The 487,587-nt window shown below is 44.8% G+C and overlaps 1 protein-coding gene across 8 annotated transcripts; it reads left to right on the top strand.

Moving 5' to 3' along the window:
• Positions 1-18,427: 18,427 nt before the first annotated feature.
• FHOD3 (formin homology 2 domain containing 3) lies at positions 18,428-487,265 on the top strand. 8 transcript variants are annotated; one of them, XM_060613641.3, is made up of 29 exons: positions 18,428-18,775; positions 77,987-78,093; positions 90,262-90,326; positions 217,443-217,510; positions 225,168-225,273; positions 293,080-293,174; positions 308,539-308,650; positions 315,545-315,639; positions 321,948-322,091; positions 337,673-337,920; positions 361,724-361,825; positions 364,798-365,151; positions 365,588-365,662; positions 371,177-371,284; positions 390,152-390,286; positions 394,458-394,508; positions 400,459-400,673; positions 418,749-419,027; positions 427,328-428,211; positions 438,188-438,346; positions 448,656-448,838; positions 450,248-450,367; positions 451,055-451,216; positions 455,755-455,945; positions 462,371-462,563; positions 467,684-467,707; positions 469,260-469,434; positions 476,393-476,554; positions 486,673-487,265. In XM_060613641.3, the coding sequence occupies exons 1-29, from the start codon at positions 18,611-18,613 to the stop codon at positions 486,753-486,755; spliced, it is 4,860 nt and encodes a 1,619-aa protein (XP_060469624.2). In that variant the 5' UTR covers positions 18,428-18,610; the 3' UTR covers positions 486,756-487,265. The 8 variants fall into 8 exon arrangements, with proteins under 8 accessions (XP_060469624.2, XP_060469626.2, XP_060469625.2 ...); XM_060613643.3 differs by having other exon boundaries at positions 390,188-390,286; XM_060613642.3 differs by lacking the exon at positions 467,684-467,707.
• The last annotated feature ends 322 nt before the right edge of the window (positions 487,266-487,587 follow it).

Raw genomic sequence — 487,587 nt, forward strand, 5'->3', positions numbered from 1 at the left:
AGATGCATAGGAATTAGTTGTAGTGTTCTTTATATCTTTTCAGATGACTTAAGTGTTTAATAATAATTAAAGAAAAGTTTTCAGGAAAATTTCCCTTTAGTTCTTTCCATTGCTTAAGAACAAAACATTGAGCAAGAGAGGGTCCCAGCCTGCTGTCTGACTTCTGAGAGCGTGCCCTGCACTAGGCTAATAGATTTGCTATATTGGTAGCAGATAGTGTTGTCCGGAACTTACGAATTGCGTTCTTAAAGAAGAAATTTTTTAATGTTTATTTATTATTGAGAGACAGAGCATGAGCAGAGGAGGGACAGAGAGAGGGGGAGACACAGAATCTGAAGCAGGCTCCAGGCTCCAAGCTGTCAGCACAGAGCCCAATGCGGGGCTCAAACTCATGAACTGCAAGATCATGACCTGAGCTGAAGTCAGACGCTTCACTGACTGAGCCACCCAGGTGACCCTATGAATTGCATTAAAAAAAAAATATTTTATGGCAGTAAGAACACTTAACATTAGATCTAACCTCTTTTTTTTTTTTTTAATGTTTACTTATTTTTGAGAGAAAGAGTGAGAGAGAGCACTAGCAGGGGAAGGGCAGAGAGAGGGAGCCACAGAATCCGAAGCAGGATCCAGGCTTTGAACTGTCAGCACAGAGCCTAGTGCGGCGCTTGAACTCACGAACCACGAGATCATGGCCTGAGCTGAAGTCGGATGCTCAACTGACTGAGTCACCCAGGCGCCCCATGGGATCTAACCTCTTAACAAATATTACGTGTACAATAATTATTGTTGACTGTCAGTACAGTGTTGCATAGCAGATCTCTGAGAGCGTACTCATGTTGCTTAACTGAAACTTTATGCCTGTTGATCAGTAACTCCCAATTTCCACTCCCCTCAGCCCCTGGCAACCAGCATCACCTCTTTGATTCTGTGAATTGACTATGTTAGATACCTCATATAAGTAGAATTATACAGTATGTCTTTTTCTGTGACAGGCTTATTTCATTTATCATAATGCCTTCAAATGTCACCCATGTCACATGTTTCAGACTTTCCCGCTTTATTTTGAAGGCCGAATAGTATTCCATTGTATGTATGTGCCACATTTTCTTTGTCCATTCATCAGTCAGTGGTCACCTAGATTGTTTCTACATTTTGGCTGTGGTACATAGTGCTGCAACAAACATGGGAATTCTAATGTCTTTTCAAGATCCTGATTCCAGTTCTTTTGGATAAATACCTAGAATTAGGATTGCTGGATTATTTGGTAGTTGTACTTTAATGTTTTGAGGAACCTCCATGTTGTTTCTCAGGGCAGCTGCACCAGCTTGTGTTCCTACCAGCAACGTGCATAACTCAAATTGCTCTGCGTCCTTGCCAACACTTGCTGTCTTTTGTTTTGATTTTGGTTTTGTTTTCGTTTTTGTTTTTGGTAACAGCCATCTTGACAGGTGTGAGGTGATATCTCATTGTGGTTTTGATTTGCCTTTCATTGATGATTAGTAACATTGAGAATTTTTTTTCATCTATCTGTTGGTCATTTGTATGTCTTAGTTGGAGAAATGTGTATTCAAATATTCACAAATCAATCAATGTGATACATCACATCAAGAAGAAAAAGGGAGAAACACCATATAATCCTTTAAGTAGATACTGAAAAAGCATTTGATAAACTACAACATCCACTCATGATAAAAACTTTCAACAGGGTAGGTTTAGAGGAAACATACCTCACCATCATAAAGGACAAATGTGAAAAACCTACAGCTGATATCACACTCAATGGTGAATAATGGAGAACTTTCCCCCTAAGACCAGAAACGAGACACAGATGTCAACTATCACCACTTTTATTCAACATAGTATGGAAAAGTCCTAGCCACAGCAATTGGACAAGAAAAAGAAATAAAAGGGGTCAAAGTTGGTAAGGAAGAGGTATAGCTTTCACTATTTGTAGACGACATGATACTATATATAGAAAATCCTGAAGACTCCACCAAAAGTCTGCTAGAATCAATGAATGAATTCAATAAAGTCACGGGATACAAAATTAATATACAGAAATTTGTTGCATTTTTATGCAGTAATAACAATGTAGCAGAAAGGGGAATTAAGAAAACAACCCCAGGTACTATTGCATCAAAAAAGAATAAAATACCTAGGAATAACCAAACATAACCAAGGAGGTGAAAGATCTCTACTCTGAAAACTATAAAACCTTGATGAAAGAAATTGAAGATGTCACAAACAAATGGGAAGATATACCATGCTCATGGATCGGGAGAATAAATATTAAAATGTTCATACTACCCAAAGCAATCTACAGATTTAATGCAATATTTATTAAAATACCAACAGTATTTTTCACAGAACTAGAAAAAATAATCCTATAATTTGTATGGACCGACAAAAGACCCCCAATAGCCAAAACAATCTCGAGAAAGAAGAATAAAATTGGAAGCATCACAATCAGTGATATCATATGTTACAAAGCTATAGTGATCAAATAGTGTGTTACTGGCACAAAACTAGACACAGAGATCAAAGGAACAGAATAGAGAGCCCAGGAATAAACCCACAATTTTATGGTCAATTAATCTGTGATGAAGGAGGGAAGAATTTACAGTGGGAAAAAGACAATCTCTTCAACAAATGGTGTTGGGAAAGCTGGTCAGCTACATGCCACACAATGAAGCTAGACCACTTTCTTACACCATACACAAAGACCATGATGCTGGGATGGATGTCCAAGGGCAAGGGGCACATCTGGGAGTGTGGGGATTGGCCTGAGGTGGGAGGAAGGGAGGAAGGTGATCGGAACAGTGCCATCTCCTGTGTGTGACAGAAAGCTATTCAGGCTGAAGCGGCCATGTCCACATGTGGGCCATGTCCCACAAATGTCTCTGGCCTCCAGGGCCTTTGGCAAGGGAAGAGATAAAAAGACCATTTTGGAACACGCCCCAAACTTCCAGCTGTGGTGAGAGAAGTTAAGCCCAGCAAGGCTGGCTCCAATGAGGGCCATTTTCTTTTTAGAGTGACCCTGCCCTGATCAAAAGAAGCCATTGGGACCACTGGTGCTCCATCTATCTCAGCTTTCCTTCATCCAGGAGGGAGGTGGTGAGTGGCTGAGGAGAGCACAGGCTGTGGGGATCCAGTGCATCCAAAGACCCACTGTTAGAACCAAATGCTGGTGGGCACTTGAGTGTTGTGAGGCAAGGTGCTCGGTGGGGATCCAGGCAGTGGATAAAACCTTCACTCGGCAGGCAGAGTTCCAAGCACCCGTTATCTCTGAGAAAGGCCGGGCCTCCTCTCGCTGCAGGGCGAGTTCAGGGCATAACTGGAAGCAGAAAGAAAGCTGGCAGACACTTTTTAGCCTGCCTTTTCCCAGTTCCCCTGTTTTATGCTGACAGAATTGATTTCTATGTATCGCATTTTGCAAACTCCCAAATTAAAGTCTCAGCAAACCTCATTGTATGTGAGCAAGCTATTGAGCAGCTCTAAGCATCATCCGAAAAGTGAGGAAAAGGACAATACTTGATAAAATTGAGAATTAAATGAAACGTTTGTGTTCAGCATGTCTCAAATTGTGCTAAGTAAGCCACGTCTACCACCTAGTGGCAGCATTAAGTAACCGCAGAGTTTGTTACTTAAGGAGGCTGAAAATTGGTTCAGATTCGGTGGGCAAATCCCAAAGGATGGCAAACATCTCTCTGCCTGGCTTCCTTAGTGGAAGCTCCGAGAAACTTTCGTTATTGATGTTTGCATGTTTTAAAAGTTAGGACCTGAATTATTTCTTGGTCAGATTAATTTTCTTTTTTTTTTTTTTTTTTTATTATTTTTTTTATTTTTTAATATATGAAATTTACTGTCAAATTGGTTTCCATACAACACCCAGTGCTCATCCCAAAAGGTGCCCTCTTCAATACCCATCACCCACCCTGCCCTCCCTCCCACCCCCCATCAACCCTCAGTTTGTTCTCAGTTTTTAACAGTCTCTAATGCTTTGGCTCTCTCCCACTCTAACCTCTTTTTTTTTTTTCCTTCCCCTCCCCCATGGGTTTCTGTTATGTTTCTCAGGATCCACCTAAGAGTGAAACCATATGGTATCTGTCTTTCTCTGTATGGCTTATTTCACTTAGCATCACACTCTCCAGTTCCATCCATGTTGCTACAAAAGGCCATATTTCATTTTTTCTCATTGCCACGTAGTATTCCATTGTGTATATAAACCACAATTTCTTTATCCATTCATCAGTTGATGGACATTTAGGCTCTTTCCATAATTTGGCTATTGTTGAGAGTGCCGCTATAAACATTGGGGTACAGGTGCCCCTATGCATCAGTACTCCTGTATCCCTTGGGTAAATTCCTAGCAGTGCTATTGCTGGGTCATAGGGTAGGTCTATTTTTAATTTTCTGAGGAACCTCCACACTGCTTTCCAGAGCGGCTGCACCAATTTGCATTCCCACCAACAGTGCAAGAGGGTTCCTGTTTCTCCACATCCTCTCCAGCATCTATAGTCTCCTGATTTGTTCATTTTGGCCACTCTGACTGGCGTGAGGTGGTATCTGAGTGTGGTTTTGATTTGTATTTCCCTGATAAGGAGCGACGTTGAACATCTTTTCATGTGCCTGTTGGCCATCCGGATGTCTTCTTTAGAGAAGTGTCTATTCATGTTTTCTGCCCATTTCTTCACTGGGTTATTTGTTTTTCGGGTGTGGAGTTTGATGAGCTCTTTATAGATTTTGGATACTAGCCCTTTGTCCGATGTGTCATTTGCAAATATCTTTTCCCATTCCGTTGGTTGCCTTTTAGTTTTGTTGGTTGTTTCCTTTGCTGTGCAGAAGCTTTTTATCTTCATAAGGTCCCAGTAATTCACTTTTGCTTTTAATTCCCTTGCCTTTGGGGATGTGCCGAGTAAGAGATTGCTACGGCTGAGGTCAGAGAGGTCTTTTCCTGCTTTCTCCTCTAAGGTTTTGATGGTTTCCTGTCTCACATTCAGGTCCTTTATCCATTTTGAGTTTATTTTTGTGAATGGTGTGAGAAAGTGGTCTAGTTTCAACCTTCTGCATGTTGCTGTCCAGTTCTCCCAGCACCATTTGTTAAAGAGACTGTCTTTTTTCCATTGGATGTTCTTTCCTGCTTTGTCAAAGATGAGTTGGCCATACGTTTGTGGGTCTAGTTCTGGGGTTTCTATTCTATTCCATTGGTCTATGTGTCTGTTTTTGTGCCAATACCATGCTGTCTTGATGATGACAGCTTTGTAGTAGAGGCTAAAGTCTGGGATTGTGATGCCTCCTGCTTTGGTCTTCTTCTTCAAAATTACTTTGGCTATTCGGGGCCTTTTGTGGTTCCATATGAATTTTAGGATTGCTTGTTCTAGTGTCGAGAAGAATGCTGGTGCAATTTTGATTGGGATTGCATTGAATGTGTAGATAGCTTTGGGTAGTATTGACATTTTGACAATATTTATTCTTCCAATCCATGAGCAGGGAATGTCTTTCCATTTCTTTATATCTTCTTCAATTACCTGCATAAGCTTTCTATAGTTTTCAGCATACAGATCTTTTACATCTTTGGTTAGATTTATTCCTAGGTATTTTATGCTTCTTGGTGCAATTGTGAATGGGATCAGTTTCTTCATTTGTCTTTCTGTTGCTTCATTGTTAGTGTATAAGAATGCAACTGATTTCTGCACATTGATTTTGTATCCTGCAACTTTGCTGAATTCATGTATCCGTTCTAGCAGACTTTTGGTGGAGTCTATCGGATTTTCCATGTATAATATCATGTCATCTGCAAAAAGCGAAAGCTTGACTTCATCTTTGCCAATTTTGATGCCTTTGATTTCCTTTTGTTGTCTGATTGCTGATGCTAGAACTTCCAGCACTATGTTAAACAGCAGCGGTGACAGTGGGCATCCCTGTCGTGTTCCTGATCTCAGGGAAAAAGCTCTCAGTTTTTCCCCGTTGAGGATGATGTTAGCTGTGGGCTTTTCATAAATGGCCTTTATGATCTTTAAGTATGTTCCTTCTATCCCGACTTTCTCAAGGGTTTTTATTAAGAAAGGGTGCTGGATTTTGTCAAAGGCCTTTTCTGCATCGATTGACAGGATCATATGGTTCTTCTCTTTTTTTTTGTTAATGTGATGTATCACGTTGATCGATTTGCGAATGTTGAACCAGCCCTGCATCCCAGGAATGAATCCCACTTGATCATGGTGAATAATTCTTTTTATATGCTGTTGAATTCGATTAGCTAGTATCTTATTAAGAATTTTTGCATCCATATTCATCAGGGATATTGGCCTGTAGTTCTCTTTTTTTACTGGGTCTCTGTCTGGTTTAGGAATCAAAGTAATACTGGCTTCATAGAATGAGTCTGGAAGTTTTCCTTCCCTTTCTATTTCTTGGAATAGCTTGAGAAGGATAGGTATTATCTCTGCTTTAAATGTCTGGTAGAACTCCCCTGGGAAGCCATCTGGTCCTGGACTCTTATTTGTTGGGAGATTTTTGATAACCGATTCAATTTCTTCGCTGGTTATGGGTCTGTTCAAGCTTTCTATTTCCTCCTGATTGAGTTTTGGAAGAGTGTGGGTGTTTAGAAATTTGTCCATTTCTTCCAGGTTGTCCAATTTGCTGGCATATACTTTTTCATAGTATTCCCTGATAATTGTTTGTATCTCTGAGGGATTGGTTGTAATCATTCCATTTTCATTCATGATTTTATCTATTTGGGTCATCTCCCTTTTCTTTTTGAGAAGCCTGGCTAGAGGTTTGTCAATTTTGTTTATTTTTTCAAAAAACCAACTCTTGGTTTCGTTGATCTGCTCTACAGTTTTTTTAGATTCTATATTGTTTATTTCTGCTCTGATCTTTATTATTTCTCTTCTTCTGCTGGGTTTAGGCTGCCTTTGCTGTTCTGCTTCTATTTCCTTTAGGTGTGCTGTTAGATTTTGTATTTGGGATTTTTCTTGTTTCTTGAGATAGGCCTGGATTGCAATGTATTTTCCTCTCAGGACTGCCTTCGCTGCATCCCAAAGCGTTTGGATTGTTGTATTTTCATTTTCGTTTGTTTCCATATATGTTTTAATTTCTTCTCTAATTGCCTGGTTGACCCACTCATTCGTTAGTAGGGTGTTCTTTAACCTCCATGCTTTTGGAGGTTTTCCAGACTTTTTCCTGTGGTTGATTTCAAGCTTCATAGCATTGTGGTCTGAAAGTATGCATGGTATAATTTCAATTCTTGTAAACTTATGAAGGGCTGTTTTGTGACCCAGTATATGATCTATCTTGGAGAATGTTCCATGTGCACTCGAGAAGAAAGTATATTCTGTTGCTTTGGGATGCAGAGTTCTAAATATATCTGTCAAGTCCATCTGATCCAATGTATCATTCAGGGCCCTTGTTTCTTTATTGACTGTGTGTCTAGATGATCTATCCATTTCTGTAAGTGGGGTGTTAAAGTCCCCTGCAATGACCACATTCTTATCAATAAGGTTGCTTATGTTTATGAGTAATTGTTTTATATATCTGGGGGCTCAGGTATTTGGCGCATAGACATTTATAATAGTTAGCTCTTCCTGGTGGATAGACCCTGTGATTATTATATAATGCCCTTCTTCATCTCTTGTTACAGCCTTTAATTTAAAGTCTAGTTTGTCTGATATAAGTATGGCTACTCCAACTTTCTTTTGGCTTCCAGTAGCATGATAAATAGTTCTCCATCCCCTCACTCTCAATCTAAAGGTGTCCTCAGATCTAAAATGAGTCTCTTGTAGACAGCAAATAGATGGGTCTTGTTTTTTTATCCATTCTGATACCCTATGTCTTTTAGTTGGCGCATTTAATCCATTTACATTCAGTGTTATTATAGAAAGATATGGGTTTAGAGTCATTGTGATGTCTGTATGTTTTATGCTTGTAGTGATGTCTCTGGTACTTTGTCTCACAGGATCCCCCTTAGGATCTCTTGTAGGGCTGGTTTCGTGGTGACAAATTCCTTCAGTTTTTGTTTGTTTGGGAAGACCTTTATCTCTCCTTCTATTCTAAATGACAGACTTGCTGGATAAAGGATTCTCGGCTGCATATTTTTTCTGTTTAGCACACTGTAGATATCGTGCCAAGCCTTTCTGGCCTGCCAAGTTTCAAAGGAGAGATCAGTCACGAGTCTTATAGGTCTCCCTTTATATGTGAGGGCACGTTTATCCCTTGCTGCTTTCAGAATTTTCTCTTTATCCTTGTATTTTGCCAGTTTCACTATGATATGTCGTGCAGAAGATCGATTCAAGTTACGTCTGAAGGGAGTTCTCTGTGCCTCTTGGATTTCAATGCCTTTTTCCTTCCCCAGTTCAGGGAAGTTCTCAGCTATAATTTGTTCAAGTACCCCTTCAGCACCCTTCCCTCTCTCTTCCTCCTCTGGGATACCAATTATGCGTATATTATTTTTTTTTAGTGTATCACTTAGTTCTCTAATTTTCCCCTCATACTCCTGGATTTTTTTATCTCTCTTTCTTTCAGCTTCCTCTTTCTCCATAACTTTATCTTCTAGTTCACCTATTCTCTCCTCTGCCTCTTCAAGCCGAGCCATCGTGGATTCCATTTTGTTTTGCAATTCGTTCAAAGCGTTTTTCAACTCCTCGTGACTGTTCCTTAGTCCCTCGATCTTTGTGGCAAGAGATTCTCTGCTGTCCTGTATACTGTTTTCAAGCCCAGCGATTAATTTTATGACTATTATTCTAAATTCACTTTCTGTTATATTATTTAAATCCTTTTTGATCAGTTCATTAGCTGTTGTTATTTCCTGGAGATTCTTCTGAGGGGAATTCTTCCGTTTGGTCATTTTGGAGAGTCCCTGGCGTGGTGAGGACCTGCAGTGCACTTCCCCTGTGCTGTGGTGTATAACTGGAGTTAGTGGGCGGGGCCGCAGTCCGACCCGATGTCTGCCCCCAGCCCACTGCTGGGGCCACAGTCAGACTGGTGTGTGCCTTCTCTTCCCCTCTCCTAGGGGCGGGATTCACTGTGGGGTGGCGTGTCCCGTCTGGGCTACTTGCACACTGCCAGGCTGGCTTGTGTTGCTGGGGATCTGGCGTATTAGCTGGGGTGGGTAGGCAAGGTGCACGGGGGCTGGAGGGGCAGGCGTAGCTCGCTTCTCCTTAGGTGATCCACTTCAGGAGGAGCCCTGTGGCAGCGGGAGGGAGTCAGATCCGCTGCCGGAGGTTTGGCTCCGCAGAAGCACAGAGTTGGGTGTTTGCGCGGAGCGAGCAAGTTCCCTGGCAGGAACTGGTTCCCTTTGGGATTTTGGCTGGGGGATGGGCGGGGGAGATGGCGCTGGCGCCTTTGTTCCCCGCCAAGCTGAGCTCTGCCGTCCGGGGGCTCAGCAGCTCTCCCTCCCTTTGTCCTCCAGCCTTCCCGCTTTCCAAGCAGAGCTGTTAACTAATGACCTCCCAGACGCTAAGTCGCGCTTGCTGTCGGAACACAGTCTGTCCGGCCCCTCCGCTTTTGCCAGCCAGACTCGGGGGCTCTGCTTGGCCGGCGAGCCGCCCCTCCGCCCCGGCTCCCTCCCGCCAGTCCGTGGAGCGCGCACCGCCTCGCCGCCCTTCCTACCCTCTTCCGTGGGCCTCTAGTCTGCGCTTGACTCCGGAGACTCCCTTCTGCTAATCCTCTGGCGGTTTTCTGGGTTCTTTAGGCAGGTGTAGGTGGAATCTAAGTGATCGGCAGGACGCGCTGTGAGCCCCGCGTCCTCCTACGCCGCCATCTTCCGGAACCCCCGGTCAGATTAATTTTCAACTGGCATCGCACCCATCATTCTTTTGGAGTCCTCTATTTTCTTTCTTTCTTTCTTTCTTTCTTTCTTTCTTTCTTTCTTTCTTTCTTTCTTTTATGTTTTTTTATTTTTGAGAGAGAGAGAGAGAAAGCAGGGGGAAGGGCGGAGAGAGAGACACACACACACAGAATCCTAAGCCAGCTCCAGGCTCTGAGCTGTCAGCACAGATCCCAATGTGGGGTTCGAACTCACAAATCCCGAGATCATGACCTGAGCCAAAGTCAGACACTTAACTGAGCCACTCGGCGCCCCAGCTGCAGTGTTTCAATAACATGCTGCCTTGGCTATTTCAAGTTCTCTAGTCTTGGTCTCCCAGGTGGATCACATGAAAAATATACTCCCTTTCTTCCTTGGTGTAACCCCTTGTTTTTATGGCCACTTGTTATCTCCTAGGAGGCAGCAGATGCAGTCTGAAGAAAATGAGCCAGAATGGCTTCAGGATTTAGAGAAAGTAGGAGTGTGTCTGGCACTAAGAAGTGGGTGGGGGGTGGGGGTGGAAGGTAAGGGACGCTGTGCAGAGTGAACAAGTGGCCCCGCCCCTCCCCCCACCCAGCTCTAGTGAGGCAAGGAGGCAGAAAGATGCTGGTCTACTTTCAACGTAGGTTGAAATGGCCTCCTTCAAATGGCGGCCCATTTGCCATCTGTCTAAATATTTAAAATTCATAAATTGAACAAAATGGTGAGTACGTTCTTCCTACTTTGACAAATACACCTTTATGACAGCTTAGAAGGACCGATGTGAATTTAGAACTCTGACTCCTTGGCCCTCTGAATGGGAATAGGATGACACTAGGAGGGTTGGCCCAGGCCCTGGTTGCCAGCCACAGCCTATACCCTTTTTCTTCCCACCCTTGAGCCATGCATGAACCCCAGATGTGTGGACACCTGATCTCATATGGCTAAACTCTGCCTCTGTTCCACTGTGAACAGCCACTCCTTAACCTCTTTTCAGGCCTCCAGGGAAAAAGCACACATAGGCCTTGAAAATATGTTCAGGGTTATCCAGTTGCCTGGAGAACAATCTAGGGAGAGAATAGCCAGGTGGGCATGGACTCTTGGTGCTATGGACTCCTTGCCATTTAGGGAGGGCTAGGCAGGGTGAGGCCCTCTAAACCATGGAGCCTAAGGCAGGGGCCCCTCTTTCTCTGGGTGAAGGACAGTACTGGTAAGAACTTTTCTGGGTAAAGTAAACTACCCCAGAGAAGACCCAAAGACACTCCAGAAAAAAATCCATTTGCCTACCAGCCTGGCCTACAGTGAAGCCCACCAAAGTGTCTCTGTTATATCCTAGAACTTCCAGTCAGTTTTTAATATGAACGAACAGCTGAGGATCACAAGAATTTGGGAATGACCTCTGTTACAAAAGAAAAAGGCTGAAAGTAGGGGGGGAGTGCGGGAAACACATCAAAGAACACATACACAGTGCAATGAAATGAAAACTTTAAAGAACATGTAATGAATCATATCAAGGAAATGAATGCTAACCATTCATTTGTGTAATGAATGCTATTACAGCATGTAATGAATGCTAACCAAGGAAATCCTGGAGACAAGAATAAGATACTTCTAAAAAGGAAAAATGGAGAACAGGAAAGATTTTCTGAAAATTAAAAACATGAATGCTGTAATTAAAAATTCAGTAAAAAAGAAGGAACATATAGTTGAGGAAATCCCTCGAAATGGAGAGCCAAATAATTAAAGAGACTAACAGGGTGGGAAAGTTAAGAAAATTAGAGGATTCACGTGGTGGTCCAACATCCAAATAATAGGAGTTCCAGAGACAGCAAACAGATAAAACTGCGGAAAGGAAGTGATCAAAGGCGTGAAACAAGAACATTCCCACAAAACAAAGAACAGAATATCTTTGGGGAATACCAAAGGAGTGTCAATGCAATAAATGGAAAATAACTCATATATGAAATTTCAGTGTATTGGGAGCAGTGAGAAGGTTCCAAATCTTCCAGAGAGAGGGAAAAGAAAAGGTTACAGATACCACTTTGATAGTCTTCTAGTGGCAACAGTGAAGCAATGCCTCAAAATTCTGAGTGAAAATTATTTTTAACCTAGAATTATGTATCGTGTGTGTACGATTATTGCAAAGTTGAACACAACAGTTTCTTATATCTAGGTGTTCGTGCCTCTTTGCAATGTGATTTTGCTTCTCCTCCCATTAGGGAGTGGAATCTATTATCTTCCTCCTTGAACCTAGGCTGAACTTGCCTTACTTTGACTGAAAAAAGAAAAGCAAAGAATGGTGACAAAAGTGACACAGCATACACTCTGAGTTTAAGGCTCCAGAGACCTTGTAACTTTTTCTCTTGAACTTTTAGAATGCTACCCTAACACCATTGGTGGGAAGAAGCCAGGTTACCTTACTGGATGAGTAGCCACATGAAAGGAGAGATGAACCATCTCATGTGAAGTTTCCTAGACCAGCCCACTGACAGCACATGTCAGCAGATTCAGACAGAGGCTCTTTTAGTCCCACCAGCCCCAGTCAAGCTTCCAGATGATTGCAAACGCATGAGTGGCCCCAGCTGAGCTCAGCCCAAATTGCTAACCCAAAGAACCGAGAACAGATAAAACAGTTAGTGTTTTAAGCTACTACTTTTGGGGGATGGTTTGTTATAAAACAAAGACGAACTACAAGAAAAATTGGTACCAAAAAGAAAGTGCTACCATAAGGAAACCCTCAAATGTGTGGTGCTGGTTCTGGAACTGGGCAGGGGCAGGGGCAGGGGCAGAGGCTGAAAAGGTGGTGAGGAAACTGCTGTTTGAAGCTTCACGCAGATGATGCCTTTCAAGGGTAGCGCTTCTCTGATCCAGAGACCCGTGACTTAAACAGACAAGTTGTCTGCCCCTCCAACACCTAATATACAAATGGTGAGATGGGGACATGACACACCCATTCACAAATAAAGAGAACGTAGGACACACAGCAGGCACTGATCCACGACAGTTCTCAACCCCAGCCTGGGGCATGGTTTCAGTTCCTCCTGCTCCAGGGGAGTAGGGCCCAGTTCTGCGCCCTGTGATGGTTCCCAAGTTCACTGTTCTCCATAGCTCTTAGCTCCACATTCTGGTAGATCCTTACTTTCCCATGTAAAACAAAACAAAACAAAACAAAACAAAACAAAACAAAACAAAGCAAAAGCCCGGCAAATACAAATACAAAACAATGGCTCCATGATTACAGCTGAATAGCTTTCTTAGCCTGCTTCTTACACATCGCAGGTTGGAGTTCCAGAGGATTCTTGTTATTTTGAAGAATTCTAGTTCCCTTTTAGTCCAAATCTGCTGTGATTTCATCAACACAACTATCTTAAACACTTGGTGGATTTTCTATGAATCTTACTAGGGTTTGTCCCAAACACTACATCCATGATTCATTTTCATTTGGGTCTGCCAGGCTGCTATGCAATAACACCCTTAAGGAGTCTTAGAAGCCCTTTCCTTTAAATGAGAGTATCTACTAGCCACTGCCTTAAATCTCTCTGAGATCTTGACAGCGGGTCTTACAGCCACATTTTAAAATCGATCTTTACGAAAGTCAGTTACTAGCTGGACAGAACCGAGGATGAGATTATTTTATTTTACAACCTAGAAAGTCTTAAGCCTTCTATATTTCCTCTAAATTCTACTTGCAAACAGAATATATTATTACATGTAGTTAGCAGCACCTGACACATACCTCCAGCATACGGTCCTGAGGTCTCCTTAGCTAAGTCCATAGTTCATTACATACATTTTCTATCTCACAAATCACTGCAGGCAATTGGGCAGTTGTTTTATCAATTGCTTCACTGCCGCATAACACAGCTAACTGTATTTCCGGTCTTCAGTAGTAGTTCTCTTACCACTTTCCTGAGGCTAGACCTGGCTTCCTCACGTGGTAGTCTCAGGTCAACATGCTAAGAGGGTGACAGTGGATGCTGTAAGACTTCTTGGTGTCTAATTTCAGAAGTCACACAAAGCCACTTCCAACATATTCTATTTGTCAAAGTAAGTCACAAAGTCACTTGTATCCAGAGAGTGGGGAAATAGTCCCCATCTTTTTAGGGAGGAAGTGGAAAAGTCAGATTGCAAAGTGGTGGGAATAAAAGGAGGGGGAAGAATTCCTATGGCCATTCTTGCAAGCAAAACGACCACATCAAGACAAGTGTGAGGACAGAGAATGAAGATACTTTCAGATACAAAACTTCTCAAAAACTTATCTTTTCATGAAACCGCTGGGTATGTATTTATAAAAATTGAGAATATAAACTGAGGAAGAATAAGACAAGTTAATGGAACCAGGAGCAACCACACAAGAGAGAAGCCAAGGAAATCTCTAGGAGGATAGGGCTGAGAGAGCCACATTCCAAATGAGAGCAGGAACATGGAGGAGACCCGGAGGAATATCTCTGAAGAGGGCATCTTATGGGAAAATACAGCACTGAGAAATTCTTTGACAGGTATTTGCAGAGCTGTTGTCGGATATGAGAAGACCTAACCAGTTGTTCAAGAAACAAAAAATAAGCAACTGAAAAAATTAAAGCAAATACTAACTTCAGAAAAACAAAAAGTTGTGCAAGAAAGTCCATGTAATCGTGTGCACTACGTAGCACAAAAATGAACAATATTAACATAATCATCATTTTAAAAAATCACTGAATAGGAATTTAATTAAAACTGTGATAAAACTGTAATGGGAAGATGGAGATAGGGAAATGGTCTGTAACGAAGCTAAAATCCTCATTTAGCATGACAAAAAGCCAATGTATTGTCTAAAATTCATAGATCAGAGTATATCAGTGTACTTACATTATTTAAAAGTGGGTGCCTCTGAGAAGTGGGGGGGGGATGGGAGTTGTAAAGTAGGGAGCTGATTTTTTTTGTTATAATGTTTTATGACTCTTGACCTTTTAAATGAAAAGAAAGCATTATATTACTAAAAAAAGAATGATCTCAAAAATAAGTTGAAAAAACAACATTGGTTATTAATCAGGAGAAAAAATGTTGCTCAAAGCACTTTCAAGGGAGTTGTCAGGGCAAAAATCCTTAAAAGAATTAAGGATAACTTACATAATTAAAATTTTTAAAGGTTTGACTTCTGATGCCAGTCACTCTTTGAAGTTTTAAGACTAAAACTGAGTAAGGCAATTCCAATCTTGGAAATCTTATAGTTTATTAGAGCTTAGGTAAAATATAGGTAAATAAAAATATAGGTAAGCATGTATGAAAGGTGTTACCAAAAGGACATGTAGAAAGTAGTCTGGGACCACAGAAGAAGGAGAGACCATCCGTGTTTGGGGTAGAGCTGGAGATGGCTTTCTAGAAGAGCTGACCTTAGACATGAGTGGTGAAGAGTAAGTTGGTTCAGCTGGCCAACCAGATGGGATAGAACATTCCTAATTGAGAAGCTCACTGGGAAAAATCCCAGCGTGTTTGGGGAAGGATAATAAATTCAGTGTGTCTTGAAGCAGGGCATGAAGGGGGGAATGACCAGACACGAGTCTGGTGTGGTAGATTGCGGAATATCTTACAGGTTCTCGTAAGTCAAGTTAAGGGAGTTGGCGTGTAAGGATTCTGCCCTAAGGTGTGACACATTAAATGCACATCCTTGAATGCTCACTGGCTCTGGAGAAGCCAGTGGCAGATCAAATGTAGGATTCGCACCTGAGGAGGGGAGACCTCCCCCTAGAAGACTAGCATAGGAGTGAGAGCTAGACAGGAGGACAGAGTTGAGAAACGTTTTAGAGACAGATTCAGTGACAGGTCATAGCGACCAATTGCAAGATACAGGAGTTAAAGATGACTCTGGTGTTCACTCATTCATCAGGCATCTCTTGTGTGCCTTTTCTGTGCAGAGCACTCTGCCAGGCACTGGCGGGGGGTGGGGGGAGTAATACGATTGAATGTAGTATGGTCATTGCCTTAGAGGAGCTTTTAGTTTAGTGGAAACACAGGAATAAAGTAACTGTAGCTGTGATGCTCTATGCTCAAGAGGAGCCCAGAGCCCAGAGGTATGTATGGAGGAAGACGCTGCAGAGGAGGAGGAGGGAGGCAGCCCAGAGTCGGTATAACTACTGAAGGTGAGGGAAGAGAGTTTGGGAAAGGGGTGGTTCATGGTGACAGATGCTGCTGAGAAAGTGGGCAGCAGGGCCCGGGTGTCCCCTGGATGAGGCATTAGGATGGCACTGATGATCTCAGAACAGCAGGGGCTTGCCCACCAGGTGTTGTGGGATGTGGAGCCAAGAGGTAGTGAGGATGCGGAGAAATGAATAGAGTTCTTTTCTTCCGAGACTGGTCAGGAAGCAAAGAGGAGATAAGCCAGCGAAAGGCAGGATTCATAAAGGTGCAGCTTTTAAGATGGAAACCATTTGAGTGTGTGTGTGTGTGTGTGTGTGTGTGTGTGTGTGTGTGTTTCACCAGGACCAGCTGTGTAGCTTGTGGAGCTGACTGCACCATGAAAATTTGGGGTGTCTTGGCTACGTCATTCAGAATTGTAAGACAGCAACAGCAGAGCCTGAAGCCAGTGTGGGGCTCTTCGAAGTGGGGGGCTCTGTGTCAAAGCACTGGTTGTAGGCAAGGAACCCAACCCTGATGCACAGGGGAAAGAGCCCAGGGAGGAGGGAAGAAGGGGGCGACTTCAGTAACAGAGCTGATCCCAGAGCAACTGGGAAGTAGGACTCACGGTCCAGATGGAGATAGAGCCTTCAGGAGGAGGAAAAACAAGGCTTTGGTTATCTCTTGAGATGTGGGAGATGGAGGGTGGGAACGGAAGGTGGAGAGGAGGGAGTGTTGGGAGGGGAGGACTTTGTGCTAGAGACAAGTTTCTGTCCTGAATAAATCTGTAGGTAGAGGAAAGTGACAGAAACTTTTGGCTGCCTAAAGGCAGTGGGGAGCCAGCCTCATTGGGCAGTGCTTAGGAGCCTGGGGTGGGGGTAAATGGGTCACTGAGATTGGTTCCACTGTCCACAGGCATTGGCAAGATGGGGCAGGGGCAGGAACCTGCCCAGGATCTGACAGGTGGGAGAAGCCCAGGGAGCAATGTGAAAAGGAGGCCTTGAGATGATGGGTTGGGATTCATTTTGGGATAGTGACGATGGGAAATGAGGTGGCCAGAAAGACCAGAGGGCTCTCTCAGTGGGCAGGGAGTTGGGGTTCAAAGTAGGAGGGCAGGAGGCCCCTGGCGAGGGAATAGAATTTGGGGGTTTAGTATTCTGGCCATGAGCTGATGGTGAAGTTGCTGTAGGGGTCTGCCCAGAGGACTCCTTCAAAGGGTTAAGGAGCAAAAAGTAAGGAGAGCTAGGAGTTCTGCTGGAATGAATAGAAGTGTCCTGGCTGATTGTTATTTTAAGACCAGGCGGTAAGTGTTGCACATGCAACATGGAGAGGGAAGGTTAAAGGTGCCGGTGAAGGGGCTGGAGGGGCAGCTGGTTGGCTCAGTAGGTGGAGCATGGGACTCTTGATCTTGGGGATTGCAAGTTTGAGCCCCACCTTGAGTGTAGAGATTACTTAAAAATCTTAAAAAGAAAGAAAAAGTAAAGGTGCCAAGTATGGGACAAGGATTTCTTTCTCCTTGAAACTACAAGAAAAGGAGAGAGACATTATAGAGCCGCCTTGTTAAGACGTGGATGTGAAGAGCGATTGGGTATTATCCCGGTCATCTGTACGAGGTATGAGGCACCACGAACTTGGCCACAGCCTGCGAATGGAGAAAACTGTGAATTCTTATTGGGAACGAAGGGGGTCGCCCGCGAGCAGCGAGGAGAGCGGTGGGAGGCCCAGAGGAGGCCCGAAGCTCCCGCGCGGCCGAGGTGGGCTGTGCAACCCTTTCCTCCACGTCCCTCGCTTGCGAGCAGGTCACTAGCTTTCCATCGCCCCTCTGCATCTCCGTGACCTCATCCGAAGCGGTCCTCGCGGCCCCACAAGGTCCAGTTAGGGTATTCGGGGACCTAACTGGTCAAGAGGCTGCGGTGATACGGAGGGTCAACTAGCACCCACCAGGTGGCCCCGGTGTCACGCCTGGCGCTGGGGTCCTGGAGCAGAGCGGCGCAGTCCCCCAGTCTTCGCTCCTAGCGCCCCCTGGGATTATCTGTTAGGAGCTGCTAGGGTTCCCCGGCTCACCCTCCTCCTCCTAAGCTTCTTTCTTCCCAAGGGAAATCTCCGGGTAACCCTCGCCTGGGCTCCAGGTGGCTGCCACCCCGTTTGCTTGCGGGGGGGCCGGCTCCCTCCTCTGCAGGTGCCCAGCTGGGGTTTTCCAAATCCAGGCAGCAGGAGCCCCCCACTGCCGCCTTCATCTATAAGGGGTTAAGTCCTCTCGCAGATGGGGAAGACCCGGAGCTTCCCCGAGGGGTGCAGCTCCGTCGGTTCTCCCCACGCCGAGGGACGCCGGTGCAGCGGGCGGCCCAAGCGGCGCCCGCGCTGCCGGAGTCAGCCCGCCGGGGATCCCCGCCCCGCCGCGTCTGCCAGACGGCTTGGCGCAGGGCTGCGGATGCCGCGGGAGCGGGTCTCCCTTTCCCTTTCCCGGCGGCAGGCTCCGCGGTCGGGGCAGCGGGGCCGGGCGCGAGGGGACTGAGCAGGGGAGGAGCCGGAGGAGGGGACAGAGGGGCCTGTCGGCCCCGCCCCCGCCCCGCCCCCCGGCGGCCGGAGCCCGGGCTGCAGCCGGGCGCGCCGGAGCCTGCGAGCCCGCGAGCCAGCGATCGGCGGCCGCGGCCTCCCCTGCTCGCGGTGTGACCCCGGCGTCTCGGCCCGCGGCCCCGCCGATCCCGGCGCCCGCGCTCCCAGGGGCAGGGATGCATCATGGCCACGCTGGCTTGCCGGGTGCAGTTCTTGGACGACACGGACCCTTTCAACAGCACCAACTTCCCCGAGCCCAGCCGGCCGCCGCTGTTCACGTTTCGCGAGGACCTCGCTCTCGGCACCCAGCTGGCCGGGGTCCACCGGCTGCTGCGGGCGCCGCACAAGGTACGGCCGACCGATGCGGGCTGGGTTCTCCGGACGCGGCCCCTGCTGCGGGGCGCGCGGGGGTGGGGGCGCCGCGGGCAGGCTCGGATAGGCGCGGCCCCGGGGGACTGGCGCCCAAGGGCAGACCTCCCCCCTTCCCGTTAGGTAGAGGGGCCGGGGGCATCCGCCGGCTGGCGCGGGATTTCCCGGGCGCGAGAGGAGGACAGCCTTGCGCTCCCGGCCAGAGCCGGAGCGGGCGGGGCAGAGCAGGTGCCGCGCGGGCCCGAGGCGAGATGGAGAAGGTTCCCCCGCGCCGCGCCGTTAGCTCGGCTGGGTGGGCGGGGTGGGGCTCCGATGCCGGCGGCGGGCCCTGGTACCTGGGCCGGCGCCGAGCCTGGAGCGGAAAGAAACCGGGCCCCGGGGGACTCAGGTCTAAACCTCTCAGGCCTCTGGGGCCGCTGCGGGCGGCCGCGCGAGCCTCACGACAAAGCACTCTTCCTGGGGGACACCGCCTCCTCCTCCCCCGCGGGGCATCGCGGGGGATGCCGACTGCGCACTGAGATAGCTCTCGGAGTAGCCCCCTTTTCTCTGGAGAAGCAGGTGGCCTTGGGAACCTTGGAGAAGCGGTAGCTGTGGGAGGAGGGGCGGGGGCGCGGAGGGGCGGCGCGCTCACAAAGCCAGAGCCTCGCAGCCCGAAATGAGTGTCCCCTGGGAAGAATGGCTTCTCAGTCCACCCGATAGAGGCTTTTTTCTTCTTTTCTTCTTCTTCTTTTTTTTTTTTTTAACCCTTTGCAGGAGGACAGGCATCTTGCAAAGTGTGTGTTGCAAAGAGCTGGGCATTGAAAGCTAACCATTTGGTTACTCAAGAGAGCCCTCCCTCCTACTTAAACAGATTGCACCTTGAAGAATTACTTACCGGCACTTTTTTTTTTTTTTTTTTTTTTTTTTTGCTTGGGTTCATATCAAAGCTTGGAGATGATTTATTCATTGAGGATCAACATTGATAAATATTTGGAAGAGATAACCCTTGATACCAAAAAGAACAAAATTGATTTTTCAAAATTCTTTAGATTTCTGTATGATGTTCACCTGCCTTGGAAGTAGAGAGGGAGTTTGTATGTGGAAACTGGTGTACTTGGGCAGTGCTGTCAGCGTATCAATGCTTTCTCTCCTTAATTAGTAACGTGCTTTCAGGAATGAGGAATGGGGCAGTTCTGTCTCATTCTCTCCGTGTTGGTGCAGAGTGGATAACGATCACTGTTTGGGGGAACCTCTCTGGCCATAAAAGCAGGATGGATTGGGAGATGGAGGGACAGAATGATGTAGTGTGAATTCAGCGAATCAGAATCACTTTTGTAAATTATTTGGTTCTTCTTAATCAGTAGATTGAGTTGAAAGTTTCAAAGGACTTCTTTTGGCATCATGATACTCCATTCATTATGATCACTGATTACAGTGATCTTTTGTTGAAACCACAGAAGGCTCATAATTGTGGCCCTATGACCTTGAAGTGGTTTTCTTGGATTTCAAACCCTATATACATAGGTTGAACTTTCAAGCTGGAAGCTAAAGTACTTTTTTATGTTTCTATAGAGTAGCCCCATAGTCCTGATCCAGTGTTCCTCCTCTGTTCTGGTAGGAGGAAATGATGATGCTCCAGCATTGGCCTCCCCCCCACCCCCCTCAGCTAGAAGCCACAGCGCTGAAGTTGCACTGGCTCACAGAATGTTCTGAGGTGTTGCCTGTAGAACAAGGAGAACCTGGAGATAACCTGTAGAACTCCCTGACTCCTGGTCTTGGCACCCAGCTATGCTTGGTCTCAGCGTCTTTTGCCCAAAGACCCCTGCAGTATATTCAGATGTTTGACATTGTTTTTCATGTCTAGAGCTGAGTGATTGGCTGATTCTATTAGCCAGGGCTCTGCAGAGCAGAATTCAGTGCATTTATATGCCTCGGTGCACATTCATGTTTAAAAATGCTCATTAATTTCCAGCAGAGAATCTTAAAATTGGATGGTCCCCCTGTGATAGAGCTAACGAGTTGTGAGTCAGTGTGCAATATCGTTTAATGCTACATACCTCTGTGAATGAGGCTACTTTTAGGATCCCTATTTTGCAGATGAGGAAACTGTGGCAGAGAGCAAGTAAGTAACTTAGTTTTTTTTGCTAGGACTAGAGAGCTGAGATTCAAACCCTGGGTCTCAGCCCCCAGTGCTGTTCTGCTCCCTGGACCAGCAGTGTGGGGTGGGCGGAAGTCGTGGGGGTTCCATTGCATTACCTTGGGGAGCTCACCAAATCACCTTTGTGTGCTAGGTACTTTTTGGCCTGGGGCAGGTGAATGTTACAGGCATGAGTAAGAGCCTTGAGGCAGAATTCCTGGCCTGGTAGATTTCAGAGTCAGAGGTGGAAACAAGTAGTTACCATCCTTGCTGTGAATTAGCTGATGGTGAGGGAACCCAGAGCTCTCACTCCAGACCCCTGCCCTGAGTAAGCCTTCCCGAAACACAGGGAATGCTTCTCTCAGGTCCCAATGAGCCTGGCCTTGGCAAGATGGGGAGTTCCTTGTGGGAGGGCAATCTGTGTGATGGAAAGGATGGAGAAGCCTGACTGTGGAACATGCAGACACCCTCAGTGTACCCAGCTGTCCCACACTTTCAACACCCTGTGGGGAGTAAACTTTTGCTTGAAGTAGATTGTACACACAGAGAAGTGTGCAGGGCATAAGTGAGAGGCTGGATGGACGGTCACTTAGTGAATGCACCTGTGTAACTGGCATCTAGAAGGCCCTGTGGAGGGTTCTAATTTATGCAGCACCCCCTAAGAGTCTCCTGTGCTGGGAACGTTTGAATTGGATCTCTCAGGCCCTTCCCAGCCAAAAATTGAGTCTATGCATCTTTTTCTAACTTAATGATCTATTAATTTAGCTCATGTCTGCTGACTCCTTTAGAAGTTTAGCTGTTCACTTAACTAAACCACTGTCTCGGACAAAAATGATATATTGTGCTTATTATGCTTTGTCTTTTCCAAAATTGCTAGTCATTCCAGGGAAGATAAGTAAATTAATGACGAGTGTGATAACAAAAAGGTCAAAACAGATGCTGTAGACTCACTGGGGAGATGTTCATTTTGGTGGTTATATGTTCTGTCTGGCCTAGGTAAGCCCTTTTGTTCTCAAATGTTGCATAAATAGGTGTTTATTTCTGGTTCAGTGTTCTAAGGAATTATAATTATAGGACCTCTAATGTAGAAAACTATACAGTAGAATTAATAAATCATATGCTTTTCACAATTTAAATGTTTTGGGGTTGATTGATTATGAAAGACTATGGATTCTTGTTTCCTTTTGATAGACAAAAGTGGAATCGTAGGCTATTTTTACAAACTAAGTGATAACCAGCTTATCTGTTACAATGGCAGTTAGTTAGGACTTAGTAATTCAGTTCAGGAAATACTTCGGTGCCTTTTGTGGACCTGACAGAGTGGAGTGATAATAGTGACTGTGTTCTAGGCGCTTGCCCAAGACAAGGAGCATTCTAGATATGCATCATCTCGCCAAGTCTACGGATCAGGTACGGGTACTCTTGCATTCCGTGGCAGAAGAGACCCAGAACAGAAGGAATCCACCTGGTCACACGAGTGGGAAGTTCCAGGGTTGGCATTCAACACCAGGCCTCAGCTCTCAATGACTCCACTTCTGTGTCTTGGATGTCTTCCTTCCAGGCAGCCTGTCCATTTTCCAGAGTTCCATCTCTTGACTGTATTGTGTTCATTTTTTTCTCACGACCTCTGTCTCTGTGGTCGCCTCCCTGTCTCAGCTGTTCCACCTGCGAAACAACAGATCACAGTGAGAATTAGAGCCTTGGTCCTTCAAGGGTGGGCTGGGCGTCACCTAGACTCCTCTTAGAAAGGGGCTGTCAGCCTCCCCAGACCTGTTGAATCAGGATGTGTATTTTTTCCAACATGCTTTGGTGATTCCTAAGCAGCATGGATTAGAGGTCGTTTAGGTCAGGCTCTCAGTACGTGGGGCTCTCACTGTCTCCCCTGTTACAGATCAGTTCTTTGAGGGAGAGACCTGGCTGGCTAGTTCTCCCATATTTTTCTTGAAGCTGAGTAGTGGGAAGATGGAGTGTGCCCTAAGTTGATTGATCGGTGTTAGTTATAGAACACAAATCCACTGGTATTATTGCTGTAATGAATTTCCACCTTAATCCTCTTATGGGACACATCTGTTTGCTACATTACATTAAGATTTTTAGAAGATGAGATCATTAGTAAAGTTGGCAAGTGTATTGTGGCACAGAGCATCTTAGGACAGAAGTGTTGAAGAATGTTGTATGAAGTGCTGAGAGCATCTCTGTGCAAGCCGAGGTGAATCTGACTGTACCGTAATTAGCTCAGTTGGTTGGAGCCACGCTATTGAGATCAGGATCATGGGATTGAACTCTTTATGGGTCAGTTGGCTTTGCTTCATGCATGGCCACAGACGGCATCGGTAACCCAGCCGGACGCCCTGCAGGTGCTGTCATGGCTTCCTGCAAGGATGTGGTGTGGAAGGGACTGGCGGAAATCTTTGGGGGGCAAAGGCTAACACATAATGGGAATGTGCTGGGTACTACACTGTAGGCCTTCATGCATAACTTCATTTATCCTCATAACAGCTCTGGCAGATGGACAGTAGTATCCGCAAGTAACAGGTGGGGAAACTGAGGCACAGGGAGACTAAGCAGGTTATCTAAGGCCACACCGCTTTTTAGTGAAAGAGCTGAAATTTAAGGTCGTCTTTTTTTTTTTTTTTCCTCCAAAGCCTGTAGCCAAGTGTGTCCCATTATTAGAAAGCCAGCAGCAGAGCACACGCTCTCTTGTGCAGGGGAAGCACAGGTGGGGGAGGGGGGCTGCCTGCGTTGCCTTCACAAGCGGCTGCCTGTCACAGGGCTGGGACTTAACCGGTCGTGCTCTGGTAAGTCCTTCCAGCATTGGAGCTCTGTGAGGCCGTGCCTTTTGTCCTCGGAGTCCAACCTGTGTCCCTCTGGAAAACAACAGGCCAGCCTGCCCCTGCCCTCCCCCTCCGGACTCTGAAATGTTAGTTCTTAATGGTGGCAGATTTAAAACTGATTAACATGCTGAGGCCAACGCTGAGCTCCCCTCCCCCCAGCCTTCTTTCTCCTCCAGGGTTTATTTCTCTCTGAAGATGAAACTTTGAACACTTGTGAACCTTTTTGTCCTGAGCGAGTCACCACTCCTGGCAACCTCCCCACCTCATCTCCAGGTGACGCCCCTGTGGTCTGTGGCTGGCTCAGGAATGTCCCCAGTTTAACCTGGCTTTCTAATCAATGTAGCTGCTTCCACTTCTGGGGGACATTTTCAGAATCTTGTGTTTGTCAGCATCTGCTCCTTTAGAGAGACAAGCAGATTGCTTTTTGTTTTTATTTTTGCTTTATTAGCTGTTTTATTGGGAAGTGTTTCTGGATCTTGTTCTGAACTAAGTAAGAAAGAATGGGGAAAATTAAGCTACAATGAATGTTAAACCTCACTGCAGGGGTGCAATCAGCAAAATCCAGATTGTGGGAAACTATGGTTTCTCCAAAAAATTAAATTGCAAAGAAAAAAAAGATGGAGGGCAAACTTAGATTAAAAGAGATTCAAGAGATATATCAACAGCTGATTGCAATGTGTGGCTAATTGGGTCCTAATTCGAACAAACACGCGGTGAATAAATATTTGAAATCATTGAGGAAACTTGAATGACTATTTGGTATTAAAATTTATTAAATTTAATGATAAATTGATGTTAGAAATTATTAAAATGTGATAATATTATGGTTATAGTTAAAGAAAGTTTATATTTTTCAGAGATACATACTGAAATATTTATAGGTGAAATTATATGATATCTGGAATTTGTTTCAAAATAATCCTGGACAAGAGGCAAGTAGGTGGGTGAATGTACAGATGGGGCAAGGTCGACCATGAGTTAACGCTGAAATATGGGTGCAGGAGGTGGGTCATTACACTATTTTCTGTACTTTCGCAGATGTTGAACTTTTAAAATAAAAGAGCTAAAAAATTAGGTTACGAGTTCCAATGTCCCCTTTGGGATCAGAGTCCTTTCATTAAGTGTCACTGGGTGTCCTGAGTGTGTCTACTATGGCCGAGATAGCCAGTTTTTCTGTAGATTTTTTGTTATGCTTCCACTGATATTTTTCTTCCTACCCTGATGTTTATGTACTCCTTAGGATCTTTGAAAGCAAGTGTGGGACATCAGTCTTTTTATATTTAGGGTATCTTTCCAGGCTTGGTCAATTCTTTTTTTTTTTTAATTTTTTTTTTTTTAATGTTTATTTATTTTTGAGACAGAGACAGAGCTTGAGCAGGGGAGGGGCAGAGAGAGAGGGAGACACAGAATCCGAAGCAGGCTCCATCCAGGCTCTGAGCTGTCAGCACAGAGCCTGATGCGGGGCTCAAACCCATGGACCGCGAGATCATGACCTGAGCCGAAGTTGGATGCCCAACCGACTGAGCCACCCAGGCGCCCCCAGGCTCAGTCAATTCTTAAGATGAAGTCAGCAAGCATCAGTTATACAAACTCTTAGTTTGGTAAAAGAAGTGTTAAGGTAGAGGTATTATACGTTTAGCTTCAGTAGCTGCCCGTAAATTTTTATCATTAAACTGACATATTGCTGAGGCTATACTGAAAGACACCAGTATAAAGGTACTCGGTTTCCCAGTGGCTTTTGGAGCCTGTGACTTACTCTCATGGCCACCTGCAGGCTCTTACCTGATTCCCAGTGAGTCAGTTCTACCTCCACCTTTAGTATGCCTCAAGAGAGCATAACGTAGTGCATGGCAGTGACATTGTAACGTATATGAAAATGTAAGTTGATTGTATACGTTGGCATTCGTACCGGCAGCTTTTGATTTCTGTGGAGAGATTAAACCATATCATGGATTAGCTATTGGGAAGGGGGAAGATTTAAAAAAATTTAAAAATTTAAAAAAATTTAAAAAATAGATTACCATGCATCACGGAAATTATATACCCAGAAGTTTATCTATTTTTAGAGCCACATAGGAACAAATGGAATCTACATTGTGTCTGGTTACAACTTGGGGACCTACTTTTCTTTTCACCACTTAGATTTGTAACCAGAAATTAAAATTTCAGACTCTAAGGGAAAATGTTTAGAACTTACTATCAGGGGGGAAAAATCTCGAAATTGTTGAACACATGGGGAAAAGGGAAAATGTTAAACGTCTTGCAATTCAATATAGGACAATGGTTCTAGATTTGGCAAAAAGGACACAGAAAAATGGATTTGTTGATCACTTCATCCAATATTAAGTTTATTTACTTATTTTCAGAGAGAGAGAGAGAGAGAGAGAGAGCAGGGGAGGGGCAGAGAGAGAGAGAGGCAGAGATAGAATCCCAAGCAAGCTCCATGAAGTCAGCGCTGAGCCCAACTCGGGGCTTGAACTCATGGACTGTGAGATCATGACCTGAGCCAAAATCAAGAGTCGGACACTCAACCAACTGAGGCACCCAGGCGCTCCACTTCATCAAGTATTTTTAACATTCTTGGAAAGAAAAAAAAAAAAACCCAGAAGAAGACTTTGCTGTTACTGACTAGGCTACTCTGCATCTTCATGCACCGGTGTTATGGCAGCAAATGAAGTGCCCGGGGCCTTTACCAGAGTGCACAGGACATTCCAAAGATTATTTTGAAGTTCTCAGAATAGAAGATGTGACTGACGCATCTTCTGTCTGATGCATCAGATCCCAGGAGCGGCTTGGGGCTCGTGGCGGATGCGTTGATGGGCAGATGCTCCTGAGTGGCCAGACACTGACATGTTTAGAGCAGGTGCAAGACTGAGCAAGGGGTCCTTGGGGGAGCGGATGAGGAGGAGGGTCCTTTTGGCCAAGCCGGAGTCACATGTAGCACTGCTGCCATTCACGTTGCCTGCTCGTGCTGGCCAGTGCTTTGACTAGAGGAGTTTATACCGCTTTGGCACCAGTTTTGTTTTCTCCATGATTTGAGCTCACCTTCCCCAGTCCTCCCCTCATGGTAATTGTTACTCCAGAGCCAAAGGTAAATCCCTCACAACTCAGGAACACACATGTGTGGTGGTGCTGAGGTGGAGCCAAGTGGTTTAAACAACGCTTCCTTCCCCTCTCCTATTGTAATTTCATTAAATGAAATTCGGTATTCAGTGTACCACACCCTGAAAAACCCAGCTTTCAACCCTTGTGAATAATTATGAGGAGACTTCTGTCTGGTCCTCTGATTTGCTCACGCAGGCTGCGTGCAGCTGGGGGGGGGGGGTCGGTGCTGGACTCCCCTGGAAAGCAGCTGACTGAAGACAGAGGTTGACGATACCCCAGTCGTAGGGAATGTGGGGGGGGGCTGGGAGCACAGTCTTGGTGGTGCCGCCCAGAGCCACTTGTGTCCACAGCCCTGGAGGAGTGTTTCTGGGCTGTGTGCTCCATTGTCCAGCAGTGTGTTCTTGTGCTGACAGCCCACCGTCTTACTGCCTGTGGTTTACAGGAAGTCGTGATATCTGTGGGGTAGAGGTTCTTCCCTGGCCTTGGAACATAGCCACTGATAGGAAAAAATGGTTCAAGAGGGTCCCTTTAATGGATTTTAAGGTGAAGGAATACCGAGGAAACAGACCTGTGTGACCCATTAAAGAGGAAAAAGAGAGTCAGAATACTTCACTCCTCTGCTCCAAACCTCCCTCAGCCCCCTGTCCTTGAGGGTCAACTCCAAAACCCTTGAGCGGTTGGCCCACTGCTCCACGAAGGCAGGGTTGGTTGGTTGGTTGGTTGCTTGCTTACTTGCTTGCTCTTAGGGTCTGTTTGGTTTACTGATATAGCCCTAGAGCCTAGAACAGTGTCTGGCACAAAGCACATGTCTAGCAAATGGTTTTGAATGGGTGAATTACCATAACATTCAGGGCTGGAGAGAAGGAAGAGTGGCCTCATTCAAACTCTTTCCATGCAGAAGTTCCTCCTGCAAAGCCTCTGGCAGCCTGTTCTAGTTCGAGAGTGAGTAGTTGCCCCTCCCTTCAAGTGCCGCCTTTCTCATTTTTGAGCTCTACTTGCAGAATTTATTCTTTACTTGTTCCTGGTTTTCACTTACAGAAGTGGGTCTTCGTAGCTCCACAGATGGGGATGGAGATGGGTCTGGACGGTTCATCAGTTGGCTGGTGCCTAAGAGGGTGGAAATTGGACAGATGAACCAGAAGGACCCTGACTACAGGGTTTGGTAGGTAGAGTGACCTGTGACATGCAGATAGTGCCTAGATACAGACTGGTCACTTTTCTCTGTGGGAGCAGAAGTAGAAAGCTCATTTCTTCTCATGTTAAGGGTGAGTAATGGAGTCTGTTTCTCCTACTTCGGTCAATGTCATCTATATTGCTCTGTGTATGTTTGATATCCTAAACCATCTTCACACCTGTGGTTCCATTTAGCTGTGAACTTTGTGGAATCAGAGTGACGTTGCCGGGGAGAGGTTACTATGAACAAAGCTAGATCCAAGGAGAGAAAGGCCAAGAGGCAAGGAGCATACCCGTGTAAAACTAACAGGGCATCTCTTCTGTCACAGTATGAGCACGTGTATAAAGTTGGAGACGACAGAAAAGCACACTGAAGACGTAGAAACCACTCTGCTCACCACCCAAAGAGAACCAATCACTCTTAACCCTTTGTGTCTTACCAGGATTTAAGTATCTATGCATTTCAAAATATAATATTATGAATACTTTCCAGGGCCATGAAATACTCCTGGAGCATATCTTCTTTAATGACAGCATGGTAATCTAGGACATGCATCTACTGTGGTCCATGTAAGCATTATTCCCCTGTGCTGTGAGGGAAAGGGCTCTGTCTTCTTCCGTGTGTATTAGTCCTGTGCTTGGTGCTTAATAAATATTCATTAAACAAATGCAGGAATGAATGAACCACTGGATGTTTAGGTAGTTGCCAATATAAAAATGCAGATGATGCTATAATATATATATATACGTATATATATGTATATATATATATATATATATACGTATATATATGTATGTATATATATGTGTGTGTGTGTGTATATATATATATATATATATATATATATATATATATATATATACTTGCAGAAAGAAAATCTTTGCACTTGTCTAATTATTTCCTTAACATGAATTCCTAGGTGTTTTGTTGTGGAGTAGAAGGGTAAAGAATTTATCTTGGATGGAAGAAGTTTCCCCCATTTTAAGAAGGTGGTTGGAAAGATGGTCCCTAATTCGGTGTGGAGTTGGTGAAGAAAGAGCTAGACCAAGTTTCAAGCCCAGCTCCAGTCTGACACACAGCTAGCGTCACAGCTGAGAGTGACATTTGAGTGCTGGGATTACCACCAGGTGGTATTCAGAGAAGATTGTTCAAACCCCTAGTAAATTATTTGTGTGTATCCCATTGCCTCTCCCTATTTTGAGGGACAAAATCATGACTATACTTTAAAAGTCAATGCTAAACTTAGAACTGTTACTTTGTGTACATATAACAGTATCATGGTAGTAAGACAGAGGTACATCTCATTGGTTGCTAATGCTTTGAGAAAACTAAGGCACTTAAATGCTGCAGGTAGTGTAGTCCATGATCCTCCCTCTTTCTAGAGACTTGGCAACACATGCAATTCATAAAAAACGATTATTTTGGACTGGGTGACCCCACTTGCAAGAATTATTTGAAGAGAGAAATAAAAATATAAAAGATATTTGAGGGTTATTTTAATAATGAAAAGAGAAGACAAACTCCGTGTCCAAGCACGAGGAAGATATTAAATATGTTTTATTATGCATAGAATATTGGGTAACTATGAAAATAACTCCTATCCTAGCACAGGCTGCTATAGCACAATACCATAGACTGGGGGCTAAAACAGCAGACATTTATTTTCTCAACAGTTCCAGAGACTGGGAGTCCAAGATCAAGGTGCCAGTAGATTTGGTTCTTGGTTAGGTTCTCCTTTCTGGCTTGCAGATAGATGGCCACCTTCTTGCTGTGTTCTTATATGGCAGAGAGAGGAAGCTCTTGTGTCTCCCCCCTCTTTCTCCTCCTTCTTTCCCTCTTTGTCACTTTCCCTCCCTCCCTCCCTTCCTTCCTTCCTTCCTTCCTTCCTCTCTTTTGTTTCTTTCCTTCTTTCTTTCTTCTTTGTGGTTTTATACCTTTAACTTCCTCTTCTTATAAGGGCACTAATCCCATCATGGGGCCCCACCCGCGTCTAAACCACAGGCTGTCCCTCCTAATACCATCACATTGGCAGTTAGGGCTGCAACCTGTGAGTTTTGAGGAGACATATTCAGTCCATGACAACCCCCAGGAATCATAAAATTGTGCATATGGAAATGTAGATAAGAAATGTCAAGAATGGGATGAGTGACCTCCTTCTCTCAGACCTGCTTTCATCGCCTCTCCTGCATCTTATTCATCAGAAACGCCATGAGAACTGTGAGTCAGCCTGATTCCTCTGCACCCATCCAGCCCCCTTCTTTCCTTTCCTGAGTCGTCTTGGTTCTCCTTTGGACAGGAGTCCAGGCTCTGGAAAATAACTCTGATCCATTCTCCCACTCCCCAGTTGCTTTCCTTACCCCCTCCTCCTTCACTCTGGTGGCTCTCCAGTATCTACAGGTGAAGTCCCAGCTCTTCACAGGGACACTCAGGGCTCTCTGTGACCTGGCCTTTTGTCTGCCACTCCCACATTATCCCTGATTGTCCTTCCCTCCCTACCCCTCCGAAACCCTGTGCGAAAATGCCTGCAGTTCTCCTGATAGGCTGCCCCAGATGGTTGTTCAAGTTCTTGCCTTTACCTGGACTGCCTCTTCAGCCCTCCAGTCTGGGATGAGACTGTGTCTAAGGGTTACCTCTGTAGGCTTTCCCAGCCCTCCCCCAGGCATGTGTGGGCTGTGCTTCACACACCCCTCACCCATGACACTCTGGTTCTTATTTCATTCTGTGTTACCATCTCCCCAGCAGGTATAACCCTTCAGTAGCAGGAAGTGCATTTTTTAAAGTTTATTTATTTTGAGAGAGAGAGAGAGGAGGAGGAGGAGGAGGAGGAGGAGGAGGAGGAGGAGAGAGAGGAGAGGAGAGGAGAGGAGAGGAGAGGAGAGGAGAGGAGAGGAGAGGAGAGGAGAGAGACAGCATGAGTAGGGGAGGGGCAGAGACAAAAAAGAGAGAGAGAATCCCCAGCAGGCTGCACTGTTAGCATGCAGCCTGATGGGGGACTTGAACCCACGAACTGTGAGATTATGACCTGAGCCGAAATCAAGAGTTGGATACTTAACTGACTGAGCCACCCAGGTGCCCCAGGAAATGCATTTTCCCTTACCTTCCAGTTCAGAGTTCCTAGGGCAGCACCTGATACGTAATAAGCCCTAGTAGATAATTTTTGAATATTTGAAAGAATGTTAGGTGGAAAAGTATAGGGTATATTTATATCATGATGATTGCAACAGTGGAGTAGACCCTTAACTTTCAAGATCCTTCATCAGATCCCTAATCCGTGAACATGATTTGCATGTTACAATTTCCCCCACAAACTGCAGGTGAGTGAGGTAGAACCAATTCTTCAGAATAGCAAAACCTTGTTTTCTGGCCTTTTCCGCACTGGGTCTGTGCTAGGATCTCAGACAGGAAGCCTGGGGTTGGCAAGAGAAGGCCCGCTGTCCCGCCAGTGCTATCTCCTGTTGGGTTTGGAGGGTGTGCACATGGCCTGCGGCTCTGCTGCACGGGGGTGGTGAGGTCTCCTCCACGGGGCCAGATTTGAGGCCTGCAGTGCACGACGAGGAAGCGCTGTGTCATGGGCCAGATGTCCCTTCTGCCTCGTTCCGGGCCTTCTACACGGCCTTGTTTACTGTTCTGCCCATGCTGACCCGTGGGGAGGGTGAGGAGAGTTGTGAGCTTGTGTGAAGGTCAGGGTCCCTGAAGCTGGGGAGGCCAGCGCGGCTGTGATTAGTGGGACGTCCCAAGAGGAAGGTGGGTCTGGGAGACGGGAGTGGTGGCCACAGAGTCCAACTGCCCTTCCTTCCACACGGGGAGATTCAGCCCTTTGCCAGCCTCGGGGGTTCTGGATAGGTACAATTTCAGGGGATGACACTCAGCTAACAGGGATGCATTACCTCTTGGCCGAGTCAGATCATACTTTCAGGCTGCAGGAGCACTCAGGCTGGGTCCTGACCACAGCTTCCAGAAATCACCAACCCCCTGGCTTCTGCAGTATCCTGGCAGTTTCCGAGCGGCTAGTGTCTGAGTGGCCAGTGCGCGGACGTGGGAGAGGTTATCCAGTCTTCCTGGGGGTCTTCCATTCAAGTTCAGCAGCACCGTGTGTTTGCGGGCAGGAAAAAAGAGCTTTGGCCTGCCTGTCCAGAACAATAGTCAAGGATATGAGTGGTTTTTTGTTCCCAGAACTGGGTGCATTTTTGTGGACAGTGATTCATCACTGAATCCGCCAGTAATAGAACCACGACGTGTCTGTGCAGCTTACAGGGCACTGGGACATAGGTTTGCCTGGTTGATCCTCACACAACCCTGAAAGGGGGCGAGATGGGGCCTTTAGGCTCCATCTCCAAGATGAGAAAACTAAAATCAGGTTGGCTTCACGACGGATGCTCATTAAGCTTCTCAGAGGGCGGCAGGGCAAGGTCCAGCATACATCTTCTCTCCCCCAGGCTCCAAGTCTCTCCAGCGAGGACTCTCCTCCTCAGTCCGTCACAGATAAGCATGAGGAACATAGATCGGCACCCAGGGAAGTTTGTGGAGTGAACGTGATCAGGGGGAGATTTCAGCTGAGCCCATAGACATTATATGTAACCAGCTGCTGCTGATTTTTATGAGAGCTGCGGAGCAGAGTTTGGTTAAGTGGGAAACTTTCTATCAAGGCCACTGATCCCAGGCCATGAAAATCATCTCCTTTATGGCTATGATTGGTTGGGGAAATCAGTCATAGACATAACACAGAGTGAAGTAACAACTGACAGGTCAGCATATGACTCATGTCTGTGTGTGACATAGGCAGTCGGGCTATAGAAATGTCAGAAGTGGGGAAAATCTGTGTGGGCTCACAGTCCAAAAAGCCTCCTGGAGAGAGTAGGAATGGTTGAGGAAGCGAATAGAAAGGTGAGGACACTCTATGCAGGTGAGAAATGGATGGGATGTGGTGTGGGGGTCAGGTCTGGCTGGCTCTGGGCAATTGAGAACAGCCCCTAATGGTGGGGCCCCACGGAGGTAGACCGTGGGCTGGGCTGGCACACTGGGCTGTCATCAGTGAGCACAAAACGATTTCAGAAGTTTACTTCCATTCCACACAATGGATAAAAGTAAGGGAAAAGGAAGGAAAGAGGAGAGAAAAATGAAAGTATGAGAAGAGAATGATTACAAAAAAAAAAAAAAAAGGTGAGGGAAAGAAGGAAGAGAAGAAAGGAGAGGGATGGACAGGCAGTCACTGAAAAGCCACCTATGAAGAATGCGTGGGAGGAGGATAGTCAGAGACAAGCCACAGGATGGGCCTGGCCTGGGCCTAGAGGATGGGGTCTCCTGCTGTCCATGGCCCCTGGTCACAGCTATTCTTGGTCAGTGGAGGTATTAGCCAATGAGGGCTAGGATGAGACCCTTTTGGGGACTCTCCCATGTTCCTCTGTTTCATAAATGTTTATGGGGTATCTGCACAGTGTCAGTCTCTGTTAAGGCCAGCACTGTAAGCCAAAGAAAGGAAACGAAGGGTCAGCAAAGTGGTGGTGGGGGCCAGCTCCAGCCCCGCCCTCCATATTCCGTCTCCTAAAACCTTGGACCTGTAGCATCCTCCCTTACAGGGATGTTGTGGACAAAACCAAAAAGGATCCTACCTTTGCATTAGTGGCCTTTAGCCCTAGCTGCCACGGTGGGGGGCACCTGTTTCCGGGTCCCTCCTCTCCCCTGCCTCACTTGTAACTTCACAGACAAAGCAACCCCTGCCCCACCTTGTACCTTCAGCCTCAACTTCCCTCTGGGATGGTTCCTTTAGCATGTAGATGGGCTGGAGCCTCTTTCATCTGGAAAACACTCCTCCCTCGTCTCCAGATCCGGAGTCTGCCTTCACCCCCAGGCGTCTTAGACCTCGTCTGAGCTCTGCTGTCTTACCTCATTTTCCCTCCTGTTCCATTCTCTCTCCTGTCTGCCCCACCGCAGTGAAATTCCCTGCTGAGGTGGTTGTCTTTAACGCAGGGGATGCTTTTCTGTCTTTATCTTATTTAATCTCTTCGCAGCACTTCCTAGTTCTGGTCGTTCCCTCTGAGGAATGCTGTTCCAAGTTCGACAGTGACAGATTCACCCTCCCAGTCTTCCTTCTCAGTCCGCTGTGCCCTCCTGCCCTTCTTCAGGGCTTTGTCCCAAGACCGTGCCTTCTCCTCACAGTTGACCTCATTTTCTGGGTGGCTTCCAGGGCCTTCTGATAACCCCCTTGTTCTTATGTCTAGTCCAGGGGTCTCTCTGGTCCTTAGGCCAACTATCCAGCTGCCCCTAGACAGCTCCCTTGGGATGTCCCACAGATGCCGAACATGCACTGTGTCTAGATCGGATCTTGTTAGTGCTGCCTCTGTGAGGGACATACCATCTGGCCAGCTGCCCGAACCAAGCACCTTTGTCTGGCTCTGGACGCCCATCTCTTAGCCCTCACGTTCTGGTGATTCTCTTGCTCTTGGCACTTCTCGCCCCTTTCCACGTAGAGTCCCTGGCGTATAGAAAGTGCCCAGAAAATGATGAAATGAAGGAAAATAGGCAAGACAATGTATGAGCAAGTGTCTGTCACATGACAATTGCTCAGAAAATGCCTTTATTAGTTGCCCATGGCTGTGAACAAATCACTCTGAAGCATAGTTGCTTAAAACATTCACATTTCTCTCAGGGTTTCCTTGGGCCAGGAACTTGGGAGCACCTCGCCGGGTGGTTCTGGCTCCGGCTGTCTCCTGAGGTTGCAGCCGGATCATGGCTTCTCCAGTTGGCAAGGCTGTCCTCTGGGCTAGGCGGATGCAGAGGGGTGGGGGCTCCTCAGGCATCTCTCATTATCTCTCTGGTCTCTCCACCCGTCTCTAATACGGTGGTTCCCGGGTAGCTGGACTTCTTCCTCGGCAACTCATGGCTCCAGACGGAGGCCAGGAGGGTGCTGTCTCACCTCTTCTGTCTCTCTCACTGGTACCCTGCTCGTTAGAACAAGTCAGCAAGGCTGGCCAACGTTCGAGACTCCATTGTTACATGGGAGGAGCGTCCAGGATTTGTGAGCTTCTGAAAAAGACATTTATATACAGTAAAACTCACTTTTACTTTTGGTGTGCAATCTTAGGAGCTTTAACTCATACATGGGTTCTTGTAATTACCGCAGGATACAGAAGAATTCCAGCAACCTGAGGAATTCTGTAAAGCAGATGTGCTAACCGCTACACTATGGAACCAACCTGAAGAATTCCGGAGGGCTATCCCTTTGTAGTCAGACATTCCCCTCACCCCCAACCTCTGGCAGCCACAGATCTGTTCTCTCTCCCTGTGGTTTTGTTTTTTCCAGAAAGCATGTAGTCTGTACAGTCTTCAGAGACTGGCTTCTTCCACCCTTCAAGGGTGCCCTTGACCTCCACCTAGGCTGTTGTATGCCTCGTTCCTTTTTAATGCTGAGTGGTATTCCATTGTATGGATGTACCAGTTGTTCATTCATTCACTTCATTCATTCACTGTTATTTCCAGTTTTTGGTGATTGCAAATAAGGCTGCTATAAACATTTGACCTGGAGGCTAATCTCCTAGCCACGATGTCCTACTGCCTTTTCTGCTGTAAATGTTTGCGTGGGGATTTTGCGGGAACATACGTTTTCATTTTTCTCGGATAAATACCTGGAAGTGGGATTGCACTTTGGCAGAGAATTACCTGGCACCCTCCTTAGCAGGACTGTCAGGGCTTTGGACTTATTAGGCAAATTCCCCTTTGTCAGAAGAGTTTGTTATTTGAGTCTTTGAACTTCAGAGTCTAAGAACCTTTTCAAACACTTCCCAGAGAAAGGACCATTAATTTAAAAATCATTGTTTATAGGTATTTGACAATTCTTTATTCTTAAGCCTTCAGAGGCCCTGATGGGGATGAATGTGAGGTGAAGCCCTGGGGTCCCCCTTTAGCCTCATTGCCCTGAGCTGTGACATCACCCAGCACTCACTCTGGACCCTCATTCCATGACTTTGCAAAGGGACAGTCAGTGCCTGTGACAGAGCTGCGTGGGGACCATTTGGCAAACCCCATGGAGCGCAGATCATCAGAAGTTCTATCGGTTGGCAAAAGACCATAAGTCAACGAAGCAGCAAGCCGCACTGGAGGATCTCAGAGTATGAAAAATGCACTTTGATCATCACACAGATGAAGTGAGCGGGGGTGGGGGATATGTGGCCCGATGGCTGTGGTTTCCTTCCTCTGGCGAGTCAGAGAAGAGACCTATCTGACGTGAACGGGAAGGTGGTGGGAACAACGGGTATTATAGTACACAAATCAGGTCAAGGGCCTAAATAGAAGGAGTTTGGTGTGATTCTTTGAGTATCTTTAGAAACTGAGGAGGAGGACGCCTGGGTGGCTCAGTTGGTTAAGCGACCGACTTCAGCTCAGGTCATGATCTCACACTTTGTGGGTTCGAGCCCCACATTGGGCTCTGTGCTGATGGCTCAAAGCCTGGAGCCTGATTTGGATTCTGTGTGTGTGTCTCTCTCTCTCTGCCCCTCCCTTGCTGGAGCTCTGTCTTTCATTCTCAAAAATAAATAAACATTAAAAAAAAAAACAACCGAGGACGTCAGCTCTTCTCTAGGAACACACAAAGACATGAGATGTGAAGTCATGCCTGACGTTTGCAGAAACCTTTCACTCACCCTACATCCATGTGAGTTTTTGCTCTTTGTCAGGTTCTCTGCAGTGCACTTGGAAATCAAAGAAGAATACAGCGTGGGCCTTGTTGCCAAGAATTCATGGGCCATGATGGTATACCCTCACTATAGGTATCGCTTTATTTCTATGAAAAATGCTTTCAGAATTCTAGATACCAAGTCATGGTGAAGTTTTGAATGCCACCCATGGGTAAGCTGAGTCTGCTTATGGAGGAAATTGTGATTGGCCCAGTTTCAGTTTCAGTAGATATTTTGGTTGTGTCGATGTTTAGGACAATGTCCTTTAGTTGCCTCACTGAGAAGTCAGTCTCTCTCTCTGTCTCTCTCCCCCTCTGTGTTTCCTGGTCTCTGCCCATGTTCTTGGCCATGTATTCCAGATTCTGCCTCCTGTGACCAAAGTCTTCTCCCTCTGATATGTCAACCTGACTCCGAGCCTCTTGGTTTTCTCATTCACCCAGTGTGCAGAAGCTTCCGCTAGGTTCCCTTGTGGAGGAAAGTGGGGGCTCCTCTGAGGAGATGTGGGGTTAAGCCTCTGGGGGCATCCTGAGATTTTGAATTTTGCTTGTAACATTAGTGTCTGTGAACGGGGCTTTGGTTAAGGCCTGGCCCCGTGTCAGCAGGGAGCAAGGACTTTGAAGAAAGCCCAGGACCTGTCGGTGCTGACATGTGTGCATCATTAGTTCTTGCCCTGCGCCCGGCCTGCACCAGAGCCCCCCTTGTCTGCACCGTCCCAGCGAATCCCAGCAGTGCTCAGCCAGGCACACTCCTCACCACACCTGTCATCACCCTGACTTTGGGGAGCAGTTTTGGTTTCCTGATTTGGTGTGTGTCCCCTGTCTCTTCCTTGGTGAGCTGTCCCCCTGTGCTGTGACTTACCAGGCCCCAAAGTGGCAGCTCTCTGCTTCCAGGGCCTGCTGGCTCCGGGCTGCCTGTTAGGCAGCCTCGAGGAAGGAAGACAAGGGCTAATCCGAGCAGGAAGGGAGAGGAGGGGCCCACACTGGCCAAGAGTTCTTTGTGTCCCAGGGCTCTGGTGTCTTTAAGCCTCTTTTCTTCCCCCCACATGCTTGGAGAGCCATCGCTTTCATTTTACCAGAGTTCCTCCGTCTGCCTGGTCCCCGAAGCAGAACACGGGAGCGTCATTAAATTAGTGTATGCAGTTCTGCAAAGTCTAAACGGTTTAAATTTCATCATTCGGGGCAGTGTTGGGGATTAGAATTTGCCAAAGCAGGAGGAATCTGTGAGGGGGCAAAGCGAGGTTTTTGCCCGCTGCAGTCCCAGGACCAGTCTTTGCTTCTCCCTTCTTGCATGGAAGAGGGTGGGCGCTCCTCAGGGGGGCTCTGCCACACTTCCGTTGTTCACCAGCAGACACGCCATTGCTCTAATTCTACTGCATGGGTCGCTGGGGCTGGGAACCTGTCTGACGGGGTGAAGGTCAGCTCTTGGGATTCATGGAGCTGTCTGCATGTTCCACGGTGTATTTTGGTCATATGGATCAGTCACTGTTGATGGAGGGGTCTTGGGTATCATTAGTGTCTCCAGTCGGTTTATATAAGGCTCAGAATAATGAGTGCATTGAGGACTGACCCCATAAGGCAGACTCCACTCCCCAACCCTGGCACTCTGTCATTCTGCAGCACGGTTCCTTTTAGGGTGTGTTTAGGTGAGGCTACTGTTAATCCTTCTGGGATCAATAACTGGCAATGTGTTGTCCTCAATGTACATCACTTGTGACTCTGGCTAATTAGCTGTTAGTCATTTATCTGTTCACTCAACACATTTTTATTGAGTTCCTGCTATGTGCCAGGCTCTGTTTTAGGTGCTGTAGAAACACCGGCAAACAAAACAGGCAAAAATCCTGACCTTCTTGGAACTTGCATTCTGGTGGGAGAGATGTGGAGAGAGAGATGATAGAGAAAACAAAATAGCAAGTGACATCGTGTGGTAGGTGAGCCGTGCCGATCTCTCAGCCTTACATGTCTTCACCTGCAAAACGCGAACACTGGACCCGACCCCAGTGGTCCTTGCTCCCCGCTCCCTTCTAGATTTCCTTATCAGTTGTTTTGCAATGTTCATGAGGAGAGCTGGAGATCTTGCCTACCTGCAGATATGCTTCATGAGAGCACAGAATTGTTTCCAACTGCATGGTTCTGTGATGTCATACTTTTGGTGCCAGTGGGCATGTGCGTCTCCAGGTATCCAGTGGGAAGTGATGTGACTCCGTAGTCTATGTTGCATGTGGCCAGAACCCATCCCTGCTTCTGTGGGTTCTGCTGAGCCTGGCACTCCCACGCGTGGTCCGTGGGAGGACGGTCAGGTCCACTTAGCAATGGGTGCGCCCCTCTGTGTATGTGTGCAAGGGAGGCTGGAGGGACCTGAGCCTTCCCAGGCCACAGCTCAGGCTCCACGGCCTCTGGATAATGGGGGTGTGGAGTAATCTGTCTTTTCCCTCCTGGCTTGGGGTCTTCCGAGAATGGGGCCGTTGCTCACCTTCGTCAATACCGTCATACTTTTGGAATCTGTAGAACTGCTGTTTTCCCCTTGGTTTAAATCCTACAGTTAAGGCCAGTACCTGGGCCAGATGCCTGGGATGTGGGCGGGAGGAGTAGCAAACAGCCCTCTGGGGGGCTGACTGCCCTGTGCCCAGGAGCAGAGCTCAGCGCTGTCGGCCCTTCCCGACAGGTGCCCGAGGACCCAGTGAATGTGCGGAGAGGGCGGCTTCCCACCCACGGAGGAGGGGAGTGGGCTGTTTCCTGTGTCCACCCTGCCATGTGTCCCTGGGCCACGAGGCAGGGTGCAGGGCTGCAGATGATGCCGCGCTTCCTTGGATGCTCCCTCGGGTCTGGATGCCAGAGAGGCGACGAAGCCTCGAGGTCCCGGTGACCGCGACCAGTGCCAGAGCCCCCCGCCTCTAGGACACTCTCTCTTGGAGGTGTGTGAGTGTGAATTTGTCAACTTTCTGGCCGTGAATTTGTGTGGCTGGTAAATGGGACCCGGTGTCAGCGTGCCGGCTGAGGCACGGGATGCTAGGCCACCGAGGCGGGGGTTCTTCTGAGATGGTGGCTGACGTGGGGGCGGAGGGAAGATTGTGAGCAGATGCCAGGGTCCTGAGGGCCAGAAGACTGCCCACTGTGTGTGTGTGTGTGGGGGGGGGTGCACTGAGCCAAGAGAATGGGCCAGGGGACACGCTGCTTCCTCTTGAGAGGGTGACAGGGAGAGGGACACCTTGGGACGTCTCCAAGAGGGCAGTAGATTGTGCCTGTTTTCTTCACTGCTGCATCCCAGTCGGGCCCCGCTTACTGTGCAGGGGAAGGAGGAAGGCGAAGGTGGGGGCCGGGGAGGCACCAGTAGGGACCTGGGCTGTCCTGGAGCCTGTGGGCCTGCAAGGAAAAGCAGGTTGCAAGGGAGAGTTGGCGGGCTCGTGTCGAGCACAGGCGGTTGGAGCTGCAGGGGCCAGCTGGCCACTCCCTCCTTTCTCGGTCATCACCGACACCTGGAGGCCTGTGGGCCTTCGGTGACCCGGCAGGGTCTCTCTGCCCAGTCTTGTCCCTTCCTGCTCTCTGTCTCCTGTTTTATGCTTCAGCAACCCAGCTGCCTTAGTTCCTCACATTCCTTGCTGCTTCATGCTTGCTCGCCTTTGCCCCTGCCTTCCCTCCTCACCCCGCCCCCTGCACCTCTTCCTGGCCGGGTCGCCCTCGTCTTCTTCACCAGTCGGTTCTGGTGTTAAGTCACGCGTCCATTCCCTTGGCACCTACGGCTGCCTGTCAAGTGCCAGCTATGGCTGCTGGGCCCAGCAACGTGCCCCCACACGGCCCCCTCAGGCCATGGAGGTGCCCTTTGTGAATGCTCCTTTGGCTGTTGAGTGCGGCACAACGGTTTAAGGCAAGGCTTTGGATTCCATAGACGTGGTTCCAGTCTCTGAGTTTCAGTTTCTGCACGTATAAAATGGCAATAATAATGCCTTTTCCAGAGGATGTTTGGAAGCCTTACGTGAAATTATATTTGGAAAGCATTTAGCACGGTGCTTGGCCCACTCAGGGAAAGGGAGGCCTCTGCGGCTGCTTCTCTTTCTTGTATTATCACTGGCTTGGGATTCCCTGACTGGTCCCTTCCGCTGTGGGAGTCAGACTAATGTGGTCAGGGGGTGGCCCCAAGACAGAGGTAGGGTGGAGTCAAGTCTGGAAAGAAGACGTGAGTGTAGGTGGGCGGGGAAGTAGAGAGCAGGTCAGAGGCTTGGAGAAGGGGATGAGCCTGTCCAGTTTATGCAGAGCCTTGGATGCCAGGCCTCAGGTCTGGCCTTTGGAGTCAGGATTTGGTGTATCCAGAATCACTATCATAGTGATGAGTCCTGGTGATGAGCAGACCTGGGGGTCAAGCTACAAGGCTTTCAAGCAAACTGAGAAATGCAATCAGTGTAATTTGAGTTTCAGATGTGGACCAAATACCCGGGGAGGCATTAGAACGTGTCTGCCGGGTATTCCTAATCTAGAAATACAGACTGGCAATATGATCTTGCGTGATATATGTTGTAATTGGGGGTGAAAGTATCTGGGGAACAGTGATTCAGCAGACTCAGAATACCACCCTGAGAGGGCTGCTGCTGGGTCCGTCTTCATTCTGAGAGGACACAAGGCTGGGGTGGAGGGCAGGAGCAGCCAGAGATGCCTCAGTGGCGGGAACCGGGACACAGGCACCGCGCCTGGTGGTAAAGTGGGTCCTCTGCTGCGGGGATCCGGAGTTTCACTTTGCTTGACCACTCACGCTGGGGCTGCTAGAAGGGATGAATAGAGGCATCCTGATATACCTGAGGCAATGACCCCCAAGCCAGCAACGACTGCCGTTTGTGAGTAATAAAACATGCTATTTGAAGTCTCCTCATTATCTGCAGTCTAGCCTCACAGGTAATCCCATCCAGCGCAGCCTTTTCTTTCTTTTTTCCTATGTGTCTTTGCCGTGGTGTTAAGTGGGACGACTTGACGGTGTGCCCTCTTGCTGGACTTGGTGTTCTAACTTTTGCCTGCCATCTGTTTTGCGTGCTGCTGCTGACTCCCCACCTTTTGTGGCCTTGGCACATGGTGCCCATGAGGGAACTGTGCTGAGCTGAGTTGAGAGCAGAAACATGGTCTGGTTAGAAGAGCTTTGCTTTGGTTTCTGTGGCCAAAGGCCTAAGTAATTTGGTATTCTTTTTTATTGTTTATTTATTTTGACAGAGAGAGAGAGAGCATGTGAGCATGCCCATGAGCAGGGGGGAGGGACAGAGAGAGAGGGAGAGAGAATCCCAAGCAGGCTCCACACTATCAGCCAGAGCCCCACATGGGGCTCGATCCCATGACTGTGAGATCATGACCTGAACTGAAAGCAAGAGTTGGACGCTCAACTGACTGAGCCACCCCGGTGCCCCATAATTTGATATTCTTTTTTTTTTTTTTTTTTTTTTTTTTTAGTTTATTTATTTGTTTGAGAGAGAGAGAGAGAGAGACAGTGCAACTGGGGGAGGAGCAGAGAGAGAGGAAGAGAGAATTCTAAGCAGGTTCCACACTGCCAGCACAGAACTTGACATGGGGCTCAAACTCACAGAACCATGAGATCATAACCTGGGCCGAAACCAAGAGTCAGACACTTAACTGACTGAGCCACCCAGGCGCCCCTAATTTGATATTCTTAATTTGACATTCATGGCTTTCTACAACCTGATTTCAGCCTGTCCTTCATCCCTCTGTTCCCTAACACATTGGTCCAACAGCCGTTTCTTGTCCCTTTGTGGTATCTCTCTTTTCTATATCCACGTTACTCCACAAGCAGTGGTCTCCGGAAGAAAACAGACGGAAGCTGGTTCTGGGACATTGCGTCTTAGTGTATTCCACAAGCTATATACATTAGTGAAGGTAGGTTTGGAGAGGCAGGAAATAACTTGGTTTCAGGCAGCTGCCTCCACCCACGCTAGAGCCCGTCTCTGACTGAGCCGTGCTCTGCACCCCCACACCAGTGCTCAGCTATTTCCCTCTCCCCAAATCCTCCCCATTTCCAGGGACTGACTCAGATAGATGCTGTCACTTACATGGAGGCTGGTCTGTCAACGGTGGCCAGAAGCAACCATCTTGCTGCTCACCTTCCCGGTGATTGGTCTCCACTGTCCTCAGGTTTTTCTTCTCTCTAGATTATGAGAGTGTGTTTGAATTCTTTCACCCTGAGGAGTGGAAAAACATTCACTGGATAGGATCCTGCTCTCAGTCATCTTTGTATCCCCTGAAGTCATTGCCGCTGCCTTTTCCAACACTTTCTCGGCCTTTTCTTTTCTTTTTTTACTTTGCTTCAGATTTGTGGTATTACTCTTTTTTTGTTTGTTTTTGATGAGTTCTCCATCCTAGTTCAGGGTTTCTGGTGTGTATGTTGGAAAGTGACCTGAAGACTAAATCTGAAAAGGTCAGTTCCATCTCAGACTTATTTTTTCATATGTTACTGTGTAGTCTCTGAGACCCCCCCTCTCCAAAAAAAATTTTTTTTTTTTTTTATTCATAAGCAGCACAGGCTGAGAGGTTGAATGGCAGAGCAGAGCTGTAAACAGTCTCATGATGCTAAGGAGATAAAAATGAGAGCTCAGGGCTTACAAAAGTGGAGAGATCTTGGAAACACCTCATGCTTATAAACACCCTCCCACTTCAGTCAGGAACCCTGAAGGACTGTATCCTAGGAGAAATGGCTTGCTAAAAATAGGCCAACTTTATAATGACTGAAACCCAACCTCAAACTAGTTGATGAGAAATAGACCAAATTTATGAAGACTGAAACTAAGCCTCAAATCAACTCAATTCCTGATTGGACTAAGATGATCTGTTCCTGACCTAGCTGCTTGTCACAAACTAAAGAAAAGCAGAAAATCATATAATGTAATCTAGATCCTTTGTAGTTTAAAATACATATACATACTTATAAATTTATCTATATCTATATCTATATCTATATCTATATCTATATCTATATCTATATCTATATCATCTATATCTATATCTGTATCTATATCTATATCATCTCCATCATTCAGTTAAAGAAATACCAGGTATAATAAGAGGCAAAATCAAGAGAGGAAATAGACATTCAAAACAGACACACAGGTGATACAAATATTGCAATGATCGACAGGGACTTTAATGTCAGTATTAATAGGTTCAAGAAAGTAAATAACATGATGGAGAATTTCACCAGAGAATTAGAATCTATTTACATAAAAAATCAAATAGAAATTCTAGAACTGAAATAGAATCAATGATATCAAACATAAGTAGGTGGACTTAAGAGTGGCTTAGATACAGCTGAAGAGAGATTAGTGATCTAGAAGATAGGCCGGTAAAAAATATCCTGCCTAAAACAGAAAGAGAAAAAAAAAAAAAAAAAAGATTAAAAAAAAAAAAGAAAATGCCCACAAAAGATATATAATGAAAAGATCTAACAGACATGTCATTGGAATTGCAGAAAGATAAAGGAAGAAGCTCTATTTCAAGACATACTGACAGAGAATTTCCCAAAACTAATGATAAGTACCAAATCATAGACTAAAGAAGTGCTAACAACCCTAGGCGGGATAAATGTAAAGAAAATCACAAACACATGCCAGTAATACTTCTGAATATCAGACAAAATGAAAATTTAAAAGCAGCCTGAGAAAAAAAGACGTATTACTGTCAAAGAAGCAATAGGAAGACTAACAACTGAGTTCTCAGCTGAAACGATAGAATCCCGAGGACAATAAAATGAATGCGAAAGTAGAATTTTATACCCAGATTTTCCTTGGAGTTAAAAATGAAATAAAGTCATTTCCAGAAACAAAGACTGAATTTGTTGCCAGCAGGTACATCCTAAAAAATCCTAAAAGGGGTTCTTCAAGAGGAGACATTTATGATACCAGTGAGAAGCAAGGAAATGAAGGAGGGAATGAAGAAAAATGGGTAAGGCAAACATGTCAGGAAATCTAAATGAAGATTGACAGTAAAAAACAATAATAATGTCTCATGGGATTGAAGTACATGTAACATCAAAATACACAATAAGCAATAGTACAAAAGGAATGAGGGGGCGTAAGTGGGACTGAAGTGTTTTAAAGTCATTTTGTTTTCTGAAGAATGGGAAAAGTACTGATCAATAATAAGTGAAGGATGTTATTTACATGATAATCTCTAGATTAATAGTAAAATAATATATAATTAACAAGATAATAGAGAAGGGAATATTAAAAAAATTGAACAATAGGAAAAACAAAATGTATAGACTGTAGATTTAAATCCAAATATATCAGTAATTGCATTAAATAAAAATGGGTTAAATATTTCAATTAAAACTCTGAAGTTGTGAAATTTCTCTCTTTCTTTCTTTTAGTTTTTAGAGAGAGAGAGCGAGAGCACAAGTTGGGGAGAGGGATAGAGGGAGGGCGAGAGAGAAAGAGAATCTTAGTCAGGCTCTGTGCGCAGCCTGGAGCCCAATGTGGGGCTCGATTCCACCACCCCGGGATCATGGCCTGAACCAAAATCAAGAGTCAGATGCTCAAGTGACTGAGCCACCCAGGCGCCCCTGAAGTTTAATTTTAAAAGCACCTAGCAAAATCCAACTAAATGCTGCTTACAAAAATGCCTTAAATATTGGGGACACAAGAAGACCGATAGTGAATGAATGGAAAAATGATATTCCATGCAAATAAGGTGACATAGCAAATGAGATGAAGTGGAACTTAAGGGAGAAAACATGACTAGCTACAAAGAGAGACAGTCAACCAAGGAAATACCAGAAACCCCAAATTTGTTTGCATCTACAAAATCTATGACACAGATTTTGACAGAATTGTAAGGAGAAATAGACAAATTTACAATTAGAGTTAGGCTTTTTAGCATGCTCTTTTAGTAACTGACAGTAGAAGATGACAAAAAAAGTCTGCTTGGCTACAGATGATTTTATTTGAATGCTATCAACCAATATAAACTGATTGACCTGTAGAGATCATTATATCCCATAATGGTGGAATATACCTTCTTTATAAATGTGCATGGAACATTTACCAACATTTGCCATATTTGGGTCTTAAAGAAATCGAGTCTTTAAGTAAATCCCTTCTATCAGGTAATCCTCAAGCTAAGATATCTTCATTAGTGAACGCTACCAAATATTTAAACCAATCTTATACCAACTCCTGCAGAGAATGGGAAAAGAGGTGAACACTTCCAAACTCATTTTATGAATATAACCTTGATCCCTACACCTGACAAAGAGATTACAAGACGGAAAACTGCTTAGGTCAGTGTCTTTCATAAATATAGATACAAAACTAAAGAAAATGTTGGCAAAATAAGTTCAGCAGTGTATTCAAAGGAGAAGACAATGTACCAAGTTGGATTAATTCTAGAAATGAAAATTTGGTTTAATATTTAAAAATTAGTGTTATTAGATATGCTAACAGACTGAAGAGAAAAATCATGTTCACGATACAGAAAAGGCATTTGTTAAAGTTTGTACCCATTTGTTTAAAGAAAAAAAACTCTTATCAAACCTGGATCTCAGCAAACTATAGATATTGATGAATGATATATCTTTAAAAATAGAGCAAACACCATATTTAATGGTAAAATATTGAAAGCCCTGAAGCTGGGACTGAGACAAGGAGGTCAGTTATAATCATATCTTTTCAGCATGCTACTGGAGGTCCTAGCAGGTACAAGGCCAGGAAAAGAAATAAAAAGTATAAATTTGAAAGAAAGAATAAAATTGACATTTGTAGGCATTATGATTATGTACCAAGATTATTCAAAATGATCTATAGTTCATCACCTAGAATTAACAAATGAATTTAACAGTCACTGGATATGAGATCAGTGTGCAACAATCAACTTAATTTCTATATTATAGTGACAAAAACCAGAAACTGAAAATGATTAAAGAGTAAAATCATCAGATATCTAGGAGTACATTTGACCAAAGATATTCTAGACCCCTTAGAAAACTGAGAGATATTTTTAAGAACCAAATTAAATGGGCAGGTAACACAGTGTTCATAAATTGGAAGATTCAACATAGCAAAGATGTAATTTGTCCCAAGTTGATACATGTGATCCCAATTAAAATCCAAGTAGATTTTCTTTGTGTGTAAAAACTGACAAGCTGATTCTAAAACTTATATGGAAATGCACAAAGCCAAGAAGGGCCAAGGTCGTCTTGAAAAAGGACAAAACTAGAGGACTTAACATTGCCAGGATGGAGACTTGTTTCAAAGGTATAATACCTAAAACATTGTGGTATTGGTGCAAGGACAGATAACTAGACCTTGGAATAGCATGGAGTCCAGAGACATACCCACACATGTATTGTTGATGACAGAGGTAATGCCGCATTCTAGTAGGACATGGTTTGTCCTTTCAGTAACTGGTGCTAGGTTAATTGGATATCCACATGGAAAGAAAACATCTCGCTTCTTATCTTGCACTATACTGAAACTCAATTCCAGATGGATCATAAATCTAATGGTGAAAGGTGAAACAATAAAGCCCTTAGACGATGATAAAGGAAAATATGTTCACAACTTTGGGTAGGCAAAGATTTTTAGGCAAGAGACAAAAAGCACTAGCCGTAAAGGAATAAATGTGATCATTTGGAGTACATGAAAATTAAGCTCTGTTCTTCAGAGGACAACAATACAAGTTGGAAGGCAAGTCACACAATGGGAGAAGATATTTATGTGCTCTTTATCTATCTGTGTGTATATATTATTCAACAAAGGACTCATCTTCAAAATACATACAAAGCTCCTACTCCTACTAAATGAATAAGACAGTCTGATAGTAGAGGAGGCAAAAGACTTGAACAGGCACTTCAAGAAGATATCCAAATGGCCAGTAGACTTTATTCATCAGGCACATGCAAATTAAAACCATTTTAATTTGCATACTCACTAGAATGGTTAAAATTTCAAAGCATGATAAGAGTAAAGGTTGGCAATGACGTGGAACCAAAGGAATGCTCACCTACCCACTTTTAAATCCTCTCTTACAGCTAAAAACTGAGCATCTGCATGCTCCATGAGTCACCAGTTCCATACCTAAATAGAGACCCGACACATACGCATAGATGCTCCCTAAGACATATATAAAAATGTTCAGTTACAATCTGTGTGATACAAGATAACAGAGTGATGCAATATTTACCAGTAGAGGAGTGGATAATTGTGTTATATTCATACAGTAGAATACAGTACAGCAGTGAAAATATGGATCTCACATACAGTTGAATGAAAGAAGCTAGACGCTGGAGAGTGCCTACATGATTTATATCAAGTTCAAGTATGGGAAAACTAGTTTATGGTTTTACAAGTTAAGATAGCAGTTACCTTTGGATGAGAAGGGGGATTTGGTGGCCAGTTTGGGCTTCTGGGGGCCAGGAAATGTTCTATTTTCTTACCTGAGTGGTGGTTGCACACATATAGTCGCTGTAAAGATTCATTGCTTCCTACACTTTTCTAAATGTGTTATAATTAAAGGATAAAAAAGAAGTACTTGAAAAAGACAAAGGGTGGAAGAAGTTGGTAAAGAATCTCTTGGCTTTTGCCATTCGGGAATTGGTTATGTGGAAAAGGGGGAGGTGATGATAAAGTCCCAGATATTTTTCAGATACTCTGACTTTGAGATTGTCCAGGGTCAGATTTATTTCCGTCGCAGAGCACAGTGAGTGCCTTAGCATCATGGTCTCTGAGGAGCCTCAGGACCAGGAATCAGTGGAATAGCCATTTCTGTGGCCCTTTCTCTTCCTTGGAGACACTAGAGCTCCATCATCTCTGCCTTATCCATAATAGATGATGCTGGCAGTGGGCAGAGCACTGTGGGCAGAAGGAAGGAAACCAAAGGTTCTTTTTCATCTCCCCTTTTCCCCCTTCATCCCTCTCCTCTTTTCTTCCTCTGCTGCGCAGAGTGGAATTCTTGATAGGGGAGCCCACACCCACAGATGAAAGAGACAGAAGGGCATTTATTTAGCAAAAGGACAGATGTAAATGTGTAGACTGAGACGCAAATGCTAAGATTTCAGAATATAGCAGAGCTTACACTCAGTGGGTGGTAGAGAGGGCTTCTTTGAGAAGGCAAGAATTCCATTTTCAGAACCTGAATGAAAAGATGTTTTAAAAAGTTTGCTCGGGGAGTGTTATGGGCTGAATGGGTCCCTCCAAAATTCATATGTTGAAGCTCTAAAGCCTCTAATGCGATGGTTTTTGGAGTGAAGCCTTTGGGAGGTGATTAGGTTTAAATGATGGCATGAAGGTGGGACCCCCATGATGGGAGTAGTGCCCGTATATCTACCTAATAGGAATTTTGTTTCTTTATAAAAAGAGGAAGAGGCAGGAGAAATCCCTCTCTTCGCAGAAAGTCACCAAGGAAAGGCTATGGGAATTCACAGTAAGGTGGTGGCCATCTACAAGCCAGGGAGTCCTAGAAGTGAATCTGCTGGCGTGTTGATCTTGGACTTCCTAGCCTCTGTAGGAAATAAATATCTGTCGTTTCTGTCACCTAGCTTATGATATTAAGAAAAATTTTTTAATGTTTATTTATTTTTGAGAGAGAGAGAGAGAGAGACAAAGTATGAGTGAGGGAGGGGTAGAGAGAGAGAGAGGGAGACACAGAATCCGAAGCAGGCTACAGGCTCTGAGCTGTCAGCACAGAGCCCGATGCGGGGCTCAAACTCATGGACCGTGAGATCATGACCTGAGCCGAAGTCGGACGGTTATTAACCGACCGAGCCACCCAGGCGCCCCGTATGATATTTTGTTATAGCCGCCCAAGATAAGACAGGGAAGTAAAACGTCACTTGCTTTAATGACATTGGCTCCTCCCAGCTGGAGCACAGTTCCCTGTTCCCTGAGGATGTGTCTCTGTGAAGTTCTGTTAGCTGGGACCACTCAGGAGCCTAGGCGTGTCCATCTTGTGTGGGCATGGTGGTCGAGCTGAAATAAAAAATGCCTTGTGTAAGCATTAGGGTTTTGAGTCTGACCCCATCTTGGTAATGGGAAAGTCGGGGAATGAAATGAGAGACACTTGGGTTTATGAGAACTCAAAGATTCAACTATGCATGCCAGGGTCATAATTAAGTTGACTTTCAAGGCAGGCTTTCCCTTTAAATTCTACTTGTTGTTAATCTCACCGAGTAAGTTAAAAACCTTACTTACTCTTAAAAAAGCATAATCATGGAAGAATTTGCTGTTGGTTCTTAATGAGTGCTGCTTCTCACGTATCAAGTCCGAGTTGAAAATCCTTTGCTCTGATTTCACAGAGTGTGTTTCAGTGGTGCAGAATTCCCCCCACATTTTTCTTATTCCTAGAGTAGTTCAAAGTTTAGAAAAAACTTGAGAAAATAATACCGCATATTCGGTTTGTGAGAAAGTCAAAAGGATATCACTGGCTTAGGAAACAGAGACCTAGTGGGAGCCGGTGCCCGGCAGAGTTTGGCTGTGCCACACTGCTGTTTCTCTGTGCTGAACCTGGCATTGAAAATCCAGTGATTCCAGAGTTTGGCCTCTGCAATGACCAGTTATCTGCTAACCAGCCAAAAATAGCCACCAAATCAGTTGCTTTCCATGGTATCTCTGCGGAGTGTGGCACGAGGTTTGTTTGAATCTGGAGATTTTCTTGCTAATTTGGGAAGCAGCTGAGGAGATTGACAGAGGTCCTGACTGTCACCGGGATCCATGTGGCTCTCCAAGGCAGCTCGGGGCTTTCCCTGAGCCCCCAGAGTCAGTCCTTTCCCACAACAATGCTGAAACCATGGACTTCATCCCTTTATTTATTTATTTTTTTAATCCTTATTTTAAAAAGTCTTACTCATCAAGGTAAGTAAAACCCATTGGAGGTGTGGCACAGCCCTATTAGCGTCTCTGTGAGGGTTAGATGACTTAACACATGTGGAGCATCAAGTCTGTACATGGAATGCAGTAACTTGTCAAAAAGACTAGTCTTGTAGACCTAGCGTCAGCCAGCCGTTGCTAGATTTTTTACCTACAAAATTGCAACCCCTCATAATAGTTCTGTAAGGTGGTTGGTAGTGTTTCTTATTTTATTGGTAAGGGGGAAGAGCCCCAGAGAGGTGAAGTTATTTATGTAAAGTCACACAGCTGCTGAGTGGCAGCACTGGAGACTGAATCCAAGTCTTACTTCTCTGCCACTGCCGTATTCTGGGGTCTGCGCCTTCTGGAAGGTTTGTGGGGTGTTTTTTTGTGGGATGGTAGTCCGTGAGTTCATAGGTTGAAAGATTCTGCTTTATGTAAGAAGTTGAAGGCTGCTTCCTGTGAAGGGCCAGAGAGTAAGTGTTCATGCCCCGTGGGCCGTAACATCTTTGTTGCAACCGCTCGACTCTTGTGCTATAGCTGGGACCATAGACAATACTTAAACAAATGTATGTGTTGCAGTAAAGCTTTATTTGCAGAAATAGGTGATGGGCTGGATTGGGCCCGTGGGTCATAGTTTGCTGACCCCTGCTTTATTCCATGCTGCCTTCTTTTCTCTTCAAGGTACAACATCCTTGTTGCCCCCACATCTCTGTTAATGGCATCACTATTTTCTTAGAAGTCTTCTCTTCTACCTCTCAATCATCAAAGTCCCACATTCTACTAATGTTTCACTGGCTGCCATGTGCTGGGCAGTGGGGATAGCACAGTAGCCAGAACGAAATTCCTGACTTCTTGGAGCTGACATTTTGCTGGGGAGACAGACAGGTATATGTCAGGTGGTGAAAGGTAAAAAGAATAGGGCAAGGGGCTAGGGAGTGCTAGGGCTGCTATTTTATAAGGAGCAGTGAAGGAAGGACTCTGGAAAGGTGACATTGTAGCAGAGGCCTATAGGAAGGGAGGGGGTAAGCTGTGTTGCTCTCTGGAGGAAGAGTATTCCAGATTCCAGGCACAGAGAACAGCAAGTGCAAAGGCCCTGAGGCAGGAGGGTGCTTGGCCTGTTTGAGGAACAACCAAGAATCTGGACTGGCTCGAGTAGAGTGGGTAAGGGGAAGAGTAGTGGGCAGATAAGGGGAAGTTAAGGGGAAGTTCATGTGGGGCCGTGTAGGTCACTGTAGGACCACAGTGTGCAGCCACTGAGGGGTTTTGAATAGCAGAGTGCCATCACCCTTTGGCCTCTGGGTGGAGAGAGTCTGTGGGGATGAGTAGAGGTGATACTAGGAGCCTTGTTAGGAGGATGCCAGTGGCCGAAGTTAGAGATTCTGAATGTAGGGTGAAGGCAGAACCGCAGCTTTCCCGTCAGGTTGCAGTGGGAAGAGGGAGGAAGAAAAGAGTCAAAGCTGATGGGCGGTTATGGGCAGAGCAGCTGGAAGGTCAGAGTTCCCCCTTGCTGAGACGGAGGAGTACTGTGCCAGAGCAGGTTTGTGGGCAAGACATGGGGCTTCGTTTCAATGTATCAAGTTGGAGCCCAAGGTTGGATAGCCAAGCGCAGACAAATAGGCAATGGGTTTTCAGGTTTGTCTTTTAGGTGGGGGCTATGTGGTAGGGATGGGTGGTCTTTGAAGTCACGAGCTGGCTGGGCCTGCCCAGGAAGTGAGTGCAGAGGAAGGGTGGGCTTAGTTGGAGGCCGTAGCTCCCTCCTGATTTCACTGTCCCACGTCGATTTCGTGCCTCAAGGCTCTTACTTGAAACCACTAACAAAAATGCTTATTTATTTATTTTGAGAAAGAGAGAGAGAGAAAGGAAAGGGAAGAGAGAGAGGAAGAGAGAGAAACCCAAGCAGGCTCCGTGCCGTCAGCACAGAGCCGAATGCGGGGCTTGAAACCACGGACCGTGAGATCATGACCCGAGAAGAAACCAAACGTGGGATGCTTAACTGACTGAGCCACCCAGGTGCCCCCAAAGCACTTTTTCCCTTTTAGATTCTACTTTATTTGGTAAAACTCTGAAACTAACCACCACTTCACATCCTCCCACCTCCTGCTCTCTGAAGAAGCCAGCTCCATAGAGACAAAAAGGCTGTGGCTTGGGGGCGGGGTCATCCACCATCTCCAGGTTTCACAGTCAGGCAGCCCATGGCCTGTGGCCAGGCCTGCAGACCCAGAGCTCTCAGCGGCAACAGAAGGAAGCAAGCTCCCACTTCCTGCCTTCTGTTATCCCCAGAGCTACCAGAGATTCCAGCAACTTGACACCAGCCCAACCCCTCCCCTCTGAAACCTTTGTTGTGTCTGCACAGCCTGCAGAAGAGTGTGCAGAAGAGTGTGTGGGCACCTTTGTCCCCTGCGATCTGCCCCGGCCTGTCCTTCCACCCTCTGTTGTGTCCCACGTCCGCCCTCAGTCTGCATGTGAGCAAAGCAGAGTGAGGTTCTGTCACTGTCCTTACCAGTCCTGGTCTCCATGGTTCTTCTGGGAGAACCACTCCCTTACCCAGCGTTATACAACACAGGTGTAGCCACCGTGCTAAAGGCGTGAGAAGAGTCTAGAGAGATGTAAATCATTGCAGGGCAGCGACGTCCAGCTTTTAGAAATATTCCCTCATGATGTTGAAGAAGGGGTTGGAGATGTGATCGGAGACCTGCTGTGGCTTTGCAGTCTGGTGGCTGCCGGGTTGCGGGATGGGGTGGTTCGATCACATAGGACTGTGTTAGGGAGATGCAAAAAGGGGGAGCGGGTGAGTTGAGTTTTAGCTTGACTGGGAATGAGGAGAACAGGACTGGGGAGAGCAGGAGACCAGCTGGTATTGTGGCCCTGTCATGTGCGCATGTTCCCAGCAGTGCTACAGATGCCTTGGGGATGTCTGAGTGGACCCCTGAGCCACCTCCCAACAGGAGATGGCGTCCTAGGGAACACCTTAAGCAGGGCGCCCAGGGCGCCTGTGGCTTTGGAGGGGCAAGTCGCTTTCTCTTGCTTATGCCAAGTCAGATCGACTGATAATGCCTGCCTGGGGTGCAGCTTGGAGGTCAGGTCTCAGGTGGAAGAATGTGGTGATCGCTTAGTTATGTCTACCGGGAGTGTGTGTGGCTGGGGTTGCGGGTCTGTCTGCTCCTGGAGGCTGTTTCTGCAGTGACAGAGGGTGTTTGGACTGTAGGAGCCCCTGGCATTCCCCACACACCTGTGCAGGCTTGTGCTGCAAGAACCAGATAACCACTGAATTAGATTTGGCTTGAAATGAACCGACTTAAGTGCAAAATAACCAAATTGATTAATTTTTTAAAGAAAAGTCACAGGTTTTCTCTTCATGCTTTAGAGGTGACCCTTAATATTGTTGTTGTGGTCTGTGTTTTCTATGATGGAGTCAGTTACACAGAAGCCTCTAAAGAAATGAAAACAAAGCATCTGAGAGAAAAAAAATATACAAAGTAGCAGTAAGGGAGTAAAGAGCCCTATAAATGTAAAGACTTGTTGTGCATTGCTTGAGGCAAACCAGTTCAGCCATGATGCTAACAGTCACCGAACAGACATCCTTAGGGCTCTTCCTCCTATGAAGTTCCTCCTCTTGGAACCTGAAGACAGCCTCTGAAGATGAGCTTTGCCTGACCTGGATGAAGGTTTTGCTGGTGAGGGCAGGCTGCAGGCAGGGCCATGTAGGACCCATTGTCCATCATGTCGATGGCCAGTTCATCCAGCAGAAATCCAGCTCGTGGAAAATTGGCTTTGTTTCCAACTGTGTGAGTTAGCCTCACATGAGGAGGCCAGTCCAGTCACTGAAAATGATTTTGGCTTCTGGGTACCATGCTGTTGATGGGCTCAGCAGGGAGGTCTCCTTGGGAAATCATATCAAGGTCAGGAGCAGTTTAGTGAATGCAGTATCAGAGTATGTATTTCATTCCATTCCTGTCCACTTTCGGTGAGTGAGTGAGTGAGTGAGTGAGTGAGTGAGCACACATGGAATTGGAGCCAGGAAGGTGGCCCGTAAGCATTGGCAAGCCAGGGACTGAGCATGCTCCGGGCAGCTCTGATCATATCCCTGCTCCCAAGAGGAGACATTCCTTATTTCCTCCCCAGTCCCTCCCCTGACCTCTGGGTTCTGATTACATCCAGATCACAAATGCTTCTGGGTGCTAATCGCTTTGCAAAATTTTGCTTCTTCTTCTTCTTCTTTTAAATATTTATTTATTTTTGGGAGAGCGCAAGTGGGGGTAAGAGCAGATAGGAGGACAGAAGATCCGAAGCAGGCTCTGTGCTGACAGCAGCGAGCCGATGTGGGGCTTGAACTCATGAACCGTGAGATCATGACCTGAGCTGAAGTCGGACGCTTGCACCAACTGAGCCACCAAAGTGCTCCCCAACCCCAATCCCGCTTTTTAAAAAAATATTTATTTTTGGGAGAGCACAAGCAGGGGAGGGGTAGAAGGATTTTGATTCTTTGGATTTCTTCCAAAGAGGTGTCTTTCCAGTTATTTCCTATTTTCTTTTGTAAAGAGGTAAAAAGTTATTGACAGTAAAGTACACATAATTTTTCCTGCATTTGATAGAAATAGGCTATAAATATTCATTGTTAATAAGCATCCAAAAAACTTCTGGATTGACTGACAATTTAAGAACCTTCAAGAAGAGGCCTTGAGTCACTGTTCCTGGCTTCTGTATATACTCAGTTGACCAAAGAATAGGATTGATGGTCACACACTACACTCAAAGTTAGTGTCTCTACTTTGTAGGGGGCCCCTTGTTCCTGCGTGTACATTGGTGTCAGCAGTTTGCTGGCCTGGCTGTACCCTTGAAACCGTAGGGCTTCTTTTGGGTACACATCAGGGACAGTTCCTCTGGTGTTATGGTCTGGGTCCAGTTGGGAGGTAGAAACCACACAGTGATTAAAACAGGGTAAGTTAATTATTAAGAATATTAAGCTATGGGGCGCCTGGGTGGCTCAGTTGGTTGGGCATCTGACTTTGGTTCAGGTCATGATCTCACAGTTCATGAGTTCGAGCCCCGCATCAGGCTCTGTGCTGGCGGCCCAGAGCCTGGATCCTGCTTCAGATTCTGTGTCTCCCTCTATCTCTGCCTCTCCCCCGTTTACACTCTCTCTCTTTCAAAAATAAAAAAATAAAATAAAATAAAATAAAGTAAAGTAAAATAAAATAAAATAAAATAAAATAAAATAAAATAAAATATGAATTAGTAAACTGTGATGAAAGAGTATTTATAGGATATGTGAAAACTCTCCATGGTACTCCAGGGCTGAGGGAGAGTGTCCAAGGAAGGACAAACTTGAATGGGGTGTAGACCTTGTTGGAGAAGGTGTAGTTGATTGCACTAGATGCCAGAGAAGCTTGCTGGTTTAGCTGGTCCTTGGTTGCTGGACAAACAGGAAGCAAGGCTCCAGAGTTGAGGTGGGGTGAGTGAACTGTGGTGGTGCGAGTGTGCGGTGGGAGGGGACACCAGTGCAGACAGGAGGCCTGGAGCCCAAGTGTCTCTGTCCAGAAGGCTGTACTGTCATGAGGACCATAGGAGAGAAACCTGAGGAGGCAGTGAGCGGAGGAAATCGTGGTGCCAGTGTGGGCGGGAGGCCAGAAGGGCCTGATGTCTGTCCCGAGAGGGGCTGCAGGGGGGCAATGAGGGGTAGGCTGTGCAGGGGCTGTAAGGTTGCTGGGAGATAGAACATTCTGGGTATGGGGCTGGATGTCCTCACCCCATACCCCAGCCCCCAACCCCTGTACTGCCTTCCTCCTGCACTGTCCCTCCAGCACCCTCTGCTGAGAAAGCTTAGTTGGGGTGGGTGGATGTGCTCTTAAAGTTGAGGTGGCAGGTGCAGGTTGAGAAGGGCCGGGTCCTTCAGCATCCCTCTGCCTGGGCCCCAGGTCCTGGACATTCTACTGAACTGACCCCAGATGGGCCCTGGCATCTATAAGGCTTTCATAGCTCCCCTGTCCCCGCCCTGTGGTTTCAAAGTACAGGCAGGACCCAGGTCTGAGCCCATCTCTGCTCCCTGGGGGAGGCACCTCTTGGCTCGTAATCCCTCCGTTTGTTCATTTGTGTGTCTCACTCGACTGTGGCCTATGAGCATTTTGAAGGCAGAGGTTTTTCATGCTCTTTGTGTATCTGTTGCCCATACCGTCCTTGGCCAGTGGCAGCCTTTTCACAACTTCTGCTCACCCACCAGGCCTTGGTTCCCCGGAGTCAGTGGAGTTGCTGGTGTCCCCAGGCTTATCTCACAGTCAGCCCCAGAACCTCACTGACTCCATCTGTGAGAGCTGATTTTCTAGATTTTCTCAGGGTCTAGTTTTTACTTGCCAAAGGAGGCAAGGAGGAAAATTAGTCTTGGAGAGGATGGCTGTGGGGCATCCATATTTGTCCTGGAGCACTTGACCGGCTGACATGTAGGGTGGGTGTTTGTCAACTCGAGTTCTTCTCTGGGAGTTCGTCTACAGACTGAAAGGGTTCTACAGAGTCGCCACTTAATTTGGTGGGACAGCTTCAAGCCCATTGTAAAGCTAATCCAGAGGGACGTATGATTCTGCCCGTTTGGATTTATAACCATCTTTGCCTTGGCAGGCTATAACGGGAACTTTCATAGCCATTTCCAGATGGGAACAGTCCACCTCTTTGAGACAATCCAGTTGTCCTCTCTGGAATGTAGTGTGGGTGGGAGGGGGAACAGAATCCTTTGTCTTTGTTTGACAAACCCTATCCGAGCTGTTCTTAAAGTGTGGTCCTTGGGCCAGCAGCTTCAGCGACACCTGGGTAGTGGTTAGACGTGCAAATTGCCCCTCTGCCAGGGGTCCAGAAACTCTTGGGGGTGGGTCCCAGCATTCTGTATTGTGAGAAGCCCCCTGGATGGCTCTCCATGCTCCTGTTTGAGAACTGCTGCCCTACCCAATGGTCAGACTGGATGCATGATGCCTTAGTGTTCCACGAGTCCAGTTTGTGGTTTCTTTTCTTTTTCTTTCTTTAACTTCCAAGCCTTTATCCCTACCCATCCCTCCATTCTTCAGGTGGGCCTTTTGAAATCATACCCATATTGCTGGCCACAGTCAGATATTACTTCCTTCCTGGTGCCTTGCCTGACTCCACCCACCCCCCCAAGAGAGGTGCTCTTTGTTTCCTGATGGGACTTGCTCTGCCTTTTCCCTCTCCATCCCTCTTCCTTCCTCCTTCCCACCTGCTTTCCCCCTCCCCTTTACCTCTCTCCCTGTGTCTCTCTCCCTCTCTCAGACATTCACTGCATGTGGTCTTCTCATGGAAACACCAGTATCAATGCGCTCTTGTGAGAGATGCGGAATCCTGGTCCTGTCCCACCTGGTGAATTGGAACCTGCATTTCACAAGATCTGTAGATGATTCCTGTGTACTTTAAGGATTAGGAGGCACTGATCAAAACCACTCTGAGTGTACTAAAAAACAATTATTTTTTTACTGATCACATTTTTAATAATACATTCATAAACAAACAAACACCAAACACAGAAAACCCTGAGACTGACACTGATGTGAGCAGACTCTTTGGGGGTCATTATTCATGTACCTGTTCCACCTGTGTTCAGGAGGAGCTATATTCAGATAACCTGTTTTTGAGGCAGGCGTCATGCTTTAAACAACAGCTAACACCATGTCTTGCGTAAAGCAGGGGTTCAATAACTATTTAAGGACACAAAAGAAGGGATTTAAGAGTTCTCTACTACTGTAAGGTATTGTCTCCTTTCTAGAACTTGGAGTCTCAGTGTATTAAAAAGGTAGATTAAGGCTGTTTTTAGCTGAGCTTTTCATGCTTCTAAATCTTGGTGCAATGGCCAGAATGCCTGTCTGAAACCTCCATGGCTGGCTTTCGCCAGGGACAGTGAAGCTTGGTGAAAAGCTGTCTCGTGCAGCTCCCAGGCATGGTTGAGATGCTCTGTTCCGGGAAACCCACTCTCTGACCTACTCGGAGAACTATAACTGATAGCATGATTGTAGGTTTTCCTAGAATTCTCCAGTGGGAATGAGACAGGAGTGGGGTTGGGGAGAGAGGAATCGTTCAGCCTGCCGCTCTGGCTCAGAGCCTAGGGACTAATTTAATTAATCCTGTACAGAACTCCAACAGCTGGTGAGAGGCAGTCTGAAGCATTCCAGAATCCACCTTTAGCCCATTCATCCTAGCACCCCTGGCTGCTGCCCTGTCTTTTAGGAGCTGTGCCTGAGGCCTGTCCCCACCCTCCTTGGCCCTGGGGGCAGTTACAAGTCTCCAGGGCCGGGTGTGGGCTCATGGATGCCCACGGGAGTCACCTAGTAGAAGTAGCGGTGACCTTAGAGTCATAACCCCAAGGTTCTAATCCTGTCCAGCATTTCATTTCAGTCCACTCTGTCCTGTTTGGCCAGCTTTGCTAGAGCCGTATCAGGGAGACGCCCAGATTGCTTCATGTAGATTCTGTGGGACAGACACATCACCGTTCTTGTCCTTCAGGCGGGCAGAAACTTGGGTGCTCCTGTGCTCCTTACAAACCTCTATTACTATGGAGTGGTGGCTCTGAAGGGATCAGTGCAAGGGGCCTCAAGCGTGAGTGGCTCCTGCCTGTTCGGCCATTACCCCCCATGAGGGCTCATGAAGGTGTCTGAGCGCACACGACGGTCTGGGCATCTTGCTGCAGGAATAGCATAAGTGTCAGTGGCAACCTTACAGGACACGGGACGCGTTCACACACATCTGGTGCTCCAGCGTCTGCCTGGCCAGAGCGCTTCTCCTAAGCATCTGGGAGCCATTACTCTCCGCCAGAACCATACTGTGAGGTGGGCACATGAAGCTCGCATTTAGGTGAATTACAAAAGTAAGCAGCAAACGTGCTCATGTATGCTCCTCTGTGAAAATGGTAGGCATGAGGTTTTGTTTTCCATAAACACCAGAGTCCCTTTACCTGAGTGCCCCATCAGAAGGGGACCTGAGTGGAGTCCTGTCACAGACGTGCCACTCACTACTTATAACTGAAGCCACTGGAACTGTTTCCGGGACCTGAAGAAAATTGTGATTTTGATTTTTTTTTTTTAAAGTCAGCACCGTAGTATGCTTTTTAGCTTCAGAGTATCTCCAGATCCCAAATGATGATGACTGACGACAGGTCTGAAGTTACAGATTCAAAATTTCAAAGTGGATTTTTCACTCACCAGAAAACATATACTACGTTGAACATTTTCATTGATTCCAAAAGCTTGATCCTGAACCATCTTAGATTAAAAATTACTTTTGTATCATCGGGCACCGGGGTGGCTCAGTTGGTTAAGCGTCCAACTTCAGCTCACGTCATGTTCTCTCAGTTCGTGAGTTCGATCCCTGAGTTGGGCTCTGTGCTGACAGCTCAGAGCCTGGGGCCTGCTCTGGAATCCGTGTCTCCCTCTCTCTCTACCCCTCCCCTGATTGCACGCTCTCTCTCTCTCTCTGTCTTAAAAATAAATTTAAAAAATGTTAAAAAAATTGCTTTTGTATCAAAGGTAAGATTCTCCAGACTCTCAAATGAGCTAACTTAGAATGTAGCTGGAATATGTACTGATGATTTTTATTTTCGGTTTCATAAATGTACAACCTGCATAAAGCAGGAGAGCCCCAAATGCCCCAGACCTGGCCATGGAGATAGCTCTGCTCCAGGCTGCGATATAATGTGAGGAATCCCAGAAGAGGTGATGATTTTTCTTTACACACATTTATCAAACACCAGTTAAAGATGACAACACGTTTGGGGCTTTTTTAGGGAATATTTACTTGAAGCCGATGGCATCACGAATGGAAGTTTTTCCACTTTTGCTCTCCCCTGCATGTGGCTGTTTGGAAGGTTGGCCTTCAGTGTCCAGAGGCTCCAGGAGAGATCGGTCTGCGAGTCTTGTGGTCTTCGGCTCAGGAGCAAGGGTAGTGTTTTTTTGTTTTTGTTTTTGTAATTAAAAATGGACAAGTGGTAATTTAGAAATACATGAATGCCTGCAGATTTTTAAATTGGGTTTAAAAAAGTCGAGGCAAGGAGTACAGGGACCAGGCTTTAATGACAGCCCTCTCTGGCCCTGTACTTTGTCACGTGAGGTCGAGGGGGGGGGGCGGGGGGGGGGGAGGCAGGGCTCTCGTAACCGGGGCATCAGGCATCTCATGATGAGGCTTCCTGTTTGCTATGGTGACAGAAAAGAGGAAACAGGGGAGCAGTGGATGCTGACTTGGGGACCTGGGATGCTGAGGATGCTAACGGCAGCACGAACCTCAGTGAGCCAGTAAAAAGTAGAGTGTCTTATTGCGGGGTTCCAGCTGATCACCACACCAGGGCTGTCTGGTCACATAGTTAATGAATTGCTAAGGGAACAGAGTAGAGCCACAGAGTCTGCTGGTCTCACACTGCTGAGTTTGAAACCTTCGGGTTGTTGAGAATGTGTCAGGCGGAGAACGCTAGTGTTCCGCACAGTTAAAACTAAACGAAGAAACTGCACGTTGAATCACAGAGTCAATCTATTTCCTTTTTGAGGAAAAAGGACCTATGAGTCACCTGAGCTGGGGTCCGGACTGGTGTTGGGAACGAGTCGGGTGGGCAGGTAGCCTGGGGGATCAGAAGAGCGTGTACCCCGAATGAAGGATGTGTGCTGCTCAGCCCAGCCTCCCTGGCCCGGGGAGGGATGTTCCAGGGTTTCCGGATCCTCCCATTCTTCAAGAGAAGCCGGAAACCTGGACTGTTATGTCCAACCTCCGTTGTACACATTTGGCAATTAACCAAAAATGTTTGAAAATGCCATGCAGGCCAAGACTGAGCGCAGTGGTGAGCTGATGTCCGCCCGTCACCCTCGTTTTACAGACAGTGCTAACCGGCTGGCCCCATATTTTGCTGCTGGTGTGGCAGCAGCCCAAGACCCGGAGACCCAGTTTCTTGTCTCTGTGGCTGATTTTCTTTTCTCCCCATGGGCCACTTTCTGGGGGTGCTGTGGAGTGTCTAGGGTATTCAGGGTTTCCTAGCTGGCAGGCTGCTCACCCTCTAGTGTTCTTGAAAGCTCTTCCTAGAAGTCACGGTCATGGCCAACTGGACCTCCCTTGAGGCGTGGCTTCTGCTCCTGGGTGTTCATGGCATGCATGCCAGGTAGGGCTGGATTCTTGCCCCATCTGTGTGTTTTCCTAGGAATCAGTGGACCTTCTTTGGGGCATGGAGTTAATACCCCCATACTTGGACCCAGACACATACTGGCTCAGCATGAAGAACACCACGCACAAATGTGGTGGAGTAGGAAGGAGGTGCTGACGACTGGACAAAGAGGGAAAAGTTCCCAAAATCCAAAGGGATTGGGACCCTCTTCCTGCTGAGTTTCTCCTCTTGGTCCTCAGCCTAACCAAGACTTCCATCCACCGCCTGCATCCCAACCCCGGGGGCTAACATGGTCGTGTGGCACATGTTCTGAGTAGTGTTCTAGGCTCCCACATCAGATCACTGTTTGTGGGAAACGAGCAGTGTTCTAGGCCCTGCCACCCGGACCCTCAGAATTAGAATATTGGAGTGTGACCCAGAACTCCCTTTTAGACACATATTCCAGGAGGTTTCTTATACACACAGAAGTTTACGAATGACTGTTCTAGGGACGGCAGAGGTGCTGGGCAGTAGGGTCCTGTGAATCTAAGTCATGTTCTGTAGGCCCCACCACACAGGAACACCAGCGGGTCAGAGCAGCAAGGGAGTCAACCGGCCCTTTCCGGCCCACAGCCCAGAACCCAGGGGGCAGTGGTAAGTCGTGGTCCCAGGAATGCCTTCACTGGTGCGTGACCAGTGTTGTCACGCAGGGCCCTGCACTTGGGGTTTAATGCTCTGCTCTAAAAAAATATATATTTTTTTATGTTTATTCATTTATGAAAGACAGAGAGAGACAGAGCACAAGCAGGGGTAGGGCGGAGCGTTAGGGGGACACAGAATCCAAAGCACGCTCCAGGCTCTGAGCTGTCAGCACAGAGCCCGATGCGGGCCTCGAACCCACAAACTGTGAGATCATGACCCGAGCTGAAGTCGGACACTCAACCGACTGAGCCACCCAGGCGCCCCTAAAAAAAATACTTTTTAAGACACTTTTGAAATTCTTAATATGTCTTTCAAATGAAGGCTAATGGGACAATGGAGCTTAGAGCCCCTGCTCATATGCGGTCTTATCTGCCTCTGCCTCCCCAGGTGGTCTTATCTGTTCTCTGCTGTGGGCTCCCACTTGACCCCACCCTGCCTGCCTGGTGATTTCCACTGCCCTCCACCCCAGCAGGAGACTGAGTGCAGGCCCATGACCATGTGCTGAGTTGTGGGGGTGAGGCTGTGGGTGCTGGTGAGGGTCTACACTGCCTAGTAAGTACCCCTGAGCCTGAAGAAGTGCAATGAAAATAGAAGAGAAACAAAACAAAGCAAAACACGACACCATGACAGGTTGGAAGACAGACTGCTGAGAAAGGAGAAAGGGTTTTTTCTGCTTTTTGAACTTGGGACCCCACATTTTCAGTTTGCACTGGGCCTTGTAAATCCTATGGTAGGCCTGGATGACCATAGTCATAAATCATTCTTAGTGGATTTATTTTGCTGGTGGCTTACATTAGTGAAATAATATGTTCCTTCCCTTGGTCTCTGTGTTCCCGTTTTATCAACTCTTCCTGCTGATTGTAATACTCAAAGTCTTCCGTATGTTGACAAGTTTCTTTAGATCATACATTCCAATCTTTTTCTTTCAGTGAATGTGAATCAAAGAAATTTTGAACAGCAAAGCATTAATAAGTTAAAAATTCCCTTGTAAGTTTTATGTAAGAGTTTCGAAGATTTTAAAGAGAATCTGTGAAAGCTATAATCTTTGCGTGGTTTATCTAATTATTAAGTGTTCCATTTCAGCTGCTTGCATTTGGTTATGTGGTTTAGCTATTCCAGAGTGCTTTGCACTGCCTCACCTGGGCAGGCCAACCTAGCATGGTGCACTTGGAACACAGGTTGTGCTCAGGGAATACAGAGGGAAACGTGTGAGGATTGGATGTGCCCATGTCTTGGCAAAATGTTTTAATTTTTATTGTTTGAAGGGATAAGCAGCTGATAACACCAGGCCTGCTTCTCTTCAGATAGAAGTTGTTACAGTCTGTGTCTCAGGGACCACTTTCTTTAAAAAAAAAATTTTTTTAAATTTTTGATGTTTTTATTTATTTTTGAGACAGGGAGAGACAGAGCATGAGCAGGGGAGGGGCAGAGAGAGAGGGAGACACAGAATGGGAAGCAGGCTCCAGGCTCTGAGCTGTCAGAGCTGTCGTTCGAACCCATGAACCATGAGATCATGACCCTAGCTAAAGTTGGACGCTTAACCGACTGAGCCACCCAGGTGCCCCATCTTTAAAAAATTAAAAAAAAAATTATTTATTTATTTTTTGAGAGAAAGACAGAGTGCAAGTGGGGCAGGAACAGAGAGAGAGGGAGACACAGAATCTGGGGCAGGATTCAGGCTCTGAACTGTCAGTACAGAGCCTGACGTGGGGCTCGAACCCATGAACCGTGAGATCATGACCCTAGCTAAAGTTGGACACTCAACCAACTGAGCCACCCAGGCGCCCCTCAGTTGACCAATTGCTACTTGGGATGGGCTTTTCCTGGTGTTCCTCTCATCCCTCTGCTGCTCTCTCTCAGTCTCCTTGTCTTTGACTCAATCTCTAAATGTTGGAATTCGGAGGGCTTACTCCTGTGCCTTTCTTTCCAACTCATTCTGTATTCTCTTGTAGCTAAGAACATAGGCTCAGAATCAGGCTGTCTGATTTCAGTTGCTACCACTGGATTCAGTTGGCAATCTTGGCCAAGCTGTTTGGTGAAGTTACAGTTTTCTGTGAACTTGTGCTCCATGGTTTTACATGTTATAAAGTAAGAACAGTAATAGTACCTTCCCCATAGCTGGTGTGAAGATTAAATAACTCATCTTAATTCATGTCAAGTGAATAGTAAATGTTTTTAGCTACTAAAGGTTAGGTGTTTGGGCTTCTGCTTCTGACTATAATGAACTAGCTTCTGGCAGACCAGTACTCCTATCCACAACAACCAGATAAGGCAGACAAAACGTCTCCTTGAAGGCCCCAGAGAGCTTTTAAGGCAGCCAGGACTTGGGAAGCCAAGATCCCAGAGAGGAAGGAGAGTCATTGAGGTCAGAGTCAATGAGTCTGACATGCTTTTCACCTTGATGCACTTACCAGTTCATCAGTGGCAGGTGCAGAGACTATGAAGGCAAGCAGAAAGTGACTGAGAGGAGGCTGGGAAGTCAAGGAAAGCCATGAACAGTTTCTTAGTGCTGAGGAGAAGAAAACAGAGCCCAGAGCTTATGGAAGTAGATGGATATTAATAAACACTCTGTGTATTCAGTCGAGACTGAAAGATTACTCCTAGAAGTAAGGGTTAACTGAAAACAGATTAGGCCTACAAAGACAGAAACCCAGTTCTGAGTGAGCTCCATCCTTAATTGGATTAAGGTCATCTACTCCTGCAGCTTGCCAGAGCTAAGGAAAATCATCTCTGGAGAAAGATATCACCCAGAGACTTAAAGTTTCTTCATAAAAAATGATTGCAGTCAATAAAATATACAAAGTATATCCAGACATGGATCATAGAAATATCTGTATGTGTGATACAGATCCTAGAGTTATCAGGTATGTTCATTAAAACAATTGTGGTAAATACACTCAAGAAAATAAGCAGGATGGAGAATTTTAACCAAAGCAAATACAGCAGGGGTATATAATATAAAGAAGCAAGTAGAAATTATAGAAATGAAAAATGAAACAGTTAAGAACGGAGTAGATGAGTTCAACTGAAGATTAGGCACATGTGAAGAGAAAGTCAATGGCCTGGAATAGCTCAGTAGAAGACATTAAAAGCAATTTGTGGAGAGCAAAAAAGGGAAAATTCAGAAAAGAACCTAATAGGCATATACTACACAGATCTAAGATACATGCATTGAAGTCCCAGAATGGGAGAAGAAGGAAAATGAGACGGAAACAACATTTGAAGAGATAATGATGAAGATTTTCCAAGACCAAAAAATGATAACAGGCCACAAGTTCTGGAAGTGCTATAAACCTCAGGTAAGATAAATACAAGGTAAACCACGCATAAGCACTTCATATTAAAATTAATGGAAATTAAAGACAAAGAGAACATTAAATGCAGCCTGTGAAAAATAGACTCTCTTAGTTACAGAGAGGGAAGGAGGCAAACCATAAGAGACTCTTAAATACTGAGAACAAACTGAGGGTTGATGGGGGGTGGGGGAAAGGGTAAAGTGGGTGATGGGCACTGAGTAGGGCACCTGTTGGGATCAGCACTGGGTGTTGTATGGAAACCAGTATGACAATAAATTATATATATATAAAAAGAAAAATAGATTCTCTTTAAAAGAACAACAGTAAGATTGGCATCTGATGTTTCAACTGTTACTGGAGTAACAGTTTGCTAGTACTCCAAGAAAGTAATTGCTAATGCAGAATTCTGTATCCTCCAAAAATATCTTTCCAAGTGAAAGTTATATGGTAACCAAAAGTATCAAGAACAAAAGAAAAAACAAATTGTATTTTATTAAAATTAAAAGCATTTGTGCTTCCAAGGATATCATTGAGAAAGTGAAAAGACAACCCATGGTTTGGGAGAGCATTTTGCAAATTGTATCTCCAAAAAAGGACTTGTATCCAGAATATATAACTCAACAACAAAAAGACAGTCCAATAAAGAATGGGTAAAGGATTTGAATAGCTATTTCTCCATGGAAGATCCACAAATGACCAATAATAAATACATAAAAAGATGCTCATGAAACACAAATCAAGCCAATGAGATACCACCTCACACTCATTATGATGACTAGAATCTAAAAGAAAACAAGTGTTGGTGGAAAACAAGTGTTGGCAATTGGAACCTTCATGCATTGCTGGTGGGAAGGTAAAATGGTGTAGCCTGTTTGGAAAACACTCTGACAATTTCTGAAAAAGTATACTCAAGAGAAATGAAAACATGTGTCTATATAAAAAGTTATATGTTATAAAAAGTTAAATGTTTGTATTAGTATTTATAGTAGCCAAAAAGTGGAAAGAATCCGATGTCCATCAACTGAAGAATGAATAAATCAGATATGCCATATCCGTACAATGGAGTATTATTTAGCAATAAAGGGAAGGCAGTACTGATAAATGCTATAATAGGGATGAATCTTAGACTTTACCCTAAGTGAAAAAAGCCAGCCACAAAAGACTACATATTGTGTGATTCTGTTTATATGAAAGGTCTAGAATAGGCAGATAAATCCATAAATCTTTAAGACAGAAAGTAGATTAGTGGTTTCTGGGGGCTAGATGGGAGTGTGATTGTGGGAATGAAGAGTTACTGCTCATGGATATGTGGTTTCTTGTTTGGGTGATGAAAATATTCTAAAATTGTTGTGATGGAGGCACGAGGCTGTGAATGTACTAGAAGCCGGGGAATTGTACACTGTAACTGAGTTATATGGTATGTGACTTACATCTCAATAAAGCAGTTACCCTAACAATGGAGGTAATGTAAGGATGTTTCTAGACAGTAGGCACTGAAGAAATTTGTTGCCAGCATACTTTCACTAATGAGATACTAAAGAGAGTTCTTCAGGCAGAAAGAAATTGTCACAGATGGGAGCACAGAACGGCAGGAAGGAATGAAGTGCGAGAGAAGAGGTAAATATGTGGGTAAATTTCAATGAATATTGACTGCTCAAAACAATGCTATGTCATGGGGTTCAAAATACATTTCTCAGTATCTCAAAAGGTCTAGACCATACTAAAATAGTCTAGTGCCCTTAAATTGGGACGTGATAATGCTCATTTTTAGTAGGTTACTTCTGATTTCAGGAAGCCATGTGATCATCTGTAGGGTAAATTACTAAAATAATAAATGAGGGGGCAGCTAAGAATGAATGGAATAATAGAAAAGAAATTGAAAGGAAATATGGAATAATAAAGAATAGTAGATTAACCCAACATATGGCGAAAAAGGAGGAAAAAGGAAACTAGAACATATAGATTTGAACGTAAATACAAGCAATCACTTTAGGTTAACAGACTTTGATTAAATACTTGTATTAAAAAACTAAAATCACTAGGGGCACCTGGGTGGCTCAGTTGGTTAAGCGTCCAGCTTCAGCTCAGGTCATGATCTCATGGTTCCTGAGTTCAAGCCCCGCGTCGGGCTCTGTGCTGACAGACGGGAGCCTGGAGCCTGCTTCGGATTCTGTGCCTCGTCTCTCTGCCCCTCCCCTGCTCGTGCTCTGTCTCTCCGTCTCTCTCTCTCAAAAATAAAAGTAAACATTAAAAAAAAAAAAACTAAGATCATCAGATTGGATTAACAAAACTCATGTTCTTCTTAAAAGAGACACGTCTTAAATATATGGGCCCCAAATGTTGTAAGTAAAACACTGGAAGAAGATAAGCCACACGGCCCTAATGTCAGAGAAGTGGTGTGGCTGTCCTGGTAACAGATGGCGTAATGTTTAAGGTGAGCAACATTACTGGAGAAAAGGAGGAAATCTCATACTGCTCAGATTTTCAGGTCACTAGGAAATATCAACCAATCAATCAATCAATCCAATGTTGATTGAATTAAAAGGAAAAAAAGAAACATTCACAGATAGTTAAAAGCAGCGTGGAGAGAAATCTGAGAATCCCGCGTAACAAACATGTAGCTGTTGAGGACATGTCTTTTCCATTTACCGGGCCATAAAATGAGTTTCAAGAAATTTCAAAGAATTGAAATCAGAGTATATTTGCTGACTGCAGAGAAATTAAGCTGGAGATCAGCAATAAAAAAAAAAATACTTGAAAATCCTTAAATATTTGGGAAGTATGTAACACATTTCTAAATAACCCATGGATCAAAGAAGAAATCCCAGTGGAATTTAGAAAATACTGTGGACTGGAGAGAGTGAAAATAGGGCATATCAGATATTGTGGGCTGTAGCTAAACCCAACTTAGAAGAAAATTAGAGTCTAAAATGCACATAGTTGAAAAGAAGAAAGACTGAAAATTGTAAAGATTTTAGATGTTAGAACAAAGCAGCATATTAAACACAAAGAATGTAGAAGGAAGGAAATTAATGAGATTAAAAAAACCAAAATGCTCCCTCTCTCTCTGCCCCTCCCCCGTTCATGCTCTGTCTCTCTCTGTCTCAAAAATAAATAAACGTTAAAAAAAAAAATTAAAAAAAAAAATGGGGCGCCTGGGTGGCTCAGTCGGTTAAGCGTCCAACTTCGGCTCAGGTCACGATCTCGCGGTCCGTGAGTTCGAGCCCCGCGTCGGGCTCTGGGCTGATGGCTCAGAGCCTGGAGCCTGTTTCCGATTCTGTGTCTCCCTCTCTCTCTGCCCCTCCCCCGTTCATGCTCTGTCTCTCTCTGTCTCAAAAATAAATAAACGTTAAAAAAAAAAAATTAAAAAAAAACCAAAATGGTGGAAAAGCAACATAATGAAACCTTGGTTCTTTGAAAAGACTAATAGATGAATGAGGGTCCTCTCCTAAACTGTTAGAGAAAAACGGGAGGAAAGCACAAATTAGCAATATCAGGAATGAAAAGGGAATAGCATTGCAGATCTTGAAGACACAAAAAGCTGTAATCTTTAGGTACACCAGTGGTTTGTGAGATTTCATCTGCCATGTTTGTATTTAGGCCCAAACCTCCCAAAATTGATTTCTCTACTCAGCACCTCTAGTCGTTTTAGACATGTTAACAGAAATCCCAATGTTATCCTGTCTCCCTGCCCCCAACAGCTTTTGGCTAATGTTTCTCATGTTTGTGAAAGGTATCACTAATATATATTAATTTGCTCCAGCAGGAAACTCAAGATTTTGCTTCTCTCTGTTGGATATACCACACCTGATCAATCCCCATGTCTCTCTGGCTTTTCCTTCTCTCTTCCCTCTCTTGGCCTAAATCAGCCCTCTCCTTTCTCCTCTGTCCATCACCACAGCTTCCACCACTGTCCATCGCCCCTTCAAATTGCCCCTCAATTCCTGCAGTGGCATTTTCACTTGTCTTCTCCCTTCTGTCCCCACACTGCAAAGCTGGTCCTGTGGGCATCCATTTACAACCCTTTCACGGCTTCTTGTTTTCCTAGAATCAAGTCTAAAATCTCCTGTGGCCAGGACGATTCCTCTTCCACAGTCCTGGCCTTTCTTCTTTCAGTGTTCTGACTACTCACACTCCTCCCGCATCAGGGCTTTTGCAAACTTCAGCTCCCTGCTCCCCAAACTTGTCCCGCCATGAAAACAAGAACAGACACAACAAAGGTGACTAACGCATTGTCCTCATTTCCCTGAACTCCCACCAGCTGTTCAGGAACCAGTCCCAGCTACAGTGGGTGAGTGCTCCCTGGACTGCCATAATCATGGTCGGCTCCCCGGGACGTGGCACCATGCCATGAGAATGCCACGTCATTCTCATGCATGGAGAATGAGCTCGGGAAAGGATTATTAATCTGCATTAGGGAATGGAAGAGTGATAATGGATCAATAATAATCCTGGAATGTAGCACTGATACGGGTTTTCAAATGGACTGAAGTGAAACAAAACGGAAAAAGGCACCTGTAAACATAAGTAAATATTCCAGCCTCTTCAGGAGAGAAGTTTAATGCATTATTGGTTATTTATTTAATGATAAAAAGGTCTTTGAAAATAATTCAAATATTTACCAGATTATCACACCGCCTCAGTTTAAGCTCTTAATGGGAGAAATCTTGCCTTTGTCTTTCTTGTAGACTTTGGCAGAAGCCCTTGCCTTTGGTTAGTGAGCTGTACAGTTTTGTTGACTTAAATAGAAATCGGAGGCTTGATTTGGAAACTGCCTAAATCAATTTCAGGACATTGCTTCTCTTGCTGTAGTTGGTGGCCACAAATAACATAACTTACTAAAGGTTTCTGAGGAAGTAAAATCCAGCCTCTTTCCAAGTAAATATGTTCATATTACTTCATCATCCATATAGGCTGGATCTTCAAAAATATCCTTGTACTTTACCCTAAAACATTTATTAAAATACCTGTGATGTATTTGTTGTTCTGAATAAATTAAATGGGCACCTAGGGATTTAAAAGTTTGAAAAGGATTTGTTGGGGCTGGCGAGCAGGACCTGTTTTCTGATATCATGGAAATCAGTTTCATTTGGCCTTTCTGTAGGAAGACGGACCAACGTTACTTGTATTTTTTAAATATGTAAAATGATGTCTTTAGATGAAACTAATCATTTTTCATTGTGAAATGTCTTATATATACAAAGGAATAAATGTGAAAGGTTTGTACAGTCTGAAGGACAATGAAATGCATGCCGTGTCCTCGCTATCCATCTTAGGAAATGACAGAGGGCAGCCACAACGTGCGTGCCCCCCCATCTTGTCCCTTTGCAGCGGTCCGTATGGGTTATGGGGGAGCCACAGCCCACAGATGCTTGAATGGCTGAGCCAGGGTTTTGTGCAGGTTTTATTAAAAAATTGTGAAAGGATCATGGGGCACTGCTTATGGGAAGGCTCTCTTCTCTAACTTTTTTTGCTTGTCACCTGAGTCCAGTTCCTTGTCTTTGCTGTCTTTGGAAGGAGCCATAAAGTTTAAGGAAGCCACAAGCTTTGTAGTAACAGATGCGACATTTGAGGGCGAAACGGGTGTAGTGCTCTTAGAACTGACCAATGGAAACGTGCTGACAGCCTTTGTACTGCTCTTAGTGCTGGGAGGAGCCTCAAAGTGGGGCATCCAGGGGGCCCACAGTCAACCGTGCTGGAGAGAGACGGGACCCACAGCCACGCTTCATTTCTGAGCCAGTAGTGGGGCCAGCTTTGTGGGTGTGTGACCAGTGCGGTCAGAAGGGCCCTGTGCTTGCAGCTGCCATCTTGAAAGGCTTCATACTTTTCTCTTCGAATGTGCATTTTGTACAATGGGATGATGGAACACGCTCTAGAGGCTTGGAACCACAGCTCATGCATCATTTTGCCTTTTGCTGCCCCCTTCCCTCCCTGGGAGGGGTTCACAGCTGACTACTCTCCACTCTCTGATGCTCCAGGCCTTTCCGCCAGGCACCTGCTGTTGTCCTCTGTCCCCGGTAGGGGCTCCAGGAAGGACATGCATGATTTGTGGCATCTGAGGGCTGGGCATGATGGTGGCATTCCTTCATTGAGCTGGCAGTGTCCTGGTGTGTTCTTTGGGCACCTTGGTGGAGTGAGCTTCTCACCCACCACTGGTCTGGGCACTAAGCACTTCAAGTGTGAAGTTTCATTCCCTGGGGGCTGCGTGTCTGCTGTGGGTTGAGGTGGCTGTCTCACGGGAAGAGGAAATTGACCTAAAACAGCAATCATAAGATGTTGCTTCTGAGTCTGTGGGTCTACTGGGTGGTTCTTCCAGTTTGGGCCAGTTTGGCTGACACCTGCTGGGCTCTCTTGTGTCTGTCATCAGCTGGTGGGTCATCTGGAGGCTTGCTGATCCCTATTGGCCTCAGCGTGTGGCAGTTGGCAGGATGTCGGCAGGGGCAGCAGGAACAGACAGACATCCTGGAGGCTGGCTAACCCTGGCTTCTTCGTGTGCTGGCAGAGTTCCAAGAGCACTAAGCGAGGACAGCCCCAGGGGAACAAGTATTTTTCAAGTCTCTACCATGTCACATTTGCTACTGTGTTGGCCAAAGCAATACACAGGCCAACCCAGAGTCTAGTAGAGAAGGAATCCACCTCTCCATGGAAGGAGCCACAAAATCATCTTGTAAGTGGTGTGGATCCAAGGACGGGAGGAAACCAATGAAATGACATTAACAAATGATATTTTGGATTTTCTTTGTTTTTTTTTTCTCTTAAAAATCAGTGTATGTGTTCCCGCTTCTGAACTATTACCAAACTTAGCTTCAAGGATAACCCCTTGTGTATATTTATAGAACAGTTCCATGCAAATCTATTTTATTGCCTACGCTAAGGATCACTGGAGACCCGCTGCCAAACCCAGGTAATCATTAAGCTCCCCCAGTAATATGCCACTTCGCTGGATTAATGAAAGAAAAGATTATACAGATTGAGACGTGACATCAGCCTTGTTTTAGATGTTTTATTTCTTTTTTTGTGTTTTTTCCAGGGTGGTGAGTCTGCCTTTTCTTTTTGAATGCACTGTCTCTGTAGGAATAATCCAAAGAACCCGAGTGACCTTGGGCCACCTGTCTGTAAGGTGTGGAGGGCCTGTTTTAATGGTTTGTCAAGGTGGAGTGACACAAAATTCCAGGATATTTGGAAGGGCCCCTCTTGTGGCTCTGTGACCGACTCCCTCCTGAGCACCCCGCCCGCCCTCCCACCCCCCCAGAATCCTGGCCACAGATTTATAGCCTGCAGCCCGATCTAAAGTTTTCCTGTCACACCACCGTCCCTGCCACTCGACTTCCCTAACGGCCGCACTTCTGGAACAGCCCTGTAACATTATCTTCCCACAGGGCTCCCTGCTTTGTCTTATGTCCTGAAGTGCCCGGCAGTGTCCTGGCCACTCTGCCCCCAGAGCCAAGGAAGGAGTGCAGGGGACATGCTGCCCGGGGGATCAGGGTTGACATGAAAATTGTTGGAGTCAGGAAATTCCAGGGCCCTTAAGTCATTCAGGAAGCCAGTTGACATGAGCGGCCAAGGATGGGGATCAGGTTGCCTTGGGGTTAGTAGGAATTGAGGATCCCTGTCAAGAAGTGGTGTTTCAGGGAGGTGTCTGAGTCCTCCACTGTGTAGGCAAAGTTTGGATGGTTCCGTCTGAATCTTTTTTTTTTTTTTAATTTTTTTAATGTTTATTTATTTTTGAGAGACAGAGACAGAACACGAGTGGGGGAGGGACAGAGAGAGAGAGAGAGAGGGAGACACAGAATCTGAAGCAGGCTCCAGGCTCTGAGCTGTCAGCCCAGGGCCCGATGCGGGGCTCAAACTCACGAACCGTGAGATCATGACCTGAGCTGAAGTTGGAGGCTTAACCAGTTGAGCCACCCAGGCGCCCCTCGTCTGAATCTTGAGAATCTCCAGGTCGGAATGAACCTCCACTCACTCCCCATTCACGTTGTTGTGTTCTTTTGTAACTGGCCCTTCGTTATCCCTGACCAGATCGAAGAGTTCATTTGCGTTTACTTATCAGTTTGCTTTTAAAGTGATACCCGAAGCTGACCCCCTTAAAGCATTTAGGGGATTTTACCGTTTCAGTGTGTCTGTCCAGCCCAGAAGCCCTTTATTATTACTCCTTGGCTCATGTGATGGTTTAAATATTAATCTCATGTGTCTCGGGTGCACTGTTGAGGTGGGGCTTGTGTTATGGAATGGAGCGGGCAGTGTGTGTTGACTTGTGTGGTATCTTCACAGGCCACCTGTGCTGTGGGGACCCCCGTTGTGCACGTGTATCCCACTTGCTAAAGGCTGAGATGTCTGACGTTGACCCTTTCCTGTAGCATACACTTCCTGACAGATTAAAAGGCACACGTTCATCTTTTCCATTTTAGTTAAATTCACTAGCACAAATTGCCCATCTGTTAATTAGGGGAGCAGGGTTGTGACACTGGCTTAGGAAGTAATGGCAGCCTTTCTTCTGGAGGGAGGACTGGGGCATTTCTATGGAGGCTGCTTGGGTCCCGGGAGCCCGTGGCTGCTAATTATAGAGAAGGAATACGACTGAGGATGAACGTCCACACATTATAACAGTTGGTTTAAATGGCTTTTTATTCTCTCCTGCGTTCTATTTGTGTGTTATATTTACTCCATAGAATGATCTTTAAGGGGAGGAAGCGTTTATGTGTTCCTTGGTGCCCAGCCCGTGGCTGACATATAATTTTGTTAAAATGGAACTATGGAAAGGGTAGTAATGATGCCCTGAATGTGAGGAGAGGGATGATGAGAACAGGCAGTCCGGCTAAGCGTTTGGGATTCTGTTGTCAGAGGCTGGGAGATTGTGGGATGTTCTGCTGTGGTTCCAGGCTGGCCGGGAGCGTCCGAGGCAGATACTCGGTGGGCCAGGGTGAAGGTGAATGAAGAAAACCAGGTCTTCGTATTCATCTCAGGCTCCTGAGAATAAAGTCAGAAGGTGTGGGATGGAGAGGATGTGCAAAGTGGCCACGGTGGCCAGTAAGAATGGGGCTGTATCTGCTGGTGGCAGGGGAGCCCTGCCTCTGCCCCCACTGAGGAGATCAGCATAGGGCTGGGTGGGGTGAAAGCCAGCACAGGGTCCTCCCTGCTCTCTCCATGCTAGGTGCCCCAACTGAATGAGCGGGAGGGCCACAAGCCGTGTATGCTGGAGCTGGCCCGGGTGGCCGGAGGGGGCTGAGAGATCACTTCTGGGGAATTTTGTGAGCGCATTGTTGAGTGTAGCCATTATTAGAAAAGAAATTATGTAAATGTACAATTAAAATAAGTTCTCTTCGAAACAAAGGTAATAAATACTCAAAATGTCACTTCTTGATGGTTTGATTATATTGTACTGCTACCCATGCATTCGAGGTTCCTGACATCTCTTGTAACTCTGTGGTGAAAATACTGTATAATGGTGGGGTGCTATGTCTCTTTTTCCAACTCCACACTCAGTGACTTCACCTTGGTGGCTTGAAACCGGCCATGGTGGGAGTATTTATACCACATACATGTGCACGTTCTGCATCTTTCCACACCAGAGCACGCTTCCTCTCTGACTTTGTTCTGTCTGTCTGGCCTGAGTGTGGACCCCAGCCTCTGAATGACTCACACCCCCTTGAGGAGAAGCAGAAACTCTTTATCCAAAAGCCTCTTTCTCTGGACTCACACATTTCCGGGGGCTGAGGCAAAAGAAATTGTTATGGCTTACAGGGCTTTCCTTATCCCCATCTTCTGGTCTGTTGATTAGAAGTGGGATTAAAGACAAGCACAAGTGTTGGTCCTCCCAACAGGACAGACTAAGTAAGTCTTCTTAGTTAACATCAGTAGGAGGTCGAAGCAAGACTGAGCTGCAGTGATTCTAGCTCGACACATGGTTTAGTGTTAATAGGTTCAATTTCTGATGGAATTTTCCATCTAGGAGTGATCAAGTCTGATTTCAGTCCACAGGAGACCCTTGACCCAGGAGATGCCTTCTGCAGGAAATCCTTCCTGTCTGCCTCTTCCGCAGGCTGGGGGAGGCGGTTTTTCTGCGTGTTTCCCCTAAACCCTGGGCGCGCCTCTCATGCCACAATACAGTGAGTTTGGCCAACTTGATCCTTGGGGTTGAATTCTTTTTCGGATCAGATGATCTATCTGTAAAATGCCAGTTAAGAATGCTGAACCTCACCAGCAGGCCTTGTGTAGTTATGAGGGGCAGTTTGTTATTGGAGAAATAAAATAAGTGAATCGAATAGGATTAACCCCTTCAAATGATTTAGGTGGGTATTTCTTACAAATAATAAAAAACAAATTCCTTTCATTCTGTTGAGGATAACTAGGAACAGGAGCCGTGGGGTCTCTACAAGAATCAGCAGCCTGTTACAGATGCCAATTCTAGACAAGTCGACAGCCTACCTTTCTCTTGTCGAGGATAATGAGCAAAGCTTTTCCATCAAAAGAGACTAATTCCTAATTCCTTGTTTGAAATCTCACTTATAGTGGGAGGATTACCAGGCATTTATCTAGATGTTTTAAAGTAGCTAAATACTTGCCTTCACTTTCCCCCAATCTCTTGTCATTTTGGAATAAGAGCCTCGGCTCATCAGGTAGATGAATATTGAGAACCACCCTTACAGCCCAGGAAATCAAGCATGAAGTTGGATTTCCTCATAATGTTCATCTTTAGTAAAATATTTTCCTGTATTTTAAGTGTATCGATCCTTCTAAATGTCCTGTAATGCTGGCTGCTGCAGCAACCTCAAAATCTGCATGATTTATCACAGCGAAGGCTCTTGTCTGGCTCTTGTCATCAGCCAGGATGGCTAGTGGATGCTGGGCGACAGAACGCTCTCTTCCACGCGGTGATTAAGGAACCGGTGCTCCTCCTGTCCGGAGCGCTGCTGGTTTCTAGACTTTGGAGTCCTCCTCTGGCTTCTCTGCATCCGGCCAAAGGCAAGAGAAGAAAGGTGGATGTGCAGGGGTGCTAAGGCCGGCCTGTTGGGGGCCCTTTTTACTTTCACTGAAATTCCATTGGTTGGTACTCAGTTACATGGCCGTTAGCCCAACTGTAGGCTGGGATATGTGTTCTCTGTGCCCAGGAGGAAAAGGGAATGGGGTTGGCACACCTGTGGCATTGTCTTGGCTATACCAGAACACTGAGATGACATAAACTACATTTTGCAAGTGTGGTGTTGTCTTTTTGAATTTCTTTTTATGTTTTTTAAAGTTAAAAAATATTTATTTATTTGTTTATTTATTATTTATTTATTTATTTATTTAGAGTGCATAAGTCAGGGAAGGGGGGAGAGAGAGAGAGAGAGAGAGAGAGAGAGAGAGAGAGAGAGAAAGAGAAAGAGAATCCCAAGCAGGTTCCACGCTGTCAGCACAGAGCCCGATGTGAGGCTCGAACTCACGAACCATGAGATCATGACCTGAGCTGAAATCAAGAGTCAGATGCTTAAGTGACTGAGCCACCCAGGTGCCCCACAAACATGATATTTTCAAGTCCTCTGTAGGTTTGTGGCCATAGAAGGATGCAGAGTGGCGTAGTGATCGAGAGCATGGCCTCGAAGTAAGCATCCAAATCCCAGCTCTACCATTTACCTGTTGTGACCCTGGGCACATAACAATCTCTGTCTGTGCCTTAGTTTCCTCATCGTTAAAGGGGGATGACAATAGAAATGGATAGGGTTTGTGTGAGCATCCGATGATGTAATATATGTAAAATACTTAGAATTGTATATGGAACATAATTAACAACATGTAAGTGTTAAATAAGTTGAAAAAAATTAGACTAGTAACAAAGGCACCTAATGTCTTCTTCGGTACGTTGTATTTTGGATCGGCTGTCATTCACGTGGAGAATGGCTCTTTTATTTCAACTGTAAAAATGCTTATTGAGCAACTACTCATCGTAATGTGCCAGGTATGACCATAGAATCTGAATGAGCAGGCTTCTCACTCAATCAAAGGAAATGACATGTTCTGTGACTCTTAATCTGTGGTCACATCAGCATTATGATTTTGGTTTCCACGCGGCACATCCTCCATGGCTATTCCTGTGGCCCTCAGAGTGGAAAGTGACACTGGCACCAGAGGGCTCCTTCTCCTCCTCTGTCCACATCTACCAGACCGTGTCAGTGCCACTCCCTCAATAGGTGTTATTTCTGTCTACTCACAATGGAGTTTGCTCCCAATTTGTTTGTACTAACACATAACCTCTCCAAGTTATGATCCAAATTTCAGAATAATGCTTGATTTCAAAAGACACATGAGGGCAATGTGAAGTGATTTCTCCATACAAAGTCCCCATCCCAGGAGGAGGTTGGGCTTAAAGGCTCTTTCTCTTGCAGCTCGACGACTGCACGCTACAGCTCTCCCACAATGGCGCCTACCTGGACTTGGAATCCACCCTGGCAGAGCAGCGGGACGAGCTGGAAGGCTTCCAGGATGATGCTGGGTAAGAGCGACGGTTGTCCCTGCTGACTAGTCCCAACTTTCCAAGATTCCACCATGGCTTTGACGGTCTCTTCACTCACAGTCAGGCAAAAGAAGGGAGATGCAAGTGACTGACCAGTAGTATTTGCAAACCCTTTTGTATTTTGAGTTACTCTTCTTTTTTTTTTTTTTAATTTTTTTTTTAACGTTTTATTTATTTTTGAGACAGGGAGAGACAGAGCATGAATGGGGGAGGGTCAGAGAGAGGGAGACACAGAATCTGAAACAGGCTCCAGGCTCTGAGCTGTCAGCACAGAGCCCGACGCGGGGCTCGAACTCACGGACCGCGAGATCATGACCTGAGCCGAAGTCGGCCGCTTAACCGACTGAGCCACCCAGGCGCCCCTTTTGAGTTACTCTTCTTGATGAGGCCACTCAGGGGCAGGATAATTTCTGGCGTAGTTTAGTTAAGCGGCTTGTAAGTTTTTTCTAAGTTTATTTTTCTATTTTGAGAGAAAGGGAGAGCATGAGCAGGAGAGGGGCAGAGAAAGAAGAGAGAGAATCCCAAGCAGGCTCCATGCTATCAGCACAGAGCCTGATGTGGGGCTCGAAACCGTGAAACTGTGAGATCATGACCTGAGCGGAAATCAAGGACCAGACTGAGCCACCCAGGTGCCCCTAACTTGTTTTTTTTTTTTTTAAGCCAGATAGAATTAAATTAATATTTTCTAGATTTTAGTAGTTTGACAACTATTTTAAGCATTGTTTTTAATATCTTTCTGGGTATTTAGTTTCCTTGGAAGATGCCCTAGTAGTTTATTTTCTCCTATATCATCTTTTGAACTCATCACAGTGGGGAAAATAATTAGTAATTATGTTAATCAACATCAAGTTATTTTCAGCTTACATTTAGAATGCTTAATACTTGTGATTGCTGTGAATCTGAATACAACAATAAAAAAATCAGAGATGTGTACAGAAAGTAAAATCACCATAGGAATATGAACATATGGTCAGCTATTCCTGTATTTATGAGGTTATTGAAATAGCCTTTTGATTGGGGCCCCCTGCCTTCCTTTCTGTTCTCATCCACTCAGAATCAAGTATATCTTTGATTTCATCACCTTCCTCCTTAGAAACCTCCAGAGATTTTTTGTTGCTTCCAAATAATGCTTAGCTGTATTAATCTGGTGTTCGAGGATCTCTGCAGAAGTTGCTCTGAAGCTGCCTTGCCCAAGTTAAAAATAGATTACAGCCAGATGAATATTGATTCTTCACGAATGGCTCAATAAATGAGGGAAAGTGGGAGCCTTCTTAGTTTTCTACCTGACCCTAGTTTTCCCTGCCTTAACACCTGCCACAATTTCCAGTCCTTTATCCCTTAATTGTCCCCCAATTATCTGCCGCTAAAGCTCTACTAGGTCAGAACTGGGCCTGTCTGAATATCTGTCATCTAGCTTTTTTTCAACACATTATAGGTACTTACTGAACATTGGTGACCAGTAAAATGGCAGGATTCCACAGTGGAGTCCTGAAAAACATGACCATGAGCCCTAAGGCTAGGGTCCTTGGTAGGAACAAGCAGGGTTTTCTGAGGACCCAGCTGTGTGTGGGAACAGACCTGAAAACTATGATAGACCGTACACACAGGAGGGGTATCATTATTATGTCACACCAGATTCTATTCATCATCATTAAACAAATTAACATTATTAGATTGATAGACTTGAGGAGATTCCATTACTATAGTTGTTTTTTAATGTGTATTTATTTTTGAGAGAGAAACAGAGTGTGAGTGGGGGAGGGGCAGAGAGAAAAGGAGACACAGAATCTGAAGCAGACTCCAGGCTCTGAGCTGTCAGCACAGAGCCAGAAGTGGGGCTGAAACTCACGGATCGTGAGATCATGACCTGAGCTAAGTAAAGTTGGATGCTCAACCGACTGAGCCACTCAGGAGTCGCACCCATTGCTATGGTTTTTACCGAGTGTTTGACAATGACATCCCTTTATATAAGATGTGAGAATTCAGGCTGGATGACCATCTAATTGGATGACTTCACTCCAGGAGTGTTATGAGTAGATTGCTGTCAACCTGAAAAATGTCTCTATTGGTATTATAGTTGAAGACCATGCCCTGTTTGATTTTTTTTCTTTATCCAAATTTGAATTATTTGGAGTTGGGAGCTTAGGGGAAAAAAGCAACACTACATTAGACACCAGTATCAAGAGTTAAAAATGGAGAAGAATATAACATTTACAGAATGCCTGCTATGCTAGCCACTATACCAACCACCTTATTCACGGCATGTGTATTTAATAGTTCATCTTAGTGGTCATGTGACTGGATTTGGTTGTTTCTGTTTTTCATCTGAAACAACTGAGGGTCAGGAGTTAAATTACATGTCCTAGGAGACAGAGTCGGTGGAGGGTAGAGCCTAGTTTGAACACAGGTAGACTGATTGCAAGTGTGTACTCCCCCAGCCATCCCGAGAGCTTCCGGGCAAAGGCATTTCAGGTTTACTCAGGATGTGCATTGGCACCTTGGGTGACGTAGGTTGGTTCATGCAAGGACATCATCGGTCCCAGGCTAAAACGCTGGATTTAGTTCAAATAGCACTCAAGCACACTGCACGGAGGCTCCAGAGAAGACACATTTGCTGCCATCATCTGGCACTGTCCGCATCAGCAGTCAGGTGCAGCCTGACTCAAGAGGTTCCTCAAGAGCCAGGAACCCTGCTGTAAGCTCCCAGAGGAGATCCTGGGGCTTTACTTTCTCACTCCGTTCCTTTGTGAATCATCACCTGGCCATCAGTCCATCTGAGGGGACCAGCCATGACCCCATTTCTGCACCCTAAACCTAAGATGAATTATGGCAAGACAAGAAGGCAGGACTCATACGTGGGAAACTGTGAACAGGAGAAGGTAGCCAGACCATGTTGGGTAGCTGTGCTTTTGGCAGGTGAGCTCCAAACTCACCCAAGATGGGGCTTTGTATCATCTTTGAAAAAGCCTGGGTCTGTGGTGACCCACCCCTTGTCCTTTGGAATGTACTCAGGATGACATTCCTTTTTGTCCAGAAGAGTATGAAGAAGCTACCTTTACTGACATTGGTGGGGAGACTCCTCTGTCCCTGGCCTAGGTTGCAGAAGACAGGCCAGGGTGATGCTGTCCTGGCATTGCCGGGTCACTCTGTTGTCTCTGGATCATTTACCACCACTGAGCTCTGACAGCATGTGGCAAATTGCTGAGAACTAGCTGCAAGCAGCCTGAAGGCTGAGTTTTCCCACATAGGTGGGACGTGTCTGGGTACATACACCTGCGGTGTCATTTGTGCTGAGTGTCCCTGCTAAGTCCTCTCCTAGGAGGTGTGGCATTTGGCAAAGGTCATGTGCCTAAAAACTCATGTCTCCCACAAATGGCAGTTAAAACATAATTTCTTTCTAGTTAAGAATTGCCTTTTTGAGGTATGAAAAGGGCAAACGAAACCATCCTTTCTCTTGATTTGTGTGAATTACAGCAAAAATCTGCTAATGTTGTGACCGTATAATGAAGACGTGTGGCAGGTAGTGTGCAAACGGTAGGGTTTTTTGTACAGTGTGTTCTGAGAGAATTTTCCTTGCTGGAGGAGTTTCTTTGTTCTTGTCCATTACCCTGCTCTTTTATGCCAAGACTAAAAATTAACTCACTGCTTGTTTAGAATTATCACGTAAGCTATCGCTAACTGGAGAAGAGGAGAAAGACCTTCAAAGGTAGAAGGACAAAGCAATTATTATGCTGCCAAAATGGAGCCAGGTCGATTTATTGCCTTCCAAGGCCAGGGAAATCAGCAACCACAGCATGGTGTAGTGGAAACAGAAGCCCTGAACCCCCTGGATTATTATTCTTGACCCTGCCATTGTGTGACCTGGTACAAGGCACTTTATCTCTAATAGAGGTTTATAAAATTTATTTATAAAATGAGGACAGTATTACCCAGGTCCATTTCCCTCCCCATGTCAGCGGGGATCCCAACAAGGTCTCTGGCACCGGAGGAGAGCACGGTGGGGAACAGCACGGCCTAGTGGTTGAGGACATGGGCCCTGCGGTTAGTCTCATGGCTGTGTGACCGCGGGGATGCTACTTCACCTCTCTGAACCTCAGCTTCCTAGTAACTGGGGATAATCCTATCACATCCTTGTTGGGTTGATACAGGCAAAGCTATGATGATGTGTAGTATCTGAAACATTAAGCTAGTTCCCAGCATAGAATACAAACTCAGAAGTAGTATCCTCTACTATAATTACAGTTAGAATTTGAGGAGATACACTGAAACGGGAATCACTGGATTTTAGACCTGGAGGGGCCCACGCGGGTGAACCGCTCTGAAATCTCCTTTCTTCGAGTTAGGGCAACCGAGGCGAGATCCTTGCCCGCAGGGCAGAGCGGGGCCAGAGAGACTGCCCCCGCCTCTTTTTTGCTTATTTCCACCTCCTTTGAACTCTGAAAGAAAACCAGCGCCAGCCGAGGGGCACAGGGATCTGTCACAGAGAAGGTGGGGCCAGAGGTTGGCCCTGAAGAGGGTAGTGGCTTTGTGAGGTTGAGGGGGCCGTTTCAGGGAACTCAGTAGAGCTACGAGGGTCTCGAGGAGCAGAGTGCTGCTGAGTGCTCTGAAGACCAGTGTGGCTGTTGCACGTGGGGCGTGCGTCCCCGGGGCTCCTACCTTTGTCTCAGTCACTCAGGGTGCTCACCTTTGGCTGCGTTCAGGTCTGCATCTGAAGGTCAGCTCTGATTCCTTCCCAGGTTCCTCATCTGCCAGGGGGGCTGCTAACTGCTCCCCGCCGCCATACCTGTCCTTACAGGGCTGAGTGGTGGTGGGGAAGTCGGGGGCCAGCCATGTGGGGTGGTGGTGGGGGGTGGGGAGAGCTTGGCAGTGTGAGGGTTGTGGCACAGACGGGAGGGTGTCAGGCCAGGCAGGGCTGGAAAGGGCTGAACGTTCGCAGGTACTTAGAGCCAAATACTCCTGGCCAAAGCTGCCTAGAAATGCTGGCTTCTAGGTGCCTGCTTCAGGACGTTGGCGTGGGGCCCGGGATCCTGGCCTCTTGGGGAGCTCCTCAGGTGGTCTGATGTTCGCTCAGGCACCTACAGCACAGTCTTGGAGAGTATGAGCACCACCTGAGGGACTTTAACAGGTTCCCTCCCTGCCCAGCTTCAGACCAATGAAATCAGAACTTGGGGGTGGGCCCAGGCAGAGGTGCTTTTAAAGCCCTCCAGGACTGCCTGGAAAGACCATTCCTGAAAATGCTGCCGGAAGTTGAGTGAGGGAGTGTGACACACCCCCCACCCCCGCCCCTGCCAACGCTGAGCAGACGACGGTGCAATGGGGAAGGCTCTGCATGCACTTGAATGCAGGTGGGGGAGCCCGTCTGCTAGGGCGGTGGTGCCCCGACACTGTCAGCTTTGCAGTCGATGTGCTTCGGGGCCCCGAGGGGTTGGGGGGAGCTCTCATTTGACTCTTAGATGCCTAACTTCTTGACCTGTAGCTCATGAGCCTCCAGAAACTGTGTGTGGGTCCACGAACCCCTGGCGTTTCTGTGCAGTTTGTGCATATGCAAAGTTTTGGATGGGGGAAATCAGCAATGAAGAGCTGAGCACTGAACTTGCCAGGATGACACCTTTTGTTCGGAAGGGCTGGTTGTCTCCCTCACGGCGACCAGGGGCAGGCAGGCTTGGTAGTCTGCAGTTTGAGCCTTGCCCACACTGAGAAGACAGCAGACCGTAACCTTCAGCGATTTGCCAAAAGAGCCTCAGGCCCCAGACCTGCACTCTTCAGCTGAAGGTAATCCCTTAAAAGGAAAAGGGGGAAAATTGCTCGTTGCTTCCTATCCATGCCCTAACCGGAGTCTCTTTCAACTTGGGAGGAGTTTTGTGTATAGTTTGTTTTTCCAGGTTCAATAGGTTTTTAGATGTAGGTTCAGTATGTATTTCAGGTGATTTCTTTATTCTACTAGACCTAGAAACAGAGGAGACACAGGTAAAGATGTGATTGGATAAGGTTTTTTTTTCTCCCCACATCACATGGCAGGACAGGAAGATTACATATTCCTTCAAACTTGACATTTTTGGGATACAAAGAATTCTTTGAGAATCTATTGAAAGGCTGTGAAACTTCTCCCCACGCAAAACCTTGTCCACCAGTCCTAGGCCAGTGCTAGGCTGCCTATCAGTAACCTGGAGGAAACCTGCTTAGAAATGCTAACTTGTAGGCAACTGGGCGGCTCAGTCAGTTACGCATCTGACTCTTGATTTCGGCTCAGGTCACGATCTCACGGTTCGTGAGTTTGAGCCCTGTGTTGGACTCTCTGCTGACAGTGTAGATAGAGCCTGATTAGGATTCTCCCTTTCTCTGCGCCCCCCTGCCCTCCCACCTTTCTCTCAAGATAAATAAGCTTAAAAATATATATATTTTTAAAAATGCTGGCTTCTAGGCACCTACTGCAGGAGCTTTGGTGTGGGGCCTGGGATTCTGGCCTCCTCAAGAGCTCCTCAGGGGGTCTGATGTTTGGTCAGAAGCCTATAGCATGGGCTCTCCGTCTTGGAGAGTACGGCCACCACCTAAGCAACTTTACCAGTTTTTCTTCCCGCCCAGCTTCAGACCAATCAACTATGAACTTGGGTGGTTGGCCCGGGCAGTGGTGCTTTTTAAAGCCCTTCAGGGCTGCGTGAAGGAGACAGTTCTGTAGGAAATCGGACAGGAGAGCATGAACTCCTATGCTGCGTGGACTGTGGGAGTGGAAAGGCTCTAAGTAGCTTCAAATGTCAGATTGCATCCCTGGACAAGGATGGCATCAGGTGGGCCTGGGTGAGCTGAGGTGGGCTCTGGGCTTTAAGGTGTGGGTGGGCGTCAGAAGAGACCTGAATTGCAAAGAAGGAACCCTCCCAGAAGTCAATCAGGTACCAGGGAGGGTGGCCGCTGTGACCTAGTGTACCTGAGCCTGATAGCTGAGGAAGGCGGGGTTGGGGGGTGGTTTGGGGTATGTGGTGGGAAGGCGGGGGTGTGCTGTGAATCTAGAGCTGTGGTACTCGTTGACGGATTATAGCAAAACATGAGGAAATTGGGCTACATGACATTAATAGCTGGGTAACAGTGACTTGAGAAAAGTAGCGAGGTTCTGGGGTGGGAGCAATCTGGGGAGAGGGAGAGGGCTCCTGCAAATTAGGTTTTGTCGAGCCATACTCGAGGTATGAGGTGACCAGGTGAGACACATTGGCCTGGGACCCAGGTGAGAAGCATCAGGGGCCAGGGAGGCTGGGGTGATCCCTTGGAGGAAGGGAGTTGTAAACCTAAAACTTCTCTTTAAAAGCAAAGTCCAATTAAAACAAGGGTAATTAGGGCCATTTGAAGGATGATGTGTTGATGACAAGACGCTCATAGGAGCCTGGACTTATTTTATCTTTCTACTTTGCCATCTTTAGGATGTGACTTCCGTCTTCCCTATTTGATCACCCTTCAAATATGGCTGCTCGTCTTCTAGCATCATTAAGGCAAGAAAGCATGTAGTAGTTAGGGTAGATCTTGAACCAAAATAGGAAGGTTTAAAGATAAGTTTGGGGGTACTTGGGTGGCTCAGTGGGTTGAGTGTCCAACTTGGTTTTGGCTCAGGTCAGGATCCCAGGGTTGTGGTATGGAGCCTGGGGCTCCATGTGGAATATGGAGATCGCTTGAAGTTCTGTCTCTCTCCCTCTGCCCTTCCCCTGGGCTCCTACTCTGTCTTAAAAAAAAAAAAAATAAATGGAAAAAAAGTAAGATGAATTTGTTTCTTGTTTAAGAGTTCAAACGTAGACAGTCATCCTTAGGTCTGGTAGAACAGCTGTCATGTCCTCAAAATCCTTCCATCTGTGTGTCCAGAGTGGTTTCTTCAGCTTTTTCCTTCTCCTCTGCCTCCCGGCCCCTGGGGAGAAGGGAAAGGACAGCGGGGTGTGTGTCCATTCCTTGTACACATAACTTTGCTGTGAAGTGAGAGGAGTTCTCTTTTCCTGTCTTGAGGCGGGATGTACCTTTTACCTTGGCATATCCTGTGCTCTCCAGCACAAAGTAGACACCTTTGAACATGGGTGGACCAAGGGAATGAAGGAACATCAATCTGGGAGGCAGATGTAGGGAGGTGATAGTTCAGGCTTTGGGGTCAGACTTGCTGGGAGGAGCCTGAGCTCTTTGAATTTCTAGCTGTGTGACCTCAGCAAGGTTGCTTAACCTTTCTGGGCCATAAGTTCCTCACTGTAAAAATGGCCATGTAACCTACTTCGTAGTAATCTTGTGAAGACCAAATCTGCATAAAGAGAGGCCTGGTACCCAGGTGAGAAGCGTTAAGGACCAGAGAGGCTGGGGTGATCCTTTGGAGGAAGGGAGTTGTGAACCTAAAACTTGTCTTTAAAAATGAAGTCTAACTAAAAAGAGGGTAGTTACAGGCCTGGCACATAATAAGCTTTCTGTAAATGTTAACAAGTTAGGATTATTGTCTGAACCCAAACTGACCTAGTATCCTATTGGGAGCAGAGGAAAAGTATATCTGTGATTTAATTTCCTTAAAGTTTTAAACTGTGAAACAGGAGATGCGGGCATATTTACTGGAAAAAGTGGGGATAAAATAATTAGATACCTTTATTTCTCTGAAGCGAAAAGAATTAGCCAAAAGATTGTAGAGTCAGTGAAAGTGAGAGGGTCACATATTAAATAAAAATCTCTTTCTCTAGTATGTCCAGTAAGAAAGCTGTGGAGGGAGGGAAGTAATCAGATTTAAAGGGTCCTTATGATTGGTGTCCTCCATGCATTGACCTTTGATACATTTTTAAGCTTTTTTTTTTTTTTTTGACATTTATTTTCAAGAGACCCAGTGTGAGTGGGGGAGGCGCAGAGAGAGAGGGAGACACAGAATCTGAAGCAGGCTCCAGGCTCTGAGCTGTCAGTGCAGAGCCCCATGCTGGGCTCGAACTCACTAACCGTGAGATCGTGACCTGAGCTGAAGTCACACGCTTAACCGACTGAGCCACCCAGGTGCCCCAATCTTTGATACATCTCTAAATAAAACCTGAAACTTGCTGTAATTCTTGAATTCTTCGAATAAACCTGATTTGGTTAGCCAATATTTTCTTCATTTGCATCATAATTTTTTGAACCTCTCTTCCCCCATTTGTTATTTTTTAAATGCTTATTTTGAGAATCCCAAGCAGGCTCCATGCTGTCAGCGCAGAGCCTGACGTGGGGCTTGATATTGCAAACTGTTAGATCATGACCTGAGCTGAGATCAAGAGTCAGATGCTTCACTGACTGAACCACCCAGGTGTCCCTGCATTGTAACTTTTTAATGCGTGTGCTTTTTTGTTAGGTTCTTAGCCTTGAGGTTAAGCCAGTCTCTAATAATGCCTCTCTTGACCCTTTGTAAGCCCTGGGGAAGGTTACCTAGTGAGGTGACCCTGCAGCAAAGGGCAGGATGGTGCAGGTGACTCTGGAGTCGTCCTGCTTTCAGCCTGGGTCTGTTCTACCAGCCATGTGACTTGATGCGGTTGATCCCCTTTCTCCAAGCTTTACTTTCCTCATCTGCAGAGTGGGCATAGCCATGACACCCACATCAAAGGTGGGAGAAGTGGGGGGTGGGGTGGGAGAAGTGGGGGTGAAGGACACCTTCTGTGGACCTGCCTGCATGATCACCACTTCCCTCCGCCTGGGCCAGTCCTCTTCTGTGCTAGGAATTCCTGGGATTTGGAGCCTCCTTTATCTCAGGGGACTGCTGCTGCCATGGCCCCCAATTCCACACAGGTTTCTTTCACTGAGGATTTTGTGTATGGAGGCAGGCGGGGAAGGAGGTAGAATGTTGAAGCAGAGGAATTGTAAGTGCTAAACTGCGAAATAGGCCTTTTTTCTGTGGTCATTTTTAAGATTAGTGGGGGGCACTGCGGAGGGGACAGGGAGAACCCCAAGCAGGCTCTGCACTGTCAGTGCAGAGCCCGATGTGGGGCTTGAACTCCTGAACCACAGCGTCATGGCCTGAGTGGTGAGGTCATGATCTGAGTGGCAACCATGAGTCAGACACTTAACCGACTGAGCTGCCCAGACGCCCCTGTTCTGTGGCCTTATAAATTCCCTTAGGGTTTAGCATAACCAAGCTGATTGCTTGCTTTCTCAATGTACAAGCACAGAAAAGAGGACCCCTCCAGTATGGTGTGCCTGCCATTACTTCCTCAGGAAGACCGTCCTTGTTTGCGTGCAAGTGCCTGGAATCCCAGAGCAACCATACCACATGCCTACTGTGGGACCGGAAAGTTCTGTGGGAAAACAAGCACTTCCTCAACATTGGATTTTTGTCATTGTTTAAAGATAAAAGCAGGGCTATCAATTGGCCCTTCTGAACTTTTCCAGAACCTGAGGTTTTCTGAAATATTTTACCCGGCCATTCCCTACTTTCCCCCCACATCTGGGCATCTAAAGCATGTACTTTGTCTCCATGCTTTATTTATTGACTCATAACTCCTGATAACATGAGTTACAGAAAATCTTCCAGATCTGTGGACTTAGGGTTGGCTATTACTCATAATTAGGGTCTGGCCTTCACTCTTTGATTCTCTGGTCACTGTTCCAAGCATGGCTTCTGCCCATCTCTGGGTGAAACTACACACTTGATGGCTGCTCCCTGCCCCACCGTCCCGGAACCCCTTTCCTGTTGCCTTTTCCCAGAACACACTGAAGTCTTCTCCCTCATTCTGTTCCATGCGTTTAGGACTTTCTAGTATGATCACAAGAACTGAAGGAGTGTCAGCATCTAGATGGTCAAGAGGAAAAGGAAGGGTGTGTGTGTGTGTGTGTGTGTGTGTGTGTGTGTGTGTGTGTAGAAAGTCTGGAAGTCTGGGTTGATAGGAATCTAACCTTGTGAAGATGGGTCAAGTGTTGTGTATTTGTTACAAGCTCCTTGAGCCCAGTGCCTTGCACATGGCAAATGTGAAAGCATCAGATGAACACAAAGTAGAAAGGAGGGATCTGAAGGGACCATAAATGTAGGTCTTGTGCTTATAAGCAGCTGCTGGGGTGGAGGCTACTGCCTCCTCTTGCAGGACTATGCAAGGGGTTTTCCTTTCTCCTTTGAAAGAAACCATTTTGAAAACCATACTTCTTTGTCCTCTTACCTGGTCTCGAGAATAAAATATACTGTTTCAGTGATTGTGAATTTATAACCACGATATTAACCATGTGCCCTGGTCAGATTTGTTCCCTTGCTTCCAACACAGCCACAAGTGCAGGAAGCAGGAAAGCACTGTCAGACTGTGTTGTAGGGTAAGCCCTGATGGGGAGAAAGGAGCTGCCAGAAGAGGGATGGCAGGGAGTACAGCAGCTTTGAGAGCCAGCAGGTTTTCTGCTACTGTGCTGGTTGGCTGGCTCCATTTTATCTTTGTCCACCGGCTCCCCACTTTGTCCAAATCTCAAAGCCTCTGTTACCCTTAGGTAGACAGGTCTGCTCTTTTCTCCCATATATCCACTTAACTGCTATGTGGTTGAGTCCTTCTCAGCTCAGGGTGGGAGGACCCCCCACTCCCACCCCCCCCACCCCGACCCCGGGAGCAGAGTTGGGGCACAGGGCCATCCTGGTTGCTTCCCTGAAGTGAGAAAGAGGAGGAGGTGAGACAAGGCATGGCGTAAATTGGCATTCCTGAGAATAAATAGCCTGTAAGCTACTGGGTAGACTCCTACCTTCCTGTGAGCGAAGAGTAAAAGCTGTAACAGTATTGCCCTGATGGACAGCAAGCCAGCTCTTTTTGGTGACTCCACTGTGTATGCCCTTCTTCTATATCCAAAAATGTAAACGTGGTCAGGGGAATCATCAAGCAGGATTGTGTTGTCCTATTCCAGGGATTTCATTTGGGCACAGATCTTAAAATTGTCCCAGCATGGGTATGTGCAGACTCTGTGGACGGGATGAGTTGACCAGGTTTGGTAATAAAAGCTGTGTGCCCATCCAACAGAATCAAACCAGATTGTTTTATTTTCTGTAAAACCCTGTGACATGTTATTTCTGGATAAATTCTTGTTCTGTATAGGTCCCTGCTGATCTAGAATCGCTTTGAGGTGGGTGTGCCAGAACCTTAAAGCTGATTGATAGCATGTACGTGTCTTTTTGGTGACTGCTCTGATACCCATGTATATCTTGTCTCCTGTCTCCATTAGGCGGGGCAAAAAGCACAGCATCGTCCTGAGGACACAGCTGTCCGTGAGGGTCCATGCCTGCATTGGTGAGTGACAGGTGCAGAAGGGGAACTTGCCATCGGCCCTCAAGTGATTAAATGTGTGATAAGAAATGTCATCTAAATGTTAATCCCAATAAAATACTTGGGAGTATGCTATTCATTGGGGTTGGTCCTTACCACAGGTGGTTAGTTTAGTGAAGTCATTTTTGGCAATCGTTTTTTGAAGCCCTGTTTCATTGCAACTTCCTTTGCTTTTTGGTTAGCCAGCAGAGCTTGAGGTAAGACAGATTGTTGATGAGATTCTTGATGGGGTTGTGTTAGTGTGAACCTCCAGCCAATTGAAGTGATATTCACCTGCCTTCTGGTGGCTCCATGAAGCTCGCTGTGAAGAAGTGGGGGCTGAGCCTCCAGGCTGTGCTCAGGTGACAGGGAAATCTCAGGTCAGTGTAGGATGGGGCGTCTGTAGATCGAAAGCAATATGGTGTCAAGTGGATGTGTTTGTGGTTCAGAATGGTTTGCCAGTGATCATACCAGAACCCTACTGGGGCCATTCCTGCAGCCATTTTCCTGTACCCGTTGTTTTCCCCATCTATACATGTGGGTTGAATGGCAACGAAAGCAGTTACTTATGTGACATAGACCATTTTTATGTGAAAGGTATCTAAAACCCGGGCCTGATTTCCTCCTGGCATCAGGTCAAGTTGAGGCAAGTATCTAGTAACATAAAGAGAAGAAAAAAAGTATAAATTATTTTATATATAGAAATTTTCCATGTTTGAATAGTTTTGCTTTTATTACAGGTTGTGGTCTTAATTCAGGACACTAATTAAGAGAGCATAAGTCATCTTCTAGAGGCCCAGTCTATACCTAGGATGTGGTAACTGAGTGGAGTGGAAGGGATGGTTTCTGGTCCCTTCACTTCCTTCCTATTTCCTTGTTGGAGAACCAGGGATGGAGGGAGGGAGGGAGGGGATGAATGTAGAGGGCAACTGTGTAATTTAAAGTCATCTGGTATTAGGTGTGCAAGGAAGTTAGGGTCTCTGGTGACAACTTTTGTGGCCAGCGAGTAATTGTATAGTAGACTCCTACACCTCAGGGGTGGGAGGGTTCCTAATCATGTTGGAAACAATGAGGTCTGTAGGAGCCTCAGTAGTGACTGTTGACGTGTCAGCTGCCTGTAGCACTGAGTGACCATGAACTCTATACTATAAAAATAGGCAATATATATTTAATCATTAGCTTTATCACCTGCTTGACACTTTTTCCAGTTATATATATAAATCTACCTGATGAAAATGTCTGTGACCTAGGACTTGGCATGACCCCACCTCCCCCCAAATCCAGATCTAGAACAAATTCCAATATATAAGCTGAATACCATTGAAGTGAAATATTGAAGTATAGCTGATAACCAGTAGAGATGGGGGACAGGAATATGAATTGGTATTTCCCATGAGAGTAGGCAGGGCAAAGCAGATGAACACTAAAATAGGCTAGATCAGAATCCTAATGAACTAATTCCTATTAGGTAAATGCACTTTTTTGGAATATAAATATTTCGAGTATAGTTTTTTAAACAGCTATGCTATTGACTTGCATTAACCTAGGTATTCTACAGTCTCGTGTAATACATGTGGCATGTAAAACACATAACTTATCCCCATAGCACACCGAGCACCAGCAGCTGGTCCAGGGCTCTCCCAAGACACACATGCCTTCCTGCTGGAGTGCTTGAACCAGGTGCTGACAGGATCGGTGTGTTTGTTCTCCACCCTCCTTATGCCAATTGCGCTTGCTATTGGACTTAAGTAATGGGATGAAATAGTAGGTGAATATCTTATAAACGGATTAAACAGGAGTATAAAAATCACTGCTTTCAAAATACATGGAATAGTTTGGACAGGATTCAACACTAGTAACTATCAAAGCATTCATCAACATAGGTGGGTTGGGACAACTATTAAGAGTTGGGGAACATGGGAAAAAATCCAGAAGGGCTCTAGTCTTCACAAGTATCTCTGTTCTTGGTCGATTTCACAGAAATGGGGATTGGAAATCCCAGACCACATCATTGGAGGAGTTCATGACAGAAGGTCCACAGATAATTCTAGTTAGTAGACTCTTAGTCAAAGAAAGGTCATAGCTTGAAATGACCTTTTCACACCCATAGCTTGGGTGTGAAAGTGTACACCCTTACCGTGCCGTATCTCATAACAGGCAAACCAGGATGGTCAATTTCGATAGCTGCAGATTAAATAAAGTTTTAAGGTATTTGTTACCTTAAAAAGATTTTGTGCTTTAATTAGTTCTCACCACTCATTACCTCAGCCCCAATTGTGTCAGATGGGAGGGCTTGACTGTATAACTTAACATGGGTACCCAAGAGTCAAAGCTTTTCTTTTGTATTCAAAAAAAAAAAAAAAAACCCTTTCTTGTTCCGTTTCCTATTATTGGCAAGATCTGGAATAGATTTATTGTAACAGCACTAAATATTATCCTTTGGTTATGTATAGAAAATGGAATGTATGTGTGATGTGTATGAAATACCAACCCCCATTGTGACATATTCTTTTCCTTTCCAAATGGCAATATTAGATGAGATTTCTTTGGGATGGATAAACCAAACCTGGAACAATCTTCAGTTGAAAGGAGAAAAGAAAACATGACAAGTGGGGGGGAAAACCTTTTTCATAACAGTTGGTTGAGTCCTTGTTTCTTTTCCAGATGGTTTCCATCCTTGCCATATAAGCCATGGTTAAGCTATTACAGACATCGGACAATGACTGTTCTTAGGCCTGGCACCATATGCCACTTCCCCAACGACCCCTTTCCCGCTACACGATTGGGCTGGAAGGATCCAGGATCGGTTTGGGCTCGGGTTTAAAATGCTATCAAGTAAATTTCTCCAAAACGTTTTTTACACCCTACAATCCTCTTACTTCCTATTAAGTATAGGAACGTTTAGAATCCAGGACTGCATGTTGATGAATTGGAGGTGACCTGCCGTTGGAATTCTCCAGTGTTAACTTTGGAACTCTGTACCCAGTTGGGACAAGAGTGGCGTGGAGCCTTTGTGGTCAGCAACCAAGCCAATCTCCCAAAAAGTGAAGGCCACTGGACGCTGCTTTGAAGGTCATGGCTGGCAGCCAACAGAGGCCTTTTCTGATAGCGCAGCAGTGCTGAAGCAGGAAGTTGGAATGGGATTTCGGTATGGAGAGAGACCCTTAAGCTATTTGTACCTCTTTGCTCTTCTCCACTCTCATTCTTATTTCTTTGTACATTTTGGGTATGACCACTTGATGAAATGTTGCAGCAAACGATGCATGACTAGCTTCTGTCCCTTAAACCGATGGTCCTGTTGTAGGCATGAACTTAGATACGGATGGAGAAAAAAAAAAAACCTGATTGGCATTAAAGTCTGCATTTTTATGAGATTAGCTAGAGAAAATAAATTAGTTGGTCCCTGCAAGTGATCTTATTTCCAGACACCAGAAAAATGTTCAGAGGGCCAGCTGGCTCTGATGACTCAATCTCCTCTTGAAGAGAAAAGGTGCAGAATAATTGTAGGGATAATAAATGGAATTGAGGATTTAGAAACAAAAAGGGTTTGAAATCCTTAGGATCCTAAAGGTGTTTTCTGAGGGTTTTCTACTGGCTTACTTCAAAAGCATTTTGTTGGGCTTAAAACTTCTGCTTCAGTTTTCTGGACCAGGCCCTGTCTTCTCATTAAGAGAATAAGTAAACCCTGTCACGTGATGGTCTGCAACCCGTAAGGTGGACACTTTGAGATATCCAGCATTGAATTAAAAGGCTACATTGGCTTAAGACGGCAAAGTATAATTTCTGATTGTAGTTGTGAAGAACAACCTGGTACAAAGGATTTTTAGAGCCTTTAGAGGAGTTTCCCCAAAACCTAGGAGATGATGAGGTCTGCCCATGAAGACAGAGGTGAGGAAGGCAGAAACTGGTGAGGTAGCTGAAGCGGCTAATCTCTCCATGAGGTTAGTCTCCTTGCTCATAACAGGTCAAAGCACTGAGAGAGGATATTTGTAGAGGCGAGAAAAGCACATTTGGAGAAGGCCGCTTCATCCATGGATGAAAAAGTAGTCCATTTCCAGCAACATAGACAACAGAATGAGGCTTCCATATAGCATTTGCCAGGCCTTTTGCTCTCTGGAGTGGAGTCCTCCGGCTCTGTGCTTCGTGCTGTGCTGTTCCAGCAACGGGGCTAATGACAAATGGAGGGAGTGGGCAGTGTTTCAAGAAGAATCTTCTAGTGCAGGAGTGACCGAGGGGATTCAGCTCAGGTGCTAGCTGTTTGAGAGGGGGCTGCTCCCTGGGGCACGGTGTTGAGAAGGTTCCTGTGGCTGTGTGCCGCCTTGCTGGTTAAAGGTCTTGGATCCGGGCTAGCTTTGGTTGGTAGTGATGGAGGTGGTGTGAGAGTCTGTGTGGTGTGCCTGATGGCTCAGGGGCTCCCGGTGAGCTACAGGTTCTGCCTAGTGTCTGAATCTTCTCTGGCTACAGTATGGATTCTGTGTTTAGAAGTTGGAGAGGGGAACTCTACCCATGATCCCTGACCCTGCCCTCCCCCCTTTTTGTTCTCTAATCCTTTTCTCAGGCTCTGCCTTGTTTAGCCTGTGAATGAGCGTGGCTCCTATCCTCTCCCCACTTGCTGAGCTTTCTGACCGGGCAGAGTACCACTTGCCCGCTTCTGAGTGGCTTGTAAAGTTTGAGCTGGGGTTTTATGTGGCCGAGCCCTCCTGGCCCTGTACGGAGGCCTCCCTACAGCTGCTTTTTTGATGTTGCACTTGCTCCTCAGGTGGGCTGTTAGAGGACACTGGGTTTGGACTGTTAATTGGATTCCAATGTGGTCCTCACTGCCTCTTGATTCTGGAATTCTCATGAAAACTAGGTTTCCTTCTGCAAACCTCAAAATGCCTTTTGGACCCTCTTGGGCTTAACACCTGGTGGTATTTGTATATTAGCTAGTAAAGATGAGGTGCCCCTTAACACGGTGGGTGCTGAGACACCTGAGGCTTGTGCAGTGAATGTGGAGCCCTTCTAGCTTGGGTGTGCTGCCCCTCTGTCCATGTAGGTGTTGCTGGCCCCATGTTGTTATAGGTGGCAGGTCCCCAAGGCCTGCTGGGTGACTGGGAAAACTGTAAAATAGGCTGCTCTCTGACCAGAAGCAGCCCCCCACCCCAGCCGTTCTTTCTCCTTTTGGCCCCCCTGCCCTGATGTGTCTGACTTCAAATCTTGGGCCTGGGATTCTTGCTGACTTGGTCCTATGTCCTCCCAGGTGCCAGCTTCTGCTCTTACCTTTCCTCTGTGGCCTTGGCAGAGGTTTCCTCCTGCCCTGTTTGTGGATGTCACAGTGGCTAGGCTCCTAGTTTCCTGGTCATAGTCTTCCCTTGTGGGGTTAGGGACAGTGGGTCACATTTCCTGTCCTTCGATGTAGGGATGCACTGGTTGTCCAGAAATCCTGGAGCCCATCTCCCATCCCAGCCTTCTTCTTCTTTTTTTAAAGTTTATTTGGGGAGAGGCAGAGAAAGAGGGAGACAGGGAATCCCAAGAAGGCTCCGTGCTGTTAGTTCAGAGTCCTACATGGGGCTTGAACTCAGGAAACCTTGAGATCATGACCTGAGCTGAAACCAGGAGTCAGATGTTTAACCAACTGAGCCACCCAGGTGCCCTCCCATCCCAGCCTTCTTTCTGGGATCCCCAAGTGGCTAGCCACTGCCTTGGCACAAATTGTGCTCAGATTTGAAATCCTGAGTTTCTCTTTGCTACAGGAGACTTTTAGTGCTTATAAATCTTTTTAAATCTCCCTTTTACACCCCATCAGGTCTGTGACCTGCTGTTACCCAGAGTTCTGTTATCTGGGTAAAAATGGGCCTTCTGGGCTAATCAGATAAATACCTCCCATCATCTGGTTCCTATTAATCTACTTCAGCCCCCAGGTGCAGACCCCACAGAATGCCCGTGTGTCTAGAAGGCCATTGGGTCTGGGCTGGGAGAAGTCAGCTTGTCAGACTCTTCACTCTGTGGGTGGCTACCGCTAAGGTGCCTTATGGCCAAACAGTGATTGACAGATGTGCCCATACCCCTCTCCCCCAAGGGAGAAAGGGTAGAGGTAGGATGTGGAATGTTCCATTAGGTGGTTAAAATGCCCCGGGGTCTGGTGTTTAAATACTCCTAGCCGTTCCGTTCTGTCAAATCTATCCACATAAAGATGTGGACAGTACACAGAGAAGTCAGGAATGGTTTGTTGCCCCAAACTAAAAACATGTAGAGAATGAACTTAAAGAATAACTCTACTGTCTATGGACATGCCGGTAAACATAAATACAGGGGGTGAATAAAAAAAAGGAGACGCACCTATGAGAGAATTTGCCTGGGAACCTTCTAGATCCAGCTGGAAACTCAGGTCAGCTATGGGAATTAAGAGGAAGGAAATCTGAGCAAATGTGGATTGACCCACAAGAAAGAAAAGCACCTACACAAGATCTCTTAAGGTCACATTTGTGTCCTTACTCTCCCCTTTTGACTTTATTTAAATTATTCATGGCTTCTTTGTCACCTTTTATCTCTGAAGATCCCTAGTTTGTTGTATAAAATTTGAGCATTGCCTTAGAACCATTATCGATGTTTACTTTGCACTGTCCTAATAATGGCTTACATCCTTGACAAGGAACATGAAATTTTGGCAGAAATTGACTCGGGAGAATGGAGTCATCGTAGTGGGGAGACCTGTAACAGATGTTACAAGCCAGCATATGGTTCAAACTTGTCAGCTAGATTCCAAAGTTGCTGTCCAGCAGAACCTTTAGTTTTATCCAGAAAAACAACCCCTGATAAGGAAACCACCATGCTTTTGAACAAGTTCTAGAGTGTTGCTACAGACGCTTTTTACTTCCGGCTCTGAGCTGCCTGGGGGATGTAATGCAGCCTCTGGTGGCGAGCTCTCTGCACCTGTGGCTCTCCCCGTGAAGAAACAGCTTCATTTTTGCTCATGGAACAGTAAAAGCATGTCAGGAAACAAAGTGATTTGTCTGGTTACTAGAGATTTTGATAGGAGGTCGGATGGCTTGCAGATACCTTGTTACGTGGAGGTTCTTCAAGGATTGGGTGGGTACCTATGTTTTTCGGGTCTTGCTGAGGGACTTGGAGAAAATGGATTCTCGGGTGGGGATTCTGGGCATGTTTTACTGATTGCTGTTGATCTGGAAATACCAAATGGGAAATATTTTAATTTGGGAATAAAAACACATGGAAAACATTAGTGTTGAGTCAAAACATGCAGCCGGTTCAAGATCTAATTCAAAGGAGATAAAGGTGTTTGGGAATTGGTTACAAGTGCTGGAGTCTCAGTTCACGTGCCAGGGTAATAGTGACAGAACAGCAAAGGAGAAAATAAAAAAGGTGAGCGTAATTGCAATCTTGTTAGTATAATTGAAAAAAAGAAAACATTCTGTTCAATGTGTGATGTGATTTATCTGCATCCTAGTGACTGCTGTGATGGTGTGGGCAGGAGGGGATCCATTTTACATGGATTCAGGGAAATCTTTGTGACAACGTACAGCATTAGGTGGTTGATAGTTGAGTCATTTCTTAGCCTTTTAAGATTTCACTGTAGATTTAATGGCCGACTTACTATCACCCTGAAAATTAGATAATGTATTTGCAAGTATTTCAAGTTGTAAAATGTCACAAAGATAGTTGGAGAAGTCTACGAAATTGTATATTGTTAACCTTGGCCATTTTTTTAAAAGTAATGTGAACCATGTTCACAGAGTGGCACCTTAGCAGTTGGGTCTTTACCCACCCTTGGTCCCAAGGACCCTCACTAGTCCTCTGGAGCTGTGGGAGGGGCTAAGAGACTTGAGGCCTCCAGAAGATCTGGATGTGATATCAAGGTCCCATCCTGGGAGGTGGGGGAACTAAGGCCTGAATCTCTCTTAATTTCCTGACTAGTGCTCTTTGTACTGGCCTGTTCCTTTGCTTTTTAGGACATTTTTAAACGGTCTTCGGCTCTTTCCTGTCCACATGGTTACAGAGCCTGGTGCAACCCTTCTGGTCTGAGAGGTCTGAAGTGCTGACAAAACCTCTAGATAGGGCTTCCAAAATACTTTCCTGAAGCAAAGTTTCACCAGGCTTCGAAGGACTGTTTTCTAGTGCAGTCCTGGTGTGATTCGTAGATGGTCCTAGGATCTGAGGAAAAAATGGATTTCATCCTTCAAGAGCTGATAATGTTTTGTTGTGCAGCTGAAACTCCCTTTTCCAAGCCGGGCTGCTAACTGCTGTAGAAGAAGCCGGAGTTTCTGCGTCCCTTTTCAGACTTCCATCTTGACCAGCTGGACTTGGCTTCTCATTTTGGACTTCTTGTTGGGAAGACCTGGAAACTAAGGCTCCTAACTGACCAGAACTACATGCTGGCAGCTCTGGCTTTTGGAGCTCCTGGAAAGGAACAAAAGTGTTCTGGGCTGGAGGCTGGGAGTCTTCCTGCTCTTGGTGTGGAGGTCTGGTCCTTACCTGGGAAGGTCTAGGAGGTAGGGTTTATGTTCCAGGTAGCAGTTAGCTCTTGAGCATTTGAAGGTGGGCCATTTTGTGTCCACACCATAGGAGCAGACCCCAAAGTATTTGTTGATTAAAGAAACCTGTGATAGTGATAGAGGATAAATATTTGAACTTGATCCTGTTTCTGGCACAAAGCTCCTAAAACCTGTGAAATTTCTTAAGTGAGGAGAGCAATAGAATATTCTTTTTGTTAATGAGGTGGCTTGATCTCCACCTAAGGATGGGGTGGGTTACCAACCATGTGATTGGACAGCTTAGAACTTTCAGTTCCATCCCTGACCTTTTAGCCATTGGTGAGTGATTCAATCACTCAGGCCTATAATGAAGGCTCCGTAAAACCCCAAAAGGATGAGGTTCAGAGAACTTGCTGGTTGGCGGACACAGGGAGATTCAGGAAGAGTGGCACATCTGGAGAGATTATGGAGGGGCCGTACCCCTCTCTCATATCTTGCTCTATGCATCCCTGCCGCGTGACTGTTCTTGAGTTACATCCTTTTATAATAAACTGGTAGTCAAGTAAAATGTTTGAGTTCTGTGTATCGAATTCCTCAAACTCAACGAGAGCTTCATTCGAACCTGTGATCAAAAGCTGGTAGATCAGGGGCACAGATGACAACCCGAGTTGACTATTAGTGTTTGAAGTAGGGTGCACAGTCTTGTAAGACTGATCCTTTAACCTGTGGTACTTGAAGTTCTCCACAGGTAGATGGTGTCCAAGTTGAGTTGAATTGTAGGGCACTTAGCTGGTGTCTAACTGGTATGTGATGCGGGGAAGCCTACACACGCCTATGTTGTGATCTGGTCCAGGAACCCGAAAGAGCTGCTAAAAGGGTCATGGTACTGACGTGCATTTAATGCATTTATTTCAGAAATGAATTTGTTTGGTATTTTCTTAGGAAGAAAAGGCAGTAAGTAGAACGCGAAAGTAAATAGAAAGTAACACATCTGGGGGAGTGGGCGGAGTCATTTTCAAGAGTTTGCAGGAGAGCCCCGGGCTCTGTGGGGTACAGTGTGGATCCAGAAGCACAGCGCTTGAGACCGCTCGTGGCCTGCAGGTGTGCGAGGCAGAGCACTGTGAGTGGGGCCTGGGGCATCCACTGCCACCTCTCCCACCTTCAGCCTTGTTAGGTCTGTCTGCTTATTGATAACGGGAAGGACAAGGGAGCTCTGGTGCCCCCCTCCTGGCAGTGGTGGAGCTAGTATGTGCACAGTGCAAACGTGGTGCCCAGGGGGTACTACCTGGGGCAAATGGTGGTAAATATCATCATCGTTCTTAGCAGTTTTGTGTGTTGTTGCTTTACAAGTTGTTAGAGCGATGGGAATGCCCAGTGGTTCTCGAAGGTACTTGGGGAGTGTCCGGCGTGTTTAGAGACAGAACTCACTTGGATGCCATGTATGTCTTGCCCCCAATTCTTGAAGGACCTTCCTTATCCAGAATTGGATCTCAGAATTGTATTAAATATTAAACTAGGGAAAGACATTGCCAAATTCTTAAATATAAAACCCAAATAATGCTCAACTAAGGTGTTTAATGTGTGATATAGCCCCTACCCTTTTCTGCTTCGCCGACAGGTTTGAAACTACAGGTCAATACGTTTCTGTTCACATGTTACTTGATGCTGTGGGATGGAGTTGGCTGTCCTGAGTTCACAATTCCTGTTGAACTAGTGGCCTTGCACTCTGTGGTTTTCTTCTCTTCAGCTGTCCTGGTTTTGATACATTGTAGGGTGTTCCACTTTGGGCAAGCATCGAATGATCAGCATGTTTGCTGAAATACTCCAATCTTCACTGAAACTAAATGGGTTTTGTGAAAGTGAAGGCAGCTTGATGGCACCCTTCTATGTGTCCCCAGATGGTGTTCTCCTGAAGGTACCGCCGAGAGGGAGGGTGAAGCTTCTGAGCATGTGCTCCGCCATTAAATAAGACAGTTGGGTGCGTGAAAAGGAGTGAAAACACCATAACATAACACCAAGTGCTAGTTATATTGTGTAACTTGAAAGTGGAAAATTATGTTCTAAACCCTATAAAGGTAGTCAAAATATTCTGAGTTGATATTTACAGAATGATTGGATAAGCTGTTCAAACTGCACCAAAAAAATAGAAACTTATGTTTGTTTTGTCTACAACTCCGCTAGTGATGGTAAACTCTTGACACATAAATAACCTGGAATAGTAATTGTGAGCGGACTGTATCTGGAAGATTTTTTAATGACTTGTCTGGCACAGGGTACTTTAAAATGATGGCACTTTAAAGTGATGCACTAAAATGCATGCACTAGCTTTTCTTCTACCTCCTGTTCTGCAGTTTGGGTCCTGGGGCTGGTGAGGTTGGGGATGGGTAGACTAGGTGCTTCTTGCCATCACTGGGCAGTGGCTCCCAGGCTTCAGAAGCCACCAGGAAGCATGTAGAGAGCCTGGAGCACTTCACACCTCATCATAAAGCCATAAAAACAATTACCAGCCCATTAGAGACTTGACAAGGAGCTCCACAAAGCTGTCCTGGCTGGGAATTGCCAAGGCCAGAGTGAGTCACTGATGAGATTCATGCTGTGGACTTTTTTTTTTTTTTTTTTTTTTTTTGGTGGAAGATAGTAGATTCTAGAAGTGAGACATGTCTGTTGAGATGGCCTGGAAGAGCTCAGGCCAGGCTTCTCAAGGGTGGAACTGGTGGTATATGCTTTTGCTGCAGGTATTGGGATGGTGATCCTCCCATCTCCCAACTCCCAACTCCCAAGGCAGTTTGGTGTTGGGGTTCAAGTTGTAGCCCTGCCTTTCCTCAGCTGTCATCCAGAGTTTGCAGTTCAGTTCTTTCTGGGATCTGACTCCAGGCTTGACCTTCATCAGGACTCTTAAGTGGTCCCAGGCTGTGGCATCTGGTTCGGGGGTGTGGGGGATATGGAGTACTGAGTCCAGCTCAAGGGGCGGGGGGTGGGGGCGCTGCTGACTTGGGCCTCATGGGAAGGACTTGTGATGTCACCTCCAGATGGGGTTGTACCTAGAATCCAAGATTAAATATTTATTTATTATTTTAAATTTTATTTATTTTTTAAATTTATATCCAAATTAGTTAGCATATAGTAAAACAATGATTTCAGACTCCTTAATGCCCCTTACCCATTTAGCCCATCCACCCTCCCACAACCCCTCCTGTAACCCTCTGCTCTCCATATTTATGAGTCTCTTCTGTTTTGTCCCCCTCCCTGTCTCCCTGTTTTTATATTATTTTTATTTCCCTTTCCTTATGTTCTTCTGTTTTGCCTCTTGAAGTCCTCATGAATGAGGTCATATGATGTTTGTCTTTCTCTGACTAATTTCACTTAGCATAATATCCTCCAGTTCTATCCACATAGTTGCAAATGTCAAGATTTCATTCTTTTGGATTGCTGAGTAATACTCCATTGTGTATATATACCACATCTTCTTTATCCATTCATCCATGGATGGACATTTGGGCTCTTTCCATACTTTGGTTATTGTTGATAGTGCTGCTATAAACATATGGGGGTGCATGTGTCCCTTTGAAACAGCACACCTGTATCCCGTGGATAAATGCCTAGTAGTGCAATTGCTGGGTCGTAGGGTAGTTCTATTTTTAGTTTTTTGAGGAACCTCCATACTGTTTTCCAGAGTGGCTGCACCAGCTTGCATTGCCACCAACAATGCAAAACAGATCCTCTTTCTCTGCATCCTCACCAACCTCTGTTGTTGCCTGAGTTGTTAATGTTAGCCATTCTGACAGGTGTGAGGTGATATCTCAGTGTGGTTTTGATTTGTATTTCCCTGATGATGAGTGATGTTGAGCATTTTTTCATGTGTCGGTTGGCCATCTGGATGTCTTCTTTGGAGAAGTGTCTATTCATGTCTTTTGCCCATTTCTTCACTGGATTATTTGTTTTTTGGGTGTTGAGTTTGGTAAGTTCTTTATAGATTTTGGATACTAACCCTTTATCTGATATGTCGTTTGCAAATATCTTCTCCCATTCTGTGGGTTGCCTTTTAGTTTTGCTGATTGTTTCCTTTGCTGTGCAGAGCTTTTTATTTTGATGAGGTCCCAATAGTTCATTTTTGCTTGTTTCCCTTGTCTCTGGAGACGTGTTGAGTGAGCAGTTGCTGCAGCCAAGATCAAAGAGGTTTCTGCCTGCTTTCTCCTTGAGGATTTTGATGGCTTCCTGTCTTACATTGAGGTCTTTCATCCATTTTGAGTTTTTGTGTATGGTATAAGAAAGTGGTCCAGGTTCATTCTTCTGCATGTCGCCGTCCGGTTTTCCGAGCACCACTTGCTGAAGAGACTGTCTTTATTCCATTGGATATTCTTTCCTGCTTTGTCAAAGGTTAGTTGGCCATGTGTTTGTGGGTCCATTTCTGGGTTCTCTATTCTGTTTCATTGATCTGAGTGTCTGTTCTTGTGCCAGTACCATCCTGTCTTGATGATTATGGCTTTGTAGAATAGCTTGAAGTCTGGGATTGTGATGCCTCCTGCTTTGGTTTTCTTTTTCAAGATTGCTTTGGCTATTTGGGGCCTTTTCTGGTTCCATACAAATGTTAGGATTATTTGTTCTAGCTCTGTGAAGAATGCTGGTGATATTTTGATAGGGATTGCATTGAATGTGTAGATTGCTTTGGGTAGTATTGACATTTTAACAATATTTGTTCTTCCTGTTCAGGAGCATGAAATCTTTTTCCATTTTTTTGTCTTCAATTTCTTTCATAAGCTTTCTATAGCGTTCAGTGTATACATTTTTCACCTCTTTGGTTAGATTTATTCCTAGGTATTTTATGGTTTTTGGTGCAACTGTAAATGGGATTGATTCCTTGATTTCTCTTTCTGTTGCTTCATTGTTGGTGAATAGGAATGCAACCGATTTCTGTGCATTGATTTTATATCCTGCAACTTTGCTGAATTCATGGATCAGTTCTAGCAGTTTTTTGGTGGAATCTTTAGGGTTTTCCATATAGAGTATCATGTCATCTGGGAAGAGTGAAAGTTTGACCTCCTCCTGGCCGATTTGGATGCCCTTTATTTCTTTGTGTTGTCTGATTGCAGAGGCTAAGACTTCAATACTACGTTGAATAATAGTGGTGAGAATGGACATCCCTGTCTTGTTCCTAACCTTAGGGGGAAAACTCTGTTTTTCACAGGATGATATTAGCATTGGTCTTTCATGTATGGCTTTTATGATCTCAAGGTATGATCCTTCTACCCCTGCTTTCTTGAAGGTTTTTATCAAGAAAGGGTGCTGTATTTTGTCAAATGCTTTCTCTGCATCTGTTGAGAGGATCATATGATTCTTGTCCAAGATTAAATATTTAAAATGTAACAGTATGTAATACATATTATATATAATATGTACATATAAATATATTTATATACATGTATAAAATATAACCCTCCTTTAGGATGTTTTCATGTGACTTAAATGGCTTAGGAGACAAAAATAAATAAGAAATGAAAAAGCAGATACCCTGGAGCAGTCCTGCTAAGATCTGGGCATCCAGATTGTAGCTGAGGGTGTTGGCTCCTCTTAGGGGTGTCCTAGTTTAGGGGAGAAGGTGGGTGAGGGAGGAGCAGTGACAGGCAGGATTCTAACTGCAGAATCAGCATGGTCAGGCAGTTAGACCTGGGACATGGCATTGACTTTTCCAAGATGGGAGACCCTCAAGCTTCCCTTCTGAACTGCGGAAAGCACTGATGAGCCATGCAGCTGTCTTAGGTCCAGAACCTGGCATCTGGCAGTGCTACATACACCATTTTCATGAACTTGAGCTTTGATGCTTTTGCTGTCAAGAGTCAACAGTGTCTGGTGGGTGGGATTGAAAACATCACTGTTGTTTATATTACTGTAATGTCAGAAATGTCTAGCTTTCCACCTGCTTTGGAGAGTGACTCTTCACTACTTAGGTGCCTACTGGGTGCCACTACCATGGTAAGTGCTGTAAGGGAAATAGGTATGTTAAGTACACGCAGTACCAAAAGGGGGGCATTTCCATCCACTCTCATGATTCTGACTAGAAGCTGTGTGCTTGGAGTTTCTAACTCTTAGAGTTCTGGATCTGCTGTGTGCTGTGTCCACTGGATACTTGAGCTTGATCCCACATGCATCTCCTATTTCTCACCCCCCACCAGAAGGGCTCGGCTCACCCGTGCCTTGTGTCCCCAGTGTGTTCAGCATGGGACATTGACCATTCACCTCTTCTCCAACTGTGTGACCTGTGTCCTATTTCCCAAGGATGCTAGGTGACTCTTAAGAGCAGGAATGGAGGTCCTTCCTCTGTCTCAGGGTGGAAGGGTAAAGGGGCCTTGAAGGAACAAGGAGTTGGGTTTCAAGGAGCTAGTCCTAGAACCCCCCTGAGTCTTGATTTCTCCACTTGAACTTGGGGATAGAATTCATTTCAAAGGTGGAGAATTTTCCATGCACATTTAAAAAGTGTGTATGTGTATATATTTTGTCTCTTTAATAGGATGGTTACGTTGAACTTTCTCTTGAATCTCGTCCTTGTTGTCTTTCGCCAAGGAAGTTTGCACATAAAATTCTAATGGTACTCTTGATTTCTCCTGATCCTGAAGTGTACAGAATCTGACTTATATGATTCTTAAACTAGATGTGAGGCTTGAGCTAAGCAGAGGAAAAACAAACCCCCAGTGACCCCCCCAGTGCCTCTCCCAGGTCTGTTGTTTCTTAGATACAAACAGAAAATGGGCAAACTATATTTTTGGGACTGGAGCTCGGCCCCATGAAAAGGCAGGATGTCAGAGTGGGATGGGCAGCTTTCGTTGTTGCCTGTTGCTGCAAGGTGCATTTTTTTCTTTCCTTACTCCTTTAGGAGGGCAACAGTCCCAGACCCAAGAGTTGAAGAAGTCCTCACCTTGTGCCCAAATGAACTCACATGGTTACTGGTTATTGTCCTTTCCTGGAGCATTGATTTTCTTTTTTTTAATATGTTTGCGGGGCACCTGGGTGGCTCTGCGCATTCAGCGTCCAACTCTTGGTTTTGGCTCAGGCTATGATCTCCCAGTTTGTGAGTTGGACCCCTGAGTCGGGCTCTGCACTGGCAGCACAGAGCCTGCTTGGAATATCCTCCCTCTCTCCCTCCCTCCCCCCCCCCCCCACTCTCTCTCTTCCCCTCCCTTGCTCACTGTTTCTCTCAAAATAAGTAAAAACTTAAACAAAAACAAAAAAACAACTTCCCTGTGTACATAGACCCTAGGATGATGTGTCATCGATTTTTACTTGATTCTGACAGGGGTACATCTTAGGGGAATCCTTAAATCCTGCTTTCCTTACTTGCACAGGAGCAGGAAATTCTCCTTGGCTCCTCAGAAGGACGCTGGGGCTGCCCTCACCTGCCCTCACTCCTGCCCTGGGAAAGATGGGTGGACATAGGGTAAGGCAGTGATCCAGTGAGGCCCAGGTTTTCCCTTTTCTTTGAGTGTAAGAATCCTCAAGATCCTTGCTTAGCCATGGGTGAGCAGCCTGCCCTCGGCATGGGCCAGGGGTCATTGCCTAAACCACTAGGAAGCCTGTCTGGCCACGGATGGGAGGCCAGTTCTCTCCAGGGGGCATCAGTGGTAAGGCTGCATCAGTGTGGCTGGCATGCCTCTTTTCCCATGAGCCTCTGAACTCAGGAGGGAAAGACCACAGTGTGGTTTGTGGACCCCTGGAGCCTCACAGAGAAGCTCTGTGTATATGAGGCTCAAGAGTTAGGCATGTGGGTACTTGAGCTCTTCCCCTTCTCCCGGAGGCCTAGAATGCCATTGCCAAGTAGCTTAGAGATGAGCTGTGTGTGCAGCAGAAAGGGATGATGTGTCCAGAGCAGGGATGACCGGCAGCTGCTTTTGCCTTCCCTGCAGGGTTTCCAGCTTGGAGCAGGGTGGCTGTGCCAGGCTAAATTAAAACTGGAGGTGCCCTGAGCTTTCTTCTTTTTAAGGCTGGAGTATTTGAGGTGAAAGAGAGGGAGTGAGTCTAAAATAAAATGTGACTCTGTTGGGGGGTGTGCAGCCAGATGCTCTCTTTGGGCTCGCTGTTCTAGAAGAGATGGAGCCTGGTTCGTGCTGGGGTCTTGTTCTGACATGCATGATGGCCATTGTCCTGAGTTCTGCCTGTTTTTATCTGGGAGCACGTTCTGTACTTTGATATTTTTGGTAAACACTTCCTTAAATAACAAAAGCGATGTAGGACATCGTCCTCTGATCTCTGGCTTTGGTGTGTCAAGGTGTGAACCCCACAGGGTTTTGAGACAAGAGCATCTGTGGCAAACTTGCTTTAGGAAAGTCCCTTTGTTTAGTGACTGATGTAACCGGATGGTGACGGTTGTAGTATGCCTGGCATGATTCTCCACTCCGTGTTCTGAGGGCAAAGTGGGAAGTTAAACTCACAAACTCTGGGACCTGGAATAATCCTGGAACAGAATTCATGGAAGCACTGACTGATGGCAAGATTTGGGGAGAAATAACGACAGGACCACATAGATGAATAACCTGTGTCGTTCATGAATGCAACCAACTTGGAAAGATCAGGAGTTCACCTGTGTGGGCAGGAAGTGACGCTGCCTTAGCTTTCATTACTCCTGCCTGTGACACGTGGCCTGTGAATACTCTAACCAATAAGTGGTATTGCCCATGCATTGGGAAATGAGCAACTGGAGGGTAGAGAGCCCAAGAACTGGAGTTGTAGTCAGGGTTCAGTTTCTGATGCTGGAGCCTCTTCCCATGAGCAAAATGCCTGGTTTCGTGTGATGAGGCCAATACTCCTGAGGAGGGGGTGCTTCAGGCAGAGGTGTGCAGTATGCTGAGGCTCAGAGCCTTTCCTTGGTGTGGATTTTGAGGACCTTAGAGGCCCTTGGCACTCGAGCAACCTGCTTCTGAGGGAGAGGGATCATGGAAGAGGTGGAGAGAGGTCACTTTGCCAGCGATTGGCCCTCTTCCCACACAAGCACTAGGGTCCCTGCATCTGAAGGGGTGCTGACGGGTGCTGGAGAGTCCAGACAGGGATCCCTTAGCCAGGTTGGGGCGGTCTTGCCCAGGGAGGCTTCTTCATAACAGGGGTAGGTGCTGCAGGGGGTACTGTGGACAATGGCAAATTCAGGGAATTGGAGCTCAGGCAAGTTCAAGGCCTCCAACCACAGGGGGCATGGCCTGGGTCTTAAGAAGTCCTGAGACATGCATGTGTTGAGCCTTGGTCTTATCACTCCAGTAGCACGTGATCTTGAGTAGGTTACTTAATCTTCCCAGGCCTCAGGTGACTTCCTTGTAAAGGGGGAGTCCTCATTGTGTGCATCTCATGGGGTGGGCTGGAGGTCTGGGTAAGATGATGTAGGTCCTGCCCCTCCAGCTTCAGCTCTGCAGGACTCCTAGGGACTTCCCAGACAGGCCATTTGGCCCCATGACTCTGTGCCCTGTTGGTTGACTTCTATTCAGACTTTGGGGCTTCCCTCACATGCCCCGCCACACCACAGGGAAAATGATGGATGACCTTGCATGTCCCCTACAGAGGAGATGGGGCACATCAAGTGCTTTTCATAACCCCCTGCACGTGGTAATTGGTGGCTCTTGTGTGGTAGTGCTGGTCCCCGTGTAGGAGGGTAGACATTGGATGGAGCCAGTCCACCCGGCTCACACCCTGGCTTTACCACTAAAAGGCTGTGTGATCTTGAGCAAGTTACTTCTCTCTGCCTCCCTTTTCTCCCCTGTAAAATGACACAGTCATAAGGCTGTTGGCATTAAATGAGTTAATCCACATCAGGTGTTGAGAACCCCATTGGGCACCTGGTAAGACCTATGTAAGCATGGTAGGGCAGCTACGATTAGCTTCCCTAGCACAACGCGCAGCACATAGTGGGGCTTAAAATACCTCTATGAGTAAGAAGGGCAGAAGAATTTGGGATTATGGTGAGTCAAGCTGAAATATTAGACCCATAGATTTGTCTTCCTTTTCTTCCTGAAACCTTCTCCAGTTTCCCTGTAATGTTGTTGATAAGATATAGAAGCCAAAGTTGATGTATCTGCTTTAAAAAAAAAAAAAAAAGCCTGCCAGAGCAGGGCACAGAAGGACTGCTTCCCACCCTCCAAGACCCTGACCCTCAGCCCCGGTCTCCTCCACCGCCCCTCCCCTAGGGATGTGACAAGGCTGCGTACAGCAAGGACAAAACTTTACTGGAACCAAGCAGGATGCATCTCTTAGTTCCCCTCTGGTCTTGTCTGCATTTCATGCTCAGGCAGCTAATTTGAACCTCACCATGGAGCACATTCTTTTACTTCTGGCTACTGTAATGGCACATGGGAAGGGCGGTTTTAATGAATTACTGTTTTCTTTTGGAGATTAAGCTTTCATTATAAATATAATTGTGGACACTTAGCCTTCTGGTACTTAGATATCATTTGCCAATTAGGATAATGGATTAGAAAGTCCCTTGGAAAGTGACAGGGACAAAGTTAAGCCTATAACGCAGCTCAGGGTGCTGGCAAATGAATGCTTTGCCAACTGGAAGCAACATAGATCAAGTCTGTCCACAATATGTGTGTGCTAAGAGGTCTGAAAATATTCATGACCTTTGAGAAAGGGAGATTAAAATTAGTAGGCAGCCGTGTGGCAGCCAGCTCCCTTAGTTTGTGATGTGGTCATTCTGGAGCCACTGCCATGCTGCCACATGCTTCTGGGATGGCTGCGGGGCAGGAGGCTGTGCTGCATAAGTTTAGAATTCTGTAATGTAATGTAATGTAATATAATGCTGAAAGCATTTGTGATGGGTCTGGATCTAATGTGGTGATGTTCCCATCACTTGTAGAGGGCCTGGGTCTTCTGGGCACTTTGTCTTGTTCCTTCTAGAGCAGGATTTCCTCACTGCAGCAGTGTTGATATTTTGTGCAGGATACTTAATTATTGTGGGTCATCCTGTGCATTGTGGAGTATTGACCAGCATCCCTGGCCTCTGCCTGTTATATGCCAGGAGCAACACCCCTAGTTGTGGCAGAAAAAAAAATGCTTCCAGACATTGCTAAGTATCCATTGGGGGGCAGAATTGGCTTTTCCCCCTTACGTTGTGCCAATTGGGTCTATTCCTAACTCTTAAGTGCGTTGATACTAGGGCCCCAACCTTCAGAAAAAAGAGATCTCTGGATATCCTATGTGAGCGTAGAGAGCTAGCCACATGGATTTAAAGGCCTAGGGTCTACAGATAAGCTGGTCTTAGGGAAGGTCTTGGGAGGTGAGTGGTTTGATAAAAACCTGGAAGGATCTTTACAGGTAACATAGAAGGGGGCTAAAGAGACATTTGGAGAAAAGACACCTGAATGGGTATGGGCAGGAGTAGAGTGAATTTGGCAGTAGAGGGAATCCACTCTACTTGGACAGAGGATAGAAGCAGGAAACACCATGGGTGGGGATAGGTGTGGGTGAGAAATACTAGGCAAAGAAATGCATGGGTTTTCTGACCTACCCACTGCTTCAAGGCTTCATTGTTTGGTTCAAATGAGATAATAATTTAAATTATTGGGTTGCCCAAAGATTATTATTAAGGTCCTTGTATAGACAGTCTTCAAATAGATGAGATTTTAATTTTATTTACTAAATAGAAAATCAAGGAATCACTGAATAAGATTTTTAGCAGGGGAATAAGATGGAAATAGGCTGTAAAGAATATTGTAGAAATGGTATATAGAATGAATAGTATGGAAAGAAGCCAAAACATGAGGGTGGAGGAGAGAAGGCTGGTGTAGCTGACCACCTTCCCTCACTGCCAGAATATTTCAGGGGTTCTGGGTGGTGGTGGTGGGGCTCCAGGGTTATACTGAGAAGTGTGGTTGAGGGATGCAATGATTGGCCTGATTCCATGATGAACTGAATATGGTTATACTTTTCTTGCTTCCCAGATTGATTGAAAGTGATGTGTAGTATTAAAACAACACAAAAAAGTATTTTAAACAAATGTGGATCATGACAAATCAGAAAGAACAAAGAAACAAATGATACTAGGATATGGGATGAATTAGTTCCTGTAGCTGGTCATTCAACTTTAGCACTAAACTTGGTGGTAGTTGAATGCAAATGGTGAATACTGCCTTAGAACCTAGATGTTTCCCTTTGTTTGAAATATCTCTTTGAGATTATGTAGAGGGTGAAACCAGTGTTTGGGCTCTGATTTGGATTATTATACAAAGGCACAGAATGTTTGTAGCTACAGGTTTTAAAAAACCACCCAAACCTTGTTAAAATGGGCATTTCTTATATTGAGCCATTTTCGGAAAAATGGAGGCACATTGAAAAATCTTGCTTCATTGGTCTTAGTGGTGTCATTTCTGTTTTTTTCCAAATCCCTTTCTGAAGCTCAGCTGGTGCCCAATGGAGCATGGCCAGCCTGGGAGGGATGGCTGACTTGGGGAGACTGTTGTGCGTACAGTATTGGGCAGACTGAGTTGAGATTATATAAGGACAAGATCTGTTACTTAGGAAGATGGTACTGCAGGCATGTGAAAGGGGAGAAGTGGGCTGTGAGTTCAGGGTTTCTTCTGATGCTACCCACAAACACAGGGGTGGGTACAACTAGAATAGCCCAGGTTGACCCATTCACTTTACATCACACTCACACTCACACTCATGGAGGTACCAGAATAACAATACTGCTAACGCCAGCAATATAATTACCTAGGAGAGTTAAATTTTTTTCTTTCTTTTCTGCTTCTATGTTCCTCACTTTTATAGTTCTGAATCTACACTATCAAATCACAGACCCATTTTCAACCATCCTCTCCATTGTAGCCCTGATATACTTAGAGTTGCCCAGTATCCTCCTGTTTGCATTTACCACCAATGCCTATGTGGACACCTTTCTAGACGTTTTGAGTGTCCCAAGCTCATTCCCTACTTAGGGAGTCCTTGAGGTCAAAATTGGTTCTGTAATAATTCTAAAATGTTTACTTTCCAACCCCCACCTCTTTCTGTTAAGAGTATGCAGTGGAGTTTTCCAGATGCTATGACTTAGGATCTCCCAACAAACTGCATAAGCAGGTAGGTGAGTCAGGCTGTTGCATATTAAGAGAGAATGTTAAGAGATTTACAAAAAAAACCCGCAATGCTGTTGTACTTACTAATTATTTTTGTTTGGGAAAACAGTTATTTTCCCTAAAATGTTATTTATGTTAGCATAAAATGGGGCTGTTATTTTTTGACGAGTAAAACATTTAAAAATTTCTGTTTTAATTTCTAAAAGGTAAATAATGTGCATATCACCCACCTTTGTTTTTTATCATGAACAAAGCTCTTTGGGCTCTTTGATAATTTAGAGTATACAGAGTCAGAGATTAAAATTTGAGGATCCTCACTCTAGTAGATTCTTTAGGAAGGGCCTTGAGGTTTTGCACACTCACAGTTTTTTGGCACATTGATACTGAAATCTGTTGCTTTGTGTAATATACTCGGCTCTCGTTTTCTTTTTACTCCATTTCCTTCTATATCAAATGTTGCTTTAAAAAAGTCTGGTGATAATCTACTTCATAAGTCACTTGTTTTTGCTTGGACACTCCTCCCTCCCCCCCCATATTTTCTTCTGTAAAATTCAGTAATTAGACTGTGTCTTGATGTATGTTCTTCCAGGCCAGTATTCTCAGGTACATAGTGGGCTCTTTGAATATGTATTTTCAAATATACAGATTAATTTTAGGAAAGCCTTTTTATATTACAGTTCTTAATATTGGTTCTCTTGTTTTCCTTGTGGGCTTCAGGGGCTCCAATTTTCTGTAGGTTAGATCTTCTTTTTCTCCTTCTCCTTGCAGTAATTGACTTTGTTTTGAATCCTTTTTTTCTTTACGAATTAACAAAAAGTTCTCCTTGAAATTTACATATATTTTAAGCATTATCTGTTGTGTTCCTTTACTCTGGTTTCTTCCAGTTTAGTATTCATTTCTGAAATGATTTAATTTCAAACATCCAAGTTCTGTCATTTCATTTAGAAGTTTTCCTAATTCTGATATATATTGTTCTTGTATTATATTAATTCTCTGTATCTTTGATATCATTTTTTAAAAAGTAGGCCATGGATTTTTTTGGGGGGCCTTTTTGGCATGCTTACATTGTCTATAAGATGGTCATTCAGCTCCTTAATCACTTTTTCCCCTGTAGTAACTCTGCATGTGATTTGGCCTTTTATACTTTTATGTTGCTCGTTTTTATGTGACATTAATTTTCCTGAGCTTTTAGAAGGCAGCTTGGTTCAGTGTTGTTTTCCTAACATCACAGTTTCCACATCTATTTCAGTATAGTGTTCAGAGACATGGCTGCTTGCATTCTTAGACTTCTGGGCTCCATTCCTGTCTATTTTTAACTGGATCATCTCTTTCCTTTGTGTTGTTCCTATCTTGCTCAGTTTTGATGCCACTCCCAACAGTTTCTCCTATCCTGGAAGGGTGCCTTGGCAGCCAGTTTGAAGAGTTCACAGGGGCTAGACTGCTCCAAGTCATTCAGTCCTGACCATGGGCTCATGGACTCGCCTGGTATGGGATTGGTCAATACCCATCTCAGTTTCTGCTGCTGTTCTCAAATTGGCCTACCATACTTTCCAGTGAATACCTGTTAGCTATTTTGGGTTCTCCTGTTCTCATGTCTGTCAGATGTCTCATTGTTTCCTCTATTTCTGCTAAGCAGGTGACAATACCATGCATGTCTTAAGGCTAGTGGTAATGTCCTCACCCACTTATATTTTAGTGTTTTGGGTTTTGTTTGTTTTTTTTTTTTTTTTCCCTTACCCACTTGTAACTGACATTAGTCATTTGATAGGAAGAGATGTTGGGTTTTTTGGTCTGGTTGCTTTTTTAAAGATCAAATTTCCTTAAAATTGTTTCTTAAAATTGTGTTTACCTTTGTATAACAAAGCCCTCAAAACAATAGTGAATGGGTTGAAGATAAAAGGTTCCTTCTCTATTGTGTAAAAGAAGCCAGAGCTAGTGTGGCAGGTCCAAGTGTTCCAAGGTAATCAAGGACATAGTTCCCTCTTTCTTGTTGGCTCTGTCATTCTCAGAACATCCCCTCACTGTCCAGAATAACCACTTGAGCTCGAGTCATTGCTTCTGAATTTTAGGTAGCAGAGAGGAGGGAGCTCTGAAAAAGTGCCTTTCTGGAAGTTTCCACCTACAGAAGTTAGTTCTGTACCTACATATAGCTGTTAAGGAGTCCTGGAAATAAATGCTTCCAACTGACTTCAGGGCCACCCTCAGTAAAACTGGGGTTCTTCTCATGAGAAGGAAAAGGGAGAGTGAATGGATCTTTCCTGCTGTGTACATGAACAAACATACAGAAAGTGAATAAATATGTAGGAAGTTGAAAGGACATTTTGAGTATGATTTTAATCTTTAACATATTTTTCTTATTAAATTTATGCTGTTCTTCAAATGAAAACATTTCAGTGCTGTGAGTTGAACTTTTTGCACAAATCTTGGAATGCTGATGGCATCTCAGTGAAGATCTTGAGTCTCTTGGTGGGAGGGGACAGGTGACCCTCCTTTCTGCCTTTCCAGCAGTAATTCCTAAGTCTGTCTTTTCACTGTGGTATTATGCCAAACCCTGAGTACATCCACGCTGTGATGGCTGGATTTAAGGATTCCGTGGTTTCTTTTTTATTTAGATAGGTAAGCATCCATATAGCCATTAAAACAGACGTATCATGGGAAAAGTGCTGGGTGACTTTTCCACTTTCATACTGAAGCTGGGATGTCCTCATGGGAGTTTTTGCAGTTCCTGGACTAACTAGAGTCACAGAACTTGGCAGAATCTGAGTCTGATGTTAGGTTGGAAAAATCTGTATTGGGCTCACTTTTCTGTAAAGTGTGAGGAGCCACAGATGGTCTTTGGTGACTTAGGTAAATGAAAAAGCACACTCTTTGCTGTTCTATGTGTGTTGACTATTGTGAATAATGCTACAATAACATTGGTGTGTGAGTATCTCTTTGAGACCTTGCTTTCAATTTTTTTTGTGGATATATGCTCAGATATATATCTTGATGTATATATCCAGATATTGGTTGGTGTTGTTGCCGGATCATAGAGTCATTCTATTTTTAGTTTCTTGAAGAATAGCTGGATTTTCCATTGTGGTGGTGCCATTTTACATTCCCACCATCAGTGCATGAGGTTCCATTTTCTCCACATCTCCATCAACACATTTAATTTTTTTTAATAGCAATTTTGATGGGTATGAGCTGATCTTTCATTGAAGTTTTAATTTGAATTTCTGCCATTAAATCTTTGAGTCCTTTCTTTCACTCTTTTAAATGGAGAAATCGTAGGGTATTCTTCTTGTGGAAAGAGGAGCTGTTTTGGAATATTACGGGTTTTCAGGTGGTTTAGTGCTGCCACCTGGGCTGAGAGAAGCCACCTCTGTGCTTCCTGGAGTCATTTTTCAACTCTTCACTGAAACTGTTACTGCATTGCTGTTGTGCTGTGTCTTTTTTGCAAAGAGTACAGTGGAAGCACAGAGGCTAATGTGAATTACCTTTATAGAGAATCTTCAGAAGCATAATGGAAATATTTTGGCTTCTTGAAAATGCAAAGGTCTTGGGAACACCTCGGTGGCTCCGATGGTTGAGTGTCTGACTTTGGCTCAGGTCATGATCTCATGGTTCATGAGTTTGAGCCCCATGTTGGGTTCTGTGCTGACAGCTCAGAGCTTGGAGCCTCCTTCAGATTCTGTGTTCTCTCTCTCTGCCCCTTCCCTGCTCATGCCCATGTGCGTGTTCTCTCTTTCAAAACTAAACATTAAAAAAAATTAAAAATGCAAAGGTCTTGCATTGCTTGCTTAAAAATTATTTGCTGTTTATTGAAAGTTTGAATATAAACATTCTGCTGAAGTGGGTGAGATACTAGGCTCTAAATACTATCCATACTGATTCCCCCCCCCCTCCAACGGAAGCTGTGTTATAACTAATATCTCAATCACTTTCGTTGGGGGGGGGGTTTGATCAGGTCCCTCAGTGACCATACAAATTAAGTCATTTGGTCAGAAACACCCAGAATCTTTCATAGAAAATTTGGCTTTTTTTTTTTTTTTTTTTAGTAGACAAGTTCTCTCTAATAAAACGGTACATCTTGGCTCTCAGTTTCTTCATCATTTCTATTTCGTTGTCCCTGTGGCCTGTCTGTTCTTACTCATTCCCTTTGCTTGGTCTAATTATTTTGAAATGCGTCCCCACACCCCCCAACCTAAGCCACACTTCTTGGCAAACTGGTTTTAAGGCGCACATTTGCAAGCAAGTTATGGACCATTTACCCCTGTAACCACTTAAAAAATGCAAAACACACACAGGTAACTGTCTGAACCATTTTTAAGTGTCTGGTTTAGCGGTATTAAGTACATTCACATTGTTGTGCAACCCCCGCCACCAGCCATAGCAGAACTATTCTCATCTTGCAAACCTGAAACTCCATTCCCATTAAACAGTGACTTCCCATTTCCACTGCCCCGCGGCCCCTGGCAATCACCATTGTACTTCCTGTCTCCATGAATTTGACCACTTCCTCCAGGTTGCTATAAGCAAGCAAGTGGAATCCTACAATGAGATGGAAACACTTTTCCTGCCCACTTCCCTTGTATATGGGCAGGGCACTAAAAAAAATCTGGTTGGTTGCTCTCTGCCCGTACCTCTTGGCTCTTGGGTGGAGACCCGAGGACCTGCTACTCACAATGCAGTCTGCAGACAAAGTTACGGTAGAGCTCCTCAGACCCCACCCATGTCTTTTTCTCCAGGTTTATGGATGGGTGGTGGGCACATTCAAGTCTGAGAAGTGCCTCTTGGGCTGATTTGTGAGGGAGGCCTCTGTGAGGCCATAGACCTGTAGCGTGGGGAAAGGACTGACATGAGGGAGGTGATTCTCTTTTCTTTTTCACTTTTTTTTTTTTTTTTTTTAATTTTAGACAGACGGGGGAGAGAGGCAGAGGGAGAGAGAGGATTTTAAGGAGGCTCCACACCCAGCACAGAGCCCAATGCAGGACTAAATCTCACGATCCTGGGATCATGACCTGAGCCAAAATCGAGTTGGATGCTCAACTGACTGAGCCACCCAAGTGCCTCGCTTTTCTTAGTGTATCTACAGAGACGACAGCAGGACTGGCACTAGGACAATGAGGGTGATGGGGGTGGGAGGGGTGGAGGTCTAACCAAATGTGACCAGGAAGTAAGTGTCTATGGCCATCTTCTTCGGGGTGGAATCTTTCTCTTTTTCTCCATGGAACAGAGGAGAAGATGTAGTCCATACGTAGAGTGAATGGTCAGAGGAGAAAAGATTGTGAAGGCATTTGACATTGAGGGAGGAGTTTTAAGGAGGACAGCTAGGGCCACAGGCTTCTGTCTCTGTGTCTCAGATGTGAAGATGGGAGCTTGGCTGACCTCTTGATCTAGGTGGACAGTGGGATAACTCTTGTTTCCAGAGGTGAGCCACTGAATATGGGTTGTGGTGAGGGAGCGTTTTGGAGGATAGGATGCATGGTTCTTTCTCCACTGCCAAGAACATGGGGGAGATGGGGCAGACAAGTGTTTTCTAGAGAGCCCTGGACTAGGAGGCTGGATCCCCAGATTCATGCTGGGCACCATTTTCTACTTGTGTGAGACCTTGGTTGGGTCATTGTACCTCTCTGATCCTCAACTTCCCAGTCTGTGAAATGGGCGCAATAATACCTTGTGCTCTCTGAGCTTTAGTGAAGATCAGATGTGGTAAAGGAAGTAAGAGTGCTGTGAAGCACTCTTTTTAGTCCTCAGCTTCTAGTGACGAGGCAGCTCCTACAGGACGTCTCACATGGGGTGCACTGCAGGATGGCTATAATTGGCTACAAAAAGCTGAATGCCCATTTTGCCAGCTTACTGGCTGACGTGTATAAACAAGTCAGTCACATAAGAGACGATGCACACACAGATGTGGCCAGCTCATTTCTGTCCTCATAGGTCTGCTGGCTGGGAGCTGGAGGCAATTGGGTATTGGGGGGAGCTTCATTAATGGCATTCCTCAGATATTTGATGGTGTCAGATGGAGGTAGCTGAGTGTGACCAGCCTGTATCCTAGGGACTGAGGGTGGTGGCTGGGGGGCGGCAGACAGGTTTCACCTCTGTAATGCTGCCAGGAGATCTGATGTTAGTGTCCCATATATTCAGGTACATCTGCTTGAGATTCTATATTTTGAGATAAAATTCACATACCGTAAAACTTACTCCCTACTTCTGAGAAAGCATTTATTCTCCCTGGTTATTTAGTACATTCAGAGTTGTTCGACCATCATTCCTGGCTAAGTCTAGAATGTTTTCATTTACCCGCTGAAAAACACCTTGTGCTCACCAGCAGTTCCTCCCTATTCTTCTCCCCAAGTCCTTGGTAACCACGAATCTACTTTGTCTGGATTGGCCAAGCCTGGAAATTTCATATAAATAGAATTGTGGGATATGTGGCCTTTTGTATCTGGTTTTGATCATATTTCTTTTTTTTTTTTATTTTTTAATATATGAAATTTACTGTCAAATTGGTTTCCATACAACACCCAGTGCTCATCCCAAAAGGTGCCCTCCTCAATACCCGTCCCCCACCCTCCCCTCCCTCCCACCCCCCATCAACCCTCAGTTTGTTCTCAGTTTTTAACAGATTGAGCATATTTCTAAGCTTTATCTGTGTTGTAGCATGGATCAGTACCTGATTCCTTTTTATGGTTGAACAATATTCCATTGTATGGATATACCACATTTTGCTTCTCCATCCCCAAAGTTGATGGAGCTTTGGGTGGTTTCCACGGTTTCGGTTATTAGGAATAATGTTGCTATGGACACTGAGGTATGAATGTTGACATATGGATGCGTTTTCAGGTCTCTTGGATAAATGCTTTTAAAGTTCATTAAAAAAAAAAATCCATTGGCTTCTTAAGGCAGACGTCTTTTAAACATGGTGCTTTTGAAGTCATCGTGATTCTCTGATAGCCCTGAGCCCAGGAGGTGATGACAGGGAGCAGTGGTCAGGATGGAATTACTGAGCCAACAGGGCTTTGCCTTTTGGTGTCAAAAAGCAGAAAGTCTGACGAAGCTCCAGGGCCGAAGAAGGCCAGCACGTTTCCCTTTCTTTGATGACAGCCAAGAGGCCTTCCTCAGTAAAGATTCATAAGCTCTGAAGATGGTAAGGAACCTGAGTGCTTCTCCTGGTCAGTATCTAGGTACGGATATGATGACCATGTCGCCTGAGACGAGAGGTGACTTATCTAAGGTCACACAAGAAGCACTGGCAAGTCCAGGGCTGGAGTCCACTTTTCCATGACTTTCGATCAGTCCTCCTTGCCTGACATCTCCTCTGATGCGACGTCGTGGGGGTCTCTGTGAGCCTTTCCCTTCCTTTATGTCTGAAAGGGAAATGGCTTTGTGCCAAGTGGGATTTCATCTTTCTGAATTTTAAGGCCTTGACAAATCTGTTCCAGTTTTCCGAGTATCCGAGCTTGAACCACAGTGAGTTTCCATCAGCTGCAGAAAACCCAACAGTTACTCACAGCCTCTTTTTTTTCACATATGCCGAGAGGCATGTCTGCCGGGCCCGAAGCTGTGGCCAGTGGTGACGCAAGTTAGAAACTCCAGCTGGCTCGGTGCTAGGAAAGCTCTCTTGGTTAGGCTCTTCTAAGTCATGACAATGAAGTGAAAATCTGCCAGGACAGTTTGGGCAGGAAGGGGGCTATGGAGGTGCAGGGAGCATGGACGGCTCAGTGAAAGTCCTCCAGCGCTGGAGCTGGCAGAGCCCTGGCCCAGCTCAACTGGGCGAGTGGACGGTGTAGGCAAGGGCATCTGGGTTGCCCTTCTGTTGCCCCGGGCACTGGCCAAGCTTGTCTGCGGGCCTCTGCAGGCTTCCTGCAGCCCCTCCTTTGGAAAGAGTCTGGCAGAATAGAGTAGGGCATCGCTTTAGGTGACAGGGACCCGGGGGTGTGGGTGTAGAAGGAAGAATCCTGGTTAGTTCACAAAGCCCCGCAATACACTTTGTACCTTTAACTCAATGTCTCTGAGACCATCTGCAGGACGAGTGGCAAGCCTTCCTTTTGTGCCACCTACCAGGCTGGGGACATCAGAAGCCCTCCTGGGGTGTTAGGGTGCGTTTACCAATACTGCACACTTTTTTTTTTTGAATATTTATTTTTGAGAGCAAGATCAGGCATGCCAGCAGGAGAGGGGGCGGAGATGGAGAGAGACCGAATCCCAAGCAGGTTCTGTAGACCCCGACCAGGGACTGGAACTCACAAACGGGGAGTTCATGACCTGAGCCAAAAACCAAGGGTCAGATGCTTAATCAACTGAACCACCCAGGCACCCCAATACTGCACACTCTTAAAGTGGAACTTATCATTTAAGGACCTCACTGTTCATCTTTACAACAGAGGATAGGCCCCAAGAAAGAGTTGGAACACTTAGTCATAATAAAAACTGGAAATTTTGTTAAGAAATAAACAATAAAAAGTTAAAAGATGTTAGTGCAAAAATTACAAATTTCATTGGAATAATTCATGTTGTAAATTATTCCAGAGTTTCCTCAGCATCTGTCAAAGACACTTCAATTTAAGGTAGGATTATTAGTAACTGTGTTGGTATATCTAAACAATTTCTAGAAGCAATTGGGGCCTGAACCCCACTGCAGTCTGGTCCACTCTCTGAGGGTGGGGCCTGGGCATTGGTGTCCTTTAAAACTTCTCCAGGCGGGGGTGCCTGGGTGGCTTGGTCAGTTGAGCGTTTGACTTCAGCTCAGGCCATGATCTCACGGTTCGTGGATTCGAGCCCTGCGTTGGGCTCTGTGCTGACCGCTCAGAGCCTGGAGCCTGCCTCAGATTCTGTGTTTCCTTCTTTCTCTGCTTCTCCCCTGCTCAAAATCTGTGGTGCTCAGTCTCTCTCAAAAATAAACATTGGAAAAGAAATTTATTAAACTTCTTCAGGTAATTCTCAAGGGTGCTAATTCAAGCTCCGGGGCCCTCAGGGTAACTATAAGCCGTCGCTTGTTTTGTGCCCCACCTGTGCTAAGCAGTCTACTTACGGGGATCACATTTCTGCCTCATTAGCAGAGAGGTTTTGTTATTCCTTCCATGTAGCGGCAGAAACTGAGCTTAGCCGGGTTAAGTAACCTAGGGCCCCCCTTCCAGCCCCCAGCTGCCCCCTGAAAGTTTGGACAGTGCTGGCTCCCAGCCCAAGCCTCCCTCAGCTCCGGGGGCGATCCTGCCTGCTGCAGGGACTGTCTCCCTCAACAAGCCCCCAGGAGAGCCAGCCCCAGGTCAGGCAGACGCAAGGTGTTGTCTACTCCAGGTATTGGTGACCTACCTCCCAGGAGAGAAGCGGCAGGGCCTGGGGGCTGGCTTGGTTCATGGACCTAGGCTTTTGCTGCTGTGAGGTCTCACCTGACCTCTTGAGGGTTCCACTGTTATCTGTAAATCAGGGATTGTAGTGTGTACCTTAGAGGGTTGATGGGGGGAATTACGTGAGCCAGAAGGAGGATTTGGCATGGTGGCCAACACGTGACAAAGATGAGGGTTGTATGTCATGTGGCCCAACCCCCTACCAGGCTGCACACCCCGCTTCTGTGTGCTTGTGTGTCACCTGGAGACATGGATGGGGTAGGTCTGGCATGGGACCTGAGATGCTGTGTTTCTGACAAGTTCCTAGATGACGCTAAGGCTGCCCGACTCTGCTCCTGGGAGTCTCACGCAGCCAGCGCAGTGGCCAGCAGGGTGCTGCAGGCATGGCCGTGGGGTGAGTCGAGGTGGTGTGTGTTCACCGCGTTGGCCCTCGCGTTCCTGGATCTGGGGCTGCCATTGCTGCTTTCCTTCTGGCATGGCCATGGGTGCTTCTAGCTGTTGCCTAGAGGGTTTTTCAGTCCTTTGAGTTACCGGTCACTAGAAGGATTGTAAAATCAATGATCTATTTACACGTTGACATGAAACCAATGGACTACTAAATGACATATCTAAAGCTCTGTTTCATGTTTTGGCTTTTGTGAAGTCATTGCTGTTCATTTCTGTCCTGTAAAACCTCAGTTCCCATCAAGCACAATGAGAAATGGACGTGGGGTTGGCAGTTGTGGGTTTAATTTTTGTCACTGGCAGTTAGTAGCTGTTTCCTTGGACTTCTCCAGTCCTCCACTTGTGCATCTGTAAAATGGGCCCAACGGTACCAGGCTGTTGAATGGAAACAACCCAGAGTCACAGATACCACCATTTTTGTCTAATTGTATTTTAAGGGAAAAAAGTTTAAATTTTCGGAAGGAATTTGTTCAAAGATCAAAAACTATTTTTAAAGCTTTGGACATCTTCTTTTCTTGCCCCCTCCCTGCTTTCTCAGGAGGTGGCGGCAGTTGGGGGTGGGGGGGTGCTGTCATTCCAGGAGCCAAATTGATAGACAAGGGATGCTTGCAGGATACAGTTTATATCTTAAAGTTCAAATTTCTTTACCTACATTATTTGATGGATTGTGACATGTTAATGAAAGATTTTTTTGAACAAGTAAGATGCAGGTGAAAATAGGATAATAAAAAACCAGGGGAATAAAGCTCAGGAGCTGTATTTATAGAACTTGGGTCGAACAAACAACACATCTTCATACGCTTCCCAAGGAACCAGCTGTGAGGACATTTTTATATGACTGTGAATGTGTCAAAATACGGAACAGATGTATTCATGTCCACATGGAAGAACAACTCTTGTTTGTGGCTGTAAGGTTCATGTATGCTGGGAATTGCATAATAATTATTTTGTCTTTTCTTTCCTTGTTGGTGAAATGAAGCAAGATTCTGTTTCTATTTAAATATGGTATGTCAAGTTGGATGGTGGTTTCCGGAAGTTGAATCAGCTGTGCAGGGGTTTGCCCAGTATTACCAAGCACTTAGTAGGTTCTTGATGATGGCCTGATGGGAAATTCATTTCAGGAGTGCATACTTGGGTAGATGGTCATCTGCCCTAAACTCATATTGTGGCCTTGTCTGTTTTTAAAATCAAGATGGCACCTGCAAATGCTCTTGGAAGCAGTGGGAAATGAGTGCTGGCTTTCACAGATGCTGCCAGCGGGTGCTGGGTCACATACTGGCTGCATTCGGCATTGAGCAGGCATTGTGACTGCATATGGACTTGTGGAGATGTGGCCCAATACAAAGACAAGGACTGAGGTTCTCTGAGCTGGAGCGCTCGCAAACCCACCCACCCTCCTGCCTTGTTTGGCATTCTCGTGTTTTTGAATGCTAAATCTTACATCTTTGTGAGAGTTTTCTGAGTTTCTACGTGTGCCTGTGAATATAGCCTTGGACACGTGTGGGAATGAGCATGGCATGTTTTATTGGAACCCTCTGGCATAGTGTTAGGGGTGGGATGTGAGAGAGGGATACAGATAGCTCTGACACCTAACACCGAGAGGAGGTACAGTTGGACTAGGAAAGTCTTCCGAAAATCTGCCTTGTCTCCTCTGGCAGTTATTCTCCCCTTGAAATGAATGCATTTGATCTGATGGTCTCTTACTTGAGAACAGCTGCCCACTGGGACTGGGCACTCTTATTTTCAGAGTGTTACTGGGAATTTTGGAGTTAATGATGTTGCATGATCTGGCCGGCAGCTTTAGAGAACAGTCTATAAACCATTTTCATGGGCTGGTGAAGAGGAAGGGCTGTTGGCAGGAGGTTATGTATTAATGGTCGGCCCCACCACTGGGACTCTCACTGAGTATAATCAGACCACATGTGACTTTTCATTTGGGCTTGTCACATCACCCACCCACCCACTTGGCACCCTCCCACCTGTAGACATGTACTAAGCATACACACTTATGTGCCTTTTGAGGGATGAGGTCATGTAGGTGTCTAGTGCTTTGTGCATAGTAGGCTCCAGGGCCCATTGATGGGCAGCGTAAGTGTGTGGCCTGCTGGGATCACACAGGGCTAAGGCTATGTCTGCCATCTTCTGGTCTGCCTCTCTACTTGCCTCTCACCTTCTTCCTCCCCCAGTATGTGGAGCTTTTTGAAAAAGCAGATGTAAGGCAGGCCCAGGGGCTTTTGTAAGACCACAGAGCTTCCCATGTGCAGTCAAAATAAGAATTACTGCTTCACAAATCTCCTTTGGCTCCAGTCTCCACAAATTCCTTGAGCCTCCCTGATTTTGCATTTCGCCACTGGTGCTGTCTCTGTTACCCGTGCTTCTGAACAACGATGGTAGTAACAGCCCCGGTGCTCGAGAAGCACATCTGTCATGGGCTGTCAGCCTGGTGTTGGGAGGCTCATGCTTATTATTTCAGTCTAATTCAAGACTATCAGCCTTGCAAAATAGATACTGGCATTCCTATTTTACAGATGAGAACTGAGGCTCAAAAAGATTCACAGATTGCCAAAGACAGAGGCGTCAGTGGTTGAGTAAGAGTTCGTAGGGAGGTCTGCCTGATTCCAGAGCCATATTTTTTGCATAGGTTAGGTTGGCTCACTAAACCCTTTTTAAGCTCTGCAGACTTCCGACATTAAATCACATTCAATGGAGACTAGGTTTCAGAGCGTGGACTGGATTCAGAACCTGGCTCTGACACTCATTGGCTGGGTCTTGAACATCCTGCTTAACTTGTGCCCCTCAGTGTCTTCATCTGTAAAACAGTAATGATAACGCTTGCAGGGTTAAATGATCAGTGATTGTCGAGTATTTTCAGTAGCACAGTCCTTTCTTAGGAAGAAACAAGAAAGGCAGATGAGGTTGGGAGTGTTTGAGGCTGAGGAGTATGAGGCCTTGGCTGCTCAACCTCCTGCGGAGAAAGATCCCGCAGCTTTGAGACCACCTTGCAGAGTCCTTGGGCTGTACTTGATGCCACCTTCTCCATGGTAATCCTCGGTTCTGCGTGTTACCAACCTCAAAAACAGGAATAGGGAGTTTAGTTGGTGGTGGTGATGCTCTGTTGTGAAGGAAGAAAAGAGCTGAGTGGTGTGCAAACTTGGGGGGGTGTAAATGTGGAATCTGAAAGATCGTCTTGTTCACTAGGAGGATGTGCCCACATCAGTCCTAGTTGACAGGATGTCCAGGTCAGGGCCTGCATTGGTGGATAGTCCTGCATATCCAGGAGATGGGGGTTTAAAAAGGTAAAGGTTAACCCCTCTAGGTGGAGGTGCTGTGGACGGGGCTGTCTGGTGTTAGCAGCTGAGGAGGAGATGTGGAGGGTGCAGGGAGCATGGGGTGGTGGGACAGCAAGTGGGAAAGATGCCATCAAGAGATCTGTTGGCAGACAGAGGTGGCAGCCTTGTCTCACCAGAGGATGAAGCTGAGGACTGACACCTTGAGTTGGCTCATATCCCAGATGCAGTGCCAGTGGCTACCCAGAGGTACCCAGAGGGTGGATCGTTGGGGAGCTGTCAGGAAGCAGCCAGGGGCTGGAGAGTGTCCATCATGAGGAAGACCAAGGATGTCCAGGGCTCAGCAGCCAAGCCCAGAGTATGTGGTGAATAATCTCCTTGGAAAGGGTGGGTCTCATGACTCTGCAGTGAAAGGGATGCATTACTGGGCTGGCTAAGTAAAGAGTGCATGAGAGGTGACTGTGCAGGCAGGTGGTCCATTGTGGTTAAGTCGCCCAGGTCATGCAATCCTTGTTATTGCTGGGAGGGGCTCCTGGAACTCTTTGCTTACTTGACTGCTGGGGAGTTAGGCCTGATGAGAGCTTCGGCCATTGGGTTGACATCCTACAACCAGTTAAAATCAGGGCGAAGACTTGAGCTGGGGTCTTGCCAGTGCTTCTCAGGGAGTGAGCCTGGAAGCCTGCCAAATTCTTTCCCCCCAGAAGGAGACCATCCTCCATTGACCATGAGTAACTCCTCCTCCACTGTGGCTGAGGCATGTGCTCATTTCTTTGAGCTCCTGCTTTTTAAGGACTAGAAGAATTAAGCTGCTAGTCTGAAGCATGTAGGCATGATATCAATAAACAGACCAGAGTGGCTGTTTTAAGGAGTGATCATAACACATGGTTGGCAGTTCCAAGAATCTATAAAAGCCCTTCATCCATTCTGTTGGTGGTCATGTCTGTTCCATGCTGATCACACTTCCCTGCTTTCCTCACTTGGTTGCCTCTCATTGTCTTTCACTGTTCAACTCCATGTTCGTTCCTCTAGCAAACCTCCTTCATTTCATCTGCCTGGTCTGGATCCCCCACATTGGTATTCTCAGGTGCCCTTACATGTTATTGTTGACTTGCTTTCTCCTTTACTAGTCTCTGAGCTCTTTGATTTTGTTTTTAACCTTTATGCTCTCAGTGCCAAGCACTATGTATATTTCAGGGCCTGGTACTGAGTAGACCCTCAATCAATGTTTGAGTGAATGAATGAGGAGGACATAGTTTGCCCTCAGTCTTCAGAATTGACCGTCAGGCACAAACTTCTGGCTACTGGAAAAGCCAAAGCTTTGGTGTCCGTGCCACAGCTCTGCTGGTATGGCCTGGTGGGGCCAGAGAAATCTTGCTCCCTGTTTGGAAAGTGGTGCCTTGGTGGTAGCTTGTCCAACTCTTAATCCAGACTTGGAAATCAAATGTCCTCTTTACCCTGAAGACCTCTGTCCATTCAACTACTGGTGTTGGAGACATAGCAGAGCAACAGTACTCATGAGAAAGATGACCAGAGGAAGAAGACCTTGGCCAGGGGCCCCATCCCCTACTATCAGTTTCCTGCTTCTGATTTTGTGTCATGTAGGAAATCGTTGGCTAATCAAATATCATAATCATAAATATCATGAAGTTTTATTCCTATCTTTTTGTCTGAGTTTTATTTTAATTCTGACATTTAGGTCTTTGATCCATTGAGTTTGCATTTGGTGTGAGGTAGGGGGTCCAACCTATCGTTTTGCATATAAATATCCATTTCTAGTTCCATTTGTTGAAAAGACTATCCTCATAGATTTTTGATGAATTAATAAAAGTATTTTATTGTGTTTACTTGTTAAAATGTTGATACATTTTGAGAGAGTGTGAGAGTGCATGCATGATGCGCAGGTAGGGGAGGAACAGAGAGGGAGAGCGAGAATCCCAAGCAGGCTCTGTGCTGTCAGTGCAAAGCCCAGTGATGTGGAGCTGGATCCTACCAATGGTGAGATCATGACCTGAGCTGGAATTAAGAGTTGGATGCTTAACTGACTCAGCCCCCAGGTGCCCCAGCAAATGTATTTTTAAGGTTTGCTTTTATAACTTAAGTGCTCTTGTTAATTTCCTTGGGATCTGTTTTAAAGACAGTTGTTAAAAATAATGTAATTTCTCAAAGGGAAATAATGTGATGCTGAAGGAAGAATCAATTTCATAGCTCTCTGTTTATATTTTAACTAACATGAAGAAAAGAAGATAATCACTGAATTTTAGTTCTTAAAGCACACAAAGGTCTGGCCTTTCAGCACCTTGTTCCCAGCTTTCAGTGGTGGTTTTCATCTTACTGTGTTTTATGTGTATTTGCTTCCTTATTACTGCTTTCTGTTGGTATAATAGAGAGCACCCACATTTACAGTGTTTGGAGCCCAACGTGGAGTAGGTACACCCATGGATTTATCTTTATAACGTAGCCCCAGTGACACAGAAGAATACTGCAGTGGTCAAGTTTCAAAAAGAGCAGAACCAAGATTCTGGTTCCTCTTCTCAAAGTGAGAGGACCTAACTTACTCCTGAGTCTCTTGACACTCTTCGGCTCTAGAACCTAAACAAAGGCCACTGTTCAGCCATTGGCAGATTGACCTGTTGGCTGACTTGCTCCCTTTGAGTAGCGCCTGCTGTCTCACTCCCACCCAGATACTGCTCCTAAAATAGATACTGCCCTGATGGGCCATCTGCAGGGTGACAAATGGATCACTGGAGTTGTAGAGTAGGAATTGACCCCTTTGTATAAAGTGTGCTCTGTACTTGGCTAATTATAACCGGGACTGCCCCTCACCCCCTACCCCACATAGGCAGCAAATGGGGGATGTTGACAGTGTTGGGACTGTGGCCTCAGGGGGAGGGTGACAAAGGACAGAAAAGCTTCTCAAGCAGAGCCCTTTCTTGAGCACTTTTAGAACAACCAAAATAGTGTCTGCACAAATGCAAGGGCCTCCAGTGTGTGTGCTCAATATTCACATGTAAAGAACAATTTGAGATAAAGCTACTTAGCAAGAAAATAAAAACTAATTTATTTAAAATTAAACTAAAATATATAGAAACATAGCTCACTATAAAGGGAAAAGACACCATTAAAACACAACTAAATGTGGCTTAAGTGTACATAATTTTTAAAAATTTATTAATTTTATTAGAGGGAGAATGTGTGAGCAGGGGAGGGGCAGAGGGAGAGAGAATCTTACACAGGTTCCATGTTCAGCGTGGGGGTGGGGGAGCCTATGCGGGGCTTGATCCCACAACCCTGCGATCATGTTCTGAGGTGAAATCTAGTTGGATGCTCAATTGAGTGAGCCACCCAGGTGCCCTTGGTGCACATAATTTAATATCAGGATGATGGACAAGTGACGCAGAAAAAAAATCACATTTATTCTTGAAGAGCTGGGAAAGCTTTCGACGTGACTTGGAAGGTTATGATGTTCTCCTCACGTGGAAGTAAAGGTGATTCTGGAGAACAGGTGCCCAGGTGAATTTATGCCCCCCCCCCATAAAGCAAGATTTAAAGTAGAGAGAAGTTCTTCCTTTTAAAGCACTTTTATAAAGTCAAAATAGCTTTTACCACAGTCACTTCGGATGTTTTGGTTTAATTAGTAAAAACTCACTACTGAATAACACGAGTGGTTAAAAAAAAAAAAAATACTAGGCATGGAAATCTAGTAGGGAAAAGAGCATGAAAAGCCAATATGGAAAAAAAGTGAATGACAGAATTTTCTCACGGCCTGGTGGCCCATTGCCATGGCACGTGTGTCCCAGATGTCTCACCAGTGAGGCTGTCCCTCGAGACTGGTCAGGGCCTCTGCCTACCACGTCCACGTGGTGAACCTTGGTTCCCTGAAAGACTCCATGGAGCGGCCACCATTGGGCGGGGCCAGAACCAGAGGGTTGCACAGTCTCAGGAGCTCAGTTGTATAATTGAAACACCCTGGTTTTTAGTAATACTCAACAGAAACTGACCAAAAGTTTGGCTCTTCATGTTTTCCATCATAAGTCAAAAGTTTACAGTCTGGTTGTGTTTGGAGAAAGAGACCTTAAGAGTATATGTCTTGGTGGTGGGTGGCTGGCGATGTCCTACCTGCCCAGAGGTAAAGATACTTATTTTTCACACAAGTAGCTCAGTACTGCCTGTGTTCAGGTTCTCCTGCAGGTGCATGCACAGAGACCCCCAGGAACCTGTGGCTCCCTTCCCAGAAGTTCCTTTCTTTGCTTTGCTTTTTTTTTTTTTTTTGTAAAGACTGTTACTTTTTATAATTTATTTTAAAGTGTATTTATTTTAGGGAGAGGGGGAGACAGAATCCGAAGCAGACTTCAGGTTTCAAGCTGTCAGCACAGAGCCTGATGCAGGGCTTGAACTCATGAACTGCAGGATCATGACCTGAGCTGAAGTCAGACGCTTAACCGTCTGAGCCACCCAGGTGCCCCTAAAGACTATTTTGAGAAAGACAGTTTGCGTGTAAGTGGGAGAGGGGCAGAGAGAGAGGGAAAGAGGGAGAGAGAGAATCCCAAGCAGGCTCTGATGCAGGGTTTGATCTCACGAACGTCTGAGATTATGACCTGAACCGAAATCCAGACTTGGACTCTCAACCAACTGAGCCACCCATGGACCCTCCCAGAGGTTTAATATTGGTCCTAATTGAAAAGTAGAAAGTGACGTGTCTTAACTGGGAGCCTAGGAGCCTTGGAATATGAGACTAGGTGATTCTGCAGGCTGTCCTCTGAGGTCAGGCCTGCTGACTGGGGCAGTGAGCCCTTACTGCTTGGGATGACATTGCCTGGGATGACAAGGGCTTCTTGCCCTGTGGATGGGGGGTTGCTTTTAGAGTCAAGATAGTCCCACATCAGATCTCCATTAACTAATCATAGCCACACCCATAATGTCCAGCAGCCCAGGTTTATATATTTCATTCATGGTCAATTCTAAGGCACATCACTTAAATTTATCAAATTACCTATATATTCTCCTTATTTTCCAGCACTCACCATATCTATGATTCAATTAACCTTTACTGTGGTAAGAAATACCTAACTCTGCTGTTTTAGCCATTTTAAGTGTCCAATTCAGTGGCATTAACTACATTCACGATTTTGTACGACCACCATCTCTATTTCCAAAGCTTTGATTTTCCCAAACAAGCTTTGCAACCAAAAGCAATAACTCCCCATTCTCCCCTCTCTCAGCCCTGTATCCTTGAAACTACTTTTTGACTTTATGGATTTGCCTATATAATTTTAAAACCTAATTTAAAATACTATTTTAAATTGGTCTTAGAAATTAAGTTTATATGAGTTCAAAACTTCAAAACAGCACTTCAGGTTTTACAGTATTTTAGCAGAGCACATTTAAATCAGCAAATCTAGCTCACTTCCACACTTAGACTACTGCTAGGAGAGACAGAAGATGGACAGAAGGGGACTGAAATTTGGAGGAGGTATCCTGTACCAAGCACAGGAGGAACCGTGTGGATGTTCATCTGAGCAGTTCCACATGGCAACCTCAGTCAGTGACTCACTCCTGCTTTAAGAAGATGAAACCGATTTTCATTGTGAAATTCATTGACATGAAAGTCCTATTAATAGAGGAGTTAGAAAACAAAATCCTTCTGATCTCAGTGTGTCCCTCTGAGGTCCTCTGTCTTCCAGAGTGCATAGAGGACGTTTTGTAAGGGGGGGGGGCACACATTTCTCCCCTTTATTAAATTTGGCAGAGTGAGTTCCAGAGCGCAAGGTGACAGCAGTGCCAGGGATGGCCTGAACAACACTAAGGACAAGGCGAGGGGGGTCTTGCCTTACCTGAAGCCATTCTTGTCACTTGTCTACCCATATCAGCTCATCGCCGGTCAGTCATTGATGCTAGGCCCTGAGAGGTGAGCTAAAGGTCCCGGCTGGCTGCCAATGGTGATGACAGCAGTGGGGACAGTAGCAACCCCCCCCCCCCCCCCCGCCATGTTTGTCAAGCACATTCGACGGGCTGGACCTGGGTAGGGCATTTCATTCTATTCTCTAGAACTCACACAGCCTGTAAGAGAGATGGTAATGGACTGAGCATGGGGCAGCGGAAGCTCCCAGAAGTCATTTGAGGTTGTCAGGAGAGCACTTGGCTGATGGTGGCAGCGTGGGACTCAGGAGAGCCTCAGTGGTGGCTGTCAGCCTTCCAGTCTGCTGCATCCCACTTGTGCTCTGTGCCAGGGGCGTGGGTAGGGTCAGGCTCCTTCTCCCAGGTCACTCCTCTGTGCAAGACAGACACCTGAGTAGCCAAGGGACCTGGCCAGCAGGAGGGAAGTGTTGGGGGCCTGGTTGAGCAGAGACTGCAGGGGAGAAGTGTTGGACATTTCCATTTCTGGACTCCTTGGCTGGAAGATCCTCAGTGTTTTCGGGAGATGTTGGGCCTCTGCTGAGAGCCCCTTTCTCCTTGTGAACAGCACAGGCTGAATTGGAGGCAGGCTTCCTGGCCAGGGCAATCAGAAAGTTAAAGTCATCTGCCACAATTCTACACGTTGGTGCTAATTTGTACATTGGAAAGGTTCTCACGTGACAGTTGTGTATTATGTGTATATTGCTATCAGCTTTGATTTCATTTCTTCCCAAAATATCAACAAAATCAAATTAGGAGTAAGGCTCCTTTGGACAATCATGACAGCAAGAAGTAGGGGTGCAGGGAGAGTTGATTGGGTGGTCAGAGAAAGGGGAAGAAAAGATGGGAAGATTTGACTTTGTAAAAATGACTTAGTATGCAAGGATTTATTTGTACATCATTAAAATTTAAATTGTATGATTTAGGTTGTCACTGAGGACAAAAGGTGTCTTTTCAGTTCATTTCATTGGACCTGTTTTTATTAAGGCAATAATATTTAATTGGTTGATGTTTTAAGTTTACCAGGCTGCAGTAAATCTATATTTAGCGTAAACCCCAGTAACGTTGTCAGCCATTTCCAATAGGATTAAAGCTATCAGCATATTTCTCTAACCCTGAAAGAAATCCCAAACTCTGGATATTTACAGTTGTTTATTCTCAATTTCAGACAGACATTTTTGTTCTATGAACAAGCAATCCTTTTTCCAAGACCACACGATAAGGGTGGTGTAGCTCCTTTCCATGCTGCAGCATCCCCGAAAGAGACAGGAATCTGGTTCTATGAAGGTTGATGAGCTAATGCCTTCCATATTGCTTAACCTGTGAACCAGCTGGAAATAAATCGGCTTTTCACACAAATCTCCAACACCCTAGTGTCTGGGTATCATGGACATGAATGTCGTTTCTTCACCATCTGTCACTACACAGAAGTATGAGAAAGGTGGGTTAGATGTCACTTGCAAAGTGTGAGGGGTCCTTAACCCCCATCCTGGGCATGCTCCTTAGCATGAGGGGCCTGTGGGCTATGCTTCAGACACAGGTAATGGAGTGAACCATAATCTACTACTTAGCATACCTCCTTCCACAACTAGTGGGTTAATAGCGCTTACTTTGGTTAATCTCTAATTTCTGCTTACTAAAATGAAATAATTCGGATTTGTACAGCTGTTCCCCTGAGCTCCCTCTCTCCATTCCAGTTGCTACCACTTTAATTTGGGGTCTTGACACCTCGGTTTGGGATATTGGTAACACTCCCCCTGGGTTCTCTCTCTCTCAGCAGAATTCCCTGCCAGCCCTTCATTCTTGGAGGTGATCTTGCTGGAGTGCAAATCTGACCGGACATTCTGCTGCTGATAGCCTTTCATGGCCCACCCCCACCCTTGCCTTCCAACCACATCTGTGCCCTTAGGCTGGTGCGCAAGCACTTGGTCCTGCTGGCCGGTGTCCTGTCCCCTCCCATGCCCCTCCCTCTGCCTGCAATGGCATCCCCACCTCTTGTCTCCTTGGCTGCCCAGCTTTTCCCTTGTCTGTCCAAACGTTCAAAAACTAAGAGGCCTACTTCCTTAAGTCCGTTTCAATTTCTTGCCACTTGGGTGAGAGACACTGGAGCAACCAGAATATGTCTGCTGTACACAAATGTTTTTATTTCGTGAGATTATATACTTCAGAAACTTCTTTACATGCTTTGTCTCTTACTGCCTTTATATAGATTTCTGAGCTAGCAAGGGAATAAGAGAGGAAGAAAACAGATATGGAACTTTCAGTGACATTCTTTCCCCCAGATGCTTGGAAAACAATTAAACCACTCAAAAAATGAACTGCCTTAGAGCAGATTATAATGTTGACCTTAATTTCTTTTACCAACTTTTCATTTCCTTGAAGTGTGTCTAATCAAGTACTATTTACGGTCTTGGAAAATTTTTTGGTTTAACTTTTTTTTTTTTTATTATTATTAATAGTTAACTATGAGTTCAAGAATTTTAGGTTGGGATGCCTCATTGGCTCAGTTGGTTAAGTGTCTGACTTCGGCTCAGGTCGTGATCTCGTGGTTCATGAGTTTGAGCCCCATGTCGGGTTCTGTGCTGATAGCTCAGACCCTGGAACCTGCTTCAGATTCTGGGTCTCCTCCTCTCTCTGCCCGTCCCCCCACTCGTGTTCTGTCTGTGTCTCTTAAAAATCAATAAACATTACAAAAAATTAAAAAATTAAAATTTACTCTGGATAATGTTACTTTTAACAAAAGAAAAGCATTAGATACATTAATGCATATAATTAAGCATAGCGTAAGAAATGATATTGTTTGATTTTCCCACCAGAAATTGTCAGTTTTCATCTGAGCGATTTGTTGACATTTGCTCTAGCAGGTAGGTTGTTATATGGAATTTGGAAATGCTGCATCTCGTTTTGGCAAACATCACCACTTCTGACTGGGTTCAGAGTGGTGGGGTTAGCTCACAGTATAGAGGGATGTTCCCCACAGTTTCATGTTTTCATGTATTCTGAAAAGGAATTTCACAGAGATTAGCGTCTAGAATGTGTCTCATTCCAAGTGAAGACTTTAGGGTAGAAAGATGGAATAAAACGCTTTATACTGCAGTGTTCCGTTTTGCTCGTTTTTAGAAAGCACACAAGTTGCTTTTGTGAAAACAGTTCAAAGATGCATGTTAGTTTGAATGCTTTGTACACCACAAGTAGGCTAAGATTGGGAGGCACCAAGGTGAAACTGAGGTAACCGGAGTTGAGGTTTATGATGAAAATGTGTTCAGGAAAGGCATGCGGAAGTCAGACCCTTTTTCAGCACCTATATTCTCTTGCCAGATGGGAATTTCACTCTTCTAAAGAGGACTGAAATGGTGGTCTGGAAGGGAATGGTCCCTGTTACTGGGAGAGGAAAGGAAGGAAAAGCATAGGGCTCTCAGAAGAACTTTGAATAGAATTGAGGCTTATTGGTTTTACAATCGGTCTGGCCATAAACATATTAAATTCTTACCAGTATCAAATTTAAGGAAAATGTTGTGAAATAGCACTGGATGCAGTAAAAGGAATTTTTAAAATAATTATAATTTGCCATCTTCTCTTCAGTCAAGAGTATTTTGGAATCTGACTCCCTAACAGTGCAGTCATAAGGAACTGTCCTTCTTTCTCAAAGCATTTGGCCATGCTGTGTTGTTGACTGTCTCCCCCTCGGGTTCATGGGGAGGCCTCCTGGGCAGCTGGTGGCCAGGGCAGCTGTGCTGACCTAACTCCAGTGTGCCCCTCCCATCGATGGAGCTCCCAATTTAGCCGTTGGGTTTGTGCATAAAATGCCACAGCACAGCAATCTGAGCTCTTGCTTGCTGCTGAAATAAAAAAGCAGATGCTTCACACATGTTTTCATGAATCGACATAAACCATGGAAGGAAAGAATGCTGATACTCAATAGTCACCCTGTAGCAGCTTGTTACTTGTAATTTTTAGGTTTACTGTAAGAGCAAATGCTGAAAGCCAGCCATGCATGTGTGCTGACCCCGGCTTAGGAGTCACCCATGCTCTTTGAAGTGCCTGAGTAATGGGTGGATGGGGCATCTATAAATAGTGAGCTCATGTGTCTGATGGACCTCAGACGGGATGGCTTCCTTGGGCCAGCATGGGCCCATGTGGCTGAAGGGAAGAGGGTACTCGCTTGTTTTCCATGCCAAGAAGAACAGACAGACGCTTGAGTCACAAAATTAGTCTGCTGAGGAGCATTAGGTCTGGAGCACAGGCCACTGGGAAGCTCTAAAAATAGGACTGAGGAAGGGTTTGCCCCTTTGCTTTAAGATAATGGCTTCTATGACTTTAGAGGCATCAGAGGGCTCCCCACAGGCTATCCTGTTAAGTGACACTTAGCTCTTCGGTTTCTTCCCGGGCTCACTGCTTGATGAAACTGATCTTTTCTTTGAATGTAGGGGCTAGAGAGGAAGGAGGTAGGCCCTGGATACTCCTTAAAGTTATGCGGATCTACCCATGACCATACCGGGCACATGTCATTGTTGAGTTAATGGACGGTGCACATTCGTAAGCAGATAAACCACAACTTGAGGGTCATCTGTGACCCACACATAGAGTCAGGTGTCAAGCGGACTGAGAAGTAGGGCCTACAAGTCATGAACCTACTGCAGACACTTAGGGAACGGATTGTTTGTCGTGTGCCCACCTAGAATCATGTCTCTGGCTTGCCACCTGGTGTGGTGCTGTCCCCTCCTGTGTGAATGACTACCTGTAAGGGCCAGTCTGCTCACACATGTTGAAACCCCAGTGCTGTCTGTGTGTGCTGCTTCGGAATGGTGGCCCTGTGAGATCCATTGGTGGGGTGGGGGTGGGTGCGGGGAGCAGGTCTATTGAATAAATAAGCTCATCGTTGTACATGTGGCTGGTCTTTATTAGGGCAGGACAGCTGGCTTCCTAACAAGCTTTTAGATACCAACAGTTATAAATTCGGTGGTAATATTTCTCATCCTCACACTTGAGGGTTTTTAAAAAAGTAGCCTTTGCCTACAGGAAGAATCAGCTTCTGGGAATGGGTCGGGCAGGAGCCCTAGTATTTGGCTAGCCTCCTTAGCTCATCTGTGATTAGCTTAGATGCTTGATAAATTCTTTTCCCATTTCAGTAGGTTTATGACCATTGGAGTCTGTCTGGTGGCAGTTGAGGGTAGCAAGTAGGAAGTCACACAGTCTGGGTAGTGTGAATGGGAAGTGGAGACCTGTCTTACTGGTCTTTGATTGCAGCTGATGACTCCACAGTAGTGCTGGGGTTTTGATGTTTATCATGGTTTCTATCACTCCCACCCATTCCTTGCCCAAAAAGACAAATGGTGAGGTTAAATGAGGCTGTGACTCAGCCAGTGGTTGGCGAAAGCCCAATCATGACCATCAGGAAAGATGTCCTACAGTCACAGGCTTAGTTTTCACTAAGGTTTTAATAGCTTGTTATTAGAACTTACTCTGACAATTAGCTGATAATTCTAAAACCTGTTTTAAATAAAAATATAGATGAGTTGGACTTACCATGTGATGTTTATGTATGAATAAATACAATTGAACAAAATCTAGCTTTTAGGCTTAGATGATGAAAAATGTTTTTGAGTTTTCAAATACTGATTGAAGCAATAACCAATGGGGAAGTTGGATAGCATCTTCTAGAAGACTTGTCATTCTTATAAAGGTAGTTGGCCCTGAAAACTCGAGTTGAACCAAGACCTTGTAGAGCTGAGGTTTCAAGGATCTTAAATAATGCAACCTAAAGCAAGACTGAGGTTGTATATGGTTAATTTTTGATATGGGTTAAATTCTAGAAGGAAGAATACGGTAAGTAAAGTGGTGACTGGCTTAATTTTCTTCTTTAGAAAATATTTCAGAACACTAAGTGTTGTATGTACTGTTGAAAACCTACAAGGTGGCTCCCAAGTCCAGTGGAGGTTGCTGGCAGGTCTTTTGGGGTAATTCTCCAGAACTGGCAGTTGACAAGAACACAGGAGAGGTGTGCAACCTTGTCATCCAGCCAGGGCTGCCATGGATGTCGGTGGTGGTTTTGAGTCACGTGCCAGTTCTAGGGTACAGCAGGGCCATGCTGGTTCCTGGGTGGCAGCACCTGTGTGAGTAGGCTGTTTATAATGGGGAGAGGGTGTGTGCTACCTGAAGAATAATAAGGGAGTCAACATCAGAATGGGTGGGACCAGAATAGAGACAGGAAGAGGAGAGCAGGGGTCCCCTGGATCCCAGTGTGCCCAGAGCCTCCCTGCTAGATTGGTATACAACCATCACTTTCAGAGTGGGGATGGCTTTTCAACAAGGTGTACAGCTTTTATTTTAATTTTTAAAAGTTGTTTAAACGTTTTATTATTTTTTAAAAAATGGCGCATTCACATGGCTATGACTTTTGAACAGTGTAGTAAAATACATAGTACAGTAAAATATTCTACCCTCTTATCTCTGCCTAAGTTCTGTACTCCCATTCTTAAAAATCACTAGTTGGCTATCACACTCAGTTGGTGTTATTAATTTACTGTGTTTTTATGCATGGAGAAGAAATAAACTTTCCCTCCTCCTTAGGATAAAAAAATATAACCTGTCATATGCTCTATTTTTCACGTAATATTTCCTGAGGCTCTTTCCATATTAACAAATAAAGCACTTCCTATTTTAACAGCTGCTTAATACTGCATTTATATGTACGTAGAAACTTTTATTCAATACACCTCCTCTTGGAAGAATAGTTGGTTTGTTGTCTTCTTCTTGGCCATAGTAAACAGTGCTGCAATGAATACCTTTGTATGTGCGCCATTTTGCACATGTGCAAGTTCATCTGGAGGATAAATTCCAGGGTCAAATGGTCTGTGCACTTAGAATTTGGATACTTGTTGTCAGATTGCTTTTCGTAGGACTTGTTCTAATTTTCTCTCTCATTGGCAATATGAGACTGATCAATTTGAATGGGTTGGAATACTTTTTAGCATGTTAAATAGTAATGGGAAAGACATATTCTATGTGTGGGTCCGGTCCAAAAGCACCATCAGAAATGGGATCGCAGTACTTGCCAACAGTGCAGGAGACCCAGCGGGTCTTGATGTCACATAAGAGAAGCCCACCCTGCCCAAGGACACCCCTCTCCCCTGCCACCCCTCCCACCCCCGCCTGGGGAAGCTTGAATGGGCCTGTGATTCAGCTCAACCTCCTGGCTGCCCAGATGGGGCATCATTCTCTAATTCCCCAGCAGCAGCTGTGACTGAAAAAGCCTTTTGAGAAACAAAACAAGATGCAATTCAGATTAGAAAACACAAAGTAGGGCCCCCGAGTAAGCCCTTAATCAAATCTGATTTAATTAAACACTGACAGAAGCTGTCTTGATCAGCTGTGTAAGAAGGGTGGCACAGGGAGATGAGCAATCATCTTCAAATCTCAGTATTTTGACAGCACAAAAGATTGAATGTTTGCATCGTTGTAACATGAAGACCGGAAACCAGCAAGCAGGGAACCATGGCTCAGGGAGCCTTCCTGGGTGTCCCCCTGCCCCCTCTCCCCTGCCATTCCTTGCTGCAGATCCTGCGTCCTGGAGGGTTTACTGCACACATGTTCCCGCAGCCCCTCTGCCTGCTTCTCTTCCTCCTGAACCTTTGTGTCCAAATCCTTGTTCTGCTATGAACTTTAAAATGCACGAAGTGAAAACTTTCTGGTAATAAGAGCAATACACGTCTATGATAGTAAGTGTGCAGTATGGGATTGAAAGCTGCGATTACGATTTTGGACCCTTGCTAGGGGTTAGTTTGGGTTAGAGTGAGGAATGAGCAGATGTGGAAAAGGAAGTTGGAAATGGGTTGTACTGAGTTGGAGGGAAGTTCTCAGAGTACGTGGAACAGCTGAAATAGCTCAACAGAGTCTTGGCCACTGGGAAAGTGGGAAGAGAAGATAGTCTGCCAGTTTTGGCAAGGGTGAATCTGCAAATTCCTGAACACACAACAAGATGATGGCGGACACTTCGAATGTGTTCAGCGTCACATGTGGTGCTGACTTGGAAATACTCTGCTGTTGTTGCAATGTGTTGAATCCTATTGGCTTACCATGGTGAGGAATAGTAGAAAGTACCCGAAACCCCATTGAAGGGCTGTGAGCAGTGAGCACGGTGTTCGGAGGCCCTGTGACCACAGCACATACTTCTGAAGATTGGAAGAAGCACCAAAAGGATGGCAGGGCTGCGCATAAAGGAAGTGCGTGTGTAAGTTTTTTATTAATAGTAGGTATAGGGGCGCTTGGGTGGCTCAGTCGGTTAAGCGTCTGCCTTCGGCATCAGGCTCTGTACTGACAGCTCGGAGCCTGGAGCCTGCTTCCAATTCTGTGTCTCCCTCTCTCCCTGCCCCTCCCCAACTTGTGCTCTGTCTCTCTCAAAAATAAATTTAAAAAAAGGTATAGAATAAAAACAGTACTGTAGAATAACACATGAAGAAATGAAACAATATCCTAATTCAGGTTGCGCTTATCCTGCTATAGTTATTCATGGCAATTCTCACCTTATACACTCAGTTCTGTATGACCCTTGTTTTTAAAATTCCTATTTGTTCCAACATGCTGGATATATTACTGAACCATTGGAGCAAAACATGGGTTTTGTGTTTGCTTATATGTGATTTTCTTTGCGAAAGCACTAGATAAATGCAGGAAACTGCACCCAGCTGAGCCAAGACACGCGGGAATACACAGCGTACGCGCACACACCCCTCTAACCTCGACCGGCCGCCTCAGTTCACATCCTGTTGCGTGAGGCACGTTCTGTCCCTGTGTGTTAGAACTTTGTCTGATTTCGGATCCTCCTCCTACCACTTCACAATTGCTCAGTCCCAATGTCCACTTTTCTTTTTTTTCTTTTTCTTTTTTTTTTTTTTTAACGTTTATTTATTTTTGAGACAGAGACAGAGCATGAACGGGGGAGGGTCAGAGAGAGAGGGAGACACAGAATCGGAAGCAGGCTCCAGGCTCTGAGCCGTCAGCCCAGAGCCCGACGTGGGGCTCAAACTCACAGACCGCGAGATCATGACCTGAGCTGAAGTTGGCCGCTTAACCGACTGAGCCACCCAGGCGCCCCGCAATGTCCACTTTTCTGAAGCACATTTTGGGTTCTTTTTGTTTGCTTGTTGCAGTAGAGTGCCACATTTAGTGTAGTATTGGTGCATTCCTTCATCGTTTGGCGTGTTTAAAATTGTTTTTATTCGGTTCTTGCCTTTTCCATTCATCTGGCCTTTGGTGTTGATTGTGTGATTTTTGCACAGCGTGCTGATTTTTAGGGCATGCGTGTGTGGTGTTCTCACAGAACTGAGTCTGACTGCCTTGTTTATGCTCGTTGTCTTGTCTCTGGCCCTTGCCCCCAACAGTGTCAGTTCAGGGGGCAGGGTGTTTTGGTCATTGGCTCACTCTTGTGTTCCCAGCCCCTGGAACAGTGTCTGGCATAGAGTAGGGGCTCAACAAATACTGGTTGAATGAATGAGATGTGAGATCTTTTATTGAAATAGCATTCTAGCCACATTCTGTTGCAAAGTAATGGCCCTATTAAAATTATTACATTTAAGGGATATAGCATAGTGGATGATTTTGGCAAACTTGTCTGGCCCTTTGGCTGACAGCTGATTACGGGGGGGGGGGTGCAAAAATGGAAGTGTGGAATATAGGTCACACAGCTTTTTAGAATTGGAATTTGAGAAGAAATGTTCTACCATCTTAAAAGTCCATTAAAGTAAGAACAATCAGAATAATAATAAAAGTGCCCAGACCCATAAAAGAGGTTATGTTCATTTAGTAAAAATAGTGGGGGGGAAAAACAAAGCAATCTTAATGGTGGTGTTTGACTCCAAAAGAATTCAATAAATGAAGAAAGGATTTTAAGAAAGACCTTTTGATCAGTTGTTAGGAAGGACCCAAGTTTGTTTGTTTAAACTAAAATTCTTTTTTTTTTAGATGTCACTCAAAGAGGTTTTTATTTATTTTATTTTTTAGCTTTATTTATTTTTAATATATGAAATTTATTGTCAAATTGGTTTCCATACAACACCCAGTGCTCATCCCCACAGGTGCCCTCCTCAATACCCATCACCCACCCTCCCCTCCCTCCCACCCCCATCAGCTCTCAGTGTGTTCTCAGTTTTTAACAGTCTCTTATGCTTTGGCTCTCTCCCACTCTAACCTCTTTTTTTTTTTTTTTTCCTTCCCCTCCCCCATGGGTTCCTGTTAAGTTTCTCAGGATCCACATAAGAGTGAAACCATATGGTGTCTGTCTTTCTCTGTATGGCTTATTTCACTTAGCATCACACTCTCCAGTTCCATCCACGTTGCTACAAAGGGCCATATTTCATTCTTTCTCATTGCCACGTAGTACTCCATTATGTATATAAACCACAATTTCTTTATCCATTCATCAGTTGATGGACATTTAGGCTCTTTCCATAATTTGGCTATTGTTGAGAGTGCTGCTATAAACATTGGGGTACAAGTGCCCCTGTGCATCAGTACTCCTGTATCCCTTGGGTAAATTCCTAGCAGTGCTACTGCTGGGTCATAGGGTAGGTCTATTTTTAATTTTCTGAGGAACCTGCACACTGTTTTCCAGAGTGGCTGCACCAGTTTGCGTTCCCACCAATAGTGCAAGAGGGTTCCCGTTTGTCCACATCCTCTCCAGCATCTATAGTCTCCTGATTTGTTCATTTTGGCCACTCTGACTGGCATGAGGTGATATCTGAGTGTGGTTTTGATTTGTATTTCCTTGATGAGAAGCGATGTTGAGCATCTTTTCATGTACCTTAAACTAAAATTCTTAAGTTGTTTGATGATTGCCTTGCACCTATCATGGTTACTTAAAATATGAGTGTATTCGTGCTCAGGAAAGGCATGGATTTAGTGTGCATGTAAAACCATTGGCTAGAATTGTAGACCCAGAGATAAGTGCATATGTATAACACGTACACACAGGTAACTTTGCTGCAATTCTGGGAAGTGCTCTATATGCTGATTTCAGTTTATCCTCCCGATAGCCCTACATGGCAGCTGTTATTTTGTCCTCTCTCAGACGTGGACACTGAGGCCCAGAGAAGCTGAGAAATTTAGTGAGGATGATGTAGCTGGTGAGTGGGGAGCTGGGATTTGGAGATGTTGGATTCCGAGCCCTGTCTCTCTGCATTGAGGGCATTGCATAGGTCCTGCTGATTCCAGTGAAAAATCTTTGTCTCCTGCCCTCCCTCAGAGGATATGAGATGTAAATAAGAAATAACGGTAGGGTTGGTACCCATGGGAGCAGAGCACAAGGAATGTGGGGCTGGGGAGCAGGGACCTAGCTGCTTTATGTGGTGGGCCCTCTATCCTTTAACTAGGTGCTTTGGAAGGTGGCCTACATCAAAAGGAGCCAACCACCCCCCCCCAAAAAAAAGGGCACAGGTGTGTACATGCAGGAAGGAAATAACGTTTATTCTATTTCTACTTCATTCTGAGACGAGTTGATTTTTACACATTGAGTTAATAACTGATAATTTTGGATCCTGACTTGGTGATAAGTGCTTTTACTTGTTCTGTTTCATGTAATCTTTATTCCTGAGGTTGGTTCTGTTATCTGCATCTTCCATGAAACTCACAGAATGTGTCCAAAATCACTTTGGTTTTGTTCAGTTCTCAAGCCCCGACCAGTGAGATAGGAATTATTTGAGACAAGAGGACGACACACAGGGAGAAAGTAGCATGGTTAGGATTTAAACTCAGGTCTATCTTGATAGCATTTCTTTTTCCGTTATACATAAGGCACATGTTGAGTTGAGGCATGTTTCTAGAAGAAGGGCAGGAGATCTGAACAGAAGTGATTACATTTCCATAAAGCTTAATAAAAAGAAACGTGTACTTACAGTAATGCAGATCTTCTATTGCAACACTCCAGGCTTCTCTAGTGAAACTTGATTAATAGCCACTGGCCCTCGGATTCCGTACCATGGTCACTGGTAAAGAAGCTGAAGACAGACTAGATTATTTGACTGTTTTGGTGTACCTATTGTCTGTTCCCTATAGAATGTAAGCTTCACAAGGACAGGTGTATTCATGGAGTTACATGAAGATGATTGTGGGTGAGGATTAAAGAATGCATGTAAAGCTCTTACAGTTGAATGTGGGCATTGCCTAACTAAATAGAACATTGAGTCACTTCTAGCCAGTGTATATTTCTAGTACATTTGAACTTTGGCTTTGACTGTTGTCATGTGTAAATTTTGAAAACTGTGGAATAAGGTTAATAGAGTTCTGCAAAAAACGTTTCAGCGGGAGTCAGTTGAGAGGAGAATGTTAAATGAAGGGGCCCACGTTGCCCAGACTTAAGTTAGGGATATACCATGCTGGAACATGATCCTTTAGCCTAGGAGGGTTTTGACATCTAACTAGAAATTGAAGATGGCAGACTTGCTTGTGGCAGGACATCTGGGAAAAACAAAGTAGCGGGGCAGACAGTAACTGGAGTGCCATTTAGGTGGGTTTCTGTGCTCTGAGAGGCAGTGCTCTGAGGCCAAGGGCTTCTTTGGGGTGGGATGTGTGTCTGCTACATTTGTGGGAGGCTAGCGGGAGTGACCGCTAGCATAGTATGAATCACTACCAATCTTAAAAAACTAGCCCACTTGAGTGGGAGAAGGGAGCTGAGGAACTAAGTAGGCTTACAACTAATGATAGAGCCTTAGCCAAATGGGTGTAGAGAACACCCAACTTTGCGTGACTGGCCCCGGTGGGAGCCACCCAGGGCTCCGTTCTCACACGTGACCGGTCTGCTGTGGAGGGGCCTCCTCACAGCCTTCATACTTGGAAGCAGTCATCAGAACTGTTAGGAATGAAATTCATTCCTTGGCTGTGGGGAAAAAGAATGGCTTTTAAAAATGTCTAATTTTAGCTTATTAACATAGGTTACGGAAGTCCTAGGATTGGAGAAATAGTGGGGGTCAAGGTAGAAAGGGGGTCCAAGGCTTGACAGGAGATGAACGCGACGTAGAGGGCAGGAAGGGGAGGGCATGGCTGAATTGAGGGAGGGAAAAAGCAGCTGGACACCGTAGAGCTGCAGGGGGAAGTGTGTTTCTTGGGCGAGCGGTGCCTCCTGGTCCTGGAGCGTCCAGAAGGCAGCCTGATGGGGCCGCCACTGGGAAGGGATCTTGCTGCTCTGTAGCAAGAAAAGGTGAGAAGTAAGCTGTCGAGAGAGCTGACCTACTAGCAGACCACGTGTCTTGTTGGCCCAGTGGGGCAAAGGGCCTGACCAGACTCTGGGAGCTCGCTGGTGGGGGTACATGGCTGTTGCGTCATGCAGGCTCTAGACTTCTGGGTTTATCTCCTGAGGCCTCGAGGTCCCGGGTGTGAAGCCGAGAGATCTCAGAACACAGGAGATGCTCTCATCTCTTCTTACAGTTGAAGGATATTCCTTTGGAAGAGAACAAAGATAAGGGACTCTGACAGCTCAATGGTGTTGATGTAAATTACCAGTTGTTTCACGATGACAGATCTCCGTTTGCCAGAAGACCCGGTTGGGCAAGTCGCCAGTTTTTAAAAATGGAAAATAAACAAGGTCAAAATGTTGTGCTCCTGGCAGTCTGACAGAAGTGTGCGGTGAAACCCGTACCACTCAGCACTTAGTAGATAATAATTTATTGAATAAAGAGTGAAATGTTGAGGGAAACTGTGGTAAGCGTGTTGTGAGCATTTCTGAATGATAGAGAATTAGTAGGAACCATGGTGGGTTAGCTGAGAGAAAATTGTGCTAAGCCAACCTCGGATCAGAGATAACAGTGGGTTGGTGGGTCTCATTTTGGGGAATCGATGTCAGAGGGATTCTTGCAGTGTCCTTGTGGTCTGGAGGTTAGTGTCGAAGAAATCACTTCTTAAAAAACTTTTTTTTTAAAAGTCCTCAGAATGGAACAGGCAGACCCACTGGATGCTACCAGGCTGTCATGGCTTTATTTAATAAGAAAACCTGTCCTGTATCTTAAGGACATACTCAAAGAATTACAAGTGATAGGTATTCCTATCAGCTTCCTAAACTTGCATGGCAAGCAGAGGTCTCAGGAGGTTAAGTCCACCAAAAACGTGGAACAAAATTGAACTAAATGTCTTGCCTCTTGGGTCAAATGTTTGGACAGGAGTATAGATAGAGCCTTGAAAAAACAGCAGGTCTGTAAAAGACCTGTATGTTTTAGTTGGCCGCATTGACAGGATATAAAGCTTTACAGGATGAGACGGCCTACAAATCTTTACTTTCCAGTAAAGGGATATGAAGTGTTGCTAGCTGTGGTGACCTGCAAGTCCTATCTTAGGGGGGCTGTGCCGTGACTCTTGGGAGGGTGTACCGGGGAGCATGCAGGACAATAGTGGACACCCAGAGGGCGGGGGGAGGCCTGGCCTGGAAACCTGGTAGGGTTGAGTGAAGCCTCTTCCTGATGGCCACATCTGTGCTGGGGAAGCAGCAGGCCCGTCCCCTGAGGGCAGCACTACCTCTGTGGGTCAAGGTTACTGGTGGACAGATCGAACTCTGTTTTGAGCAAGCTTGATGTCTGGGTTCGGGTGTGTCTACAGTGGGTGGAGAGCAGAATTCAGTAGCCTCTCTAAATCGGAGATTCTGCAGTACTGGACATTCTACATTTTAATTTTGGAGTCACTACCATATGGTTTAGAGATGGGTTTATCATTATAATTTGAGTTGTGTAATACTATAAAAGGAAACTGTGATATGACTGTCCTTTAAGTGGGAAGGCTCAAGGAAATTTCCAGAGAAGCGAGAGAAACCATGTCTGTTTTTGCAGAGAGTGAGTCTTGGGGAATGTGCTTGGGAGGATAAAACAAGCGTGTTATTTGAACGGGACAGTGAGTAGAGAGAGGGCAAGAGGACACGTGTGGCAGTGGCGTGCGGGATGCGTCTCTGAGAATGCGTTGGCATTTAGTCCGTAAAGGTTGACTCCGTTCAATAAATCTTGAAGATCAAACAAAAAGCCCTTTCTCCCTTTGGTAATTCTTTCTGAGCATGTCCGCTTTCCAGTAATCATAGCTTTGATTTCCCTGGAACGCTGTGCCTCTCAGGGAGCTGGGTTTTTCAGAGCGGTTATTACAGCTGGCATGGGTGGCTAAAGACCCATGGCCCATGGCTGGCCTGGAGATTTTCTTCAGAAAGAGACCCTGATTGCTCCTTATTTTTGCTCATGTTGTTTTACTCTAATCTGTAATTTAAAATCCACTATACAAAGAGTCTACAGAGTGCCAGCTGGATGCTAGTTGAAAGACTTTCTCTTCTTTCTCTATTTTTTAAAATTTTAAATTGGACTGTCAATTTTGGTGTTTGCTGTTTGGAAATTGGTGAGACGCGTCTCTTGGTCTCCTTAACTTCAGCGGATGGGGAAGGTTGAAAACAATCACCAGCTGAAGATTTATGTTGAAGTCTTTTTTTTTTTTTTTCTTTTCCTAGAAAAGAGGTTGGAGTACTTCCGCCAACTTCATCTGACATAGAGGAGGGAAGGACCAGCAGGTTTCTGGAATTGGTCCTCTGATTACAGCCTGAGAAGTTGTGATCTCAGGGGACGTGCGCGTGTGCGCATGGTGGGTGCCTGGCCCTGCCATTCTCTGGGCATGTTGGGGTCACACGTGGAAGGCAGGCGGGGCGAGGCCGTGCTCGCATTCACAGGTCACGGTCAGCCACAGAGGGCAGTAAATGGCACCTTCTCGCAGTTTTTGAAAAGCAAATGCTTAACTTACATATAATAATGGCTCTGTCTTTTGTTTAGTGCTTTTTATCCTATATTTGGACTGTATTTGGGAGAGGGTGGCTTTTCTTTTTGACTTTATGATTCTCTGCCTTTCAGCTTATTTTTTAAATTAAGTTTATTGTTGAAAATTTATTTTGAGAGAGAGAGAGCATGAGTGGGGGAGGGACAGAGAGGGAGAGAGAATCCCAAGCAGGCTCCACGCTGCCAGTGCAGAGCCCCAACACGGGGCTCTGTTTCACGAACCTGGAGATCATGACCTGAGCTGAAACCAAGAGTCCAATGCTCAACTGACTGAGCCACCCAGGAGCCCCTCTGCGTTTTCAATTTAGATGAAAGCCTTGCTCTTTCCCATTCCCTTTAATTATTCAAATGTCTTAGGCCCACACATGGACTTGTGAACAAAATTGTCTATAAAATCCAAACTTAATAGGACATTGTGAAGTGGATGTTCCGGAATCTGCTTTTGCTTTGGAAGAACAGTTCTTTCAGAAAATACTCTCTTTGTCCCAGTAATTTAGCTTCCAGGAATCAGTCTGAAGGAAATCTTATGAAATGCAAGCCCTAAACATGTCCATTTTAAAGCATTATTTGTAATAATGAATTCTAATAATAGCGTAAACAAACTCTGTGTCCAATAGTAAGGGGATGGGTGTTACTTCTTTCCCCTTGTCTGTATTTTTTAGCATCTTGTTAAATGTGTTTATCTGATGTGTTCCAGCAAGTCACGGGACCAGATCTTTTATGGATGAGAGGCTAAGACTAGAGGAGGTTTAAATTACTTTGTGTGCACAGCTTGTGTAAGAAAAAAAGGGGGCTTGATTTAAAATATCTCCTACTTTTTGAATGTATGCCCTGGGGCTTCTGTTTCTGGCAGTATGGTAAACGGGATATTTTGAAAACCCTCCTCTTACAGAATGCTTAGTACTGCTGACTATAAAACATTGAGTATGTATGTATGTATGTTTTTAATGTTTATTTTTGAGAGCACGAGAGGGACTGAGCATGAGCAGGGGAAGGGCAGAGCGGAGGGGAGACACAGAATCTGAAGCAGGCTCCAGTCTTCGAGCTGTCAGCACAGAGACCTATTGCTCTGTGATGTTTCCACCTATCTGACCCCCCCTCCCCAATCCCTCTTCTGGTAGCAGCACTCCCTTCCCCCTTGAGGGACCAGCCTTCCATAGAGCCTGATGTTTGGGGAGGTCCTGTGGAGGCTTAGGTGTGAATCTTACACCAGAACTCCCTGACTCTGGGTCCTGCTGGGACATCTATCATCTGCCTCATTGGAATCCTGATTTTGTGGGGAGTGATACAAGGCGGTGGGGAGTGTATTCATCCAACAGCAGAGGCTCTGGAAAATTGGCGAGTCATCATTTAGCTGCATCCCCAGGGCTGCTGTGCTTCTAGCACTCTCCCAGGCCCAGCCATTAGCCTCTCTTCTGATTCTGAGGGCTTAGCTTCTATTGTTCATGCATGTTTCTGTTGTTTATTTTACCAGTTACTATCTTGCTTTCGACCCTAGAGACTTAATTGATTTACTAGGTGTTTAACCTTCTGTCTTTCTGATAAGCAAGATGGCGTGTGGAAAAACAAGTGATTCTCCACAGGTCTAGGGTCTGTAAGGGTAGAGGCTGAACTGGAAACCAGATCTGGCGTGGGCCAGAGATGGCTGTCACCAATTGGCCGTGTGGCCTCCCTTCATGGGCTCCTGTGTATATTGAGACAGCCTGTTTCTTTGTTACAACTTGGTCACATCTGCTTTTCTTTCATGATATCATCTCTGTATACTCCCACATCCTTGGGGTGGAGACTTGTCAAAAATTTGTATAAATGTGAATTACAGTTTTGGATTCTCCTAGTTTCCTATTGTTGCATAATAAATTACCACAAATTTAGTGGTTGAAAAATACAGATTTATTTTCCCACAATTTACATAGGGCAGGAGTCCTAACATCGCTTAGCTGGGTCCTCTGCTTGGGATCTCACTAGGCTGAAATAAAGGGGTCAGCCGAACCTTGTTCTCATCTGAGGCTCAGATTCCTCTGCCAGGCTCACTGGTTGTTGGCAGGATTCAATTCCTTGAGGTTGTAAGCCGGAGGTCCTCAGCCTCTGCAGGCTGAGGCTACTTGCCCTTGTCTATCACGTGGCTCAACAGAGCAGTCACTATTTCAAGGCCAATAAGAAAGGTCCTCTGCTGCTACTTGTCTCTACCTTCAAACCCACTATTCAAGGAATCACCTGATTAGGTCAGGCCCACCCAGGATAATCTCCCCTTTGATGGACTCAAACTGATTTGGGACTTTAATTCCATGTACAAAACCTCTTTCTCTTTTCCTTACAGTGTGACCTAATCGTGGGAGTGATCTTCTGTCCTATTCACTGGTCTCACTTAGAGTCAAGGGGAGGGGATTATAGAATTTGTATAGCAAGGAAGGGAATCTAGGGAACCATCCTAAAATTCTATCTACCACACTTCTCTAAACATTTGCCGTTTAAACCTCAAAGAATTGCACCAGGGTAGTAACAGTTTTTCCTTACAGAGCCTACATGCTTTGCCTGCTCAAGTTCACTCATTAGTACTTTATTAGGAATGTCACCCACATCTCTATAAAGGAATGAGCTTCAGTACTACTTTTAGCTTAAGTGAAGAAGTTAACAATTTTTTTTTTTTTTCAGTTTTAAAGCGTGTTGGGATTTTATTGAACATAAAGTATTCTGGGCAGGTGATCAGGACAAGGCTACTCAAAGTGTCATCTGTAGATTACTGCTGATTTGTGAACTGTTGGCTACCATGTCAAGAGAGATAAGTATAGAACCTGAGAGTAAGCATTTCGAAACAGTCCTATCTGAAAAAGACCTATCTGTTCTTACTGCACTTTGCTTAATTGTGCTTCACAGATAATGCATTTTTTCACAAATTGAAGGTTTGTGACAATCCAGCAGAGAGCAAGTCTATTGGTGCGGTTTTTCCAACAGCATTTGTTGGAATGCTTCATGTCTTCTGTGTCACATTTTGTAATTGTTGCAGCATTTCAAACTGTTTCATAATTAGTTACAGTGATCTGTGATTGACTCACTGAAAGCTTAGATGATGGTTAGCATTTTTTAATCAACAGTTTTTTAGTTTCTCTTTTTTTTTTAACATGATGCTATGGTACACTTAATAGACGAGTGTAATGTAAACATAGCTTTTATATGCACTGGGAAGCCAACAAATTCATTTGATTCACTTTGTGATATTCACTTTATGGATGGGTTTAGAATGGAACCTGCAGTCTCTCCAGGGTATGCCTATAGAATAATTTAATACTGTTACACTATCCCGGCAAGGAATCAGTAGCCAAATCCTGTGCGCCAGAGTATAGAACAGATTGGGTATTGTAGAGTTACATATCCCATAAGCTGTGCATTAGTCATGTGTTTTACAACTAGGCTTCAAGGTATTTTATTCTTAACCAACTTGATTGAGGCATATCTTACATTCAGAAAAATGCACCCATTTAAGTGACAGTTAGATACGTTTGACAAACGTATACCTCCACGTAACAACCACTGCCACGATCTATGTTCCTAGATGTTTCTTGTACCCCTTCTCAAAGAACAGAGGTTTTGAATTTTGATGGGGTCCACTGTAGTAGCTTTCTCTCTCTGTATCCTACTTAAGAAATGTTTACCTGTGCTGCTCTTCTGAAGACGCTTTCTCTGTTTTCTGGTGGAAGCTTCATATTTTTAGTTATGTGTCTTAGTCTGTGATCCAGCTGTGAGTTAGTTTTGATGGATGACGTCAGGTATGGACATGCAGGTGTTGAAGCACTGTTCGTTGAAAATCCTATCCTTGTCTACCGAATTAGACTGGCACTTTGGTTGAAAATTAACTGGCAGTGTAGGAGGTTCTAGGTGCAGATTCTGGATTCTGTTCCCCTACTCTCTGTATGCTTGGGGCAATACCATACTGTCTTGTCATTTTATTTTATTTTATTATTTTTATTTAAAAAAATTTTTTTTATGTTTGTTTATTTCTGAGACAGAGCATGAGTGGGGGAGGGACAGAGAGAGAGGGGGACACAGAATCCGAAGCAGGCTCCAGGCTCTGAGCTGTCAGCACAGAGCCCGATGCGGGGCTCAAACTCACAGACTGCGAGATTATGACCTGAGCCGAAGCCGGACGCTCAACCGACTGAGCCACCCAGGCGCCCCTGTCTTGTCATTTTATAGTATGTGTGGATTTTAAGTAGCCTAAGTCTTCAAATTCTTCAAAATTATTTCGGTTATTCTGTGCCCTTTGCATTTCCGTATGCATTGTAGACATCAGGTTGCTATTCAAACACGTGGGATTTTGATTGGCATTGTAGTGAATCGATAGATCAGTTCGAGGAGAATTGACATCTTAATATTGTCCTTCCGTTGCCTTTATTGAGATAGGTATCTCCATTTATTTAGGCCATCTTCAGTTTCTCTCTCCAGTGCTTTATAGTTGTCAGGGTACAGGCTTCAACACAGGCTGTAAATGTATCCCTAAGTATGTCATTTTTGGATGCTAGTATAAATTTAAATTTCCAATTTTTATTGCTTTATATAGAAATAAAATAGATACTTATATAGGGGTGCCTGGGTGGCTCAGTCTGTTGAGTGTCCAGCTCTTGGTTTCAGCTCAGGTCATGATCGCATGGTTGTGGGATCAAGCCCTATGTCAGGCTCTGTGCTGACAGCACGGAGCCTGCTTAGGATTCTGTCTCTCCCTCTGTCTCTGCCCCTCCCCTCCTCATGCATGCAGGCTCTCTCTCTTTCAAATAAATTGAAAAAATTGCTATTTGTATTTTGGCTTTGTATCCTGTAGTTTTGCTACATTCCTTTGTAGAAGCTTTTTAAAATCCCATAGGATATTTTAAATACATGATAATATCCCAAGTGAATAAAGATAGTATCTAAATTAGGGCACCTGGTGGCTCAGTGGGTTAAGCGTCCAACTTCAGCTCAGGTCATGATATCCTGGTTGGTGAGTTCGAGCCCCGCATCAGGCTCTGTGCTATCAGCACAGAGCCTGGAGCCTGCTTTGGATTCTTTGTCTCCCTTTCTCTTAGCCCCTCCCCTGCTCACACTCTCTCTCTGTCTCTCTCTGTCAAACATTAAAAATTTTTTAAAAAAACTTAAAGTAGTATCTTCTAGCTTAAATGTAACTAAATATTTTTCAGTAAATGTATATGAATTCTGACTTTAATGATGGCAAAGCACATGCCACTGGACTACTTTTGCAAAGATAAACCTCCTTATCTGAATGCACGGTTAGTTGTAAACAAAGTGGTGATGGTGGAAGCCATGTTGAGAGCAAAAGGTTTAATATTCGTTTTAATTGGCAGTAGGAACCTTCGTACATTTAATTTTATAGCCATAGTTAGCCAAATAAACAGCCTAAGCACAAAGTGTTACTTTGTGAGAATGTACTGGCTGATGAAGAAATAAGAGCATCCATACTTCAAGTATGGGTGGATAAACCAAAGAAATAACATTGGAAAAGCAAAAAGAATTATTTGAAAGCATCCAGTTAAGCCAGTTGACAGATGCAGGGGTTCAGTATTTCACATGTCAACATCGGTACTTTGTGGCTTCTCATTAAATAACTTTGATTTGCTAAAAATGAAAAGACAATATACAGTTGTTGAGACCAGCATCAAAAACGCTGGTGTGGAAATGTTGGCTGAATCTAGGGCAAAGTAGTTACTCAAGTATCAATTGCCAGTGATGTATTCTGAAACTGGCTAGTGGTACAGAAAACAGCCCATAGAACAAAGAGTAGAGAAGTTTCTGTGACAGCTTGAAAAATATGCAGATTTGCTGATGTGGCAATTCTAGTAGATGTGTGATTTGAGCATGATGTAGAAAGGGAAGCATTCTCAGCTTTATTGCTGATGAGCACAACAAACTCGGAACCATATAAAACTGAACAATTACATGGTCAACAAGTATAGTTTGGAATTGGTTTTATGGAAGAGAATGTCTTCTGATAAGTTTCAGTGTTTCTTGAGGACCAGCAACTAGTTTGGTCTCAATTCTTTAAAGAGAGGAGTTAGCCAGATTCCTTAAGTTGTTTGATATCCTAGGTGTTAAAAGTTCCATGCAACAAAGCAATGCATCATGTTTTTAAATGGCAGGTAAGATCAAAGGACAAAAACAACTTTATAAGAACAGAGTCCGCAGATTGCTATGTTATATTCCGTGATTTAGCTACAGTTAGTAGTGAAGTAGGCAATAATCTTGACATTGAACATCTAGGAAATATTACTGCTGTTCACCTTATGAGTTTCAACATTTTGAATGTGATTTTTCTATCAAAGGAATTCATGCTTGGGAAATTTATGGATCTGGTATGTACTTACTTTATTGAACGATGCTTTAAATTGAACCATAACTGCACAGGATGGATTGGGGAACCGGCAACTGCTGAAGGAATAAAGATGGAGTTGGGAAATACAGCATCATTTGCTTTCATTGTGAATAAAAGCTAAAAACTAATGTTCTGACTTTGTCACAATTACGCTAAATTCTCTTTCCCTCCCATTTCCATCAACATGACTCTATAAGACTGGTTGCTATGATGAGCATTACTAAACAAAATATAGAAACAATTTAGGTACATTGAATACATATTATCCCTTGAGAGTAATTTGGTTGATACCAGACTAAATTAACAAGTGAAAGCTCAGTTAGTTTTTCTCATTAAAGATTTTGAATACTGATACATGTAGCTTTTCTTCATTGTGTGTGTATTAGGTTCTAATGTGGGAATCTTGTCACATGTGACTTTTTGCACTACAACAAAGCTGTGAGAGTCCTGGTGACTTTGTACATTAATTGCCCATATGCTTTCTTTTAGATGCTTCTGTGTGTAATTCTCTTTGTGTTAGATTTTTTAGATTACTAATACAGAATTTTGTGCATTGAGTCTAGTGGTAAAACATTTGGTACTGTATGTCCTGTTTGATTTCCTTTACTGGTACTTTATTTTTGTTGTAATTGACCAAAGCATTGGTCAACAGTGGATTGGAAATGAATTTCCTAAAAAACTGTTCCTTCAACATGGATAGTTAGAGAAGCACTTGAGTGAATGTTTAGTTTTTTCCTTAAGCGCACGTATTTTAGGTGGCAAGTCCCCTGGACTGCCTGCCATATCTCCCCTCTAAGAGGTGGTTCCCAGGGGCGCCTCAGGGCTTGTTACTAGAAGGTTCCATGATAGCAGGAGGCTGTGGGGAGCCTCCGTGAAGACTGGACAGTAGAAGGCATTATTCAGAAATACACGTCACTTCACGTATACCAAGCAGACCAGTATGGCAGGTGTTGTCCACAGTTGCTTTTGTTTGCCTCTGTTCTGAGGACAGACCAGCACCCCCGGCCATTTCCTCACGGACACCATCAGCAGGGAATGTGCTTGCAGGTCACCAGCTACTGCATACTTGCCAAACGCGGGGACCTTTTTTCTCGTTTCCTGCCTTCCTCTGAAGCACTGGGGGCAGTTTGCCATCTGTGATTTTTAAATTGCCCTCTCCCCCTGCTCTCCAGATAACAGGCTTCCCTGCTTTCTCCCTCTCTTTTCTGGCAGCTTCTGTGAGTCATCTTTTGGTTGCTTGGGGTTACATTCCCCCTCAGCCCTTTCCTCAGATCTGTGACCATTCTCCTCCACCTGTGGCTTCTCAGTAGCCTTTGTAACCAGACCCAAGTTCCTCCCCTCTGGCCTGCGCCTCTGTCCACAGATGTCACGTCTAGCAGCCCCCCAGACTCAGCCTATCCATTAACTGCAGTTCAGTCCCCCTCTTGTCGGCAAGAGCTGCCGGTGGCCCCCCCGCCTGGCCAGCTTCCTTCCCTGCCCACTCGCTCAGTCTTGGAGACCCACATGTGGCGTTGCTGCCTGGAAGCCCTCCAGCCTTGCTCTCTGCTTCCAGTTCACAGCCTGACTTGGCTCTGGCCCTCACTCTCTGACAGACGCAGCTCCCTATTTCTGTCCCCTGCTGCTCTCCTCTAGCTCCCCCTCCACTCGTACACCTGAGCTTTCACTTAAAAAACCAGTTCTGATCATGAATTAATCTCTCCGTGGCCTTGGGGTGAGGCCCAGACCCTCCACATCCTGGCCTGAGCATGTCTGGTGTCACCTCAGGTGACTGTGTCCAGATCGAACTCCCACGTCATGCCCATCACAGTCAAATGCTGATAGAGGCTGTTGAGGGTCCGTGTTTTCTGCAACAAAACAAAGTGAATCTACCATGTCACGGAACTTTGGGCAAGAGAGGATGGGAAGGTTTGTAGCCAGCAGAGGCCGCTGAACGGAAAGAACACATGGCACCTTAGTGACTGATGGAAGCTGTAAGGGGCCCCTCATGGTTTTTATTAAAAGTGCTGTTTGACTGCAGCTAACGTGTGGTTTTTCTGAAGACTTTAATGCAGATCCATCCTGAACCTTGGACCCTCTGGCTGCTTTCTCAAAAGTTTGTCAGCCATGGACTTCCTCTCTGGGGTTGCATAAGGGTAGCTGCATCACCCCCCTCCCTTGGCTTTCTCTTCCTGAGGACCTTGTTAGGTGCCTTGTCAGATCTTTGGATCTGCCCCCTAGAGGTATTTTTTTTATTATCAAAAATTTTTTAAAAATGTTTATTCTTGAGGTCGGGGGGAGGGGAAGGGCAGAGAGGAAGATAGAAGATCCCAAGCGGGCTCTGTGCTGTCAGCACAGAGTCTGATGTGGGGCTTGAACCCACATCATGACCTGAGCCGAAGTCAGACGCTCAACTGACTGAGCCACCCAAGTGCCCCAGCCCCTGGGTTTAGCAGAGAAGTCAATGAATGCTTGAAGAATAAACAGATTGATATTCCTGCACTTTAAGGGGTGCCTGAGTGGCTCAGTTGGTTAAGTATCCAACTTTTGCTCAGGTCATGATCTCATGGTTCATGAGTTCAAGCCCCACATCGGGCTCTGTGCTGACAGCTCAGAACCTGGAGCCTGCTTCGGATTCTGTGTCTCTGTCTTTCTCTGCCCTTCCCCTGCTCATGTTCTGTCTCTCTCTCACAAAAAACATTCCTGCACTTAAGAGTGAACCATTGCTTCTTACATCTTAGTGTGTATGTGATGTTTCCAGAGATCTTGTCAACATGTAGGTGATGATGCTTCAGTAGGTCCAGTGGCACAAACGTTCTGTGCTTCTCACAAGCTCCCAGCTGATGGTGCTGGCGCTGGTCCAGGCTCCACGCTTTGAGTAGCTATGGGTTGGGGACATTCAGGTTCGGCCAGCCACTTGTTGTGAGGACTGGCTGAGCTGTTACCTTCTGTGGTAGGAGCTCCAGGAAGCTGTTCCGCATTCACCTGGGGGGAGCCTTTGCTTCCTGATGGGGGGCTGGGTTACCCACCTGATCTCTAAACTTCCTTCCTTGTCTGAGTAGCCCATGAGTAGCTGCACGTGGGATGGGAAGGGCCTGAGGTGCTGTCGCAGTCGGGTGCTGGGACCAGCTGCCTGAGTCTGCCTCTGGAAAACAAGGATTCCACCAGCCAAGCTCCAAAGCTCTCCTGGTGCTCCTACTCTGCCACCAGGACCTTGAGGCTCCCCACTTGCTGCTAGGCCCCAGGGGTGTAGATTACCTTGGGGCAGGGGAGGCTGAGGTTGAGTTCTGAAATTTTTGTTAATGAACCTAAGCACCTTTATGGTAGGAAAAACACCCCAATTCATAAACTCTTTGAATATCTTCCCACATATCAACATAGTTTACATACTTGTCATTTTTAAGTGGCTCAGTAGTTCTGTTCCCTCAGGTTGCCTGGGTAAAGCCATGTGTGGTCATTCCCCTGAGGCTGACGCTTGGCTCACCTCCAGGTTTTTTTTCCTTGTATTTTCACTGATGGGGTTGTCTCTGCTGAGATTCTCCCAACCCCCATTACTGCCTTGGATAACCTTCAGAAATTGGGAGTTTATGTGATCCAGCCCGTCTGGTTAGATGTTCTTATAGCCCTGCTATGCTTTTGTTTTCTTTCATGGTCTTTTTTGCAATTGTAGTTACATAATCATTTGCATGGTTACATGTTCAAAGTCTGTCTTCCTCACCAGAGAACATCTCAGTTCCACAGGATGGCCTCTCTACCTTTGCCATTGTGATGTTCTTGGTGCCTAGAACGCTGCCTGACATGTGGGGGCTCCATAAAGCAGGTTACGTGAAGAAGTGTGTGCTCCGTGGCTGGACTGCATGTGTGGTCAGGTGCTGCTTGCCCCACCCCCCCCGGGCTCTCCTTGGCTGCCAGTAGGCATTAGGTGCCTGTATGGGCCAGATGTCATGTCGGACGCTGGTGCAGAAGGGTTTGCATGGACCTGCCTTCAGGTAGATCAGTTCCAGCTGGGAGACTTCATTGTTTCAAGGGCCAGAAAAAGTGAAAGCACAGGGATCTTTGGGAACACGGAGGAAGAGGACCAGATTGAGACTTGGGGTCCAAAGGAAGTCTACTTAGAGACCAGGAGGCCTGAATTGGGGTGTGGAAGACTCAACGCATTTCCTGATAGTCCAATTGTGGACAAGGTGTGATCACTGCTTTGGTAGGCAGAGCCCTTGCTGGCAGGATTCCTCTTAGTGTTGTGTTTTCTAGTGGGCTGCTTTATTTTGATTGCTAAAGTCATTATAGGGACAGTACATTGGGAAACCACACGTCACAGTGGAGACGTCACTCAAACAGTTGGCTGCGCAGTTGCCTTCATGAACCTTAATCACAGACCGCGTGGTCCAGCACCAGCTCTCCGTCACATTTTGGATGTAGTGCCTGCCCTGGGGAACAAAATGTACCTTCTCAGATTGGGGGACCCTTTGAATTTGTTTGGTGGAGTTAGCAGGGACCTTGGTAAAGTTACTGACACACTGGTTGATGGAAAAAAGTGTCCCCCTTCCCCTGCCCCCACTGTCAAAATTAGAAAGGCTAAGCCAAGTTAAGCTAAGTTAGGATTTTTTACTTCATGAAAGTCCGTGAATAAAGCTGAGGAATAGAATAAAAAATGACTGATTACAGACTGTTTCCTCTATGAGTCATCGTGTGAGAGAGCGTCATTATTTTTCACAATTTAGAAATGACATTGCCAGTGACTGGAATACTCAGCCACATTCCATGTGTTCTTGGATCGCCCCCTCCCTGCTCCCAGTCCCCCACATCCCCCTTCCTGTTTGCTCTGTTTCATGTAATGTGTTTGCAAGATAGTGGTTGAAGCATTCTTCTAAGTATATGGCATTCTTTGAGCTGAAAATAGTCTGTGGAGGCTGACAGTTGTTCTGTTCTTTTTTTTTTCTTCTTACAAGGTATATTCATGATAATATTTATCATACCCAGGAATGTATTTCCATATTTAGCTCAAAAGCGGTGGATTTTATTCCTCATTTCTTTCTAAATGGATTTTCCCTCCTAGATTTTTTATTGGATGATTTTGTTACATTGGCATTTGGACTTCTTACACTGATAAGCTTCTTTTTCAGTCTGTTTCTCTGTCTTACCTTATGTGGTAAGATAGAGAAATACAGGCAAATTCCCCCCAAATGAGGATTTGTTGGGGAAGTTTTGTTGAAAGGTATTTTTATATTGTAACCCTTTCATTTTGAAACAATTGGGACCTTCCCCCCACATTACAAGACTACTACATAAACTTTCTGTGTGCCCTTCACCCAGCTTCCCCAAACGTTAACATCTTACAGACCGTAGTACAAACATCCAAACCAGGCAATTAATATTGTGACAATACTACCAACTATTCTTCACACTTCATTCAAATTTTGTCAATTGTTCCACTATCTTTTTTCAGTCCCAGGGCCCAACTGAGCCTTCATTCCAGTGTCCCGTATCTCATTTCAGCTGTCACCTCTCCCTAGTCTCTTCTGCTTTGTGATCACTTCTTACTGTTTTTCTTTTGTGACCTTGACACATTTCAAGAGTACTGGCCAGCAATGTTGTAGAATGACTCTCAAAATGGATTCGTTGGATGTTCCCTCATGATTGAATTGCAGTTTTGTGTTTTTGACAGAAATATGGCAGAAATATTGTGTCCTTCTCAGTTCATCAGATGAGGGAGGCACATGATTGGGTAAGTTTCACTGTTGCAGATGGTAACTCTGGTCATGTGGGGTAGGTGCTATCTGCAAGCTTTTCTCCCTTGTAATTAATATCTTGTCAGGAAGTGCTTTGAGATGATGCAGATATTCTGCTTCTCATCATACTTTCAAATCCGTTGATAATTTTTGCCTGTGACAGTCATTACTGTGATGTTTGCCTAATAGTAATTTTCCATTTCTGTCATTTTATATGCACTTACGAATCGAAATTCTGTAAGGAGCATCTTTCTTTCTCTATTTACTTAGTAATATCAGTATGAGCTTAGGGATATCTGTTTTGTTCTATGGGTTCTAACCCATTAGTATCATTTATTGTCTGGTCTCTCCGGATTTGACCATTGGGAGATCGTTCTCCCACAGGTTGACTCCTGTGTCCTTTAGATACTCTGTTATTATATTTTCTTGGACTTAAAAATTTTTCCCATCTCAAGATGCTTTATCCTCCTCTTGTGCTTGCCGTGTTCAGTCCTGGAAGCTGTTGTTTGTCCAAGGGGCTCTGTTTGCTTCAGTGGTGAATGGTGTTTAAAGAACAAGATCTTAAGAAGCTAGGTGTGCTCATTGATACTGGAGTGTCATTGGTTTTATACCTTTTCAGAGCACAGAGCTAGAATACGTGTGTGTGTGTGTGTGTGTGTGTGTGTGTGTGTGTGTGTGTGTGTAAATTCACATACTTCCCTGTCTCGATGTTTCAAAATCTTTGAGTTTGTAATGATAGGACTTATTCTAATCTACCCACACAGGGCTACTTATAGTCTTTCCCCTTTGTCTTATATGTAACTCCTTTCTCCATCAAAAAGAAACCTGGATCTTATTAGCCACAATATATTTACCTATTTTCTCAGTCTTAGAAAACAGAATAAAGTGGAATAGTTTCTGAATCACTAACCCATGTACTTTTGGGGAAAAAGCTAAATAGAATATAACAATTACTGTACAATCCTTTTATCGTTAGCCTGACAATGTCCCGTCAAGATACTGTTCTCCAAAGTTACTTATCTCCTACCCTCTCCTTCAGTGTGGTTAAATGATTCATTTGTAGTACCTTTAAGTTTGGTGGTTACTTTTTGTACACCACCTCAGGTGCTTCTCACTTCTTGGTTGATTTTAATTATTAATTTTTTGGAGTATGTGAGAAACTAGGCACAGTTATAAAAAATGAAACCATTCAAAAGAGACACTCAGCAGGATTACTCCCCCTTAATCCATTGTGTTGCCATCTGCACCCCCTTCCTGCCACATTGTTCCCAGCCATACCCTGTAGGTAACCAATCTCTTTAGTTTTTCATCTGTTATTCTGTACTTCCTGTTGTGCAAATGAACAGATTCATGGTATTTTCTTACCTCCCTTTTCTCACATGAAAGGTTGCAATACTGTGGATACTCTTTTGCAGTTTGCTTTTTTTTCTTTACTTCAGAGAATGCTATAGAAATCACTTCTGATCAGTTCATTGAGATCTTTCCCAGTCTTGTTTGCAGCAGCCTCGTATTCCATTGTGTGGATGTGCCACAGTTTATTCAATTCTTAGGCGAGGCATTTAGATTGTTTTCAGTACATTGCAATTACTGCACCGGGTAAGCCTCCTGCATGTGTATTTTAATGTTGTGGGAGGCATATTGTTGGGGTGGATTCTTAGGCGTAAAAGATACAGTGCCTCTACTGTTTTGATGTGGTAGGATGATTTAAGTAGGCAGGCCTAGCAGACTGACATGGTGGGCTGTGAGGACATTGAGTGGTTGCAGAGATGTGATGGAGAGCGTGAGTGGTTCTCCTGGAGGACCTGTTGTCCTTTCTCTCCTCCTGTCTTCTAGGGCAAGAGTACAGTGTAGTGGACAGAGAATGGAGGCCAGCTCAGGATTAAGTTAGTCATCCTTTCCAGGCCACCTCAGGGTCATATGGGCTGCTGTTCATGATGGTTCATGAAGTGGTCTCTTAAGGAAAGAGCATGGACTGAGCATGGGAGGTGGGTTAAAAGCTTCTGAGTTTGAGTCCTGCCCTGAGTTTTAGTGGTATGACTCCTAAGCAGGCATTTCCCACCTGAAAAATGGGGGAAATAAATCCTAATGTATGGAAAATACATTTCATGTGTCCAGTAGGGTTGATAGGGTTGATCTGAGGAGTAAACAAATCATAAATGGAGTTGTACACACTGAAGCGTGTTGTCCTTCTCCACTCTCAAATGCCATTCAATTTATTTGAGATCAGAAGACAGAGTCTAGATCATTCTGCTGACTATGAGGCTGTGTTTAAAATGCCTACAAAAATAAGTTTTCTTTCACTTCAATATTTGACAGCCTGTCTAAGGGTATGATCACAAAGGTTGGGGCCTCTGCCTTCCCTTGGGTTTCGTCTTTCCCTCTGAGGATGCCTTGTTGGTGAGTTCCAGGAATTGGGGCATTTCCAGGCAGTGACCACTGAGGCTTTTTTATCTTGTTAGCCACCACGATTGCGATTACGGTCTCCCAGATCTTAACATAAGTCAGATTGAAACCGAAGTTGCAGATTTCTTCTAAATCAATTAATGAAACCTTCTTGACCCTATTCCAGGGTTTTCCGGTGTTTTTGTTATGTCCGAAACACAAAAGCCGTCCTCCAGGCTTGTCCGGTGAACTGATGACCTGGCCCTTATACTGGGTTAGGCTTTGATGGCAGGAACGTGTTGCTGGACAGCAGATGTTAAAGGGTTTAGAATTGCTGAAGAATTGACTGTAGCTCATCCTGCTTGCAGACACACGACTGACCCATGCAGGGTGAGAGAACTGTTGGAAAACCAGACCTCAAAATGTGATGCTGTCACCCAAAGCCACCACTTGGGGATCCAGAACACTGGGAAGCTGGTTTCCCTGCAGTCTAGAAGGGCCCCGGGGGTTATCAGAATGATGGATCATCGGCAGTGACAGTCTGACGTCATCAGCAACATGAGAAGCCAGCAGCAGAGTCAGGCTGTCTTTTAACAGCTTTAAATCTCCGTATTGATTTCTCCTTCTCAGCAGCATGAGCCTCTGTGGGCATTTTTCTTTTCCAACGTGCTGGCTCATCGGCCCTGGAGACTGTTCCCCGGGGAGGTCATGGGATAATTTCTCACTGGCAAATTTTACCTCACTTAAATCCACACGTCCCAAATTGAACCCTTTTTGAATGGAAAGGCTTTGTAAGTCCGTCAGGATCCGAAAGTACATGGAACCGAGGGGGGCACCCCAGTTGGGGAGGTTATGAAATGACCTCCTGTGAAGGTGGGTCCTGAAGGAGAGCTGCCCATTCGCCCTGGTCGGCATTCTCGTTACCCCCTTCCCCATGTCCTGACTGAGCCCTTAGTCTATGTACATGGGTGCTCTCCAAGTGGTTCTAGGTATCTGCCTCCCTCTGGGAGGATAGAGTTCCTACAAGGTGAATGTCGTCTTCATCTACTTATCTTGTGCGTGCACGGCCTTCGGTCTTTGACAATGAAGCCTCCCTTGCCGGAGGGGTGGATCGGTCTCCCCCCTGCATGTGCTGCGATCGCCCAAAAGGCCTTTCCATGCACCTGTGGCAGCGCCTTCTCTTTTGGATTTGAGCTTGACTTCTATCAGAGATGAGTGCCTTTACGGTGCGGAGTTTGGAGGAAGTCGTGTGTCCTTAGGGCGGCACTGCTCAAACTGGAGCCTCTGTGATGGACAGGTCTGCGCCTTAACTGCCTGCTTCTACCGAAATGTTGAAATCTTTGCTTGTTTGTTTCTTTCTTGGCTTTATTTTACAAACTCATTTGGACTATGCCTTCTACTTTCTAAGGATCACTGATTCATAGAAATGTAATACTTGAGAATCCCAGATGTTTGAGTAGGAATGAGGCTCGGGATGGGGGGCCATTAAGCCCGCGGGCTAATGCAGTGCCATTGTGGGTCCCTGGGGCATAAGCACGTGTTGGAAGGGGTCAGACCAGAACATCTCTCAGGATGCCATTATCCACATACCTTCGTGCTTGGTCTGGGAGCCTGGTGTTTGGTTTGGCCTCGGCATGTGACAAGTGTCTAGGCATCATCAGCTTGACCAGGCTCCATTTGACAGGTGTGTTTTTTCCATATGAGCTGGTCTGTTCCACAAAGGTAAGCAAGGCTGGTGTGGACCTCACGCTTGCCTTTACCTTCAGTGTGGTTATTAAAAGGGTTGATGAAGGTGGGGAGGAGGACAGGTATTTCCAGCCTCAGGCGGTTTTCCACAATGTGGCAAAAGCTAACCAGTGTCCCCAGATGGCTATTGCAGCATTATTTATCATGAAAGTCTGAAAGCAACCTTACTGTTTAGTTGCAACAGGATATGTTTATTGAAACTCTCAAACTAATGGAATATCACGTAGTCACTAACATGATTCTTAGTGCAGCAACCTGGAAAAGGTTTTTAAGGTACGTAAAAGCCTTTTTAGAACTTAATTTAGAAACACATAAAGTTGATATCTGAACAAGAAACTGGTTTCTTTGGCTGCCTCTGAGAAGGGGAATCAGATAGCTGGGGAGACGGGGTTGGGGTGAGAGATTGACTGTGTAGGCTTTTGTAACTTTTGACTTTTATAGCATGTGAAAGCATTTCCTTTTCAAAAGTAAAAAATATGTCACAACTAAAAGGAAATACAGCAAAAGGTTAGTCCTTGTGTTAGACGATGCCATGAAGCATGCTTTCATTAAACCGCAAGCTCCTTAAGATAATAAAGAATTATTACTACTGTTTTGAAATAGCGAGCATGAGTATATACATGGCAGGAAGAATTTTCCTGAACTTGCTCAAATGTCCAAAGTAGACAGAGTCCACTCTATGTCTTTGGTGTTGGTGCATGGAGGATGGGGGAGGAGCCGTCTCACAGATAATCCAAAACCAGGGAGGTCTGTGACAATAATATGGAAGTTTGGATTGAATTTTTTGTTGCAGAACCATACACATTATAGCAATGAAGCCCTATTCCGCAGACCTTTGCCAACACCCCTTGTCAACATGCCTCTGCCTGGGCTACTGAGGCCTGGAGGTGGATGGTGATGGACTGCACCTTTTCCATTGCTGGGACCGGGCTGACCTAGTTTCCCAAACATTTTGTGCACGAGATTCTCTGCTTCCACCTGCATAAGAGAGTGCTTTCTTTTGACAGCCTTGAACAGGCCCAGGCTGGGGGTGGGGTGGGGTGGGACGTCTGAGGACTGTTCCTCCTTCCACTTCTGGCTGGGCCCAGTGAAGCTACAGGCATGGTGTGTGGGATGACTCAGGATGGGGTGTCTGCCAAGGTGCAGAAAGAAAGCTCATATGCTATCTGTGGCTGTCCCCTGGGGGCTACCCTTAGTTGGTCTTGCAGTTGGGAAATTTGTCCTCGGTGCTTTCCTTGCTGTGCCTCTTGACCCCCCCCCCCCCCCCCCCCGAGGCCTTACCTCCTTGTACTCTGTGACCACACATTCAGCCTCTGTCCTCTTTCACTCGACCCAGAGGTCCCCATTCTCCCCTTTTCTACCTCCCCAGTCCCCCAAGTTGCCCCTCCAGGACAGCCATTTATCAGTGCTGTGTTTTCTGGGAATGATGGGAAGAACTCCTTTAATCTGAGGCCTCATGAGGTTATTTGTGTTTAAAAGATGCTGGAAGAGTACAGGGTTTTAACAAAAGAATTAATCCCTGATGGGAAAATTTGGGGCTGTGTAGATTGTATGGACACTGAAATCCTTTCAGTGGCTCTCACATCACTCCACCTTAGACACTACCTACATGCCCTATTTGAAAGGTAGTTCTATCATGCACTTAACTGCTAGATACGTGGGAGGAAATGGTACATATATGTCTTAAGTTTTTATTATGTTAAGATCAAACATACAGGGAAGGCATAGAATATTGAGTAGATAGCCTGTGATAATTTTTCATACTATTCTTTATGTTCTTTACATGCCCACGTTACGTCTGTGTTGCATATGGCCTTGTGATCCCGATGCTGTAGGTGTAGGGCGGATATTTGGAGCGCTGAAGGCACCGGTCTACTATTGTAGACCCAGAAAGCAGGATTGGAACCCAGGTCCATCTCACCCCAGAACTTGAGTCACTGCGTTAACTGTTTCCCTCACTTGAATTCCTTTCTTCCCCAGCTTGTTCCCCAGACTTTTCCTGCAGGAGATAATTACATGCATTCTAAAATAGCAGCAAAATGTAAAGCCTAAAGAACTTGCGATATTTTATGCTTGGCTAGAATTCTTGGAATTTTAAAAATGACTTTTCTTTCCTCTTGTTTTGATATGCATAATAATTACTCCAGTAAGTTTTCCTTGATACATGTATTTTGAAATAAGAATGACTTAGGGAAAAATGCTTTTCAAGTCCAAATTCATTATTGGTTTATTGTTGAATGGGGGCCCACTAAACACTAAAGATTTTAGTTGATAACCATGAAAAGGAACATATTCTATTTGGGGGGACGTTTAGAATCAGGTTTTTATTATAGTTAGTTAAGGAAACTTCCATGCTTAACAAGAAGCAAGTGATAAATCTAGAAGCAGAACGTATGTGAGAAGTGGGGCTCCTGGTGGGGTGGGGGAGACAGGGCTGCAGGGGTCTGAGGTGACATCATCTATGGTGTTTTGAAGTGAAGTGGTTAAGAGAGGAGTATTTGGACAAATAAGATTCATAACAAGTATTTTTTTTAAAGAAAATTATACTGGAGAATATTTAGAAAATATGGTTTTAGAAATATTTAGAAAATATTGTTTAAAAAAACTTTAACCTTAAGCATAGGAAATAACTAATGAGAAGTAAACCCGAGAGGTTGACTCTGGCTTCCAATCTGTGGGGTCTTTACAGAAAAAGAGTTTATAATCCTTTTCATTCACATACTTGCTCCTGCTGCAACCACCCTTCAGTTTAGTTTCTTTTCACACACTGAATGTACTCACGTCTACCTTATAAATTTTCCTGGCAAACCAGTTGCATTGCTGGATCCCAGAGAAAGAAGAAAATACCCAAATCAACTGAAAAATAAAATATCACCCTGTTACGACATCCCAAATTAACCTAGTGCCTGTCTCATGTCCTCTGCTGGTCATCACTCCTTGAAATGTGATGGGTACAGGAAAGAGAACTACTTTATACGTGATGTTACAACATGCAGCCCAGGTCACAGAGCGGGGTGGAACTGGGTGCTGTGTATCACCTTTGGAAGCCGGGACACCACAGACCCGTCCTGGAGGGGTACTGGGGTGGGGGGTAAAAAAAAAAAAAAAAAAGGCTCCAGCAGCCAAAGGTCATTTCAGAGGAGCCATTGGGTCTTGGCTTTCTTGAAAGTGATGACCAGAAACCCACGTTCTCACCTCTCCCTGTCTGTTAGAACTCAAAGCTGCCTAGGATAGAAAAGCCAAAAAAAAAACAACTGGACCTTCTTTCACACCTGGCACCCATGGTGCAGCCCATCCCACCCTTCCCACCTCTGCTTTATTTTATTTTATATTTTTCAATATATGAAGTTTATTGTCAAATTGGTTTCCATACAACACCCAGTGCTCATCCCAAAAGGTGCCCTCCTCAATACCCATCACCCACCCTCCCCTCCCTCCCACCCCCCATCAACCCTCAGTTTGTTCTCAGTTTTTTAGTCCCTTATGCTTTGGCTCTCTTCCACTCTGACTTTTTTTTTTTTTTTTTCCTTCCCCTCCCCCATGGGTTTCTGTTATGTTTCTCAGGATCCACATAAGAGTGAAACCATATGGTATCTGTCTTTCTCTGTATGGCTTATTTCACTTAGCATCACACTCTCCAGTTCCATCCATGTTGCTACAAAGGGCCATATTTCATTCTTTCTCATTGCCACGTAGTACTCCATTGTGTATATAAACCACAATTTCTTTATCCATTCATCAGTTGATGGACATTTAGGCTCTTTCCATAATTTGGCTATTGTTGAGAGTGCTGCTATAAACATTGGGGTACAAGTGCCCCTGTGCATCAGTACTCCTGTATCCCTTGGGTAAATTCCTAGCAGTGCTACTGCTGGGTCATAGGGTAGGTCTATTTTTAATTTTTTGAGGAACCTGCACACTGTTTTCCAGAGTGGCTGCACCAGTTTGCATTCCCACCAACAGTGCAAGAGGGTTCCCGTTTGTCCACATCCTCTCCAGCATCTATAGTCTCCTGATTTGTTCATTTTGGCCACTCTGACTGGCATGAGGTGATATCTGAGTGTGGTTTTGATTTGTATTTCCCTGATGAGGAGCGACATTGAGCATCTTTTCATGTGCCTGTTGGCCATCCGGATGTCTTCTTTAGAGAAGTGTCTATTCATGTTTTCTGCCCATTTCTTCACTGGATTATTTGTTTTTCGGGTGTGGAGTTTGGTGAGCTCTTTATGGATTTTGGATACTAGTCCTTTGTCCGATATGTCATTTGCAAATATCTTTTCCCATTCTGTTGGTTGCCTTTTAGTTTTGTTGGTTGTTTCCTTTGCTGTGCAGAAGCTTTTTATCTTCATAAGGTCCCAGTAGTTCATTTTTGCTTTTAATTCCCTCGCCTTTGGGGATGTGTCAAGTAACAAATTGCTACGGCTGGGGTCAGAGAGGTCTTTTCCTGCTTTCTCCTCTAGGGTTTTGATGGTTTCCTGTCTCACATTCAGGTCCTTTATCCATTTTGAGTTTATTTTTGTGAATGGTGTGAGAAAGTGGTCTAGTTTCAACCTTCTGCATGTTGTTGTCCAGTTCTCCCAGCACCATTTGTTAAAGAGACTGTCTTTTTTCCATTGGATGTTCTTTCCTGCTTTGTCAAAGATGAGTTGGCCATACGTTTGTGGGTCTAGTTCTGGGGTTTCTATTCTATTCCATTGGTCTATGTGTCTGTTTTTGTGCCACCCTTCCCCCCCCCCCCCCCCCCCCCCCCCCCCCGCTTTATAGCTGCAGGTAATAGATCGGCCTCGCCAGCTCGGTAATTCCTCAGCCTCGTGCCTCCCTCCTCCTTTCTTGTCCTCCTGGTGTCCTGGACTGTCCACACCAGTATTCCGGAAGGTTGCCTGATGGGAGCTGAGCCCTCCTCAGGGCAAGGTGCAGCTTCTCTGTGGCCATGGTAGGGTGAGGGGGTGGGAAGAAAGCCAGACTGCTCATGGTTACCCAGGCTGACTGTTCTGTGCCATCCTGCATGTTGCTCCTCCTGGTCAGATGTCACGTGCACAGAATACACTTGGCTGGGTAAAAATGCAGCTTACCACAATTGCTCAGCACACCTGTGGTCTTGTGTCAGCTCCTTTTCAGCCTCAAACCACCCTGCTCTCCCAGCTCCTTTCTTTTTTTTTTTTTTTTTAATTTTTTTTTCAACGTTTTTTATTTATTTTTGGGACAGAGAGAGACAGAGCATGAACGGGGGAGGGGCAGAGAGAGAGGGAGACACAGAATCGGAAACAGGCTCCAGGCTCTGAGCCATCAGCTCAGAGCCTGATGCGGGGCTCGAACTCACGGACCGCGAGATCGTGACCTGGCTGAAGTCGGACGCTTAACCGACTGCGCCACCCAGGCGCCCCCCAGCTCCTTTCTTTCCTGCCTGTGGTTCCTTCTTGCAGATTCAGCCCCATAAGCGTCTCTTTTGCCCCTCCATAATCAGCAACCTCATTTGCTTGCAAGTTCCCTTGAACCAGGCTCTGGGGTACCCGGGGGTCCCCCTCACTCGCTGGAGTGACTGGCCACCATCACAAACTCTGATCGCAGCTCACTGTCACCAGGAATTAGGATTATGAGAGGGCCTCTGGAGGTTTTTGTGCTGCGGCGAACACTGGGACTTGAACCATAAAGGCATCTCATGCGCCTTCTCGGTGTTCATGCTGCCTTTCCAGAGCTCTAGGATCTAACGGTATTTTTCCTCAGAGAGTTAATGAAGTCAGCCTGTAAAGCAAGCCTGTCTGGCTTGGAATTACTCACCATTTGTTGTCAATGTGAGTCAAGAAAAGAAGCCCAAAGAATTTGAGAAGTCAAAAAGAGAACCAGAGGTCTCTGGATTTTGAGGTTTATAGATTAATTTTATTGCAGTCAGAACATTTAACATGACATCAACCCTTCTGACAAATTTTTAAGTGTATAATACAGTATTAACTATAAGCACATTATACAGGAGATCTCTAGAATTCATTTTGAGTAACTGAAACTTCATGCCCATTGATTAGCAAATCCCCCATTTCCCCCTCCACCAAGCCCCTGGGAAACATTTTCTGTGCTTTGCTTCCTTGAGTGGACTATTTTAGATACTTCATATAAGTGGAATTGTGTAATATTCTTCTGTGACTGGCTTATTTCACTAAGCATAATATTTTCCATGCTTAACCATTTTGTTGCATATTGAAGGATTTCCTTTTATTAATTTTTTTTAATGTTTGCTTATTTTTGAGAGAGAGAGGGAGGGAGGGAGAGATTGGGGGAGGGGCAGAGAGAGAGGGAGACACAGAATCCAAAGCAGGCTCTAGGTTCTGAGCCATCAGCATAGAGCCCAACATGGGGTTTGAACTCCCGAACCATGAGATCATGACCTGAGCCCAAGTCAGACGCTTAACTGACTGAGCCACCCAGGCACCCCCAGGATTTCCTTTTTTAAGGCTGAATTTCGCTGTATGTATATACCACTTATCTTTATCCATTCATGTGTTAGTGGACAGTTAGGTTTCCACATCTTGGCTCTTGTGAATACTGCAGTGAATATGGCAGTGCAGATATCTCTTTGAGATTCTGACTTTAATTCTTTTAGGTATATACTAACAAGATTGCTGGATACACTGGTATTCGCTGCTATGGAAAACTGTATGGAGGCTCCTCAAAAAATTTAAAAATACCGACTAACTGCTTTTGCCAGAGTTCTTTGTGGTGCAGCTTAATTCTAGCTTGGTGTTGCTCTGACCACATACTCATTTTCTGTTACTTTCCTGTCTTAGGTCAGATGCTATGGAGACATCAGGATCAAGGGATTGGCTTAAAGCAGTTCTGGGTATAAAAACACCATTTGTTAGGCAGAGGTTTCGATTTCTGTGATGATTTGATCCGTCAGGTAAGAGCTGTGGAAAAGGGTCTCTGAGGAGAGTCAGCCTTGAGCACACACAGCTAGTGGAAAAGGAGAACTTGGGTCTTCAAGATAGTCCTGTGACCTCCAGTGAAGTTCTGCTACCATGCTCTGCTATAGTAGTGGATGTGTGCATCCTCTGTGTTCCCCACAGGAGCCTCTTCAAGAGGCTTTCTACCTGGTGTTGGCTTCCACGGAGCCTATACCTTGGAGGGGATAGGAGTATCACATATGTATGTTAACCGCCTGTAGCCTTGAAACGGGGTGATCGTGGGGCCTGGGAAGGGCTGGGGTAGGGGGCCGGGCATGTCAGCACATGCGGCGTCCTGCTTGCTTTTCTCTGTGTCTGTTGTGAAATTATCCCAGAATTCTGATAGCACTTTAAAAGAAGAAAAATTCCTCAATCTGTTTGGACACAGCAGAAATTCCACCTGTTCAATTTTTTTCTGGACTTTCTTCCTGGTGCCCATCCCTGCAATCTCTACCCCCACTGGGTTTTTTTCTCTCCCACAGTCCCCCACTGGAATTTTTTTTTGTTTTTTATTTATTTTTTTTGGGGGGGGCGTCTTATGATGCGGGCACAGTTGGTTTCCTGGCCCTTGGGCACAGGAAGGGAATCCTAGTATCTAACCACTCCTTTAAAACTTGACGCCAGTCCTCATTCCAGCTCTGCCCTGCGTCTACCTTTCTGCACCTTCTTCATGCTCCTGTGTGGGAGCTTCCCCTAGTCCGCAAAGTCCAAGCACATGCCCGTTTACCTCCTTGCTCAGAACCACCAGTGTGAGGTTTGCTGTTTGTGGAGCAAAGGCCTAAAGCCCCAAGAACAAAGAAAACCTGGAGAGGAAGTAGCAGCAGGGCAAGCGTGTTGGGAATATTTAGAAAACCGGACTGCCTGTGTCCAGCGCCCACGTTTAGCTGGAAGGCACTTCAGCTTCTTAGCGGTTTTCTAGTTGATGCCTTGCAGGAACAATTCCAGAACCTTCCAGCCTCTGCAGAGCCCCTGCAGTCCTGTCTCCCTGCTTCTGGCATGGAGCCCACCCAGTGTGCTGGTTTACCAGCATCGACTCTAGGAAGAGCCTGTTGGGGCAAAGTTTGTTAATACAGTTTTATTAAGACAGACTTGTTTTCCATTTAGAACAGGTGCTGTCAATATTTTTTAAACTTCCATTTTTTTTAAAAGCTGTCTAAGGACCACAGGTAAATGCATTGAATATGGGAAAGGGCCAAAGAATTTATTAAATTATATAAGCTGTGCGTCGGGTCCTGCCTTCGTCAATCTCTGAGATGAGTCAGCAGTCAGCAGAGCATACATTTTCATGCTCCCCACCCAAGCTTTGATTCTGACTGCAGCTACTGTTGGAGGCAAAGGTAGAAACAGATGGGGCTGCAGCCTTCAGGAGAGCGGCAACCTCATTTCTTGGCATTTGTGGTTTGGTTCTACCCTTCCCTCCAAGTCTCTGCCCCTGTAGGGTGCTACCCTCTCCATGTGGCATGTTAACGGCTGGAGCCACCTGCCAGATGTGAGTGTCTCCGGGGTCCTGAACCCTAGGGCGGTGTCTCTCTGTGTGAATACTGCCAGGTCCACGTGCACTGGCATTTGGATCCCCATCCCTGAGGGCCTGTACTTTTCCAATGTTTTTTTTTTTTTTTTTTTTTTTTTTTTTTTTTTTGGTCTCCCCCGTGAGTTAATAGGGCTTCTGTTCCTGTTGAACTCCTTTTGTCTGGAGCAGTGAACAGTGACAGGTCAGTCTAGCTCCTGGGCCCCTGGTACGGTTATAATGAACAGTGGGCCCCCAAGCCCTCGCCCATGCATGATTTTCCATCTTTGTGCAACCTTTGAAGGGCTGTGATGAATCCCCTTCTGACAGTGATTGGAAAGGAGTATGTTTTGACGAATGTAAAAGGTTGCTCAGAGAACTGGGGGTTCAAGCTGGAGACTTGTACCAGCTCGGGGGTTAATAGGTTGGATATGCTATTGGTTTCCCTTCTTGAGACAGAGAAGGCAGTTGGTTACAATGCATTAGAAAGTATTTGGAAAGGAGATGACCATTTCTTATAAAAACAAACATGTGCTCTTAGATCCCAGGGAAGAATGGAGGAGGAGAAGGCTGTCGAAATCATCCAGGCTATAGTCTTCCAACCACTCACTGAGGCCCTCAGTGTCCCCTGGGGGCTGATGAGAGGGGTAGAAAAAGGTTTACAGCCTGTGGGTCCCCCAAAGGTGACAGTGTCAGTGACGGGGTCAGAGAAGGGATCTCACTTCTACTGTCTTCCTGCATTGAGCTCTCTGGGCTGCACCAACCTTCCCGAGAGAGCGCTGCTTGAAGACCAGGACTTTGTACAGGCCCCAGCTCGTGCCCGTCCATGTGAAGTGGGACCACAGGGCTGTGACTGCATCTTCCCTCTGTCATGGGGTGACTTGTCACAGCGCCATTTAGTGCTGATGAATGAGTCTGAGAAGGAAGATGCTGGTGTATAAATACTCTCCTTGAAAGGGATCTCCTTTTAAAGAAGGACTGTGTATTACTTTTGTAGAACCCTGAAGAGAAATACTAGAAAGGTAGGAGACAGACTGCTTGGAGCATGGAAGTTGGACCTGGCTGGTGGGGAAGTGGGAAGGGAGCCGGAAGGACCAGAGTGCTTTGGGAGGAGAGAGATTTCAAGGGAAGAGCTGCCAGGATGCATGTGGTTGAGTGAGAAAGACAGGTGAAGAAAACCTTGAGAGTGTTTGGCTGTGTGTTGATGCCCGTTCAAGAGATTCAGTATGGATTTAAAAAACCGTTGAGGATTAATTTGATGTTGACTAGCATTAAAAAAAAAAAAAAAAAGAGCTATAGCTGCACAAGTCCCTCAGCTTGGTTAGGGCCCTCCTGTGGTGGATCATCCTACACACCTCGTGGTGACCGTCACAACCATCAGTGTTGGTGGCTTATCCACTGAGATGAGTATTGGCTCAACAGTAGGCACAAGCTTCTGTACAGAACATCTGGTTTTTGCAAGAATTTTGGCTTAGGTTCAAATACTAAGGTCGTCTGAATCCATCAGGGTATTCAAAGGCAGAGGATGCGAAAAGAAAAAGGAGCAGCTTTTGTAATTTGCCTTGATTGGTAGAGCTGAAACTGATGGCATAGGGTTTGACAGTTGGGCTTGCCAGGATGCGAATGAGGGAAACCACAGTGCTTGTGCAGCAGGTGGGGAGGGAGGTGTCTGCTCTCCCAGTGTTTCTTCTCTGAGTCAGTTCCTGCTCTTTCTTGAATTCTCTGACACATCTTAAGGGCTTCGTACAGTCAACTTAGCTCAGGACCTCACAGCTTGGAAACAGTAAAAGACAGAATTTGGTTTTTGCCTCATCATATGCCATATAGTTAGCAAAGACCTAAGACAAATTATAGCTTCATGGTCTCTGTGCTGTTTGTTCCATTTGCTGTTCTTAACATTTGGATAGCATAGGGAGTCCTGGGCTTACCAAGGGGTAAGTACTACAGTTCCTGAGGAGGGAGGAGAACACTTGAGAATCCATAAAAAAAAATTAAAGGAAAATGGGAGAACCAAGAGCAACAGAGAGTCCCTTCCCCTCCTTGGATCCCAAATCTTCCTAAGGACCTCCAGCGAAGGGTCCTTACTCTGAGACTGGATTAAAGCAATCATCTGCTTGGTGTGAATGATCAACTAACACAGTCCTCCCTGGAGGTATTTGGAGGTTCACATTAAACTCACAAGAATGACTACGTTGAAATAAGAAAGGACAGATAGGGAGCCCAAGTAGTCGGGTTGGGCACTGGGGGTGAGGAGAAAAGTCTGAGTGCCCCTTCTGGCTGCCTTTTCAGGTGGCTGTCTCCCCCTCCCCCGTCCAAACCCATACCCCTTGATAACTGTGCAAGGAGTGAAATAAGAGAACTGAACAGTTTTCAAAGATATTTTTTGGTAGCATGCAGCTTACCGCCACTCACTTACCCCTTGTCACCTTTATGATGAAGTGTCTGCACATCAGGGGTTGCTGCGTAGAAGGCTGAAAATGAGAATCAAGGATGGAAGTGTCTCTGTTAATTGTGCTCTCCTCTGCTGAGAGACGCTTCCCTGCCTCCCCTGCTTTGTGGACCTTGAGCTACAGCGAGGGGAGGTGGGACAGTCCTGGCATTAGAGCAAATGCTCACTTGTTGCTTGGTGGAAAGCCCTCCGCCCCACCCCCCTCTCATCATGAAACCTGCAAATAGCTTTGTTACACCATCTGAATGAATTGGCCAAACTGAATCTCCTGAATCCTCCTGGCCTTTTATTTTTCACCTTAATATTCAAATAAATTTTAGTTCTTTCCAGCCTAAAAAAAAAAAAAAACAGTCTCTATCAAACTTGACCTGTTTTTGAACTGCATTATTATATCTACATGTTTGCTTGATCACTTGGCTGAGGTAGTATTGGTCCGGTTTCTCTACTGAAAAGTTACTCTTTTTCTCTCCTTTCCATACTGGACCCTCTGGAAGGAAGTAGTTCACTATATGTAGCCCAAATTCAAAGGGTGGGGAGTTCTCTTCCTGTTTGTCTGTTCTTCCTCTTTAGTTATTCAGTCTTTTATTTATATCAGTTTAGACTTGTGGATATTTACTTGATATTTTAGACTATAATTTTGTACTACTTCTTAAATGTATTTATTTGTAATTTTCTAAACGTTTTTTATTTATTTTTGAGAAAATGTGTGCCAGGGGAGGGGCATATAGAGAAGGAGACACAGAATCCGAGGCAGAATCTGACTCTGAGCTGTTAGCACAGAGCCTGATGCGGGGCTCGAACTCACAAACGGTGAGATCATGACCTGAGCCGAAATCGGATGTTTAACCAACTGAGCCACCCAGGCGTGCCCCTGATAATCCTTTGTACTACTTTTAAGCAGGGGTTTTGGAAGCCACAAATCACTATGCAGACGTGAGACACTAATGTAATCAGTATGTTACATGCTAACCTGGTGGTCATTTCCCCCATGAAGAGTTGCTATTAAGGTATTTCCTGAATGGTCCCAGAGACCTGTGCAGCACACAGTTGGGGCGGTGCAGTTCAGTAACTCGTAGCTTTTGTGTGCAGTGGCTTATGGGAATAAGCATTCAGGGTGCTGGCTGGTGGCGATGGCACATCTCCCACTTCGCCATGTGGTCACTCACTGGTATATTTGAGTCCTGATTCCTCTCTTGCCTGCCATGTAACCTTGGACAAGTCACTAAATCTGTGTGAGCATCGGCATCTCATTGGTTACATCAGGACATTAAGACCCGTGTCAGAGGGTTGTTGTTGGCGGTCAAGAAAGGTACCTGTGAAGCACTTGACATGGAGAGGGTGGTTGTTCAATTTCCCACCTGCCTTTCTTCCATGCCCTCACCTGATCAGGGAAAGGGAAGCCCCCTACCCCCACCACCCCGGGATCTGGGGTGTTGGTGGTGAGCCCTCCTGTGATAACAGGTGAGAGTTGATAGAAGTGGGAAAGCACAAGATGAGGATGGGTGGGGTGGGCATGGGGGGTTGGGATGATAGAAACCAAATAGCTAGTGGCAGTGATCTCCCTGCAGAACGAAGGAGGGGCAGGGCTTGCACAGTACATTTCTGCACGTCCTCACATGGCGCTCTGCTCCTGTCCCCTGCACTGGGGCTGGCTGCTCATGTCCTTTTCCATTGCCGCCACCATTGCTTTGGAGCAAGGCTTCCCTCCTCCTTCTGTGGGATGGCATCTTTACCCCATCCTCTCTCTCTTCCCTCATTCCTGAAGGGAGAAGGACTGTTCTGACTTCTAACTCACCAATACAGTAGGTATACCGAGGAATAGTGAAAAGATTTCTTCAACCTATCCTCTTCTTTTTCCATGAGAGTCCTACTGAAAGAATAAATTCTATTACTCTCTGCTAAGGTTGGGTGAACCTGATTTTGAATTCAGGCTGGTCTGCTTCCAAAGCCTTTGTATTGACCCACTTTGCCTCTGTGAATTGACCGTGAGTTGGCTCATGAGTCCCTGCTTGTGCAGCCCTCGTACCTGAACTTAGAGGTATTGGAGGACTTAAGGAGTCCCCGAGGGCTCAAGGATTACCCACTTCTGCTTCTCAATTCACTTTTGTGGGCTGGCCTGGGAAATAATCCAACATCGGCAATGTTGCTTTCATAGGGAAATTGCTTTTAAATTTCAAGTAACTAATTTACCAGTAAGCTCTTGGAACAAAGGTAGTTTTCTCCTTGCAGACTTGGGGTTCTGCCTGTCTGTTGTGTAAGAAAAAGCAGGGTTCCAGCAGGGAAAGGGTAATGTGGTGGAAAGAGCTGCCCTAGGAGTTGGAATACCTCTGCCTTAGTCATGGATCTGTCACAAATTATGGGGAGCCCGAGCCAATCCCTTCTAAGCTTGAACTTTTCTTTTTTTAATAAAATCAAGTTGGACTAGAAGATCTTGAAAGTCTCTTTCAGATCTGAGAACTTATGCTCCACTTATAGAAAAGTATGCAAAAGTGAAATTGGTTGTATTGATTGTAGTGATTTTTTTTAACATTTTTTTTAACGTTTATTTATTTTTGAGACAGAGCATGAACAGGGGAGGGTCAGAGAAAGAGGGAGACACAGAATCTGAAACAGGCTCCAAGCTCTGAGCTGTCAGCACAGAGCCTGACGTGGGGCTCGAACCCACAGACTGCGAGATCATGACCAGAGCCGAAGTCAGACTCTTAACCGACTAAGCCACCCAGGCGCCCCGGTTGTAGTGATTTTTAGATGATTTTATACAAACCCGTTTTCATTAAAGTTACTTTATGTCCTCTCCCCCACCCCAGTAGAAAGTTCTGACTACTGTAACTGTTCCTATACTCCAACCCATGTGCCTAGTAGGATTGCTCACTGGCCAGGTGCCATAGAAAAAGGACATCCACCTTCTGGTCCCCTTGGTGGAGCTGCTTGGGTACAAGCAAATGTAGGTTTCCCTCTAGATACTTTCTTTTAGTTCTCTGGTCTTTGTGTTAGATGGCTCAGAATAATTGGTGTTCAGTTCTTTGGGATTATTGGTTACTGGACCTAGAAGGTTCCCAGTAGTTTAAAGATAGCAACAAATAGTGATGTGTCTCTTGGTGCACATTACCTGCCCCCTACAACTCTGATTTGCATGATTTCTGGATTTTTAAGATTGACAACTTTGTTAATGGGAATTCTTATCGCTAGATAGTAACTGCTTTTTTTTTTTTTCTCCAGAGTCCAACGTTCTCAGTAAAATCTAAATTAGGTAGGTGGCAATCTTCGGTTTCCATGATCTCTGCACAGAATACCTAAGAATTTAGGACAGAATACCTAAGAATTCTTCCTGATAGCCTTGCAGGCTGTGACCAGCCCAAGTGCCAGTTTATCTGCAGAAAAAATAAAATATCTCAGTGCTTTCTTGTGATTTTAGGCTTAGGAGACATTAGAAATTGGGGAAATTAAAATCCAGTAATTTCTTGCAAGTGTTTCATGGATGGATAGATTAATAATGTAATAGTTGTCTTTGAAAGAGTATTTTTTTTACTTCTATGGGTCCTGTTTACTGATAAAATACTCAAGACCTAAATAAAATTCAGAAAATGGGTTAAGCTAAAAAGAAACCCACGGTATTGGTGGAAATGTTCTCAATTGATATGGCTGGTAATTTTTGCAATGAGATTAAATAGGAGAAAGGAACCAGCTTTAATTTGTATTTAGTCAGAAAAACCTTCTGTTTTCACTAGCTGGACTTCAACTTGGACCATATCTGTGGCCAGGTTGATAATTCTCTTGGGAAACATGCCACTCTACTGGAGTTTTCAGATGATTGTGTCAATATTGACGTGTTGAAGAAATGGACTGCATGCCTCTCTGATAAAAGGTATCTGGGGAAAGGATTAGAAACGGACAAGTCCGTTACAGAGCAATACACATTCCTTTCATTAGTAATGTCTGAGTGGTTCCTGAGGATGTCTTGCTGCTCTTAAAATTCTTCCAGTAAAGGCTCTGAATGGTAGCAGCATGCTTCCTGCTGCGTGAGGTGTTCAGCGAGGCCGACCTCTGGGTAGCCCTGTGGGCTTCGCACCAGCCGTGCTGTGTGACTTTGTGCTGCAGCCTGGGCCCCGGCACCCAGCAGCTGGAGGCCAGGGACAGATCGGCTCCTGCGGGGTGAGTCAGGCCCAGCCAGGGAAACTTGGGTCAAGAAGATAAAAATTCCATCAACTCACAGTGAAGAGACATTGCATTTCTTTTCCTTTGCAGACTGCCAGTGTGATAACTTGCAGAAGTACAAAGGATCTGAGTGCAAGTGGAGAAAGAGAGAGTGCTAGAAACCCAGAGTCAGGGAGGGAGATGCTGACAGGCCCTGTGGGAGGCAGGAGGCTCGGGATGAGGAGGAGAGGGGGAGGGAGGCCCCAAGGAGTAGGTGGTGGTGGTTTGGCTTCAGTGGAAGCAAGAACAAAGACCCATTTCTGGGCTCCTCTGTCCATCCCTCCCTATTTTCTTGCCCCCTCCCTCCTGCTCCCCTCAGTACCATAGGCCCTGAACATCCACAGGACCACTGCCCTTCAGTGTCTGTTTCTCTGTGTATGTCTCTCTCTCTGGTACAAAAACACACGTACACAGGCAAACTACCATGCTTAAAACTTTTAAAAGTAAATTTTAAAAACGAGTGTGACAATTTCAGGCACAAAATAGATATGGATATCAGAACGCAGTGACCTTTGTGGCCATCTTCCTGTAGCCGTGGGTCCAGATGTGAGCTAGAGTGACCAGAGGTCTGGGCTGGCTTTTGCAGAGCCCTGGGGTGGGGGCCAGGCAGTGCAGCACTTGCCTTCCAGCTCTGGTGGAGGTCCTTCTAGTTCATTTCTCCTGTCCCTGACATATTCATTCAGGGATGTAATGGGAGAAGGCTTGGTTGCTGTCCTCCTAATATTTCCAGGTTCAAACCTCTGCTAGAGATGGATCATCCACACACAGATTGAAACCGAGGATCCCAAGTAAGTTTTATCTCAAAAGGTAACACGTATTTATGGATAGTGGATTCCCAGAATGCTGCGTTAAGAATGATGCTGAGCTTGTGCGTAGGCCTGGTGGGTTCAGTTAAGCGGTGACTGCCATGGGGATAGTGGGAGAGAAGTTTGGTTTTCTTCTTTTTTCTTTCCCTTCATCTGAATCCCATTAAACTTAGATTTTCCTCCCTCTTGTCCATGCATAGGTACATTGCGTCTGCTCAGACTGAGATTGGATTTGACCTCAATTCTAAACCATAAAACTAGAGCAAGTCCTTGAAGTAGATAGTACTTGTCAGTTTCCTGTGGACACTGGCTCTCTCGCCCCTGCCGCCTCCCCACCTCTCCATACCTACAAAATGTCATGAAGTGCTGACACTGCAAAGAACTAGAGATTTGTCAATCCTGCCGCAGAGAGCTGCCACGCTCTCAGGCCACCTGCAGGGACGGAGGTCACTGTAAATGGGCGAGTTTGCCTTCAGGCTTTGAATGAGTGCTTGTCTGGGTTTGGCTTCCTGGCCTGGTCTTCCCAGACCCCATCCACTCCTGCTGACCAGCAATTCCAGCCCTTTAAATGAGGTGGAGACCTGGCCTTCCGGGCCGGGAAGGATCTAGGTCGCTAGGAGCTGCATGTCCCAACCTCTCCTGTGTGCTTCCCACCTCTGCCTTTGTCTTGGGAGACGGAGCATCCTCTTGGTTTGTGTTGGGCCCTCCCGTGATCCCGTAGTAATGCTGACAGACCTCCAACAGGCCATAAATTAACTTTCTCCTGGGGTGGTGAGAAAGTCATGGCGTGAAGGATGTTTTCGAGATAAAAGTAGAAATGCCCTTTCCTGGGTACTCTGTGTTCTGAGAGACGAGAGAGAGAGAAGCACCTTGCAGGTAAAGAGGTAAATGGGTGGCTTGTGGCTACCCCTCAGTGCTTTCCAACAGGGGCCACTGGCTTCTAGGGCAGAGGTGGGAGGTGGTCCTGGCTGATTCCCACAGCATGGGCAGAAGGAATGAGGCGGTAAGGCCTTGGGGCTCTGACGGCCTGAATTCAAATCCCAGATCCTTAGCTTGTGGCCAGGGAGAGCCATGGGACATGATTCCCACAGCGTGGGCAGAAGGAGTGAGGCGGTAAGGCCTTAGGGCTCTGACGGCCTGAATTCAAATCCCAGCTCCTTAGCTTATGGCCAAGGATAGCCATGGGACACCATTATCCTCCATTTGTTACTTCATCAAAACCAAGAAAACACCATTCCCTACTCATGGGCTATGGGGAGGCCAATTAAGATCATGTGCAAAGTGCTCCTTATACCGTCTAGCATCCTGGGAGCATGCAGTGCTGGCCTTTGTGTTCCTCTGCCTCTCCAAGACGTGCTTTGCCCTAGTTAAGGTTCGATCCCATAAGACTTGGGTCCTCTCATACTTCGGGCAGGTGGGGAGAGGACATCAACTGTCCTCTGTGGCATGGATGCCCACACTGCAGACCTGGCAGAAATGGAGATACTTGCCAAAATAAATCCAAATGCCAAGAAACCCCAGAAGATGTGCACAGTCTGCAGGTGGGGGGTGGGTTTGTCCTGAGCTGGATGGTTAGGGTGGCCCCAAGGTCTGTCACGTTTCCCACCCCCACTCTACACTGGCATGAAGACAGGTGCTCCTGTGTGAGCTTCTGGCTGTGGAGGGAACAACAAAGTGAGAACCAGCAAACCCTGGCCGACCCAGTAGCAGCCATATTCGTACTCTGTGGGGCCCCAGTCTGACTTGATTGCCTCTTATGTCCCTTCCACCTTACAGGCTCTGCACTATTGAAGCCACATGAATGGTGGTGCCTCCACCCTGATCTGTCTGGGTAATGTAGCAGGGAGGCCCAGATAGGAGCCAGGGGGACAGAACTGCTAGGGAAAGAGTGATACTAAGAATAGCCAGCCAGACTCCATGATAAGGGCCCAGATGGTCAGGGGTGTCACTTGGGGACAGGGAAGGCGGAGGTGGTGGGGAAAGAACAGGGTGATAAGATAGGAGCTGCACACAGGCAGGCACAGCTTGGGCTCTGGAAATGGCTGTGGGAGCATGCCTCCAACAAGGTCTCCCCCTAGGCCCCTGCTGAAACTCTCTGTGAGGGAGCTGCCCAGAGCCCTTCCTGGGGGTGCCCTGTGGGTGCAAGCTGGTGCAAAGGAAGGGTAAGCCCACAGACTGGGCAGTTGCTGAATGCCAGAACCAGCAGGATTTTAATGATCTTCTGGTCTTACCCCTACCTGCCCCACCAGTACCTGATGGGGGAGAAATCTGACTCAGACACTGATTCCTCCAAGGTGGGTGGCCAGGCTTAGCCCGACCTCTGCTCCTTCTTCAGATCACCCTGCAGGGCTCCTCCCCATTGCCCCTCACCCCCCAGCCAGGCCGTCCCATGGCCTCTGCTGTGTTCCCAGAGTGCAAGGCATCTCCAAGTGGGAGACAGCAAAGGTACAGCCATTTGTAACCCCGCAGATAAATATGGAGGACCTTCTGGGCAGCAGCTCTGGGCTGCTGGAGATTCAGTGGGAAATAGATCAGGCCTGTGGCTTCCTGGAGCTTGGGGAAGGACAGAAGACCAAGATTACACAAGTAAACAAGCGTGTGGTTATGTTGGTTTCAGATTGTGAGGAGCCCTGGGAGGCAAACAGTAATGTGGGGCTTGAGCCTGATCCTGCTTCACGTTTTGGCCTTGCTGTATCTAGCTGGGAGGGGGGGGTCTTCTCCTTTTAGAATTGTGACCACTCTGATGCTTGCCAAGAATTGGGGTGAAATTTCCTGTTTTGTATGTGCCCCTGTCCCCAGCCTAGTACCAGGTACAGAGCTAGCTGCCCTGAGGAATGAGCCTCGTGGGGCTAGATGGTTACCGATCACTTTGCCCTTCTGAAACTTAGGGAGACGTTTCTTCCATGGTTGGGTTCTGTGGGCATTTGCAGGCCACACTCAGATCTCTGGGCCTCGCTGATGGCCTCGCTGATGGCTTCGCTGATGCTGTGGATGGTGGTGTGGACAGTCGTCTGGCTGGTGCTGTGATGGAGAGGCTGGTAGCAGCTCTCAAGCATCTGTTTCCTCCCTTGTCCCCAGACCCTGCAAACTAGCCGAGCCCCCCTCAACATAGCCACCACCCTTCCTTTGGGAGTGAGGGTACAAAGTGCCATCTCTGTTTAAGACATGGAACTCAGACTGCTTCTTCAGATCCCAGAAGTCAAGCCTTCCTACTCTATCATTTGACTGAGAAGCAGCTGATGCCAGCACAAAGATCAGTTGGCAGGAAGGTCCGGCTTCACAAGGGGCTGCAAGGCCTCATGGGCACGTTTGGTGGGATCCTCCTGTGAAACCAGTTGGTGCTCCATCCAGGTTCAAAGTGCATTCAAGGGTTCCGGAGCTGTGGGCTCTAGCAGGCCTCCAGGGAAGTTGTTGGAGGTTAAGGGGGTGGCCGTGGGTCTGTGGGGAAAGCTCCAGTGCTCTGTGGCTAAGCCAGAATAAGCATTATTTCCACAAATCAAGCCATTTTCATGCATATTTCCCCCTTGTGTCCTGATCTATGTAATTATGGAATACATATGTGTGGGAAGGAGGCTTTGGAAAACGAGTTCCTGTTCTTTGTCAAGAGGCTGACCTAAGAGCTTAGGAAATTGGGTATGAGGAAATTCTGTAGCTTAGAGCTGGCAGGAACTCCAGATGGTGGTAGAGGGTGCAGTGCCCTGAGGGAGGGGATTGGTCTGTGCTGCTTTGTCCCTTGGGACCCTGACAAAAGTCACAGGCAGAACGGGCACCACAAAGAGGATATGAACCTGGGGCAGCAGTTAGCATCCTCTTTTTTTTTTTTTTTTTAATATAACTTATTGTCAAATTGGTTTCCATACAACACTCAGTGCTCATCCCAACAAGTGCCCTCCTCAATGCCCATCACCCACTTTTAACGTCAGGAGCCTCTTGGGGCGCCTGGTTGCCTCCGTCATTTAAGTGTCTGACTTCATCTCAGGTCATGATCTCATGGTTTGTGAGTTCAAGCCCCACATAGGGCTCTCTGCTGTCAGTGCAAAGTCTGCTTCAGATCCTGTCTCCCTCTCTCTCTGCCCCTCCCCAGTGCTTGCATGCGCGCGTGTGTTCTCTCTCACTCACTCACTCACTCACTCACTCACTCAAAAACAAACCTACATTAAAAAACAAGGTTGGGAGCCTCTTGGATGGGACTTCTGTTCTGCCACCAAGAGGAAACTTTACCTTTTTTTCTGGCCCACCACTGTCCCCACAGTTCTTAACACATGCCTGGCGCATAGTAAATGCTCAGTAAATATTCATGATATGAACGAGTATTACATTAATTGCTTTCACTCAGAAATGGAAAAGGATTTTATCATTCCTGTCTGTGCCATTGTCTTGGAGGACAGGAGAGCTTTGTGGAGAGGTTTAGGAGACAGATTTGGTGTGGAAGTGGGGGAGGGGAGGCAGCGTGCACTTCCTAAGGGGACGTTGTCATGTTCTGTGCTCTCTCAAACGTGTATGGTTCTATATTTACATAGCATGCACATATTTAAAGTCTATAAGAGATTGTTCACCGGGTTAGTGCTCGATGACCTGTACAGACACACTGGATCCCTTCAGTGACTTAGTACATTCCTTAGTGAACAAGAGCCTCTCAGGGCCCTGCTTCCAGAGGGCCAAGGCAGACAAAGTTAGCCAGATTCCTGCTTAGCTGTGGAACATCGAGCAGAGGGAAGTCTCCTGGACGTTGATATTCTCACTGGCAGTAAGGGATTAAAAAAAAAAAAAAAAAAAAAAAAAAAGCCAAAGTCACAGGGTTGAAAGGGAAGAAACAAAGAGCTGTCAGGTGGTTGACACTGAGTGGATGGTGAGGAACTCACAGCTTCACCTCCTTGACTGATCACACCTCCTTAGGGAGAGGCAATGGCAGCTGGTGTGGGAGGAGACCTGAGGGGCTTGTAGTCCTGGCTTTAAAGGCTCACAAGTATTCCTTGTGACTCAGATACTGCAGCATCCCAGAGTTAACCATGTTAATGCTTTTCTGCTATAAAATACGAGGGCAGAGGGGATGCACTTTTTGGAGGGAGCAGTTTTGGGGAGGTGAGGATGCCCTCCCTGCTCCTCTGCCTAGCTCCACGAGGCAGGGGATGCAAACCCATGCCGTGCGGGTGCTGCCACAGGTGTTGTGAGCTGGTGAATCCTCGCTGCCTCCCGATGTATCCGGTCTCCTTCCAGGGCCCTGCACCCTGGTGCCTGCTCCCTGACCCCAGCTGGCACACTTTCCCAAGGTTTCCTGTAGTTGTATCTTCCCAGGGGCTGCAAGGTCGTTAGGGTTCGAAACCACACCTTATACTTTCCTCAGTCATCCTGTGTCTATGGCAGGTGGTTGTCACTAGTGGCCCCCAGGTCCTCCTGAGCACTGGTCTTAATCAGAACAAAGAGTAGTCCATGCGGTAAGGATCCAGACAATGGCGTATTGAGCGCTTCTCCAAGTAAAGCTCCTTTTGTCCTGATTGCTGACTTTGGAAAGTTCTTGAGGTTTTGCTGTAGGAAATTAGAATCGCCAGGGCGAAGACAGTAAAAGAGAACCTACCCGTGGGAGAGCGACCCTGTTTGAAGGTGGTTGGTTTTCCGCTAGGCTACAATTGCTTGTCTATCTACAGCATAAGGGATATTTTCTTTGCAGCGCACGGAAAGTTTATTTGTTTTAGGGACATAGCTTTCAGAGTGCAATTTTATTTCTATCCTAGGGGGTTTTACATAAATGAGATGATATGAATAATGACTTTCCTAGATGTTACAGTTAGTAACAACAGGATCCAAACCAGGTAGAGGACCGATCGCTGTTTTCCATCGTTTCAGCACCTGGGGTGTCCAGTGCCACAGCAAATAATGGTTGAGAGGATAAAAATTGTCAGACTCGGGTAATGATGGCGCTGGAAAAAAACTAGAAGTCTCTAACCCAAAATGAAGGGTGGTAAATGCAAACCCCATTTCTCTATAGTGTATATATTGTCATAATCTCAAGTTACTATTTGCCTACACCGTTTGCATCAGAGATGCAACTTTTATGAACTTTGAAGCGTGAATTAGCATCTGGTAATGTTTTTGGCTAATGCTGTTGGAGGCTTTGTGGGGGCAGGTTCGAATTGCTGGTGTTACTAGGATGGCAACCAGCTCCGCAGCGATTCATTGTGGGTTACTCTTACATCATTCCTGTTTTATGGATGAGAAAGAACCCATCTAACTTGTCTAAGGTCACGCATTTAGCAAGTGAAGGTGCTAGAACTTTTAAAAATAGCTTTATTGAGAAATAATTTACACACCTTAAAATTATCCTTTGAAAGTGTACAGTACAACAGATTTTGGTACATGCACAGAATTGTGCAACGATCACCAGTGTCTAATTCTAGAGCATTCCATCACCCCAAAAGGAAACCCCATGTCCATTGGCAGTCACTCCCCATTCTGTGTCTTCCCCTCCACAGCCCTAGGTAACCTCCTTGCTGTCTCTATGCCTTTGCCTGTTCTTGGCATTCATAAAATAGAATAATATGATACTTGGTCTTCTGTGACTGGCTTCTTTCACCTAGTCTAATGTGTTTGAATTTCATTGATGTTTTAACATTTTTATTGGTATTCCATAATATGCACATACCATGTTTCATTTAGGCATTTATCACATTTGAATATTAGGGTTGTGTCTACCTTTTGGCTGTTCCACAAAACACTGCTGTGAACATCATGTGGGCATAAGGAGCTAGAGTTTGAACCAGGGTCTTAACTCAGCTGTCTGCACGTGGTTGTCACAAGTGCTCTGCATCTACACTGAAGAGAATAGGATTTTACAACAGGAGAGTCCTTGGAGATGAACAAAGCCGGTTCTAAGCTTCCCTCATTTGAAGTCAGAACAAAAACCCAGTGAAAGGAAATGAGGTACTCTGATCCTGGCTACTCAAGATTGTGGTCTTCAGACCAGTGGCACTAGCTTCTTCTGGGAGCTTGTTAGAAATGTGGAATCTCAGATCCCACCTGCTGAATCAGAACCTGCATTTTCACTCGATCCCTGGGTGATGTGTCAGCTCATTAAATTTGGAGACTCACAGCAGGAGCTGTGATTGCCTAAAATTTCTAATCTAGGGGATTTCCCCCTCTGTATCACATCTGGACATTTTTAGAGTGCATTGTTGTTCTGTAAAATACCAACAACCTCCTCAGTCCATCAAAAAATGAGATAAGCATCGATGCAGTGGAAGAGGTGAAATGCAAGGGGAGATACTTAAGCATTGCCCTTCATGGTTGGCAGAGTGTGCTGCTAACCACTCACGTCCCCTGGGTCAGCGGTGTCTAACCACCCTCTGCTAAATTTCCATTCCACAGGAATGTATCCGTGCCTCTGAGAATAGCATGGTAAAGAAAGCTCTTTATTCTAGGACACATTTTTTGAGAAGCATCCTTAGTAATACTTATGTGCAGGCGTACCTCAGAGAGATTGTGGGTTCATTTCCAGACCACTGCCCTAATGGGAATATCACAATAAAGTGAGTCAAATGAATTTTTTGGTTTCCCAGTGCACATAACTGTTAGGCTTACACAGTGCTGCATCTATTAAGTATTCATTAGTATTCTATGTAAAAACACCATGTGCATACCTTCATTAAAATATTTTATTGCTAAAAAATGCTAACTGTCAGTTGAGCTTTCAGTGAGTTGGGATCTTTGTGCAATGGAGGGTCTCGTTTCCATGTTGATGGCTGCTGACTGGGGCGGTGGCAGCTGAAGGTTGGGTGGTTGTGGCAATTTCTGAAAATAGAACAACAGTGAAGCTTGCTGCATTGAATTATTCTTCCTTTCATGAGTGATTTCTCTGTAGAATGTGATGCTGTTTGATAGAATTTTATCCACGGTAGAATTTCTTTCAAAATTACAGTCCATCCTGTGAAACCCAGCACGGCTTTATCAACTGACTATGTAATATTCTAACCCCTGTCTTGTCATTTCAATAATCTTCACAGCGTCTTCACCAGGAGTAGATTCCAGCTCAAGAAACCACTTTCTTTGCTCATCAATCAGAAGCAGCTCCTCATCCGTTCAAGTTTTATCATGAGATGGCAGTGATTCAGTCACATCCTCAGGCTCCACTTCTAAGTTTAGTTCTCTTACTGTTTCCACCACATCTGCAGGGACTTCCTCCACTGAAGTCTTGAGCCCCTCAAAGTGACAGTTGGAATCACCTCCTTCCAAACTCCTGATAATTCTGATACTTGGACCTCTTCCCATCATACATGTTCTTAATGGCATCTAGAATGTTGACTCTTTTCCAGAAGGTTTTCAATTTACTATGCCCAGATCCATCAGAAGGACCATTATATCACAGCTGTAGCCTTACAGAAATGTATCTCTTGAATAAGACTTGAAGGTTGAAATAACTCATTGACCCATGGATGCTGTGTTAGCAGAAATGAAAACATTAATCTTGAATGTTTCTGTCAGAGCTCTTGGGTGATGAAGTACATTGCCAGTGAGCAGTAATATTTTTTTTAAGAATTTTTAAAAGATTTATTTTTTATCTATCTATCTATCTATCTATCTATCTATTTATTTATTTATTTATTTAGAGAGCCTGAGCACAAGCAAGGGAGGGGCAGAGAGAGAGAGGAGACACAGAATCCGAAGCAGGTTCCAGGCTCTCAGCTGTCAGTCCAGAGCCCAACGCAGGGCTTGAACCCACAAATTGTGAGATGATGACCTGAGCCAAAGTCAGATGCATAACCAACTGAGCCACCCAGGTGCCCCATGTATTTTGAAAGGATTTTTTTTTTTTTCCTGAGCAGTAGGTCTTAGCAGTGGGCTTAAAATATTCAGTAAACCATGATTTAAGCAGATGTACTGTCATCCAGGCTTTGTTGTTGTATTTCTAGGGTACTGGCAGAGTAGATTTAGCACAATTTGTCAGAATCCTAGGATTTTCAGAGTGGTCAATGACCACTGGCTTCAACTTAAAGCCATCTACTGCATTAGCCCCTTATAAGAGTTAGCCTGCCTTCTAAAGCTCTCAAACCTAGCATTGACTTCTCTCTAGCTATGAAAGTTGTAGATGGCATCTTTCAATAGAAGGCTATTTTGTCTACGTGGAAAAATCTGTCATTTAGTGTAGCCGCCTTCATGAATGATCTTAGCAGGATCTTTTGGATCACTTGCTGCAGCTTCTGCATCCTCATCTGGTGCTTCATCTTGCACTCTTATGTTACAGAGACTGCTGCTTTCCTTGACCTTCATGAACCACCCCCATTAGCTTCACACTTTTCTTCTTCAGCTTCCTCATCTCTTTCAACTTTCATAGAATTGAAGAGAGTTAGGGGCTTTCTGTGGATTAGAGTTTGGCCTAAGGAAATGTTGTGGCTGGTTGGATCTTCTATCCAGACCACTAAAACTTCATTCACATCAGCAAGGAAGCTGTTTTGCTTTCTGTTCACTCATGTGTTCACTGCTGTAGCACTTTTAATTTCCCTCAAACACTTTCCCTTTGCATTCACAACTTGGCTCACTGGTGGAAGAGGCCTAGCTTTTGGCTGATCTTGGCTTTTGACATGACGTCTCACTAAAATAAATCATTTCTAGCTTTTGATTTAAAGTGAGAGACATGAAACTCTTTCTTTTACTTGAATACCTAGAGGCCATTGTAGGGTTGATTGGAAGCATGGGGAGGGGAGAGAGAGAGAAGGGGAATTACTGATGGGGGGAGCAGACAGAGTGTTTATCAATTAAGTTTGTCATCTTACGTGGGTATGGTTGGAGCATTCCAAAACAAAATGATAACATCAAAAATCACCGATCACAGATCATCATAGCAAATATAATAATAATGAAAAAGTTTGGAATACTGCAAGGATTGTCAAAACATGACCCCAAGACACAAAGTGAGCATATGCTGTTGGAAAAATTGCTCAGATAGACCTGCTCAATGTAGAGTGGCCACAAACTGTCAATTTGTAAAACACAGTATCTGTGAAACTCAAAGTGAAGCACAATAAAATGAGATATGCTTGTATTAGGTCTCTCCAACGAAGTGGAATCAATAGGATATGTAGTCAACTCTTGAATAACACAGGTTAGGGGTAGCCATCCCCTGCACCATTGAAAATCCACATATAACTTTTGATTTCCCCAAAAACTTGACTACTAATAGCCTATTGTTGACTGGAAGCCTTATGGATAACAAAGCATTGATTAACACCTATTTTGTATGTTATATGTGTTATATGTTGTATTTTTACAAAGTAAGAGAAACTGCTAAAAAAAAATAAGGAAAAGAAGATATATTTATCATGCTATAAAAAAAAAATCTATGTATAAGTGGACCTGCAGAGTTAAAACTCGTGTTGTTGAAAAGTCAACTGTTGTATATGTGAAAGATTTCTCATAGGAGTTGCCTCATGCAATTGCTGAGGCCTAGAAGTCCCAACATAAGCTGTCAGCAGCTGGAGAACCAGGAAAGCTGCTGGTATGATTCAGTTTGAGTCCAAAGGCCAGGGAACCAGGGGAGCTGATGGTGTAAGTCCTGGTCTCAGTCTGAGGAGCCAGGAGCCAGATGCATAAATGTCCAAGGGGAGGAGAACTTGGATATCCCAGCTCAAACATAAAGCCGATTTCCCCTTCTTCCACCTTTTGTTCTATTTAGGCTCTCAAAGGATTGGATGATGCCCATCTGCCTTCCTGAGGGTGGTCTTCTTTACTCCTCTACCAGTTCAAAGCCTAATCTCTTTGAAAAATGCCTTGATAGACATACCTGGAAGCAGTGTTTTACCAGCTATCTGTACATCCCTTAGCTCAGTCAAGTTGACATATAAAATTGACCAACACAACTTGGAACCCACTTTGAAAAGTAAATCTGATCCCAATATTGCTGATTCCACATCCCACCCTTCCCTTGTGTTACAATCATTTAAAAAATTTTTTAATGTTTATTATTTTTGAGGGAGAGAGACAGAGAACAAGCAGGGAAGGGGCAGAGAGAGAGGGAGACACAGAATCGGAAGCAGGCTCCAGGCTCCGAGCTGTCAGCACAGAGCCCGATGCGGGGCTCGAACTCATGGACTGTGAGATCATGACCTGAGCTGCAGTCAGCTGCCCAACTGACTGAGCCACCCAGGCGACCACCCCCTCCCCACCCCCTGTGTTACAATCATAAGCAGTGATGTCTAAGTGATTCTTTTCCTTCCAACTTGATTCTTCCACTGGCCATAAACAATTAAAGATGGAGTTTAGAAAACGTATTTCTTTTAATATCTATGCAACATACAAAATTCAAAAGAGCTTAGAAGGGACTCAGATCCCTAAGGAGTCATGATTGTTGGTTGGCCTTATAAATTATACTCCAGAATATTTACTTGTTGGTTTTATGGACTCTTTATGTCCAAGGGGAGCATGGTTCCATTTGTTTTGTCCCATAAGTTCATTTCCTACAAAAGAGATGCAGCAACAGTCACAGAAATGTCCGGTAGGAGGGATTCAAGTAGGACTGAGACACTGATGTTGCTCCCATAATATTTGGCAAGTGCCTTAAGGACCATTCTCGTCCTATCCCGGCCACCATGTGGGCCATGCTTTATAATTGGGAAGCCCGATGTTTAGAATAGGAGGCAAACTGTAGACTGAGAGCTAGGGCTGTTTCCTTGCAGCAGGTGGCTTAGAGCCTGACGGTCCTTGGAAGATGAGGATTCCATAGGGCCGAAGCCAGGAAAGCTGATGCCTGATGAGATATGGGTCAGAGAATAGGGGAGGCTGGGTCCAGCCCTGGAAACCCCAGGGAAGAACCTTGAGGTGGCCGAGGTCTGGCTTGTTGACTCCCCAACCCCCCACCTCTGCCTTGGACCTGGCCTGGGACACTGGGGTGGAAAAGGCTCACAGAACCAGGAAGGCCAGATGTTTCTCTCCTGACCCAGAGTGGATTCCCAAGACCTGTGGTCCCCTGGCAGGTTGTTCCCTCTGGACTTGGGAAAGTGTGGCATTTCCCTTCAACATAAGGTCAAAGCTGTGTAGAGTTGCAGGCCTTTAATGGCTAGTTTGGGGCTTAGCTCAGTCTCCAGGATCTTTTGAGGAAGCCAAATCTCTTAAGGCTCTTAGAAGTGTGGGATTAGTACCAGAATGTTCCGGGGGTCGAAGTCTTCTGGGTTATTTCACATCCTCTGCATTTTGTGAAACATCAAGGGCTTATGTGCTCCACTCACTGATAATGAAAAATGTGTGTCCTCACTAGCTGCCAAGGAGGGTGTTTTAAGTAAGTCCGATAGTTTAAATCTTAGGGGTGAAGAAACGCAAAGGGAATTGGGAACTTTAATGGGAAAGACCTGCTTTGAAATAAACCAATTTCTGAGAAACTTTCCCTAATGTCATTAGGTACAGATAGTATCATTCACACTGCTTAGTTTAAATGTATAGGTGGTGTTATTCTATTCCTTTAACACATCTGGAGGTATATCTCAAAATCTACAGGGTTAGGATTTTAGGAGAATTTTATTTCATGTGTAGATATATCATTTATAGTGTTTTATTCTCTTGTCTGTATAACTATAGCACTTCTTTTTTACAGTGGAAATGCACTTTTATGATCAGAGAAAATACACACATTAAAAAAAAGTGATGGCCTAACTAATGTTACCTAAAGGCTATGAATTGAAAAAAAACATGTGACTGATAGAATCTATAGTTCACTAGATATGTTAGCAAACATATGACCCAATGATTGATCAAAAGAAATTTATTTTTATTTTTATTATGACTATTTTTAAAAAAAACCTTTTTTAATGTTTATTTTTGAGAGAGAGATTGAGCACAAGTGGGGAAGGGACAGAAAGAGAGGGAGACACAGAATCTGAAGCAGGGTCCAGGCTCTGAGCTGTCAGCACAGAGCCCCACATGGGGCTCAAACTCGTGAACCACGAGATGAAGTTAGATGCTCAACTGACTGAGCCACCCAGGTACCCCTTATTAGTAGTATTTTTTAATGTTTTATTTTTGAGAGAGATCGAGACACAGTGTGAGTGGGGGAGGGGCAGAGAGAGAGGGAGACATAGGATCAGAAGCAGGCTCTGAGCTGTCAGCAGAGAAACTCATGTGGGGCTTGAAATCACAAACTGTGAGATCCTGATCTGAGCTGAAGCGGGGTGCTTAACTGAGCCACCCAGGCACCCCTTTCTTTTGTTTTTTTTAAAAATGTTTATTTTGAGAGAGCACGGGAGAGTGAGTGAGCAGGGGAGGGCCAGAGAGGGAGAGAGAGAATCCCAAGCAGGCTCCACATTGTCAGGGCAGAGCCCAACGTGGGGCTCGGTTTTATGAACCGTGAGATCATGATCTGAGCTGAAATTAAGAGTTGGCTGCTTAACCCACTGAGCCATCCAGGCACCTCAAAAGAACTTTAACTTAAAAATCATTTAACTAATATAGTGACTTAAAGTTTCTAAGTTCATCCATTCACTCACTTGGTGTGTCGGTCTTTTACTGAGCCCTGTTGTCAGTCAGTGTTGGGTACGTTCCAAGGACGCTGAGGTGCCCGGCCATGGTTCCTGGCCTCATGAAGTATTATTTTGTTGACCATGATAGCCCTGTTTACACCAGATGCTGCTGGTAGGGAACGTCTGCACAGGCTGACAAAGGACCTTGAAAGGCATTCTTGTCTTTGCAGGGGTGGGAAAGATGATGCCATCAAGTGGGCAGGAAGGGATCTCTGTGTCCTGTCCATGGTTGCCCCCATTGGCCACTGGGTCTGGGACTGTGTTACGGAGCCCATTCTGCTATACAGGGTAAGCTGCTCCTGGCCCTGTGGCATAGGGTGCACAAGGCAGCAAGACTGAAGGTGAAAGAGCCCAGTGTTGGGAATGACATGGTGGTTGGTGCTCTGGCTTCCCACTGGGGAAGGGGGCCTGGCTCTGAGGAGAGCCCAATAGCTGATGTCATCCAAGAAGGGCTCTTTGGAAGGGGCTGCCTGTGCAAGGGCTAGCCTGGAGGAGTCTCAACCCCATGGGGAGTCTGGGAATGGTTAGATGGAGGGAGGGGCGTTTAGCTTCCTCTCGTTGCCTCTCAGTTTCTCCCTTCCTGATTCTCTTTGCTTGCCCTTAGTTGTCATGATATTGAAATAAGTCATGTTCTCTTACTAGGGTCGCTTGGGTGGCTCAGTCGGTTGAGCGTCCGACTTCGTCTCAGGTCATGATCTCACGGTTTGTGAGTTCAAGCCCCGCATCAGGCTCTGTGCTGACAGCTGGGAGCCTGGAGCCTGCTTCGGATTCTGTGTCTCCTTCTCTCTCTGCCCCTCCCCCACGTGTGCTCTGTCTCCCTCTGTCTCTCAAAAATAAATAAATGTAAAAAAAAATTTTTTTTAAAAGAAATGTCACGTTCTCTTGTCATATTTATTGAATAGCTTGAAGGTTTTTATTCTTCTTTTTAAGTTTATATATTTATTTTGAGAGAGAGAGAGTGAGCTCATATGGCAGGGGCAGAGAGAGAGAGAGAGAGAGAGAGAGAGAGAGGAGATCCCAAGCAGGCTCTGGACCATCAGCAGCACAGAGCTCAGTGTAGGGCTTAAACCCACAAACTGTGAGATCATGACCTGAGCGGAAACGAAGAGTCGGATGCTTAACCAACTGAACTACCAGGTGCCCTGAAGGTTCTTATTCTTAAAGATATAAATAATCATACTGCTTTCTCTTTTTCCCTTGGAAATATTTTTCATTACAGGAAAGAAATTTTCCTTTACCATTGCATTTGTTTTTATGGGTTAATAATTTTTAGGTGAAAAAGGACTAAGAAGGACTTTTGGGCCAGATAAAGTGGTAAAATTATAGCATGGTTATATCCAAATTTCCTGGTTGTCCAGATGAGGATTTTGTGGCTCATCTCCTGACCAGGAACTTGCAGGAACAAGTTGTAACTCTCTCAAAACTAATGAGGCAGTAAAGCCTTGCTGTTTCGTGAATCACTGATGGCCAGACAGGACCTGGTGGAGGCCAAGCCATCGATGGTGTATGGAGGAGACAGCTGAGAGGCCAGGGTGGGCTGTCCCAGAGGGGACTCCCTTGCCCACAGCCCTGAGACCTGGGTGTGTGGGAAGGGGATGAGGACTCGGGTTCTGGGACACCTGCCTAGAGTGATGATGGAGATGCCAGAGGCAGCAGTTTCTTAATGATGGCATAACGGGGTTTTGTTCCTTGAGTACCCTTTTCTCCAAGCCCCTTGAGACTGAAGATGAGGAGATCCTGGTACTTCCTCTCCAAGATGTTGCCAAAGGAAACTTCTCTGGCTTTTGGCCCCCTGTAGCTGGGAGAGGTCTGTAGAGTACTTGGCGCTTTTATGTTTAAGTCAGATACAAAGCCAGTTTGAGTCACCGAATCCCTGCGATCAAAGGCAATAATTTCACCTCTTTTAGCTACTTCGAGGCAAGTCATGGAAAAAATTAGGAATCTGAAAGCAAATTGAATTACACGTCAAAGAAAAACATCTCTTGACCTTTCTTCCTTCCTTGATCAACTGTTGCTAAGTGTAAAGGTCCAAACTGGATGTAGCCAATTCAGTATGGGGAGATGGAAGTCAACTAAACCACCGGACTCCTTGAACACTTTCTTTACCAAGGAATGTTCTTGGAGCCGCCAGAATATGGAAGAAGCACAGGGTGAGGGTTTTGTCATCAAAGTACTTACCATTTGTTGGGGAAGCAAGAGCAGCCCACAACACAACTGTCATGCAGAGTCTGGTTAAATGGGGAGCTGGGTGCTACAATGTCACGTGCTGTGGGACTTGAGGTAGAGCAGCTTGGTGGGAGTTGTCCAGTGCAGTGGAATTTCATAACAGGCCTGTGAAGGTCTGTCGAGCCTAGAGGAGGGTGAGGCACCCAGAAGGAGGAGGGTGAAGTACGGGGTGTGCCTGAGGGTAGTCAGACCTGACTTCTCAGGTGGGGAAGAGGGTGAAGCTGGATGGGTGGAGTGGCCCCCATTAAGGATGGGTCTCTGTGGTTGGATGGAATGTCAAAGACAAAGCCAGACACTAAAGTAATAAGGGCAGATTTTAATCAGTAATCTACTGCAATAGGGAAGAGAGTCAAGTATGAATGGAACTCAACTTTCATTTGTGCAGAGGTGGCTGGGCAGTTTAAAGAAGGGGTGAGGTAATAGGGAGAGGTGAATGGGGGTTCATTAGAGTCAGGGGTGTAAAACATTGCAAAAAAGTGGGAAGGAGACATTGGTCTGTGCTAAACTCATCTGAACTTGTGAAATGGCACTTAGCAAATTTAGGCTCTTACCCCTGTAGTGGCTGGGAAACAGGGGCCCCATCTTCAGGTGTTGGCTGGAACAAACTGAATTCTTTTGGCAGCCATAGGATTTCTCAGGCAGGCACTTTAAGTGGGGGGGGGGGGGGGCTTGAGTCATCCTAGGAATGTGACCTCGAAATGTTAGAAACTGTCAGTGTTTGTTCAAGTCTTTTTTTTTCCTTCTTTTTTTAAAGTAGGCTTCATGCCCAATGTAGGGCTTGAACTCACGACTCTGAGATTGAGTTGCATGCTTTACCAGCTGAGCCAGCCAGGCCTCCCTGTTGAAGTTTTTATAGGCCAAGGTTGAGGCCTAGTAGAGAAGAAGGCTCAGAGGAGATTGGCCAGAGTTTGGTCAAGGAGAGACTCTTCCTCAGGAGGCAAGAAATGGAGTTGATAGTTTTTAAAGGGGGAATAAATAGATAAAGGGGATGAAAGAGATATTAAAGGAGACTAGATGGCCTTTGAATCCTTTCTCCTTGAATCTTAGGGCAACAAATGTCTAAAGAGGTAGTTAAACTTAAAGCCCTATATTTACAGAGGAGGTAACTGAGATCTAAGGGATCAAGTGGTTTTCATCCTGTGAAATGAAAATGGTCAGAATGTATGTATACTACCACTGTGTGTGTGTGTGTGTGTGTGTGTGTGTGTGTGTGTGTGTGTGTGTGTATGTATTAGGAATGTGCTGGGCGGTATGGGAGGCACAAATGTTTGTCCTAAAAAAGGACGTCAGTATTAGGGAAAATTTTGCATTTTTCATACATAAGCAGGTATTGGTAATGATCTCAAGGATTATCATGATGCCTTGAATTGCCTCTGTTTACATGTCCCCACCCCCAACCTTCCTCCTTTGACCTGCCTTTCCAGTCAACTGCCCAGTTAAGCTGTGCTTGATGCCCCCACTCCCTTCTACCCACTCCCCTAAGACTCTTCCCAGCTGCAGCTACAGGGGGCTGGGTCAGAAGCAAATTCTTTTTTCTTAAGAATGGTCATCCAGATCCAGGTAGAAGTAGCTTTTAAAACCATCGTGTTCAACCAAATTGCCAGCATGTCCTAAGTGATGAAGAGAGACATGTAAATTCCACGAGTTGGGTTTGGCAAATGGACATTTTTCAAATTGGCCTGCTTCCATGCAGGCACACCTTGATGGCCTAGTAGGAGATGGCTTTTCTGTGAGCCACAGACATTGTGGGTCCATTGGCCAGAGCCTTCTCTTCCTCCGTGCTGCTCTAGACATATTGAGCCACCATAATCAATGCCATGCTTTGTGTACTGCCTCCAGTTTGCTGTGTTCTAACACCGTATCACCAGGTGCATTAAAACCATGGACAAATTTTGATGTAATTCTGAAGAGAAGTATTTGCACACATGCATGGAGGTGTCCACTGTCCATCAAAGGTTTCCATGGCAGAAAACTAGGGGTAGCTAGAGTGTTCTCCCAGAAGAGGAAATGCCACTTAATTATGGTTCTTTTGTCCTAGGAACAACAAACATGAGGCTCTTGCCTGTGGCTTCAATGACATTATTACTATTGACAACCATTTAAGTTATTCAAAGACTTTTTCTACTTGGCTGGTTTTTAAACTTTATTCTGGAGGTTTGCAGTTCCTGTGACAATCTAGTGAAGGGGGAGAATGACTATAATCATCTTGCTCACTATTGTGATGAGATATTATACACAAAAGAAATTGCAGCAAATAGCATTTGGTCCTTAATTTATATCTTTGTAGCAACCCAGTTCAGTAGAACAGACCAACTTCAACATTAGTGCATAATTGGCATTTCTTATGTATAAACAGATTTTAGTAATGATCTCAGTTAAGGGTCATCATGATGCCATGAGTGGTCTCCATTTACCTGCTCTGCTTTGGGATTCCAAAATGTTCCCCAAATCTAAAGTTGGGATTCCATCAGTATTCTTCTCATGTTTTAACCCTTTCCTTCCTTGTGGCATTAAGAGAGCATTCAGACTTCTCTGGAAACTCAAGTCCTTTCCAACCATAGTTTCCTTGTGCCGCGTTGGGCTGGCATCATTGGGAGTCTTTTTGCTTTTGAAGAGTGCAGTTCCTTTTGTTAGGGCTTTTAAAGCATTCTGTAGCTGGTGTTGGAAATAAACCTTAATTTCCCATAGCTTTTTTTTTTTTTCTTTCACCGAAGGAGAAAAGCAACGGGACTGAAGGAAGGAGGGGAGTGGTAGAAAATCATTGTTGCATTCTGTGTTTGCTCTCTACTTCTCTTTTCTTAGTAAATTGCCTCAGGAATTTCTGCAGCCAGCTGTAATCTACTCTTGAAAGGCCTCCTTTTGGACTAAACTCTTCAAGTGAGCCAAAACTCTCTAGGACCACAGAATTTCAGAGAAGACAATGAAAAGAAAGGGAGTATTAACATGTGGTCCTATTGAGATTGCAAATTTTCCTTACGTTGTTGTACTGGCGGCTGGGAAAAAGGTGGAAAGCTCTGCTTTTGGTAAGGCAGTGTTCACCACCCTCCCTTTCTCCCTGTCACCTTCTACCTTGTTTTCACCCAAGTTGGTTGCCACAGAGAGCTTTTTTATGTGGTTCTGAAAGTGGGGACTTTTTACGTGGTTCTGAAAGTGGGGACTGGTACCATGGACAGATACCAAACAAGTATTTTTGTCTTGATATTTTGAATTAACACCTCGCCTCAAAATAAACCCAAAATGCAAATTATAAAGATGTGACTTTCATTCTTCCCAAGTTAATTAAACATGGAAAATAATGTTGGGGATAGGTTAATCACAATAGAAACCACCAAAGACATAAGTATTTTTATCAGACAGCTGGCATTTTATTTTATTTTATTTTATTTATTTATTTTTTTAACGTTTATTTTTATTTTTGAGACAGAGAGAGACAGAGCATGAACAGGGGAGGGGCAGAGAGAGAGGGAGACACAGAATCTGAAACAGGCTCCAGGCTCCGAGCTGTCAGCACAGAGCCCGACGCGGGGCTCGAACCCACAGACCGTGAGATCATGACCTGAGCCGAAGTCGGACGCTTAACCGACCAAGCCACCCAGGCGCCCCTGGACAGCTGGCATTTTAAAAAGCATTCCTTCCCCTCCTACCCACTGAAGAAAAAGTCTCTATACTCCCCAATCCTAGGCAAGCTTTCTGAACCCGCAACTTCTGCCATTAATCTCCTTGAGGGTGAGAACAAATTAATTCATTTTTCCTTAATTTGAAACAGTGATGTGAAGGAAGCTAGGCACTATTTGACGTCAGGATCTGGGTTGGAGTTTTAAGGAATCAGGCAGAAAGTGGGTGTGTCTGACACTTAAAGATCCTGAAAGCTATTCCTAGCTCCCAGAAATTATATAAAAGAAGGGGGTGGAAACAAACTTCAAACACCCTATTCATAAGATCAGAGGGAGGGGAGGGAAGGTACTGATTCTTTCATTTACTCCACAAAAATGTATTCTGTACCTATTATGTGTCAGTCACTGTTTAAGATCCTGGGGCTATAGCGATGCATAAAGCAGGCACAAATCTCTGTTCTTGTAGAGCTTGCATTGCACTGGGGGAGACAGATAGTAAACAGGGTAAAAAAAGTAAAGAGGGTAGCCTGTGTCAGGAACAATATGCGAGTGTTTCTGAGTTGTGTATATTTGAATGCACATTGGTGATTTGAAATAAGGTAGCCAGGAAAGGTCTCATCCAGAAGGGAGTGTCTTCTTAAGGGTCTGAAGATGTGAGGCCATGAATCAAGTGGGGACAAGGGCGGAAAGGCAGAGCAACCAGATAGGAGGCCATTGCATGACCCAGGTGAGGGAAGATTGCTTGGACCGGGGGTGCAGAAAGGCAGTCATAAGAAGGGGTTGGATGAGCCCCCTGCCAGATGAGACTGTGCACGTAGGAGAGAGAAGCGGAAGGGCTGGCCACGGGACTCTAGTCTGAGCATCAGGAGCAGGCCCTGGTCCCTCTGCTGTGGTCTCTGAAGCAGTCACCTAGGACTTGTGGAATTGCTTTGACACTAGTTGAGAAGTTACTAGGGAGCAAGCCTATTTTTCTTTCAGACCTGAGTCCAGTAAATACTGGTTTGAACTGAATTGAATATTCCAAGGTCAGCACTTAAGAGAGAGAACACTGTAGAATACCTACAGGTTCAAAATGCATGAGTCACGTGTGGTAAGAATGAGAGCCAAGGGCCACCATGGGCTCTTCTCGGAGCCAACCAGATGCGCTCATGCCCTGGGAACAGATGTATGAACTTAGAACCCCGGGAAGAGGGGTAGAACCTCCCTTTATTTTTTTTAATTTTTATTTTTTATTTTATTATTATTTTTAATCTTTATTTTTGAGAGAGACAGAGAGTGGGGGAGGGGCAGAGAGAGAGGGAGACACAGAATCTGAAGCAGGCTCCAGGCTGTCAGCTCAGAGCCCGATGTGGGGCTCGAACTCATGGACTGTGAGATCATGACCTGAGCCGAAGTCAGACGCTTAACAGAGCTACCCAGGCGCCCCCAGAACCTCCCTTTAAATGCATCCCTCAGACTCCCTGTGCTGGCTCCAGAGTGGCCTGGGAGCATTGTGCTTTGGGAGGGAAGGATTGGAAGAATTTGGGGGTTTTTCCAGGTAGTGACTTCTGGTTGGAAGGCCAGTCGCTGCAAATGACCCAGGGTTTTTTGTTTTTTTGTGTTTGTTTTTTTTTTTTTTTTTAAGCACAGCTGGAACCCAGGACGAGGCAGCAGGGCAGGGTGGCTCATGGAGAGGCTGGAGCAGTCTGGGTTAGTGCCGCTAGACGTGAATCAGTGGAATCAGGCTCGGCTCCTTGCTCCACTCAGCCAGCCAACAGTGTCTATGAGCTGAAAAAGGAAAGGACAAGTGGTACCAGTTCACACCTGTTCTTTTCCCTTTTTGGCTTGTCATTTTTTGGTGTTGTGCTGTAGATGAGTTAATCTCTTCATTGAGTGGGGAAATCATGTATGTTTCAGGGGAGTCTACCTTCTACTGGCTCATTTTGTTCTATTCCCGGGTGAAAAGGTTGTAACACTGGTGAAGGACATTACCAAGTATTTTCACAGGAGCAGGGCGGGTTTTATATTACCCTCATATTTCTAGTGAAGGGCTGGCTTGAAGATTAACTGCGGTTCAAGGATGGAGGTGCCAGCCCGGTCTGTCTAGCCAGTGACCTGTCTTGACAACCACACACTGCGTGGTTGGAGAAGTATTTTGTCCTCTCCTCTGCTGGTTAATGAGCCCTGAGGATCAGATATAGACAGCAAGATTAGAAGCACCTGTAGTAGCTACACTTTCCATGTACTCCTTCAAATTCTAACTAGTCCCCCTGGCGTGTGGCCTCTCCTCCAGGGTCTTCAGGTGGTAACTAAATGCCCCAAGGTCAGTGGTTCTCCCAGGGTGGTCCTGGGACCTGTGAGTTTGATTGAAATGCAGAAAGTTGGGCTTACCCCAGATCTACTGAATCCAGATCTGCAGCAGACGACTCCCTAGATTTCTGTGCACATTCCAGCATGAGAAGATTAAAGGTAATGTGCATCAACTGTCTACATTGCACTGTGGTTTTTTTTAATGTTTATTTTTGAGAGAGAGACAGACAGACAGAGATGGAGTGCGAATGGGGGAGAGGCAGAGGCAGACTGTGACACAGAATCTGAAGCAGGCACCAGGCTCTGAGCTGTCAGCACAGTGTCTGATGTGGGGCTCAAACCCATGAATCTTGAGATCATGACCTGAGCCGAAATTGGACGCTTTACTGACTGAACCACCCTGGCATCCCTACACTGGACTGTTTTAAAGTAAACCCTGTCGGGGTGCCTGGGTAGCTAAGTCGGTTAAGTGTCCGACTTCGGCATGATCTTGTGGTTCTTGAACTCAAGCCCCGCGTCGGGCTCTGTGCTGACAGCCCAGAGCCTGCTTCAGATTTTGTGTCTCCCTTCTCTCTGTGCCCCTCCCCTGCTCACGCTTGCACATGCTCGCTCTCACGCTCTCTCGTGCGCGCTCTCATGCTCTCTCTCTCTCTCTCTCTCTCTCTCTCAAAAATAAGTAAATGTTAAAGTAAACCCTGTCATGTGACTGTTCCACCTGTGGATGATTCTCAGCCATGAGGGCAACCTGTGCCTCTCATTGCTTCCTTTTGTTGTTGATTTCTTGAGACCTTTTTCTGTTGACTTGGGCAATTCTTTTATTATGTGTTGCAGAAAACGTGCAGTGCGAATTTGATGATTTCCTTTGCAACCAAAAATAGGATGTGGCTGTATCCCTTCTGTGTCCCTCATGCGCCACATACGGGACTGGACAGGGCAGAGTTGCTCTTTAAATTCTTAATTCATGGAGGTGCCGAAAAGTGCCTCCATGACTTACGGCTGACTTTGCTTAAATTTAAGTGTCCTCTAAATACAGGTATTAACTGGTGAAATAAGGCTAGAATCTAGTAGTTTTAGATCCCAAAGAGAGTAGGGGGAAAAAAAACAACAACAGGTCACCTCCTAATTTTCAGGCTAGGAGAAAAATGAAACAAATCTCTACTTCCTTGCACCGCAAAGCAATAGTTAGGGTGCTTGGTTTTGTTCTAATGGCACCTTTATCCGCAGTCAGTGTTGGAGGGAGCCTCTAAGTGTGGTATAATGACGGGTCTCCATGTCTCTTTCCTGGGGAAAGAGCTCCAGCCCCTCGGGGGGTGTGGCGAAGGCTGGGGCCCTGCTGTCCGACCACAAAGATTACTGAGGACGTTTTCCATGCCTGTGGCTCTGGTCTGTGTGGAGTGAGGGCAGAACCCAAGGGAGAGCCTGCTGGGGGCCCAAATGGAGCCACCCCTGCCAGCTTCCCATTCTTGGTTCTGTCACTGTAAGTGCCACTCGCTCTCAGTGGTTGCCACAGAGATAATGGTTGACACGGAGGGTGTGGTGAGACAGCCCCATAGCTTTTATCACTCACTTGAGTTTCTACTCCTGGAAATACATCTGCCCTTGGGAAGGAATGCAGGCTGCTATCTGTGCCTGCGGGAGTGTGCATGGAGCTCAGGCGTGAGGGGGTGGGTGGATGGTAGATCACCACGAGGCAAAGAGAACTTGAGCGCTTACAAAGGCCCCGTTCATCACCAACATGCCCTGCCTCTTGTGTACCACTCGGAAGTTTACTCACTTGTCCTGCCTGAAGTCCTCGAACCAGCGGTAGGTCAGCCCAGTTCCTGGTGATGTGAGGACTGCGCTGTGGTGTTAGAAGAACGTGCCTTTTTGCTTGTCATCTTCGGTCAGTGGCCTGTGGTTGTCGACTCTTGCTTTTAAAGGCTCCCTTGGCTCAGCCTCCGGTGGGGGATTGCTGGAGAAGGCTCTGGGAGGGTGAGAGCCTGCCTGCGGAGCTGATCACGGTCCTGTGGGTAGTTGGGCTCTTCAGCTGCTCCCAGCCCTCGCTCCCCACAAGTCCTTGTGGATCCAGGGGCTGCCCTAGTACTCTCGCTTTGCGGTGACTCAGGGGGAGCAGGTGAACCCCAGTGTGGAGCTCCTGCTCCTGAGGCAGAGACCCTAGAGGGGGAGGGAGTCAGAGTCTGCCAGATGTGAGCAGTGGGCCTAATAGGCAGATGGGGAGAGCACTGCTGGAGTGCTTTAATTTGCTGACAAATGGCACCACCAAGGTAAGACCCCACCCACATTCAGCGAACCTAAAACTTAGCATGATTACTGGTACAAAATGGCGGACATGGTGTTGATCACTGAGTCAGCCTACCATGAGTGTGATTGAAGACTGCTCCCAGAGTCAGCCTGTGTCTCATCTGGAGACATGGAACGATCCTGCCCATTTGTGGCTCCTCTCCTTGGCGTCATAGGCTTGCAAAGGTTGCCTGGTGACCCCAGATGCTCTGACTTCTTGGGGTCTGTGGCATCTGTGTCCTCATCCTGAAATCTATTCCTGCCTTTATTTACCTGGATGACTCTGACCCCAGAATTGGGCTGGAAGTCTTAGCTTCTGGAAACCTCCTTGAACTGCCAAGTTTACGGAACACCCTTTCCCCGCCGAGCCCTTCTCTTTCATCACTTCCCACACTGAACTGAACATAGTTGTTGACAGATCTGTCCTATTAGACTCTCGGTTCCTCACGGGTGCGCCGTCTTCTGTACGTCTTTGAGACTGAGATGCACTCCTCCTTCCTGCTACGGTAACTGCCTGCAAGTGGCTCGGAGGCAGTAGCCCCTGTGCTCCATGATGGGAGAAGCTAGCTAGGCGGAGTCTATTTCATTAGGAGATACTGATGAAATATTAGGTTTAGAAAGACTGATTCCACAGAGGCTTCTATCCTTAGATTTTCTGGTCCTCTTCTGTGCAGTGGAAGTGTGCCTGAAACTTGAAGCCACACGCACAGTGTTTCCTAATTCTGTTCTCCACTATATTGGACTCTCTCAGCTGTTACCACGGAGGGGACGAGAAGCTATGCTTGGGTCATTTTGCGTTTTGTCTGCAGCTCCTTGCTGCGGAGGCACGGACCTCGGCCTAGCCCTCCTTGGCACAGCCTGGAAATAAACACAGAGGGAAAGTGTCAGGAAGTCAGGAAGGACTGGCATGCAGTTTGTGCTTTTGATGTGTAGAAACCTTCAGTTCAGATGTGAGTTTTTTCAGGAGACAAAACCAGTATTTAAGGTTGGCTGTGCTTAATTGTAAAAATGCCATGCACACCTATGTTTATAGCAGCACTATCGACAATAGCCAAAGTATGGAAAGAGCCTAAATGTCCATCGATGGATGCATGGATAAAGAAGAAGTGTATATATATACAATGGAGTACTACTCAGCGATCAAAAAGAAGGAAATCTTGCCATTTGCAACTACGTGGATGGAAATGGAGGGTATTACGCTAAGCGAAATTAGAGAAAGACAAATACCATATGACTTCACCCATATGAGGACTTGAGAGACAAAACAGATGAACGTAAGGGAAGGGAAGCAAAAATAATATAAAAACAGGGAGGGGGACAAAACAGAAGAGACTCATAAATATGGAGAACAAACAGGGTTACTGGAGGGGTTGTGGGAGGGGGGATGGGCTAAATGGGTAAGTGGCACTAAGGAGTCTACTCCTGAAATCATTGTCACACTATATGCTAACTAATTTGGATGGAAATTAAAAAATAAATTATTAGGAAAAAATGCTGTGGTGCTTCCGGTCCTCACCCCTTGGTTAGTGAATAAAACTCTTATCAAAACAGTCATTTTAAAAACTTAGTCTTGGGTGCAGTTTTGTTTGTGTCCTAGGATACTTGCCATAGATGAATGGCTGTTGCCATCTTGAAAGACACTTAAAGGAAGAGTCTGGCCCCATGGGGTGGGTCAGGTGAACTGTGGAGTTTTGCCATCTCTGCTCGGTGACATGATTGATGCCAGATTGTTCCCTTTTGACCCCAGCTAATGATCCTTATCTTTTCTCTAGGGATTAGACATTCACTTCTTTTCCTCAAAATGTTTAGGACAGGGATGGTGAACATTTTCCCTGTCAAGAACCATTGACCCCAGGAAGGAAGAGGCTATCTCTTGATCCAGGGCAGTGATCGTGGTTGGAAAGGCACCCCCAGGGCCCAGCCAGGGCTCTCTGAGCTCAGGCGACCCTCTCAGCACGCAGTTAGAAAGCCCTGACAGATGACATTAGGTTCCCTGCCAGTCCCATGAAAGGCTTGCCTCTTCCTATGGAGAGTCTTGGGTATTTTTTAGAAACCTCATTGAAGCCTTTGGGGTGGAGAGGGAAGGAAAAGTAGTCTTTACTGAGCATTAAGATGTGATTTGCCAGGTGATTTGCCAACGTTATTGTGTTATCATATGACTTCAAAGTGTCGGATGTGTACTTCTAAAAGTGTTTCGCTCATAAAAAAACCCGAGGCACAGAGAGGATTTTCTTCTGAGTTGCAAACACTAATTTAGGAGTCTGCATAGCGATGTTATCCCAGGCTATGGTGAAACAGCGCAGAAGGCTGAGGGCAAACCATAGCAGTGCACGGTGCAGGGCAAGGACCTTGCCAACTGGTGATGCAGGGGAGGGCAGGTGAAGGGAATACAGTGCCCCATGAGTGGGCAAGAGAGGAGGTCAGGGGCCCAGGGTGGCAGTTTCTGTGAGCAGAGGCTGGGAAGAATGAGGTACTTTGCAGAGACCAAGGCTAGGACAGTCCTGGCTACAACTGATACCTGGGTAAGAGGGTTGAGTGTTTTCCATGAGTATCCTCAGGAGCTGGTGGGGTGGGTATGTGGTTTCTGGCCCTTGTCCTGAGGTGGTTTTCTTCTCCTAAGTTTTCTCCCTGGAGAGTAAAGCAGGGTTGGGCTTGACCCCTGATTTGGAGGGATAGTCTCCTGTATATATCACCTGGGACTCTGGAAGCTTCCAGAAGAGCAGAGCAGGACTCCTTTGTTTAGGCAACCTCCCTTCTCTTTGCGCCCTGCCAGTAGGGGGTGAGCAGGGTGCATGGCAGGACAGTGACTGCCATTATGCTGTGGCCAGCTCAGGAGAAAAACACCCTCCACTCCAGCAAAATCAACTTAGCACTGTGGTTTCCTTGTTACTAAAAGAGAACTAGAAAGAAGGGCACCTGGGTGATTTAGTCGGTTAAGCAATCGACTTCGGCTCAGGTCATGATCTAAAGGTTCGTGAGTTGGAGCCCCACATCAGGCTCTGTGCTGACAACTCAGAGCCTGGAGCCTGCTTCGGATTCTGTGTCTCCTTCCCCTGCCCATGCTCTGTCTCTCTCAAAAATAAATAAAAATAAAACCTTAAGAAAAGAGAACTAGAAAGAGAAATATATGTAACTTTGGAAGAACATACATCTAAATGTCTTAACTGAATTTGAAAAGAAAGGGAATGATACAAGCCTGTAAATAAAATATCTTGAGGTTCTCCAGATTCCTAATGAGCACAAAGGAAGAAGATGTAGCAGGAGAGGAAAGGAAGAAAGCAGGGGGGCAGACAGCCAAGCCATTTATTAGAGAGGCAGAGGTGTGGGCCAATGAGTTCTGAAGTGACCTCTGAAGTAAAAGGTCCCTGTCACCTGTTTTTCACAGCACTGCTTGCCTCAGGGTGTTGGTGCTGCTTTTCAGATGATAATGATCTCATTACCCCCGGGTCAGCAGCCTTTTTAGAGGGGCAGTGTCAAAGTGCTGACCCCTCTTGCTTCCTAGGGGGTTCTCTGGATTGGTCAAGGGGCTCAGCTTCTCCAAGGACTGGTGGGACTGCATGTTTGTGGATTCTTCTGTCTCTACCATTCTTTGATACTGGGGAGAAAAGTCACGTTAAAAAAATTTTTTTTAGTGTTTATTTTTAAGAGGGAGGGAGAGCATGAATTGGGGAGGGGCAGAGAGTGGGGGGGGGGGGACTGAGGATCCCAAGCAGGCTCAGAGATGACAGCAGACAAGCCAATGTGGGGTTTAAACTCATGAACTGTGAGATCATGACCTGAGCCCGAAGTTTGATTCTTAACCGACTGAGCCAGGAAGGCACATTTTAAACAGAATTCCACTTTGTGAAGTGTCTTGCAGTAGCTGATCCGGCCTTTTTGCATCTGAGAAGGGACACTTTTGTGAAAGTGAAGATAGGAACAGACAGAAGTGTGCTTCCCTGGGGGCCAAAAGCTAGCCGGCTCCCTAAAATTCAGAGGGAGAAACAGTTGCCTACAAATGAAGTTGGAAGTGAAGGTACCTGGCTCTGCCTGGACCACCTTCTGACCATGAGGAAGGGGGCACAGTGACTCCCAAGGTAACAAGCAGGAAGGCGCGTGGAGCTGGGCAGATGGTGATGGCGGGCAAGCAGCCAAACGTGCACTCGGTCACCTGATTTTTAAGTCTGGAGCAGCCTCCTTAGTCAACAGCTCCTTGGAAGCTGTTTGCCACTTGAAGGGGGCCCTGCGTGACAGGCGTCACAATATAGGTGAATACTAGGGGTTCTCAGAGGGTTTGGGAGATGCAGGAGGGTGTCATCAGGAGGAGGTGACTGGCGAAGGGCGAGGTGGAGGAAGCAGGGAAGCCATGGTCCAGGCCAGGGCTTGAAGGCTGGAGGGTGTGGCCTCTTCTGACCCCGGAGATTCCAGAATGGTATTCAGCTGTCCTGGGGGGTCCATGTCGGGGCAGAGGCACTGCTCGCTTGCAGCGATTGCCCATAGTGTCCCATGTCTGTGGGAGTGGTCTCCCCATGAGCCCGGTAGGCAAGCTGGAGATCTGGGGGTCCTTCACCCATCTCAGCCCACATTCAGGTCTGTCCCTAGATCACTCCCACATCAACCCCTCCTCGCCATTCCCACTTGCTTGTCCCCACCTACCATTCCTTGCTCAGGCAACCTTTTACTTGCTTTTCAGCTCCTACCCACTCCCCATTCCACTTCCTCTGCCCTGGCTGCCTGTCCTGGCAGTGAGCTTGATAAAAATTGGTGTCAGTAGATTCCTTCCTGCTTGGAAATTCTTCCAGAGCCCTCCGTCCCTGCCTGAGAGACGTGTGACGGTGTGGCAGCATGAGCCCCCTCTCTGCGAGGACTCTCCTTGTCTCCGGCCTCACAGCCACAGCCTGCCCGAGTGCTTTGTGCTCTTGGAACCTAGTGCTTCCTTCTGCAGCATCCAGGCTGCCCACCTGCTCTCTTCTCTTCCTTGGGTTCCCCTCTGCACCGCGCTTCTCGCCGGGGTTAACTTTTAGTCCTTGAAGTTTGTTCAGTGTCACCTCTTTTGAATCTGCTCCCCAGCCTCAGGGGGCACAGGTGTTGCCTGTCCTTCCTTGGTGGTCCCTTAGCATCACCATCAGGTTCTCACATAGCCTTGGCATTATTTGGGGGCATCTGTCTCCCTTACTCCGCTCTTGATGGCTGAGACCGTCTTCCTCCACCTTGGACACCCTGCTGCTCAGCATAACATCTGCTTAGTAGAGAAGCAATAAAGGATTCGTAGAAGATTACATGACATGAATATTTACACTGTGATAACACTCCAAGGGAATTTGGGTTTAATAAGGTGGCCTTGAGCAGTCTTCTGTCTGCTCAGGACTCACAACCTCGCTATCATTCGCTTGTAGCCTCTTTAGGTTGAATGGGCTGCCTCTGTGGGTGGGGGAGGGGTGCCCTCATGCATCCCTCCTCACCATCATCACCACCACTCACTTCTCAGAACCGATGCCCAGAAGTCCTTGCTTTTGTATGTGTGTGAGTTTTCTCATTTTACACAGTGACATGAATGTCATGATTAGGACATGAGTTTCGGTGGCCCAGTTTATTTTTATTGTACAAACAGAACACACAGCTAGTTCCATGTCTACAAGCCATTCTCAGTTCCTTCCCCCGCCCCGCTTCTTAGGGCCTCCAATCCCAGTGCTGGGACCAGCAACCCCGTACCCCTCAGGTCTTAGTTTCTTCACCTGTGAAATAAAGATGCTGGGTTAGATCAGGCTGAGAAGCCGTGGTCCACACAATGTCCCGTAGACCCACGGGAAGTACCCGTACCCTCTGACATGAACGTTGTTGATGACCTGTATATAACTTACCAATGAAACCATGACTTTGAAAAGTTTATACGTTGCTGGAAAAAGATGATTTCTAAAGTATCAGTGTGTTCCCTGGCAAATTTTCTACTATGCCACTTTGGTTTTTTTAAGTATCAACACGTACTAAGGAAGCAACACTTGCGGGTTGAAGTGGGTTTTATTTGATGGTCATCAGTGTGTCGGTGGCACATTGAAAGTCATGGGAAGAATGGCCAGAGTGGAATTCTTTGGACTCACTCAGTGCTGATGGGTGCTTGGGCCTGCAGACTTGCTGGGGAAACGGGGCATAACATCAGCCTGGCCAGCGACTTCTGCAGGCGGTCTTGTGTCACTTTGCAGAGTTCCTCACCAGCGCTCCAATGGGTGGCTCTGAAAAGCCGATGTCACCCAGCCAATTCCTGGGTCGCTTCTCTTCGCTCCGTCTGAAAAATCACGATGGCTGTGTTCTCTGTAGCTGGTGCCAACGGAGTTTTAAATGGAGGTGTGAGCATTTTGTCTATGAATAAATCTTCTTGGTATGATGTCTTTTGTGGCAGCCCAAGGTTTTATTTTTAAGTTTTTAAAAAATGGTTATTTTTGAGAAAGAGAATAGGGAAGGGGCAGAGAGAGGGGGGGACAGAGGATCCAAAGCAGGTCCCAAACTGACAGAAGTGGGGCTGATGTGGGGCTTGAACTCACGAACTGTGAGATCATGACATCAGCCGAAGTCAGGCGCTCAACTGACTGAACCACCCCTGTGGCAGCCCAAGGTTAAGAGGAAACTTACTATCTTGTTACTCTGTGCAGAGGAGGGCCTCCTGGGTCTTGGTCCAAGCTCTCCCATAGAACACTTGCTTAATGTGTTTGGCACCTGGTGAGAGAAGGGTGCTGAAATTATTAGCCCCAAGTCAGTGATTTTTATGGGTTTTGAAGCATGATGTTCTAGAATGATCTTTCATTTTCCTACTTCCCTTGTCACACTCACAGATGCCTTGGGTTCCTCCCCTCCACATTCTTTCACTAACTTAAATAGGTTGTTTCTCTCCCTCCCCTCCCCTCCCCTCCCCACTTCTTTTTATCGATTCCTTCTAACGTCCTGGTCTGCTTTCCCCACACGAGGTTTTCGTCACTGTGCTCTTGGCTGAGCAGCAGCACAGGAACTCTCTGGCTGTACCTGTCAGCACTGATGTTTGCAGGCCATGCAGCTTTCCTTCCCAGTGATGGCACAGGAATGGTCCCTAACGGCCTTTAATTAATTTGCCCTCGGCTCATTATTGTAAGCTGGTTTAAAGTATGATACATTAATTGTGTCTCTTAAAGGAACAGGTTTCATTTTAAAAGGCATGAACCATGGAGAGAAAAGATAGGGGTGGTTATTCTGCTGATGCCTCCTTTCCCCACCAAATGGAGGCTCAAAATAGCCTTTCACTCAAAGGCTAGTGCCATACAAATGACTGCATCCTGGGCAGATTGAGTTTGGAAGAAGGTGGAGAATAAACACATATTGGCCAACCACGGGCTGTACTTGACTTTAATAAGAATGGATGCATCATTGGCCCATTACAGCCTTGCTCACTACTGGAGCTGGCCCGGCCTCTCCCACGGGACCTTCTGCCACCAGAGCTCTCAAGACTTCTGTCCACCCTTGGGGCCGTGCTGATGGAAGGCAGGGTTCCTCTTTGCATACCTCCCACCTGGCTGTCTCCAAGCTTGGTGAGAATGGCAAATCTTCTGGACTCCAATCTGAACCCAGCCCTCCTTTTTACACATAAGGTTTCAGTTTTGAGTTGACATGTGTTTTTTTGATACTTGCCACTTCTTACATGGGCATCTTCTTCCCCAGTGCTCTGACTTAGGACTCTTAAGCTGAGTCTGGGGCGGCCAGATCTGTCTTCTCTTGTCCCCCCATCCTCCCCAGTAGAGGCTGCATGCTGTTTAGCATGTGTTCACAATGTAGGCGGACAAAGAGGAAAAGGGAGAGAGGCTCTGTGAGCTCCTGGGAGAAGCCTCTGGAGCTGCCCTCTTGCTGGCATAGGGTGGGCTCTGGGCCTCTCTCCCTGCTCTACATTTGATGCCCTCTCTCTTTTGTGTTAGCTGACTTTCAGGTAGTAGGGATGTATGAAATTCCCTCTCTCTGGAGTTGGGACCCATTAGAACAGTCTGCACAGTGGATTGGGTGTGTGGGAGAGTAAGAGGACCTCCGACTCTGTTTCCTCATTCCTAGGCTGAAGCCCAGTGTGCACATGGATGTGCACGCATGAGGATGCACACAGGGAGCAGAGGCTGTGGACATGGAGGGCAGAGCAAGGGAGTGCCACGGTTCTCAGTCACCCCTCTGTAAGGAAGCCTTGCATGTACTCCTGTAAACCCTGATTAAGACTCACACCTGAACTCTGCATAGACTGCTGCTTCTAAAGGAGGAGTGATTGATGTGGATGCATCCAGGAGCTATGTCAGACATACCCTCAAGAAGCTACCAGGCCAGTCATATTCCTAGGTGAGCCCTGCACACTCTAGTCTAACTTGAAAGGGAGGCCTGCACAACCATGGTGAGTCTGACTTCCCGTATGGTGAGGCCTGGATGTGACACAAATAGAACACTTAGTTTCTTGAACTCCAGAGAGTGGCCAGCAGTTAAAGCTCGAGCCCATGCCTCCTGTGGCATAGGTAGCCCTGAATCGAGGAAGCTGGGACCTGGGCGGTAGGAAGGAGTGCTTCTCCTTTCGCCTGTGTGGGCTGTTCTTGAATGACACCAAAAGGCTATCAGTAGTCACTGGTTTGAGCCCAATACCTGATGTGATGAAATGTCTGCTGGCTGGTCCTCTACCAGCAGGAGCTGTGTGTGCCTCTCAATGTGATAAAGGATATAGGCATGCCTCATTTTATTGCACATGATTGCACTTGGCAGATGGTACGATTTTCTTCACAAATTTGAAAGTTTTATGGCAACCCCTGTGTCAAGCAAGTCTATTGGTGCCATTTTTCCAACAGCATTTGCTCGCTTCATGTCTCTGTCATATTTTGGTAATTCTCACAATATTTCAAACTTTTTTATTGTTATATCTATTACGTTGATTTGGAATCAGAGATGACTGCTGAAAGCTCAGATGGTTAGCTTTTTAGCAATAAAGTTATTTTTAAATTAAGATATGTACATTGTTATTTTTAGATGTAATATTATTGCACACTCAATAGATGATAGTATATTGTCAACGTAACTTGTATATGCACTGGGAAACCAAAAAATTCTCTTGACTTGCTTTATTGTGATAGTTACTTGATTGCATTGTTTGGGAATTGAACTTGGGATATCGCCAATGTATGCCTGTATGTCACTTACAAATGTGCTTGGTTCCTAATCCTATTTGTTCTAGGTAAACACTGGTGTCTCCTAAAATGTATGTGAAGAAACAATAGAACATGTTAGGATGAGTATAGAGGCTATCTGGTATCGCTATGTTTTAAAAGTAGAGGGCAATTTTGAGTTTTAATTAAGCACTGTAATTTCATTTTACCCCATGATCTTGGTTCTTTAAGAAAGGCAATATAAATGATCTTATCAAAATCAGAGTAATACCTCTTGGGATAACTAATTGGTCCTTTTAATTTCAACCACAGTGGTGAGGATTTCCAGGTTTTCATGTTATAGAGACCGATGCATGACATTTGTAAAAATATCAGTTGCATAGAAAAAACAAAAAAGGTTTTGCAGTACTTGGGGAGAAGATACCTTGGTCCATAAAAGTGAAACATCACTGCTAATCACTTCCATGAATGGTTAAAAAAAAAAAAAACAACTACAATTTAACAGATGCCAGATTGGAAGAATTTCTGATCTAGACCTCATGGAGTGCTTTTAACATATGGAATAAAAACACTTTGCCCTTTAAAGGACATTTCAGCCAAAATATATAATATTCTTAAATAAGATGGCTGATCTTTTGAGATTTGTTATTAAAAAGGCAAAACTGCATTAAAATATGTGAATCTTTCTCTGAAGTTTGTAGTGAGAATTCTCTGGCATTAAAGAATTATTTGGGAACTTTACTATTTCATTAAATAATTATTCCAAACAGCTGAATGCATGAATGAATAAAATTAATAACTATAAATAGTCTTATTTTTTAATTAAGGACAATTGAAATAGAAAGACTTTTCAAATAGATTTTGTGGTTTGTTTTAATTAAGAGAGACTTGGCAAAAAAAAAAAAAGTTTTTTGGCACCACTCAAAGATATTTTTGGCATTTGTACAAGCATGTTTCTCATCAAAGGGTGGAAGGCACCATCAGGCCTCCCTGAGGCCTTCTGTTCTAGTGCCACCACAGAGTCCTTTGTGATGTCCTAGATACTAAAAATATGTGGTGGATGCGTATCAACTAAAAGAGAGGTTATCAGACTAGATAAAAACAATTGCAACTATAACTACGAGAAACTCTACACCATGCAAATACTAACCGAAAGTGACCACTGAGATACCACCTCGTACCTGTCAGAACCGCTACAGTTAACAACTGAGGAAACAACAGATGGTGAGGATGCCAAGAAAGGGGAACCCTTTTGCACTGTTGGTGGGAATGAAACTGGTGCAGCCGCTCTGGAAAAAAGTATGGAGGTTCCTCAAAAAGTTAAAAAAAAAAAAAAAAAGAATTACCCTGCGACCCATCAGTGGCACTACTAGGTATTTACCCAAAGGGTACCAAAATGCTGATTTGAAGGGACCCATGCCCTCCAATGTTCATAGCAGCGCTATCAACAATAGCCAAAGTATGGAAAGAGGGCAAATAGCCATTGATGGATGAATGGATAAAGAAGATGCGGTTTATCTATATACAATGAAATATTACTCAGTGATCAAAAAAAAATGAAATCTTGCTATTTGCAACAACATGGATGGAACTTGAGTGTATTATGCTAAGCAAAGTCAGTCAAAGACAATGAGACAAATCATATGATTTCACTCATGTGGAATTTAAGAAACAAAGCAGATGAACATAGGGGAGGGGAAGAAACGATAAAGATGGAGGCAAGCTATAAGAGACTCTTAAATGTAGACAGCAAACTGAGGATTGCTGGAGGGAAGGTGGGTGGGTGGGGGATGGCATTAAAGAGGGCACTTATTGAGGGTCCCTGGGTGGCTCAGTTGGTTGAGCATCCACCTCTTGGTTTCTGCTCAGGTCATGATCTCAGGGTTTGTGGGTTTGAGCCCCGCATTGGGATGCATTCTGACAGTGTAGAGCCCACTTGGAATTCTATCTCGTCCCCTCTCTCTGCCCCTCCCTCCTCACGTGCAGACTCTCTCTCTCAAAATAAACTTAAACAAAAAGAGGGCAACTTCTTGGGATGAGCACTGGGTGTTATGTGTAAGCAATGAATCATTAAATTCTCTTGAAACCAATACTACACTATATGTTAACTAACTCGAATCTAAATGTTTTTAAAAATTCCAAAAAAAAAGGAGGGTGATATACTCTATTACGTAAGTTTGAGAAATGAAGAAAGGCAAAATAAAAAGTTCTTATCATCTTGTTAAAAAAAAGAAACTAGAAATCGGTAACAAAAAGATACTTGGAAAATTCCTAAATATTTGAAAGTTAAACAGTGTACTTCTAAATAAGCCATAGGTGTAAACAAACAAACCAACACATTTTGAGTGGAATGAAATACTCATCATTCATTCAATTTTGAACTGAATGAAAACAAAAACAATGTATCAAATTTTGCAGAGTGTAGCCAAAGCTGTGCTTAGGGAGATGTTTATAGCACTAACTACTGACATTAGAAAAGAAGAAAGGTTTCAAATCAGTCGTTTCAATTTCCACCTTAAGAAAGTAGGAAAAAAGAACAAATTAGGCCAAAAGCAAGCAGAAGGAGGAAAATGATATAAAAATTAGGAAAGGAAAGAACAATGAAATCAAAAGTTGCTTGAAAAGAGCAATAAAATGTGATATATCTTTAGCCAGACCAAGTTAAAGGGAAGAAAGACACAGATTACCAATAACAGGAATAAGAGAGGAGATTGCTAAAGTCAATAAAAGGATGATCGGGAATATTATGAACAACCTTATGCCCATACATTGAACAACTTAGGTGAATTGGAAAACATTCCTTGAAAGATACAAATTATTAAAGTTCATTCAAGAAGAAATAATCAGAAGAGCCTTATATTAATTGAAGAGATTGAATTCATAGTTGAAAACCTTCCAATAAGGAGAACTCTTGGCCCAGGTGGCGTCACTGGAGAATTCTGCCAAACATTTAAGGAATATATAATACCAACTCTATATAGACTTGCTCTGAAAGTCGAAGAGGAGGGAATACTCCCAACTCATGAGATCAGCATTGCCTCAACATCAGCACCATTAAAAGGAAACAAAACTACATACACATCAATATGCTTCATGAATATAGATGTAAAAAATCCTCAACAAAATATTGTCATTTTCAGCTAAATTTGATTTTTTTTTTTTTTTTACCTGATTTTGACTATCATACCAAGTACTAAAACCTTAACAACCTGAGCACAACTAACCATCATTTTCATTCACATGAATCAGAAGCCAGGACAGGTCATTGGTAACTAAAGGAGGCTCTGTGATAGTGTGAATTCACTTAAGACTATTTCTGCTGGTTACCTAGTGGTATATATGCAAGAAAGTCTACCGCGAGCCTTACCACCTTATAAAGAGGTACTTGGAATTGACTCTGTCTTCTGACCCTCTTCCTGGATAAATCTGCCCTTCTTCTTCATTTCTATAGCCCCATACTTGCATCTGATAGATTTGTTCTTATTTATTAGAAGTGGTAGTGGCCAAACCCAAACTTTGAGAAATCTGAGATGTTAGCTGTGGAAACTGAACAAGTGATCGCCTCGAGGACCAGACCTAGGGGTGATGCAGTTAACTCTATTTATTTATTATTTAATGTATTTTGAGGCCATGCAGACATTTTAGAAGTCAACTTGAAAGTTGTCTGGGCTTCATGTCTTAGGGTCTATGATAAACTAGATGTTCATTTTAGGGGTGGTTGATTCCTCTAGAATTTTCTCAGATACTTGTTTTTAGGAAGACAATGCATCCTCTCTTAATCAAAACTCTTCGTAATAAGTGATCATCAACTGTATATTGTATAGATGTGGTAGATTCCGTGGTGGTCAAACAATAAGGCCTTGGGGTCAGACACCACAGACCCCCCCAATCTTATGTAATCTAGCCTCTGCCACTTACTGGGTGTCTTCATAGGTTTTGAGTCTGGAGGAACCTGACCCCTGCCCAAGTTGCCTGGAGAAAACCAGTGTCTGCAACACAGTGAGGGAGGCGGCCAAGGCTGCATGATCAAGGGCTTGATGGGTCATACAGAGGATCTTGGATTTCATTCTCCGTGCAGGGGCAGCCATTGAAGGGTTTAAATAGGAGCGGTGATGTCATCAGGTGGTCACCCAATCCTCTGGCCTTGGTCTGGAAAGTGGATGGGAAGAGGTCAAGATGTCTGTGGGGAGGCCTTTGTGGGAAGCTACCACCATAATTGCTGAGTCCCACCTGCCCTACATCCTTCTGAATCTAAAGTGGGAGCCTGTTCACTTTCAGAGCTACTGTGCAAAATGGGAATATTCTTCTCATGACCAGACTTCTGCCAACTCTTTTAGACCTGTGTATTCCATGCCCTTCCACTCAAGTCTATGACATAAGCAGAGAATGTGATTCTGGGCATTGCCCCCCATATGCTGACATTGAAGCTCAGAGTGGCCAGCCACCAGAATAATACTGCTATTGACTACTTTATTCTTAATGTTTTAAATGCTTTGGTATCTGCCTTTGTCCTATCAGTGTTTGGCATAACACAAAACTTTCATCCTCTAAGTCTATTGTTACCTGTTCTCATTTTATAGACCAGGAAATCCAAGACTTAGAAGTAGACTACTTTGTTCAAGGTCATCTCCCAAGTAGGTGGTGACACCAGCTTTGAAATGCAGGCTGACTGCTTAGTTGTTGCTCTTATTAAGTTCACTCTTCACTACCTGGTGCCTAGAACAGTTCCTGGCAGACACTCAGGAAATACATGTTGGGTGCTGTGTATTGGGAAAGTCTGGTGCCCGATGTGAGGAACCTGACCTGCCAGCAGAATCACGTGGGTCAGAGCCACACTTGAGTTGTGTGAAGCTGAGTACTCTGCACTCCCAGGCCTTCTGTGTAGACCGGGATAACTGGTTTCTCCCCTCCTCCTATGTGCCCTCGGCACTTTGCAGCTCTCCTCCGCTGGCTAACTAGTAATTGTGGCATATTCATTCATCTTCCTGTCATGTTGGGACCTCTGGAGGTTGGGTGTTAGGTTGGGGTCACCTCCTTATTTGCTGGGCTTGACCTAACGAGAATGTGTTAAATATGACTGAGGGGAACACGGGGGTTGTAGGAGTTGGCCAGCATCTTGAGCCAGAGAAGCCTGACACAGGGCTCCTCTGTCCGCTTGGCTCAGGGCCAGACCCGTTCTTGAACATGAGTGAGAGCCCAGGAGCAGGCAGAGCAGAGGCTGCTTAGAGGGCCATCGCCAAGACATCCAGTCCTTGATCCAGCACAGCGTCCTGTGCTGCCCTTGGATCTTTAAGGCCCTTGACCGTTAGATCCCAGGAAGAAGAGGTGCCTCAAAGCTGAGCCCAGCTGCAGAAAGCACAGTGGTGCTGGGGCTGTGAGGCCAGGAAGGAGGGAGGGGGGAGGATGCATTCCATCATGACTGTGTTAATTTGCCGGATATAGTTGGCTATCGAGTACAGTGGTCTACAAACAGCTGGGACTAGAAGTCTGGAGAGAGGGAGGGTGGGGGCTGAGGGTGCACGTGGGGCGTTGGTCTTTAAAACTCACTCATCCCCTCTTCCGGCCACCTGTAGCAGCCTGGACTGTTCCATGTACCATCTGAGGTGAGGTCTGTATCTTAACTGGATCCAGTCCCCTCACCTCTGGAGTGGACATTCTGTTCATTGTTCGTGTTCTCTCTGTGTCTTTACCCTTGATTGCGTCAGTTTAATTAATTTTATATGTTATGTTTTTTATTTCAGAAAAACTGTACAACTCCAGTGGGCGAGATTTAAGAAGGGCCCTTTTCTCCCTGAAGCAGATATTTCAGGTAAAAAAGAAGACACGTGTGCTCACAGGTCCTGTTTTTGTATTGCTTATGGAATCAGATACAAACCTGTTTCTGCCTCTTACTGGTTACGGAAAGAAAAGTTCCTTTCGATTAAAATGTCAATTAGGTCAGAGTCTCAGTTGAGACTATTTTTACCCTATTAAATATTTCAAACATAAGTAAAGACGACTTTACCAAATCATGTTTTTCCATACTGACTTCAGACTTTTAAAAAGAAAAACCTACTGCAGATATAATTGAGGTCTTGCGTTGTCCCCAGTACAAACCATCTTCCTCCCACCCCAGGCCCCCTCTGTATCCTTGTTTCCATGCTGTTGGTGAATATTCACCAAGAGTACATATATCCTTTGTTAACTTCATACATGTTATGCTGCATGGATCATACTCCAGCTTATTTAGTGAAAACAGGATAGATGTAGGCATGACTGACGTAGCTCTGAGTCGTCTATTGTATGAATAAAGCATAATTGACTTTGTTCACTCTTCTATTGGTTTATTCCCAATGTTGGCTATTTTAGAAACCATGCTTCTGTGGATGTGTCCCTTGTGCACACATGCAGGGTCCATTTTATCCTTTCTTCCCAAGCCTTCCCTCTTCCCCTGCCTTGAGAAAGTCCCAGGACTAGTGAAGAAGGCCAGGACAGGAGAGCAGGGAAGCTGAGAGACTCTCACTTGTGAGCAGCCAAGAGGAGAGGGGACAGAGCCAGGAGAGGAGGGGGAGGCTGCTGTCTGGGCAGAGTCAGGAGGTAGCACGTGCACTGAGTGTCTGTATATTCCTAGGGTATATCCCTCTTCTCTTCAGTTCCTGTCTTAGCCATATTCTTAAAACATTTTGTCAGTGATAGTTTTTTTTATTTTTATTTTTTATTTTTTTAATATTTATTTTTGAGAGAGATGGAGCACAAGCGGGGGAGGGACAGAGAGAGAGGGAGACACAGAATCCAAAGCAGGCTCCAGGCTCTGAGCTGTCAGCACAGAGCCTGACACGGGGCTCAAACTCAAGCACCATGAGATCGTGACCTGAGCCACAGTCGGATGCTTAACTGATGGAGCCACCCAGGCACCCCTGTCAGTGATAGTTCTGCCAGAGTGGCAGTTCCACTTCATGGATGTCTTCCTGAGAGGGGACTGGCAAAAAGGCCAACAATCCATCCCATCTGCACATTCTCATCCCATTGTTCCTGAAATGTGTTCAGTCATGCCCTTAACCTTCTCCCAGGGCAGAGTCCCTTCTCAGTGTTAACATTTCTGGACGTGAAGCCTCTTGGCTCTTCCAACAGTTATGGTGGTGAACCTACCCTGTCATTGCTCCTCATGCTGCAACGTCTCCGAAACACCTTGCAGTTGGGGTCTACCGTGGTTCAGACCGGTTCTTCTGGAAAAATGGCAACATCTGTCCATGGGCACTGCCTGCTTTTGGTTCTCTCCATCTCAGTCTGTTCTTTGTACCAGAGGGGTTTGAGGAAGGCCTTCTCTTGCTGGTCCCATGTAGCCTTCTAGATTACATCTGAATTTCTCAGTCTAACGTGAAGCCCTCGTAGAAGCCTCTGCTGCCCAATTCTCTGCCCTTGGCTGCATCTTGAATTCTATTCATGGGTGCATTCTGGGAGCAAGCTGCACCCTTCCTTTTCTGCACCTTTTCCCCTGGATCTATTGCTTCTATCCCATAATGTGTTGCCACCCCACATCCACTCTCCATGTCTCTCGGTTGACCTCCTGGTGTCTCCTCTTGATAGTGCCCTTCTCCCTAAATGAGTCCTCCCAGTGCCTCCAAATACCTTTGAAGTTCTCTGAGCTTACTTGTAGTATAGAACTTACGGTACTTGTCTGAGTCTAGCTGTCTGCAAGCTCCCTGGATTTCATCCCTGGGTCTTTGGGGCCAAGCACAGTATCTGGGGCTGTGTAAGCAATGGGTGAATTGGATAGCCTTCTAGCAGATGTGTATGTCGTTAGTCTTTCTGGTTTCTAATTTAGTAAACACTATACTAATTGTCCCAAAGTTCCATCTGTATCTCCTTGTTCCTTAGCCAAACAAAATGAAACTTATTTACCTTTGATGACATCCTTCTCTTTAACTCAGATCCCCAGCTGCAGTTGGGCTGGACCCTCACTGTACCACCAGAAGGCCAGGCTCATGCCATTCCTCGTCCTAATTTATTTAGTCCCTCAGCCTGCCTGATGTTTCTGTTCAGCTTTGACTTCTTTCAAAACCTGTGTTCATCTCATTGAGTATCCAGTTGGTGGCAGAAACTGAAGAGAGAGGAGTTAGTTATTCCAAGTGACTTTAAAACATTGTGATTTGTGTGCTTTGAGTAGATATATTCTAAGAACGAAAGGAACCACACACCCAGTCAACTGTTTGCAATAGTCCCATTGCTGCTGCTGGTGTTGTGTTGCTGTTCTAAGACTGGTGTATGTGTTCTAATTTGGTCATTCTTAGAGTTGTTAAGCATTAAGATTCTTGAAGTGTGAGGAAAAAGGAGATAGAAAGGTAAAAGAGGTTAAGAACTCTGTATTCCTGAATTTAATTGAAAGTATCAGCATGAACCCATGGTGTTTATTGTCTAACTAACAAGCAACTAAGCATATTTCCAGCTCAAAGTTTACTAAAAAGCACTAGGAACAATGGTCAGCCTATTACTTAAAGCACCACTAGCCCCAAGGTTGTGATGTTGAGATACTGAAAGGAACAATAGATCCTTGGAGAAATAGCTGATTCGAAGTCTGGAGTAGGAAATGCGTAAAAAAAACAAAAACAAACAAAAAAAAAACCCTTAAAGCAAGGACGGTATCAGGTCCTGCTAGGATTCTTGCCAAAAGAACAAAGAACTCAGGAGCATGTTGAAGGGTCTTCTGGGTGGTTGGAAAATAGCAACATCAATAAGGATGATAAATACAATGGATTGAAAGACATCGAGAAAGTTGGCATTGATGAGTTCATAATGATAATAAAAAATAATGATGAATAGGTCACCTTAGGAAGATGCTAGTGAATCAGCTGATTATTTTGAAAAAGGGTAAAGTTTAAGAATCTCACATTTATCTTACCCTTTGCCTTTAAAAATTTTTTAATTCAAGTATAATTAATATGCAGTGTTATATTAGTTTCCGGTGTATAAAATAATGATTCAACAATTTTATATGCTCATCTATACTGTTCTTGATTCCCTTTCCCTGTTTCATACATCCCCCCACCTACATTTCCTCTGGCAACCACCAGCTCTCTGTATTTGAGTCTATACTTTTTACTCTGGATCTGTTTTGTTTCTTAAATTCAAGTCATTTCACTTAAAATTATAGCCTCTAGATCCATCTGTGTTGCTGCAAATGGCAAGATCTCATTCTTTTTTGTGGCTGAGTAATATTCCACTGTATGTATATATGTATGTGTATATATAGATGTATATGTCTATATATAGGTAGATATACCACATCTTCTTTATTCATTCATCTGTCCGTGGACACTTGTGTTGCTTCCATATATTGGCTATGGTAAATAATGCTACCATAAGCATAGGAGTATATATATCTTTTTGCATTAGTATTTTCATTTTCTTTGGATGAATACCATGTAGTGGCATTACTGGATCATATAGTAACTCTATTTTTAATTTTTTGAGGAACCTCCGTACTCTTTTCCACAGTGGCTGTACCAACTAACAGTGCACGAGGATTCCATTTTTCCTCTACATCCTCACCAACCCCTGTCATTTCTGTTTTTGATTTTAGCCATTCTGACAGGTATGAGGTAATACCTCATTATAGTTTTAATTTGCATTTCCCTGATGATGCGTGATGAGCATCTTTTCATGTGTCTGTTGGCCATCTGTATGTCTCCTTTAGAAAAGTATCTATAGGTCATCTGCCCGTTTCTAAATCAAATTGTGTGTGTGTGTGTGTGTGTGTGTGTGTGTGTGTGTGTGTGTGTTGGTGTTGTATAGGTTCTATATATATTTTGGGTATTAACCCCTTATCAGATATATCATTTATAAATAACTTCTACCAGTTAATAGGTTGCATTTTTGCTCTGTTGGTGGCTTCCTTCACTGTGCAAAGACTTTTTATTTTGGTATAACCACAATGGTTTAATTTTGCTTTTGTGCTTCCCTTGCCTTAGGAGATGTCTAGAAAAATGTTGTTAGGACTGCTGTCAAAGGAATTACCACCTATGTTTTCTTCCAGGAGGTTTACAATTGCACTAAACATAATAAAATACCTAGGTATTGTACCCTTCTCTATGTAAACTTTAGGGTAATGGAATGGTAGTTGAACGGAAGTTTTGTTTACCATAATCTTCTAGCTAATGGGGAGGAATAATAGAATTAAAATATCACAGTTTTGTAGCCCTATGTAAATTGATCTGGGTATTGAACATCAATGCCTGCGCTGACATGGTGGAAAAGAGATAAGGCCAGATTGTGTGTCGTTCCTCATGGGAATTCGCACTCCCATCGGTGGTGTGCTAAAGCCAACAAATTCAACTCTGGATCTCCTCATGTCCTCCTGTGCAGTACCAGTTTAAAAATGATGTAGGATAGAGGCACATGCTAATCTTCCCCACAGTGGTGTAATGAATAAAGTCCAGACTGTAGGCTACTCTACAGGACAGATGACCTACTTTCCTTAACACCTACATTTCAAGGAAAACAAAAAAGATGAATTAAAAAGACCTTTAAAACTTATCAACTGAATGTCACATGTGGATCTTGTTTGGATCCTGGTACAAAATGTAAAAAACGGAACAGTATTTATGAAACAATTGGAGTTTTGGTCACAGACTGGACATTTAGTAATATTAAAGCATCAGTTTTTTATTGTGAGTACATAACTTTAAAAAGAGTTTCTGTATTTTGGAGATGCTTATTGGAGTATTTATGGATTAAGTGATGTGATGTCTGGGATTCCCTTTAAATTAATAGGGCAGCAGCAGACAGACAAATTAATATGGGGTGGTAAGGGAAACAGGACTGGTAGGAGTTGACTGGCACCTGAGGGTCACTCAACTGTTCTGTCTTCTTCTGTATATGTTTAAAGTTTTCCTTGGAGAAAAAAAAATTCAAAAACAAAATGAACGTGGTTGAGGTCTTGTTGCACATTCCTTCACTGAGTTCTGTGGTGTTAACTCTGAATTCTCAGGGATGTTATTTCTGCCATTTATTCATCACACGGATAGTTTTGAGCAGCGTTTGCTGGTATCATGTAGTCAATAGCTCTAAACCAGGCAGGCATCATTGGGTATTGAATGGATACATAGGCGTAAACTGTCTGGGGCTTGGATCACCTTCTCCCATACCCATAGTCTGCATTTCAGTCATCTTGTGTTTTCTACATGCAGGGCTTCTTTCTGGAACTTAAGAGTATAAGGGTGTAAAATACCAAGCCATTGGTCTTTTGCATTGAGCTGAATAGTTTTCCTTGACGGATGAGCATTAAAAAGAAAAACAAAAGATCACAGGTTGAAGTATGGCTAGTGTAGAAAATTCTGAAATGCAGGGACAATCCCTGATCAGTTGGTGTTAATGTTCTGATTTCATTCTAGTTGGAAACCAGTGTTTTAAATATCATTTATTAATGCCTAAATATTTTAGGGTATGTGTTCAAAATCTCCTACATTGCCAATTTGGAAGACATTCTCCACAATTTATTAGCCACAAATGCCTATTTCTTAAGTGCCTTATCTACATATGTCCATACGTTTTAGTTAAGGTTCTGAATCTTCATAAACACTGTCTTCCTGGTTGGAGGATTTGGTTGTTGAGTACCTTGGCCCGGCAGCCAACTCTCGGCTGTATTAATATTAGTGATTAGCTTGAGTGGTTTCTCGAGGGCTTGTTCTCACTTTTTCACCATGAAGTCATGTATGAATCTAGCTTTAGTTCAAGTAATAAACATTTGTTACATGCTTGGAAAAACCTTCTGACTAGACATGAGCTCATCTAAATGTTCACTTTTCACATATGCTGGTGGAAAAGGATATGGATGGAGGGAGAATTATTTTTATTTCCTTTATACATACGAGTGTAAAGTAATTTTCCAAAAACTCATGATATTGTCCCATTTTCTCTTCTAAAGCCGTGATTATCTTAAAGTCTGAGTTAACACAGCTGTCTTTCATTACCTTCAGGGCACAAGCATCTCCCACCCCCACCAGTGCCCTCTGAACGTTGAGAGTGTTTTCTTGGTTCAAAGGGAGCCTTCGCCTGGCCTGCCCACATTTAGCTCAAGTCCTCCATCCATATAATTGGAAAATGCCATAAAGTCAAAATGAGGGGCTGATTTCACATAGGGACAGGAGAATTATGCCCATTTGTCTAAATTATTTTTTTCTTTTTTGGAGATAAACTATGGTTGCTGACCATTCCTATAATAATAACCATTCATTATTCCATTAAGCTTCCTACTATTTACATCACTGAGGTTTTTTTTAATTTTTGCTCTGTTGTTATAATTGAAGATGAATGTTCCAGTCTTACACTAGCTGCCTCTGAGACCAGGCATTGTCCAATTGAGGACATCTCCTGAGACAGTAGTGGAAAAATCCCTCTCATAGAGCTCTGTAGAACTTGGTACTGCAGAAAATGATTGGGCTTGGGCGCTGGCTGGACATAGGTGATCTCAGCCCAAGTGTTGAGTCTTCTGTAAAGAGAAGGTAGGCTTAGATCAATGGTCCTCGAAGTGATTGCCCTTAAGGATTTCCTGGGGAAGTTATTCACAGCCAGAGCCCTGCCCTCAAATTGTGATGCAATTCATCTGGGCAGGTCCTGCTTCGTATTTCTTTTTAAAGATTCCCTAGATGATCCTCATGTGAAGGAGTCAGGGGTGAGAACCATCTGAGCATCTCTGAGTCACCTGGGGGGATGCGTTAAGCACAGATTGCTGAGCCTCATGGTAGAATTTTCTATGCAGTAAATTGGGGTATTTGCATTCGTAACAAGTGCCCAGGTGATGCTCATGCTGCCGGTGAGTCTGGGCACCTGACTTTGAGAACCACTGCATTAGATGGTCCCTGAGATTCCTTCCACGTCCTGCCTCCTGTGACTTCCTGCGGCCTCCTGAGGCGGCCCCTTTGCAGACAGATTTGGTTGATCCAGATGCACGGCTGGTCATGTGCCTCCTGGCTTGTCCTGCAACGCAACTTGGGAGGAGGAGAAACTTCTTCCTCACTTAGATACCATGTGCAAGACCCTTGTAACCACTGACCTTAAGGACGGTCTTTTGGAACACACGAGTGGCTTTGAATCCGCCACTTGATGGTCTGTGCTGCAATCGAACGTTTCCTGTTGCTAAAACCCAGCAAGCTTCATGTGGCCCATCCCGAGGGACCTGTGGCGAAGCAGAGCCTGGTGATTTTTGAAGAATGAAAAACAGAACACTATAAATATTCTTGACAGGGGATTCATTTGCTTTATCTTTATTAGATTGCCCAGAAGGCAATAATTGGTCTTTGGCAAACAACAACGTGGAGACTGGTTGTAAAATTCCTCTGGCAACAGTTAAGATGCCTCATTTGAATAGAGCAGAACACTCTTTAGAGGTCAGTCTGGCTTCAAAGGCTCGTACATAGTTTTAACAGCGTGGACAGAGCATGGACTGGGACAGTATTTGAAGTCTTTTTTCTCTCTCCTTTCCTGCCCAGGATGACAAGGATTTGGTGCATGAATTTGTAGTGGCTGAAGGTCTGACGTGTTTGATCAAGGTGGGAGCTGAGGCAGACCAGAACTATCAGAACTACATTCTGAGGGGTAAGTTCTGATGTGCCCGCTGCAAGGGGGCCCTGGCATTGCTTCCAGAAACTTCGATACTGAGAGCTTTGAAAAAGACTTGGATTACAGAGTGAGATGATAAAGACACCCCCGAGCAAAAGATGACACTTTCTTCAGGTTTTATCACTTCCTGGTAACTAATCGGTGACTGAGCTCAATTTTGCCTCACACCTCTTCCTGGTTATTAAGGAAAATACTCCTTCTCAGGAGGTTCTCTACAATCCCTTTTATTTGGTGAGGAAAGAAACACACTATGGGGGCCTGCATTTCAGCAGAAAGTCACCCCAAACCAAAGAGGCCAATTTCTTTCCTGGGAAATCAATAACTTGGGTTATTACTGAGAATGCTTGTCAGAAGCATACATTCCTCACTGGGTTTTCATGTTTGTGACTCGGTAGGTTTGGGGTGGGCCCACAACTTGGATTTTAAGGAATGATTCTGGAAAGCTATCTGTATAATTTCATTTTTCAAAAAAATGTTAATTTTTGAGAGAGAGAGAGAGAGAGAGAGAGAGAGAGAGAGAGAGAGAGAGACGGGGAGAGAGTGGGGGGAAAGGGGGGAGAGAGAATCTCAAGTAGGCTCTGTGCAGTCAGCCCAGAGCCTGACTCAGGGCTCTATCCCACCAACCAGAAGATCGTGACCTGAGCCAAAATCAAGAGTCAGACTTTCAGGTGCCCCTCATTTTTTTTTTTAAGTGAGGTACATGTGGTGTTTGAAGCACTGATTACTGTTCCCGTTCATAAAATTAATGCTCTTTGGTTATAGTATTTTTGTCCACCTTCATATAAATAGTTTTACTTGATCCCATAAAAATGTGACAAGGGAGAGCAGGAATTATTAGGTTGGACTCTAAGAAATGACTGCTATCAACAGTTTTGAACTATAGGTCAAAGGAGAGATTTAATGTAGTTCAATATTATTTCCATTTTTACAACTGGAAGATTTGAGACTCAAAGATGTGGACTAGTTACCCAATCAAGTCCCTTTCTCTTGGGCATGGTCAAGCAGGGGTCATGCCTGGGCCCGGAGGGAACATCTCGTCTCCTCTTCACGTATACCTGCAACCCCACAGCTTTATCTCCCTGTTCACATAGGGGGGACATACTGCTTTTCCTTTTCCCTTGGGTGAAGGACAAGTGCATGAAACATGATTTAGTATCAGATATCCATGGTCAGGCTTGAATGAGACAGGCAAAGTGAAACTGTCTCCTGCAGTTCCTGTTGTGTTTTACCCTGAGCAGAAACCTCCTGACCTGTCTTGGTACCCAGCACAGCGAACTGAGTCCTGCCCTCTTGGACCCTGTCCCTGGGGAGCCATAGAGGCAAAAAGCGAGAAAGAAAACTTAGGGCTCGTTAAGAAAAAAAAAATTAAGGACATATTTTCAAGGCAGTGGTCATGGTTTCTGTTCTTCTTGATAAATGCCGAGTGTGTGTGTGAGAGAGTGTTCCTCAGCCTTCTGCTTCTCCATGGTGCTGGGGAGGCTGGGAAGTCGCCTCTTTCTACCCATCTTCAATCTTTTCCCGGGCGTGTGGTTGATCCTCATTACAAGTTGTCAGTAGAGATGGCTTCAGGATGAATTTGATGATTTCTCTCCCCATAATGAAAACATGGAAACTTGTGGGATTTGTGTAGACAAATGAACCGCACACTTGGTCCCACTGTTGCCTGTCCGTGCAGCTTGGTGTCTGAAGAGATTCTCATCCTAGGCTTTTGTTTCACACGGGTCCAATACCTAGAAGGGGGGGAAGGCACCAAGATAAGGACAAGGGAAACTTGTCTAGTTTATTTTCTACCTGACATATGGATGTTCATAAGTTGAACCTCCTGGAAGGAAATAAATCTAAAATTACCTAATTCTGAATAGTGGGTCCACACAGTAGGGTTTTTTGTTATGTTTAAAGTATACACACATACACACACACACACACACACACACACACACACCCCTCTATAGAACGAATATTATAACCATCTATGTATTTAATTTCTCGTGACCCTCATCTAGGAGTGTGTGTGTGTGTGTATTTTTATGGGGTAAACCATCAGTGTAAACCTTCACATTGATCTACAGCCAAGCCTGGGTTGAGGGGGATGGCCCTGGTAGGTGGGGTCAGCCCTTAGCAAGAAGGCCACATTTTTGTCGAAAGCCCCTCGTACACGTCTCCCACAGGTTGGAACTGGGTCACATGAGCACCTGTAGCTGCAAAGGAGGCTGGCAGATGACTTGGCTTTCTGGACTCTCAGGGCAGGGCAGGGTGGCTCTGGGCCTGACGATCATCAGTGCCTGCCACACAGACCAAGTTAGGAGGAAAGAGTTCAGCCTTCACTCCCTCCTGACTGAGGGCAGGGTAATCTCAGTGGCTGTACAAGGCCCCCAAATGGTGAACTGTGTGAATTGTGTTGCCTGGTCGGGAAAGATGTTACTGATGTAGAATACTTTAGTGAGGCTCTCCACCTTAATGCTTCTCGTTAAACTGGCAATGGTTTATTAACTTGCAGTTGTAGTACTGGGAAAGTGCCAAAGTCAACTGCCACGTTTTTAAGAATCAGAATACCCAAACACAACCAGGGGAGAGTCCTGTCACCCATGTGCTGCTTGTCTGTGTAGAAAATGCCACCGAGGTCAAACCCTTGCTGCAGACCTCTCTTCCTAAAATAGCAGGAGGCTCCACCCTTTCATTGCCACCACTAGGGCCTTGCCTTCAGATTTTTCCTCTCCATTTGTGTTTGTTGATTGAAGACCAGAAGCTCCCCAGATGTTCCCTGGAAAATGAACAAATTCTCCCTCCACTGAGGTTACTTACGAGGCACTCTGTTTTCCATGGAATGGAGGTGCCTTTCCCTGCCTGCCTCGCTCGAGCTAAGTCTCAGTAGACTCGGTGTGACCAGGGCGCTGTGTGCAAACATCAGCACATTTTGATGTATCTGACCAGAATCCATGCCAGGAAGGTACCTTCTGAGGGATGTAAATGACAGATTTCTCAGGGTGTGACTTTTGTGTTTTTATATAAGGAAACTATCATTTTTCTCAGCCCGCATGTTGAGTCACCCCTTCCTGACTTTGAAGAACTTCTCTTGTAGGCTTTTTTAGATGGTGATCAGCCGCCGGCAGAACACCAGACATTTGCAATCAAGGACAACCTTTGAATTGCCTCTTTGTTTAACCTCATTTCAACCCTGTTACCTTGGGTGAAGTATGGCGAGGCCAGATGCAGATCCAGAGAGAAAGTGCAAAGTGTTTTATAGCTTTGTAACTCACAGTTTCCTGGGGAGAACACAGAGTGCCCCACGGAGGCCACTCAGGAGAAGCATGGGGGTCAGTCATGAGGCAGAGGGAGAGGGCAAGCACCTTTGTTGTGGTTTCCCTAGGAAGGAGCTGTCAGGGTGGGGTAAGCCAACTTACCCCTGTGGGCCCTGGAGCTGTTAGAGTAGAAGTATCATGGCCTACAGTGTGAGAGCCCAACATGTCAGGTGGCTGGGGGTGTGCACTTCAGCTGCTGGAGAAGAGCTGACCGACCTCTACCCAGAGCCTCAGAACTGCATCACTGTAAAGTCTTATAACCTCAAAAGTAGATTGGTGGTCAAAATCCTGTCAGGGAGGGTGTGCCTTCATGAAGTTACCTCAGGAGCTGTGCTCTGTGGGACCATGTGTGAGTCCCCCAGATCCAAAGGAAACGAGCATTTGGAGAACCCAGTGCTTTCCACATCTGCTTTTAGAACTCGATTAATTTATCTTTATTTTTGTGCTCAGCTGTCTGTCAGCTTTTTTTTTTTTTTTTTTTTTTAAGGCCTAGGAATGTGTTGCTTTTAGTAGAGGATGTATCTGCTGAGCAGTAAAGATAGGTTTTGAGTTATGGTGTAGCCCAGTGCTCTCTGAAAATGTGAGCCAGCTGCTGGGAAGAAGTCTAAATGCACAACATGCAGAAATAATATTTATCTGACTTATTATTCTTGGATGGTTCTAGCTAATGACCTAAAGTTTTTCAAGATAGCCAGTATTTAATATAAGTCTCCTGTGGAATTTTGTACCTCGCAATTATTCTTATTCAAGTAGGACCTCGAATGGTATATTCCTGGGAATTTTCTGCACACATACTGAGCCTTCATGGGGGGCCCCCTTTAAGCCCTGGGGACATGACGATGACAGCAAGATACAGGCATGCCCTGGCCACTTCACCTGTTGTATCTCATACACCTTACATATTTAGAGATTATGTGTGTATGTATGAGGGGATCAGCTTCGGGGCGGGGGGTGGGGGATGAGAAAGAGATGAGTAGAATCCGTGAGATCAGCTGCCTTTTCTGGCTGTACTTCAAGGGAAGCTGCCTCTTAAGGGCTAGTTTTACATGGAGAAGTCTGATTTGATCATTTCACCTGAAGCAAAGTACCCATTAATCAAAAAAACACCACTGTCGTTATCAGAGGTGGATAAGGTCTTAGAACTCCTATAGCTCAACCCTTTCATTTTAGGAGAAAACTGCAGATATTTTGTTTGTCCCTATAATGCATCTTAAAAAATGTTTTCATGCCTGTCAACATTGAAAAATCAGAACATTTGACCTAAAAAAAAAACAAAACAACAACATCCAGATTTCAGGTAGCTTTGGGAAAACCAGAACCAGAGGATTTCAGTGCCCTGCCAAATATCACTTAACTGTATTCTACTCTGGGGGGAAAATGCCTTCCATGTCAGGGGATCTCTTAATGAGGTTCAAGACTTCTGCCCGGGGGCAGGGGGGCAGGTTGTCAGCACCAGCGTCATCTGGAAAAGACACATTATAGACAGAGTGCAAAGAGGTTTGTGATCTTAGGTGGTGGTGCAAAATGAACAAATGGTGTTTAAACCAAAATCTTCCACCCTGGCAGAACTTAGAAGTCTGTGTTTTTGGCATTTCAGAACAAAGGAGGAGGACAGAGGTTTGGTTCAGACTATAGGCTGGGAGCATAGGAAGGGGCCCAAGCCGGCCCCAAAGTGGGAGGATGGGAGCAGAAGTGGGGAGCTACTCACCTCCTGAACCAAGCTCAGGTCCTTGGTACCATGTTTACTCCTGAATGGCCGGGCCTTACTCTTGACTCCCTTACGCTTGTCCTGGGGCACACCTGACCTGTGTTGGAGGAACCTTCCTCTTGTGAGATGAGTACATCAGGATGTTTGGTCAGGACTTAAGGGATCAATCATGGCAGCCACGTGGCCAGACTTTGGTGTGGATGACACAGTTGCACAGGTATCTGGGTCACCCCCTAGACTGTCACCAGCCCTTGGGGGTTGAAGCCACTGTCAGTGATGGAGTTCTTTCTCATCAGATGTCCCTCCTCATGCTAAGTCCATATGACCGGGACTATTCCCAGGAGGGAATCATGATGGCTGGCACAAATTGGCACCCCATGAGGCCAGACTGAACCTGCAGGTGTTTTATTTGCCTCATAGAGTATGTTCAAAATTTTTTACAATAGTTATGAACGTTTTTATTTATTTATTTGATGTTTATTTATTTTGAGACAGCATGCAAGCAGGGGGAGGGGCAGACAGAGAGGGAGAGAGAATGCCACGCAGGCTCCACACTGTCAGCACAGAGCCCGATGTGGGGCCCGAACTGAAGGACTCATCATGACCTGAGTGAAACCAAGAGTCGGTAGCTTAACAGACTGAGCCACCCAGGTGGCCCAGTTATGAACGTTTAAGAATTGAGGGATTGGACATAAAATTATGGATATATGGCTTCTTCTGTAAAACTGAAAGCTCAGGCCAACACAGGGTCTTTATTGCTGCATGGCCATAATTAGCGAGAGTTAGAAGAAGCAGTTTCCTTCACAGGGAGCTCATGGGCTCTCTTGATCTCCGTTTCCACCACTCTTTTGTGTGTTGCCCCTGGGTTGTTCCGCTTTGTTGCCTCTGTGCCCCAGAGGCATGTGAAATCACATGCCTAATGAAATCGCAATCTGTGAAACCAGGGTTATAGTGATGTAAAGTAGAAGAGTCTAGCTCTGTCCTAGCTGGGCATATGTTGTGCTGTCGTTGCTGCTTTGTGAACTTGGATCTCAAGTCCAACGCGACGTTTTTTTTTATTCTATCCCATCCTGGCATTTTTTTTTTTAATGTTTATTTTTGAGGGAGAGAGAGCATGAGTGGGTGGGGGATGGGGAGAGAGAGAGAAGGAGACACAGAATCTGAAGCAGGCTCCAGGCTCCGAGCTGTCAGCACAGAGCGTGACACAGGGCTTGAACCCATGAGCAGCGAGATCATGACCTGAGCCTAAGTCGGATGCTTAACCGACTGAGCCAGGTGCCCCTCACCGTGGCGTTTCTTAATACGCGATCAGCACTGTCCTCTGTTGCCTTCCCCATCCAAGCTATTATGTGAATATCTGGGGAGAGAAATCCTGGCACCACACAGGTAGTGGCATCCTACAGTCTGAATTTCCATCCAAAGTTCTGAATTTGGGAAACAGGCTGAGAGTAGGTGGAGTCGCTGACTGAGGCAAGAGCATGTTGACCAGAAGATTCCTGTTGGAGACTTGCTGCATTGGTTGCACTTGTAAGGTGATAAAAGCAAGGCTTTCATGTCCTAAATCATGTCCCTTGGACTCAACGGCAGAAAGTCCTCACTGTCCATGCATCAAAGGAGGGATCCAGGTATGACCCAGAGAGAATGTCAGAGTGTCAAGGCCAGCAGAATAGAGACAATCCAAGATGGACGTGTCTGAAAAGAAAAGAGAGTAAAACTGAGTGATATACAGATTTTTCTTAAAGCAGAAATAGCCTTTTACAATTGCTTTTCATTGTGCAGTCCGTGGACACACAAGAGTATGGAAAGCAAATGGCAAAGAAAGGAAAAAAACATAAAAATCACCTATAATCCTACTGAACAAAGATGGAAACCATTTTCTACTCACATATATACATGCCTGCTTCCCACATGCCTTTTGCAAAAATGAAGTGTCCTTTAAATACGTTGTCAGCTGTGTCTGCCAGAAGGGAGTGGCTTGAAAATACACACCTTGGAAGCTGGCTTTGTGACATATCTTAGACCTCGGTGCAATTATTTAACTTCTTTAAAGTGCAGCTTCCAGGGAGATATCTAATTTTAGGAGTGTTATGAAGGTTACAGGGCTCATAGAAAGACCTGAATAAAGGATTGAGTTGTAACTCTGACAGTTATTATCAATAATAGTCAATGATATCAATGTAGTAACCACCTGTTATGGGCTGAATTGTGTACTTCCCCCAAATTCGTCTGCTGAAGTCTTACCCCCAGGACCTCTGGATAAGACTGTATTTGAAGATGGGGCCTTTAAAGAGATGCTTAAAACGAGGTTATTAGGGTGGACCCCAATCCAGTATGACTGGTGTCCTTATCGAAAGAGATAAAGACAGATCTGTGAGGGAGGGGGATGTGAACACCCAGGGAGAAGACAGACAAGCTAAGGAGAGAGGTCTCAGAAGGAATGAGTTATGCCAACACCTTGATCTTGGACTTGCAGCCTCCAAAACTGAGAAATTTCTGCTGCCTATACCCCTAGTCTGTGGTATTTGTTACAGCAGCTTCAGCAGACTGATAACACCTCGTAGCCTGCAACCCTCTGGGAGTTGCTTGTATGTTACCTGGGGTGAAAGTCTTGAGGATACAGTTGTTGTGTTAGAAGGTACGTACATGTGCACCTTGTTTGGGATTGAATCACTGTCCTGAGAAAGGATATGGAAATTTATGCTCCCACCCATGTTCCTTTCTGTTCATTTACTCCAGGCCTGGGGTGATCCTTCTCTGTGATCTTTGTTACTCCTGGTGATTAGGGCACCCTTATTACTAACAATGAATTTTATACTCCTTTTTAAAAAGTGGTTTGTAATTTTGGTTGTCATTGTGTTAAATCTGTCGATTAATTTGGGAAGAATTGACATCTTTACTTGAAAATTCAAAACTACTGCTTACATGCCCTTCTGTGTCCCTGGGGCAAATCTTCCTCAGGAGTAAAACTCCAGTATGTGTGCATCAGACTCTTGTGTGAGATGTCTACTTCCTTTGACTTTGGTAAAGAATTTTGTGTATACTCCTCTTGGGTGGTTTTTTTTTAAATTTTTTAAAATGTTTTGTTGAGACAGAGAGCGTGAACAGGGGAGGGGCAGAAAGAGAGTGAGACACAGAATCCAAAGCAGGCTCCAGGCTCTGAGATGTCAGCACAGAGCCCGACACGCGGCTCGAACTCACAAGCCGTGAGATCATGACCCGAGCCGAAGTCGGACGCTTAACCGACTGAGCCACCCAGGTGCCCCATCCTCTTGGATGTTTTATATTCATTCTTGTTTCATCTTATTTTTGAACTGGGCCTGATATTTCCCACATTGATAGAGTGAGAAAGTTGTTTGGGTTTTTTTTTTCTTGTTTACTTGTTTCGTAAATTGGGTTTTGGAGTGTTGTCTCCTGGGAAGGGTCTTGCTCACCATGCCCCCACCCTTGGGTGTGTTTTTGCTGCAAACAGGGACACTCTGTGTCTGGGGCCGGGGTTCCTTATTTGTAGCAATAACTTGGTGAAGACAGTGAGAGAGTTAGCTCCTTTTCCTCTGTATTTACATGTCTGAATCTTTTCTTTTTGCACTTAGGCCAGTAGCCTGCCTGATGGAGGTTTGGTCTGGTGGTTTGGGGCATTCGCCAACCCACGGCCAAAGGTGGGCCGCTTGAAGCTGGAGGATATGGTCTTCTTGTTTTGTTGGTTTTATCTTTCCCCATGTTGAAACCTATGCTTTTGGCATCTAACCTTCTCTGTGCCCTGGCTGTGTCTGACCTCAACCTAATCCTTTTGCTCACGCACTTGGCATGCCGTTGGTGATGTGGCCTCCAGGCGGAACCAGCCACACTGCTGAGAAATTTGGTCAGTGCTGGGAAAACCACAGCCCTTCCTGCCTGGGGAGGGAGGCTGAATTCTTCTGGCTGCTGCTATTGGTGTATGGTGGCAGAAGTGGCACCCCCAGAGCACTCTGAATGTCCCATCTGTGGCCCTCTTGTCCCCCTGCCATTTCTACCCTGCATCAGGCCTGCACCCCTTTTAAAAAAACTGAGTCAGCGAGGGGCACATGGGTGGCTCCGTTGGTTGAGCATCTGACTCTCAGTTTTGGTTCAGGTCATGATCTTGCAGTTTGTGGGGTCAAGTCCAGTGTCAGGCTCTGCACTGGCAGCACAGAGTCTGTCTGGGATTCTCTCTCTCCCTCTTTCTCTGACTCTCTCTCTCTCTTTCTCTGACTCTCTCTCTCTCTTTCTCTCTGTCTCTTAAAACAACAACAACAAAAACTGAGTCAGAGAATAGCTGAGAGATGCAGTTCTGTCCTTCCCTTCCAGTCCATTTGTGCACAGAGGCCCAAAATGGGGTCACACTGGGGCAGTTCACGTCTCTTCCTTGGCCTGCCCAGATCATGCGTTATTGTGGGTTTGTTCAACTTTTCTCCATGATCTTCTATAATGTTGCGTTTTCCAAAATAGGGAATTGGATGCTGGGCCCAGTGTTCCCCTTGAACCCACGGCAATCTCTTATGTATGTTGATGGGCCTCAGAACCAGCAGTGTGTGATTGGCTACCCCTCATCTCACGGCTGATGGAATCTCTTGTCCACTGGCGCCTCTCTTTGGTTATCTGGGTAGATTGGTAGGAAGATAGCTTGGAGGCTGCTTGTGTGGTGCCATTTTTTCTGGTTACGTTACTGAATCATTATTGCTGGTGGTCTGTGCCTTGGCACGGCCCTGGTCTGCAGGGCCATACATAGGAATGGATGTGTCAGGAGGAGGAGAAAAACTCGAGGAGGCAGTGAGAGACCAGAGCTGGGTCCTGACCTCCGATGAGACAAAGTGCCCTTTGTTTTTCCTCTCCGTGCTCAGGTGGGAGAGGAAGTTACTGGGAGAGACTGCAGGTGACATGCTGCAGCCTGAGCCCCTCACCACATTTGGCAGCCAGTAGGCTATTTGCCTGCAGTTTCTTTGTCTCAATTTTTTTTAAAGGTTTTATATATTTTTGGGAGAGAGGGCATGAGCAGGGGAGGGGCAGAGAGAGAGGGAGACACAGAATTGGAAGCAGGCTCTGGGCTCTGAGCCACCAGCACAGAGCTCAATGCAGGGCTCGAACTCGTGAACCGTGAGATCGTGACCTGAGCCGAAGTCAGTTGCTTAACCAGCTGAGCCACCCAGGCGCCCCTGCTTGCCTTTAGTTTCTAACTCTACGTGGACACTTCAGCTGTAAACATGATTTTGATTTTCCCTCTAACCCCAGTGTTTCCCCGTTCCCCTGTAATTAGAGAATGTTTATTTCCTGGTAATTTTGCTTTAGGGTTAATAAGGTTTATCTTTCAAGCGTTAATTTTCCTGAAGTAAAAATCAGTCATTAATACTGTTGAATATAGCAAACATTATGTAGTAACAGGAATGCTTTGCATGAAGCAGTCTTTACAAAGCAGTAGACTGCTAGGTCTACCTGGCAAACACTATTTTCAACATGGAGCATCTAGGCTGAATCAGGTGAAATTGCTGACGGGACCATTTTTGCTTATAAGAAATGGTAGAGTTGAATGGTTTTATGTAATATTTGTATCGTAGTTTAATCTTGATTAATTCCTGGACTTACTAGATGCTTCTTTAAAATTTGCCTTGGAGCACCTGGGTGGCTCAGTCGGTTGAGCACCTGACTCCTGATTTCAGCTCAGATCATGATCCCAGGGCCATGGGATTGAGCCCTGCCTTGGGCTTCATGCTGACTGTGTAACCTGTTTAAGATTGTCTGTCTCTGTCTCTGTCTCTGTCTCTCTCTCTCTCTCTCTCTCTCTCTCCCTTTGCCCCTCTCCCCTGCTCATGCTCTCTCTGTTTCTCCAAAAAAATAAATAAAAAAAATAAAAATTTCCTTGCATTTTTTTAAACTTTCAATTTTTTTTTAATGTTTATTTGCTTTTTGGGAGAGAGAATGAGAGAGAATGAGAATCTGAAGCATACTCCAGGCTCTGAGCTATCAACACAGAGCCCAATGGCGGGGCTTGAACTCACAGACCACCTTGCATTTTATATAGAATCATAGCCCTCCAGAAATTCAGGCAAGTTTGCAGATGAAACAAAACAAAAAAAAGAAACTTGAAATTTTCTGCTGTCACATCTCTGAGTCCTTTGATCTAAAGAGTCCTTTCAGTCACAGTTTCAGCCAGAGAGATTTCTCCAGAATTTTCATTTCCACTAGAAACCTCCATCTTCTTCCTTTTATCTGAGATGAGATAGAAGAAAGACAAACAGAGTTACTTGGCCGTTCGTGTGTGTGGAATTTTCCACAACCAAATCTCATTGCTGTGTGTTCATCAGGAATTTTTCCACTCTATTCATACTGAAGATGTGCCTCCTCACCCCATCCTTCCCTCCTTGCTCAGTAGACTTTTCCAGAAGAACTGCAGGCTAGGGGTACCTTGAATCATAATCTTTATTTCCTTGGCTGTAACCCAATCTCACATGTGATCTCCTTTATAGGGCTTCTACTACAAATTCAGGTTTATAATAGAACAGAATGTCTTGAGCAAATTTTAAACCCAGCCCCAAACATGGATTAAAATTATCTTCTTGCCTAGGATTTGCTGGGGAAATGTCAGTTGCCATGTTCAGAGATCCCTGCTTTCTGGAGTTTGGGGATCTCTTGGTAGATTGGGCCAGCCTCCCAGCAGGATGCTACTCTTCTTCCTCGCATTGTGGCTTCCCCTGCCAGCCTTGTGTGCAAGGTCTCCAGACCTGCAGAGTCAGCCATGTCCTGGGTGTCCCGAGTGCACTATGTCCAAACCTAATCCATCTTTACTCCTTGGTCAGCACTCCCATGGCCCCATTCATCGTGTCTGTGAACAGCAGTCCTCCATCATGCTCAGGACCACTGCCTCCTTCTCTGTAATCATCAATCACCACATCTGGACTTCTCTGCCCCTCACTCTTTCAAGTGCTTTCATCATTTTTGTTCCCAGTTCTAGTTTCTGACTTCAGACCATCGTTTGTTCCTTCGCAATCTGTGCCACCAGCCTCCTGACTGGTCTCTTTGCTTTTACTCTCTAGGCCATTTTGTACCCCGTTGCCTGGGTTGACTTTCTGCAGTGCCGATCTGGTCTCCTCAGTCCTTGGTGTAGATCCTTCAGAGGGTCCTCTCATCCTCAGGATGGAGACCTTGCTCTCCTCTGTGCATAGCACCCACCTTGGTCCTGCAGGGTATGTGTCTGTCCAGTCCATTTCAGCATTGTCTCTGACTGGGGCATCTGCCTACGAGGCCCTTCCTCACCTGCTTCACACTTTATCCCTTGATTCCTGCTCTTACTCAGGATGGGGCTTGTGTACGATATTCTGCAGGAGACCTTTCTTTGCCCCTGATATTTGGGTCCTCTGTGCATAGCTTGGCCCTGACACTTCCCTCGCTGATTGTATTTGTTAAGCATTTGCTATGGACCAGAGACCTTAGGATAATTCTGTGGGTGATATTTGGGTGCCTTCTTGTCAGTTTCCATCCTTGATGCCAGGCTCATTTTAGGAGTTCAGCAAGATTGCCTGAAGGAGAGGATAGACGAATGATAGAACGTTTCCAGGGAAGAGAGCTCATGACACTCAAGGAAGCTGCTGATCTGTGCTAAGAGTTTGAGAGAGCTCATGTCTGCTCATCTTGAAGCTTTAGCCCAACAGATCTCTTGTTCCTGAAGAACTATAGCATGAGTTGATTTGTTTTCAGTACTTAGAAAAGAATGCCAAGTTACTGAATTTTCCTTTTGATAATTTTGCTAGGTCAGTAGGTCAAGATGGTATATAGCTTAATTTTAAGCAAATGATTTCTGCAAATAAAATACATGCAAAGTGGCTTACATTGTATGACCCATTTTATATCTCAAGGAATTATTTACCTGCCTCTGAAACAGAAGTGCCTTGGTAGCAGGAACCGTGTCGTCATAGCTTTTGTAGCCCTGGCTTTAGCCTGCTTCTTGATCCCTTGTTAGATGCTCAACAGATATTTGATGAAAAAACAAATGAATGAGTGGAAGGGAACTCTGTCTTGGTGTTCGTGTTTTATGAGTGATTGTCGGCAGCATGTACTTTATATTGAGAATTGGGCCTGCAGGATCCTAAGATGTGAAACGGTGAGATAGTAGTATTATAGTAAATGATGAAGTGTGATTTGGAGGGTTTTCATTTGATTTGGTTTTCAATATTCTCATGATCTCAACCACATTATCTCTTGATTCCTCTGCCTTGCCTCTCCTTTCCCAGCTCTTTAAACTTGGATTCCCCCAAAGCCATTCCTATGCTAGTTTGGCCTGACTCCTTTCTGGAGCCATTTCCTGCAGGCAGAATGGCCCCCACAGCCCCTTGCTGCACACCAGCATCTCTGCCTGCAGTGCCTTTTTGGCTCCAGAATTCCCAGAAACATGACTGGAGTGCCCTGATCAGCCAAGTATTAGAGCTCCCTTCCTTTCCCTTCTAGGTAACTCTTCCTTAGAGCTGGCCTTGAGCCTGTGGGGGCTTAAGTGGGGGATAAGTTTTAGATGTAGTTAGATAAGTAAGGGGCTGTTTTTGGAGGAGGGGACAAAATTGTTGCTTTTAAAGGCAGATTAGGGGCAATGGGTAGGAGTTATAGGAAAGTGGTTTTTGACTGAAGACAAACTCCAAGAACAGAGTTGGAAAATTCGTTTATTTCTCTTGCCAACATAAACTGATCAGTGGTGACTTTCTGGAGCATTCTGTTGAGGATTCTGAAGCCACATCCAGCATCAGCAGAAAAGAGTGCCACAACTGATTAGTGATGTCTGTCAACAGCCTGAGAGGTGGGGATTGAATAGGAATACTATATATGGTATTTGTTTATTCTGGGGAATCCTCGGGGTTTTCAGAATCTTGGTTGGGTTGATTTCAGACAGGTGTGTGCCAATTAATTTTCTAATGACAGAATACACTATTTTGCATTGGGAATGCTCCAGTGGAGGCCAGATGACCTGTTAGAGTTGTAAGGTTTGGGGAAGGGTGAAGCTGGGTGATCTCTAAGATCCCTTCTAGTTCTAAGATTCTGTGATTCTCGGTAAAAAATAAAAAGCAGATGGGGAATGAAAATAGAGCTGCTTGGCTCTCCCTCTTGTGTGTGCTCTGTCCTAGTTGCTGTAATATTCCCAGGCTATCACGAAGTACATATTGTCATGGTTCAGCATCAAAGAAGGCCATCTGGTTGCCCGACACAGAACCCAGCCAAGTCATTGAAAAGGAGGATGAACTGCCCATCATTAAGGGGCTGATGTTCACGTTGATCTATAGAATTTCAGAGGACTAGCACAGCTGAGAATTGGTTTCTACCCAGGGTTTCATATGTACGTGGTGAGGTCAGGAGCACAGGAGACAGTGGTGGGTTTGCTGTTTCTCCAGAGCTTGAGGGCCAGGACACCATGAGCTTAGACTCCTTGGTCAAAGCAAGGTAGGGCTGGAGAAGTAAGTTGGTAGTCACAACAAGAGTGCACACTGGCTGGGCTGCCTCTGCTGCCTTCCTGACTTTCCTTGGTATCAAACTACCAACAATGGTCTGAATAGTTTCTCTCACCACATGCATTTTGCTGCCTTACATCCCTTTTTCCATGTTTCCTTCCTATCTTTTTCAGCTTCTCAGGTCTTAATTGGAGGGTTGCATTAAGATTGATCTCTCCCAAATTCTAGATTTCAGTGCTTTTTGTCAGTTCATGGTCCCAATTTTTCTATCGTTGGAGACCTCAATAAAGATGGGTCAACTGGTCCATTCATTTATTAGTGTGACTTGATTACCTTATGAGTCAGTCACATTGGGCTCTGAGTATAGGGTAGTAGAGAAGAGTACACACCAAACAGTTACAAGTTGTGCTTCTAAGTCCAAGAATAAGGTATTAAGGAGAGCAAGCTTAGAATTTAGTAAGGGAAGTGACATGCACACTATGATAGGCAGAATTCTAAGATGGCCCCTGTGATTCTGACGGATGTGGGAATATCAGGGAACTGTGACTGTTTCATTATATGGCAAAGATGAAAGGTTTTTGCAGATGTAAAGTCCCGAATGGGTTGCTTTTGAGTCAGTTAAAGGGAGATTATCCTGGGTGGGATGAGCCTAAACAGGTGAATCCCTAAAAGAGAGTCTAGAAGTCAGAGACTCTCCTGCTGATCTCGAAGAAGCAAGTTGCCATGAGTTCTCCAGCTGCAAGGAAATGAATGCTGCCAACAACCACATAAGCTTGGAAGGGGACCCCAAGCCTCAGATGGGACCACAGTCCCGGCTGACACCTTGATTGCAGCCTTGTGAGACCCTGAGCAGAGGACCCAGCTAAGCTGTGCTTGGATTCCTGCCCTATGGAAATTGTGAGATAATACGTGTTGTTTCAAGCTGCTAAGTTTGTGGTGGTTTGTTCTACAGCAACAGAAAACAAATTTGGTCACATACAGAGAATCACAATGCAAAGCCATCTGGACATGCTCAAATTGGTACAAGATACCATGTGAATACTCAAGAGGCAGAGGTCTCTGCTGGGGTGTTAGAGAAAGGTTTCATAAGGTCATTGACTTCAGATTTTCTTCGTGGGCTCTTTAGGCAACCACATGCCATCCATTCAAACTGAATTCTCCTCTATGCCACTACTGCTGCTTGGGTGTGAGCCTCTCCCATGGTCTGCTCAGACCCTTTGCTCACAGCTGGTGGTGGTTCCTTTGGGTCTCTCAGCTTTGGTGACACTCACGTCCATTCAAGTAAAGGGCTCTCTGCTGTACACAAATAGGTAACTAAAGAAGGTGATTCAGAAAAAAATTCAGTGTTTTCCAGTATGCCATTGTCATGAGAAACCATGGTGGTCTTCAGATTGGGCTGAGCTTCAGGGAGAACAAGGGAAGCTCTTAAGCATCATTTGGGTCATGTTGGGGTGATCATGCTGGTTAAGTCTGACATGGATAAAGGGGGCACAAGGGCTCTGGGACAAGTCTTGCTCCTCTCCAAAGATGGTTTTGGCTCATCTTCACCATTTGCTGCTTCACGTGTTCATGCATCGTGTCCTATGCAGAGAACTACAGTTTGGGGGAGGGCGGGCTCCAGCTGAGGCCCCTCACCACAAGAAACTTGGCAGTGGCCTTAGGATAGGAGCCATCGAGTAAGGATGGATATACAAAAAAACACTGTATTAAGTTAGGTTTTGGATGAAAATCCTGAAATGATCATTTTTTCCCCCTCAACTTTGCTTGCATCAGCATTATGTTTCCTAAGGTGGTTGATAAATTGTACATAGTTCAGTCCTATATGATCCATTTCAAAGACATAGGAAACTATTTTTCACTTCTTTCTCAGTCTTTCAAGATGTTTGCTTTTCATAATTCAGCTTTTCTTTTTACAGAATCAGCTTACTGTATCAGGTTTCATGAGAATTTCATAAAACATGAAATGTACTTGAATCAACTATTCTCATGTATGCAAAACATAGCACAGAGGTTTTTAGGCATTATCAGGCTTGAAATAAATATGTAATTTACTGGTTTTGTTTCTGAATTCCATGTGGATTACAAAATCCCTTTTGTATCAGTTCAAGTCCTGATGTGAAAGGTGCTTGGAACAAGAAATGCTAACAGTTGTGTAAACTAAAGTTGAGATGGTAGGAGTCTTCCAGACCTATTGAGTGGCGTGGTCGTTTCCCCACCTGCTTGGACAAGCAGATACTCTGTGGAGGCTGCCTCTGGGTTCAGTGGCTCTGGGAATAGAGCAATGGCTGACTGGCTGCTCTTCCAGTCCCTGGGAGCGCGCTCCGGCCGAAGGCCCTTCTCCCTGTTCCCGTGGGGAGCTGTGCCTGGCCAACACGTGAGCAGATGGTTGCTGTTCTTCCCCTGAAGCTGAAAGGCAAGGTGTATCATCCTCTGAATCATCTGGTCTAAATTAGGTTTTCTGACTAGTCCTGCACTAAGAAATAAATATAATTGCTCATAAAAAGGGATTTATTTAAAAGGTTCTGAACGTACACTGAGTGTGCTCGAATCTGCCAGCTCTGGAGAGATGCTCACATTGCAACCTGTCTTGTAACCTAATGGGCCCCCTGGGTCAATTGACCAGTGCTTTCCTCTTCATTCTTTGTCCACAGGGGGAGACGGCCTGGGGCTGTTTTTCCCCATGCAGCTGACCGCAAGGGGTGCGCAAGCCCCCTGTCTCTGTTGGCATCTCGGGCTTCTGTCACCTGAATGCAGTGGGGTCCCTGAAAGTTGCCACACAAACACCTTTCAGGACATGTTCGTTTTCAAGGCATATGGATGCGGAAGGGAGAAAATATTTACCCCACCAGTGGGGAAGATGGACTCCACTTTGGCTCTGTGAAGGGGCGTATGTAGACTGGACTCTTTGGAAGTGTCTGTATCTACTGGGCACTTGACCTCTTTGCTCTGCGCATGCTGACCCTTCTGCCTCATCCTCCTTGGCTTACTGCTGGGCTTCTCTTTACCTTTTCCATGACACCCTTCTGTGATGTCTTCAGGGGAGCCCTTCCTAAAGCTGTCTGGGGGTGTGGCCTTCCTACCTCACAGAATATTTGTAACTGTTTGTCCCCCCTGTCCTTCCTCACCACGGGCAGTGTCCTTTTTAAGAAGCAGATAACTCTTTCAGGGTGCCTGAGTGGCTCAGTTGCTTGAGCGTCCGACTTGGGGCTCAGGTCACGATCTCACAGCTTGTGAGTTCAAGCCCCACGTGGGGCTCTGTGCTGACAGCTCAGGGCCTGGAGCGTGCTTCCGATTCTGTGTCTCCCTCTCTCCCTGCACCTCTTCTGCTTGCACTCTAGTGTGTGTCTCTGTCTCTCTCTGAAAAACACATAACCGTTAAAAAAAAAATTGGAAAAGAAGGCACTCTAATTTGCACCCTTGTCCCAGTCTGAGCAGGCACCTTGTACAGTGCCTGGTGTTCGCTAGGCCCTTCATAAAGGAAACCCGTTGACCAGACACTGTTGGGGGAAGAACAAATCTGCGCAACAAGGATAAGGCAGAGAAGTCCTAGAATCAAAAGCTAGAAAAACAGAAGGAAAGACCCACAAGAGATGACCATGGTCATAACCAAAACCATGTCCACACATGTGGACAGTTAGGTGGAAACCTTGGCTTTCTTGGCTTGGCCCATTTAGGCTGCTGTATTAGATACTAATGGGAATCTGGAATGATGAGCCCCATTCTGGGTATTTGGGATGGTTTTCTGGGAACAGAATGCTCTGTGTTCCTGATGAGAGCCCTGTGTTTCTCAGGAATAAAGTCTTCCTTTGGGGGCTCCCTTTTTTCTTTTTTTTTTTTTTCCTTTACATAGAGGGCACAGTGCCGAGAGATCCAGAAGACAATTGCAGGATGTCCTGGTCCTTTCCCCTCGAGACAATAAGCTTTCTAGCCTGTGTATCTGAGCTGTTTCTCTGTGGCTTTTTCCCTTTTAGCCTCATGCAGTGTAGGAGGTTCACCCTGGTGGTCTGGGTGTTGGGTGATCTCATTTTCTCAGTGCTTACGTGAAGCCTGTACCACGTGTACAGCCGTACGCCATCAACTTCCTCTATTAACTGGACTAGGATAGTATTAACAAGGGAACGTGGCTGTTGTATCAGATTATGCCTTGAAGGTCTAGGGTGCTGAAGAAGCTGACTTCATTGCATAGCCTCTGCCCTTTTGGAGAGCTGGACTTGACAGCCTCTCCCCTAGTCCCACACCGGTGTCCACGCCGGTGTGTTGTGCCAAATCCCCACTCATCTTGCTTCTCACATGCTCTGGACTCTGCTGATGGATTGGTGTCAGCTGGACAGAATGCGGTGCATCGCGTCTGGCTGTGTGTGTGGGTGTGTGAGATTCTGACCCCCAGCAAACGTCCCCATCATTTGCTATAAAGAGGGGGTCTGGAGACAGGTTTCTCACTTGGAGTTTTATAAGTATATATGGCTGTTGGTGATACTCAGGCTGGCTTTGGATGTTGGTTCCCTAGATACAGCAGAACACGAGGGTGTTTAGCTTTGATATCCTTTTGACGGGGAAGTTCCTGTGGTTCTGGAAATGTGGCAGCATTCAAGGACAGATGGGTTTAAATTCAAATTCCTCTATCAGACTGATAGACTTTGACATGTGATTTTCTCTGTTGCTTTTTGTTTAGCTGGCTGCTAGCATCATACAGTGAGGCAGTGGCCATGTCTTTTTCTAACATACCAGTGATTAAGATTGGGAAGCGGTCTACTTCAGACACTTTATATTTCCAGGGGGAGAGAGCCTTCCTTAAGTAATTGCATCTTGCTTTCTGATTTTTCTTTTCAATGAGAAACTAAAGAGACAATTTTTTTTTTGGAATATTTTCATATCACTTGTGTTTTAAAGATGCGAAAACGCGAAGGCATTCTACAGTCTGAAAGCCTCAGTAATTTGGAGTGGAAGCCCTTTGGCCCACACTGGAAGTCACGTGTCTGACGAGGTTCCTTGTAGGGATCTATGGCAGAAGGTGCTGCGAGGATTGGCTGCATTCCAGGAACATCGCTCTTGACCTTGAGAGTCTCTGCTTTTTGGGAGACACCAGCCTCCCCTGTGGGAGGTTTGGCCATGTGGGGGTAGGAGACAGGAACTGTGACTTGCAGTGTCTATGCCTGGACCCACCAAAGGTGTAGAGGCTCAGGGGCTCCCCCTACCCCTGGTGCACACTAGGCTATCTGTGCAGGGAAGGGGTGTGTGTGGGCAGGACAGGTGACTTGGGATCATGAGGATGGGATATATTTAAGGTAGAAGACCACCTATGTTGCCATCTGTTAACTGCTTCCTTCTCAGCCACAGTTGTAATTGAAATTACTTTGAAATGTATCAAACTTGAAGGTGTAAAGAGTAATACAAATGGACCCTGGTGTGCTCAGCTAAAGGTAAGGAACATTACTGATGCGCAATTTGGCTTTTCCTGGCCACTGTGTAAAATAGTACCCCCTCCCGAGCTTGCTCGTTCTCGCTTCATGCTTCTCTGTAGGGTACAGCATAGTGTGTCCTACCATGTGTGTTACTTGATGGTGGTTTTGGTGAGGGAGCGTGGGGCAAGCTGAGTGAAAGATACATGCTGCCACACCCCCCTCCCCCAAGGTGGAATATGTGTGATATTCCTCGGACATGCCTGGCTACCCAAGAACAAAGGAGAGGCATTTAGTTGCTTGCCAAGGTGATGTGGGAAACTAAGGCAAATGAAAAATTAAATTCCCTTACTGCCTACAGCTCACTGACAAATCCTTGAAACCAGCAGAGTGACCTCTCTCCAGGAGGTCAGCTGCTTAGATGATGATACTTTGCTAGGGGCAAAAGAGAACCTTAGCTCAACATTATCCCAACGTGGGAGATCCTGTAAGTCAACTTCCTTTATCTGAATTGCCCCAAGATATATGCTGGCAATCATACTCCAAGCTCATCCCCCCTACCCCCCATATACAGCTAAAGGGTCTTAAGACTGAGGTTTTACTAAACAGTAATAAATGTCTTTTTCCAAGCAGCAGCTAGCCCCTCAAGGTCCTGGAAACCTTGCTTCCAAAATTCCTTAGAGACTTACTCTATCCCTGACCCCCTCCCAACCTGAGGGTATATAATGAGTTACCTGTCATGACCTCAGTGCAGCTTATCCTGCCGTGGGTCCTGTCCCCATACTTTAATAAAATCACCTTTTTGCACAAAGATGACTTCAAGAATTCTTTCTTGGTCGTTGGCTCTGGACCCTATGAACCCCCCATCACCCCCAAAACATCATCAGTTTCCTTTCTTCCTGCAGTGGGGCAGGGGCTTCATCCATTTTATTCAGTCATGTGTCCCCACTGCATAGGACAGCATCTGGGCACAGAGTGTTGTGCTTGTGGGTACTTGTTGAAAGGAGTGAAGAGAATTAGGTGAGATTCACCTAACTGCTAATGTGGCCCTGGTCTGTCCATTTTCATTACTTGGTAGTACTTTAGTGCATTGAGATTACTTATGGGTTCTCAAGTTGGTCCACACCTAGGTTGAGTCCGGTTTCTTTGGAATTGTAAATGATGTAAATGTGCACATTCTTGTGCATTTGTGTGAATTTCTCTGGGGTACACGCAGAGGAGTGGAATTGCTGGGTCAAGGGGGTTTTTGTATTTATTCTGTCACAGGCTGTGTGTTTTCCAGCCTGAGTCAGAACTGTTTCTATTGAACACAGCCATCTTGCATTCACAGTGGGTTGCTTCTCAGTAGTTGGGGCTTTTTTTCTGAGTCTCCTTCTCCCTCAGGCCCCTGTGGTGAGTGGCCATGTGACCTGGATGGCTGGGGACCCTAGTACCAGAGTCTTTGGGCTGGGAAGAGACTTTTCCTTGGCTTAGTGCCAGCAGCTCTCAGGGTCTTGTCTCTGTGACCCTGCCTGTTCTAATTCAGTGTCCCATTCCAGGCTGGCCTGCCTACCACTGGATATTAGAGCCAGAAGATGTCTTAGAAGCCTCACGGTCAGGGGCCCCTGGGTGGTTCAGTTGCCTAGCCTCCGACTTTGGCTTAAGTCATGATCCCATGGTTTGTGGGTTTGAGCCCCTCATCAGGCTCTGTGCTGACCAGCTCAGAGTCTGGAGCCTGCTTCAGGTTCTGTGTGTCCCTCTCTCTCAGCCCCTTCCCCGCTTGCACTCTGTCTCTCAAAAATAAACACTAAAAAAAAAAAAATTAAAACCTCCTAATCAGGTCTTGCCATGGCACCCATGGAGAAACTAAGGTTTGGAGGGCTGACATGACTTGCCCACAGCCTCACAGCTGCATAGTGCCTGAGCTGTGGATGTCATACAGGAAGGTGCTTTCCAGTGTGAGCAATGGGCCCAACACAATAGGTGCAAACAGCCACTCTCTCTGTCTGTGGCCAACCTTGCACTTCATTGTGTCTATGGCCAACCTGGTAGAAGTGTATGGCCCTGTGCACACAAACACACCTCACTCCCTCCCCTTGGTGACCCTTCACCTGCTTTCTCCATGGTGACCCTGCCTTCACTGTTGGCCCTGTTGCCTTTCTTTCCAGCCAGGACTCACTTTAGCTCTCCTGCTCACTCCTGTCCCATGCTGCTCTGGCTGTGGGGACTCTTCCCCTCACTGTGTGGTCACCAGCTCTCCTCTCCCACCTCTGAAAAGCACTCCTTGTGTCATCATTAGGAGGGATGTCCCCAGGACTCATTTGCATTACCTCAGATGATGTGGACTCCTGGGTTTAAAAGGAGCCTGTTTGGTATTTAAAAATTGTGCCTTGAAAGCCCTGCTTTTTGCAGCAAAACTTTGAGGAATGGGTTAAAACCTACCCAAGTCAGGAAAAATGTCTCCAAGATGAAGTCTCTGGGTTGACTCCTAATTCGACTGCTGTCCCACGTCTTCAGCTGTCTACAGTCTGCCATCCACTCAGTGTCAGGTGCCCCAAACCAGAGATGTTGGCCCACAGGCTGGCCCCTCCCTGGGTTTCCATGTGTAGGCATGTGCCCTGCCCAGTGCTGTGCACTCCATTTATCCTTTACCGGGTCTTGTACTTTCTTGTTGAAGTAGGCCTCCCTGCCGCCCTTTTCTCCTGCCCTCACCCCCACCCTTGGCCTTGCTGCCTGCCTGCTTCTGCCTTTGGCCTCTGGAAAAATCTCCCTATCATGAGGCTCTTAAGTCATCATTGGAGGAAAACCTGGAGTTCCGCCCATGCTCTAAATCATGCCCCTGAATGTGTGTTCTCCATCACTATAATTGAAGACATAGCGAGGCTCTGTAATTTTAAGGCTTAAAGTCAGCTAAAGTCTGGAGCGTCTCATTTTTCAGTAGGTCTGCAGTGTATACACAGCAGTGACTGCCATGATTCTCTGTCTTTGGTCTTGGTCTATGTGTTTGAGGAACTCCAGGGCCCTTCTTCTCCTCTTCCCCCAGCCCCTGCTCTCTAGTCCCACCCTCCCTGGAGGAGACGAGGCAGGAGGGCAGATGTCCACGGTGGTTTCTGCAGGCTCCTGGTGTGAGACTGGCCACCAGAGACATATTTGGGGTGTCACGGCTGGTGGAAGGGGCTACTACATTACCGGCCTTGTTCTTAACCTGGCAGAGGGTGGGTTTCCTTCACTGCCAGAAACATTTCTGAGATTCTCACCTGCTCTCTTCTTGGTGGGACATGGGGAACCAAAACTTTCTCAAGAACCCCTGTGTCATTTTCAGATCTTCTCAGACTCCTATTCGTATAAGGAACCAGGGCTTTCTACGTGTTACTCTAAAAATTCTGTGGTCCTTCTAAGGGACCCACTATAACCACAAGGCCTCCTTTTTTGGTGTGTTATATATTTCAGGCTTGTGTGTAAGCATTGTTTTGAAAAAGGTTCTGTTAAAACAATTAAAGGTTAGAAACCATTGTGAGGCAAAAAGGAGTGTTTCATCCCATCATTCAAGGCTGTCTGTAACTGGTCTCCAACATGGATGGTCATTCACTGCTCCCAGCATGATGCCTGCTCAGTGGTCTGCCCAGCTGGGCTCCCTGTGGTGATGGTAGTGGAGGCTTCCTAAGGACCCTCCCTGTGTGAAGCTGATCTATGTGTCCTCTGTGCAGTGTTGTCCCTCTTCCCCAAGTACTATCATGTAGGATCTAGGTCCATGCCTGTGGGTCGAGAAATGGGCTCTGGTGCAGTCATTGTCCTTGCTCCTGTCAGGGACCGCCCTGCCCATGGGTCCACTCCCAGAGCCTGGACCCTGGCCCAAGTGTGGAAACGCTGTGCACATTCCTTGAAGCAGCCTCCTGTGGGTGGCCTCTCTGTCACCACGTCACCGTTGCTGGCTGGAGCTACTCAGGAGTCCTATGTGTTTGGTCTTCATGCCCACAGTCTCAGGGGAATAGGGAAGGATTTGAAGAAAGATAAGAGAGAGAGGGAGAGAGGAAAATTATATTTTATGCCCAAGTATGGACATAATGGTTTGGTGTCACTGAGGACTCAGTTGTTTTGCTAGCTGTAGAGAAAGAATTAAAGCTGCTATTCTCTTGCCTCATGTCATTCAGTCTTCCATTGGGTCAAGGATGGTGTCTTCATCAGCCAGACTTAGATGTTGAAAAGTAAGGAAGCCATTCTTAACTGCAGTGATGAAATTCATTCAGAGACCTTTACTGAGAGCCTGCTGGATACTGGGCCTAGAGATAAAGAAATAAGACGAAGCCCCAACCTTTCTGTCTGCCTGGGGTAAATTGATGCATCATAAGTTGGCCACCTTGTCCGTAGGGGGTCTGCGCTGGCACAACAGAATCCCCAGCGGTGTTAGGGGGAATTACCCCACAATTAACCAGGTGGCAACTATCCCAGCTAGGGGTGAGGAGAGGGCAGCAGCAAAGAGGTGGTAAGCGAGTGTGGAGAATAATAGGTTTGGGAGTCATCGTTTGCCAGACGATGACGACTGGCAAGGGCACAGGGGAATAAAGGCACAAAGTAAAGGGACAGCATGATGCCTGCGAACAGCTTCTGGCTGCTGGGTGCTCAGGGCAGGTGCAAGGCAGGGGCGAGTAGCTTGGAGGCTGTGGGTGTAGTGGGGCCGGACGGTGCAGGTGTCAGCTGTTCTGCAGAGGTGCTGGACTCAGACATACAGCAGAGAGCAGGGCGTTCAAAAGGTCTGGGTAGGAGGGGGCATGGTAGGATTTGGGCTGGGGAGACCATGTTAGGACGGCGGTGGAGAAGGTGGGGGCCAGTGTGGAGAGAGGGGGGAGATGAGAAGACCCTGACTGAAGCAGTGGGGTAAGGCGGGGGGGCAGCTGCTTCCCAAACGGAAGTAGACTCTTCAGTGCCTGCTGGTGTGCCGCTTGAGGGAGTCAGAGGCATCAGGTGACGGACGGGTGCCCCGGTGGTAGTAATAAGACATGCAGTGACATCACTGAAGGAGGCAGAGTGCAGTAGGGGGCGGGGTGTTTGGGTTGGAGCTGCTTGTGGACATTATGTGGAACTGTCAGCAGGCGGTTGGATCCCTGAGTCTAACATGCAAGAGGGACATGGGACAGGCCATCCAGGTTAGGGTGGCATCAAGGTTACCTAGGTGTTGGCAAGGCAAGGAGGGGCCCTTGAGGGAAGCCCTAGCCCTACCAGCCCGGGCTCGAGGCCTTGGTGGGCTGCTCCTGCCTTCGTCCTGAGGACAGATGGGGACAAGAGTGTGACCGATGCAGTGCAGGGCCCGCCGAAATCCTCCTCAGGCCCATGTGTGAGCAGGAACTGTGTGCATAGTATTGTACAGCGAAAAGGAGGGAAGCCTCCCATGGCAAGCTGTGGTGGAGACCGGAGCACAGGGTGATGTGGAAGAAGGGACATTTCTGCAGCTGGTCCTGGGAGGGACGGGACTACTGTCCACCCAGGATGACCATCAGAGATGGAATTTTTTTAGTGTGCTGCAGAAATCCAGCATCTGCCTATCCGGTTGCCTTGGGTTATTACTGTTGACCAGTACCTTTGAAGGTGGCCCAAGTGCCTTCATCTGTAACTGTTTTTGCATAGCTCTGCTTGGCCTGGTGGCTCCTGAGACCCCTCCCAGCACGTGAGAGGGGGTGGGTTTCCTGGTGCTAACATGCAAACTCCAGGGCTAGCTTTTACTTGACTGTGTAAGATTTGCTGTCCTCAGAAAGCCATTCAAAACACTCATGACCATCTGTGAAAGTTTGCCCCGCCACGGGGGCGGTGAGGCATGGAGACCCTACTGGGCCACTGGGCCACTTTGATGTCTTTATCATGTTTTTCTTCTTGTGTCTCTTGTTTTTCAAACTTGCCCCATTTGTTCCTTCAAACTGTATTTCACTGCTACCCTAGGAAGCCTACTTTTTCAGACGAAAAAATAGCAGTGTTACAAACAAACAAAAATTAGCATTACCGAAGCAGGCATTGCCTGGGACACTGGGCTATGAAGTGATATGCAAGGCTCAGTAAATTGGGGAAATAGGTTACATGGGCAGTTTTCACTCTGCAGGAGAGAATTGTTTGTTCTAGGCTGAAGACTTTATCCCAGATTAGAAGATCCAGAATGTGTCCCCCGTCCAAGGGTTCTCACCCTGACTGTCCCGGAGCCTGTAAGCCCATGCTCTTATCCAGCCCATGGAAGCCACTGTCCAGCTCCCTGCTTCCTCTCCCTCCCCATGCTTTGCCCTACTCTCTCCCACAGCCACTTTTTGGGAGAAGAAAGGGTTAATCTGAGGGCTGACGACTTGAAGCTCATCAAAAGTAAAAAGCTGGGTCAGTGAGGCAAGCATTTAGATGGAATCCATTTAATCAGGTTCAGTGTTATTTCCCTTTCCCTGAAAACAGAAGGGCCCTTAGAAACAGTCGGGGTTAGAGAATTATTTAAAATAAATGGATTTGTTGCTTCTAGGTTAGAGCCACATGGGCACATTGAGTGTACATTAATTGTGCTATAATGAATGGGTAATTATTTAAAATTCATACATTTTTTTGTGTGGCAGCCTTAACAATATTTCAAACTTCTTTTTTGCTATTTTATATTATTAGTTCATGCCAGAAGTAGCAAACTTTTCTGTATAGGGCTGGTAAGTAGATGTTTTAGGCATTGCAGACCAAAAGAAAAAATGAAGGTTATTGAGTAGGTACTTCTGTGATGATAGAGAAGGCAGATTTACACAGACATCTTATTGGCTAAGTTCAAATATAATAAGTACAGTGTTCTTTTTTTTTTTTTTTTTTTTTTTCAATGTTTTTTATTTATTTTTGGGACAGAGAGAGACAGAGCATGAACAGGGGAGGGGCAGAGAGAGAGGGAGACACAGAATCGGAAACAGGCTCCAGGCTCCGAGCCATCAGCCCAGAGCCCGACGCGGGGCTCGAACTCACGGACCGCGAGATCGTGACCTGGCTGAAGTCGGACGCTTAACCGACTGCGCCACCCAGGCGCCCCAGTACAGTGTTCTTATAACGCAAGTCTAATGATACAAATAGAATTTTGGTGGGTAGAGATAGCATTTTTCTTGAGGTTCAAAATTAGTGTTTTCTATCATCAAACTGACTGTTCTTAGCTTGCACGCTGTTCCAAAGCAGGTGGTGAATTGGATTTGGCACATGGGCTATAATTGACCGACTTTGATTCGTACAAGTGGTTTGCTTAGAAAGTTCATCCCTCCTCCTCATGAATGGGGCCAAGGTAACTGTCTGCTCTTACACAAATACAGTTTTCTCTAAACTTAATGGTCTTTTAATGATGATGAACTTTGTGACTCTTTGATTTTAAACCATTGCTCTGTGTGTTGATGTAATTTTACCAATAAGTCTTGGTGACTTGCCATCATTAACAAAAATGAATTTAAGGAAGTGGGTGTCCCACTGTGCCCACTTAGATGCTTTATAGTGTGCTGTAGAGAGGGGGTCACTCACTGAGCTCTTCCTACTATATGCATGGCTGGCTCCCTGTGTGTTTTCTCCAGCTAGACCCGTGCTGGCCCCACATGCATGCATGTGCCTCTGCCCTGCCTCTGTGACTTCAGCCACCTGCCTGAGGAGCTGCCCTGAGCACAGACTCCCTGCTGAACGCAAAGTGAGTCTGCACAACATCCTGGTGGGGATCAAAGCAGGAGGAGGAGGGAAGGCCCTGTTCCCACACCCCTGTCTGTTTCGGCTGCAGGGACGCAGCATCACACCAGGCCAGTCGGGACACACTAATTCTGCTCGTAATCCTGGCCCCGATACAAATGTCCAGGAAATACTCCTTTTTCCCCTTAGTTCAGCTAAAATAGAGTAATTTTTCAAATGGAATCTTTTCTAGAAAAAACAATAAAAAAGGAAAGAAAAGCAAAAGTAGAGAAAGGTAAACTTATGGGTGCAGAGTAGAGCTTGATTAAAATGTTTTAACATGACTACCATCTGACATGGCCTTGGCTTCCCCTAAGTACAGACCCCTCACCCTCCTTACCCTGTCTTGTTTTAAAGCCAAGGCTTCTGCTCGATGCCTGCTTGCTGCTCCAGGCTTAGCCTCCAGGCTGCAGCTGGTCTGTCGGGTCTGTTGGTGGTCAGGCTGGCCTGTCTTTGCTGTAGATACAACATCAATTCCCCTTCCCCCACCAGCCTTGTACTTTCACTGCAGAGAGGGGGCTCTGGCCTCTGAGGTCCTTGGAAACTCTCTATCATTCACAGTTGCTATGGGCCAAGGATCCCAAGGTGTCCAACTTTCTTGGCATCCCCATTTGTCATCATGGCAAACTGTTGCTCTGCGTTTCTCCACTGTCACGTCTTGTCGCTTCCTAATGATCTCCACACTGTTCTCAAATGGGGAGCTGGGACATTTCTGCCCTCCTAGCAGTAGGAGGGTCCCTTCCCCAGGAGTTTGTGGAGACTACATGAGAACTCGAGACACTTACCCTACCTAATGTGAGCCCTTTGCCTTGCTGGGGTGAGAGCCAGAGAGAGCCAGGTGGATAGTCAGGACTTTTCTTACTACTGTGCTGAAACAAGGCAAAGAAAATTACCAGACAGAAAAGGATATTCTATAATGATAAGTTCAGTCTACCAGGAAGGCACAGCACTCCTAACTGTGCAAGAAACAACAGAGATATGAAGTAAGTGAACCAAAAACTGATAAAATTGAAGGGAGAAATAGATGTGGTTAGCATGAGACTTTATTGCCCTTCTCTCAACAATCAGAATGAGGAGAAATCAGAAAGGATACAGAAGAATACAATAATAGCTTCAAACATTTAAAGAGTGCTCCAACTGATAATAGCAGAATATACATTTTTTTCAAAGACCTATGAAATGTACACCAAGCACACCATATACTGGGCCGTAAACCAGACCACAACAAATTTGAACTGAAGTAGTACAGAGGGTGTTCTCCAAACCACAGTGGAATCAAACTAGAAATCAGTGACAGGGAGCTAACAGGAGCATCTCCAAACCCTTGGAAACTAAGCAACACCCTTCTAAATGATCCATGAATCACAGGCAAGTCTTGAGGGAAATAAAAAAAAAATACATACTGAATTGAGTAAAAATGAAAATGCAGCTTATCAAAACTTGTGGGATGCAATAAAGGTGTGGAAGGGGAATTTATAGAACTAGATGTTGGCATTAGAAAGGAAGAAAAGCCTCAGTATTCTGTGTTTCCACTTCTGGAAACTTAAGAGCAAAATGAGCATAAAACAGAAGGAAGGAAATAATAAATAAAAATGAAAAAAAAAAAACAAATGGCCCAGTTGTCCCTCAGTAGGTGAGTAGTTAAACAATCTGGTGCATCCTGACCATGGCGTACTGTTCAGAAATAAACAAAATGAGAACCACTGGCACTTACAATTTGGATGGATCCCAAGGGTGTTAGGCTGACTGTTGAAGCCAATCCTAAAAGATCACATTGTTGAAACAATATTGTTGAAGAAATGAAAGACAGGTTGGTGGGGGGAGGGGCGGTTAGAGATGCTGGTGTTGGGGTAGGGGAGTGAACGTGTCTGTGGAGGGGTAGCACAAGTGGATCTTTGTAGTGATGGAGTAGTATCTTGACTGGTGGTAGTGACACAGATCTGCACACGTGATACAATGATACAATGACACAGAACTCTCCATGCATGTCACACTGATGTGAAGTCCTTGGTTTTGATACTGTACTACAGCCACGTACAATGTAACCACTGGGGGAAACTGGTGAAGAGCACCTGGAACCTTTCTGTGCTACCTTGGCAATTTCCTGTGTATTTATATCTCAGAGTTAGAAGTTAAGAGCAAAAAAGATCAGTGGGCATCATCTGTCACTTAGCTATTGTGATAGACCCCTCCCAGCCCCCACCCTGCCCCCAAAGCATCCACAAACAGCATGGGCTGCATTGATGAATTTGTTGTGTCTGATAAAGGGATGTCACGAAGTCTTCAGGCTGTCTATGCTGATTAGGCCTACTTTGAGGTTCTTCTGCACGTTAAACGCCCATGGGCTGATCTGGCCCGAATCCAGTACATGATGAGCATTGAAGGAACCTTCATAAAGCTCACCACGGGAGGGAATGCTGTGACTTTATTTGAATAGTTCACAGGTATAGAAGACACACAGCTATGCTGTGTGTAGGCCCTGAGGCCAGAACCACTGCCAGTGGATGGCAGGTATCTGGAGTGAGATTGGGGTTCATTATAAGGAAATCTAGTCACTGTCCAGAGAGGTAGGCAGGCTGCGGCTCTCCCACTGCTCAAACACATGCGACGTGCTGAGCAGAGACTTGGTAAACATCCATCAGGGATGCTGTCAAGGTGCTGACTGCAGTGGCAGAAATGAGGACTCCGTGACTCCTTTCAATGGCATACCAAGGCTTTTGGCCAAGTTGGGATTAAAGGAGTTCATCACTAGGTAGGTGCAATCAAGGATGACCAAACCTTAAAATGGGCCATTGTTTTATCTCCACTGTTTTGAGAAAATCAAAGCATAATTTTCTGGTCTTATTTTTAGTCCCATGAGGATACTGGCTCCCGAGTAGGAATGGCAGGATTTGAGGATGATGTTCATGCAGCTCTCTACATCCCTGTGAAGCCTTGGACTTCAACAAAGAGAAGCCCTATAGGATGTTCTCTGTTGCCTCTGGCTTTACATAGCCTACATTTCAATAATAAGCCCTTTCATTATGTTGCTCCAACGAGCACGCTTTCTACAGATCAAAGCAGATTCCTCGATGACACACATGGAACTGTAGGCGTGGAGTGCAGTTGGCCTGAAATGTTGGGACCTCTGAGAAAGGAAAAAAAATTGTTCATCTCGAGTACATCCACTTTGGCCAGGTTCCAGTTATGGAGGTAAAGTTGTGTGTCAAGGAAACAGGATCCAATTATACGTCTATTTGCCAGCACGCAGAGCAGCCACGTATAGTTTCCCTTAACATTTCTTCTTTTCAGGATGACTCCGGAACTGCCTAAGCGGAGGTAGTTGCTAGAACAAAGATCGTCGTTGCTCTACCAGGAACCCTCAGGAGCGGAACTGAGGGTTACTCCAGGAAGGACATTCGTAGACAGGTGCACTTGGGCAGAAAGGCACTCCTGGTGCCAGTTCAACCTGGAGACATTGGGAGTCTTATGGATTAATTGAAGTTCACGTGTCTGAAGGAATACAGTTGACAGAGCTGCTGCATCCAGGCCTGCCCTCGCCTGGCTTCCATTTACTGAGCGGGACCCAGTGATTTAAGCAGGCATAAGGGAGAGAGGGGGTGGGAGGAGGAGGGAGAATTGTATAAAGTGAGGACAGGAAGGGCTGGTTGGTGAGAGAGCAGCTTTCAGGGATGGAGCTCAAATCGTCCTCATACCAATCCCCAGCCCCCTGGTGACTCCGTGTGGCATCTCTGTCACCAGGCCCTACCTCAGTGGGGCACGGCTTGCTTGATCCTGTGCCCATTCCCTTGACTTCTCTGTGCCCCAACTTTTTTCTCAAGGCTGGCTTGCCCTAACCCACAGGAAGTGTGCTGGGTTCTGTTTCATTTCTTTTCCTGTTAATGTTGCTTTTCAGAGGGAGATCATTATAAGAAATATTGCTGTGAGTTTATTGTTTTGCTTTCCATTTTAAGCAGTCAGAAATCTGAAACAAGATATAGATGTATGCATGTTTATTCATTCCAAGTAACGTGGGAAGTTAATCGGGTAGTCAGTAAAATGTAGAACTAGCCCCAGGACATTAGGATAACAGGAAAGTTGTTACTGTGTTTGAGGTTCTGAGTCCAAAGTTTCCTAAAACCTTTTTAAAGTTTAACCTTTTTAGAGTTGGCATTTGATCTCATGTGCCTCTTTATGGAGCACGGTTGGGGTTGAACCTCAGAATTGAATTGAGCTAAATCTCCCGGGTATCCCCCTTGAGAATTCTGAGAAATTAATGCCCTTTCTTTTAAGCACTTAGAGATCTTCAGATAACAATAGGCTATGCTTATAAAGGATCCTTTACAAGAGCACTAGCCCAAGGGAGAGGTTGGAGATCTGTGGCAGCATCTAAAGGCTCTCAGGAAATATCCGCACTTGCCAGTCCAGTCCTCACCAGCTCCACATCAAAGCTGTTTCACAAATGGGAACTTGGATCCCAGTTTATAATGCTAGGATTAAAAGGCTGATGTACTGTGGATAGAGCTGTTTATAATGAGGATGATTTTAATGGGTTTCCCCATAGCCCTTTGTAGAGTTAGTACCATCCTTGCCTTTTTATGAAGACAGATGCCCTGTGAAAATTAAATGGACCAGAGCTGGAGTCCAAACAGGAAGTACAACCTGTCATGATTTCCACAGTCGACACGCTTTTCATCCCACAGATGCCAAGGCGGGTGGGTAGGTAGGGGTGGAGGTGCCTTGATCTCTTTTATAGATTGCTATCTCTTCAATTTTTATTTTTAAGGATTTTTTAAAAATGAGCATTAGCACTTTTTTTTAAATACTAAGAAAAACAATAGATAATTGTTTCACGCTAATATATTCTAAAAACAAAAATAGTTAAAGGAAAGACCACTCAGTTTCATTGAGTGTTCTGTATTAGGTTTCTTGGCTTTGACATTTACCCTTTTACCTGCTAAATATATGTGGTCCTCCCTGAATGATCATCTTTGTCCCAGAATAAATTGGTTAAAAAACAATTATGCTGGAAAAATCCACTGTGTCTTAAAACACTTTTTTGTTTGTTTTCAAAAATTTGATTTTTTTTCTCAAAAAAAAGTGGTTTATCTGGAAAAAAAAAATTCTTAAACGTGAGATTTGTGTGAGTTCCTTTGTAAAGGGAGAAATTTGTAAGTTGACCAGGAGGAAGAGGGGAGTGCATTAATTCCCTGTGCTGGTGAATTTTATATGTCAACTTGACAAGGCCCCAGTGCCCAGATGTGTGGTCAAACACCATTCTCGATGTTTTGGTGAGGGTGTTTGTGAATGAGATTAGTATTTAAGTCAGTGGACTTTAGAAAGCAGAATACCCTCCATAATATAGGTGGGCCTCATCAGATCAATTAAAGGCCTGGATAGAACAAAAGACCTTCTTCAAGCAAGAGGAAATTCTGCTGCAGGTGGCCTTCAGATTTGAACGGCAGCATTGATTCTTCTTGGGTCTTCAGACTGCCAACCCACACTGCAGATTTTGAATTTGCTGACTTCTACAATTGCATGAGCCAATTTCCTAAAATAATTCATATATTTGTGTGTGTATGTCCATCTGTCTGTCCGTCCGTCCATCCATCCATCCATCCATCCATCCATCCATCCATCCACCCACCCACCCATCCTATTGGTTCTGTTCCTCAGGAGAACTTTGACTAATACACTCCCCATTTGAGAAATCTACCAACAGAGAAATCCGTGATCAAGTAATTAATTGCATGATGTTTTCCTTGATACCCTGGTTGGACTGTATGCCATCATGTATGCACTTTTCCTGCTTATGTCCAAAGAGGAAAGTTCATGGCACTTGGGAATAGCTGCCCATTGAACCAAGAAGTATCTCTAATCAATTAATCTACCTAGGATGAGCAGAAGACAATATTCTTCAAGTTTCCAGGCGTTGCAAAGCTTTTGAGCCAAGCTGGGCTAAGGTTCTGAAGACTTAGGAGTCCTGCCCCTCACTGGGGACTTGGGTAGAGGTAAAGAAATGGGGCTGGTGTGTCGGCATTGAGGTCCAGCTGAGTGCTGTGGAGGAAGGCATCAAAATGAACAATGTGCTTGTTCTCCTCAAAGCTTTTTCTCTACCCTTTAAATAGTATTTCGTGATATTGCCAGTGCTTAGTGTTTCAAAAACAGTTCTACTTCTTAAAATAAAAATGTTTATGGAAAAAGATCATGCTTCTAATCTCTTTCAGTTATCTCCGTGATGGAAGCTGGGCACTTCATGGCTCAAATCCAAGTTTAATTGTCCAGGACGGAAGGAGGGGTTTGAATATAGCTGTAGCAAATTAAATCTTCACGCAAAACATAAAATTGTTTTAAAGTCTTTTTATGGGCTTCTGGCACATAATAGGTGTTCATTAAATATGTCGTGTAAATGAGAAATTCTCTAGCTCTTCTCCAGAGAGAGAGATCCATATATTTATATCTGTAGTATTATCCTTGAATATTAGAGGAGGTGAATATTAGAGGAGGTGGAAGAAAGGCTCATGACAGGTTCTTCTCAAAAGTGAGATGCAGGTTTGTAGAGTTAGTACCAGAAACTGACACAGGCTCCCTGCCCTGTGTCCCCACACATGCTCCTTATTGCAGTGCTACACCCAGCCTGCTCACGGGTTGTTATTGGTGAAGAGCATCCACTGCTTGCCCATCATGTGTTGACTTTCCTTTTTATGTCTCCTTGTTTGTTTCTCATCTAATTGCACCTAGTCTATGGGTAAATGCTTTATTAGTTGGGACCAAAGCCCAGGCATCTCTGGGCCCCATGAATCAGGTTGTGTCTCAAGTCAGCTCTTGCTGTGAGGTGCCTGGGCACCTGAGTCACTCGGAGGTTGGGTGGCTGTAGACGCCACAGTGCCCAGTCACGATCACAGTAACCAGCTACCCCGGTGCCTCTGGATGTGGAAAAGTTTTGGCAAGCTGAAGAGTTGGCCACGGATTGAAAACACCAAGGAGAACCAACCAGGGCTGTGGAGCAGTAAATGTGTTTTGGAGGAAACCTAAAAACCAAGTGAGTATCTGTGGACAAGTTGAGGCTTGGAGGCCAAGCGTGCTCACCCCTTTCCTGCTGAACCTCTCAGACATGTCTCCTCTTTTCTTAGCATCTTCCCTAGGCGTTTCTTTGAACAGAGTGGCGGGTACCTTTCCAACTATATATCAACCTCCAAACAGAAACTTTACACATGATTTTAACTTAAGAATTAGACAAACAGTATCTTCAGAAGTTGGGATTTCTTAGATGAAAGCCTTAGGCAACATAACTTTCTAGTTTGCTCATCTCTAAAACTAGGCTTAATGATATTATCAACCGAATATTGCCATGAGGATTCAATGAAGCGGTGCTTGTAGATTATCTCAGTGTTGTATATGTTAGAATGACAAATTTAGAATTTACCCATGCTCAGCCTCCCTCTCACCCCTTTCTCTTCTCACTTTGGTCAACAAATGCTCGCCATGGAGCCAGAACTAGGGTATACAGTGGTGAGTTGGATGTGGCCCTGCCTCATGGAACTTTCCATTCTGGGCAAGGTGATAGATAAGAACATATAAAGGGTGTATGTCATGATGATAGGTGGTGAGAATTGTTGTGAATGAAGATAAAGCAGGGCACAGGGATGGAGGGTAGTGGACGTGATGTGGCCAGGCTCTATATTATATATAGTGTGGACAAGGAAGGCCACTCTGAAGAGGTGACATTTCACCTAAAGAATGGAGGAAGCTGGGGGTTAATCTAAATTTAAAAAATAGACGGCTTCAGGCATTTGAAATAAATTCCTGAAATCCTCCACGGCCAGTAATGCTGCTGATAACATATTAGCTCAGAGATATTTATCCTGAAACGTTTCTAGGTTCTGGAAGTAGTTTCTGTGTGTGTGTATTGAGGGGGGGGGTGCCCACGCACGCACACATGTGTGTTTTTGATGAGTGGGGACACTGCCTTTTCAGCATGGCTTACACTCTCCCTCATGAAGGCACCATTGAAAGAAAAGCTTCTCAGCGGCATGATTTAGCAGAGCTTATGTTGTAGGTAGAGGATTTGGGTGATGTTGGGGTTTGGTACCCCCTCAAGCAGAGGTTGAAATGAACTATTATTGCTTCCTTGACATGTAGAAATAGATAACAACTTTATATACCTTTTTAAAAAAATCTGCTACTTTGATGTTCAAAAAAATGCCATTTAAAAGGAGTTTTGTGTCCCTATAACTGTCAGAGCACCGAGCTGGCTGCTGGGAAGGAGCCGTCGAGGACCAGCTGCCTTGGAAGCCTCTTCCCTGAAGGGCCCGCCGTGTGCCATGTGAAATCTGTCTCGGATGTGTTCATCATGGCAGGCTTTTCCCCCTGAAGAACTAAGGGCTGCAGCTCAGTGGACGAGAAGCCCTATTGTGTAGGTGTAAAGGAAGAAGAAATCCCTGTCAGGGCGCGTTTCCCTAGGCTGTCATCCCACCGCATTTCATCTTGAGCCGTTTCTGCTAATCGTCTGTTTCGGTGTTACTACCAATTAGGGTAGCTTACCACCCTAGGCTATACCTAACTGCACAGGTTCTTAGTGGTAGTTCGGCTGTTTTTATTTCACATCTGTGCATTTACTTATTCACAGTTTTTCTGTTGCTTTGTACCAGCTCTTGTCGTTTGTACCTCAGTTGTTGTGATAGTTCTAAAAAAACTGACCCGGGCAGTGTCACAGCGACTTTCAACATGTGTGTGTTGATTGGTGAGTTTCAGCTTTGGTGCAGTTAACAGAGAATGGCTGTCTTCGGAGCAAAGTGTTCTTTCAGATGTTGGTCTCTTGTTTTCTTTAGAGTCACATTAATGAGCAACTCAGGGACGTTCCCTGTGTTCCTAATCTGACAGCTGGAAGGGAGAGGAGAGGGCTGGAATGTGCATTAAGGAGAGTTCAGGTTCTTCCCTTTCGGGATGAAGCGGGTTGTTTTTAACTTGGACATGCGGATCTCTCTTCAAGGTGTTCGAAACGTCATATCCAAGGCTTACAGGAGGACAAAGGTAGAAGAGAATACTGTTTCGTTTTTCTTACTGTGAGGTAGATTCATAAGTTTAACATGGATATATTCGCTTGTGCACTGGGATCTCCAGTACACCCAGGGCATTTTGGTGTAATATTTATTGGGTGCTGCAGGAGACACCCAATAAACAGCCTGAGAAAAAAGCAATGCCACCGAATAATGGTTTAATGCTTCTCTTGGAGTCTCAAATGCAGACTCCCTCAGGCCTTCTGTTCCTTTTTTTTTTCATTTACGGGGAAATCATTATAGAAGCTCAAAGCAAGAATTGTGATCTCGGGACTTGAAAGTCAGGGCAGCCTGTGACAGAGGGACTAACGTGTTGACTCATACTGCCTCACAGAACTGATCCCTCCCTGCTCTAAGCCATCTCCTGGAGACAGCCTTCACCTTGGTGCCCTTGCCCCCCTGCCTGCAGGCGCAGAGTGACACTGGAGGGGAGTGGCATCCTTGTGGGGACAGAGGGCACAGGAGAATATGGGTGAGGAAAGGGTACCCCTCTGGCAGCACGGGGGCTGCGCCATTGCACACAGGGTTAAGTCCGTGGTCTGATGCACTGATTCGGGTGGGAGGGCCTCTCCCTTTCACTCTCTTCAAGATTATTGTTTCAAAACATAACAGCCAAGGTTTATAGGAGAACAAAGGTAAAAGAGATTATCATTTTGTTTGGTTACTCTTACTGTGAAGTAGATTCCCAACAGTTTAAATAGTCTAATTTTAAAACGAAGGATATGGGGAAAAAAAACCCACCAAGGATAAGGACCTTAAACATTTAGCCCCACAAATACACAAGAAAAAAGGGGAGAGAGAGAGATCACGGATGGCAGAGTCTAGAAAAAGTTCAAAAAGGGAGGTAACGTTTGTGGGAGCTGGCCCTCTGCTGGTAGCTTTATACATTCTGTGTTCTTTCCTCCCTGTGGTGAGTTGTCAGCCTCCAGCAGGAGTCCAGCGTGGGGGCACCTCTGGAGACTGTGCCTACATGAAGTTGGTATTCCTGAGCTAAGTTGGTATTCTTTGAGCAAAAAAAGAATGTGAAGGAGTGATACTTGAGTTTGATGGGTTTGTGCATGTATTGAGCAAACCATCAATTGAAAATCGACCATTTGTGAGGCGTTCCCAGGGACTGGAAGAACAGCTCTGGGAGTGCAAAGATTTCTGAGTGAGATTGCAAGAAGCTTCCAACTGACTTGAGGAAGAGAGTGGACTTGTTTTGGTTCCTTTTAATTGGAGAATATTTCTTTTCCTGTTAGGTGCAACCGTGTATTTCAAAACGACTCTTGAGGTCAGATTGACGTACAATAAACTGTGCCTGTTTAAAATGTACAATCTGATCTGTTTCTACATATATATACACTAGTGAAACCATAACCATGATCAAGATAGTGAAAAGTATCCCTTACCCCCCAAACTTTGCTTGTGTTAATTCCTCTTATCCCCAACTCACCATCCCTTCCCTAGGCAACCACTGATCGCTTTTCTATCACCCTAGATTAGTTTGTATTCTCTCCAAGTTTATATAAATTACTTCATATAGTATATCCCCTTTTATTGTCTAGCTTCTTTAGCGTAATTATTTTGAAATTCATGTTGCATTTTATTAATATTTCATTCTTCATTATGCTGAGTAGCAGCCTCTTGTATGGATATACCACAGTTTATCCATTCACATGTTGGTGGACATCTGGGTGTTTCCAGTTTTAGACTTTTCAAAATAAAAGGTGTTGTGAACATTTGTGTACAAGTGTTTTTGTTGACATATGCTTTCATTTTTTTTTAAAGTTTCTTTTATTTTGAGAGAGAGAGAGAGCGAGCGAGAGCCTGCCCAAGTTGGGGAGGAGCAGAGAGAGGGGGGAGAGAGGAGAATCCTAAGCAGGCTCCACATGGCCAGCATTGAGCCTGAGGCAGAACTAAAACTCATAAACCGTAAGATCATGACCTGAGCCAAAATGAAGGGTTGCACACTCAACCGACTGAACCACTCAGGTGCCCCAACATGTGCTTTCATTTCTGTGTGATATTCTTGAGGGAATCACTGAATTACAAAATAGATGTATGTTTGACATTTTTCCAAAGTGTTTTTACAATCTTAAATCCCACCACTATTGTATGAGGGTCCAATTCACCTACATCCTTTCCCACACTTGATGTAGTTAGTGTGTTTAACTTTTGCCATTTCTAACAGGTGAGTAGTGATATTCCTTTGGGGTTTTAATTTGCATTTACCTAATGACTAATGATGTGGAACATCTTTTCATGTGCTTATTTTCCATCTGCCTATCTTTGGGTGTTCAAATCTTGTGCCAATTTTTAAAATTTATTTATTTACTTATATAACTTATATCATTTATTGTCAAATTGGCTAACATACAGTGTGTAAAGTGTGCTCTTGGTTTTTGGGGTAGATTTCCGTGGTTCATCGCTTACATACAACACCCAGTGCTCATCCCAACAAGTGCCTTCCTCAATGCCCATTTTCCCCTCTCCCCTTTTCCCCAATCCACCCTCAGTTTGTTCTCTGTATTTGAATCTCTTATGGTTTGCCTCCCTTCCTTTCTGTTTGTAACTATTTTTTTTTCCCCTTCCCTTCCCCCATGGTCTTCTGTTAAGTTTCTCAAGATCCACATATGACTGAAACATGGGATTGTTTGTCAACTAGTGTATTTCCTATTTCTGTTTTTTTAGGATTTTAAATTTTTAAATTTTTATTTATATATATATATTTATTTTTAGAGAGACAGTGAGTGGGGGAGAGAGAGAGAGAGAAGGAAAGAATCTTAAGCAGGTTCCACACTCAGCACGGAGACCAACCTAGGGCTCCATCTCAGGACCCTGAAATCATGACTTGAGCAGAAATCAAGTCAGATGCTTCACTGACTAAGCCACCCAGGCGCCTCTTATTTTTTTGAGTTTTGAGAGTTCTTGATATGTTGAGATAGAAGTCTTTTATCAAATGTTATTTGTAGATATTTTCCTGAGTCTGTGGTTTGTCTTTTCATTTTCTTAAGGGTATTTTTCAAAGAAAGTATTTTTAATTTTGAAGAAGCCTGATTTATCAGTTTTTTTTTTCTTTTATTGACTGTATGTTTAGCATCTTATCAAGGAAATCTTTACCTAACTCAAGGTATTAAAGATTTACTCTTTTTCTTTTAGGTTTGTAGCTTTAGGTTTTAAATTTATGATGCATTTTGAGTTAGTATTTGCATGGGGTATGGATCAAAGTTCTTTTCTTTCTTATGTATAAACAATGGTTCCAGCACCATTGGCTGGAAAAAAAAAAAACCAACTATATTTTTCTCTGTTTTATAACCTCTGAACTTTTATTAAAAATCAGGTGACCGTGTACATATAAGTCTATTTCTAGACTTCCTGTTCTGTTCCATTGATTGTCTATTTTGATGCCAATGCCACACTGTCTTGATTACTGTAGTTTTATAGTAAATGTTGAAATGAAGTGTGTAAGTCTCCCAATTTTGTTTTTCTCTTTCAAAGGGCCCATATTAGATTCTTTGCCTTTCCATGTGATTTCTATATTTGGCCTGTCAATTTCTAGAGAAAAAAAGTCCTGTTGAGATTTAATTGGGAGTGTATAGAATCTCTAGATCAATTAGGGGAGAACTGACATCTTCAAAATATTGAGTCCTTTAATCCATGAACATGGTTTATCTCTTCATTTATTTAGGTCATTAATATCTCTCAACAATATTTTGTAGTGGATCCCTAAGTATTTCATATTTTTGATGTGTTTTTAAATTTCAATTTCTAGTTGCTCATTGGTATTACATAGACCTGAAAACTGAATTTTGAGTATTGACCTTGGTATTGTGCAACCTTGTTAGTCACTTATTTGTTCTGCCACCCTTTTGTAGGATCCCATAGGATTTTCTACTTACATAATCATGTTGTCAGTGAATAAAAACAGTTTAGATTTTCTCTTTCCACTGTAGATGCCTTTAAATCTTTTACTTTCCTTATTGTCTGTAAGGTTGAATAATGTTGAATAGAAGTGGTAAGAGTAGTGGCACCCTACTGAGCGTGGCTCAGTTTGTTAAGCTGCTGACTCTTGATTTTGGCTCAGATCATGAACTCAGGATTTGTGGGTTCAAGCCTTGTACTGGGCTCTGCACTGACGGCATGGAGTCTGCTTGGGATTCTCTCTCTCTCTCTCTCTCTCTCTCTCTCTCTCTCTCTGCCATTCCCCTGCTTTTGCTCTCTCATATTCTCTCTCTCCCTCAAATAAACATAAAAAAAGGTGGTAAGAGTGGACATTCTTCTCTTGTTTTCTGTCTTAAAAGGAGAGAGAACATTCAGTCTTTAACCATAACCATGGTTAAAGTCTTTAAGAGATAACCATGGTGTTACTGTAGTTTTTATTTATTTATTTATTTTTGGTATAAATCCTTTTCCTTCCATTCCTTATTTGCTGGGAGTTTAAATCAGGAATATATCAGGAATAACATTAGATTTTGTTAAATAATTTTTCTGCGCATATGGAGATATTTGTAAAATTTCTTGTTAATATGGGGAATTATACTCATTTTAAAATTATTAAATTGGGACAAACTCTACTTTGTCATGATGTGTTTGCCTTTTAATGCTGGATTTGATTTACTAATTTTTTTTTATTTTACAGCTGTGTTCATGAGAGATATTGGTCTATAGTTTTCCTTTAATGTGTTTGCTTTTGTCTTTGTGGTAATGTTCATTCTTATATCACTGGATAAGTTGAGAAAATTGTCTCCTCTTTAATTTTCTGTAAGAGTTTGTGTAAAATTGACGTTCATCCTTAAATGTTCACTAGATTTTCCAGTATACCCATCTGAGCCTGGAGACCCCTTCCTAGAAAAACTTAACTAAAAGTTCTATTTATTTAATGGATGTTGGGTCATTCAGGCTATTTATTCTTGAGAGAGGGTTGGTTAGTTTGTGTCTTTCAGGGACTTTGTCTATTTCATCTAAGTTGTCAAAATATTTTGGCATAAAGTTCATAGTGTTATTTTAATATCAGCAGAGTGTATAATGTTGTCATCTGTCTCATTTTTGATTTGTGTTCTCTCCCTCCCTCCCTCCCTCTCATCAGGCTGGCTAGAGATGTATAATTTTATTTATCTTTGCAAAGAACCAGATTGGTTTTTTTTATTGTTTTCCTTTTTTAAAAATTTTCATTGATTTCTCCCGATAGATATTATTGCCTTTATTTTGCTAACTTTGGGCTTAACTTCCTCTTTTTTTCTGCTTTCTTAAGGTGGAAGCTAATGTAATTGACTTGAGAACTTTATGACATAGACTGGGTACTGTAAATTTCCCTCTACTGCTTTTGGCAGTATCTCATAAATTTTGATATATTGTATTTTTATTAATTTTAAAACACTTTCTAATGTACCTTTTGATTTCTTCTTTAACTTATGGGTTATTTAGAAGTGTTGTTTATTATACAAATAAGAATTTTCAGAGATCTATTATTTGTTTATGGGTTAATTTTATTGTGATCAGAGAACATGTACTGTGTGACTCAAATCCTTTAAATTTATTGAGACTATTTTTTTTGTGGGTCAGAATCTGGTCTGTCCTTAGGCATTTGAATAGAATTCTTCTTTTGTTGGGTGGAATATTCTATAAATGTCAATTAGGTCAAGTTGATGGATAGTTTTGTTCCAGTCTTCTACATTCTTATGATTTTTTGTTTTCTTGTTCTATGGATTACTGTGAGAGTAGAGTTGAAGTTTCCAGCTATAATTGTATGTATTTCTGCTTCTCCCTTCAGTTTTTACTTCAGGTACTTTGAAGCCCTGTTATTACATGCATAGCTATTTAGGATTGTTATTTCTACTTGATAAATTAACCTCTTTATTATTGTGAAATTACATCCTTCATCCCTGGCAATAATCATTTATCTTAAATTTATCTCATCTGGTTTTAATGTAGTCACTCCATTGTTCTTTGGATTAACATTAGCATGGTTTTTTTTTCTTTCATTCTTTTACTTTTATCTCGTTTTTGTCTTTATAGAAAAAAATCTTTTTTTGTAGAAAGGATTTGGGTCTTGCATTTTTTTCTTTTTAAAAATATCTGACATTAGGGGCGCCTGGGTGGCGCAGTCGGTTAAGCGTCCGACTTCAGCCAGGTCACGATCTCACGGTCCGTGAGTTCGAGCCCCGCGTCAGGCTCTGGGCTGATGGCTCGGAGCCTGGAGCCTGTTTCCGATTCTGTGTCTCCCTCTCTCTCTGCCCCTCCCCCATTCATGCTCTGTCTCTCTCTGTCCCAAAAATAAATAAAAAACGTTGAAAAAAAATTAAAAAAAAAAATATCTGACATTAAATTATTGTTCATAACATTTATATTTGATGTGATTAATGATGTTTGGGTTTAAACTATCATTTTGCTATTTGTTTTCTAGCTGTACGTTTTTTTTTGGCTTATTTTAGATTACTTTTTAGGATTTCTTTTTGTTGTTTTTTAGCTATAAATCTTTGGTACTTTTGCGGGTGCTTTAGGTTTATAGTATACATCTTTAATCCATTACAGGTGTTCTTTAAGTGATATACTACTTCATGTACCATAGAAGAAACTCACAATATAGTGTCATTTCTCTCCTATTAGTCTTTTTCCTGTTGTCATACCTTGTACCTTTACATATGTTATAAACCCACACTACATTGTTGTTTTTTTCTGTCTAGGCAGCCATTATATTTTAAAGAGATTTCAATATTTTACTTTATTATTTAACTTTTTTTAAGTTTATTTACTGTTGAGAGACAGACACAGAGCGTGAGCAGGGGAGGGGCAGAGAGAGGGGGAGACACAGAATCCAAAGCAGGCTCCAGGCTCCTAGCTGCCAGCACAGAGCCTAACACGGGGCTTGAGCTCACGAGCCACGAGGTCATGACCTGAGCTGAAGTCGGGTGCCCAACAGACTGAGCCACCCAGGTGCCCTAAGATTTCAATATTTTAAAAAACTACATATTTACGCATTGTTATGTTTTCCAGTGTTCTTTATTCCTTTTTGTAGATTCCTATTTCCATCTGGCATCATCTTCCTTCTGACTGCAGGATCCCTTGTAGTGCAGTCTGCTGCGGCTGAATTATTTCATCTTTGCATGTCTGGAAAAGTCTTTATTCACTTTTGTTTCACTGAGTGTAAAAACTAGGGTGACAGGTTTTTTTCCCCTTTACATGTTGTAAATATGTTATTGTATTGTCTTCTCATTTGTATTGTCTCTAGCAAGAAGTCTGCTGTCATTCTTATCTTTGGTCCTCTGTATATATTGTCATTTTTCCTCTTTTAATATTTTTTTTATCACGGATTTTGATAAATTTGATTATGATGTGCATTGGTGTAGTTTTCTTAATGTTTCTTTGACTTTTGTTTGGCTGAGCATCTTAGATCTGTAGGTTTACAATTTTTCATCAAATTCATTCAAGTATTTTTTTGACACTTTCTGTATCTTTTCTCCTCGGGACTTTGCATCACACATGTTAGAATGCTTGAAGATGCCCCTCAACTCATTGCTCTGTTTAGTTGTAAATTGTTTTTTATTTTGCTCTCTGTTTCGTTTGGACAGTTTCTATTGCTTTGTCCTCAATTTTGCTAGTCTTCTATATATAATTTGCCATTAATTCCATTTAGTCTAATTTTCATTTTGGAAATTAGGGTTTTCATCTAGAAGTTCAGTTTAGGTCTCTAATATTTTTCACGTCCCTACTTTTATTTTTTGCATATAAGGAACACTGTTTTAGTACCTGTTTAATGTCCTTGCCTGATAATTCCAATATCTGTGTCAGTTTTGTTTCAGTTTTGATTACATTTTCTCCAGAGGGACGTATTTTCCTGCTTTTTTGCATGCCTGGTAATTTTTTATTGAATTCCAGAATGAGTTTTACCTTATTGGCATGCTGATACTTTTGTATTTTTATAAATACTTGCAAAGTTTGTTCTGGAACACAGTTACTTGGAAATAGTCTGAACCTTTGGATTTTGCTTTTAAGCTTAATTAGGTGGTATCAGAGAAGCATGTAGCATAGGGCTAACAATTATCCATGACTAGGACAAGATACTTCTGATTACTGTATGTACCCAATTTCCTGTGAATTAAGAGATTTCTTTTTAGTCTGGCACATGGAAATAGTCCTGTATGACCTCTGGTATTTTTCCTTCTAATCCTTTTGGGATGGTTCTTCTTCTGGCTTCAGGTATTTACATGCACTGATTAGTACTCTGCTAAATACTCAGAGGGAATCCTTTATAGATTCCTAAGTTCTCTCTGTGCAGCTCTCTTTTGTATTCTGTCCTGTGAACTCCATCCATCTTGATATTTTAGATCTCTCAACTCAGGGAGTCTGATGACTTCCCAGCTTTGCTTTGGGTCCTCTTCCCTATGACATGCCTGGGAATTTTCTCAAGGCAGTAAGCTGGGGTTTTGTATGTTTTAAGCAGAGGGGGAAATTTTGATACTTGTTTCTCAAACTTGGCCAGAACCAGAAGTCTTGCAACCAGTTATATTTAAAATGTATTGACAATGTGTAAAATCATGAAAAAATGATCAAAATTTTTGACTTGTGATCCTATTACTGGAAACATATCTTAAATAATTCTAAAAATGAAAAAGCTATGCACACAAAAATACTCTGTATGGTGTTATTTATAATGGAAATGGAGTTATTTATAATGGAAAATTTATAATGGAAATCTATGTTTAGGAAAAGGAGATTGGTTAAAATGAAGGCATATCTGTGCAGTAAAATGTTGGGTCACTTTAAATGACTATGGCAAAGATTTTCAACATTAAATATGTTTAATGTTAAACTCATTAATGATATATAAAAACATTCCGTGGTATACCATCACTATAACCATATTACACGTTCGTATATATAAACACTCAAAGAGATACCCAAAATGACAGAGCATTTTAAGGAGATTGACCATTTTTCCTCTACTTTAAAGAATGTATTCATTATTGTATTAGAATCTGTCAATTTGGGATTCATTGAATCATTATTCCTTTAAATTTATTACAAAATATTAAAAGCATGCAGAGATTTAAAGAAAAATAAGGTAAATCCCTGTGGGCATATTATATGTATGTGTGCGTTATATGTGTACCTACTTTCACTGTACTGTGACATATTTGTGTGTGGATACATGGCTTCATGAGCCACCTCCTGATGCTGATGAGCATTTAAGTTGCTTCAAATTTTCACGGTTTCAAATCTGGATGTTACAAAATTCTTGTACAGGTGTGTGAGAGTTTCCCTAGACAAGAATGTATTGGTATGGGAGAAGTTACAGTCTCCCATGAGGTTAATAATTATGTTTTATGGAGCTAAGTTTCATAACCTGTCTCGTTTTACATGTTCTCTGGGAGAAGGGGTACCTTACATCTTCAGGTACATGTTAAGAACATTTTTATGTGATCTTAATAAAAGCACCATAAATTGCGTTATTAATCAGATCAAATGAAATTGAAATGAGACTCTGGAACATTTGTGGGTAATCTTTATAGGTATACCTTAGTTATCTAGAATAAGGGGAGTTTTGGGGTGCCTGGGTGGCTCAGTCGGTTAAGCGTTTGACTTCAGCTCAGGTCATGATCTCACAGTTTGTGAGTTCGAGCCCTGCATTGGGCTCTAGGCTGACAGCTCAGAGCCTGGAGCCTGCTTTGGATCCTGTATCTCCCTCTCTCTCTGCCCCTCCACCGCTCATTCTCTCTCTCTCTCTCTCTCTCTCTCTCTTAAAAAAAAAATGAACATTAAAAAAAGTTTAGAATTAGGGGAGTCACTTAGAATTTTATTTTGATGCCATTCCTAAGTGATTGCTTCTGCATTGAAGCTTTGTATAATGAGACTCTTGGCGGTTTCCTTTGGGCCACCCTGAGGCTAAATTCGCCACCCTGCCCTAGCTGTGAGCTGAGGGGTATCAGGTCTGTGCTCACATTCACATTCGCACCTCTGTACCTTCTCAGCTTTCAGTCCTGCTGCCCCTGGCGGCCTGCCCTGTTGCCACCATTGTTTTCACAGAACAGGAAGAACCCTGGCTCCCCCCACCTCGCTCATCTTTACCTAGTAGAAAGCACTGTCTTCTCTCTTCGCCTTCTCCTTGGATTACAGTCCTCACTTAATGTTCCTTGAAGGTTTCTGGGACTTGGATTTTTCTGGGCATGCTCACTGAGCTTTTCAGGGCAGGATGGTGTGGAAAACGCAGAAGGTTTCAAAACTCTCTGCCTTTGATCACCCTGCTATTCCAGGATCACCTACCGGCTGCCGGCCCAAGGGCGTTGTTTGTCCTCCCGGGATCCCTCTCTCTGCTGCTGCTTCTCCTGGCTCAGCCGGAAAAGCCAAGAAAGAGAAGAAGTAGCAACACCTGCTCCCACACAAGTCCCTCCTCAGCTCAGAAGGAAGCTTTTGAAAAAGGACTAACTGGTTCACCTTTTCCTCCTTTCTGATAGGTGGCATCTTGCATGTGATTGTTGTTCACCGATAATCTATTGTTTGGCTACCAATGCCTCTGCTCCTCTGAACCCCTGACTACAATTCATTTTAGCACATTGCTCGGACAGGACACACGTTTTAAAGAGAGCTGCCCAGTGATTTTTTTCCTCATTGTGTGAGGCTGGCACTCGCTGAGGATGTGTCTACTTTGGTTATGATCACTGTCTTAGTCTGCGCTCTTTTGTCCTCTGTAGGCCTCTTCCATCCTGTCAGAGTTTATTTCCCCACCCTCTCCCCCCAGAAAAGCCCAGGAGAGGTCTGTATGGGGGTGACTAGGATCCACAGAAATGGCCGGTGTCACTTCTTCATACATTAGTAGGCATACACTATCCAGCTTGTGTGGACTGAAGCTTATATGACTTGGGGGTACAAAAGTGATTATTTTTGAATGAGAAAAGGAATCACGATAAGTTACAGATTATAGGAAGCTGACGGATACCATAAATGCCTCAAAACCCAGAAAAAGCTATCTTAATATTTTTATTACACTAACATGCCCCTATGCATTTTCCCTGCATTTTCTGCTTGTAGCTTTCTACACTCTTACAGTGATTTTGTAGTGTTTTCTATAGAGAAAGCAGGAAGGTAATTCAGTCTTTGTTCTAGTATGACTGATTGAAATTTGTTTTGTATTGGTACTTTAGAGCGGGGATCACCAGACTTTTCCTGCAAAGGAACAGATGATAAGTATTTTAGGCCTTGGGAGCCTCTGTATCAACTAATCAATTCTACTTTTATAGGCAAAAGCAGCCATAGGCAATAAATAAATCAATGGATGTGGTTGTGTCCCAGTAAAACTTGATTTATAAAAACAGGCAATAGACTAGTTTTGGCCAGTGGGCTACTGTAATTTGCGGGACCATAATTTGCCAACTCTTGCTTTAGACTGGTCTTTTTACCTTCACAGCTCATTCATGATAATCTTCTGGAAATGTCTAGGATTTTCTTTAAATGGGCATTAAACCTCTATTAGTTTTCTTCCATATGGGAGCTATAGGAACTAGAACAGCCTATCACAAACTTCTAGCTCTTTCATATGAAGCGCTGGTACCCCTACTCACATACTTGACGTGCCTCAATCAGGTGAGTTGCCCCGTTGGGAGTCATTCCTTCATCAGACGACAAACAAAAATCTCTGTACGCTGAAGAGATTGTAAGCTATGTGAATACATCCCACCACACGCCCCCTTTCCCTCCCTTATCTGAATTCCCCAAATGCGCATGATCATCCTTCTACCTGTCACTCCAGAAAAGGATAATGGAACCAGCTTGTAAAACAGCAGTGGTCTTAAGTGACTGCTGTTAAAGTACCTTCCTCTTACCAATTGTGTGAAAATACAGGACCCTGAGAACCATTGCTAGGGCCCCTCAGGATCTGGGAAGGGGCCTCCGGGAGTGAGGGGCTTTGGAACATCAGTTTTACAGCATAAATTAACCCCGCAAGGGAAGGTACGCTTGAATCTTACCTTTCTCTGTGGAATGGAAGCATGTATCCACTGATAGTCTTAGCAAGAGGCATACTTCTCAAAGGCTTATTCCTTCTAGAGCCTCTCAAACCATACCCCAGATGCAGACAACTTTTTAAACTGCTTATTTAGTTTGTGAGAAGTGAACTTGTGTGTCCTTTCAGTATGTCCTTGGGCACACAGAGTAAGTGACCTGGCTAGACCTTGGCTCGATGAATTAGCATAAAAAGAGGGGTACACGTTGCTGAAAGTCTTCATTGACTTAGATCCCCTGCCTGCTGCTGTTCCTGTTAGTCCTTGGGTCTTTCAAGTTGGGCTTTGCATCCAACCTCCTAGATCCCATTCTTCTGTAAGCTGGCCTTGAAGCCAGAGTTTGCTCCACGGGAGAGTTGCAGGGCCCTAGCAGGAGTGTTGAATGCATTGGCATGCCCTGTCCACTGGCAGAAATCGTGATGACCGGCTATGTACTTTCGAATTACCTATTTCCCCTGGTGAAGCTCTTGCTTGAGCTTGCAAGAGCCCGCTGTGCTTTGTTATCTCTCACTTGATTCTCTATGTAACCCTCTCTGAAATATCACCATGTCTTTTCAGAGGAGGGGTCTGAAGCAACAGAGGTCAAATCATTTGCCCAAAGCAAAATCATTTGCCACGTGACCTGAAACTTGGGTCTCTTGGCTTCAGCTCCCATGCCTGTGACCACTTTCCTGGGCTACCACCTGCTACCTCTCTTCAAGATTGCATTTGGGCCAGGTGTCCAGGCACCTTCACTTGTAATGGCTGTGGGGCTTTGTCCATTCGGATGAGGGGGATCCTGCCCAAATGGGCCCAGCGGAGTGCCTGACTCTTAACAAATGCTTGTGACTGCTTGGTGAATGAAGACGGATGTCAGGCTTAGTGCAAGCTGAGGGAGTTTGGACCAAACGGAGAGTAATGCCCAGCTGAAAAGACTGGAGGGAGGTCTACAGCAAAGCCATACACTAGCCTTCCCTGTAAACTTCTTTTCAGAGCTTTCCTTTTTCTTTGCTTTGCTTTCCTTTTGTCTTCTTTCTTTTTGTGAAGAGCAGCTGGTTTCTGTTTATTTTTGGCTTCAGAAAAATCTTTAATTATAGTATACAAAGCAATGTTAATCAGCCTTTTTTTTTTCATTCCCCTAGGGACAATTTTTCTTTTTTTAAAAGTTTATTCATTTTTGAGAGCGGGAGAGACAGAGCATGATCAGGGGAGGGGCAGACACAGGCTCTGAAGCGGTCTCCAGGCTCTGAGCTGTCAGCATAGAGCCCGACGCAGGGCTCAGACCCATGAACTGCAAGATCATGACCTGAGCCAAAGCTGGACGCTTAACCGACTGAGCCATCCAGACACCCTGGGATACTTTTTCTTAATCACCCCTGTCCTCAAAACCCATGATATGTTAATGCTGCAAGCATACTGTGTATCTATTGTGTACTATGTCCCTGTAGAAGACCCTGAGCCATTGTAATACTTGAGATATTTTGTGCCCAAGAACTAATTTTTTGGTTGGTTCTTGCCCTTGTTTGAGAATGCATGGCCTAGAGTCTTTGTTTAGCTTCAGTAGCTGATGACATGTGAAATGTTCCTAGATTTATAGGAAGGAAAATGAAGTACTCATGGTGGACAGCCTGTAATGACTGTTAGCAGGACCAAACAATCCAGTTCTAAGGAGCGTGTGATGTGATGACAGCTGCCAGGGAATAGCTACTAATTAGATGGGAGTCTAACGCATTGGCTAAGGAGACAGGATGGGTGGCAGCGGCATCATGGATGCACAGCCTGGTGGCCTCTGTCAGCTCTGCAAGGGTTGATCTCATCTTCTGCCTATTTGTGCACAGGGAATTGCCTCCAGAACTTACAGAGCACACACCTGGGTCAGAGGACAGGTCACCTGACTCTTAAGACCTTTTAGTGGCTTTTAGGATTTTCTGCTGTGGACACTAGGCCATTGGCTTTTATTGTTTATCTTTTAAAATATATATATATATATATCCTATAACATAATACATAAATAACATGTATATGACAAAATTTGCCATTCTACCATTTTTAATGGTGCAATTCAGTGGCATTATCTTTACAAAATGTTGTGCCACCATCACCACTGTCTATTTCAACAACTTTTCATCACTCAGAATAGACACACTGTATGCACTAAGCAATAACTCCTCATTCTCCCCTTCCTCAACCCCTTTTGTTCCTCTCTAAATTTGCCTATTCTAGATATTTCATATAAGTGAAATCATGTAATATTTGTCCTTTTGCATCTGGCTTGTTTTCCATAGTATGATGTTTTTTCAAGGTTCATCCGTGTTGTGGCATGCACCCGATATGATTTTTTAAATGTATCCATACTGGGGTGCCTGGGTGGCTCTGTTGGTTAAGCATCTGACTTCGGCTCAGGTCATGATCTCACAGTTTGTGGGTTTGAGCCCTGCGTGGGCTGTGTGCTCTGCAGAGCCTGCTTGGGATTCTCTGTCTCTCTCTCTCTCTGCCCTTGTCCCCCTCACTCTCTCTCATCTGTTTCTCAACATAAATCAATAAACTTAAAAAAAAATTAAAAAGGTATCCATATCTATTTCAGCTTTTTGGAATATAGATATTGGATTGGATATTTACAATCAAAAAAGGGATTTGATTATTTTTCTCTTTAAAGGATGTTTCGTTATTTCTCTTTCTCTTCCTTCTTTGAACATCCCCAATATAGAGGCAACAGGTACAAGTATGGATGAGTCACAGTAGAAAGGTTTTCTTGGACTGTTTTGCATATTTGGTTTTGTTCTAGTCCTAAAATACATGTAAAATATCATAAAAATACACTTGGCAAATTTGTAATACTTACAAAGAACTTAAATTCTAGTCAAATAACTCCTACACTGGATCCACATTTTTAAAACATCCTTGAAATCCCATTGCGGAGATCTGCAATAAAGTAATCACGTCTTCTGAGAAGAAACTAAAGGATTCTCTTATTTAAAAACATTATTTACGGGGCGCCTGGGTGGCTCAGTCAGTTGAGCTTCTGACTTTGACTCAGGTCATGATCTTGCGGTCTGTGAGTTCGAGCCCCGTGTCAGGCTCCGTGCTTACAGCTCAGAGCCTGGAGCTGCTTTGGATTCTATGTCTCCCTCTCTCTCTACCCCTCCCCCGTTCATGCTCTGTCTCTCTCTGTCTCTCTGTCTCAAAAATAAACGTTAAAAAAATTTTTTTAAATAAATAAAAATAAAAACATTACTGCATTACACGATGTTATGATTCTTACTTTAATGCTTATTTTTTTAAAGGAAGTTTGAGATTTTATTTTATTTTTTAATTTTTTTAACATTTATTTATTTTTGAGAGACAGAGACTGAGCATGAGTGGCGGAGGGGCAGAGAGAGAATGAGACACAGAATCTGAAGCAGACTCTAGGCTCTGAGCTGTCAGCACAGAGCCTGACGCGGGGCTTGAACTCACAAACTGAGATCATGACCTGAGCCACAGTTGGATGCTCAGCCAACTAAGCCACCCAGGTGCCCCAATGTTTGTTTATTTTTGAAAGCGAGCACACAAACGGGAGGGGCAGAGAGAGAGGGAGACACAGAATCTGAAGCAGGCTGCAGGCTCTGAGCTGTCAGCACAGAGCCCGACATGGGACTCAAACTCATAAACCATGAGATCATTATCTGAGCTGAAGTGGAATGTTTAAGGGACTTGAGCCACCCAGGTGCCCCACACAATGTTATGATTTTAAAATAATGCTTAAAAGTTGAAACTTTGAAACTGTCAATCAAACATGGTGAGTGCTGGAAGCCTTTTCTAGAAATTTGGAGTTCGGGGAGGAAGGAAGTAGGTTGGGCTGGTAGAAAATAGTGTCATCCACCTTGTTCCTATCCACAGTCCTCTGCTCCATTGGAAAACATGGAAAATGGCTATTGGACATGGGAATTTGGTTTTTCCTGTGTTTGCCTTTGAGTTTGACTTTGCTGAAAAACAAGTGCTGAGAGTGAGCCAGGAGAGAGCCTAACCCAAGCACATCTCCTAGATAATGGTTTAGTTTAGTATCTACCAGTGGTTTCCATCCCTGGCTGCTCAGGAGAATCACCTATGGAGCTTTGACAAGCATGGATGCCGGGTCCACACCCAGGACCAATTAAATCAGGTGCTGGAGGTAGGGCCCTAGGGACCCTAGGGGCCCTAGGCAATGACTGAAGTTTCCTAGGCAATGATTTTCTCCTGCAGTCCTGCCTGAGAGCCCTGGAGAGGCTCACTGCCTGGGATACTGGGAGCCAACTTAATTACAGGACATAGATGCTTTATAGGGGGTGCAGAGGCTACACCCTGGAGAAGGCCAGCACCATGCAGGAGGCCAGTAGCAAGTCCCCTTTTAATGCAGATTCACCAGTAGTTGGTAGAATTTTAGTAAGTTGGAAAGTTTCATAAGTTGAGTATTTTTTTTAGGGAGTTAAAATTTTAAAGGTGTTGAAATTCTAAATAGAAGTACAAAATTACTGTACCGGAATATACTCTGGTTGCTTTAACTGATGCCCAAACATTTATTTCTGATTTTTTTGGAGTCAGATCTCGGGTGCCTGGGACTGTATATATAAACACCCATTAGGAGTGCTCCCCCTGGTGCCAGACACTTCATATCCCCACAAGGGGCTATAATGTCATGAAAATGTAGGATTTTGGAAATGGAGGGCTTTGGAGGTCTTTAGGTCAAACCCTTCCATCTCCCAGATGACAGAGCTGAAGTCGAGAGATGTAGTTAAACAACAGCATCGGTGAGAACTCCTGGACCATCAGCCATATGTTGGGCTAATACATAACCTTGTTTCATCCTTACGACATGGGATCCAGGTGGGACTTTCCTTCCATTTTAGAAATGTGTGAATTGAGGCTTAGGAGCCTGGGCACAATTGGCAGAGGCAACATGGAAAATTCTAGAAGTTTTCCTTGATGCTACACTGTCCTGAAAGCAGAAATCAGGGGAAGCATTGACGTAAGTTCTCTCTTCTCATGTCCTAGAAGCTTTCTGTTTCCTTGCAGGTAAGTGTGCCCCAGTGTTTAAGGTATGGCTTATACCTTATGTATAAGGTGTAAGAGGTATGTTGCCCTCTTCTGTGAAGTCTTCTCTAATTAGGCTTTACCAACCCCACCCGTTTCTAAATTGGGGTGTTTATGAGCTCCATCCCACTTCATCCCACCCACTGCTTGGGTCTCAGTGGTCTCACAAGCCTCATGCCTATTGCCTCTGTCACCCCAGTGTACAGGTAAGTCACTCGGAGGGTGGTACTCTTGTGTTTGCTTCCTGTGTGTCCCTTCTCTAGCCCAGGGGAGGAGCTCCTTCCCCCGAGGCACTCAAGTGCCTTGCCACAGACTCCTGGTGCCACCCTGGGACCCTGTGGGAAAAGCAGAATTAGATGGAACACCTCAGATGAGCAGGAAGTTGGAGTCATTGCTGGGCCTGTGGAGTTTGTGGTTTATTTCATCTCTGGCACTGTGACGCCTTAGGAAGGGTGTGTGCATGTGCTGTTATGTCACTGCCTATGAGTTCTGGGAGATCGTCATGGAGCACATCATTAGAGTGACTCTTCATAGAAAAATTAGTGGTCTGTTAAAAATTTTTAGAAGCTCGAAAGATGCTAATGTGTTAAATTTTTCATTTCTGTGGTTTCTCCTTATCTAAAAAAAAATGGGGGGATGTACAATGGCAGAGATTGAGAGAAGTTAGGGAGCAGAGGGGTGATCGAGGCCATAACAGCCCTGGCTATAACGAGGCTGTTTCTTTAGCGATGGCTGGGGAAGGGCTACTTTTAAATGTGCAGCATGAGAAGCTGGGGTTTGGAAGGTGAAGGAATCGGCCAGAAACAATTTGGTCCTGTGTGAGTGGTCTTAGATGGGAAAGGGGGATGTGGACAGGGCTTGTCTGCGTAATGACCTGATGGGAAGGTCTGTCAGAAAGAACCACATCAATGATCCTGTTTTAGGGAGCCTGGGTGAAAGGCCCTCCCTTATCTGAGACTTAGTCGTTAAACTTACAAGTGTCAAATGAGGCCCTTAGTCCTGATTTATTTTAGAATTTATCTTGGGGACCTTTGGGGCATTCACGGGTGAAGAGAGGTTAGTAATTTTTCCAAGAATGCTTTGGAAAATTTGCATTGCAAATACTACTAAATGTCAGCAGGGGACTTGAAACTCTGACACCTTGTTGGAGCTCTTTGTGCTGATTAAATTCTTGTCTCCAGTCTAGAATTGGCAGCTTATTCTCCTTAATTTTCATGCAGTAATCAGTGTCGAAAGAGTATTTCTTTGACAGTTGCCCTTGGGGAAAACTGGGCCCGGGCTTGCTATTTAGGGCCGACGGTAGTAACTCAGACTCCACGGTCTCCACTTAGTTCCAAGAATGTCCACATTATTAACCTCTTTTCACTATTTACTGCGGACTTTGGTGAATAATGGAAATTGGGGATCTGCAAATCCATTTCAGAATTAAGAAGAGTGAGTTCTAATGGTCTGATTAAAATAAGTTGAAGTCTTGTGTCTCAGATGAATTAGCTCTTTTCAAAAGATAAGGTTTTAGTGGTAGTGGTTTTTCCCTCTCTGGAGATAACTTTGATTTAAGAACTCACTGCAGACTGTCAGAGCACCCACTGTGTTCTGCTTGAAGAAAGCAGTGTCAGTCTTGGGCTTACATCTGCCTCCGGGAAGAACGAATTGTATCCAAGAACACGACAACATCTATCTTCACTCCCAATGGGCAAGTCACAGGTCACCCTCCCCCCCCCCCCCCCAGAAAATACCTTTGTGACCACTAATAATTGTTGGTCGCAGACAGTTGCCCCTTGTTGTGAGGCAATTTTTCTTTAATTTTTCATAGAGTCAGTTTGGTTTTCTGTGCTTTGGGTTAAATAAATAATAGTAATTTGCAGTCACTTTTTTAAATGGTAAAATATCTGATCTTAGGAAATGGCTGAGGATAGGCTTTCCTTCCTCCTGCTTTTGTGAAAAGAAAATCAAGAATGGGTAAGTGCAATAAGTAAGTCTAGAGATGTAATGTAGAAGCCTGATGACTGTAGTTAATACTATGTTGAATTCCTGAAATATTCTGGGAGAGCAGATTTCCAGTGATCTCAACACACATACACGAATGTTAACTATGTGAAGAGGTAGGTCAATTAGCTTGACTATGGTAATCATTTCCCTGTGTGTGTGTGTGTGTGTGTATCAAATCATCATGCTATACACCTTAAATATACCCATTTTTTATTTAAAAAATTTTAAGCTGATACAAAGATAAAGTACACAGTACCCAATGTGAACAGTTAATAAATTTGGGCAAAATGTATGTGAGTAAACAAGGGTTGTGTGTGCTATTCCTATAACTTTTTGTAATTTTGAAATTACAAATCAAAGTGAAAAGCTACCCAAACATGCAAAAAAAAAAAAAAATCGTGGGAAGGTGATGTAGAATGGTAAATTGAAATAGTCAAACTTCAGTGGGAGGAATCTTTGGTTTCATGATGGAACTGTAGGGTCAACTATGCAAGTAGATACCTTAGTTTACAAACTGAAGCCTTGTCTAGTACATAAAAGGGCTGTTTTATAGTAAATTATGTGATATAGGTATATCACACAGCACTTTGTGTTGTATAGATACAACAGCACTTTAAACAACTACAACAACAACACTGCATTAAAAATACTTAGGCCTAAATTTAACCAACTCCCTTAAGCAGATAAATACAGCTCTTGAATCTCTGTACCTGTTTCTAGAATATGTGTGACCTTAAATTTCACTATAATATTGAATAAGAAGAAAGAATGGTTGAAGGGTTTATTAAAAGATTACACAGGGAAGTAACGTTGGAGTGCTTTGTTGAAAAAGTCAGGATGACTCTGCCGGGGAGGAATCACCTTTCAGCTTCTTCCATGGCATTTTTTGGCACTTGGGCCAAAAGGAAGGACACGTATAAGAAGGCAAATAACTGATTAGGGATTGTTTTCTTGTACCTCTCTGATGTGTAAGAATTTCTTCAAGAAAAGTTACATCTAACTCTGGTTTGTAGAATGAATGTATATTTTATATGTAATGACTTCTCTTAAATGTGAGGTGCGGGTAACTAATTCAAGGTTGATAGGTTCAGCATTGAAGCCCTTAGATAATGGCGGAAGGTTCAGAGTCCCAGAAGCCCAGGTGGTCTGGGCAAGAAGCTGAAAGGCAGGTAGGTTGATTAGGGAGGTGAGGGTTCCAGTCCCCCTCTTAAGGCAGGAGGGAGCCAGAAGGTTTTCCAGCTTTTAGCTGATGTGTTTGATGCTTTGGAAAACGGAATGGTAACAATATCTACCGTGGATTAGCCTAAAGAGTGAGAGTCAAGGTAGGGATACCAGCTGGGGTCAGCATTTGGTGCAATTTGGGAAAGATCATGGAAGCCAGACCTGAGGCAGGGATGAAGGGAAGACAAGATGAATTTGAAGCCTGTTTCACAGAAGAAATGAGGGAATTAGGTGACTCTTTAGAGGTGGAGGATAAAGGAAGGGAAGGAATCTAGAAGAGTAGATTCTAAACTCTTGGGGCTGGACGCCTCCAGGAAAAAAAATCAGATTTACAATAGAATAAAGATAGTCCTTATCTGAATAAATGAAATTTATTCTATTTTCTATTGTGTTTTGTTTCCTGAAAGAAGCAGTATAGGTTCACTAGGTTGGCTCCATAACCCAGTAAGGGTCTTTGAAGATGCAGGTTCACCCAGAGCTTCCAGTATCTAGACTGGGTGATTGGGTGCTGTGTGCTGTTAACAGGGCCCTTTGGGATCCACTGCAGGGGTGGGGGTGGGGGGCTAGTGTTAATGTGCGGGAAGTAGTCAAAATCTAGTAAAGTGTCTGGGAATTACCTGTTGACAAGAATTCCTTGTAAGGGCTTCTTGGAGTAAAAGACCTCCAACTTAGAAAAAAAAAAAAAAAAGAATGAACATAAGGAAGGAAGGAAAGTAAAAATGAGGGAGGGAGGGGAAAAGAGAAAGGAAGAAGAGAGAAGGTATTGAAAACCATGGGGTTAGATTCCAGAGGCCAAGACCCCATAGGACTTGCTCTCTCCAAGTCACCTTCCATGTCGCTGCTGGAGTTCTTACTCTTAATTTTTTTTAATGTTTATTTCTGAGAGAGACAGAGTGTGAGTGGGGAAGGGGTAGAGACAGGGAGACACAGAATCTGAAGCAGGCTCCAGGCTCTGAGCTGTCAGCACAGAGCCCTACGTGGGCTCGAACCCACAGACAGTGAGACCATAACCTGAGCTGAAGTCGGATGCTTAATAGACTGAGCCACCCAAGCATCCCTGGGGTTCTTGTTCTAAAAGCAGAACAGGGAGAAGACTGGATTCTGGGTGAGATGGAATAAGCAAACGCGATCCCATGTCTCCCATTAAATACAAGTATAAGTTAGGGCAAAACATAGGGCAACTACGTGAGGACCCTGAAGAGTAAATGGCAGAGGAGGAAAAAGTCTAGATTTTGAAATAGCATTGAAATGATGGTACTTCTAACATTTTTCTTGTGTTCTCTGGTCTGGACTCAAATCAGCCTGAAACCCAGAAATGGGCATTGGTATGGACAGAGAGCGTTCCAGAAGCAGCCTTCTGCTTTTGGCTTGAGTAGGAGGAAAAAGGATTCCAGACACTCAGAGTAAAAAAGCTACCCACGTTTCTTATCCTTTCCTGTGTTATCTTGCACCCTAGCCCCTAGGTGATGCCATAGTGAGAATAGCCATGGTAATTGTGTGCAATTGGGGCCTGCAGCACCCAAAACTCAGAAGGAGGGAAGGCGTAAACTTTCTCTGGGAGGGAGAACCGTGGTCACGAGAGGGTTCGGAGGCACACATGTTGTTTCTTTCCCGTGGTTCTCCCACAGCTTGACTCCAGATATGGACACAGTCACAGAAAATAAGTGGCAGATCAGGGTATATAATGGCCCAGCTTTCTGTCTGAAGGACTAAGAGGGGGAACCCCAGGGAACCTAAAAGTATCAAGGAGTTATGTAGGAGGAGCTCAGGAAAGTTACCTGAAGATTTTTTTCATGAAGCCCTGTGTTCACACAAACTGTACATGCATGAATCTGGCCCTAAACAGCATACCGCAGAATGTGGGAATGAAGCAACAAGGCAGGTCATGCCCAAGTCTCAAACCAGTCACTGGGTGGGACAATCCAAAGGGCACAGTGAGAATTTTGAAAACTGAGCTGGCGCTAGAACCACAGCCCATGAAAGACAGGTCAGAACTTGTGGCTTGAGTTGAACCAGGTTAATTGCCTACTTAGACAAAAATGTCAACATTTTCTGGAATATTTAAACAAAATTCAGAGTCTTAAAATTTTCAAAGTGTCCAGGAAATAAGCCAAAGTTATTTTGGCATACAATAAAATAGGAAAATCTCAACTTGCATGGGAAGAGATAAATCAACACACCCCAGTGCCAAGGCAACATAGATACTAGACTTTTTAAATACTTTTAAAGCAGCCAGTCTAAAAATGCATCAGAAGGAAAGGGCAATGCTATTGAAGTAAATGGAAAGATAGAAAGTCTAAGTAAAGAAAGATATAGAAGATATAAAGAAGAACCAAATGGAAAGTATAGAAATGAAAATAGCCAAAATAAAAAGCTCACTAGATGGGCTCAGTAACAGAAATGATAAACCTGACTTCAGATGCACCAATAATTACATATAACTGGCTTACTCATAGCACTTAAAAGGCAGAGATAATCAAAATGAAAACACAGGATCCAATGAAATGTTGCCTACAAGAAACCCACTTTAGGGCGTGCCTGGGTGGATCAGTTGGTTAAGCCTCTGACTTCGGCTCAGGTCACGATTTCACGGCTTGTGGGTTTGAGCCCCACGTCAGGCTCTGTGCTGACAGCTTGGATCCCGGAGCCTGCTTCAGATTCTGTGTCTCCCTCTCTCTTTCTGCCTCTCCCCTACTTGAGCTCTGTCTCTCTCAAAAAATAATAAAAAAAATTGAAAGAAACCTACTTTAATTAAAATGTTATAGGTAGTTTAAAAGCAAAGGGTAACAGAAATAAATACCATGCAAATGTTAATTAAAAGAAGTCCATGTTAACATCAGAGAAAGTGGACTCCAGAATCATCATCATCATAGTAATAATAAAACAGCAAGGAGTAAAGAAGGACATTATAATGATGAAAGCGTCAGTTCACCCAGAAATGAAAAAAAACTGTAGAGCTTCAAAATAAATAAAGCAGAAGCTTAACTGAAATAAGAAATGGAAAATCATCAGTTATAGTTGGAGAGTTCAGCATTCCTCTCCGGTAATCAGTAGAGCTGGTCAGCTAAAAGTCAGCAAAGCTATAGAGGAACTATATAGCACCCCCAGCCAACTGACTCCAATTGAGAATCTCAGAGCACTCCACCCAACTACAGTGGAGTACCCTCATTCTTCAAATGTGGGTAAAACATTCACCAAGATGGACCACATCCTGGGCCATAAGGCAGATCGTAACAACTTTAAAAGAAACAAAACCATATGATAGGTTTTCGGACCATGATGGAATTGAACTTTTTAATAACAGAGATAACAGGTGTATTTCTCTATGCTTAGAAATTAACATACTTCTAAATAATTTCGATGTTAGAACTTCTTGATGGAAATTGGAAAATATTTTGAACAAATTGAAAACAAAATAGCAGAAATTGTGAAATGTGATTAAAATAATGCATGGAGGGAACTATTTAGCATTAAATGCTTATCTTAGAAAAAATAATGCAAACATTCACCTTAAGAAACTAGAATAAAGGGACGCCTGGGTGGTTCAGTTTGTTAAGGTTCAACTCTTGATTTCACTCAGGTCATGATCTCATGGTTCATAAGTTTGAGCTCCACGTCTGGCTCTTCACTCTCAGATTCTTTTTTGGGATTCTCTCTCTGTCTCTGGCATTCTCTGTCTTTCAAAATAAATAAGTAAACTTAAAAAAGAAGAGGAGGAGGAAGAAAAAGAAAACAGAATGGAAAAAAAGAAACTGGAGCAAGTAGAAGGAAGGAAATAATAAAGAGTAGAAATTAGCAAAATTGGAAACAAAACAGTGAAGCAAAAATAAAAATAGATTTTTTTGAAAAAAATGACAATGATGATGGGAAAAAAAAGACACAATTTGCCAACATCTGGAATGAAGACAGTATATTATGATAGACCCCACAGACATTAAATGAGTAATAAGAGAATTATGAACTGTTCTAAGCACCTAAAATTGATACCTTAGATGAAATGGCCTAATTCCTTAAAAACCACACACTATTAAAACTCACCCAAGGTAAAATGGGTAACCCAGTTAGCCCTATTTTTAACTGTTACTAACAATGTCTACTAAAGAAACTTAATTTGCAGTTACTAATCTTAAAAAGGAATCTCCAGACCCAGGTAGTTTCCTGGTTAATGTAAACATTTAAAGACAAAATAAAACCAATATCATACAGTCTCTTCCAGAAAGTAGAAGAGGAGAGGATGCTTCACCAATGGTTCATTTTATAAGACCAGAATTACCATGATAGGAAAAGAGATAAAGATAGGATACTATAAACCAGTATCTCTCATGAGCCAAGAAGCAAAAATCTTCTGCAAATATTAGTAAATGCAGCAATATATAAAAAGAATAATGCACTATGGCCAAGAGGGAATGCAAGGATGGTTCAATATTTGAAGTTCACTCTGTGTAACCCACGACATTAATTATGTGCAGAAAATCCACATGATATTAGTTGAAATAGAAAAAGCATTTGACAAAAATCAGCATTTACTTATTAAAAAAAAAATGAGCGAACTAGAAATTAGAGGGAGCTTTTTTGCCTTGATAAAGGACAATGTAAAAAAAAAAAACTACAGCTGATGTCATGATTGTGAAAGACTAAATGCCTTCCTCAAATTATTGAGAACAAGGCAAGGGTGTCTACTTTTATCACTCCTGTTCAACATTGTACAGTACAGTTAGGCAAGATGGGGGCTGGGGAGGAAGGAAGAAGATATACATTGGGAAGGAAGAAATTAAATTGTTTTTGGTCACAGACAGCATTATTGTCTAAGTAGAAAGTCTGAAGGAATCTACAAGAACAAAACCTAAAAACTCTTAGAATTAATACATTTAGCAAAGTTACAGGATATGAGGTCAACACACAAAAATCAATTTTATTTCTATATGAGAGTAATAAAGAGTTGAGAATGGAAATTTTTTTTAATATAATTTCTAGTAGCTCCAAAAAATGTGAAAACCTTAAACTTTAGCAAAAAGTCATATACAGAATCTGTAGTTATAAACTACATATCACTGATGAAAGCAATCAGATGATTTAAATTAATAAACAAATTGTTCATGGGTTAGAAAAGTCAGCATAGTAAGGATGTCTGTTCTTAAAGTTTATAATGCATTTCTCCTAATACTTCCAGAAAGATTTTATGTAGATTTAGACAAGCTGTTTCTAACATTTATATGAAAAGGCCGAAGGACAGGAATAGCCAAAAGAATTTTGAAAAGGAGTGAAATTGTAGGAATCCTATTACCTGATAATAAGAATTACTCTAAAGCTATGGTCATCAAGATAGTGTGGTATTGGCAAAGGGATAGATGAATGGAAGAGAGAGAGTCCAGAAATAGAGACACACAAACATAGCCAATTGACTTTTTTTTTCTTTTTTTTGCAAATTTGTGAAAGCAGTTAAATAAAAACAGAATAGTCTCTTCAAAACATGGTGCTGGATTCAGTGGAAATGTGTATGGGGAAAAAAGTGAATCTTAATCTAAACCTCACAATTTACACAAAGATTATGTCAAAACAGAATATATATCTAAATAACTAAAACTACAATTTTTAAAAACATTTTTTTATAAATTTATTTTGAGAAGGATTGTGTATATGTATAGGTGTATGTAAGTGTATTATAATGACTTAGTCATATAGTAGACATCTCTTTATTTTTTTTATTTATTTTGAGAAAGCATAAGCAGGGGAGGGGCAGGGGGAGAGAATCTTCTTTTTTTTATATTAAATATAATTTATTGTCAAATTGGTTTCCATACAACACCCAGTGCTCATCCTAACAGGTGCTCTCCTCAATGCCCATCACCCACTTTCCCCTCTCCCCCACCCCTCATCAACCCTCAGTTTGTTCTCAGTATTTAAGAGTCCTTATGGTTTGCCTCTCTCCCTCTCTCTTTCTTTTTTCCCTTTCCCCTCCCCCATGGTCTTCTGTTAAGTTTCTCAGGATCCACATATGCGTGAAAACGTATCGTATCTGTCTTTCTCTGCCTGACTTATTTCACTTGGCATAATACCCTCCAGTTCCATCCATGTTGCTGCAAATGGCCAGATTCTTTCTCATTGCCAAGTAGTATTCCATTGTATATATAAACCACATCTTCTTTATCCATTCACCAGTTGATGGACATTTAGGCTCTTTCCATAATTTGGCTATTGTTGAAAGCATTGCTATAAACATTGGGGTACATGTTCCCTTATGCATCAGCACTCCTATATCCCTTGGGTAAATTTCTAGCAGTGCTATTGCGGGTCATAGGGTAGATCTGTTTTTAATTTTTTGAGGGACCTCCACAGTTTTCCAGAGTGGCTGCACCAGTTTGCATTCCCACCAACAGTGCAAGAGGGTTCCCGTTTGTCCACATCCTCTCCAGCATCTATAGTCTCCTGATTTGTTCATTTTAGCCACTCTGACTGGCGTGAGGTGGTATCTCAGTGTGGTTTTGATCTGTATTTCCCTGATGAGAAGTGACATTAAGCATCTTTTCATGTGCCTCTTGGCCATCTGGATGTCTTCTTTAGAAAAGTGTCTATTCATGTCGTCTGTCCATTTCTTACTCTCCATGCTCAGCATGTGGGGCTTGATCCCACGACCCTGGGATCATGACCTGAGCCAAAATCAAGAGTCAGACGCTCAACCAACCGATCCTCCCAGGCACCCCCAAACTATAAAATTTTTAGAGAAAACTGGAGGAAATTTTTATGACTTAGCATTAGGCAGAAGGTCTACTCTCCTACTTCATGTCTTTGAGATTCTTTCAATGTGTGCTTCTGTTCAGTGGATAAGGGACTTCAGTGAGGTAATTTAGAGGACTAACATTTATTGAACATTTACTCTGAGTCAGGCATTGTTCTAACTCAATCCCTACAACACCCCTGCAAAATAGATACTATAATATTTACTATCTCACTTTTGAGATGAGGAAACTGAAGCACAAATATTCATAAGTATGACCAGAGTAAATTCCACAGCAGCAGAACAGCAAGTGCCCTGAGCACTCTGTTTTCAGACCTGGGCTGTTACCCACTCCTCCGTTCTGACATCCTCATCTTCCTCATTCTTTTTGAAAATGCAAATCACTGATTTTCATGACTCTCGCAACCCAGGCCATCTACTTTTTCTTTCTGTGTGAGTTCTATTCATCCGCCCACATTTAGGTTGGTGGGTTTTTGTGGTTGAATCAGAGCAGCGTTAACCCACTTCAATCCATTTAGCGCCCTCTTGTGTCTGCAGTGGATTTTACAGCAAGCAGTGCTTCCGCATTAGGGCTGGGATACAAAAGATCTAGTGGGAAAGCTTCTGAGGATCAAAATGTGATAAATTGGTGTGATCAGAAACTTGAATTCCCTTAGACGTGAACTTTCTGGTGAGTTGCCTCCATGTGATTTGTCAATAAGAATAGAATCTTGGAGGGAAGCCGCTGACAGAAAACTTACAGAAATTCAAGTTGGCTTTTAAATCTCATTTTGCTATCTTCTTTTGTAGTAGGGCCTTGGCCTTTGGGCTTCCTGCATTGTGGGTGGCCCTGAGCTGTTAGGGTGAAAATCTTCATTCCTAGCTTTTCAGCCTTAGAGGCAGGGTCCTCTTTAGGGGTGCATCTCTCCAAAGGGTAGAGGGTAGATTGCTTCTCCCGTGCCTTTAGGCCAATTTAGAAGAAAGTATTAAAATCTGCCAGAGAATTTGCTTCAACAGTGAAGTAGAATAGGAAGAGGACAGTGGCACACGCTTCCCTTCCCTGGAGATTTGCCAGTTTGTTTTGGGTGGGAGAGGAGGAAAGAAAGGGGGAAAGGGAAAAAATGGGGGTAGAATGTGCTGAATTCTCAGCGTTATTCCTTGAAAGTGTGGGCTGTAACTTTCTGAAGGAGGGAGGTATATGGAGAGGGATGGGCTAGGAAATAAATTCTAAAAACCAAGAAAAACACCTGACACTTTCTATTAAACAATCATATTTTGTTCTTGTCTATTTATTTACTTTTCTATTACAGATGTAATAGATGTCCATAGTGGGAAATACAAAAGGGAAAAAAACATATCCAAAGAACATATACCAATCATAAGTTTAATATTTCATGTATTTTCCTTCCCTTCTATGCATGAAGACTTGACTGTTTTGTTGAATTAGGTCATGTTTATAACTTTTTACTTTTTAATTATTTTATCAGAAGCATTTAATGGGTTAGGACATAACCTATTCAGTCATTAACTGGAGCTGAGTTCTAAAACTATGATAGATATTTAGGTCTAGTTAATATTTCATTTTACTTTAGTACTGTTTATGTAGAGAGAACAGAGGAGGGGCAGAGAGGGGGAGGGGGGAGGAATACCAATCAGGCTGCCCGCTCAGCACAGAGCCAGTGCAGGGCTCGACCTCAATAATGGTGAGATCATGACCTGAGCTGAAATCAGGAATTGGGATGCTCAACTGACTGAGCTGCCCAAGTGTCCCAGGTATTAGTTAATATTTTAATAGAGGTGACACTTCAGTGACTGTCTTCACTGCTTTATTATTATTATTATTATTATTTTATTTTATTTTTTTAACTTAAGGGTTTTTTTCTTAGTACAGATGCCTGAAATCACCATGATGGGGAAGAGCTCAGAGAGGACTTTAAGGCTCTCAGTACTGACATAAAGGAGCCCACCTACCCTGCCTACCCTGGCTGGAGGTGGCCTCTGCCCCTTGGTATCAATGGTTTGTTTTGTTTTTTAATGTCTGTTTATTTTTGAAGTAGAGAGAGAGAGCACAAGCAGGGGAGGGGTAGAGAGAGAGGGAGACACAGAATCCGAAGCAGGCTCCAGGCTCTGAGCTATCCACACAGAGCTGACGGGAGGCTCGAACCCACAAACCGTGAGATCATGACCTGAGCCAAAGTCGGTCATTTAACTGACTGAGCCACCCAGGCCCCCCTGGTATCAATGGGGTTTGTAGAGTAGTTCCTGCACTTTCAAGAGCCTTGTGTTTTTTTCCCCTCTGTTAAATGGGAGTAACATTTCAAGTCCCCCCTTAGAGCTTGGCACACAGTGGGCGTTAAATGAAATTATTTTAAAGCAATGACAGCACTGAGTAGCTTTATTACAGGATTTGTATCAGTTTGCCTTGCCACCTGTAATGTGTGAGGTTACTTGTTGAACCTCTTAAGCATTTGATACCTAATTATTTCTTTTAAAAAAATACCTCTGCTGATTTAACAGAAAACGCTACCTCATTATCTTTTTAATTTTTTTATTATAGTGATGATGGACAAATTGGTGTGTTATTGTAGAATAGCTTGTTGTCTGTCTTATGAAATGGTTTTGACTTTTTTCTCTTGGCATTTAGTATTTTCTTAGAAATTTGTATGAATTGTGTATACAGTAAATCATCTAAGCTTTATCATACTATCATATGGCTGTTTATCTATTATTTCTTTACCTTAAACTTTGATTTTCTTTGTATGTTACATACACCTTTCTCATGAAGATGATAAAGTGGTCGTAATTGTGATCTCTTCATTGTAAATTCTGTAGATGAATTTTTAATCAGGTCTATATTTCTTGCAAAGAATGACAGTATTATATATTCATTTCCAAACTTCCTACCTCTCATTAATTCTCATGTCTTTTAAATTTGCCTGAAATTCTATAATAGGGCTAAATAATCATGGGGCTTAGTGGGCACCATCTTTTAATTTTCCTGATTTTAACAGGAGTATCTCCAGTGTTGCACCAATAAGTAGAATATTAATCAGTTATTTTCACAAATGTAGTGTTTATTGTGCCAAGCATATATTCAGTTTTTTGAAAATTTGAGTTTTTGCATGTTTAAGAGCATCCTTTTTCTCACAGCAGTTGTGTGTTTTTGTTATTTGATCTTTTGTTGGCTAAGAAAGTATTTTCTAACATCACACATATATTTCTATGCTTGGAATTAGTGTATGTTCACTATTTCATGCTTTACTCTTTTCATTCAGTGCCATTTTCCTACAACCTACATATAAACATGTGTATGTGTGCACGTATAATGAATAAAAGAAAATATATCTGTGTGTTAAGAATGATTATCCTTGAATTATGGTGGCATTATTGAATTATTTTCACTTCACTCTTCGTATTTTCCACTTTTCTAAAATGATATGTCCTGTGACCACGAAAAAAAGTGTTGCCTGCAAATGTTAATCCTTTGCCAATTAATGATGGGTGAAAGGATTTAGGAGGTCACCGTGATCTAAGAAAGCCTATTTATGTCACGTATGTAACTTACTTGTTCATTATCTAGAATCCCAAGTGATTTTGATATTACGGGAACTGAAAAATTAGAGTTAATACTTTTTTTTTTTTTTTTACAAGGCAGTAATATGGCCTATCTTTTCTTTCTGGTGAAAAATGATAATATGCAGTGACTATCTTTTCCTTAACTAAGAATTTGGGGCTTGGTGTCTGAAAAATTATTTTTTTCATGCTTTCTGAGATTTAAAAGAATCTGAACAGTCTTTCAAAGGAATTACAAATAATAAAATACGTATTTATCTCTTATCTAAAGGATTAAAATGATAATCAGGAGGGTTGCATAGCACCTGAGACCTGCCAGGTTGCTTTTAAAAACTTGATTTTTCCTCTTGGACCCAGTGGGAGGCCACAATCCAGACACCGTCCCGGGGGTATGGCTGCCCCGTCTGGGACTGCACACAGATATAGAAACATAAAAGCATGCATTTATGCATCAAGACACACAGAAACAACAATCACTGTATTTGGTACCTTAATTGCATCTTCCGGACACCAGGAATAGCCCTTGCTTCCTCTGCCACGGTCAAGACTTTCTCTCTGAGATGAGATTTAGCTAATTTCAGAAGAGCTCAGGAAATCTCTTCAGATTCAGTTTGTAACACACCGTGTACTTAAAATATGAAAATCTCAACCGACATTATGATCACTGAAGATTGCATATACATGTAAAACCATAACTTCTCCTCCCTTTTCTCTTCTCTTCTGTAGCTTTGGGCCAGATTATGTTGTATGTGGATGGGATGAATGGAGTAATAAACCACAATGAAACCATTCAGTGGCTGTACACTCTCATTGGGTCAAAGGTAAGAGAAGGTTATGGTCGAACTTTTAATTCAGTTTGCGTATCATATACCTTTCTTTTTGTTTTCTCTGAGATGGCTTTGTGGAAAGAAATTCTATTTAGCTTGGTTCCAGCCTTGTAACAGTAGAAGTGAGGATGACTATTTTACAGATTTTAAAATACCTTCAAATTGCAAAAAGTTTATGAATTTTTAATGCATTTTATGTTCTCTTCTTTCAAGCTTTAATCAGATGCTTTTGGCACCTCTAGTTTTTAATGTTTAATTTAAAAATTGTGCTAGAGATATAGTATCAATCTTATCTGTTTCATTTCATGTTCATTTATGTTCAGTTACATAAGGACATATGTGTGTGTTGTGCATATGTATGTGCATATTCTTCTGTGTAGTTGAAGGAATTTGAGACCACCTTTCAACTCTACCATCAGTTATAAAAGTAGCAGTTAGTAAAGATTGACCAGGCCCCAGGCACCATAGTAGGTGTTTTATAAGCATTATCTCCTTTAATCCGTGATGAGATAAATGAGACCGTGATGAGATAAATAACATCATCCCCATTTTGTAGTTGAGAAAAAGAGTGCTTAGTTGGGAGAATCCTCTGATTTCCCCCATGGATCTTGGCACGTGATAACCTGATCCATCCAGGACTTGGCTGTGAGCCCCACACTCGGGAAGTGCCCCAACAAGGCAGACCTACTCCGTCACTTGAGCTGGGCAAGGCTCTGACGTGGTCCTCCCTGCATCCTCAGGTGGCTGTTTGGAGGGGGGATTGAGGAAGAGTAAGAAGGGATCCTGTCCTGAGTAGGTGCAAGTGGATCAGGCTGGAGTGTGGTCAGCTTTTGGGGCGAGGGTGGGGTGGGGCAGCATGGAGGAGATGAAATTGACTATAGTGGGCAACAGGATCAGGCAGAGGGGCAACTAGAGGGCCTGCATGGGGCAACTAGAGGACTTGCACAGGTCACAGAATCAACATAATGTTCTGGGGGGGGCGGTCTCTGGAGAGCACGTGGTCAGCCTAAACGGCTCCCATCCCTGTCCTCACTGCCACCGCCACTCTGGCGAGCCACTCAAGGCTGGTGTGCGCCAGCGACGAGCTCATGGTGGTGAGTCTTATCCCTTGGCCTGACCTCTCCTGTTACCTGCTTCCCAAAGACTCTGCTGTGCTTCAGGAACACTCAGCCCTGATTTGACTTTGTGTCGAAAACAGATTCCATTTGAGGTTTATTGTCCTTACAGACTATCGTCCTGGTGATGGTGCCCTTGTGCCGTGAGAAGGGCCTTTTCTCCGTGGATGGCACCGATACGCAGGACTCATTGCATCCCAGATCCTTGGTTGACCCTTACATCTCCTTCTCAGTTTTCCTTTTTCTCATATTATTGATGATCGATTTTTTTCCCCATTTCATAATAGAAATAGCCATGGTTTCTCTCAGAAGACTAATAATTTTTTCTTCTCTCTCTCTCTCTCTCTCTCTCTCTCTCTCTCTCTCGTTTTTGGTTTTGTTTTCTATGGAAAATGGAAATGAATCTATTTACAAACTGCTGTAGGTGACCTTAGATGCTGAATGAAATGCTGGCTTTACTAGGTTGATTTAGCCAGGCTGAGGGAAGATTTATATCTCATATCCTGTTTCAGTGTTTTCTGTTTTTTTTCTTATGCTGGGAACCCTCCCCAAGCTTCATGTTCATTTGGAAACTGCTCCCTTCCCAAGGCTCCCTGGATGGTCTCGAAGACCCCACAATCTAGGGAGATGGGAGGAGATTCTGTGATAGAAATGGACTTTTGGTACATGTTAGAGACAAATAAATCTTTATAGCTTTATTTATAGTCATGATAAAACACCAATAGCCAGCTCTATTTCTAAAAGGAAATAAAACCTAACATACTTACAGTAGGAAAAGTAACTATCTTTTAGCTCATCAGCAAGAAGGGCATAGAGCAAAGGCAAGATCTAGGTGGTGGGTCGGGAGAAAAGAAGCGAGGATACAGAGGGAATGTCACGGAGGGAAGACAGGGAGATGGAGAAAAGTGAGAGGAGAGATCCCAGGGGAGGAAAAGAAAAAGGGGACAAGAGAAAGAGGAAACAGGCCCAACAGTGATCGTTTCTCTGCTCAGTAGATGGGAGGAGTACTCAGTCTTTGGTATTGCACCATGCTGTTGATTTTGCTTTGGAATCATTCTTCTAAGAAAAGCAAATGAAAGGAACCTCCTTCTTGCATTTCTGTGTAACATGGAGAAATCCTAAAATTAGAAGCCTTCAAGAATAAGTTTGTAGGAATTATGCTTTTCCAGCCTCCTTTCACATAGTGTTCGTGACCCTGGGCATCTCTGCCTGAGGCCTCTGTCTGAGGTGGAGTGTTCTCCTCCTCCCCAGCCACATGGGGCATCGGCACTGGATCGGTGCTGGTTTTTTCTCCATCTTTGATTTTTCAAAGGAGGGTCCATAGTAGTCTCCAGCTCCTGTGCTCAGCACTGAGCCGGTCACTATGAGGACAAGAAAATAGAGCCCATGGTCAGCCTGAGCCTTGGAACTTACAGTGTTGTTAGAAGGGGGACCATGGGTGACTCGCAGCCTATATCCACCCGCTGTGATGTCAGCTAAAGGACTTGCTCTGTTCTGCAGGGTGTGCTCAGTTCCAGGCTGGTGGCTGAAAGTCAGCAGTGGGAGCAGCCAGCAGATTGATTTTCAGTGTAGTTCTGATGAGATCACCTCTTATTTGCAAAACCAGTAATGGAGGCCCCTGACATCCCCCTTACCCCCAGGTCTAGATAGTAAGGTATCTGCAAGAAACATGGGTGCACAGACCTGAGACCTTTAGGTTTGGGGAAGGAAGCCTCTGTCCCCTCCTTACACATAGGTTTTCCAAGTTCAAATTAAGAAATCTGGAAAGCCAGCGGTCCTAGGGCTTTCTTTTGACTAAGAGTCTGATTTCTCAGAACCTAAAAGGTTTACCTTGAGTTCGTATTGTTTTGGCCTTAAACAGGAATGGAGCTGATAAATGAAATCTTGGGTTAGAGAAACCTTGTCCTTCTGTTTTCATAATTGTTCATTTTCCTTCCATGAAAGGCAACAAGATGTGATTTTGCAGCCTGCCAGAGGGTCATTATGCAATGCATATTTGCAGATATTTGAGACTCATAGCCAGAGGAGAAAATTATGCATTTGCAGCCAAATAATTACTTTTTAAAAAGAAAGAAAAGAAAGTGTTTTCAATAAAGTGTTTCATTTTATTTACAAAAGCCCGTCTTTAAACTCCACAGTCAGAGGTAGGGAGAAGATGCCCATCTCTTGACTTCTCACACAGTATGGAATTTTTTCTCTTCATACATCTGAAGTCCAATAAATTGGGGTGAAATGATTCAGCTTGTACAGCATGGCCTTTCGTCGCTCTAACACAGAAAGTCTGTCTCTCTTTATAGATCTCCTTCTGGCCTATGGGGGAGGCCCAGGGTCCCCCACCTCCTTGTGGGTTCTCCAGGGATGCCTCTTGTTGTAGTCATGGAAACTTCCCTCTCTGGATTGCTGTCCACCTTGGCTCAGCCTGCTCTTTCTTTTTCTGCCCCTACCCCCACGGAATCTAATTTTTTTCAGCTGTGCCCCAGGTTGCTGATCACAGATCTCTGGACTTCCTTTTTGATGGTTTGGAGGTAGGCATGCTCGCACAGTAGCAAAGCTGTGAGGTGGTGACACCTGGTTGCAAGTTGCAGGGGAAACCGAATAATGGAGATATGGGGACATCTTGAGGAATAACTTCCTCTATTTGGGTTTCTGGATATAGATAAGTAAAAGCAAAGATAGGGTCACAGCTTTGAATCGGAGTGGCCAGGAATCTGGCATTGCCTCTGGTAGGAATAGAGAAGTTGGACATTGAGATTCGTTGGCAGGAGAGCTTTGACATACTATTTTTTTGTTTTTTGTTTTTTTTTAATGCTTATTTCTGAGAGAGAGAGAGAGACCAAGTGAGCAGGGGAGGGGCAGAGAGAGGGGGAGACACAGAATCTGAAGCAGGCTCCAGGCTCCGAGCTGTCAGCACAGAGCCTGACTTGGGGCTCGAACTCACGAACTGTGAGATCATGACCTGAGCTGAAGTTGGACGCTCAAGCAACTGAGCCATCCAGGCACCTGACATTGCTGGTTTTGAGGTGAAGGCAGTGTCCACAAGGGCAGCTAAGCTGGTTCCTCCATAGTGCCATTTGCTCCAGGAGGAGGGGAGGAGATTGAGTGCACCCTTTGGTCTCAAGCCCTTGGCATGGCATCTGATCCATCAGATGCCCCACATATGAGTGAGATCTGAAGCTCTTTTTGAGTTACGTAACATAACATGGAATCCTGGCCTTGAAGAAATGGTGAAGTCTTGTTAAAGATGTTACTGATGTTTACCAGCCACATTCCTGATACTTCTAGAGGCAGAGGGAGTGTTACTGTTGGGCCCTGGAATTGGTGGGAAGCCTTCCTTCCTGGGACCCGCGTCCACCTCTCTGATGTTAAACAGACCACACCGACTGCAAAGTGGTACAGCCACTCTGGAAAACAGTATGGAAGTTCCTCAAAAAATTAAAAATAGACCTACCCTACAACCCAGCAGTTGCACTACTAGGTATTTATTGAATGGATACAGGTGTGCTGTTTTGAAGGGACACATGCATCACAGTGTTTACAGAAGCACTATCAACAATAGCCAAAGTAGGGAAAGAGCCCAAATGTCCATCGATGGATGAATGGATAAAGAAGATGTGGTGTGTGTATACACACACACACACACACACAATGGAGTATTACTTGGCAATCAAAAAGAATGAAATCTTGCCATTCACAACTATGTGGATGGAACTAGAGGGTATTATGCTAAGTGAAATTAGTCAGAGAAAGATGAAAATCCTATGACTTCACTCATATGAGGACTTTAGGATACAAAACAGATGAACATAAGGGAAGGGAAGCAAAAATAATATAAAAACAGGGAGAGGGATGAAACATAACAGACTCATGGAGAACAACCAGAGGGTTACTGGAGGGGTTGTGTGTGGGGGGGGGGTGCTAAATGGGCGAGGGGCATTAATGAATCTACTCCTGAAATTGTTGCACTAGATGTTAACTCACTTGGATGTAAATTTAAAAAAAACGAAAAACCCCGCCTCCTTGTGGGTTTTCCAGGGATGCCTCTTGTTGCGTTAAACAAACACCATGCACTGCTTTCTGGAGCAACACAATGTCACTTCCTCCCTGGAAACTCTTTGAGTATTTAAAGGCAGTTAGCATGTCACTCTGTCCAAGCTCAGCTTGATTGTTTCCACAGATAGTCGTTGGTGACATAATTTGCAGTTCCTCACCATACTGGATATAGCATCCTTCTTCTACACATCCCACTTTTGATTGATTAGGCTTTTCACCGGCAGCCCTGGGTACTAGCTCAAATTAGACTGATGATGCCCTAAACTTCCCAGGGTTTTTGTTTTTGATATGCCAGCTTCTTCCATTCTGCATCTCCGTGATTCACTTACACCTAGATGCCGAGCTTTGCATTTTTTCCCCGTTGGTATCATCAGAGTTCCAGCCTTAAGATGATTTTGCATTTTGCTTTGGCTATTCATCATGTTAACTGTTAATCCTAGGGTTTTTGTTTTTGTTTAAAAAAATTTTTTTAGTTTATTTTTGAGAGAGAGCGAGCGAGCAAGAGAACGAGCAGGGGAGAGGCAGAGAGAGAGGGAGACACAGAATCTGAAGCAGGCTCCAGGCTCAGAGCTGTCAGCATAGAGCCCGATGCAGGACTTGAACCCACAAACTGGGAGATCATGACCTGAGCCAAAGTTGGCACTCGACCAACTGAGCCACCCAGGCGCCCCAGTCCTAGTTTTATTTAACATAAATTTAATGAGCAGAATTTCTCTGCCATTAACCAAAACATCGATATAGCCAAGGAATGCATAAGCCCGTGCAGCTTGCAGGTTGGCACTGATAGTCATTTTTAGACCATTTTAGTGGGAAGGCGCTGAACTCTGATCATCCAGCCTCATTTCTTCATTGAGTTCCAAAGCCAAAGTCAACGTATGCTGCATCTGCTGTTAAGTGCAGATCCCTGAGACCAAATACACTTGTATGATCCTTTGGGTGGATTGCTTTTTCATCTATAGAATGGGTTTAATAAATGATAAAATGGGGATAATAATAGTGAAGAATAGGTAGAACACTGAGCATTGTATCTGCAAACAAGTGTCCAGTGTTGTAAATCAACATCTCTTTTCCCTCACCTCTTTTCCCTCAACCTCCTGTTTAAAGAAGGAGGTGGCCTCAGCTTGCCAGAACCTGCTCACCTGGAAACTGCTGGTCCCAGGTGTCTCTCTCTCTTTTCTAAGTGCTTATGAGACTTTCATCCAGAAAGCCTTTGGAGCATGTTGCCAGGGATCAGTTAGAAGGTTTAATGAAGTGTAGGATATAAATTTTTCAGCTTCATCTATAATCCTTCTTTCTGAAAATTGGGACATGAACTTTGCATTGTGTGAGATGCCTGCATTGTAAATTCTCAGAATGTCACATGTTATGCTCACTTATTCTTAAAAGTATTATGCAGGAGTATATTAATTTATATGCTCAAATGTGAAAAGTAAAATATAGTTGCCATGTTGATAAGCCATTATTTGAATACCTGTTATCCCTCCAATGGAGCATCAGATGTGCTATTGTTTGAGGGACATAGTTTTCCAAGATTCTTAATTTCTGCATCTTTGGAGCTTGACATGAAGAAATTGAGATTGTGTACCTTCATTAGAATCATTTTCCCTTCAGCAGGATGCTTATTAAGATGTTCTTGCATCTGGCTTCTGTCCGGGAAGGGAAAGTTTGGGGCTTTAAAGTGTCGTTTGTGATTGACATCAAAATATGCTTCACATGGTTAAAACTGATTCACTCTCTTTTCCTCTGTTGCATCTTGGGAAGTTTCTGTTGTCTTTGTTCAGCTTGTCTTCGTTAAGTCTTCCTGATGAGCTTCAGAAATACATTCTTTATGTCTTTTACAGTGCTTATTATTTCTAGCATTTCCATCTGACTCTTTCTAGTTTCCCTCCACTGAAATTTCTCATTTGTTCATGCACGTTGTCCACCTTTTCCAGCAGAGTTTTTAACATATAGATTGTTGTACATCATAGAGTTCCAAAGTTAAGTTAAATCTGTCTGTTGATTGCTTAGTTTCTTTTTTTTTTTTAAGTTTATTTATTTTTGAGAGAGAGACAGAGAGGCGGAGAGAGAATCCCAAGCAGGCTCTGCACAGTCAGTGCAGAGCCTGATGTGGGGCTCAAACTCAAGAAATGTGAGATCATGACCTGAGTCTAAATCAAGAGTTGGATGCTTAACCTACTGAGCCACCCAGGCGCCCCTGTTGATTCCTTACTTTCTTGAGAGCAGGCATGAGGACTTCGCGTTTGTAAAACTTTGATTTTTTTTTTATGATCATAAGTGTAATATATTCTTTGTATAAAACTTTAGAAATACAAGAAGAGAAAAAAATCACCTGAAATACTTCTATATAGATTCAATGACTAACTTTGTACATTTTCTTCTAATTTTTTAAAACGTTATTACATAGTTAACACTATATTACAAGCATTTTCCTGGGTCATCATACTATTTTAAAAACATGTTAAATGCTTATGTAATAGTTACAGAAATGTACTAAATTCATTGGGCTTTTCTTGTGTTAATCAATTTGTTTGATGCTATAGCATTTAAAGAGCTTTGTTACTAACTTGATGTTAACATGTTTAGTAAATGAGGTTGTGTTTGAATATTTTTCCATGTTTATCGTTGTTCCGTTAGGTAAGAATTTTAAAAATTATACAAGTTTCGATGGAATGTTTAAGTAATATTTGTGTTAGAGAGATAGGGGACACAAAGGGCTCTCTTCCCCTTAGGGCTGTTGCTGTCCTTCTGGTTATTTGGGTACATATGACTGGAAAACTAATTCTCACCTATATGATCTCTTGGATGTCCATATGAGGATAATCTCAGTGCAAGAAAAAGAAAAAAAAAAAAAAAAGAGAAGACCTAGTTTGACTCATTGTTATTTTATGAAGATGTCAGGGAGAGAGACCAGAGATTCAAGCCAGACCTTACAGGAGCCAGCGTGCCGAGGGGATCTGGTCCAGAAAGGCTCTCCAGCCACAGGACTGGACAGCAGTGTCTTTAATCCACTTTGAGATGATCATCTTCAGGGAGCTGATAGGCAGTAGGAACCATAACTCTAAAGAGGTTTGTGGATAACCTGGAATTGTAGCTTACTAATTTCTGCAAGCAAGATCCCCCATGAACAAGAGAAACAGAAGCAAGGGGACTTTGACCCTTCTGCCTTTTTAGGGCATTTGGTCAAGGACTAACAGCTGTGTTCTAGATTCTGGAGAGACTAGGGATGGGTGGTTCTAAGACGGGAGAATATCTGGGGGTGATGCAGACATCCCAGAGCAGCCCATGTGCTGTTCCTCGGGAAGCAACGCTCTGGGAGAGTTGGATGGGCTGGAGAACCGGAGGAAGTGTCGGCTTCTGCGAGCCAGCCTGGGAGTGGCCCTATCAGCTCAGGTTTGCTTTTGCCAGCACTGCTAACCCTGCTCCCCACAGCCTTTCTCCACCGGCCAGCCCTCCTCCACCCACTCTAAGGAGATGGGAGCTGGCTGTGGTGTCCTCTGTCATGTTTCCAGGGCTGATTATTTACTTAGGAAAGCTCTTTAACCTTGATTATAGCTCGTGAGAGAATATTTGTAGCATTTCCCCAAGGCTTATGTGTTTGCACCGGAGGGAAAGATGGGACTCCCCATAGTATAGCAGAAAGAATCAGATTGGCCTTTGTGTTTTCTTTTGACATCTTTCAGAAATTAGTCGTGTGACAGGTTAGGTAGCCTTCTAGAACATGAGATTTTGCATCTGAGAGTAGGGATGTCACTAACGGGACAAGTATCCAAAGTTGTTGATTTCCCTCCTTCATTTGGCAGATGTTACCAGGGTGTTCTTTAAGGCAGTAGTTTAGTGTGGAGGCTTTGGTATTCCTTAGTTAACAATATCAGTGGATATATGTTCCCTCGTATCAACTAACTCTTCATAATTACATTGAGTATCCTAAGAGAGAGTTAGCAAAGGGGGTGTTTTCTGACCTTGTCCACTTTTATTCATTGTTCTTTAAAGAAACCTCCTGCTAAGCCCCAGAAGTTTATCTCAATAGAAAGAAAATGTTCACTGGTAGCATTTTTTATTATTTTGATATTTAATTACTTCTGAATACTCTGCTGTGTTACATTCTGCAAGATTTCCTCTCCGTTAGCTCGTAAACACTTACAGGTTCCCAGACTCACACTTGGCTACTACATGAATCACAAATGTAGTTTGGTTCCCTTTCTGCAAATTCCATCAGGTCATAAGGAGGTCAGCCATCAGGCCTGGAGGCCATAGCACATGGATTTAGTGCAGGTGACTTCCTGTCCAGGCAGAGGCACCAGCCCTGGTCTCTACATGCCTCTCCCTGTGCCAGATACCTACAAAGCCCTGGCCCAGACTTCTGTACTCCCGTAATCTGCCTGGGCCCACACTGTATTTCTGACCAGACCCAGTTCATTTTGCAGGCAGCATCTTAGAAGGGGACAGATTCAGGGTCAGAGGTATCTGTTGGACTGTTTGCTAACCAGTTACAAAGGCTCCAGGGCCCATTCTGAGCTTCTGGCTCAGGGATTCTGAGCTCCTGGCTTAGGGATTCTGAGCTCAAGGATATGTCATTGGGATAAAGTATTTAAGTGTGAAGGACTTAAAAGTATCTTAAGTCGCTTGACTCTTTGTTGTTGTTAAAATAGTCCATATATTCAGGGTGCCTGGGTGGCTCAGTTGGTTGGGCATCCGACTTAGCTCAGGTCATGATCTCACACTCTGTGAGTTTGAGCCCCGCATCGGGCTCTGTGCTGACGGCTCAGAGCCTGGAGCCTTCTTCAGATTCTGTGCCTCTCTCTCTGTCTGCCCCTCCCCTGCTCATGCTCTGTCTCTCTCTCAAAAATAAATAATAAAAACATTAAAAAAATTAAAAAAAAAAAAAACAGCCCGTATATTCTTAGTTCTGGTAACCTGGTAACCAATGTGGCAAAGCTTTATAAGTCAAGTTATCTTACCAATTTCTAATTCAGTTTTAATAACCAGCATCCACTTCCAGAACATGTATCTATGCTTTTTAGTGGAAAATGAAACAAATAGAATGAAGCATGTTTTTCTAACCCCCTTTGTAATTTAAATCCTGAGGTTTGGAAATTGTTTTCTTTTTATGGTTGAATTTTTAGAAGAATAGGAATTTGGAAATTTTGTTTGGAATACTTTTATTTCTACCTAATAAGCAGCATATTTGACCTTCTAAGTATAGTTCTTGTGTTTCTCTAAGTACAATAAAACACAAAGGGAGTTCGTTTGCTCTAATGTGCAAAATTATTGAGAAACTGGCTTTTATGCCTTTTCTGTACATCTGGTAGTTATATTTTATCTAAAACGCAGCTGCCCGGGTTCTGTACTGGCTGACTCCACACCCTCTCTGTGGGTTGGCCCAGAAAATAAAAAAAAGGGAAAGTCCTATGTCAACAGTATCCTGCCACCCCTCCCCCAGGCCCAGCTTCCTGGCATGGAGGTGACATTGGATCCCCAAGTCATTTATGGAACCCGGAGGCTCAGTCCCCAGACAGAGGCTTGACCTGACAAATGTTACATCCCTGGGGCAGCTCTGTTCCCCTGAAGGTTCATGGCCTCTATTTTATGCTGAGTAAGAACAGAGTGCAAGATGATGGTTGCAGCTGAAAGTAAACCTCAGCCCTGTCGCCCCCAAAGTGTGCTAAATACTTATGAGGAGCACAATTCACAGCTGGCTGCCTGTTCTCATCCTGCCCTTGTAACACAGGGGTTGTCTAGAGTCCTGTTAAAGACTATGATTTAGCTACGTGTTTTAAAGCGATATGAAGCATAGTTTATTATAATGGACAGTGTTAAAATAGAGCACTGGGATCCCCTAGCATGTAATTACAGAAAATGTAGGTAACGTGTAGCTCAAAGGCTGAATCTGGACCCCCGGTGTGCTCCCTCTGTCCCTAAGGGAGTGGGATTATTTGCGGGAGTACGATCCCAAAGGCTGACACACAGCTCTTGTGTTGCACGGAAGCCCACAGGCGGCTGGATCAGCTCCGACCCTGTTCCCCCGACTCTCCCTCCCCACTGTAAACGGCTGTCTTCTGGCAAGTGCTCTCTGTCCTCAGCAGCCTGGCTCTGAGTGCCTGTGCAGATAATGTTCAATCATGTGGTGTGGAGGTATTTTGAGTCTTCTCTCAGCGGTGAGATGACCATGCCCTTGAAGGCAGGGCCATGACTTTCTCACTCCCTCACAGGTGGTGGGCATCTGGAAAGCACTCAACATTGTCAAAGAAGCAGCACAGCATCTTGGGGCAGGAGGGACCTTAAATGGGGTCAGCCCTTCCACCACCATCCGTGTTCTGAATTTCTTCCTTGGTAGCCTTCACGGGTGGCCCCTCTGATCCTCCAGGTGCGCGAGGAACTTGCCCATTTGTCTTAGAGCCGCTGCTTTTCAGACGGACTCCTTTTTGCCCTGTACTCATGTAACTGTTTTATGACTGGTTGCTTCACCTTCTCATGTGATTGATGTACCTTCAGAATGAGAATCAATTCTTACTGATATTCCTTCGGTCGTAGACAGATGGGCAAGTGCGTGAGCCTGTGAGTCACTGCATTGGAACGTGTCATTAGAACATGAAGGAGCACGGGGCAGAGCTGAAAATCCAGCTCTTATTGCAGGGACGCCGCCTTGTCCCTTTGAGGGGCTTTCAGTGGCTGAGCCATGCCATGGTGTGTGTGCACGGACACCTGTGTCACCTGTTCCCACCTTCCTCATTCACGGTCCTTGCTCTTGTCGCCATGCTGGGCCTGCCTCTCCTTACCTGTCACCGTCCTGTGGTTCGTCCCTTCCCAGTGGATACGGGCTGGCAATCCCCATAGCCATTTCTATTAGGATGTGTCCAAGATAAGTGCAGTGGAACCTAGAGTAGATTTTTAAGAGCTTTGAGATGAGCAGCGTGTTTGGACTTGGAGGGATGGGTGTGTGGCCTCCACTGTGGCTGTTCCAAAGCTTTGGAGGGTTTTGACTGCATTCCAGATACTTGTGGGCATCAAATGAAATGATTTCTGGATAAATAAGGGTTGATGTAGAAACCTTTTAAAGTCATGTGCTTTTATTACTTTCAAGTCTCTACAGTAATGCTAATAAGGTATTTCTGGGGAGAAGTCCTGCTGGACGTATTTGGTGATTAGTTAGGACATGCTTGCAATTAGTACCATGCATTTCCATAAATTCACATTCTGCTCTTTTTTCTAAAGTAGTTTAACTGTCGAACATGTTTGTTATTAATTTCACAGAGTAAGGCTTCCAAACACACACAAATACACACTTAGGCTCAATAGAAGCCAATTTCATAGAAGCCTAAAATCGTGAATCAGAAGAGTTTGGGATTTTTTTTTTTAAACACAAATACAATGCCAAAAGAACTCCAAACAGAACCTTTACAGCAAAGGAGAAGTAGACATGAATAGACATGTTGAAACCAATAAAAAAAAAAAAAAAGACTTTGCTAGAAAACAGTGGTTTCTTAAAATAAGCTTCATGAGGGAGAGTGGCTAAGGGGTTTTGGGTCCCTGGGACTGTGTTGGCCAAGATCTTGTGACCACAGAGATGCTCAGGAGGAACACTGATGAGAGGGATGTGAGAGGGCCCCTGCAGGGTGGGGAGTGAGGAGGGCAGCAGCCCAGATCTTGCCCAGGAAGGCACTGAGAAGGCTTAATCTACTTAATAATAGGCCGCCCACTGAGGAAGTCGCCTGGGCTTGCTAGATTTTATTTACTTGAAGAAATGTCTGTAGCTCTAAACATACAAAGATAGCACAGTTCATTATGCCTTGCCTTCCCCTTCTACCCCCAGCCTTGTGGTTGAAAAAAAATACTCAGGAATTCAGTCCGGGAGCAGGGGACTGAATGCAGGACTCAAGTTATGAAAGTAGAAACCCTCTGAAGAGGTCAAAGGCCTCTAAAGAATTCAGTGTTCATTGTGGTAAGGATGTAACGTTTAGAATGGAAGCCGAAAGCACTGCTTGCCCTCCAGACGATTGCGGTGGGTGGATGGGGGGTGGGCAGTATCGCTGAGGACTAGGCTGGTGTGGAGGATAGAAGCCCGGGCCAAGGTGAGTGCTCCACGTGACCTGAGGGGGACTGCATTCGAAGAACAAGCCTCACGTGCAGTCCTGAGCAGTCAGCTTTTCCAGGACAGATGACACTTCTGGTGTGTTGCATAAAGCACCTCTGCCGCCAGGTAGCTTATGTCCTGGCTGGGGGCAGTAGAGGAAGGTCAGGTGCATATGTTGCAATTTCAGGTCGTGGTAAAGGATGGGAAGAATATAATGCACCGATGTAAGAGTCACCAAGGAGTCCTTTTGGATGAAGGGGGTTAGGAAGGCATTTCCCATGAGGGGAAATTTTTCATACCTGAAGGATAAGGAAAGGCCAGTCCTGTGGTAACTGATTCCGGGCAGAAAATAGCCAGTGAGAAGGCCTCGAGTCATGAACAAGCTTTAGTAGGTTAAAAACACATCATCACATGACTGCAAAAGGGTAGATGGAGGGAGCACACTGGGCAGGAAAGAGAGTCACAGGTGGACCAAGCTGTAAAGGCTGTGGGAGTGGATTCCATCCTGAGCTCGGTGGGCAGGGAAGGGAGGGTTGAGAGTGTGGTGGTCACTCCAGCTAAATTTTGTCCATTTGGACATCAGGGGAGGTGGGGACCAGTCTGGAATTACTTAAGAGGCTCTTACAGTGGTCCAGGATGGACAGAGAAGCAGAGAGGTGGATGGATTCAGGGAGGTTCTTGAGGGAAGATCTGACAGCCCTTGTGGATGGATCTGCTGTGGGGATGGGGTGAGAGAAGTACAGGGTGACCCCCCACTGGCCACTCACTGGGTGGCAGGGCCTCATGCTACATGGGGAGTGGAGGGAGCAGGCTGGAATGGTCGATGGGATGGAATGAGCACACGTGAGATCAAGGGTTCTCTTTTGGCCACCTGAATTTGAGGAACTTGTTAGCATATGAGGAGCGATGCCAGAGCCTGGGAATTTGGTCAGGACTGGAGTGCAATAGTTAGCATCAGGTCGTAGACAGAATTTAAAGCCAAGAGACTGGAAGGGATCACTTAGAGGGAGTGTATGGAAAGAGAAGGAAAGAATGAAGGAGTGAACTCTGAGGCCTCCCCCCACCTAGAGGTTGGATACTCTAGAAGGAGCCAGCAAAGGAGTGGCCACTCAGGTAAGAGGCTGAGGTTGGCCAGGGTGAGAGGAAATGGTCCTTGGAGGGAGTGGAGCAATTGTGTCATGTGCTGTTAGGGGTTGAAATGAGCAGAGAAGTAACCATCAGATTGGTCAACATGGAGGCCAGTGGCAACCCTAACAAGGGTAATTTCCAGTATTCACTGGAGTGCACGATGTTCCAAGCTCCTAGTAAGATCTACATGTGTCCCTAGTATGTTGATGTGAGCTCCTTGTTTCTTAGATGCGTGATTTGACCCCATTTTCCGGAGAGAGTTGGTGGGTGAGTTCCTTTAGGAGGAGGTTCTGGGAGGAAATCGAGGCTCAGGGTAGGGAGACTATAGGTGATGAGTTGCAGCAGGAGCCCCCAGAGGGTTGGGAGGGAGGTGACCTGGAATCCCCTGCCCCCACCAGGCTGCCAGGTAGCCCCCAGGGCCAGCTGATCTTCAGCTGGGAGGTTTGGGAGTTTGGGCGGGCGACCTGTGACCTGTGCAGGGAAGGCCCCTGGGCTGACGGTGCCTCCTCACTAATGCTGTGCCCTGGGCTGAGCAGGACGGGACTTGGTTCAGATTCCCAGTTGCCTCAGCTGAGTGGTGTGGCTTTGGGCAAGTCCTTTAACCTCCTGGGTCCACTTCCTCACCAGAAAAACGAGCAGTGTGATCATCCGTACCTCGCACTGTTCTAGGCTGGATAAAATGAAGCAACCGACCTGGCAAGTGCTATGCTACCTTGTTGGTCGAGAGACCACAGGCTATGGGCTCTGGAGCCAGAGGCCCTGGGTTCAAATTCCAGTTCTATTTCTGGGTCGGGCAGGATAATCGGTGCCTCCGTTTCCTGCTCTGTGAGGTGAGCATAATTCTACTTCCTGTTTCTGAGGCACCCAGCAAAGGCCTCCGTGTGCTCACTGAGAAGAGTTCCCCGGCCAGAGCAAGTGCCGGGTGCCAGCCTGCCTCCGGGTGTTTGCAGACCATCCAGAGCTACATGTTGGTTTTCTCTTCTCTGGGCAGTTCCGCCTGGTGGTGAAGACAGCCCTGAAGCTGCTGCTGGTCTTTGTGGAGTACTCGGAGTCCAATGCACCTCTTCTGATTCAGGCCGTCTCTGCTGTCGACACTAAAAGGGGTAAGTGGACTCCATCGACCTTGCATCAGGGCAAAAGTGTCTACTGCAGGCAGGCTTCCATTTTTAACACGTTCAAAACAACCGAGTGCAAACAATTGTGCAAACTGCCCACTGCAGGAAACGTATTTTTTAGAATAGTACATCTACAAAGATTAGGGATGGAACCTACTGTAACAGTGCCAAAAGAACCACACCAAACAAACAAAACACCCATGGGCTTGTCCAGGGCAGGTCAGACCCTGAGCTTATGTCGTTTTATTTTTAATTTTTTTTTAACATTTATTCATTTGTGAGGGACATAGAGGGAGTGGGGGAGGGGCAGAGAGAGCGGGAGACACAGAATCTGAAGCAGACTCCAGGCTCTAAGCTGTCAGCGCAGAGCCTGACATGGGATTCGAACCCACCAACCACAAGATCATGACCTGAGCTGAAGTCAGATGCTCAGCTGACTGAGCCACCCAGCTGCCCCAACCCTGAGCATATTTTTATGCCCTGTCCCCACCCCCTCCACTGAACACATAGAACCAGCTCCTTCTCCCCTTTTCCCATCTTGTCCAGGTCACCCTGGTTCCTTTCTCCCCCTCCTCTCACAGCTGGTTTGTTGGCTCTGACCCTTAGCTGTTTCTTGAATCTTCTCCCCTCCTTACCTCCATCTCATGCCCTTCCTACTGGGGGCCTTTACCATCTATCACTTGGCATCCCTCACCTCTGCTGTTGGAAAAGTCTTCTGAGACACAAATTTTGTCTTATTATTTCCCTGCCAGTGGCTTCCCCCCCTGCCTATAGGATTAGGTCCAAACCCTGCAACTGACCCTTCACCACCCAGCCCCTGTCCACCTGTCACCCTCCTCCTCCCCGCTGGCCTGCATTGTCCCTTCCCTATCTCAGGTCCATCATGGGCACTCAGAGCCCCGTATGTCCCCTTCTCTGCTGTGTTGTTGCATTGATGTTTCCCACGACTGTGTGCCCGGCCTGAGGGTCTTTGGCTCTCCTCTTGGTTTCCAGGCTCACAGCTGCCCCATAGCATGCGGGCCTTCCATACATACTTGATGACAGAAAGGCCTTTGGATTTGGTTTAGTGTATAACATGCTGTGGCTCCAATAATATTGTGAAGCCTGAAGCTAAAATGTTAGGGGCTTTTTGTTTTGTCCTTTTAAAAACTTTTGGGGGGTCGTTCTCTCAGTAGGACAGTATTTACCACTATTATCATCCCCACTAAGACTCAAAATCAAAAACTTCATGTCATTTTTTTTCTTTTTATGATTATAACAGTAATACTCTCTGTAGAAAATGTGGAAAATATAAAGGAGATGATAACAAATCACCTCTAATCTCAACAGACAGAAATAATTGTTAACATGTTGGTGCATTTCCCTAGAGTTTCGTTTATGTGTTTCTGTGCATACACTTTATCCACAAATCGGCCGAGATACAACTGTCAAGAAGAAACAAGGGGCCTAAACTGCACTCTTTGATTCAAGCCATTTGTGTCTCTGGTTCTGCATTGCTCAGAGACTCACCTTCCAGGTGAAATAAAGTAGCTCACTAGTTACTTTGGAAGTTGGAATATCAGTTAATAAAAGCCATCTAGGGCCATAAATTGAGCTCCCATGCCTTTCCCACAAATGCCCAGGCAGATGTTAGCACCAGGCATGGCGGATCACAGGTTGTGTGAGAGAGACAAACCCACATGCATGGACAGGGGCCGTGAATCTGCAAGATGGATCCCAGACCAGGGCAGGCCTGTGTGTTTCTTTCTACAGCAGCATGTTTCCATTGGGTGCCAGATTTTAAATCTCTTATGGCCAAGAGCAGATTATGGGACCAGCTGAGAATCCTTGATGAAGACAGTCAGTGGCTCAGAAACCAGGGTTTGTTTCCATTTAATGAGGTTTAGGGCCAAAGGTGGGTGTATGGGAAGATAGTGAGGTGAACCCTTTTATTGGTCCTTGGAGGGGTCATACTCCATCTGCCAATTATATCTGGGGATTACTTTGGGGCAGTTAATAGACTCCTTGTTATCCTGTCCTAGATTTCAGGTGACCCATGTACCATTCTCACGGAGGCTGCATTCAAAGGATAAGTCTTCTCATGGCCTTGGGGGTCCTCCTTTGGCTTCGTTTAGTTGAGATCTTAGAGTTTCCTTTCTCGGACTTCACTTTGCATGAAGGCTGTCGGGGGGCGGGGTGAGGGGGCGGTGGATAGAGGAATGATCTTGAGATCACCCAGGGCTTGGTACCCACATTTAAGACCCCATCTACCAGCCCAGCCCGAGGCTCTCTGTTCTCTTCATTGTCTTCCCCAAGACAAAATGATGGCCATCTTTTCCCAATTAAAAAAAAAAAAGGGCAGCTAATGGATTGTTTTCTCAACTTGATGGTCTGCCTATAAAATTTGTTAACTTCTTGGCAGCTACTGCCATCTGTCTGCTACTGAGTGCTAGCAGCTGGGAAAAAAAAAAGCGACACTAATGGAAAAACTCAGACATAGCATATCACGTGGTTCAATAGCATGTTTCTCTGTGGACATGTGTGGTCTTGGCCATGATTTTATAATGCATACATATAACATCATCCTATTTTACTGCTAGTAAAATTGTTCCTGAGCCCTGTGATGGAATGAAACCTATAAATATGTCAGGGCGCTCTGCAGAGAGAACCGTGACTTCCAGGTGTGTTTCCACCTCATAGGATTCGAAGCAGCCTTCCCTTTCCCTCTCAGCTGGGTGAAGGGCTGGACGGAGATGCCAGAGGTGACTGAGCGCCAACCGAGCATGTCCATTTGTGCACGGGTTTATAAATAAGCCATAAATTGTACTCCTCAGAGTGGCTTCAGAGCTATTCCTCTGTGGGGTAGGGTGGAGAATGGGCGTGCTGAAGTGTAGGCTGGCATTTTGGTTTTTGTTCTTGGAAAAGAATTCTTTTGGATGATGAAAACTGTCAGATTTAAATAATCAGCAAAGAAAACCAGCACATAAGCTATGAGTCCTCAGCAGTTACTACCACCTACAGCAGATGAAGTCCAGAAAAAATTCCTCTGGCTGCTTTGTGAATATCATGCCTGATGCACGTAGGTTAACCAGTAGGGCTCGTCCTGTGAGTGTGGATGATTTGCCCTTTGGCCAGGAAGTAGGCCGGATGCGGGGCAGGGAAAAGAGCTGAGGGGTCATAGTCCATCACAGGGACTAATAAATATTGATGAGTTAAGGAATATTAAAAATGCCCCATTCGAGCCAGGCAATTGGCACATTTATCGGGGGGCTGGAACGAAAGGTGGGCTGGTGCCACTGTCTGGGCCATGGCGCAGGAATGCCCATCTGCTCAAACTGCTGGGTTCTCTCTTTTCTTGAATTGTCAGGTCACTTTCGCTTCCTAGTGGACAGGGTGTGGCAGGAAGAGAGTGTGTACAGGAGCCTGTCTTTGTCATTTTGCCATCATCAGAGACTCCCTTTCATCAAGATTGTCCCTCTGGGGTCGGCAGGAAACTGATGGAGAGAGCTCTGCCCCCGACCCCCACCTCCTCAGGAAGGTGCCCTTCCCTCTAACTAGATGGGTTTCCCTCTCCGAGGGCGGGGCAAGTGACCAGACTGAGTAACTTAGTTTGAAATTTCACTTACAAGTCTTGAGTCCCCCTAATTTGGGTCAGCACTGCTCTTGAAGAAGCTCTATTTTCATTTGAATCTGGTGTAATGAGATATGGCATAACTCCTAAATGTGTGTATCACACGTGATTAACAGGGAAAAAAATCCAGCCATCGTTTCAAGCCATCCTGTCTCTGACGTCTGCCCCAGGATACACTGATCTGTGACGAACTCCCAAAGCATGGTAGACAAAACTCCAGCTCATTTTTTGTGGTTATTTATAGCAGAAGTATCTGTGTTACATGTGTTTGTCAGGCACGTAGAAAGATGTGGAACATGCTGCAAGGACCTTCTGACTGAGTGGTAGACCAACTCTATGAGGCATTGTGCTAAACCTCTTTTTTGGTCGGGGAGCAGCTACCCTAGAGACCTAGGAGGAGAGTAAGGGGAAGAAAGTATTGAGTCATCCGTTGTGGGCTGGCTTCTTCTGGGTTGAGAGAGTAGCACTGTGGTTTGGCGGGAAAAGGGGACCTGCCTGGGAGTCCATGTAGAAGGCCTGTGCGTAAGCGTGAGTGTCACCATCACCCCCCAGCACCATGACGGGTACAGCTACTGACATTACGTAACAGATACTGTGCTAAGTATTTTTCATATAAAATCCATTTATTCGATAAATATTTAAGTGCCAATGATGTACTTGAAACATCGGAGGAAAAACGGGCTCTCGTGGAGACTCTACTCACAGAGCCAGTGTCTGGGGTTGGAGCTGGAGAGAGAAGGCAATGATTAGGGAAATTACTGTCTTCTAATATGCTTCGTTAGTGCTCAGGCAAAAGGACTAAGTGCTCTATCTCAGGAATTCTCCAAGGTTGATACGAATGCTCCTATTTAGATGCATTTCTTGAGACTGTTCATTCCGCTACTTTGGGGCTCAGTTTCTTTCTCTGTCCTGTGAAGGGATAAGATCATACAGTTGATGATTCGAATACAGGACAGCCCCCTACCCACACAAGCACACACACACACTCTGTATGGCGCAAGCAGAGGTCAGTGGGGAGAGGGGTTGACCTGTACCACTTAGTTCCAGCAGGTGCGGCTCCTGGGGAAGCAGAAGCTGCTGGTGCTTCACATGGGCCACCTTGAGCCCTGCCAAGGCTGTTTTGTTACACCAAAATGTTTCCTCCCCTTTACCTTCTTTCTTTTACATCTTACCTATTTTCTGGTCCCCAAACAATCACAGGAGAGTTAGCACTCATCTCAACAGTGTAGGAATATATGCAACTTTCCGGACCTGAAATCGTTAAAAGGTAATCAGATGTCACAGCTGAAGAGCCCATTTTCCATTAAGTTAAGCCAGTGTTTGAATGTTTCATTATAAAGGACTAAAAGGTGTGCACATGGGTATGTCTTTATGGTCTGCCTACTCCCTTCTTCCCTCTAAGCCTGCCTCTGCTTCTTGGCCTTTCCTTCCCCAGGCCCTGTTTGGCCTCTTTGGCTCCAAGGTATGCAACCAGGAAGCCTGCTCTGAGCCCCCTAGTGCCATTGGAAATGCTTAGTTTCACTGCTGGTCTTCCTTTTAACCATAGGTGGATAACCCACTAGAACCTGTGTTTTATGCTGAGGTTGGGTGCCGAGTGTGAATAATACAAGTTGCACTTGTCCTAAACACAGCAGAAGCATTTGGAGTGCTCGAACAGTACCTGGACAGTGGGACCCAAGACCTACTGACACATTGATTGACTGTTATGAGGACAGAAACAGTTATTTTGCTGGGCAGGTGAGGACTTCAGAATAGTTGGATAGTAAGAATCAGCAAGGAGGTATTTTAGAAGTTAATGGGCAAAAGATCGTGGTCTTGTGTTTGGAATTGGGAAAGGTTAGGGAAACTTCCCTAGTACTGACCAACTGGGCAATTTTGGCAAAAGAGGAAGCTTTCTGTTCCCAAGCTAGGAGAGCCAGCAGACCTCCATATTAAGCTGTATCTGCATTTTTAACATCGTATAGTAGGTGCCTGTTCTTTTTTTAAAAATTCTCCTACCTCCTTCCTTCTCGTACTGTATGCATTTGCCCTCCGGTTGTTTTAAAACTGCTCCAGCTTAACCCAGTTCATGCCCTCTCAGAGATCCTCATTTACTCTTCAGACATTTTATTGAGCTCCTATTATGGGCCAGGCACTGTGCTGACAGCAAAGAGGTGAGATAGATAACGTTGCTGACCTTGGGGAGCTTTGTTTGCAAGGCCAGGAAATCAGCTCTGACGTTACCCATCCAAGAACTAGCATTTGGAAGCCACTGCCTTTCCATTATATCAGAATTTACTTTTATCAGCAAAAATAAGCAATCTCCCTTTGAGATTTGTTTAGAGAAAGCAGGAAAGGCTTCATGTTCCCTACCACCGTGCCAAGGGTAAGGCAGTATTTCACTTCAAATGTTTATCTCGGACGTAGGAAATTGTGTCCCATTTTGTGGTCACTTTGTGACGTTGGCCTTGGCTTATCAGTCCTGAATGTGATGGGTTTTCCTGCCCTCTCCTGGAGCCAGGGACTAACCACCCCTGAGCCTTCACCTGCAGAGCCCCAGTGAAGTGCCACTTCTTGCCTCAGGCTTTCCTTGACCATCATCCCTTGCTGAGTGACAGGCTTAGCTAAATGGTTTTGCCTCTTAAATGCTTTTAGTCTCTGTTGAGGTGTGTTCTTGAGTTTATGCCTAAGTGTTCCACTAGATTATAAAGCTCTTGAAGGCAGGCTCCAGTAGACCCTGTTCTTTGTACCCTGTTGATGCTTAAACAGTATTTGTGCCTTGACTGAACACAGGTCATATACTTCTGTTCTTAAAATGTTTGCCAGACGGACGTTTCACTGTTACTTTTTGGGGTCCACTGTTGGAGTCAATATAAGGTTCTCCCACGTCCCTTTCCCTTGCAGAAGGTCAGAGCATAACATGCTAAGGGACATTCTGAGAGGATTTATTGAGAGTTTCCATGCTCAGAGAGTGAAATTCATTGGCTTAAAAAGCAGCATGTGAATGGATTTTTTTTCAAATTACATATTTAACATAAAGGGAGCTTTGAAGCAAATTGATAGCCATCCTGACATTAAAGAGTGTACATTTTCAAGTGGACGAGAACAATGTGGTCTGTTATTGCCAAATGAGAAGCATGTTCAAGTCCACCCTGAGGATAGTGTTACACTTTGAAATTTGGTGAATGAAAGACATTGTCATCATTGGGTGATGAGTCTTCGGATGAACTATGGTATGAGTTGGATAAGGAACATTGACTCGCTGTTTCTGATGATTATTGCTTTGTTCCTAGGAGTCACACCCTGGTCAAATATCATGGAAATCCTGGAGGAAAAAGATGGGGTCGACACAGAGCTGCTGGTTTATGCCATGACTTTAGTGAACAAGGTTGGTTGATGATTGTTAAGGGTTGAATTATGTCCCCTTAAAAGATATGTTGAAGTCTTAATCCCTGTGAATACCTATGAATGTGACCTTATTTGGAAAGAGAATCTTTGCAGATGCAATCAAGGTGAGATGAGGTCTTTAGGGTGGACCCTAATCCCATATGACTGATGTCCCTAGAAGAGGAAAAGAGAGGTATACACATAGAGGGGAGATGATGTATGCACATGCATATGAGGAAGACAACCATGTGTAAACAGTCCGAGAGTGGAGAATACATCTCTTAGCTAAGGAATGCCAAGGATGATGCAAGGAAGGATCATCCTCTAGAGCCTTCAGAGAGAGCATGGCTCTGCTGACACTTTGATAACAGACTTCCAGTCTCAAACTGTGAGAGAACAAATTTCTGCTGTTTTAAGCTCCTAGTTTGTGGTATGTTGTTAGAGTAGCCCCAGGGAACTAATACGATGTGAAAATCTAAAATCTGCCCCCTGAGCAAAGACCACCCCCATCATGGTGGCTGGAACCATGGCTACGGTGTTCTTCTGTGCGAGAGAAAACCCTTTCTGCCCACATACGATGTGTGTGCATGGTCTTTTCTAACAAAACCAGAGAGATGGCAGTGAGAATTTTCTGACCGCTTTTCCCATCAAGATGTCCCCTTGAAAACATTTTTCTGTAAGAGCATAAATGAGCAAGTGTTACCCTATGAAAATAGTGTACAATCCAGGAGAAATGAAGGCACTCTTGTTCCACTGTGTATTGAATTCTGACTGCTGGGAGTGGGTCTCATTCTCCTTTTATGAAAGTGACATCACCCTTATGCTCTCCTCCCTCCCAACCCATCCCTCCTGGTCACCACCTGGCAGGGTAATATCAGTCTTCAGCATCCATCCCTAGAGGTGGTGCTGACCCCACACTGCCCTGAGCCAGCCCACCCTCGGGACTGGTGTCCCTTCCTCCTTATAACTGAGGTGGTGTGTGTGTTGGAGGGGTATCTCCTGCAGATTGCTGTGCCCTAGACCCCAGGAATCTCACCAACCACCCCGTGGGCCTGCCTTCACTCCTCAAGCTGCTGGGTGCAGGCCTATAGTACCAGCTATAGTGATGGATGGTTCTTCAGAGAAGAAGACTGAGAATCTCTTCATGAAATATAACTAGAGAAACATTTCCCCTGATGCTGGGAACATATAGTAGAAAGCATTATGAGAAGTAATTTCTTCTAGATATTAAAATGTCATGCAAACTCTAAACATTAAAACAATGTGGTCCTGGCCCTTTCCTCGGCTGCCAGATGAAACAGACCTCACTTCACGGAGCAACTTACCCTAGGGTTGAAATCACTGGGGATGGGTTAGCTTCATTCATGACTGGGGAGGGGGTGTGCTAAATGGAAATAAACATACATGCTTTGACCAATATCGAAATGAATTCCAGACAGATTAAAGAGTTGAATGTAACACATGAAACAGTAGAAAAAGAAGGAGAGGGGAAGATTAATTTGTTTCTGGTAGATGAAGATTATTTTAATAATCAAACGTGTCAAAAATATTCCAAAGAGAAGGGCTTTTAAATATTTCACTGCATTAAGTTATAAAAGGTGTTATTTATAAAATGAAAACCACAAATAAAAGCTAAGGGCAAGCAGCACATTGGGAAATGGTTTGCAAAAAACAGGGCGGAAAATTATACTATTACCAATTTATCAAGAACCCAGTTGAAAAATGAAGGACATTAAATCTATTAAGATGAAAATAAATATATAGTAAAACAGACATTTCCTCCCAGGTCACATTGGCAGGGATTGCTTTTTAATGAAATGCTATTTTGTTGACAAGGACCCGGGAAATTCTAGTATGGTCGTGGTGGGGAATGGGCATCCTTTTCTGTAGGATAATCCTAAGAATTTTGTTTATGTTTTCAAAGAATTGGCGAGTATACCTTAGCATGCAATTTTAAAGCAATTTTCTGTCCAATTATTTTTAAGATCAGGGTCATCTATTTCCTGTCCTTTTCAGTCAGTGACATTGGTTTTGGAAAATGTGGACTTCAGCAAAAGTGGAATTTTCATTCTTGGCTGGTGTTTCCATTGTCATGCTACCCATTCTCTTGGCGGAGGCCATGCTCGGGTGGTTCCATGGTCCTAACAGCGGGGGCGGGTGTGGCCATTCTGCCGGGCGCTGGCGAGGACCCAGCTCCTGTCACATTCTTTTTGGCATCAGATGGCATTTAACGTCCAGGAATTCCTCGCTTACTCGTTCTTTTCTGGCAGTTCTGTCTCTTCTCATGTTAGTTCTGGCTCCGGGGAGGTCGAGGAACGTCCTATGGACAATTGCTCCAAATGTCATCCTTTCCTCAAGGTCAATAAACCACTAGAATCCACACTGGGTTTGTTTTCTTTTGCTGAATTTTAGTCATGTTTATTGCCCCAGTGAGCAAAATCTTCTGAGATCCCAAACAAACAAAAAAAATAAATTGAAATGTTAATATGGGTCTGGAAAAAATTCAGGCTCTGAAATCTGGGAAATTACTATATTGCTTTTCTAAGTTTTCTTTTAAGCAAATAAAAGATGGACTAATAACGTGGAATTCAAAACATGAACATTTTTATGACAAAACAGGGGCACTAAAGTTTAGCCTGCGTATGGTTCTGAGACTGACGCTTGCTCTCTTTGTTAAACAGAGACGTTAGTGGGGGATTTCCAAGATCCAGGCTAATCACCCCCACCAATCTTGTCCATACCCCTCACCCCATGTTATCAGATTTGAACGAGTATCGGAAAGTAACCCCTTCTCATCCTGCAAGCAGAAGTTCTATAATGCCCTCTCTCCAACCAGCTGAAGTCCCCGCAGTGGGAATCCCCTGCTTTGAGGGGCTCAGATATTGCCCACCTTGTTAGAACAGGAAGAGGTAGATGAGGGACAAGAGGTGTTACTGTGGGGCTGGCTTGCAGCTTTCAGGGAAGGGCTGGGATTCATGCTGAGTATTTGCCTTTATTTTTACATTCCTTTTATTGTTAATTACTGTACCATAAACTTTTAAATAATTTAGCTGTATGGGTTTTAACACTTGTATCGTGATGCATAACCTTCACAGTTAGAATGTAGAACATTTCCATCTCCCCCCCAAATCTCTCTCAGGTTATCCTTTTCTAGTGATATCTTGATTCCCTCTTCCAACCCCTGACAACCATTCACTATCCCTATAGTTTTGTCCTTTCCAAAACGTCAAATAGCCTCAGAGAGGATGTAACCCTTTGAGGCTGCCTTCTCTCAGATTTATCTGTTATCGGGTGTATTAATGGTTGCTCCTTTCTGCTGCTGTGTAGTATTCTATGATACAGATACACCACAACTTATTCTCCCATTGAAGGAAATTTGGGTTTTTACAGCTTTTGGATTTCACAAGTAATGTTTCGATGAAAATCTGTGTGCACAGGGTGCCTGGGTGGCTCAGTCGGTTAAGCATCCAACTTCAGCTCAGGTCATGATCTTGCAGTTCATGAGTTCGAGCCCCGTGTTGGGCTCTGTGCTGACAGCTCAGAGCCTGGAGCCTCTTTCAGATTCTGTGTCTCCCTCTCTCTCTTCCTCTCCCCTGCTCACTCGCTTGCATGCTCGCTCGCTCTCTCTCTCTCTCTCTCTCTCTCTCAAAAATAAACATTAAAAAAAAATTTGTGTGCAGGCATTTGCCACACTGGTTTTATTCTGTAAGAAAGATTTGATACGACCAGTGAGAACCCAGGAGAGAAAAATAAAATGCCCTTTAGGACGGAACTTTCTCCTTCTGAGAGATGCCTGGGAAGATTGATGTGTCACAAGCCCTGGCAAGACAGGGTCTGAAAGAAAACAGGAAGGGGAGTCAGGAGTGTCACCTGAAAGTCAAGGCATCAAGAGACGTTTGCCTCACAGACTTTCTGAAATGGCTGCCACGTCTTCCAGGAGGAGGTAACTCAGAGGCGAGGTGTCCGGGTGGAACTGGGAGAGGACAGGCCAGGGAGGGGTGGAGCCGTGGAACAGTTTGTGGAGATATTAGAGAATCAGCTGAAAATGGGTGAATGTCCTCTTCCTCTGCAAGTAGAGAAAAGAAGCCATATTTGTTTGTGGCAAAAGGCCATTTACCCCTGCAGCCACACATGGAAGGGGTTGGTATGTGGGCTTGGCTCCAGCCCAAAATGTCACAGTGGAAGTGACAAATGACCTCTTAATACCCTCACTTCCGGACCTATTTTGAGCAAGTCTCCCTGAATCTGTTCAGTTCTATGGACCTAATTGTTTATTTAATAGTACTCCTTCCCCCCCCCCCCACACCCACCCCCCCCCCACCCCCGCCTGGCATCATGGTTGGACTTGCTAAGGCCACAGGAATTAGGTTCAGGAATTTAACTCCCTGGGCTAAGTTCTGTAAGAACTTCGGTTGACTCTCAGGGAAAAAAGGGAAGGGAACTGAGAGGTGAGGAGGCTTCTGTCTGCCTCATCGTGGCCCCCACACTGTTGAGTGGGAAGTTGTCAATCAAACACTAAATATCACCTCACCTGGGTTCCTCAAATTGCAATTCTGGCGGTCTGCAGTCAGGGCATCTCTGATCACCAGCCCTGTCCTTGGCCTTGGGCCCCATTTCCACTTCCTCATCTTTTAACAAGTTCAAGGGTTTTCACTAAAACCAAAAGATGGATTGTTCTGATGATAGGATTCTTTGAACGGCTGCATAGTTTTTCAGTTAGCCTCAGGAGCCGGGGACAGCTCAGGATTGTGGCTGCCTGCTAAGGCAGAGGCCCCACCTCACCTGGCACCTGCAGGCGCTGGCGGGTGCCTTCACACTTGGCCGCTCGCCTGGGAGCACCTGTTTGTTATGGAGTCTGACTGGTTCACAGCCTCCTGTTCTGGGTCCTTGCTGGGGCCCCTGGTTAATTAAGCTCTTGCATTCCAGTTATTTTTCCTTCATTTCTGATCTCAACAGCACTGAGTTATGTCCTCTTTGGTCAGCATAGAAAGGAGCAAGCCATTATTTGTGTTACGAATGGAGACATTCTTTCCAATGTTAATAGCCCCCAAATAGAAGTGTTGGAGACGTCGGTCTTAAGACAGTGTTGGTTTTTTCTTTTCCGAGAGTTCAGAATAAGTTTGAAATCTATCTGTAGGGTTCTTGGAAATGCAAAGGCAGTGAAATAGGGAGTAAAAACCTGTGTTGGAGATTCCAGGCCAGAATAATTTGTGTAGAAGCATGAGTGTGTGAGGAGAGGCTAGGCTTTTGTCCCAGGTCGGCAGGAACTTCTTGTTCCCTCAGGCAAATCCCTTTCCTCCCCAGCTCTCATCTCCCTATTCCTAAGATAAGGACTTGCAGTAAATAACCTCAAGGTCCCTCCAGTTCTGAGCAGAAGCCTGCTCTGAGATCATCTTTCTTTTAAGAGACACGGAATTCAAAGAGAAGTCAGCTTCCCCCCACCTCGCCCCCTGTCGTGGGCTATCTTTTTGTCTCTTGGTTGCTGCTTTGAAATTTCTCATGTTTGCTTAAATTTCATAGACCAAGGGGAAGGTCTACCAAATTGAAAGAAAAAGGAATCATTAAATTGCTATAACTCCAGCTGTTGGTAGATTGACCGTAACAGGAGTTTCTAATCACTGAGCATGTTAGGTAACAAATTACCACAAATTTAGCAGCTTAAAACAACACAGACTTATCAGCTCACAATTTCCATGGGACCGGTTCCAGGCACCGCCTAGCTGGGTCCTCTGCTCAGAATCTCACAAAGCTGTAGTCAAGGTGTCGACCAGGACTGGAGTCTGGTCTGAGGTTCGGGATCCTCTTCCAAGCTTTTGTGGTTGTTGGCAGAGCTCATTTCCTTGCAGCTGGAGAACTCATGGTGGCTCGTTGCCTTCTTCGTGGCCAGCAGGATAATCTACTCGTCTCTGAGCTCCGGAAATGCCTAAACCTGCTTTTAAAAAGACCCACCTGATTAGGTCGGGCCCACCCACCCAGGTTAATCTTCCCTTTAACTCAAAGTCAGCTGACTTGGGACCTGAATGATACCTGGAAAATCTGTTCACTTTTGCAATATAATGTAATTTAACTCTGGAAATGTCCTGCTTACGCTCAAGGGGATTAGACAGTACCTGTATACCAGGGAGTGGGCTCTTGGAGTGCATTCTGCTACCACCCTAAGAGTTTTTTTCTCAAATGATCTTGTCATCTGTCTTGCTTTGTCCCATAGAGTTATAATCCTGGCTTACTGGCTCCCCTGCAAAAAAATGCTTTGAAAGCCTTGAGACAGTCCCCTAAGACGTGTTTGTGTCCTGTTCTTTCTTCATCCAGACGCTGTCAGGATTGCCAGACCAAGACAGCTTCTACGATGTGGTGGACTGCCTGGAGGAGCTGGGCATTGCGGCCGTGTCCCAGCGGCACTTGAACAAGAAAGGGACCGACCTGGACTTGGTAGAGCAATTGAACATGTATGAGGTAACAGCACACTCCTTTTGTATGGCGTTGCCTAGCTTGGACACACGCCAGAGGCTGAGATAAACATATTCTAGACCGGTGGTTATGAGTGTGGTATAGAAGCATCCACACCACCTGGGAGCTTCACAAAATACAGGTTCTGGGGCCCCACCCCAGAACCCCCGAATCAGAGAGTCCAAGAGGAGGTCTGGCGATCCACGTTGTGGAGGCCTCCCGGTGTCTCTGGCCTTCCTCAAATGTGAGAACCCCTGATGGAGGAGACGCATGGTCACTGGCTTACAGTTAAAGATACTACCCAGCTTTTCCCTTTCTTCTGCAATCTCTCTTGCCTCGTTATGGGGTTTTATGGTCTATTTGCTATTTAATGCCACTGTAAGGACGTAAAAATTGAATTTTTTAAGTTTTAGCATAGATTTTACTGTTCTTTATATTGTACAACGAATGCCAGTTTAAAATGCAAATATAAGAGTGTTTAACTTCCATGCAGAGTCATACAATTTCCATTTTGTAGCTCCTTCCTACATGCCTATGCATTTTGTTTCTGCTGAAACAGTGTAAACGCTATATAAGACGAACTGAGCTATTTTTATTTCACTTCTTGGTGTACGTTCCTTCTATCAGCACTCCATCTTCACGTTACTGGTGAGTACGGAAGGGCTGAAAGGAAAAGGAACCGTGGGCCACCATATCTTTCCATTTTTTTCTATGTCATTTCAGTGTAAGTGGTTGGCTTGTACTGTAGAATAACCTGGGTGAGAAAGGATTTCGTAGGACCCTTGGGTTGCCATCTGTCTGCATTCAAAGCCAGTTCTGGTTTGCACGGGAGGCCTCCAAGGCTCTCAGTACCTTGTGTTACCTCAGTAACACACTTACCTTGTACTCTGTTGGAGGCTCCCTGAATTCTCACATATTGTGCACCTACCGTCACTCTAGGCTCATGGGTGCAGGGAATGGCAGACATATGTATTTGTATCTACTTCCCTGACTGTGCACCTGCTCCATTGTTCCATTGGACATCACTTCTAAAACACAAGTTTAAAGATAGAATTAGTAAGAATTTCAAGTTGGTAAAAGAGCATTAAACCACGGAGCCCCGCAGAGTGTGAGCCCGGAGCCCTCTACAGTCGCACCCATCCCACTTCCATGAAGGTGGCCATGGCTTTATGGCTTTGTTGACTTGAGTTCAGATTGTTTGCTGTGGGTTAGTTTTAGGTCCCATGCCCCTTTATTAAAGTTACTTATCTGATGTAACTATTGTCTGGCCTCTAATTGAAGGTTAGAGCACACTTTGTGAGTAGTAAATCGCATTCCTTACTGTTGATCCTCACTGTCTCGGTTTCCTTCCATGGCCAGAAGGGGGCAGAATCCAGGGATCTGATTCCTCTTGGGTGTGTGACTGAACAGGAAAGCTTGTTGCTTTAGACACGTGCTTACCCATAATGTGTGAATGAGGCTATAGCTGAGGACGTTCCATCTGTGACATTTCCCTGTTTTCCCCTTGATATTCACATACCACAGAAGTAACCACTTAAAACTGTAAAGTCCAGGGGTTTTTAGCATGTTCACAAGGTTGCGTACCATCACCTCTATCATATTCCAGAATGCACTCATCAACCCAAAAAGAAACCCCATACCTGTTAGCAGACACTTTCCGTTATTCCCTTCCCCCCAAACTTCCTGTCCCCAAACCACTAATCTACTCTCTGTATGGATTTGCCTTTTCTAGACTTTTCCTATAAATGGGACTGCACAACATGTGACTTTTGTGACTAGCTTTCACTTAACATATTTTCAGGGTTTATCCATATTTTGGTATGTATCTGTACTTTGTTCCTTTTTGTGCTAATATTCCGTTGCTTGGATAACACCGTATTTTATTTCCCTGTTCATCACTTGATGGACATTGGGGTTATTTCCATCAGTTTGGCTAATACAAATAGTGCTGCTGTGAACGTGCGTGTACAACTTTCTGTGTGGACATATACTTTCAATTCTCTCAGGTATATGTCTAGGTAAAATTGCCGGTCATATGGTAACTTGATGTTTAGCTGTTTGAGGAGTTGCCAGACTATTTTCCACAGAGGCTGCACCATTTTACTTTCCTACCGACAGTGTAATGAGGCTTCCCATTTCTCTTCATCCTCCTCAATGCTCATTATTGTCTTTTTAAAAAAATTATAGCCATTTCAGTGGAGTGTGAAGTGGTACACATTTTGGTCATGATTTACATTTCCCCAATGATTAATGACATTGAGCATCTTTCCATGTGCCTACTGGCCATTTTTATATTTTCTGTGGAGAAATGTCTATTCAGATCTTTTGCTCATTTTTAAAGTTTGTCTTGTTTTGTTTGTTTATTTAGAGAAAGAGAGAGAGGGCTCATGAGAGCAGGGGAGGGGCAGAGGGAGAGAGAGAGAATCCTAAGCAGGCTCCCTGCCCATCTTGGAGCCCAACCCGGGGCTCGATGTCATGACCCTGAGGTCATGAGCTGAGCCAAAATGAAGAGTCACTTAACCAACTGAGCCACCCTGCTGCCCCCATCCTTTGGATGTTTTTAAATTGGGTGGTTTTGTTACTCATGGGTTGTAGGAGTTCTTTATATATTCTGAGTATTCTTTATATACTCTATTTGTCAAATAGACGTTTTCATACATTTTCCCCATTATATGGGTTACACCCCATATAATGTTGTTCCACTTCTGACCTGTCAAGCTACCTCCCTGTCTCCCTCTTCTCCTTCATACCAACCTTTTCAGAAATTGTTCTGTATTCACCGTCTTCCTTTTGTCAAATTGCATTTGCTTACTACTTTTAGCATCGAGTTCATATCCTTCACGAACTTAGCATATACCTGTTATTCAAAGAACAATGAAACAAGCACCCCTTGTGATGGTTAATTTTCTGTGTCAACTTGACTGGGCCACAAGGTGTTCAGATATTTGGTCCAATATTATTCTGTGTGTGTCTGTGAGGGGGTTTCTGGATGAGATTAACGAGTTGGTAGATGAAGTAAAGAAGATTGCCCTTGCCAGTGTGGGCAGACCTCAGCCTATCTGTTGAACAAATCCTCTCCGCCTGATGCTCAGGAGCTGGGACATAGGTGACCACTACCTTTGAACTCCATCTGAAACTAACACCGTTGGTTCTCAGGCCTTTGGACTGCCAATCTTGGGTCTTCTCAGCCTCCACAATCATGCAAGGCAATTCTTTATAGTCAGTCTCCATGCATGTCCTATTTATTCTATGGAGAATCCTGACTGATACACTCATGTATTTAAGAACTAAAACATTACCAGTAACTTTGTAGCCCTCCCTGGTGGGAAGTATCCTTTGTAGCCCTCCCTGGTATCACCCCACCAACCCCAGCACTATTCTTTTGTTTTCTTTATACTTTTACCTGAAAAGCTCTTATCCTGTGATAAATGATTGAACTAACTCAAAGGGTCAGATTATTAAATCAGAGCTGACAGATATCTAGCTGTACTAATCTAGCTATGCTAATAATTTCAAGAGTACAGACTATAGAGGTGCAGAGGAAACAGGGAGGGGTCTGGGTCATCCCTGGACTCCCAGGTCTTTTCCTCATGCATCAGACATATGCTCTCTGACCCAGAAAATAGGTGAGGTCTCCAAGTGAGGATCACAGGTCCCCTCCCCGCCCCCGCTGCCCAGTGAGTAGTATTCGGTTATGAGACCTCTCTACTACATAGCGTAGAGAATGATGGCTCGTGAGCCCATACATTCTGCACCATAGGTAGTCCTTAGTCAGGTGATCCTTAACCAGTCCCATCCTGTTAAGAGCAATTCCAGAAACAAGAGCTCTCATTTTAGCAAATAGTATTAGGTTGTTTATTAGGTAGTCTGGTTATTAGCATACTTACAAAAGATTAGAAGGAGTCACTTGCCTTCTTTCTTTCCCCAGACTCATTGCTTTATAGAAGGAGTGAGGAGGTCTTAGTCCAGCTGTTTTAATTCCTTTCTCCCAATCTGTATCCCTAAACAGCGTACTGTTCCCAAATTTTTTTTTTTTATTTTTTTTTTTATTTTTGGGACAGAGACAGAGCATGAAACGGGGGAGGGGCAGAGAGAGAGGGAGACGCAGAATCGGAAGCAGGCTCCAGGCTCCGAGCCATCAGCCCAGAGCCTGACGCGGGGCTCGAACTCACGGACTGCGAGATCGTGACCTGGCTGAAGTCGGACGCTTAACCGACTGCGCCACCCAGGCGCCCCTCAAATTTTTTATAAAGGGAAACCTATCGTTTGTATCCTTCTACAATTTCTCATCGGCTTATTGTTTTTGAAACCTACCCATGTTGTTGTGTGGATTTCTCGTGTATTCATTTTCACTGCTGGTGACTGTAGGACAGTTTACTTATTTGCTGTTCTCTCAATGGGTGTTGGTTGGTTTGAACTTTTGTTGCCATGACAAACCACGCGACCTCGAGTATTCTTGTACTTTTCCTGTGGGTATGTGATCCTTTTTATGTTTAAGTATCACTTTTATTCTTGATTTATAAAAATATTTAGAAGTTTGTATTCTTTCTCTCTGCCCTTGTCTCTGGTCTTTGATGATTTGATAGAATTCCCTTGGGAAATTTGGGAAATTCTATCCAACATGTGGGCCTGTGCAAGGAAGAGGAGTATGTGTGCGTGTGCATGTGCATGCATGCATTGTTGGGGGGAAGAAAAAAAGTCTTTGGTAACTGTTTTTTTCTATGGTGATTGGTCTACTTAAACTTCTTATATTTAGTGGGATCAATTTTGCTAAATTATATTTTATGAGGAAATTATTCCTTTCTTCTGGAATTTTAAATGGATTAGCAAAGAGATAAATCTCTTATGAGTGATTTTAACTTCCTCTGTTCCAGTAGGTATTTCCCTTTGTTATTGAATAATTTTTGTTTGTAATTATAGATTAACTAGTAGATTGCCTATTTTGTTGGGCTTTTTTTCAAATAATTTTGATTTATGTATGATTTGCACTGCTTTTCTTTCTTTAAATTTTTTGAGAAGGGGAGGGCCAGAGAGAGGGAGACACAGAACCCGAAGCAGGCTCCAGGCTCTGAGCTGTCAGCACAGAGGCCACACGGGGCTCGAGCTCATGAACTGTGAGATCATGACCTGAGCTGAAGTCGGACGCTCAACCAACTGAGCCACCCAGGCACCCCATGCACTACTTTTCTGTTTGTAACTCAATATTTGTTTTTAAAATTGAGGTATAGTTGGCATCCAACATCCTATTAGTTTCAGGTGTATATCATAGTGATTCATTAGTTTTGTATGTTAGGAAATAGCCACAGTAAGTCTAGTTACCTGTACCATACAAAGTTATTACAGTATTATTGACTGTATTCCCTAGGCTGTACATTACATCCCCATGACTTACTTATTTTATAACTGGAAGTGTGTGCCTCTTAATCCCCTTCTTCTATTTCCCCTGACTTTGGACCTCCTCCCTAATCTGGTAACCAACAGCTGGTTTCTGGTGTCTATGAGTCTGTTTTTTGGGTTTGTTTTGTTTTTCACATTCCACATATAAGTGAAATAGTAGGGTATCTGTCTTTCTCTGTCTCATTTCCCTTAGCATTATACCCTCATTGTCCATCCATGTTGCTGCAAACGACAAGGTTGTATTCTGTTTTATGGCTGAGTAGTATTCCATTGTATATGTGTACCACATCTTCTTTATCCACTCATCTATCAGTGACCACTCAGGTTGCTTCCGTATCTTGGCTATAAAGAAAACTGACAGTAAACATAGGGGTGCATTTATCTCTTTGAATTGGTGGTTTCATTTTCTTTGGAGAAATACCCAGAAGTGGATTGCTGATCATATGGTAGTTCTTTTTTTCAATTTTTGAGGAATCTCTGTACTGTTTTCCAGACTGCACCAATTTATGTTCCCTCCAACAGTGCACAAAGTTTCCCCTTTTCCCACATCCTCACTAACACGTGTTATTTCTTGCCTTCTTGATAACAGCCAATCCTGATCAGCGTAAGGGGATATCTCACTGTGGTTTTGATTTGTGTTTCCCTGATGATTTACGATGTTGAGGATTTTTCATGTGTGTGTTGGCCATCTGGATGTTTTCTTTGGGAGAATGTCTGTTTAAGTCCTCTGCTCACTTTTTAATTGGGTTGTTTGAGAAGCTGTGGAGGTTCTTTATGTATTTTGGATATTAACCCCTTATTGGATGTATGATTTGCAAGGATCTTCTCCCAGTTGGTAGTTTGCCTTTTTTGTTTTGTTGAGGGCTCCCTTTTCTCTACAAAAGATTTTTAGTTGGATGTGGTCCCACTCGTTTATTTTTGCTTTTGTTAACCTTGCCTGAGGAGACTGGTCCAAAAAAATATTGCTGGGGTTGATGTCAAAGAGCTTATTGCCTGTTTTCTTCTAGGAATTTTGTGGTTTCTGGTCTTACATTCAAGTCTTTACTTCATTTTGAGTTTCTTTTTGTATATGGTCTAAGATAGTGGTACAGTTCCATTCTTTTGCATGTAGCTGTCCCGTTTTCCCATCACCATTTATTGAGGAGACTGTCTTTTGTCCATTGTATGTTCTTACCTGCTTTGTCAGTGACTTATTGACCACATAAGCATGGGTTTATGTCTATTCTATTCTGTTGATCTATGTATCTGTTTTTGTGCCTGTACCATGCTGTTGTTGTTACTGTAGCTTTGTAGTATAGTTTGAAATCGGGAAGCATGATACCTCTAGCTTTGTTTGTCTTTCTCAAGATTGCTTTGGCTATTTGGGCTCTTCTTTGGTTCTATGCAAATTTTAGGATTCTTTTTTTCTAAGTCTGTGAAAATTCCATTGGTATTTTGATGGAGACTGCATTGAATCTCTAGCTTACTTTGGGTACTGTGGACATTTTAACAGTGTTCTTCCACTCCATCAGCCTGGTATATCTTTCCATTTATTTGTGTCATCTTCAATTTCTTTCATCAGTGTTTTATAGTTTTTAGAACATAGGTCTTTCACCTCATTGGTTAAATTTAATCCTAGGTGTTTGTTAATGCAATGGTAAATGGCATTGTTTTCTAGTTTTTCTTTCTGGGAGCTCATTATTAGTATATAGAAACACAACTGATTTCCGTATGCTAATTTTGCATCCTGCAACTTTACTGAATTCACTTATTCTGATCATTTTTTTAAATAGCATCTGTAGGCCTTTATATAGTATCACATCATCTGTGAATGAATTCTTCCTTCCCAATTTGGATGCCTTTTGTTTCTTTTACTTGCCTAATTGCTGTGGCTAGGACTTTCAATACTATATTGATTAAAAGTGATGAGAGTGGGCATCCTTATCTGTTCCTGATCTTAGAGGAAAAGCTTTCAGCTTCTCACTATTGAGTATGATGGGGTTTTCTTATATGGCCTTTATTATATTGAGGTATTTCCTTCTGTTTTTTTCTTTTTGAAGTATTTCCTTCTATACTCACTTTTTTTTTGAAAGTTTTCATCATAAAAGGATGTTGAATTTTGTCAGATGTTTTACTGCACCTATTGAGATGGTGATATGATTTTTATACTTTGTTAATATGGTATATCATGTTGATTGATTTATGGATGTTGAACTATCCTTGAGTCCCTGGAATAAATCTCATTTGATGATGGTTTATAATCCTTTTAATGCATTACTGAATTTGGTTTGCTAATATCTTATTGAGGATTTTTACAACAATGTTCATTAGGGATATTAGCCTGTAATGTGTGTGTGGGGGTGGGGTGGGGGGTGTCTTTATCTGGTTTTGGTAACAGGATAATCCTGGCCTTGTAAAATGAGTTTGGAAGTGTTACTTCCTCTTTTTTATCTTTATAACTTTCTTCGTTAACTTTCTTTCAGTTTACTTTGTTGGTATATTTTTCTAGTTTTTTTGAGTTGGTTATTTAATTCATTTCTTTACTTTTGTAAACCATCCTTGTGCTTTTGTGCTATACACTTGTGCTATAGTGGGTCTATAACCCACTTGGTCACGATGTATCCTTTTTTAAAATGCGCTGTGGAAATTGTTTGTCACTAACTTATTTCGGATGTATACACAAGTATTCTTAAGCATAAGATTGGCTTCCCCTCATCTTCCCTCTACCTCTTCTCTTCTTCTCTTTTTTTGTATGCCATCTTTTATCAGTTTGGATATCACTGTTTGGCTAGCATTTTGAAAGGATGATGCTAATGTTCATGAGACTACTCCTATGTGTTGTTTCTGTATTTCTGGTGGCTGTGTGTACAGATGCCTCCAGAATATCTCTCTAATCATTCCTCCTCAGTGTCCTCCCCTGAATCTTTCTTCTCTGACCTTCTTTTCAGTGTTGGGCTTCCCTTATCCGGCCTCCACTCTCAGTCTATGTGGCCTGTTCTTATTTACCTAATGAGTTCCACAGCTTTTGAGCTTTTGTGGCTGATATTTGACCTTGAGCTTTTTCCAAGGCCCCTGGCTCCCTGCCCCTCTGCCTGCTTCTCTTCTTGTGTTACATTCATTCATGGAATCCTATTATATGTCACATACTTTGCTGAGGCTAAAAATACAGAGAAGTCCCTGCCCAAGGAACTTTAAATCTATGGTATAAGACAAGCAAGTAGCTGATTGCCCCCAGCAGCTCAGTATAGTGGTGCCGAGGGATACGGACGCTGCCAGGGAAGTTCTGTGTTGGGCATGGCTACTTGGGAGCTGCACATGACATGTAAGCATTTCATTTCTCCACCTCGACAAGCAGTGGAGTCTCCTATGTTACAAACCTGGAGCTATCTTGGACTCCTTTTTCTTTTCCTCTGCCCCCCACTTAGAAATCTGATTTCTGAAAACCTCACTTTGTTTATTTCACAGCTCTGGCCCCATTGTTTCTTACCTGGATTATTGTAATATCTTCTCATTCATTTGTTCCTCTGTGAATTTGTTTATTCAGCACAACTTTATTGAGCGCTGCTATGTTCCGGGCACTTATTCTAGGCCCCAGGACATAGCAGTGAACTAGACAGACAAGGTCATTGCCCTCAGGGAGCGCACACTCTGATGGGATGCAGACAGTAACCAATTACATGAGCAAGCAGAGAATGTGAGCCTCCAAACATGTCTATGAAGAGAGACAGGATGAGGTAGAGGTGAGAAAGTGAGGCAAGAGTAGGGAAGACCCTTCTGAGAAGATGGCCTAAAGACAGTGATGGAGGTCAAAGCAGTGGAGGAGCTCTGGCTTGGCAGGTGTGAAGGGTTGAAAAGAGGTTGGTATGACTGGAGGCGTAGGGGCTGGGAGAGCAACATGAGCTGAGCCACGAGAGCCTGGCATCCTGCAGGGGCTGCCTCCCCTGGGGGTTTCTCTACTTTCTCTCCCTTCCTAACTCCCAGCAACTGAAAAAAAGGATCCTTCTGAAAGTCAGATCTGACTATTAGGCCATTTCTCTGTTTACGAGAACAAATGTGAGCAAGCAAATGAGTGAATGAATAAATTGAGTCGATACAGGGGTTTACTACACAGTGTGTGGCCTTTATGCCCCTGTGGCCTTGTCTCCGGCTGCTCCTATGATGTCTCTGAAGTTTCAGCCATACTCAACTTCTTCTGGCTCTTGAACATGAAAGACAGGTCTTTGCACCAGTGCTGTGGGGTGGGATGGGTGGGCTTTCCTTTATTCTCTTTTCTTTGCCTAGAGTGTTCTTCCTTCCTGTTCTCATAGTTGGCAAATTCCTACTCCTATAGGAGTCACCTTAGCCGTCCCCTTGTCCACCAGGCCTTCATGGCAAGATCAAAAGAGTTCCTACACTTGTCCCTTCCTCTTTGTTCACAACTTACGAAAGGGAACTCGCTATGACTATACCTCGGACTGAGCAGTCCTCAGGACATACTTGCCTGTCAGTCTGCCTCTGAGTTGCTACTCTGAGTCATGTCTCATTTCCCTCTTTGGCCCCAGGGTTTATCGGTATGCCTGCTCAGAGTAGTTCAGTAAGGGCTTGAATGAAGGTCTCTCTTAAATATCACTTGTTTTATGACTGTATTTGCCAGATGCTGGGTTGAAGGAAAGACATGATTTAATCAGAGTGCAGCTACCTTAAAGGGAAGATGCCCTGAGTAATAACTCAAGGTGACAACTCAGTGCTTGAGATAGCAGGCAGAGTCACAGGGTTTTTATTCCTTTCTGAAAGTTAATGTTTTGAACAATATTTACTGTTACAGGACAACCAAGTTCATTATATTCAGGAGCAGCAAAGAGACCTATAAGCAGAGCCAGTCTTTTCCTCACAAAAGCTATGAATGTTTTCAAGTAATTGAGAGAACTTGGTTGGGCTTCTAGAATTCTTCTTAACAGTGGAGGATGTCTGGTGACCACATGTCCTGGACTTTCTGGGGACAGGCCCAATTCCATGTAATTTAATTCCATTTCAGAAAGGTGATTTAATCCCTGCTTAATTAAATTCATTTTAATTTTTATAGCTTTATATGAGTTTTCAAATATATGAATTCACAAATCAAGATATAAAATCTTTTGTCAGATTATATGTTCTAACTTTTGACTCTGAAAATGCGGTCCTAGTAATGGAAAAGTATATTAAGGCTGAAGGCTTTGGGGATGAGAGTGTGATATTGTGATTTACTATAAGAAATATGTATTTGGTCATTATTCTCGTTTCTGGCTCACAGCTCCCAAAACCCTGGAAATTGCCTAAGTGTTGAGGGTGATAAAGGTGTCTTTTGTTATGTTGGTGAGCTGACTTTTGGAAAGCACTTCTGGATGGGGGCAGGCTGAATCAGTCAGTGGCCAGTGACTTAGTCAATCATGACTCCACCATTAAGCCATCATAAAAACCCAAGAGGACAGATTTTTGATCCCTTTTGGAGAGCTTCCACTCTTGGGGAAGTAGAACGCTCCAAATACCACCAAGTTCCATGAAGACAGAAGCTCCTTTATTTGAGAACTTGTATTATGTATCTGTGAGTCTGGCTATTGACTCATTGAGAGAGAGCACATGTGCACATGTGAGCAGGGAAGGGGCAGAGAAATGGTCTAAGATGGCCTCATTCACTTGCTTTGGCATTTGGTGCTGGCTCTTGGCTAGGCTGTGTATCTTCAGCAGGCTAGCCTGCACTTCTTTACATGGTAGCAGCATTTCAGAAGGGCAAGTCCCCATGTGCAAACACTTCTCAGGCCTTGTTTGTATCATGTTGGCTGATACCCCATTGACCAAAGCAAGTCCCATAGAAAATGGACTCAGTGTAGGAGGGGGCTACACCAGAGTGAGGAGACAGGCAGGTGTGGTTCTCTGGGAGTCCAGCACCGTGACAGTATTCTACAAGCTGTCATTAGTGTAGTTCCTTCTTGAAATGCTACTGGCATCGGTATCACTTCACCTAAAAGCTGAACCAGGATGTATGGGTACGGATGTATATGTGTGGGATTACAAAGAAGGTGTGAGATAGCAATATGGAACAAGATTGTGTCTATTATGTAACAATGGTTGCCTGTCATGATGTGAGTAGTAATATAATATAAACTCAAAGAAGTAGTTTTTAAAAATTTTCCTTAGTGTTTATTTTTGAGAGAGAGACAGCATGAGCAGGGGAGGGGCAGAGAGAGAGGGAGACACAGAATCCAAAGCAGGCTTTAGGCTCTGAGTTGTCAGCATAGAGCCCGGTGCAGGGCTTGAACTCATGAACCATGAGATCATGACTGGTGTCAAAGTCAGACGTTTAAGCAACTGAGCCATCCAGGTGCCCCAGAAATGTAATAGCTTTTGACCTCTATCAAGAGTGTTCACGTTAGTGGATATTTGATGATACTAAGAAATTATTTTAAGTGGAAGGAATCTACTCCTGAAATCATTGTTGCACTATAGGCTAACTAATTTGGATGTAAATTTAAAAAAATGAAAAAAAAAAACAAGTTAATAAAATTATTTTAAGTGGAACGGTAATATGGTGGTTATGGGTTTTAAAAATCCTTATCTTTTAGGGATATTTACTAAAATGTTTACAGATGAAATGATGTGATCTGGGATTTACCTCAAAGTCTGGGGTTGGGGCAGGGAGTGGGGCGTAAGTAACACAAGGTTGGACAGGGTTGATACTTGTTGAACGGTCATGGGTGATAAACACATCACAGTCTTTGTACTCTCTTTCACACTGTATGTATGTTTGAAAATGTCCCTAGTAAAAACTTAAAGAGTATTTAGATCATTCACAGTCGTTGAGACGACTGATGGAAGTTGTCACAGATGCCAACCTAAGTTGCTTCTAATTGTTTTCCTAGTAAAGTAGGGTAGACTATGTAAGCAGTAGTGCTGGATTTGGAAACTGCTCCTCATGTGGGTTTTACTTTATGAGTAGTGTTCTACATTTAATTAAAAGAGTTACAGGGCATTTGGGTGGCTCAGTCAGTGAAGTGTCCGCCTGGGGCTCATGTCATGATCTCACGGTTAGTGAGTTCGAGCCTCACATTGGCCTCTCTGTTGTCAGCACAGAGCCTGCTTGGGAACCTCTGTCCCCCTCTCTGTCTACCCCTCCCCCCACTCCTGCTCGTGCTTGCTTGTGCTCTCTCTTTAATGTTTAATAAATAAACATTAAAAAAAAAAAAAAAGAAATAGCACTTGCTGAGGGGCCCAGCAAGTGAAACACCGCATTATTAGGGAGAGACTAGAGATTCTTTGGGACATTATTGATCTCATCTCGTGTTTGGTGGGGACACTCCTTGCACATGTAGTTACTCAGATCTGACACCACAGATTCAGAGTAAGAGTGATGGTAAGTGCTGTTCTCTCCAGATCTTTGCTAGTTCTGCATGTTCTTGACTCTAATTTGTTGTGTTCCCTAGAATCTAAGGACCTGGGCACTGCCGCTCTAGCCCTGCGTGTGAAAGTAAAGCCTTTCTTCCTGTCTTCGGGAGATACCGGTGATTCTATAATTCTTGTTATAAAAACAAAATCATGAGTGAACACCAGCCCCAGATTTCAAGTTCCCTTGTTGCTCACTGTGAAGCGCAAGGTTGTCATTGAATCTACTTGGATCCGGTGCCCCATTTACCCCTTCTGCGCACCCCTCTCGTTTTTTTTTGTTTAAGAGATGAATGTTTTGCTGAGGATCTGAACTTTAGAAAGCCCCCATTAAAATTTCTCTTATGGGGTTGCTTTGATAATTTTTCCAGATTTTTCTTTCCATTTAAATGTTTTGATTGTCTCCATCTTCTCTGACAAAAGGCAGTTAAAGTAGATTTCACTTTGTGCACACAGAGTGTGCCTCTCGGAAAGGAACACTCTTTGATCCCTGGATCTCTGAGGTTAGACAAGGAATTAGAAATATCTGAACTCTACTTTAGCCCCTAATCTTATCATTCCAAATGTGTGCTTAATAAGAAGCAGAATCAATACTTAGGGTCAGAATAAGTTCAAATGGTCTAGAATTTTTACATCTAAAAGCGAAGAAAAAACGATTGGCTAGAAATATTTAAAAAGACTGTCCTTCATCAGGTGTACAATCATTCTCAAACTTGCCCAGAGAATGCAGTATAAAGTGTTAATGTTGAGATGGTAAATGTGATTAACCCAACGTATAACTTCATTCTTAGTTCTTGCAGTTGTATTGGAGAGGAGACCCCTAGGAAACAGACTTTCCAATGACATTTTATAACAGGGCTTTTTCTGAACTCTTATCAATTATTACGTCAAACCTCCCAACATTATGTCTGACTAGTAAATTCTGGGAGAACAAATAGTCACAATATTATCAAATTGTCCTCCTCTGTGTGAGCTTGTTATAAAATGTATCTGGCATGAAGATAGAAGAGGTTTCACAAAATCAATCTCACGCAAAAGCCGGAGCCAGAGGAAACTGGACCTGGGGCATGTGGATGGTGGGTGCACCCCTGTGAAACAGGCCGCGTGGCCTAGGTGTTCATCCCTGTGAACTGGGACGAGAGTGGCCCACCTGGTCTTGACACAGCCAAGCTCACCTTGCTAGATGAGCACAGGTGTGAACACTTTGGACACGGGGCACCACTGATTTCGCAATAGGTCGGTTTTCTATAGATAGGTGATGTTAGAGCCATATTGCACGATTAGCCATCTGGGTCTTTATATTCTCCGTTCTCTCACCCGTCAGGTCTGAGTTGTAAAATGTGACCAAGAGCACCTATGTGGCTGGAGAATTGGCACCTTTGGGGACGTAGGACTGTGTAGTTCCTTGGTTGCCAGGTCAGAGAGGCTGCTGGACTTGGCTAGGGCTGGCGCGGGCGTGCCATATCTGTGAGAGGGAGGAATAGGTGGGCATGTTTACTGGGGGTATTTATTGAGTACCAGTCACATAGATCATCTTTACATAAGTTATTCTTACCACAGTCCCACGAATGCCATACTGTTATCCTCATACGGTGAGCTAGAGAGAAGGCAAATAATTAGCTACAGGTCATAGCTGGCTCGTGAGCCACACAGCCAGTGTGCACAGATCTAGTTAAGGACAACCTGTGCTTTTCCTACTGTCTAGTTTTAGAGAGGGCGGGCGCGTGCACACACACGCGCATGCACACACACGCGCATGCACACACCCCTTACAGAAGCTGGAGATACAGGTGAGTGTAGCCCTTGGCTGGGAAGGACAGGCATGGAGAAGCAGGGAGGCAAGAAAACACATAGGCAGATGGTGTTAACCTAAAATGAGGCAGCCATGGAGCAGGATCCAGGACAAAGCGAGATTAGGAGATGGCAGAGCAGGGCCTCCTGAGAGGGCGCCAACTAGGAGCAGGAGTAAAATACCCTTTGGAGGAGGATAGCTGTATGGAGGCATGCTGCCAGTTGGCTCAGGTTTCCATGGGAAATCCATGGTGGCAAAGTGTAAGGCAATTATTCTTCTGCACAAATATGCATTACTTTTAAGAGGAGATGAAAAAAAAAACTAATCTAGAGGTGAAGTCTATTTTGGGTATATATTTTCGTGACTAGCATATGCAGGCTCTCTAATGTAACTCAGGGCTCCTCCCCCAACCCCGGCCCGGGATGGGAGGGTAGCCTGATAGCAGTGCCCAGCAGAGGTGCTGACATCAGGCCGTACGTGCTGCCGAATAGGCCTCTGCAACGGATCCGTGGGTGAGGCCAGATCTGCTCACCAGGCGCCTTGTGGCTCTTGCCTCTGGGCAGAATCCTTGCTGTGCTCTTCTGAGCACCCTCGTTGGGAAGCAAGCTCAGGAATGATCAGGAACTTCAGGGCTCCCCGCCGCTGGGCTTCAGGACCGACCTCACCTCCTGGACCAGAACAGAGCCGAGGGGGGTCCAGGAGAGACGCGGCCCCGGAAATGACAGTGCTGGGCTCCAGGGTAAAGATCCTGTCTGATTACGAAATATTTCTCGGACCTACTCATGATCTCTGTTGGCTTTTTCATACCCATTTGGGAAAATACACGGTGGCAAGCATCTTTAAGTTCGCGGACTGCGCTCTGGCACGCGTGCGGATGTGACGATCTTGCAGAGAAGCTGAGTTAGCAGGATGGAATGACAGTGTTAAATGCTCATTAAGGGGAGCGTGGAATGCAAAGTCACACCTAAGGCCTGGGAGAGGATGTCAAGTCTGACCTTGCACCGGGCGCTGTCTGCTTTTTCAGGTGGCACTGCGGCACGAGGATGGCGATGAGACCGCAGAGCCGCCCCCCAGCGGGCGCCGGGACCGGAGGAGGGCCAGCGTGTGCTCTGGAGGCGGCAGCGGAGAGGGCGAGCAGCGGGGCCTGGACCGCAGGCGGAGCCGCAGGCACTCGGTGCAAAGCATCAGGAGTCCTGTGTCGGCCCCCACCAGTCCCAGCTCCCAGTCGGCTCCTGGCTTCAAGCCCGGTCAAGTTCGAGAGCACTGTGAAAAGTAAGCATTAACCCAGCCGTGGAGCGGAGGGGGGCGGGCACAAGGATCCCGAAAAGGTGGGAGGGGTCCCATCCCCACAGGCACCCACTACCACCGCCTCCCCCCTGGCCTCCTAACCCCTCCTGACTTCCTCCCTGCCTCTTCTCTACCCTTGAAACACCACCCCGAAGTCCTTTGGAGCACCCCGGGACAAGGTGGCCCTGGTGACCCACATAGATGTGATCTTGTTAACCCCACGAGCTCTTCTTCACCCATTTGTGTTTTTATATCCGTATCTCCGTAATGTCTGAAAAGCTGTGCTTTATCAAATAGAAAAGAATCCAAACCCCAAAACTTTACCTGGAAGTAAATGGTGTGCCCTCACATAAATGCAAGATTGTAAGAGTCTTGAGATACTGTGGCAGTACATGGTGGAGGCTGATTTTAGTTAAATAGAAGAAACCTGTATGAATTAAATATATGAATATAAATATATGTAAATATATATTATGTTAAATACATTTTATATATGAGCATATGATATATATATAAGTATATGTAAATTCCAGTAAATACTATCGCCATCACTTTTTCAGTGTTTGTTTTAGTGAACATTTTTATTGAGAATATGTTATAGGCCAGGACTTTCTGATGCCGTGAAGATATAAGGTATGATCTCTGTCTTTACGAACCTCACATTTGGGCTGGGAGAAACTAAGAAGGAGATTGGCAGATAGGAAGAAATACAAAGGTTGACAATCTCATAAGAAACTATATACAGATATACAAAGGAAGACTTTTTGACACAACCTATAGGAACTTAGAAATGGTTCTGTAGAACAAGTGTGCAGCAAAAGGATGGCCATGCTGTTCTGGAGTCTGGGTCCACTTCTATCTTCCCAAGTGAATGCTGTCAGTTCATTAGGATGATGGAGCTCTGTGGACCAGTCCATGCCAGCCAGGTCCACCTGGACTGACTGGGACACTGGTTTGCCAGCGCATCACCTCCTGCTGCTGGCGTGCAGAAGCCCTGCTCACCTCATTTGACCGCAGCATTTTCTGCCATCGTGGAGATCCACCTGGGAGCCAAGTGCGGGTCACGAGGCTGCCTGGTGAAGAAGAAAATAACTCAGAATCAGTTGGATGACCTTAAGAAAGAGAGTGATCAAGATATGTCCCTTCCTTTCATCCCTAAGGGAACACCCACCTTGACAGATGCCCCAAGCAGTCTGGTACTCGTGGAATCACTTAACGAGCCATGCCTTTGGGTGCCTCCTGTCACAGATGGAGTGGGAGTGATGTGTGAGCCACAGTCTGTGTTGACACCCTTCTCTACCACATAATTGCCCATCTACAGATTTTTCTGTTTCTGAGAATCTGTGTACAGCAAGCTCTGTCAAGTGAAAAAAAAAAAAAAAAGACTAAAACTTCTAAACAAATTGAGGAATGAGAACATCCACCATAAACATCACACCTTGTAGTCTAAGATCTTCAAGAAACTTAGGCAGTGCTCAAAGGGCACTTAAAGTTCTCTCCAGCTCTGCTCCTAGCTAATGGCTTGAGAAATTAACATGGAGAAAACTGTATACAGTAGATTAAAAATCTCTATGTAAAACCACCACAGATGCCGGGGACAGTTATTTGAAGTCCCTGTCAGCAGCCCTTGGCATTCTCTTGTTCTGTTCAACTTGTGTCCTGTATGTTCCTGGTCTGTTTCTTGCTATTATACTTTTCAAAGATCCCCATCCCCATGTTGTGAGTTCAGATGGCCATGCCTTGTGACAGATTGGCAAGGACGACAGAGGTGCAGTGAGCCACCATGGGCACATGGTTTTGAGGTGCAGGGCTTGGAGGGATCTCGAATGCGAGGTCACACATGCAGCCCTGCATGCTTCCTGTCTCATTCTTTTCAAATAGGACTGATTTTTCATTTTACTGACATTAGTACTTTGATGGAAATTTAGTGCATTTATTTGAGAAGAATACACTTCCCCACTTAGAAAGACAGATAACATTTTACAGATTGATTATGAAGTGGCTTCATCCATGAAGTCTATTGGAGGGGTTTTGCCCTGTGGTCCCCAAACAACAGTAGAGTTTTGGCAGAGGTGGGAGTGGAATAGAGGGGGAAAGGGTGACGAGAAGCCAAATGGGAAATAAGCCCTGCATGCATAGCTTAGTCACCTGCTCAATATCTGAGCCTCAAAACAGTATCTTAGAATCAAGTAGTTCATTGTGCCCATAGGCCTTGCTTGATTTTGATTGCTCTTCATCTGTGTGAGCATTCTGGCCCTACTTCTAACTTGTAGCAACATGCCTTGCATATGCCACATAGGAATTTTAGGCTGGATTTTATAATTCTGATGCAACTAATGCCAGTACTTTTGAAAAGAAGATAGGAACGCGTTAGAGGTTAGAGATTCATGGTGCCCTAAAATGCATATGGTGCCTCTCCACTCAGGTGGTCCTTGTACATCATCTGAATTTCTCTGTAGGATCTAGCAGGACAAGCGTCTTCATCCTCTTTTTACAAGTGAGAAAACTGGGGGTCAGTGACTTGTGATGATCCCAGGACTAAGGGGCTGAGCTGTGGGTTAAACACAAGTCTTTGGCCCTTGCCTTTCAATGTCCAGATCACACAGGACCACTTCCTAATCCACCGTTCCCAAACATAGTCACTGAGTGAGATTAGCGCTTCTGACTTTTTGGAGCAGGAACTTTATTTACATACCATGTAGGTGTGTTTTTTTGATGTAAATATAAAAATTCAAAGAGTTGAAAAGCAGAAAAATCTCAGTCTCCTTAAGACTTAAGCCTACTGGGCTATGTGTTTTAGTTCCAGTAAAGACTGAGACTCCAAACACATTTTGGGTTGTTTTGGTTTCTTAAGAAACCTACTCTTCTACACTGAGCATTTACCAAATCAAGTATGAGTATTGGTCATCTGTCACCTAAAAGTATCTTTTGTGACTGTGTGTGCCATAATGAGTTTTATCTTTGCACTTAAATTTTATTTTTTTTTAAATTTTTTTAATGTTTATTTTGAGAGAGAGAGAGACAGAGTCTGAACAGGGGAGGCGCAAAGAGAGAGGGAGACACAGAATCCGAAGCAGGCTCTAGGCTCTGAGCCATCAGCACAGAACCTGACACAGGGCTCAAACCCATGAGCAAGATCATGACCTGAGCCAAAGTCAGATGGTCAACCGACTGAGCTACCCAGGCGCCCCTGCACTTAAATTATAAATTTCATCTTTGTATTTCCATCTTTGCACTGGAAGGAATAAAAATGGTGGTGCTGTCATTTTTTACCAAGAAAAAATTACTTTTAGCCTCAAATCAGCAGAAGGATCAGTGTTTCTGGTTTAAATTGTAACAGGATATAATCTTAGGAGAAAAAGTCTTAAAGCCTAGAGCAGGAGACCATTCTGTGAACTTCCACTCACAAACACTCTCCTTTCTGGGGCACCTCACTCTAGTCCTGAATTTTTTCCCTCTTTAAGGAAGGTCTTCTGACCTAAGTGCGTTCCATAATCTTATAGCTCTATTGCTGCTTAGCATTCTCTCACAGGGATAAAATTTCCCCATAATGTTTCCCTGTTCATCGTGGTTTTCTCCTCTGTCAAAACATAGCAGATCTTCTTCCTGCTCTGTATGCCAGTCTTTCTGATAATGAACATCGCATGGGACTTAATATATGAAAATTTTCGCCCTGTCAATTTCCACACAACATTCCAACCTGTAGAGGTAATTTTGAACTTCAGCCACTAATGTTAGCAGTTGTGCCATCCAGCCTTCAGTCCTGTGTATATTTTAATACACATGGAAGAGTGACCTGGCGGGTAGTAGATGGTGACAACTGGTTGGGAGCGGATGGTACAGACCGCTGCCGCGTGCCTCAAAGGAAGGGGTTGGAAACTTTCTCTGTCAGGGGCCAGGTGGTACGTATGTTAAGCTTTGCAGGTCAGACAGTCTCTGTTGCAACCGTTCGACTACATTCCGCCTTTGTGTAATACAAGAGCGGCCGTGACAATAGGTAAGCAAATGCGTTTACTTGTGTATGGACATTGAGATTTGAATTTTACATGTCATGAAATATTCTTCTGGTTTGCTTTTCAACCATTTAAAATTTGAAAACCGTTCGTAGCTGACAGACTATATAAAAACAAGCGGTAAGCCAGATTTGACCCACAGGCTATAGTTTGCCAGCTCCTGTTCTAAGGGGCTGGGTTTCTAGAGGGAGGTTGGGAGGGAAATGATCTGGAATTGGCAAAGAGGAGTATGTGGGGTAAGAGAGAAGAGCCCATCATACGATATGAGAAGGCTGTGGGGAACGGTGTCCTAAGTTTAGGGTAGGAGCAAGGAATATTCCATGAAGAGGTTGAGACTATAGGGGATCTTGCTGAGAGCTACTCGTAAATTCCAGGGCACAGCAGAAGGTTGAAGGGGTTGGAAAAGGCAGGAGATGAGTTAGATTAGGAGGCACACAAAGCCAGTGGGGAGAAGGGGATATGGCAATGAGTTCAGGAAAGGTTGGGCTACTCTGAGAGGTGGGAGCATCCTGGAATCAGTTCCAGTGCTCCCATAAGGTCATGGTTCTCAGCCGGAGGCGGTTTTGTCCCTCAGGACACTTGGCAATGTCTGGACACATGTTTGGTTGCCATAATTGGGGTGCAGAATGCAAATGGCACCTGATGGGTAGAGTCCAGGGCTGCTGCTGAACATTCCACAATGCTCACGACAGCCCTCTCCAACCGAGAAATACCTGTTCTAAAACATCAGTGGTGCTGAATCTGAGAAACCCCACCTTAAAGGACAGCATGTAATTGGCTACAATTTTCAATTCTTTCTAGGGGTGATTCTGAGGTAGGAAGTACTTTGTTGGAAAGGGAGTGTTTTTCTTAGAGGCACATGGAACTCTGTGGGTCTGCCTTCAAATGTTCATGTGCATGAGTCGAAGTTGCCTTTTTTTTTTTTTTTCGAAGAAGATAATTCTCAAATTTCTGGGCTACCAGCTAGAAAGTAGAGTCCCTTTTTTGTTTGTTTTTGTCTTAACTCATTTGGCAAAGTTTTACATTTCAAATTCTTAGGGACTATGCTGGACCCTCTTTGGGGGGGACCGGAGGTTTGACTAGATCTCATGATCTTCTCAGGAACCCACATGCCCAGTGAACCCAACTCCAATCAGCTTCACATCTATCACATTCCCCAAAATTGACATGATGGAACGTGACACCAGCCATACAACAAAGCGGCAAGACAGAACAATGGTCATATCACAGAAGGTGTGCCATTCTTCAGCCAGGCTCAGGGATCTATTCGGAAGAATAGGAACATGGGACCAGCTCTCTAGAGACCCTCTGTCTACCCAGGGCTGACAGATGCTCAAGTGGAGTTGAGGACTCAGGGCTGAGAAGGAGCAATGGACGCTTTCCTCTTGGCTGGTGGTGTTCTCAGCAGGTGGTCAGGAAGTAAAAAAGTTAAATTCAAGAATTGCTGTTTTGTCATGTAAGTTAGATAAGAGATAAACATTTTAAAGGCTTAATGTGTGTTGCACAAAAGCACTCATTCTAATACGTTGAAAGCAATAAGGAAGTAAACAGACTGTGGCCAGGCCTTGAGCTTGCTGCCGGGAGGACTGGACACAGTCCGCCCTGTAGACAGACCGGCAAATGGCAGAGGCATTGGTATAGCCTGGCTCCAGCTAATCCCAGAGAAGGGGAAACCAGGAGGGCCCATGCCCAGGTGGGCTACAGGCCACAGGGGCTGCCCGGGAGCTAGTCAGTCCACTTGTGCTTCAGGGAAGAGGAGTCAGGCTGGGGTATCCTGTGGGGACAGAGTGCAGACCCCAGCATCAGAAGCTCAGTCTGCACCTGCTGGTGGAGGATAGGCTGTGGCTCCTAAAGAGTACACAAGCACCCAGTCTGCACAGTCCTCCCCAGCATGACATTTGGAATCGCTGCAGCAGGGGACCTAGGATGGAGTTACTGAAGCATGGAAGAGGCTGCTTTGTTCTGCCACTAATAGCTGTGTGTCCATTTAGATATGACCTCAGGCACATAAGGGGCAGCCAATACTGAGCAACTCTGTGTTTCCAAATGAAAATGATACAGGATGGGGCTCCTGGGTGGCTCAGTCGGTTAAACATCCAACTCTTGATTTCAGCTCATGACGTGATCCTGGCGTCGTGAGATCGAGCCCTGCATCTGGCTCAGCCCTGGGCGTGCAGCCTGCCTAAGATTCTCTTCCTCTTCCTCTTCCTCTTCCTCTGTCCCTCCTCTGCTCAAGAGTGCTCACATGCGCGCGCGGTCTCTCTCGAAAAAAAAGGTATAGGATGTAAATGTGTGGTACCAACTATGCATATACAACGGAAGTATTTATTTTTCTTTAATTTTTTAAATGTTTATTTATTTTTGAGAGAGAGAGACAGAGCTCGAGAGGGCAAGGGCCAGAGAGAGAGGGAGACACAGAATCTGAAGCAGGCTCCAGGCTCCAAGCTGTCAGCACAGAGCCTGACGCGGGGCTTGAACTCCCGAACTGCGAGATCACGACCTGAGCCGAAGTCAGACGCTTAACCGACTGAGCCACCCAGGCGCCCCCACAACAGAAGTATTTAGACTATGTAGTGCAAAGGTGACAATAACACCAGCAGTAGCTGCAACAGTGGCTTCACCTCATTATCTGCCAGGCATTATGCGAAGAGCTCCAGTGTACCAGGTCCACTAGGTTGCCCCGTGAGTTACGTGTGGTTACTATCTCCATGTGGAAGGAGGAGAAACTGAGGCACAGGGTGTTGAAAGGACTGTCCAGAGCCCACAGCTAATACATAGTGGAGCTGGTTTTCGAGTTCAGGTGGTCTGCCTCCAGAGTCCCTGTCCTTCCCCATTTTTGTAAAATACATTTGTTTTTTCCTGTGATTCTGTAGAAAGAAAAAAACATCCTTGAGACTTGGCAATTAGTAAGCAACTATCAAGTACACATTGCCATCTCTATGTGTTACTACTTCCAGATTTTCATGTTCATACATTTTTAAAAATCGTGGCTTAGTGTTCCGTTATATGGACATACTGTAAAAACAGGACGCCTTCATGCATTTTGCCATGGTTTGATTGAAGTTTTTTTCTAGTACTAAACTTTCTGGAATGAGCATATACAAACGTGTTAGTACACATATGTTAGCATTCTCTTAGGAGAGATTCTTAGGAGTGAGATTCTAGATCAAAGGACTCTTATGTTCTAAATAATGATACCGCCGTATTGGCCTTTATCTACCACTTTGTTGTCCCACCCTCAGCATATGATTGACCATTTTCTCATACCATCACCAGCCCTGGATGTTAGGAGTTTCTCAGAAATTAGTATTTCTGAAAAGTGAAATGTGCCTCAGCATTTCACCTTGCATTTTTTTTTAAAATTACTATTGAAGTTGTTCACCTTTAATTGCTTCATTGGCTGTTGAACTTTGCTTTTCTGAGAATGGCCTGTTTGTATCTTTGGCTTACTTGTCTCCTGAATGGTTCGTCCATTTTGATTGATGAACAGCTACTCTATGTCAGTATTTCATATTTCAGTACGGGAATTTTCAGATACAAAAGCAGGTAGAATGTAAGTACTCTTGATACATTCTAGGCATTAACTTTTGACAACTGTGTCATAAATATTTTTCCTTGTCTATTAAATACCTTTTATGATGCCTTTGGGTGGACGCCTAAGGTATATTGCTAGGGTATGCCACGTGTTGGTATTTGCCTGTGCATCTTTTCGGTGTCGTGTTTATTCGGGGAAGTGTATCCTCTTCCTAACGAGCCTCTGTGTTGTGCGGGGAGGCTGCTGTGCTGCTTCTTCACTCTCTAGGAGGTAAGTAGTGATAGCCGGAGCTAGCGCTATGGAGCACTTACTTGGTGCTGGCTGTTGTGCTAAGCAAAATTACATGTGTTGTAAATGGCATGAAGAAAGTAGAAGACTCCTCCCCATTTTACAGGCTGGGAAACTGAGGCAGAGAGAGGTTCAAGAGCTTGCCCCCGATCTCACGGGTGGCAAGCGGCACAGCTGGGTTTGAACCCATTCATTCCTCGTCCGGGGTGTGCATTCAGAACCAAACACCCCTGGAACTAGTCTCTGAACCTACAGAATGGGTTCAGTAGTAACAAGTTTTTCCTCTCTCGAGGATGGATCGGATTTGTTGAAAAGACAGAAAATCATGCAGAGCAAATATTTACTGTGACTTGGTAGTCCTAATCAGCTGTATTGTTTACAGTCACTGTTAGATTGTGATCCTGAGATAATCATACTGATTGGCTTGTTTTTCTCAAAAATTGGCACTGAAGACAAGACAGTTCCTAAAGAGTTCTGAAACGTTCAGAGCAATAACTACAACCATGGAACAAGCCTTCCTTGTTAATCGTGTAACTAAGCAGCCGTTATCTTGGTGATAGAGGTCATCTGGTTGAGAGGAAGCCAGAGTTAACAACTATCGGAGACGAGGCTGTCCTCACCTTTTTGGGGCTCATGCCTGATGTGAGGCCCTGTTAGTGGCCCAGTGGGTGGTGGGAAGAGGAGAGCCAAGTCTTGAGGCTGGGCCTCAGAGTGGGAACTGGAGGGAGGCAATTGGAGCAGGAGTTGTTTTCTGTTTTCCTGCAGAAGTAGGAAGGGGTATTGGCGCCTGTCCATCAGCCACAGGAACCAGTGAGCAAAGGGGGAGCCTAATTATGGAAACATGCAGGGTGGGTGAGCTCATCTTCTGAGATTTCGACGGGAAGAGGCGTGTTTGGATGCTGAGTTTAGGGCAGCGTGTTGCTCTGTGGTCTGTCTCACGCCTTGTCCACAGGACTTCATTGCCAGAGGTCACAGAGTTCTTTGGCCAGTTAGTTGGAGGGTTTGTAGCCGAAATAGCAGAGTAGTCCTAGCTCCTTCTTGGAAACAGTTAGCAACGGCAATGATCCTCAGACAAAACACTTGAGGCAAGTAGGTGTTGTGTAATTGGTGTTAACCTGCAACATCTACAACTCTGTGACTCGCACAGTCCTGGGTCCTGGGGGTGGCTTTGGCCAAGTGCGGTTTAGAGGAGCAGTGGCTGAGGCGGTCGAGAGCACCCGCTCAGTCTTCACAGCCACAGACTATGCTTCCTCTCTGGGCTTGGCCTCAGTCTTCTCCCCTGGAAGCTCAGGATGATAGTACCTCCTTACTAGGGCGGTGGGTGAGGAATGAGAAGCAGCACAAACGTGTGCTTAGCTCAGTGTTTTTACCACAGTCACTCCATGCCCTGGAGCTTTCCTGGATGTTGTCTTTTTAAAGAAGGTAATTGTTAAATAAATATGGACGTGAGCTGGAGAGAAGATTTTATGCACTGGCATAAACATGCTAGAGGATTTCACAACAGCCAGGTTAACAACCACTGGTACCGTGAGCGGCAAGTGGCTACCTAGGAAGATTTATCTGAGGCAAATGATTTGTTATAAACGGGCTTCACCAACAAAAGGGATGTGACCTTGTGAGGTAGGTACGACTGGAATACAGCCAGCCATTCAGTATTTACCATTTAGTGTCCAGAAGGCTCTTTCTGGTTTCCTGAGTGTTGAATAGTAAGGGGTGGTAGGAGGGGAGAGCCCTGGGGGCCAAGGGGCGTGAGCTTGAAACTGGGAGAAACTACAGGAAAAGGCAGCATCATTGAGGCCTGAGGAAGAAGCAGCTTTGCAAAGCTCCTTCTGGTTTCTGGGGCAGGATCTGCCGGATCTCTGGTTTCTCAAAATGTCACTGTGACTAGATTGCAGATTCCTTGGGGATTTGGAGTTTGCTGGTTTTTAAATTTAAGTTTGTTTTTTTTTTTTTTTTTTTTTATGTATGTTTGCTTTTGAGAGAGAGAGAGAGTGAGCACGTGTGAGTTGGGGAGGGGCAGAGAGAGAGGGAGACACAGAATCCGAAGCACAATCCAAGCTCTGAGCTGTCAGTACAGAGCCCGATGCAGGGTTCGAACTCAGGGACTGCGAGATCATAACCTGAGCTGAAGTCAGACCCTTAACCGACTGAGCCACCCAGGTGCCCCTGGATTTTGCTGCTTTTTTAAACTTAAAAAAAAAAAAAAAAATATTTGGGGGAGGGGTCAAACAGGAAGGGAGAGAATCCCAAGCAGGCACTATGCTCAGCACAGAGCCTGATGCGGGACTCAATCCCACAAACCACGAGATCATGACCTGAGCTAAACTCAAGAGTCAGATGATCAATGGACTGAGCCACACATATACCCCCTTTGCTGCTTTTTTTTAAATTGAAGTATAATTGACATACTCTATTATATTATTTCCGTGTGCCCAACATAGTGATTCGACCAGTATCTGTATATATTTGGAACTTTGCCACACTGAATTTGGGGATCTTTCTAGGTTCTGAAGAAACTGGCAATATTTTATCTTTAACACTGAACATAGCTACTGATGAATTTTAAGTGATGTGTGATCAGGGTTGTGTTCCAGTGAGACCACTCTGAGGAGTGGAGAGAAGATGGCAAACAGAGAGATGGGTGAGGCTATGCCAACAGGTCAGGAGAGGGCCTGGCTCAGGCCGTGACCAGGAGAGTGGCAAGTAGGAGCAGGTGAGGAGACTCAGGGAGGATGTTGTTTGCAGGATGGCGAGTGCATTTTGTGGTGAGAAGAAGGGTTGTGGGGGATTCCCAGGCAGCCAGTGGTCCAGCATCATGAGGTGGCTGTCAGGCCACTTCGCAAGCTTTGGGCATTAAGTGTGTCAGTGGGTCGTCACAAGTCAGTTGGGTAGACGCTTCTGGAACTCGAGTACGTGTAGGTGACAGTTGAAGTCTGGACTGAGACGCCATAACCCAGGGGAAGAGCAAGTGAGCGTGGCAGTGGCTGGTTATCTAGCCCTGGAAAACAACGTGTAGAATCAGCATCTAGTGAAGTGCTGGTGCCAAGAAGTTCAAGTCAATGAACCTTGAAATTGGTTGTTCTCAAGGGTGAATATTTTTCAAGCTAGAGTGGGCCACCATGGTGCGATGTTTCAGGAAGAGACAGTCTTTACTGTGGGAGCCATAGTGAGTACATTTCAAAGAGAAGGAAAGGTCCTTGTGTCTCGTTAAATCTCTGACTTGCTTTGGGAATTTTCTTTCAGTGTCAAGCCTGCTTCCCCTTGACCTACACATATGCCATGTTTCCTATAATGCACACCTACCCATCCATGTTCTGAATGTTCAAAGCCCTTTCTAGCGGAGCTGGATTTTCCTTGGTAGTCCATGCAGGTGTGGGTGTGGGTGGCCCCTCCAAAGAGTGAGTGTCTGTCTCGTGCAATTCCCAGGATCCCTTTGGAAATGGAGCAGGGGTGTTCTAATGATTAGCGAGGGAGCTGTTTGAATCCAGTCGTGCAAGGAGGAACGCGATTGCCTCTGCTTGACAAGAGTCTGGGGAAGAAGCTTGGTGGTATTTCTGCATTGATAAAGGTTGAACGAACAGGGAGATAAAACCCTGAAAATGTAGCTTGAAGAGGCCAAATCTGACATGGCAGAAAAGAAAGAGCAGCCAGAAGTGAGGCTGGTCTCGTTTTGCAAGAGAGCCTTTTGGGAATAGGCTTTGGAAATTGAAGAGGGAAGGCCCAAGGAAAGAGAGACCTGGCCTGATGTCATTCTTGTCTCACAGCACGTGCTCAACATGCTGACTATGATCTCAGGAGCATTGTATTCATGCTGAAAAAATATTTATTTCTAAGTGAGATTATTTTTACAGCTCAGAAACTGACCAAAATTAACATGGGCTGTAGTCATGGCCCAAATATGTCTCATGTAGTTATGGTCCAAATATGTCTCATTGTGCCCTATGTCAAGGTGTCATTGAACCTCCTGGTGGGAAGGGGCCTTGGTGAGATGGGCAAGGACTGAGAGCTGGTAGGCACACCATTGCTCATGAATTCAGTAGGAAAACCGTGGATGTTCAGGAAAGAATCTGGAAGAAGGAAGGATTAGTGACTTCTTCCTGTCCTTACCTAGAAGACGCTTCCCACCCCCCAGCCACAAAGAAATTATCATAGCAGAAGTAGCATAGTGGTTAGGAGCTTAGATGCTAGAGTTGGACTACTTGCTTGGGTTCAGATCCTGGCTTACTAGCTGTGTGACTCTGGGGAAACTCCTTACCCACTCTGTGCCTCAGATCCTCATCCAATAACAGTACCAACGTCAGAAGCCCCTGTGAGAATTCAAGGAGTAAGCCAGGTCAAGTGCTTAGCATGAGAATGCCCCGCATAGAGTATGTTAATTTTTTTTAACATTTATTTATTTTTGAGAGACAGGGACAGAGCAGGAGTGGGGGAGGGGCAGAGAGAGAGAGAGAGAGAGGGAGACACAGAATCTGAAGTAGGCTCCAGGCTCTGAGCTGTCAGCACAGAGCCTGATGCGGGGTTCGAACCCACAAACTGTGAGATAATGACCTGAGCTGAAGTTGGATGCTCAACCGCCTGAGCCACCCAGGCGCCCCTAGAGTATGTTAAATAAAAAGAGTAAATGAGTGAATTTTACTCCCCCACCACCCCCCACCCCCCACACTCCACCCTCCAGCCTGCTTTCCTTGGAGGGATCCCAGGGAGGCTTAGCCAAGAGGGAAGCCAGCCTTGTCTTCTGAGAGTGCCCTGGAGAATTCAAGGAAGCCTGGGCACATCTGGGACAGGTATCTGCAGCCCAAATGCCTTTTGATGATTGTGATAGAGCATGCTTCCCAAAGACACATTAACTCAGGAATTCAGAGACAATTATATCACACTTCAGGAATATTCAACTACGGTATTCACATTGCCCCAGAAAAACAGTTCCATTCCTGAGAGTTCCCCCCCCCCCCCAACTGTGTGGTTCTGATTTTATAAACATGAGACTAAAAATGGCTAGAGATGGGCCCCCACGGGGAAGTGGTCAGTCAGGGCCTGCTGCGTGCAGGTATCTGTCTCCCAGAGGTCTCGGGACAGGGCAGAGTATGAGTGGGACAGAGGGTATTGTGACTCTGTCCGTGCCAAGCCTCCAAACTGAAACAAATACTGACTTCCTAGACTTGAGAAGATACTTAAAAACTTTTTTTTCACCTGTGACAAGCTTTGTAAAATGCTCTTCCAAATAGAAAGGTAAATAATTTTGATCATGAAGTGGAGAAAAAAACATGAAACCAAGATGAGGTAGCTTTGTGTTTGTAGAAAAAAAAAAATGGCTGGGACTTGGGTCCACATCATAATAGCTCATGTCTGTAAGGAAATGAGCAAGCCACCACGCCTCTAGGAGAGAAATCCCCAGTACTGAGCAAGTCATTTCAGGGTAGCCTTACATTAACCGACTTCTTAGTATTGAAATTTTATGATATTACTATTACTGCCTTGAGTTTGTGGCAGAAATACTAGTTGATGGGCTAAAGGAAAGAAGAATCATATTGATGCATTCTTCACTCAGCTCGTATGTTCTTGTGCCTGCCACCTTCCTGGTTCTGAGCCGAAATGGTACAAATGACCCTTCTGAGGCCTCGGACGGTGCACGCGTAATTATTGCAGCAAGTAAATGTGTGCAGCTTGGGAAGAGGGCTTTTGAAGGAAGTAAACAGGGCTGTGTGATGGAGGGTCTCAGGGGTATGGGGATATACCCTTGAGGAGAACTTGCAGAAGGACACAAGGTTATGGACAGGAAGAGCAGTTATAAGGGCAAAGAGCTGGGGAAACGGCTAGGTAAGTGCCACATGGACTAAACAGATTATGGGATGCAGCCAGCGGTTACAGGAAATGTACCATCTCAGAAGTACAAACCCACTTGTTATGTCAGTTGCTGTATAAAAAGATTGTAGTATAATATATGTTAAAAATTTTTTAACCTGGTTATTTTCTCACCTGATTTGTAGCAGTGGTTATCTCTGATCCAAGGGGACTTCATTTTTATCAGTAATATTCTCCTTTTTTTTTAAAAATAAAAAATGTTTATTTTTGAGAGAGAGCATGAGCTGGGGAGAGGCAGAAAGGGAGAGGGAGACACAGAATCCGAAGCAGGCTCCAGACTCTGAGCTGTCAGCACAGAGCCCGATGTGGGGCTCAACCTGGCAAACTGCGAGATCATGACCTGAGCTGAAGTTGGAGGCTTAACCGACTGAGCCACCCAGGCTCCCCGGTAATATTCGACTTTTTGAAGGAAGCCGATATTCCTGTAATTGCATATTAATTTTAAAAGGTTCTTTAGAAAGAAGGATAGTAGGATGAAGGTCATCCAAGATGTCTCTTCTGGCATTTAGGCTGTATTTTCAAGGTTAAGAAGAACTCACTGGGCCGAGGGAATGCCACGTTCACAGGGCAAAGTGAGGAAAGAGGTTGATGGCCCCGGGTAGTGAACAGGAGTCTCAGGAGACAAGATTATAGAGTGTGGATGGGGACAGAGAGGTGACACAGAGATGAGGTTGCAGAGAAAACAGGTGAAGTCATGAGGATCTTGGAAACCAAAGCACAGAGTCTGGTGGTTATTTGGCATGTAAAGCTTAGCCACGCACATCTGAAGAGATGCTTGTCTTCCTGGTGGGGATCTGATTGGAGGTGAGGAAAAGTGGCCCCTGGGACCCTGGGTGGTAGCCGTTGATGCAGAACTACTGAAAAACATTGGTACCTTGGACTAAGGCAGTGGTTCTCAACCGTGTGCAGCACTGAAAATTACCTATGGTCAGGCTACACCTCAAACTAGTTGAATACAATTTCTGAAGGTGGGACCTGAGCACTAACATTTTAAAATAATGTATCTCAAGGGTGAGGATCACTAGGCTGAGGTTTCTTTCTGCCGTGGAGAATTTGAGGCCCACAGTAGAGGAAGACTCAGTGGTCATCACTGCGGGCTGGACCTCCCTCTTGGACCAGGCTGCACCCCAAACCGGAACATTGTGGAAACTGTGTGATTATGCAGGGTAACGTGTGGACTGGTGGCACGTGCCCAGTTCCTTTGGCAATAATCTTTGTAGGTAATTCTGGCCCTTTGCTGTTCTTTTTTTCTCTTCTTATTACCTCCTTTTTGTACAATTCATTCTTCATTGGCATCTTCACCAGCAGACTGCCAGTGAAGTGGAAAGCGAATGCTACCCAGACAAGGTCATGTGGTTACTCTTGGTAATTTGGAGGCATGACTTGAGGGGGTAGAAAATAGAAGATGAGGTTGTTGAGAAAAACCCTGGCTGAAATATAAGATTTGAGGTTTATCTCCAGATGTCAATTATGTGTACTTTATTGCCATATTAAGAGTTGACTCTGGTGGGTTCAAGTCCAAAGCATGTGAAAAGGCCATTAGAATTCTAGAATCAAACTGAGTCATGAGTTAGAAAGTTATTACTGCACACAAACTCTGAAACACATTGGCTTCCTTATGGTGATTACATTTGGGATGTGCTTCTCAAAGACACACACACATCCTGTTGCCCTGATTGATAACTAAAGGTTTTTTACTCTTCAGTATACTTCTCTTCCCGTTTGTGAAAAACATGACACAGAATGTGTGTGTGAGAGGGGCCATTACTTGAAATATTTAAAATTAAGCTTAACCAGTAAACACATATGAGACTAGTAGTGGCGTAACTTCTGGAAACGGGAGAACTTGTCTCATGGCCACACGATTATGTGTCTTCAGCTTTCACAGGCTGCCAGAGCTGGGGGCTCCCTTTCTGCTTTTCCACTTTATTGTATGGGTGAGATAAGTAGGAAGCCAAGCCAGACCCAGGGCAGGGCTGTTTTCACCTCTGGAGGCAGCCATCTTGAAACCTCAGCCTGGGACTTGGCGTCTCTTCTGTTTTCAAAAGTTCATAGAGAATTCCATTCTCCCTTTATCCTGGTTTCACTTCTCTCCTAGACTTCTAAGGGACATTTAACAGAGTTTACTAGTATCTGTGGCTTAGAATAAAGGTTTTTTTTTTTTTTAACATAAAATCAAAGTCCGCATAAAGTAGTGAGGCACCTCACTGCCTATAGGTATCATTGAATTGATTTGCTTTACACCTGAATTGGTTGCAACTTAGCTAATGCATTTTTTCCTATTGTTGTTTATACTCTACAGACTGGAATTCTGTTATATTAAACTGTTTTCAGCAGAAAGAGTGTGTTGGATCCATTAGTATTTTATTCTGAAACAGTAACAAGGGGCACCTGGGTGGCTCAGTCGGTTAAGCGTCCAACTGTTGATTTCGGCTCAGGTCATGATCTCATGACTTGTAAGTTTGAGCCCCACATCAGGCTCCTTGCACTGACACTGGAGAGCCTGATTGGAATTCTCTCTCTCTCTCTCTCTCTCCCCCTCTCTCTCTGCCCCTCCTGTGCAGGCTATCTCTCTCAAAATAAACTTAAAAAAAATAAAGCAGAATAACAAAATAATGGCTTATGCATGAAGATTCTGGCCAGTGGTCCAGTTCTTAGGTATATTCGGTATCCATGGCCTGTGCTTCATACTCCTTCTAAACTTTGCATGCTACAGGGACAATAAATACTTTCCTGTCTAACTTTGGGTTCTCACCATGGAAACATCAGCAACAGCTGGGCTCAGTTAAATGTCTTTTCATTCTTTTGGCTGGCAAAAATCTTTTAAGGAAAGCTTTTTTTTTTTTTTTTTAAGTGGCTAATAAAACTATTTTTGAATGAAATCACTGCTTCACTTGGTCAGATATGTGTCTTAACTGATTAAGATCACTAATTGGAAATTTTCAAATCTCATCTTGGCCCTTGGTAACCTAGAAACAGTCTTAAAGTTAACAGAAAGTGTTGTGAGTCACCGCAAAGCTAAATTCAAACTGGTTTAAGTATTTGTTAACACAGAGTGATGCGGACGGAGCCCAAGGGGACGCTTTCTCCGTCATAAATTTAACAAAACATTTCTAAGAGATTCTTTTTCATCTAATTTTGATAAGTCATGTACATTTTACAGAACTAAATGGAGCATATAAACCTTATCTAAACATTCTTATCTAAACCTTCTTATCTAAACCTTCTTATCTTATCTAAACCTTCCGACAGAGCTTTCCAATTAGTTGCCTCAAATGTCATACCTATGTCAAGTGTCATACTTATGTCAAGACACTGATCTCCTCAGGGCAACCAGGCAGGTCTGGGGTAACTGGGCCCCATAAGCAGCTTTGTCCATTGTTCTAGTATGCCATGTATCATGTTGTCTGTGCCGTGCAAGAGGGAGGATTGAGCACAGTGCAGGAGAAGAATAGTTGCTTTGGAAGAATAGTGCAGTGATGCTAAAGCGATGAAACCAGTGGAGATTCTGCTTTGGTTTCAGGGGGTAAGCTGGCTGGTAGGAAGGACCTTAGGCGGGGGGTGCCTGGGTGGCTCAGTCGGTTAGGCTTCAACTCTTGATTTCGGCTCAGGTCATGATCTCATGGTTCGTGCGTTCGAGCCCTGCATCGGGCTCTGTGCTGACAGTGCAGAGCCTACTTGAGATTCTCACTCTCCCTCTCTCTGCCCCTCCCCTGCTTGCACTCTCTTCTGTCTCTCAAAATAAATAAATAAACTTAAAAAAAAAAAGACATTAGCCTGGATATCAGGAGACTAGAGGTCTTCTTGGCCAGTTGTGTGAACTTGCCCTCTCTGGACCTCATCTTTCTCTTCTGCAACGCGGGAGGTCTCTGAGATTATATCTCTGTTCTTGCCAATCTTTTTTTTTTTTTTTTAATGTTTACTTTTGAAAGCGAAAGACAGAGCGTGAGCAGGGAAGGGGCAGAGAGAGAGGGAGACACAGAGTCGAAAGCAGGCTCCAGGTTCTGAGCTGTCAGCACAGAGCCTGACGCAGGGCTCGAACTCACAAACTGCAAGATGACCTGAGCCGAAGTCAGATGCTTTACCAACTGAGCCACCTAGGTGCCCCTGTTCTTGTCAATCTTGTTCTTTGACCACCCTTAGCAAGTGCCTCTGTGCTGAGTGTCATGCTAGGTCCATGGTGCCAAAGAAGCAACAGTCAGCACATATTTCCTGGATGTCCCTGGGGGTCTGGTCCCCCAGAAAAGTAGCTGGAGGAGTCATTGTAGTCAGGGAAGTGGCTCCTGCAGGGGCCCTGAAGCTGACATACCGTGGGCATTGGGTGGAAACCTCAACAGACTGATGAAGACTGGAATAGGGAGGTACAGGAAGGGAGCGTAGGAGATGAAGTTGGAGAGATGGTAGAGGGGGTTAGAGTATTGGCTGGGTAAATTGGACTGAATCCTAAGGCTTGAGTAGGGCAATGTCATGTGTAAAAGTTCTTCTTGTCCTCTGGTCAGTCCCTCCGTGGCCTTCTGAGTTTCACCCCAAGAGCATTGTGTGGAATTCTCACTTTCACGGCCAGTCAGCTCCCCACTCCCCAGGTGAATACTTCTTGGTACATTTAGTTGTTCAATGTCTTTCCCCCCATGGGTCTGTAAGCTCCAAGGGTGGGAACCAGAGTCTTGCACATAATAAGTGTTCAATAAATATTTGTTGGATAAAGGGAGAGGGCCCTCTTGCCCTGTAGTTAAAATTTTTTGCTTTTGAAAAAAATTGTTGTTACCTATTTATGGGAAATCTCTACATCATCTCAATTTTACTGTGAACCTACAACTTTAAAAAATTGTTGTAAAAATCACAAGTGTATGGCGTTGGATCATTCATAATTTTTGGTTTATGGTACTTTATCATTTGCTGGTCCAGGTGTGGCCCTCTTCTAGCTTATTTGTGTGTACAATTTACTTATTGGTATAAAGGACACCAATGAGACTATGGCCTGGCTAAAAACCCAGAGCGTTTCCCATAACTTCTATCCATCCATGCACTTCCGTCTTTCCCATCTCTGTGCCCGGGTAACCCGCACTCTGAAATCTTGTCTATCGTTATCAGGTTTTTTGTTGTTTCGTAGTAGTGTCAAACATGTAACTAAACCCACCCTACAGTTTTGCCTTTATGAACTTTCAGGAAGGTCATATTTATTGTTCCTTTTTGCGCTTCTTTTCTCCATATTATGCAGCTCCTGTTCATCCATATTGTCACGTGAAGTCAACAGTCCTCTATTTTCACTGCTTGGAATATACCGCAACCTGTTGATTGTCTTTGTCTCCAGTGAGCATTTGGGTTGTTTCCATTTTTTGGCAATTACAAAAAGTGCTGCTGAGAATATTTTTAGACTCCTATCTTGGTGCACGAGTGTGTCAGTATCTCTAGGGAGGGTTTTTCAACCTTGGCAGTACTGACATTTTGGACTGAATTTTTCTTTGTCGCGGGGGACGGTCCTGTACGTTTGCAAGATATTTCGCAGCATCCTTGGCCTCTACCTGCCAGGAGACAGTAGCACCTGCTCCCCAGTCGTGACAACTAAAAAGATCTCCATTGACAAATGTCCCCTGGGGGATGAATCACCCTAGTCAGAAGCACTGCTCTGGGGTATAGTAGTGCCATCAAGCAGTGGCACTGCTGGCTCATGGTGCGGGAATTGAACTTGACATGATAAAAAATATACGTTCTTTTTCCTAAGTGCACACTCCTGTCAGCAATATGTGAGTCAGACGACCTATAGTCTCTTCAGCGCTTGGTGTTTCCAGACGTCTTAATTTTTCCAAGCAGAGATAAGATGGTATCTCATTGTGGTCTTAATTTATATGTCCTGATTGATAGGTTAAACTATCTCTTCATACATGTTTATGGGCCATGATCATATGTTTTGCACAATTTTATAGTTGTGTTTTTATTTTTAAAATATGTTTTGTATATTTTTGATATGAGTTTATGTCTGTTAGGTGTACTGAAATGCCTTCTCTGAATTTGTGGCTTTACTTTTCCTCACCCATAGTATTTTGGTCCTAGAATATACTTTAATACTGTTTTAAATGTTTCTGTTGTACTTTTGAAAGGCTCAGCAACATTCAATGTCCTGTTTGTTTAATTTTTTTAAAATGCTTATTTATTTTAGAGAGACAGAGACAGAGAGCAAGTAGGGGAGGGGCAGGGAGAGAGGGAGACACAGAATCTAAAGCAGGCTCCAGGCTCTTTGCTTGTCAGCACAGAACCCGACTTGGGTCGTGAACTAAGGAACCGTGAGATCATGACCTGAGCCAAATTTAGATGCTCAACTGACTGAACCACCCAGGTGCTCCTGTTTGGTTGTGTTTATGTTGTTTGGTTGTTTGGTTTTTGAAGCCTAAGAAATGTGACATCAGCCTGAGACCCAAATTTGGGAAGTAAGGTTGGCTTTGAAGAAAACTCTGCCCTACAGAATTGGTCAGACTGTGGGCCTCTCAGTGTCTTTTCCAACGTGGAAAGCGTGGCCTCCAGTTTGAGACTATTGTAAAAAGGAAAGTGCCTATTGGGTTCACAGTAGACCTGTCCCCTGCAGTAACTCCCCATCAGTTAAAAACAAAACACCCCTAGTGGTATTTGAAAAACAAGGGCCAAAGGCCCAGAATTCTTTCTGCACAAATATAAACAAAGTTAAGTTCTACTTTAAGAGAAAATTCAGCGAGGGGAAAAGCAAAAGTGTCTGAACTTATTCTTCATCTTAAATATGATCAGCATAAAAGATTCTGTTTGACTAATTTCTTCACGGTCTGAAACTAAAATCAGGCATAGAAATTCCTGCATGCCGTGAGGCAGTATTTCCTTCTCCATCCATTTGGATAGGAGGGCAAGGCCAGTGCTTTGACCATAGGGCATTCTGGAAGTGGGCCCTCCAAGTAGGTCATTGTGCTGCCTGCCCTGGTCGTGTCCTGCCACTCATGAGAGTAAAGCCATGGCACACACAAGTCATGTGACAGTTTGGTGCAGACTCAGAAGCTGTTGAGCCCAAAGGAGACAGTTTGGTAATAAGCTTAGAGGGATACATAGGGGAATATCTCTGAGACCTTGGTGTAGGCAAAACAATTTAAACCAGGACACAAAGGGTACTAACTATCAAAAAAGATAAGTAGGACTTCATTAAGATTAAGAATTTTTGTTTATTAAAAAAACACCATGACTGGGGCGCCTGGGTGGCTCAGTCGGTTGAGCGTCTGACTTCGGCTCAGGTCATGATCTCACGGCTCGTGAGTTCGAGTCCCACATCGGGCTCTGTGCTGACAGCTCAGAGCCTGCAGCCTGCTTCTGATTCTGTATCTCCCTCTCTCTCTGTCCCTAACCCACTTGCATTCTGTCTCTGTCTCTGTCAAAAATAAATAAACTTAAAAAATAAATAAATAATCCCACCATGAGGTGCACCTGAGCTTCTGACTTTGGCTCAGGTCATGATCTTATGGTTCATGAGTTCGATCCCTGCATTGGGTCTCTGCTGTCAGCTCAGAGCCCACTTCGGATCCTCTGTCCCCTTCTATCTCTGCCCCTTCCCCTCTCATGCTCGCTTGTGCTCTCTCTCGCTCTCTCTCTCAAAAATGAATAAACGTTAAAAAAAAACAAAAAAAACAAAAAAATGACACCGTGAAGTGAGTCCAAAGGCAACCCACAGGGAGGGAAAAGATTCTTGCAACACATAAGTATGACAGAAGGACTTGTCCCCAAATTATATAAAGAACTACAAATCAAAAATAAAAATACAACCTGGATTTAAAACAACGGGCGAAGTACTTATATTTCAAAAAGAGGATATCTGAATGGAGAATCCCGAAAAGTATGACAAAAGTGCCCAGCTTCACTAGTCATCAGAGAAAGGAAACTCGGATCACAGTGAGATGTTGCTACACACAGATTAGATGGCTAAAATGAAACAGACAAAACTCAAAAAGAAAAACAAAAACCACCAAATCTTGGCAAGGATGTAGAGCAGGCAGCGTATTCATGTACTACTTATGGGAATTTAAATTTACCAGGTCATTTAAAAAAATTTTTTTTAATGTTTATTTTTTCTTGAGACAGAGACAAAGCGTGAACAGGGGAGGGGCAGGGAGAGAGGGAGACACACAATCAGAAAAAGGCTTCAGGCTGTGAGCTGTCAGCACGGAGCCCCACACGGGGCTCGAACCCACAAACCGTGAGATCATGACCTGAGCCAAAGTCGGACGCTTAACTGACTGGGCCACCCAGGCGCCCCTACCAGGTCATTTTTAAAAACTGTTTAACAGTTCCTGATAAAGATGAATCCAAGCGTATCATATGACCAATAAATGTCATTCCTAGATAACATACTGCGTAGTAATATGTACATGTGTTCTATTAAAGACCTGTGCTACAATGTTCGTAATAGCCCTGTTCAAAATAACCCCAAACTGAAAAGTGTCTGGTTATCATCAGCAGTAGAATGGGTAAACTATATTGTGCTCTATTCATACAAGGGAGTGTTATATAACAATGAGAATGAATGGTCTGCAATGACCTATAACAGTGTAGATGAGTCTCCCAAGTGTTACGTTGAACAAAAGAAGCTGGATATGGTATGATTCCTTGTAGACAGAAGAAAACCAGGCCAGGCTAACTGACCTCTGCTGTCTGAAGTGAGGGAGGGAAGGGAAGCAGTAGGAAGGGAGCATTAGGGGAGTGCTGGTTTTATGGATGTGTTTATTTTGCGAAACTTCAGTGATTTGTGTACTTTTCTGAGTGTACTTTATACTTCAGTGAAAAGAGAAAACAAGCAGAGGACAGTGGGGGGCAAAAGGGTTGAAGATGTTGGGAAAATGATGCCTGGGGTGGGGAGTGGTGAATTCTGGAGGACTGAGGGCAAGAAGGAGCTGGCAGCATTGAGAGGGTAGAGGATGGCCGCGAGGAGATGACAGTGGAGCTCTGGCAGGAGGTGAATGAGAGCTAGGGGGTGAATGAGGGCTTGTGGTCATGGAGGGGTGGGGTGGGGGAGGAGGTTTGGATGTAAGATCTCCAAGGTGGACCGGTTCTGTTTGATGGTGAGGTCCAGGGTGGGAGGGGCTGAAGTGACAAAAGGTGAAGGTTACTGGAGTTCAAGAACGCAACGGATTGATATGTCCATGGGGCCTGGGCTAGGTGTTCCGTGTGGGCCATGACAGGAGTCAGGTGTTGACAGGGCTTAGAGCCCAAAGGAGGGTAGTGACTCGGTTATCGAGGCCTGTACTCATGTAGCTGCAAGGACAACACCCAAATTAAACTGTCTTAAGCAAGAGTGAGAATTTACTATCTTCCGTTAGCAAAAGGCGAGGGCGGAGCTTCAGCAGTACCAGATCCAAGGGTTAAACTTGTCGTGGGATTGCTACCTGTACCGCCTCCCAGGCCCACACTCTGCTCTCCGTGGGTCATGGGTCGGCTGCAGGCAGCCTTCCTCCACCAGGAACAGCAGGCGGCCCCGCACTTAGGCCACCCTCACGGTTACTCATCGCTGGAGGCACCAGGAGAAATCCCAGAGGTGACAGTAGTGACTCCACCTGGGCCACCTGTCCATCCCCCAGGATCAGCGTGCCCTGCACCACGTACACTGAGAGTGAGGGAGTGGCTTGTAAACCATGTGTCCCCCCACCCCCACCCTGCCATGAAGGTGAGTTCCAGATTGGCCTGACCCTCAGTGGTTTCTAACCAGCATGGTGAGGTGAGGACTCTGTGCCTTCTGCGGGAGCTGGACATCCCCAAGGACACTCCTGCATGGTTCCGTGTGGAGGAGGAAAACCACAGTAGGGCCCTGCCCGAGGCCAGAAGCTGCTCGGAACCGTGTGTGGGGGGAGCAGGGCAGCGCCAGCCAGCCAACTTGACAAAGAAATTCGGCCTGTGCCGGGTTATTGTATCTCTGCCCACATTCAGATTTCCTCATCTCAGAACTGTCTCCTTTCTCCTCTCGGACTGTGTCCTTTTCATCTCAGCCAGCTGGCCCGGTTGGTTTTTTGTTTCATCTTCCCGTTTGTAACACTCACCTCGCTTTTCCATCTTGTCTCTGTGCATTTCTCTTTGCCTTGCCTTGTCTCAGGGAAGAGGAGGAGGAGGAGGAGGAGGAAGAAGAGCAACCAGTCACGGAGCCCAATTCAGAGGAAGAGAGAGAGGATGATGCCCCCTGTCAGGGCAAGGACAGGTACCGAGCCTGGACACTCCCAGGCTCCCACTAATAGCCCGAGGTTCCTTCCTAATAGATGTTTGCAGCCAGCCACCTTTCAGGTCTCCCTTCCTCACTGGCTCCCACCGGCAAACCTTTACCCTGAGCACGGAGCCACAGACGACTAGTTTTGTAGAAATAACTGAGCACGTGTTCATTAGAGAACCACACTTTCCCTTCCTTAGGATGCTTTATGGAAAACTCACCCTGCTCCTCCCTCCCTCATTAGTGCTTTGGCTTAGTCAGATTGACAGTGACTAGAAGGATGTTCATCTCTGATCAGAAAATGTTATTAACTCTTCCAGCATTGTAATAAGGATAATTCCATGTGTCTCCTTCTTCCTACTAATTTTACTAATGTAATATTTGCTAAACTGGCACAGGTAGCTACGATGTTAATGATGCAGCTCTGCTTTTTATCCAAGTGGACAGGAGTACTTTTTCATCCTGTGCAGCCCAGAAAATTTTCCTGTTATTTATTTTCATACCCAGAATAAGTAACATGGTTCTACGGCCTTTTGAGGGAGTTTACTGTCCTCTGCTCATACCTTTCCAATATACATGCTTTCTGTCTTCAGACAATGTTAACAGATACAGGCACCTTGCAGATATTTTTTAATTTTATAGATATTCTCCCCAAATGATGTGTTTATAAAAAATAAAAATTGATTGCAGGCAATCTCATTTTCTAGTATTCAAAAGTAATTCTAAAGTCGAATGTTTTTTCATTTAATTGATTACCACTGCAAATGGACTCCTTTACTGTTTTTCTGCAAATAAGCAAAATCAAAGAGATCTTGGATAAATTAGGGTGAAACCTCTTTCTTACCAACTTCAAAGTCGGTGTGATTCTTTGCCGCCTGACCTCTCTGTCCAGACCACCAGTGCACATTAAAGTGGCCATTTGATGTGCTGAGACACCCACCATTCCCAGGGGCCATGGAATCTTCTGTGATCTGACAAACTAGTGATTGTTTCCCTGCTTTGGAAATAAATGTCTGGGAAGAAGTCAGCAGGGTGCGGGTGCTGAGAGAGGGAAGGAATGGCCCGGTCACAAAGAGTGAGCCACACAGGTCAGAATGGGGGAGGGGGGTAAGAAAGGTTGCTATTAGAGCCCCTTGCCTATCTAGAGCTGCCATGCCTGAGGGGAATGGTATTCAGTTAGGGGTGCTCTGGGAAGGGAGGAAGTTTCGTTGGTAGTCCCACCTTAGGTTGAAAATTAACCACAGGGAATCATGTAGAAATCAGTAATACACTGGTATGGCTCCATATGTGTTTAAATGTACATGTTCTGCCTCACCTACACAAACCCATCCCCCCTTGGCTAGTCTCATGGGACAGCACCTAGGACCAGAGAGAAGAATCTGACTTTGAAGGGTAACCTTCAAAACATCCCTCCTGATGTGCTGTCTTTACATAGGATTGTTATTTACATAGGTAGATGGTTATTTACTGTTTTGAAAGGTCTTTTAAAAAATTTTAATATTTATTTTTGAGAGAGACGGCACACGAACAGGGGAGGGGCAGAGAGAGAGAGAGACACAGAATCTGAAGCAGGCTCCAGGCTCCAAGCTGTCAGCACAGAGCCTGATGGTAGGGCTCAAACTCACAATCTGTAAGATCATGACATGAGCCGAAGTCGGACACTTAACCAACTGAGCCACCCAGGCACCCCTGAAAGGTCTGTTTTCTTTATGACCTGATGCTGGAGGGCATCCTTGAACAAACTGCAGTTAGGCTTTTCAGTTTTAGGAAATAAAGTTGTGCATACCGGAGCTTGACCTTGACAGTTACTAAGGCACTCATTAACTTTGAGCTGGATATATTTATTTCCTGGCATAATCCCACCAGACCTTAAAGTGGCAAGAAAGATTCTGCTTACTTCTGCTGTGTTGGTGTCCTTCACAGCTTGCCCTGCCTGCTGCCTGCTGCTTTGTGTATGCCAACCCCATGTCCCCACTGTGTGTGTGTGTGCCAGACCTGGGCTGAGACTGCAGTGAGTTCTCATCCCATTCTCCCCTCGAGCCAGGGCAACTGGTATGTCCCTGCCCTTCTATATAGAGGGAACTCTGAATCTGAGCTCGGAGAGAAAACAGCTCCCATCCGATTCCCAATGGGCACGTCTAGGAGTCCAGTTCTCTGAGAGAGGGACTGTGGTTTTGAAAAATGCAGAGTTTAACGGAGATGCTCAGGTTATAAGGGTGTATTTCAAAATATCTAAGTGGTCCAAATCCAGTCCTGTGAAGGTGGAAAAGTTTTATAACTGGCAGAATTGGGCTGCCTGAAGGAGTCCAGATGGGCTTAGTCGTGGAGATAGGTTGTGGGAAAAGTGTGAAATGGGCAAAATTTGACTTCATCATGCCAGTCCCTCCTTGCTGGCTCTTGGTACTCCTGGCAAGAGACTAGCATCTCTTTTCTTTTTCCTTTTCCATACTTCCTTTCAAGAATGCACCTGAAAGCCGTGACCTAAAGTATGGGGCTTGGGGGATGCTTCTTCCTTAAGACTGGGCTTTTTAGGAGGAGGACAGAACCTTGATTTGACCAAGAGAAAGAAATGAAATTCAAATTGTGGAAATTCAGGTGCCAACACAACCATTGGGGAGAAACTGGGGAGGCTTGGGAAGCCTTTGAAGAAGAGCCTTAGGAGCTCTGTTAAATTCTCCACACAAAAGCCTCCGAAATGCCCAGATGCCATACTGGTTTGCAAGGATGTGTCCTTGCGCTCAGCAAGTCTTGCCTCCCAGATGGACAAGCTCAGGGCGCCAGGATTTTTGAACAAACCAAAGCTTCTGTTGGCCGGCCAGCTTTCATGCTGCAGCTCAAGAAACATAGCTGGATTCTGAAGTTAAGTGGCCGTAGCAGTAGTGGGGGGGTTTGTGTGTCTTTTTCTCTTTCCTAACCTTCACTTCCCTTTCCTTCCCCGTTTGCCCTCCACCCTGCTGGGTCGGCAGAGAGGCTCGCCCTGCCTCTGAGCAGAGCCCTGCTGGAAAGGATGCTGCTCCCCAGAGCTCAGCTCTCCCCACTGCTTCGAATGCCGCCTCCCAGGGAAAACGATGTCCAGCCAGCACTGCAGTGGGGGGCCCCTTGCGCAGCAGGTCCTCTGGGCCTGCCCTCGTGCTGCCACCCCTGACCCCTGCCTCTGCCTCCCGGCCCTCCTCCTCCGCGCCTGGCCCCCCGAAGGCATCACCGACCATAGAAAAGCTGCCCTATGTGCCCCACAGCCCCTTCCACCTCTTCTCCTATGACTTTGAGGATTCGCCCTTACCCACCAAGGAAAAGGAGGCTGAGGCCCAGAAGGAAAGCAGGTAGATCCAGCCACCTGGAGGCCCGTGTGAGCTTAATCCAGGGAAGGAGACAACGTGTTACTTGTACTGACTGGCTTGTCCTCTGCTGTGCGTGTGTGTGTGTGTGTGTGTGTGTGTGTGTGTATTCCAATCTGAGCAGAGGGTGGTGGTGGTGTAAACTAACTCCCTGGCCACTAACTAAACAATTACCAGGATTTAGGCAGGAGGCAGAGGAAAACTGCCGTGTGTTTGAATCAAAGAGCTCTTCTGTTATAACACAATTACTAAAAATGGATTTTTAAACCTAAGGTTTTTAAAAACATGCATGGTCTGACAAAATCTATGCATTTCACACCTAACTGTGTGGGGTGCATCTCGTTTGACCTACCGAATACAGTGAAGTGCTCTGCCCCCTTCCTATGCAGCGTTTTGAGTGGGATTTTCCTTCCTTTAACAGTCCCTCTGATTCTCTCCATTTGAGCACATACTCTGTCTCTGAGCCTTACAACTTCCGGTCTTTCTCTTCTAATAGGTGGGTGTCTTTATTTTCTCTCTCTTTTCTCCAGCTTTCTCCTTTTATTCTTTTTTTTTAAAAAAAATTATTTTTTGAGAGACACAGAGTGCGAGTGGGGGCGGGGCTGAGAGAGGAGGAGACACAGAATCCGAAGCAGGCTCCAGGCTCTGAGCCGTCAGCACAGAACCCGACGTGGGGCTCGAACTCCCAAACCGTGAGACATGACCTGAGCTGAAGTCAGACAATCGACCGAGCCACCCAGGCGCCCGTTTTTATTCTAATATATGCATATTTCTTTCACAGATTGCTCATAGCTCCCTGCGAGAGGGCAGTTGCCCTTGGAATCCTTTCACAGCCATTAACACAATTACATTGTTGAAGTGTGAGCACTGCAATAATTCTTACAACAATTGGAGAGGGGAGCAGAGGGAGGGCAGTGTGCAAATCGGAACCGCACGAGGAATTTTTAGCAGGTGCTTGTCCCATGCCTGTGTGCCTGCCCGACACTATTATTGCCTGGGTTAGGAGCTCTACAGAGCGGGGAATGGGCAATCAAGGGTTTGAATATCTTGAACAATCAACTGTTCAAAGTCAATGATTGATCATACTTGTGGCTGCTCCCATCTTAGAGTAATAATAATTGATAACATTTATTTATTATGAGCCAGCCCCTGTACTTTCCATGAAATTAGCATTTCAAAGCATTACTTAACCCTTAAGAAGTAGGTTATATTACTATCCCTTATTTACCATGAGGAAACTGAGGCACAGAGAGCTAGGGAAGTGGGGAGTGGTTTCTGCCCCAAGCATCCTGGCCCAGCTTCTGGTCCTAACCTGTGCGTTGTACAGGCCTCTCTTTTAGAGAGTCTGTCTCTTTCCTTTCTGGGGTCATCTACAGATAACTCCAAATGCCAGACCTCGAACCCTGGCCTCTCCCTGCCAGGGTTCTTGAGGCAAGTCCTTGTCAGCAAAATGCTTTTGCCAGAGAGTCTGTGTCTGGGGTACCCTTTGCCTGGGTGTCCAGTAAGAAGTTACGCCTTATCTTGGGTGAAGGCTTATCGGACACAGACCTGGAGAATGGCTCTTTCACACCACTGATAGAACCAGTTGCTGTGTGTCAGATGTTCCATCTAATAAAAAGAAGAATTAATCTAGAACTGTGATCATCAACCTTTTCTCCCCACATACAACCTAAGAATATTTTCGAACTTCCCTCAAAGTTTTAAATAGCCTGTCTGAAGTTTTTTGTTGTGACTTTAAAGTTGTAAAAGATGTGCTCTTTCTGTCGTACATATGCTTTAAATTCATTTTTGTCAAAGGGCACCCCGGGTGGCTCAGTCAGTTAAGTGTCTGATTTCTTCTCGGGTCATGATCTCACGGTTCATGAGATCGATCCCCGTGTTGGGCTCTTCACTGATAGTGAGGAACCTGCTTGGGATTCTCTCTCTCTCTCTCTCTCTCTCTCTCTCTCTCTCTCTCTCTCTCCCCCCCTCCCCCTCCCCCTCCCCCTCCCCCTCCCCCTTTCCTTCTCCCTCTCCCTGTCTCCCTCTTCCCCTCCCCTGTGCTTTCTCTGTCTCTCTCTCTCAAATAAAATAAGTATTTTTTTAATGTTTATTTTTGAGAGAGAGCATGTATGCATGCACAAGTGGGGGAGGGACAGACAGAGGATCCAAAGCAGGCTCTGTGCTGACAATAGCCCAGTGTGGGGCTGGAACTCATGAACCATGAGATTGTGACCTGAACTGAAGTCAAGACACTTGACCTACTGTGCCCCCCCGGGCACACCTAAATAAATAAACATCAAAAAAATATATAAATTCATTTTTGTGAAAACCTTGGGGTTTCACATTTAAGTGATTAAATTTTAGGAAACACCTATATATGCCTAATTGGCAAAGCCTGTCCTCAGACAAATGAGACCTTATTTCTGTCAGAAAAAGTCCAACGTCATATTTCAATTCAAATACGCACTTATGCATCCCTGTGACAACCATCTCACTCCTAGAATTGAGAGGCAAAACCGGACAGACTGGGGGGTATTTGAATTAATTGCTCAGGTATTTGCAAAACCAAAGGAGTGGGAAAATGCATTATGCTTGTTTTATTTCCATAATATCATTTCAACACAATTCATAGGTAGATGGGCAGGTAGATAGAGATGACATGTGAGGCTTGCTCTGAGGTTACTCCTGGGTACAGCAGTGCTGTCTCCTTCCACGGTATTTCTTTTATATATATATATATAAAACAGAGCCTGATATGGGGCTTGAACTCACGTGAGATCATGACCTGAACTGAAACCAGGAGTCAGACACTTAACTGGCTGAGCCACCCAGGGGCCCCTTCCTCAGTATTTCTTAAGGAATTCCCTCAGAAGTGAGGCTTTCCTACACTCTTCCTTTGCCTGGCACCCTGGAGGTTTTTCAGCTCAAAGCATTGCCCCACGTTGATTCGGCCTCAGTGAAGGTGTTGCTGTTTTTTCCCCCTGAGAGTGGAAGGCCATCGTGGAAGGGGAGGCAGGGAAGAGAACTTGGAGACCCTAGCAGTGGCCACAGGCAGACCCATTTTTAAGAAAAGATCAGCTATGGAACTTGGGGCTCTAAGACACATTTCCTCTTGTTTCCAGGATGGCTTTGTATGCCTCCAGGAGTGTGTGATCTCCAGTTTGAGTACCTTCAAACTACAGGTTCTCTAGGAGTCTCTTCTAGGTCTAAACTTCCGGGCTTATTGGATCATTCACATGACTTTTATGGAGGGCGTCCAACATGGCTCTTATGTTCTCCAAGAACAGTATCTGTGTACAAGTTAAGAGCTGTACATTTGACAGGAATAAAAATAACTTGGCAACCTCATCTTCCCCAGCAGGGTGGTGTTAGCCCATGATGGTCATTCTGGACTTTCTAGTGATGGTCTCAGAGCCTCTGATGGGGCTTTCCTGGATCCAGGTCCTTTCCACTTGGTCTTTGCTACTGCTTACAGTCCTAGGGGACAGGAATAAGAGAAACATATAAATGAATGAATATACACATAAATTTACAAAAACAGCCTCATGCTTGTGAATAAGGTTTGACTTATATTTAACTGAGAAATTCTTACAATTTCTAATTATTTGACAGGAATTCAAATGCTGTATTAATACTGTTTGCACCTATTAGTTTTCTGATGTTCACTTACTGTGGTTTTCAAGGGGTCTGTAACTGCTCAGTGGTTGAGTGCAGCGGAACTGGTTATAGCAGGCACCAACTGATTAGTCAGTACAAAGAACCAACGGGAAAAAGTACAGTGAACCGAGTGAGATGTATGATCCAGTTCGTTTGGCTGAAATTGAGAAGCAAAATTGAACAGACTGTGAGGTATTTGAATTAATTGCTCAGCCATTAGAAAAACCAAAGCAGGGGGAATATGCATCATGCTTGGTTTTATTTCCATAATGTCATTTAAACTCAGTTATGGTAACGTAACCCTCTTAAAACATTCTACAGGATGTCCACTTCGGGTCAGAAGGGGGTTGTTTTAGATGCTTGCAGAGAATAACAAGCCAAGGGTCCAGGCAGCTGGGTGACACAGGGCTGGTGTCTGGGCCCCGGGGCTCTGTCTCCCTGAGGACTCCAAGCTCTTGACGGCAGCCTCCTTCCCTGCCCATGTCACAGTGCTTTCTGCCCGCTTCTCTCCCTCTTCTTTGCTCCTGAGTTTTTTTCTCCCTTCTCTACTGCTTCCTTTCTTTGTATGTTCCTCTCACCCTTTGCTTTTCTGCCTTCTCTATGCCCTGTGGTTTGGGAGCTCTCTTAAAAACTCAGTCCAACCCTCACATGGAGAAGCAGTTAACCTGTTAGGCATGTAGCATGTTGGGTTTTTAAAGAGAAAAGAAAAGGGATGCCCAGAAACCATGTCCCATGAGAGTGATGTGTTGGCTGAGGATGATGTCGTGAAACTGTGTGATCGGAGTCTCCCTCTGCCTGGTGGCATGCCTGTGTAGTGACACAGGCCTGACCTGTGATGCCAAATAAATAATAAGACCCATAGCTAAGCAGACCAGACTTAGCAGCACAGGGTAGAGTTGGGGTAATAAAAATGTTTTATTTATCATTATAATGATATAATTTATGAGGGAAAATGGAAAATATCTCTCTCTAGTCCACTTTGTAAAATAGCCTGTTTCTGATTTTTTTCTACACATAGCTTTTGACCTTTGTGAATATTTTTGTACAGTTGAAATCAAACTATAAATATTATATTCTGATGTTTTATTTCAGCCTGTATATAAACATTTTCTATACTATCATTTACAGAATTGGCCATCATTTTTACTCATTGCATAATATTCCGCGGATTATGGATCACACGTTTTAACCATTCTTGTGTTGTTACCTGGTTGGGTAATTTCCAGGTTTTTTTCGCCATGGGCTCAATAATGCTCCTGTATTGCCATGAATGACATATTCAGTATACAGATAACCATAAGGTTATGCTAGCTTTCCAAAAGGAGGCTTACTCTGTCAAAGGATATCCACATTTGAAGTTAAGGTGCTTCCCAGAATGCTTAGTGCTGTTTTCTGTTGATGGGAGTTTGAACTGGATTCATTGTGTGCAGGAAGGTCTTTGTGCACTTATCGCATAGTGACCCATAGGGTCTCATGCACCCAAGTGTCCCCAACCAGTTTAGGAGAAGCAGTCAGCCCTGACTCGCAGCTGAGTGGGTTGAGAGGCAGATCATTGGGTGTCATCTGTAACTAATCATGAGTGTCTGCCCCCCCAACCCCCGCCACAAGGGCTTCAGGTGACAATTTGTTTTCTGGGAACACACTGAGTGATAATAAGCTGAGGGACAGCTATTCTGAAAACCAGAAAGAAAACTCTAGAACTTTACTCATCCGGAAACTTGTCAGAGATGACTGGGAAATGATAAAGGCTCATTTAGACCCGGTGGCTGTACTTTGGGTTCAAAAGCAGCATTGGATGAAAGTGTGAACACACGTACCTCTAGCCAGCAGGCCAGTCCAGCAGGTCTGAGGACATTTTCTCCTTGGTCACTGGGCAGGTGACGAGATTACGTTTAATGAATGACACTGATTTGGAAATACCTAAAACAGACTTTTTAATAAGATGTTTGTTTAACTAGTCATTTGGTATTTTCTACAGATCTTTGGTGGATTTAACATTAATTGTACCGCCATGAGAGGCAAGAAGAATCTTCATAGATTCAAATGAACATAATTGGGATTCTTTATGTTAGCAAAGAATTTTAACGTACATTGGACAAACAAGGAAATATGAAGGTTTTATTTAAACCCCTTGTCGTAAATCTCTCTGCCCAATGGTTTTGGCCTTTGGGAAACCTCTCTCATGAGAAATAAAATGAAGCAGTTAGTAACTCTCTTGAAATGAGAAAAAGCACTAATGGTGTTAGCATTTCTAAGCCTGTTTTTCTTGCAAAAATGAAGATAGTTTGCTAAGTGTTATTCAGTTACTGACTTGTACTCATTTCTCTCTCCTTCCACCCTGCTCCCTACCTTAAATTTCTGGACTGTTTAGATACAACAGCTTTGGCAACACCTCTTATCACTCAAGACCTTCTGGATCTGCTGTGCCCGCCACCCCCACGTCATCTCTTTCACCTCCGCAGGAGGCCAGGCTGGAAAGGTGAGTTTTATAAGAAGGAAGCCGATGGCTTTACCCTCCGGTGGAAGAAATCAGTTTGATGAAGAATGACTAAAGGAAAAGAAATACAAAGCATAATCCAAAGTATTTTTCTGTACATAATACAGTCCAAAGGCAAGAATATTTTCTTTCACACTATTTACTAAGTAAATATTTTATTAGAAGTGATATTTTTAATGTCTCATCTCCCTATGTTCTTTCCATAGAAAGTATAAAAAATTTTGTTCCCAGTTACTTAAATGTGAAGGGTTTGATCTATGAAAAACTGTTCTAGAATTTGTGTAAGGTCTGCATTTGGTCCTATAAACATCAGTTTTTATCTTTGAATGAACAATTCTATATAAGTCAGGAGGTAGTGGGACTATTAAGGTCTGTACCTTAATGTAATTAATCCAGGACCTACCAGAAGGGAAAAGAATTGCATGGGTCCATGGAAGGAATTTAACTTGGCAAGAGTATTAGACCACTAGAAATTAACTAACTATTACTTCTGGAAGCGAGTGATTGCACAAGGATGTGTTTACAAGGAAAAGGTAAGACCTGTAATTTTAGAACAATTAAAAACAGTTACCCTTATATGGCAAGAGTGCTGAGTTAGGGAAGACTGGCTGGGGTTCCAATTAGTCACTGGGAAGTTATTTAATCCTTGAGGGTAAAATGCCAGTTATGACAACTCTTACCTTAGAGGGTGGTTTTGATGAGCCACTGAAAAGGTACTCATGAAAGCATTATGTGAACCCCACCGTGTGGGTCCAGTGGGAAGTGACAATATGTGATGACAAGATATAACACCCAGCAGCGTGTGATTGATCAGAAATCTAGACATGAGCAATTCAAAATGATCATTTGCCTCAAATCCTGAATTTAAAACAAACTCGACCTGTATTCTATACTCTAATCATCTGTGTATTCTGAAGTGTGTTTTGCTGAACGTGGCTGGTGATTAGAGGTTTGGTTGGGATGTAGAGCAGGCAAGACCTTACAGCCCCAGGAAGAGGGGCTGTCCAATGAACTTTGCCTCCCCACACATGGTGTTAATTTCTAAGATGACACATAGGGTCCACATTGTCAAAATCTCAGGTTTCACAGCCCAGCATGGCCCTAGGCTGGGTGTATCTGGACTTAGTAAGATCTTGTCCGTAAGATAAAAAGTTGATTTCCTTGAAAACACTGTACCCTTCGCCCTAGGGCACCTCTATTTGGGATCAGCTGAAATCACTGTGGTCCCAGAGAGGTCACCATTGAAGAGGGTCCTTATCTAATGGGATGGGATATTGGGGTCCAAGTCAGGAATATTAAAGTTTTACTGATGTTACATCTCACATCTTGTTCCTGCTAGGCTGCCAGCTCCTTGGGAACAAGAACCAGGTCCCCTTCATTGCTGTGTCCCCCTTGGTACCTGGGGCCTGACTATGGCAGAGCCACAGTAAACACTAGTTGCAGGATCAGGTGAATTACCCACTCATTGGTTGGGGAACAGTGTGGAGGTCCCTGAAGTTGACAGGTTATCAGGATGGGAAGTTTATAGGTTTCCAAAGCCCTGGGCTTTAGGGGAGATTCCCCTATGGGTCCCCTTCCCATCCCCTGGAAACCCAGGTCCAGGTTTGAGCTGGAGGGTTAGGGGTATAGGCTCTGGAAAGACTCTTGCCTGTGTCTCCTTCCCTGCTTGATCTGGCTGAGTGTCTCCTGGGGCCTGGGAAGGGGGGGGGGGGGCATTGGGTGGGAGCATTAAAAGAGCCAGGATGGGGCTGGATCCCAGAGAGCCTTGAATGCCCTGGGGAGGAGGTGATGCTTCATCCTGAGACATCAGGGGCTGTTAGAGTTTTGAAGCAGCAGGTGGGGTGCTCTAATCTATCCATGAGTGGAGCCAGTGGGTCGAGGCTACAGAGACAGGGGCTGCTATCTCTGAGTCTGAGAGGGCTGACCATGCCTAAGAAGGGCAGTGGCCATGGGGCTTGAGAGGAGCAGTGAGTTGGGGCAAACTTGGAGGAAGGTGGGAGCAGGGGAAGCAGAATGAGTGAGGGTTCAGGCTTGCTCAAGCATGAGGATGTTAGAAACTAGGAACGGAGACAGAATTTGCTGGAAAAAAAAAAGCAAATCACAGGTGGAGATGTTCAGCCTGGGGCATGCGAGTCATCAGGAGTCTGTATGACACCAGGGACACAGTGAGGGTCCCTGGGGATAGGTGGACTCAGTGGTCCTTGGCTTGAAGAAGTTACTTACATGAAATCCCTCCAGCCAGCCTGCATGCTGAGATCTGGCTACCAGAGAAGCCAGTAATGGAAGCCTTTCTTTTCTCCACCCCCCCCCCCCTTTTTTTTTTTTTTAATGTTTATTTACTTTTGAGAGAGAGAGCATGCACAAGCGGGGAAGGGGCAAAGAAAGACAGACAGAATCCGAAACGGCCTCCAGGCTCTGAGCTGTCAGCACAAAGCCGGACACGGGGCTCGAACTCACAAAGCATGAGATCATGACCTGAGATGAAGTCAGATGCTTAACCGACTGAGGCACCCAGGCACCCCGATGGTAGCCTTTCCTTTCCAATTCCCTCTTACAGCATACTCTGCTACAGAAAGTTCTCTACCTGAACCATCTGTTGTATCCACTAGCAAAGAAACTTCAGAGTTACTTGCTTTACATTCGCATGTTTTTTTCCCAATTATCACCATTTATGGCTTCACTAAACCATGTGACCAATCATTTGAAACATCAGATACGCAGTTCCATTATTAAGACCAGCAAGTCCTCCAGCCTGGCCACCCCACCACGTTTTACTCTGGCCTCACTGGCTTATATTTATGATATAAAAAAAAGAAAAAGAAGGAGGGGTCCCAACTCCAACTTATATTCGTATACATCACCCAAATGTACAATGTAAGTTGTATTTATTATAATATGTGGTTTTACACAGTTTAATTTTTTTCATTTTTGACAACTGAATTATTTGTATGTCACTTATCTATTTTCACATTTACAACAGTTTTCTGCCCTACTAAGGTGTGTGATTGTTTTTACTGAAGTATATACTTCAGTAATTTGTAAGATTGTTGAGATGTTTTATATACCTATAATTCTTGAAACCAAAAAGAAAAACTCAGGAAAGGCATTAAAGTATTATGAACAATAGTTGCATTCTTGTAGTGAGAACCCACATTTTATTTTTCTTTTTTTAAAGCTTGATGCTATTTTTTTTTAAGTTTATTTATTTATTTTGAGAGAGGGGGAGAGAGAGAATCCCAAGCAGGCTCCACATTGTCAGCACAGAGCCTGATGTGGGGCTCGAACCTATGGAACCATGAGATCGTGACCTGAGCCAAAACCAAAAGTAGGACGCTTAACCGACTGAGCCACCCAGGTGTCCCGAGAACCCACGTTTTCTGTTAACACACTCCTGAAAAATTAGATGCATGTCAGGGTGCCGTGCAGTACTGGAAAGATCTAGAACTCTTTCCCCTTGGTTTGGAAATAAGACTCACTTCCCTTAAGTCCTAGGAAAATCAGGCCAACTAAAACACCCCTTCAAGCAGGTCAGCCCACTTTGGAAATCCAACTAGCCATCATTGTGAGTTTAGTGTTTTCCATATTTTTCCCAAGCATGCTAGTATGTTGGATGTTAATCAAATTTAGAATGATAAATTGACCTAGAAAGGAAGAACTGAAGAAACAATATACAAAATTAAGTCAAGTCAAGGGTATTAAAATGAATCCATCCCCACATCTCCTATTATGACTTCGTTTATAGGGCTGTCGTTCAGAAACAATGTAACATTAATTTTCATGAAATTGGAAGTTGAGCTGTGCCAAAACAAAAGAAAATAAGAAATCCAGAACTATTTGCAAAGGCCCTCTGGGATACAAGATGCCACTGTTTAATGAAAGCAGACTTTCTAATTGTTTCAATTTTGAAACTGTGCTTTTTGAGTGGAAACATTCTCAATATTTTTAAAAGAAGAATTATAGGAATATTTGAACCATTCATGTTGAATATTCAAATGAAACAAAGAAGCAAACAATAATTACACCACAGCAAATGAGTCTGGGAAACTGGGAAGGGCAGAGCCCATTCTCTTTCCATCCCTGCAGTGACATCTCCATCTTGTGGGCCTTTTCAGAAATGGCGCCAGATGCTCGTTCGGTGTGGTGACCGCAATTACTGAGCAATGACCGTGAGGGGATCAGACACAAGTCAAGTGCCTGGGGCTGAAGGTGCTTTGAGGCCATCAGTCTTGGTGTTGAGTCTGGGGAGTGCGCTGATAATGAGGCCCAGCTTGTACCATGAAAGGGGGTATTAGCAGGTGAACACAGTGAGTGCTCTGTGTGGAAAAGCACACTGGAAGAACCCCAGATCCAGATTTTAGGGACCAGGAAGGACGTCACTCATTGAGCTGAAACCCGAAGGATCAGTGTGTGCCTTAAGTATTGATTCTGTTCTGTCTTCCACTTACAACAGTACTGCTGGTTGTAAATGACACTGCTGTAAATGACAATACCCTGCCTGTTCTACAGGTTAATATCAAGAGTCTTCAGAAAAGTTTGATGGCGTGCCTGGGTGGCTCAGTTGGTTGAGCGTCCAACTTCGGCTCAGGCCATGATCTCACAGTGTGTGAGTTCGAGCCCCACATCGGACTCTCTGCTGAAAGCAGATCCTCTGTTCCCCTTTCTCTCTGCCCCTCCCCAACTTGTGAGCGCGCACATACTCTCCCTCAAAATAAACATTATTTTTTTTTAAATTTTTAAAAATTTAAAAATAAAAAGTGAAAAAAGGTGGGGGGGGGGGGTTGCCTGGGTGGCTTAGTCTAAGGCTGGGTGTCCAACTTCAGCTCAGGTTGTGATCTCGTGGCTCGTGAGTTCGAGCCCCGGGCTGAGCTCTGTGCTGACAGCTTAGAGCCTGGAGCCTGCTTTAGATTCTGCGTGTGTCTCTCTCTCTGCCCTTCCCCCACTCATGTTCTGTGTCTATCTCTCAAAAATAAATAAACATTCAAAAAAAATCTTTAAAAAAAATTGAAAAAGAAGAAACGCTTGGGAATTGTTTGCCCTGTTTCGTGGCCCCAGCAGAGAGAGTCTCCCTACTTCGTGGAAGACAGTAAACCCACATATGAGCAGTGGCACCTCTGTTGGGAGTGATAACGGATAGTAAGGATGGGTAAAGGATGCAGCTTTGCATTTTATTTTTATATGGGCTTTGCATATAGGTGCATAAGGTGAAGGGCTGTACAATGAAAGTGAAGCTCCCTCCCCAGAAGCGACGACTCCTAGCGATTTCTTACGTGTACGTCCAGAGACATTTATGTTCACGTAAGCGTAGACATGTTTCATCTATCTTTACACACATGGTAATACCCTGCACAAAACTATTGTGCGTTCTGCTTTTTTGCTTAAAACCTGCATCTGGGTTCTTCCCCCCTGCAGTACTTAGTTGTTGTGTTGTTTTTAATGTGTGCATCATACTTTTTTCTCTGGATGCTACTTCATATACCCAATTCTGTATTGATGGGCCCCAGTGTTTTGCTGTGACCAACGATACTGCAGCATAATTCTTTGTCCATGTGTCACTTTGCACACGTGTGGTTGTCCATAGGATAAGTTCCTAGAAATAGATTTAGTAAGTCAATTGTTTACGCATTTTAAATTTTGATTGATTTTTATCAAATTGCTTTTCATGAGGATTGTACGAGTTTTGATTGTGAGCCATGCTGAGTGAGAGAGCTCGTTGCCCACCCCCATGCAGAAGGACCATTCACAGTCTCAACCATTGCCCACCTGGTGGTGAAGAGTTCTCTGGTATTAAAATTTAAATGTGCACTTCCCTTATTATGAATATGGTTGAGCATGTTTTCCTATGTCCACAAGCATTTAATATTTCCTTTTCTGTGAAATTTTGGCTCATGGCCATTGAGTTCTTTTTCTTACTGAAGTGTAGAGGTTATTTATAAACTCTGATAAGAGTAGCAGTTATTTCCCTCAATCATTAGTTTTTTATTTCATTTCTGGTGCTTTTGCCAGGCAGACAAATTTAAGTTTTATGAGTTAAATTTATTTATCTTTTTGTCTTCTGGTTTTGTGTTCCTCGTGAGGACACCTTTTCTCCCCTGCATGCTTCCAGAATTTCAAGCTGCAGTTTTCACATTGAAATATTTTATCAAGCTGGAAGTTATTTTGGCATATAGTGTGAGGCAGAGATCCACCTTAAATGTTTTCACTTGTTTGCAGACCATTTATCGAATGAACAATCATGTCCCTACCGATTTGTCATGTACCTACAGGAATCCAGATTCACGTATGTGTCTGTGTTCAAACTGTTCCCTTAGGAGTGTGTCCCACCCCCTGGCTTCTGTGAGGCTGTCAGGAGCTCTCCTTCCTCCCAATTCTTGTCTTTATCATGCAGTCAGCAGTCTTTAAAGTAGGACTTTGTCCCGTGCTACCTTGAAACAGTCCTGTTGTTTTTGTCTTCTGCTATTGTGCAGTTGTTTATGGTGATGGACAGTGCCAGAATAGAGGATGGGCGATATCTGGGGAAGCTGGGACCCAGCAGCTAGGACTGGGAGGAGGGGGGCCTGCTCTGCTGAGCTGTGACTTCTGTCTGCCAAATCAAGCTTCCCCTTGTGGGCTCTCCCTTCTTATGACCCCCCTCAACACCTGTCTCTGCCACTGGGGCGGTAACTCCTCCCTCAGAATGAAGATGTCCGTTTCCATGCATTTCCTGCCTGTTTTCAGTTACTTCAGGTTTTGTATATATTACCTGCCTGGCAGGCCTTTTGACTATCGCCCTGAGTATAACTTGCTGGTAGCTGTGTCTTCCTCATCCTAATCTCCTCCTCTGTGTGGGTTGTCTGTTGTGCATGGATCTGTGTGCTTGTGTCCTCTTGTCCTAGTCAGCTTTGGCTTTTATCATCTCTTGCCTTCGCTCATATCTACGTGTGCCTCGAGGTTTTACTTGTTTGGATTTAAAACCATTGATTTTTCCAAATAGATGATTCATATGTTTTTCTGGGTCTCAAATACTTGCTGGCTGTGTTCCATCACTTGACCTACACCGTACTTCCTACAAAATTGTGTTGTGGAGTCAAGGGCACCATCGTGCAATGGAGCTCTAGTTAATTTTCTTTTTTAATTTTCAATTTAAATTGGTCGAAGTCGGTTAAAAAAGACACCTCAGACATCACTGAGAAAATCCTGAAGAGCATATAAAATAAGATCAAAGGCATGTTCTTTTTATGTGATCAGAATTAATGGCACCCAGTCTACAACCGGTGACAGGAAATAAAGGTACCAATGTGGACTGAGTCCCTGCCATTCACAGAAGCTGTGTTCTCCTTTTACCTTGCCTGCTCCTTCCCACTTGCCTGCTGCTAGTTCCTGATACCAGTCTTGTTATAGACAATGAGTTCCTGTAAGGCACAATGTGGTTCTGATTAATTGATTGTGATTGCATCCAAAGTGGAGGAGGGGAGATGCGCTGGTCCGTTGACAGAGTGAGTATACGGTAGGTCTGGCTCCCCGATGGCATCTATCTGCTGTGACTGTGGGTGTGTGGGGACCTGGGTTCTACATCAGCCCTCTGTCCTGCGGGAGGACTCTGAGTCCTCAACAGACTCAAGGGACTCTTTCTCCCACGTGTGTTTTGGAGCTGACTCCTTACCATTCCTACCATAGATTTAGTTCAAGATCTATGTCATGCCCAGACTATCTATTGAGTGATATAGGTCTTTCTGAAATGTAGATCTGAGCGGATGACATTTCCCACTTAGAAACCTTGAATGACTCCTCTGCCAACCAGTGAAGCCCAACTTGACTAACATCACCAAGAAGATCTCTCACATTTGGGTCCTGCAGGCACCTTCCAGCTTTATCAACCGTCACGTCCCCCAGCCTCATTGTACTTTAACCCCATGGAGATGCCACTATGAACATACCAGACTCTCCTGGGGACTCTTCCTTCCGATTTGCTCTGTTCTTTGGCCAACCTCTTCTTTATTCATCCACTTGACTCCTTCTCGTCCTCTAAGAGCCACATAGATGACATCTGTCCTATAAAACTCCTCTGACTTCCTCAGACAGGATGAATTGTAACATCTTTGTGGGTTCATATGCTTCAGCTCTCAGCCCTTTGATGTATTTGTCCTTTTGTTCCTAAAATGGGGTTCATCAATCTACAGTGGTCCGTGGTAGTAGGTTTGGGTCCCCCAAAGCCATGGGATCAAGATGGTTAACTTTCCTGGATTGGATATTTTATTCAAAGATATGGGGGGAAATCTTTAAGACAAGCAGGACTGTGCCCTGTAGGATCTGTGTTCACATGACTCGTAAAAGCGAGTTTTTTCTTTCTGCAAGGAGACACTCTATGCTGTTCTCCTGTTCATTCTCCTGTAGGGGGCATCTTTACTGCTTTGTCGCTGCTGTTGGGCAGCAGCCACTTCCGTGTCTCCCACATGAGATTGTCCAGCCTCCTGTTCACCACCCTGCCCCAAACCTCTTTGTCACATAAGCAGGCGAGCACATGCATGACCAGTTTGAATCTCCCAGAATCCTGTTTTCTTCCTTTGGAAAGTGGGATTAGAATACATTTTTTTTAATTACATAATTCTCTCATCCTTGTTTATATAAAAGGTAAACATAGCAACCTTAAGCTTATCTATTGTAATTCCACTGGGAAGTGAGAATAGTGCGAGTCACAGAGTTAGGTGAGACCTAGAACAAGGAAGTGCAAAGGTCACTCATCAAACAATGCAGATGGAACACCTCCACCCACAGAGCTGTAGACACAGTTATTCCATGCTGCAAGCAGAACCCCTGGGCCAACACCCTCGTGTGCGCCCTGTGGGTCAGCCCCTGATGGCTGGGTTTCTGGTTTCACACTAGCGTTGTTCAAAGATTACAGAGTGAAAAGGGGTAGGAACAAGGGAGAGATTCCTCATTCAGAAAATGTACTCCTGGGTCCCTTCTCCCATTTCTCCCACTCGTTTCTACACAGCCCAGCCAGGAATGAGTAAGTCTTAGTATTATGGTGGGAGAGGCTGAGTTTCTTCCTGGGTTGATTTGAGAGAGAGAGAGTGAGTGACTGAGCATGTGTGTGTGTAGACAGCTAGATATTTAGATGGAATCCCCACCCTTTCACACTCTGTTCTTCTGCTGTGCCAGTGTAAAACCAAAATATCCAGCGACAGCTGGAAACCTAGCCTCTGGGGCTGTACACACTCATACACACATATAATGACTCCTATGTTTCATTTGGTAAATATTTATTGGGTGCTCACCATGTGCCACCTATGCTGCCATGAGAATCTGACATTGATTTAATTAGACCCGCCCCTGGCTTCACCTGGCTTACACTGTACTGGCAGAAACAGAAGATAAGCAAATCATCAGCAAATGGAGAGTTTCCGCTGCGGTAAATTTCGTGAAGAAAATTAAATTTCATAGAAGTAGAGAGACCATCAAAGTCGAGAGCCTAGCATAGGTGTTCTATCCTCATGAGGGACACCTCTAATAAGAGGTCTGGGAAACTGAGTCACCAATGTAAGACATACTGCAACTTATCCCTAGGTTTGCCAGCTCTCGTGATGAGATGAGCAAGCCCACTTAGATGAGGGAGATTAAAAAAAAAAAATTGAGTGAGTCCATATTTTTCTTTAAAACATGATCCCGAGCTGGAAGACTATGTTTGGAAGAGATTTGGTGTTTAGAGAAGGGGTGGGCATGCACAGGAGGTGTGGGTTGGCCTGGACAGGAGAGGAAGAGAGAAGCTGGGAAGGATGAACCTTGGTCTGGGCCTGCAAGGCCAGGAAGCCATGACCCAGGAGGTGCTGGTGGCAGTCCGTGATTTGGAAGCTGCCCGAAGAATAGTTTAATCATGAAGCCACGTTGTGGTGGCCCGGGAACTTGTGACAGGAGGATTGACCTCCTCGCTGGAGGACTCGCTTGGTCTTAGACAGGAGGGTGGAAAGTAAGAACAAACTGGCAAGAACTGCTTGTGAGCCTGGGGTCAAGGCCTGCAGAAGGGGTCAGGGGACAGGTCGAAGCATGATGCCAGCTATGCCTAGGGGAATGGCACGTGCCCTGCACGTGAGTGAGTGCAGTCACGTGAGACTGCATGTGGGGCCAGTGTCCACAGCACACAATGTGAGCCGTGCTCTTGCCTCCCATGGCTGGGAACCTCAGAGCTGCGCTGAAGCAGTGTGTGACAGTTGGGAGGAGAGAGAGCAGAAGGAAGCCTTAAACCCATGTCTCCCTCTTTGACGGCAGATGTCTCCATGATTGTAGCCACGATGATGGAGAAAAGTTGCCTGGTTCTTAGGGCTGCCTCTGGGGCTTGCTCATTTTATCCTTGAGAGCTGGGATGTAGCCCTGAAGGGTGAAAGAAGATTCTGACATTTCCTCATTCCAGGGCAAGCAAATACTGCTTGGCACAACCCAGAGTTACCTCTTCTCCTGTGATCTTTAGATCGAGTGACCCCCGATTTTCACAGCTAGGTTGTAAGGACAACCTCATGGTTTTGCACCAATGAATTGCCCTTTTAGTACCATTCTTTGACCTCTGTATCTTATGTGAAATTAACTGCTTGTGAATTAAGTGATAATTTCAAATATCGGATAATTTGTGAACTTAGTGTGACTTTTGTTACTATTTCACCAGAGATCATTTTTTAAATAAAAAGTGTTGAAGATTTGCTTCTTTCACAAATTAGACTTTTACTTAACTCAAACTTACCAAAGGAGCATGTGTGTTTACACAGCTTTTGCAGTATAATTGACATAAAAAAGTTGAGCAGAAGTTTTGACATATGTATATGCAAATGAAGCCATTATCACAATCAAGATAATGCAAATATCCATCACCCCAAACATTTTCTCATGCCCTTCTGTGCAAGGCAGCCCTTCCTCATCCTAGGCAACCACTGGTCTGCTTTCTGTCGTCATAGATTAGTTTACACTTTTTAGAGTTTTATATAAATGTAATCATACTATATGTACTCTTGGGGAGGGGTTGACTTCTTTCAAATAACATAAGTGTTTTGAAGTCCATTCATTTTGTTGTATGTTTCAATACTTCATTCCTTTTTATTGCTGACTAGTACTCCACCATACAAATATACCACAGTTTGTTTATCTGTTGATGGACATTTGAGTTGTTTCCAATTTTTGGCTATGAACATTTGCGTACAAGTCTTAGTATGGAAATGTGCTTTCTTTTCTCTTGGATAAATACCTAGAAATGAAATTGCTGAGTCCTATGGTAGGTGCATGTTTACCTTTTTAAGAAATTGCCAAGCTGTCTTCCAGAATGGTCTTACACCAGAGTAATGCTGTCCTCATCAAATGAGATGAAGTGTATTCCTTTCTCTTTTATTTTCTGTAAGACATTGGTTAACACTGGGGCTCTGGCCAACAGGCTTGTTGAAATGCCCACCTCTGCTGTGTCCTCAATGTAACTCTTCTGGCCTCAGTTTCTTCTTCTATAAAGAGGGGAATAGTAGAACTGAGTACAAGAGGTTGTAGGCATTAAAAGAATCATTTCATGTAGGGGTGCCTGGGTGGCTCAGTCGCTCGAGCATCCAACTTTGGCTCAGGTCGTGATCTCACAGCTTATGAGTTCAAGCCTCCCGTCGGGTTCTGTGCTGACAGCTCGGAGCCTGGAGCCTGCTTCGGATTCTGTGTCTCCCTCTCTCTGCCCCTAACCCATTCTCATTCTGTCTCTGTCTCTCTCAAAAATAAATAAGCATTAAAATTTTTTTTAAGGAATCATTTCACGTAAAATAGTACCACACGGAATTGTCTCCATAAGTGGTAACTGTGATTACCAAACACATTTCAGTGAAATGGAATTCTTGTTTCAGACATCTCGGTGAGGGAGGCTTTAACCAGATGGGTTTCTGGGGAAGCCCCTGGAGCCTGGTATGGTCAGGATTAAATATTGCAATTCCTCTCACTCAGAGTAGATCATCCGCTCCATTGCAAAATCTCTCTCTGGCTCCTCTCCACCTGCATTCTTACGTGGCTTCACTCGGCTGCAGCTGCCTCGGCTGTATCGTAGACGACTTCAGCTTTCCAGATGTGTTCCGGGGTGGCGCGCAGCCCTGGTGACTCACCCAGCTGGTAGCCATGGTGGGAACGTTCACGTCGATCCCCCGGCCCATTCTCACCTCTCAGGCTGGGAGCTGCCAGTGTCACATCCCAGATCTGACCCTGATCCTGCAGCTTAGCCTTCCCTTGCATCCAGAGATTTTAGGCTCCCAGCATAAAATGAGATGTGTCATATACCCAGGATGGCCCAGGTGCCGTTCTTTTTTTTTTCAGTTTATTTATTTATTTTGAGAGAGGGAGAGAGTGCGCATGAACTGGGGAGGGGCCGAGGGGGGAGAGAGAGAATCTCAAGCAAGCTCTGCGGTCAGCACAGAGCTTGATGAGGGCCTGGATCTTACAAACCGTGAGGTCATGACCTGAGCAGAAATCCAGAGTCAGACACCTAGCTGACTGAACCACCCAGGTGCTCCAGCCCAGATGCTGTTCTAAGCAAGCTCATACATAAACTCTCACGTTAACCTGATGGTGCTTCATGAGTTTCAAGTATTATTATCACTAATTACAAACAAGTAAACTAGGCTCACCGGGGTTCAGCGATTGGCCATGCTCTGGTTTTCTCTAAACCTTGTTGTGCTCATTCCTTTTTTGCCATAGCTGGTCCTCAGGCCAGCCAAGATTAAACATGACAGCAACTTCCAATCGCTGTAAGGATTGTTCCTGAAAAACTTAATACGAAAGATAAAAATCTGTTAATGATGCCCTTATAAGGAGAATTTACCATACTAACTTGAATTTTGGTGTTTTTTTTTTTTTTTTTTAAAGGTTGATCTGGGATCCCCTTTTGTATGGTTTGAGTGCATTCTGACATTGATATTATGGGTGGAGCCCATTTCCAGAAACAGGACCACAGTTTACATTCTCACATGTTATATTCTCACAGTTTATATTCTCACATGTTGGGCTTCTCCAGAAAACCTAGGGAAATTTATTAATATGATGTTTATAGCCTTTTGTTTCCAGTATGATCAAAGTGACTTCTATTCATTTAGGACAGAAAAGCCCATGGGAGGTCTTTAAATTCTCCCTTCCTGCTATAGGGATCTGTGTTAGTGTGCTCAAGAGAATGGATCTTGAATTGCTCAAGGCATTTTGCTTCATGTCCAGAATAGAGGAACCACTCTGCTTTGCTTTGAGCTAGCTCGCATTTCAGTTCTTAAAGAACTGAGGAACCAAGGAAGGAGACTTCCCGTGTTGTTAAGGCTGCTCATCAGTGCGTTTGCTGTTGCATTCTGGCCAGCAAGTCAATATGAGATCTGTTCTTACGAGGTGGTCCAAGTGGGCAGGGTCAAAATCTGCAGGAGGGAATGACATACCGACCTGACTAAACTGGACACACTACTTAACGTTCTCGAGTTCTAATACTACTTTAATTTTATTCAGGCTCCAATATTCACAATTTCTGTAAGGAAATGATGTTAATGTGCGGTATAGAGAGGCTTCACTTTGACTTCATTAGCACAGCCACTAATGGCCCATTATTAAGTTACGTGTTAAGTCTTTCCTGAGATCAGAGCAAACGTTTAGAAGAAACTAAAGTCAGAAGGATAAGGGGGAATGGCAAGGTCCTTATTCTGCTCTTCACCGAAGCATGAGCACAGACCACCAAGCACGCTCCTGTCTTTTGTTCTGGAAAGAGAACTCAGAAGGTAAAGATGCTAGCACTTGAGGAGACGACCACACAGGGCAGGCTGGGAAGCTGGGCTGGATTCAAATTCCCCACATAGTCCTAAAATAATAACTCTCCTGTGTAGAATACTTTATGTTTTGTTTTCAAATTCTGGAGCTAGACTTAACTTTTGAGGTTCACCTAGCTCGGGGCTTCAAAGATACTTGATGTTAAAAGAGAAGTACTTTTGATTCTTTTTAAAAAAATTTTGCTTAATGTTTATTATTGAGAGACACAGCATGACCATGGGAGGGGCAGAGAGAGTGGGAGAGACAGACTCCAAAGCAAGCTCTAGGCTCTGAGCTGTCAGTGCAGAGCACAACGCAGGGCTTGAACTCACAAACCATGAGATTGTGACCTGAATCAAAGTTGAATGCTTAACCGACTGAGCCACCCAGGCGCCCCAAGAAGTATTTTTGATTCTTGAAGAGCAATAGAATAGCTTCAAAAATATATTCCAGGCTTACAGAAAATTTTAGGTAATGACAGAAAATTATGGAGCTATTGTATATAAAATTGAAGCCCTTGTCCCTTTGATTTATTTTCTTCCCCAGTGATGACCACCTGAAATTGGCTTTGTCATTTCCATATATGTTATTATAATCTTGCTAAATATAAACATACCCCTAAATAGTGTATGGTTTCGCTTGGCATGTATTTAAACTTCATAGAAATGAAAGTATATCGTTCATATTCTTCAGACTGCTTTTCACTGTCAATATATTGTGCTTTTGAGAATCATCCATGTTAGTCCATTTCACTCTATTTTTTCACACGTATAAAGTATTTCTTTGTAAAAATATACCATATTTTTGTTTTCCTGTATAGTTTCTAGTTATTAACCATTAACAGTGCAAAACAGCGTAGCACATGGTATTCTCGTACGTATCTGCCATCTTTAGCATGTAAAAGTTACTCTCTAGTATAAACCTAGAAGTAGAATTGCTGGATTGTAGGATATGCACATCTTCAATTGTACTGAGTGCTTATCCAAAATGATTATATCAACTTAGACCCCCAGAAGGTATAGAAGAGAGTTCTTGTTGTCTGGTTCTGTGCCGATGCTTTGGGTTATCAGGCATTAGTTTTGGTCAATCTGCAATCTGAGACGTTTGAAATAATATTTCACTATGGGTTTAACTTGTATTCTTTTTCCATGATTTCTAGTGAAGATGGGCATCACTTATATATCTGTTGGCCATTTAATTCTCTTCTTCAGCAAAATTCCCATTATCTTTTGCTCATTTTTCCACTGAATGATTTCTTTTTTTCTAATGTGGAGTGGTTCTTTTTGTTATATGTATACTAATCCTTGTGGTTTATATGTGTTATAAGTAGCTCCTAAGTGGTGGCTTCTCTTTATTCTTAACTTCTGTACTCTTTTAAGTGCATACAGATTTTAAATTTTAATATATGTAAATGTATCAAGTTTTTCCTTTTTGATGGCACTTTTTTTGTTTCTGGTATAAAAATTCTTTCCCGAGATAAATATTGCAAAGTTTTTACTTTTTACATTTTCCAATCCCAGAATTTTTCTTTGTGTTTGGTATGTGGAAGGCCTCACTGTATTTTGTTGTATGTGGTTAATAATCCTCTCAGTACCAATTGTTAAATAGTCCATCAGTTCCCCGCTGACTGATCAATTCTAACATTAAGATGCACTTAATGTTCCAGCATTGAGTAATGTTTACCATAGTTTAAAGAAATAAGTTGGCTAACTACCCATTGTCAGGTTAAGAACACTCTCTCCAGTTCTATGCTTGCTAAAGTTTTTTTTTTTTTTTTTTTTTTTTTTTTAAATAACGAATGAGTATTGTATTTAAAGCTTTTTCTTCATCTAGGGAGGTAGTCATGGTTTTTCTCCTATAACCTATTAATGTGGTAAATTACATTCATTGATGTATTCATCTTAAACATCCTTGGATTCATTGGACAAACAGCATGATTTTATTTCAGATTTTGCAGTGGTGTTCATATTTGGAATCAGTATATAAGTTTCTATCCTCATACTGTTCTTGTTTAGTTTTTGTGTCAGACTACTACTAATCACATAAAATGAGCTGGGGAACTTTTATATTCTCTGAAACTTTGTATATGACTACGATGAATTCTTCTTTGATTATTTGGTAGAAATCACCTTTAAAAATATGAGCCTCGTGGGGTTTTTGTTTTTGTTTTGGTGTGTGTAGATATATCTGTAATTAATTGATTCAATTTCTTAAAGGTTAATAGAGCTCTAAAATTTCTATTTCTTCCTCAGTGATTTCAATCATTTTTAGAAAAACATCCATTTCTTCAAAGTTTCCAAATGTATTGTCATAGAAATTTCTCATTTTCTCATAATTATTTTTGTCTCTTGTTCTGTTCGTATTTGTATCTATGTGCCATTCTTGAAAATTGCTTATTAGCAGCTTTTTTCTTAAACAGTTTTGACAGAATGTATTATTATTTTTAAAAATTATAAGCCAGCTTTGGTTTTTTGAATTTTCTCTATATTTTTCTATTTCATTCATGTTTGTTCTTATCTTTATTTATTTTGCCTTATTTGAATTTATTCTGTTGTTGCTTTTCAAACTGTTGAGTTGACCACTCATTATTTTTTACTTCTTTTCTAATACAAACACTTCGGGTGATAAATTTCCTTCTAAATACTACTGTAGAAGTATTCTATAAATCTTGATATATATTGTATTCATTATAGTACCCTTTGGATCATTTCTAATTTTCTGTATTTTTCTTCTTTGGCTTGAACTATTTAGAAGTGTTCACAGTTTTCCAATTATATCAATTTTTAAAATTTATCTTATTCCAGCTCATTTACACTGTTGAGAGGAGGGTAGCCCATATGAAACCAATTTTTGGCATTTATTTATGAGCTTTGTGGCAGGATTGGTGGTCTCTCTATTTGAGAAGAATGTGTTTTCTCCACTTTGGGACAGTAGGTATATATGCTCATTTGTTAAACTTATTAATCAGGTTGAAACAACCTGTTATGTCCGTAAAAATTTGTCAGTCACTGCGTGAGAGGTACAGTAAACCTGAACACTCTATGGATTAGATTTAGCCTCACATGACAGAAAAAAATAAATAACAGCTTAAGAAAGATAGTCCAGATTTCATTTATATGAAGGAGAACTCACATTCTATCCATGCCCACGTGTCCAGGGCTGATGAAGTAGCTCCCGAGAAAGCCTGGAATATGGGATTTGGTCACTCCCTTCCTGTAGCCGGCAGGAATGGTGGCTTCTTCCCTCTGCTTCTGACTGACAGCCAGAGGCAGTTCCACGTTGCTAAGGAGGATGGCTGTGGGACTTATGGCCGAATGTGAGTGATACCAGAGTCCCATCTTTCTCCCGCACTAAGGAACCTTGTGTTCCCCACCAGGCAGGCATATTTTCACTGGATTCAAGTAGGATTTCATCCCACCTATATTTCAGCAATATTTATATCTTAGTTTTAGAATTTTTTTCAACAAATGAAGGCCTCATTGTCCATACAGATTTGTCCAGAGGTCCAACAGACCCCTCTTCCCGGTGAACTCCCTTTTGCATTTTTCATGAGTTTACATAATTTTTTCTTTTCCCACCCATTCTCGTGACTTAACATTTCCTGTGATTCCCACCACGCTGATCCCTCACTGAGGCCTCTTGCAGCCAGTTGTCCCCATGATGCCATCTTCAGTGAACAGTCCATATTGAGTGGTATCACCAGCAGTCAAGTCCTTTGAACATGCTGTATGTCCTTGGATGCTTCTTGACGTAGAATAAGATTTCTTTATTTTCAGTCAGATTTCAGACCAGTATTGTCTTTTTTTCTTCATCTGTTATCTTAGCACTTGTTTTAAGATGACACAATTATTTTGAGGTATATCAAGAAGCTGGTATATGGTAAAATATTTTTAGCGTATGTAAAATAGAAAACAGTTCTAGATTGAATGTTGATTCTATAACGTCTTTCCATAGATCAAGTTTAAAATGCATGTGTATCTCCAAACTGGTGCAGCCACTCTGGAAAACAGTATGGAGTGTCCCTCAAAAAATTAAAAATAGAACTTCCCTACAACCCAGCTATTGCACTACTAGGTATTTAACCAAAGGATACCAAAATGCTGATTCGAAGGGGCACATGCACCCCAGTGTTTATAGCAGCACTATTGACAATAGCCAAATTATGGAAAGAGTCCAAATGTCCATCGACTGATGAATGGATAAAGATGTAATGTGTGTGTATAATATAATATACATAATGTGTGTGTATAGGTGTGTATATTGTGTGTGTGTGTGTGTGTATATATATATATATGTATATGTATACACACATATATATAATGGAATATTTTTGGTGATCAAAAAGAATGAAATCTTGTCATTTGCAATAACGTGGGTGGAACTAGAGTATATTATGCTAAGCCAAATAAGTCAGAGAAAGACAAATATCATATGATTTCACTCATGTGAAATTTAAGAAAACATGAACATAGGGGAAGGGGAGCAAAAATAAGATAAAAAGAGAGGGAGGCAAACCATAAGAGACTCTTAAATACAGAGAACAAACTGAGGGTTGCTGGAGGGGAGGTGGGTCGGGGGATGTGCTAAATGGGTGATGAGAATTAAGGAAGGCACTTGGGATGAGCACTGGGTGTTGTATGTAAGTGATGAATCGCTAAATTCTACTCCTGAAGTCATGATTACACTGTATGTTAACTTGGATTTAATTAAAAAAAAAAAAAAAAAAAGAACCTCTACAAAAAACTGTGTGTGTATCTCTCTCTAGAGAGAGAAAGGGAGTGGGAGAGAGGATGAATCTGTATTTATGAGAATTCTTTTTGGTAATAACAGCACCTATTATTGATGACTGCTTATGTGCCAGGCATGGTGCTTAGCATTGTATGCACATTAGTACCTTCTTCTCCTCCTGGCGCACGAGGCAGGCTACTTACCTCCATTTACAGATGAAGATCTGAGACGCTCAGTAATTTCCCCCCAGCAATACCTAGGTACCAGCGGACTGGACCCTCACTCGAAACCGAAGTCTGGCTGGTTCCTACTTGGGTACTTTGAATCACAGGCCAAGCCACTAAAACATTAACTCTGTATCTTTAGGTCTTCACTGAGTGGTCTTCTCACATCATCCTTTAGGCAGCATCAAGAGTCATTGGCAGCAGAGAGAGAGAGGCGGCGGCAGGAGAGAGAAGAAAGGTTGCAGAGAATAGAACGGGAAGAAAGGAACAAATTCAAGTAAGAGGAATTTCAAGACTCTCTAAATAATGGAAAATTGAAGCGCATGCCTTCGTGCTCTGTATGATGAATACTGGTGTGAAGGGTTCGATAGTAATATGTTTGCTTTAGATTCTGTCTCTGTTTTTAAGGAACTGTAAGACATTCCTGAAACGGACTAGCTCTGGCTTGTTATGGCCGTTTCCCTCTAACCATATGGCAGGAAGCACAGAAAGCCAGCCAAATACAATTAGGAGCTTGTGTATTTTTGGGGCCTCCATTATCTAAAACGGTCTTATCCAGGCCTTCCTGAAGACAGAGAGCCTAATTGTCTTAATTTGTCATTTCCCCCTAAAGCTACTCATGTTTTATTCATATTCCATTAGATGCCAAAAGAAAATGCATTTCCCACTTTCTGCTTTGCTCCTTGCTCCCTGTTGCAATCTTCAATGTATTTTTTTAAACAATAATCTCTCTTCCTATGGAGGAGAAAGCCATTCTGCCGATTACTCCCAGCCCATTATCCCACTGATCTCTTTGGTCTCCATCCAGCTCCCAGGCTGTGTTCCAGTCTCAGCCTGTCTGCCCCAGCTGAGTTCAATGTCACTCCGTTTCTCCTCCAGCCTGTGCACCTGTTCTCACCAACCTCCTGGTCAACCTTCTTCCACTTCTCCTCCTCCCCGCCAGCTTCGTGCTGTGCAGTGCTCTATGCAGAACACTTGCTGAGACCATCCTTACACATTTCGTTCCTTCTGCTCTTTTCTCGCATCCTCTCCCCCTCTTCATCGCTGCCTTTGTCACCGGCACAGTCATTGCTCCTAGACCTTCTGTGTTCTTTCTTGCTTTCATTTCTCACCCCATCTTCACTTCCTGTTTCATCAGTTTAGTTTCTTTGGCAAACAGTATCCCCTTTCAATGACTCCCATTTAAACCCACAAAGAATATAAAGCAGTGTCAATAAGGATTTATAGGTTCTGTTACATTTTTCCAGAACCCAGGTAAGTATGAAATGGTCAAAATAGAAGCTGAGTTGTAAAGTTGCCTTAACTATAATTCACTAATACATGGCAACAAATATCCCAAGTCTGTGAGTGAAACGCTAATCTTGGCTTTTGTAAGGCTGGGTTAGTGGCTGGCACGAAGTCAACTTAACATCATTCCTCCACTGTGATTGCATAGCAGACCCTGAACTGTCGGACTTTTACCAAATTATATGTGGAAATGCCCGACCTGTATGCACCATTTCTCATGAGGTAACTCTGTGAGTCATCACTTCTGGAAAGACCAATTTGTAAAACCACTGGAACAGGTGAAATCCTTCCTGATCAGGGCTTTCTGAGAGTTTGCATAGTTTGCCACCAAATAGCAGCGGCGAATCTGACTGAAACACACAGATTCAGAGGATAGTTTGCACGTACAAGGATTTGGGCTGAAAACCTACTAAAACAGGGTGTCAGTTCAGGGGAAGATGGAGTCGGCACACTCCCTCCCATCTCTTCTGTGCCACTGAGTGCCACCCGAAGCCGTGGACAGACACACAGAGCTCTGAAGACTCTGGATTGTAAAAGGGAGCCAGTGAACTGGGGACAGAGGCTAGCATTCAGAGTTCCAAACCAGCGAGAGTTTACCCTTTTCTTTCCTCTTCATCACCTGGCATGTCCTCAGAGGTACCCCCAAACCCAGAAGTGCATACCAAGCGTGAACTGAAGGAGCTCTAAGAGAAGGCCTCTCTTTCTGAACTCAGGAGCAGAAAACGGAGTTCCTAAGAGTCAGAGACTGGAGAAATGTCCTGTATTTTCCTATTTTTTTCCCTTCTTCCCTACCCCAGTCTCCAAGCTGTATTATTACCGAAGCGCAATGATGGCAGCAGTGTCCAGGCAGGTGCCTGAAACTCTGAGGGAGGGCACCCCTCCTCTGACCAAAGGAGCTGTGGCTCCAAGAGCACTAGGCAAATCGCCCTCGTTCTCTCTGCGTCCTGCTGTGCTGCCCTGGGTGCAGACGGAGTTACTCAAAGTATGCACCAGAGCATGGAAAATAAAGCCCAAACTTTCTGGCTACAGGGCCAAGAGTGGAGACCCGAGGAAGTCGAGAAATTATAGGAAAGTCACAGAGGGTAGAGAAATTAAGAGAGTATTCTGGGTTCATCTCCCAATTGTGCACATGTGGCTCAGAACTTCCAGAGCATACCACAGACTTTGAGAACTAAATTCAGAGTGGACCGCCACTCAAGGTCCAGGACTGGCTACTGGGTGGTGCACACAAGGGCTCAATTTGAATAGCATTAAAAATATTTGAAAGCTGAGCTAATATTGGAGCCAGTGTCAGAACTGGCAGGCTGGACTTAACCCAGTTGATTGCCTGCTTAAGGAAAATAAGATTCTTCATAGAATTCAAGGAAGACCCAGAGTCTCATTTCAAGATATTCAAAATGTTCTGGATGCAATCCAGTGTAACGTGTCACACAAAAAAAAACCACGAGGATCTTAAAGGGGAAAGAAAATCAAAATGTGCTAACTGCAAAAGGACATAGATGTTATTATCAGACAAAGACTGTAAAGGAGCTACTATAAACATGTCCTAAGAAGTAAGGGCAAATACTTTTGAAACAAGTGAAAAAATAAGTCTCTGTAAAGAAATAGAAGCTGTAAAGAAGAACCAAGTGGAAATACATATAGCACTGAAAAATGCAGTAATCAAAATAAAAAATTCACTGGATGGAATCAATGGCAGAATGGAGATGAGAGAAAAGTCAGTAAACTTGAAGGTAGAACAACAGAAATTATCCAGTTTAAAAAATGAAGCATAACATTGGGAAAAAAACATAGTGTATCAGGGACCTATAGAACAGTAACAAAATGCCTTGCATTCATATCATTGAAGCCCCAGAAGAATAGGACAAGAGCGCATTGTAACAAATACTAAGCTGTACATTCATATGCTTGTGTGTCTAGGTAGAGACCGTGCTTGTAACTATCCACTATTTGCTTTTCATCCCGAGTGGGTCTCACTTCCCATGTAAGACACAGATCCTGGAAAAAAGAACCCTGTCCAAGAAGGAGTGCTGGTCAATCGTCAGGACAGACCACATACAACTATTAATTATGATGACTGTAGTTCCAGCCTGAAAGTCTGAGGATGTGAATGAAACGAATTTCAAAAAAGGAAATAGTAATTCAGCCATTTATTGATTTAAGTTATTCGTACTTCTTTTGTTTTTTTCCCTTGGAGAGCATCCTTACCTGTTCTTATTTTTGTTGAATATGATCTTAAGATTCCTGGGGTATGGGACATATTATTTCTAATGTGGAAGGTGATGAGGATGAGTGCTCGTAAATGATAACAAATCTGGGTCTTTGTTTCTTTTTCTCCGTCTCCTAAGCTGCTTTAGTTGCTTTGACCTACTGTCCCTTTATATCCTGTTACCAGTGCATGGTGGGGGGGAGGGGGGCGGGTAGAATACTTAAGCTACATTGTGACGTCCAGTTTAGGAAGCCACGAAGTCATAATTTTTCAGAAAAATAAGTGGTCCACTGAGAAGTTGCTGATCCTAAGTCTTAAACTTAGATTCAAGCTGGAATCTCATCAGCAGGAGCAGAGCAACAAACGTGGGAAGTGGACAAAGTTGGGCATCTCACGAGTGCAGACAAGAGAATGTACAAAGCAAGAGTTTCCCATGATCCCTGCGTAGGAATGGAGAGGAAGAATCCTGCACTGAGGCATGAATGTCCAAACTGCAGAGTGCAACACAAAATGGCCTAGACACCTGGACCCACCTAGATTTAATCCTTGAGATGAAAATTGTGGAGCTAGCAGGACTTGACTGGACGTTAATCATCTCTGAAAGCTATTGCTTGCTTGCAGTTGCGTATTTTATTTATGTATTGTTTCACCTTTTAAAAACCTTTTTTGTCTCCTCTCTCACCCATATACCTAAATTCTTCTTTCTTTAACTTGTAGGATTTCCCATGTTTTCATCCCTGTGATTCGATAGGAAATCCATTGTATTTAGTAGTTTGAAAGGGTAGCCTTTATATATATATATATATATTTTTTTTTTTAATCCAGCACAACCACTTTCCATTTCTGAGGCAACAGTCTTTCGTGAAACACTAATAATTTCTTGGCAATTTCATGAGCATCTAATTCTGTTCTTTTCCTTCCCTATTTTGTTTCTTCTGCATATTTCTGTTAGCCGAGAGTATTTAGACAAAAGAGAGGAGCAAAGACAAGCAAGAGAAGAAAGGTTTGTATATATTTTCTTTCCCATTGTAACCAAATGGCACTTGACTTTGCACTCTTAACCAAGCATGCTAAGGGAATTGTTAATTAAAATAGCTCACTCAAGTCACCTAAGACTTTGGGTAACTGGTATTTTGTGGAATAGGATGCCCTAGTTATCTACGTTTTCCAAGAAAGTACAGACTTAGTAATTAGTGCCATTGTGGTGTGAAATGTATTGTTCCTCCATACTCTTCACCAAATGAGGACGTTAGGTTAGCATACTGACATATGGTATATATTTTAAATACCCTGCACGACCACTGCTGAGTCTGGGCTACGTGTCCCTACTGTGTGCTTCCAGGTCACGCATTCCTTTAACAAATATTTGAACACACAAACCATGCCAGGCGCTGGCTGAGGTGCCAGACATTCCTGAGACTCGTACACGATGTGCCTGATCACTTACTTTGTCTCCCTACTGAACTATACTCAGTTCTTGGATGGCAGGAACCATGTCTTGTTTTCCTGGTTGTCCCAGTGCCCTCCGCAGTGCTTGGCACATAGTAGGCACTTAGGAAGGAGGTATGTTAAAGGAGCAAATGAACCAACAGCTTTACTTAAAATACTTAAGCTGTAAGCTATTTTATTTTTTCAAATCATGGCAACATGATTTGAATACCACTAAAATATAGAAAGTGAATATATTCCGTGTCTAATAAACTTAGGTCACCAAAAGAAACCGTTTTTTGGAAGTAAACCAGCAAAAGGCAAGTTTTTACCCTGTAGCACTGTAGCCTGCAGTTATTCCCTCTACCACCAGATGGCGATACTACATGGAGCAATGGAAAGGCTGATTTTCCTGCTAGAGCCAGTTGGGAACCTCACAATCTGAACTATGCCAATAAGTGGAACTTTGCTGAGTTTTCTTAGACACCTTCAGCTAAATAGTTCAAGACAGTCTGAGGACAAGAAAAGTGCAGTCTGTCTGTGTTCAATTAAAAAATTAGATGCTTAGGTCAGCCTTATAAACAAAACTATGGCATTGCTTTAATTCCAGTGTTTTATTAGATTATTGCCACCATAATAACCAGTGGTGGCCAGCAAATTTAGAGTGGAAGAAATAAGAAACTTCTATTTCTCTAATTAATACCTGTTTTTGACATTGGGGGCATAGACTTTGACTGAAAATGCTGTCGACTTCATGTCCAGGCTTAAGAAACCAAATTTTATTTTAGTTTTTAGCTTTCCCTCCAGATTCTGCATTTTTTTTTTAACTTTGGACAGTTTGACTGTTATGTTCTGTCTCCACAAGCAAGGCTTTAAGGCTTCTGAGAAGATCTCAAGGTCCAGACTGACCTCAAAATTGTCCCAAACCACTGAAGTCTACCCCTTTCTGGATAGCAATCACTGATTTTTTTCACCAAAGCATAGCATCACTTAGGCCTGGAAGACCTGTGCAGAGAGAGAGGTGTTTGCCACTCCTCTCCTGTCACCTCTTGTTCTGACCTCAGTCCTTGCCCTATGTCACCCATCTGCCTGGGGCTTCTTCGCTGGTGCAGGAGTGGCCTCTCCGTGGCCTCATGTGGACCCCATCTCTGTTTACATGGAGGATTGTGGAAGCAGCCAGGAATTTCCCTTTAGTTTGGACCAGCCACTTTTCTTGATTAGTTTGCTTCTTGAATTACCTGGTGAAGATGGGAGAGAGGGTATAAACTTTTCCCCTGTTTGGAAAGCTGTTGGGTTCCTGGCAGACCAGGAATAGATAAGATTTCCAAGTATAATGGGATTCAGAAATGGATGGGGTAACTGGAGATCAGAGGTGGAAAGAGCTTCAGAAGTAAGGAAGAGGGCTCCATCTAGAAACTCTTCAAGGTAGACCCAGGTGTGTTTGTTGGGTCCCATGTCTCTTACTCTAAATGCAGTGACTCAGATAAAAATGGCCAGAATCACAGCAGATGGTTTTTTAAGGTTTGTGTCATCCAGTGTAGCAAGATGAGTGTGGTTTTGCTATTTTGAAGTGTAAAGGCTATCCAGTCACATTTGATTTCATTTTGATTTATTTTGTATTATCTCATTCCAGCATTTGAGGCAAACTAGTTTATGGACAATGGTGCAGATCCAGAGTAAGATTCTGGTGAGGTGCTGCTTCTTCTTTAACATTAGAAGAAAGGCTTTATCTGATCATGATTCAGTGACATTCACAAATAATTTTTTTTTAACGTTTATTTATTTTTGAGACAGAGACAGAGCATGAACAGGGGAGGGGCAGAGAGAGAGGGAGACACAGAATCTGAAACAGGCTCCAGGCTCTGAGCAGTCAGCACAGAGCCCGACGTGGGGGCTCAAACTCACAGACCACAAGATCATAACCTGAGCCGAAGTCGAACGCTTAACCGACTGAGCCACCCAGGCGCCCCTCACAAAAAATTTTTTAAGGGAATAGTAAGGAATGAGATCCAGGCTGAGGCTGGGGGTGGGGTTGGGGTGGGGTCAGGGCAAGGATTTGTCTCAGGGGGATGGCATAGGAAATGCCTATGGCAGGCAGGGGCTATGGGAAAGAGTGCAAGGGGAAGGTCAGGACTAGGCTAGGATTTGGGAAATTATGCATGAAAGTGATCAATGAAGCAGTAAGAGAGGATTCTGAGCATTGCTTAACTGGTCTGAGGACAGAATAGAACTTGGAAGGAGTCAGATTTTGGTTTAATGTAAGGAAGAGTTCCCAAGTAGAAGAGTGGCAGGAAAAGTTATCAGTAAGTAGGTTTAGTTAATGTAAAATCAAACAGAGTTTCTATAGGGCCCTGGGGAACGAGATCCAAGCCCGTATATGTTCCCTCGGCTGAAATACTAGCCCTGCAGCCCACCACGTTGGTGGATGTGTGAATTCATTCAAAAGGTTTGTTTGCCTATCTCTCCCACTGAACTGTGAGCTCCACGGGGCGGGGGGGAGGGGGTGTTTATTATTAAATCTCTAGTACCTGCTGCAGCACTTAGCACATGACAGGCACTCAACAAATGTTCAATAAATAATGAAAAGATGAATGAATAAACAAAAGATATGAGCAGAGATGGGATAAATGGGAGTGTTGAGGTGAAAGTAGGAAAGGTGAAAAGTCTTTTCTTAAGGCTGTGGCCTGTGGATAGAAAACCCAGTGCTTTGCATACAGGAAGCTTTAGGAGACTCTCAGCTGGGGGTTGTGTTGCAAAGCCACAGGGACATAGGACCCTCGACCCTCATCTCATTTCATGGGCTGCTGGGCTCCTGGGGGAGTAGGTACTGTTGGGCCCCTAAGTGCACTTAGAGTCTGTCTGTAAGACAAGGTTGTGATATAGAGCAAGCTTCCTCCCCAGGAACTGCCAGAGGTTGACATGGGTCAGGAGAGGTTGCTAAGCTGTGAACCTCTAAATGCCCGGTGGCCTGGCTCTTCCCAGGCATGCCAGTCTCCCCTCACCACTCCGGCCCATTGCAGATGGCCACTGGCACTGCTTTTTCCACAAAGATTTACTATTGACCTTGATGCCCCTCCCCCATCCCTGCCATATCTTAAAGTCTTTATAACTGTGGCAAAATACACAGAAGATCAAGTTTACCATTTTAAGCGTGCAATTCAGTAGTGTTAGGTACGTTCACATTGTTGTGTGGCCTGTCTCTGGCATTCGTTTCATCTTGTAAAAGAAACTTTACACCCATCAAACAAGTCCTCAGGCCCTCTCCCCTGCCATTTTTGTCTACCAGATAAACATCCTCGGGAGAATTCCTATGAAATCCTTGACTCTTCCCATGTCCCCCAGATCCTTGAGGATGACATCTAGGAGGTGAAGGGTGTGCAGGAAGCCTTGGAGTCGTATCCACACTCTGAAGGAATAACCCCTGGAGTCCCCCAGAAAGTGAAGTGAACTCTCTGCCCGCACATACCTGCCGGTCTGGCTGCCCACGGAGAAGGGTACCAAGAGGCCAGGGCCAGGGCTGGATCACCTGAAATGAAGGTCATAAATGGGTTGTCCTCTTGGCCTGAAGCCTTGGACCTATACAGGTCCCCTTGATTGCACACCCTCCCTTGCCTGCCCGTTTCTCCTGTCACAGAAGGCTCGGACTCAGCGTGGGGATGCCTCACAAGCTCCTCCTGGGCTCACGGCATTCCTGGCCTCGACCGTGCCACCATCTCGTTTAGAACATGCCTCCTGTTGGGATTCTGACTCTTGCCTTCAAGGTCACTTTCTTCCAAGATTCCATAGCCAGGTGGTTTTCCTTGCTGGTCCAGATTAAGTTCAGAAATACCTTCCTTTTGTCACCTCTCCTACCTTTTGAGAGGTGACATTGCTGACAAGAGAAGTCCAGAGTTCCTTCGCCCCGTAACCGTAAGGCTCTCCAAACCTCGCCCAGACATATGTGTATGCAGACCCCTCACGCATTTTTTCTCAGAGATTCACCATGAAAGTAAGCTCCCTCCCTAAGAAGTTGAAATAGATGCGTCGGCCACCCTCGGCCCCCGCTGCTGCGGGTAGACCCCTGCAGCAAGGTGCCGCCTTGCGGGTTCCTCACCGCATGCCTTGCCTGCTTCCCCTGGGCCCGGCAAGTGCAAGGTGCCAAGGGAAAGAACAAAGGATGGTAATCTTCTGTTCTCAGAAATCCTATTATCTGCTTGTTGAGAACAGACACACACATGTGAAAAGATGACTAAATATGCCAGGCAGTAAATGTAAAATGCCATCTGAGTTGAATGGACTACATATCCGACATGAGTTCAGAGGCAAGGCTAAGATCACTTCCAGCTGTGGTGGTCAAGGCAGGCTTCGCAGAGGGAGACACGCGTGCGAGCCCGGCCTGCGGGGCAGATTGCCTCGGGCCTGGCAGGGAGCAGGGGTCCCTGTGGCAGACGTTGGGGAGCCACGCCCACATTAAGGATGCATGAAGAAATGCATGCTTTTTAAATGCATCCTTTTTAAGGGTTTCATATATATGCTCTGCCTTTCTTGGGCGCGTGAATCCGGAATGCCATGTGTGGTGGGGGCTTTGGTGGGCTAGGGTTGGGGGGGCCTGCCCACCGGGAGGGACTGAAGAAGCAGTGAATCCCGATGGATCTGAGTGATGGTCTTGAATAACCTGTCTCAAAGTTTAGTGGTTGGTGAGACAGAAACCTGCTACAGCTGAATTCATAAATTCACTTCTGAACAAATAATGGTGGGTAAAATTAGCAGACATCTGGAAGAGGCACATATTTCAAAGTTATTTTGGTCTGATCTATAAAGCACACTATGAGGAATATGATTGGTAGCTGGTCTTAATAAACAGTTAGTGGGTTCTGCCTGCCTGAAATGCAAAACAGATGTATCTTTGTTCTTTTAAACTGACTTTGATGAATAAACTATATGTGACGTCAGGTCCAAGCTATTGGATGTCTGAGTCCTACTCAGAAATATTTTAGAATATAAAAAAGTTTCCATGGTCGACACTGGGAGAACAAAGCGAATTCCAGTCGCGTTGCTGTTAGCATTGAAGCAGGTTCAGAAATTCAGAGAGGCCTCCGTCCAGCAACCCCTTTCGGTATTTTGGGGGCATTGTTTCTCTCCCCCACACCGAGGCGCCCTCCCATTTCACAGCTGCAAGCTCTGAGTGCGTGTGGTTTTCAGCTGTCACTGTTGGGGCTTTGTAATGGGCATTATTGCTGTTTTGCTTATTTGTACACATTTCCTAAAAGAGCAAAGTAGGATTCTGCAGCAGTGATCCAGTCTCTGGAGACTGTGTGATGTTGCCATTTCTCCCAATTTGTTTGGTTATGAATGATGCGGGGATTTTAATCATTAGCATCTTGGCTTTGCTGGCTGTTTTTGGCAGACTGGTCCTCCAGCCAGCCCTGTGCTGTGCTCTGTGCATCAGGAAACCAGCTCACTCTGCAGGTGTTTCATCCATAAACAAGCATCGGCCACGGGCTCCTCTTTGTTTTTACGGAAACCCTTTGGAATTTAACTTTCAGATACAAATACTTGGAGCAGTTGGCAGCCGAGGCGCACGAGAGAGAAGTGAGAAGCCGGAGCGCGAGCCGGGGCAGAGGTGACCTCTCCTTGGACCTGACCTCCCCGGCGGCCCCTGCCTCCCCCACCCCTCTGAGCCATAGCTCTCCTTCTCTAGACTCACAAGAGGCTCTCGCGGCATCATCCTCTTCTCTGGGAACACCTCAGCATCCCCAAGGTGAGTGCTGGGAGAGCAGAGGGAAATTAATGTTAGGCTTCTGGGAAGTAGGAACCATTACTACATGCAAACTAGTACTGAGGGGCAACTAAGGGTAAACTCAGGGCGACTTCACTGCACTGATAAATTAGATGCCTTGAGAGCCACTTCTGTTAAAGCAGAATTGTGTATAATGGTTGTCAATGCATGGTCATTGAGAAGGGAGAATATTAAAAATAAGGCTTACTTTGCCATTTCTTTCTAAATCACAGGGTATTAACTTAGTACCCTGTAATTTGGACATTATTTATTTATTGGGTCTGCCCAATAAAGTGACCACTTTAAAATGTTCTTACCCTAGGAATTGTCGGTCTGTTTTAAATTAAACTGATGGAGAATAAAATTAATCAAAGCCAGCAGAAAAAAAAAATGTGGATCTGGTGGAAATAGAAATGTTGAAGAAGAAAAAAAGGAATATAGTAACGATTACTGGCACGTGGTGTGGCTGTAGATGCTTGTGTGCAGACAGAAAGGCTCTCGCTGGGGAAATTGTCTGTCATCTTAGCTTTATTTGGAGAGAAACAATATTGTACATTGCAGCCGGGGAGCATCAGCTGTTTTCCCGATTGCCCTGAGAGTGGTGGGACCGTTTTCTTTCACATTAACAGAGACGATGGGTCTTGGGCACTGGCGTCTACAGTGCGTGTTGACGAGCTTGCAGCTAGCACTGTTCAATTTAACCGAGTGTTATGGCTTGCAGCCTGACCAAGACTTAGCCAACTGAAGACAACAGAGACGCTAAACTTTTAACTCTCGGAGGGCTGACTAAATATGGCGTAAAGCTTAATTTCAACAAGGCAGGACTGCATGACCTCAGCAGAACTGGATGTAACAGAACAATCTTGTCTGTCCAATTCTCCGCTGGCTCTCCGAGCCTCAGGGCTCATTCTGCAGAAGCGGGCTGGCTTTGCCACAGCTTTCCATCATGTCCAGTTCCTGCTGGTCCCTGAGCCATGGAAGATTGTCCCAGGCAGATGGCTCGGTCATAGATGAGTAATGTCGGTCTTAAAATACTGAGACTCTGAGAATCAGGAAAACAGACTGTGCTTTGACAGCTCTGTGCTTTCCAGACCCTGCCTGGTATCCTTGCTCTATCTAAATTGTGGTATTTCCAGAGGCCATATGAAAAACATTCCCCTGCAAAGCGACGGTTCAGCACTTAATCTTGGAACTTTTAATTCTAAGAGTCTCACCCACTCTTGTTTCCAGAATGGTTGTCTAAACTGTGAAATACAGAAGGTCCCCAGGCTGAGAGAGAAGTGTCAGTATCTATAAATATCGTTTGTCCTCCAAGCTTTTAGTCTCCTTGATGTTTGTGACAAAAAGACAGTTCCTCAAGTATTTTGTCCAGCTATGATCAAACTTGAGGCTGTTCTATCCAATTAAATGGGCAGAATATTTGAAACTCCAGTAAGAACACAGAAAATACTTTTTTGGGGTATATGCAATATGTATTGGGGGGAAATAAAGTTATTTATGTATGCTTTCAGAGAGATAAAGAGTACATGTCATTTTCCTCTATGGAGAAGGGATTAGTAGAGACTGAGAGAATGTTTGGCTGAAATCACCACGCGAGCATCTGAAATAGGAATACTGGGCTTGAACTGAGACACGATTACAAATTAATGAAATAGCACTGTGTGATGTTTGGGTTGTTTAAAAAAAAAAAAAGCAGGGGTTCTTGTGGAATCTACAAGAGATGTTCATCATAGGTTAAATAATTATCCAAAGCAGTTGGAATCAGCAAAGTAATCTGATGTCTATGTCCTAATACCTAGCTGAATTATACAATTAGAAATTTTAAACGTATAAGAAGACATGCTATGAGAGGATTGTCTCTGAAAGGTGCTGAGACTTCCTTCTGACTTGGAGACCTTTGCCCTATGACAGAAGTACGATGATGGAATGACCTTTTTTTTTTTTTTTTTTTTTTTCCAGCCTAGCTTGTTATTCTTCTTTGAAACATTCTGCCAGCATCCCATTAATAATCTCTTCTTTTTTACCAGGCCCCATTTTTAAATGCTCAAAGGCATTTTTTGCTTAGCCCTAACATTTACAACGTCACAACATCTGGGGGAAGAATAAAAAAATATAATCACACATCCAGATGTTTGTCCTGCTCCAAACACCTGGCACTATGTGGTCCAAATGTGCCAGGGGTTGACTCGCTTTTTCATTCTCTCTGCTTGTGGAATCATACGATGATAATCTTCACTTTTCTGTCATGCTCTGCCCCTTCCTCCCAAATGCTACTATTTAACACCCACTCGAGCAACTGAGTAAATGGGGGAGATTGGGGGTAGAACCCACTTTTAACCGCAACCTAGCCATTTATCAGGGCATCGTGGTACCCCAGTATTTGTGGTGGTGTGCACATTAACGCCACATGATCCCTTTGCTTCTACCCTTTCCCCAATATCTGCATAAATTGCAGCCTACCTTTCAGAGTTGTATTTTCAAAGAAAAGGAAAAACAGCTATTTGTTACTGAGTTATATATATTTCAGGATTAAAGGTCACTTTATAAGTTCTTTTATTGAAACTCCTTACTTGGATTCTGGATAATTTTTAATAGCAGAAGATAGGAAAACATTAAAAACTTCTTTACCTTTGCCCTTACAAAATATATTTCAAAAGAAGGGTAAATGTTAAAAGACCAATAGCATTATGTGCTATCGAGTGAGAACTTTCAGCCAAACACCTTCCCAGCTAAATCTGCTGTAACTTTTGTATAAATTATGCCACTACCCCCACCATCAAGTCAATGTGTGCTTGAATTATTTTTCCATCTGGCCCTCTTGTGGCTCCTAGCAGATGTTTGTCCCAATACTGCCTAGACTGGTGATGGTCGGAGTATTTTTCCTCTGTGTGAAACTACCAGGCCCAAGTGAGGGACAAACACATGCATGTGTTCTCCTTTGCACTGGGCTGCAATTAATGGAGACATGTTACCCCAATTTAGGGAAACATGAAGGGCCTCTCTCTCCATCCATTGCTTTAATTAGCCTTTCCTTATTTTCACTGAGCCCTGATGGCATACATCAGAATATCTCACCAGTTTATTTCCTGTTACTTTAAGAAACCGATGTGTCAGGAAATAAATTATTTTTGTTAATTAGAGGAAAAGGTGCAGTATTCTTATTGGGATTGAATTCTCTGATTTGACTCTTGGGGAAGTTTCTCTGAGGAGTAAAAACAATAATCTGTGTACCCACAAGTGAAGTCATTTTAGCAAAGTAACTTATTATCCCAGTGGGTGTCAGATCCGGGGAGCCTATTTCATGGAAACAGAATGGAGAAACCATTCATCTCAAAACCAGGTGTTGATGATGGTCCCTGCAGTGTATCCCTGTTAGGAACTGCCTTCCTCGGAGGCTAGAACTGTGTGGCTTCCCTGCCCCCTGGCTGGCACACCTGGGTCCATCCTAAGGCTAAATGGAGAGAAATTACCTTTCCTATTAGAAAGCAGCTGCTGTCAAGCACTTACAAGTGGCTTTTACCCACTAATGCCGCCAGGAAGGCTACATACTGGCTAGATTATTTTTCTTATTTTTAGCTCAGTTGTCTCTATATTGCACACAGAAGTAATACTTTAGAGATGCATTTAAAATTTTTACCACGCTATATTTATGTCAGGGAAAAATAAGTTCATTGGTGATTTTTTTCTACCTGTACCTGGATTCCTAGATTATTTCCAAATATCTTACTGTTGGGCCTTGGAGATACAAAATATGACCGATGTGACCATGGCCTACTCACCAGTATTCACTCAGAGGCATTACAGAAATTATTGACCTGCTGAACGGATTATTTTCTCTCACAGATCCAAGCATATAAAGTGCCGGTAACTAGGACTATTCCTCTAGCTTCCTTACCCTCTCACCTAGAAATAAAATGTAGCTGTATAGTAATATCATGAAATGTTCTGCTGGTTTAAATGAATCATTTTTCACATGGGCGTCATTCATCATCACAGCTGTTGTCATTGTTCCTAGCCATTGACTGAGCACCTTTGTCACCTTCCTTGTGTGACATGTTTTGAGTCTCCTTCAGGTGTAGACACTCTCCTAAGTTACCCAATCCTCGTGGCAGAAATCAGAAACATCTGGTATCCTGTTTCCAACTGGCACAGTAGCAATGGAATATCATCAGTCATCAGCCTTATGCATGCTGGTTCCCTTGCATAAAGCTTTTGGACACCTCCAGTCCAGTATTTCACGAATTGGCAGGAAACTAGATTCCTGTGGTTCTGTGACTCAGGATGGCCCCACCTCCCCACACCTCACCTGACTGCTGCTACTTGATGCCATTTGGTCAGTGAGACAAAATCTCTCAGGAACTCTACCCAAGGCCAAGGCACCACCTGCTACACCTGCCATGGAATGGCTTTAAGAGCCTTTGCAAATCATTGGATTTTCCTGCCTTGCTTTTTCTCAGTCTCTAAAAATGGAAAAGGACAAAACTTTCCCTTTTTTCTCTTATAGAAAATGACAGTTGCCTGCAGTGTGTTTTCATGCACCATATTTTATTTTATTTTACTTTATTTTATGTTATTTTATTTATTTTTGAAGTGGGGGAGGGGTGGAGAGAAAGAGAGAGTCCCAAGCAGACTCTGCACTGTTAGCTCAGAACCTGACACAGGGTTTGAACTCAAACTATGAGATCATAACCTGAGCCGAAACCAAGAGTCAGACGCTTAACCGACTGAGCCACCCAGGCACTCCTCATGCACCATATTTTAAAACAGTTTTGAATCCTTTTGGAGTAAACCAAATATGAATCTTAAGTGTGCTTAAGTAAAGACAAGGCACACAATGGCATTGGAATAGTTGTTAAAGAGCAGTATTAGGTGATCAACATGGTACTTTCATAGGTGGCAATTAGGTATCAAAAACTCCAAAGGGTCTAAGGCTTGACTTGATTTTTAAGTTAGTAAGTTAGCCTGCTACAATTTTGTGGATGTGGGCACAAGACATGAAACTCCAGGGTCAGAGACAACAGACTTCGTTACTCATAGCAATAGTAGTAGCTAGAGTATCAGCATTTGTGCCATTTCTCCAAGCCCCAGTTCCTGCAAGGTGATGTGAATAGGCCCAAGTGTTAGCTTGGTATGATAGCTGCATACACAGAGAGGAACCTTGAGCTTGGGGACCCCAAATCTTTTATGTTGGGCAGTAAGTCTGTCTTCCCTTTGTCCCAGAGAGAGACATTATTTTTATCACAGTAAGCTATAAACCAACCAGTCTATTGCTCCAGGGGGAGACAAGGTCTCTGTCTTCCACAGCTATTTGCTATGCACACATCCTTGGATATCCCAGAATAAAGACTGTCACTGTCTCTGCTTATAAGACTGCAGAAACACAAGAGACCCCTGGAGAATTGTTTCCAAGCATTGGATTATAATGGTGTGTAACCAACATTTACAAATTTGCATCTTAAAATCTGTTTAATGGAAACGAAGTCTTCAACTTTAGAACAGAAATTAGCTTGTTTGATCTTACTTGACAAAAAGAACATCAGGTATTGCAAGACCCAGCCTGGAGCAGGCTCCGGGGGTTAATGAGCTTGTGTTCCTCTGGAGGTGCTAACAGGGAATCTGGAAAGACATCAGTGCCTTTCATCCGAAGTGGGAGCCTTGGGTAAATGCTCTCAGGGACATTCAGGAGACCTCCACAAGTAGGGACATTGAGCATCCTTCAGTGTGGTACTTTGAATTTCCAGAGTCATTGACTATGAACTGGGAAATAACAAAGAAGAATAACTACCTGGTTCCTTCTAGCATTCTTATCTGTGGTCAAGACCTTGATCACCACCCTGCCATCTCCACTTTTCCTTCCAGCACCCCTGCCCCCAACTCTACCCACCCCTACCTTTCCCCCACCCTCATAAGGCGTTTGTGCAAAATGGTACACTGCTTATAGTGTGGCAGAATAATCACAAATTAGCTTTCCAGTCCCTATAAGTATGCTTTTTCTTTTTTTTTTTCCAGAAGGTTTCCCTTTATTATTTTTTTAAATATAATTTATTGTCAAATTGATTTCCATACAATACCCAGTGCTCATCCTGACAAGTGCCTTCCTCCCTGCCCATCACCCACTTTCCCCTCTCCCACACCCCCCATCTACCCTTAGTTCTCAGTCCTAAGAGTCTCTTATAGTTTGCCTCCCTCCCTCTCTTTTTTTTCCCCTTCCCCTTGCCTATGGGCTTCTGTTAAGTTTCTCAGGATCCACATATGAGTGAAAACATATGGTATCTGTCTTTCTCTGCCTGGCTTATTTCACTTAGCATAATACCCTCCAGCTCTATCCACGTTACTGCAAATGGCCAGATTTCATTCTTTCTCATTGCCAAGTAGTATTCCATTGTATATATAAGCCACACCTTCTTTATCCATTCATCAGTTGATGGACATTTAGGCTCTTTCCAAAATTTGGCTATTGTTGAAAGTGCTGCTATAAACATTGGGGTACATGTGCCCCTATGCATCAGCACTCCTGTATCCTTTGGGTAGATTCCTAGCAGTGCTATTGCTGGGTCATAGGATACATCTATTTTTAATTTTTTGAGGAACCTCTGCACTGTTTTCCAGAGCAGCTGCACCAGTTTGCAGTCCCACCAGCAGTGCAAGAGGGTTCCCGTTTCTCCACATCCTCGCCAGCATCTATAGTCTCCTGATTTGTTCATTTTAGCCACTCTGACCAGCGTGAGGTGATATCTCATTGTAGTTTTGATTTGTATTTCCCTGATGATGAGTGACGTTGAGCATCTTTTCATGTGCCTGTTGGCCATCTGGATGTCTTCTTTGGAAAAGTGTCTATTCATGTCTTCTGCCCATTTCTTCACTGGTTTATTTGTTTTTCGGGTGTGGAGTTTGTTGAGTTCTTTATAGATTTTAGATACTAACCCTTTATCTGACACATCTCCAAAGGCAAGGGAATTAAAAGCAAAAATGAACTATTGGGACCTCATCAAGATAAAAAGCTGCTGTACTGCCTAAGTATGCTTTTTCAAGAGAACTCTTGGGGTCAGTGACCCTGCAAGGCATCTTATCTGCCCCTGAACAGGACATGAATATTTAGAGCCCTCTGAGGCTGGAACATCTTCTGAGAAAGCTGCCTCCACCAGATACATTTGGAAGTTCCAGTAGATTTTTGTTGACTTTTCAGATCGAGCAGCTCTTGGTCCTTATGTATCCTCTAGATAATCTCCAGACTCAGGGTATTATTTGGCTTTCATATTTTCTGCATTTCTCATCAGTATTTTCTCATCTTTTATCTCAGTCTTTCTCATCAGTTTGTTTCAGTCTTCTTACTGACTCTTCTTCTTCCTGACCCCTAAGTATTGGGTTTTTCCAAGGGTCCTTTCCTAGCAACCTTCTGTTTTTATGCCTAATCTGTGCCTGTTTTCTCACATCCTCACCTGTGATGTTTAACTACCTACCATGTGATAAAAATCGCCAGATCTGTATCTCCAGCCTTGGCCTTCTTGAGCTCAGGACACATGTATCTAACCTCCTTAGACATCAGCATCTACTCCTCAGATATGTCACACTCAATAGGTTCCAGTTTGGGACATTCAGATGGGAGGGTCACCTGTCTCTCACCTGTAAAATCCCTACCCCCTAAACCTGCTCATACCTTCCAGTCCTCATCTATTTTAGACCATATCTCTTGGCCTAGTCATTTAAGCTGGAAGCATGCCTGTAATTTTTTACTCCTCCCTCAATACTCACACCTGTATGCAGTCAATCACCTAGTGTTTATGGCTTCCTTTCTCTCCACTCAGCCCTCCCCATTGCCACTGCTTTAGTTCATGTCTTAACCATCTCTCATCTGGACCATTTCAGTAACTTCTAATAGACCTCACATCTTCCAGCTTCTTATTAGCAACCCAATCCCACCCCCCCCCCCAAAAAAAAATCCTATCTATACCTTGTTTTAAACAGCTCTAGTGGCTGTCCATTATCTATAGCAAAAAGGTAAGACCTTATACAGCACTCAAGACTTTGGTTATCCACTCCCTACACCCAGTCTTTTACCTCCACAACCACCCCTACATGTTATGTCCCATCAGCATCAAACCACTGTCAGTACCTGAAAGGTGCTCTGTTTTCTCACATGTGCTCTGTGCTTGAGAGCCCTTTTCCACTGGGTGCCCACTGGACTCTTATCCATCTTACCCATCTAGTTGAAGGACCTTCTCTAAAGTCATCTTTGATTCCTCTTTTGTATTTCCCTTACATCTTGTGCATACCAAGGATACAGGGGCTTATCTCACTGAATAGTCAATAAATGGTACCCCGTCCTCCTCCACTTTGTGTTTCCCAGAGGAGAGTCCATGCCTGCACTCACCTTTGTTATCTCCCAATGCTTGGAGCAGAATAGACATTCAGTAAATGTTTTATGAGCTAGAATGAACAAACAGCATGAAAAAAAGAAGGCAGACACATTATAGAGACAGCTATTTCCCCTATACCCAGACATTTATTACATGGATCATGATGGAGGACACATATTTGACAATATAGGCCACTCTATAAAGACCAAAGAATAGATGGTGGTTTAATGTAGAAAGGGAACTTTTACAGAAAGTTGACATTATGTGGGCCATTTCCTTCTGAGAATCTAACACTAAAAGAGGAAGAAAAGTTAGAGGATGATTCTTGATAAATTGATAGTTAAGATATTTATTCAACCACCTATTAAAATACCCCTTAAGTGGATCTTTCTCCATTTTTTTGTGAATTAATTTGCTAACAAGTTCAGATCAACTGAGATATTGACTAAGTGGATTATTGACTAGGTATAAATGAAGAAGAGTCAACTGTTTGGTGTGTGAATATAAAAGTAAGATTTCTGGTGTATCCTGGTTGTAGGCCACCTGGTTCTGCTTAGGCTTGGTCAGACTCTACTGGCAGGAAGATCTAATATTTTCTTTAGATATTAGTTGTTTTGATATCATAATGTCTCTTGGCTAGACCACTTTATCTTGAAAAATATTCAGGGAAGATATTTTTTCACATCTGACTTCCTGATGCCTAGCATAGTGCCTGGCATATCAATAAATATTGCTGGAATGAATGAGTGTTACTACTAATTACATTAGAACATTTAATTACATTAGGACCATCTAACATGTAATTAAAAGTAACTAGATCCTGCTAAGCCTGAAAAAGTGAATTAAGAAAAAACCTCAAGTTCACCCCATTTATTTGCTAGCTGTTCTTACCCGGGACTATCCATTTTAGTGCTAGTGTATACTTTCCAAAATCACTGTTTTGTTTTGATGTCATTGATGTTCTTGTCTGGGACTTGACAAGCACTAGAGGTGCTCTTGAAATGCATTGCCAGTTTGGAATTAGACCATGTCTTCATCCTTGAGGAAAGACTTGTCTTCCTATGTGCTCTTGTAAGAAAATGAGCATGTAGTCAACTCAGGAGCTCTACTAGCCCTACCGGGCATGGAAAGACAAATGGATAATGGCATTAATCATGTTTGACACTGGTTGAATCAAGACAAGATCTGTCTGATTTTGTAAGAATTTAAGCTCAAAGAAAGTCTTCGTATCCAGGGGTTGATATTTGAGGTTATATAGTTTGAGTTCAAGATAATGATAAGGCAATGATACAATACAGATAGAGAAATGATATAGGATACAATAATCTTAAATTGCCTTTTTAAAAAAAATTTCTGTTTATAGTGTGAAATAGAATCTATTCATTAACCAATATTAAAATAATTGGACCTGAAACTAGAGGCTTCTTTTTTGTCCTATATGATAATACAGTGGAATTTATATTCTATACATGTTTAACCAAGTGGACTCAATCAGAAGCATATTCTGAGGGGTAAAGGTGGGTAGTGAAAATTACAATTTGAATAGTGCTTGTAATCTTTCCCAGCATCCACCTCAGATGGAGGTTTCCATTGTGAGCATGACATGAGGGCCACAGCTCTGCTTTTTTCTAGAGTCCTTCCTGACCTTCATTGCCTTTTGTAGTATGAACAACTTGCTGGATCAAATGTGATTTTAGAGTATAAGGGTTTGTATTTGTTGATGACATAACCCACCACTACAAGCCCAGTACTTTTTATGGCATTCCATTGAAGCTAAAGGAAATCCTTGATTGTTGGAACCATGAGAGTTGGTATGGTATCTATACAGTGGCATCTTCCAAAATGTCTTCCGAAGGTAATTTTGGCCATGTACGGTTTTCATTTTAAGAGGTAACTTAGGCTGAATTTTGAGAACAAGTTGCTGCTAAATTTTGAAGGCATGCAAATTCACTAGACTGATGAATCAGTATTTTGCAAATGACAAAGTGGGCTTTTTGTTTGTTTTTGTAAAGTTTGCGTAGGCTGAGTTTGAGCCCATCCTAATGAAACTATTCCTTTAGGGTAATGATTCTCAACACAGGACAATCCCTGCTACCTCCCCCACTCCCCCAGGAAACATTTGGCAGTGTCTGGAGATATTTTTAGTTGTCACAACTGAGGAGGAGGTGCCATTGGCCTCTAGTGGGTAGAGGGTCAGGAACGCTGTTAAACATCCTACAGCACACAGGATAGCCTCCCCCCTCCCCCCACAACCAAGAATTATTCAACCCCAAATATCCATGGTATTAAAGTCAAGGAACCCTGCTCTAGAGTGAATCTGAGCGAACAGCTTAGCAAGAACTGGCCCAACACCAAAGGCAAAGTCTAAAGAATTTTCAAAGTTGTGAGCTTTTTCTCGTGGGACCTTTTTCACATTTATGTGACTAAACCACAAGTTTAAAGTTGATGGTGTTAGTTATTAGCTCTGAACTGGGGAGGTCCCTGGAATGTACATGATTTGGAGCAACTATTATAGAATTGGCTGGCCCAGCCCTTGGTTTCGTAAGACCTGCCAGAGAGCCAAGTCCTGGCAGAGTCGTCGAGACACCATGACAGATTGAAATCAATTGAAGCCACCCAAAGACTTATTAAGTTCAGATCTTTCTACCAGCAGTTTATCTCTTCAAAGAAAAATTGCATGGCAGGAGATTCCAATCGGACATTCTGGATTCAGCTGTCAGGGACATCGATGAAAGCCGACCTGGAATGTTTGTGCACACCGTATGTTGAGTGTTTGTGTGTGTGTGTGTGTGTGTGTGTGTTTGTCCTTTGAGGAATGATGATGAACTTCTCCCTTGCAGCATAAGCCACCAACCTCACAGTGTAACATCGTGATTAACAGAGGTTCAAGGCCCATCGGGGTTCAAATCCCAGGTCTGCTTATCGGTGAGGTCGGAAGGAGATGGACATGCTCAGAAGGTGCCTGGGGGCAGCCAGTGTAGGGACAGTTCACAGAGGTGTGGAGAGCATCACAGGTCTGTCAGGTGGGGAAGTGCCCAGGGACTAGCAGCACTGGGAGACTGTCAACACTACTCCCACCTCCAGGCCTGGGGGAACTTGGTTAGTGCCCGGGACTGGTGAGAGCTGTAGCCTTGGGAAGGAGCCCATGGGACAGAAATAGTGGCCTGACAATCTCTGCCAACCGGAGGCCCCACGTGAAGAGGGTGGAGGCATAGTCTAGCCTCTCTTTCCTCCCTCCTGTGCTGCTACCTCCCAGAAGCTGACCTCTGTCACACTGAGAGGGAGCCAGCCTCCTGGGGCACAGAGCAGAATAGAAAATGGGTCTGGAGGAGCAGCCATGAGCTTCCAGCCTACTGTGTAGCCCTGGACAAGTTGCTTAACCTCTCTGGACATGTGTCCTTATTTTTCACACAGGGACACTAATCATCCTGCTGGTGTGAGGGCTACACAGGGTGATGTGTATGTGGTTCCTGGGAGGCACCAGTGTGTAGAAGGTACCTGGTACCTCGTGTGCAGGGCCTGGCGTCTAGTGAAATTTGGGGGACCAGATGAGGAGCTGGTGCTGGGCTTTTGGAGGGGCAGAGAGCAGTAGCTGTTAGGAGTCCATGTCTGCCCTGACTCACTCCTCAGGGCCTACTCTCCCTCCTCTCTCTCCTGGTTTTGTGATCTGCATGAGGGAAGTACCAGCATCTGACTGGGCACCCTTTTATATTCTCTTGACAGTAGCACTGGAGTTTTCCCTCTTTCCCTATGGTTCTTGCGTTGATGGGTTCCAATCCGGCTCCTATGCCCAACCTCTCTGTCCTGCAATGTCTGTGTTCTTTGGATAGAGAATTCCCTTCAGTGTTGCATTCCGGCTATGGGTTCTTTCCCACGGCATTGGCGACAACCAGGTTCTTCATTACTTCCTTCTGAATATACTGGGGGCCTCTTCAACAATTTCTTCCATATTAGGTAAATTGTCCATTCCTGTATCTTTTTATACAGTTTCATTTTGATTTTTTTTCTCCTCTCTCTGCTCTGACCTTAACATTTAGTTTAAAGCTCTCTGAATCAGGTCAGTGCTGGTTCTGGCCAAATACATTTTTCTGGCCTTTGCTAAGTGCCTTCTGGCAATGCCAGGATCCCATCAGTCTGCTCACTTAGGATGTGGTCCAGGAAGACAGGTCTCAGTTTGGGATGCCTTTTGTGTTGCCAGGAGTTTCTTGCCATGTCCTTCCTTCACTTCCGCACTCATGCCCGCTGCGAGGAGAGGGGTGACCTGGCACCTGGCACAGGAACTTCTCAAAACTCCTCTCCTTGGCCCAGCCCCAGAGATGAGGCAGATCTTTACGTCCTTCCTCCATCCAAGGTGATGGGCGGGTGTGGCTGGTGAGGGATGAGTGGGGGGTTCCTGGCAGCTCCTGACTTGTAGGTTTGGTATATTGCAGTCACTTCTGACCCTCCTTCAAAGACAGGGCTGCAGGCATGTGCTTGGGAGTGGGTGCCCTGCCCAGCACCATGGTCTGGGCCTTCACTGTTCCCTCCTGGCCTCACTTTCTTTTTTTTTTTTTTTTTTGAATTTTTTTTTTTTAACGTTTATTTTTGGGACAGAGAGAGACAGAGCACGAACGGGGGAGGGGCAGAGAGAGAGGGAGACACAGAATTGGAAGCAGGCTCCAGGCTCTGAGCCATCAGCCCAGAGCCTGACGCGGGGCTTGAACTCACGGACCGCGAGATCGTGACCTGAGCTGAAGTCGGACGTTTAACCGACTGAGCCACCCAGGCGCCCCCTGGCCTCATTTTCTGAGGGCAATAAGAGAGGCCTCACCACAGAGGGATCTTGAGGAGACAGCATCCCACACTCCCCTCAGAGGCTGACACGCTACCTGTCCCAGTGGCTCTTAGATTGGAAACAGCTTCCCACTGGCGCCATGTTTTTATTCATCATCCTCTCTTGAGCCCCGGGGTCTGGCATTCGTCTCTTCCTCCTCAGTCTCTCTGTCATCAGGGTTTGCTTTCTGGACTGTTTGCTCCATGCTAACAAGGAGCTTCACTGATAGCACCAAACATGCCTCAGCTGTCCCACTGGGAGGTGTGGTCTGTCTGTCTCTACCTGCAGCAGCCATCACTGCCCTTAGAGTAACATCCCCCCTTGCAAGGCCCATTACCACAGCCATGTGGCAAGACAGCTCTCATTCCTCCAGTGTGCCCTGTGCTCCTGGTCTTTGCACATACTTTCCTTCTGCCCAGAACATTCTTGTATCCACTTTACCCTGCTTTTCTTTAAAATTTTTTTTAACATTTATTTATTTTTGAGAGACAGAGCATTAGTGGGGGAGGGGCAGAGAGAGAGAGAGGGAGACACGGAATCCAAAGCAGGCTCCAGGCTCTGAGCTGTCAGCACAGAGCCCAGTGCGGGGCTCTAACTCACAAACTGTGAGATCATGACCTGAGCCGAAGTCGGACACTTAACCAGCTGAGCCACCCAGGCGCCCCTACTTTTCCCCCATTTTCACTCCTTTTCATTCTTGGAGACCCTGTTTAAATGTCATTTTGGTACAGCGGCTTTTATGTTCCTTCCCAGGCCTTGTCAAAGTCCCTTGCCATAACCCCCCGCCTAGGGCACTGTGCTTTTACTCTTAGAACACTGTCACATGTAGATATTTTTACCTGTGTCTGGGTGAGGTGAGGGGCTGGGGTTTCCCCGTCCAATGGTGGTAGGGTTCCCCCACCTCTGCCATGCCAGGCAGGTAGGTTCTCCTTGCTCCTCTGTAGTCCCTGTGATGACAAGCACTGGGTCTGTCACTTGTGTCACTCATGTATCACTGGGTCTTTCACCACCAACACCATTGGGGCAGAGAAAGGCTCATTAAATACAGGAACTGGCAGCGATGGGAAGTCGTGAGCAGTCTCCACTCCTCAGTGTTGACAGATGCTTTAGTTCTCTGTAGGGCTGTTCCTGAAGACTAATATGATATGGTTCCTCCTGCTTCCTGGGCACTCAGGGAGGGTAGATGATGCTTGTTCCCCTGTCTTCCCAGGGGGCAGCCAGCCTGGCATGGGGCAGCAACTCAAGGATAGGGGATTCATGTGGTGGGGGTAGTGCTGACAGGGAGGTCCTGACGAAAGAGAATGGGAAGGGGGAGCAGAAATGTTCTGGAACTTTGTGAGCAGATGTTGGCCCAGTACCATGCCGAGGGCTCATCGACATGAGAGGAAGGCAAGGTCTGAGCCCTCGGGGATCTTTTGCCCTTGTCGTTCCCGTGTTTGATTAGCACAGCTGCAGAAGGGCTCTGCCGTGGGTCCCAGCTGTTCCTTCCAGGAACCCCCTGTCGCCTGTTATCCAGTGCCCTCTCTTGGGTACCTGGCCGCATACCATGGTGACCCCAGTTGATGGCTGTTTCCTCAGCCAAGGAGTGAGCCTTCTGAAAGCAAGGATGTGTGTTATGTCAGTGACAAGCGTGCGGCCTGGCATGTGTGGTACAAGGAGCAACTACGTGTGTCTGCTCTCCCACTGTCACTCTCCATCTTTGCTGGTTCTGCTTGACTTGAATGTGGGTGACTATTTTTTTTTAATTTTTTTTAATGTTTATTTATTTTTGAGACAGAGAGAGACAGAGCATGAATGGGGGAGGGTCAGAGAGAGAGGGAGACACAGAATCCGAAGCAGGCTCCATCCAGGCTCTGAGCTGTCAGCACAGAGCCTGACGCGGGGCTCGAACTCACAGACCGTGAGATCATGACCTGAGCCGAAGTCAGAAGCCCAACCGACTGAGCCACCCAGGCGCCCTAAAATGTGTGTGACTATTATTTGTTCATCGTTAGGACAACCTCACATGCCACAGATTTGCCGGCAGGGCTTGTGATGCTGAGTCTGCATTCTGGTCGGGAGGTGGTTCTGGAGACGGCCACCTCCCCAGCAGTGATGACAAAGAGAAGCCATCCAGTGGTCGAATCACACAAAGAAACGTCTGACTCCACGAAGTGAGGCCCTAGCGGATGGGGATAAAATTGTGTAGCATTTTAGGCACAAGAATGTGTGGCTCTGTAGCATTTGCGCACCCGTTACCGTAACTGTCCAGACAGCCACCGCTTCCCCGGGAGGAAATGTGGTGGCAGAGTGCACGTAGGCTGAAGTCAAACCAGCAAATCGTGCATCTTTCCTGCTCTGTCTGCCAGTCTCCTGGGGATGGAGAGTAGACACAGGCTTATGACAGCCCCCTGCGGCCATCTCCCTGTCAGTGATAAAGCCACGTGGAGGCCCCCTAGACAGTTTTCGCCATATGCTCACCAATTGCAAGTCAAATGCGTGCCACATGCTAGACTGTTGCAAACACATTTTCGTTTTGATGTGGCTATTCTGGAGTAAATGTGTGCAAGGATGCATGCCTTCTGTCAACCAAAGGATGACAGTGCTCTTGGTAACACTGTGCTTCTGCCGTGCTTGTGAATGAAGGGCTGTATCTCCTTGCTAAATACTTCATTATCGGATGAGAAAGAGATCGCCATCATAATTCCTTCAGTACCAAAGGGAATTTTTCTCCAGGACATATTCACTCTTTGCCTGTACTCAGCTCAGTCTTTGCTTTTAAGGAAATGTATCTGACATGCCTATTCTTAGGCATGTGGGCTCAGGGTCGTGCATCCTTTGGCTTTCTCCTGCCATTGCCAGGTGGCATTTCCTTGCCTGGAAACTTTGTCCTCATATCACCAGGTCTTATAACTATCCATCTTGGGGACACCCAGCAGGGACAGCCAGCAGAAAGCAGAGGCCCGTTGCCACCCCAGCCTGCCTTTCCTCCAGTGTCCCAGGGAAGCAGGTTCCTGTACTAGGCTAGAAGATATACAGCCTGTCGTGAGGCCCCGGGCAGGTGGAAGGTAGAGGCTCTGTGACCTCTGCACCCACTTCCTACCTGAAGGGCCCTGGGGAGATTCCCAAGGAGGGGTCCTGCTTCCCTTTGGAGTTGGAAGTTACCCAAGGACACGAGGAAAAGCTGACGTTGCAACTTCCTCAATTCCCTCGTTCTCAGAGGAAGGAGGCTGAGAGCAGATGAGGGGTGAGGGTACTGGACCCAGCTGGAACTGGCAGCATGGCTTCTGGCTGGGAAGCTGAGGGCAGCTGCCTCCCCCGCCACCCCCACCCCAGTGAGGCCTGAGCTTTCCTTTGCCTTTTAGCAATTGCCCCACCTGGCCTCCTGGAGGGCCTGTTCTGGTATCTCATTGCCAGACAGTCCCCAGTTGCCTGAGCCAGCAGGATGCCTCCACGAGACACCTCCCTGATCTGCTTGTTCTTCTGGGGTCTCTTCCAGGTCCTGCCCCAGGCAGATCCTGCTGAATTTCCATATTGGTTTGAGTAGCCATTGCCTAGGGCCAGGGGCACATTGCCAGGATTCCAGCAATGTAGTTTTTCCCAGCCCTGAGGGTCACACTCTCAGGACCGACCTGTCCTCCTCTGGCCTTCACACGTGACAGTTGGCTCAGAATTTTTTGCATTCTCTATCATTTGCTATGGATACACCGTGCACAGCTGAGAGATTTGTTGTGTAAAACCATGCAAAGCCGTACTGTGCCATTTTCCCTTTCCTCACAGGATGTCACATAGGGGAGCGTGAGCATTTTACCTTGCTACAAGCATCAGATCTCCAGTCTTGATAGGTTTGCAAATACTTCTGGGCCCAGCAGTGATTCTCCTGAACAACTTTCAGAGTTAGGGCCTAACTTCAAATTATGAGCAAACCTCATTCAAGCAAAGGGGGGCAGTCCTCACTGGTTTGGCAACCGATAAAACATCAGGCTGCTACTGCTGTGTAATAAATTACCACAAACACAGCGATTCAAAATATAGCCATTTATTATCTCACAGTTTCCACAGGTCAGAAGGCCAGCAGGCCAGCATGGCTCAACTGTTCTCAGCCCTGGGTATCACGAGGCCACAGTCAAGGCTGTGGCTGGCCTGTCTCTTACTGGGAACTGAGGGAGGCCCTGGGAAGACCACCTCCGGGTTCATTTCGGTTGTTGGCAGACATCAGTTTCTCACAGCCCCAAAGTCCCTGTTCTTTATTTCATATTGGCTGAGAGTTGCTCTCAGGTTTTAGGGACCACTCGCGTTCCTTGTCTGTCATATGGCCCCTCCATCTTTAAGGCCACATGCTTTTTTTAAAATTAAAAAAAAATTTTTTTTTAAGGTTTATTTTTGAGAGAGAGCGCAAGCAGAGGAAGGGAAGAGAGAGAGGCAGACACAGAATCTGAAGCCGGCTCCAGGCTCTGAGCTGTCCACACAGAGCCCAACACGGGGCTTGAACCCATGAACCCCGAGATCACGACCTGAGCCAAAGTCAGACGCTGAACCAACAGAGCCACCCAGGCGCCCCTTAAGTCACACACTTCTGATCTCTCAACTTTCTTTTTTGTTGCCAATCAGAAAGCACCCTGCTTTTAAAAGTCTCACCAGATCGAATCAGGCCCCCCTAGATAACCTCTAGACCTTGAAGTCACGTGACTTGAGACCGCACCGTCAGCTACATGGTCCCTTCCCAGCAGTGTTAGTGTTTAGCGTTTAACTGAATGACCAGGAGATGGGAATCTTGGGGGTCGCCTTTCGAATGTCGCCCACAGCAGACAGCCAAGAGAAATCAAACTCAGGTCTGCTTTCATACCTCACTTGACATTCCCAGGGAGTTCCTGTTGTGATCATAATCTCCATTGTTGTCTCCACCAGCCAGTGCTGGGGATCCCGAGCCTGGACCGGAGGCGGAGGTAGGGCAGAGTGCGGACGAGGCCAGCCCTGAAGTAGCCCCTGCCCGTGTGGGAGCAGAGAGTGAAGCGGAGCGAGCACTGGAGCAAGAGCCAGAAGAGCGGGCCTCCCTCAGTGAGAAAGAGAGGCAGAGTGAGGAGGTGAACGAGAAGGACAACTGCTCCGCCTCCAGCATCTCATCCTCCAGCAGCACGTTAGAGAGGGAGGAGAAGGAAGACAAGCTCTCCAGGGACAGGGGACCTGGTAACGCAGCCCTTTTTTCTCAGTAAATAAGTCCCAGGGAACCCTGGGGTGGGACACCTGGTTTGCTGGCCACTGAGGTGACCTCCCAGCTCAGCTCACTCACTGGCCGTGGCACCTGGTGGCTGGAGGTGTGAAGGATGTGGCCACACAGTCGGCAGCCCACAGCTTCCTGCCCCTTGTGGAGGTGGCCCCACACCCTCTGCCATGCTGTCACACCATCACTTCTACAGGTGGGAGAAGGGCTTGATAATGAGGGCAGCAAAGGACTTTTCCTGAGGAATAAGCCCCCAAAGAGAAATTCCTCTCTTCCTTCTAATTGCTTGTTAAGAGTAAATACAGCTCTTTTTCTGATTTAAATTTAGAGATCTGTCGTGTTGCCATCTGCTCCCTTGAAAGTTTCTTCGGTGAAGTGTGCTAAAACCATTATGATGGGCATTTCAGACCAGAGCAAATGCGCTAAAATGCACTGAATGAGTATTTCCAAAAAGTGGCAGTTCACAATGTGCTGAGGTCAATTTGGTGTGCTTTAGTGGAATATATATAATTTAAGTAACTTTCTACAACATACTCAGGGCCACTTGTTTCTTCGGTATGAAGTATATGCTTTTCTTTATGGAATTTGTTCTTTTTGGTATTATAGCTGATATTTATTCAGTTCATCTGTGTAATGGTGACTCTATGGTTAAGGGCCAAATGGAACATTAATCCTCACTGGGGACTCGGGGAGGGTGCCATAGAGGGTTATCGGAATTGTAAAAGATTGATATAATCATTTGAATTATGGTTCATATGCAACACCATTGGGTTGGTTGTCCTGTCCCATGACTTGTGTGCTGTTGAGATGACAGGGTGCCCCCTCTCTCACCTAACACTCCTCATCAGTGGGGGCATGTTGTACTAGCCAGCCTTCAGTAAGCTACACAGTTATACACACTCAAGGAGCCTATGCCTTGGGTCCAAAGTGCAGCATGAAGGCTCCGCAGGGGCCTACCAACTGGTGGCATGACCCATGCATGGCTTGTTAGTTCACACATAAAGAATACGTGGTCTCTGAAGCATGGATGTATGAATGAAAATGGAATGAATGGATGAATGAATGAATGAAGCCATAATGTCTGCTACAAGAACTATCAGTCAAGAGCTTGGTCTTAGTTAATATTTGAGTTTTCACCAGCTATATTATTAAATTTTATTCTTTCTATTGCTAGTCCCTATGACACACTGAAAATGGGACTTGAGGACTTTATTAGTTTATATCTTAGTAATTATTGCATTGAAAATCTTGTGTCTGGCTGAAGATGTATCGCTAGAAAGTATTACATATATTGATATTTACTTAATTTCTCTCCAAGTCAGATTGCAGTTAGTCTCCCAAATTCTACTTATTCGTGTTCTCCTTCAATGGGATTAGGGCCATAGTACAGTTGGGTAAGTCGTCTTGCTCAGGTTGGCCTTAAATCATGTTTAAGTCATTATAAATAGCTCTAGGAATTATTCGTCGTCACTAGGTTTAGCAGGCCTAAAACATATCAACAAGTTGCATTAGTGAAAAGAAGCCAAGGAACAGGACTTTCTTGGATCAGATTGCCCAGTATTTTTCCAAATAAGGGCAACTTTCCAAAAATGGAGACTCTACTCCCAGTGAAGAACCACTGACTTCCTACCAAAGTCAGTATCCAAGTGTATCGACTCAGGAGTTAGTGCTTTGCAGTGATTTTTTTTTTTTTTTATGCTTTAGTCTGGTGCTATTAAGAGACATGATCATATTTATTTGCTGCAACTTTAGCTCCTAGAAAATCCCACTGCTCACAGGCACTATCAGCAGCTGTGGAGTCAGGGCGGCTCTGTCATCATAGCTCTTGCCTTTCAGAGTGTTCTCAAATCACAAAGGCAATCATAACGATTCTCAATCTTATTTCTTCTTTATTCATTTAAATTCAAGTTAGTTAATGTACAGTGTATTCTTGGCTTCAGGAGTAGAACCTAGTGATTCATCTCTCACATATGACACCCAGGGCTCATCCCAAAAAGTGCCCTCCTTAAAGCTTGTCACCTAGTTAACCCGTCCCCCCTCCCACCACCCCTCCAGCAACCCTCAGTTCTCTGTATTTAATAAGATAAAAACAGAGAAGGAGGCAAACTATAAGAGACTCAATCTTATTTCTTTTTTTTTTTTAATTTATTGTCAAATTGACTAACATACAGCATGTAAAGTGTGCTCTTGGTTTTTGGGGTAGATTGCCGTGGTTCATCGCTTACATACAACACCCAGTGCTCATCTCAACAAGTGCCCTCTTCAATGCCCAGACTCAGTCTTCTTTCTGATGATAGTATCCATTACTCAGAAATGAGTTTGTAGGTCTTGAAAGAGTCTCAACTTATTCTGGTTGTGTGGCTTTCTTTTAGTTTCCCATGTTCCGCTCCATGGCATCAGCATGAGAGACTTTATGGTAGCATTCGTTACAGTTGGCAATAATGACTTGTATAACTGTCTTTTACCTCCTTGAATATAAAATTTATGAAGACGGGATGTCTGTCTTGTCTATCGTGAGTCCTCACTTCCTTGCGGTAGGCCTAAGAACATAGTAGAGGCTCACAAAACTGTTGATGAATAATTGAATGAAGAGACAACTGGCTAAGATACAGCAGCTCTATTGTTCCCAGTTCCTCCCTCTAACAATTAAAATATCAACACCCTGGGCATAACAGAACAATCAATTATAGGAGGACTCTGAAAAGTGGAAAGAAGACAAACTGTCTAAGGACCTTTGGACTAGAATGACATGGCAGTAAAGCTCTAATTAAATCCTATTCCCATTGGTGAAAGGATTACCTAACAGAACAGAAATTTTTTTGGCTGTTAATACATTCCCTACCCTAGACAAGCACTAATTGAAAATCTGCTGTCCTGCCCCTCCCCAACCCAGTAGCTTTAGTGGGACCAAAGAGGAGGTGATCTTCTATAACCTCCACCTTATGGAAACGGGTTTCTGGAGGGGAGGTGCGTGAAGGGATGGGCTAAATGGGTGATGGGCATTAGGTAGGTCACTTTTTGGGATGAGCACTGTGGTGTCAACAGTACTTAGTAGAGAGGCAGTCCTCTGCCCCCTGCCCAACAGAAGCAGATGGTGTTCTCTCATTTCCTTGCAGGAGTAGTTCTCCTAATGGGGAACTGATATTCTATCCACTACAGGGCAAAAGCAAGTGGCATCCCAGTTTCCCTACTGGGGAAGTGTCAGTGGGGTCTTGTAGAGATCTAAGACTTCACCTTCAGCCAGCAGGAGACAGACTTAAGCAGTGGAAGAAGACTGATCAGAATTCTCGTTCCCCTGCCCTCCTTCTCTAACACCATCTGGGCCCAGCCAGGGAGCTCAACCTCCATCTCCACCCAACATAAACAAGGTAGAATGATGTGGTTGGAGGTGGAACTAGTCTGCAATCTCTTTTCCCCAACCCAGAATCAGTAAGGACCAGTGGGAAGCCGAGCCTTCCCCTCCACTTGGAGGCAATGTAAGTGCTCCACTTTCACTGGAAGTATGCCCGTGGGGTCAAGAGGTTGCTCAACCCCCACCCTGCCCATCTGCAGTGAGGCAGTGTGAATCAACCCTCTTGCTAGGGTGGTGACAGTTGGACCCAGTAGGGAGTTGAACATCTACACCCATCAAGACCTGTACAGCACACCTAAAAAGGGTGACTGCCTGCTGAAAGAGAAGATTAAACATGATCCAAAGCCCAGCAAATAATACCCAAAATATCTAAGATACACTCTAAAATCACTCATCATATCAAGAACTAGGGCATTCACAACTTGAATGGGAAAAGACAAGCAACAAATGCCAACATTGAGATGAGCCAGTTGTTGGGATTATCTGACAAGGATTTTAAAACAGCCATCATGCTAATATTTCAGTGAACAGTTATAAATATTCAGGAAATATGTAAAAGAAATGAAATATCTTAGCAAAGAAATAGAAGATATAAAAAAGAACCAAAAGGAAATTATAGAACTGAAAAAATACAATGGCCACAATAAAACACTTGGGCCGTATAGTAGATTGGAGACAACAAAAGAAATAATATATGCAGTTGAAAACAGATGAGTAGAAATTACCCAACCTGAATAACAGAGGGGAAAAAAAACTGACTGAGAAAAATGAACAGAGCCTCAGGTACTTGTGAGACTATGTCAAGGGAACTAACATTCATTTCATCAGGGTCTGAGAAGGGGAGGAGAAAGTATGCAATGTTGGAAAAATGTTTGAAGAAATAATGACTGAAAATTTCCCAAATTTGGGAAAAGGTGTAAACCCACAGATTTAAGAAGCTAAGCAAGTACTAATGGGGATAAATCCAAAGAAATTCACACCAAGACAAATGATAAGCAAACTTCTGAAAACTAAAGACCAAAAATAGAATGTCTTGAAAGGGACTGGGAAGAAACAAAGTGTTACCTATAGAGGAACACCAATTCCATGGCAAAACAGTTCCTCATCTGAAACATGGAGGTGAGCGGGAAGTGGCTCAGCATTTGTCAGCGCTCGAAGACTAGAGTTATCAACCTTGAACTAGAGTTATCAACCCCAGCAAAAGTAGCCTTTAAGAATGAAAACAAAGACATACTCGGTTAAAGAAAAACTAAGAGAATTTAGTTAAAGAAAAACTAAGACAAATTAAGACCTACTCTTAAGGAATGACGGGAGAATGTTCTCTGAACAGAAAGGAAATGATGACAGAAGGCTCAGAATTTCAGAAAGAAAAAGAACAGGGGAATGGATAAAAGTAGTAAGTAGAAAAGACAGTCTCTTGCCTCATAAGTTTCTTAAATCTAGTATGTGATGGTAGAAGCAAAAACTGTAACACATGAGATGTAGTGCCCACTATACGTAGATGAAATACTTAAGACAATTACATTTTTTTGAAGTGGGGGGGAAAGGGCTCTAAATGGAAGTAAGGGTTCTATGCTTCAAACTAGTGAAATATCAACACTGACAGATAAGTTAGTGTGCATATCGTAATACCTAGAGCCACTGCCGAGAAAATTATATGAAGCAGGGTACTCAAAAACACTATAAATCAAATTGAAATTCTAAAAAAAAAGTGTTCAAAGAAAAGGAGACCAAAAAAATGAAACAGGAACTAAAACAAACAGAATGAATAAAAAAAAAAGTGGCAGACTGAAGCCCTAACATATCAGTAATTTAAATGAAAAGATGGAGATGTGCAGAGTGGACAAAAATACAACCCAGCTATATGCCATGTGTTCAGAACTCATTTCCTACATGATGGCATAGGCAAATGGAAAGTTAAAAGCTGGGAAAAGATACATCATGCTAACATTGATCAAAGAAAAGCAGGAGAGGCTATATTAGGATCAAAGTAGACTTCAGAGCCAAGGAAATTGCTAGAGACAAAGAAGCATATACTACATAGCGATATAAGAAGACCTAAGTGAATGAAGAGATTTTTTGGCAAAATAAAAAACTTCCACTTTTCCCAGTAAATGGGGAAGGAGACCAGTCAGCCACTCCACCTGCAGCAGCCCCGTTACCTCACAACTGTCTTCCTAGTTACAGGACTGTCTGGCTAGTCATAGGGACTGCAAATACCCAGATGTTCCCATCATGTCCTCAAGTGCCATCTCCTCGCTCTTTGATGGTGGTTGTCTCCTAAGTGTATTTTGTGAAGCCTGCAAGAGGGTTCAAGGGCTCCTTGTTCTGGTGTTGGTCCTTTGGTGAGGTCAGGCCACTCCTGAGCAAGGTACAGAGGATAAAGCTACATTGGAAGAAACAGAGCACCAGGAGGCCTTTGTGCCTCCTCAGTGAATGCCTCCTCTAAGATGAAGGTAGAGCCATGTGAGACAGACCAGTGCATCCCCTGGCGTGTTTGATCAGGCCATTCCTCTTTGGTGGAACAAGAGCTCCAAATGCTCAAGTCTCTGGCCTAGGTCTCTGCCATCCCTCAATACAAGTATCCACAGAGGCCCTGGGTATCTGATGAAACTCATTTCCTGAATGCCTACCAAACAGCCTTGCTGGCCCTTAGGAAGCAAACTCAGAGGAATAACATTCCTGACCATTCATTTATTCATTCATTGATCCATTGTGGATGCTGAGAATCCAACAGTGAGCAACAACAACAAAACCCAATCCCTGCCCTTGGAGAGTTTACATTACAATGAAGAGGACAGCTTACTAGTGTTAGGACAAAGGCAACAATAAAATAAATACAGAAAATGTGTGGAAAATTAGGCTGTAATAAGTGCTCTGGTGACTAAAGCTGGAAAGGGTGATAAATAGCTCTGGGGAGAGGGAGGGAGTGTTACACAATTCTAAATGAGGTAGTTGGGAGGACTTCACTGAGAAGATACTGTCTAAGCAAAGACCTAAAGGAGGTTGAGAAGCAAACTGTGTGCTTAAATGGGTGCAGTTTGTCCCAGGATGGGCAAAGGCCCTGAGGCCAGATCATGCCTGGTGAAGTTAGGAATGTCAAGCAGCTACTTTAGCTAAAGAGGTTCAGGCACGTTTGTCAAGAAAAGTAAGGGGGGTTCATGCAAGGCTTGTGAACATTGAAAGGTCACACTGGCTTTTTGTCTTGGTGAAATGTAGCACCGTTAGAAGACTTTGAGCAGAAAGGTGTGATCGACCATTTCAATATATCCCATGGCAATTGTGTTAAGAACTGACTCTAGGGGCCAAGAGTGGAAGTTGGGACCAGCTGGGGGGCGCCTCTCCAGTGCTGCAGGCAAGAAACCATGCTGTCTCGGCCCAGGGCCATGGCAGGGCAGGTGATGAGAAAAGTTGGTTGGATTCTGGATGTGACAGGAAGATTTAGCTAACAAGACACCTTGTTGTGTTGGATGTGTGGGATAAAAGAACAGGGGGAATCAGATGACCCTGAGATTTTTGGAATTGGCAGCAAGATGGATGAAAGTTGCCACGTCTGAGATAGGTAACAGCTAGCTGCAGGAGAAGCAGGTTCCGAGATGGGGTGGGGGTGAGAGCAGAGGTGGTCCCTAAAGCCCAGAGGCTGGATGAGATGGTGTCTAAGAGAGTGAGTATCCAAGTACACAAGAGGTCCAAAGACATTTAAAGGTTAAAGATAAGGAGGAACCAGCACAGCAGACTGAGAAAGGACAGCCAGGAGAAAGGAAGCAGACCAGGTGAATGCAATGTTCTGGAAGCCAAGTGAAAAACAGAAGTCGAGGAGGGAGCCGTCTGCTGGGTCTAGTGCAGCAGCAAAGTCTTCGACCACCTGGGAAAGAGCAGCTTTCAAAGGTGGTGAGAGCAGAAACTTCATTAGGCTGGGTTCAAGAGAGAGAATAGAGAGAAAAATTGGAGCAGTGAGCAAAACAACTCTGTTAAGCAGCTTTACTTTAAAGGAAAGGAGAAAAGTTGGGTTATAGCTGGATGGCTAAGAAGAGTCAAGTGAGGTGTTTTTGTCTTAAGGTGGGTGAAATTATGCCATGCTTCTATGCCAGCAGGAAGGTCTAGTGGGGGGAGCATGGGAAATGCGGGACAGAGAACCACTGGAATGGCTTCCAAATGCACACATGGAGCGTTGACCCTGCTAGGAGGGATGGTTTCTCGCTAGTCACAGGAGAGAGGCCATGGCTGGGGTTCAGGTGCGGGCAGGGGGAGGCTGGATGAGGCCCTGGAACATCTCCCCTGACTTCTTCTGTTAAGCTGTTGAACCAGGAAGCAAGGCCATGCTTGTGTGAAGATGTGTGACAGTGGGAAGGTTGGAGGAGAGAGAGGAGGTAGGCAGAGTCACCCAGGAGAGATTGTGATGAGGTTACCAGGCAGCAGTAAGGGTTTCCCAAAGACTGGTGACCATGGACTTAAAGGGCTTGTGCCTTTCCCTGGGCACTTTGAGCCACACTGGTGCATGTGTGGAGTAGCGGGGAGATGGACATAACTCTACAGCCTTTCCAACACCTGTCCCGTGGCAGGGGAGGGAGCATCTTCCTTGCCTCCCTGTGTCTAGTTAGGACAGCAGCCCCTTAGTTACCTGTGGCTGGGTGGGTCCTGACCAGCCGTCCTGGGTAGGCAGGAAAAGTGGGGGAAATACTCCTATGAGCCAAGGTGCGAGCCAAGAGCAGTGTTCTACCTACCAGAGTCGGGTCCTGGCGCAGGTCATTGCAACTTTGATGTGCATCTTGTCAACCGGGACCACCTCCTCTTCAGTCACTTCATTTCAGTGTTTTCTCTCTGTATAAAGCCTCTGTATTACCTAACTGGTTTCTCACAGGATTAAGGCACCTGCCACTTGCTCATTTTTTTTTTTCTCCTGTATGCTTTCAGGTTTGTGGTCCGCAGGTGTTCAGGATGCCAGTGTAAATGAACAGTGTGGCGACATCCTCACCAACAAACGGTTCATGCTGGACATGCTGTATGCCCATAACAGAAAGCCCACGGATGACGAGGAGAAGGGAGAGGGCGAGACTGGGAGGACTGAGCCAGGCGCAGAGGCGGTAGCCAGCCTGGCTAGCAGGATATCCACCCTGCAGGCCAACTCTCTGGCCCAGGATGACAGCGTCAGGAGGGTGGACGTTGGCTGTCTGGACAATCGGGGCAGCGTGAAAGCCTTCGCTGAGAAATTCAACAGTGGGGACCTGGGGAGAGGGTCCATCTCCCCTGATGCTGAGCCTAATGACAAAGTCCCAGAGAAAGCATCTGCACAGCAGAAGACGGAATCTGACTACATTTGGGACCAGCTCATGGCCAATCCGAGGGAGCTGAGAATCCAAGACATGGATTTCACCGACCTGGGGGAGGAGGATGACGTCGACGTCCTGGATGTGGACCTGGGTCCTAGGGAGGCTCCGGGGCCACCGCCCCCGCCCCCACCCACTTTTCTGGGTTTGCCTCCCCCGCCCCCACCGCCCCTTTTGGACAGCGTGCCTCCCCCTCCTGTCCCCGGTAATTTATTGGCTCCTCCTCCTCCAGTGTTCAACGCTCCTCAGGGCTTAGGGTGGCCCCAGGTACCCCGGGGTCAGCCGGCATTCACAAAGAAAAAGAAGACCATCCGTCTATTCTGGAATGAAGTGCGGCCATTCGAGTGGCCATGTAAGAACAACCGCCGCTGCCGAGAATTCCTGTGGTCGAAACTGGAACCTATTAAGGTGGACACTTCCAGGCTGGAGCACCTGTTTGAGTCCAAGTCTAAGGAACTGTCCGTCTCAAAGGTACCGCTAGCACCCCAAATGCTTCTTGATCTGCAGAGTTACTTTCCGCTGTTGAGTAGGACTGGGAGATGTGTTGTATATAAAATTCCCTTCATGCTGCTTTTGCTATATCGTAAAAAAAAAAAAAAAAAAAGAAAGAAAGAAAGAAAGAAAGAAAAGGCGGTTGGTGTAAACACCTTTAAGAGATGAGTCTTTGTGCCATACGCTAGATGTAACCTAAATGAGTATGGGACCCTTCATGGCCAACATGGACAGCAGCTTCCTAACACCGTTAGGCAAAGTAGCTTTCAAAGAACCAAATAACCCAGAGGAAAAGACAAAAACATTAACCAGGGAATATTAGCCGAGCCCACCAGTAGATGCTGATGTTAACTAGAGGAAAGTAGTCTTGCTAATTGATCGACCACCTGGACTTTATCCAGGAGATGTGGCTATTTACTCTCGCCTTGATTGGTTATAGTGGATGGTAGTGGTAGTTTGAACCTACGATGTAACCACATGGTAATTTAGAGTAAACTTGCAAGAACTTACCATAAATTAGTTTTAGCTCCATTTGTTCCATTTATCATCATTTTGGGTGAGTACACAGCTGCCTGAGCTGGACTCCCCGACCTGCCAGGCAAGTGCCAATTCCGGATCAAAAAATAGGTGCAACATTCTGAGGACAAGAGGGCCCTTCAGACAAGGAGCCAAGTGACAGAGTTCGTGCCTAGGGAGGGGTGGGACTAGGGGGGCCTGGAACCAGGGGCGCTGCTCCTCCTGAATTGGCCTTCGCCCTGGTGTCGATTTCTGCCTAGTCTCCACAAGGATGTGAATCTCAACTGGTCTAGCCTTAGGAACCCCCCCCCCCCCCCCAGTTCAGAATTAAAGCTTCCTCCTGTTTGTAAATCCAAACTGCTAGGATCCAACTCAGCACATCATGTCCAGTCAGTCCTCTCCTTCCGCTGAAAGTAGACCCCCTTTTGTCCTCTCCAGAAAATGACACCTAGGAAAGTGAGGTTGGGCATCCCCTCTCGGTGTCTCTGTGTCCTGACTTTCCCAGGACTGGTGGCATGTTGTGCTGAGCCACCCGTGTGTCCCCTTGAGTTCTTCCAGTGCAGCATAGCATTTGGGAGAAGCTATTCCTGGCTGGTTAAAGCAGCAGTCTCTGGTGGCCCGGAGTTATCCGGGGCCCACCCTCACTCGCACCACCCTCCAACCTACTGATCTAGTTGGCTGGTCTCCTTCAGCCACCACCTCCTCACATGGGCTGGTCTGGCTGGTGAGCCCTCTGGGCTTCCACGGGTTACTCAACACCCTTAGGTTTCTGGCCCTTGATTTGGGTTGGAGGAAGTAAAGGGAGTAACAGTTTGGCAGTGAAGTTCTTTCTGACTTTGTTTTTACAAAAGGAAGTAGCAAGATTAAAAACTTCATTGAGGGGACCCAAAATGGGCAGTTCACCCGCCTCCCTCCTTCTCTTGACTCTACTCTGGTTGGTGACAAGAGTCTGGTCACTGCCCTCTCAGTAACCTGAAGTTCCATTCTTGTTTGAAGTAGGTGGTGACGTCTTAAAATGCTTGATTGCCTGGCTAAAGAACAAATGTTTGCCTAGTTTTTCTAAAATGAGAGCATAAGAGAAAAGTAATATATTGAAAATTTTACCAAAGAGATTCCAGAATGTCCTACAGTGGGACCTAGGAACCCATACCTCTGTTCTTGGGAGCAGGGTGGGCGGAGATAGGAAATGTGAGAAGGAACTAATTTACAAATGTTACAAAAGGTAAAAAATGCACATTAAGATTAAAATACATCACATTGGAGAGTTGAATCTTTATGTGTATGTTATTAATGCAGATATAACCAATTTTACTTTCGTTTATAATCCTTGACTATGATTTTCATACAGCACAGCTGTAAACAACCACTTCTGAATTCTGGCTTGTGAATTCATTCATTATTCATTAAACACAATAGCAACACAAATAAAAATGAAATAGACTTCACAAGCCAGCACAGAGCTGGAATCGGTTTTGGTTTTTGTCTGAAAACTTATACCAGACCGGAGCTCCAGAGCATCCTTCTGACCATCCAGGTCACCCCTCAAAATAAAGATTCATGTTCCAGACCCAAGGCTGGGTGACCAGTTAATGGAAATAAGAACAGGAAAATATGCTTTTGTATTTCCTTTCCAAATAGTTTTTGGAACTGGATCTATTTTTCTGTCTCAGAAGGAAATATATATAGATTTTAGTAAGATGACTTTAATTATGTTTTGTGGAGAAAGACAGAAATCCTGTGCTAAATTTCATCGTGTTGTGTTTCTACTGCTGGTCTGAGATGCGGTGAATCACATAGAAGATCACAGGAGTGACCCCAGAGAATGATGTCAGGGCAGAAAGCCCCTGGAGGTATGGGGATGTACCCTCATGGACTTCATATCATCCTGAGGAGCCCCAGGAAGTGGCCTTCATCCTATGTGCCTAATCAAGAGCAGCAAAGTCCCTCCTGCTCCCAAAAGGCAGTTTTTATGTCCTAAGTTACAGACAGTACACAAGACAGGTGTGGACTGGAAGAGAAAACTGGAAGGAAGAAAGGGACTTGGTCTCCCCTTTGAGGGCTCAATGCTGTCTTCCTCCCCTGGGCTCATTAAGTTTATCATGGGGAGGGGATTCCAAAATGGGTTAGGAGAATTTTTTTCAACTTTATTTACTCTGACATTTCAAAACATATCAGAAGCTATTCACAGTGACTTTTTTTTTTTTTTTTTAATTTTTTTTTTTCAACGTTTTTTATTTATTTTTGGGACAGAGAGAGACAGAGCATGAACGGGGGAGGGGCAGAGAGAGAGGGAGACACAGAATCGGAAACAGGCTCCAGGCTCCGAGCCATCAGCCCAGAGCCTGACGCGGGGCTCGAACTCACGGACCGCGAGATCGTGACCTGGCTGAAGTCGGACGCTTAACCGACTGCGCCACCCAGGCGCCCCTCACAGTGACTTTTTAAGAAAATTCAAAGAATGATGAATTATTTGGTCTGGGGTGAGCCCCAGCCTGGGTTATTTTTAAAAGCACCTCAGGGACTCAACCAAAGTTGTGCACCATGGATTTAAAGTGATAAATGAGGCACCAAGGAGGGAGGCATTGATCCCTTCACCACCGTGTTCCGCGTTGACTCCCCCATCCCCCAATCCATTTTATTCTCCCAAGAAGGGAGTCAAGTTTCCCTACCCTATACTCAAGTTCAGGACATACTGAAATGTTATTTTATTTAACATCACCCTCAGAAAACCTGAATTCTATCATATGGAAATTGAAAACCCAACTTTGGGAGTTCAGTGGGGTGACCATACATCTAATGTATCCAGGTTGGCCCGGGTGTATGCCTGTTGTCCCGGCATGTATGTAGAGCACTCCCTTTCTCTCTCAGAGTTCTTCTGGTTAGGGTACTAGACATACTCCATTACCATCAGTAAGGCAGCTGTGTCGCAGCCGGCCTCAGCTATGGAAGACTGCTGCAGAAGAACTGGGAAATTAATGCTTTTTTTCCCTAAGCTTCATGATAAGGCAAGCCTATTCTGCCAAGTTCCTCAGAAACTCTATTCCTAGCTACAGGTTTGTCAGCCTTTATGCAAACATAGTTGGGTGATGTCGTTGTTGCCTTAATGCTTGCCCATGTGTATCAGTCTCCCTTGTTACAAGGACTTAGGAATATTCCACAGTTGTCACATCTTTATGACATCTGTATTGTGGTCGCATTGTCATTGTCACTTTCTCAACAGGCAGTTTTGAAAATATCCAGTGGCGTCACTCTCTTGGCAGTTAGTGGAGAGTGAGAAGGAATGATTTATCATTGCAAAGCCAGTGCCCTGCTGAGCCAGACCCAGGGTCTGTGACTGCGATGCTGAGAAGCATTTTGAGAGTCGTGCATTTCATGGGAGTGCTCTCCAGCTGAGGGGTATTTGTTGACTAAATCACATCCTTAGTTCAGTTTCCGTGTTCGGTCACGGCACCCTCTGGGGTGGCAAGTTCTGTATACTGAATATCCATTCTTTAAATGTTGCATCCTTTATTTCTAGTAAAATCAGTCTTTAAAAAGTCGAAGGGGGTGATTCTTCAGGGCAGGATGAACACACTGGAAAGCAAGCCCTTTTACCTGCCCAGATGGCATGCCTCCACGTGTGCTTCTCATTTCATACTGTCCCCTCATGGGGAAGTTTCCGCCTTCACTGTGGTCCTTCTCTGGACCTTGGACCTCCTTATGCATGTGCCACGGGCAGAAGCCCCAGGGCTGTGTAGAGACATGGATCCAGGTTTTCTGTCTTATTTCCAAGAACCTCACCCATGATGTGGTTGCATGGAGTTAGCTGTAGCAGGATGTGTGGCCCTGCCTTCAGCAGTCAGCTGCACCCAACCCCAGAGCCTTGCAAGCTGCTTTCCCCTGAATCTGGAAAGACTGTTTCTCTGTCATCGACAGCTTAGCTCCTGGTACTGGGATGAGCTCGGCATTTGTTGGGTGTGTCAGGGTCGTTTTAACATCAAGAAAAACTCCTTGCATTGTCTGTAGCTGTGGGGACTTGATCCTACATCATTCATAAAAATGGCAGGGCCAGTCCTTATTGTGTCTTCGAATGGATAGGGGACCCTGTTACTGTTTTCTATTTTAAGAAATGTTCTCTTATCCCTCCCTTTTGTTTCCTGTTTTTAAATTGCATTCCTCTTTAAAGAACAACTTTCTACTCAACAGTCCTGTCTCAAAACCCTTTAGACTTTCAAAAAGTCTAAATCAGTCTCTCTAGATGCATGAGAGATCATTTAACATCTATGATCCCTGTGCCCTGCTCCAGACCAAGGAGATCAGAATCTCTGAGGATGATGCCCAGGCATCACTGATGTTTAGAAGTACCACTGAAGATTCTCTTGTGCACTCACCATTGTGCTTTGATCTAAATAAACTACATTTTCTGGTTTTCCTTCAGAAAGTGTCAGGAGATTGATCAGTCCTGTTTTCTTCTCAGATACATAATGCTGAGTTTCTCCTATCTAGTGATAATGAGTCACTTAATGTTGACCCATCTGCCATCAGTCATGGAAGCAGTCATGTCTCCTGGAAAAGGAGAATCTCCTGTTGTTTCTCCAGAATGCTCCTTCCAATTAGTCCTAGAGACCAGTCTGTTAGCCTCAGAAGGGAATTTGGCCTGTGGAAATCACCATGATATTCTCTTTGTTAAAAACAGAAACCGAGGTGTTCTTTACATTCTTTTTTGCAAGATCTTTAGTATCATTCAAGGAATGCTCATTTTCTGGGATTCCATGTGCCTGGAGGTCTGTGCAGACTCTAATAAGCACCCATGAGCTATTTTCAGTCATTTAGAAAGCCCCTTGCGAGTTGTCCGTATCCATGGCAAGAGCTTTATAGGCTAAATTGAATATTGAGTCTCTGTACTTTCCTCTGGAATTATTACTCTCCAGGGTAAGGACACTGATCTGATCTGACCTTCTTATTTATGTAGATGTCTTTGATCAGCAAATGTGGTAGACACATTAGTCATGAAAAATATATACTGGTAGACCACGTATTTTTAAAATGTCAGTTGAACAGAAATGATAAAAAGGAGTCATTGGTGGTGAAATAGCTAAGAACTAATTTTTAGAAAGTAATATGTTCCAAGCATTGTCATAAGTGCTTTACATGTATTAATTCCAGTAATGTTATTCTTTTTTTTTTTTTTTTATGAAATTTATTGTCAAATTGGTTTCCATACAACACCCAGTGCTCATCCCAACAGGTGCCCTCCCCAGGACCCATCACCCATTCTCCCACCCCCTATCAACCCTCAGTTTATTCTCAGTTTTTAAGAGTCTCTTATGTTTTGGCTCCCTCTCTAACCTTTTTTTTTCCTTCCCCTCCCCCATGGTCTTCTGTTAAGTTTCTCAGGATCCACACAGGAGTGAAAACATATGGTATCTGTCTTTCTCTGTATGACTTATTTCACTTAGCATAACACTCTCCAGTAATGCTATTCTGATAGTTCCAGCAAATACCTCTGTAGTGCCTACCGTGATCCAGGCATTGTTCTTGCTGCTTTACATCCATGGTCACATTTCATTCTCACAGCAAACCTTGCAAGATATGTGCCAGAGAGAAAACTGAAGCACAGAGAGGTCCAGTGACTTGCCAAAGTCACACAGCCATGAATGGTCACATCCCAGCTGAAGTTAACTTTCAGGGCTCCCAAGTCTGTCCATGTGATCCTTGGATTCCATTTTGTTTCTGCTACTTTTTGATAAAAAGGTCAATCAGCCAAAGTTTGGTCCTCCACCTCAGTGAGTCTCGAGAACCATCAGGGAAGAAAGGCTTGCTAGAAAGAGGGTCCCTTGGGCCCAGGCTCTGGGCACAGCATGTTAGATTAGGACTTGGCTGAAAGTGAAATGGGAACACTGGACTCTGGCATGAGATAGTTGCCCCCGCAAAAGAGTGGTAGTAAGGCAGTGTGGAGGAAACCACTGTGGATCTGTCTCTGTACGTGCCATTTTTCCAAATATGTCCATAAGTGTTCAGGGGAAAAGGAACTTGTTTAAGGGGTATGGGGCACCCTGGGAAGAAGCCAGGCTCTGTTTTGCTTCCAGAAAACCTGGTTAAGCTGAACTCTTGACCAGAACCAGGCAGTAATGCCCAGCATATAGAATAGCACCACCTTTGAAGCCCCAACTTTCAGGGATCCTCTAGTGTGCCAACAGTTCCCTTTCCAGAAATACTGTCTCTGGGGAAATGCTTCAGTCTTGTATGCCATGTAGGGCTTTTGTTTGTTTTTGTTTCTGATTCAGCCAAGAAGATTGTAGGGAGAGGGGAGGCGGTGTAAGGTCCAAACTGGTGAGAGAAGAGGTTACCCTCCATGGAAAGAGATGCTATAAAGGCAAGCAGACACCTTGGATAAGGGTCAGGAAGGAGGTCACTAAGGCAATTCAGCTCCTTTCTCCCAAGCTGTGCAAGAAGACTGAAGGTCTAACCTCCAAGAAGACAGAAGTGAGCCCCTCCAGGAAGAGGCTTCAAATAGGCAGCATCCAAGACCATAGAGTTGCAGGATTTTTGAGAAGCATAGAGGAGATGGTCAATTTAAGTGGTTATTAGTAACTACCAATGCTTGGGGAGAAGACTGTGACCATTTCCTGCAGCCCCAGATTCACCTAGTGATCAGCTTCCTGAGATGGGGTCTACTCTGTAGAACCCATAGGGCCCTGCTCTAAGACATAGGGCCCTGCAAACAGTGTCGCAGGATCATGTGAAGGACATAGTAAAGATCAGACTTGCTGAGCTGGGACTTTGATCACAGAATGACAATTAAAATGGATCGAATTTGATGACTGCTAATCCTGAGACGTGGGCATGTGCTCCTGGGCACAGAAAACTTTGGCTTATTGCAGGTACTGCTCTAGGTTATCGTGGAAGGGAAGGGGAGAGTCGGCCATCCCCACATGATCTCCTCCTTCATCTCGGGCAGAACGGACGCCAGGGCACTTGGGTGCTCAGTGGCCTCTAGTGGAGTCTGTTTTAATGATGAGGAACAGCATTTAAAACACCTTTTGGATAAAATCCAGAGATTGAACAATTCAATTTCAGATATTACCTTAATTCTTATTCTTTCCCTTACCAAGTGGGTCAAAGTGCTCTGAAAACACATGGAGTCACCTTTGGGGACAGCTGTCCCTGTTATTTCAGGATGCTCAGCCGCTTGCTTCTTCCTGACTTGTAGGGGAGTATGTGGGTGTGTTCACTGGTATAAATTGACTGCTGTTGGGAATGGAGACAAGGACATGCCCGGCTCAGAGCCATCACATAGGTGTGTGCAGGCTGTGTGCTGTGCAGGCTGCCATGGGGCTGTGTCTCCCCAGGGAAGGCATCTTTTTCTCATTTGCGCAAAGGCTAGATTGGGCTGAGTCTGCTCAGGCATCTTTCCAGGCTCTTGGAGTAAAGAGGGCCTATATAGATGAGGGGCTAAGAGCTAATGATTCCCAGGGAATCCCTGCCTTCCAGGAAATGTCTCCTGTATTGGAGCCTGGCTATGGGTAGTTGCCTCTCCTATGCCAGGTCCCAGGCTCCTTCTGCCATCCATGCTGCCCTCCTTATGCTCACTGGATGTCTACTGAAGCATCTTCAGGCCTCGTGTCCTGGCATCCCTCTTTGTTGCCTGCCTTCAGCATTTTGCCAAGCCTTTTCTCATTCCTTCTTAGCTTTCCACACACAAAATAATATGTTAGATTTAAAAGCTGAATATCAGGGGCTCCTAATAAGCTTACTTGATTAAATACACAGCAGATAAGCTTGCCCTGCAGAGTGGAATGCTTCTAGGCCACATGTCCCTGGGCATTCAAACCTGATCACACCCACAAGAATTGTTCCTCCTGGCCACCAGGCTGCAAAACAGCTGGGGATGCTTTCGGTTATTGTCTTCGTGAGGAAATTTTAATTTATTCCCAAATGCATATTTAAAGACTTAAAATAGAATTTTAGCAATTGAGTTTGGAAGGGCTTAGTAGGGCTTAAGGAACCACAGTCCATTTCTCCTTGCCAGCTTGCAGCCTTCAGTGTTAAAGCAGGCCAGCTTCTCCAGAAAGCTCAGCTGTTCGAAGGCCCAGCCAGTAGGGAGGGCCTCAGTGCAAGAGACTGACAGCAGCATCAGCCACTCGGCTGGGGCCTGTGTGCAGCAGAATCAGAGCAGCTGGTTCCTGAGGTCCCTGCATATGGCCCCCAAACCTCCTGCTTCATCCCTGGCAGTTTCCAGCAGGCTAGACAAAGCCACTTCTTATCTCCTTATCTTCACTCCCCAACTCCAGGCTCTCCCCTAGACATTCCCTAGGGCCCAGGTCAAGCGTCAACTCCTTCAGAGCCTGACCTCTTCCACCACCCTGCCACTGAGCCCTTGCCCATGGGGAGCACACCCATCACCGTGCTGAATGTGTCTTTTCCTTCCGGACATCCCTTGTGCCTTGCTCATCATTATCAACCTGGGCTTGGGCTTGTTACATAAGTGAAAATAGTCATCCTTCCAGCTATGTTTGTCCCAGGGGAGGAATCTGAGCGCACACAGGGTGCCGGCTGAGCCAGAACTCCTCCCCTCTCCTCCGTTGCCACCTGCCCTTAACTCCCTGAGAGCTGAAGGGTGGGGGCCTTGTCATCTCGACTCTGGACACATGTTGGCTTACCAAGTCCCATACTTGGTAGGCTCTACCAAGTCATGTGCCAGCCCAGAACCTGCCCCCAAGGAGCACCCAGGTCAGTAGGGAAGCCAGACTCACTAGGGCTCTGTGAGGACACCTGGACGCTTCTTGTCCCCTGTCTCCCTCTTTGGCCTCTGTGCCCATTCATCCCTCATTCTTGTTGAGCAGGTTCCCTTTTGCTTCCCTTCCTCAGAAGGCGCCCCCTCAGCTGCCCAATGGGCAGCCACCTAGATGTCTAAGTGTGGCGGGTACTCCATTATGAGGGGCACAGGATGTTTAAATGGTGAGGGGATTCCCTGAGACAGTGTGGCCAGGGATGCAGGGGGGCTGGCAGGCCAGCGACGCTGGATTCTTCTCACCACTCCTGTCTTCTCGGCACATACCATGTGCACTAAGGCCAACCAAGGCACATTCCGACACCTTGCAGCCTGCAGGAAGGGAACTTTGAGAGGTTTTAGTTCTGTTTCCACTGCCTCTATGGAAAAAAACAGGGGTTTTTTTTTTTCCTTGCCAAATATCACATTTTTCCCAATTGAAGGAAAATCAGTTTTATTTTGTAATGTGTCTGACTCGTGAAGTTCCATTGCTGACCCATGCTTGGCGGCTTCTCAGAGCTAATCCCTGATCTCTTTCTTCTGTGCTGAGCAGTAGCCAGTCCTGAGCTGAATCAGGGCCATTTGTTTTCATCTCTAAATAAGTAGTGAGTTTGCTTTTAATAATGAAACACAGAAAGGACCAAAGATGATGCATTAATCTTGGGTTCTCCTTATTTTATCACCAAGAAAACTGCTGCAGATGGAAAAAGGCAGGAGGTCATTGTCCTGGACCCCAAGAGGAGCAATGCTATTAATATCGGTCTGACAGTGCTGCCCCCCCCGAGGACGATTAAGATAGCCATTTTGAATTTCGATGAATACGCCTTAAACAAAGAAGGAATTGAGGTAAGAGGAGCTCTCTCAAGCATTATTTGTGCTCTGTTAACATGTCCCATATGTAAAGCATTACTGTGTCCAATATGACTTTCTCCGCAGGGTGCCTTGCCATTTTTCTGTTTCAGCCAAACTCTGAATAATGTTAATAATTCGCACATTTTTTTTTTTAACTTCTGGGTTTTGGGGGGAAGCCCCGCTTGGCCTATGAAGTTCAGTGATCCTCACTGTCTGGTTCATTTACTGCCTGCTTTCTGACCATGCTTGCCTACCTCAGCACGGAAGAAGACCAGGATAACCTTTCCAACCAAACAAGCTTAATGAACAGTTTCACAAGTAGGGATTTCGTTGTGTGCTCCCACCCACGCGAATGGCTCTCTTTCACTCTCAGTGCTCGTTGGGACGTGTAGAGATAGGTTTTGTGTGACACACTGAAGAACCCATGCCACCCGCCCTTGAGCAGGTGTTGATCTGAATGGCAGCAGTGGAGGGAGACGGGTCGCTTGCTGTGACTGTGTGATCTGCTGGGCTCAGTGCTCTTCAGCCAGGCCCCGTTCTGCCTCCACCATGGGCTGCTATGACTTCGCAGCAAGTTAAAGCTCCTATTCTAATCATGGAGAACACGTGAGGGGAGCGAGGGACCCAGCACGCAGGTTCCTCCAGATGGGCGGCAGAGCCTGGGGCCCCCTGACTGGGTCACCGTGGGGATGTGAGGGTGTTGCATTGTGGTGTTAGGTGACACTCTCACCATCCTCCTAGTGGCAAGGAGCCCTGGATCCCTTTAAAGCCTTCCCATAGTTGGGGTTCATGAGTGCACAGCCTTATCTGAGGCACTGGAGAGTGGACGGGACCAGTGAAGGCTGGCTGAAGACGGAGGGTGAGCCCCTGACAGTGAGGAAGGGCCCGGGCCAAGCTGCCAGGCTCACCCATGGCCCCAAGTGTGGGAAGGAGCAGTGGAGCCCTTGGGGCCAAGTGGGTCTGAACCCAGAAGACCAGGTGTGCTTCTGTACTTTGGAAAGACGAGGCCCCTCAGGAAAAACTGTGCTCCTAGAGGCTTATATTGGGTTAGTAGTATCCCTTCAAAATCTACATCCACCCACAAACTCAGAATGTGACCTTATTTGGAAGTAGGGTCTTGGCAGACGTAATTGAGATAAAGTCATATTCAATTAGGGTGGGCCCTACTCCAGTGACTGATGTCCTTATAAGAAGAGGGAAGTTTAGACAGAGACACAGAGAGGGGAATGCCATTCTGTGAAGACCGAGAACACACAAGGACACACACAGAACAGACTGCTGTGTGATGACTGAGGCAGAGATCGGAGTGATGTTTACAAGCCAAGGGATGACACTAAGGGCCACCTGCAACTACCAGAAACTAGGAAGGGATGAGGAAGAATTCTGCACCCCGCCCCCCGCCCCCAGGGCCTTCAGAGAGAACATTGCCCTGCTGACACCTTGATGTCAGATTTGTAGTCTCTCTCAGACCGAGAGAATTCTGTTGTTTTGAGCCACCCAGTTTATAGTATTTTGATGGCAACTCTAGGAAACCAGTACAAGGCCTAAGCAGCTCTACTCTGAGAAACAGACACGTACTGTGTTCCAGGAGCCGGATCTCAGGTGGGGTCTGCATTTGCCTTCTGGCTGGAGAGAAAGTGGAGCCAGGAGCCCTGGAGTCAGGCAAGGAAGCAGAGCAGGTGAATGTATCCAGGTTCGCAGCCACGGAGTGAGGGCATGTGGCCCACTGAGGCAGGGGTATAAAGGAGAGAGAGCAGGTGACAGCAGGCAAACACAGAGAGGGACACTGAGGCAGCTACTGGACGGTGAGAAGGAGGCAGGCCAGGCCTCAGTGTGAGGCTGCCCCTCTCTGGGGCCCCCGGAGAAGTAAGGGAGGAGAAGGGCATTGGCTGGCCCCCAGGCAGATGGGGGCTGCCAGCCTGGATGAACCAAGTACAACGTGTCTTTCATCTAGAACAAACTGCATGGTGGGCCCTCGCACACATTCCAGCCGTCCTATTTACTTAACAGTGTCTTTCGGCGATTGCAAAAGCTTCAGATTCATACAAAGAGAGGCTTCAAATGCAGCCAGAGCCAGGCTGATTGAAGGAAAAAATGACAGCTTCCCCTTTTAAAAATATTTCCCCTTCTTGTCATGAGAACTTGAAAGTCCATCAGGAGAGATTGATTCCTTTGAGTTTTGCCTTTTTCTTTCCTGAAATGTAGCTCTCCTTGGGTAGGGAAAGTTTCAGATACAATAAGTTACTGAGATTTTAGAATAACTCAAATCACTTTTTTTTTTTCCTGTTTTCCAGATGAGTACCTGTTTTGTTTTTTTTTTTTTAATGTGTATTTATTTTTGAGAGAGAGAGAAAGAGAGGGGGACAGAGGATCCAAAGCAGGCTGTGCATTGTCAGTGTGGAGCCCAACGTAGGGCTCGAACTCCCCAGCTGTAAGATCAGGACCCAGGCCAAAGTCAGACGCTTAACCAACGAGCCACCCAGGCGCCCCGTTGAATATCTTTTCGATCCGGGCAGGAATAATGATGACAGCAGTAGTGCTGATGGTGCATACAGGAACACCACCACAGCGCTAAACCTGACTTCCGTAGCTTTCTTCCTGTGGGCCCGGGCACAAGCCGGGTGCTCTACACAGATTCTCAGGAGGTACGGCTATTTTGTTCCCCACCTTCAAGATGAGGAGAGAGTCCCAGTACCAGTCTGTGCCTGGCTTCCACAAGCCAGTACGAAGTCTGAGTCTGAAGTGTAGACCCTGAGCCTTGGGGATGGAGTGTATTCTGTGCCGGGACTCGTGCGACAGGAAGAACAAGAAGGAATCTGAAAGGTCATGAGGAGCCCCCCGGAGGAGCACAGTCCCCCCGACAGCACCACCTGTGGCATGGCCCCAGAAGTGGCTGATGTGTGGAATGGTTTTCTGTGGGAGGGCACAGCCGTAGAAATCACTGCTGACCCTGCCTGGGAGTTCAGTGTGCTATGTGAGCTCATCACATGCATCCTGAGTCACAACAGTAAATGGGCTTGCGCATTTTTTTTTTTTTTTTACCAGTTTTTATCTAAACGGCATTTCTCAGCCCTGTCACTACTGACATTCTGGCTGGAGCGGTTCTTTATTGTGGGGGCTTCCCCTCCCTTGTAGGACGGGTAGCAGCATCCCTGGCCTCCACCCACCCAGTGATACCACCCCAGCGACAACCAAAAATGTCTCCAGACTTTGTCAGACATCCCCTGGAGGCAAACCTCACCCTCATGGAGAATGTCTCATCTGAAGGCTGCCCGTGCGTATTTTTCACTTCTTATCAGCCATGCCGAGGAGATTCCAGTGGAAACCAGACACACTCATCTGTCACCTGCCATCTCTGGCCACTGATCTCCAGGACCTGAGAGGCCTAGATACTCTAGATCCATGTCCTGGACCATTAGCCAGAGCTTACTTTCTGGGCTTGTTGTTTAGGAGCTAAGTCAGGACTGAGAAGCGATGGCTATTGTGTATTTACAGATCTTTACTAATAAGATTTCGAGCTTGTGCCCAAAGGGCGTTTTGCCAAACAAACTGTCTGCTTCTTGGACACAGGCACGGTAGCCTGGCACCACGGCTTAGTAGGGCCATTTGAAACCTCTGGGTACCAAATGTGATTAGGATGTATTAAATTACATCCTGTGGCTTTGCTTAGCAACCCAGTGATATGTATCCGGCTATGCCACGAAAACCTGAGGGAACGGTTGACTAACTTCATTAAGGAAGTAATTTTTCATAAGAGTATTAAACTTGAGAACACATTTTGGGGGCCATCTCTAAGTAGTATTAATGATATTTTTCCAAGTAAAATGTCATCAGGTTATCACAAATGGAAGTATGAAGGGGTTTCCTTTTTTCTTGTGGTTTTCTAATTTTTATACGGTCTGTGTCTACAGAGGGTAGCATGACTGAATGGTCCCAAGTGATACTTAACATGGCTCGTTTTGGCTGCCAGGCCCACCAGCATCCTAGAAACAGAAAGTCCCTGGGGCGCCTGGGTGCCTCAGTCAGTTGAGTATCCGACTCGAGCTTCCGACTCTTGATTTCTGCTCAGGACAGGTATCTTGGACTTCGGGAGATTGAGCCCCGCGTTGGGCTCTGCACTGGTAGAACAGAGCCTGCTTGGGATTCTCTCTCTCCCTCTCTCTCTGCCCCTCCCCCACTCATGCTTTCTCCCTGTCTCTCAAAAACAAATAAATATTAAACAAAAAGAAAAAAGAAACAGTCCCTTTGGCTGCATATACAGAATGATAGCACCTTTTCAGACAGTTCGTGCTGTTCAGTCCCTGTCCAAGTGCGTGCCAGACACACAGACAAACCTGAGCCCGGGAGCCATGGTGGATCAGCAGTGCCAGGGAACCAGAATATCCCTGCAACTGGGCGCCTGAGCCACCCGAACCCTGGTGGTTTTGCATTTTTGGTTGAAAAGCCCTGAATTGCGGAGACAGTGCTGGAAAAGTAGGAGCAGCCCCTTGGTGGTCCTCCAGCTCTGCCTTGGTTGATCCAACGTAGCCTCAGGCACCTCACTTCCTCTGCAGAGTTGATGCAATATTTTCTGCCCCACATGCTTCACTGAGTAGTCCTAAGAATGAAAGAAAATACAATCAAGATGCCTTGAGAAGTAAAGGGGGAAAAAAAATCCCTGCATAAGAATAAGGACATGAATAGAAAGCCATGGTCTCAGGAGATTATGCAAGTTGTGCACAAACCAGCCTCAGCTCGAAGTGCTCCACCTTTCCGTGATTGTCACCAAAATCCCTGGGCTGGATTCTCATCCACAGCTGGGGCCAGGGTTCTGTTCAAAACTCACAGGGCAAAATAATTCCTTGTTATAGACTTATCTGCAGGTGAATGAGATGGCCAAACACCAAAGCATTTGGGTTCATAAAAAAAATGAGACTTCTCCATTTTTCTCTGAAATCTGGTTTTCAGATAGCAAAGCAAGTATACTTCAAGCAGTGCTGGCAGGATACTGTCTGGGAGAAAGCAAAAAAAGAAAACAAACGCTGGGATTATTACGTAGTAGTTTTGTTTGATGTCTTTTTCCCTGTGAAACCAAACAGTGACCGTAAAATCATCAATAAATTCACCCACATGGTAGAAGAGCAAATTAAAGGTACCTCTTTGTGCTCATCCCCTTAGCATCTGCTCATGGAAGAAAGCCATCAGCTCCTAGAAGGTGGGTTTGACCTGCCTTTCCACTGTCTTATGGCTATTTTTATTGCCAGGGATGTGTAAAAAATAAAGTGAAATAAACCGGCAGCTGGCAACCTCATAAATCTGCAGCGGTGAGCAAATGGTTTAAATTAGTCAGAGAAGTACAAAACAAAAGTAAGAGTGTTTGATTACTTTCCCAAAGGAAAGAAGCAACTAAAATCATTGCCGGAAAATGCCTGCTGAGGAAGGAGGAAAAGTGTTGGCAATTTTTTGTTCTGGAGTTCTTGTGCATGCTTTAAACAACTTAAGCAGTAAGAAAATGAGAACACAAATTTTAGTTTTTGTTTTGAAGGCTGGTTAAATTCAGATCCTGAATGTTTTTAAAGTGGTGACATCTGCCTGCATTTTTTGGGTTATTTTTTTTTTAAACCATCTGTGTGGACAGGTGGGAGCAAAGAGCATTGTTGCTGAATAAGTGCCCTGATGCCTACGTTCCACCCACTCAGTCTGTGTCGGGGCCACGATGAAGGGAATATTGGAAGAGGAGGCTTCTAGGCTCCCCTTCTGCATCCTCGCTGCGACTAATGCACAGAAGACACAGCTGAGTGTGGTTTGGCCTCTCTACCTTCTAAGAAACTCCAGAGATGACCATCCTGAGGACTCTCTCATCAGACCCAGGATGCCAGCCACCGCACTCAGATACATTGTGCGCACATCTGCGTGTTTGTGGATTGTGCTGTCTTGTCCAGTTTTTAATTTTATTTTTAATTTTTGTGTGTGTGTTACTATAGAGGAAAACTGACCTGTTTTGGTGTCCAGTTAGTTCTGTGAGTTGTAAAATCTATAAATTCATGAGCAGTGACCATGGCAGTCAGGATTCACAACAGTCCTATGTCCCAGAAAAGGTCTTACGGTAGCTCTTTCTAGTCAAGCCCTTCACCTACCTGTAGCCCCCTGGAAACCACTGATCTCTTGCCATGACTATGGTTTTGTCTTTTTGAGAAAGACAAAAAATTCTTTTTGGAACCATGCAGTATAGCCTTGTAAGACTGACTTCTTTCACTCAGCATGATGGGCACTTTTGAGATTCATCCAAGTTGTGGTGTGTATCTATAGCTGGTCCCTTTTTATTGCTGAGCACCGTAGCATTGCAGGGATGTGCCACGGTTTGTCTGTGCGTCTGTTGAAGGATTATGTAGCCTGGTCAGGTTTTCGGCAAGTGTGAATAAGACTGCTACAGATAGTCACGTACAGGTTTTTATGTGAACTTCAGTTTTCATTTTTCTAGGGTAAATACCTCCAAATGGAATCGCTGGGTAATATGATAAATCATAACCTTTTGAGGAACTATAATTTGTCTTTATTTTCAGTGTCTTTCACAGATAAAAAAGTTTCAATTTGGATAAAGTTCAGTTTCTCAACCCTAGTCTCTTTTGGTGTTGTGTCTAAGAGTTTGTGGCCTAACATGGGTCGCAAACATGTTATTCTATGTTTCCTCTTTTAAAGAAAAAAATTTTTGATGTTTATTTTTGAGAGAAAGAGAGACAGAGTGCAAGCGGGGAGGGACAGAGAGAGAAGGAGACTCCAAAGAATCCAAAGCAGGCTCCAGGTTCTGAGCCATCAGCACAGAGCCCGACGAAGGGCTCAAACTCATGAACAATGAGATCATGACCTGAGCTGAAATCAGATACTTAACCAACTGAGCCACCGAGGCACCCCTCTTCTGTGCTTCCTCTTAGAAGTTTTGTAGTGTTACCTTTGACTTTTAGATCTGTGAACCTTTTGAGTTAATTTATATGTAACATTTTTTGCACATGGATTCCAGTTCCAGCACCATTTGTTGAAAATACTATCTTTTCTCTATTGAGCTGCTTTTGTACCTTGGTCAAAATCACTGGGCTGTATTTGTTTCCTCTCTTTCTGGATTCCCTGTATTTTCCCACTGACCCATGTGTTTGTCCTATTGTCCACGCCACATTGTTTTATTCCTATACCTGTATGGGAGACCTTACCTGTTTTCAAAATTGTTTTTGTTGTTTGGCTCATCTGTCTTGCCACATAACTTTTAGAACCAGCTTGTCTATATCGACAAAAAATTCATGCTGGTATTTTTATTGGAATTGAGTTAGAGTTATAGATCAGTTTTGGGAAAGTTAATATCTTGGCTATATTGAGTCCTTCCGTGAACATGGTATTCCCCATTTATATTAGATTGTCTTTGATTACTTTCATCAGCATTTTTACTTTCTAGCATACAGATCCTGTACGTGATTTGTTAGATTTATATCTAAGTCTTTCATTATAAATGGTATTTTTTTTTAATTTTCAGTTTGTAATTGTTTACTGTTAATAAAGAAATGACATGAATTTTTATGTATTAACCTTAAATTACACAACATAGTTAAACTCGCTGTTTCATAAATTTTTGTAGGTTCCTCACAATTTTCTATATAGGCAAGTACTTTCTGTGGTAGGAATAGTTTTGCTTTTTCCTTTCTTATCTGTATGTTTCTCTCTTTTTTTTTTTAATCTTAAAAACTTTACTTTTTCTAAATCTTAGAAGGAAAGTATTCAGTCTGTCACCATCAAGTATGATATGAGCTGTAGGTGTTTTACAAATGTCACTTATCAGATGGAGGAGATTCCTTCTATTGCCAGGCTGCTGAGAGGTGTTTTTTAGGGATGTATATTGAATTTTATCAAAACTGTTTCTGCATCAATTGATGTTATTATGTGAATTTTCTTGTTCAGACCATTGATCTGGTCGATTACTTTCATTGATTGTTTTTTGTGTTTTTTTTTTTTTTTTTGTACTGAATCAGCCTTGTGGTTCTTGTTTTTAACATATTACTTCATAAAATACAGCAATGTTTATATGTATTAGTATATTGACATTAATATATTTAAAAATAGTTTTGTTAAGGATTTGTGCATATAAGTTATTCAGGGATGTTGGTCTGTGGTTTTATTGTAGTATCTTTGTCTAGTTTTTGTATTGGGGTAATTCTGGTTTGGGGGGAAAAAAAAGAAAATTATTCCCCAGTTGCTTGGGTTCAGGCCACAGGCTCTGACCTGCCTTTTTTGGACTGTGATTCCAGTATCAGCTTTCACAGCCTTTGTTGTTTAAGGTCAGATTCATACATAAACAGCTCAGGGATCACCCCAGAGGTTCTTAAACCATATTTTGTGCCTGCTTTGCCAGGCTCTTCATTTTTCCCTTACCTCCCTAGTACTTTCTAGTTCCCTGGGGGCTTACCTTTCTGGTTCTCCAGCTGAAAGCTGGGGCTCGGTTACCTCACTTTGCCATACACTTTCTGTGCCGGTGTGTGGGGTCAAGCAGAGGGAAGACAACACGTGCCTAGGGACATGTGCCCATCACATGGGACTGCCTTATACTGAGGAGAACTCCACCTGTTATTTACCTTGTACAAAAATTAAAAAGAACAATGTAAAGCCAAAATGTACATTTTTTTTAAGTTTATTTATGTTGAGAGAGCACGCACACGAACACACATGAGCGGGAGAGGGGTAGAGAGAGAGGGAGAGAGAGAATCGCAAGCAGGCTCCCCACCATCAACACAGAGCCCGATGCAGGGCTCAATCCCATAGACCATGAGATCATAACCTGAGCCAAAATCAAGAACCGGACCCTTAACCGACTTGAGATACATAGACACCCCCCAAAATGGACATTCTTTATTATCTTATTTTGATTCTTTTTTTAATTGAAAGGAAGTGGCAGAGCCACTTTGGGACCTTAAGGATGGAACAGACCAACTGGAGAACAATAAAACCTTGGTCTTTATCCTGTCTACTCCCTTAGTCCCACCCTTTGGGACTACAGCCTCTTTGATTGGAAAGGAAGGTTTCCTCCCTCAGAGCTTTAGGTGTCTTGCCAGCCTCTGCTGCCACTAGTGTCACTACTAAGAAACCCTTTCCCACTCCATAATTGGGCACTAGAGGATTTCCCTGGAGTTCTCTCTGTCTGTACCTGATGCCCTCTTCCAGGTCTGGGGCTATGTGAGCTCAGGCTGGGGAATGCCAGAGGACAAAGAGTCAACTCATTGCAGTTGAGTTGAACTTCCAATTCTGATGATCTTCCCTAGTCCACCTGCCACTGTATACTTTTTAGAGTCTTCAAATATCTGCTCCATTCATGCGGACCAGGGTGTATACTTGCATTCAGTGAGATGGGGTAGAGTATGTCTACTCTATCTTACCCAGAAGGAGGGCTCCATCCACTTCTATCCAGATACTTGCTACTGGAGAGCAGCAACCAAAGCCATTTAGAATTAATGAATGAATAGAAGTTACCAAAAAGTGTGGCACAATGCTAGAGAAGGAGAAATGAGAGAAAAATAATGACCCCTTACCTTTAATAATGTTGCTTGTGAAATGTTACATAACAGGAATTTTTACCTTCTTTTAAAATACTTCTCATAATCACTAAGGAGTTTGAACCTATAGGAATCATCATCCTTCTGATGACTTTTTACCACCTCTGCCTTCCATTGTTAATTTTAACCAGAAACAAATAGAAGCATAAGATATTTTTTTCATTAGTAAGTAGGTTTTGCTGTTTTGCAAATACCATCATTTTTCTCCAACCAGACTTGAGTTTGGTATTATTTCAAGTGTTTTCATTTCTACATAAAATGTGAAATACAGTTTAAATATTACTATGCTCCATGTACAAAAGCCAGTCTGAGTTCTCATACTGTCTTGACAAATTTTCCTGTTTCCTAGGGAGCAGGGAGCTGTTCTCTAACCTTCCATCTTATTCTTTCACCATTATCTCACCTCCCATCCCCCCTTTCTTGTCTAGAATGTCCTTCATATACAAGACCCAGAAAATTTAAGGCAAGTTGTTTAAATTCCTTATGGAATAGGAGGTTAAAGGAGAGAGAGAGAGATCATTTTAGAACAAATGAATGTGAATTTTGACCCTACCTGGGGCTCTTCTTCTCTACAGTATTTGGTTTATAATGATGTACCACTTATAAATGATATGAACATTGATGACAGAATCTCTTTACTACCTGATGGAAAATTACAGTATGATTTTGGAAATGTCAAAGGGCTGGGAGAGGGTCCATCGCAAAGAATATACGATATCATTCCATCTTTCCAGAAAATCCTAACCATGATCCCCACCGAAGAGGAGAAGCAGAAAATCCAAGAAGCACAGCTGGCCAACCCCGATGTGCCACTGGGCAGTGCTGAGCAGTTCCTCCTCACCCTCTCCTCCATCAGCGAGCTCTCCGCTCGGCTTCACCTCTGGGCATTCAAAATGGACTATGAAACGACAGAAAAGGTACGCATTTAGGAAGGGAGGCAGCCAGTCCTCATCCCCAGTGTTGAGAAAGTCAGTTTTTCATTTGTGAAGGCAGTGAACTATCATTCTTAAGTGAGGGTTTGAAAGGCAAGTTAATTATGAGGTTGTGTCTACACTAAGGGATTGGCAGCTGGCCGGTGAGGCATTATTCTCCAATGTCTGCCTGGCACCAGCCTGAGACATTTGCTTGAGGGCATCAGATGACTGGTTAAAAAAAATAAACAATGTTTGACTCTATATACTCAGTGTAGAAAATTTAGAAAACGTAGAAATGCCCATATAGAAAGTGACCTGTAATCCTTCCACCTGATAATAATCACCTCAACTGTCATTGACTGTGGCGATTAGCCAGCATCAGGTCACTTTGAGAGAGTATCTCTGTAGGAAGTTGAGAATGAAACAGTGCAAGAGGTTTGGAGGAGAACAGAAGGAAAGAGCCTTAACAGTGAAGGCATGGGGAGACTCATCTGGGTAGGAAGCAGAAGGAGCAGGTGTCCTCTGGACTGGGGAAATTTACAGGCTGAGTAGAAGGAACCAGTAGAGAGGAAAGAGGTGGAAGGTGAGCTGGAATGAGCGTAATTGAGAGGAAATGCCCAAAGGAGATAGACTAAAAGCATAGGAAGAGAGGCTGTGTGGTCTCCATCCTCTGACAAAGGAGGCAGCAAGGTCTTATGCTGAGGACAAAATAGGTGGCAGTGAGTGTAGGGGCTTCAGGAGGGACCGTGGTGTTTAGATTCATTCAGGAATCAAGCAGGGATGAAGAGACGTAGGACTGAGACGACTTGGCATGACATGGTCTCAAAACCAGTGTGGAAGTCTGAGAGTGGGTGTTTGGAAGGCAGTGGCAGTAGTGAGGATGGCAGGCTTCTAGAAAGTAGCCCAGGCTAAGAAGTGATCAGCCATAGAGTCCTAGAGGGGAGGTTAGGAGACCTGAGGGGTCAGAGGACAGTGAGGGACAGTTTCTGGTGCCATCTGCCTAGAAGGAGAAAGGTGAGAGGAAGACTGTGGAAGATGCTGAAGGAACATGCAAAGGAAGAGGGTCCTAGAAGTTAACCATCGTCAAAAGAGAAAATGAGAGGGGAGTGTGGTCTGAGGGTCCTGCCTGAGCTTGGCAGATGGGCAGGAACAGCGGAAGATGGAGCATTTGTCACCCCAGCACAAGTAGCCACAGGTACCCATTTGGTCTCCACTGGGGAGACTTTGGGGACTAGACTTCCCTGCTGCCCGTTGGCACTTCCATACTTAAGAGCATGTGCTCATAACATGGGATTGCCTTATACCCAGAACTCTGCTGTGGTTACTTTGTACAAAAGTTAAAAACACAAAAACAAAGTAAAGCCAAAATGTCCATTCTTTATCATCACCTTCCAACTTTTTTTAATTGAAAGGAAGTGGCAGAACCACTTTTGGATCTGAAGGAAGGAATAGACCAACTGGAGAACAATAAAACCTTGGGCTTTATCCTGTCTACTCTTTTAGCCATTGGGAACTTTCTAAATGGAACTAATGTAAGTCTTTTATATTCCTTATTCTCCTACCTCCCTTGTCACAAAGTTCCTGCCTTTCATTTGCTGAGGGAGGTTGTACCTCTGGTCCTCCAAAGCACAGATGAACAAGTTAACTTTTGTATTGCTGGAAAATCTAGAAGGAATTTTGTCCTAAACTTATCAGGGCCTATTTATTTGAGCCTGTATCTTGCTGTACAAATAGGAAAACTTAGAAAAAAAAAATTGCTACTCTCAAAATGACATCGGAGAGAGTTTCTTTTGTCCTCCTCCCCCATTTTTTTCCCGAACTTATTGCTTGAATGTTTGTACTTATATACATTATAAAACAAACTTTTTAAAAAAATGGCCTATCTTTGGTCAGGAAGCAGCAAAGTAGAGGGCAAAGAAAGAAAGAAAGTTGAGATACCCAGATGCCAGAGACCCAGCCTCCCAGCACTCTGATTTAGGCATAGAGGCCTGGGGTACCTCATGTCTGGGAAAGGGCTAGAGGTTCATTTCATGCTCAGTATGTCTGGTCTATGTGTGATCAGCTAAGGATAATGGAGCATGTGGCCTGAGAAGCTCCAGTCACAGAGGAACTAAATATTAGGCTACTCCAACAGGACATTGATTCCAGCCATTTGTGCCTTTCGAAGAGCCTGTGTAAAACTTGTGCTCCTTGTCTTTTATTTAATGTTCACCAAACAGGCCAAAGCGTTTGAGTTAAGCTACCTCGAGAAGGTTCCAGAAGTCAAGGACACCGTGCACAAGCAGTCGCTTCTCCACCACGTGTGCACCATGGTGGTGGAAAACTTCCCAGACAGCTCTGATCTGTACTCGGAGATCGGGGCCGTCACCAGGTCAGCCAAGGTATGTCTGTGGGCCCAGAGGAGTGGGCCGTGTCTCTCCCTCAGATGCCGGATCTTTGCCAGTCATCTCTGAGGGGCACAGGCTCTATGAAGTAAAAGTGTCCAAGTGCTGCTTGCAACCCTTGCTCTAGAGTTTGTGGATATGACCTGTCTCGTGCTGTTGGTAATGGACTTTTAAGATCCTTTTCCCATCTCTGGTTCTCCATCAGATTCTTTCCTACTGAGGTATGTGAGGCAAGCCTGCCATCCCAGTCCTGACTGCTACATCCACGGCTGAGTAGTGTTACTCACCAGGCCTGGATTCTCCCAAGCTTTAAAACTTCCCAGCTTGCTCGAACTTCCCAGCTCAGGCAACAATGTCAAAAAGATGCAATTTGGCTCCTGCTAAGACTTCCATGGGTCCCTGCTGTGAAACGTGGAGCCAGGAAACAGGGCACACCTGGCCCCCTGCTGCCCCCCCCCCCCCACACACACACACAGATTAGCTATTCCTGTGATCTTTCACAGAGGGAACCGTTTTTATGGGGCTGTAAACAGTATAGAGCATTGGCCTCTCGGCTGCAGACTCTTAAATTGAGTGCAGAGCTAAAGAGCTTCGTGAACTTGTGTTTATTAGAACAAAGACAGTTGCAGTAGCTGGGCACCCAGCGGCCCCCACTTGCAGGAACATCACTGAGGCTGACCAGCCCCAGAGGAACCCCAAACACAGCAGAACTGGGAGATGTGAGGGTCTTGGGAGCAACAGGAAACTCATGGGGAGGGGCTGAATAGGGCAACAGGAGTCAGAGACCAGTGGAGGAAACTTCTAGAAACCCAACCTGGGCAGGCTGAGGAGCTGAAAGCAGACAGCCTTTAGCTCTGGGACACACTGGACTCTAGTGTCAGAAGAGGAGAGAGAGAGTAGTGGGAAGAGGGGACACATGGGGAGGGGGCTTTGCTGAGGCCTCCTTCACGGAACTCCTTCTCTCTGCCTTCTCCCACAGAACTGGCCTGTGGGGCCCCAGGGGCTGGGAACCTCCTTCACCTGCCTCTGGAGCCACAGGCTGGCAGCTGCCGGGTACAGCGAGCAGGGGGTCCTGGGCCGGCCTGATGGTGCACCTGCCTTGAGGTAGAAGGAGGCATGGCCGGAGATCTCCCAGCCTCAGCAGCTGACCACAGGCTTCTAAGAACAGACTCCTTTACTTCACAGGCAGCCTTACTGCGTTTACTCTGTGCCAGGCACTGTTCTGAAGTGTTTACAAATATTACTTCAGTATCCTAACCAAGACAAAAAGCCCCTCTGAGTGTCTCAACAGGGGGTCCTCCAACCCCTGCTCTGACACCCACCACGAGCACCTTCTCAGAAGGCAGTTTGTTAGGAACACCTCTGTCTGAGACAGAGTCTGCTGCATGGCTAGGGTCATCTTGGTCTTGTTACGGGACCCACACAGATCAAATCGGTTCCCTTTTTATAGGTGGTCCTTTGTTCTTTCCCAGGGCCTTCTCCTAGGTAGAGCCTGCTTCTAGCTAAGTAGCCCTGGCCTAGGAGTCCTGATACCAGGCTGACCCCCAGTGACTGCCCCAGCGCCCCCCTCAGTATCAGGCCTTCCCCAAAGGATGCTTGGTGATTAGTTAAATGAAAACTAAATAACTTATTCTGGTCTGAAGATTGGCTACACAGGCCAAAAGTGCAGGTAGATTTTACCTATTAACTTTGGCAATTACTAGAGATGACTATTGACCCAGCTCTCTGTGGCTTGCAAGAGGGTATCTACCGCTTCTCCGCCTTTACTCCCAAAGCCTTTGTGGGTATTGAGGGATCCTTCTACGTGGACCGGTACAAAATAAGGCTCAAGAAACCTCAGCCCTAGTTGCATTCACTCTGTCCTGTGGTGCCACACGTCAGGCCTCAGCATTACAACCCCCAAGGGGCACACTGCCCTGGCGTCTGCAGGATGACTGTGTCCCTGAGCCATCCCACAGCATCCCAGTCTGACTTGATAAGGTTTGACTTTGCTTCAGAACACAGCTCACGGGTCTTCCTACAGACACAAGTGGCCCCTATGGAGCAGTCCTCAGGAGAGGTCTTCTGGCAAGGACTTCCTTCTCCAAGAAGGCAACAAGTCCAGCTCTCTAACTGAGGTGGAATTAAAAAAAAAAAAAAAAATGTTTTTAATGTTTATTTGTTGTAGAGACGGAGTGGAGGAGGGGCAGAGAGAGAGGCAGACGCAGAATCTGAAGCAGGCTCCAGGCTCTGAACTGCCAGCACAGAGGCCAACGCGGGGCCTGAACTCAGGAACCATAAGATCATGACCTGAGCTGAGGTCGGATGCTTAACTGACTGAGCCACCCAGGTGCCCCTCTGAGGTGGAATTTTAAAGGGGCAAATCTAGGCGTAAGGCATGCCGGTTGAGAACTTAGACTGAAGAAACTCTGAGAGAAAGCCAGAGAGGTTGAGGGTTCGGATCCCAATTCCACTGCTTACAGCTGCATGGTCTCTCACAAGTTACTTAACCTCTCTGTGCGTCGGTTTCTCCCCTGCAAAGTGGAGCTAGTAGCAGAATGGGAGGTCGTGAGGGAATTGTGAAGGCTCAGGTCGCGTGTCCTCGCAGGCCTTCGGCCAGGCAGGCGGCCAGCCAGATGAGGCAGCCTTCCAGCCCCCTCCAAAGAAGCTGCATTAAGCTCCAACCCAGAAATGGCACTTCCTCACAAGCCTCCCACCTGGCTCCTGTCGGCAATAGGCTCCTTTCTTCTGCCCCCACCTTACGGGCTAAAGCGTCACCTGGTCAGACTGCACAGGGCTGCTCAGTGCAGATCTGAGCTGCACTGAAGTCATTTTATTGTGTAGCCGGGCCCTGCCAGATGCAAATGAGGACAGATCCAGAGAATTATGGTTAGACCTATTACAATTGCCTTAAAATCTCCTAGACATTACTTGTCAGTCCCAGGTCATCCTTTGCTAGACTTATTCTTTGAACTATTTAGTCCTTTTCTATATCTGCTTTTTTTCCCCCCCTCTCAGCTGAACACCTGATATATTTTTTTTCTCAGCTCTACTAAGACCCAGAATCTGTCATCTAATCTCGATCCAGAATTCCTTTGGTTTCAAGCAAATCATTTTTCTCAAAGTTCCATGAATCCCCTGCTTACCTGAGTCTGCCCAAACTTGCCTTCTGTTTTTGGCTCTTCAGCACCCAAGAAACCCAGGACTTGCAATGTCTTGCCTGGCCCCCAGGGCATCTCTTGTGCTCAGCAAGGCTTTATCCTGTCTGGTGAAAGATCCCCTCATTGAATTGACCTTCCTTGACTTGATCTCTTCCATTGTCTCAAGGAGAGCGGGACCACTCCCGCAAGTGCCCTGGGCACTCACATCTCTTGACCTCCATCATCTAAGAATGGTGGTTCACCTCCAGGCATCTGCTTTCTCCTTCTGACCTTGATTTGCCCTGTGTTCACCTTTTCCCACCAACTCCCACTCTGCATCTACTTCTGTGCCCTCGGTCTCCTCCCTAGGTTCATCTGTTTCTGCCTCTCCTCCTAGCCTTCTCGTTTGTTTCCCCCGTCTTGTATCTCTCTCCATTAAATGCCCTCAAATGCATTTTTTTCCATGACTCTTTAATTCACGTAATTTCTAGTCTAGCAATTCAGTAAAAGAATCACTTTAGAAAGCCTGAGTTGAGGCAACCTCCGTTAAGCCAAGCTGTTCCCGCTTCCTTGAAGAGCATAGTGGGTGCTATGACACATCTGTTCTTTGCACACATGGCTTCCAGCTGCCAACAAGAGCTGTGTGTGCATGTCTCTCTCTCTCCCAAACACATACACACACACACACACACACACACACACACACACACACACACACACACCTGGTGGGTTCTGCACGTCCTCAGGGTTTGGTCTGTACACCTGTTTATACAATAAGCCTCCTCGAGAACAGCATCTCGGTCTCAGTCAACATTTGTCTTGGTGTTCTTAGCGCCTGGTATAGGAACTGACATATACCGCTTTCTCCATGGGTGTGGGATGAATGAATGAATGGGTGGATAAATAGTATTTGTCACACAGTGTACAAAAGACCAGCTGGGAAGAGAAGCTGCCTGCCCCTTAGCCGGCCCCACCATATTAGAACCATCCATGTATGATATGAGTGGTGTATTCCTATAACCCTAAGTGAAAAATCATCTCTGAAGAACAAGAGTCCTCTGAAAAATTTTATGAGACATCTGCTCAGTTCATCTTGTACTAGGCTTCCTTCATATCATGTTTTAATTTACAGTTCCCAAAGACTTTCCTAAGATTTCTTTCCAAATATGGGGGGGGGGAGGAAGAATGATATTTGCATTGGGTTCTTTTGGAGAACAGTTTTATCACTAAATAATCTGATGTCAAGATAATGACAAATACACATGTAGATACTTTTTAGGCCATAAATATGTTTGTATTTGAACATGTAAATTCGGTTTTGATGTTTGTTTCTTCCCGGAGGCAGTTCACTTTCCTGGTTCAGGTCGATGTCTGGTTGTTTCAGCGCATTTGTAATGTTCTCTCTCTGATTTTCAGGTTGACTTTGATCAACTTCAGGATAATTTATGTCAGATGGAGAGAAGATGCAAAGCTTCATGGGATCACCTCAAGGCAATTGCAAAACATGAAATGAAACCCGTTTTAAAACAACGAATGTCAGAGTTCCTAAAAGACTGTGCAGAGCGAATTATAATTTTAAAGATTGTCCATAGAAGAATAATTAACAGGTAAGTAGATCAAGGAACTAATGGAAACACCTGTAAAATGGCATGTTGAAAATATTCTACAAACCAAGATCTGAAGGTTAAGGTTCCAAAAATTGTACTGTAAATCCTTGCTACATAGAAAATACACCTTTGTACATGTTTGTTTCATGGGTATTTAATTTTCTTACACACACACACACACACACACACACACACACCCAAGAATATGATGCCATTGAATTTTGAGGTTGGAAGGAATCTTAGAGATCATGTGATCCACACATCCCATTTGAGTAGGAACTGCATCTATAAGATCCTTGACAAGCTGACCCCTGTATCCCTGCAGCTGCTTGAACAGTTCTGTGTACTTACAGCACGTGTCGTCGCAAGGCAGCCTGACTCGTTCGAAAAGCTCTTTCTCTATATAACGTGCAGCATGCCCTCTAAGACTCTCCCCTTGTTGATTCTCCAATGGCTGCTCCACTGCCACCCGCCTAGATGAGGCCTGGGCCCCCCAATGGGTGCCACCCTCTGCACCAGCCTTCCTTAGGGTCACAGGAGTCAAGAGGAACCTGGAAGATGTGCAGGGATGTGTCAGGCCTTCCTTGCCTACAAGGAGGCTGGCCGGGGTCCAGGGCTGTCTCAGTTGTGAGCAGAGGCAGCACCAGGACCAGAACCTGGGTCTTCTGACTTCCAGGGCCAGGGCATTTCTAACCACGCACCACCACTCTCTTCTCTTTGCGATATCACAGAGTACGGTTGTGGGCTTCTCATCTGGGCCTTCAGGGTCTGACTGCTCTGTCCTGGGCCTACTGAGCCTGTGGACCTACAGGCTGTGGTCTCCCTGGAACAGGTGCTCTGGTGACAGACCTTCTGAAACAGGCCTCGTTGTGGTTCTGTTAAGAGAGCCCCTTGGAGCCAGCTCAACTGCAGGCCTTTCTCAGAGACCTGCCCCTTGGGCACACTCCCAGACCTCTATCTGAGCACTTTATTATCTTTTTAAGCAAATCGGCCATATTTTCATTTATCCCTGTACATTTCCTATTTTTTATTATTATTTATATTATTTATAATATATATTTATATATATTTATAATATAAATATATTATATATTTATAATATATGTATTTTTTTTCCTCTTCCTCTCTTTCATCTTTTAGCTTTTCTTTGAATCCACCCAGAACATCAGGAACCTAATTGTCTTGCCTGCATGTGAGCTCTTGCCTGGCTTGTGCCATTTGCTGCTTTGGGAATTGTACCTCCTGGGTCTTGGTCCAGGCTGTTGTAGGGCAAACAAGGTGGTGGTAGTCTTCAAATGTTAGACAGAGGGCGCCTGGGTGGCTTAGTTGGTAAAACATCCAACTCTTGATTTGGCTCAGCTCATGATCACAGGGTACATGGGTTTGAGCCCCGAGTGGGGCTCTGTGTTGATGGTGTAGAGCCTGCTTGGGATTCTCTCTTTCTCCCTCTCTCTGCCCCTCCCTATCACTTGGGCGCACTTGTGCGAGCGCTCTCTCGCTTGCTCGCTCTCTCTCTCAAAAATAAATAAACTTAAAAAAATAAAAATGTTAGGCAAGACAAGAATAGGGAACAGAATCTTCCCTCCAGGTTGAAGACCATCCGTTACTCAGTACTTCTGGAATTTAGTTGTAAATCCCTCTCCCTGCACTCCACCTTGACCTCTTAGTGCCCTCTGGGGAGGAGGGTCTTATCAGAGATTTGGTCAAATTTCTTAGTGAAATCAAAGTACACCATGCTTTTAACATAGTGAGCAAGTGGAGGCAGGGAACGTGAGCTGCTTCGGGCCTCCCTGCTTTTGTGTGATACAAGCAATTTCCAACTTAAAACTACTCAAATAAACAAATAGTTTCCACTTGGAATGTTATGAAACTGGAGTAATTTTCTGAAAGTCTTGGAAAGCTATTATGCCTGATCACATTAGCCATATTATCCTGGATAGGTAAAAACTCATTTTGGTGATTCCTTAAGCTAGTGTGTGTGTGTGTGTGTGTGTGTGTGTGTGTGTGTGTATGTGTAAAATGTATATAGTTTGCCCTGGTTGTCCTATTCTCCCTGGTAAGCTGGTCACCCAAATGATGGTTGCTGTTGCATGACCTAGATCCCTGTCTCCTCACTGTTGGCCATCCCATGCGGGATGACCAGCACGAGCTAGGAATCCACCGTAGTTATTGTGGGTGGTAAAAGAGCATGGCTCTGTGCTGACAGCTTGGAGCCTGGAGCCTGCTTCGGATTCTGTGTCTCCCTCTCTCTCCCCCTCCCCCACTTGCACTCTGTCTCTGTCTCTCAAAAATAAACATTTAAAAAAAAAAAGGCGGGGTGTGTGTGTGTGTGTGTGTGTGTGTGTGCGCGGGGAGGCAGGGCTAAAGGGCAGGTCCAGGTAGTGGCCAAGCCAAAGCATCTAAGCCATAGAACCCTGGGTTTGAATGAAGTGGTTAGCCGGAAGGCCATATGTAGAACTGATTAAAGCCGGAATATCTTGTCGAAATGGCGCTGGGGGACTGAGAGCCCCAGGGGCTGTGTTTCCTCTTTCCCTCCCTTGCTCCCAACATTCCCAGGAGCATAGCCTACACTGCTGTGGTCTAATATGTTCCCTTTACGCTTAGGAAACTGAGACCCAGAAAGGACTAGAACCCTAGGTGATGTGGGTACAGGTGCCTTATGCGCTTGCAGGTCAGCCTAAATATTGCAGATCAGAAACTTGGAAGTAGCTAGGCCTTCATTTTTTTCCCTCACCTGCAAGTATGTAAGAGTTATATTTTTATCTGTGTAATTAGGAATTCATTTAATAGGGCCCTTTTTAAAAGACACAGTGGTGACACAGACACGGCTCTGAGGCTCCCCGAATATGAAGGTCATCCGTCTCTGGGGCATTAACTCAAGCCTGTGCAGGGAGCAGAGCTGCGGTTCTATTCTGATGATGCTCAGCTGCACAGACAAAATAACTTTTGCTTATTTCGCCATTCAGCCCACCTCCTCAATGACCCACTGCCTGGCTGGGTAGCAGTCTGCCGACCTAGTCAAAGGATAAGCAGCTAAACTGTTAGTCTCCCGAATGTTTGGACTTCAAGAGTTCGACTCCTCCGAGCTACCCCTCCTGAAGTTGACCTTGGGGAAGCCCAGTGATTTCTAGAGCCCAGTGGTGAAGATGGGGATAGGTTCTCTGACAGAGCCCTCTGGAAACTCACTAGCCTCCCACGTGGACAGGCCAGGGCGGTTCTGCTCAGCACCTCCTGGTGTGACTGATGGGCTGAAAGGACAGCTCATCAGGTCTCCCCTCTGCTCCATTTGTGTCCTCAGACCCCGCAGGCTCTCTGCTCGTACCCCCTGTTCCCTAGGGTCTACTGTCCACCACACAGGATCCATGAGGGCCAGTGAGTCTGGCCAGACCGTATTGCTTCCTCACCTTACAAGGCTGCCCTTCCCTCTCTGCCGGGGGTGGGGGTGGGGTGGGGGGGGGGGGGGTGGTCCGTTTGGGCCCGGAACTCTCTGTTTCGTACCAGGGCCTCCTGGTGGGACAGAAGTTCCTCTTGCCCTCGGCACCCCTTAGCCTCTCGGCAGACTTCTCCCCACTCCAGGACCTTCTTGGGGAGAGATGAGAACGCACATCGGGCCTCCCACCTTCCCTGCTCCTTCATTCATGAAGCTAAAGAAGCAGGTGCTTCCACCTCCCTGTGCTGTCTGGCCCTCCCTTAGTCCAGTGGGTCTCCTCTTGATAACGGGGCAGATGAAAGAACTTAGTCCTCTTTAGGTAAGACTTAGCTTTCAAAACCATTGCCTGGCTGAGAAAATCTCGTTCTGCGTGGCTGAATCTGCGTCTTACCCTTTCCCTTCGTGCTGCCCCTCCAGCTGCCTCGTCTCACCTGCAAGCCCCTCACTCAGCTCCCGCAGACCCGTTAGGCTGAGCTGTATACGCTGTGGTGGGTGCTGGAGTGCGGGGGCCCAGATGCAAGTGCGGAGGAAGGCCTTGCTGGCCGGCACAGAGACAAGTGACACCCTCACTGGCTTCCTGGTACCCCCAGATCCACCCTTCCCCTTCCTGGGCCAGACCCTCTACTCAGTGGCACACTTGATGAAAAGGGTGGATGATGGGACCGATCAAAGATACTGGTTGTCCCCTTGATTTTTCTTGCACACGCCTTCCTATCTCAACACATCATGTATTATACAGCCAGTGTATAATGTCAGGTAGTAGTAAGGGCCAGGAAGAAAAATTAAGAGTATAATTGAGACAGGAAGTGACACGGTGCTGTTTTACAAAATACATCAGGGAAGGCTTCTCTGAGGAGGTGGTATTTGGGGCGGGATCCTTTAGGATGGGAGAGAGGGAACGGCTAGGAGTGAACACCTTTCAGAGCCTGTGGTCCTGCCAGTGGAATGCCTCTCTGCCCCTCTCACAGGCCCTGCAGACTCTTAGCTCGGCCATCTCCGGGTCCACATAGCACGCCTGGAGTCCGAGGCTTGTTCAAGGGATCTCGAGGAGTCTAGTGCAGCTGGGGTCATTGGAGGTGAGACAGGAAGTGGGACCAGTTATGTGGTACCGTGTGTGGATAGACCACATTTTGTTCATTTATTGATGGACGTTTGGGTCGTTTTTACTTTTTGGCTGTTATGATTAATGTTGCTGTGAACATTTCTGTAGAGGTTTTGTGTGGGCACATATTTTCATTTCTTTTGGGGATATATATAGGAGCAAAAGTGCTGGGTCATATGGTAACCCTATGTTTAAGTTTTTAGGAACTGCCAGACTTTTCCATAAGCAGCTGAGCCATTTTATGTTCCCGTCTGCTGCTGATTGAGGGCTCTAACTTCTCTGCACCCTCACCACCACTTGTTATTGTGTGTGTTTCTATTATAGCCATCCCAGTGAGTGTTAAGTGGCATCTCCTTGTGGTGTGGGTTGGCATTCCCCTAATGTGTAATGATGTCAAGCACCGTGTCATGCACTTATTAGCTATTTGTGTATCTTTTTTTTGGAGAAATGTCTATTCAGATCCTTTGTCCATATTTCATTTGTCTTTTCAGTGTTGGGTCGTAAGATTTCTGTATATATTCTGGATACAAATCTCTTATCAGACATGATTTGCAAATATTTTCTCCACTTTGTGGGTTGTCTTTTCACTCTCGATGGTGTCCTTTGACACACAAAAGTGTTTAATTGGGGGGGGGGGCACCTGGGTGGCTTAGTCACTTGGGGGTCTGACTCTCGATTGTGGCTCAGGTCATGATCCCACAGTTTGTGGGATCAAGCCCTGCATCAGGCTCTGTGCTCACAGCGCAGAGCCTGCTTGGGATTCCCTTTCTCGCCCTCTCTCTCTCTGCCCCTCTCCCACTCGTGCTCTCTCTCTCAAAATAAATAAACATTTTTAAAGAAGTGTTTAGTTTTGATTAAGTCCAGTTTATCTGTGTTTTTCTTTGGTTGCTGATGGTGTCAGTGTCACATATAAGAAAGAAATCATTGGCTAATCCAAAGTCATGAAAACTTACAATTTGTTTTTCCTCCAACAGCTTTATAGGTGTAGCTAAATTCTCTGGTAGTAAACATTTTTTCAGCCCCTTTAATTACAAGTTGTATGTTTTATTATTTTTCACATAAGGAATAAGCCAATTTCTCTCATTTGAAAACCAATCAAAACCTCTATTCGTACAGTAAAAATTAGAATGATCAAAATCCAAAGTAGTTGTCCATAAATAGTGGTATCCTTTATATAATACTGTTACGTCTACATAAAAATGTCCCTCTGTCTTCTCGTATCTTCTTTCTCATTTCTGGATAACTAAAAATCGTGTACATGTTTGCTTATTTAATTTCCTTTACAAAATTGCTAAGTCACTAAAATCCACTAATTTTTAATTTAGAAGTTAAATAGCTGAAATTTATTTTGTGCTGCTTGTTTGGTGCTTCCTAATAAAATTAAGATTGTATATGATATCATGAGAAAATATTTCAGAATATTTACAAAAAATTTTATCAGCATTTTTACAAACCATCTGTTGACAACTCATGTGATCACGTGTGTTCCAGTTGTTGTGAAAGCAGGTCATCGAGGAATCACTAAGCAATATTCCCTTATTCCTTATTCAGTTCCTACATAATCTAGAAACTGTGGTCTTTTTTTTAAGACAGTGCTTCATCCTCTCTCTTACGAAAGATTTGCGTACACATTTTAGAAAAGCATTAAAACACTGATAAGCAAAAGGAAAACAGTAATCTCCTAAAATCCTAACACCTAGACATCCTCCTTCAGCGAGAAAGCGAGTTGAACTTGACTTCTGGTTGCATTTTTCACTCAAGGCTCTTCAACCCCAAAGCCCGAGGAACGAAGCACGATGCCTGCCTGGTTGGTTTCTTACTGAAAGTTTTGAGACCCTAGGTTTTTGTTCTTTAAAACTGAAGCCATCACCATTATCGTGTGTTTTATCGCAGGTTCCATTCCTTTTTGCTCTTTATGGGCCACCCACCTTACGCGATTCGGGAAGTGAACATAAACAAGTTCTGCAGGATCCTTAGTGAATTTGCACTGGAGTATCGCACCACCAGGGAAAGGGTTTTGCAGCAGAAACAGAAACGGGCCAACCACAGAGAAAGAAATAAGACCAGAGGGAAGATGATCACTGATGTAAGTTTCATGTCATTTATTGTGAAAGTAGATCAACCATAAAATCTCCCCGCAGTTTGGGAGCTGTGCTCCCCACCCCCCACTGTGAAAAAAATGTCCATCTTTTAAAAAGTGCTCATAAACTATTCCTCTACTATTTCTGCGAAAATCTATATAACGTACGTGGGACTAATACATGTAAATTAAGGATGTGTGGCTGGTGGAGGGACTTTAACCCATATTGGGGTGTTGTGGGATGTGGTGTCATTAAAGGCTTGATTCTTCAACCTCTGGGATGTGGGTAAAAGTGGAAAAAAAGAAAACAGTTAAATGGTGATGCCACTTATCATAGGAAGACAGGTATACTACTGATTTGGGAGTTGATTCAGGAGTTTCATCATCATAACGATGCTATGTGCAACCAACCAGTTGACCCATGGGCAACCCATTCTAGGCCTCTGAATAGAGAAATAATTGGTGAGGTTGGTCAAAGACATAATCTGAGGGCTTCCTGGCAGTCCCTTGAGTCAGAGGATATTCAGGTGGGAAGAAATCTGGACAACAGTGAACCCAACAGGAGTTCCCTTTAGCCCCTCGGGGGCGGTCGGGGGGGGGAGCCTCTGCACACTTACATGCTTGCCTCGCTCCTGGGCTTCTCTCTCCCACCTCAGCCCTGAGCCCCCCAGGTCCCGGGTGCCATGGGCATTCAGATGGGAGATGTTCTAGAAGTAGAGGGAAAAGGGATATGTGAAGAAGCCAGAGACAAAGACATACCATGCAGGTGCCTCTTTCTGATGTGTCTTTATGAAATTGATCCCATCTGTGCATGGACTCGAGAAGCACACTGGCTCTGTGATACAGAGGATGAAGTGGGTAAAGGACCAAGCAACAGGGAGTGTCATCGTCCTGGGGTTGCAATTCTCAGTGAAACTCCAGTCAGACATATTTAGGGAGGAATAAAAGCAGTTAAGAAGACCCCAGGCTACCTTCTGCGCCCCGATGGGTGTGTGTGTTGTGGGAAAAATGGAGTGCACACGATTCCTGTCCACATTCTTGAGGGATCTGACATTTATGTGGCAACCGAATCCATCATCTTAGAAATGTTGTCATTTTATGGCAGTTCTGCGGACCACCAGGGACCAACCCCCTCACCCAAACTCCTCGTTCCCTTGGAATTTTCTTGACCCTTAAAGAGTGCTCAGTTCATTTGTCTGTGGAGGGAGTCCTCTGTGCAGCCCCCTGGCAGTTCTGAATGCCAGTGCCATCACTGAGAGTTTTCCTTCTCCTCTCCTGAAATCTGGGTTCAATAGGATGTTTAGCCTCCCAGAGGACAGCAACAGGAAGCAAACTGAATCCATTTGGGCAAACTGTGGCCCACTTTGCATTCCATGGTGTTATTTTTAAAAGTTTAAAAGGGGCTTACTTGCTTTTGTGGAAATGAGACACATTGGAGGGTGAAAAATACAAGCCCAATATGCTTATAGTTACGAAAACACATGATAATTTCTTGCCAAATTTTTGAGATTTTTTTTTTTACAGATCCCACTAATTTTTTAATTCTGTCCTTCTCCGAAAACATTCAGCTTGCCTATTTATAAATGGGTAAATGTTTCTGCAGTTTGATTCAAAAATATTTAAATTTCCATTAAAATGTGGGCTGTACAGGCTTCATCCTCAACATAGTCCCTGTTTCACTGGTCAGAGTGGCATCATTCACGTACAAAGACTGCCATCTGCTGGAAAACTAGGATATTGTCACTTAAGGCAAAGTGTATAGCTTCTTTTCTCAATTCTCACTTATGTGCCCAGCACTGCACTGGGCACTAAGGAAGATGTGACTGCAATAAAAGACAAGCTATACCCCAAGGGTATCCTCATGATCTGGTTAGAAAACAACATATACACAACTTACACTACTAAAAACATAGGCGATAGATTGAGTCCCTGAACAGTAGGGCTGTAAATGATTTTTAGAGAAAACTATGTAGTAAATCATTTTTAATAAAGATTCTGGGTAAAATGAAGGTGGAAGTGGTAGCAGTCAAACAGACATGATTTGGCGGAAAAACTTTTTTTAATGTTTGTTTATTTTGAGAGAGCGAGAGAGCGCATGTGGAAGGGGCAGAGAGAGGAAGAGAGAGACTCTCAGGCAAGCTCTGCACCATGCACAGAGCTTGATGCAGGGCTCAATCTCATGAACCGTGAGATCATGACCTGAGCCAAAATCAAGAGTCGGACACTTAGCCAACTGAGCCACCTAGGTGCCCTGAAAAAGCAATTATTTTCCAAGATAGAGTGAAATCTGGGTAAAATCTGAAGACCCTGTGTTTAGAGTCAGCTCTGTATCTGTCCTTGTGTGCCTGTCCCTCCTCTTCTTTCTCTGTTTCTAAAATGAAAAAGGCTTCCTTTCTCAAAATCCAGGAGTCCTCCCAGCTAAGGGTCAATATGAAATTAAATAGTTCCTCCTCCTTGTTCCCTGAAGTAGTTCTAGACAAAATGGTGACATAGACAAGGCAGCACAAGACTGCGGTGGCCCATCTACTGTCATCATACTCAAGATGGGCAGCAAGAACTCAGGCTATCAGTCCCATGACCTCCACATCCGGGGACAGTGGGGAGGTCTTGAAAATGAACCAGCCAGTTATTTTAGCAACAAAATGGGTTTATTTGGGAATGGCAGCAGAATTGCAATTTGGGACATGTAAGCTATGACAAAACCATAGGGCAAGTCCAGAAAACAAAGGAAAGGAATGCTACTTTATAGACAAAAGAGGAAATTGGGAGAGGCTACTTCCAATGAAAAGTCCATTAGAAAAGAAGTGAGAGTTCGGGGTGGTGGTGGTTTCTCATTGGCTGAGTTGTGGTAGTCTCTCATTGGCTGGGCTGTTGCCAGGCAAGAAGGAAATCTTCATCCCTCTTGCTGGGGTGCTAAGGTAGGCTTCTTCCTGTTGGTGGCTGCAATTGATGACAGCATTAAGGCATGAGAGCTTCCCCTTCTGGCTTCCTATTTTAAATGTTTCCTTCAGTTTCACAGACATTTATCCTCCATTAACCCCAGCTTCCTCTTCTAGAAAAAGAGAATGCTAGTTACTTTGGGGGATGTTGAGAGGGCTCGAGATTCTGTATAGGTAACACCTTATACATGTGCTAATGATGAGAAAATGCCAATCATCCTGGTAAAATAATAAGCTCTAAACTAGAAATAAAAATAGAGCAGGACTCTTATCTCTGAGTGTGGTGCCATTTGCCTGGGGATGGTGTGGAACTTGATGAATCAGAAGCATTTTGTCATTTCAGCTGCTGAAAGTTTAGTCTGTTCTCAAAACCCTTGTGTCTGAGGGAAGCAGGAGTGCTGACACATAGGGGCACTTGTACCCCAATATTTATAGCAGCACTTTCAATAATAGCCAAATTATGGAAAGAGCCTAAATGTCCATCAGCTGATGAATGGATAAAGAAGATGTGGTTTGGGGCGCCTGGGTGGCTCAGTCAGTTAAGTGTCCGACTTCAGCTCAGGTCATGATCTCACGGTCCGTGAGTTCAAGCCCCGCATCGGGCTCTGTGCTGACCCCTCAGAGCCTGGAGCCTGTTTCAGATTCTGTGTTTCCCTCTCTCTCTGACCCTCCCCCGTTCATGCTCTGTCTCTCTCTGTCTCAAAAATAAATAAATGTTAAAAAAAAAATGAAGATGTGGTTTATATATACAATGGAGTACTACTTGGCAATGAGAAAGATTGGAATCTGGCCATTTGTAGCAACGTGGATAGAACTGGAGAGTATTATGCTAAGTGAAATAAGTCAGAGAAAAACAGATACCATGTTTTCACTCTTATGTGGATCCTGAGAAACTTAATAGAAGACCAGGAGGGAGGAGAAGGGGGAAAAAAAGTTACACAGAGGGAAGGAGGCAAACCATAAGAGAATCTTAAATACAGAGAACAAACTGAGGGTTGATGGGGGGATGGGGAAGAGGGGAAAGTGGGTGATGGGCATTGAGGAGGGCACCTGTTGGGATGAGCACTGGGTGTTGTATGGAAACCAATCTGACAATAAATTATATATATTAAAAAAAAAAAATCCTTGTGTCTGATCTGTGGGCCTGGTCTTGTAACCTCAGTGGAAACAGGTTAAATCGAGGGTGTGTTTAATCTAAAATCAAGAGATGGGCATGACTTTCACCTTCAGTTTGTCTTTTTTTTTTTTAAATTTTGTTTAATGTTTATTTTTGAGAGAGAAGGAGAGAGAGCATGCACATGAGTGGGGGAGGGGCAGAGAGAGAGGGAGACACAGAATCCAAAGCAGGCTCCAGGCTCTGAGCTGTCAGCACAGAGCCTGACACAGGGCTCGAACTCACGAAGCACGAGGTATGGCCTGAGCTGAAGTTGGCGCTTAATTAACTGAGCCACTCAGGTTCCCCTGCCCTCAGTTTATCTTTTAAAAAAGATATTTTATTTAAAAGTTACTTAAAGAAGTTTATCTGGTGATAATTAAAAGTTTGGCGTGTTAGCTCAGAAAGCCTCCATGAGGGGCAGGTAAGAGTTTTAGAAGAACTGAGTTTCATGTTTCAGAGGAAAGGGTAACAGGACCCATTCTACTTGGGCGGTTGTTCTGTGTGTTCTGCCTTCCCTGTGTGTGGAAGGACCTGGCAGCCTAGGTGGGGAGCACTCTGGCATTCGGGATGAGAGGGAGGACAGTAGCTGGCAGATTGCATTGGGCAGATGGAAGCTGGTCCACTTCCGGAGGGCCCTGGTGACCAGCAGGTTGTGGTGGGTTCCACAGGACACGGCCAGCTGAATAGCAGGCCACAGAGCTGGGAGTCAGATCTTAATTGTCCGGAAACCAGGTATGCTGGCTATCAGCCCTTGGGCAGCCTCAGGAGGTTGGTCTGGAGCCCCACAGATTCCTCCTGACTTTGGTCAGAACTGGCCTTGGGGCTCGCAGAGGGAATGTCTGGACGAGGGCAGGAGGGTTGTGCAGTCAGGGCCTGGCAGTTCCCAAATCAGGAGGGCGCACCCCGGTTTTGATGGCCAGTCTCTGTATTTGGAATTTGCTATGACATTGAGATGCTCTCATCTTTGCTGACTTCTGCACCGTCTAAGAATCCCTTCTGTCTTTTCCATCCTGTCCTGTCCTCTCGGGCAGACTGACGAAGAGGATGAAGTGGAGGTAGGACTGTTGATAAACATGAAGAATGCCACATTTGGCCTTCCCAGGCGTGCTGTAGAGTCTAACTTAACATAAGCGGCATGAGGCATCAGCACCATTCAGTGCTCTAAACCATGCATGGTTGTTTTCTGGTTGCTTTCGTGTGATCACTAACCTCCTGACATGGGTTCTCATCATGCTGTGTATGCCAGGAATCAAGGGTTACCTGCATTTTCCAAGCTGTGCCTGAGTCCCAGGCCCTGTCAGGAATGGCCAAGTTCTAATATTGGAGATACTCTCCAATATTGGAGAAGTGGACAGGGAATTTACCCTCCAGCCCCCTGTCTGAGCCTTTTGGCAACTCAAATATGAAAACTGGATTCTAGAATAACCGTAGAAAGAGCCCTAAAACCAAACAGGAAGTGGGATAGTGGCCACGAAAGCAGTCCCCTCTCATGGGCAGCCTTTGACTTGTGTCTATTTTCTCAGCCGGAATCCATCGGGTTCGTTGGGATTCACGTGTGCAGGGGTGGGATGATGGGGCTCCTCTTCCCGGTTCCGGTGCAGATGGGAGAACCAGAGACCAAGTCAGGGCTGATGGGCCCTGGGAGATGAGGAGGGAGCAGTGCAGATGGCACGAGCAGACGAGTCCTGGGCTCTGCTGCCATGGCTGAGACACTCGATGACAAGAGGAAGCCAGGAATCTGTAGAGCTGCTCTTTGCAAACATTAGTCTGACTGACTTTCTGTTTCTCCTCCAGATGTTTGCCCTTGTGTACATATGGCCCAGTGTTCTAGCATACCTCTTTTAAAACATCTAAACCCTGATTCTTTGCTCAGCTACAATTAGAGAATTTCACCACGTACATGTACTGCATGTTCGAACAACTACATTTCTGACACGGCCAGAAGTAGCGAGTGTTGCCCAACTCCGTTTCGGCATGAATTTCTGTGTCGTGTTCGGGTCTGGGCCCTGCAGCTGATTCCCTTGGGGTCTTTGGCATGTCACTGAATCTTCAGTTTCCTTCTCTGCAAAGTGAGATGGGACTAGATCTGGAAAGATTCTACCTATCGCTTACCGTGGTATGATTGTGTGACTGAATCCCACGTTTTAAACCATCATAAGTGGTAAATAAGAAAATTTTAACTGCATTCTGGTGGTAAATTAAAAAACAACTCGATAATGTGATTAACGGGGCATATTTGAATTCTCACATCAGGGCTTTGGGGTTGGAAACAGATGTGGTTTCTGAGTGCTTCCCAGGGTTGATGTCAGTCGTCCCTAGCAGGCAGCCACCGAGGGAATCTGCAGTGGGCCGGGAGAGCCTGGAGAGGGGAGGGCCAGGTGTGGCCCTTCTGGGACCATGGTTTTTCTTTCTGGTCAGAGAACTTGGGGCATACATGGATGGATGTCACTGGCTCATTGACAACCTCAGTGACTGCCCTAGCGAATGCATCTGCAGAATGCACACAAACAACGAAGAGGGAGGTTTTCCTCAACGAAATGTTTTGTGGGCTTGAGTTGGTGTTTTGGGGAGTCACCTCAGCCCCTCACCCCTACTTTGGTCTCGTAGTCCGGCAAGTTCTCCAGCAGCTCTCCGGTGCCTCTGAGCCAGCCGCAGGGCCTGAGCTACGCAGAGGACGCCACGGAGCACGAGAACATGAAGGCCGTGCTGAAGACCTCGTCGCCCGCCGTGGAGGACGCCACCCCGGTGCTGGGCGTCCGCACACGCAGCCGAGCTAGCCGAGGTAACTCCTGGGCCGGAGGCAGTTGAGGGGGGCTTCCCCAGATGACCACCCGCGGGGACCCGGTTCCCAGCACAAGGGTACAGGTTACTGGGCCCAGGAAGTATCTGCTCAGGGCCTCCGACTCCCCGGGACCTCCAGTGCTGACCACACACGTTCCTTCACGCACACGTTTGTGACCCACTGTAGTGCTTCGTCTCAAAGACCAATCCTCCCAGAGGTAAAACTGAATTCACACAAGAGGAGTTATTATTATGAATGAATCCTTATGGGTTAAAGCCGGCGGGGTGGGGGGGCAGGAAACTACCAAACGCAGCCAGCGGAGTATTTTGTAAATGAGGTTTTCTCTAGGACACTGCCAAGTGTACCCATTGGTGTGCTGTCTGTGGCACCTGAAGGCAGCCGTGGCCTGGCTGAGTGGTGGTGGGAGAGACTGTGAGGACCCTACAGCCTAAAGTTTTCATGAGCTGGCCGGTGTAGAAGAAGTGTGCCAGCCCCCGGATGAAAGCACTATCCCTTTTTTGCCTTTTTCAATCTTTAGAGGCAATGAAGCGATGAAAACTGAAGATGGTAAAGACAGATAAGAGTTTCCAGATTCGTTTCATAAGTTGGAAGGGATATTTTATTGTAATTAAGAATGAGGTGCATTTTTCGTCTGAGAATGTTTACTGGTGTCCCCTAGTCTAGTCTGACACCATGTGATCCCCTCCTCGCTTTCCTCACTGCCTGCAAGACGTGGCCCACACTGTTCATGCTGTCGCTTCAGGCCCCTGTCGCTTCAGGCCCCTGGTCTCAGCTTGTCTCCCACACTTGGCACTCACTGGCCCTCCCACTGGGCACCACCCTTCTCTGCACCCGCATCTCCCTTAGCCCCCTCTGCTGTTCATGCTGTCCCCTTTTCCTCTGCCTGTCCAGCCCCCCTTCACCTCCAGAATCCGCCTCCTCCTTCGTCCTCCTCAACTCACTGGGCCCATCCTTCCTCCCCTGTGCTCCTGAGCACCCCCCTTCAGGCTGCCTAAAGATTACAAACTTTATCACTAAAGAGAATGAGCTCCTGACGGACAGGCTGTCTCTCCTCTTGGTGTTTGCTTCACACATACACTGCAAACAACTAACAGAAAGCATATCATTTATTGTCCAAACTGGGGTGCTCTGGCACCTGAGAGCAGTTCTAGTAGTAATTAGAGAGGGGTAAAAAATAGAACAGGCCAGGAAAACTGGGTTGTGGGTTGGCTTCCACATCACGGAAACTCGGTAAGGAAATGCGTGCATGCGATGCCCATCAGGCATCCTCCCAGACTCTGGAGAACATTGAGACTCACAGGATGACAGATGGCAGCTACAAAGTAGAGTTGTGAGCTGGAGACACCCCTGAGAAGGCCCTTCAGTGACTTCTAATTGGCTTTGTGTTTTTGGAATTTTGCTGTTGTCAACCCTGTTAAATGTAAGAAAAAATAGTAATGATAGTAACAAGAACTTTGACATAAGAGACAAAGTAAATGCAGTTTCAAGTTTTCTTTAGAAGAAAATGGGTCACACATTACATTTGGTTTCTTGGAACTTCTTGTCAACCCAAGGACCATAAGCTGCCATCCAAGGAGGAGTCTTGAAAGGGCTTCCAGGCAGGGTTCCAGGTCCCTAAGGCATATGTGGGATTCCCTAGGGGAGCTGCACTTCAGGATTTTTACAAAATTACCACATGTTTTTCTTACTTCATGTGAGTTCAATATCACTCTAGCTCCTTTGTCTGTTTCTTAATGTTGGACTTTGGTTTTTACCCTTTTTGCAGGGGTTTTACTTTGATATGCAGCTAAGAATATGCCAGAAAAAGGGCTGCCTCCCTCCACCCTTGCCCCAGTGGTATCCTGAGACACAGACAGCAAAGCAGGAAAGTCATATCTTCTACTACAACCTTGATTCCCAAACTATACCTCAAATACTTCATATACTATGATTACATCAAAGAATCAAAGATTGGGTTCTCTGGGATTTGGTTTTTCCAAATCCCCTGTCTTCTAGGTAGTCTTGGATATGGAATTAGGAGAAAATAAATGAATATATGAATATTCTGCTGTAGCAATGAAAGGGCTGCCTTTTGGTAACCAACAGCAGAAAGACACAGCTGTGAACAACCACAGCCCTGAGCACTTTATGGGGTATGTTCTGATTGTCTGATTTTCTGTGAGGAAGGAGAGGTATCCTCCACTTGGCCAGTGCTATTTATAAAAGGTCCTCCATTTCTCAGAAAAGCCAAGTAGCGACACAGAGGAAGAATGTATATACAAGAAAGAATCTAAGAAGAGTGACAAAAAGTGTTGAATGTGAGATGGTGAAGAAGGTAGTAGCATTAGAGGCATAGCAGTAGAGACTATCATTCTCAATGCTGCTTTTATGAAGCGTAAAACAAGGGTAAGAGTAAATAAAACAGCTTTGCGGTGTGGTGGGGTGTGTGGAAGGGAATCACTTATACCTGTGGTACTCAAAACGACCTAAGACATCCCACGGATGAGTCTAGACTCTCTGGGCCCAGCAGCTCTTGCAGGCTTTGTGTCCTGGCCTGCACGTGGCCACCAGGAAGTTGAAGGGGAGTGTCAATGGCCACATGGAGTTGACCACAGCCATCAAGGGTCTGGAGCCCTATACCTGGGTGGCTGCAAGGGTAGCTCGATGGAAGCCATCTGCGGAGATGGAGCCTAGTTTGTCTAGTGGAACATAACAGGCTGCAAATTTTAAGAGAGAAAGAGATGAGAAAGGAAGACTGTTCAGTTTCTCTGCACATTCAGGGACTTCTGCTTCCAGATGGCACATAGTAGGGAGGGTCAGAGCACCACTCCTGCTCAGACAACTAGAATTTGTTTTAATACAGTGGCAGAAGCTTTCTTTTAAAAGATATCAGCAAACTGGTAAGGGAAAGAGGACTAGACAAACTAGAATTGTAGATGAGCTGAGAGCCCCTCCTTAGGACCATTTGCCAAATCTGGACACAGAGCCAAAAACTGGGCCTACCGTGGGCAGAGAGACTCAAATAGTAGAGAGAAGTCAGCCAAATGTCTAATAGCTACGTGAGTTGGCATAAGGGTTTGGAAGTAGAGGGTCTCCAAACTCCAGGACTGTTTTCTCCATGAGACATTTGCTAAGTGCTGGGGCAGCATGATGAGGGAGAGGCTGGGTCAGAAAAGTTGGAGGAAATCTCCTGTAGCCTTGAAGGGCCGAGGAAACAAAGACGAGCTTGAGTAAGCACCTTCAACAAATACATACAGATATTTAAACACAGAGGTGGACTGATTCTTCACTAAAACTACAGTCTGGTCCCGACCTCATTCCGTTCTTCACCATGTCTGCTTAACAGAAAAGAGCGAAGGCTGGGGGAAATAACATGGACTCCAGTGTCTGCATCCTTCTGTACACAAAGTCCAGTGCAGAGTCCAAATTACAAGCCAAGAGAATAAGAAAATGTGCCTGACAAGGAAAAGGAAACACTAGCAGCAGATCTACAGGTGATCCGGATGTTGAAATTTGCAGCCAGGGTTGAACCATTCCGAATGTTAAAGAACACAAAGGAAAATATAGACAAATTGATTAAAAGGTGGACACTTGCAACAGAAAATTGGAATTTATTAAAAAAAATAATTGAATGGACATTTAAGAACTGCAAAAGAAATGTCTGAAATAAAGAACTCGTTGAGTGGGTTTAAGAGCAGACTCATCCCAGCAAAAGAAAGGATTAATGACTTCACAGATGAGTTATTAGAAAATGTACAAAGTGAAGCATAGGAAAACAATGGGAAGAGCAGAACAAAATGTAAGAGGAAGAGGCACACAGTCCAATGGTGTAACCTATGTATAATGGGAACAGCAGGAAGAGATGGATAAGAAGCAATAATTGACAAGGTCATGGCTGAGAATTTCCCAGAGCTGATGATAGGTATCAGCCCCCACATTTAAGAAACTTAGCAAATTCAAGGAGAATAAATAAAGAGGAAAGCATATGTCATACAATGTAGGCAGACTGCAAGAAAACCAAAGATAAAGATAAACTCTTTTAAAAAACCAAAGGGAAAAGATAGATTACCTTCTAAAATATGACAGTCAGGATGAGGGCTCACTGTTAACAGAAGCCTTGGAAGTTAGAAGAAAGAGAAATGACATCTTCAAACCGCCAGAAAGAAAAGCTTTAAACCTAGAAGTCTATATCCAGGGAAATTATTTCAGAAACAAAGGCAAACTTGTATCACACTCTATTTTGATGTAATTATTTCCCTTTTAGACTATTTCTTTAGGTTAGGTTTTTAAGGGGAAAAATAAATTACAGTGTTATCTTTCAAACTACGCTTTACATTGTTTTTTTTTTTTTTTTTAACTGAAGTGTAGTTGATATACAGCATTACGTTAGTTTCAGGTGTAAAACATTGTGATTCAGCAAGTCTAAATTATCAACTCACATATTTTTAAAAATGAAGTCAAAGTGATACAGTGCTATCATAGTCTATAATACTTCATTCTTTCTATTTTGTCTCAGTATATAAATGTCTTGCTAACACTTGGGAGACTGTGGTGAGCCAGTGGCCCTTTGGGTCTGTAAAATGTATGGGCAGTGTTTCCCTGATGCTATGTGTGGGTCCAAGGGTTCCAGGAAAAAAAAAATCCAACCTGTACATGACCAGGATAAATGCATATAAACAGCTCTCAGGCAGGCAAATAACCAAGGAGGGGTGGGGGTTAAAAAAAAAAAAAAAAGCAGGACGAGGACTGAGGTCATGAAAGAATGACATCATCACAAAACTGAGTCTGGCAATCCTGAACATATGGCAGCATATTCCTTTGAAGCATCTCCTGACACATTACGGTGAAGGCAGCTCTCTGGGAATGTATAAGATGGGAAGAATAGGTAATTCTTGGTAGGAAGATCAGATGATGCCTTCATTTTCTGGCCCAGTGCTCTGAGAATATATTATGAGCAAATGCAGTTGATTGAAATTTGTGTGTTTTGGGAAGGGTAGTTTGGCATTTTAAAATGAGACGCAGAATTAGAAACCAGTAGGTAAAAGGGAAAACAGGAAATTGCTGGGCAAAACACAATTGCACTATCGATTGCTCTGTCTGCTCTGAGGAGGACCATTGTTCAGAAGCTCTGAAGAGTCCCAGTGTGACAGCTGTGCCCGTATGAGGCCTCTTGCCTCCAATTAGACCACCTGGACCATCCTGAGAATGCAGAAACATTCAGCAATTTCAAAAGTTCTTTTCTGAGAGGAACCTATGTTAAAGGGTTTAATGATGTTGAAAAATCTAGTCTTATGGGAGCAAGTAGACCAGGTGCCCTTGGGCATAAGCAGAGAAAGTACAATTTACTGTTTTCGTATGTGCCAGTGCTGTAGCTACGCTCCCACTCATAAAATAAATGTTTAAAATAACATAGACAACAACACAAACCTTGTCACCCAAAAACATATGGACCTATCTAACCACAGGTCTCAGATACGTGCAGGTGGTGGAGCCCCAGGAATCCTACTCCTTTTGCAAAGTGTGAATTATTTATGTACGCACTTCAGTGATATGCATTTTACTGGCTGAAATTATAACTAAATTATAGCATATTACATATTTGCTGTAAAATTTCAACCACAAACACATAGCCACAAAAATCACAGTCTACTCAACTGTGAGCAGCTATTCACAGCTATTGTCATCAGTATCCAAACGCTGAAAGTTTTAAAAAATTAGTATGGAAGTAGAACTCCAGAATTTAAGATATATATTTACTAACATTTTTTGCCTGTGGTTTAAGAAAAGCTGGCTTTTTTTCATCTTCAGCTGGACCTTAGGCTCTGAGTAGTGTTCCGTAGGCACAGAGTCTGAGAACACTCACCTACAGGCTTTTGAAGTCGTATGTTTATTACAAAGGGCAGTGTATGTGGAGGAAACACAGTTTTGAGCCCATTGCACATATTTCTTCTTACAGAAATGTATTTCCCATCTTAGAGAAGAGATTTCACAAGGAAGTTGATCTATCACAAAGGCATAGTTCTTGATATGTTAAAATAGCATTCATTTCTAACTGTTGAACATTGCTTGGTAGTGCATGTTTTCATGATGCTTTCTTCTTGCTTGTCTGTAGGCAGATGCTTTTATGCCAGACTTAGACCTGCTCTGCTTTAATATACAGTTATTTATATATGTGTTTACCTGGTCAAGGAGCAGAGAAAATTTTATGTCAGTTCCCCCTTTGTTAGTTGAAGAATGTTATTCTGTTATGATTTTTTTACTGTTTATTTATTTTTGAGAGAGAGAGAGAGCGCACGCAAGCTCAAGCAGGAGAGGGGCAGAGAGAGAGGGAGACACAGAATCCGAAGCAGGCTCCAGGTTCTGAGCTGTCAGCACAGAGCCCGACACGGGGCTCAAACTCACGAACGTCGAGATCATGACCTCAACTGATATCAGGGACTTAACCAACTGAGCCACCCAGGCACCCCTGTCCTGTTACGAATTTTAAAGGTTAAGTAATCTGAAGATAGACTGCCACAAAACCCATTGATTTCTGTTTAACTGGAAGAGAAGTTAGGGGTAATTGACATTTACTAGGCATATACAGCCATGGATAGAGAGCTGAATTAACACAGAACTCCAGACATTAGTGGACATACATCACTGAGCATCTGTGATGCACTCTGTGGTGTGGTATCTGCCCTCCCATGATCCCGGGGCCTATTGGGTGGAGGCTTTCAGTAGCTGTTACAGGGTAGTATTAGGTAAGTGCTCTGAGGGGGAGTTCAGTGCCTGGGGGGGTAGCAGTCACAGGTCACAGTGGTGCCCTTGCAGTGGGGGGGGCGGGTGAGTGCCTGGGATTTGCTGCTGTGATCCATTGCTGACAGAGCTCCGTGCCTGGACGAGTAGTATTGGTATTTTCTCTAGTATGTTCCTTCTCTCTGAGTACATCTCACACTCCGGTTGTGTAATCTTTCAGGATCTGCTAGTTCATGGACTATGGGAACGGATGACTCCCCTAACGTCACAGATGATGCAGCTGATGAGATCATGGATCGCATCGTCAAGTCGGCCACCCAGGTGCCCAGTCAGCGAGTGGTGCCTCGGGAGAGGAAGCGCTCCCGGGCCAACCGGAAATCTCGTAAGTGCTTTGGAGCTGGGGTGAGGGACTTACCTGCAGGTACCTGCCCTCCTGTATGCTCTGGGAAGGGCAGCCACTGTGAGGCTGGCTCCAGCCAGTTGTCGGACAATGCCTGGAGGGTCCACCCAAACTCCGGCAAAAGGTTCCCTGCTCGACAATCAACGTTGCTGTCATGGAGGAGGGGGGCTGCAGCCACACCTGTCCAGCATATTTGCCACTTCTGGGCGGGCCTCTCTCAATTCTCACTTTGCCCCCAGGAGTGTCCAAAAGACCCTGAAATATCTCTGGTGTGCAGGGGTGGCTGCAGGGGGGCCATTGCCAAGTTCTGCCGCGGATGCTTTGCTGAGGCCATATTTCTGCATCGGGGCCACTTTCTAGCTGAAAATGGTTCCCCTCAGAATTCACTGCTGCTCCCAAACATGTCAAAGGTGAACACCAGTGATTTTATGGGGAGTAGGGTGCTTAAAATACTTATTGTTAACCTAGGTTGACTAGCTTGTTTTTGTTACTAAATCAAAGGACCTGTTTTTCCCCTTTGTCTGAACCCACTGCCTACTTCTGCCCACAGAATGAAGGAGTGGGGCTGCCTCTGCAGGCACCTCGCTAGCACTCCAAGGGGCTGCACTCCGTAGAGAAACACAGTTCCTCTGCATCCTTTGACATGGGTCTGCATTAGCTGTGACCCTTGCATGTTTTAGGAGAGAGCTCGGCCCCCAAGATTGGGCCAGGGATGCTGGGTCACTCAGGAGACCTAGTCTCCGCCGTCTCTGCCTCCAGGAATAAGGGATGGTGACTAGGACAGGGATTTATGACCATCACAAGAAGGAAGCCTGGTTACGTCCGCCTGTACTGGCTCTAAAAAGTGAAAGGAGAGTGACTCCAGGTAGGCGGGAGTTCAGTAAGAATTCACAGTGTTTTTTGCCACCTTTGAGATTCACACAGGAGGTGATTGGGGTTTGAGCTGCAATGTCTGAGAGAGAGGGCTGGGGAAAGGAGGCCAGGCAAGGGAGCATCCTTACAGAGGTGAGCATTGTTGGGCCAGAGACCTCGGAAAAGGAAACTGCATGACCCAGTGGCCTGGCCAGTCCCCAGAGGCCCAGGGTACGTGTTCTGCCTCCAGGTTATATGTCTATATTGGCAAAGAGTGTAGGCCCTGCCCTCTGGTCTAGAGAGAACCAGATTCTTAGAGAGACACATAATATCACTGGGAACAATAACACAGTCATAATTAATTTTCCTTTTCAATCTGGCCAGAGAGATATTTTGCCTGTTTTTGTGGCCGACGTAAACTCATTTCCTGTGGTATCGTTTCCATTCCAATCTTATGCAAAACAGCCGTATACTCTTTTTATTTAGCCAAACACATTTTATTCTGCAATGCAGTTACTACAACAAATACAAGACTGCATGTATGTAAGTGTTTGTCTGTGACGGGTTTAACTTATTAGTAATGGCACCATCAACAGAAATTTAAGATGGGGGAAAGTTATTTTGATTCCTGTTTAAGAGGAATGATAAACTCCAGCTTTCTTGCAAGAGGTTAAAGGAGTAAGAAAAAATCCAGTTTGCAAAATCGATGTGAGGTTTCCTGGTGTGGGCCTCCCTCTCAAACAACGCTATATTTGATTTGATTGTTTAATGGTGGTGATGAGGCAAGTGGGTAATGAATAACCAGCGTATTTGTGCTATCAGTCATTTGGCTAAAGGCAATAATAGTCCAGCTGTTGCAGGAAACCAAACAGAATCCATCCCATAACCTAGAAATTTATGACCTGCAAGCCACTTGAGAATCCTCCAAGATAATTAAATGTCTGCTTTCGTGTTTGATGCTGGTGACTAGGACCGCGTGCGCCAGAAGTCCTGCTAAAGCTTGAAATATGCAGCCAGTTGGGACACAGCGAGGGCATCTTAATTGATTCGCAGGTTCCCATGGCTCCGTGCTGCGTTTCCAGCCTGTGACAATCCAGTTGTCTTTAAGTAAACTGTTTTGAATTTCCAGTTGATTTCTAGCCTGTGATATGATTGATCCAATGCACTTCATGTGCTTGCCCCAGATTCTGGCCAAGATTCTCCGACTGGCTGGTGAATCAGACCAAGGGAGAACATTCTGGGAGATTCTTGGTTTTTTCTTATTTCGGTTTCTCATTTCATCATATTGGGGCATCTGTTTTGTCCCAGGGCGATTTGTTCTCTTCGGCCTCCTAAATGTTGGCCTTCCCGGGAAAATCCTGAAGCTGAATGGCATTTGAGATCTCCTTACTAGTGTGATACTGTAGGGTGTGCCCTGGTGGCTGGTAAGGAGGGGACGGGGAGCTGCTCCCCATGTTCTTTTCTCTTGGACCTATCTTTGGAAGAAGGTCTCTGCCCAGCTGGCGGTCTGCATATGGCCACTAGCCCAGACTATCACAGAACAGAACTGGGGTGAGGGACTCATAGTCTGTTCTCTTTTCCCAGGGGAGCCGAGTCTTGTCGTGGTTGAAAGGGGCTAGGTACCATTTTCCTATTGAGCTTCCTTTTAAGGTGGGGGTCTGGGCCCCACCTGTGACATGACTATGAAGCCTAGGCACAGAGCTGTATTTCTATAAAGATGTGATTACTTTGATATGACTCACAAATAACTGACCAATTTCTTAGCTAATTAAGATCTCAAGGCTGGTCACTCTTATAAGAATAGTTTCTCAGTGGAAAGAGCTGGAAGTCCAGTTCCAAGGGCTGCTGGGAAAGGAGTGCAAAAGTTTGATTTGATCTGACCCCCATCCCCCCAAACCACGACTGCCTCCTCATCATGTCATAAAGCTTCAACATCCCTCTCAAAGAGCATGTGGCATATCTCACATTGATTTGATGTAACTAAAATCTTATTTCTTTTATAGAATTTTGTGGGATGTACCCATACTAATAGGGTACTAAATAAGGTACTAAATAGGATTTCATGGAAAAAAAATATCAAACCTGAAAAATTACTGAATTTGTTTTAGGGAAAACAAGAGACCTGCCTCACAAAATACTGGATCCAGCCCTGGATCTGATCGGTACAGAACTTAGTTCAGTTGTCTCTACATCTTCAAGGTGGCACTTGAAAATATCCAGCAATTTTCCCATTAAAGTCCCATTGAGAACAATTTCCCTGCATTTTGTTTAGTTTTTCCTTACTGACCATGAATCAATTTTATATTCTTTTAGAAGGCAAGCTAACAATGGCAATAAAACAGAGGCTTTAGAACTAATGCTTTTGCAATACAGTCAAATAAGATGTTAGTGGGAAGGACCAAAATTTCTCAAACTTTTGTCTTTTCCAAAACGGCCTCATTCCTATTTACTCAGTGCCGAATTATTCTTAGAGCTCATTATGGATGGACTGAACTGACCTGCCTCTAAAGATAGCTGAGGGAGCCCACCCATGTGTCCGGGACATAAGACAGGAGGATAACTAGAGGAAGTCCAAGAGAGGAACAAGGCCATGGCCCGGGCCAGAGGTCAAGACTCTGATGCAGCATGAAGCTCAGATAGAAGCCTCAGGTCAAAGAGGCAGATGCAGGGAGAGTTTGGAAATGTTTTATTGCATTGGCTCTCCAGCTGTTTCCTGTTCAGACAAATCACCCTCCCAAACTGGGAACCAGCACATTGGGAGAGAGGAGTCTGGCTCGTGTGTCTTCCCCCAAGGCTGGGTGCCAGGCACCCATTTGGCTCAGAGTGGAGGTTCAAGAGGAGGGAGAATCAGTGAAAAGAGGAATCCGGGAATCTGTCTTGCCTTTGAGAGCTGTTCTGAGAGCAGAGCAGAGGGTTTCTGTAAAGGGGCTTTGGAAAAATGCCAAGCACCTTCCCCACAAGAAGTTACTGTATTTCTTTGCTTTTGCTGCCCAGGCAGCAAAGGAGTCGGTTTCCATGTTTGGAATGCACACATTCATACGAGAGAGAAGGAGATGGGGGTCCCCTCGTAAATTACCTGGCCTCACCGAGCCTCAGTGTGCTGCTATCCACTGAGGCCAGAGGTGCCACCTCGCAGGATGTTGTGGGCGTTAAGTGAGGTGCCTATGACAGGTTCCCACCACTCTCCCCCCCCCCCCCCCCCAGCTCTGTCACGCTACTGCCAAGGGACCCCAGCCCGGTGGGAATATGAAGCTGCCTGCAGGTGCTTGGGCTGCTGTGCTGAAGTTTCAGGGGAGCCTGTGCACAGAAACCACACCTATCCAGCCGTTGCTCCGCTCCCATCACCCGTCTCACTCCCCTCCCACCACTGCCCACCTCACTTGGCCAGCCGGGATTAGACCAGACTCCCCTTCACCTCCCTTTTTACCCCCAGGGGGCTCGTTCAGTGGGCTTATACCTGTGCACCGAAGGCTGGCTTGTCTCCATTGTACTTGTCTGGTGCATCTCTGATGGAGAGCGGCTGTGCTGGGCTTCAACTGGAAAGGGGGGGAGGCATTGTCCTGCCCATGAAATAATGCTGAGGACCCCAGAGTCTGTGAATCTTGAAGCCTCTTCTTTCTTGTCTGCAGAATCCCCCAAGTTCCTGCAGGCTGTCCCATAAGCAATGGAGAGAACTTGTTTCCTGACTCCCTTCCCTTACCCATAGCACACAGCATAGGAGACAGTCTGCTCTTACATCTGAACTGTGAATGCTTTCTGGTAAGGGCCTGACTAGGAGCAACAAAGTGTATTGGGGGGTACTGGATTCAAATGTAGCCACGGACTAGGCAGAGGTATTTCTGTGGAGCCAAGACTGTGACCAAACCAGTGGTTATAGAAATCGCCTGCTGCCCTAAGTATTTCCAAGAACCATCTCCTCATGGGTGAACATACTTCTGGATTAGGCAGAACTCAGAGACTTCAACTCTGTTGTCACAAAGGCCATCACTTCTTGAGGGCCTGCCTCTCCCTGTGTCTTAGTTAGGTGGCAGTGATTTAAGTCGGGACCTGGCTGGCCATTTTAATCTTCTGGGGAAGATTAAAATGCAACATATGGGCCTTTCACTGACACTCCCGTTCAGTGTATCTGGGCTGAGTCTAAAGTTGAGTTTAAATCAACCAGGTTTGGGAACCTTTAATTTTTGTTATTGTTGTTCTGGGTTTTATTTATTGATTTATTTACTTACTTATTTTGAAAGAATTTTAGAAAATAGAAAAGTTGCAAAAAAGAGGACATTTGCCTTCTTTCACCCAGCTTCGCCTAATGTTAACTAACACCTTGCACATCCTAGGACAATTTATTGGAACTAAGAAATTGACGTTGGTACAATACTATTAACTGAACTATAGACTTGTTTTGGATTTCACCAATATTTCCATTAATGTTCTCTTTCTGTCCCACTGTCTTACCCAGGCTGTCCCATTGCATTGAGACATCATGCCCCCTCTGATGTGTGGAGGACATTTTATGACCTTCACACTTTTGAAAAGTACTGGTCAGTTATTGTGTAGAATTCCTGTCAATTTGGGAGATCTCTGCTTCTAATGGACAGATTTTATGTGGGGAAAAAAAAAGATGGAGGGTGGAAACAAGAACTCAGATGGTTAAATGATGGACATTGACAAAACAAAACAAACCAACTCACGGAAAGTCTAACATTAAATCCATAATGATAGAGCTTAAAACAGTTCCCTGTATTGATGTACAAAGAGGCATGACTGAACCCAACGTTTTGACTCCACTCAGCAGACGGGTCACTCAAGGAACAAGGAGTGGGTAAATAGCAGTAGGCAAGTTACTTGCCAACCACAAGATACATTTAAGACCTCTTGAAGTTCTGATATTAGTCCCTATAGTCCTAAGCGTTCTATTCTCAGTATACTTGGTAGAAGATCTTTAGAAACATAGGGATTACAACAAAGCTAACTTATTTCCAAATTGCTTGGCATTACATACAGAAGATAGAAAAACTGTCTGTCAGTGATCTAAAGGTAAAAGAATACTGGGGCACCTGCGTGGCTCAGTCAGTTGAGTGTCCAACTTCAGCTCAGGTCATGACCTCACGGTCTGTGGCTTCAAGCCCCGCATCAGGCTCTGTGCTGACTGCTTGCTCAGAGCCTGGAACCTGCCTCGGATTCTGTGTCTCCTTCGCTCTCTGCCCCTCCCCTGCTCACGCTTTGTCTCACTCTGTTTCTCAAAAATAAATACATGTAAAAAAAATTTTTTTTTAATAAAGGTAAAAGAATACAAATGGATTTCTGGCATATAGAAGCGAAACTCAGTGCATGTCCCATAAGATAAGAAAAATTGTCAGAATGTGTCCTGCTAGGCGTCAGCAGGGTACAGCTGTTTCTAGGGTGGGCTGCGTCTCAAGTGTCCTGGCTTAAATCCTTCTGCACCACTTACTGTGTGCTCTTGGGCCAGGGACTTGATCTCTCTATGCCGTCTGCTCACTTGCTGGAACGGTAATAACAGGACACTTCTCACAGGGTTTCCATAGTGAATAAATGGAATAATCCAGGTTAACCCTCAGTAGATGCAGGCTGCTATTATTCTGCAGGCTGTAGACCACTGTTATTTTCAGATTCAACGCATTTTTGCAAAGACTCACCCGAGAGCACTTTGTAGAATTAGAAGCTTTTTCTGTGCTGGGGGTGGGGAGAGAAAAGGAGCTTATGGTTTTTCCCTGGGTCCCCAGACGCCCTTGTGCTGCATGTTGACAGCGGAGGTACTCCTGTGTCTGATCCCACTGCTGTCACTGCCACATCGTGAGAGCTGTCACAAGTGCCTGGGGCAACGAGTGGCTGCTGGTGCCAGCAAAGTGACCCCTGCCGTCTATGGAAGAGCTGCAAGGCAGACAGGGATAAACATTTCCACGGTCTGTTCTCTGTTAAGCGGCTGCAGGGAGGGAAGGCAGTCACATGTGACAGGCTGGGGAGCAGTTACACTGCAGCCAGAGCGTTCAAGCGAGAAGTAGGAATGGGGGGGTGGAGAGGGGCCCAGACATTATCTTATCAGACATATGCCAGCCTGCCCCCAGCCTAGTACTTGAGAAATCCCCTATTTGAGAGAAGACTTGTTTCTATCGTACAGGTTCCATAACCTGCCAGTGCCTTTGCTGGTCCCCTCATTTTATGTCTTCTGTCCCTTTTTGCCTTCCAGAAACTTTCTGAGAGCCAACACCTTATCCAGACAGGGTCTGCTACCCTGAGCATTTCTTCTCATACTATGTCCCTGTCAGCCCCCTGCCTCCCTGACTACAATATTGGCTCAGGATAGAGGCTCAAATAACATTTGCTGAAGGAAGGAAGGAAGGGAGGGAGGGAGGGAGGGAGGGGGAGGGGAGGGGGAGGGGGAGGGAAAGGGAAAGAAGGGAGGGAGGAAGGGGAGGGAAGGGGAGAAGGTAGGAAGGGAGGGAGGGAGGAGAAGGAAAGAAAGGAGGGAAGGAAGGAAAGACTGATGAACAGACAGAGAAATGGATACCCAAAAAGGTTCTTTCTATGCATAATTGGAATTGGAGCACAAAGCTGATTTCAACTGATTATCTTCATTTCACACCTCTCTTCAAGTGGTAATGTGAGTTAACTTTGACTTTTTAACAGAGGAAGAGTTCAGATTCTTGAGGTCTTTTGGGGTTAATCTATTTACTGTATTTATTATGAGGTGGTTTTATTTATTTTATGTTTATTAGAGAATTTATCTCAATTGTCATGAAGTCCCACAGAAAGTAGGATTCCATTAATGGGGCAGGTTTTTCTATGAATACCTTTCTAGGGACACAGCTGACAAGCAAAGGGACCTAGTCGATACTGGCTTTTCTGAAACCACAGCAGAGAACACCTGAACCCAGGCAGAGGGGGCACGGGAGGGTCCCAGGGGGTCTGGCCCATAAAACCTGAGAGGAGGCTACCAGGCTAAGGGCGCACTCTGCACAGTCAGGCAGCGAGGCTAAGGTAGCATTTGTTCTAGTAAGCTTTGTTCTATTCCCTGAGCCTGTCTCAGAGAGGCTGGTCCAATGCCCATATCAATTAGGAGATCACCGCACACCCTGTAAGGTGCCAAGGTCCTTATTCAAGTATTTACATGAACCGAACTGAACACCGCAGTTATAGACTAAAGCAAATGCGTGAACACATGTTAGGGGAGCATCTCTAAATGCCCATCAGTTCGTGAAGCCTTCTGTCGTCATTTGGCCAAGCACGCATACCTCAAGGCTCAAAGATTACAGTTCATAGACACATGTCCTCGCCACCTCTGCGACTAATGAAATTTAAGATGTCCTGCTAGTGCAGCCTGGACTTCTTCAAGGCAGAATTTTGTGTTTTGGAAGAGAGGTCTTAGCAGTCCTTGTCAAGAATGAGAAATATTTTATCTTCTTTTCTGCCTTATTAAAATTATCTTTCTTTGACAAACACTTGAAGGAGTGTTTAAAGAACATAAAAGGTTATTACAAACTTGTATTTTTATTGCTGCCCCATAGAACAAATTCCATTACTCAGTTAAACGCAATCTGCCTCCAGCCAAGGCTCTGGAGCCAAACATTTTGTCTGGACGAGTTAGACAGTCTGGAGCCCAAGGGGCCAAGGGTGGGGGGGAGGGAGAGCCAGTGCAGGAGCGGCTGTAGATGGATGGCTCAGGAGCCCAGAGCTCGGCTTGGAAATACAGTAGTGTGGGGGTGGCATGATTTGAGGGCAACTTTAGGCACAGATCTTTGTGTCTCTATTTGTGTTCAATCCATGCTTGATGTCTCTGAGTCTTCTGTTGGTGTTCCAGTGCTTTAAGTGCTGGGAACACAGTAGGTTTTCTATGAAGTATCTGTTGATTGACTAATTGATGGGTTCGGTGTTGGCTCCTGTTGAAAGTGCTGATTCCTGGGAGAGAAGAAACCATTTGTTAATAGGTACTTAGACCCTGTATGTTCTACCAGATCTTTTCAGATCCTTTGTACATAGGCTAAGCGGGCTTTTGCTTAGGGGAGGTTGGGAAGGTACTGGAATATGGGGTGTTGCTGGCAGGAACATGAGCTGTGATCCTGTTGTCTGCATCCTCTGAGGCTACCCCCCCGCCGAGGGGGAGGCTATAGGCCCCCCAGTCACAGGGGGTGCAGGGAATTGGGTCTGGCACTGGATGATGGGAAGGCATGAAGGGTGAGCTTTAGTGTCTCTGCATTCTGATCAAGGGCCTGCCGTGTTCACCTCAGGTCCTCTGGTTGATTTAGGATTGAGGTAGATCCATAACACATCTCTTCTGAAAATAGAGCAAATACCCCAAACTCCGCATGACGTTTTGTAGAGAGTAGGCCAAATACAATTGAGAAATCAAGGGAAATGTAATTAGGCAAACTTTCAAATGAAAGGACTTGTCTTGGAAGGGGCGGCTGCCTCCCCAGTCACCCTTATCCAGCCTTTATTTTGACGTCAAAATTGATCAACACTAAACAATGGGAAAACCCAGTGTGCCAAGCTAAGCACAAGCAATTCTTGGTTAGATGTGAGCATTCCTCCACCTGCCAGTTGTAAGCCCCAGAGAAGGGGGTCACTGTCCTTCCTGAGCCTTGTGTGTTTCACAGAGAACATTTAACAAATCCAGCCAGAAGTTCGGCAGTTTGCTCCTTGACGTCCAATCCATAAGGAGTCAATGGTTATTGTCTCCAGAGGCCCCTTGATGAGTTGAGACTAAGACCCTCAACGCTCATGGGGAGACTCCTCCTGACTGCTGCCCTTGCCTGGTTCTGTTAACACCTTGCTCTGCGGGGCCGGGTCATCATTGCTCATCCTGTAGATCTGTGGGGTTATCTTATTTAGCATTTGCAATCTTTGGAACTTGCGTTTTCCTATGCTCTGTAGTGACTCTTCCAGTTCTGATCCACTCCTTACACTGGTCCACATGCCATCTGTACTTGACTATTGCATCCGTTTCTCAGAAACCTTGTAAGGGTGGGCCTCCCTTCTTCCCTCTTACAAGGTCAATCCCTCCACTTGGCTCTTCATGCCAGCCTCTTGCAGCCCCCTAATTTGTTCTGCCCTACGGACAGATGGCCAGGCGCTTCAGCAGAAGCAGGATGCGGCTGAGCATCTGTGAGCCTCGTGACGACCCTGGGAATCCTTGGGGGTGGCGGGTAAGGCGTGGGGCAGACGGACTACCATGTGCTGGCTGCTAACACCCCCCTGTCTTCTCATTCCTTTGTGACCTGCGGATGCTGCTGAAGTGCGAAGGACCCTCAAGAGCGGCCTGACTCCAGAAGAAGCCCGAGCTCTGGGCCTGGTTGGCACCGCAGAGTTGCAGCTGTGACACCTGTGGGCGCCCTAAGAAGTGTGTCCAAGATTGTGCAAACTCCTGCTGGACGGAACCCCTCCAGATGGGGGAGGGGAAGAGACTCAACATTAACATCCGAAGGTTCTGAAGGGGAGTGTCCACATTTCTAGTGTCCGCGCATGGCCCGCTGGGCATAGATGGGGCTCTCTCGGAGTCTCTCGCACACACTTCCTTCGTTGTGTCAGCTGTGTTTCTCTGGTTTCCTTGACACCTGGTTTAGTAGTTCCAAAGCGTGACACCTTTTCTGTGCAAGGAGCAGATCACTTCTGTCACGGTTACTGTGGTCCTGTGAGGCAGTTTGATTAGATTCACAGACGGGGTCTCTCCACAGCACCAAAATATCCAGATGTAAACTCCAAAATTGTACACAAAAAGAAAGCACAGATTGTTTACCAGTTGTGGATTTTAGATGTACTAAATGTTTATACAAATTCATAAATGTACACCATGTTTCAAATACTAAATAAATAGAGTTTAATGCCGTAACTGGAAACTTTTCTTCTCTCGGGTGTAAGGGCCTGACACAGCTCCACAGATGCACTTCCTTCTCAATCAGCCAAACCTTTTCTCAGGTTCATCAGAAGGACCCTGGTGTGGAATGGCCTCCGGGCCCTTTGGCTTTCTTGTTGTCTGTTTTTTTGTGTGTGTGTTAGTAGAGTGAGAAGTGCCCAACAATGTGCTCTCTGTAACTCCTTATTAATTAGGCATCAGTGTTTGTCGTGCAACATGTTAGCAATGACCTCATATAGATCACCTTATCCGCGAGCTTTGCTTTGGTCCAACCTGGTGTTGAAGCAAAAATTAGGGT

This window comes from Panthera onca, chromosome D3 (genome assembly GCF_046562875.1).
Source record: "Panthera onca isolate mPanOnc1 chromosome D3, mPanOnc1 haplotype 2, whole genome shotgun sequence".
Taxonomy (NCBI): domain Eukaryota; kingdom Metazoa; phylum Chordata; class Mammalia; order Carnivora; family Felidae; genus Panthera; species Panthera onca.

What these genes read in the sequence shown, in the direction of transcription:
- FHOD3 (XM_060613641.3), top strand. Translation starts at nt 18,611, where the DNA reads ATGGCCACGCTGGCTTGCCGGGTGCAGTTCTTGGACGACACGGACCCT. An exon ending in AACACCTCAGCATCCCCAAG is followed by an intron (nt 400,674 to 418,748) that starts GTGAGTGCTGGG and finishes TGTCTCCACCAG; the next exon opens with CCAGTGCTGGGGATCCCGAG. An exon ending in CCGGGCCAACCGGAAATCTC is followed by an intron (nt 476,555 to 486,672) that starts GTAAGTGCTTTG and finishes ATGCTGCTGAAG; the next exon opens with TGCGAAGGACCCTCAAGAGC.